The sequence below is a fragment of the Chiroxiphia lanceolata genome, chromosome 7 (assembly GCF_009829145.1).
Source record: "Chiroxiphia lanceolata isolate bChiLan1 chromosome 7, bChiLan1.pri, whole genome shotgun sequence".
NCBI lineage: Eukaryota > Metazoa > Chordata > Aves > Passeriformes > Pipridae > Chiroxiphia > Chiroxiphia lanceolata.
Window position 1 is genome coordinate 13,355,506 of NC_045643.1, and position 576,716 is coordinate 13,932,221.

Sequence of the window (576,716 nt, forward strand, 5' to 3'; positions counted from 1 at the left end):
GTGGTGCTATGATGTTATTCAAGACAGCTCTGCTGGATGTATCAGGCTGAAGATCATCTTCATAATCCTCCCTTTGACATCTGTGCACATTTCAGGTCAGACCTCACATTCATGCTGCTTCCTAGACAAGAAATCTCTAATCTCATAGGAGCTCTACCCTTTCCCTTTCTGTGAATGTTTTGAGTAACAAAACACATCTGGGGATGTGGCTGCTTCCTTATCATTGCAGAGTAGATCTTTTTCCCAAGGGGTGTCACCCCTCTCTCCTCAGGATCCTACACAGAGACTCCATTGATTTTCTAGTGTAACTTCTCATGGAAATCAACGGTGCTGAGACTGCTTTGCAGTCAATGGGGTGGCACTGAAGTCCATGCCTCAATAACTACACTGGATGGTCCACCAGGGAACTGGACCTGAAGAACAACAGTCAGGAAGCAGACCATTTTCTGGGCAGCTCCTACAGCAGGGCAGTGTTTTCACTCTGTGCTCAGCTGCCTTCACAGGACCTTAGGAACATGTGGCCCTCTGCAAATTCAGAGTGTGCTTTTCAGAAGTTCAAACTTAGGGCTTACCAGCGAGAATTTGCTTAAGTAAAAAATGCACTAGAATAACTATTATCAGGCACTCCAAACTGAGGGGTGGGTTTGTGGCCATGCTGCTTCAGATTTGGAGAATCAGTAGGTTCTTTTGGTCTTTCTGAGACAGACAAGTGATCCAAGACCCACTCCGGTGTAACCCTGTCGGGTACCCGACCTTTTCTATGGCAGTACCAGACCTTTACTAGACTTTGTTTCATTTCCACGTTAGCAAAATGGGACTGCTAATATCTTTTCTCTCCCATCCCTTGGTCTGACTTCTCTGCTCGATGTTGCACTCCTGAATAGTCTCTCCCCATGCACAGCACAGAGGGTCCAGTGGCTACTGTAATACAAACAATCCCCAGTTGCAGGTTTTTCTTTTTCCTCCTCAGTGTGCTACATTTATCAGCATCAACCATGAGCCCAGCACTGTCAGGCTTTCCCTTGCTCTCAGCACCTCAGAGCATTTGGGTTCACAAATCTTGCTATTAATAATACATTGTGCAAAGTTGGTACAGAGCTCAAAGTTTTCCATGTGTGTGCTGCAGTTTGATTGTAACTGTGGGGATCATTATCATCAAAGAGACTGAGGAATGGCAGCTTTTAGTTAAACAAATGGAAAGCTGTATTTAGTCTCTTTTGCCACATTGTGATAGGAAAGAATAAAGGCTTTTAAATATATTTTACAGCTGCCATTTCTTAGGTTTTTCTGCCTTACAATAGTCTTCGTGATTCTGACTGGGAAGTTGTTGCAAAAGCTTTTTGTTTTTAATCCTCCTATTGAATTAATACATATTAATTGTCTAATTCCTGAGTTTTTTGTTGTGGTTGGAATTTCAGATTGGGGGGGGGGAGGAGGAGGAGGGACAAGCTGTAAAGCATCAACAGCTGAGAGAGGATGCCCTGGGTGTGCAATGAGGGAGGAGGCTTAGATAACACACTGCTAGCAGAGTGTGAAGAAGAAGAGATGTCTCCCTAGAAAGTGAGAAGACAATTGGCAGAGGAGCCCGGGGCTCTTTGTGTGGAGCAGGGCAGAGGCAGAGCTGGAAAGGGGGAGCTGAAAGAGCTCAGCAGGGAAGCCAGGTGGGAGCAGGGACAATGCTAGAAAGGAGCAGCATGAAAGCATAGTCTTTGATGAGAAAAAAGACCTGGACTTGTCATACTGTGGCCACCAGAAATGAATGTCATGAAGCAATTAGTTCTGTGAACACCGGGACAAATGAATGCTGCTTTCCTAGAGGTGCTTAGCATGTGGTTGGATCCACGGACGTTTAATAAAAGTTGAACTCAGGTTTTTGCTGATGTGATGGCACTAACATGGTTCCTCTGTCTTATCTCCCCTGCTCTTTTTACAAATCTTGCAGGAGACTTGTATTTCTGATGAAATTGCCCAATTGTTCAAAAGTTGCTGTGGCAGCAGCAGAGAAACACATGGTCATATACTATATATAAGCCTCTTCCTTACACACTTAAGCTAAAAGTATATATGTATATCCTAGTGCTTGCAACACAGTGCTATCCCAAAGGGCTACATGTAGTTTAGGAAAGCCAGAGTGGTTGCAGTTACCCCATTTTACATGACACAACACAGAAATACTAGACCCATTCCAGGCAGAGCAGAGGTCCCCATGCTCCTCACCACCACTCACCTTGTTCCTCTGTGCTCTAAGAAACATTTTGACCTCTCACCTGTTGAAAACATGAAATCAGTGGCTTTCTCTTCCAAGTGCTATAAGACATTTGGACCAAAATGGCCAAAGAAGTCCATGTGAGCTCCCTTCTTCTCTCAGCTCAGTCTCACAGCACAGCCACAAGTCCCATGCACACCAGGTCCTGGGGGGCTATTACCCAGCAGAGACTGGTTACAGTGCTGATGCCAAACAGAAGGTGAGCAGCAAAGAAGCCCCATCTGTTAAACACATGAAAGGTGAATTGACATGAGCTCAAGCCAAGTACTGAAATGTAGCTGTGAATCTGAAAGCTTTGTTCCAAAGAACAAAGTCCCACTTTAAAATAAGTCCAAAAAGTCCCATCCTGCTTCCACTGAAGTCAATGGCAAAGTTCCCACTGGTTTAACCAGGAACAGAATCAGGCCATTCCTAGACAGATCTACAGCCAACACATGCTGTAACGTTTGCGTACTGCATGTGCTTACTTCTATTTCCAGCCATGTTAAAAAATTATAGCAAATGCCTATGGATTTGTGCGTATGAGTTATTGTGCTGCTAATGAGAGGAAGAATTACCAGAACATGGTTTATATGGTCATCCTTTGCCAGCACAGATGAAAATGCTGGGTCATTCACCAGCCTCATATTGCTGTTCATCCCATTAGCATTTCCATTAGAATTATTGCAAAATGTAACTCAGTTTCTTTTTTTGGTTTTTTTTTTTTGGTGGATGTGGGGAGGGACTGTGTTTGTAATTAGTGCTCCTAAGGAACTGGAACCTAAGCTGAAGGCACACTCTTGTGCCACACTGCAGCCACTGATGGGACACTCCTCCAACAGGAACACTTGCTTAACTGGAGCAGTAGGAGAAGTTCTAGGTATAGAAACAAACAGAAACAACTTCTTACAGCTGAAGGCCTCTACACATGCTACATATAACGCACACATGCTCATGCATTAGAAAACTTTGCCTAATTCTTTCCCACATGCTCCTTGCTTTGGGCAGCTGAGTCCATCCCTCTTAAATGTTAAGAAGTTTGCAGTCTAAACCTCACACAGATCTTGTTTTTCAAAAATGCTGCCTGCAATGAGAGGGTTTCTCAGAAGCTGCTGTTTGCCAGTCCCTTTGATAACTAGGCCTCATGTTCTTTGCAGCTATTATTACAAAAAAAAAAAGAAGAAAATCATTGCATGGCTGAAGCCTCCCTCCCCTCACTCCTCCCACTCAGAAAAAAACACCATCTATTGTTTTCCTATAATTGATCAAGCATAAACATTCAGCTCTACAGTTTTACGACTAATCGCTCTACTTCTAAGACACGTGTTCGCAGCTATGCAAGGCACCAGCTGCTGTCATTCCAATGGATATTAATTTATATTGTCTCCCACTCCCGTCCTCCCTGTGAGGATGCACAAAGGGAGTGGGGTGGTGGCGGGCGCTTTAGATGAAGACATCTGCTTGAAAGGCAGACAGTAGCCGTGCTGCTGAGATTGCACCTGGACTTTCACTGGAAAATCAGACACACTAGTTGCTTCCTGGCACTCCAGGCTTCAGTAATCACACAGGGTTTTGACTACAGTTATTTACTTATTTACCTCTCTCCAAGGGAAATGAAATGTTTGGACAGAGGGAGTGAAGCAGCTTTCAGGAGCAAAACAAAGCTGATTGAAATAAAATATCACAAACGTGTGGTGCAGCAGCAGGTGGGTGAGGAGAGGGAAAGCTGAAGTCTCTAATTTTGTCCCCTGCAAAGGTTCTTTCATGATGGTTGGCTATGCTGAGCTCCCCTCTGGAAAAGCTAGCAACTGCCTGGGCTTCTGTGCAGGATGAACTCGCTATCTGTAGTCTTGGGAGGAGGACATGGAGAGGAGGAAAGAGGACTTGTTGGTTGTCCTTCTGTGACATCTCACAGAGACGGACAGAGCTCAACACTGGTAGCTTGAGCTGGTGACCCTGCTGCAGCATACAAAGTTGGTCTCTCTCACCCCAAAGTCATCTTCCAATAGTCAAACTTGAAAGCATCACACACGAATTCATGAACTCTCGCTATCTGCAGTGTGATGGCCACAGCCCTGCACACAGTGGGCACATGGGAGGCTCACAAACCACCATGCAGTCTGCCACAGACCTCCTCTGGGATTGCTGTGAGCTGCTTCTCCTTCAGCTGGCACCCCAGGGTAAAGCCCTGTGCACAGGGACATACCTAGACAGCCTGTTCTGCTAAAGCATTCAGATGCTATCTCCCAGATAAAAAAAAGCTGAGGGCTTGACTATAAGGGATATGAAAGATTTCTTTCTCCTAAGAACAGAGCTGTTTACCAATCCCTTCGTGTTTGCCAATCAAATACCAATGTAACTGGGGTCACATTACACTATGGCTGTCAGCTATAAGTGCATACTGTGTTTGTAATGTCCCATCCTGGTCTGCTGTGTTGTGTTGCTGTTTCACCCACAGAGGCAGCACTTGAAGACTTTTCCTTATTATTTGCCTTGTGATTTTGCTTTGAAGTCCTGATCGAGGCTTGGATCTGGTGCTATCACATCCCATGCAAATGACTAGTGAAAAGTTTACTAAGCAAAGAAGCTGGTTAAGCAGCTGTTCTGTGGCATTTAATTACATTAGTAAAGAGCTGCGGGGCCGTAGTGTGCAGTTCAGATGTGAGGTGCTGCTTGCCCACACTTTCTGCAGTAATTTTTCAAAATAAAGAACTCAGCTCAAACTGGAGACATATTTCACTCCTTTTAAGAAATGGACAGACATGAAAGTTTGGCATTCTTTTTTTTACAGTGTCTGAGCTAGCAGGGTTTCTGAGACAAATCTAAAAATCCTTTCTTGTTATTACATTACATGCCTGAATTCCCAGTGCTGTATACCACATGAAGTCACTTACCCTCTGCGAGTTGGTATAAAATACTTCTTCTGGTGCAGAATTCATATCTAGTCATGCTTTGTTTTTGACCAAGGTAAATGAGAATGTGTGTGTGACATCTTTCTTCCCTGATTTTTTTTTTCATTAGCTTCAGCTGAACCTATTGATTCTTTTGGTAATCACCTCAGAGCCTGTAGTTATGGGAGGTGACACAAGCATTTCTTTTTGCTCTGCAAAATTTGCTCCATTCCCTGAGCTCATGGTTTCACTCCTCTACTCTCCCTGCAGGTCTCCAGAGATCTCTGCTTCCCCAGGGATGTGCTGGTCATGAGGCACCAGCCATGCGAAATATTAGTGTCCCTCTACATACACACCTTTAAATAAGTCAAGGTATTTGGGATAAAAATGTTATTTTTGGCATCCCTGTTCCTTTGCCGCAGCCACTGTGAAGAAGAAGCTAAGGAGCACTGACCGTTGTGCCATTAGACAGTTTTGATTGACTAGTCCCACTAAAATATATGACTTCTCAAAAATTATGCTGGGAAGCAATTCATTTTAACAGACGCTCACCACCCCCTTCTTTTCTATAAACAGAGAAGACAACTCAAAGGGGCAGGCTGCAGATGGTATTGTTTGTCTCTTAGTGACACTCGTATCCCAGGTTGAAGTTTCACGGGTAATTGTACCCAGGCCAGTGGTAAGTCAATATCTCTGAGGTAGCATCCATTTAAGGGGCTGCTTTCTAGCTGCACTCTTAGGCAGAGACCTAAGGTCTCATGGCAGATCGGAGAAGAGTCATATTTTGCAGTCTCATGTTCCCCAGAACTCTTCCACTGGATTTCCCAGTTCATTACCCACACTTTCTGTCAAGGTTGTCCAGATTCCTAAGAGCTCTGAGTCAGATGATATTGGAATGATTTACCGAGGGTGTGAGATGACGAACAGACTGGCAAACTTCTTCTTGTGGCCTTGGCCACTCAGATAGCTTGGAAAGAGCTTGGGGAATGAAAAAGGCTATGCTATGAAGCATACACAGCACAAACTTCCACTGCTCCAGCCTATTCCATCCGTATCTACACAGAAATCCTCACAGAGCATGCATACACTGAGGGGAGAAGCAGTGTTTTTTTTTTTTATTTTATATTAGATAAACTCTTAGATGTAATCCGGGATCAAAATCTTAGAGTTTCCCCACCACACCATACATTGCTCTGTTTACTGCACCCATGCAATACAACTCTATGTAGAAACCTGTATTTGAAACGACAGTTGTCTTTTTTTTGCTTACCTGCGTTTTGGATTTTGCCAGAGACTTCTGTGTGCAGCCAGTGCTCCCCTCCATGCACTAGATAGCAGGATCTCTCTCTTGAAAGGGTTAATTGTGTTGTGTTTGTAAAGATCTTGGAGAGCTCCAGTCTGCAAGTGCCAAATCATCTCCTTCTTGGTCTCGCTTCCAAGCGCTATGATTCTGTGGGCCAAATGCAAGTTACTTTTACACATACTGTAGCTCAGTCCAAGGGAGAGTAAAAGTGCAGCTGAGATCTCCAAGCCCTCTTCTATACATTAATGGTGCCTTCATGCTCTGGGGCTCTTCTGCAGGAGGGACTCACGTGGGTCAAGCTATTGGGGCACCAAGGCTATGGGGACACCTGTTTTAGGAAGGCACAGAACATCTGTAAAACAGCTACACTAGACACTTTATCCAGCCTCCAGGGCCTCGTATCACAGAGGTGAAAGGGGAGAATTTCACCCTCCAGGGGACAGGAAAATCCCAAGTGCCTCTGACTGTGGTCAGACTTCACAAGTGCCCAGGAGAAGTGGAATTGAAAAATGATCCTCTCTGCCCTTCCATCACTTTCCTGTCTTCCCACTGCTGCCAGCACCTCATCATCTCTCCACTTGCACCATGGCAAGAGGGGTCACAAAGGACACAAGGAGCCTCTTTCAGTGGCTTATCACAGGAGATGCAGATGAATAAGTGGCAGAAGTAGAGGGATGTGCTGTGATGCCCAGCACTGCAGGGCTCAGAGTGGACATGGACCTGCTGGAGCCAGGAGAGGTTGGGAGGCAGGACCTGCCTGGGGAGGTTCCCACATTGCTCTCTCGACAGGGGTGAAAGGCTGCAGAAAAAAAGAGTGGAGGGCTGGGAAGGGGCCAGGCATGATGCTGCAGCAGGAACCTCCTCCTAGTCAGTGTTCAGCCATGTTAGCAGCTTGCATGCTTGACCCTGGCTGATCAAAGCCTCAATAGGACACTGCCTTCATCTTCCTGCCCTGTCATTGCCAGCCGGGGCATGAGTTATTTGTCTTTTGTGTGTGAGGCCCTCCTCCTGGGGACCTCATCTTCCCTCTAATCAAATAATCAGATGTGTTTATTGTTGTGGAAATCATGCCCTCCCCTGAAATGCCTGGCCAGCAACAGCTTCCTGGCTTTGTCTGACGCCTGGATCCCACCTCTCTCCTGGTGTGGCCTTGGGGGGCTGCGTGGGGGCAGCCAGCTGCTCACACCCAGCTCAGGGAGCTGGTCCTCTGTTGTGCCTCTAAGGGAGGGGACCCCAGCAGACAGAAGTAAAAATGCACCCACATGACGGTTCCTCTCTTCATGACCAACCTCTGCCAGGGGAGAAAAGCAGGCACATCCCAACAGGAGGTTTCTATTTGGAGAAGATACTATGGCACTGGGACATGAGTGAGGGAGAGGATAGTCACAACGATGGAGCTTCCCCTGTCTCTGCAGAACTGGCTGAGAAGCCTGAAGGCTCTCCTTGTCTAGCCACAGTGGCTGTGGGGCATGACAAGCCAGCTGTGCACCACAGCCGGTCCTGCAGTGCCTCCTTGCCTTTCTGCAGCCCTGGCTTGGGGGACACTCTGCTGCAGGGCCCTGCTGCTAAACTATCTCATCTCACAGGCTCTCCTGCTCAGCCAACAATGTTCTTAATTTGTTTGCTGACCCCCTTGCCCCCTAATACACATTTCATAATCCATATTTTTAAACTCTGATCCCATATCCTCAGGAAAAGAAATGTCCTGACTGCACAGCACCAGTCTGAATTTTTTTTTTTTTTTTTTGAGTTCTTTTCCTGTGTTTACAGTCTCACAGTGCAACATTTATTAATCTGAGGATAAGGACAACTTAAAACATCTTGGCTTGTGCAGGCTGACAGCAGGGGTAAAAGTAAACTGAGCCCATGCTCTGCGTAGTAATATGCCAGTTCTGGCAAAAACTGGCCAGGGCAACCCCCTGGGGCCTGGGACTCCCGCAGGCTGGGACCCCCTGGCAACCGTGCTGCCCTCCCCTGCGCACAGACCCTCTTGGACGTGGCGGGGGTCTGCATGTTTGTCCACCTGAAGCTGAATCACTGTATCTGGAGCCTGCCTGCCTTGCACAGGCACCCACTCAACGTGCCTGTCTGTGCTTGGCGTTTGTTGGGCCTATTTCATGTTTTCACCCCAATCAGTGCTCTGGCTTGTGAGCTGAGGCTCTGGTTATAGGAGGTGTGGGAGAAGGATGAGATGGAGGAGAAAGGAGTAGAGTGAACTAATTGGAAATGTGGGGTTCTTTTAATAAATAAGGGATTTCTTAAAATAAAAAGGCTTAGCAAATTAAAGCAGACAAGCAGGTTACTTGGCAGCTAGAGAATAAACCTGAACATCCTGGGCACACAAAGCATCAAAGCATTCCCCGAAGCAGAGAGCCCTGAGAGCTGCCCTCTGGGTTTGGTACCCTGACCCAGTCCAGTGAGGCTGTTAGTAAAGCCTATTTTCATTCCTGCTTCTGAGAGCACATGGACATGCATGTGTGCCCAGGGCAGTGTTGTCCTCAGGCTCTCTCAGGATGAGGCTGCTGATGGGTGTGTTGTTGGCTCTCTACACCTAAAGCACAAATCCAGCTGGACCCAACCTCATTGAAATCCATGAGAGAACAAGTGCCTCTTGTTCAGCATTAACATCCAAGAGGAGACATGTAACCAAACAGCCAAAACAAAAGCTGCACTCCTTGAAACACTGCCCCAAAGGCTGCCCATGCGGGCCAAGGGCTCCTATTGTTCTTCCAGAGTCTGGAGGGCCAGGGAGGACCTGAAGCTCAGCTGGCAGACAGGCTCCTCTCTGAGGTTCAGGGAGCACCAGCCAAATACCACTGCTGCTGGCCAAACCCATGACTGATACAAACCGTGTTGCAGGGTGACGTGAATCATTTGCTGGCATCCCCGAGCCAGCCCCTTCCAGCAGGACAAAAGAAGTCCAGAAAACCCACCATGACAGAGTGGAGGCTGTGACAGTGATCACCCCGACTCTGCTTTAGGACCTGCTGGCTGCCTCCTCACTGGCCCCTGTCCCGCTCTCACGGGAATCCTGGGGAGCAGCCGTCTGAGCCGAGGAAGCCCAAGCAGAACCTCAGCATGCCCTGCACAGCTGGACCCATGACTGCGCTGCCTCCCTGGCACCCTGTATGCCCAGACCATTGAGGTGATTGATGGGTGTGTTGCCTCTAGTCTGCAAGGGGGAGAGGGTTCTCAGGGATCCCTGGTGCCTCCATGTGTAAGTAATCCCAGGAAGGAGAAAAAACAGAACCTATGAAAAACCTCAAGTTTTCCCTTCCTTTCCTAATGCTAAACACAGAAGAAAGTCCACAGGCGAGAGTCTCAGGAATTCAAACTTGGTGAATGCTGTCTCTGCTCTCGGGAAACTTGGCCAGAAGTAAACGTGCAGAGGAATGTAACTGCTGCAGAAGACAGTGCTTGACTTTTCAAATCCAAGCCTCTAAATACACTGCACTCTGGCTGTGATTTAGTGTGCTTTTCTTTTCCTTTTCTGTTTTGCAGTGATGGCAGTCTACCACACTCCAACCCATCCTCAGCCCCCAGCCTTGTTCCCCTCACTGCTCCATCCACTGTTGTGCCATCAAAGCAATTTAGGGAACTGAGTTGGGAAATGATCCGTGTCAAAAACAGCCCAGCAAAGAAAAAACAAGTCAGTCTTTTTTTTTTTTTTTTCAATAGCAGCTCAGTTACCTTTGTCCTTTCATAGCAATGAAAATCCCTACAACTGGGGAGGGAGAAAGGACATGGGAATGTGATGGGATCAAGTGCTAGGAGAGAGGGATGGGGCAGGAGAGGTAGCCTGGCAGCACAACTGCATTAAATCTTTGTTGGACTGAGGCCTTATTGTCCTCTTGTTATATATAAAGAAAAATGACTGGCCTGGAGGGCTTATTTACAACAGAGGGGAGAGAGGAACAAAGAAGGAGGGAAGCAAGGAAGGACATTCTCCATGGTCAGGAGGATGTGTGCATGTGCCTCTGTGAACAGACCAGGAATACCCTTCTTGAACCTAACATTACACTAACTGAATTAGTTGTGACTTATTTGGCAGAATTTGAATACAGAGATGGAAACTGAGCGTGGCTTAGAGCGCCTTTGATTTCCTCTTCTTGCCAAAATAACCAGTACGCTGTCAGGCAGCAATCATAGATTCACACAGTCTTAGAGCAGCCTCATGCCTGCTCTAACTTATGCTCTGGTTTCAGCCTCCCAAGAGGTGCCACCCGCCCTTCCCGTCCTGGCCAGGCACTCACTGGTTCCACACTCCATAGGTAACCTTACACCATGGCCCCAGTGCCTGCCCAGGAGTGCTCACCACTGCAGCAGCCTTGCAAATCCTTTCCACAGCTGGGGCAGGGACCTCCCTGCAAACTCAGCCCACCTCTGCAAATTGTCACTTACAGGAATGCAGGCACTGGAGTGACATGCAGCATGTGGAAATGCTGCTCTGTCTGGAAATTTCCTCCTCGCTTTGCTGTGCGTGGCTCAGTGGGTCTGTACATTCATCCATTCACGAACCAGCTGGTCACTGTTTATATCGCTTTTCTCACGTGCATGTATCGCTGTACCTGCTGACTCCTTCAGAGAGAGGGAATGGCTAGAAATAAGTTAGAAAAGTAACCTTTTAGATCAAAAGCTGCTATATATACATGCATGTATGCATGTGCATATCTATACTTAGGAGGAAGGAAAGGCTGGTTTATTTATTTTTATTTACTTACGAACTAGTTCCTTCATATTTGCTCTATTTTTTATTCTTTTTTCATTCCTAGAAAAATTATGGCAGATGAAACCTCTTAAAATTGTAGCTTGCTAGTTTGAAAATCTAGGCTGCAATTTTTTTTTTCCTTTGTGCTCTGGATTGAAGGATGTGATGTATGAAAACTCCAGTTTAACAGAGCTTAGAGATTAAATCAGACTGTGTAGGTAAGGTTTTGGCAGAGAAGCAGGTACTTCTTCCTAACCAGTATCACGAATTCAGAGAAGAATGGGGTAGGTTTTAATATAAGTTTATTTTTCTTGCAATGAATTTTAATTACAGTTTTCATGACTGCTTCTGTGATTCATAAGAGAAAATTAAAAACCTACACCTTGAAACTTATACGACAAAGCTGCTAACATCTCGCAGCTCCTGGCATTATCTTGGAGAACCCTTCAGTCCTGTTTCTATGCCACATTGTTTTCCACACAAAATGTATTTTAAATATAAAACACTGAATGTTCATTCCTTCTTTATATCATTTTTATTCATTATGTGCTGGAGGCAAAGGGCATGTTTTTATATGGAATCCTCATTGAATGTCTTATTTTGCAATTTTACTCTACTGTACATATTTCCCAATAAATTATTTTCTTTCATATGCAGATATTCTCCTGGAAAAGTGAAGCAAGGCTGTTTCCTCTGGACAGAAGTTTTTCTTTGCCATAAGCACAGCCAAGTCGTCTGGCCTGGGTTAGTTTGTCAGGCATATTTTGGGAACGGTTTGAGAATTAATTCTGTTTTAAAGACTATAATCACCTTTTTGGCCCTTGAAAGTGGTTCAGGGTTTTTGTGCAAGACCAGCAATAAAACAGCTCTTGCACATGTCAAAGGCTTGTTCTAGACAAGCAGAAAGATGGTGGAGATAAAATCTGTATCTTTTCGCAATCTGTATCCACAAAGCAACTGATTCAAAAGTGGCTGCAGCTTGTCCCTGAATGTAAGGAAGGCAGAGTCCTGGCCTGCACTGTGGAGATGCTGGCCCTGGGGGCCGTGTGTCTTGACTCTGTATCACTTCCAGGTGCCAGTAAAATTACTGGTGTTGGTTACCTATGCTCACAGATGGTGCAAGGCTTCTCAGCAGTGAAGGCAAAAGTTGTGTCTGGAGGTCAGCATGGCTTTGGGGACATCAGAGATCAGGGGGAACTGTGGATAAAAGAGGCAGTTAGGAAATGAGACTTTGTAGTGTCGGTGGTACCCAGGGAGGTGAAGGGAGGTGTGTGCAGAGCAGGCTGTGAGATTGGGATGCCAAGATGTGATCTAGGGGAGGGGGCAGTGATGTGTGACGGGTGTCTCTCTCCCCATACTGGTTGATGGGTTTCCTCACAATTCCTACTTGCCCGTCTGCTTCCTCCCTCAGGCATGGGTAGCTTTGTGCTGCAAACTGGTTTTGACTCTGGACACAGTGGAAGGGTGTCACAGGTCTCGGCTGCAAAATGGAAATTGGGGAGCAGCAGTCAGTGTATGACAAAGTGCCACCTTCCTTGTTGGTCTGTGAATTTCACACATCCAGACAATCCCCTCTTCTCCCCACCACTTATTTCTTGTTCAGGTCTGATGCCCCCTCCAGCCTCCCTTCCCCTTTCCAACCTATTTTAATTTCTTATCTCTTTTCCTTTGCTCCAGTTGCCTCTCCTTGTCACTTCCCACTCTCCTCCCCCTCACCTCTCCTTCCCCGTTCCCAGAGCAATCCCGTCTCTCTGGTTGCCTGTGTCAGACATTCTCTTCCAACCCTTTGGGAAAACCATCAGCCAAGATGGCCTCCCTGGAGCAGATTCTGTGCTTGGGAATTAGGATCTCTTCTCAGTCTTACTTGTTTCCACACTTTCCCAGGCATGCCTCAGTGCCTCCTCACCGTCTCTGCAGGGATGAGCACACCAAGTGTAGGGAGTCTCAGCAACCTCCTCAGGAGGCCTCCAGAGCCTTTGAGCCAGAGGCCTTGGGGACTTATTAAAAGCCCTGAATGCCTCCTGGGAGGGTGCAGGAGCAGCTCAGCTCTGCTCCAGTCTTGGTAATGGTATTTTGCTTCCTGAAAGCCTCCCAAGCAGCACAGCTGCCATGTTCCTCATGCTTGAGAGGCTGCTGTGCTGTACTCTGGGTATTGCTCAACTGCTGCCATGTTGCAGCAGGTCACTGCATTTCTGCTGGGGTAACCCAGCTCTGAGACCCTCCATGTGGAAAGGCACTACCTCCCACTCTGCTCACAGCAGAACTCAGGTCTCAGGAGGGTGCAGTCTTGTTCATTAAAATTAATTAACAATCAAATGGCTCCACATACTTCTTTACGCAGATAGAGCAGTGACTGCAAAATGGATTTTCACTTGAGCCCAGGTCCCAGGGAAGTGAGTGCTGTCATGGGGAAACCATGGGAGATCACTGCCAAGGCAGAAGGACCACCATCTGAAACTGTGATCACTGAGTTTCTAGCTTCTAATACACTCCTACTTTATCTTTTGCTACTCTTTGTACAGCTCTGGCAGAAGAAAATGCAGGTATCATTTTTATTTGTCCAGTTTTTAGCTGTGTCCAGTTTTTAGCTTGCACTTGTGAGTGCACGTTATAACCTGATAAGTTCTAGATTGGCATCTATGTGGATTATAATTTAAAACATGCTAAAATTGACTGACTGTTGCCCCTGAACAGTTTTGGCCATAAATACCAAAAAACCTGCATTTAAAATGTTTTTGAGTGTAGTACACATGTATTTTTATTGACCCATTACTGCAATTTCAGTTATACCTTGTGCTGTAAACCTGCAAATTTCTGTCTCTGTTTGGTTCTTTCACTCTTTCCTTTTTCTTTGTAGTAAACTAAAATTTCCCTCTCAGAAAGGGTTCAGTCTTCCTTCTCCTTGTACTAATGACTTTTCACTTATCTGCTATTTTGAAAATTACTCCATGTAACAAAACACTCTTGTCTGTATCTCAGTACAACCCATAGCTCTGATCCTACAAAGATTTACGCTTGTGCATAATCTGTGAAAAGTAGAGTCAACAGCTTCAATGAAATTACTCATGCACCTCAAGTTACATACCTGTGCAAAACTTTCAAGGAGTCCTAAATCTCTGGCAAGGCGGTGCTGCAGCCATCCCAGCTGGCTGGACCTGCTACCTGGCTGCACAACACCTCGGCTGACACCAACAGGAACAGAAGAGCTCGATGTTGAGAGGAAGCTGTTTGGGGAGCTTTAGCAATGAACATGCAGCTGCCTAAGATGAAATTCTCCAAGATGTCAAGGGACTTCTCTCTCACTTCTCTTTTCATTCCTGGCTATGGAATCAGGATTCAGGCTCTACCACTGAAGACAATGAAGATTTGAGAGGGAATCAAGCTAAGCCCTGTGATGCATTTTTTTTCTACAAAGCAGTACATGGCTGTTGTGGGTTGTTTTTTTTTTTTTTTTTTTTTAAAAGTCATCTTACCAATTCTGATGCAGTGTGGATTACACTTGATCTTCTAATATCAAATCACATCTAGGGCTGTGCATGACTTTGTAGACACAAAAAAGAGAAAGACTCTACAAACAAATACATAATCATATATAGTCTTAAAGCCTTTATTTTAATGCAAAATAAAACAGGTAAAATTTATATAGCCATATGTAACAAAAGATCAAAATCTTTGACGTGGTACTAGAAAAAACCTCTCGAATTATGTGTCAAATTTCTCCCCCAAAACAATCACACGTGATTTTAAAATCAAGTTTCACTTAAACACACAGGTATTGTCAGGATCACAAACACCTCTCTCTCCCTCACAATAACAGAGTAGTTAGAAAGCCTTCTCTTCTATGCAGACATAGTGAATAGTGCTTCTGATTTTGCACATAAGGCTTAAGGACCCTGCAGAACAACTGTGACCAGGGCACAGGTGTGGGGCCCTTTGGAAGCGCAAAGCAGCCCCTGCTCAGAGCAGAGCATCAGGTAGAGCAGTCGGTAGGATTCACTCACAGCACTAACTCTCTGATAAACAAATCTATGATGGCTGGGAGGAGGAGGTAGCACAAGTCATCTGTAAAAAAATTAGGCAGCATGTGAAGCTATTTCTAGATCAGGAAGCTGGAGTGAATTGGAATTCAGGGCTACATGCACTTTTTCAAGGCAGGAGCCTTTTTTTTTTTATACTTAGTTCTCCCTTTTTTTCCCCCAAAAAAGGGCAATTGATACTTCTTTATGCATAGGGGTGCCTAGAGACTTCTGCATCATAATATATCACAGTGGTAATGTTGACTTGCAGGCCAAGATTATGGCTCACTAGTGGGTGGTCACTCAGAAAATCCACAGGCTCTTTTTCTATCTCTTAATCTTTCAACTGCTGGGCCTGGCTGGCCTCATGCCAGAGCCAGAAATGCAGGCTGCACGCCACCAGCTCAGGAAATCAAAGCTTCCAGCTTCACATGAGCGCGGGCCTCTCTCCCTCTTGTCTTGACTCCTGTTCACACGCACACTTACAGCACGCTGCTCCTGTGGCAAACCCAGCTCTCCCTTCACACCCACTACGTCAGTAACTTTACTGCTGGACTGGCACATTTTGGATGAGGGAGTGTGAGGCAATTACGTGTCAAGAGCGTTTCAGACTCATAATTTTCCCAAACATATGGACATATGGGGAAAAGAACAACTTGTTACTTAACGGCTCTTTTGGATTTTGCAAGTGTGTATTTTCAACCGTCAGTTGTAGCACCTCGTGAATTCTGCACGGTACATATTTTTCCACAATATGGTGCTAAAATCATACATTTTACACTGCAGAAAATCTGACTATATATACTGTAGTTACACATTATACTTTTGAAAATACCGTACCTCTACCAGATATTAAACCAGAAAACGGCAATTTTCTTCCAGAACAATGGCACCAGAGATTGATGAGATGCTCTGTAATACTTTTTGGTCTTGTTCCCCCAGCTAGGTCACACTGTTCTTCCTCCTTAGCTCCTTACCTGTAGGATGCATCCATATATTATAGTTATAGCACTTTTTTTTTCTTTTTTTTTTATTGGAAGAAGCTCTCCACTGACTTTTGCTTACTGAGCAGAAGCATCATTTAATAACCTGTTGGGTAAGATTAACAGCTCAGAAGGTGTTCGTTTGATCTGTCTGCCTCAACCGAGTGGAGCCGATGCAGTCACAGAGAGCTCTTAAGGAAAGATTCGGGTTACGGGGAGACAATTGCACAGGTCCTTCAAAGGCTATAAATAACCCAGGAACTGTTTTCATCCAGATTTTATTTGGCCCTGGCTCATGAAATACTGTAAATAAGTTCTGTTCACTGTGCTGTGATGCCATTTGAAGGGTTAGTTAGAGTGATTTACAAAGGCAGTAGCTTATATTCAGAGCTGTTCTTAATTGTGGCCTGGCTTGATAAAGCCACTGTCGCAAACATATTAGTTTCTTTACAGCTGGATCAAATGTATCAGGGGTTATATTTCAAGGAGGGAAAGGAAAGTATTTTAATTTGTTTTTGCTTCACTTTCAACAGGCCTTTGTAATACCAGCAGCTATCCTGCGGCTGCCAAGTCCTGGCTGAGTATCCTAGAGCATTTAAAACTCTCTGAGAGAAGTACAAGGCTGTGTAAAGCACGTACATGACAGGCAGAGTTTCCTTGGGGAATCCGCCTTATTTATGGCGGGTACTGAGAGACATCCAGCTTTTCATCCAACACTCCCTCCAGAGGTTTTTCCCTCCTACATTACAGGGAAGAGGGCAGAAAGAAATGGAACAAGAACCAAACGCACTTGCTTCATAATCGGTTGCATTCCTCTCCCTCTCCCACTCCCACCAAAGCTTCCTCCTGACTGGGTTTAAAATTGTGCCTGCCCCTACCCCAGGGAGTCCAGCCCTCTCTCTGAATCACGCTCCCCCCACTGGAAAGCTGTCTCCTCTCCCCTGCTTCCCAGCCTGGCTAGAGCCTGCTGGCCAGTCAGGCAGCTGCAAGTACTCCCCATGCCTCAGGGTTATGCCAGTCTCTCACCAGCATCTGCAGCAGAGAAGAAATGTGGGCTGGGATTAAATGGTGCTTCTCATCAGGGTCACTACCTGCTGGTGGGAGACACTCCTAGCAGGACAAACCTTCCGGGTGATATTTAATACCTGGGAAATTACCTATGTGATTTAATCTGTTGCATACCTAAGGTGTCAAAAAGACATCAAAGAAATCCTTATGCTTAATCCTTGGCCAGGTCACAGTCTTTTCCTGATGAGGAGAGGAGGCCTAATGGTTTAGTAACACTCCCAAAAGGCAGAAGTTGAGGAATTAAGGACACTTGGAAATAATATATTTCTAGGTCGCATGACTGCATGGTTTCCCTGTGACAAAATCCTTGAGACAGTTCTCTAAGCACTCACAACCCTCTTGGGCCAGGTTGCACAGGTCCCTGTGGCTGGGACATGCATTTCTGACCTCTTCCCAGGTTGGGTGGCTGCAGAGCAAGCTCAAGCTGTGTGGGGCAAAGAGTCAGGCATGTACCCCGATGCCCTGTCCCCCTACCTGGCTCTGCTGTGCTGCTGGTGCCCTCTCCCCACCCTCACCTTCTCTCTTCCTATGCACTGCTGCAAACAGCTTGCTACAAACAGCTATTCTCTCCTCTTCCTGCTGGGCTCCAGGGTCTTGAAGGAGTTGCTTTTCTTGTATTTTCCTTCACCCCTTGCTGTGAAAAGCCCCTTCCCCCACTGACCTGATGGCCGCTGGCTGCAGGAACTTGTAGTTTGGCACTTGGCACGGCAGGGTCAGGTGTTGCCAGAGGCTGAGCTTCACTTGTGAACTGAGGGTGGCCCCACACCAACAGGTGCCTTCCCCTGGCAGCAGGCAGCCAGGGCACAGCACGCTGCTGGCAGGCACTTCGCTGGAACACCGGCCGGAGAGGGCCGGGAAGAGGCTGCCCTGATGGAGCCAAGGCAGCACTTAAGATGCTTAAGATATAGTAACTTAAGATGAATTATGGAGTTCATGCCCACAGTCACCTCCTCAGCCACTTCTTACAGGCCAGCTCCACTGAAACCCCAAGAACAACACACAGGAGCTGAGGATCTGATCTCCAGGGTTTACATTTAAAGACTGCACACTACATAACTAAGTAACATTCACAAGCACACACACACACAGAGACACAGTTCTCAGGTGGCTGGCTGGCTGCCTGTCCTCTGTGAGCCTGCCCAAGCATAAAGAATAAAGCTTTTTGTCTTATTCCGAATGCAGCAGGTGCAATAAGAGGAGACTCTTGATACACAAACTGCAAAAAATAAAGGCTACAAGATAAATGCTGCCACCACCAAAAAGAAAGAGGAAGACAGAGACCAAATGATAAATCTGGAACTGCAGCATCCTTAAAGCACAGAGCTGCTGGAATGTGGCCACTACCTCTGTGGTAGTCCCTTGTCAACTCATGATCACACACTGGATTACACAAGACCCCCAGCTCCACATGAAGTCCATACTGCATGCTGTGTTCTCACTTTAAAGGCTCTACAACAGTGCTCTGAAGTAAACTCTGGTGACTCTGCTGCCCTTGCACAGACAGCTATGTACTGTACAGGTGTAACTGGATTCGGTAAATAGCCCTGAGGTGTATTTAGTGTTGTGTTTCATTTCCAGCAGCCACTTTCTATTTCTAAAGGGAATTAAAAAACACACAACTGTCTGGTACCTCACATACTCAAAACACTTCGTACCTCACGTGGCTTTTAGTTCGCCTGTTAGAAAGCACCTACGCTGAGCCCAGCTCAGTAAGAACGACTCCAGGTCTCGTGTGCCATTCTTACAGGCAGCTATGCTTGGGAACAACTCTACAGGGATGATGTCCGACGGGACTCCTCCTGGGCCGTGCTGGCGAGTCCAGTGCATGGCTATACAGCTGCAGTCATGGGGTTCTTCTGCCTGGGATCCTGTTGCCTGTACTGGTACTGGTCTGGACTGGTCCCACGGTGTCGGACAATTTCATGATAAGCTGGTGCTCGGTGGGACTGAGGAGGGGAAGGTGGCACGTCCTGCCGGAGGGGTCCTTTATGCTGGTTTGTGACGGGCTGGGTTGGGTAATACTGGGGGTACCTCAATTCTGCCACTCTTGTGTCTGGCGCACGGATGTGGTTCCCCTTAGGTGGGTGGATAACAGGCTGTCCTCCTTGGTAGTAGGGAAGATCTCTCTCTTTGTATGTTACTCGTGGCCCTGTTAAATATTCTAGTGGCTCTGCAGGTCCACGCCTGAGGAGGAAAAAACATAATAAAGCACATAAAAAGGCAGTCTACTAGGCCAGTGATACATTATTGTACTTACAATCTATGTTTACTTTGGGAAAGGAAATGCCACCTCAAGCATGACAGGTCCCGATGAATCAAAAGAACTTCTGAAGGATAACAAGCCTCCCACCTGCACGCTACAAAAGTCAGTAACATGCAGGACACTGGAGGAAGGGTCCAGTGCACATCACAGCCCTTTTACAATGGGGGAGCACTGAAGCCCTTCAGCTCCCAAAGTCAGTCTCCTGTGATCCATTTGCCATAATGGAAACAAAGCTCCTTTAAACAATGCATGTTTGACTGAATCTTATCTAGCCTGAGGATAAACAGATGAATTGGGTCTGCAAGTCTGCAAATCCCATAAGCTTTACATGCACAAATATTCGCACTTTCCAAGCCATTTCCCACTATTCTCTCCTAACATGTCAGACTGTAAAACTTTCCAAACACCATAGTTGGAAAAACTGGAACTCCTGGAAGAAACACTATGGATGTCAGGCTACAATACCTGTGTTTAATGGGCAAGCTGCCAATGAGGTTTCAAAAAACCTGTGATATAGAAGGCCTGCTATTACAACAGCCCTGTAACTTGTCTGCATCAGTATGGATCTGATAGCCTCTATTTCATGTGAAAAGCAACACGTGAACATGTCATCCCTGAGGATGTGCCATGGAGCCCTCTCTGTATCTTAATTTCATAATTTGCACTAATGAAGCATTGATATTTTTTCCTAGTACAACTTAACTTATGATACCTTTAAAATGGCAAAAATAATTGTTCTCACAGATGTGTCACCAGAGCATCCCCAAAAGTTCAACTCCATTAGGAATTTTTGCCTGTCTGACTGCAAATGTCTTTGCACTTTGGGCAAAGCCTCCTATTGAGAGCTGAAGGAGGACAACAGGGTTTTGACCCAAAATAGGGGCTGAAAGTATAAATCAATTACACCTGCTCTGTGCCTTTGGTACTGAACTCACCAACTGTTTAAATATCCTTTGCATATATTATGAAAAAAGTCATTCTGGTACAGCAGATCAGGTGTTTAAATTTGTCAATGACTCTCTTGTTCACACAGAGATTTTACAAGCATGCTCCTCCTTTCTAATCTGGGCTCCCAGACTCCGCTGGAACTTGTTTAGCATGTAGTAAAACAAAACGTGGTTTTCTGCTGCACTCATTTAAGCCCATGGGGTAAATCATGGACACAGGCAATGAACAAACATTATCTGCCTTGAAATGAACCTACAATTCTCCTCCTGGAATAGCTTAATGCAAATGTTTCCTGTTTAAAATCGAAAGAGCAAAAGGAAGCATTCCAGGCCTTGGACTTTTAGGACTCTATGCTCCCCAGAGACTTTCTGCTTTAAAACCAGAACATTATAAAAGACAGGCACTCCCAGCTTCCCCCCCCCACCCCACACCTCCTGGTGAGACAGTCCAGACAAAGTGCTGAAGGGCCTGAAGCCACCCTCTGAGATACTGAACCACTCTTAACTGCATGTATTGAGACAACTGCTGTCGCTGCTCACACACCTACGCCTTGCAACAAAGTCTAATTTCCACAGAAGGCCAAAGAGCTGCTCCACGTATTTCTACGTGAAGTCTTTTTCACTAGTCTGTCCCATCACACTCAGCTTTAATTCCTCTGTGCATAAAAATGTACTTCCAATCATAAAAGGCTCTGCAACGGTGGGAACTGCTTTGTGTCAAGGAGCACAGCTTTGTGTCAAGGAGCACACCAACAGAAACAAATGTCAAACTTACACCCATCACCTTTTAATATAAGGATAATGCTCAAAATCCTGTATGTTAGGTTTTATAAGATGTTCTCATCAGCAGCTATAATCAAGCAAATTCTTGTGAATCACATTACCTGAAAAGCCACATAGCTTTTGCACAGAGCTCTAACTGCAAAGTTGAATTACTCTAAAAAAACAATTTCAAGATTAATTGGCACCAAAACGATGGTTGAGAACAGGACTGACCTACCAGCATCACATACTGAGCCTTCTGTACACAGCTCAGGCCTCAACTGACACAAGAAGCTGCAGGGAAAAAGAGGGATATGTTCTGCCATCCAGCCAGAAGAGCAGTTCCTGGGAAAGCTCAGCTGCTGCAGTTCTAGAAATCAGTGCAACACTGCTGCCACAGAAGTTGTTACTGTGCAGAGGGTAGTGCATTCAGGCTGCTCTGACCTAGGACTGTGCAATGAAGATGAGCCTGAGCAATCTAAGAGTGCCAGACATGAAAAATGGACCCAAGCTGCCTGAGCTTGTGCCATCAGGTCTCTATTGCTGTTACCTATCCTACCAAACTAAATCCACCATTGGTTCACTTACAGCTAACACCATCTGTGGTCGTGTAGACAAACTGCAGATGAACATGTGGGAAGGACAAAATCTTTCTTTAAAAAATAAAGAAACATCCAAGTTGTTCATTCTCAGGACCAGTTACCCTTCTCTGAGGGTGAAACATCCATATGTGGTATAATTCTTGAGTGTCTTCCCCAGAGACAAGGCTTAGCAGCTGGAAGGAGAGGTTGTACACAGAGATCAGACTTGAATCCACCTCAAGAAAAACCTAAGACCAAAGGCACGAGAGTTTTTTTAGCAGCCTTAAGGGTAATAGAAGCAGTGATCTAACCAATGATTACCAGAACTCTCGCACGAGTAAAACTTTGGGAAGCAGTAGTAACTGTCCAAAAGGCTGACCTTGGGTAGCATGACTGAGGGAAATTTCTCAAAAGATATCTGCACCACACTCTCCAGCTCACTTCCCCAAGTGATCCCAGTGGCTGTTACGTGTGCAGATACACAAGCTACAATGACAACACTTTTCTTCCCTTTTACAGCCAGCATAGCACGTTGGTGATGAATTATTTCCTGAGGATTCATTCTTCCCCGTCTACCAGCCACGCCTGATCAAGTCCATTCTTAGGGAGGTACTCACAGTGCAACCAATCAGCCTAGGGAGTCTCCATGAACCTCTATGTGACAAGTCTTAAAATACAGGAAAAAACAGCCCTTCTCTCCTCAAGTGTGCCAAATTAACCATAAGAAAGTCAATCTTTTCAAGGTAGAAGAAACAGCTGCAGATACCAAGCTCTGGCTGTAGAAATGCTATCACCATTAGCAGTTAAGTCTGGGACACTGGGGGCAGTTCCCAGCAGGAAGAGCAGGGCTCCTCTGAACCAACACCCTTTTCACTTGATAGCCCATGGTGTAAAAGTATATGCTGTTGTTTATCCTTAAGGAAATTGCCATAGCAACTCAAACCAAACACTTTCTACTTGGCAGCCCCTTGTAGATGCTGTGCTTGTTTCTGCAACAAGGCAAGCAAGTCCCGCCTTTTCATTTGTCAGACACTACCACCTCTGAGGAGGCCCTAATGAAATCCTTCTCCCCTCTCTCACTGTTTTTGTTGGCTCCTGATGAGTTCAGAGTTCACAGGGGCATATCACACCTCCCAAGTGACCCACAGTGTGGGGGTCAAACCAATAACCTCAAGTGGAAAATCAGTGACCCAGGGGAGTGATCAAAAATCCACAAATTGGGTCAAGCAGGTCCAGCCACTCAAAAGGACCAGGCCAGGAGCGTGCCCTCTGAGAGGACATGCTGGGTAGGAGCTGCTCTGACCATTAGCTGTTTTCCAGATTTTTGGCCAGTTGTTTGACCTGGGGATACAGTGCAATGTAATGGCACAACATCCTGGGAAGTAACTGATCTCAGAGCTCAAAAACTGGTTTTGCTGATAGTTCAGCTCTGCTGGCTCCTATTAGAAAGTGCATTATGGATGCAGGTCTAGCTAAAAGCAGAAGCTGCTGCTGAAAGAAGCAATGACAGGAAGGGAGGGAGAAGCACCAGGTTCCAGAAAGGAGTGAAACTGGTAGGGAGGGCACTGTGAAAATGTACTCCTCAAAAATGTCACAGACAAGGTGCCCCTTAAAATGTTTGTTTTATTGTGAGGAAGCAAAATCTCACCTTCCCCTGTAGGGAAATTACAGTTCATACACACAGGTGGTTGCAAATATGTTTCACTGTATCATTTCATATGCTGGTTAGCAGCTCTACTGGTTAATCGTCTAAAATTATTCACCAGGTAACAACTGCAATCCATTTGGAGCTTTAAGAGCCAAAGTAGCCTTGTCTAAATAAAGCAGGCAACTTGTGACTGATGTTCAATTAACGTGTTGTTATTTTCTCTATGACAAGTAAAGCCTAAAGTAGTTTGTTTTTCTATCTCTGCTTTATTTATCTTCCAAGCACAGAATACAAAATCTAGTATTTTTTGGTTTTGCTGCAGAATTTTTAAGAGTTTCTGGGTTTATTTAAAACTGAACCACAGGATTTGGAGTACTTAAGAAAGCCTTCTTCAACCCAAAATATTATTCAGTCATTGAAGTTAAACAGGTTTAAAAAGCCTAACTAAACAATTTTCGCTTTCTGCAGTTCCTTTTTGTGTTTTGGTTTTTTTTTTTTAACCCTCGTTTCAGTAATTCATCAATTGTAGAAAATCTTACACAGCAGACTGGCCTAAATACCCCATGCTTCAGAAAACAATCAGAAAAAAAGTAATTAAATTTCAGGTTTACTGCATTTCATGGATAACCCCCATTTGCAGGTCACCTTTAACATCAGCCAGGAGACACATGCTTGGGCTATCTAAAACGAAAGGAAAGCAAAATGATGGTCTAGCTGTTCGTGCTGTGCCCCATCACATTGGGGGGTTGGATTTCATCATGACAAAGAGTTTTTCTTCCCTCTGTTCTATAGGGAGAGTCACAGAGGTCACCCTCTTAGTACCTCGTAAAAAGCAAGGAAGGGAACGCTCTCTTCTTACATCACTGTCTCCTCCTTGCTGCTGAGGGAATATTTTGCAAGGGATATAATCTCACATGAAAAACTGTCTTCTTACTTTGTCAGGGAGTACTTCTTGAAATAAACTTCAAAGACAGCCACAGACTAAGTGGCAAATGGAAAGCCCACATTTGGCTGCAGTCTCTTTCATGTCTAAGCAAGACATACAGAGACTCTGGGTGATGGCATCAGGCAGCTCAGGCTGTGATTAAAGAACAGGAGAAAGCAACAAGGTCCTATCTGGGTCCAAATTCTCACTGAAGAACTCTATTGTATGCACTGTGATTGCATGCTGTTTGTTCTCAGCCAGGAGGATCTACTTTTAAAGAAGAAAGGAAAAGGTGATGTAAGAATTAAATTATGTAAGCAAACAATCTTACAGTATCAAATACATTACACTGTGTCTTTATAAAGCTCTTCTCAACATACACTCAAAACAACTGGCTGAAAAGACCATGTAGTTCCTCTCTCTCCAGATACAGTATTAAAGATCCCACAGTGCTGCTTGTAGTCAGTGGCACTAAGAACTTCTGTTGCTTAGTATTTAATGTGCATATAATGTAAAATAAATAAATAAAGGAAATTTTAAATCACTGCAGGTTTCAAAAAAAAAAAAAATCACTGCATGACTCCAAGCTTCATTGAAGTTTGTATCTTAATAGGTGAGATACTCCTGTCACAAATATTCTTTGTCATTTCAGACCAATACTTCCCACAGCCAATGAAGGGTTTGCATTTAAAATCCACTGGGATTGAAATTTGGTGTTTTAGCACTGGGAAGAACCTGCACCACAAGGAAGTGCTCAGTGGCTGCTGTCTGTGAGCGAGGCTTGTACCTCTCAGAAGGCAGCAGATGTCTAGCAATGTCATACTAACCTCAAACACACCGTACACAGATTATTTATGGGCTGAGCTGGTGGAGGTGTTTCCTTCTCCTGTCCTTTTATCAACAATACAAGGCTAAAAAATCAGATAACGTAAATGAATACAATCCCTGGCTCTCATGTAGCACATGCCATGCAGAGAGAGCTGTTTTTAGTTTGAGGACTGTGTTTGGAATTCCTTCAGTGTCAGGTTTCCAGTTACCAGACCCTCATCCCTGGGCCAGGCACGACTGTGGTTGGACTGGATTAGCAGAACACTCTGCAATGTGTATTACATAGCTTTGACTTCTATAGGCTTTGTAGACCCATAAAAATAATGATCACTTCATGACCTGCATTTCTGGGGGGAAGGAGGGAGGGAGTGATGGCTGTAAGAGTGGAAAAATCTCTCTTCCTTTTTGAAAGAATTCCTATTTGGTTTGGATTTGAAGAAGGAGGGATCCATGTAAGTTTGTTTCAAATTCAAGCAAGAGTACATTTCAGATGCAATGCAGGCAGGCCTGATTCTCTCCCCTTGCATGCAGTTTTGCAAAATTTGACAGTTGTGCTAACTGGCCTGAACATAAGAGTTTATATGTACAATTTCTCTCTCTCTCCAGTAATACAGCTTGAAATATTTCGAAACAAACAGCTAAAGCACCACAATCCCAGCAGGTAAGTGCATAGATATGTTTACTCTAGTTGAAGTCTAGCCTTAAAGCAGTTGGAGAATTAAGTCCTTTATTGTTTGCAGAGGGCCACGTTTTGAGAGGTGTTGGGCCTCAGCTGCTCCCTGTGCAGTTTTTAGCAATTGGAGACCTTTAGATGTCACACTTGCTTTTACACCTAGGACCAAGTATAAAGTTTAGTCAGATACTAGCTTTCCTTGCAGATAAACAGACTGAAGAAACAACTGCAAATCAGGAAAACAGTGTCTGACAGGTTTAAAACTTTACTGTAAGATTATGCAAGACTTCTTTTCACAGCATGAACATCTTATTTTGCTTGTAAGCAAATAGATTGTTCTCAATCCTTAATGGAGCAAACTATATCATAGACTGGTTACCATCAGAATTTAGAGTGCCATTTAATTAAACTCCCTCCCATCAGCAACAAAACTATGAAACAGTATTGCTTACTCCTTTGCTTTAGCATTAGTTTATTTTCCAGAGCAGATCTCAGACCAGCTTCTGATAATCCCATCCTGCAGGCAAAGCTCCCCTTTCTTTCCTTCCCTAAATCCAACCTACAAATACAGGAACTGTGATAATCAGGATTAAAATCCTCGAATCAACAGCAACAAAACCCAAAAATGTGCTAGCTGGTTCTCTGTAAATGCCCAATAAGCATTCAAAACAACTAGTGCAATAATCCTTCCTACTCAATTCCTCACTTGTTTTGTTCATATGCTTTCAGGCATGGTACATCTCTTCTACCAGGAGGCATAAAATAAAGTAGCACCTATTGAACAAGACATCCTTATTCTGTGATCTCTTCAAGCTTAAAGGGATCTTAAGTAGATTGGTACTTTAAGTAGCGAGTCATTACAACATGTGTCATTTCATATGTTACTCATTATTCAACACAACATAATACCATGTGAGTCATTAACCTCTTGGCATTGGTAACCTACTCTCAATGCTAAGCAGTCATGCCTGTTGCTCAGAAACCCCCATGGCTCCATCGGGGAGAGACCTGGCTGAGATTTTAAGGTCCCTTTGGTCTTTTGTTTTGCAGATAAGTGGGGGCCAAAAGCTCTTCCTATAGACTAAAAGAGTTCTTGGCCTTTGGTCTCGAGTCACGTTTCTGAGATGATGCCAGCCAAGTTATGTTGGAGGGGAGAAAACTTTTTAAAGGACATATGCCTCTTAAGCCAGCAAAAGAAGCAAATGTTTAGATTTCTCAGTTGAATTCTGCATTTCAATGCAAACTCAAACTAATACAAAAATTTACTGAATGCACGGGCAACTGCTACCACGGGGGTGAGATGCTGAAGTGAAAACTGTGCTATGGTAATATTTGTACTGTGTTACTGTGTAGCAGCTCCAACAAACATGGGGATCCTGCTGCTCTGCATGCCATGAGAAAAAAAGCCAGCTACTTCCCTTAAGAGCAGGCAATCAGTGAGAAGGGAGTGAGATGCAAAGGCAAGACCCCAACACGGGCCTCAGCGCAGCAGCAGCACAACAGCCAGAAATACTGTCTGGATCTCTCTGCCTCATCCTAACCCCAGCTGCAGGTCTCTGCTTTTTTGAAGGCTATCAGAGTAAAAATTAAAGGTCCTGTGGTGGTACAGGAGCTTTTAATTTGATTTAAGAGAAGTTCTGTTGCCATAGCCAAAATCCCTCTTCAGAAGAAATTGATCCCACTCCAGAACAGCTTCTCCTGAGCAGGGAAGCCTCCACCTTCGCCTATCCATTCACAGCACTACTGCTATCCACACTGGTTTTGTGAAGTGCTTTCAGAGATACTTAGACCCAAATTCTACCCTGATCTCATTTTTCACATGAAATAAATTTAAACATGGTGACCATTCAGCTGTGCTGTTCAAATGATTTTCAACAAATAGCAGAAATCATTAAAAGAATCTTTCTAAGTCATAACAACCTGGGCCCAGGTCTTTATTCAGCCGCTGGGACCTTAACATGCTGTGTGATCTTTAGTGGGCTAGTAAAAACCTGTAAGAAGTGGTTAATATTATTACCAAGCTTTTAGGCTTTTTTTTTTTTTCTTAGAGCATCTCTCATTTAAATTAAAGCATTCCTCGCAGCATTTTTCTCCCACTGGCATGATAAAGCATGGCTGTCAACTCTGCCTCCAATGGCACAAACTGGGTAGTAAACCCATGCTTCAATAAAAAAAGGAAAATTATTTTTGAAACTGATTGTAGCTGATTACTTTTTCCTTCATTTTGTTTCTTTCTGGTCCAGACATTCTGTTAAACTCACTGAGATGTGTCATTCCCTTTTTGCCCCTGTGCAACAAAGGCAAAGCTCAAGATCCAGAGGAGAAGAATGGCTACTTTTTGGGGGCTAGAGGGACCCTAAAACCAAGCAGCTCTTATTTCTTTCTTCAGACAGTATTTCAGTCCCCATTGTTCCTCTACTGCTCATGTACTGATTTGCTCCTATACAGCACAAACAATCTGCAAGTACATCCTCCACCTCTTTTGTTAGAACTGTTCATTTCTACACAGGCATTAGATTATACATTTCCTGGCTTGCCGCACTCCATTAACACTCAGGTAACCACCCATTTTCCAGCCAGCCATTAAACACCACCTTTCATAATTGAGATTTAAAGGCTCAGGGCATGATAAACGGCTGAAGTTATAACTTTACAGCTGCCTCTACAGAATGTGTAAATCTCCAGATCTGGATAGGCAAATCAGTTAATTAGACTTGCATTAAGTCACAAACTTTGCGGGTGCTCTGACAGCAGATGTCCTGAAGTTGAGCTTTAAATAACAAGGGTCAAACCCTCAATCCCAGCGGGCTAGGAGAGACGGAAACGTCCCACCCGGTGCCCAGAGAGCAGTAGCTCTGACTGCAGCTGCTGTGACTTGCAGACGGCCGCAAGCGCCCCGCGACTGCCGCCCGTTCCAGCTGTGTTTATGCTGGCTTCTTCCTTCAGAGCTTCTACAGTTACACGAACAGCAGTGCAGCTGCAGTGAGCAGAGAGACTCCTGACTGGATATGCTCTACCTGCTGCCTGTGGTGGAGACAATCCTTGTTTTACTACCATGCATTTTCTGCCTGCTCAAAGCTCTCAAAGCGGGACCTACAAGTTGTGGGACAGAGCACAGCTTCCCTGCTGTGTCTGAGGAAACTTTACATGGATGACTCCGAGTCCTGCTAGCCAGTAAATGTTCAAAGCTGCTGAGATTCGGAGCTGCAGGCTACCACCCTCTTCAGGGACATGGGGAGTAAGAGGTTAACCTTCAGTCGTGAGGCCCAAGGGCCTGTGCTCCACCCCTGCACGAGTTATCTGCCCCTTGCTGCATTTAAAAATACTGTATGTAATTAACTGTTATCAGGTTGTTAAGCAGTGTGCTGAAGTGTGAACTTATCATTCAATTGTTTCCTTTATTTACAAAGTCCCTGCCATTCTCTGAGGCGGCAGCCTGGGACCGGCTGTTGACTTGCTCAGATGAGGGGAGTTTAGCATACCAGATCCTGGGAGCAGAAGCAGATTCTGGAGAAGTGAGACACAGACGTGAATCAGCAAACACCCCCTCAATATACCCGGCAGAATAGCTGTGCTTGAATGAGACACTTACACCACCACTACCAAATACATCACTGTAAGGTTCCTTTGAGACTTGAACCACAGAGGAAATGCACAGTACAGCTCCAAACCACTTTATGGGCACAGGTGGAGTTTTTACTCCTAGACATGGTGCTAGCTTTAATGCCTACAAATATACACAAGTCATATATTCCATTCACAGATTAAGACAATGTAACTGCTGACTTTCATACACTTCTGGGCTCAGTTCTTCCCTTTTTCATTTGCAGGAGTTTGTTTCTTTAAGCAAATCTGGAAATCAGAGGTCATCATGCTAGACCACGGCTGGAGATGGGTGAACATGACAACAGGACAAGATGCCACATCCACCACATCCACTGCTGAGGAAGGCAGAGAAGACCACTGTCTTCTCTGCCTCCCTCAGCAAGGCCTAGGTTTGGATTCCTGGAGCCCATGGCACACACCATGTTTTTTACCACTATCTCCTCCTGGCCTGGCTACTGTTCTCTTCTTTGCTTTCTTCCCCAGCAGCACCAGCCCTGGCAATGCCAGCAAGCAGTCCAAGATGAATAAGACATCATCAGATTTATGTGATTTTCTTCAATGCATTCCTGTCTGGGGCAGCACCACGCACCCAGAAGGACTTACCAGAAGGTCTTTGGAAACTGGTGCAATCGTCAATATTCCAGATCCATGTGCAATCCCTCTAACACTTGTAACAAACAAGATATGTAGCTTCTAGACAAATTTCTTCTGTGCCATCTGCACACTGTGCTGCATGACAGATGACAAGATAAAATTTGCAACAGCAAAGTCCTTAGAGCACAACAAGCATTTAGAGAGAGCAAGTACAGCCTGTTGCAACAGTTCAATCAGCTTAGTCATGTATCTAGAACAGAAGACATCCGGAACCTGAAGCTGAAAGCGGAACACACAGCGGAAGATGGAAAAAAATGCTTTAAAGACAAATCAAAACACTGCATCCTTGGCAAAGCAATGCCAACAGCTGGGAATTAGTGATACCTTGCAGAGGTGACAGCACAGCAGTTGGAACACAGGGGCAAGCCAGCACTGAGATAAAGAGAGGCTTTGGACAGCACCGCCTGGTATAGGTTTTAGTTTCTTTTGAATGTTTACATACAGCATGTATAAAAGACTCTGTACCATGTGCAGTAGAGTCTTATGTGCAAGACATGATACTGTCTGCAGCTTCAGCTGACATTACAATCAACAGCACCATAATCAGAGAGGCATCCCTACTCCACCCAGGAAGGCTACTATGGTGAGAAAAAGAGAAGCAATAGCGCTTCCTGATATGAACCTGGTAAGAACCTGGCTAAGATTCCAGACAGCATGTCTCAATTTGGCTGGGGGAAAACTTTTAAAATAAAACCACCCTCTTAACTTGAAACAATCTTTTACATAATGAATCAATCAATTATCTTTACTCTAGTATGTTCAAATCAAGGGAATCATAATTGAAAATAACAACCAATTTATATAGCTCATTTAAAGCCACAGTAAGCTTGGCTGCTGATTCACTAATGAACAATAAAGGTCACTACTATAATATCACTCTAAGTATTTTCAGATTGTGTGATGTGATAGACTTGAAGTGGTATGTTCATAAAAACACATCAAGATACTTTGCAGGGGGAAGTAAAGATGGAAAGAGATCTGTGCTCTGCATAGATACCAGACTGAGAAGAGGGAATAACTTTTGATGCAATGAGGAACTTCGTGCCCCAGACTCATCCGGCCTCAGCCAAAGCCTCTGGATGTCAATGGAAGCATTTCAGTGGTCATTGGATTAGGCTCTTGCATAGGAGAATGGTATCTGAAAGGGGAGGAGAGGGCAGGGAGAGAATGAGACATCTGTATCCTGGAATGAAGTCAGGAAGTTAAGGCCTGACAGCCTTAGACCTCAATAAATAGCTCGGGTGCTAGATGTGGGTTGCTGAAATGCCTCACTCCCCATGGAAACATTCCTTTTCAATTGTGTCTTTCAGGTAGTCAGAAAAAAAGACTGATGAAAATGCTGTTAATTTATTTTTTACTTTTTGAGTGCCCATGATCTAGAAAAAGGGAAAATATATGCAATTACTAAGAAACGACATTTTACCAGGTGAACAGCACATCTCTGCTACATGGATGTTACATTTACTTATTTTACATATTAACAGCGTGGTAACTGTGGCAATGTAGTGGAGTGTGCCTTAATCTGCAGCATCACATCCATGACTATTACCAGAACCAGATGTTTCAGAGGAAGTTGCAGTTAGTGGACAATTAATAGTTTGCACAGGTCTTACAGCACAAAACAACCTCTCCTTTCCTCCTCAGATGCTAACTCAAACCAAAGCAACTATTAGTCTAAGTCCAGGTTTGCAGAAAGGTGCAGGTTTCAGAAACACAAAACACTTGATGGTACTTGTGTACTTGCAAATGTTGATACAACCCCCCCCAAATATGGTAATATTTAACCTTGACAGGCGTACTAGTTGAAACCCAGAGGCATAAAGCACAATACAGTAGAGAGAGCCTGTGGAGAGTTGAGAATGATGTCTTTTCCAAATCTCAATGTTAAGTCTTTAATGCTGACTTGGGTTCCTCTTAAAAAAAGATATGTGCAACTCAACTTCCAGTAAAATAGGATTTTCTTTAAAAGAACTTTACAACATTTCAAAGGTCCCTCTTTTTAATGATCCAAAAGTAAAAGGAAGAAACTTCATATTGTATTAAGCAGCTACAATATAAACCATTACTCAAGAACATCACTACAGTTTTTAAGTCAGAAAAGCACAAAGCAGCAATACCATTCTGAGGATGCAAAATTGCCTCTGTATACTCAAATCCCTTGAAAAACTTACAAAACTCGTGGTATAACCTAGTACAACTGAAAATGTCTAAGGAGGAAAAGACAAGGGTTAAAGGTTCTGTATTGATTTTTTTCCCTTACATTGAGATTAAAGTGATCTCAGCTGGGACCCAGAATTACAGATGTAATTATAATTTCAGTTTATATTTTTAGACTGTGTACAAAGAAGTGTAATAATGGACAGCTGAAAATTTTCCATTGTCCATTAAAACCAAAATGTTTCTGATGAAACCTCTGTAAAACCAAGTACCACGACAGTAATCTCTCAATAATAGAGCTTGCTTCAGATGTTTGGTGACAAGAGAGAACGGAGAGCTGTTACCCCTTCATACAAAGAAATCAAACCAAAATGACACTAAGGTTGTTATTCCCCCCCATAAGACTAAAGAGATTCCAGGTTAAGACTACTAACGAGTCTTTTCAAAGAAAAAGTCAGATTATTCTTTAAATAACTTTTCTTCACACTATTTACAAGGTATTTAACAAAAAGCATTGCATTAAGCAGGCATTATTTACACCACATAAAGTGCAGAGAGTGAAAAAAATGAAATTTGTCCAAGTACTACTGCCTGTCTGCCATCCGTCCTCCATGCTTTACAATGCCCGTTTAAGCCCAGGTTTCCTGGAGGCCTCTGATAGCTGAGCAAATGACTAATATTGAAAAGCTAAATTCAAGGTAAAGCAGGTGCTTAAGTGCTCTGATGGATCTGGGCCTAAAAAATCAAGTGTAAACCCCAACTCAATTTCAACTGACTAATTGAATTTGCCCTTTTTTTTTTTTTTTTAAATTCCCTTTCGTTGCAAACTGATCTGCTCTGTGCTTTCTGCCATCCAGCGCGGTGCAGTCAGTGCCGCAGCACAGCCTGCACCACCGAGCTGCTCCCGCTGGCCATTCCAGAGGGGGCTGCAGCATGGCATGTGGTAAAGGCATCCGTACAGAAAATGCTCAAAACCAGCGCTGGTATGTTCAGGCAGCCTAAATTCAGCCTAATTCCCTAGTCAGTGAGAAACCCAGATGCCTTCAGAGACTCCTACAAAGCTAATTAGAAGACTACCAGAAGTCTATGCACAGAGAAGTCGCATGGGTTTTCTGAGCACGGCTGCTGGGATCCTCAAAGCTTTTAACTGAGTCTGGAAATCTTTAATTGCTGAATGTATAGTTGTAAAATGTGTTTGCTGTTTGAGGATCTTTAGAGGAAGGATTGTTAGCATCCTTTTTCTACTTGTTTTGTCCCAGCTATTGTGTTGGGTGGTTGAGTTCCGTTCAAGAGCATATCACTATTACCTCCTTCAAAAAGCAAAACAAAGGGAAAAACTGTGACCATACCATGCTGCTAAAAAAACACACTCTTTTCATACTGAAGACATCTCAGTTCTCAGTAAACAAACGTCCCTTTTCCTTAAGGTACAGTATCTCAAACTGAACCAAAATTCATAGCAAAAATGCTAAATGAGGGACCATAACCTGCGGATATGTGGGTATATACAACAATTCACTAGCACCTAGATCCAAGCAAAAAGCCATTCACATGGATTTTCAACTGTGAAATCCTGCTGATATTGGTTTTGCTTGCCAGATTTTGCCATGATCTACAACAGACTGCTCTCAAAGTATCTCCCTTCACCTGTAAAACGATTGTTCTTTAAATGAAGAAAAGTGCCAGCTACTCAATATCCAAGGACCTGCGCTGGCTTGGGGTTTTACTTGATAACCTGGGCTGGGTTTTGTTCACACATTTCCTGCCCTCTGGATGGAACTCTGGCTGCCAATTTCCAAAGCACTGTTTTACACTATCTAGTGCACAGATCCAATCTCCTTGCTGAATTACATCTGAGGTGGAACAAAAATGGCAGATAATTCGCTTTCTATTAAAGTTAACACTCTCCTCCACTTGCTTCCCACGTATATTATACAGTGGACGTGTTTGCATGTTCTGCTCTATTTTTTCAGCTGTTACAAGCACATAAGCTATCAATTACTCTCTGTGCAGAGAGAAGATGGTGATTTGAGGAACAGCTTCCAGTTTACATAACTCCTCACCTCATCACTGCTCAAACTTTTAAATGAATGCTTTTGGGCAAGAGGCCTGAAGCAGAGAGATTCTTTAGGTGCTCTCCCCCCTGCCATTTCCCCCCTCATTGTATGGTTAATCAGAGTAGCATAACTCTTTAAAACTAATATTTATTCAAACAGCTGTAGGATCCCATCTGCTCATGCAGAACAGAGCACAGAATCAGTGGAGGCCACAGCAACACCAGGCAGAAGCCAGCAGAAGATATGAGTTCTGTCAATATCTCTATAGCCAGCCTAAGTAACATTTGGCAGACAAAATTTTTGAGTACAGCAAAGACACTACCATCACCATAAAGATGTGGTTAAGTTTTTGACATATGCATTGTGGTATTTAATATATTTCCAAAATAAAGCTTGCTGAAAGCCTGACTAATGGTCTATGTGCTATTTAACACCAACCACACGCCTACAAAGCTTTTCTGGCGCGATTCTGGCATATCCACGACATCTTTACCTCTGGTAATGATGCTCAATAGCTTATGTAGATTTTCTCAAATAAGCATCAACAAAAGAACAGTGTCATTGTGCATCTTATGCTTTGTTTATGCCATATTTGAGAGAACTGTTCTAGTAGAAAATTTTGCACAGGTGCTAAATGACAAAGCGCTAATTTACATAACTATTAAATGCTAGAACAATGCAATCTTTTCCAAGCCTGGAGATGAGGGTAAAGATTCTCAAGAAAGCAGGAATTAATCTTTTCTAACAGGGCACTACAGGAATTTTAGCTCTATGCTTGCTCTTAACAAAGTTACTGGTCCACAACCACTAGTGATCTGAACATTTGCAATTTTTCAACAATTGAATTATGTTAATTTTTAAGGAGTACTTTTACTTCACTTATATTTGTGATAAGATTGGATGGGCTGAAGAACAACTTATCAAGCAGGAAAAGATGTATTCCTTTTACTAGGATCTCCAAAATCTGAAAACTGCTAACATTGGTGGGCCAAAAAACCAAATAACCTAATCACAGCTTATGAAATTACTACCAGGCTGACCCAGACAGTAAAGAAATCAAAGAATATGCTCTAATGGTGGCTGCATTTCACTCTAAACCAACTGCTGATTGCGATCATTAGGAACACATCCATGGATTGCAGTGGTTCTGGATCAGATTCATTCTAGCTTCTATAACATTTCTAGTTGTTACTTAAGCTGGATCAACCCATCCAAAGCATGACTTTCTAAAGCAATGTAGCTGAAGAGCAACATAAAAGCCTTTGGTGAATATATGAGCAAAGGAATTTGGACAAAACCTTTTAGAATTCAGACTATTCTCCTGATATATTTAAGACTTCTGTGCAGAGAAATTAAATATGTCACCTTCTTATGAAATGGAAGCAGTTTGGCTGCCAATTGTATGAGTTGTGTTGAAACAGCTGCTCTAGCAACTGTTTTTCCTATTAAATTCTTTAGTGATTCTCTTATTCCCAAATTAGATACCTCTTTCCTTTAATCACCAGTTTATGTAAAAGCTCTTTCCTCACAAGGCAGGGTTTCACCAAGGATAACAAACAACGGCAGGTCTGCTTAACACACCGCCCTTGTGTTTCTCTACCGCTCACATCTCCCCCACCCTGTTCCTCCTTTCTCAGTGGGTGGCACACTGAGTCCTCACGACTCTGTCCCCTGCATGTTTGTAAAAGGACACAGGAGTATATTTGAGGTCTTAAGATTTCACAGCCTGTCATTACCTTGCAGCATGCAATTAAGACTGTCCACATACAATTCACTTCCCTACTTCATCATCATAATCTCCTTTCCTCTTTCTAAACATGTACATAAGAACACCTATAAGAAACTCATTTTAAATGGCTTGCTATCAGAAGCCTGAAATTTGCCATTGTGACAGTACAACGTCCTTGTCCTTTTTAACATACTTCCTGTAGGGTGGTGGGGTTTTTTTGTTTGTGGTTTTTTTTTTTTTTTCCTAAGCACTCTTTGCAAAGATTGGATGGAGACAAAGGAATTGGCTGAGAACTAATATGGAGAACTAACTGCAATCTGTTTTGAGCAAAAGGTGCAGTTGCAAAGCTGCTGTTTGCTCACAGGAACACAGCTGAGCAGTCACAGAACATACAGGAGGCTCATACACAACACTGAGAGCTGCAGGAAGCTCACTCAAAAATTCCTGATCCAACATCCTCAAAATAATACATATTTACACCTGATACTGTTGGCTTCCTTCATTTCTCCTTTGTTAGCTGTTTTTAAAGCACGTTTGCTGACAGCCATCTTTCAGCCGCACCTCCAGAGATATTTATCAAGGGAAAGCCAAAGCCAAGAACGGGAGTGAAGTTGCCTTACTTTACAGTGCACTTTCTCACCTTTGCAGCCTAGAGCCTGTACTTTTTGATCAGTTCTGAATTATAACCCAATATAAGCAGGAGCATTTTTATTCCAAATATCCATACCTACACAGCAGCCAGCTGAGCTTCCCAGTCTGGTGGTCTCCTGAGCAATTTCAATATCCATCTCAACAATGCAACGGATGCATTTGCATTTTGGAGCACACATCTTATTCCCCAGGTTTCACTCAGCACATCACTCTGTTGATGCATTCTATGGGATATATCCTTTTGGTTTTTAATTTAATCTTCTTTTTAATTTGCATTCACTTATCTTTTTTCCACAGATCCTTCATCTCAAACTAACCATTTTGTACTGACACTTCTTTCTTTCATTAATATTTTGTTCCCTAACAGTTGTTTTGTTCTTTTACTCACTGGAGGCATAGTTAATACAGCTTTCTCTTCTGAGGCAATGTCTCCATGACTTCATTAAATTTTATAATATTAACTCAAGCCCTTTTGTTCAAAGGCAACATTTTCCTCCATCTCCTGTATTTTTAAGCTGAATTTGGTGCCCTTAGTTTGAGTGGGAGGTCCTTATGCCTGATTATACACTAAAATTCATACCAGATCCATGTTTTCTGTAAATGTGACACTTGAAAGTATTTTTATTTACTCCGGATAGTATGTCCTTGCAAAAGGCCGGCTGTTTAGTTTCAAAATATTAATTGACTTTTAAACTATTCCATATTGCATTAACTGGCTTTTTGCTATGAGGAGTTGACTGACTTATTAGGAAAATTGACAAACCCCATCCCTGTCTGCCTCCTTCTACACTTCCAAAGTATTCTTCTGGGACATCTGGCTTTTAGTGGTTTTTTTCAAGCTATGTCCCAGTTGTTACAGACACTTTCTTTGGTCAATTTTCTTTAGTTATTCCCATGGAAATTACAGAAGTGGCCTGATGGCTGCAATCCATGATTGATATCACGAACCTTGACCTTTCTGACTTTCTAAAGTATACTTTTTCAGTATTTAGACATACTTTGGCTTGGATAGAGCCATCATGTTCATTTCAAGTAATATTTCTATTTTATTAGAAAGCTGAAGGTATGTTTTACAACCCTTCCTTTTGTGTTCACCACAGAGATTTCTGAAACTGTGATCCTGTTTACAAATTTCTTTCCTCCTTTCAGTCAAATCTTAGAGACACAAGACCATTTTTTAGAAGGTCTATAGTACATTGACCCTTTTCCTACCTGTTCTGCTTTTAATGCCTGAAACTCTCCCTGTAGAAGACATAACACAAGTTATTTATGAACTCTGCACATTTTTGGAAAAATGTCTTTTGACACTATATATGAAAAAAAAGCCTTCAGACTTCACATATGACACTGAAGTGATACTAGTACCATGGCACACTGCAGCAGAGGAACTCAAACTGAGATGGAACAGAACAAGTTGTCACAGAGCACTTCCAGCTTTCTGCTGCGTGTACATATCACAGATCTGGTGTCCTGCTACGGATTTGGACTCTGTCCTTCTTGAAATACAATGACTTTCCTGACATTCTTAGATGCTGGGCAGTTTTCACAGCAATCAGTTTTACTGTCTTCCAGAGTTAAGAAAAGTTAGTTAAGCAAATTTTAAACTGGATTTGAAAATGGATTTAAGGTAATCTTTTCATGAGCACATCAGCTTGGTTCTCAAGCTTGGGCTCTAGCATGTAAGAATGATCTTTTTTTCTTTGCCTGTATTTCATCTTGGCTGGTTTATTGCAACATATCTTGGAGGTCCTTGAGTAGGACCATCATTTCCATTAAAATTGATTCTAAATTCACCTGCCAGCACTTAAAACCCAACTAAAACCATACACGTATTTCATTTATAATGAGATCACCACACTGGAAGATACAGACAGACAAGATTTTGCTGCATTTTCAATAAAAGCACAGCTGTCAAGATAAAAATCATATTTAAAAAAATATCCCTGAGTTACTGATACTACTTTAGTTGATTAAAACAGAAGAGAAAGTTAATAATCGAGTATACTGGAGAATGTACCATTTGAATATTACTTATATTTCATATGCCTAGGGTGATAAAATTAGGTGGCCCATTCATTTTTTCACCCAACTCAGTTTTAATCCTATTTAAGACTCCAAATTATCAAGTCTTCTTAGTTTTGCAGTTATTTCAGGGAGATATTAAAAAAATATGATTTATGTAAGAAATTTAAAAAGACCACTTACAATTCGTTCTCAAATATTCCTCTGGATGCTCTTATTTTAATCAGTAGGAGAAATGAGGGAGATACAGACTTTGTTCAGTTTCCTGGAATGACAAAATATTTTCCCATGTCCTGCCCTTCACCGGTTTCCACCCCTTTGGAGGAAAATCCTGGGCACTAATAAAAATACTGTGTATTATATTATACATCGAAAGTTAACAGGCTTGCTTTGTAGCTGTGTAACATATGTCCAATAACATGGTTTCACTGACAGAATAAAACTTGGGTGATTCTCAACAGGACTGATAAATTATTTCACTACCATTAAAGTTTTCACACCCCTCCTTCCCCCTTTATGAAAATATATCACAGATGCTCTTTTTAACCAGATGAACAACTCTCCAATTTTAACAGTATTAAAAGGTAGCAATGGCATTTGCTGCAGTCTGCATCAGCATTGTCACCTTCTACCTGCCATAAAGCACAATTTTGTGCTAAAAAAAAAAAAAAAGGCAAATTCAGTAGAGCCACGTAATGAAATCAACTGAAGAGAGGAACAGTGAAAAACAGAGAGGCAGACTGTTACTAAGAAGTGTCCAAGCACCAAGAAGGTCTCTGGCAGATAACTTGGCAGGACAGCAGCTGTACTGTGGGACAGAGCAACACTGTCACTGAGAACCCCTGTGCCACTGCATGGCATTTGTCAGGGCAGATGGGTCAACATCAGAACCAACCAGGACATCACATCCTCCAGCTGATGGCTACAACCCTGACTGCAATGCTGGGTCAATGCTGTGCAACAAACTCTTGGACACCAAGGGGGAATGTAGATGAAGTATACAAAATAAGAATGGGGTCAGATTTTTTGCAACATGGGATGGAATAAGTTAAATCAAAGTGATTCAAAGCAAAAAAAATTAATTGTGATTTAAACCAACAGGCAATGAATTTTGATTTAAATAATTGATTTTAAACCTTGCTTTTTCATCTGTGGTCCTTGGCTAGTCAAATCCCAGAGGCTGGGAATGCTCTGACAAGTTGATTTACAGCTAATTATAGTCTGCACTAAAATTGTGATTTCTTTTTTGTTAACCAGGAGAATATACCATATACATATTTAAGTAATGTCAGTATATTAATTTCAGATTCTGCTAGACAATGATGAATGATGAGCCTTATTTAACAGATAATTAACTTTTTCTTGTGATTTGTGTCAAGTCACTTTCTGATGATGTTTTTGGGATTCAATTAAATTACAGAAATCCTGCATTTTGAAATACAGTTGGTTAGTAAAACAAAGGCAAGAACACTCCAGTGCAAGAAGAAGCTAATGAAACCTGCTAAGTAATCCAGTCCTTATATTTGAGGAACCTTATCTCTTCATGACACGGCTATTACCAAAACTTTGCTTTTGATGCAAAGAGCTGGAAATGTTTTTGACTTAACTCTAGAGGCTACCTCATAAATTGACTGCAAGGGTACTCCGGCCCCTTGAGTCAATGCTGTTTTTTCATGCTCTGTAGTGTGTTCAGTCTATTTAATTTATTGAAAGGGAGGTTAAAAATACTCAAGGGGAGGCATTTTGCAGGTTTGGCTCCTAAAATCTAGCAGAAAAAATATTTACCATAGTATCTAGAAACTGAAATTGGGTAATGTCAGACTTCAAGAAAAAAAAAAAAAGGCATAATCTCTTTAAACAGTAAAATAATTAACCTCTGAAGAATGTAATTAATTCTCCACAATGTGACATTCTAATTCCAGGTTCGATTCTTTTGTAAATACATTTATAAAAGTAATGCAATGGATCAAAATTGAAATTTAGTTTGATGCAGAAATGCAGAAGGTCTTGGAGGGCTCAGGCAAGGTGATCAAAACTGTCCTTTCTGTATCATACCTAGAAATGGAGAGTGTGCTGCTTTTAGCTACTGCCTTAAGAAGTGCAAGTTACATGGTCAATCTGAATAGAAGCTTCCAGCATGGCAAGACTACCCAATGCCACTGTATGGCAAGGCTGCTTCCTTAATACACTTCCAAGTTTCCCAGTTTCACGCTTGTGAGTCAATTACCAGTTTGCTCAGCAGTCTCCTCCCAGCCACAGCAATACAGCTGAACCCATCTACACAGCCTGAACTCGTTTTTCCATGCTAGCAGTTCTTTTCTAATGCTCTTACAGCCTTTCTGTTCCCACCCCTTTTCTTGACAAAAATGCATTTTTCAGTTATATGAGGATTCCAGAGAAAGCCTGAAGTGCTAGTTTTCCGTTGGAATCAGCATTTCTTACTGGGAAGATGGCTGAGCTTTCTAATCCACACTCATCACGTCACCAGTGTGCCGTCTCAGTGTCTGTCAGTCTGCTTTTGGTCACGGCCAGCTTTTCCATCAACGCAGAAAAGAACATGTCCTTGAACATGAGATTTCTCCAAACAAGGCTGCCATTAGCAAGACTGTGATTTACATTAAGACAGACTTCCATAAAAGCAAGCTCAAAAATAAAACTATGAACAAATAGAGCAGCTTCAGCTTCATATCTGTTCCACAGCTCCATCAGGAAAATATGCTAGATTACACCAAGAAAACAGGCATTAAAAACAGTTTAAAAGATATAACTGTTTTTCTGGCTCCCACAGCCTTGCCCTGCTCTTCTTCCCAAAAGAAGAGGCTAAAAGGTATAAGAATCAAGCCATTCTCCTCCTAAGCAGGAGGATTTACCATTGCTTAATACTACTACTGAGCACTACTTAGCTGTAGCCTCAGGGCAACATGTAAGCATTGAGTGCAAAGAACTGTATCTCTCTTGCAAAGCCTTCCATTCTGCCTTTCCCACTTTGCTGCTTTCAGCAGACAGAACAGCACAATGCAGTGAGAGATGAAGACCTGCCACTCTCCTGCCACAGCCACTTATCATCTAATTCAGCTGTTTGCCTCTGTAGACATTTCCACAGCAAGTCTACAGGATGGCATTATTTTACCTAGAAACTTAACTATGCACCTCAGCTTGCCACTCCTTAGGCCAGTCACATACAAAGCCTTTCTCCAAAGGCTGCTGCCTTGTTTTGAGCCATTAATTAAAAATGTAACCTTACAGAGGAACAGATCCTCCACTCAAAGGCAAAAAGGTCATCGCTGAGTTCAGGGAGACCAAGACACTGAATTTGCTGTGGTAACTACTGAAAAGGCAAACATGTTTGACAGCTGAATTCCTCAAATACAGTTAATACAGATCTATATCACCTGAATTGGGCCAATAATATATAGACTTAAATTAGCAGCTTCAGAGAAAATCAGAAAAATACACCAAGAAAAAATAAAAAAGGCAAAGTCACAACGATGTTTCAAAGCTTAGCTTAGCTTTCTACAACCCAGCAGCAGATATGTTCAGATGCTGCTGGCAATCCTTCTTCTCCTTCATGCAGGATGCATGCCTTTGCAAAGGAACGGGACAGTGCCTAAGGGGCATCAAATATTCATAAAGATATTTGGCAGATGAATATTCTTCCTTCTTGCCCTGTGGGGAGGAAAACCAAAGCTCTCTTACTCAATTTGTCTGTGCCCACACACACTGGCATGAGTCCTGCTGGCTTTCAGGTGAGCAGAACAGTTTCACTGTGTAGGTCCCAGCTACTCTTGACATAGCACAGATCCCCTCCTCCCTCCTCATCCTGTGCAACTGGATGCAGTCCAAGTGCTTTCCTTGTGTGTTCCACACCAGAGCAGCAGGCAAAGGTCATATCCTCCTGGATTCAACACAATATTGCAATAAGAATTTGTTTCCCACCATCTACAACTCTCATCTGAAGCCTTTTTGAGTATCTCTTATTAAACTGGGCTTAAATGGCTAAGTATGCAGACAATTATATACCAAATGAGGCTTGGTGGTTTCACCACGGTGACAACAGGAAAAAACAAGGAGTGGAATAAACCCAAAGGCAGGAAACCATGAACTAATACTAAAATGCTGGGGAGAAGAAAGCTACTCTTTTGAGGAAATATTACCTCTGTATTTCTTTCTACATTCCCATTTCTTTCTCTTAATTTTTTTTTTTTTTTTATAATGTTACCCATTACAGTAGTTTTCATGGATCCTTCACTGAGAAGAGGATGGCAAATGGGTAGCTTTTACCTGGATTCCTCTACACTCCTGGGCAGTCAGCCATGAGAACAAAAGAAATCACTCATTTCCATTAGTGGCTGGCAATGAGACTGCATCCCCTTCTTCTGGATTTAGACTTCACTGTAGCAATCTACTCATTTGTGACTGCCAAAGCTTAATTACTGCAGTAACATGAAACTGCAAAACTTACAAAACCTAAATATAAAAAGCAGCAGCTGATTGCTGGACTGCAGGCACACCCAAGGGTGTGATGTCCCAAAGCTCTGTTCCTGCCAGGGTGGAAATCCTCTGGAGACGTGGCAATGGCGTGGCCTGTGTGCAGCAGTGCGAGTGTTTGGGTCAGGAAGCACACACAACCCTGCTGAAGTGCAGGTCTTCTCACTCTCCAGCATAATCTCCTTAGGCACTGAGAGAAAAGACACTCTTCAGGCTGATCTTCAAAAGCTTAGTGAATATTTGGATGACTTCCTAAATGGAGAGTCCCAGCCAGCTAAATACTCAAACTTGTCACAAAAGCTGGAGAGTTGAGTTTCTAGCAAGTTAAATGGAAGTTTGGGGAAGAACACTGTGAAATTCATGATCTGATTCAGACAAATCTACTTTAAAAAAAACCAACTAAAGCAACCAAACAAAACCCACAAAAACATAGGTTGTAGAGACAAGCAGTACACACACCTAGGGAACATGTTGAGGATGCAGCAGTTTGGAAAGGAACAGTATAGAAGGAATACTGAGAACACCTGCTACATAAAGCAAGGGCGTGTCTACCTCTGCACTGCTGTGCTCACTTCTGGTCATCCTCACTTGAAGGAATACTGGTGAAATAAAAACAATTTTGGGTGATGGAAGTTACTTCACTGGAAAATTTCCATTTTATAACGCTTGAAAAAAATACAGTCGATTTTCTTAAAAGGAAAACGAATAAAAGAAGACATGACACACAAATACGAAAATTGCTGTAGAAGGTTACACTGGGCACCAATTACTCATTTAGTCTTGTAATCCACAAGGAAGTACTCAACAAAATTGAAGTTTAAAATAAATAAAAAAGATCATGTGTATTTAAACTACATCTAACTAACATGCAAAAATCACTGCTAAAAACATGACAGGAAACGTGAGTGCTGAAAAACATAAAAAAGATGTCTATTTACCCAGAAAAGTAAGAATATCCATAGTTAGACAGAAAATACATACAAGACACACTGCTGTTAGAAAAGCCAGTTACTGCACAGGATGAATCTCCAGAAAAATGGCTGACACAAATATAATTTGAAGGCAGTAACTAAACTCCAGACACACCTCTCATGACACCTCTGAATGGAAATAGCTCAGTGGAAAAAGAAAAACCAGCAAAAAGAAACAATTCTCTGATTTCTTAAATACCAACAGTACTTCACAACAAAGAATCTCTTCTTACTTGTAAATAGCTATTTTTGCTGTGCTTTTACAAATTATTCTGCTTGTAGGTCCAGGAAGTGGACTAGGCAACTCCTCTGAGGACTTGCCCAGCCCTCTAATTCTGAAGGTGGGTTATTATTCTATTTTTGTTTTCCTCTCACTGCTTCCCACTATCTCTTCTAGTATCCTCTCACTCCCCTTTCTGGCTTGTTTTATCTTACACTCTGCTATTAGAATTCCCATAGAAATGGGACTGAAATCTCTGAAATGCTTCCTTTTTGTTATGCCCCACTGGTTTCAGAGTAGAATTGCTCTTCATTGAGTTGATAAGGATTAAAAATTAAAAAAAGCCCTCAGAGAATTTACTTGCAGTGTTCAGTTAAAGCACAGAGATGCTCTACTGCAATAGGACTGCTCGTCAGACAGCCCTTGCAGCAGCAGTGGGACTTCAGGAGCTGTGGCTGCTGTAGTGGAGGCTTTCCACAGCACCACTCTGTCAATGCCAGCTAGAATTATATCACTACAAACTCAGTCATTTATGCCCTGCTACGACCTGTTATAACTCTTGCAGAGCCGGCTCCCTCAATGTCATGTTCTCTACCTGTGGATCATGACTCTTACTGACATGTTCAATGAGAGACCTTTCTTTAAAAATTCAAAAGTTCAAATTAATAGTACAGTTATAAAGATGATACTAAATCAGCAGCAAAAGGTGACAAGACAAAACTACAAAATAATCTCTCATGTTAGAGCCAGACATCAGGTGTGGGCTGCTTTCCCTACCCATCAGAAGGAAGGTGAATCAGAGAGCGTGTATGAGGCTTGGTGTTGTACCTGGGTAAAGATGCATACTGCCTTTCCATCCCCTCGAAGTGAAGATTGTATGAGCTCCCATCTGGACCTTTTCCAGGCACCTGTGGAGAGGAGAGTAATTAGAGATGAAGATCAATTATGCAGCCCAGCTACTAACAATGCATCTCAAAACGATAAGCAGAGAACACATGATGCTGCAACATGCCAAAATCAACAAAAGAAAGGCAGGGGCTCAAAGAAGCTCCAAATCCCATACATAATCTTATCACTGCTAACAAGAAAGGCTTCTGTATCAAAGAAGTGTTTAGAACAGGTACAATTTTCAGAGCCTTTCCCTCATCTGCCCACTAGCTGGGATATTCTCTCTTCTTCCCTGGTTAGCCTTCCTCCTAGAATTCAGTAACATGAGGACATAATCTAATTAAGCACACCCTTCTGATTACAGTGGCATAACTACCTGAATTAAAGCTAACATCTTAGTCCCAAGTTTGCTTTTTTCCCCTCCACTTGCATGTTTTGCTTAACTATAGAATATGATATAAACGGGCTTGCTTTCATTCTTAACGAGAATCCAGAAACTTTCCCTAATGCCACCGCAAAGCTAAGTATCCAGCTGGGAGTTAAGTGCACCTCTGATCATCTGGTGCCATTTCAGAAGTGAAGCATTAGTGCACTCAGTCAAATGCCAGCTCACTACTTGGTTTGTTTTCAAGATGGCAACTGGAGTTGGCTGGGGAGCACAATTCTATCAGGAAGGCTCCATCGGGTACCAAACGGTGAACTTCGATGCTTTTAGCACACAGGAGCTCTCCCAATTTCACTCACTCAATGCCTGCTGATGGCCCAAAGTGTTAAGAGCCTTGTTAAAATGGAGCTATTAGTCTTTTCCTCCATAAATGGAGTAGGCTCTGACTGCCTTCAGTGTTTCCTACATTAGTATGTATTCCTATTCCGGTGCTGCTAGAATCAGCAGTTTTATAAAGCAATATACTAAGAGGCCATTTAAAATCTCCTTTCCCTTTTACAGATTAATAGCAGAAAGGAAGATTTAATGCCTTTTCAAACATTTTTAACAATTCATTAAAAAGAAAGTAATAAATCACACCAAGCTTTCGGCAAATGCCTGATTAAAAAAAAAGAGAAAACAAAAATTAACATGTTTTTTGCATTCTACAGGTTAGAGTACATTTTTGTCAGCCCTGTAATTTATACACAATACACCATTTTCACTGAAGCAATGTATAAGCCTCTACAATGAGAAAGGTTGTGCATTCAGGTGTCGGAAGTCCTATCTACCTTTACAAAGCATTTCTGTGTACATTACATAAGCCAAGTCCAATGCAAAGAGAGGCAGTATCCTTTGGAGCTACCAGGCATTACCTTAGGAATTATCGCAGACAAATACTGTTATGTACCTTGCCACTCCTCAAACATCCAAGATATTCATAAGTGAAAAAAAAATTATTTAGTACAGGCCTCTTGCTAGCTCTCCTTTCTCTGACTCAAAACAGAAAGGAGTCCTCACAGAACTGTTGGCCACAAGAATAACCACCTCTGATTTGAAATGACCCATGCTTAGCAGTGCCTGACTTTGGATGAACAAAAAATAACAATAATTGCCCTACATTTCAAAAAGAGGGCAGTAGGCTAAAGGGATAATGCATTCATTTTTTGCCACCAGAAAAAGTGACATGTATAGAGACTTTATAAAGACAGAGTCACTTAGGTGAAGAGTCGCAGCCACTTTGGCTGTTCTTACACTGCTAATTTCATTAGGTTCATAAGTTCCATTAATTTCTCAGGTATGCTGGTCAGGGAAGAGCCTCCAGATTTCTGCTGTTTTACAAAGAAGATTGAGGGGAGAAAACCCAAATGTATGATCTGGTTCACTCAGCATAAAAGCCACATAGTATATGGTCTAACTGCGGCTATAGATTGGTTATTAATTATGCGCAACGGCAAGACATTTATGAGCTGAAGGATGTGCCTTGTAGCTGTGCATTTACAACCCCATGTGAGTTTTTTGCACTCTCACACCTAATAGGAGAAACAGCAGCCAGTCAACATGAAAAAACACAAATGGATTCGGAACTGCGCCAGCATTGAGCAGCAATCCCCAAACTTATACTGGTCACCAAAAGTATAAAATATTTACATCACAAGGCCTTTTTGCAGCAGGAAAACTCCCCTTTTTTGATGGTTTCCTACAGACAAAATAGAAGGCAATACCCCCTGCCAGGTCTGTTTGTATATATGATTTGAGAGACAGTTACCATAGAAACACCCTGGTGGTGGATACACAATTTTGCTAATTTGGATCCATTGAGCGGCTGAATCTCCACACCCTATATAAAACCCCCAATGCACTGGAAAAGCATGCTCTGGCTCTGCACAGCTAATTAAAGGCTCAGCCATTTCTTCTTCTTTCCCTTCTCCATCTGTGCATGCGACAGTAAAAACCTATCATCTCTCAGCCCGGAGTGCCAAAATGGTGCCTGGAATAAAATACTACCCCTATGAATGGAGAAATTATGAAAATAGAAACACCTCCTTCGTAGAAGTTATTTATGTTTCAGAGAGAGTCAAAGCAAAGGGTTCCTTTGCTGCCTTCTACAACAAAATAAGCTAAAAATTGGCATGAAAGGTACTAATAAGCAAGATCAAAATACTCCAGCTTCTCCTCCTTTCCTGAACTAGGACATATGTTGGCCCTCCAGCCAGGTGTGGAGGTTTTAACCGCATAATTAATCATCACAACATATTTAGGCAAGCAAACAGTAACCTTATTAAAAAAGGATTAAAACCTGGAAGTCCAAATGAATGGTGACCATGAGGTGGCCAGCAAGGCGTGGGAGCTGACAGAAGGTACAGTACTTAGCTGAGTCCCTGTCAGAGGCAACTGGAAAAGGTTTTGAGCTCAACATCTCAATCAGTAGAGAGAACCCAACAGCAGATGAAACACACATTTCACAAAGATATGGTAATGCACAGCAGAAAAAATGATCCAAAACATGCTCCTGTATTTTTAGGGTTTAAATAAACAACATCAACTTAAATAAGTGCCATCATTATGAACAGTTCATCTCTTAAGAGCGGCCTCAACTAACAAGCGAAACATGAATATGCAAAAATAATGGGACAGTGATAAACACAGAAACAGCCATCATCCTACCAGTGCAATTAAAAAAGCAGCACACTCAAATTGAGGAAAGGAAAACAACAAACAACTCATGAAACTTAACTGTTGCAAAGTATTGGTATGGCCAAGCCCTCTGTGGAATGTAAAATTAATAAACTGGATAGACATACGAATCAAAACAACTAACATCCACTTAGTAGAAGACAGTAAAGCCTTTGACAGGTTGAAGAGAAGTAAAGCCTCAAAGAGCCTGCCATTCCTTGAATGGGAGAGTAGGCAGAAACCTCCGTACCAGCAGGTTATTCTCCTAATTGCCTCTTTGGGAATCCCAGTGAATTCTCTGAAGCATACAGCAGTGGCCACACTTGGAGACAAGGTACCAGATAAACTGGCAAGATATCACATCCATATAAGTCAGTGCCTTTATGGTCAGAATTTTCTGTGTGCCAGAAAGCTGTTCTTTCTACATGGATAGTAACATTTTTGTTGTTCAAGTCGCTTTTTTTAAAAAACCAATAATTTCCACTAGCAAACAAGATTTCTGTGATAGAAAGGTGCCACTTCAGAAAAAAAAACCTATGACACCTCAGCATCCTTAATTAAACCCCTGCCAGTTCTCAGCAGCAGAACTAGGCCAGGGGAAGTGCAGACTAAAGGACAGTGTGGGCACTTTGGACCTCTCTCCACGTCCACAGCCTTCAGCAGGTGACCAACCTGAAAGGCCAAAAGGCAGAGAAGAATGAGTGCAGGCTGGGGCTCTCTCCACTTCCCTAGACAAATGGAATCCATATTTTTATTAAAACAGAAAACTGTAGAAAGATTATTAGTTTCATATTTCACATGCATATCCAAAACACACAGAAAGGGAAGGCAACTGTAAAAAAAAAAAAAAAAAAAAAGATAACACAAAAGCAGTGCAGGTGTCAGTGCAAGCTATGTCCCTGGCAAAAAGAGTAACTGCAGAGCACTTTAAGGAGTTTTTTAACACGTGGAAGTGATAAGCTGGCAGAGAGTATCTCTAACCTGCTAATTCTTTCTAGGAGAAGGTCCCATGAAAATAATAAAAAGAGGTGATATGAACCCGCACCGGTAGATCAAGCTAGAGACAATTCTCATAGAGCATTCAAATATCTGGAAATAAATTATAAGGCATAAGTAGAGTATACCTGCAAGCAGGTGTCTTGAGTAAATCTGGGATTTGCCTACAGGAGAATTCTGGGGCTGCAGAATAACAACTCTTTAAGGGAAGGGAAAGGATTTATTTAATCCTGAAGCTTGTGACTATCTTGAAAACTGTACAGAAAAGTGTATGAAGCTGTGTTTTCTTCCCAGGAGATGCTCCATTTCATTCCCCCTCACCTGTCTTACACTGCCTTCCTCCTAGAGCATTTGTTAAAGGCTACATTACTAGCTGCTAGCAGGAACGCTTCCCTTGCCCCTTTTTCTTAGGGATCAAGGCGTTAGAGGTTGGACAGCTGTTGTGGTACGAAAAATAACAACTATAGCAATGTTTTTTGAAGCTTAAGCTTCATGAAACCAGAACTGACTTTTTCTTGTGCATCCAGACACAGCTCAAGGTGAGGGTTCCCACACTGCAAACAGAAATCAGCAACAACTGCTTGCCCCTACCAGTGGAATTCAGCAGGACAGTCTGTTTTCGCCTGGGGCCCTACCTCTTCTCACATCCCACCTGACTCCCTGCTCCAGGTCTGTCCTGAGTGAAGTTGGCACACTGAAGACACAAGACCATGGGTACTGCTCATAAGGAAAAGAACAATGCAGAGCCATTTTCAGAGTGGCTCTCTCAGAAAGTTGCAGTTACTGTTCTCTCTCCTTCAGGTATCTAGAGCTGCACATAGTAAACTTCATCATCTTTGCCGAGATTAATTTGTTAAAAAAATTGTTTTAAAGCTTCTTAACTAGCTATAGAAAAAACATAGCTCAGAGGCAGAAGTTTCCCACTGTTAAAAACCAGAATAATACACAGTGAGCATTGAATTCAGGCTTATTAATTTTTCACATATATGCTAAATATCTCTGCCCTTTTACTTTTGTTTTTTAACCCTTTGTTTTCCCCACTTCTGAACTACAAGGCTCCTGCAAACATTTCAATTATCATTAAGATCAGAAAGAAAATTAGAACTGTGGGCTGCCCGCTAAATAAGTAGCAATAGTATAACTTTATCAAGGCTGATATGATTTTAACTACCCATTTGTGAATCCACAGCAAAACACTGCTAACTCCGTTGGAGTCATACCTGACTTATTTAAAATTATGGGAGATCAGGAAAAGCTTATGAAGATAGGAGTCATGGGACTCCTAACTTTTTCACTTATTCACTGTGTATGCTCAGAAAAGTCACTTGAGCTTGTGCATTGTGGTTTTCTATCCATAAAAAATGGCATGATACTCACATTGTATTTTATGTCTGACATGCACTGTAAGACAGGAGCCACCCCAGGAAGGCTGCAGAGAGAGGCTTGTGCTCTGCCATCACCCAAGTGCTTTGAAAATGCCACCCAGTTCTGCTTTTTGCCTGAAAGTCTGTGTATAAACACGACACACAGAACTGCTGCATTGCTTAGTACATTTTTCAATAGTCTTGTGATCATCTGTTAAAGGACTTGATTCAGATGCTGGTTTGACCTCTGTTCTCAAAGCTCTTCTTTTGTCTGTGAGCGTTTCTAATCACATGGGTTGAGATTCAGCATGCCAAAAAGAGCCGTGGTATAACGGAATTTGCCCTTTAACCTTCAGGTCTCCCCTCTGCTGAGACACAGTTGGTTTTTGTTTTCAATTAAGTGAAAGCTGAAGAAAAACGGAGAGGTAAAAGTGGATTTGTTCCCCACCCTGGTCTCCATGTTTCATACACAGGTGAAGCATCAACATTCACCCATTTATTTTTTGCATTTCAACAGTCTGCCTGGTTCTGGAAATTTAAGAACACAATTTGACTCGCTAACACTTTCTATATCTGTTAAAACAGGTGGGGTGATGTAAGGCAGTCAGCTGGATGTTCCATGTGAAATGGAGGAAGTTGATCGATGGGGTCTTCTTAATTCCTTACTGCTGTGATATCCTCATTATCCCATCCTCAAAGACCTCAAGCATTTCCACAGACGGCATGTTTTCCTCCATCCAGCTTTTTTACGTTTTACATCAAAAGGTAAAAATTAAAAATTCTACCAGTGTCCATGATTCAAAAGAATTTTTCTGATGTTTTCCTTACATACACAAAGAGGGATATATTTTGCTTTCCTGGTTTTGCAATGGAAGTTGAAACAGTGATTTTGCGTTATTATAACACTCATCATTTCTCCCTCTAATTTGGATGGTTTTTAATAAAGCTCCATTGATTCCACTGAAAGAAATCCCTCCTGGCAAAAGCAGAACACACACGCTGATTGCTAAATATGCAGCAATTATCATATTCAGCAGCGCACTTTAATATCTTATTTATAGATGTATCTATCTATAATTTGCTTTAATTAAGTTGCATTGATTTTAATGGCAGGAGCAGTCCTCAAAGAAGAGTCTAATGCTATATGAGCCCATCAGTACTGCTTTACCATTGTTTGGATATAAGACAGCACCTTTAATATTTCTTTTTGATATTCTTAGTGGTGTTTTTCTTTGCTAAGTGGCTGCAATGGCAAACCAAGATGATGTTCCACAGGAACTCTCAAAGCCACCTCCACCACTGAAGAAAGAGAGCACTTTAAACTTCCCTGTTACAAACTTGTTCATAGGACATTTTCCAAGAATAAGGAAGGAAGCAGTATCTTCCCAGCAGGTCCGGTGACAACTTGTGTTTCTGTTCCTGCTCCATTTTACAGATATCTCGTGAGTGTAATTGTTAGAGATTCTCAAATCATGGTCCAGTGTCTTCAAGTTTGTTTTGGGTAGTGGGGCAACTAAGTAAAACTTTTTTATTTTCATGTCAACAGAAAATACAGGGTAAATAATTTGGGAAGGTGAATCAGTAGATAGCTATAGTTGCCTGTTCACAGTCCAATCACCAAGTCACAAGTCTTGCAGACTCCTAAAGTTCTGTTTTCTGGGCTCAGTTCCAGGGAATGGTGAGCTTTCTTTTTGTTAAGCACACACTCACTTTAAGCATTTTATACTAATCTGGTTTGGAGATTATTCCAAAGAACACTTGATGCTATTAGAACTGTGACTGAGTTTGTCAAAAAACATCTTGAAGAACAAAAGGAAGGTATTGCTCACTAGGAGAGTCTAACAGCCTTGGTTTCTGCTGGGTGCCACCACATACCTTGGCCCTGATTCAGGAAAGCATGCTAAATACTGATGAGGGGGGTTTGTTTTAATTTCAATAGCATTTGATTCCTCTTGGAGGCATTCCCAAAGCTAACATACACCTGCATCTCTTGGTGGCTTTATCTCTTTTTTGGGTCAAAATACACAGGAAAAACACTTGTATCTGTGTATCCTGAACATGTCTTCACACACCTAAATGCAGCATTCTAGTGGTGATGATTTTGGCATCTCCATCTCTGAAGTAACTCAATAAGAAATTACTGGTTCATATCATTTGAGACTGTCTCAGAGACTACCGAGGTAGCTTTATAACATTACTTACGCAGATCTTAATGTCTCATTAACTGTTAGTATTTTTTTAAAAGCAAAAAATAAGTGCTGGCTTTTAAAATCACTGCCTTTTGGAATATATCAGCACTAATTTTATAAGAATTGTTCATGTTAAAATGCAAGGGCATGATCTCAAAGGAAAAGCGCCAAAGTAGCTATGCAAGTACATTTTCAGTTTCTGGTCACCATTTTTCATTCACTGATTATTGCTTAAGTGTTGATTAATAGTTATGTTCATACTGCTAGAATGCATTTCCCTTGCATGAGAAAAACATCCTTGTCCAAAGGAAAAAAGAGATAGTAATCAAACCATCCGTCCTCTTCTCCAGAAGAAACACAGACACACACTCCAGAGTGTTTTGCTGGTGAGTAGGTTTGAAAATTTTCACTTAGAAAATCAGCTGTATGCAATCAGAACACTACTTGGTTGGTCAGATTGCAAGGCAATTAAATGCTTCCCCGTCTGACTGTCTCTCTATACCCCTATATACACTCGTGCACACACAAATGTACATACTTAGAGTCACTGTGCCTTCTCCCTGTGCAGTGAACATCGGGAACACTGAAAACAGCAGTGTTCCATGCTGGAATTAAGCAGGGCTGATTATCTCAGGATTTACTTTTCCTCTTCAGTAATGCCCTACCTCTTGTTCAAGGAGGTGAAACTAATGGTTTAGATTTAGAGGGAGCGGAAAATTCTCTATAAAGGCAATAGACTGAGGGAAATACACACACAGATGGGAAGTTTAAAAGGGAAACAGGCTGTTCCCATAACAGTTTAAAAACATGGCAATTGCCTTAGCATAGTACAAAACAAGCTCTCAGCATTTGCTGTATCTTGCAACATTAAGGAGAGAGAAAACAGCAAAGATGGAGGTGAAGCCAAAACTGCAAATTGTTTTTGCACAGCACCACAAAAATAATACTCTGGTTTCTGAACCCTCGCTTCACGATCCCCCGATCCCTGGTGCTGGAGGACTATGGTTTTCTGTGACCATGCAAAATGAGATCATTTCCTGGCCTGTGTCCGTCTCTGTGGGTGGCTTCTTTCTGCATTAGTCGTATAATATGTTTTGGTTAATTCTATCTCTTAATTGTCTTTAATGAGCACCAGATTTGCGACACCCTCACTTGCAAACCTATTCTCCAAGTAGAGGCAAACAGAAGCACTTGAGTTGAGAGAAAATCTTAAAAGCAGCAAAACAAAAAACCCACAGCACCCATCAGCATTGATTCTTTCCAACTACAAGGAGGCATTTCAATTGCTCTTCCCCTGAACCAGGCCAATGCAATTATTCTCTTCCCAGCCACTAAAGAGAATAACTTAACATGTCACATAAATGCAACTGTGATGCAATGTACGGCATACATACGTGTGACTACATTTCTAAAGCAGGTCTCCTGTAGTTGTTCTACAATACTGTGCATAATTCCTCTCCCCCCCATGAAACCAATCCTCTGCCTTAGCCTGTTTGAAAGTAAGCTGCTTCTTGTTCCTCCCAGTCTTGCATTCTTTGCTTCTCTTCTCACTGTAATTAGTTTACAAGACTATTTATCCAGATGATTACTGCTTTTAAATGACAGTCGTCTTTTCTTTTGCTCCAGTTCATTGTTGTGTATCATTTTGTCTTGCTCTCTGAATACCCAGTTCTCTAAAGCATTTTCTCATTATGTTATCTCCTGATATAAGGCATTTTGAAATACTTCATGAGAGACACTGTATGAAGTAAATTGAATTGAATTTTCTCTCAAAGTCACTGGCTTTCAGCATCTTTCTCTAGCTAAGTCAGCAGAGTTCTTGGCACCAATGCCAGGGTGTAATGGCCATGCTTTGCAGCCCAGCTATGAGCTTGTGTTCTTTTTAGGGAAAATGAAATGGCAGTGTCAGTACCTGGAAAGCAAACAGGGGACAGATCAATATTTCCATTTATGATGAGGATGGCAAAACGAAAATGTCTGGTGTATTTTTGAGGGTTTTAACGCACACATTGAGATAATGCTATTTTGCTGTGTCTGTCTACATCTGGTCTTGGTACTGAATGTGCATGCAGGGGGTAATGTGCACGTGTACGTCAGGGAAGAAAAGAGGGAGGGAAGGGGAAAATAGCAGGGCATGGAACTAAATTGCAAAGCAAGTAGTGGAAATAGACAGTGAAAAGCTTCCTGCAGGCAGGCAGCTTCACAGGGGAGAGTGAGCCTTTCATTGTCTATAAAATCATGCCTTGCTGGAGGTCCTGAAGAGTAGAAGGGGTAGCACCTAGAGGCAGTAGATCTCTCACTGTTGTATTATTGCATTCTATGCATTTACCTACTGTACAAACCAGCATGCCGCTTCAAGAAAAGAAAAGGAGGAAGAAGGGGGGAAATGCCCAAAGGGAAGAGGAGGAAGATGGCAATAAAACTGGAAAACAACCCCCTGCCACAGCTCTCCCCAAGAATACTTCACATCAAAGAAAAACAGCAAAGTAAATCGTCATGGAGTTAAAAGTTAACCTCAACTCCTTCCATTGTGATTTGACACCACTATGCAACGGTACTCCTAAAATTTGAATGGTTAGTCTGTAGCATAGGCTATTAAATCCACCTTAATCCTGTTAAACATAGATGCCAATAAAGAGAGGTGCTCTTTCAATGGCATTGTGACAAAAGCTCTCCACACTGCAAATTCAATATGGTTAGCCAAAAAAAAAAAAAAAAAAAATCCCAAACCTGGATTAATACTGAGCAAACAACAACATCAGCATAAGCAGGCTTAGAGAGAGGAATTGCTTTCCATATGCTGTGGCATCAGGTTCCTCCGGATTTTCAGATACCAGTCTGTAAATGTTACAGACATTGTTTCTCCTGCTTGCAACTGCTGTTGGGTGGCGACCTTCTTTGCTTGCTGATACCAATTTAGCAGTTGGTACAGTTTTTCTGTGATTTGGTACTGTCTGTTGTTTGCTGGTACCAGATGGATACCAGATGGGTAACTGTGGGCAATGGTTCCTCTGTGTTCCAGTCCCAAAAATCACTGCCTATAGGGTCAGTCTTGTCAGTTGACTCCTCAATGGCACTTCAAAGCAGCATTCTGAAAAACCTCAACATCTGTTCCTTACTCCTAATGACCTTAAAAATGTTGCAGACATACTTTCCTTTAGCCAGGAGTTACTGTGCATCTGCAGTAAAAATACAACCTTACAGATGCTTGCAGCCATCAAACTCACTCCTCGCTAATGGCAGTTCCAAAGCCACCACCTCAACTCTGAAAGTCAGCACTGAATGTGAAGTATAATCAATATATTCTTTTCTGTGGTAGCTCCACAACACAGGAGTTCAGAGATATTTCAAGGCATTTTTCAAAACAGTACTTTCAGCAATGAAGTGGAAGAACAAGAAAACAAAAAAAAGTGCCTTTGAAAGGCAGCAGGGATACCTGAGGGCTAAGTGTAAAACATGGAGGGAAAGCAAGGAAAGAGAAAGTGATGGAAGAGATCTGTTAAGTATTAATTTGTGTTTGGTGTTTCAAAATGTTGACCTAGTTGTCAAACTATAGACAGGAGCTAAAAGGTCAGTTAATGGTGTTGAATACCGCCTATTGCAGTTCCCTCCTGTGTTATTCCATATGACCGCTTCTGTTTCTAAGAAAGGAAAAAAGTTTATTTAGGACAGTACAGGAGCATTTTGGTAAATTCTCTGTATGTGCTACAGCAGAATGCTGTCTACAGAAAAACACAGCTGACATCAAAGCATGTTCCCCACCCCCTGTCTTGCTTCATGAAGAAGTTATGATAAACAGGTTATGTGTTCCCTAAGGTTACCATGGAAACTCATTCTTTTCAGGCCATCATTTGCAAAGGTAAAATTTGCATTAAAATGTGATGGAATTTGATTTTGTGCATGTGTATGTAAAACTCAAGTGGGGTCATGCTACCACGCAGTATAGCTATTATTTCAAACCCGGGAGCATACGCTTAAGAGAGAGATCTATTAATCCATGTAAACACCTCAGTGACCAAATTACAGTTTAATTGCTACCTTGACAGGTATCTTCCTAGTAAATTAAGAGAAATACATTGAAAATTAGCTTAAAATGCAGATGTAAATGTTCATACTGATCCACTGGTGGGTACCACTAGATAGCATTTTGCTAAATTCCCCTATAATCATTCCACAGGAAAGATTGAATTTAGATTGTCAGAATGACTTTGTTTTGATGATGGCAGACCAGGGATGGAAGGCACAGGCATGTATTTCAAATTATAAATTTTTATCATATCTTGAAGGAGTTATCATCAAATTATGACCTGTAGAATATAATTTGATATAAACCATTCTTACTGCAATACAAGAAACTCTTGAATTTCCTCAGAATACAAATCCAAGTGACTCACATTGGTTTGAGTCACATCATAACTTCAAAGTCAAAATTTCCCTCTAGGTATCTCCTACTCTGACTTTTCTTGGAATACCTGGTGGTGTAAATCAAACACCTAGTCCAGGTTCCTTGAGAGCCACTGCCATTACTTGCTGCCATGTGCAGCACTGATATTCCTAACACAGAAATGCATTATTTGCCGTAGTAATTTTGACAACCATTATTCCAGCCTAGCAAGAAAACAGATCAATAGATTAAACCCAGAAAAATCTTACAACTGGTGACCAGACTGGATTTTAGAAGAGATACCAGTATTTGTCCTCTTGCTCAGTTGTACGCATTCACAATTTACATGCTGAATTTGATATACTACTTTAAGAAATCTATGCTACTCTGGGACACTGGATTATTCACATATTGTCAGTCTTGAACAGCAGGACCCCCTTGGAGGCAGCAGGGCCAGAACTCATATTTCTGCTTGCAAGGCGGACATTCCAATATCACCTGGATTACAGAAGACTCGATATCTCCCATGACAGAGAACTTATGACATACAGTTCAGCTGGAATGACTCTACTTAATATTGGACAATATGACACTTAACACAGCAGTCAGGCTATTTGATGAGGAAAAAGCAGCAAAACCACAGACAGCAGTATGTGTTCTCTTGCTTTCTTAGTGTTTAGTGTCAAAACCACTTGTTTAGTCTCAAAAAGCTTGATCAGTGTCTCAAAAACACACAAAAAAATCAAATAAAAATCAATCCTTCAGATTAGTTTGCATGGTGCCATTCTGCATTGGGAAATTCCTGCTTACAAATTCAATTTACTAAACAAAGCAAGAACATTAAAGAAGTTTTCAAAAAAACAAACTCAAACAAAGATTAAATTGATTACTAACTTTTGCAGAACTTCTCAGAACTCAGCACATTTGATAGAAGGAATGTGTTCCAGTTGGATTCTGTGTTGAGCAAGAAAAAAGATGCTAGTGCTCCTTTTTCCAAGTGTTTTTTAAGAGCCAGATTTAGGGCTGAAAGTTGAACAGAGCTGGCCTTGAGCAGAACAGTCAAACTTACGCACAGCACAGCCTTACAGGGTAAATGGAGTTCTCTTTTTCCATATTTTTTACTTTATTTTAATGCAGTCTAGATATTAGATTAGCATCTGCACTACAGACCTTAGACTGGGAACTAATAAAGTTATCCACCCAATCTCTCCATGTCTGAGTCACTGACTTTCTTTTTCATTTTAAATAATTATAACACTGTCGCCTGTTTGTTGAGAAAAATAGAGCCTTTATATATTCATAGATAATTGCTTATACCCAGCGATACATTCTAATTACTATTCACACCTTGGCTGTGAAGAAATCTTGAACTTTTTAGTGTTTTTTAACTGCAAGACAACAATGTAGCCAGAGCATTGACACCCTGACTATTGAAACTGTGCCTAGGATGGAATTTAACAAGCAGTTCTGCTAATGCCTTTTGCAGTGAGGAATTTTAGCAAAACTCAAGACGACCCAAAGCCTCCACCTCAGATCCTGTGCTGCAATAATGAGAATTGCTGCACAGATATACAACAGAAGAACTCAATCCAGAAATCAAAAGTAATCAAAAGTCCATTATTTCAGTTGGCTTCTGTCACATACTTAACTATAACAAATACAAGATCTGTGCTCTGTAACAGCCTCAATGACATAGTTGTATTACTTGACCCAGCTTCTTTCAAGCTCGACCCTGTTCTGCACACACTGGGCAATCGTTGCTGTTTGCCTCACTGAGGTCATTCTGCTTTCCCTGATGTTAAATGGACAAATTTTGCAGTCCTTTGTCCAAACCACTCTCTATTTTAGCGGGATCTTATCCCTAGCAGGCATGGCTGGACAGTGAACAGCATCTTTAGGAAAGGGGGGTGCCAGTAGCCAGACAACTCTTTAGTTCATTGGTATTTTTTAGGGAAGAGATTTCTTTTTAATCAGCAACGCACTGAACATGAACATGACCCAGGGAGATTAAACTGTAAGAACTGAAAAGAGAAGTCAACTGAGTCTCCATCTATTTGATAAATACACCAGATACCTGGTAGTAAAGGCCAAAGCTTGTGCCTAAGAAAGGGTAAGGTTTGAGGCCTGATTTCAAGCCTGATCCAATAATTACCTAAGCACATGCTTAGTTTCAGACGTGAACTTCAATGGTATTACAGACTTGTCTTGCAATTAAAAAAAATTAGTGTTGTAGTAACTGGGGCCCCTTTCCAGAAGTTGAAGCAGGCCTCTTAGTAATGGCCTGAGGAAGAGGAGGTCAATTTTAAAAGGAAATCTACTTTCCCCCCTCCCTTGTAGCCAGACCTGTGAGCAGCTGTATTTGATTCTGTGGTATGTGGGGCACTGAGTTGCTAGGGGTTGGGATCAAGCTGTCATGGAGAAGTATGTATCACTGAGCCTAAGTAAGGGAAGGCTCAGAGCAAATACTGGCTTTAGCAACCCCAAGAGCGAGGCCTCGGTGTTAAAAACTGAGTCCTCTTCCAGCTTCCCCATGTGATGCTTGCCTGAGATTTGACATGCTCAAGGCAAGTGGCCACACAGTCCCCTATCTATAGAGTGATCAACAAGTAGGCAGAAACCTGTTAAAGCCTATACTGGCAGAAGCTTGCCAAAATGGAAGCAAATTACAAAGAGCCAGCTACTGTGCTACTCAGAACTGCAGGCAAGCCAGATCGCAGCCTAGCTCCAAAAAGGCTTTTTCTGTGCCCATTCAGCTGTGCCCCATAGCATGAAGGCTGCAGAGCTGAGGACTGACTATATGCACAAATGCAGTAACTGTTCAGCATACTAAACAGCATGGGGTACCTGTTCATGAATTCCCCTCATCAAAATAATTACCAGTTGGAGATTTGTGTCTTGCCTCCCTTAACATATTGGCAAATTAGGCAAAATATATACAGTGGAAAACCTCTAGGGCCTTTCATATCATATCAAGATGATCTGTGGCAGCTGTCATGATCTCCGTGATGCCCCACTCAAGTTCTCTGTTTGGGCAACATCAGAAGAACCTATCCTAACTGCAAGAGACATGATTGCAGGCACATGTGTTAATTTGGAATCTCTCAGTGTTGTGAGCCTGCAAGGATGGCCACAGCCTGGCAGCACTGTGTGTTTTTCTCTGATTTCCTTCAACTACTTCTATGAAATAAGAGAAATGCCTAATGTTTTTCCTCCTCAGAATCACCCCCCTGACTTGGAAAACAACAAAAAGCAGCTGTGTGATGGGGCACCTTGTGGAATGGATGGCATGATATATTTCTGGAATTCACATAATATTGTAGGGTATAAACAGTACCAGTGGGCTTTGCTAAGATGACATATGGCACTGGAACTGCTTCCCCTGGTAAATAAGAGCATGTACATAGTGCACGCATGAAGACATGAACATTTCAGGCTCCCTTCTGGTTCAGATAATCTGTGCCAAATCCAACCTTTGTGTAAGTAGGAATGACTCCAAACAAGTTATAGGAGTCACTCTTTATTACTAGTATTAATGGAAGTGAATTTGGCTCTCCTTGCATGTGCCATTTGGAACAGTTTATTTTTCACATGAGGTTTGGCAGGGATTTTTCCCAAATAATTTCCCCCCAAAACTACCCCCAAAAGCTGGCCTGCATATTTCAAAATCACTCTGCTTAGTTTGGACAGCTCTGTAGAATACACCCCAACCTGAAATCTTCATTATGCAGAGATAAGTAGTGACCATAAAAAGTTCTTGATTGGTAAGTTAATCATAAATCCTAATACAGTGTTTTGCATACTCAATTAATATTTTAACAACAACTAATTCTGATCCATGGTTTTCAAAGCAGCTATACTTTAAGTAAGTTATTGTCCTTTTATTTTTTTTTAATTTAATGTTTTCTACTAATAGTCTACGGACTCAAAGTCTGGAATTTGCATCAGTTTCTGCTATATGGTTTCACATAGTACATAAAATTGTCAGCTTCTCCCATTGCGCTAGAAGACAGGAATGTTACTATTCTAGAAGCTGGAATTTTGGTTTCTAACCATGGTCCAACAAAAACGTTTGTGTGTTTTGGGAACCTAACCTATTTGAAATGCAACATCCTGAACCTGGAATTAATTGATCATGAAAAGTACAAACAGCTCCTTATTCATCCTGAAGCAAGCGCAGAACCCTTTGACACATTATGGAAAAATAATGCAGTTATTAATGCTCCTTTCTTTGTTCTGGTTGATTTTTAGGCTTGGAACCCTGCCAGGCACACAATAAAGTACTTGGCCTTTAACACAGACAGGCATGATTCTTCTTTCATACTCTCAACATGGAACTGACAAAACTCAGTACATTACGGATTTGTTTCAACGGAAATGTTCACAGCTAGTATCCAAAGACAGGTTTTCTTGTATCTTTAGGATATTTACAAGCTTTCAAATCTGATCCGCAAATAAGGAAATGGCTTTTAGACCCAGTTAACACAAGGTTTGGTACACTGAAGCAGATGTAGTCACTAACAGGTGAAGAACTATTTGCAGTGTGGCTGGTATTACATGCAATCCTTGAATGTACTTTAAAAAGATAAAGTTTCAAGGATTTGCTGCCACCCTGAAGGAAAGAATTGATGTTTTAAGTAACTGGATTTGTACAAAGTCTGTAAGACAATCCAAGTAAATCCTCAAATAGATGATTAATTCCTCATTATTTAAATGCCTTTAAATACAAGTGCAGATGCTAAGTGCACAGCTTTGTCTTGACAGCTCCTTAGCTATTTCTTATGATCTGCTATTAGGCTGTGACTCTAAAGCCCTGAAAAAGAGCGCCTATGAAAAAGCCTTCCAACTCCTAGAGAGACTAAGTTCTTGAAGCTTATTGCTTACATAGTTCTCTCAGGGTCTGACTGATACTGCAGCTATGATAATAGTACATAAACATCCTCTGCATCATTCAGTAGACCCAGATTAGGTTTGTATTGGATAGGTTCATAAGTACTTTGAATATCTGATGTCCCACTAAGACATGAGCATGTGTGCACATGCCTAAACTCTTTTTTGAGCTGATACATCATAATATACTCTAGCTGTCAGAAAATTTTAGGCTAATCTCACATTACACTGACAACAATAGGCATTCATTTTCCTAGACAATATTTATACTTATCATCAGCCTGTCCTTTGGTTAACTAGCTGAGGTCTACTTTAAGCCTCGTGATCCACTCTACAGAATTTGGCTTATCATTTATCCTGGTTGTAAACCTAAAAAGAGAGGGTGGGAGAAGGGGGGCAAGGGGCAAGTCCAAAGGATGCAAAACTCAACAACAAATGGAAGCACAATAGAACTGGAAAAGAATTTCAAAGGATCTGGCTTTATAGCACAGAGAGTGCTATATACATGCGTCTGTTTATGGAGACACACTAAACTGAATTATTCAGTTCCTTACAAAAAGAAAAAGAACAGACTGTGGGGAAGAGAGAGCAGAATGAAGGCGCAAGAGAGCAAAAATTCATCCAGCAACAGATGAGAAGAACAGAGAAGAATTGGAAAATGGATGCAGGGGGGAGGAATGGATGAGAGAATAGCAGGCCTATTTAAAATGAATTTTTGACCTTATTTTTAAAACATTTATGGATCCCAATTGCCTGTCATGAGATCATTTCCCCCTACAATGCTAGCTTTTCAGCCGGCTCTGCACTTTAACTTGATTTATCCCACTTAAAAAAAGTAGATTGTTAGAAATACCCCTTCTACTAGAAATTTTGTCCCATTACAGTGTCAGCTAAAGGCCACTTGTCAATGTCAGCTTTATCAGATAGAAATTTGCCTCATGAGTTTTTAGATACTATTTTGGAGAACAAGACCCAGGGTCCATTTTTGAGGCTGCTGATTTGTGATGGGATAGTGTCTTCTCAAATTATCCTCTGCTTTTCCCAACTTATCTGCATGTTTCATGAGATGGTGGGAAGTGATTACAGCAGCTGCTGTACATTAGAAAGACATCTTGTAGGAAAGTTGGCTTAAGTAAAACAGTTGACTGAGAAAAGCAAGGATAGAACTAATCGAGTCTTAAAAATACATAGAGAGACCCAGTATCTCTTTTCCAGCTGCAGCTTCCCTGGTGCCATAACCTCCTGTGGGAAGGAAGAAAACTTATAGCAGAAGGTTTTCCTCCTCCTCAGCTGTCTGTTGACTCTTTAAAGAAAGACCTGACATCCTGAAGATTAGAATAAGTTTTTATTTATTCAAAATCATGCAATTAGTCATCTTCACTGATGAGTAAAGGTAGAAAAAAAATCAGCTGTTGTTCAGTCTGTGTTACCACAGTACTGTTGAAGGTCAGTAGCCTGAGCTGGGAATGATGGCTTTGCTTAAAAAATATCTGGAGCACTCTTGTGGTAAGATGTTTTGAGACATTTGTTTTCTTTTTAATATTTTGATTCTATTTTTCTTCCTTCTTTTCTGTCTGAGTAGATTGATGTAACATAGGTATTTTAAGGGTAAAACTACATATAAGAGTAACAAATTTCAGCTACGAGTCAAAAGAGAGCAAGCTGTGGTTGCAATATTTTCCAGACTAAAAGACAGTGCCTATGAAAGCAAGGCTGGATGGATCAATGGGTAATATTGTTGCAGAGAAGAGATCAGAAGTCTTGGAAATTTATAAACCACTTCAACAAGAACTGTTGCAGCAACAAACTTCAGAGCATTAAAGCCCTCAAGGTAAACTCCGATTTTTGAGCCGACTGCCATTCCTCACAACAAAAACATTTAAAAATATTCTGCACTGGAAGGACAAAACACAACAACCCTCGTGCCACTGTTATTAATCATTTCAAGATTGAGACACTTAAAGCGCCCTTTCAGGTGCTCTGATTAAGGACAACGTGCCTCACAGGAAAAGCAAAGCTTTGGAAATCAGTAATCTCTGGGCATTATACCTAATAGGAAAGGCTTAGAAAGGATTACCTAGAAGAAACCTTTGTGAATCTTGTGAAACTACACTGGACCATAAATCTCAACCTCCTCTGAGGATCAATAAAGCTTTATCAGTTTCAGATAAGAAGTAGAAATCCTCAGGTTGCTGAAGAGGTACCACTGACCTAGTCTGAGGGCTGTCAGGACACTTAACACAACATAGCATTTCAACAGAAAGACACATTTGACGCATATTCTTATTTTAGTTTACAAAAGCAATTCAGAAAAAGAATAGCGGCTACATTGGCTCCCAAATTTGGTTCACAAAATTTAAGGCAGTAGATTACAGTTAACTGCTTCAAGGAAAGAATTATTTTGCTGAAGATGACACTTTTGGTAATTGAATCAGAGGAATATATACAACAACAGTTTTGGAGTTAATGAACAAATATATATGATAATTTATGTAAAAACACCCCTTTCAACTCTGTATCTCTCTGTGATTGCAATAAAGTCTAGTGTTGCTTAGGATTTTTTGGACTACAACCTCAATCATTGCAGATTTCACTTCAGGATTCACAATGATAGTTTGGAGACATTAAACCCAACAACGTTAGCTCAAACTTTACATGTATATAGATTCTTGAGATTTTAACATAATTCTGTGTTTTTTTAAACTAAAATTTCAAATTTAGCATAAACTGCTTTTATCAAAGTTACATTTTTGAATGCAGGTTGATTATAATTACTTCTAAAGAGACAGAGTCCAACTCTGAAACCTGCTCAGGCAGAGCTCTTGAGTACTCATAGACTATAGCTGTTGCATTTATTTAACACGTTCAAAAATCTGGCACTGTAGATTTAATCTCTGATTCTACCATGGGTTATAAGTTATTCTTCAGTAGAGGGGTAGATAATATGTCTCTGTGTAGTGTGAGTTCTAGATGTAAAACAGGGAATACAGCGTGCCTATAACAGTTCTATAGCATTGGTAGAATATTTTAAGATCTTTTGATAGGAGAGGAGCAAATTATTACATTTAAAAATTAACAGAGGCTGTATCATGGCCAGATTGCTACTGTCCAGTGTGCAGAAGGAAGGGCAGGAGTAGACATGCCTCTATTTCCTCCCTCTCACTTTGCAACTAAGCACAGGGAGAATCTGCTCTTCTAACGCTCTTGTTAACCCAGAGAATCACTGGATGAACGGCAAGAGTATTATAAATCCTGCTGAAAAGCCCTGATGCTACCACTTGTGACACAGTTTGGCAGCGACTCTGTAACTCGGGCCTAAAGAGAGGAAACCTGGGCCTAAATCAAACACAGCGAACAGACAAGTTAATTTTAGTCAAGTTCTTGTTATTAACATTTTCTTTGATGGGCTGGCATTAAGGATTTCTCCATTTCTACAGACTTCCCAAATTCATGTTAAGCTGATACAGGATTTCTGGAAAACAAAACCAAATCAGCACCTTTTGCTAACCCTGAATGTTGCAAAAGCACTTTGCATCACGTTGTGGACCTACCCAACGCTGGTCGTAGTCAGACAGCTGTGTTCTTCCTTCGTCCTCCTCATAGAAAGGTAAACCTTCTCGCCTGGCCTGGTGGTACTCCTTCCGTAACCTCTGGATACGGTCAGCATTCCCACTACCTGTACAGCCACTGAGAAAAAAAAAAACCAAACAGTAAATTAAATAAAACTTCTATGAACACACATATCTAATACCAGGTAAACACACAGAATTGCTAGACCTGAGACAAATGGATTATGTTTGATTCGCCTGACTTGAATAGTGTCCACTGTATCACCCTTATTTTTGCTTTCTTATATTAATAAAGCTGCTAATTGTGAACTTGATCCTTGTTTTCAAAAAAGTCTGTCCCTGTCCAAAGAACTTAACAATTCCAGCACAAGACAGGAGACAACAGATGGATGCAGACAGATGGGGGAGCACAAGAAAACTTTTAACATTCCTATGAGCAGCTATAAATGGCTATCATATTTTAATAATAATGATGATGATGATAAGCTGACAAAAACAAAAGTTTCCTTTTGCTCCCACACTAAATGTGGAATTTCCCTAAAATTACATTTGTTCAAGGTAAAGAATAAACTATTATTCACAGAGAAGCACAGAAAGAAGTTTTATGTTATAAAAAAACAAACTCTCTCCTAATTATACAAAGAACTCAAACATCAGCCATGAAAATACAGAGGAGGCAAGAGAGATGGGAAAGTACACTATTAAATCTTGACATCACCTTTTTAAAGTGGTAATTAAACAGTAATCCATTTAGTAATCCACAAAGACTCACCTGTATGCTGAACTGCATACACCGCAAACTGCCATGGTAAAGCTGGTGGAGTTCCTTAGTTTACCTAGTTAAACACATGCCTTTCTGTGGGTTTTGACCCTGGTAAGCCTTCTAAAGCCTTACAGCTGGATTTGTACAACTGTGGAATTTCAAGCTATAACCTGGAAATATTAAATGAAATCCTGAAAATGGCTAAGAATTCAAAAAATTTCGATCGTATTTAAAACTAATAAATTAAGTTTCCTGCAGCTATTTCCAGACCTGCTCTAGTCAGCACTAGGGGGGAAAACTGACTGTATGGCTCAGTAGCATTTACTGGCATTCATGGGTAATTATCATACAATAATTTGTGGCTGGTCCTAAACTCAAACCATTGTTATTGCAGCACACCATCATATATTCTCTTAATCTACAACCCTAACTCTGTCTCACCAACAGTGGATTACAGAGATAGAGATTTATTCACATAAGCACAGATTCAGTGGAGCATCTTGATACACTGCACTCCCCTATGAGTATGCCAGAATTTAGAGAAGCCTTTTATAGGATTTGCATAGCAAACTGAATTTGAACAGCACATACAAAATACTGGACATAAACCTATCAGTTCAATAGTAACCAGTTAGAAATTAATTGCCAATGAAGGGAAATTCCATGTAGGCTGCAAAGGGAACTGAATATGCAGTCAGGATTGGACATGTTTGCTTGCAGCATCAGTATGTTTCCATGAAAAATAAAATTACTTCCCTTTCCTAGATCTAAGTTATCCATCCACTGTACTCTATGAAGTCCCTGAGGTTTCAAGCTTCTCTGGCCAACTTACCCAAGTCTTCCAGAGCATATGAAATTTTTCTCATGGTCTGCCAAGACAGTGCAGAAAGCTTGCACAAACTCTGTGGACTACTGAGGGGAAAAAAAAGTATATTCCCTTTTCCCTTTTATTCCTTCCACAGATAAATGCCTCTGCTCCTTGCATGAATTCTTGTCAAATAGCGGAGAACCATTTCCAGTTTGCAGAACACTGAGGTGTAGCTAATGGGGACTATCACTTAGAACAGTGAAGCTTGGTCCACAGCTCATGAGCAGTACAATAATGGTGAAATCCCCTGACTTTACTTGTGAGTACAGATAAAGCATTTAATTAGGGCTGCTAACATACAGATAAGGCCCAAAGTATTGTCCCAGTTGCTTTGCCAACATCATTGCCCAAAGCAGCACTAGCTAACAGGGAAACGCTGAAATACAGGCAACAGTTCCAGTTTGATTCCAGCCAATCTGACTTCCTGCAGCTCTCTGCAAAATGTATTAGCACCTGCCACCAGTGCCCTAATGGCCACATACCCACTTTCTACCTCCAGGTATTTTGTCTGAAGAGGTAATCTGAAAATACCACATAGGTTGGTTTTTTTCCCCCTCTTTTAAAATGAAATCTGAGATTGATATATTGTAAGAGACAGTAACAGCAGTCTGTGCTTCACTGACTGCAGATCTGCTGTAGGTGAACTTCCTTCTGCTCAAACCCATTGAGCCAGCAAGTAGAAGTGGTGCTGCAGAGTTCAAGTTGATTATATATATTACAAGACAGGGCCTGACACATTGTGCTTTGGCAAACCTTTACCACATTGTATTAAAGTACAAACCCTAACCATGAGAATGAGTAGGAACATTTGAATGAAAGATAGCAGCACATGGAAAGTTATCCATCTGGATTAGTGTGAAAACACAAGCATAATCTCTGTGGAAACTAGCAGCTCCGTGAAGTCTGACTTCCTGTGCTTCTCTCCTGTGGGTTCTCTGGTGTCTGATAACTGTTCACACTGCAGCGCTTCACCCCAGCAAGAGCATTCATCTGGGCCTCTCTAGCAGGCTGCTTGTTTTCATAAAACTTAGTGTTCCAGTATCTCTTGAACATCAAGCCACCAGTCGAGTCTAGTCCAAGACAGCCAGCATGTTCAGAATTTGTTAGAAAGGTGGGGTGAACAGGTTGGAAGAGGGTCGGTCAGCACATCCCCTTTGCTTTTTCAGGATACAGTTAAAGTTCCACAGGTTGGTTTTTTTCTTTTTCTTTTCTCCACCACAGTTTATGTAAAGACATTGGCATTTGAAAGAGCTGCATTCTAGCTTACCATGAAAATTTTACCCACTCCTGGGTGAAGTGAGATAAATATGATGCCCTGTGCAATGCTCATGAAACAGTTCTGAATTTCAAGTTGGCTCCTGACAATTATGTGAATATATGAACCACATTCAAACTCACCAGATGAATTCAATCAGCACTGTGCAAATATCGCATACATAATCTATTAGTTTACCCCAAAGAAACTGAAGCATTGAATTCAAACAGAATGAAGTCATCAGTAATAAAAAAAAGAAACTGATAAGGCAATATTAAAAAAAACCCAACACAATATTCCAAGATTTGCAGAGAAGATCATACATTGACTGTAAACTATTCTCCCATCTGCCTATAAATACATAATTAAAAAATATTGGTTTGATCAGATAGCAGTTCTCAGACAGGGAAACAGCAGATGAATACCAGTTCAAATGTTTCAGATGCATGACTATTTACACTAAAAAGAAACTTGAACTTACAGAGGAAATATAAAAACAATACTCCAATCAAAGTCAGTTTATATTAAGGACACTTACTGAAGCTTTTCAGCAAGCCTAGTAAACACAGCAGACAGGTTTCTTTTACAGTAGCTTTACATTTAATGCAGTGATCTCCTTGAGGAGATATAAATATTACAGTTCTCATAATATCTACAATTTTGTGCACTGACATGGCTCCACAGCTGTGCTATAGGTTCCTCAGAGAACCTTGCAACCACACATACATGATCCCCTCCACCATCCCCTGTTCCCAGGATCTAACATTCAATCTACCCACGGACTTCTCTGTGTCACGACAAGACTGTAAGAGAACCATCCACTCTGCATTCTGTGATTGATTTCAGAATGATTTCCTAAAGTTGTGCTACATGTAAGGAGATTGATTCAGAAATGACTGATACTGGGAAGTTTTAAAATAATATCTAGGTGAGCAAATAAATCTCCGAGAAACTTCAAAAAGAGTTTAGCAAAGACTCAGGTGCTGATTTCAAACAACAGTAACAAAACCTGTCCAAAATCCCAAGCCATAAACAATATTAAAAGAAGTTCAGCAGTTCTTCAAATATGCTGCACACACTATAAGGTTTTGGTTGTTTGTTTTTGGGTTTTTTTAAATCTACCATGAACATTGAAAACAGGAAAAAGCACATTCCTGTCAGCCATTCTGTAGTTTTGTTAGATACAGACCTTAAAACCAAAACTTTCTTCTCGCCTGGGAGAAAGATAAAAAAAGTCTCAGTGATCGTTCTAACCCATGCTGCTGGGGCTGTACTACCAACTGAACAAACACCAGATATCAGCATCCTCTGCTCTGTGCCTGCCCCTGTCAGAAGCACTATGCAGGTGCAGGTTACACCTTGTCCACTGCGAATGCAAAGGGACCTGCTATGAAACAGTCACTCAAGTGATACAGCTGGAACAGGCAACCCAAGAAAAAAAGGAAACCATAATGTGGCACAGACTTAGCTTCAAGCTATCTCTAACATTATGTAAAATATGACTATGAAATTTCGTCCCATCATCTCTGAAGAGACAGATGAACAAGCACCATAGCAATAACATTTTATATCTAATATGACAGACAAGTTATTTTTTCAAAGAATCAAAACACCATAATCAGTGTTTAATACGTATGGCTCAGGTTTTGCACAATAAAATCTCCCCTCTGTTCTTCCTCTGAGTTGCTAATCAGGATTTCCATCATTCAGGTTAAAATGACAATTTTAAATTAGTGACTTCTTGCTGCAGCTTTCTTGATAACACAAAATTAAAAATAAGTGTTGCACATACAGAGTAAGATGAACCACTTACTGTATATAAACATATATTTAAGGAGGCAATAGACATTTTATTTCCAGTGGTTTTCCTAAACACATTAATATTGCTTTTTTGCCAGCCACTTCTTTCAACCAGCTGACTGTCAGCCCCTAAGCAAACAACTGGTGCTCCCAAGTTAAAACAAAACAAGAAAAAAAAAAAGAAGAAAAAGAAAGAAAAGAAAGATTTCTCTTTTAGTGAATTTTCCTGTAACAAACAAATCCAAGACAAAACGTGATTCACAGACTCTGTGATTCACTTAGGATAAAACTTTCATTTTGAAGTTATAACAAATAAATATGTGAGTAAGTTACTCTTTCAGTTCCAGCCCTTGTCTTTCTACCCTGAAGTATTACATTGCTCATGAAGATATTTCTGCAACCTCAATAGTAAGAGGGAATAAAAAGAATGGTGGGAAGTGATAAAAAGAAAATCAATTATAAGAACATAATTCTACAATATTTCAGCTTTCATCTTTGTCACCACCAAGAGAAAGAGACTTCGGAGAGAAATGAACATTTGTTGTTTTCATATGCACTTGAGTAAAGGAATGGCATTGTAAGGAACGACTTGTCAGAAATACCTTGCTGACACCACTGATATTGCCTTGCAGGTTCCAGATTCACTCTTTGATATTCAGTCAAAGCCAGCCTGAGTTTTGGCTACACTTGATTTGGACACCTGTGCAAAGTGACTGTAAGATGACTTTGAGCCCTGTTGCATTTAGACAGGACTATCTGAGAAGGTCTGTATAGATGGGCTGACGTAAGGAGCATCGGATGGATATGTTTCTCTCTATGTACATAAATACATATAAAGAATCATAAATAAACTGCAGAAAAACAAGTGACACTGAAGAAGCTATTTATGCTTATTTGAGTTTATTTGAACCTGTATATTAAAGTCCCTGAACCTCAATCTGCTTTACAATATTTTAAAAAATCATAAATGTGCTTCGGTTGTACATAAGCTGTCACCTTTCAATTCTTTAGGCTAACATAAAAGCAGTACAACCACTTCTGTCCAAAAGGTCAAAGCCTCCTAGGGCAGCACAAGACTACCATTTGTCTGGATGTAAATTGAGTCCCATTGACCCTGTAGCATCACTACTGACCTCTTGACATTAGGAGCTTAGTGGAAAGAGAGAAGATGATATTCTCAGGTTCCTACAGACTCATTAGGAAGAAAGAAGGAAAGAGAACCTGGCATGATATGAATTAGCAGTGTCATTAACCTTTTCTTTCCCCAAATAGCCCATAATATGTTTATAGTAGCCTCAAAAGAGCCATCTGAAGATTGAGACCAACAGATTTGTATCACTTTCAGTTTTTCCAAACTGTTTATAAAATATCTCAGTGGTTTGACACAAAGCATCCTTTTATGTTTCCCTCCCTTCACATGACACACACCACCTTTTCCTGTTTGTCATGGCAGATGGCCTAGACATTCAAATGAGCATCATCTTTTCAAACCAGGCCACTTCTCATTTCCATTACTCTCCTTCGTAACTTATAGTTGACTACAGCTGGCCAGAAATAACAGGAGGTATACTCCAATTTGTTGTTTTATGGAAACAAAACTGGCATGCTGAGGCTTGACTTCACTGTAAGCAGACGTGGTATGTGCTACTCTCAACAGAATCAGGTTATTTGCAAGCAAGTAGAAAGGAAAGAAAAAAAGGCAGACATTTTCTTGTTTGTAGCCAAACTGTCATCTTTCTTTTAAAGAAAAGACTTTCTTTTTTTCTTTTTTTCTTTTTTCTTCTTTTCCTGTATTGTGCCTCATCAAAGAAGGCAATCACCAGATCTTAACTAATAATAAAAAAAAAGATGCCTTTACAGTTCAGGCTGGTTAATGGCAATGTCTGTTTCTGGCATGGGACCAGTTTACTGCTGTCTTGTTGATCTGAGATGTGCACTTGTCTCTGAAGGGCTAGGAAAGCAGGGAGATTAGGGACTCAGCTGCTGACAACAACCAAACTCTCTATAAACAATACACAATGAAAATAATGAAAAACAGATTTTCCTGGTATTTTCAGTAGCCTCTAGACAATGCAACAGTTTCTGGTTTCTTCACTAAAGATGATATCAATTATGCCTTTTATCCATCACGCAGAAGTCACGTGTGAGGCATAATTGAAGGCCTTCTCTCCAAGGTAATTTCATCTGGATTTACACAGCAAAGTACTTAAATTGCCTTTTTTGGCACTTTGTATTACAACACAGCTTGGGAGGGGTTATTTTACTTTACTGATGTAAAGCAGCTGGCATATTTACAATAGATAGGTCACATCAACACAGAGCAGATTTTCAACCCTCCAAACCCCATTTACAGCAGCTTTAACAATTCAGCAAAGCAAATGCTGAATGCTAAACTCTTGTGTAGAAATGTAACTCTATTTCTTAATGGTTATCACACCTGCCTGCAACTGGCAGCTAGGTTTTTCCACTTGTAGGCTATTGCTTTTTGCAATAAGTTTATTCAACTTATCGCTAAAGCTGAAATAATAAGTACTTTACAGACTTCCATTGAATTAGCCATTCAACAGTCCCTCAGGAATTCTCTTTACCACACACAAAGCAAAAGCAGGAGGGAGAGAAGGTGACAATTCAGTGCAGTCTTAATTTCTGCACTCCCTTCTGAGAAAAGAATCGAAGGTCTACGAATTTGCTCACAGTAGCTGCTTCTGCCCATGTTCTAAACCAGATTTTGTTGAAAACTACAAAGCCCAGAGTAACTATCCATTTTCTCCCAGAAATTACCTCTCCAAGTTTCACACTAGAGACTATATCATCCTGCTCTTTGTTCACACATGCCAATCTACGCCATCGTCGAAGTGGAGGCAACTAATCCTCTGTGTGGGTTGCTTTTTTAATACCTGGCCTAGGTAGAAAACTCAACCTCAACTAAAAAAAGAAAAAAAAGTCTCTGTGTCTGTAATTCTGTGACAGATATAGCTTACATTTAATAAAAAAAATTCACACCATATGCAAAGCATCAGGGAAAAGCACAGATCTCAGAGCCAAAACACATCCAACTATAAAGTTGGCTTTTTTTGGGTGTTTTTAATGAATGGTCACTATGAGGATAACATTAATTCAGCAATAGGACTTTACGGGAAAAAAAATACAAATGTAATTTATCTTTTTTAACTGTCAGCTGCATTTCCAAAGCTTTAAAGTCTGTAGCTTCCAGCGGCCTTTTGTCTTCCTGCCATGGCAGGAATATCTTGGACAGCTGTAAGAGCTTTGTAAGCTATCTTTCTCAAAATCCATTAGCTAATTCAAGGAACCTAATTAGAGCTGCCATTTTGATGGAGCATATTGAATGCTCTGTATAAACTAGTAACACCATCAATGTTTATTAAAAATTGCAAGAACCAAAGCTCTCAGTTCCATATAAATATTAACGGACTGATACACAATAGTTATTGAAATATAGATGGCATTATGACCACAGAAATACACACAGGTATACTTACAACCCAGTATGATGCATTTATGCACAAAGGCTGAAGTACAGAAGCAAAACCTAGGGACAATTTTACACAAACTGTTGAAAATTGACCAGCTTCCATTTACACTATTCTTATGTGCATTAAGGGAAGCAAAGCACACTAAAGATGATTTGTTTCTTGTGTTTTTCCTGAGCAGTGTGCTGACAATTTGGAGTGTATTTTGAGCTTACCTCAAGAATGCACTCCAGCTGGAACCATTTTATAGCTCCTCTTAAACCAGCCACTCCAATCACTGTACTTTGTAGACATTTACACATATTCCAGTACTATACTGTTTAAGGGTATCCAAAGATTCAAAGGGAATTTGCACTGTAGAGTTAAACCTCAAATTTTGCTGTAGACAGCAACAAAATCGGTGAAAGGAGCCAGACATCTGGAGCAATGCTTTCCTACTTTCTGCTGCGTAAAAGCCCAACTATAATGAAAACACAACTCGCAGACAATGATACAACACATGATATACTGACCACTCTAAGAACATATCAGAGACCTAATTAGGTTAGGCTGTACAAGCACATGCCTTTGGCTGCAGAAATAAGAAGTTTTCTGGCTACTTCACAGCTTTGTTTTTAACTTGGTACTTCAAAAATGGAACTGCAGAAAACCTCATATGCTACCATTTCAATCTGGTGTACACTTCCATACGCATCTAACAGTGCCTGGATTCTATTTATATGTACAAATAAATATACATGTATAGAAAAATCATCAGATTTGCTACAGAAAGACAGCAGATGTTCTTATTAAGCCACTGGCACATGCAAGGTGAAGCGTGTAAGCCTTATATGGAAAGCATTTAACGTTCCAACTACAACCTAAAGAAAAGCACAGACAACAAATGAAATTATTTCTAACATACTTTACTAGCTCGGAGTGCAAGGCACAGCAAAATGGAAGCACTGTTGAGTGAGCTCAAATGACTTCTAACACATGGGGCTTCTCACAGAGGGGTATAATCCATACGCACTCTTCAGAACATCCTATCTCCAATATAATGATCCAAAGTTCACTTATTCAGAATATATACTAAATTGACATATGAAACATTTAACAGATGTGCAAGTGAAATGGGCTTAATTGTATTTTCTACACTGTAATAGTGCAAGGGGCTAAAAATTTTATGACAATCTTACCGTGGGGACAACCCTGAAGGTAAACTCATTTTGGTTCTCTGATAGGGCAGTATTTTCAAACTACAATTGAGATTTGAGCAGTTTTATAGGAACAGACTCAAAAATCAAAACATCAGTTACTACTAGCTTCTCTCAGGAATTATATATGGCAAATTTAGCTTGTGGTTACTGCTCAACAAAAACCCTGCCAGATGCTGAAGTGGTAGATGGATTTTTGCAAAGTTCTGCTGCCTTCAAGGCCACCTTCTTCCCTTCCAGCTGTCTCCCTCCTTGGGCACCTCTGCCTGGTGCAGCTGGGCTCTTCAAAGCACAGTTGTTTTGCTCGCACTTGCAAAGACTGGGGAGCGCACATTCCTTCAACTAGCTTTCATCACAAGCTCCCCATTGACAGAATTAAACACTTTATAACCAAACTGCATTTTGGGGAAGTGTTTCTGAACTCAGGGGCCTAAAGTTAGCAGCATAACTTTATTACTTTGTATTATGCGGGCAGTAGAAGCTCCTGGTCTTCCAAACATGCACTGTTTTTCTAGCTCTTCCTTATAGCTGCAGCTCCGCTGCATCTCTGACAGGAAATTACTCCCACTTTTCCAGTTGGAGAAGACAGGGCTGAATTTCAGGTGCTTAAGATTGAGGGTAAGCACTACGCTCTATTAATAACAAAAAAATGTTAAATTAAAATGGAAAAAATGAAGTAACGGAATCTTCAAACTACATAGAACCGTTTCTTAGCATAGCTTGCCTGGGAAAAGAAGAGTGAGTCTATTGCTGGGCATTTGGCTGGGAAGTACCAGAAATGCTAAAGCAACTGTTCTGGTTCAGGCCCATCTCTGTCTCTACACAATGATTCTCATATGTTTCAACTGCCGTGTTTAGAGACACACCTTACAGGTCCTTTCACATCTGTTTTTGTCTTGCTGCCTCAATTCCCGGTTCTCATCCTGACGTTAGTTTTTCCCTTCATACCTTTCAGCCAAGGATGCCGATTTCCTCCACCCATTATTGGCTTTCCGTACAAGCAAGTCTCTGCTCCACAGGCAGCTCTCCTTTCGGCAGTCCTTGAGTCCCATATTCCAGAAGCACTTCCTAAAGCAGCCTGACAGTGAGGATGGGGCTTCAGGTGGCACGGGACACCCAACAGCCTTTCTCCCACTCTGCACTGTTCAAATGAGCGTGCCCATGTCTGGCACATTAACAGACATCAAACTTGCAGTACCAGTAAACTTCTCTCTACTCTGAAGCACTCACATAATGTCCACAACTATGGTCTGTCCTAGCAACCCCTTTTATTCTCTAGCTGCTCCAGCCTCTCCTCTGTTCGTATTTTTGTCTTTTCCCTCCATGGCATTTTTTAGTGTTTTGGATCAGCTCAACTTTTTCCTCCGTGGAAGGGAGGGTGCAAGGATATGGGAACACTGATCATGACACCTCATCCTTCACTCCTGCAACAGGAGTCTCTTTGGTCCCTATAGCCTGGAGAACCTATTGCTGGAAAAACATGTATAGGCTCTGGCAGTTAAGGACAAGCACTTTTGGTGAAGTTAGCAGCCAAGTTTCTATCATGTGTGTGGGAAGTACTCTAAATCTTACAACTTAGTCAAATTGTCACCGTTCAAGGGGTGGCAAAAGGCACAGTCTGGTGTAAGACTAGGCTGCGTTCCCTTCCAAAATATAAAGACCCCATTCCAGCATATGGAAAGACTACAGATTCTTGTTGAAAGAGGATACGTTGCTTCTTTTTATGTTTTGCACAGACAAAACAACCCCTCGTTTTCTCCTTCCAGGCCCCCTCAAAACAGCTGTCATCATGTTTCATAAAAATTCAGCTTCAGCACTCCTCCTACATAGGCATTTTCAACCCAAATGGTTTAAGGTTGTCTATTAACAGGTAGAAATACAGTTTTCCAATGGAAGTTAAGCCAGCAATTCCCCTCACACAACAGGCATAGCCTGGGTTTCTGTGGCTGTCCCCCTCCATGCCCTATGGGACTTCATACTCCATGGCGCAGTGGCTGGCTGCATGTTCCTGAAGGCAGCATAAAGCTGGCTTGCTCCTGGCATCTGCGGGATGAGTGCTCCTTAACAACCACCACAACACCTTTGAGGGTACAGCCTGGTAAGCAGATACTACTCCTGCATGTGCTCCAGACTAAGCTGTAGTCAGCTTAATTAGAAACTTAATTGATGAGCGCTACTTCCTTCACTTGTCCATTAAGATAAGTACAGCACATGGACATTTCAACCCATCAAAGAAGAGAAAATGCATTAATTTTGGTTTTCTTAGAGCTGTTAATAAATCTGACACTGTCTGGCAGTTTTCTTCATTTCCTACCATTTGACAGATACTGTGATCACAAGTTACAGAAGATGTTTTTCCTCTGAAATTATCACTCTGGTAATACAAGCCAGAAGGAAACTTTATCAAGATACCAAGAAGCTGGGTATCAGTTTTATTTTTAACTTTATATGGCTGGTTTGTGAATATCTCAATGTGATAAAAAAATAAATTCCATCCGGTACTATTAAAAATCACATACACATGGAGACACATTACAAATGACTGTATTACAGCAAATAATCACACCATGTATTTATCAGTAAAAGCCTGTATTCCTCTCATATAATCAGCCTGGCTCTACTTAGACCCCTTTACTGTAAGAGCTCTTGCAACTGTTTTCTTCCTCTTTCTCTCTCTCAAATTGACATTTGTATGGAATCAAGAAAAATCTTCCTTAATAATTTTTCATTACTAATGGCTTTTTTTGGTATGTGTATTTGAGAAGAGGGAAGGCAAAGGGCAGGAAAAAGGAGCTTTAAGTGCTCTGCAAATTATCCTCCTGAATCTGGGCCTCATAAATCCTATCAAATGTTATATTTCATCAATAGGCTGAAAAAGCTTTTTTCTCTGTAATGATGAAGCCTGGGTTTAAAATTTATAGTTTCATTTTAGAAATGGACTATAAAAAGAGTCTGCCTTGGCTGTCCATCAACTGTAGCTGACATTAGCAAGTTAGGTGTGGACTTTCAAAGTGTTATATGTATTTTTTATTTATTATACATGTACATACATACATATAGAGATATATGAGGACATGTATATCACTGTGGGTTTGTGTGTGCATAAATTCACAGTTGGCTTTTAAAAAATTTTGTCTAAAAAACCCATTTTCTTTCAATGCAAGAGGATCTGAGATATTCAGCAGATTAGATTGCGAAGTGATAAAAGTGTCCAGACCAGAGTTGGCTCAAAGATCTGCAGCAACACAAGCAAATTGCATTTTGCTGCCCAAATGATTGAGATAAACTAGTTTAATTTGTTCTCATTCGTGGGGTGGCAAAATGCAATTCAGCAATGGCAGAGCAAGGTTCAGAGGGAGGCAGGGAATATTTCAATAGGTTGTGGGAGATAAAGGGAGGAGAGCAGGCAAGGACCAGAAGGTTTTAGGTGAGGGAAGACAATTAGCAAAGGACTGACAGATTGGGGAAGAGGGAGTGCAGAGCTTCTGCACCTCTCATGCATGGAAAGGAAGGAAAGGAGACAGCCTCCCCTGTCTTCGTGCAACTCTCTACCTCTAGTCCCTTTGCACAAACCCTGGAAACAATTCTGACTTCCCAAAGCTCCTACTTGCTCTCCTGCACTGCCCATAGTAGAAGAGTGCTGAGATTATGGCTTCTATTCCTGTTGCTGCCACCACTGATGGCTGTCCTCTAAGAGCCCAAAAGCTTCTCTGGCAGCCACAAGAGCAGCTTCCTCAGATGGAGGAGGAGGTAGTCTGCGGATGCTGCCAAAACACCCACTCCTCTCTCCCCTCACCACCAGAGCCAGAGGTATGCAGCCAGTGACTACTACTCAGTTCCCCCTATGCTTAAAAGCAGCCTTAAAGATAACATTTCTAATAGAAGCATTACTGCTCCCCAAAATCCTCATACTTGTAAAAGGAAACTACATTTAAAGCAAAAACCAGATAAATAAAGTGATATAGCTGCAGCCAGAAAGTGAAGTTCCATTCTGAAGGTAGGGGAGCCCATCTCTCTCCATCTGCTACTAAAAAATGTAATTTTGTAACTCAAAGAATTAATGATGGATTATGTAAAAACAGCAAATCAGATCAATTGTTGAAGCGTTATATGAACTAAACAGAAGAGCAGTTAATCTAAATCACATGTGGGATGGTTATTATTGCGTGTTGCCATCGTTGCTGCTGAGTCTGGCCGTAACATTGGTTTTGGTGGCAACACACAGAAAAACCTGAACATCCTGTTCCTCATTATAAAATGAGAAGAAATCTCACCCTGGGGAACTTGGTCAAAGCTGACAAGCGAGTGCTACAGAAAAGACTGGGCAGACGGAGTGGTTAATGGCAAAGGTATTCTGAGTCAAGACCAAGAAAACAAATACCTTCTTCTGTTGCCTCTATTTGGTAACATGAACAAGATGAATAAATAAAAGAACCCACCATTGATGCTTAGGGCACATGTATACTGCAGCTTCAGATCATTCCCGAAATTCCCTGTTGGGAGGATGTTTGCCAAGGTCCCTGTTGCTAGCCCTGCTGGGAACAGCGGATGGAAACACTGCAGCAAGGGTAGCACAGAACCCCAGCTGCAGCTCCTCAAATGCACCCACTGCAGGGCATTTGCTCATTATGGAGGAGAGCTGGCTACGCTTCCCGTGGTCAGTGATGGCACAGGCAAGGGATAATCACTCATTTGGTATTATCCAGCAGGGAAGCAGGTAGGGGAAGTATCACCCATCCCTATTTTGCAAATTAAGATGTGTCCTGCTTCTAGTGCTAAGATTCCACTGTAAGTATACAAAATATGTTGTGCTTACACCAGTTGATGAAAATGAGGGGAGCTGAAACTGCCTGTATTTCCAAAAAAAGGTATTTCTATTAGTGAAGGGTAACTTTATCAAACCTTGGCGTATCTCTGGAATTCCATGTTTTTTACTGAAAGGCGGCATATAGGAGTGTCACATGAGCAGAAGTTACTTAAAAAAAGAGAATCTTGAACTCTTTCAGATTCATACAAGTTAACCCCCTTTAACATTGACATTCAGGACACTAAACCAATACTGACATGATAGCATTTTCAAACACAAATGCACTCATCCAACAGCACATCAAGAATATTTCTAGCAGCGTATTTTTTCCATAGTTTTCCTGTATGTTTCTCCTTGAAGGTTTCTAAGTAACCAAGCAATTTAACTTTTTCTGTAACTCTTGGACTTTTTCAAACCTGAATTAACTCTTCTACACACAAACATCTTTCTGCCAGTCTGCAAAGAGAAGCTCCTGTCACTGTTCAATCCTTAATTTTTTCCTTTTAAAATCTTTTAATCTGCTTTTCCCCTCCCCCCAAGAATGCTTTGTTTAGTGTTGTTACTCCTTCTTTTCTTGTCTCCTTATTTCCTCACTTCTTCCCTGAGACTCCCACTTTTCTTTCTCTTTTTTTGTTTTTCCCTTGAGCTCTTACGAAACCCTGACCTGTTTACAGATAACAACTTACAGAGCTTAAGGGCTAATGTTTTACCCTCTACTCACCATTCTGTATCTGGCTGCAGTCATCAGTAACCAGAATTCATCATCATCAATGGATTTTCAGTGACATGCACTGTATTTGCTCAGATAATGGCCCCACATATTGCCTTTGAAATGAGGGTGTGACGACTGCTCAGAGATATTCTCAAGAGTCAGTAATTGGCATTGCTGCAGGACACATTTTCTTCATGTTTTGAAGGCAGACCTGCAGAAAAGCAAGCTCTGAAGCTTAGGGTTTTTATGGATGGTATTGCGCTCTCAGAAGGACACACCAATATTAACCTAAACACATCACCTTTGGATTGAAGCAGGTCACTTGCTAGCTGGTTTGGACCACAGGGGAAGAACTGGCATATGCTGTCTCTGAAAGGTCAGACAAATACATGAAGGTACAGATCTTTTCAAATTCTGTAGTGAGGGCCAGACTAAACCATGTAGGCTGGGATGGCCTCACTCCAGGTTCTGACAGATATCTTTCTTGCCTCCCCATAATTTTGGGATGGCCTTCAATCTTTAAGACTGCCTCAGGAACACCTGCAGACAAAACACCACTGCAGCATCTCCACCAGAGATACAACTCTCCTTGCAATAGGCTCTGCAGAGATGTGTAATGAAAAGACAGTCCTGTTCCCATGCAGAGCAACGGAAACAGTAAAGCAGGTGGGGGAGCACAAGATAATATGGAAACAATACTGGTCCGCAGGATGCCTGATAATGACACTTGGAAGGAGGCAAATGTAACATGCCTACACAGGCTGCAAAGACAATTTCAGAGTTTGTGAGCCTCAATGCTGTTTAAAGTCACTACAGACAGAATACATTTTTTATTTAGAAGAACTAAGCACATGATAGAGCTACTGGACAAACAGGATCAAGCTTTTTTTTCGTGTCAGGTAACTGTAAAAAGTGCAAAATACCTGTGAGACTGCAGCCTACAAAATTACTACTGTAGGATATTACAGTGTAAGATAAACATCCCTTCACTTCTCTAGTCCTCAGCTTTATAAGCTTGCCAACCAAGCACAAACGTGGCTCACAGCTTCCATTCTTGGAGCAGGAGATAGATGGGTATGCTGTATCCAGTCCAGCTCTGTACACTTGTCTCACCTAGAGAGGAAAGCAAACCAGCCCACCAAGACTTGGCAGAAGGAAAGATCGCTTCCATCTGCTATATTTTTTCTGCAAATGTCAAAGTTTAAAACCTCATGGATGTGCTCTATCACTAACTTAAGGACACTGACCATAAGATTTTTCTTTCACTCATTTTTCTGCATTAAAGTATATCCTCTATTAATGCACAAAATTACCCTTCCCTCCCCCCCATCTAAATCACTACTCCCCAGGGGATAGCCATTAAAATTGATTTATGAATACACTACATTTACAGGCAGAAGTGGGGACAGAGAAACCCCCTCCCCATCATGTCACTCTCCAGGAAGGAGTTTGAGACACATTGAACAAAGAACTCTCAAATCTTCTGCCATACAGCTTAGAAATCAGGATGTGATTTCCAGTCTTTATCTCTTGCATCATTACAGACGATATAGTCCTTAAAATAGGCAATTCGCTTTGACCAGCAATGTTTAAGGTTTTAGCTTTTAGTTTTGTTTTTCTGTAGATTCCACACTGCATCAGGCAGCTTCCCTCCCTCTTCCCAGTCCTGCACCCCAGCTCCATGTGCAGCAGTGAAGACACTTAAAGAATTCGGGCAGCTGGAGAAAATGTAAGACCCCAGCTCTTGGGCCTCATCTGTGTTTCACTCCTTTCACTCCTGAACATACATCTGGATTTGACAAAGTCATGCTTATCAGATAGATCAGCAGATAGTCTCCTATCTGTGCTGTGGTGCAGAATTAGGTCAGAAGAGCATTCTGCCAGCTTGTGTTTTGCTGTTTAATCCTCCATAAGTAGTTGTGGAGACAGCAATAAAAGACAACTTATCACACTAACCAAATTCTTCACCCCCTAATCCTGGTCAATTTTCCGACCTTGTGAGGAAAATGAAATAAAAATCACACATCACTACTATTTAACTGCACATTCCAATAGCATAACATTATAAGAATACAAGCGAGGCCAGAAGGCAAGTTTATTTTATGAAAATGTATCCTGTTTGAAGGCAGATTGAATGCTATAAAAATAAAGTCTGAAGAATAGTAGTTCTGAACTTTTAAGCTGTCTTCTTCTGTGATGCCATAGCTGGGTCTTCCAGCCGGCCTCACCAGATGGCCACTCTGGCCACCATCAGAATAGCAGTCTGGAAACACGTGCCCTACAGCCCTGCCTTAGCATCTTGGCTGGGATATACTCTGAGGCAGCAGTTCTGTACTCACAGTTCAGAGATATTCCCACTGCACTTGCTTAAGAATTCTTGAAATTTGTGTGAGGAGATTAAAGCCAAACGTTTGGTCCAATACAGGTCAAGGAAAATAACAGAATGTTGGTTACCAGCTTTTAAATGTTAATCATCGTTCCCACTAAAACCTCATTACACTAAAAACAACCCCTTCCCACACCAGCATACAGTATGAAGATCTGCTCAAAAATAGTATATATAAAAGAAAGGAATTTTCTCTTAAGCAGTGGGTAAGTTTGGCTGCAGAGGATTCCAGCAGCTACAAACAATTTTTGTTTCATGGAAGCTGTACAACCATTCCCCCTCTTACATACAACTGTGCAAATCGGTGTGTTAGTGATGCTTTTGTAAAGAGGGTTTGACAACAATAGAGAGTCCCCAGCCTGCTAAATAAGAAGTGACAACTCCATTTGAAAGCTGTCTCTGGATGTGTTTTATGTGCAGAAATTATCTGTGACAGTTCAGATCAAAATAGAGTTTTCATTTCATGTGGGAGGTAAATGGACGATAGAATAGGTTACTTTAAATGCTGCAGTCTAGTCCAATTAATGTTTCAGACTTTTCCATATTCTGTGCTCTAAACTTCGGGGTAAAAAAAAATGTAAAACTCATTTTGTCAATAGCATGATGCGAAGAACAGACCAAAAGGTAATAAAAGTGGTTAACAAAAACAGTCATGGAGAAGTATGACAGAAAAGATCAAGTTACAGTAACCTGGCTGTGAAACTAATAAGTATAAAACAGAAAAGAAAATATCACTTCATTCTTTCAGGGAGAACCAGGCAGGCGAATCAATTCTGATTTCCCATCTCAATCAACAGAGATTTTGCCAATTACTTTGGTGGAAACAGGACTTGCATATTAGTCATCTTTCTGAGCAGCAGACACAAATCCACATGCTATCATTTGCTTTTCACACAGTGCAACATAAATTTACAATTTCTAGCTTATGTAACTATACAAATTGTACTTTAAAAAAAATGTCAGGTCCTAGTTGTTCATGTTTGTTACCTGTAAATCAATCTGTTGTTTCCTGACCCATTTTAAAGAAACGTGTTTTCTTAAAGGTCTGGACCCACTGCTGTGTTACTCAAGCACAACAGTGGCTCCGATGGGAGCTGTGCTGATACAGTGCCTGTAGCTTTCTAACAATCTTTTTCAAAGTCGGTGTGGAAACCAGTAGTTCATGCAGGGCTTTTTAAATGTAAGTAAAAAGTACTGATAGTAGAAAAGGTATGGACCCATGAGTGAGTGATCTCATCCCAAACAAGGGCCCATGAACCTTACATAATCTATTTTGTTTATGCAACACTTTAAGCAATGCATATTTTGATCTTTTCTGAGAAACAGTATTTTTCTTGGCACAATTTTCAATTTCCACCCACTTGGAAGAGCAGGTGTCTTTGTGTATCATTGCTCAATCCTGGGAATAAAGAAAACATTTTAAAAAATGTTAAAATTCTTTTGCTAAAGTCAATGGACATTAATTTAAGGTTCCATGGGCATTACAGAAGAACAGACTACTATAAATGCACTGAGCTAGTAGAAACTCTGAGACAAATAGTTCAGAAGATATAAGACCTCAATATCTCTACTGGCCAAAGTCTGAACACTGGTAATCTTATTCCTCAGAGGCAAGTTTTAACACAAAAGAGAAATTAACATCTATCTATGCACTAGGGTCTTGAAAAGAAAAACAACAGAACAATGAAGCTGCTCAGACATCTGGTATATTTGCCACAGCTAACAGTAATGAGATAGCAGGCAGAGTGCAGAATAAATGCAAAAAGGTATGAAAGAATTCTGTTATTCCAGGAGCCATACAGACATGTAAAAAATACCAGTACTCAGACTAATGAGTCTAAATTTTGGGAGGAATTCTCAAGCACTTATCATGTTTAGATTGATGATCTGTTCGTAGCAGCTTTCAAAGAAAGAGAATGAGACTTCTGCCTATTCAGTTTTGGAGCCTGAACATGTCACTAAGTGCAAGAGACTTTTCAAGCTCTGTAGTAAGGAGGTCAAAGCATCACCACTGATGCAGACAGTGGTATTTACAGAGAAAAGGAGGAAAAGATCAATCCCTTCCCCCCAGTCCCCTTTACTCTCCCCCTCTCTGAAGCAGCTGCTGCTTAAACATTGCCGTTGTATACAGAGGCACAAAATAATTGCCTCTTGGTTTGTTTGTTTTTGTTCCCTCCCCCCCCCCCAATCAGGGACAGAAGATGTTAAAGAAAAAAATACCTTATTCAGGTGAAGGACTACAGACTGCTTGTCATTTGTGTACTACCAATCAATAACAATTAGGAACAGGTTTATTGCTCTGAAGCTGTTTCTCAATCCTCCTCCACAACCTCACGCTCTCTTGCCATGTTATGGAAGTGTCTGCTGACATGTAAAGCAGGGACTGCAGCCACAGAAGGCCTCCTCTGTCATTATCCGAGAGCAGAGCAGAAGCAGTCCAGGTCCCCTGGTTTGCAGCACACTTACAGCACACAAGTGCTCAATTAAAGCAATCCTTTCAGACAATTATTGAGCATTATTGTGACTCAGGCATAGGAAACAGCTGCCCTCTCCCCACCTTGCCACAAGACGGATCGCATTTTGAACATGCTTCCATTCCTTGAAGGTGCACTGCTGCTGCTTATTCTTCCATTGCCAGGCCACGAACAATACTTGCATTAGAAACATGTTCCATGCTTAAACTTACACGCCAGTCTCAAAGTAATTGTTTTACATGCATTTATGTAAATACCATAATGATCGTTTACGGTTTATTCCCATTTACAAGGTAATAACCATATCCAGGACCAAGAAGGGATCTAAGCCTAAGGGCAGAAGTGTTTATAACAGATAAACTCCACAGCAGAAGGACATGTTCTAGCTAGTACTGGTTTGAGAAGAAATGCCCCTAAGATACTATTATGCTGAACAATTTTATTTAAGATTAAAATTAAGTGATTGAAGGAATTAAACCATAAATATAGGTCAAAGACTGAATGATAAGATGTTGTTTGAAATTTTAAAACATTAGTTGTCCCTTTCTTGTTTCTCCTTACTGCTTCCAAGTCACTGGAGGGAAGGGGCTAACAACCCCCCAGAGTGCACGTTCAACAGAGGGCTGTGACGCTGCAAAACTGTCACACTGACCTACTGGTACACAAGTAGGAAACTGGAGAGAAACAATAAGGGGAAAAATAAATTAAGAGAACATTTATTTCTCTACAAGAATGTTATATTTATTTCAATTTTAGCACTTTCTAGAGATATCTCACACTCACTCCTCTTGCATATCTTTTATCGCGAGCTATTTCTTTGGTTTTCTCCGCTTCAGTTTGGCGGAAAGAAAAAACGAAGCTATCTGTTTTGCAGGCAACTGAAGAGAATAAAATCTTTCATGCAATCACCCTCTACTGCTTTCTAAAAATGGTCTCCAGACATCAAGGACAAGTTAGTGATAAAAAGAGAGAACCAGCATAGCTATCTGAAGCAACATCATTTTCTCATGTCCCTCTGTCCTAATGAAAGACCTCACTTTCTCTAAGATGCAGACCACAATGTAGTTTAAGACAAGTTGTTTCTTTCATTTTCTATAAGAATCTAACACCACTCTCCACAAAACAGTCACAATTCTCTTAGACCATCCCAAGATCGATACCGATACCTTGATCAATGTCAACAAATGCTCTGCTGCTGCATGACCTGCCAGAGAAACTGCTCCTTAGCCACAGTACACGTGGACTCCAGATGTACTCCAGACGCCAGGTCTCCTCAAGGGAATGTTATGGACAGTCACAGAGGTTCAGAGTATATACCAACTTAACTACATCAGAAGACTTGAGCTGATGAAACAATAAACTATTTCTTGGCTTACTGTGACCCCTTGGATTACTGGCTGTGCCAGTGGACTTGTGATCATGGATTGAAAAATAGCACGCTTTAGAGTTTGTCATCGACGGTACACTCTGCACAGCTGTCAGACAATAATCACAATTATTCTCTTTTTATTCAGCATCCTGTTGCCTATTAAGCCATTTCCATCACATCTCATCAGTCCTCCCAATATTTTTGCTAGCACAATATTGAGTGATTTTCAGCTTTTCAAACACAATCAGTTTTTACAGTTTTCTGCTACCCAAAAGATCCAATTCATGCTTTTGCCTTTACTTTCTGTCAACAATGCTCCCTACTAAGTGCTTGGGTAACTTTTTGCCCCTGTCTTCTTGACACAGGCAGGGAACAAGGTTGTGGATAATTTTTAGGAGCAGTTGTTTTATCCTGCTATTAGGTGCTTGAAACTTCCATGAGAAGGTTCCCACTGACTCATTTTGAAGTCAGATCTGTGGCCCCCTTAGACCTTTAATATCTTATTATGCTGGAATTAGGAGTAAAATCTTAAAGATCTCTCAGTGTAAACTCCAGGTAAACTGGGATTGCAGAAAAATCAGTGTATAGTAAGAATTCCCTACATCTTATGGACGTATAGAGATAACAACAGTTTCCATTGCAAGTTTTCCACTACACAGTAAAGCTGTGTGAGTACCACACAGAGCTAATTACTTTACCAGGACATGAGCAGTCATACTGGAAAACCCTACCAGAGCCACTGCATTGTTCCTGGTGGCAGCATAACCTGGCAATGCAGGTAGGTCTGAGGTGTGCCCCATGGTTCCCTGTGCTGCAGTCTTCTCAACTGCTTTAAGCGGTTTTCCTGGTGATCTAAGAAAACCAACTGAGTATTTTGAGAATATATGATAAGTTGTGGGATGCTGCCTGAAGATTCCTAGGACTCTGTTATGCTCCTCTCTGCTTTAATGAGGAAGAGGGCTGAGGATTGCTTTAACTGTAACTCGGAGGAACCTGCCAGCACAGGTCCCACCGACCTTAGACAACCTCAAACTGAAGTGAAGATGCTGAAAAAAATTCTCATTCATGGCTCCAGTTAGTCTATGTCCTTTTTCCCTGTTACATCTAAGAGTTATTTCTCCATCCTTACTAGACAGGTATCATTACTCTTAACTGAAGCTAATTAGCATTTTGAAGCAGTCCAGTGATAAACCTTTTTTCTTCCTCTTCCAAACTTATACCCTTTGTCCACAGTTTCAGACTTCAGGGAAACGATTCTTTGTGTCCCACTAAACGTTGACTATTTTTTAAGAATAGTTTGATAAATTATTTATTCAGCAAAATAAGAAGTCAAACCAGAACTTGCTGTGAGCTCATGTCCATCACCTGGAGTCCAAACATACAGATGCTAATACACATGAACTGGACTGTGCTCCTCATGTCCAAATCTTCCACCTCCAAAAAACAGAGATTCATAATATTCACAGACTTAAAAGTCTAGCACAACAAAACCCCATGCCCTCATATTCTTGTCGGTTTTACTAAACCAAGATTATCTCTACAATGAAAGAATCCCTTTCTACCATTTAACTAGCAGCAGCTAGAAAAAACCTTAGCTGAGGATTTTTTTGAAAAGTCATTTGGAAAGAGTGTGAGCTCCCTGAGATCAGCAACATAGATTTGTCTTACAGTGGGCTGCACAGCAAAGTCTGCACAAGGCCAAGTCACCAGGGTTTTCTCTGAATGACTTACGTATCCAGAAGCTAGGAGATCATATGGCAAAATGACAATGGCAAGAAGCTGGGGGAGAAAACAGGAGATGGTTAATAAAAAGATTGGGAACTGGGATGAGCGAAAGGGAAAACAAAAGAAAAACAAACAGTTTCTTGGCAAAGGACTTGCTGGAAGGACAAGCCTCACAACTGTGAGCAGCATAATGACCTTCTGCTTGTTTCTCTTCAGTCAGGGAAATGGGATTAGGTTCACATTCATCATTTAACCAGAACTGCAGTACAGAATAAACCTGACTGAAACATATTACTTTTTTTTTTCTTAGCTAGAGCAACTCAGCAAGGCTAATGATGGGGCCGAAGAGACTCATTCTGACAGAAGACAACCTGGAGCAATGAAAAGTTGGCTATTTTGAAAATCCTAAAGTGTATGAAGTAGAACAGACTACTGGAGAGTAGTGGGAAAACAGAACCACATCAGACTTAATCATATCCTTTACACTTTAATTAAAATAAGATTTAGCAATTTTATTTAAGATTACCAAATTCTCAGAGGAAATGCATGCCTCTTTCTGTACTGCTACCAGACAACTGTTAACTAGGAAGAAGAAAATACAGTACACAATGCTACATCCATCCATCCATCCATCCTGTGTATCCACTAAAGTAGACCTCTTTGTTCAAGAAAAGCATGCAGTTATATTGCTTACCTACTAAATGGAAATACCAAATGCTATTAGGGTTTGCACTTTCAGTATGGAAGTGAGTGGCCTATAAACAAGATTTTAACAGCTTCTCTTTTGAACAACTCAGTTTAATTAATCTTCAGCCATTAACCATTCATCTAAAATGCCACTTACGAAATTTTAATTTTGCACATTATCAGCTGGTTCACAAATAGCTATCTATGAGCAGAAGTGTAATGATATTCCTCTCTCTTTCTTGGAGTTTACCAGCCTTATAGTCAATTCTGGCTTCTTAATTAACCACACACATGTATTAGCATTTAAAATTAAATGGTGTTTTGTTAAAAAAAACATTCTGCAGAGAAAAATTAATACACATTCTGCTGCTGGTTAAAAAAGCAAGTATGAGGTTTTGGTCAAACAACATCCTGCATAAGACAGAATTTAGCATTTCTTGCTCACACTAGGAAACACTCTATGGCAGGAACACATGCAAGGCCATATGATTTCATTCCAGCTGCATGGACGATCTCATTTTGTCTTTATTTGTACATTTAAGAGGCTGACAACACCATCTGCATTTCCCTCTGTATTCTCTGGTATGGTCTCATCTTCCAGTAACAGACCTGGCTTTCTCTCCAGGGACCTATCTTTTGCATTTGTATCCAAACGGCTGAAAGAATAGGACATTACCAATAAATATGCAGAATTAACGTAAAATAATTCCATACAGTAATATATCACATAAGAAGAGACAGGGCTGGAGGGGAAAAAACCCAAGACAAACCTGAATGCTTAACACAGCTGCCAAAACTCAGGCACACCAGCATCTGCAGCAGGACAGTCACAAGGGAGTTGTGGGAGTGCAGTATATAAAATTTTACACATCTGTCAATAAGTGAGGTGATCCAAATGCAAACCCTTGCAGGCAGGATGCATGCAGGCAGATTTGTGACTATTCCTGACAGAATTTATTTCTGCTGAAGAATGCATGGCCTCGAACAAGCATGCACACATTACATGGCAGCAGCAGCAGTTTGACAACTTCCTTCTGCTTAGACATGCTCCAAAGTGCTCAGGGTCATCTGAGTTCCATGAAATTTGGGGTTTCCATGAGAAGTGAAATGATAGGGCTCAGGTCCCAAAGTTAGAAGATCTGGATGAGGGGTTCCTGGGAAGTAGCACAGTGAACTCTAACTGTAAAGTAGTTTTGCTTGAATGCTATCAGGAAATTTTTTTTTCCCCCAACATAGGTGGGAAATAATCCCAAGGCTAGTTTAAACATGTCCCAGGTGGTCCAGTTACTCAGTGTTACCCCTAGTTAGCAGGGAGTATGCAGCACCCATTTATCCTTTCTGAGGAAGAAAATTGCTGGTAGAATTAGGATAAAAAAAACACAGTACAAGTGTAGCTCCAAACAGCACAATCTACACTCCTGTGGAACTAGTGGCCAAACATTAAGTTTCTGGTTTTAACATTATGGGGAACAGTGACCAGAATGCAGCCAGAGGTTCAGAAGGCCCTGTGGTATGTTTCAGAAAGAATAAATTCCAGAGGAATCAAAGGAGAGTTTCAGGGATGTAGAGTAGTATAGGACACAGAAACAGCATAGATGATTTTAGGACACTGAGTGGAAGAGGTTGTACAGCAGGAGAGAGTACACACCTTGCTTGTACTTGTCACACTTTGTAAATCAAAATAGGCCAATGCATGGCCATAATTCTCTTTCCACAGTAATGCAAGGGACAGTGGCAAAGGGCACGTAGGCATTACACAGCCTTATTCAATTTCCACCTTGCCTCCATGATATCCATCTTAAAGAATAATTCCTGAGTAAAGGACCATCCATTCCTACAGCAGTGCATTGCTTTCATGCTAGTCAGTGACAAAAGGTGTTGTAAATGGCTGCACAATGAGCGATGCCCACGGTACTCTGAACTGAGAACAAGAAAACTTCAGGTTCTGGCTTATGAGATATATAGAGCCAAGTAACATAACAAACTGGGTAACCCTAGTTTGCCCTTTTTGAACAAATCTTTTCCTGTGCAGCTCTGAATTCCTATGGTCTTGGATTGAGCAGGATGGGAATAGCCTACACCTGCCTAAAAGACAAGGATTTAGTCTTTCACTAAAAAGCGCTCCCTTTGCTAAATTTCAAAACTCCAGACCCTTTTTACTCTCCTCTCAGGCTTACACATAGCTTACGTTTGCCATTTGATTCCTCAGACACGCACAGCAATTTTACCCTTTTGAGGGAGAGGCAGACTGCTCAGTCATGCCCCTCTCACTCTTGACTCTGGCCAGCTCTGAGGGCGGGATGTGATGGATATAGTTAGGGTTGCACAGAGATATGGGTTTCGTTTTCCCATTTTCAACTTGGTATGCTGCTAGACTGAGCATTCTGAAAGAGTGCAAGTTGCCAGAAGGAAACTTTCACCCAGGAAAGAAGATCCATTTTTCAATTAATTAATTAACAGAGTAGAAATTAAGATCTTGCACAGTGGGACCCAACACAGAATCTCCAAAAACAAAAAAAAAGCTGGATCAGACTGGGGCTGTGGACTTTACTCCTACGTAATAAAACAGTGCCGGTTTTTTATTAGTAATTTTTTTAAAACTGCAGCAAGATACAGCTCTGAATCTATTCTTCCTAAACAAAGGAAAAATGTATTCTTCTTTTTTAGACCAGCACTTTGAAATTCCCCAAGATAAGATACATAAATAAATGAAGAATCATACTTGGCAATGAATTTGGCATCAGACTTTCAGTGTTTCATAGTTCTGGGCTGAGAAAATAAGTTGAGCAAAGTCTCTAGAACCTTTCCAGAGATGTACTCGGAGTGTTTGGATATACTTGACAGCACCATCTTCACAGGAGGAAAAAAGAGGAAATTGTTTATTTGAAATGTGAGAAAGGGTTGCACTGTGTGACATGCCTGACATTTAAGTGATAATAGTGTTGTGCATCTGCTCTTTTAGCTTTGGTCTGACACCTAGGCTCTGCCATGGTGCAACTTAGCACTGTCATGGCACAGCCTTGATGACTAAACTCAGAGATGTGACTTGCCACCCACTTCAGGAACATATGGGCCACAGATCACACAGCCTCTGCCACAGGCTGGGAAACGTACAGCGTCTCAGGCAAAGACCCTGCGAGTTCCCCAGCTGCACAAGGTGGCTGTGCAGGCTGCACCATCCTTAGGGATGCCATTTGCATTACAGAAAATTGTGGCTAATTAGAAATAAACAGAAAAATGCTTGATTTACAAAGAAATGTGTGATTTTGCCAGCTAATTTTTTTTCCACTCCAACTTAACATTCACAGAATACACTGATCATGCTAATGCTTTCGTTATATTCATTAATAAGGACAATTTACATTTATATAGCACCTCTCTTAGCTAAGAATTCCAAAGCTTTCAGCAAAATATACACAAAAAATTACTTCTATTTCACTGAATATAGTCATCGTTGGAATGAAAATCAACAATTGTGAAGCAGTGCAGAAGAACGTTACACAACAGTTGCAAATAAGACACAAAGCAAACCCCCCCAAAAACACAAAGCAAAAAGCCCCTGAGATGCCAGATGTAAGTGGAAGTAAAGGGGATGTTAGTACATGAACAGCAACGTGAAGCAGGTCTCTGTGTGCCCTGAGGAGCAGTGCTGGAGGCAGCAAACATACTTCATAATGATTACAGCAACAGACTTCATACATGTGCAACCTATTGCTTTTCTGCATAGGGAGGGACATTCTCAGTTTAAACTGTGAATTTACTGTGAAGAATGAACCAGGAACACTTGATGGATTCTGGTGATGAGAAAAGGGGAAGTAAGTGCATGCAAACCGTGAACAGCTCTTCTCTGACCACTGAGCTTCATATTTACAAATAGCCTCTGACTTCTAAAAGGCATTAATTATGCTAATACATTAGCCTGCAAAAATAATATAAAATAAAAATTAATGTCTTGTTTCAAATGATGAGTTTTAATTCTCTATCATAATGGCACATAACTGGAATTCTCAGACCAAAAAAAAGTAATTGATTCTGTGTTCAAATCCCCCTTCTACCCCTAGCCCCATTTACTTTAGTCACTGATCAAGTCTCCACGCACTATATTACAACTTGAGAGTCAAGGGTGGAAGAAAAAGCCATCCATCTAAAGTAAAATTAATAGCAAAACTTTGAGAGAAGGCATGCACGCGTTAGTAAGACCAAAGCATAAGCGTTTACATGACAAATATGTTGATAAATGTTCAGCCCTACAAACACAAAATAACTATGGTTTGGCTTATAAGCGTCCATTCTTGCCCTTTCCCATCATTTTGAGGCAGACAAGGTAGTTTTCATAACTGACCCTTAAAAGCAGGGTTTTTTTTTAATTACCATGTTATCCAGGGATTTTTCTTTCCACATCTCTTTCTCCTTTCAATAATCTCTCTCTAGCACAGAAAGATTTCCTTGCCTGAAGTTGCCACTTTATTCAACAACTGTTGGCTGAGACCTCACGACCCACTGCATAAATTCACATAGAATTATTCATGTTTGGCACATTTCTGCTGGTGAATAACAACACCATTTTGTCTCAGACAAAGAAAATAAAGATTTAAAAAAAGAACAAAGGCAGCCTAATAAGAATTCCACATTCCCTATTTTTTTCCTGATCTGGTTAAACAGCCTCTACAAGCCTGAGAAATTCAACAAAGCAAAGTTGTTGGGGGCTGTTGGTCTTTCAGTACAGAATCAACACAGATGGAACAGCCTCTCAGCATGATTCTGATCATGAGCTCAGCTATGAGGTAACTTTTCTTGTCTGTAAGATGTTTTCATTTTAGTTTTTCACTGAGTTATCACGTTATCATGCAATTACAGCTAAATTCACACCGAAATCCAGGATCCCAACACCAAATCCAAACTTGTTTGGGACCCCAATAGCAAATCAAGAGTTCATTCAGTGTAATCAAAACCACAATAAAATCGATCAAGTAAAAGAGGCCAGAATGAAGGACTGAGCATCTCTTTTTGTTGCATGGAAAGACAATCTATAGGCTACACTTCAAAACTGATGATATTTTTTAAATGTAAAGCCACAAAGTTCTGTTAAACTGAAATTATGAAACAACTTTTATAACAATGTCTTACTCCAGCAGAGTTACAACTGTACGTATTTATATTTGAAAGATAAACAAACCTGAATTTAGACTCCCACCCGCTGGGAATTCTCAGATCTTGGTTTATTGAGTTAGTACAAACTCAGTTTCTGATCCCTTTACTACAACTTCTGTGTGACTGCAGTGACAATCACCTCAAGACTTTTCTAGGAAGAGAAACGTGCTAGCTGGCAAAAAGCTAGGATCACTACCTCTTACTTCATGCAGTAGGGGAAGAGTTAATAACATGGAAGAAAGAAAAAAGCACTGTCATTATGTTTGGAAAGAACTCTACCATACTGGATTTAGGTGAAAAAGAGAGGTACTTGGCCCATTCCCTACTACAAACTTAGATTTATGTCAGAAATGTTTTATTACTATTTATAACAATGACTCAGTAGACGTTTTTAAAGTACTGTGACGCCACAAACTGGAAACACTCCTATATCTGTGCTGACATATTTCTCCAAAATTAATGAGTGTGGTATTACATAGCACAGATTGAGGCTATAGGGAGACACTACACACTGTAATATGAACTCAAAGCATGCACAGTTCCTTAAGTCCCCCATGTCTGTCCTCTGTCAGCTCTTCTTTTCACATACACTTGTATATCTTGCCCACACATTCATATGTCGGTTTGAAAAAGCCAACATTGATATATTAATGCCATAATAGTAATGAAGTCTCATGTTCTTTTAGCCCCAAATTCCAGAAGCAACCAATTTTAAAATCATCATAATGGTGGGTACATCATCAACTCAAAGGAATTTCTGTTTTCCTTTTAACCCAGGAAAAAGCTTGACCATCTTTCTTTAATGCTGGAAGCTTGACAGTAAGGATTAAAAATTGTTCTTTCCTTACCACTTAGTTATTGGAAAGGCCATGAAAGGCAATCAGTCTTGTGAAGCCACACTTCACAGCCCGCATAAAAATGCCATGATTTCCAGTCCTCTCCCCAAACTAATTGAAAGTGTGTAATATCACACAGCTGGGGAAAACTAAGCCATAAACATATGCAATATATAATACTATCATACAACACCTGTTACTAATAGACACTTGATGATCAGCAGGATCGACGGGGATCTTGAAAACTGAGATTATTTTTGCTGCAGGGTAAGAACTTTTCCCAATTGAAAGAGGAAAAAACACTCTCTCAGCAGTGCAGGAATTGGACTGGAGTCAGTTCACTCATTCTGTTTGTGAAATATGGACTTTTCTTTAATGATTTCTGTTTGACTGCTGCCTTGCTCAGATGCTCTGGGGTTACTGCTGCAGCAAATCATGGTTTTGGTTAAGAGAAAATCCATGGCTTTCTAGTCAGTACATACAGGGGTTTGGGGCATCTGAACAGTCCCATGTCTGAACTCCTCTGCCCCCTGCCAAGGCCCAGGCTCCCTCCCCCACTAACCTATCATTTTATGTAATGCCAAGTGGCAATATTACCTGTCACCAGAAATCTGTGGGTAGTGCTGCTTGTTTATTTTTGCATATAGTCCTTCCAAATGTTCCCTCTCCATTGGTGCTGAAGGAGAATCACGTGGATATACAAAGGTTTCTGCTACTGCTGGTGATGATGGCCTGTAGATGCTTGCTGATGGATAAGCCTCTCGGAAGTGGTTTACTCTGGCATAATTTGGATCCACCTCATCGTCATCAATGTCAAGTCCTCCAGGACCAGTAGAATAATCACTCAGACCTCTCAGTTGCTTTTGCCGTAACTCTTGATGTTTTGCACCAATCCTAACAATGAAAAGTAAAGAACAAATATATAGTTGGATCTGCTTCAACAGCAACCATCACACAAATTTGAAACACCAACCCTGAACCCAACTGTTTAGAGCTTTCAGTATACTGTGAAACTGATGCCAGATAAAATGCTGCACACAGCAATTTTGTTCTTTATCTCTGGCAATCACCTTTGTAATCAAGGTTGGTCATCATTCTGATAGAAAAATTAATGCTGAATATAGCATGGCTTTTCACAAGTGTGTGTGCATGAACACAGACAGGTTTAATTCTACACCTACCTTTCACTTTGCAGTTGAATATACCTAACCCAATCCTGAAACTTTTTATCTAAATTAGCCAGTAAAATTGTTAGTGCCCCTTAGTTACTTGACCCACCTAGCTTCTCCTAAACACATTAACTGTGAAAAGTGGATTAAATGTGAACGCAAATGGAGAGATGGCATAGTTGTCTCAAATCAAAGGACCACAATTAATTTACTGAAGATTTTAATTTTTTAAAAATTTTATTTTGGCTACATAAATGTGGAAATCATGTCTTATTATATGGGGATAGGGACAAAGTAAAACAGCAGAGAAATTAATAGAAACTTGACAGAAATGAATTGGTACATATAAGTGAATTAAAGACTGTTACTGGCACTATTCCACTGTGATAAAGCCTTAAGTGGTATTACAAAATGCTGCTGCTAATCAGGGCCATTGTGCAATCTCTTTGGAATAGTAAAATATATTCAGGTAAATTTCAACCCAAAATGATATTCAATGATCCAACATTCATGTTGGAGGAAAAAAAAAAAAAAGTACAGCAAGGCTCTGTGAGCTCTTCTGTTAACTACTCAGCTACTCTTCAACACAGTGTAATTAAGTGCACTGAGATGGATCTGGCAGAATGCTGACCACAATATGCAATAAACAGCACTTACAGAGAATAACAGAGCATAGAAGAAGACAAAAGAACAGAAGAAACACACAGAGATGCAATGCCTGACAGAAGTCAACATTTGCTGTTGACTGTACCTAGAAGTACAACAGCAGCATAGAAAGAACAGTATAATTTGTACCATAGGAGTGTAAGTGAAAAGGGTTTAGCAGACTTGGTTACCCGACTAAAACTGAATGGCCTCAGGACTCTGCATACTGAAAAATGAAGATGTTCTGGAGAAAGTCTTTAAAAGGCATGGCGAAAAAGGTTCCCTAAAGAAACAGATGAGCACACTGGGAGCCTCTGTCTGACAGGAGCTATTAAGTGCAGAATGTGATTCATACTGCTTATTTTGTTTCATTAGAATCGTATCATCAAAATAAATGCTAATACTTTTCAAATAATTTGTAGATAAAAAGGTTCACAAATAATTCTAATGAGAACATCATGCTGTTCTACACATATACTTGAGTACATCAATGTGTATTACACATGCTTTCCAGTCACACATCTCCACCAATTGTGCTAGGACAATATCTAGAGGTGATGTTAGTTTTTAACATTTAAAATGTAATCATACTTTAAAGTGGGATGAGCCTGCATATATAATACAATCCTTGACAGTCAGGGGGGTGCTCACTATCCAGTCTGCCTTCTTTCATTAAAGCAGATGACCCTTCTCCTCTCTAGTACTCAAAAACTGTGTGCCCCACCTTGAGTACTGAGTGCAGCTTTGGGCACCTCAGGGTAAAAAGGCCCATCAAACTATTAGAGTGTGTCCAGAGGAGAAACCAAGATGATGAAAGGCCTTGAGGGCAAGAGCTAGGAGGGGCAGCTGAGGTCACTTGGTTTGTTTAGCTTGGAGAAGAGAAGGCTGAGGAGTGACCTCACCACAGTCTACAACTTCCTCGTGGGTGGTGGCAACAGAGGAGACATGCTGATCTCTTTTCTCAGGAGACCAGCAATAGGACATGAGGAAATGGCATGAAGCTGCATCAGGGGTGGTTAAGATTGGACATTAGGAAAAGATTCTCACTGAGAGAGTGGTTGGTCACTGGAACAGCCTCCCCAGGGAAGCAGTCACAGCACCAAGCCTGTCAGAATTCAAGAAGTGTCTGGATGATGTTCTTCAGTCATGTCATATGGTTTTGGTTTAGGTTTAGTTTTGTTTCCTGTGAGGAGCAGGAAGGTGGACTCAATGATCTTTATTGGTCCCTTCCAACTTGAGATATTCTGTGACTCCAGCAAATATTGTACCATAAGAACCATGTGAGAGAATAAGATCTTCCTAACACATCATTCCAGGCCAGTTAGTTAATTTTGTTTCATTAAGACAATATTAAAAATACTCACAAAGCCTTAGTGTAATTTACTACAGTGGTCTTAGAGATGAAAGGATAATAAGAAGAAATATGCTACAATCTGTCTATATACTTAACACTGAGGCTTCCTAAGAACTTCTTCTTTATTCTTTCTGGAGCTTCTCTTCCCTGCACAATCACCTCCTCCTCCTGTAATCTTCACTCCACTTCTCTTTTGCTTCAGGTTTTCATGCCACACACACTCCCTATTTTGCACTGTAATGGTGGCTCAGGTTGGGAAAGCACTATCCTCAAGTGAAACTTCATCCAGGCTGAGGCAGTGTCTTGAAGACGTCACAGACTTCAAAACAATTGACAGTGGTTTTGCACAATTCCGACCCTGTCCACAAGGGAGATTCCATTGGAGAATCTTACGGAGGGTATAGCCTAGTATCAATATGTGATAAATTCAGCTAGTACAGCATATATTGTAGGTGAACACAAGACCTGTTAATATATTATCTCATTTTACTGCCATTTGCACTGGCTTAACTGGCTGATGGCTTCTTAGGACAGCGAGAGTTTAATGGCATTTGCAGAAAAATGGGACATCCAACTTACTATTTGTAAAACTAATGGTGACACTGGTATAGGCTTTGGTAAGGTCATGCTTTTATTCAAAAAGCAATAGACAATGGCATGGGGAGAAAGTCAACACTGAGGAGCTATACACGGAAATAGAAACTAAAAAGTAATGCTCAGCTTGCATTTCCATCTAAACTTCAAACCATTGCTAGCAAATGAGCAACAGTTAGAGAGCAGCTGAAAGTGTGCAAAGTGTGAATAAAGGGAAAAGATTATGCAGCAGGAAGTGGTGGAGGGAGCAGGCCTCCCTGTGTCCATGAGTGAAACACCACATTCATTATCGACATAAAGGAATCTGGGGCAAAATTACTGCTTGGCCCATTCACATGAAAACCAACTTTTTCAGGTAGTTCACTGTCCAAGAGCACTTGTACTACAAGAACAGGGTTGGATTTCCATTGCAAAAAAAGCCTTAGACATCAGTGAAGCACATAGTGACGCCTACATTGATGATTTCCATCTTTTATACATACAGGTACTTCAAGAGAAAACCTCTTGCAGAAGGATTAATATTTTACATGTCACACATGGGATTATGTCAGAAATGTAAAAACAAAGGCACCATCATTGTTTAGAACAAATGATGGAAGAACTGTTGGCTCCTGCACCCAGAGCCCAGAACAACCAAAACTGTCAGTAGCTCTTGCCCCTGATTAACCTGCTGCTCTTCTACCAAAATGTGTGAAGCACTTACAGATTGTTGCTGTCTTTCAGATTAACTCTGAAAAAGCATCAAATATTCTTAAAACCCTAGGAAACTGTGGAGTGCTTCACCCTCAATTAGTGACCAAAAAAGCCTAAACACAGAATTCAGTGCAGGAATATATCGTATGAGGTACAAGTTTTATGGCACACATGGGTGCATATACACATGCTACACAGGCAGAAAAATGGGAGGATATACTGCATTTCAAGGAATGGTTTCATCACATGTCAGTGCGGAAGGCATGGCACACAGTCCTGAGACAAGTCACAGCAGTTTCTCAGAACATTATAAACTCTAATGTTCTTTGGACCTGTGCATCACCGGTCCCCTAGATATTAAGACCCCTTTGAAAGCAAGAGTAGTGCAGCACAGCAGCATCACACAAATCTTGCTTTCATGTCTGACAGTAAGAGTAATTTGTCCTGCTATCAATACTGGTATATTCTGCTCAATAAAAGCTGGAATTAGGTCACTACAATTTTCTTTTGTTCCTGTGAATAAGCCTAGCTTCTTCAACTTCTCCTTCTGAATGCAATCTTCAATTGCTGCCAGTATTATAAGTCAAATCTTCTCAAGAACAATTATTTCCATTCTATATTATATAGACCAGTCAATATCAGGTTATGTGAAATTCTTCATGATCGGTGTTTTATCTTTTCAATACATCTATTAAAATTGCATTAGTATTTCTTGTTTTCCTTTTAATCTTCCCCACAAATGTATACAATTTGCTTGATGACGTCTTTTTCATTTCAAACCAAATGTTCAAACATAGGGAAACAAACTATCAGATGGCTGGTTTTTCCCTCTTTCTATTTACCTGTCCTTCCATGTCTTCTTGTATGTTTTTCACCTCTGAAATTTCTTCACATTTTGTCAAGTTTTAAATTTCCTCACTGTATTTCAGCATCATGCTTTCACATAGTTTTAAATCAATCTTTTCCATAGCACACCCCAGTAGGTGCCCAGGAATTCTTTACTGAGAAAAAAAGGAAAAAAAAAAGAAAGTACCGTTCCTTCCATCACTCCTATAATGCTATGCCAACTCTACTAAGCAGGGTACTTCTGCTATATCCCACTCTAGTCATTCACCATTTCTGCACCTCCCTCTGCAGCTATCCTTATCTGAAACAGCAGAATCTTTACTCCCCATCACAAAAAAAAATTAAAAAAAATCTTCCGAATTAACACAGCTATAATTGCAAGCAGTTCATTGAACAATTATCATAAGAGAGGCCCAGACTCGCAGCACAGGATAGGTCTGGTTAAACAACTGGTGCAAATTTGTGACTAAAGATAAAATGTCACTCAGCACCACGATGCTGGCAGTGAAACCAGAGACGAGGAGGGGTACAGTTCACCATCTGAACAATTTGGCCTGGCACTGAAGTTCTACAAACTTCCTGATGAGGGAAAGGGAAAAGAAAAAACAAACAGAATAAAGGGAAGTTAGATATATTTCCTTTTGAGTATCCCATATCAATCCTGCTTGCTCTCTTCCGCCATCTGAACACTGTGCTCTCCAGTTAACTCACTGCACAACTGCACCAACTTCCCTTAGCTGTGTTTCTGTAAAAACAGAGCCTGGGCACAGAAGCAGTGAGAGGACAGACAACAGAAGTGCTGTATCAAAAAGAGTCTTTTTCCTTGTGATCCACCTTATTCTCAATAGCATCCAAATATATCCTATCTTAACCTTTCTCTACAACAAATAATTCCAGAAAAAAAAAATAGTTTGATAAAATATATAACCTCAGCAGAACTATAGGCAACATTTTCAAAACATGTTGCATTTCTAGAAGTCAAATGAAGACAGGATCTATATACCTACTGTACTTCTGGAAGTGGGACATGGTATTTTGAAAACACTTCTCTACACCTCATGTACTGTTCAGTAGCATACCCCCAGACTATAAATCAAGGAATGCTCTCATTATCCTTCAACAATCTTCCCATCTGAGATATCTACACAAATCATACATGGTGACTTCTCATGTACCAACACATGAAAAGATGCATAAACCTAGAGTGCAGAAGCCATGGAAGGGTTAACAGCCCAAACTGCTCCTTCCAGCTGCAGCTCAGACACACACGATTGAGTTACTGTGGCTTAACAAGTTATTGTGTTTCTGCCGAGCTACTGTCAATGACCACATATGTATTCACCGCCTGTGACAAACACAATGTAAAACGCTTTAGTCTGACATCAATGACAGAGACACTGACAGGCAAAAGCTGGATTAGAAGACTGCAGCATACACAGAGTGAAGCAGCTGTAGGAAGGGATGTGGATTACCTCAAGAAAACTCCAGAAGAGCTGAGCAGAAGTGACTTTTGGAGAAGATCCAGAAATGCTTTTGCGAATGGAATGAGAGGGCTAGGAAAAGCTGTAAGAGATACTTCTCATCTCTTAGCCCAGCAGCTGGAATCTGGGTGGGTGGGTGGGTGGGTTACTAGTGGGTAACAAGAAAATGTTGGAGCTTCCAAAACTCTTTAAAAATTAAAACACAGTACTTAATGTTGCCAGCTCAAAAAAGGGCAGGGTCATTAAAAGCTGTGGAACCCAACGATGGCCTTCAATGGGAAACAAACAGCAAAACACTGGCTGCAGCCCAATCTGCAGTTCTGGAGGCCTAACCAGCCCTAGCTCAAAAGGAGCTTTGCACAGTGAGTCACCGGCTAACAAACCCTCACCTTGGATCAGGACAAAACTTGAAGATGTATGTCCTCCTGGCTATGCCACCCCCAAGCAGGGAACAGGGTGCCTGCTGCCCCACAGGAGACAAGAGAAGCAACTCAGTGGCACCAACAGCTGTGAGATCTGACCACAGTGCAAAACCTCCGTGTGGCAAGCGTGGCCCAGGAGAGACTGTGGGCTCTCTTACTCAGAGAGCTGCAAGGCTGCACTTCACATGAGAACAGTTTAGTATAGGCACAACCAACCAAAATAGGCCCACAGCAAAAAGAAACATCTTTCCTGAGGTGTTTGAATTCTTCCCTTGCACTCCCCATGAACTCTAGATTATCCCATTTCTTCTGACTTACCAGGGAAAGAATAAAAGTGATGTAACTTTTTTTTTTTTAAATTTACCATGCACTGACCAGGTGCTTAGTATTGAGCAGAGCACAAAGAATGACATGCTTTGAGCCCCACAGTGTCTACCTAAGTAGTCAAACACAGGAGGGAAAATGCAGTTGCTAACCAAAACATTGTATTTCACAAAGGGACCTTGTTTATGCTTCAGATGAATACAGCAACATTTCTTGTATGATGGATTAAAAGTAACAGACTTCGTGCAAGCACAAACAGGTACATGAATGAGCAAGATGCTGGCTAAGTCAGTGTAAGATATTCCTGGAGGAGAAGTATGAATAACAAGCAAAGACAAAATATGTAACAGAAACAGGGCCATAGGTCTTTTAGGATAATTTCTGTTCCGTTTGCAAGAAGAGTAGCATAATAAAAGCAGGTAAGCAAGAGTGCATACAGTCAGTTGGAGGTATACCTAAACTTGAGAGAGGACCTGATCCTTTAAGTCTTTTGAGATGACTGAGATGCTAAACACTCTTCCACTGAGTTGGTTGTTCCTTGAGGACTGCAGAATAAAAGCTGCTTCACTGCTTTTTTCCTCAATCACGTGACTCTCCCCAAGATCTAGATACCGCAATGATTACTCAATTTACATCTGATTTACTATCTGCTTTTGTGTCTCATTTACCTAATGCACACACATATTGTGTAACTGGTTGTCTAGAGGATAGCAGCTTATTTCTGTAGGAGGTCACTTAGATTTCCATTGGGTTTAATGTTTTAATTCCTTTTTAGCTGTTAGCAAAATATATTTTGGTAACTAAAATCTTGAGTTTTTTTCATTCATTTACATAATAGTGGACTGAATACATCTTGTCTTCGGATATTCATAAGCCATGATCACTGATGGGAATGGGCAAATTTCAGTTGAATATCTTAGGAGATAATTTCAGTACAGTGCTTTTAATTTTTTATTTTATAATCTTTTTCAGACAGGTATGGTCTATAATGACATTAACAATCCTATTCAAACCTGCATCTTTTATCAGGAAAAGATTCAATTTTCTTTTTCAAGCATCATCACCTAACAAAACTCGAGAGGCAGGGGAGTCTCATAGTAAAAAAAAAACAAACCAAAAAAATCCACCTCTTGCCAGTAAATGGAGACAGTGGATATGGACTTATCAAGAATCAAACAATATCTAATTCAGTATTAACTTTCAGGGTATTCTACTGGATGCGTAGTTGTCAGAAATGTCTTCCCCATAAGCTATGCAAGTGTTTCTTCATTCCAGCTCATCCTATTGTGCTGGATTTGAATATCTCCCCCAAAATTAGCATCTGCACTTGTAAACAAGAACAGAAACAGTCTCAGAAATAAAAAAGGGCAAGCCACAAAATCAAGTGAGTAAGAGACTTTAACTCAGGGTAACAAGACAGATCTGGTAACAGCATTAACTGCCCCAACAATAAAAAATCACCAGGGCATAAAATATTGCCTGCTCTGGATAACTACCCGTACCTGTAAAATACTGAACTGACCAGAGAAGCTGCCTTTGGAGGGTTTTAAGTAAAGAAAGGGAGGACAGAAAAGCTTAAGAAGGAGATAGAGCTACACTGACCTTAAAACGTAAGATTACGACAAACTGAAGATGAAACACAGCCCTTTCATACCACAAAGTGCGGAGTGTGAGCTTTGGATATTCTTCCATTTATTTCAGAGGTGACAAGGAGTGATTACCAACTTACACAGGATCCTGCCCTCTAAAGAAAATCCTGGCTCTAATGAGGTCACTGTGTTTTCCCCCACCCTGTGAACTTCAACAAGAACAGGATTTTACCTTTGCTGTTAAATCAGAAAAAGAAGTTTTCTGGCCTCTCTTTTGTCCACATTAGTTGTACAGCGAGTGAAATGCAGCAGATTACAGAAAGCAAACCATCAGAAAAGACAAGTATATTATAGCCTGTATTTTACTGCATTACGTAATTTTCTTTACTCACAACTACCCTAGAGTTATTATTTTGAAGAGACAATATCAGTAAAATTTAGGTTGTAAGGAACCCTCTGAAGGTCATCCTGCTTAACCTCCTGCTGAAAGCAAGGCTGAGTGCACAGATCAGGTTGCTCAGTCTCCTGTCAACAGGATGTTCATTGTTTTGTGACAATGTGGATTAGAGAGTGGAAACATTCCAGGTTTGTCAAAATTACTCTGACATCTTTCACGTGAGATCTTCTGATGCCTTTAAGAGCTCCTCCTGCAAAATGGCCTTGAGTCTGCAATAACTTTGCAGCCCATAGGTAAATTGCAGGCCCAATTCTCAGCGCTGACTAAAGGAATTCTCAGGCTGCTGCCATTTGTACTTTTCCATTAAAAAGATAAATACGGTGCTGTGCATATCATATCTGAGTGATATGATATAATGTTCACCTTGTGAACATTAGCTCATTCTGGAACAAATGGTCATGAAAAGAGAATCAAATTAACAGAATACTCTTGGAAAGTAAGACTTAACTTTGCTTATATTTTAGTAATTGGGAATTTAATGTCAGGAATGCACACAATAACAACTGCAGTCAAAGCCATGTCACCTCTACAACCTCTCCAACTGAGACATCAAACAAACTATTTCAGAGAAGTTCATCAGATAAACAGTGAACAAGCATAAAGTAACCACAGTATACCTGCAGAAAAACTATGGGGAGACAGAAACATCCATCTATGAACTTATTCACTGCCAGTGACTAGCTCAGCTCCAGCAATTGCTGTAGTAGGTATCAGTCAAAACCACTGAGGATTGTTAACACTGTCTTGAGAAAAATACCAGACACACTGTAATGACCATGGGAAGGCACAACATTGATTTGACAGCTCATGAAAACCCAACATTCACAACCATATGCAGTAGCATAGCTCAGGACAGACCCAGGAAGACTGGCAGCTACAGAGTCCCTGGGGCTGTGTCCTTTAGTAAGTGGGTATTCTTGGAACATTTCCTACATAGATACTCGTAGCTCCACTTGCTAGTGAGACCTTATGAGTTTGCACAACCATCCCTGCAACTGCATAAACATTATGCCTTCATTTGAATGAAACTGTAGTAGCAGAAGGAGCTAGCCTAGCTTCATATGATATGATATGATTCCAGGCACATTTCTTTATTCTACACTTACAACATTGAACCTGGAACCTATTGAACAGAATCTTTCTGTACAAGAACAGGAATAGTCTCCATCTGTTAGTCTGGGATTCACAGGTTGTTTCTAATTAACAGTCCTTGATTAGAAAGCAAAATTCAGCTTTGACTGAGCAGTCAATGCTTTAAGACTTTCAGGTATTTTGGTTTAAGATCACTATGGAGATTTACACATGCAAACAGATTTCCTGCCTGTCTATCCCCATGAGTCGCATTCTCATTTTTATCCTGTAGTAACTAAGGGAGTCTGAGAACAGGAATTCTGTGCTGTGGCACTACTTCAAAGTGCATGCCAAAGATTTATGATAGACTGTCATAAATCTCAAATGGAAGAGCAAGGAATGAAATGCAGCTTCCAAGTAATTCTTACGCCCTTATTGATTTCAGAGTGGGCAAGAGCTGACCTACATTCAGTACTGCATCAAAGAAATCCCTAGGCCAGAATAGTCTGTCTCCTAGAAAGCACTCTATTGCTTTGGTTGGCCAGTACCCTGGCCACTTCACTAGCCTGGCCAGTACAAGTTTCTAACAGCAGCATTTCTGGTTCACAGAAACAACAAAACCAACAAGTAATAAAACTCTGTTATATACAGAAAAGAACCACACATTGGCCCATTTAAGCAAGCAAGAGCCAGGCCATTGCTCCTGAGCTGCTCTGACTTTTTAGGTGGGCAGGTGGCACAGTTTGTGAAAACAGGCTCTAGAGCAAACCAGTGCCTTAATGAAGGGCAAAACAAGGACACTAAATGGCTTGCATGAGAATTTGTGTGCTTACATTTTGAGAGTACAGCTATGACACCTAGAAAGTGCTCTTTCCATCAATCTGCAACACCTGGAATAGTACTGTGATAGTTAAAGAAAAAGGCCAATTCCATGTGCCATTCTGCTATCGGTTCCTAATATTCTTAACCTGGGACAATCTGGGATCAACCATAGACCTAATATTGTCTTAAAAATGCCCTCCAGCAGTAGAAAAGCCACACAAAGCAGTTCAAAAATTGCTATTTGAGTCTAAATGCTACAATGAAACCAGTGAAAGGTAGGTGAGACCCATCTACCTCAGCTACTTATAACCAAACATCAATCTCCCAGAGTTCCGTGGTAGGCTTTTATTACATGTTCTGGTATGCAGAACAGCAGCAGATCTAAAATGAGAATCATTCAGAATCAATGAGTTGGGATTAGTCTGTCCTCCTGTCCAGTGCAAGCACTGCCACAGTAATAAACAGAAATCTGATAACTTCATACTGTCAGCATAAAATGAAACTATGACCTTGACCTGTGCAACAGCATCCAGTAATTTTTTCATAACTTCAACATACCATACTACACGGCTATGATCTAATAAGAATCTAAAAGTAATTAACTGGAATTTTTGAAAACTGAAGCCTTAATCAAATATGTATTCTTATCAGGGTTGCAAGCCAGCAATAAATTGGGACATTTAAAAAACTGGGATCCAATCCAATCCGTGATCTGATCAGGGTTCAATGGTTATAATAAATTGGGAGTATTAAAACTGGGATCACATCCAACACTTTATTTTGTCTAAACCACAGGACCTAGCTGTGCTGCAAAGTCAGGAATACTCAATGAACAGATATACCATGTTGGATTAACCCTTAATAAATAATGATGCACAAGCTCAGGAGTCCCAAAAACATGTGGTTTAGCACAGAGCTTAATGGTGAGAATAGCAATTACCAGCATTTATCAGAGATCAATATGAACTATAAACAGCCATAATAATGCTTTCAGACTTGGCAAGTGGAATACACAGGAACAAAAGCTACATGGTGTTGGCAACAATGTGTGCATGTATGAGTGTGCTCCAAGACGTATTATGCATTTTAAAAAAATCATACTTTGATTTTGCAACAGTCTGAATTTCAATTTTTGATTCAAATCAATTTGGCTTTTCTACCATACTGCCATGCATGCAGCTATTGTTTTCATTTTGATTTCCAGTAACATACAAATTGTTTGTAATTAAATATAACGAAACAAATGCTGACAGAAGGGGAATGAAGTTTCACTCCCAACTAGTCTCTCCTATATAAGTGGACTCTAAATATTTTTATTTCTGTAAGATGCATTCCCTTCGTGCAGGGATCTTGCAGCTGCAAAATTAAACCTCTGTTTGCCAAATATCAAAAACATATGTATTGATTTTTTAACTATGGGAACAGGCAACAAGCATCAGAGCTGATAAAACAAGAGAGAAATCCTCTTCAGTTGCTGGAAGGTTTCTGAAAAGTAAAGGAAATTCAGTCTTCAATATAAAAACTGAAACCATTTAATTTTTCCCAAATTTGAGATACCCTGTAACTTTGGTATTCAGTTCAGACATTCAGAAAGCAAGGTCCAGAAGTTCCTTCTGTTTCTCTAAAACTGTACTCAAACCTTAATACTATTAAAAAAATTCCTCAATTAATTCCAATGAGGATTAAAAAACCAAGACTGTTTTAACCAAACAACATACTACTCCCCCCAAAAAAGTGCAGAGGATTATATTTTACATAGGCTGCCTCCTTATTAACTAACTCTCATGCTACTTTTAAAAATCATACCATTTTCAACAAGGTACTTAATTTTGTAAATTTTATTCTAATGTCAAGTAAGTGTTCAATTCTACTGGAAGAGAGACTTAGGGTCTTCATAGGAATATTCCAGTTAAAATAATACTAAACAAATAGGAAAACATAGTTTTCTTTCAATTGATAGATACTTTATTTGCATCTGACAGGCAAACAAATTATTATGTGTAAAACTCAAGCATCTAATATATTTATCCAGTTTGTTTTACAATGATTTTCAAGTATTAGAAAATCAAACTACAACCCCAAATGAGTGGGAAAAAGATGGAAGAAGGGATGAAGAGAAATATTTTTGAGGGAAGAGACAAGACCTCTTTCAGTATTGAATAATGTAGCAAACATCTTGTTGTTAAAATGACAAATTCTGAGTAATTTACACAGAACACACTAAAAATACAGATTTGAGTCAGCTTGATCAAAATAACCTTCAGATATAGCATTTGCTTTTTCCTTTTATGGGCAGATTCTCGACCTTTGGAGCACATGCTTTATTACAGCCAAACTCTTTGAAGCATGAACAAAATGATGAGTTTATTTAAAATAGGGCCTCAGTCCAATGACGCATGTGACTTGTGTCAGGAAGGACAAAACACTGCCTCAGAAACTGTATAACCAGTTAAGTCAATACTCCTGACCCATCACGAACTTCTGTCTTTTTCTAGTCAAGTTTCAGTGACATTGCATTGCTGTGGCACAATGAAAACTAAGGGAGGTAGAGGGAGAAGAAGAAAATAATTTAGAGGAGGTGCCAAACTCATATTCAACTGGACACAGATAAGGCTATTACTAAAGAAGGAATGCCTACCATCCTAAGTTCCTCTTCACCACTTGAAGCTTGCAGAAGTAGCGGTCATATAATAAAGTATTGGCTTTGAAAAGAAAGGAGGCTTGAGGCTGAGGTCTGGAATGAATCCTTAGCCTGATAGGGACTTTTCAGGAACCTGGACAAGCAACTGCACTGCCTGCATGTCAGACTTCCACCCACAGGGCACTTTTTTTTCCTGCCAAATTTTCTCTTTTCCACCTCAACTGTAAGTGCTCAGGGTCAGGCCCAAGCTTCCCTAACAGCAACGAACACAACGAGACCTTGATCTTGGTGAGAATTGCTAGGGAATATAAGCAGTAAAAAAATAATGATGTCAGCATTTCAGTGCAGGATGTGGAGCTGCTTCAGAGAACTGCGTCTACAAGACAGCACAGAGAGTTGTACTGAAAACTGAGACTAGGACAATGTGGAATGGAAATAGAAATTACTAGGCTAGCGAAATACTAAATTTATTTTCACTTTTTGAGGTTAAAATCTGAAACTTGGCAGCCCATAAAAGGAGTTCCCAGGCAAGTTTATGCTGAGGACCAAAGTTGCAATCAAGTCCAATCCTTTTGGGAATCATCTGCACTACAGAGTGAGCACTCTGTCTGCATACGCCTACTAGCTCTAACACATTCTGGATGTGCCAGACTTGTTGCACATGCACTGTTCAATTTCTTCTCTGTGCAAGCAGGAAATCCAACCTGTTCCAAGCATGATGGACTTACACTCATGCAGCACACCTACGTAAGATCTGATGTTTCCTATCAGAGCCAGAGTCCCTGAGTTTGTACTGCACGGCCAGCCCATAATCGTGTGGTGAACACATCTGACATTTCTGCATGTCTAAAGCTTGTCAAGATTTCTGGAAGAAGGCTGCAGCCTTTACAGAAAGCCTGTCTCTGAAATGTTGTGAAGTATTATTGTGCCTATCCAACACCAATCAAAAAACTCTGCAAAACTATGAGAGATGGCCTACTCCTGTAAACTGAATATGCACTTCCTACTGAAAAATATTTCTCAGCTGAGAGCTTGGAACAGTTTTCTGCTTTTTGGAGAGCTGCCAAGCATATACTGCATGCAAAACGAACATCCAAAACCATGTGAGTTCCACAGCTGCTAAGATGCTGAAAAGTATTTGATCATTAATCCTGTCACACCCAGCCCAAAAATCAACTACTCCAAACTCTTCCACTAGTGTCCAAAATGGACAACATGGTCTGTGAAAAAAAAAAAAAAGTCAGATGAAAAAGCATAGTACCATTCAATATGACAGATGCTGAAATACTTAGGCAGTCAGCATTTAAGAAAACTGTTTGGGCAAAAAGCCTGACTTTAAGACTGTAATAATTGGATTGAGGATCTGAACAAGAACTTATACAGTTAATCTTGGAAAAGTAAAATTAGGTGTGTGTTGATTCTAGAAAGGTTAAATGTTAGAAAAGCAATTTCTATTTTGTTCAAGTTGTTAAATACAGGATTTGATCACAGGTATCAGGGGACAAAACTTTCTACATTTCTGTAGTCTGTTCTATAGTCTGTTCTACTATTACACCTCCAGTAGTTTTAACATACGCTCATTTCAGTCTCAACGAGAACAGAATTGAAAATATGACTGTGTTCTACTAAGCTTCAGTGAAGCTTAGTTTCATAAATATGAGACCAAGTATGCAGGATTGCAGCTAGTGAAGTCATAGAAACAGATGATCTATGGTGTGGATGTGCCATAGGATTTTCTTTGCCAATATGTGCATTAAAATCTTGGACTTGAATTATAGAATTACTAAATTACAGAATTACTAAATATTGGGACAGAGCTATAAAACTTGTCTTATTGAGTATCATCACTAGATGAACAGTCAACAGCCAAGCAAAAGGACTGAATTACCTTCAAGTCAGGTAATGTTTCCTTAGTGATTTTTATCAATTTTACAAACAGTTCTTACCCACAGATGAGAAGTATCTCCTTTATATAATTTTTCAATAATAATAATAATAATAATAATAATAATAATAATAATAATAATAATAATAATAATAATTTCCTCTGATAATAAAATCTCTTCTGTTTTATGATCAACTCAAGAAGGGTTCAGTTGTCAGCCTGTAAGTAGTATTATGTGAGCAAACATACAGAGCCATGCTCCTACTTGTTTTTACAGCATGTGTTGCATTCCTTTGAGGATAACAGAGAAAATTTCTTCACTCTTCTTCTGTTTTTCTTTCTTTTTTTTAATACTTTTTATTTTTTAATTTTATTTTATTTTTGTGGCTTTTTTCTTTTTCTTTTTTATTTTTAAATTTGAATCCTCCAAACATATAAGATGTATTACCTGATATCATCTGATATAAAAGGGTGATATTTCTATTCTTGTGCCTTACAGAAGAAGAATCAAATAAGTGAGTTAAAAATATCATCTTGTTCATCCACTTCTCAACACACCTGCTGTTCTCCATTTCAGTCACAAACTCTTCCAGGTCAAAACTTAAATCATTACTAGAGAAACCAGAATGATGAAGACATTGAGCTGCCAGTTTCTAATGCAGCCGTACCAAGTTACTGTCAATCAGTGACTGTAATTAAAAAAAAAGCATGCAATGCTAAAGAAATATTAAGAACAATTATCTTGTGTCCAATTGGAACGTTAGACCCCTAGACAGAAGGGTTCATTCCTTGCAGCCTGCCAACATTTTAGTAAATGACACTGGCCCTTTAACAGATGGGATACATGCTTCTTAGCTTGCCAGGATCCTAATAAAAGACACTGGCTTCTTTAAAATGAAGGACACATACCTCTCAAATTGCCAGTATCCAAATTGGGAGTCAGCAGTTTAAAATAAAGGCACTCATCAATCTGGCAAAATCAAGGACACGGCACAGAAATTTTAAAACAAATGGTACAAAGTTTCTCCTGACACTACTTAACTTAGATGAACTAAATACTTAAAGCACTGGCTAAGCATATCCAGTAACAGCACTACAGCAACTAGATACCTTACTAGCTTTTAAAGTAGAAAAATAGTAAAAATTAACAGCAGACTTCAAGAGTTTGGATTTACTTCTTTCCCCCATCAAACCCATTAGCTCCCACTTAACACTGACTTACACCAGGCTGACCACTCACTGCACTGCACGACTCAAATGAAAGCAGGGTGTCTTTTCCCTGGGCACTGACCAGTACCACAAAGGTTGACCTGTGTAGAAACACTCTGTCTGCCCAAAAGGAACCATGTCTGTTTTCATTCTCTCTCCCAGGAACAAGATGCTCCAGTGAAGGAAAGAGACCTCTCGAAGTTTTCCCCTTGCCCTGACAGTACATATTACTACAACTTGGAAAGTTTTACAGCAACTGTAAACACCTCTGGAGAGCCAGCAAGTATGGGCTCTTTAACTTTTCTAAGAGCAGCCATCAGATGGAAACAAAGACCTTTCTCAGCGTATCATGAAGTACTTCTGGATGAGTTGGGGAAAGGGAGAGAAGGGGTTTCTGAACCTTGTTGTCACTAACAAACTGTTCCCAGTTTCTGAAAGGTAGACATGTGGAAAACTAGAAAACTAAATTCTCTTTGACTGGAAAGATAAAGAAGTTGCTAAGACGGGGCCTAAAAAAGCATATTTTATGAACAAGACAGACTCCCAGGGCCTTACTTCAGAAATACAGCAACTCACAGCTGGCACACATCCAGCTTCTTGCCTTGCCCATCTCGCCCACACCACTGCCAGCAGACTCCTGCCTCTTCAGACTCATCTTAACCATTTGAATCTACTTTCTTTCAGGTGTCCCTTGCCATATTCAGCACTTGCTGCATAGATATTTCTGCAACATGTGGCTTACCAGCAAATGCTGTACAGAAAAGAACAAACCTAAGTACAAAAACTACCATTTGATGGCACAGCCAGCTGAAGCCAAAGAGGTCTGAAGGGCTGGAAAACATGGCAGAGGCTGTCAGGAGAGAAGGGAGGAGGTTCTTGCTGCGGAGAAGTAGAGGAGAAAATTGCTAAGTCAGATGGTCTTGGGAATGGGTAGAGGGGAAATAGGTGTTGAAGGAACTGATCTTCACCAGCTTAACAGAAGTTGGGATCTGAATGGTACAGTGAAGTGCACAGAAACTGCAGGAGAATAAGTTCCTGCTGCACCGAGCCTAATGCTCTGGGTTGCCTGGACCTGACCACCAGCAGGCACAGCCTGGAACATCTCCAGCCAGGCTGGCTGGCTGTTACTTCAGGCAGTCACTTGCTCTGAAGTTTTTCACTCAATGAACAAAGATGCTGCTGCCATTTACTCACCTTTCACGTTCATCTTTCATTTTCTCCAGCTCCTCCTCTTTAAGCATGCCTTGCTTTGGATTCCCCTTCTGATCTGCTTTCCCACTTCTATCTTCTTTTTTCTTTCCAAATCTGTTAAAGATATCAAGGAAGGAGTCATGAGGAAATAACTACTAGAAGAAAAACCAGTACTTATCTAAACCACAGAAATTTTACGACAATAAAAGCACTGGGGTTTTATCTTAGTCACTCATAAATTTCCCACATTGCAAAATAAGTTATCAATATTACCTGGGCCATATGCAAGAGAAAGGACTGATTACCAATTGATTTGGACCCTGTACTTTTGAAAGCAATTGCTTGAAACAAAGTTGAAAAGTCCCACCAAACCTGAAATGCAAGGCATTGCAGGGCTGGAATATTAATATGGCACATATTAAAGTGGTTGAAGGTTCCTTTTGCCACAGGACAGCTCTCTGAAAGTAATCTGCAGTGGCTGTGGTGTCAGCACCCAGACTGGACCACTTGTTCTGCTCTTAACAGTAACTACTGGCTCTCATTCATGATTGACCCTAATTTCTGGATTTGTTCTTTGCTTAAATACAGAAAGAATAAAATCTATGTTCCAAGAGTACAAAACGAGACAGTTCCTAAGAGCTCTTTTTAAAACTTCTAGGGTTTTCTTTCTGCCTAGTAATATACTATCATGTAATATTTATGCTGTGAAAGTCCTCCAGAGGCCCCAGTGGGCTCAGGGCTTCCACTGCTGTTTTATACACTGTACAAATATGCATAACAAGTCTGCTTTACACAGCCTATAAGGGGTGGCTGAACTGGGGAGCTGCATTTAATTTCTGATGAAGCTAGATAGAATACTGGGGTCAAATATGCTCATTAAGTATAGACCAAAAGGTATATAAAGCTTCCCTCCTCTCCCCCAATTTGAAATTCTCAGTTCCACAAGTAAGTAAATGATCAGTCTGTGTCTTCCCCTGCAAATTAATATATCCTTGCATGCATGACAATAATGTAAAGAAAAGTAATTATTTTTAAATTAAAAATACTATATTGCAAACTAATTACTCTGACACAAAACTGCAAACTCCTCTGTGAAACTCTGCAGCATTGCCTTGGTGATTTTTTTTTTATTTTTCACGTCAGCCCAAACTGCCTCAAGTGGAAAAGCTGAACTACTGTGCATATACTTAAGCTGTAAATCATTGACTTTAGGTTTCTCCAATGATGAAAGCAGAAATTTTGCAAATACTAAGTCAGGTTCATAAGCTAATGATCCAAATTTTTTGTGAATTTAATTAATAATTCTGAGCTTGTGGTCAAACAAAGTTATCGGGAACTCTGCAGCAGGTCTCCCAGACAATATGAACTTGGAAAGGGAATGATGGCTGTGAGAGACAGACATGGAGCATGTGGTGTTAATAAAAAGGGCAAATACTACAGGTAGTAACATGAGATGCTTTATCATAGTTCTGTCATGGACTGTGCTGGGGAGCAGAAAGAGTCCTATCAGTGCATTGTTTTCTCTTTTTTCCTATGTGTAGCAATGGAGATAGATTGTGTTGTGTACTCTTTGAGGGATCCTTGGCTCAAAACATACATACATCTCATCTACAAACAATCTTCAGTTCTTTTTTTATGGTCCCTACTCCTTTCAGTGTTTCCAATAACACAGCACACACTTTCCACACTTTTGCTTTTCCTGAGTGTAGAGCAGCACACCAATTTCACTGCTACTTTCTGAGTTCCAGCGGTTCCAAGAGACTGTGGAGTCACAAACCCCACCAGAAGGTGGTGGTGGCAGTGAAGGCAGCAGACAGGAGACACGAGAGAGAGGTTGTACATACAGAGTGAGAAGGGCTCATAGATATGAAGTGACCCAGGTAAAAAGAAAAGCTGGATGAAACTGCATGTATGGCTCTCCACAGAGATGTCAGGCAGCCAAACAATAAGTCGCCTGGGGATGAGCACCAGCAGCCTGCTCTGGGAACACCCCTGCTTTCTGACTCTTGCACAGGCAGGGAAGGTCTCATGGTAGTTTTCTCAAGAGGCTGAATTAGCACTTGCATCTTGGTCATAGTCCAACTCTGGTACTTTGTTTATATTCCGGCTGCCTGGTTTTCTCCCAGAGTTTCAATTATGGGCTTGTGGAGTCTCATATTTGACTGTAGCATGTATTGATTTTGAAAACATTATTCTTGGGCATTTTGTATTGCTGCAGGGAGTTGAAGTTGGATATGTTGCATACTCGAGAGAAATGTAAAAAAATCCCAAAAAATCTTTAACATACATCCTTTTCAAGTCTAGATATTATTTCTTGCTTACCAGGGAAATACATTTTAAATAAAAGGAAGTGACAATTTTGATTGCAATAATTGTCAGCATGACAGCTTTCTGCAAAAACATTGCTGTTTGCTGGTAGAGCTGCTCTTGCCATAAAATTGGCATGTTCCGGTGTAATTATAAACTGGGAATAGTGAGTTAGTATTGATGAAAACAACTTTTGTTGTTGTGTTGCATCAAAAGCAGCGTGGGCAGCAGGTTGAGGGAGGTGATTTTGCCCCTTTGCACTTGCAGGACCCCATCTTGAGTACTGCATACAGCTCTGGGGTCCTCCAACATATGAAGGACACGGACCTGCTGGAGTGAGTCCAGAGTTGGGACACAAAGATGATCAGAGGGCTGGAGCACCATTCCTACCAAGACAGACTGAGAGGGCTGGGGTTGTTCAGCCTGGAGAAGGCTCTAGGGGAGACCTTATAGCACCTTCCAGTACCTAAAGGGGGCCTACAAGAGAGCTAGGGAGGGACTTTTTACAAGGACAAGGAGTGATAGGATAAGGATAAATGTCTTTAAAGTGAAGGAGGGTAGGTTTAGACTAGATATTAGGAAGAAATTCCTCACTGTGAGGGTGGTAAGACACTGGTGGAAGTGTTCAAAACCAGAGCGGATGGGGCCCTGAACAACCTGGTCAAGTGGAAGGTGTCCCTGCACACGTCAGGGGGGTTGGAACTGGGTGATCTTTAAAGTCCCTTCCAACCCAAACAATTATATCATTCTCTGACTACTTTTTTGCTAATTTTGGGTTCAGATAGGATTTGAGCAGGCTTACAAGATTTGACCTGTTATACTAAATATGCAGCACATTGCTCACAGCTAGGGAAACATTCAGATGTGGGGGGTTTTTTGCCTCTTTTTGCACATTGCTATACCATAAAAATCCATTCTATTTATTATTGTTTTTCATTCCATTCTCTTACTGTTGTGTTTTTCAGTTCAACAAAATCTTGCACAAACATTAGAAAATAAAAGCAGCAAAAAGTTTAACACTGTTAAGAAAAGTGATATAATGCAGACAACCTTAAACAACAAAGAACCCAGTATTATCTCTGCCTGAATTTATACACCCTGCCCTAAAATTTATGGCCTGCTCATTGATGTAGTCTAATTACCATGGACTTCCAATGATAAAATTAACTTCCACCCATTGTAATTTTGCATGGGTTTGTGCACTACAGGCTTACTGGTTCTCTACTGCCTATAGGAACAACAACAACAAAAGTAGTAAGGGTACTTGCTGCCCAACTAGGTGTGATCATGTTGTCACTGATACTGGAGTGAGGCCCTACACTGATTTCAACAGGGACAGGATAAAATCTGTTGTCGAAATTATACTATGAAATAAATCAAATCCATATTAAAATTCTACGAAAACTGAACGACTTTAGGATTTGAAATTTCCAATTCTCCAGGCAACAAATAATTGAATTGTGGTAAAATCTGCCTTCTGTATTAATACTGTTGTCAGCAGAATAAAAACATTAATGAAAAAATGTACATGAATTTTTCTGTTTTGCTATACTGTGCAGTCAAATTCCCTTGAACTTAGTAACTGATGGATTTATTACTCTGAAAACCTTATATAGAAAATGGAGAAATATAACTAGAAGACCCTAAAAAAAAATGGATCAGCTGTATCCTCTCATTCTATATGCATCTATAATCAGTTTATGTCAAATGAAACCACTGGTAATCGTAATGACAGTAAGGAAATAAATCCATGTCTTCCCAGGTTGAGTGACTGCACCAGCTCTCTGATAATCTACAGTAAATGCCTGGGAAGTACTGTTAAAGATGTTATAGCCCTATTAACCTTAGTATAATTTTCAGTTGGAAAAGTTAATATTCCACCTACTCAGAGCATAGTCCTCCTGTAAATAAAAGTATAAAGGGATTTTCTTTATGTGATCAGACCTTTGAGCACTTCTTCCTTATGCGAAAAGCCCATATGTGACTGTTGAAAACAGGCTGCGCAGAAGTGAGGCATTATCCTGTTTCTATTAATTTCAAAAGGTGCCCTGCAAACAACTAAAATTTTTCCCCTTAGAAACATTAAGGGAATAAAGTATCCGAATACCAAAGATATGTTGTCTTCCAGCAGTATTTATAGCCATTCTACTGGCTATAGCATTAAAGCATTTGCATGTTTCTTTCCAAGGATTCTAAAGGATAAAAATGAAAACAAACCTACTATAGACCTGCTCTGTTATACTCGGGATAAATGTCTTGCATGCAAGACCTAAAACTGTGGTCATGGCAACACTTCATTTCTGTGTGGAGCTGGGGCCTTCCAGATCTCAAATGTGTTGATATTTGCTTCAAGGATTAAAAAGCAGGCAGGTCTATAAAGTACCAGACTTCTAAGCAGAAGAAACATCTGGAGGGTGGAACCCCTAAGCATCTTGCTGACTAAATTCAGTCATTTGGATTTCTTAGCCAATTCAGTTATCCCAGATCAGGAGGTGTCACTGCAGCTAACAGGGTACATAACGAAAGTACAAACATCTGTGGGAAATTAATTCAAGAGAGCCTATGACACAGTCAAGCAAGATACAAAGCCTAACGCTGTCATAAAATCTTTACATCTCCAGAAATTATCTGTAAAAAACCAGAGTGATCTGTAAAGTACATATAAGAAAAGCTCTGACTCTTAGTCATTTCACAGCAAAATGGAGGAAAATGCTGAGATTATTAAAGCATGTCCCTTATGAAAGACTAGAAATAACCCTTAAAATTAAATTTAAATGTGAGTAAGAATGAATGAGCGAGAAAGAAAGATAAAGATACTAATAAGGTATGATTTTCAGGTCCACACAGGGACTATAAAAAGCTTATTAACTGCCACTAGTACCGTGTGTTTTAAGTTATTTTATCACTCAGCTTTTATGGCAGAAGAAATACTCTAGAAGCAGCGCTGTGCTTTGATTAATCACTTTCATACATACACTTTTACACAGTATTAAACATTGCTGTAAAGATCCTTAGTGAGTCAGACTTGTTGGTGATTACAGGCCAGGCTCATTTTACATTTATGTTAATAGCAGCATTAATGAAATACATCTTTCACATTTTAGTGTCTCTCTAAATACCTAAAAGGTTTGTTACTAAATGTTTACTTATTGGACAGAAGTATGCCACTGAGTATTACACCAGTGGGACCAAGAGCTTTGCAACAGCTGAAAAAGCTACAGAAAAGAACATGTTTTAGTAAAACAGGTTCGACAATTTGAGAATGGAACACGCACAGCAAGGGCTGGGCAATACTCTTCAAATCTTCACCAATACCCCAGAAGATGAAAGTACCTCTGTGACATGAGTTAAACTTATGGTAAGAGGACAGCCAGGAGGGGTAAGAATCTCTTTTCCTTGCCCCTCTGCCAGGCCCATGCTTCCAGCGAGTGGATCCCATTCCCTCTGTGGAGGATTTAGCTCCAGAAACATCAAGTTGTCACCCCCCATCTAGTGTGCAAGACCCATTGCAGTAAGACCTCCCCATGACAAAGCCTTGCCCGGGAGCAGGTTTTGACCCAATCTCCCTGCTTTGGCAGGGTGAGAGCAAAGCCCCGATAAGATGATGAACACAGGAGAGGGCTGTTTAAGCCCCTTCTGCTCCCTGCTCCTGGGTGGGTAGTGCCTCCAGCTCTGGGTAAAGGAAGGGCTAAAATGGGACCACCACCACAGGGCTGGGAAGTGCTATGTACAACACCAATACTGTTGGGTAAGCTGAAAAGAGATTTGGGAAAGTAAAGGGAAAAAAAATCCCCTTTTAACTAGATTTGGTGAGGTTTGCTTGCAGGAGAGAGTTTCCCAGCTAGGTTGGTGCTCCCTGTTGTCCCACTGCTCATTCCCAGGGCAGCACCAAGGGAAGAGCAGCAAAAGCAACAGCTTCTTGCAGCAAAAAACAGGGAAGCTTAGGCAACCAAAAACAACTCACCTGAAAAGGGAAAAATGACCAAACCTTTGATTTATTACACCAGTGGAGGCATACAACAGATTGTTCAAGTGTGCTGTTCTACAATTATTATTTGTATTTCACAAATGTAGCTAAACTTCATGAATGTGAGTATCCTCATATTTAGCCACCTTTGAAATATTTTGGGAGATAAATCACCATTATCAGAGTAAAACTGATTATGATCAGCAGGAAAAGAAGCTATGCAGAAATTGCAAATATAAAGAAATCCACCTTATTATGCTCCTCTTATGTCAAAATAAAGCAAACAAGTGCTATTTTTTAATTTCTTTTACTTTATTTTTTTATTTACTGTATCAGACTGCTGGAGCTAGAATAAAATGACTGAACTTCCAGAACCAGTCTAATGGGAGTAAAACTTATCTTTCTAAAACTCTGATTAAACAAAACCTCCCCCCACCCGTTTATTTCTTTGATGCCCAAATTAGCATCTTTTCTGCAGCATGCTGAATTAATTAGTACAGTGACAAAGAATTAGTCCAGATAAGATCAAAGCTGAAACCATATTTATCTGGAATTTGAAATTAAGAGCAGAGAGTATTAACCCTCAGCACTTCAAGGAGCTTTCCACATGGCATACTTAGTAAGCCTTCCATGAGTTCATTCAAAATAAATCAACAGTGCAATTTTTTTCCCCACTGAAGTTTTGCTAAAAGGAAAATAAATTTGCCATGAAGTCTGCTACAATGCGGAACTGCCTTTAATGCAGACCCTGTACATGCTACTCATTATGTAACTCGTAGGCATCAGTAGAACAAAGCAAACAAAGCCGAGAAAAGACAGTTAATCACATTTGTATTAATGCTTGGATCATCACATTGTTCAGAGTTTTAAGGGCTAATGAAAGAATTCCCAGCACTGAATCCGAGAAGCTGCTTGCTGTAACACCTCACAGGTAAACAATCCATAATCTTCAGTGGAGAGGGTCACACATAGAAACGAAATGTCAAACAGAAGCCCTAAATTACATAGAGAAGTTTACTCTGAGAGTATCAACCATATGAACAGCAATAAAGGAAAATCTTCATTGCTGGTATCACTGCCTCGGATATTATCTGTGTTTCAGTATCAGATGAAAGACTGGAGGCTGTTTGCCATGTGAAATACAAGAGGTCGATCTTCTGCCTAGAAATTTTTGCAGAACAGAGGCAGTCTAAATAATTACCCCAAAATCTTCTTACCCATCTTCCAAAAGCCTTTGAGCCCCATAACCTTATTTTTTAAATGTAAAACTTGCTCTTAATTTAGACAGAAGTATATATATACTACACATATAACTCATTCCGGTACTAGGAGATTCTTACCAGTGGGGCAGTCCCATTCAGCTGTACCATATATCAAATCTTACTTTGCAGTACATAAAATGACCAAAGACAACTCCCAAGGAACATGATAGAACTCTAGGACTTGGGGCACCTGAGTCAGAAGTGGTTGTTGCAAAACAATGAAGTCCATCTACTGAACCAATGGAATGGAATAACTCTCATCAAGTAATATGTAAATATAGACAATAGAAGGCAGATGTCAAGAGTCATCCTTTATACTTCAAGAAACTTATTTTTAGACAACATGCTGAGGCAGTCTGACTGTTGAAGCATTTATGAATTATTATCTATTATTATCTGACCAGGAAAATCGTGATGTTGAATGGCAGCTGTGCACCTATTTCCATGAAATGATGTTTTAATCATCCAATGACCATGTTGCTAGTCTTTTTGGTCACCAGGACAAGAATTCTGCATCCCACATCATATACACAAAAAAAAAAAATCTGCAGTAAATGACGACAGCTGTGATTTACAGCTTGATCAAAAGGAGGAAAAAAAAATCAATTTATGGTCTGTCCAATGCAACAAGCCCTGCCTGTTTGTCCACCAGACTGTGGAATTACCCTCCAACCAAGTAAGAAATTATTCCCATATATTCTTATTTGTCCCTGCTTTCATACAGCATCATTTTCCCCTCTTGGTTCCACCTTACAGGCAAGTAATTTTTTTCTGAAGCGAATACTAATTCTGTTTCAGACAGTGCAGGGAAACATTGCTATACCTATTCTGTATGGAGTTTGCAAATGCCAACCTGCCAAGTCCAGAGGAACATGACAATCACACCCATGTCTTGGGCATGGCAACTCCATACTCAAAGCAAAGGAAAAGGACCAGATTATTAAGCCCTTGACTGCTTTCTTAATTTCCATTTTGTAGTAACCCATTTTCTCAACTCTCCACAAAAAGAGAATAAAAGAAAGAGAGAAGTAGGCAGTTAGGCCAGCTACTAATTTTTCTGGAAATTGGTTATTCTCTGTCAGGCAGAAAAAAAAATAAATGCAGTTTCTGACTGAGAACCACTTGAAGGTGGTCTTTTCAGGGAAAAGACCAACTGAAAGGAGCTAAAACGTAGCTCTTTGAGATCCAAACATGACAAGAACAGGCTGCTGAGTTTCTTCTTCTCTGTTTCATGTTTTCTCCTATGCTGTGTGTCTCTTTCCCCTATTACTAGCCACATGAACCCAGAATTCACTTAAGTATCAACTACATATATATATGTAGTATATGTATGTATTATGCATGTTTATCAGGGGAATGACTTTTCATTTCTCTTATAACTCTCATGGTATTTGGTGCTTTTCTTAGTATTTCAGTTACTGATGAGTCTCCACTCGCACTACAGAACTTCTTGCTCAGCCCTCTTGGCTATGGAAAAACAATATAAAACTGTGACATTATCAGAACTGCGGATACAAAACTCATGAGGCAAATTAATTATACGACATTTGCAAAACAAAACTGAAAACCTGCTACATTTGCACTCAGAGCCATGATATTTCGAGGTGTCAGACTTGCTAATCATCTCACCACTGCAGTGCTCACCTTCTCAACCAAATCACGTGCCTTCCTCCCCTTACATGGCGCAGTGGGGATTTGTTGGGGCTTATCTGACTTTCATGAAGTGAAACTGCACATTGCAGGTTCCAACGAGATCTCCAAGGAAAAACACGACCCTTGAAAAACAGCAGGAATAGAGAGGACTCCTCTCCCCATGTTTTAAATCAGACAACACCCCAGACTTCATGAAGGCTCCATTCTCTATGGAATGTAGAGACTCTAACGAGCAGTTAATGTCGAGCGTATTTCATCATATCCATTCTAAAATGAAGAAACTGAGCCAGGAAGAGTAAAAATTACTTGCCCAGTTTAAAAGATCCTATTCTCTCTGTCTACTGATCACTTTGGAGCTATGATTGCATTATCACTGCATATCTACCTGCCTCATTTTCCAACCAGATTGCTATGATGCTTTTTCCCCTTGACTATGTCCCCCATATCTCCTCGAAGTTCTCATTAATTTCCTTTTTCTCCCCTAACACACCCTCCTCCTCCTTGCTCCACACTCCTTTCTTATGCCCTACTGCTGCACTGCCACAAAAATACCTCTTCCTGGAGATTTCTACTGGAGACTGCACAAAAGGAATGTCTTGGGCACGAGCACTCTTGCCTCTGAGGAGCAATGTGCAGCAAAGACATGCAGAGATCTCTACAGCAGCTGAGCTACCAAAATGGTCTCGACTCTTTCTCAATGGGATGCATTAGCCTGTGTTTGAGCTCAACCTCAGAGAACTTGAAAAACTCTGAGTTAAGAGACAGTTCATAGCGAAGAGATGTTTTCAAAGGGAAACTTATAAGAGGGAGTGGGTTGGCTCTTAAATAGGAAAGGGAGATTGTAAAGGCAAAGAAAAGACCTATGATGACAATGGACTTCTAAAGTTAAAGCATCACAAATTCCACCTCTCTGCCTCTACTATAGCTGGCATTTTTACAAAGCAGTAACATTCAAAACAATGCCAAAGTAAGAGATTTACATATATACTGTATTTTGAAAGATGTGTTTTGGCATAACAAATAATAGATGTTTGTGCATTTTTAAACTGTCAAAATCAGTTCTTCTGATAAATAATACCTTCCCTCCCTGGCCTTGGCTATTGTACATTACTAATTAGACATAGTAGTTTGTGGTTAACATCCTTCCCTACAGATTTATTATTAGCTTCTATATTCTTTTCAGTAGAATTGTGCTAATGGTAAGGTCTGCTGGAGGCCAACTGCATGAAGCCACTGGGAGGAGAAATCTGTTTGCCTGTCAAAACAGTGGCTATCAATTAGAACTGTAAATGTGATTCCTTTAAGTGTCTTGGATGGTAGCAGAGAATTCCAGTGATGGATTAGGGGGATGAATCACTTTCATATTGAAATAAAGGAAGCTTTCAAACAAACACCTATCTGCATGAAACAAATTCACCACTATTTTTGAGCAAGTCTAGCAGAACCTGTTTGACCTGCCAAAATTCCCCTCTGCTATTTTCCCAGAAATCGCAGATTTTCAGCACTTTATGTGGCATACTGACAAAATTGATACTAGATTATTCCGTGGTTTTCTTAGGAAAACTTCGCTTAGGACAGCTACAGCAATAGAAGAAAAAACAATGATGTTGCTGAAAGACACGATCCATAAAAAAGAACCAGTGAGACGATGCAATTCCACTGTTCGCTGATTCGGGATGCAGTCTTGGCGCACAGATAGCAATTTCCCCTTTGATACAAGCACCCAGCTCTCATTAGCATCACTAAGAGTTGTATGGACACACTGATGGGAATATGTTCCCCTGTGTTTCACAGGAAATTAACACCCCTCACTTGGGGACTGAAGGAGGCACTGTCTGTCACTCTCAGGCATCCTCTCTGCCAGTTAATTAAGCAAAAACCTCTGCCACAACTCTCAAGAGGAAGCTCTTCCCTGTTCTCCTCGGTACAGCAAACCTGACACAAAGCAAAATGTCAGGAGCAGGAGCTAGGAAATGGTGATGTTCAGGGAAGACGAACTTAAGCCTGCATTTGCCAAGCTGTTCTGCCATTAGATTTTTGTGGATTTTGAAAATAGTTATTAGAAATCAAATTGATTAGTTATAGCTGAGTTTAAGCTTTAAGAAAGATTTAAGAAAGTATCTTCATCTCTCATACATTGTGGCTTTTGGTTACCGGTTATTTTCAGCAGGAGTAATTCTAGATGGCACATATAAAAACCAGTCAGCAAGACTGCTAACCCTCCAGGACTGCTATTTTCATGCCAAAAGAGTGACTAACCAACACAGGAAAAAGCAAAGGGTTCAGTGACATTCACAAAACATGGCTCTGGCAGCTGAAGGACAATGGTTCAGGATGGGGAAGGTTTCATCTAGTCATAAAACAACAGACTCATCGGGCTGAGAAACTAAACTGAAGGTATAAAAAATTTTCCTCAGTGCCACTTTATAAATAAAGAATAAATACCAGAACTAAGTCACTGAAAGTTTCAGTCAATTACATGAACTACACAGCTCTGTCATATCTGTTTGCAAAAGTATTGCTCATGAACTATGAGCTAGCAGATGTCTTTGTCAGGTTTCAGTGAAAACCTGGCAATCACTCCTGTTTCTTGAATCTTAAAAGAAGTAATTCTGGTGCAATCAGATAAAGAAATACATTTTACTGGACAAAGTCAGAGAAAATAATTAGAATAGTGTTTAAAACCACAAAGTACTTTTACTTTGCTGGCTATTACAACCACGTAGCTGGAAGTTGCACAAACACCATAAACAGCCTAGATTCCCAAAACTTTTTCCTTATTGTATATTTCTTGCCTTTCACACATTGACTCCCTACCACAGATGTTCATACACAATTTTAAAAGAATTATTTGCTATTGGTGTTTGTATTACCAGCCAGTTAATTTTTGTGTAACAATGCACAGAAAACTCTATGCTTTCCTGTTCAGATACAGCAAAGTTTTGTTCACCATGCAGAGGCTTTGACTTCTTCTCTCATTACCCCCACAGCTCCGTGTCCTAAGGTTATATTCACTCATTCAACTATTTGCAATACAAAACTACTGGTGCTAATTTTACCTAGTGACCAAAATGAGCACAGATACCTTAAAAATTCTGAACGTTATCAGTCTTAGCTTAAAGAAGTTAGTCCAAAATAGAGCTGCATTATGAGGGTGATAGAACAAATGTTAAATTCAAAGCCCACATCAGCATAGAAAGCTGAAGAATCCAGATGAAGTCTATCACTCATTTCATTAAAGTTTTGTCACAAGAGCTGCCAGTATCACTGCATGAATAAAAACTAAATGGTGTTGATAAAAAACTACTCCAGGGTGTATAGTCAGTCAATGAACTTAATTCTCTTTTGTCTCCAAACTGTGCTTGATACAATCACAATTTTTCTTGAATGTATGAAAGATTAGCCGTCGTCCATCAAATAATTTGTAGAGAAAAACTCTGGCTTACAAGTTACCCATGACTTACTGAAAACAATCAGTATTCATTACAATGAACGTTCTGCTTATTCATCATTAACTGCAACTGATCACATGTACTGTTTCTGTTTTTTAACTTGATAAATCATTGTTTCAAAACTACCTTCACAAGCAGAGGGGAGGAGAAGCCACCCTGCACTTCTTGGAAAACATGTTTTGGCAACGGTCCCAAAAATTTACTGCATAAAAAACCCCACAACCATATGAACACAAATTTCACCACACGAGCGCTCACAGTTGATGAATTACATTTAGCTGAAAGTATTTAATCTGTAAAACAAACTAGAGACCTGATTGTGAAACAATTTAAGCATCTTCATTTCTATTTCTCTGGCTGTATCCCTGGTCTCCTATCACAGGAAAGAGAGAAAAAGAGTGCCTAATTTATCAACTATATATACCACTCATAATTTGATCTTTCTATATTACTATTTATTTTGATTTATTAGATACAACATTTAAAACAGATTTTTTGTCATGATAATTGAGTTGTCTTTGTAGTCTCATACTATTGTTGTGTATCTAGACCACTGTACAGAGTTATTTTGTCATGGTCTTATAACTAAAAAGCCCAGTTGCCTGGCCTCAATTTTGTTTTTCTTCTCATGTGGGCAAAATGAAATCCTTTTACCCCTTTCCCTCCTGTACAACCTTTTCCTGTCATCTTCTGTCTCACTTGTACATGGCTGTTCACTTGTACCACTGTCTCTTTTCCAGCAGCTGCTCAACAGACAAGTATCACAAATATATAAATACAGTCCAGTGATCCTTGAAAAAAATAATTGCAGGATACAGGAATATGAAGCAGAAATCATGGTCAAATCCAAGGTCCTGAATTTCAATAACTGGAAAGCTGTACATCTGAAAAAAACATTCCCCCAAGTCCACTCACAATAGCTGGAATTAGCAAGTACATCTTTTGTACTATTAGACACACTTCCTCTAGCAATTAGCTGGCATATTCTCTAAATAAGCAGAGTTGTAAAAGCCAGCTAATGCCCCAGTACTTCTATTGGAAATCTTTAACCAAAATTGCTAGTATTTAAGAGATTGGTTGAAATTTGGTTCCAAATTGGGTACCTTCTTGTTATGCAGAGGATAGTGAGAATTTAATCTTACATAATGTGTCCAGTATTGTTTGAAACAAATGAAAAACGAAAAGTAATGACACGAAGATACCTAAAGGTTCTCATCTTGCTCAAGAAATATCCAGAAGATGGAATGAAGAGTCTGAAAAATAAAATGCCTGGACAAGGGAAGAAACTAAACAATAGGTTTAACTGCACAAATTTCTTGATTTGAGTATAAAGGAACTCAGATGTGGTATTTAGGCTTAACCAAAAAAGACAAGGAAAACATACACATTGCATGAACAAACAACAAATACCTGTGTGACTTCTGTTGCAGAGAAAGAATGTTGGCAAAAGAAAACACTGGTATTGAGACAGATGCCCAATATCACTAATGTCTCTGTATTAAGTATCTTGACCTGCAAGTTGATTTTACATCTGTTAACTACATTTTTTAAAAACATATTTAGTTGACACCACATTCCAGTTTGTCTTACTAGCACGGCTACTCAAAAACAAATATGCACAGAGGCACGAACAACATCCTGCCTGGGAAATCCCTTCTCGCTTTCCAGTAGTTACTCCCTGAATTTGAGCATGGCCTAGGAGACAAACTCAAGATAAGCTTTCCATGTCCTCGTGGTTCCAATCACAGCACATGCTAAGAAATGTTCATTTTCCTGAGGCAGGACCAAAGGAGAAAGGCCTATTTTATTCTAGCCCATCTTTATAATTCCCCCAGTAGATGCAGTGTTTACCATTTTATAGAACAGCTGCTCAGAACAAATGCAAACACCAAGTTTGTCCAGTGATATTTAAGTTCTCACACCAGTGAAACTCCATGTCTCCTATCAAAAAATGAAGGTATTTCTCAGATGCATTATTTTCCCAAATATCAAACACAGAGAGCAAACTGGTTGAAAATATGAAAAAACTTCAACTTCATCAAGACATAGAAAAGTTCTTCTAAAAGGAAGTCCATTAAGATAAACCAAGAAAGGTCTCTCTTATCATCACTAAACAGTAACTTGAGCTCAGGATTAAACTTAGCCATATCACTTATGCCACTGATAACCTATTTTTTTGGAACCAATCTGCATCATATTCCTCAATGTTCCAGAAATAAAGCAAACTCTTAGACCCCTTCCCTCCTGAATCATAACCCTATCCAAGAAACGAGTGCATTCCTCCTTTTCTGAACTTTATACCTAATCCCAAATCAGGACCCCAAAATAACTCTAAAATCTGTATTCACAAGATGAAGAATCATCAGTCCCACTTAAATTCCTTTTATTACTGCTCTTCACCATTAGCCTCTGGGCCCTTCAATACCCAGCAAGAAGCTCCATTCTTTGAGTTCTCCTTTCAGATCCAAACTACAATCTATTACCAAAATTGGCTCACCTTTGCCACCTCTAAGCCATGTCACTGCAACATATCCTTGTCCTCACACAGCACCTACAGAAGTCAGCTGGCATAAAATTGAGTTCATTCCTCATTCCTATTCTTGCCTGTGCCCTTCAGGCTATTGGCAATTATTTCAGGCTGGGAGCATGGCTGTCCACTAGAATGCTTTCCACTTGACACTTGCTCATTGTGCTAAGACCAGCTTGGGATCCTTCACTTGGAGACTGACTGGTACAATTTCTTACTTGAGAGCCAACATCTGTGAAACATAGTGAACTTGGAGAACTGTCAGGTCCAGACTTCAGACCACAGTCTGAAGCTGATGTTGAAGTGATGCTCAGAGAAGAATATTTTCTTTAAAATTTTTATTTATATTTTTTGTATGTGATAAAGGACAGAGGGGGGAGAAAAGGGAGCTGATGTAGATCGATACTAAAGTCAGAAAGCATACAGTAATGACTATGAAGGGGTTCAAAGCCTTCTGAAGTTTTACAAGATGAGCTACATAACAAGGTAAGTGCTTTAAAACAGCACTAATTTGAAAAGCACAAGCTATCCTCTTATTTCCTGGAAAGTCATCAAACATTAAGATAGAAAAGAAGGACGAACTCAGTGGGATTGCTCATTGTTAAATAAGAACTAATCTGGCTTCTTTCATGAATTTGCCATCATGTAAACTTTGTGATCTCTCCACTCTATCAACAAAGCAAAAGTTTAATCCATATGAATAAGTTAATGTATCAATTTCTAAGACTCTCTAAAGCTCATTAAAGCCTGCAAAACTAAAAAACCTGACGTTTTCAACAGGCATTTTCCACTGGTGTGAAACATGCTCCTCTCCCCATCCCTTCTTAACTTTGCCTATATAGCATGATTTCCAAAAGCACAAAGTCTGGCCTCCCCAAAGCTAAAGAACCTGTCAGTTCTGTCCTGCTGTCCCCATGTGCTTTTTAAGGTTTTCCACCAAAGCAAAAATCATTTTTTTCCTGAGGTGTCTTAGAAAAGTGATTATTTCGGCAAGAGTAGCACTTCTGAACTGAAATGGATAGGACCCTATAGCAACAGATTCCTTTGTACTTGGAAGGAAACCCCATCAGCAAAACAGCAAAAAAACCAAGAATGGAGGGTGGAAACTTCTTTAGCTGCCTGGATCCTTACAACTCCGACTTTCTTCCGTTTCTGCCTGTTATCCTCATCCAGAACAAATTAAAAGCAAAAAAAGAAAACACTTGCTGTGCACAAGGACATTCAGCAAGTCTCCTGATCACCTGGAGAATGTGACAGGCCATAGGCTTAGGGGAGAGACAAAGCCTAGCGCTCCAGTTGGAACGTGGCAGCAAAGGGGCTGCCAAGGAAGCAGTAGGCTGCAAAGAGAATCCTTCTCACAGAAACTGTTCTTCTGGGCAAAGGCTGGAGGTCTTGAGGTAAAGCCAAGGTTGAGATAACAAGCTGTATTAGCTACTAGGAGATGAACCAATTTTCATCTATGCTGCCTGCATACTGATACACTGTTATCCACATCCCCCCCAGCCCTGCTATCAAAAAAAGTCAGTACTGGAACAAGTGGAACTGAAATCAGAATACACGAGGCTGTTTTGATCTGACATCAACTGTATAGTAGAACTTGTTCTCTGCAATGAGCAAACTGTGCACACCAAAGCTGAAGAAAAGTGAATATAATAAATATGGTCAGAACTTTTTTTGGTTTCACCTACTTTTACTTCAAGAAATCCTTAGAACTTTTCATCTGAACTCTTAAACCCACACACACGCAAGACCATGTCTTGTTCAACACCACAATGAAAAAGGATGTTGCAAGGTTGCTGTCCAATTTTCTTTTTCAACATCCCTCTCCCAGCAGAATGTGTTCATAGTGGAAATGTCTCACTCCGCTTTTATTCAATGCCAAAAATGCACCTATACAACTCTAGAAGTTCATAATTCTCTGTTTGATAATGATGCAGAGCAGGCAGACTTGACTATATTCCATAAATCTAGCCTAGCAAATATTTTCTCCTGTTACTGACTCACTGATGGTATAGAATTTTCAAGCGCTACAGAGAATCAGCTGCAGTTGGATAGAGGGGATCAGCACTAGCCACTGCTTGGGATCTCTCTCCCAATGCTGTGCTAGGAACATATTACTCCCAGCTGTCTCAGATGTGATTGTGCTTTGTCACTGACACAATTGCAAAAAAACCCCCATCCAGATCTTTCCCATCCCTATAATCCCAGTATCTCCCCCTTTACATCTTGACTCCGCAGCCAGTAACACTTGTGCGTTTCTCTCATTATTACTGAAGCTTGCATTAAGTACTTGACCTTCCCCTCAAAGGATTCAAATAATCACCTGCCTGACACATCTCTCAAGCCACTCAGCACAGCTCCAGCCAATACATGGCTCAGCACTCCAAAAATCAGGGCTGGCACAGCAGCACTTGCATCAGCAGGCACAGGAGAGCAGGGCTGCCAGCCAAGCACACTGTGGGCTACAGCCAGTGACCAGCACCATTGGCCACCCAACAGCAGAGCATATATAGCATCTTGAACCAAGCAGTGCACATGCAGCCAAGCTGCAAATGTGTCCTTTCTCAACTCCCTTCTGAAGCAAAAGCAAACCAACTAGCCCAAAGTAGGCTCTGGGGAGAATACAACTAGAAAGTTACCACTTACAAGCGTCAGAAGTAAACAAAACATCTATTTTTCAAAACACCACTATTATTTCTCAGGTAGTTAGTCCTGCCTAGTATCAGGTACACAGGGAAGGATGGTAAAGACTGACTTAGCAATTTAAAGTGCTACTTCTGCCTGTCTAATTAAGAGACAATTAGTGATCACTGAAGTTATAATCTCCCCTGACCCTCACAGATGGGTCACACACTGTAAGTCAGGAGGAATGGGAAGTGAGCTGTGGTGTTCTTCATGGTTGGGAGCTGCTTGCTGGCTGGAGACACTGCAGGAAGCATCTCCATGACCAGGGCATAGGGCAATGAGCCACCTGGAAACAGAGTACTCCGTGCAGGTAGGCATGTAAATGTTTGCCTACTTAACTGTAAATGTATTTAAATATGCACATAATCATACGCATATGTAAATACTCCACATTTTGCAGTACACACTTATTTAAATATGTACACACTTAAATCACAGAAACCTAAGTAGGTGTCTAACTTCCCCCATTCTCTCATCAATGTGGGCCCACCGCAGTTCTTTACGAAACAAACTGGAATTTGTAAATTGTCTTCACTGAACATTAGATTAGGTCTCAGAAGTCCCCAAGGCTCCCTCCTGCACATACACTATCAAAATTCTCTAACAGCTTAATATTTCCAGCGGCCACACATTACAATGATCAGTTCAGACAAGGGAATATCAGGACACAGAAGCCTTGTGAGAAGAGAGGTCTGGGAGCTTCGGGCTGGTGAGAGAGTTGAGATTTCCGCCTGTGCTCCTTTCAGCACGTACTTTTTCATCAGATAAATATAAATAAGTACTACAGCAGTTGTTTAGTGAGCAGCTTAGGGACATATTGTTCCCAGTGTCCTAATTTTCCTGACACAATTGGTAAATTTAGACATCTAATTAACAGTCTGTGCCATTTATCAGGTTACTTGTTGCTGGGGTTTTTTAAGGCCGTCAATTAAGCTTTCCATACCTTTGACATACTCTTCATTTCCAGTCTGAATCCTAGGCCTCTAAGAATGATTATGAATGCTTCTAACACATCCCCATTCTCTTTATTTGGGCTTTACACAGTCCCAGGGAGATGACCCAGGGTCATCTCTAAAGCTAGTCTCAAAGTAATACTGTAACACCTGCATTTGTGGGATGGAGCAACCCAAGCACGAGAAAGAATGGAAGAATTTACAGTTCATCTCTACAAAGTCAGGTGGGGTACAAGGTCATCCAGTAAGAGCCATATTATAAAACATCTGCATATTTGTTGACATTTTCAAAATTATATTTGCAACTCTCACATTTTAGGTCTTGCTGTTATAGGCTTATGAATGTACATTTTTACCTTTCCTTATTTACCCTCTTTTGTGTCAGTAGCTCTTGCCTTTAACATGTAAGATTTTTCATAGGAAAATATTTAACCCAGGTGGTGACATTATTTAATAAGTCCCTTTCATCGCAGAAGGAGAAAATGAAAGTAAGAGAATTCAAATAAAAAGATCTTTTACAAGTTCACTGCCACATGCACATACAAAATTAGCTTGCAATGCTATGACAGATACACCAGTTTTGTTTGCAAAATGTCTTTGACCAGACTAATGCTGCAGATCTGCCTGAATCCTCTTTACAAGCAGTGTGTTTATTATCACTTAAGAGTAACAATCATATAGCATATAAAGTATACCCCCTCACTCACTCTCCCCACACAGGTAATGTAAAATGGGTGTCCAATTTTATGCTTAGCTAAAAAAATACACCAATTTTCTGTAATGATATTCCAGCCTGAAACAGGTGATACAGTGTGAAAAAGAAAAGTCCCAAGAAAAAATGAAGTTCTCTTCAGCCCTGATACTCTGCTCCTGGACCATCTTGATAACTGTAAGAAAACTACCAGAAGCAGGCACAGGAAAAAAAAACTTGGCAAAAGTAGTTATTTATACCTGCTCACAATGTGTTTATTATGTCAGCAGTAACAACCCAACTAAAACCACAGAGGAAATCTCCTTCAGCATCATTTGTTGACGACATGAACCCTGGTTACAGAAATGCAGGACACTAAAAATCAAAAATGCCTGCAATGAATGTTCAGGAGGCAAAGACACTCCATAACATTATGCAGTGCCAAAGAAAGCTTTGATACATATGCTTTAAATGTTCAATTTTTAGGGCGGAGTTGCTGTTTGCTTTGGCAGCTTCTATGAAGAAATTAGAGCGTGCAGCCCTCCCGCAGAACTGGAAGGAAAAATTCTGACAAAGTTTTTGTAGGAGATTAAACACTTTGTAGTGAAAAATCCTGTCTGACATCAATCTAATATCAAGTAAGAAAGGCCTCCATTATGCCTCTTAGCGGATCATCTGACCTCCTCTGACAAAAGTCTGACCTTACAGCCTGCAGTTCCAGGACAGACCAGCATTTCTGCTCTCTTGGGTCCCAGAGCCTTGGAAGGAGCCATCCAGAGCTGCCCCTGAGCAGTCTGCTAGGGAGCTGCCCAAGGGAGATGGGAGGAAACCCAATCACCCTCCTCTCTTCCTCCACTCCACTGCTAGCAGCATTGCTGCTGCCCTGTGGCAGCTGCAACCTGCTCAGAGAAGCCAGGGCTTCCAGGATCCTTAACTCTGCAACAGCTGACCACTTTGAGTACTCCAGGCCCTCTGGAAAACAATCTTGGTGTCAAGGTTGGGTGCTCAGGGAAAATGAATTGAGTTTTCAAAAATATCACTAATACTCTTCAGTTCCTTCTTCACTCCTTGAAATATCTTCAGCTGTGTTCAAATTCCTGTATTCTGCCTGGAAATGAGGGCACTTGAACATAATTTAGTAATAATAAACTGGGCAACATATGAGTTTCAAGGCTTTCTGCTACAATTCTTTTAGCAGTTCTTTTGTGCTATGGACAGATTTCTATAAGAAAAGCAGTTACCCAAGTTTGCTGGAATTGTGTTGCACACATGCTGGGAATACAGTCTGGCTGATATAAAGAAATTTGTAGCATTTCCTATCAAGATATTCACGTTGGAGATAATCACAGAACTCCAGAAATTCAGGTCACAAAGAAGTTTTTTTTCCTGAAAGGGATAAAACGTTAGGATTCAAAATAGAAAAAGCATCTTACAAATTTAAGCAAAAGGTTGCCACCAGTGGTTGGTGAAAATCTACACAATGTCTCTGAAGAGAATAATTATCACTTGTTGCCAAGGTGAAAGGTAGCACCTTTGACTGAAGAGTAACAACTAACTTGGGTTAGCAGAAACCTTAATTGAAACCATTGTATTTTACTCACTCTCTGTGGTTGATCATGCCTAGGGAGACTTCCTTCATTATATAAAGCGTGTAGGAGATAAATGGAACAAAAATCTCTAGGATAGTTAGGTCAGATGACATACACCACTGTGACACATTTTCCTCTATGAAGCCAGAAATTTCCAGTCCTCAGACGTGACAGATGTGTCAAGTTTACTTTTCAGGGAGAAAAAAGGTGCTGTTATAGTTCTGGCTAACCTTTGTAAAAACCCTTAATTCACAGAACAAGTGTGGAATCTTGTCTGGGAAAAGCTGATCTCCTGCTTCATGCCTTGAAGCTACTACATGCCTTAAGTACCCTGACAAGATTTTGAATCAGACAATAAGGATGAAAGAGAGGAAGAGAATCTGTTGGGGCACAGAGAGGGAAGGGGGGTGGGATGGGAACAGCAGATGGTAACATTTGTTACATTTCACTTTCACAGTCCAAATAAGTCTAAAACCCAAAGCAGCTACGTTGCTCCAATGTAATTAAGCGCTTCACTAATATAAAAAACCTTTCTTTATGAGACACAGCAGAGTACAGAAGAAGGTTGCCTCTGAATGGCCACTCCAAAAAACCACCCTAATCAAAGACACTTGCCAGCCTTATCAAATACAGATGTAGAAAGTTTGGGGCTGCAGAACATCTCTGTTAGCAACAAAAATTGGCAGTAAGTCATGGGTATATTCAAGTACCTTAAAACAGATTTTAACTCTTTATCATACCAAATCATAAATAGATTTGGAGGTTCTTCAAAGTCCAAACACACAGAATAATGTTGAACACATGCCTGACTTCAGTGTACTTTTAACTCAAATTCAAGCATTCAATCAACTAGTCCAGACCAAAATTCTCTAGTACATGAGAAATGAGTATGAAGTACTGAACTTGGTGGAGGGAAAAAAGCAGAAGTTGAAGAGGATCCAGCTACATTCAATGCACAAAAAAATGCCCAGCTTCCGCCACTGTTAAGACCTTGAAAACATTAGTTCTGTAGAGTTACAAGCATGTTCCAAAAAACTTATGAGGTGCTGCACTTATCTCCATAGTAAGAGAAAACACTCCTTTCTTTGGAAAAGAAAACAATAAACTCCACTTTCTAAAACACATCGTGGGTAAGACTTCATTCTATATTATGGGTGAAGAATTAAGTACAGCTATCCAGAGCACAAAATATAACTCAAAAGTAATGGACTCTGTGATAAATTAAGACGTTCCTTTCATAGATTATAGTGCATTCCTGTCACATTAAGGCATTTTGAGTTAAAAAGCCAACCTAGAGATTGATTGGACTATTTTTTCAATAACTGAAGGGATTATATGCCAACATTTATATTCCAAACAGTTTCCTTAAACCTCATTGAGGATATTTTTCTGAATGTTAAAATGAAATAAAATCAGATTTATGATTAAGCACTGTATTACCAAGCAAGCAAGTTAAACTTTGGAGCAATGCTACAAAGGAAGAGGAACAGTATGTGTAACTGACTCGTGTATTTGGAAAGAAGTAAAAGTTACATCACTATAAATGGTAATATTCAAAGCTCCTTTGAATTCCTCTACCTCCCAGCAGTGTTTTATTAATATATAATCCATATTATATACCTATGCAGACATTAAAATAAATTTGTATACTGATATTATTTAATAAAATTATTACAACACTCCCTCCAAGACAGATTAGCTAAATCTTAGATGCAAAAAACCTCCACTAAATAAATTTTACTAGATATTTGTCTGCTCTTCAGCCCACTTCCTAATACCCACTAAGAAATTCAGCTGCCTGACCTATGCTGCCCAAGTTCCCTAAACGAATACTTGGGAGAGGCAAATAAACAGCATAAAACAGTAAAGCTAAAGAGATTACCCATTTTTCTCTTATTTCCTGCTGATCATTGCCAGACTATGTTTCTGCCCCAAAGTGCAGGCATCATTATTAAAGATGGACAGAATACAAGCATATTCAGCAGAGGCCGGCTGTTCAGGAAATAGCTATAATTTGGTAAATAGCATAATAAACACTTGAGCATCCTTGATGCAATGGGTAATGAGCCAGTGCAGTCCTAAGTATGTACATAACAATGTTAAGATTATACTGTATTTCACATATATCTACACACACTTACACATGTGTAGAGATGTCTGTATAATATTTGTTTCCCTCCTGACATAAATTTATTACTTTTCCCTCTGTACTCAACTAGTCATTTGTAAAATAAAGCAACATTTTACTTTCATTCTTTCTCTTTCATTTCACTTCTAGTATACCTACATAAAACCATCAGAAGCTTTTGTTCATCATGGCAACCAAATGCATTACACTCTGAAGCACCAGAGATCCTGGAACTAAATGCAATCTCACAGCAAGTCATCAGCATGTCTAGAGCCCATGCAGTGGAAGGCGATTTAAATCCCCAGTCTGTTCTCCTTGCCACCATGGAGAATAATGACAAACCATAACATATCCCATTCATCTAACAGCTGAAAGGGTAATGAATTACAGAGATAATTCAGCCACTCATTATTAAAAGATTACAACATTAAAAATGAAGTGGGTTTTTTTTAAAGGCAAATGATCATGTTTTCATATAATGCAAATGAAACTATACCATATTATTGATTCTCAGCTATAATGTAAGGGGTAGCTTGTAACGAAGCCTTCATATTGAATTAGATTTAAAGTCAGCACTTTTCTAGCCTGAAACTCAATCCCAGTTCATAGTGTTTTACTGTAAATACTGAAAATACCAGTATTTTTTAACAGGACCCTCTAAAATTTGTCAATTTTCTCTGACAGCATTAACCATTTTTAATGAAACTGCATGCACACACAGCCAGTTTTGCTTAATACCATACTTGGTCAGGATTTAAACAAACAAACAAAAAACCCAAACAAAAAAAAAAAAAGAAAAAAAAGGAAAAAAAAAAAAAAGCATCCCAAAACCACCACCACCACAAAACCCACCCAAAAACCCCCAATAACAACAAAAAAACCACTCCAACTCTCCCCCGGAACACCTCTGCCCCAAATCAGTCTACATTACACAGTGCAAACTATGAAAAATGTAACTGGAACAAAGTCTCTACGCAATATGCTGGGCTTTTAAGCCTAGGCAGTCTACGGTTCCAAGTGAAATATCAGTGGCTTCGTTTCAGAACAAACCTGTTAAGTTTTAGTACCAAAAAAAGTTATTTATCAAACAAGCATCAAGCCAGCCCTTCCATCCAAAGGATCTGGTTACCCATAGACTTTCCAGGTTAATTCAGTGACAGATGAAATATGTACATAACTGAAACTGCTCCACATGTACTACGGGTAAATGCATGTTTCCACAGGAGACTACTCAATCATTAAATGCAGGACACAGCATCATCTAATATAAAGAGACTTTTTAATACAGAACATCTGCAACCTTTCTATCAGCTCCATCTAAATGTCTACACACGGTCAATTAAAAAATACCTCCAAAGTTTGATTCATAACTTTTTCATTTTCCCAAATACATTTCTGCTGTTTGCAGGATACGAATTGGGAGGTGGCGAGAAGTGGGAGGAGAGGAGAAGGTCTACAAGAAAAATTAGGTTGTCAGAAAATGTCAATAGTCACAGCAAATCTTCTGTAAATGATTTTTGGAAGTCTGTTTCATTTTATGTATAGCTGAACAGTAACAAGCATAATGCCAACTTTCATTCTGGAAATGAGCTGCGAAAGGCATCTGTGTATGGACACAAATTGTAACCAGTTAAGACACAAGACAATCCTGCACTGGGACTTCTATGGGGCAGCCTTTGAAGAATATTCTTGGCTTGCACGGGCAGGGAAAACCTGGAAAGCTACTGCTACAAGGCTCAAAGTAAAGGAATGAAAAGTGAACATTTTATCCATAACTGTATTTCCTTTGTTCATTCATTCACATTACATGGTAGACTTCCTTTCAGTGACTGGGAAGGGCTACTGAAGGATGGATGCACTTGTCCTGCTGTCCCTCATCTAACAGGACAGGGCACTGTCATCACTGTGAACACAGGATGGGGCAAGGGGGATCCAAAGAGGGGAGTACTACTGAGGAAGCCCTTAAATTAGTACTCCTCTCTTTAAAGAAGACACACAGCATCAGTTTCACTTTTAACAAAATAAGAGGCATAAAGGAGGGCAAAGACATACCTTGATTTTCATGTTTAGTATTCCCTCTCCACTCCTGGAGGGTTGCCATGATTCTTCACTACTCATTTTATCTTATAACCTTTCAGCTGAATCTGCTGAGTGGCCTTCCTATGAGTATGTCAATTAGCCCATGATATTTGGTTTTACTTTGACCAGGGTTCTTACTTTCCTCAGAACACTTTGAACGCCACAGTAAATCCTACCAGATTCTCATGGGCTGCAGCAGGGACTTGACTGGCCATCAGCATCTGTTTTTCACAGCCATGAGTAATGCCTTATCAGAAGTTTATTATTACTACTATATACATTTTTTGGATCATAAGTTGATTTCACTTAAAAGTTCTTTTTAGCTCTGCTTCATGTTCTAGAAATGTCACAGGCCAGATTTTTAGAATTAATAGCAGCGATGACTACACAAAAGAGGTTACATTTTTCACTCCCATCATACACACTTTTTTTTATGTTAAACCTTGGGTTCAGTAATCAGTACGGTCCTTTTCCTGAAGTACTATAAAATACCATTTCTCTTTCCTAAGATGGTACACTCCACCAAGCAATCAGAGTGTAGAGGTTACCAGGTTTTCATATAGTAAGCAATTTTTCTTTGTTTTTCAGTAATGTCACAAACGGATTTTTAAAATGGTCAAGTTTTCTTCTATTTTCACAATAAGCTGTAAGGGGATTTTAAACAAAGTGACTCTTCAGATTAATATCCATCTCAGCCCTTATTAAAAGGGTCTGAAAATGAGAAGGGAACATAAAAATGCACTTTTTAACTGACCTAACCTTTTTCTTTTTCAGAATTATCCCAATAGGGGATAGTTTTGAAACTGCTGTCTGAACCTAGGCAAGATATTGTATGAAAAATCTAAAAATTCCAAGGGACAAAAAGACTCTTTCCTCTCCTACCCAACACTGAGTGCTACATAGCAGAAACAGAGCTTCACAGATCTGCTTCCTCTGGGAATTCTGTCATATATTAAGTAAATAAAATTAGTTTCCCCAATTTTTATTCCTTTTAACCATAAACACCAGCAAAGGTAATAAACAAGAGCCTTCATTTTATTCTTTTTTATGAATTGCATAGGCTAAATTCCATCTGTAATTATTCTTGTGAAACACAAGTCAAAAGAATGGGATTGTAAACATTCACCTAAAAGATTAATTTGGTCTCAGACATCTTTGTATACTGGTGAGAATAAATGAGTAGCAGAAATACCTCTAAGTTTAGACTGCAGTTTTCAGGATTATCAGTTAAAATGTATTTCTGAATTAAAAAAAAAAATCTGATATTGAGTTACTGGAAGAAATACAGAACCTTTTCATAGTGATGTTAGGCTCACTATTCAGGGAAGAAGTGGATCTTACGAGTTCTCATAGTCTCAGGTTAGGATTTCCCCAGCAAGTCTGAAAAAATATTCAACACTCCAAAGTCCACACAGAACTGGGACTAGAGTTAATTCTCCTACACCCTTACAACTCAAAGGAAAAAAATAATTAATCACAACTTCATGCTGGCTCACTTCAATCTCACACGTGTATATGCTCAGAAATGCTTTGTGAGTCTCATCCAATACAAGACTTCCATGAAATACAGCAAACTTTGACTGGAAAATTTTGCCATAAAGCCACTATATGTTTGTATTTCTGTGGTTTAAGACCAATTCCTATCTCTTTGAAACATCTGATGGTTTTTATTTCAGGGAGAGCAACAGGCTCAAGGATGTTCTCCACTATTTTGAAATAACTGTTCCTTATTTAGATTTCTCAAATCCTTCCTTCTGATCACTCTGCTCTACCTCAGTTGGTATTTCCACTACGTTTTCTGCAATCAGGTCTAGTATCTTGTGGAGTTGATCTCTATCCCTTCCACTTCTACCACGAAACAATAAACATTTTTACCCTCAATTTCATCACTGTCCGTGCAAATTCAGTCTGACCACCTGGAATTTTTTCTTTTGTCATTTAAGTGCACAAACTGTACCTGTGCTGAAGTAACAGGTTATAAAACTGACTTGCTACAGTACTTTATCAGCTTTCTTTGTTCTGTGTTTGAGAACTGCTACTGTATATTGACTTTATTAAAGAGACCAACACAATTATTACAAGTCCGAGTTCCAAAATGGACAGATACTGAACTGAAACTGCTGTATTAAAGGTCTGTAACGATCTTTCTTTGCTCAGCCAAATGGACTGTCATCTGTGTTGATTCAATGCAACTCTTCTGTGCCACTCAATACAATTGATCACAAGATGCTTTTATAAAGCATTTGGTTATCCTTGAAATTTGGTACCCAGGGGTCCTGGAAAATGCCCACAGCTTGAGCTGTCCTTCAGTGAATACCTTTCTCTGTAGCCGATAGTAAAATTGTTCTTCTTCTTATCTTACTCCTAGAATTCCCCATACGTATTCAGAGAAATTCTGTTTAAGCCTCACTGTCTCATTCTTGATAGCAACATCCACTTGGTAATTTTAATTAAATCTCATGGCTTCAATTATCTGTATACAGACACTGTACCAATTTAAGTTGCTTTTCAGCATGGCTTTTTTTCCTCATCCCCAATGTTTTATTTTGGTCTCACTCTTCTGTTCGGTCAGCCTTTGAAACTGAGAAGTCCTTGAGAAGGCTACCAACCACAATTTTACTTTTTTTTTTAAATTGCTTTTTGAAGCTAATTTTAAGTCAATATTTACAAACAGACTGAAAACCTCATACTTCACTGCTTAATTTACAATCTTCTTCTTTCGTTTATAAATTAGTGCGACATTTTATGCAACCAATTTAATTTCATATTTTTTCTCCTTCTCTGATCACTGCTGTACGTGAAATTTCCTCTGATTTATATTACAGATTTCCATTTCAAAGTTTATATTGTAAGGCTTGTTTCAGGACTGTAACTGCTCTGCATGGAGGTTATTAAACAGAAACCTAGATGTTCAACATAATTTTCCATTTCGTTTTGTGGAAACTTAAGGGTGGAGCTGGTCTAAACATGGCTGGACAACATAAAATGTTAGCCCCCATAAACAAGGATTTCCCTTTCCAGAAAATCATGTTCCCAGTTTCAGTCTGACTTACATTTTCTAAATAAAACATATAAGACTCCTCAGAACAAAACCTGCTCGAGCAATGACAGCCCCAATTCACCAAGCTGTCGTCTGTCTGGAACAGTCACATTAGAACTTTCTATTGAGCTTTAAGGATGGTGCGAAGTTATTACAATATTGCTGCAATAAATATGGTATCAAAGCCAAAAGACACCAATGCCATCACAAGCAAAGAGCCTCATGAGAGTGACTTAACCTTTGACCAGCAAATTTGAACAGTTATAAGCAATTTGTGTCCCAAGGTACACAGTGAATGGCTGATGTACACAAAATAAACAAAGACTGAGAAAGACAATAAACTGACAGCCTAGATCAACGAAAGGTTTTGGTGTCCCATGAAGCCATTAATACAATACTCTGTTAAACATGCTTATTTTCCATGTGTGGGCTGTTTCAACATCTTTGAGTACCTGTGTGTCCTTGAGAAGATGAGGGAGATATAGTGATGTGACAAGACTATTCTACTGTAAAGAAGCTCCTTTTAGCTGACTTAGCCCTTAAGCACCTCCTTGTTCCCCTCCCCCAGAGTATTTAGAGTATGCAAACTCATAACTCCATCACCTCCTCTCCAAACCTTTTGCTTTTTTCATTATAGAGACAGAAATAGCCTGGCAATGAAAGAGACCCAGCCTTTACTTGACAGTCTGGAAATTAACTATACAATACTTCCAAAGATTTTTCTGCTAATACATCAGTCTCATAAAAAATACAAGAATACAGGTAACAGGTTAAAGTAGCAAGGGTAGAAAATTTTGAGTTTCTACATGTGAAGCATGAATTATACTCACATACACAATCCCTACAGATAATCAACAGGCTTCTCAAAAGAGTTACGTATGAATTTTAATTTTAGTGCCACTGTAGCCTTTTACTATGGTGTGGATGCATTGTTTTAAAAAAGACCTAGAACAAAGAAGACAGAAGCATATATAATACTGTAGTTAATTGCTTTGCTCTGATGGATTGAGGCCTCAACACTGAGGTAAGTCTTAACTATCTAGTTATTCTGAACCTCAATCCTCCTTTTTTTTTTTTTCCTGCTCTAGAGGATTGCCGGTTACTTCTCTTTTCATTCTGTTTTTAATCTTCCCCAGTGAAGGATCATTTTGTCTCCACTTTCAATTCCATACAAGTGCATGGACAGGAGTTTATGGTATAATGCAAGTTTTCTGCAGCAGGTCTAAGGCCAGTGAGTGATTCCTCTTCCCACTATGACAGGAACATCATCTTTCAATTTCTTTAAACTCTAGCCTAAAACCAAAAAGACTAAACTCATTCTCTCGAATATGAATACCTCCACAAGACAGAGGAAGCTGGTATTCAAACCAGAATAAATGTTAAGAGTGAATTAAATAAATATACTCTTACTGGAATAATTTTGTTAGCATACTTTAGACTGCCTAAAACTTGGTGTGCTTCTAATTAGATCACGAGAGCACATATTTTGTATGAGTATGGCTTCTTTCCTCCCCTCCAAGCATGAAGACAAATGTAAGTCTGTGTAAAACACTGAAATATCTCTAAGACACAGATTTTAATAGTATTTTCCATGCAGGAGATGCAAGAAAACCAAATTTGCTTCATTACAGCACTGAGGACTAAAGCCAGTTATCCACTCAGAATTAGCAAGCTCACTTGCCAAATCAGTTTGCACTACTCACTGGGTGCAACAGACTTCACAGGCAGGTCAACAAATTTTGCAGTTTCCAGAGGATCAACACCATAGGATTTTCAGGTCTCATCGTGGTCTTACAGAAGGAACATCGTCAGCATTCACACTACACATACGTAAATACAACCTCCACTTTATGGTTACTGAAATCAGCAAACATCTCACATGTAGGAACAAAGCAATTAACAACACTGCTACAGGCAGAGAGAATTCAAAGCAAATCTGTACCTAGAAATTTCTCTACATATCTTCCCAAGCCATTTCAGCCCAGAGCTCCTGGAGCTTCGCCTGATCCTCCCTACAGCACCCTCCACTGCTGCAGATGACTGACGGTTTGGGAAGCAACAAATGACAACCGAGCTAAAATAGCCTAAATAGGAATTCATTACAAAAGAGATGGGGTGGAGGTCCTCAGAGATGAAGAGGTACATTAATCTATTGCAGCACTTACAATCATAATAATCTGCCTTTTTAAAGGAAAGAAATATTTGCTAATTTCTTTTTGAATAACTAAGATTAAGTCACTCTCTGGTGAATCTATATGCACACATAGTCAATAAAAATCTGCAGCTGTATTGTGGAAATTTTTTCTCAAAAGCAGTGCAGTTTGATTTTGTGAAATCTTCATTTTGACAAAGTTTTATATAAAAACTTGTATTTTACAGTGCAAACTGCATTAAATCAGACAGACAAAAAAAATCAATCATTTAAAAACATGTTTTGCTAAAATGACTAAATGAATGAAAGTGAGCTTCCTTGAGACTCCTTCCTTAGCTCTCTGTTAGGGAGACTGAACAATCCAAGAGCATGTGAATGGAAACAAACACTTCCAAATGCAGAAGAGGATATGGAAAGCACATTTGTGTGCGAGTGTGTGTGGAGGCAAAAAGGAAAGCTAACTTCTTTGAATTGTGTACTTCCTCAATCTAATTTTAATTAAAAACAGAGCATTAGGAAGTCTGTTATACTAAGCTACTGTAATACAGATTTCCACATTACAGGATAAAAAACTAAACAAAAAGATGACAGAGGTAGAATGAACAGTGCCTGACTCATTACTCACTGGGGTTCTCTGGCTACAAAGAAAATAACAAATAACAATGGCGGCCTTCTGTCACCACAAAATAGCTTTACAATTCTATTTACACATTACTACCAACCAACCTGATGATGATCTGGGGTTAGTGTGAGGCCAGTTATTCACTACTTTCAAATAAGGGACAATGAATGGCACAGGCATACAGCTCATTACTTCAAACCTAATACTGAAGTTAAATGTAAAGAACTATAGCAGATACTTAGTAGCCTGTGTATCTTGTACTACATATACACACAGAGACAGATAATTTTTCACCTTGTGAGTCAACCTTCAAGAACTGATTTTTTTTTTAAATTCCTTAACCGCATATCTCAGAGTTCATATAATATATACACAGAGAGGGTGACAGTTTTTTTTATGTCAGGATTTGGCTAACATTTTTTATATTTGCCCAGTTTACTTTTTATTTCTTCTTTACTGTTTCTTCTCAGCAACAAAATAGAGAAGCGGGAAGTTGCAAGAACAGAAAGAGAAAAGGGAGAAGACATCTTCATTTTCACCTCTATGAATTATTCCAAGATCTCTAAAGAGCAAGATCAAATTCTTTCAAATGCCCCAGGGGGCAAGCCAAGACCCTAGGGATGTCATTTCCACCGAATAAAGGAAACAGGAAACAAGCAGAGGAAGATTCTTTCAATGTAAATATTTCTCTGAGGGGAACAGTCAATAGCATAATTGGTAAATGCCAAGCAGCACCATGACCACTGAAAAATCAGACAAGGTGTAGAGTAGAGGCAACACACACTGGGGTAGAGCCCAAACTAAGGAACTCTTCTAGGCTTATTAATGAAGGCTCTGCATAAGCTGGGTGACAATTAGGACAATGGACAGCCCAGGGGGCAGAGCCAGGTAGAGGGAGGAGGAGAAAGTAAGAGCAGAAACCTGGTAACAAACAAGTGTTGTTGACACTGAAGGGCTGGAGGTGATAGGAACATGAGTTAACTGCTAAATTAACAGCTGAATGAGCTGGAACTGCTGGGGAAGGATCAATCCTGCACCTCTGCATTCACATCCAAACAAATGAGGAGAGGTGTAGGTGAACGGGACACATCCAAATGCGGTGCAGAGCAGCAAGATGAAAAGACCTTTTCTTACTACTGGTGGACAGAGACGGAAAGCAGGAGCTGGGGCAGAAAGGATATAAAACGTTACTTCATCACTCATTTAGCCTTGGGAATGCTCATTACACATGGTGGAAGTTTTGCAGCAGAGGCAACTCTCAGGGAAGTTGAAGGGCCATATAAAACACTTTCTGCCCAAACTCGCTGCAACACGTTGCAGTAGAAAGTGTGCTGCTGAGACAGGCTGTCTGGTAAGTGTTTGTGGTTGCTCAAACCACTGTGTAACCACACTGGTCAGCAACACAAAGCAAACCAGGAAGGAAACAAAGCTGGTGCTGTGCTGACAAGGGCAGGCATGAGCAGTCAGAACTGGACCAGCAGCGTGTTCCACAAGAGACTGATTTCTTTCCATCCATGTTGGTAAAATACTGGATCATTCAACACAATCTGGAAGCAATAGGAGTCCAAGCAGAAAGGGAAGAAACTTCTCTGTGGTCAAGTCTTCAGTGTGTTGTGTAATAAGTGAGCAAATTCTAGACACTGCCCCACTGGGTTTAAGGTTCACAAAAAGATGACATCCTATATAGGGGCTTTTGTGAAAGGGGGAAGATGATAGAGTAAGGACATAAAGAAGAATAATCTGCAGAGAAAAAATTAGTTTGTCCATGCTAAATTTGAAATGACAGATCTCTTTTTTTCCCTAACAAGACAACATAACAAGACAACATAAAATCATGGTAAAAGATAGAAGGTCAGCTATAATTCTGAGGCATTACATTCCAAAATGCATTTCCAAAGGTAAGAGTGTCTGCAGCAAGGAGGTAGTAGAGAGAGGGGGAGGAAACCCCAGCTTGGCATCACATGAACTAGCAGTAGTGAGAAATGAGTATGGGTTAGCAACCCAGTCCTCTGTGTCAAACAGCTCTCAACAGCACAACAGCAGAAGGTTGAGCCTGCAAACTGGGATAGGCTTGCTTTGTATTGTTTTTCCAAGGAGAGAACTGACCAAAGCTTGCTAAAGATGGATGGGAAGCAATAATGGGACAAGGTTACAAAGATAAAGAGGGATGCTAAGTGGAAATAAGACACTGGAAAGCAGGAGATTAGCAAATGGGAAAAATCGGAATCCCTGGGGAAAAAGGCAAGACAGTGACTCATCCTCAGAGAGAGATGAAAGAATCCTAGCAACAGAGGAAAATTAGTTTGAGCAAAATCACATGAAAGCTTACTACTTTTTCATTTTCATTTTCTTAAGAATAAAACTTTTTGCCTGCTATATTGTTACAGGAGTAGCCAATTAGTTTTAAAATGTATTTAACTGTTAACAGGTTTAGCTGAGCAGTGGTAACATGAAGCAGGGAAATGTTGTTATTTTTATTTTTTACAAGCACAGAGAATAACTTTTGTGTAAGAACTGTGGTTCAGAGCAGCTGAGTTAACCAGCGATACACAAGAAATCAGAAGCAGAGCAGGCATTTGAAACAAAGCGTCTCTCAGACTATCTTCTAAACCTTTTCCTATCTAACCCCAAACCTAAAACCTTTCCTATCTCCTAAACCACCTCTTCATTTTCTTTCAAAAATCCTATGTGGAAAAAAAGAGGGAAGAAAGAGACAGAGTGGTTCAGGGGGTCAGTTTTTTCTGAAGCTAGCATACTTCATATGCTCTGAAATTGTGACTACCCCAAAAGCAGCTTTGTTCCTTTTATATGTCAGCAAAACAAAAGGTCAGCCTATTGAAATATTGGTCAGGTCTGACTTTCTTCTATTAATAACAAGTTGAGACACATTTTTTAAAGTAATAGTTAAATAAATGGCCACATGTCTGCAATCATTTCAACTTAAAATGTCAACTGGATTTGAGATGCCATGTGCATTTAATCAATGACTCTGCATTATAATATAAATATTACTTTGGTTTGACTGCTTTGTGTGGCATAAATCATAATTCAGTGAGATGAGTACATTTAATTTTCTCTACAGATGGCTGTTAATGGCAATACCTATTAAACTGGCACCTGCTAGCACACTGCAGTTAAGGAATCTGTCAGGAGTCCCCTTCTGTATCATTTCTCTGTTAATTGTTGTCTATGCCCCTAGCTCCCCCACTTACCAAGTTCATGTCACAAGAACTATTGAATCAGAAAATCGGCAAAAACCTGTTGGATTTTTTGGTCTCAAGGTAGAACTTATACTCCACACTGTATTCCTGAGCAAAATACATACTTATTGGTTAAAATGCAGCTCAGGAAGCCCTAATTCAAGTTCTTGTGAGCATGACTTTAAACCCTCAAGGACCCTTGACCATAATGCATCTGTACTACCTACAGAAATAACCAGTGTACAACAATTTATATGGAAAATCTGGAATTCAACTTTTATCTTCAAATAAGAGATGGATTTTAGAGCAAGTAACAGCCAACTATAGTGAATGACGGGTAAACATAGTGCTGCAGTGCTCAGTATTCATCAAGAAAACACTTTGCTTTCTAGGACTCTTCTTACAGAAGGGATTTCTTGGGAGACAGGAGACAGACACTTAGAAGAAACATACTGCCTCCAGAAAATACCTGGAGTTTACTTTTAGTGGGTGTGGTATGCACAGAGGTCAATATTAAATAGGCAAGTATCCATAATGCACAAAGTTAATCTTTATAGACAAAGTACACTGCTTGGTGTTCGGCTTTTTTTTTTTTTTTGGCTTAGTAATGGCTTGAATAATGATATTTCAACTTGAAGTGAACATGCAACTATTTCACAAAAAACATGCTCCTTGCAAACAGTTTGCAATTTCGAGTCCTTTTAAATAGTCAGAGGGAACTTTCTGCTCTGATCTGTTAAGTAAATACAAATCTTGTTATCCAAGTTCAGTAATGAGAGTGAGGGGTCTATTCTTCTTCACTACACTTGCATACATCTAAAGTTAATGAGATTTATGCATGCATATTAAGGGGAGAACAGATGCTTAATTAAACAAATCAGCCTTTAGTAGGCATTCCACATGATCATTTTTAGTACAAAACCCCCTTATTTTCTCTGTTTTAGTCTGACTATGAATGCAACCAAGGAAGAATTAATATGGTGGAGGAAAAGTCATACATGTAAAATGAAATGTTTGTTTGTTTTTTTCAGTTTAAAATACTTGACAAACTTGAAGTACACTAAATTGATTAGGTATCTCCTCTCTAATGCTCTTGCACTCTTTCAAGCAAAGAGGAGTTTTATTTATTAATATATCTATAAGAAAAGTGGGAATTTTATTAGGCAAAAAGAAATCAAGGCCTCTAAATAGCTCATCTGCTTCATTAACTGATGCTGTCTATCAAATACACATGATCTATCTCAGATCATTTTCCAGTTGAGGACAAAAAACCCCTAAAATAACTTTAGCCTAATTAAAACATAATTTAATCTAGTTGCATTTTTTTTTAATCTATTCATGTCTATACTGATTTCCAGCATCATACACACATAAATACATTAAAACGTTATTTACACTGCCTCTCTCCAATAAGTCACATCTTTATTATTTGCTCCTTCTTCATTATATTGTTACCTTTTCTTCTACAACACTCAACTTCTAAGGGCAACACAGGGAAGAAAAAAAAACCTCTCCATAAGTTATCGTAGTGCCATACTTAGTGGAAGTCAATATCTGTATATTATGCTATCTACTCTGCAATACCATTACAGGCTCAACAGTGCTGGTTGTAAAAAGTATCATTCTGAGCACAAGGCCTATAATAGTAGTAATGAAAAAAGGGTCATTTCTGTCTTCCAACTAGAATGAAAAATTAAAATCACTAAGGCACTTAGCTCAAAGGAAAATTGGCAAATTAAAGGGACAAAAAATAAAATATTCATGGCTCATATTGTGAAATGGAAGGTAAATAATTTAAGATGAACTATTATGTGGGAAATTGCACTCTTTCTGAAGAGGAAAAAGCAAATCTAACTAATATACACGTATATATTCCTGCTTCCTAGGCTTGCAGTTACATATATATGTGCACAAATAAGCAAGTCATGGTTGATGTGCAGTATTGGTGGGGGATAGACATTTTCTCACCTTACTAATTTAGAAAACATTTGCTAGGGAAATAGTCAAGTTGACAAGTGCTGCTTTATATGAAGAAGGTTGGTTGTTTTTTTCTTCCTGAATCCAGCCTAGAAATGAAGACTGAATGAGAGGGTGCTCTCCCTCTGCACTCCATTTCAGCATAACTCTTTACTCTGAGTCACCATGTACATACTTGCTCTTAGATTCTTATATCACAAAAAAAAATTATGACTTCAGCCTCCTGGTCTCTGCCTGGGGGAGCTACCTATTAAAATGCCATTGGTGTGGCTGTAGTCCATTAGCTATCTTACCTTCATACCCATAAAGCTGAAAGGGCTGCCCAGAATTTTTACTATCGCTATCTGGAAAAGGTAATGGGAGAGCCATAGACTTATGTTTATTACACTCCAGCACTGTAACAACTGCTATGGGATTAGGATACAGAACAGCATGGCACAGCAGAGGTCACATTTCCCTGGTGATTTAAAGTTTCAGTCTTCTGCCAACTTAGAAACACAAAGCTTACCTTTGTTAGAAGAGAATATTTTGATAGTATTTCAAAGCATGGCAATTAAATAACTATAGATCACAAATTTAAAATCTGGAGTTCATCACCTAGTAAACTGAGGAATAATTTTTTTATTTACTTTATTAACCTCTTGGTTAGATCAGCTTTGCATTCCTGTCCTAAGTGATAATGTGCTTTCCATTAGTGGTCAGCATCGGGGATTTTTAACACCCTGCACCAACAGGTTAATTAACCCTTCCAAACAGCCTACAGAGCCCACCTCACAAAGCTTTTGACAGTTCTAAACCAATGACACTACACACTACACTTTTATTCAAAGGCACAAATATGCTGTTTCACTGTAGTGTTTCTCCTGAAAATACTAAACACCTTCAAAAAAAAGCAGAGGGAAGCTCATTTAAGGTCCAGCAGTCTCTAAGACTCACGGTGCCTTGAAAGAATCAGTCAGCTCAATGTGGGAAAAGGGATGAACCAAAACCGAAATGTGGCATTGTGAAATCTTGTTGATCTTATGTGTCTGCACAGAACTCGGTATTATTTCTGTTCTGACAAAGATTCAGTACAGATGCTAGACATTAGCTTTTTCCTGAGACTCAAGCACACGTTTAGTCACAGGTCCAATAATATAAGTATTTAATGTAGTTGTTTTCTTGATATGCAATATCAATTTACTGAGTTGTCTGTTGTCTAGTGGTGGGTTATTAGTGAACGATGACGGCACAGTGAGCCAGAAAACATCAAAAAGTAAAATATAATGATCCTTGGCCAATGTTACATAAAACAGTTAACAAAGTCAACTTCTGTTGTTCTTTGGACACACACACACATATGCAGAACTAAGGCAGGCAATACATGCATCAGAACCAACCAACCAAGGAAAACAAACACTGTGCAGTTGGCACCACAGTAAAATAGCACTTTGGATTATAGAGACTTAACTAACCAGTGTCATCTGCATTTCAAATCTCCAGTACATTAACCTACTTTGCCCCAAATGCCACAGTCATTAATATGCTCCAGCCAAAAGTTTCAGTTAATATGAGGTGAAAAAACGGGACTTTTTAAAAACAATGATTACAAAAATAAAAGCATGATTTCTTGATGGTCTCTGAATCACAGTCACCTAAATAAAGCTTCAATCAAGGAAAAGCTTAGCAGGGAAGCAATCATTCTTCTTTTTGTATGTGTAAAAAAAGACCAGAAACTACAAGTAAATAGCAGCTGAGCAACAGATGAGGCACTAAGTGAAATCTGTTAGCAACTGCTAACAGCTTTGCTATTTTCTGTTGTTAAATTAAAAAAAAAAAGGCAAAAACCCAATGCAGTAGCAATTCCAATATGTTCAAAAATCTCAGACGCAAAAGACTAAAGCTCAATGCTTCTTGTACTACAGATAAATACCTGGGTTTGGTTTTAACATCTTTAAATGCTTTGTTATTGATCATAAGGCAGAAGCCAGCAAATTCACATGGTCATACCATCAAGGTAAAACTTTTAACAGCTGTATATGTGACCCAGCAAGTATAGCACAAAAATCCCACCACATACAAGTGTGACTTTTTCAGCAGCTGTTTTAGCCTCAAATTCCACTTTCTTTTATCCTTTGACTTTTCCAGCAGCTGTTTCAGCCTCAAATTCTACTTTCTTTTGTCCTTTACACCTGACCCCATGTCATTCGCCAGAAACTGCATGTGTCTTAATTAGCATTGCACTTTCTGGCAAGATCTCAGAAATATTTCCATTGTCCTGTTGGTCCTGGAGCTTTCACTACAGATGATCAATTCCTGCTTATCTCAGGCCAATCTTGACATGGGTTCAGCAAGTCTGTTTTTCTGTTTGGATGCATCTACACAGCACAGTAGCACTATGCAGGCACAGCTGAAACAGCTGTGAACAAAGCTGCCCAAAAACCACAAACAGTATGAACACAGCAGAATGGGAGTTCCAGCTCCTGCGAGGATCAATTAGACACAGGGCTGCAGTCACTCGATTAGTTAAAAAAAATTCATGACATTGCCCGGTCCCAGGCAGATATATCCTCTTCCCACTCTTGCCAGTTGCCATTGTAACTTGTTTTCCCTTGGCTCTTTCTCTTCTGTCAGTCTAGCAAGAGCTCTGTTCCTTGTTTGTCCTTTTGGTGATCCCACAGCACAACCACCACTGTATCTACAAAAAGCACACTACAGATTTCCTTCTCCATCGAGCTTTCTGCTCCCTTACACTGCTTACTTTTCTAATACCTCCTATGGCAGGTTCCCTTTCCAATATAAATTCACCATGTCAAAAACTGAGCTCATCTCAGTTTCTAAACACTTCTCTCTACTTCCTTCTCTTAAGCTACCAAGAATTAGTAGCCACCTTGCCTGCTGCAGAAGCTCACAACTTTTGTCAGCTTAAACTCCTCTCTTTCCTTCCACAGATGTTCTACCAGTAAAGCATGCCAGTTTCATCCCCACGACGTCATTAAAAAATCTGGATGTTTCTTTCCATCCGTGTTGCTAAAATACTGGATCATTCAAACCTTCTTACTGCAGTCTCCTCCTCCCCAGCCATCCTGACACCCCTCACCCTTCACATCAGTACAAAACTCCAGTTTGAAAAAACACCTTTTAAATCTAAAATTTAGTCAGTATTTCACCCGTTCTAAATTCCACTATTAGTTCCTATTATTTATTTTAAAGACATTCAGATTAATTGGCTTTGTTTTTCAAGTCATAAACAGCAGTTTCTCCCTGAAAAAACACCAGCCTGGATTTGATCATCTTGAGCAGGACATATAGTCCCCAATTCTTTAGTAAACTCACACTGTTTTCTCTTGTTCAATCTTTACTTCACAGGTCAGCACTCTTCTTTCACATCTATCATAGCTGGGATTCCCTTGGACTCTTGCCTTTTCAGGAAGGAATTTCTTTTCAAGAACAGCTTTATAAATTCTAGAAAGAAACACCAACAAGAATGCAGAACCTCTAAAAAATCTCCCAGTTGAACTGTTAGCTCTTACCTACTCCTCCTACTCTGTTTATTATAACATGTCGCTTCCATCTTTGTTGTTTTGTAGAGATTTTTAGTGGTGTGGGAGAGAAATACCCATTCTTTGCTGCCAGACAAATAAATATTATGAACAATTGCTGTATGCTGGGAAGATTACCCATCTAAACCAAAGACAAGCTTATGGAAAGAACAGATCTATAAACCTTGTGTACTACCAAAATGGGAAATATGTTCTGAAAAACGGAATCACTAAGAATGGTAACCTATCATTCCCAGCTTTGCATATTGACCATTATCAGAGTTTTTGTCAACTACAATAGCTTGTTCTAGATTCTGATGTCATTCCAATGTTCTTTCTGGCTCAGGTATCATACCCCTGTAAGACTTAGCAATTCAAACTTTGATTCTGCCATATATCTGTTATATATGAAACAATACTTATCCTTTTGTCACACCTCTGTGCCACTGCCCTCCTGTTCCCTATTCACACCAAAGAGTTAAAAAGAAGAATGAAAATAAGATACACAAGAGTTTTTGAAGTCACCCTCCTAATTATTCAGTGTTTTGACTACTGTTCCATGGTAAGCCCTATTTCTTTAAACAGTGTGAACACAAATGCATGTGCAATGCACTGGTGTGCATACAAGTCTCTGTATTCCTGAAGAAGCCCATTTGAAAGCAGACTGGTATACCCACGCACCTTCATCTCGTGAACACTAACAACTGTTGCAATCATGCAAATCTGGCACATAAACATGCCTATATATTTTTTACGCATCTCTACCGAGTTCAAAAGTTGATAGGACAATTTTTAGAGGATTCCTATTGCTGATACAAGGAAGAAGGTCAGCTAAAACCTTCCATGCTAATATAACACAAGTAATTTCATTCCAGAGGACATAGCAACAGAAAGCTGTAATGCAAGTTCATATACTAATGTCCTAATGAAGATCATTATCAGTGAATGATCCTGCAGATGAATGTCTTAGATTACTAGTTAAATGTAGCTTTGCCTAAACAATGACTGTGGCTTTTATACATATCTGGCTTGTCTACAATACAGCGTGCCAAGAAACACCAGTAGCTGACATTAAGTGTTCAGGGCCACAGGTAACCACATGGTCATACAGTCTAACCTTCTCCAGATGACCTTAAATTTCATCACATATCCTATATTAATTGCAAAGATCTATTTAAATGGAAACCATTAACTCCTCAATAGAGTCAACAGGTACTTGAGGCAGGGGTGATAACAACCAGAGTGCCTACAGCACCACAGGTTCCAGTAAAAGCAAGGAAACAGCCTGAAGAACTCTGATGATTCCAGAGTATAACAGCCACAGAACAAACAGCCAGAGAAGAAATCCAAACACTTGCATGCTGGGCAAGGAGAACAGTGAGCTTTTGTGCACCACAGGCAATGGCTGAAGCTACAAAGCAAAAATTCTATCATAGCCAGTGTTTTTCAGCAACTGCAAATGTTATAGACTGTTTACAGCAACAAAAGGAATCCTGCTCTCCCTGCAGCCCAGGAAGGAAGCAGATAAGCAAGGCAAAGGTCCGAGTGTGGGAGCGGGTCTTGTGTTACTAAGAAATATTCCTCACAAATCCTTCCCCACCGAAACACACTTGTTTTAAGCCTGAAAACCCTGAATCTTTTCTGACATATGGGAATGCATTTCAAAGGCACAAAAAGACATTTTGTCTGCCAAATGTCTTCTGCCGCAGCTACAAGTTTGGTGTAAAAGTATAAACTGCTTTCTTTTTCAATAACATCAACATTATTTGAGTCCAAGTGAAATAATTTTTCCACTACTTTATGAAAGCATCAGTTGTTTCCTATCTTATGATGAGAATGGGTGGCTGTTTTGCTTTGTAAAATGCCATACCTCAACATGACACCAAAGCCTTTCTTCTTTTTCTTTTCTGGATCTTCATTTTCTTCCTTCCTTTTCTTCTCCTTGATTTTAGATTTGCCCTTTTTCTTCTCTTTCTCTCTATTTTTTTTGTCTTTTTTTGCTTTGCTTTCTGCATCTTCTATTTCAGGGTTCCCTGGAGGGCCAGATTCCACGTTCTGAGCTTCTTGACCACAGTGAGAGCTCTTATCAGAGAAACCATCTGCACAGAATGAAAAAGAAGCAGTGAGGATGGCTACGGGCCACTGCAATGCAAACACGTGAAATACAGCATGAGTGTCGACAAAGTGCTCAAATGACTCACAGTACTTACTCATTTAATTGAATAATTTAAAAAGCAGACTAAACAGATCTAGTGGATTCAAGCAGATTTGTATTGCCAATTAAATAAAGAGTTATTTTAGTGAATTGTTTTCCAGTTATTATTCCTGACTCAAAAATCCTGACACGGTAAAGCACTATTCTATTTAAAATCTAGCTTATTAACCTCCATCAGCTCAAGAAAACCAATGTGCTAGGATGCAAACATTGAGAGCTTACTTCAACAAGAGATTCTAGTGACTGACATAACCAAGCTATGTAGCAAAATTATTTCATTCACTCCCTGGAATCTTTCTCTTTTAATGGCTGAACAAGAAATAGATAAACTGTTCTGTCTGGTTGGAGAATAGTTGTGCTGTTGCTATTTGGGGGGCTCAGGATCCAAGCACAGTTTTATGCTCCATGCTAAACGAGATGTATTTCCAGACTGGGGTTTATAAACCCATGGTGATAGAATGAGCAGCAGGGTGCTATCAATACACTCTGCCTTATCTACAACATGAAACAAATTTCCTGGTTGGAAAAGGGGGAATTGTAAAACAAGCAAGATAATTTTTAATGTAATCTGAAGAAAGCAGCTGCTTCTTGAAGTTGAAAAACATAATTATTTAAGGATTGAGTTCTAAATCCTCCAACCCACCCCTGCCCCAAAGGAGATCAGTGAAAGACTTTACACTAAACCCAGTCAAGGTTGGATGGGGTACTGCAAAGACAGCTCTATTCAGTGGAAGACGTGAGCAGCTTTTAAAATGTGATCAGCTTCAATTGGACTAAATCACTTGCTCATGGTGCTTTATTGAGCTGGGCCTCAGCGGTGCTAAGTGATGGTGGCTCCCTCAATAAGTGCCATCAGCAACATACCCTCTTCTCCATCTTCAGGTCCATCGTAAGACTTGTCAATGGCAGCTCGGAAACTCTCATTACATCCCCGACCCCGGACCACGTGAGGCCTGGGTCTGTGAAAAGGGAGTTCATTCTTCCTAACTTCAGCCACGGCAGTCTGAAGACTCTCAAGAGAACTGGACTTCTTTAATCCCAGAGTAGGACCAAAATCTTTGCCAGAACAGTCTGGAAAACAAATAGTTAAATTTTTATACCAAAAACCACACAGAGAAATTAAACTAGTCAGATACATTTAATTGTGTTCTTTATTACTTGGGGCCTTTGAAATAGTATGCAATCAATGTAATTTGTTCTAAAAATAACATCAAGTTAAACCTAGTTCAGCAGATATCCCCATTCAGACTTGGAGGGAATGGCACATAATTTACAGACCTGACAAAGTGATGCACAATAGCTGGCTAGCTCTGCACCCCTGTAAAGCCTATGCCAGGGATAAGAATGGGGTTGCTTCCTCCCCCATTGTCAGCAATGTCCAACTGGACACTGCTAACAGTCTCAAGGAGCGTTATCTTAAGACTCACAAAAATAAACACTGCTACACAACAAGGGTTTTGCCTTTTAGAATGAGCAGGTTGTATGAATGGTTGATATTTTCAAACACATTTCTCCTGTGAAAAGATATTATTAGTTCTCTCAAAGTCTTATCCAACCTTTTTCTTCAAGCTGAAACTGGTGCTATGATGCCAACATGCACAGCAGGTTTTTCAAGAAACAAAGTACAGCTTAACATAAAAGATGTTGCTGTCTCTTTCCTTGTTTGTAGGCATAAGAAAGCACTTAATAGAAAAACAGAGCAAATACCTTTCCAAGTCTCTCAAACCTTCCCTCTCTTTAAATGCTTGACTATCTGACCTTAGAAAGGCTTTATTTTGTGGCAGCATTTGTGTTAATTAATATTAATAAAATGATAGTAGAATAGGTAAAGAACAAAGTTCAACGAATACGTGCACTCCAATCAATGAAGAAACTCACAGCTTAATTTAAAAGCCTCTGTAGCATCTACTTAGTTTTTATATGGCAGAACAGTAAATGTGTCATAGAAACACTGAGGAAAAGACTTTGCCTTGCAATATGCCTTCTGTCTTTGAAAACACAAGTGCTTTTGCTTTCAACTTTTAAGTGATACTAACACAAGCAACAGGAGAACATAACAGAAGCCCTTCACCTACATGTCCATGTACTGTCATACCTGAAGGGATTCAAGGGTCACAGAAAAGAGAGATATGTTAGTACTATATGTTGTGATTTTAGCAATCCTACAGTGCAGGTAATTCTGAACTAGTAAAAGTGTGATCGGTGAATACTCAAGAGGAAAAAAGCTAAGACTTGGCACCAAATAAAGACTTGTCAGTAGTGCCTACATAAAGCAATTTACACTTCCATTGCATGCAGACTCATATGTAGCTGAAAACAAGTGGGGAACTGGGTGTGTGTGTGTGTGTGGTGGTGTGTGGAGACAAAGTTTAAGGGAAACTGGTTGCTCAGTCACAGTGCAACCTTCTTCTGTTTACTGATTGCCATTCTGGAGACTACCATTATTGCCAAATTAGCAAGTGCTAAAACAGAGTTAGAGAAATGACTATATACAACATAAATGTGCTTAAAATCACTAAAAACATGAGCATCAGTAAGAGGCACTGTGGTGCCTATCTCAGGTTGGGAAGGAGCAAAAACAAGGGGACCATAATGGTGTAAAAGATGGCAAAGTGAAAGCCACTGATCAGCAGAGAAAAAGCTTTTGCATTTTTCAGTTGGCAGCCTGCTTTGGTGGGCTGTTGGGCAGGAGACAGGGCACAGCAGCCCCCTGCCAGGGTTGCAGACCCAGGGTGGCCCAGCACCCAGCCAGGCTGGGCCAAAAGCCAAGGGCTGCCCGGGGACGGGGGTGAAGGCTGCTGGGGGCTACGGCTCCCACCTCCGCAGGCAGTGGGCACCCAGCACACTTGGTGGGTATCAGGCCTCCAAGGAGGGGTATCCACTGGGGATGGTTTCAAGGCAACTACAGTGTCTCCAGGGAAGCACTGGCCATGTCCCCGCCTCCTCACGGCTCTGGGAGGTCCAGCAGCCGGTGCGGACTCCAGGCTGCTTCTACAGCCACCTGTCTGGCCAAAGGAGCTGTGTATAAAGCCCACACAAAGGTATTTAGACACATATCCCACTGCACTGAATTACTGCCCTAAGCTCTATTACCTGAAAAAAAAAGTTTCAGGTTAAATGCTGATTACAGCCTGTTTTATATAAAGCTGAGCCAATTACTCAAACTGGAAGACTACCCTTAACATATGAAGGCCATTCTTATGGAAATCCAAGACAACACCTAAAGTTTGGAGTGACACACCCACATGTTACATGCAACAGACAGTAAGCTGTTTGCTCAGCCTCCCCGCACTCAGTCCTTAGGCATCTGGTCAAAATACGAGGTGTCCTCATTTATTCAAAGACCTACTGAGAGCCTTTACTCACAGATTAGTATTAAGAACCTTACCCGTTCTAAGAATGTAATACCTCAGTCTTAAACTTCACAAGCAACACTGAGAACTTCATATTTTTTGCAATTCAGCTTTCATTTCTTTTTTTTTCATCTTAGGGCTGTGGCAATCACATATTAGAGCACAGCTACACGTACAGGAGCTGAAGAGCTTCCCTAAGCAGGGAGACCTGTCCCCTTGCTTTCTCAGCCAGCATCTATTATTGGGTGCTTTGCAGAGAAATGCACAAGACTCCGTAATGGACAAGTAGGGAAATTTCCTTCTCCTGCCCATCTCAATATCTTTTCCATTTGTGCAGACAGTTAGAACTGCCTTAAGCCTGAAAACATGAATTTTTCCTCATGGGTAAGAAAACCTCCAAACCAACAAATAAACAAACCCTCTCATCTTTTACAAGTTATTAACAAGCATTTCTGGGGACACATGGTGTGTGTTTGTATCTAGCCCTACCCAATTGTGAATATGGAAATATAGTTTGGCAACAAGAAATTCAATTGTTTACTGTGTAAAAATGCTTCTTTCTATGAATTTTAAATCCTTGAGCCCTCCTTTTACTGCTTCTTGTAATACAATGATAAAAGCCAACTGAAGCATCCACTTTATTATTTTTATAAATGGTGAATTACTTAAAGCATCTCTACTGAATTTATGAGAGAAAACAACAAATGATGTCACCACCTGCCTATGACTGGCTGAAACCAAATTGTTGGTTCTTAGTGGTATCTGTAACTGATCATCCTTTAACCAAAAGACGGTATTACACATACCTTTATTTTCTGCTTAATGTCAACATGGTTAACACAGATTTATTTTTTTTTCTTAATGTAAAAGTAAACATGCTTTCTGTTCTTTTATTACCACCATTATTAGTTTCAGGTATTTCCAAGATTATCTTTCTCCCACATTTGCACACTCCTTTCTTTATTTTATAGCCCAGCAGAAGGAAATATGCCAAAAGCAAGATGTCAGTCATGAAAATCAAACAGAAACAAATGACACAGCCTTGTGGGCAATGTAAGCCACCCCAAAGGCACATGCAGAGAGAGTGGAAATAAGAGAAGCCATGAATCGCTGCCACTCTATGTGAAATACAACTCCTAAGACACCCTAAAGAGTAAACATTTTATATATTTATCATTAACTTTTTTTTTAGATAATGTTTCTTCTTGAAAACCAAAACTATAGCAACATGCCTAAAGGAGAATATTTACTGGAACACATCTGTGGGAGCTAGACTAATTTCCTATTTACATTTTGAAAGATATAGTGAGGTAAAAAACAGCTATAACGGAAAAAAAAGGAAAAGCATCACTGAGACTGAGAAAATAGAATAAACACAAAGTTGTAAGAGTTTATAAATAATTTGGCTCTGTTTTTACTAGTCTCCTAAACACACACATTCCTGGTTCCTATTGCATTGCACATGATGGAGGTTCATGTGGTACTGGGGAAGAGAAAATGGTTACGAAAACAATGAGTATTCTGCTCTGTGGATACTGGGATGCTGGAGAGAGCACATGACTGCTTTTACCAGGCAAACAATTGTTTGATCATGAAGCACTAATGAGGACTTCTTTAGTGGTAAGACTCAGAGTGAGATGTGCCAAGAGCTTCTAAGGAAGCAGGTACAGCTCAGTGCCTGTTCTGCTTTGGACACACACCCTGAATAACATTCATGGTGCCCCACTTGGTCTCACTGAACTCAGGTCTTCCTCAACCTAACTGATCTAACTGCTCACTCCACAGGATTGCAACATGATATGGGGACTTAAATTACTCCATGTTCCATTCTTTCTGAAACATTTTGTTTAATGTACTTTCATTTATTTCTGGTAAGACTCACAGTATGCACAACTACAAAGGATTTTTTCCTCTCACTTTTATTTTTATATTCAGATACTTCCTCTATCATCAATCAATTCAATGCAGAGAATGATGTGGGAAAGAGGAATCTGAAAGTCATTACATCATTTAGCTTGCAATTTTCAAATGAAAAGCTCTAATACAACATTTTTGTAGAAAAACCTTAGATTACACTGTAGCCTTTTCTTCAACACTAGTTTATACAGGTAGCACAGAAAAGATTATGAAGGGCTTGATAAAAAGCAAGAGAAAAATCACTATCTTGCACTCCCATATTAAAGACCACATATATTGTCTGGCTCATTTTATTATACCTCAATCCAAGCATTCCAAATTAGAAGCAGAAATACTGAACACAGAACAACCCCACACCTGACAGAAAAAAAAAAAATCTAATAAAGAGAAATCAAAGCATGGGAGAATTTAACAAGTTCTCTGATTAAAAGAGCCAGCTACAGTCTTCAGATTTACAGATATTTCAATCTATTTTACTACATATAATGATTGCAATTTAGCCCACATTTGCACAAACTGCAATTTCAGCTATGAATAATGACAGTTCACAATTTGGGGCCCAGAAGGTACGCTGAGCTTTAGCCAGCTGAAAGGGAAATGCTTGGAATAAGGCAGCCATTAGACAAGAGCTGAAAATGCACTACTGTCACCTTAGAAACGTACGCTCGTGCCACTGTTTTCTATAGTCTTATCACTAACAAACAACACTGCAACAACACTGCAATGAAATGTGCTAATATTTCAAAAAGAGTATGTATAGCATTAAACATGTCAAAAACACTAACAAGTTTCACAGTGCACCAATATTCAAGCTAAGAATTAGGGGCAAACGTAGAGGTTCAAGCAGAAATCTCAGTGAAATGGCACGTGCATTTGCCAGGGTAGTGCTGAACGTCGGGGCAAAATGCAGCCAAGCCTTTCTTTGCGCAAAACCCCTCTGATCTTCTCTGTTGAAACAATTTGTTTTCTTCATTTGGTTACACAAGTTTAACCTCTCACATAACCTTCCACTTCACAGCATAGCTCTGCATCCAGTGAAAAGTTTTCCTAGGCATCTGAATCCCTACTTCTCCAGCAGATTAGTGTTCTCCCTTTAGTTGGTACAAACTGAAGCACTGGCCATACAAACAGGTCCCAATATAAATCAAGTTACCTTATCTTCTACAAAGCAGGAGCTTTCTCCTCAGGGATATTTACGCAGATTAAGCTGACTTTAGATATAGCTGTTACAATCTGCTGGAGGAAAACTGCTATAGGAGAAGCAACGCATACAGGAAAAAGTCCAGTTTTTAGAAAATAGTGATTTCAGGCACCTTGTAAATTGATCAGTCTGGAACTGAGTAGTAGCAAAAAAATTCCAGTGCCCTGTGATTGCTTTATTTCTACTTCCACACCCGCCCTCTGAAAAGGTCAAATCCAGCTTTAAAAGACTGTGTGACACTTTCTGAGATTAAATGATATAAATTACGCTTCTCAAACTAAACCAACATTTTTGTTCCCAGGCCAAAGTTTAACATGAAGTAAAGAGTCCCTGCACTAATATTTAAACAAAGTCACTTTCACTGGTATGAGACATTACCTTTAATTTGTGGGACAGACAGGGAAACTTCTTCAGTAGCAGAACAGAAGCAAGCAAGCCAAAACTTAGCTTAAATTCATGGCTATGATCTACTTTGTTAAGTCTTAAGCCTACTTTGAAATAAGCTCCTAATTATTACTCAATCTTAGTCATTAAGCCTGAAATAGTATTTTTTAAAATTACTAATTTAAATCAGAAGTAACAATGCAAAAAGTTCATATTAAGCTTTGTGTTTTCTTCACTAATTCAAAGCTTTTTTGAGTTCTTTACATGTGAATGTAGAAAGAAATTCAATAATCATGTTATTTTCTTTTATAATCATGTTATTTTCTTTTTCAAAGAGTGGTATGTCATTTCTATGCATCAAGTTTTGGCCTAGACACATTTTTATAAATACTTACATGATCTGCGTGTTAAAGATTGCATTAAGCATTGTTTAGGGATTAATTTAGGCTATTGAAACAACAAGGAAGAGGATCATTGTAAGCCAAGGATCATTGAAAAGCCAAGCCAAGGCAATAAGGAAAATACATTTAAATATCAGCAACTTACTTGCAATTAAAAAATGAATCTTCCTTATCTGTGAACACTAACACTAAGAAAAGAGAGATTTTGAACAAAATAACCAGGAAAAGGATACCTTTTGCTAATAATTACATTGCTTTTGTTGCTTTTGTACACCTGCCCACACTCCGATCAGTGAATCCTACATGCTTGAGATATTTATGAGCTTTTTTTATTGCTAACCCCATCACCACCAAGCTGCCCAACAGTCGCTCTAATTTAAGATGCTCTAAATATTGTTGCCATGGGTGACACACGAACATGGAGCAAGGCAAAGCTCTGCTAATAAAAAGGCTTTCACAGCATTTCAGTCCTTGCTCATAAGTAAAGTTAAAATTTATGGCTTTTAAAATACTGGATCTGAGAGAGGTCAGGTTAAATGGCTGCTAGTAATAAAAGGAATCAATATGCCACAGCATCTGAAGCAGCCAGCAAACTAAATAAACACTTCATCCAAATCCACTTGGCCCTGAATTAAAAGAACATAAAATACTGTATTTATTTTGTTTGCCCTCCACCAGTCTGTAGTTTGCATCACTACATCCGCTAGAATTCTACACAGAGCAAGCAACAAACATATGTTGCCCAAATAGCAATTAAACTGTGTGTCAAGGCTAGGAGCAATTAACTGGGCATTAACCTTATCAGGAAACCACTTCTGGATTAGCCAGCTACAAACAGGCAAACATCTCAGTCTGGGAAGATTCTGCAACGTGTATTTACAAAAGCTTCAGAGGACTCAGACTTTCTGTCTCAGGCACATACAGAGTAAATGAGCCATTTCCAGTAATAACCTTAATTCATAAACCCTGAAAAAAACCAGAATCACCTTGTCCAGTGATTAGTGTGTCCTATTAGCATAGGAATGCAAGACAATTTGTTCCTTACAGCACTGCAAAATAAAGCAGACCAAATAGTGAAATTGCATCTTTTGCTCCTAATCTACATTTGGTTCAGTTTATAGACTGACTTTCAGAAGAAGTTATGAAAATCTATTTCATTCTGTTTATCTATATGTATTTCAAAGGAAAGTGCATGGGTTAATTTTCAGTTTAAAAAATTAATGCACATTTTGCTTGAAGTTGCCATCAGATAACCTATTAAAAAGGTACATATACACCTGTAATCAACCTATTTCTGTATACACACAAACACAAAGGTCATTCACAAAGGCATGCATATTTTTGAAATTGCTTTGTTTGTGAGTTTAGTAATATTTGTCTTGAAACAGTTTTGAAAAGTTCATGGTAAAAATCCAACTCTTGAATGACAATATGCAGAATTTTGTCAAACCTACTATTAACTAAGAGAAACAGTTGTCCTGCACATCTCAAAATCCCTACTGAACCTGAAAGGATTATGAAGGTTTTCAGGAAAAGTCCCCAGGAAAGGTTCCCTTTTATTTCCTAGTGAGATTTAAAATCATTTGAATGCTTATAAAGTCAATACAAGTATTTTATTATAGATGCCCCATAGTTGAATCCATAGTTGTAGTAATAGTGGGTCTTTAACCAAGCTTTTACTTGCTTCAACTTTTTTCTTTTTTTCCCCCCCTTAAACTATCCTCTGTAATGAAACTTCTTCTCTTGCTCTCATTCCAGAGATAAGGATTCTTTTTAGAAAAATAAAAACTCCCAAAGAATACACCTCCCTCTTGCCATATCTGAATAACTGAGGAACAGGAAAAATGCTTCCAGCTGGGTAATAATTTTTTCTCATATTTACCACTATACTCAAAAAAGACTGAAAGGAAACCTTTCAAGCTTTGCACTCAAGTAGGCTGTGAACTACATCCTTCACTGCAGCTTTGAGGGATGGAAAGCTCAATTTCTATATCTACATTCCATGTTCTTATAACATTAGTTGGATCTGGGTATACTTGGCCATAAACTTGCGCCTGAAGTACAGGAACAGAAATGCAGATGCACTCTCACAGGTACATGATATTCCATGTGCACATTTTCAGCAACTACAATGATCCCATCTACTGACTCACCAGAAGCTAGAAAGGAATATTCACACAGGCTCCTCAGCCTACGTGTTTAAATAAGTTGCAGAGTTCAGTAAGAAACTCGAGAAGATGGAGGGTTTTGTAAGCAGAGAGAACATAAGTAAAAAAAAAGACTATAGTACTGAGACCTATTTTGTAGGTCTTAAAACATGAAAAGTATTTTCAAGGCTTTCTTCCAGAAAACTGAATCCTTAGAAAAAATATGTCCATTTCATGGAACTAATGGCAAGGAAATTTCCTTCTAAACAGTTGCAGCAAAGGATTTTGCTAAACTCTTCTGTAGTGTGCAAAGATACAGACTCACACCCAATAACATCTGGCTGGCGTTTTAACAGACATGATTCACAACTGGATAACACTCCCAGCCTTCCTCAAAAATAAAGACAAAATACTACTTTAGCTATTCTGGTTAACTTTGAGGCCTAGTCTATACAATTTACTGCTTTACACTTTACATATGTTTCGGCATGTATATTACAGCCCTTCCTTAAGAGGTTTGCAGCTCCGTTGCTAGGTATGTCATGATGTGTCATTTTAATGAAAAGGTCGTATTTTAAAAGAACACTGGCAAGAATGTAAGATATCCAATAAAGATGGTTTCAAAAATCTGTTTTTTTTGAAAACTCGTTGCAATCTCATATGTTTAACAAATGTGCACCCAGCCTTTAATATTCCCCATAGAAAAGGGAACCTCCCCAGATCCCTAAGTTTAGTTTTTCCTGCAGCAATTTTTAGTATCCTAAAAATGGTATGTTACTAATTACTGAATTATGTGTTTAGGATCTTTTCAATATGCAGTTCTGTATTGCTACAATGTGTTTAAATAGCAAATTAGAAAAATTAATAGAATTGCTACATGGAACAACTTAGAATACGATTAACAGCAAATGAATACAAACTTTTCTTACCCATTTTTCTTGTCTGTGTACAAATGACATTACTTTGTTCCCTTTCACTAGCCCAATAAACAGAGAGTAGATAAAAACATGTTCCCAAAGCAGACTGCAGAAATGTGGGGTCAAAAGAGAAGAAAGGGTCATTCCATCTTCTTGGTGATGTCCAAGAAGACCAATTGACCAATGGTGACATTTCTGGAGAAATTAATCAAAATACTATCCTAAATTAAGATAAATTCCAAAAGTCTCCAAGTTTAACAGGAAGGTAAGGAGCAGCCACAGTGATATTGCAACCAAGATATCACAATACAGGTTAAGCATAGCCAAATGACATTTTAATACAGACAAATCCAAGGTGGCATATCTTAGAAAAATAAAAGTTTCCTCTAAGCTGAGACTTGATATTACTAGACCAGAGTCTAGTTATGAGTAGATCAGGATACCCTTGGATAATCAGATTCTTAATCGATCGTGCCAGAAAACTGAAACATTACCAAGGATCAGGTGCAAAATTCATCGTGGTTGGATGCTTGGATGAAATTTCAATATCTGCTATTACAAAGGCAGGAACAGGTTCTTACAGTAACAGGAAGTTTTTTTTGAACAGGCAGCTTTTTTTAAACAGACAGCAACCCAGTCAAAATACATCAGTACAATGAAATATCATAAATTAATACTGAACTGTGATCTTGGCATAGAACAGGGTTCTAAGTAATTGATATGAACTGCAACTTCCAAGAGCCTTACTCCAAGATCAAAGCCTAAGTGTGCTCAAAGTAACAGGGACTCCAGAAGTGGAACACATCGGTTCATTTTCAATCTGGTTCAAACCTAGTAGCAAATCCTCAGCTGGAGTAAATCAACACTTTTCCAATGTCTGCCAGCTTATAGCACCTGTATCTGTCTTTTGATCATTGCACTCTGCAAGCTCCATACTCCATCATTACACATACCTGCCCACAGAGAGTCCAGCAACAAGAGCTCATTTTCTGTAAGTTACAGCAGGAGTGTCAGATGTCAGTAAGTTCAGCCCGCGGGGGATTCAAAGCAGTGATTTGTATATTTTAGCAATCCAGAAAGACATCTTCAGCTACACCCTGGTCTTGCTAAAGGACTACGAAGAAACGAATGGGTTCATACGCCTTTCAGCAGGAACCTGCTTACTCTTTGAAAGTTCTGTTTTTACTTAGTTCAAGGAATCAAACGTCTGGAAAGAAATAATAGCTTTAGAAGTATAAAGACACATCATCATAGATTATCAGTAGTTTTGAAATATTACTTTGTGCTTTAAACACATCATCATGTGAACTTTCTGAGGCAAGAGCACCTCTGCCAACTGCAGTTCACAAAAGTAGTTTGTTGCAGTGTTTTCCCCAGATTATTTTTTATCTTGTGTGTGCATCTGGCGAGTGCAGTCCAGATGAAAAAAATAAAAATAAATATTTTTGGAAGATAACTTATCCATGTTACAGTAATTTTTCACTCTGTTCTTTTTCCTAGCTTTACAGCATTAAAAAAAATTAACAGGTATTTACATAATTTTTAAAAAACACTTTCCAAATAGTGTGTTTTGATTTGTTCTGTTTCTTATTTTAAGTAATGGTTTCCTCCTTTTTTTATGTTTTGCTGGGTCTTTGGTCAAGACTGATAGAATCCATCCAAAATATGCTGGACAATGCTACCTTCTGAAATACTAATCTGCAGATCCTTAATCACAGCTTTGCTTTTGCTTTACACTGACATTATCTTTAGCAGGGTCTGACCTCTAGGCAGAACACCTTCATGGAGACAAAGTAATGACATAAATGAACAAAGTATGAGTAACTGTTGATCATCACCCAACCAGGAAATAAATCTGCACACAAAGAAATGCTGACACATACACAGCTCGAATAAATAGAAAGAACAGGTATTTTTGTTACCCTTTTCTGTTATGCTAATTTGAGAGTTAGCAGGTTAAAAGTTTTCAAATTCCAATGTGATATTTCAAATGACATATTGCCATTTAATACCTCGAATCATTTGCAACAATACCTATCTTCCTTTCTAGTAATCTCATTTTGAACTTCATATTTTGCTTTTTTAATACTAAAAGGAGAGCACATTGATCCTTCTTCGCCCTCAAAATCCAGATACTGAGTATAAACACAGTTTACTTACACATGAAGGCAAATATATTTGGCTGTATATACAGTCATACAACATAAAAGTATAAAACTTCATTCCTTACAAACACGTAACTTCTCAGCTGCATTTCTAAAGGCCATGACAATATAAAAATTAGATACTACTGTTTGTGTTACTAGCCCACAAATATTTTTGCCTTCTTTAGCCTTTCTCTGACTGTGGACCAGTATTTTCTCCTCATTAAGAGGGAAATTTGGTTAATTTGTGTAACGCATGACATTCCATTTCCTCAAGAAGATAATGCATAGGAAGCCATACTGTGTCTGAGTACAGACTTAAGGCAATCAATTATTGAAGTATTAACATAATTCTTCAAACTTCACGCATATTACCACATGGTTAATCAGAACTGCTTGACAGCTTCTTCCCCCAACCTTTAATGAGCATGTCAACCCTCATCTTGGATAGTGAAACATACTACGGAATTTACTTCAGAGCAGAAAACTAAAATCAGATTTTGAAACACTGAAACTAATGTTATTAGAATAAAAAATGTAATGGTGGTTCTACCATATCCTTAATTGGCCCCCCTGCGAAAAAGCAGTCCCACAGGAAGGAGCTGAACTACTAGTTGGGTTCAGATCTTGCTGGAAGAGTAAAAGAAGAAATGGGTAATCAGTCATAATTTCTCTTCACAGTAATAACCCTGATAAACATTTATGTGAATAATATGTTGTTGTTGTGGATACTAAGAGTTCACGTGTTCAAAGGGAAGCAAGAAAACTCAAGAGAAGCAAAATCTATTGAAGATTATCAGATAAATAGAAACTATTCTTGCCTTCAGTCTTTGAGTCCCTGAATATTTGAACGCAATGAGAGCTCTTCGAGAAAAGTAAGACAAACTTGACATATATTTGTATTTCTCATAAGGCATTAGCATTTGATGATATCAGAAAAAGGACACAGGCCACATAGATGTTTTGTCTGACCCAGTATCACCACGCTAATTTCCTGGAATATGTTACACATGAAACATGTCCAGAATAACAAACAAGAAAACCCCCCAAATGAAGACGACACTGCTTCCTGTTCCTAGGAATTCTTCATTACCTGCGTAATGAAAGTGCACAGAACCTCTCTAACCACAGGCCAAAATGCCACTGCACTGGGTGTTATACCAACTCCAAACAGAGTTAATGTTCAATACCTCTGATAATTTTTGAGAGCAAAAATACCCGTATTCCTGCAATACTGGCTCTCTCTTGAGTAGCAAGACTATAGATCTCTGCACAGAATTTCCTCATGTTCTCTTAAACTGTTTTTGGTATTTGTTTATTTCAAGCTAGTTCTGAAAGAGTGGTCCCTTCTTGCATAGATGCTCTTCACAGAATGGATTATTTTTTTCCAACATAGATTATGAAAAAACCCAACAACCCTTAAAGCTGTTTCAGCACAGAAGCCCTCTGATTACGAGCTGGTGTTTTGTGGCAGCTTTAATACAGTCTTATTGCTGACTTTGTCATTCTTCAGTGTCTGTGCTCTTAACTCTAGAGAAGACTTAGATGATATTCCCATATGCTAAAGCACATTACAAACATACTGCCTTCTAGTTCATTCAGTTTGATCTAAACTCAGCTACTCTGAGTAAGAACTAATATTGATATTGCCTTATACCATATGACTGTTAAATTTTAATCACTAGTTTTCTCAGTCTAATTAAGCAATTAAACTGCTTAACTGAAAACTACAGGCAATTGATTCATATGAAGGTACTAAGAAATTCTATTTGAAGTTTAAGAACAATTCCTTACCAAAGGTTATAAACACATGAAAGCTCAAATTGCAAAAGTATATTTCAGTATTAGTCATTCTAGTATTGTTGGAATTCTTATTGTTAATTAATGCTATTTACTCGAGCAGCTATTCCTGGCTTCCATTTTCTAAATATCACTGATAAAATGGGCACGCTTTTCTGCTAATGCAAATTACAGGGCAAGTCAAGACTCTTCATGCACTGTAAATGTAACTCATCATTAAACCTGGAGCAGAATTATTGCTTCTGCTTCTTTAGCTATAAAAACTTCTTTAAAAATATCGAAGTTCCCTTCTTCCAATTTGGATCATAAAGTATTTCCTATAAGAAAACTGAAGATGGAAAGAAGCAGAGCTTTTAATGCCAAGTCATACAGGTCTGAAAAGAGTTACTGTTGCAGACATGTGTTGTCACTGAGGTCTGGGGAACACTGAAAGGAGCAGGACTACCTGGTAGGTCAGTAACTGCTCAAAACCAACAAGGGCAGAGTTTTGGTCTACATTTGATCACTTTACTGTGTCTTTTACTCTAGGTGAGAAGATTCTTGTATCTCCAGTTGACAAGAAGTACAAATCACCAGTTGATGTGAAATACTAAAAATAAAGAAGAGTGTCAGAACTTCATCAAGACTCCCATAGAAAGCCTAACCTACCAAAAACACCCCAAAACCACCACAAAAAGAAAGATGTGTTGATCTGCATAAATGGTGCTAGGAAGTTGGGGTTTTCTTGTAAAACAGAACTTAAGTGAACGTGTTATTTTGGTTTGAAGCAATCAAGTATAGATCCACATTTCTTAACACTAAGAATGTTCACTACCTGCATGTACTTCCTCTGTTGCTTTGGCATCTTGCAGGGTGAAGGACCAGTATAAAATGACACATAGCACTGTGATGACTGGTGAGTGTTCAGGTCAGAATTTTACAAGATTACCTGTGAGTTCTTCCATGACGGGAAGAAGGGTATAAAAGGTGAAACTAAGCAAGGAGAGAGTCTATGGGATTTTATAAAATATTAAGTACTTGATCTCAGAATAGGAATGTTTTAAGGTTTCAGCTTCAATCTTTGTGCCCCACAACTCATAACATTTCCCCCTCCCCTTTAATTATAATAGCCAAGATAATTAATCCCTTTAACGGTGTTGCTCTATATTGTTCCAAATCCAGAGCTTTGATCCAGCACTAGCTATTTAAACTTGAAGTGATTCTTTACAGCCTATGCAGTTTATAGACTACAGCAGGATCTTTCAACATAGTGTTTGTTATATTAATAATTTTTATTTGTTTACACATACAGTAATACTGTACCTACTACATACTAAATAAAATGCATAATTTATTTGCATTTTCCCATCTGATTTTCTGAAAAGGCTCATAAAATTTTAATGAAAGTGGTTAAAGCAACAGACTATGTATTAAAATCATATACAAAAAATGACCTTAAAGGAGTACTATTAAAACTGCAAAGTAAGGCACTTAGGTTGAAAAATGCCATAGCAGAGGTGTCCACCGTTAACTTATTTCTCTCTATGTGCACATTCTAATAGACTTACATTTTATGTCCAAAATACATCATGACAATTTTATTTACAAAACTCCAGTTTCTTTCTTTCAGCAAATATCTGATCTTTTCTTCCACAGGTAGAGCAGTTCCCTCCATTTCATACTGAGCACGCACTTTGCTAGCTGCTCTGGTATCAGCAGTAAAAAGCTTTCATGCCTCTTTCTCAAAACCTTAGTAGCAAGGTTTTTTTAATAAACACTAGTAACGTCATTTTAAGATAAATGCGTACAGTCTGTGTCTCTGTGACAAGGAACTGAAACAGGAGGATGAAGATCAATTCAGGTTCCCATTTTAAAATTCTCAAGGCTTGATTCCTCCACCTTTCACTTCCTTTTCTGAATATGTAACGTCTAGCATGACCTGGGTTCACAACACTATTGCTACTGACTTCAGTTGCAGTCTGAATACATTCAGCACTCGTGCAAACCAGCACACATCCAGGCCAGGCACCGAGGTGGAGAACACATCATCTCACTGAGTGTGGTCTAAAGACACCTTCTGGCCCTCCACACTTCTGAGGTCCAGGAAGAGCTAGAAAATCATTTGAGCAGCATGTAAAGGCTAGAAAACAGAAGTGATGTTTCTTTTTCCCTAAGATCTACGCCACTAACATCACATCCCCCAGCCAGAATAAACCAAACAGCAACACACCTTTCCACTTCAATAACAAATGAGGTGAGGGCTGGTCTCAACACCACAGCCTTCGTTACCCTGAAGCAGATCCCTCTTGTGCTCTGGCAGTAAAGTCCCTGGGAAGTGTTAGCATTTGATTATATAATCGCATGCCACCAGCACCCACTTGCCTTTGTGGACGTCCTTACAGGCAGTGCTGCCTACTTCAGACACCTTAAACCTTCACATTTATATTCTTCTAATAGAGTTTGTATACAAGGTTTCCTACATGCGGGGGTTAGGTGGTGGGGTTTTTTGATTGTGTTTGGTGTTTTTTTGGTTGTTTTGTTTTCATTTTGGTCTTGTGTTGGTTTTCGGCTGGTTGGTTTTGTCTGCATTTAAAAAAGCAGAGTTTTTTATTGCATAGCTGGTTGCCACATTTTCTTTCCCCCCCAGTTTCCAGATCCACTGTCCTAGATCAGCACAAACTAGTCTCCCCCTCTCTCTCAGTTATGTCACTCTTTCCCACCCTGCATCTTCTCACACAGCGACATGGTCAATCTCTCTTTTTCCCATTCCCAGCATCATTTACTAGCTCCTCCCATCTTCCCTAGTAGCTTGCTATCTTCCCAGCCTCTAGCCATATATTCTTCCTTTTTCTTCTCCTAAACAAAAACAAATATCAGAGTTATTTCAGGAGACAGTAAAAGAACAATCTCTGTCAAAAAAAAGGCAAATAAAACCCACACTTCAATTGACACTTGAATGGAAAGGTTTACTTCAAACGGCTCCGGTTTCATAGAATCTGTAATGGGATGTGTCACACATGACACTTAACAGGTGATAACATAGTGACTACTGCACACTACACCTATATGCTATATACAAAGAGAAAAGAAAAACCAAACCATGAGTAAAGGAGAGCAAAGGGTTTTTTCTGAGACTTAATGATTTATCCATATTTCCTACAGAACAGCAGAAAAAGAAGGACGGCAAGAAATCATTTTTCTTCTGTATGTTTTCTTTTTCTTTAACGTGTTTGCTCTTTTACTATAAACTCAGACCGAGAATTATTCTTTGCAGCTATTTTGTGATGTACATTTCAGTCATAAGCAGTGAGTTATTCGATGCAACGGCTGACAAAATTTAGTCCTGCATGTAATGTTATTTTCACTTTTTTCCCCCCTTTAAAATTAAACCACTGTGCTATTTTTTAGAAAGGAATTAAACTCCAGAAGCTTCGATCGAACAATTTTGTCATTTTGCTTTTGGAATTAGGCATTTGAGCAGATTATAAAGTAATATAAAAAAAGGCATCTGATTAACTACACTATATTGGATTTCTCTTTTATAACATCTCTGTTTGTCAACAGCAGCATTACAACTGGCAACTGAAAGAAACAACCCCTTTTTTGAACACAGGAATTTATGCCAACTACAGATAGCAACAAAAATTGTAATTACATGAAAGACCCAAACAAATCAACGCCTGATCCTCTGTTCTGGTCCTTCTGCACACAGCAAGTTAACTGAGGTTTTTATTTGCAATCTTTGTAAGTGCAATTACCCTTCAGCAGTGGATGCAAACTTCTAGTGCTGAGTTCCACTTCTGTTCTTTTTGGCCCTCTGCCCTTTGCCAGGTCCTGCCCCCAGCACTGGAAGGGACATGATCTCTATTTAAGTTTTCAGTGCAGAAGAGTCAGGTTCTTGCTGTTATTATGGCACTAAGGAAACCAGCATTTTGAAATTGGGCTAATTGCAGAATTAGCATCTGCCTCTCTCCACTGAATTCCCTGCTTTGCCCCAAGCCCACTAGTCACACCAGACAGAATGGTTCCTTCCTACGCTATTCAGCCTGTGAACTTAGTAGCAACAGAACAGGAGAAGGAGATGATCTAGAAAAATAACGCACTAATACTGAAACATGCTGTGCAGCAACAGTCCATGGGACTCGACTATGCCCTGCATGCTCTCCTGCTTCTTGGAAGTCTGGAGGTGAACCCTTCAGGTCACAAATCTGCTCAGATATCCATCCCACAAAAGTTTTTTTTAAGTATGAGAACCAGCTTGAAGATGGGAGAAGTATTAAAGGCAGAATTTTTACAACAGAAGTTGAATAATCAAAAAGTGCAGAATCAGATATAGATTAGCCTCAGTACAGATGTTACATTACTTGGGGGGAGGGGTTGGAGGTAGGAACTGACATTTAAATTTCTTTTAAAAACGCCAAACAACCACAAGTTTGATCTCATGTCACTAGGAATCTGCTGTGCATTCACAGGGTTAAGGTACCAATCATTATGCTTATTACCTGCAGGCCAAACCAAAACCATTGGAAACTACATTACCCCATGCAAGACTAAATTAAACCTAATGAAATGAAAAAGCTAACTAAATGAAAAATTTCATCTATCAAGACATCAGGCAGAAAAAAGGGTAAACACTAGAGAAGGTATATTTTGAAAGGGCAGCATGGTGCCATGGCCTGAGGTAGAAGGAAATTACTTGCTGATAGTTGATGTAACTCAAGGAAGTGCTTTCTACTCTTCTACGAAATGCTTTCCATTTGGGTTGCTCCTGCTATGTACAAAAAAACTCTCCTCCTCTGCTCTTAGGCCAGAAAAAGCATTTTAGTAGGACACTTAATTAGGGATGATGTTCTGGTTACTTTCAGAGTGCTGTGTAGGTAAGCACTAAGTAGCATTGATGTATTGAAGGACCCACTAAAAATAACGCTGTTTCATGAGATATACAAATAGCAATATAATTCTTTTCTTCAAAGTTAATTTCTGAACCATTCTGCACTGCACAGCTTTTATTACACAAAGATGTGTATTAATAAATTGCACCAGAAACCCATTTTATACAATGAAGCCTTATTTCAAATGCTGTAGGAGGCAAACACGGTACAAGATACTATTCCAGAAGTGAGCTGGACTAGAAATATCAATTACCTTCAAAATCCTTTTTACTGACATGGCAGCATGATGGGACTTCAAAATAAAAAATGAAGGAGAAGAATCATTCAAAGTGGAGAATTATAAATGCTTCTTGGTTTGTATTCATGACTCAGAAGGTAATGCAACTGGCAAATACACAGTATTACAAAATTAAAAACAAAAAACCAACCAAACCAACCACAAAACCAAAACCCCAAATAAAAACACAACAGTTAAATCTTCTGTGGGGCTATGTAATTTTTAACTTTCAGTCAACTAGTTCAAAAAAATAAAAGTGCACCCTTCTTCTCTTCAGCCAGTAGCTCATTTAGTTCAGTGCTCTTCTTTCTACGTCTCGTACTTCATGCTCCAAAATGTAAGTTAGAGGGCCAGATGTATTATCTGGGAAGTTTTCCAAATTCATTAACTCCTTGGCACCAGTGACTTCAGGATACCCGCTGCCAGCACTGAATATTATGCCCAGCAAAAAAACAGCTCTTGAAGGGAAAGGATTAATAAAATGAGGCATTCGGCAGTGGCTGTTGGTCTCTTTGGTCACAACAAGCAACTGAAAGAATCACAGTAGCTGCCAACACTGATCACAGCCAGTTTTCACCACCTAGTACTCAGAAGGTCTTTCCTGACTATCTGCAGATCACTCACCACAAATGTTGAAAAACGCACAGGTACTGCTTGAAGGGACATGAAACCAATAGTAAGAGAAAAGACTGGCAGGAAGGCTGTGACTCCTGTTCTAACTGCAGAGGGGGGAAATGTTACGCAGGGGTGTTAGAATCACATCATCACTTTCTCCTCAATTACAGAAGATGCAGACTGAGGGAATTTGTTTTGCTTCCTGAAATGGATGCAGTGCCCTAAAAATGCAGGAGAGCTGATGGATCCACTCGCTGTTTTCAGCTTTCTTCTTAGGGCCAAGGCAGGAGTTCCACAAAGGAAACAGCTTACTATCAGTCATGTAGGCACTTTCATGAGCCATTTGTTCAGGCACCATCACCAGAAAAGCTCTCTAATTTGAAGATCAACATATAGCAAGAGGTCCCAAGGATTTTAAACATTAAACTTGTTTTGCTGGCTGCTGTGCCTTTGAATGTCCACAGTTTTACTAAAAGCACTATGATTTCTTTACATTCTTTAAATTTCAAATATGCTGTTTCTTAACCTTTGCTTAGGCCTAATGCCAGTTTTCTTGGTTTTTTTTTTACCATCTCCAATCACTTCAAATTTAGTAACAATTCTTACTGCGTGTGATATTCCAGGATCCAGAGATACCAAGATGTCAGGTCCTAATAACCACTTCTGCAATCTATCTGTAGCATCTATTATCCTGTGTGAAATTCTGCCCTAACACAGTTACACTGCTTCTTTCAGACAAAGCTTTATTTCTGTCTGATATAGAACTCCTCATGTAGACACATCCATATTTACATATTTACAAGCTCTCCTATGCTCATGTCAGAAGCAACTTGGAATACAAGGCAGTAGGAAGCTCCAACTCGAACCAGAAACTTTCAGCAAAGACAAGAAATGTGGCAGGCTCAGCAAAGACAGTCACAGGGGAAAGTATTGCCAGATCTCAGGAAGAGAATACATGTCCCAAACAGCCTACAGCTGGTAACTCCTGCCAGCACCACACCATTTACTAGAGAGAGTATTTCAGCAGCACCAGATACAGACTCTGTAGGCACACGGCTCCTTCGGCCCACCGTGGGCTGACACAGACAAGGGAATTACCACACACAGATGACCACTTATTTCAAATACTAGCAGGCCTTACCTTAAGTGGATGCACTCATCACAACCATTAAAAGTCTGTGCTTCATTTTGTACTACTTAAACATTTCGGGGGTTTTAATACTCTCTTGACTTGCTTCACTGAGTTCTGCACAGTAATACTGACCTAGGGGAAAAATAGCAACTATGGAGTGTGAACACCAAAACCCACCCCCCAGCCTCAGTTAACACAACAATTTGCCCAGAATCACTTCAGGAAATTAAGAAGAAAGAGGGGAAAAAAAGGAAGTAGAAGAAATATGAATGTATGAGTACCTTGGCTGGAAAAAATTTCTGTGTGTTGGTTTTTCTTTTTCCCTAATCACTTTTCCCACTTCTGTATCATAAAGGAGCTGTAATACTGGGTAACTGTGGAGCATGAAATTTCCCAAGTCACATTTAACAAAGTTCCTATCCCTTTCTCTGCTCCTAGAGGAAAGAATACTCCCCAAGGAAAAAGGCTGTTGGTTTGCAATCCCTAGATGTCAACAATTCATACTGGGTAATGCATAATTCCCATATTATTGAGATGTGATTGAGTAAAAGTAAATCTTTCACCTCTGTTGTATATTTTTGAAGACTGTAGTTTGGATATCTGCCAGACCAGGCCTTCTCCTCTGGGAAAAGGCTGTCCTTACTGCCATGTAGACTTTCCCCCTTCAAGTTTACACGCATTTAAAAATAAGGCATTCCTGCCACGCAGAATCACTCTTCAACATCTTTCTCTAATAAACTAATGTTGCAGCTTCAGCAGGGAGTTCCCTGGCTATGTATTCACAGCAGTGCTCTGTATAGTTCCAGCCTACAGGAACTTTTAAGTTTTATTTCATGCTGGTCAAATTGAAATATCTTACTTTGGTCCACTTTTAGGGCACAAGCTTCCTTCACAGAGAAGTTTGAGTTGTTAAAGACTTTCTTGGTAGATGTACAGGCACTTTTGTTCTTAAAGAGGGAACATGAAAAGAACTTTGTTGTTGAAGTTAAGTGTTGTTTTACTACGCCTTTGTAGTACAGATAATTAACTTTTTCTGAGACAGAGTGAAATAAATGCTTCTGCTCAACTCTTACAGCATCACTTGTTCTGTGGTTCAGCAGCTTTCTGCGATCAGTTGGATTGAAAGAAACCCTACCCAGTCCCTGCGGTTCTTAAGGAAAATTGTCCTTCCTGTCTGAGCTGCCTGTTCACTCCATCTGGCACTTATGAAAGCTTCTCCCAGCTTGTCCGACTCAGCTGCTCTTAAGAACTCCTCAGTCTTCTCTCATTCCTTAGGACAAGACCAGACCCAGAGTGTAGCAGCTTGAACAAGACTAAGAGACAGTCCTGGTACTTTAACAGCAAATAAGATCGCAGTCAAAAATACACAAACCCAACTGTCACTGACCATTAAACAAACCTTACAGAAGCTTGCTTTCAGTTTAGACTTCGGGACAATAAAAAGAGACTCACACTTGCTCCCCAACTTCTTTTCTTTCAGCACAAAGACATCTCTGAAGATCCGCAAATCTTCTTTCATCCACGCTTTTTCCCTTAGATGTGTCTGCCCACCCCCTCCACCCCAGCCAACTTCCTTCAGCTTAGGCTGATCCCAGGATCAAAAAATGTCAGTTACAAAACCATTCTTCTCTTTTCCTGAACTTCCTTTTTCTTGCTCCCTTGACTAAACCAGAAGAATACTATTCCTTTTTGTAGAATTATTTTTCTGCTAGGTTAGCTTCCCCCAACAGCTCATCATGGAATTATAAGAATAATAAAGCTGGCATAGAGAGAAAGGGGGCAGAAACATGTGGCTAGGCATTTATGAATACAAGGATATCATGGGATCCTCTTGAGGTGACAGGAAAACATTAAGTCAACTATGCTATTTTAAAAAACCTCAGTTAAAGACCCCTTGAATTTGCATCTGCAATGTGTTGGTCTAAATTCAGATCTGCTCCAGATCTTAAATCTCACACAAGAACAGTGAGGGAAAACAGGTTTCTCCTGCAAGTTTGTTATTGTTCTCAGCAGATCAGATCTATTCACTTTAATAATTCTAGTTCAAAGAAAGATCAACGGGCACTGCTTTGCCATATCTTCATACAGTGCACACTAAGAGTCACAGAACACAAAGCATTCATAAAATCAAAGTGAATAAGTGATTTAAGAAAAGATTCTTGCAATTAAAGGATGAGACAGTAGGAATGCTCTTGTTCAGTTTGCACAGGTTTACTGCCACTTTCATTCCAGGACCACTTGGTCCTGCCACAGAGGAAGTGATTTTATTCATGGCAAGTAAAATAGCCTTAAAAAATAAAAAAGTCAAAACCCAAAATCAATGCAAGTTTGGCATTTGAATTTAACAAGGATATAGTTCGACATGGCAGACAAGGGGATTTGATAGGCAGCTGTCTTAAAGTCATAGTTCTCACATCCATCCGCTTGCTGAGTTTCTCTTCTACTGGCACGCAAGATTGTCTCTCTCAAATGAGTGGTTCAAGGAGATAAACTCAGCACTATTCACTTTTGTCTGTCTTGTTTTAGTTTTTGACTGGTTTAGCTCTCTCAACCGTCTCACCAGCTAAGCTGTGGGACTGGAATAAAGAAGTAATGGAAACCAGGCAGCTGCAGATAGGAGGTATGGTGACCAAGACTGCCTTTTTCAGCAGCAGCAAGCTTTTAGATCAACATCATAACATCAAACAGCACCCTCAAGTGAGGGATTTTTATCTATAGATGAGTTTCTCAGGACCTAAAAAAAACAGGGGTCACAACAAATCATCATCACACAGCTAATAAAGTCTTAGAAAAAAAAAAAAGGAAAAACAGCTGTCAAAGGAATAGTTACAGCTGGTGAGTTACTGGGGGCATAAAACAGTTCTTCTCAAGAGTAAAAACGAGTGCTTGTTTCCCCCCATAGAGAAGAACCATTTAACTACATTATCTGAGAGCTGTTTATCAGCCACCTAGACCTGGCAGGCAAGGAGTACTGTAAAGAGCCCCAGCCTGACATTCAGGAGAGGTTTTGACCAACAAACTGCTTTTCACTAAAATTCAACAATACAGAAAGTTCTGTTAATTTAGAAAAATGGTTTGAACCACAGGAACTGCTAAGAGTCCAGCCTTCCTTTTTCTGAGTCAGTGAAAAAGCAAACTTCTCATGCAGAAATATACACAATTTTTGTGCAACTAGCAATGTTAATCAAGCCTCCCCACTCCCTCCCAGCTCTAAACAATGACAATGGTTAGAACAATATATAACACGGAAACTATTATACATGTTAAAAAATAAAAAATAAAATGCACTACAAAAAGGGTAGCAAAGCCGTTTTGGCATAGAGTATTAAGCACATCAGTGCATCATTGACTGGGCAAGTTGTGTTTGAAGAAAAGAAAAAAACAACAGTAGACAGAGATCAACCTGCAGGAAAAAAGGAACCATATTTTTTGCTTCTCGGTTTCACGAGCTGATACAGATTCTCAGATGACAACAACTTATTTGAAATTATAAGTTCAAAGGAACACTTTACTTGGAGAATCCTAATCAAAGTTGATGATGATGATAATAACACCACCACCACTACCAAAAGAAAATAATCATCCAGGGAGAGAAGCCCAAGGTGATTGTAACAGTAAAAGAGTGAAAAATCTTGCAAAAATATTCCTCACAATAAAACATCAAACATTATCCACAGCTTAACAATTCAAAGCTGACAGAGGCATGGGTTGTGGGTGATTTAGCATACTGAAGCATCATAGAGAGATACTTGCATTTGATTTTGTGCCAGTCAAACTAAAATAGCACCAAGCATCAACTGGCTGAACTAAGGGAAAAACCACAATGTGCACCTTCCAGCGACACCACAGTTTACTTATGTCCAATACTCGAGCCAAGACACAAAGGTTAGGCTACACTGGTATTGTTAAAGTATCCTGCAGACTGTGAAGTAGACAAGTCCTCTTCACACTTGAAAGAACAATTGATGCAGACTAGTATTATGTTCTTACTCTCAAAGAGAAATAAAATGAACTAAAATCAACCTTTTTTCTCCTCTCACAAATGCAAAGATAAGTGTCAGATTCTATAGGCTATATGTTTTCAGTTAGTGGCAAGGTCCTTGTTTGGACAGGCACTTCACTTGCATACACCAGGCAGCTCAGCCATTTACACGAGTCTTTTCTACTGTGCAGCTAGTTATTATATAAATCCTTTTGAACTCAGTACTAAACCCAATGGTCCCCTTTGAAAAGCTCAGCTTTAATGACATCTACAGCAGTAAGAAGGTTTGTTTAACAAAATTACAAGATCTGACATGAGGAGAGGAGAACAGCACTTCCCTGTGCACCTCGTCAGCATAACCGTGTTACCTGCAAATCAGAATCAAAACAGAAGTCAAACTTGCTACAGTGGCAAGTCTCAAGCCTAGCAGCATGCACTAAGCCTTCTGTAGTCTTTTCTAACCCCACTATTAACCCCCACTGGAATCCTTGATTAAAATGAAGCCTTTTGTGCTACATAAGCACTGGATTTCGCTCGTGTTCCAACAGCTCAATCTTTGCACGAGTCCTCCAGCTAAATAAAATAAATTAAATATGTTCTCCAGTTTTCTCTGCCCTTCCAAGTCCGAACTGAAGTTGCAACAGTAAGCTTAGCGTAGTTATTATTCACACTTTTATCAGAATAAACTTTAACACACTGAATTCTGCCTGCATCAGACTATTTTGTCCCTGTGAAAAACTAAGCTGGAGTCCTTGAAATCACAGGTTATGTTTATATTTGCAAATTTAGCAGTGTCTGGGCACACCTATGTTTATTAGAATGTAATCATCTACACTACAAAAGTCATAACAGCCCTTCTGCTCACACAAACACTTCCTAGAAATGCTTCAGGAGTTAGGATATGCCAGGCATGGCTTCTTGAGGCGACCTGAAGCCATCTTACAATAGAGGCTCAGAGCACAGATGGGGATCACCCCATGTCACTCAACTTTAAAGCCAAATGGGACATTCAACTTACACTTTTGTAGATGCAACCTGAGCATCTCATAGACTTATTTCACCTACTAATGCAACCATGCCTTTTGCAACAGGATGAAGAGCCTATTCTGAAGGTTAGGAAGCTTAATTGTTTGCACTTTCCATACCCTATTTCAGTGGGTCATATAAAATTTACCAATAAACCTAAATTTTCAGCCACTCCTGTGTTCTAAACCATAATCTTAATCCTCATCCTTAGCCTTAACAAAACCTCAGTAAAATGTATTTAATTCAGAATACATCCTGGTAGAGAAACACTAAGACCTTTAACCTGCCTTATTCCAAACTATCTCCACTTCTAATCTGAATGGCCATTTAATCCCAACCCAGTTACCTACCAGCAGCACAGACTGGACATCTACCAGATGTGACAGCACTCAGGCCTCATCAAACCTTGCAGGATTGAGCTGTACATTCACCTCCTCGAGCTTTCTTTCGCAGAACACTAGTCCTACCTACAGGCTGAACAGCAACCTGGTACCTGCACAGTCATGAAAATTAACAGTAAGGGGCAGAACCTGACCAGAGGCATCCTTTAAACCATCCCAATGGGCCTTTTCCTACTCAAGTCCTAACCGTACCTCTTGAAATACATTGTGGTTTAACCATATAGCATTAACTCAAATCTATCTTGGTAGCACAACTACTCTGTATCACTCAGCCTTGCTGGTACTAATCTATAGCTCAGTCATATGTTCCTCATACAGCAGCCAACAAGAAAATAAGATCTTACTCATCTTGTCTCAAAACATAACCCCAGCCAAAAGCATGGTCTAGTGCCATTAAAATAAAAATAGGAAAGCTTTTTTGACCATTTTGCTAATTAATATGTCAGAGCTCATAAAGAAAGACTCATCAGCTTTTCTCCAGCACTGCATCATGTGAAAGAGCTGTGTCAGCAGAGATCTCAGCAGACAGTCAATACATACTGAAAAGTGTTCTAAGCATTAAATCAGAACACAAAAAAGAATTTCAGAAAAAAAATTAAAATAGCTGCAAAGAATTCAGTACTCAATTTCAATATTTGATATAAATATTCAGGTTGTATTTGATATGCAAGTCTTGCCCTTCCTTATGAAGAGTATCCTCCTAGCTGTCCCAAAACTGCTTTTCTAAAAAGCTAAGTGTTCATGAAAAACTAAGCTAAAGTTTGCTGATTTTTCATCTTTGTGAATTTTCAGGGATCTTCTCTGCTTTACAACTGAGACACCACTTGTCTGCTTCTCATTCTCATCATTGGAATTGTCATACCATTGCTAAACACACAGGAAGGTTACAGAGGACAAAATTCCTCCTTAGAGGATTCAGAGCAGATGCCTTACACACAGACACACACACATACACACACACTGAACTCTGTTTTTTTCCAGAAAGGGATGAGTAGGCTCCATCAATACAGCATTCCAGTGCTTTTGATGATGGCATTGAGGAAAACATTCGCAACAGTAAGAACACCTGTAAGCACTGCAGGAATCTTCCATCCAGTAGGATGATGGACAGGCCAGGTATAAGGACCAGAATTCACAGATGCATTTCTGTGAGGGTGATATACAGGAACAAAGCTGCAGCCATCTTCCCATAGAACATGCTTACATGCTCAGGGTGTGTCCAGACATACTTCTAAAAATCAAATCTACTTTCTAAGGGGAAAAAAAAAGGTACTACTGTTTGCGAGTGCAATATATAAAGAGACAGATGTAGAGGTTACAGATCCTTCTAATGTCTTGGATTTATGCAGAATTGTGATATTGCTTTTTGAAATGAATGCACGCCTCTAACTCCTGCTGCTCTTCAGTAATATGTAATATGTGAGGGATACAGTAGCTGTACAAAAAGCTGAGACTAAATGCTTGAAGAGCCACTGCCCCAGAAGGAATAGAAGGGATATTTCCCTAGAGAGAGTTACTCAACTGCATACTACAAAGAACAAGTCATGTTGAAGGAGAGAAGGGATAATTGCATTGATTGTTAGTAGGTGATAATTAATTCTGTAGAGAAACACGTTTAATTTCCTGAAGTCTAGAATAGGATGGAAACTCTTCGTTTTGTAATGAGAAAATAACCATGTTTTGCTCCCAGCACAAGGAGCCGCAATGTCTCCCTTAGCACATTTTCTAAGGTGCCTATAGGTAGGCAGGACAACGCACAGTGTTAAAACAAGAGTTCTGTCATGTGACTGAATGCCAGGAAAATGCACATATGACATATAATTCCAAAACGCATAGAGTAAAAAGGGACCAGAGCAAAAGAACACCACATTCCCGAACAAACGTGTAAAATAAATATCTGAATATGTGAAAGCCAAAACTGCAGCTTGATTTCTCTTTATGAAGGGTTAGGAAATTGAACACAGAAAGGGGAGAAACATTTTTCAGTGGTATTTGAACAGTATTTAAAGTCGATAGGACTGAGTAAAATAATTTACACTCCAACCTTCTCAGAAGTGAGCTAGCTCCTTCTATTCTGAGCGGGAAAAAACGCCAACTTGTGGGATCTTTGTAGCTATTCCTTTGGTCATCTGTTGAGCACTGATTTAAGTCTATGAAAAAAGTTCTTAGGTACATGTGAGAGGTCTGTGAAGACTAAGTAAAGCAAACAAGCCAAAGTTCACTAAATACGGGTCCACATTTTCATGTAAAATTTGTAGATGTCTTCAAATAGAAAACTTCAAAGTCACAGTTCTCAAGAATCTGCAGAAGTGTGCAGAAGAAAGATCAAACACTACAAAAAATGATATTATAAAGCTTAACGTAGCTTTAACAATTGATTGCCAAAGAGTTATAATCTTACCAGGTTCCCCTCCAATACTCTTTCATAGCGGTGAATTCCATTGATCTTTGGTAAACTGCATGATGCTGCAATGTTTGTAGCAATTTTTCTGAGCAGGGAAAAACCCAAGGGCAACACCCTTAGCTTCTTCAAGTTGACAAGATCATTTCTTTGAAGCTTTCACATTCCCAAAACAGAAAGTTGAAAGAATTTTTTTCTTCCCAGGAGTGATAATGTTACAAGACACATGAACTACTCCCTGATTCAGAAAGAGAATCCAAGAAGTTCACAGACTTAGGAAAGACGCCAAAAAAATTTAAAAAGAATTTGTCTACTAAGTTCAGGAAAAGGTCTTCAGATAAGGAAAATCCACACCAGAGAACTAAAGAAGGACACCCAGTTGCACACAGAAGGAATACCATATCAATCAAAAATCTCATAGTCAACCTTCCTTTACATGAATTCTGCTTTTTAGATCTACCAAAGGAGTGGAAAAAGCCGACATACAATCATGCTACAAAAGGGCAGTCTGAAACTTCAGGGTTATCTAACATCAGAAGAGAATGCTGAATAACTAAGGTTTTCAAGGAAGTTCAAGGTTTCTCATGTCATCTTACCAAAAATCATAATCTTACGTCACGTTGCCTTGAAAGTTTTTTAATAAAACAACTGAAAGTTGTGCAAGAGCACGGTGTGGTTGGCAGGACTTAGGTAGTAAGTAGGTACAGTAATGACAGCAGTATGGACTAATTTTTTTTATTACTATGGCCTGAAAGTTTAAGAAGAAACAAATTATTTCTATTGCACAAACACAATGAAAGGAAAATCTCCAACACTCTTTATTTTTACTCTATAGAATTTTTTAGTGTTGTCTTCAATATTCCTGCTAATGGAAGTATAACTTAGCACAAGAGGAAAAAGCAAAGAAATAGTTGTATTTTTCAAAATGTGTACTGTTTAAGTCTCTACACTCTACAAGACATGTTGCACTTGCCCTTATTTGAAAGGGCATATTCTCCAGTTTACAACACCCGCACTGAAAAATAAAGTTACAACTCTTCCTGCAAATGACTTGGCTACATACACTGCCGGGCTACGAGCAACCCATAATTCATCATCGTTCAACTTGGAGTCAGTGCATACAAAGTAACGCCTTAATTTGCAACTCTCTTAGTCACCACAGTTTCTGTAAGCTGATTTCATTTACTGCCCATGCTACTTTCAAGTTGCTGACTTTTTCTCCAGAATAGGAGGACAGCTTACCCGATTTGTGTCCGGCCAACAAACCAACTTTGCTTTCATCTGCCACTGGAGAAATAAAAGAAAAGACATAAAGATCAGAAACTTATTTAAATTCACAAGCCTTTGAAACACTGTCAAATTATTTCAGACACAGTATCCTTAATCTTTAAATTACAATAATCTGGAAAAAAGTGCCTTTCTTTACCTAATCCACCTGGGGTGCTTCAAAGTCCAAATATCTGAATCAAAGCCCTCTGAAACCAATAAAAGGACTACCAGCAGTCCTTGTAGGTTACAGATCAGGACCTCAGCACTTACACATTCAAAACTGAGTTGTCGGAAGAGCAATTGCATTTGTAAATAACTCATCTTGCCAGACAAATCACAGGGCATAGGAGAGTTGTAACATTTTCAGATCAAAGACCTCAATTGTAAAAAGAATCCAGATGTGGAAACCTTCCCATCTGCAAGACATCTCACTGACTTGCAGGACCCTCTGCAGACAACGAGGTCTCTCAAAACCTGATCTTTTCAAAGGCTTATGCATTTTCTATGTTTTATTTTTATCTGCAAATCGTAACTTTGTAGTATTTCACAACATTTTATAAAGATGTTTACAGTTGCAACAGTTTGCAGACAGAGTAGTGGAAGAGCAAATTCTGAATGTAACAGAAGTAGTAGCATTTGCTCAGTAACTTTACTTCAGTTTATTATCATATATCTCAAAAAACTAATTAAAGTACTCTCCTGGAGGGCTGAGGGGAAGAACCAATCACCATTTCTTAAAATGAATTCTATGCAAAGAAAGGGTGTTAATGTAATGTTAGGGATGATAAAACAAGCACAGGAAATGAATGTCAGGGTTGAAAGCTTATCCTTCAACTCTGCCTGCCCAAGCACTCCCTTATAACTCGCCTTAAAATGTAATCTCTTTATATGATAAAATAAACTGTAAAATCATACCAAAAATACTACAAATGCAAACTTGAGCTTTGCATAGCGGTCACTATAAAAGTTTACACAGAGGGTTATCTGCAATGAAACAAGAACCTGCTATTTTCTACCTAGGAAAGAGCAGTGTAGTAGTTAATGACATTTAGGAGCTATGGTAAACATTTTCTTCTATTGTTTCCCCACTTCACTTTTAGGGAAGCTCTTTCCCTCAAAAATCAGCATCAAATTCAGGACTGGGATTCACAACTAAAATCATGAATCCACAACTGATCACTGTAACTCTTTTCCACTTTTGTAATCCAATTGTCACCTGATTATCAGTAAATTGACATAGTGTGGTTTTTTTGTAGGATATAGATGCTATTAAAGTGAGACTAACACTGTTTGCAGTATTATGTAAAGATGCTGCTAAACAAAATAGCAGCAGGGCTCATCAAAATTAGAAGTGCAACCAAAACTTAAGGCAGTTCTGCACTCCTTGGCCTTTAACCCTTCATCTAGTCCACGGAAATGATAACTATTTAGCTCCTTGCTATGCAGTTTGATCCTATAATGCAAAATGACTGGACAAAGGTTTGCTATAAGGATAGTTCACACTCCTTTTCCTCTTCCCTCCCCCCAAATTTACCTCTAAGAAAAACAACTGTGGAAAACTTTAGTCCCAAAGGTTAGTGCTTTGACAAGTTATGATTGTGTGAAAACAAGGGATTATAATGGAAACTGATTCACAACCTTAATTATAGCAGTCACTAATGGCAACCAGTATAATATATGATAATTACTTGGAGCAGGTTATGTTACAGTACATAGGAACTTAAAAAAAAAAACCAAGGTTCACTGTGTTTTTTTAAAACTATGCTGAGGCTTGGCTTGCCTGAAACTAAGTTTTACATTATTAAAAGGGATAAATCCATTTAACTTAATCATACTTTACACACCAGCTTCACACACAAAAATTAGATTTTAATACTGGAGGGAAAAAAGGAAGAACAAAATGATTAGAAAATGAAAAATAACCTTACCAAAATACAAGGTTAGTATTATGAGTTTAAGCACACACATGCACAAAAACTGGAAAATGCAAATATTGAAGTTTTATATCAAAGTTTGAACAAAATATGTGTGTTCCCCCACGGGGTAGTTTTCATTTCACGGGATATTATGCTGAGGCAGTGCCTTCTAGGTTTGCCATCTTTCACTACACTGAACAGGAGTGGCACAGACAAGTCCATTCCTTCCCTCTGAGGACAAGGAGAAGACAACAGAAAAACAGAAAAAGGCTAACAGGAGAAAAATACCATGTATGTCAAAGTTGAAAACTTTGTAACTGAAGTTTTCATTTAGGAAGTACATAGGACATCCTGTTCCAGAATATAGCATTTGAAAACACTTCTCTGCACGTTGTTAGAAGTTGCTGCAATCATTCAGTTATGACAAAAATAGTCTTTCTCTAGATATCTTTCTTGGCCTTTGAATAAAGCAAGAATTAAGTGGAAATTTCTAAGATTCTACTAGTGCTGGTCTTCGTAGAAAATCACCTGGAAGATTTTACACAAGGAAAAAATACCACCTCCTCTTAAAACTGTAGGAAAAAAATTCTAATTATTTTTATATTGCAACATCAAAAAGTAATTACATTGCAAATAACTATGAAAAATTTCAGCTCAAGAGGATCACACTTGGGAATGTGCAAACTGTAACTATTTTTATGAAGACACTAGAATTACTATATATTCTTGAGCTAGAATTATTAAATGCATAACATTAAAAAAACAGAAACCACCTAATTTGGGGACTGTAAAGAAAAAACTCAAACAAAAATCTTGGAAGGACTCATGCAGGGGAGTAAGCACATTCATAAATAAGACGACACTTCTCCTTAACTTGTGAATAAAACAAACACTTCACATTTTGAAATGTCCCTGGAATTCCAGGGGATATTAGAAGTTATTAATGTTTGCCCATGGAAAACACACTAGCTCTTTTAAAGTAACATCTATAATTTAGGAACCACATTTTCACCACAGAAGCCAGTTACGTATTCATTGTCAGAAGTCAAAGTAATTGCTGAAATAAAAGATGACGGAAGTTCTGCAGCTATTTAATAAAAGCATGGATGTTTGGGGGACTAGCAAGACCACAGATTATGAAAGATGGAATACTACTAAGCAAAACAAATCTGTCCAACTGACAGCAAACAACTGATAGAGTTTTTTTTAAACTATGCCAACAACCACTACAGATGATAAAAACCCCAACTCTCTATGCCATGAATAATCAGATTTTATTAGTATTTCCTATGGTCATATTCTGGAGTGCTGTTTTGCTTGAAGAAAATAAGGAGTATTGTTTAGCAGCAGTAAAAGCACCCAACATGCATCCATGTTCTTCCATATAATCTTTTGATTGCCATTTCTGTGCCCTGCTCAAGACAACGAAGGCAGCCATTTTATTGGAATTGCGTGACTTTCAATGGTTTCATAACAACACATCGTCAGTACTTTTCAAAGTTTGTGTCAAAATACAGCCCAGGCATATTTACAGGTCAACAATCTAGTCCCCAACTATGGTTCAGAGAAGCACAAATCAGTGCTGCTGCCAGCTGTGATAACTGACTTCCCTTCTTTTTCCCAGTTCAACTGAACCATTATAGTATTCTTCCCCAAAACAAGAAGTTACTGCTATTCACAAGACACAAGGTACTACTATTCAACTCAGTGACTTTTTTCTGAAGGATCAGTTTTGCTGATTGACTATGAGCTACTAAAAAAATCTTCTAAACATGTGAAAGTCGCTTGTGTTCCTGCTGGACAAACTGACACGTACCTTTGAAGACCAGCTGCAGTTCTGCACTCAGAAAAGAAGCAAACAAGGATTAAAATTACAGTTAATGAGAAATAATAATACGAGACACCAAAACACCAAAGAATTTCCTAGAAAACCAATTTCCTGATACCTTTATTAGTTAATAGGAAACCAAATGTAAGGTTTCTTAGTGTACAATAATCAATTCACAAGGGCTGTATTCTCAAACTATGTATAAAAATGATGCTTCTGTACTTTTTAGAATCCATCAGTTTCTATGGTATAAACACATGAAAACAAAGCAAAGTCTCAAATTGGTCACTGTTTTTTCCTGATGAAGTGTATCCTTACCCAGCCCTTTCATCATAATGAAGGCAGTGCATCATCAATTAGTTTTAGTCAGTGATAGTGCCAATGACATAATTCTCCTGCCATATTTATTTTCTTGGTGAAGCGTTTCCCCATCTAGGAGTGGCATAAATCACCTGGAGAAATTGTGTCAATTGTTGGCTCACAACCATCACTTAGAAAATGCTGCTTCCTGCTCTAGGTTTGCCCTGAAGTACCACATACAAAGACCACAGGCTTTTATACTAAAATCCAGAATAGCAATAAAATGTGTGTATCACGAAGGGTAAACTTGCACTGTCTTAAAATATTTTCTTTCACTAATTCCCCCTCCCCACCTCTCCACTGAAACTTCACATAAGGGCATGTGTTCTGGGGTCACCTAGATATCCACCAGCTACTTATTCTTAAAGGATTAAGAGTCCTTGATAGATTTCTGTTTACTTCAGGGTTGAAAAGCACCAAGACTAACAAAAAGCTTGCTCAAGGGGCAAGGATAAATTATACTTAGCGGTAAGAAAGGTAAACCTTTTCCAAAATGGCATCTAACACAACATTTGGGATACCCTCTTCAGCACATTCAAAGGCAGGAATAAATCACATCCAAACCAAGATTCTGGATTCTTTTTCTCTCCTGTACAAGCTTTTCTCTAATTAGATTTTTCAGAACAATTTTGTTAGAACTGATTTAATACTTCAATTCAATTGTGTTCAGAGAAGATCCCCAAGGGAAACATCTTGTGTGTCAGCACATGAGAATGAAAATGCTTAAGCTTGCATTCACTATTACTACTTCTTGTTGTTGAAGAACCAGCAATACAGTTGATGCTGTCCACTGGACGCATTTAGCTTTAAATGGAAGTTTTTCTCCTGGCAGAAAATAACATTGTTTTACAATTTCCCAGGCAGCATGATGTAAATTTCTTCACTTTCTTGTAGTGGCACAACTACTCATTCTTGAAGGTTACACTGCTAATTGAGGCCATCACGGTTTCTTTTACACTTTTGTTGTCTTCTCTAATCCTCTCACCTCTGTTCCAGAGAAACTGCACAAGGCTAAAACTCCCCCGCTACACGTCTTTCGCATGTCATTAACACTTCTTCCAAACTCCTAGGGTTAAACTACAAGTTCCTAATGTAATCTGTCATTCTCTGGTTGAAAACATTGATAGGGAACAGATTTAAGACAAAGTTTAGAGAACAGATTTGTAACAGTGTTCTTATAAGTTACTTTACTATCATCTTTCTTATAGTAGCTATACATTAATGTAATTGCTATTTTATCCCACTAACACTTTAATAATATAAATGCATTCACAGATCAACTCAAACTTACACTAAAACAGTCTAAGAAAATAATAACCTCAACCATGAGTTACCATTTTCTCAGCTGTGTCACCATCACAGCTCATACAATGCTCTCAGTCTGCTCCACAATAAGCTTCCTCGAGTCTTAGACAATCTCTACAAAACCAGCCCAGAAAGTTGATATTCTCTTTTGCCCGCTTCTGTCTTTATGCCACAGCTCATCGTCCCCTCAACTGCATCAATGCAGACTTGGTGTAAAACTGAGTAACAAAATTAGCTGTGTTAAAAGTCTCTCTTTTCGCACAGAATAAACCTAATTTCAGTCTCATTTCAATTCAGTTCACAGGGTCCCTATCACTTAAGAAATGATTTTGTTTCATTCCCTACTTATAGATCTGACAAACAGAAATTTGAAAGTTGTCTGAACTAAGAAAACTACATTGTATTCATTTCTAAAAATTGATTCTCCAGAGTGGCCTCAGAAAATACATATCTAATCTGACAGTACTAGAAAGTTACTTATGACATAAGCTAGAATAATTTTAAAATTGCTCTTAGCCCTTGACCCTAAAGACAATCACAGCCATAAGCAATACAGTTTTTCCTAAACACATGACATTTTTGGTTTTGGAAAGTACTTCTTTTCAAGAAATGATTTGTTAAATTAGTCTTATAAGCCAGTAACATTGAAAAGACTGCTAGAATTCTGATCCATCTTCTCCATTTCCTCATTAACGTTCTAATGAACCTAACTAGGTCCTAAATGCAGTTCTGAAACTGGTTTCAAGTCAAAGCAACCAAATAAATGTATTCCGTACATACAACGTGGCTAGCAAAATGACAATTTTAAAATACCAAACCGCCTTTTGGCCCCACTGATACTATAACTCTCACTAGGGACCTCCCAAAATGTATTCTTTTAATTTTATCTGACTCAAAACATTGCTTAAAAGAGTAATCTCCATTAGCTCTGTCTGGTCCTCATTTGGCTATGTTTTCAGATATTTATTTCAGGATACAAAATTACACTCAGAATAACAATAATCTGGTTCAGAGCAAATCATGAAGCAGCTAATAGCATCTTGATTGCATTTTCCACATCCTTCTGGATGTGAAATACTGGTTTCCCTTTGTTTTGAGGTGTTTTAAAAGAATGAACTGTAATTGAATGCAGCCCTTCACTAACAAAGAAATTAACATTTAGTTAAATATTGGCTTCCTTGCAGAATATCCCATACCTTATATCTTGCATATTTACTTGCTAATTATTCCTAAATACATAAGTTGGCCTATATTTCAATAAATACGCCCCAAGGTTAAGGGACTCCAAGTATGTCTAATGATGTTTTAGCAAACAATATTTCACTCACATTTAAAATCAAGTGAAGGACATATACGTTTCTTCAGGCTATAGAGCTTAATCAGTTAAGATTTATGGGTTTTTGCTTTAGATGGGGAAAGGAAGAGGGAATTAAGTAGCACCTTGGGATAGTGGTCATGGGTTATTATACCAACATCCTCAAATATCTACACAGTACTTTGCCTGAATTGATACGCAACAAAATTGCTATATATTCATATGATTCAATTTCATGTTGCTTCAGGTTAAAACAAGCCACACTTTCATGTGTTTGCATACAATTCCCCTGGCTGTAGTTTTTACAGTACATTTATGCATAGCTTAAATCACTCCTGTGCATAAAGATTTATGGAAAACAGGGGTGTTGGAAATAGATAATAAGACACCTCCTTTCCTTTCGTTTTCTTAGAGCACACAGATTTACACCTTTCGATACAACATGAAAAAAAATTTTCACATTAACATTGCAAAAATTACATTTTTAAGACAGTTAAAAGAACAAACACTACTGAAAATAGATTCTGGTGAAATATTATATAGAAATTCTTCTCTAGACAACTGCGGTAATATAAGGAAAAATGTGTGCATATAGGAGGTTGTTAAAAGAAAGGGAAAATCATCCTTCCAATGACTTGTATAGAAGTCATTGATTTCTTCATTTTCAATCTGCCCTTAAGTTTCAAAAATAGTGTTCCACTTCAGTGGGAAGCTACAACGCAACATTTATTTCTATGATTTTCTACTTTGTTTTGCATAGTTTTAACACTGTACTATAAGCATAAGTCCAAACGTGGCATGCAGTCCAACTCTGGTCAGTACAAGCATTCACTCCAAGTCAGCCTTTGTTTGGCCCTGCACAAATTCTCGAAGTCACAGTTATAAGAAGGGTCTGTGCTTTGTCAACATATGGATGGTCGTGTTTTAAGAACAAAAAAATTTATGCAACTGAGTAGATGCGTCAAGTGTAAGGATTAGTAGAAGGGGGGCTGTGCAATTTTTTATCACCACCAGGTTCAAAATAAAAGTAGACAAGGCAAAGAAAAATATGCCATAAGACACAGGATATGAACTCCATCAGTGATCCAGAAAGTGCTGTCATTATCTCAACACAGCAGCAGGGAAGAACATTAGGACTTATAGCTGATATGAAACTAATCTGTACTCTATTGCTGTGAATGAAGCTGTAAATTTTGAGAGGCATTTGAACACCATGGAAGTGATGGATGCTAAAACAGAGAACCAGTCACCCTGCCTCCATATACTTTGCACAAGGACATCTGTACATATGAGGCACGTTCTGCTCATATCTGCAAACCAAAAACATTATCATTACCACTAGACTTGCCTTTTGTATTTTTTTTATTTCCTACAACGGTAACTCAATAAGTCACACGTAACACTGATGTTTTATTTTATTTTAAAATAGGTGTAAGCAAAAACTAAATCGTCTGCAAATAAAGTGAGTTCTTGAAATACACCGACGATTCGTGCTATTCATTAATTTAGCAGTTAAGACTTGTGCCAGTTCATAGAGCTCATGGCACGCACATGGCAGCACAGAGCCCTGCCTAAGCAACCAGGTGCCAGTGGCTCGTGCCCTCTGCTCCTGTCCAGCTGCCCAATCACCAGCGCAGAAATGCACCAAGTGTCAATAAACTAAACTACGTCTGCCCTACTGGCAAGTAACCTGCAGCTTTTGCTGCACATGCCAAGTTCCTTTCATTGCAGGATTTGCTCTGGTGAGTGACAATGACAAATTGATGCAATGTGTTAGCAATACTGAACTATTTTTGGTCGCCCATTCTTATTACCTGATATTATTCACTGAGCGTATTAATTTATAATATTATTATTTTGTAAATAGGTATGACTGGAAAACAGATTAAGCACTCAAAGGTTTCTGAGCATAAAATATATAAAACTGAAAAGATAAACATCAATGTTAAATAGGTTTCCATTGTGTACCCATGTAATTATAGACTAGTCTTTACTTAACAGATTTGCCTCTTCTGTATACATCAACCCTCATCAAAGCCAGAAAGACCCTTATTATACAGATTCACTAATTCCCTAATTTACTGAATTTATTATTTTCACGTAAGGTTCATAATCTATCGTAATATCTGGATTCTCTTGCATTTAAAATTTTCTGTTACCTACCTTTGATGATCCTTTGGATGGCAATGTCATTATGTAATTCATATCTTTATAACCTTATAATTAGCCAATGGATGCATTATACATATTTCAAGGTGAAGTAAAATGTTTCATAAGTGAATAGCAGTAGAGATTTTTCATTTATGCCCTGTATTACACCAATTCTGTTGTCTACTGAGTCTGTGATGTTATTCTGGGTCTCTAGATCCAATCTGCAGGTGATTTCCTAGATCTATGGAGACACCTGATTCAGAGACAACTTGGTTTCAAAAGAAATAAGCTGCATCTAAGTCACATTTTCTAAGGTCTCAGACCTCTCCTTCTGGACTCCAGTTCTGTGTTCTTTCTGTTAATCATGTTACATTTTCTTTTTTGAAGGGCCTGACAGAACTTGAGAACAAAAGAAAAGCAGTAAGTGGACAGCATTCTACGACTCCTGGAAAAAGAGGCCTAGCACTTTTCAGAGGGGACACCTCCTCTTTGCTACCAAATTTCCTGGAAGATGAAGACAGCAGCACTTTTTTCTTTTTTTCAGCAAACAGTGCACTGGAATCAATAATGGATACACAGCTGCAGGTTGGGCTGAGAAGTTACTATGGGTCATGACTGCAGTTAAGCAAGGAAACAAAAAAACAAGTTCCCTTTCCCAAAAATCCATTTTTGGAATGTGAATTACATGAATGTTTTATTTGGAAGCGCGCTTTTATACACTAAACTATTGGGATTTTATTTGTATTAGAAGTACTTTATATCGCAGTTACTTCCCTTGAGATTGTCATGTTTCTTTTTCCATTTCCCGTTCCAGCTAGTAGCTTCTGCTTCAAATCTTTCAAAAGCTGGAAAGTCAAACATGGTACTTCACTGCTTGCTAGAGAATGGCTGTAAAAGGTCCTAGCTTTCATCTTCCTCAGTTTTATTGTTTTTATGCTATGTGCAATGAATTTTACTTCATCTATTGTGATTTATAAAACAATATGGTGTTGTTTCAGAATCTCTCCAGTTCTCTACATGACTGTCTCAAGTAACAGATCTATCTTCATATTTGTGCCTCTAATCAGACTGATTATCACCCCTTTCATTTTTTACTTTCATAACAGAAGGTGCATTTTCAACAGCTACCTTCTAACAGGCAACAGTTTTTGAAAGATCTAAAAAACATATTTGTATCAATTTTTTATTTTATTTTTGCACCTAATTTTATTTTATTTTTTAGTCATCATGATTTAGTGACTCATATACATTCTCAAAGCATTGCTTCTGGATGTCAAGAGCAGATTGCTTTATAGAATTTGAAGTATAGGTCACCTGGCAGTTCTGAATATGCTCTCAAGTGCACTTTCATTGCCTAATTTTACACTGGTGCTTGTGAGCATTCTTCCTAGTGACTTCTGTGGGAACTGGAAGTAAACTTTTAAAAAGACGACTCAGTATAAGTTGAACATTAATTTTTCTAGTAGACTACATACAGTCTATGTTTAGACTCAAGTCTGTAAATGCAATCATTTTTTGAGGAGCATTTCCATTCTTAAAAAATACCTAATCCATTACTCTTAGTTAAAAACAGTGGAACAGAACTGCAAAAGGGCTGGGCTGGTCATGCAGTAGCATTAAAATTCTGCCTTAAAAACTCTCTTAAATTAATTCATATCCATTCTTATCCCACATTAATAACTGTCTGGTCCCTACATGCTGTTAGAGGAGTAAACACATTTAATGTTACATTAAAATATTCCATTAAGATGACAATGAAAATCGAGAATAAAAAACATAAGACTGATCTAGAGCATTTCACAGAAAAACAAATCAGCAAGGTAACAAAAAGCTACCTTGAAACTATATATGAAATTAATAATTTTCTATTAATGGTGTACAAAATCTGATCCAACGAAGTGCATAAATCTATAATTAAAGATATCCTAATGGTAGGTCTCAAGGTTTCCCCCTCAACTCCTGAATTTGGAAAAAAAACCAGATAAAGTGTGGCAAAGGAGAATTAAAAGGAAAAAGAAAACCTTACTTGGTTTACTTTGAGACTTAAGAAGTTTGTGAATTTTTTCTTGAACCTTCATTAAAATATGGCTTGGTTTCCAGCTGCAAAAACCCTTCAATCTTCCACCTGCAAATGCTTTCCTGGTATTGAAAGAACCCTTTACTTTCTGCTTCACCCACCCTGCAAGCTTTTCTGCACAACTCTTGACGGGTAAAGAACCACAACCTTACACTCTTCAAGCATTTACAAAGATCTACTGCAAGGCTTTGATTGCCTGTGTTTTCACTGTCGATGAAGAAATAAACAACTTGTCTGAGGAACCCTTTGTCCAGTTTTGCAATCTTTTCTATTCTATAAAAGAAATTACTTTTGGTATTGCTGGTTTTGCTATATATTTTAGACACACAACACTTGCACAGCAATTCTTTCTGCTCATTTTTCTATCATTCTGTCTTTTCCTCAGCTAAGATTTCAATACAATGGGCCTCCACCAAAAAACCCCAAACTTTCTTCAGCTTCAAGAAAAAGGGTACTTGCAAATAGATGCTACAGGAGGCTGACCATTGTCCCCATCACTGTAGCTCCTCTGCAGAACTTACTCCCTGATGTTACTGTTAAAGAAACAAAAGCAAGAAAGAGAGATGGGCTAAGGCTAAAAAGCTGACCTGTGTGTCACCCCACCCCTTCTTACCCAGATCCATGCTTTTTGAGGCTTTCAGATTAATTGATTCAGACTGCTTGGCTGGTGTCAAAGATCTGAAGTTGATGTGCTGATCTGTTAAATGCACTGCTGAATTTATGACAGGGCTGTAGGAACTAAAAAAAAAAAAAAAAGATATGCAAAATATTAAGGCACCAGTTCAAACCACAAGTGAACTAATTAAAGAATGCACAAATATACATGTGTTTCTTCCTCTAGTTGCTTACAGTATGCATTTTTAAAATCAGATATTGATCCTCAGCTTCCTTTTCTGAGATTTAACACCTTCAGTCACTTGTTTTTCATCATGGATGGAAATATAAATGTAAATGATTAGTAATGATTTTTTTTTTCCATTTTGCTACTTCTATCTAACCACTGCATTTCCAAATAACATGCTACAGAATGTTGGAAAAATACTGACAATGTACCTGGATCAATTCTACTTCATCTGCTAATATAAAATTATTTTATAGCTTTGCACCACTTATGTAGAGGCTGGAGGTCTTATGGAGGGTGCCATGACCTTTTGAAGAATTCCAAAGTATCAGGGGTTTGGTTAGTTTGGGTTTTATTTTGTTTTGGTCTTTGTTTAGTTCTTCTACTTCAAGGCAAATTTCTAAACATTTCAAAATTCTGCCTGAGTGAAACTCCAAGTAACTTTCAGGTGTGAGGAATCGAAACACTTCAGTGTAATCCATTTGAAATCTTCCATGTCTCTTTTTGATTAGAAACAGAAATTACTATTTTTTAAAATACTCTTAAGTAAAAAAGCAGTTTGAAAATCAAAAAACCATTTATTTCCAAATTGTTCAATCAAAAGGTTGGTTTTACAGCATCAAAATACTTTCCCAAGTGTTTTGTTGAAATGCAGTTTCAGTGAAATCAGCATGACTTGATACTGCAATTCAATTTCAAGAGAACTTAAGTTCTAAATGGAAAAACAATACAACACTGAAAAAGTCGGTGGGAGGAAGGGCCCGCAAATTCATCATCCTTTTAATACATTTAGGAGAATATTTTTCTCCTAGCTTGTTGAAAAAATTAGGAACAGATTCTAGCAAACAACTGCAGTTGAGAATTTACTGCTGAATTACATTAATTTGTGCAGACTTTTGTTTGTTTACCACGTAATAAATACCTGTCTGGGACATCAGAAATTATGAAATTATTCTAGTGAAATTACTCTGTGTTAGCAAAAAGAAAAATAGGAGAGTCTTCTATGAAGAATTCAAGGTATCCATAATAAAATATATCTACTCTTTCATACTACATGCAAACATTTAAGGGTAGTTTTTAATCACATCCGTGCACACAAGGACAGACACATGGCTAAATTTTGAGTTGAAATGCATATTTTCCTAATATCATTGCAATAGATGCATGACTATCATAACTGAATACACAGAAGATGAATAAACAGTATTCAACACTGCATTTCGGCATCACAGGTAGGATAGGTTGAAATTATGCTTTGATTTGAATCCTGTGCTATTATAGACAGGAACAGTATGAGCCATTGTGAACTTCAATGTGTTTACACTTTTTTCTGACCTTCCAAACTTCTGTATTTACTAAGGAAATTAAAGCTTTTAGCTGCTATCAAGTACATCAGCCTTTACAAAAGCATCTGAAAAATCTACTTAATGCATTTACAGCTGGTAAAGTGTTCATTAATTTTTCCCTTACACATTTCATTGCTCAGACTTACTGAAGATTCATTTTGTAATCTCAAGAATGTCTTTGGCTGACATAAGAAGATTCACTTTACTACGAACTGTGTTTGGCTAGGACTTTTAAAGCTTTAAGAGACTTCAAACTGCATTTACACATAGCATCCACCAGTACAATTTTAAATTAACTTTTTTTTTTTTTTTAATAGGGATTATGCTTTGGGATTCTTTCTGTTTTACTGGGTATCATATATCATGGAGAGCAGGCATACTGCAGCCTATCAACAACTGAACTGAACAACACACTAGGTGCTGAAATAACATTCCCAGTTTATATTAAAGGATCTCACAAGTGACAAAAAAGAGTGGTACAAATTTTAAAAAAAAAAAGTTATTTTACAATCAGTTAGAACTATTATCACAACTAGTAATCAGGAATTAGTGCTGGAACTATTAAGAAGAACTGAAGTCCAACCTATGATAATTCTCATTCAGCAGATCCTCGCTGGGATGTGGCGGGAGAGGTGGAGGGGTTTCGTTTTCACCACTGCCACGATCAGACACTGAAAAGTCTGAAATAAAATTTAAAAAGGGGTTAAATAAGTCACAGGAACAAATACATTACACGAGTTCACTGACTGATGACTGGACTGGAAGGCCTCAAGCAATGCTGAAGTGAATCACAAATTATTCAAATCCCTAAACTAACTAAACTAGAATTAAAATCACACCAAGCAGAAAATGCACCCCTTGGGATTTCCTGAAGAGCTGATTTCCAGATTTGCATATGCATAATTAAAGGTAAATATAGGGAAGTTTTGTACTTATAGTGAAGTTGAGTGCAAGGTACAATTGCTTTACTCCATTTGAGTGGATTTTCACTTCTACATAGCTGCATCCTAACTGATTGTAGGTTCATGCTTTCATTCCCTTTGATGGGGAGCATTTATCTCTTTTCATGTACAGAAGAGAACATATTCTCAGCTAGAAGAAAAATTTCTGTTATTCTATGGCAAGAGAAGAAAGAGGCATTTTTTAATTACAGTCTTCGCTTTCCTACCATTTTGGTAACTCCTCCTTTACCTTTACAAAAAGCATTCAGCTAACACCAGAAAATTACTTTGTACAAAGACAAACATGAACTACTCAAACCATTCAGAGCTTGAAGTATTACATACCTGCAATATTTTATAACACTGCCATGCCCAATGTAGGTTAGTTCATTATTGTTGTGTAAATTTACTTCTCGTCTAAAGGTCTGAGCTTAGAAAAAGTCCCTACATCTTTCAATGTAGAATCTGTCTTCAGCCCTCCAAAACTTAATAGGAAACATGGACACTTTCTTGGCTTTCAGTGGCAGGTAAGCAATCTACAATACTGATGTACCACACTCACATGAGCTGTTCTGTTGCACGGAATGTTCGTAGTCTTTTTGCAAAATTGTGTGTGAAAGCACTAATCTGACTTGAGAGAAAAAGGGTCTAAAAGGAGAGATCACGGCAGAAAGCAATAGATCATATTTATTTGATAAGAACACTGAGATCGTTCCCCTAAAACAAACAAAAAACCCCAATCCAAACAAACCTACAGTATTAGCTCAAGGATGCTATAAAACTTCTATTGGCTGGATAGCCTCCTCAAGATTAGAATGATAAGAAATAGCTCCAACCTTATATCTCAGGAAAAGTGTGAATGTCATCAGAAGAAAGTGAAGATGAGCAGATGAGAAAAGTTTTAATGGGACCTTAAAAATTATCAGTTGCCAGTCTGACATAAAAACCAGATATGCTGCCTAACATATGCACGCTGGCTTCTTGCAGTGTGATCACATTCTTTCAGGTTTGAATTTAAGGACAGGAAACAGATGAGGAGTAAATGGCAAGTTTTCACAGTAGAAAGAATTTAGAACAAAGGGGATCTCATACTGTTCAATGTAATTGATTTGCAAGATGAATCAGAAGATGAAAATATTTCCTCATATGAAAAAAACACTCAGAACTATCAAAAAGAAACAGACTGTGAAATTCTGCAAAAAGATTGAATGACAGGTGAAATTCCCTGTCAGAGACTGCAAAGTGATACACATTGCAGAAGGGGAAAATCCTGAGACATACATGAAGGCTGTTACTGTAGCAATTATCACTCTGGAACTGTACACTAGATGAGCCATGGATTGTTCTTTGAAGATATGCTTAGTGAAGTCAAAGGGAGACAGCCTTTTACAAGTCCAAAAAAGTCCAAACACTCCAACTAGAACTCAACAGCTAACGGTGTGCCTAGTTTTGAAATAGGATCTGAGGCTTCATTATTTTATCTGAAAACCATGTAATACAACTAAGAAACATACTGAAAAGGTAGCAAGGGTAGTTGGACACATGTAGAAACATTCCTACAAGGACCAAGGATTAGGATTCTTTAGTTTAGAGTAAAAAGCAATAAAAGGGGATACAAGAAGAGTCTATGAAATTGAAAAGGCTACGCATAAGGTGAAAAGCAAGCTCTTACTATCTCATACACAGTAACAAGACAACAATCAGTGTAACTATCAAGCAGCACACCTAGGACAAACACGAAGTAGTATTTTTTATAGAACTCATTGCTATGAGAATGCTTTGGGAACAAATTTTTTAAAAAAATATTACAAAATGTACCAAAAGTTGGAGAGACAGAGTCTCTGACTTAGTAAGTCCCTAAACCACTGATTACTCAAACTAGGAAAGAGATATCTGATGGACAAAAAAGAATTTAAAAACCTAAAAAAAAAAAATCACACACTCTTATGCTGTGCTCAGCCTCTTTGAGCAGACACCTATAGCCACAGTAAGAGGTTGAGTAAATCAGGTTGTTATTTTAACTTATATTCACAGTACTTGAGACATCATTTCACTAAAGCTGTTTGGTGTGGGTTACCACTGGTATTTTTCTTGCAGTAGACAAATGGTACACACAGAAAAATGTCAAGATTTCCTCAGTGAATTGGAAATGATCACAAGGGACTACAGCTCCCAGGAAAATGGGAGCAGAAGCCAGAGAGTGAGAGAATTTAACCTAAGGGGCAGTCACCGGCTCCATGTTGAAGACCTCAGGAAATGACCTTAACAGATCCAGAAAAATCAGAGGAACTTCTAAGCCACTGAGCAAGATGTACTCAATTTTCAGATACTACACAGAGTAAGAGAGTAAAAAAGATAAACTTAAAGAGAGTAAAAATGGATTCTGTCTACAAGACACATGCAGTGTTTACAAACAAAATCTAAATAATTAAATAAAATAATTAAGAATGTCATTTCCTTATTTTCTATTTTGACATTACCACATATGCATGAAAACAGAGATGCTTGTACAACCATGAGGACTCAGTCTATGGTATTAGAAAAAGTTTGATTGTTCTACTACTTAACCAGAGAGATGACAGCATTTCCCCTATAAGTGTTTATAATGTAGGGTTATAAGAAATATATTAGAAGCTCTAATGAAACACATTCCAGTAATCTTTCAACACCAGAAATGTAAAGCTGCTGGCACTGAAGTATCAACTCTCAAAGAGGTTGTTCTAAAAAACACTGCGCAACAGCTTGGCAGCAAAAGAAGTGAAGACCTGAAGGCAGTAAGTATTATTCATGCAAAAATAGAACAAACACTGGCATTTCCATATTGAATCAGTATCCCCTCCCCCTTTATTTAAATATCCACAGGCAAGACAAAATTTAATGTTTTGGCTATAAGCACTTTTCCCCAGATGTTAGTTTTTCTTGTTCATGTATAATAAAAAAGACTCTTAAAACAGACAGCAATATTAGCAGGTTGAGCTTCAGTGTATTTTTGCTGAGATTTTGTAAGAATTTTATTGGTAGGAGGAGTGAATGGTACTGGAAATAACTTATTAGAAAACATTAATTAGGAAAGTGACATTTTATTAAACATAATAAAGCTCCTGTCATTAAATTCTTACATTAGATTCTGTATTATGTTAAACATCTCTTCTGTCTTTTATTATTCTTTGTAAAAATGTACCAACTGTACTTCCACATTCAAGATCTGGATGGTACACTGAGAGCATGTATAAAGGACTGCTTCTGCCCATCACAAGAAGCTCACTAGGTCTTTGACTCATGTCCTTAAACAGACATACAACCAGAAGTTCATAACTGAGTTGAAAAGAGGGTTGTGCACAGGTGTAGTGTTTTGCCTTTATAAATGCCTTGAAAGACTGAGGACAAAACTTTATAAGAGACAATGCAAAAAAAAATTTTTGAACCGGTGATGGGAGAAAATAACTGACAGGCTCATATGGAAAGCAGAATAAGCATTATCTCAATAATAATTAATACTGTGAGTTCAAAATAAGAGAAATATGTGAGACCAATGTAAGCCCAAAGTGTCTTTCACCAACATAATTTACCAGGTCAGCACTGCAGCCACCTGTTGCTGCAAGTGCCTCTGCAGTTCTCCATTAAGATCACTTCAATTTTACTCATCAAATGCCAAATCTTCAACTGAAATAGTAGTACAACGATACTTCTAGTAAGTGCTAGAAACATCTTTGGTATTTGCTGTCCACTGGGAAGACCTAGCCATGCCAAAGACCTAGCCTGTACCAGCAGCACTCCAAAGCATTCTTTCCACATCTGACACATTCTCTTCCGAGGCCATCACATTTCTTTTGCTAAAACGCCTTCTCGCCATAATTCTTTAATTAAAAAGATGCCTATTGAAAATGATTTTATGATTGGGCTGCAAACTAGTCATCTTGATTTTTGGATTGCAACTGTAGAACCCTTATCTGAAAGTACAGTTTTTCCACACACTTTGTCTTGAATTTAAGTGACAAGTTACCTGTTGCCATTCACCTGTATCAATGACTCCAGAGCATTTGCCTATATGTTCTTTAAGGAAGTATTTAAAGGTATTTGCTCCTTTCTGATCCTTTGGCAACAACTAACTCTACAAAGCAGATCCAAGGTAGAAGCTCCTTTTCTCCTGTAACTACAGAATCAGTGTGAAATCCATAACAAGCAAAATGTAAGGTAGATCTAAACAAAAGGATCTGATCTTTGAATATTTATAATGCTTCAGCCTGTATCTAATTCTTTGCCTGGAATCACACTGTCAAAATATTGAAGTCAACACAAATAATTTACCCTTAAATTCTGTGGGAGTTTTTCTTGAATTTTTCAGATAAGGGCTCTTTGGTTTTGACTAAAAGTACCCCACACATAACAGCCTATGAAATTACTTTTTGCAGGCCACCCTGATTCCACAGTTGTCTACGGAAGTGGGAAAAATCATGCATAATTCAACTACATCAAAGAAAAGCTTTTTTTCCTACTGGAAGGTATTTAAGTATGTGCTTGGCTTGAAGGATGAGAGCACACTTAAAAGGATAGGGGTCAAGACCATCTCAAATACTTTAACTTTTCAAACAGTTAGTACCTTGCTGAGTCAGGAGCAAATTGGACAGACAGTACAGTATGCCATCGGAAATGAAAGAAGATGGGAAAAGAAGTGGCCTTAAAAGCTCTTACGTACATATGCTCGTACATGTATATTTTCTGTGCACAATGTACATGATTACTTAATTTTTTTTTAATGAGTTCATTAATATCATTCCAATTTGTAAATTAAGGGAACGTTTCTAACCTCTGAACAAATTTTACCTTAAATCTAAAATAGCAAGTGTACTTTATGAATATCATGTTTTAGTATAAGTTAATTTAGCTTATAATAACCTGGGACATAATCTAAAAATTAACTGCAAAAATCACTGCACTCATTAAAGACATATAGAAAATAAACATTTTGACAACATATATTTTGCACTCATCATTTGTTTTTTATCCAGCCTTACGTGTTGGGGCAGCGAGCTAGAAACTGTTACTTAAACTGGAATTTGTGCCAGGAATCTAATTCACAACTTCTGAGTCAGCTCTCCCACCCTCTCTGGATCTTCAAGCCTCAAAGTAACATAGTGTGCACTTACTCTAATTAACTGCTTTTCTAGTGGCTGTGGATTTCAGAAAAAAAACCCCACAAAGCACTCTCCTTCAGCACAGAGAAGGATATCTAGAGACTACCTTTTATTCCCTCCTGAGGACTGCATGTTACGAGTTGCTGAAGAATGGCATCATTGCGTCGGGAAGCAGCTGTGAGGTTATGACTCCCATCAAAGGCTGATTTTTGAAAGACTCCCTGGTCTGAGCGCTCCTAAGGGAAAAACAGAACCGCACATTGTGACAAAATTTTCCATGTTCAACAATGCAGAAGAGCACCCACCACTGCAGCCAATGCACAGATAGAGTGTGATGTCACGTGTTCACTGTACACTGCTTCCTCTCAAATGAGAAACTCGACAGATCGCTTCAAAAGTGCTGTTTGTGTGTGCTGACCATGAAATAAGACAACATCTAAGCAATAACAACCATTAAGAATGATGCACGAAAATGAAGACTTTTTTTTTTTTTATGACCCACAACTGGCTTCATTCAAATTCTCCATCTGGGAGGGCAGCTTGTGACATTGTCAACACAAGAACACGGGCAATGCCAATGGTATTTTTCTGCCAGCCAGCTGGTTCCCTTCTCTCTGAGACTGAGTGCATATGTTCTGATGATCACACACTAGAACAGTTTTGCAAGTAAGGAGTTACACCAAACTCCCAAACGCAGGTCTTCTGGCTAGCAGCTAAACAAACTCCTGTCACACCTCTAGTCAGCTTTTCTTTTGAGACATTTCCTACCCCCCATACATGCCATATCGCCTAATTTATTCTCTTGAGCAGTTGCTCAAAGGAAAAAGGTTGGGAAAAAAAATAAAAATAAAAATCACAGTTTCTAAAACTGGGACAGACCCAGAAAGACATTTCTGTACTCGTTATTCAGGGAAAACTGAAAACCCACACAGGGGAATATTATGGTTAGTTTTCAAAACAACCTTTATATTTTCTTTGATTTTATATCTGTTTTTTTGAAGGAGGCTCTAACTGGCTTCTATTTTTAAACTGCATGTTCATCATGCCAGCAAATGTTATACTAAATATATAATTTGTTAAATTTTATAGTCATATCTACGGAAGAAATACTTGTATTTAACCCATGTAATTTATTTTTAAAACTATGCAAGAGGTGTAATGTATTGGCAAGTGATTGCCAGCAAACCAACACATAAGGAAGGACAGTACGTCACATCACCTTGCAACCTTGTCTTTCAAGCTTAATAATAAGAAAAATGTAACTTGATAAAAATGAAATAATAATAAAATAATAATAGAATAATAACAACTAAAATAAGCATAATAAAATGGCAAAAAATGCAGCTCAGAACACAAATCAATACTGGGATGCTCATGGTGACAATATGGCTACAAATGCAGGCTCAGTGGAAAGCAGCACATGCAACACTCAGGGCAGCATAAGCCATGTGAAAAGGCTATTTTGAACCTCTGTACAGAAACACGCATGCACCACACAGCCACTGACAACTATGTTTCTTCTTGTAACTGGAAATCCTTTAGTTTACATTCTTTACATTGTAAAGTCCACATTTACTGATTTTTCATGGATACTGCTAGCTAAATTAAGTCTTGCAACCTCCGAACCATCCATCGGAGACTTGTGTGGAGTGGGATAAGGAGCCTTAAATTAACATCAACAACAGCTCTGCTTTTCCAGCTCTTTGGTAAATGACACAATCAATATCCCAACAACTGATCAGTAAGCAGCCTAATTCGAGTATACATCTTATAAAACATAGCTGTCATGGAAGACCTCCATTAGTGTCCTGACCAATAAAAACAATAATGCGTTTCTAAACATATTCTCCCTCTACCAAGCTGAGATGCAGTACTCTGGTAGCTGTTTTGAGAAAAGGAAAGAATGGGCAACAATGCATTTCTGCTGCGTTCTCCAGACTCAAATGGAATTACAATTGAACCTAAAGACTATCCTATAAAAATTAATTCCTGTTTAAAATGAATTTGATTCAATCAAGACCTCATTATGCATTCTTCATAGGGCATGAGTCAAGACTATTTACTCCCTTCATACATCTGGATAATATTCAAAACTATACACTTAACTACAGAAAGCAGCCTCATACTTTTATTGGGTCAACCTGATTGATTGGAAGGTTTTTTAAAAGAAAATTGGCTTTTGTGTAATAAAGAAAATTTGCAGGAGTGAGCCTTCTCTGAAGGTGAGCTATCTTTCTTGTATCACAAAAGTGCACAATTAATATAACACATACTTTATAATTCTTCCTTACAGCATGATGCTGTCACATATAAAAGGAAAGCAAAAAAGGTGTTTTCCTCTAAGATATGCTAGATTTTCATCCTCTTCCTCCCTGATATTTCATGTGAATACACCCACAAACATGATTGTTTGTAAATGTTCCAGTCATGTTTACTAAACAAGAAACTAGTAATAATACCTTGGAATTCTACAATGAGATTTATTACAACCTTTTATACCCCAAACCCACTTCTAGGCTCTTTTATTTTTAAGAACTGTACAGATGTTTAAAACCTATTAAAATATTTACTCAAGGGTTAGAATCAAAACTGGGATCAGTAGAAAAGGCAGCCAGTATAACATGTATATTGTCTATGTAAAGATGAGGAGAGACTGTGCATATGTGCATGCATGCATAAAAGAGGGAGCAAGGGAGATCATAAAACCAATCCTTTTCAAAATAAGAGGCAATTGGCAAACATCAATTTATACAAGGTCTAGAAAACATAATGGTTAAAAATGTCTTTCTTCTCTTATTTTGTTACCTTACTTAAGCAAATTTTATGTTAATCAACTCAGAAACCCATCCTGAAGGGATCTTCATCTGACCAGGAAAAGTAAAATACTAATTCCTTGAAAGTCAAAAATAAGAAAATAAAAAAGGAAGACAGGACCAGAAAAACACACTCAAAAAAATAATTAAAGTACTAATGAAACTAAAAAAGAGAGAAGTAAAATCCAAGTCACACTAAGATACTAAGGTCTCTGATTATAACAACAAATGAAATCAGAATAATTTAAAGTGTCTGTACCCCAGCTATTGCTTCGAGGAGGTAGCAAACAGTCAAAACTACATCAACACATTAATCTTAAACTAACCCTTTTTGGAATCACGTTTGCTTTTGTTCTCACACTTGTCAAATTAAAATAAGAGGCAACTTTTAGCCTAGTCTCAACAGGAACAGTAAGACTAGAAGATATCAACCGAACATTGTGTGAATCCTCTCTCCATAAAGTCAAGAATTCCTTCAGCCAGGAGAAGCTCTCTGCGAGCAAGACTTTAGCCATTCTCTTGTATGCAAAACCACTGGGACTGGAAAGACATTTATCTAATAAATGCATTTACTGCTTCACCTCTGTCTGCACCTCTAGTCTCCGGAGAACTACCAGCTGGATCCTCCCCCGAATGTTCCCTTCCATGGACATGGAGCGCCTCAGTGTTTCCATGGCCTCATGATTTGACTTGCCCAGCAGCGACTCCCCATTAACTGCAACAAGTTGATCATTTACTCGTAAACGGCCATCCTACAAGCAAAAAATAAAAACAGAATTTTTTTTAAAAAACCCAAGAATTAATTGTTAGGCAGAGGTTCTACATACAGGAAAGCAAGATGAAGACAATCTGACGATGTTTCCTATAATTCAAGAAACAGGAGACTGCATAGTGCCGGAAATAACTTTGTGTCCAGTAATTGGTCATTTTTTCCTCTATTTAGTACATTTTGTAAAGAGTTCATAGTGCAAAGACAAACACAGAACGCATGCACAGACTGCTGTTTTTCTCACATGGACAGCTTTATTTATATCAGTTAAAAAACAAACCAAACCAAAACAATCAAACCCTCAAAACCAAAATAATACAAACAACAAAAAGAACACAATCCCCCCCAAAAAAGGAAAAGAAGCTTTTGGTTAGTTAAAAGGGCCCACATCACAGCTGTTAGTATCCCCATTTCAACCACAAAGGAGTACTGCAATTTATTTTCCCTGCATTATCTCCTGTAAGGTCTGGTAAGAAATAGCTCCAAAAATTTTGTCTTAGGGTCTTACTAGTGTCCACCTTCTCACAATTACCATGTCATCATATGGACTAGACTTCTCAGTTCAGAATGGTCACTAAGACTTAAGCATCCTTATTAATTAATGCTGTCCCTATATTACAACATCCAAAACTGCTGCCAATAACAAAATTAGGGTTGAGCCACATCAAGTAACCTATGCTTTGAAAAAGTCATTTAGTTTCATTTGCCAAGGTTAACCGACATTTGTGGATGTAATAAAATTGTGGACACTGCTGTTTTTTGATTTAGGAATCCAATTGCTGTTGTCCTTATGATCTGTGATTTATTTCTTTTCATAAAAGCATGTGCCATGGACTTCTCTCTTTAACAAGAAAACAAGGTCCATATAATTGAGACACAAGAGTTTCTTTTAAAGCTTGTCAAATTCACAACTATCAGGTTGGCATCAGACCTCAAACAAGAAGGAGAAAGAGTAAAAAACTGAAGACATCCAATAAAAGGCAGTGAAGGAAGAATAGCAGGGAAAGCTCTTGCACATAAATACACTGCTTGGTTAAAATGAATCTGGTTAATTCACAGGCTCATCACAAACTCTCCATAAGGCACTCATCCAAACTGTTTATATATTTCATGCATCTGAGTAATCCAAAATATATATACTATCTGATTTTTATTTTTTCTATAACTAAGATGTTCAATTAATTATTCTGCCAAGTCTAAGTTATTTTTGCTCAAGTGAGTTGCAGTAGTTGTGACACACCCAGCTTTACTAAGTGTTATTTTTGTTGGAACCGAGTATCATTAGTACCACGGCAGAGTAGAGATAACCACTGAGCTGAAGAAGAAACAGTATATACCAGAATCCAAAATAAATTGGGATGGACAAGAAGATGGAAAGACAGAATTTAGAGGTAAGTCACTCAGTGAAGGAAAACAAAGAGAAATAAAACTTTTCTGAGGAGAGTGTGGGAATGGAGAACAGAAAACAGCAATGCCATTTGGAAGAGATATTGAAATCTCTCCCACCCCTCTGCTGAATGTTTCATGTCAACTTAAATGTACATATGGCCAAAGTAAGTGAACCCCACTGGTTCTCTACATAAAAATGATGTCATCACACATGCTAAAGTTTAGGGAGAGAAGAGTTAACACTGTTAAACAGTGAATTTTATTATTTGCACATGTTGTAATTCCTTTGTGTTCTATCAATATTTGCTGAAATGAATGGAGCTATTCACAGCAACAGGAGTTTGAGGAAAAAATGGTGGGGTTTTTTTGTGAGTTTCTGTGAGACAGAAATTTTACAAGTCCTCGTGTCCTCCTCCTACTGTCCCACAGGTTCTTGGATTTCTTTTTTTCCTTTCTGTGGATAAACCACTATATAAATATCTGTTAAAGTTTCTTTCTAGTGCCAAATGCATCTTGTCATGACCACATCCACTGACTACACAACCATCCTGAACACAGTGCATATTCTTAAATGAATCACTGAGCCTCAGAAAGTTCTCAATTGGCCCAATTTCTAATATTCCTTGTGATGCTTTTGTATGAGACCTTATATTTATTTACATTTTAATAATGTTAATTCTTAAAGAGCTTCTTGTGATGCATCCGCCTTTTTTCCCACTCTCTTGCATGCAACATTTACATGAAGAATTCAACATTTCAACTGTGATCAGAGAAAAATGGTGTGCATCCTTTATAAATGTTGATCAACCCCACTTGCTAAGTCACCTGTCCAAGACAGGCTGGAAGACAGCTGAACACTGTTTTCACACAAGCTCAGGTGAGAGTTATTTCACAGGAAAACCTCTTGCCATTTTAAAGACCAGGGAAAAAAATCCCAACGTTTAAAGAGTTTCCAAACACAGATTTTCACATCCCTTGTGTTATGGCCTGGTTTGGAAGCCTGAACTGCAAGAAAATCTGCTTGGCTCAAAACAAGCTAAATGTTGTTTTAACACGTTTCTTCTTTCATCTCTGAGAGGTAGATTTCTTTGTGGCTTTTCAGCAGAAAAACAACATTTGGCATTTCAGCAGAACAGTTTTCAAATGCCACCTCTGAAACTGTGAGTGAGCTATTCTAATAAGGGGTGATGTTCCTCCTCCCTTGCTTATTCAAAAAATGCTGGTTTTTTTAATGAAGACTCACAGCAAGGGATAGAACATACCTCCACATGGTTACCACATCCTTCACATAGTCATTCACAAGACTTAGGCTTTTTACAGTAGAGCAGGAAGATATAATGCCATGTTCTTCAAGGACTTATGTTTTTAATCAAAGCACAACTAGTTATTTCCCTTATCACATCAATGACATTTCTCTCAGGCATTCCCTGATGGCATTTATGGGAATTATCCAATCTCCCAATCCACTGCACACAACAAGCAATGTTTACTGTAGCAGCAGTAGGACCAAGAGGTCCTACTCAGAAGGACCAAGGAGGTCCAAGCTACACCATGTCTGATTTGAACAATGCACATGTAGGAAGTATTCCATCATTTCTTATAATGGCTCCGCTGCAGTAAACTGGAAGTACCTGATCATCAGGAATGCATCACAAGTGAAAAGCCAGGATGTGTTAAGATGAACAAGGCTGAAAACCTTTAGGTTACAGAAAAGATGCTGCATTTAAACTCAGTCAAATGTTAGTCTTCTTCACATGAAAGGCTCTGCATAATTACAAATATCAAGTATTCTAGTAACCTCTTATCTTAGGGATGATAAAAAATAGACACTTCAAAAATTATAAAAGGATGTTAGGAAGGGACATAATGGTTCAATCAGCAAAAGCAACTGTTTTTATTCCTGCAGGATACAGTGTTAGAATACCAACTAGGAACATTAAGGCATTTTTATTTCTTTTGGTGTTGTAGCAAGAGCAGTAAACAGAACTGAGTCTTACTGTAGCATGTATAATGCTTCATGAATTGACATTTTCTAAAATCTTTATGTAGGACAAAAAAAAAATCATCAACTATTGCATTAAAGAACTAAATTTTCCATTATGTTTTTTTTTTACAAATCCCTTACCACACTTTGCAATGCCAGTAACACATTAGAGCTGGATTAATGTGTTAACGTGTCAAAAAACTAAAAAACCTTGGTCTCTCTTCAGACCTTTGGTTCAAATCAATAACAAGTAACAGCAACCAAACAAGATGGTTTGCATCTCATTCATTACTCTTCACTCTAAAAAAGACACTGGTAAAAGAAATTTAATGTATCAAAACCTTTATACAGCATTAGAAGGATTAAGCATTTTCTTCATCAGTGAAACAAATGTGCTGAAATTTGATGTATTACTTGTCTTCTTTTGAAGACAAGCAGTGACTTTATAGACAAGGGGATAAAGTTCCCACTCACATTAGCATGATACACCAAAACTGAACAAATTTTAAATTCTAAACGCAGAAGTGAGAAATAGTGAGAGAATTCTCATGTCAGTGAGCCTTATGATTTCCTCCTGTGACAGTTTCCCAAGAAAATATTGTACACTGAAAAGCAAATGCACATGTCTTAATCCATAATAATCCATTTCAGAGAGTAACAATGAATAGCATGGGAAAATGCTCTGGACAACTACCATCTGGAAAGAAAGGATTTTCATTTCAAAACTTGCTCCAAGGAGAGATTTAAAATAAGGACAATAGGACATCTTTAAATATTTATGCAGAAATATGTGCACACTTTTAAATTTGATACAAGAAATTTTATTAATTGTTAATACCCACTGATTAGGCTGTGTTCTATATAAAGGTCATTAAACAGAAGAAAGGCAGCTGTTCTCCATTGCATACACAACAGTGAGTCTTAAAACACTGCCAAAATGATTGCATTCTGTGAGCACTTGTATAAAACTCAGAGCAAAGTTTCTCTGAACAGTTCTGGTTGAAGTTACAGCCTCAGCTACTGTCTCATTTGCTCTGGAGCCTACATTCAGATCTATTGCCACAACACAGTTCTAAGTGGTGAAAGGGTAGAATAGAGAACAGGTCACAGGACCACAGGCTATCACAAGACAAAATAATCTTCCAGTGAAGATGGCTAACTGTGCTGGTTTACTTAGGTGTGAGCACAGAAGTTCTGCTTTATTAGTCTGCAGATGTCACAAGCCAAAATCAACTGCTCTGGAGTGGGTCACTATGGGGGAACAGAGAGTGATAAATATACACAGCTAGAAAGGGTTGTCTTATGTGTCTGTGATGTGACAAGTCAGGCAGCCAGCCCGGAGCACGGACCCACAAGCTTTGCTGTTGAAAACAATGAGTTCATCTGTGGCAATATACACTGTCACTGCAACTGGTGTGGACAATTACTCAGGGACACAGAACTGGGAAAACAAAGAGGGCAGCCTCATTTCCACAGTTAAATGAGTCAGACTCTGTAGCAGACATGCACATAAATTGAGTTTATCCAGCCCTAATTTGGCCAACTGTGCCTTAACTTATTTCTAATATACACCAAATAGATGAAGATCCAAGCTTTGAAATAACCATGGGACTAGGACAGGTAAATAACAGAAGCAGGGAACTATTAAGCATTCAGATCAAAGCTAAACCCTGATTATTGCTATTTACTAGCTGCTGTAAATAGATGATCATGAAAGTTTTAATGCTGTGAATTGTCTTACTCAGCAGGTTGATGTCAGCAGAGTAATTTACATACACTGAATTAAAAGGTATTTTTACAGAAAAGAAAACTGCAAGGAATTGCTGAGATAACAGAAAAGACACAAAATTACATTATGGATCTACAAGAGTTAAACATACTAGCCCTGAAAGATTAAGTCTTTTGTTTCTAATTTCAAAAAAGATTACATTTTTAAAGTGGTGTTTGGGGGAAAAAATGCTGTCAACAGATTTTTTGAAGATTAAAAAATAATTCAAAAACTTTTTTATCATAAAATATACAACAGTCCTTGTACAGCCCTTAGAGGGAACAGAACATCTCACAACACTGTCATTTACCAATTCAGTATTACCAATTCAATCCACCTCAGGAACAATTGGTAACTTCTGCACAATTGATGTTGAGTTCAGCCAAGACACGTTTTTAGTATAGTGGTAAAAAAATATTTTTAACAAAAAGAAAATTATAAGACAGTTTTTTATTTACAGAGACAGTGTAGGTATCAACTTCTCTGTCACTAAGTCAATTGGCACGCAAACTTTTCCCTTTCTGGAGGCTGTGGGGAAGCTGGAAGGCAGCCTCTACTCATAACTACACGTCATTATCCTTCTTCCCTTTCGCCCTTTTCTGCAGCATCACAATGTCCCCCAAGGTTTCCACCAATTCACTTTCATTGTGGTAAACCCTACCACAAGCAACACCAGAACCATGGGACAAAATATTAGATTTGCAGCTCATCTAAAGGAATGAGTGACCAAGGTATTCCTTCCTAGAATGCTTATCAACTGTGATTCAGTATTCAACACAGAAATGACAGAATTCTAACAGTCATCTTCTGATGTGCTTCTTCCATACCTTAAAAGCAGCACCTCCGTGAATAACAGATTTGATGAAAATCCCAAGATCAGCTCCAGTCTCACGAGATTTGTTGCCTTTCAAACTCACACCAAGTCCAGCAGAGCCAGAATCATTCAGAGGAATCTCAAAGGTCAGCTGCTCTGTGGTTTCTGGAGAAAAAATACTGCAGTTTGGCTCTCCTTTCTGTTGGAGAAAACAAGGATGAAAGCACAGGTGAAAATATGGCATGAGTTGCATCCATGGGTTCGTAAGACAAGAAATAGTCTTCTTTTCCAGAAAGCTTGAAGAAGCAGCTTTATTTATAACCAACAATGCATTTAGCTGGCATTTTGTCACAAGATCTGCCTTAAAATGTTATTTTTAATGATACCTGGGAATATGCCTAAATAGAGGGTAAAATAGCTTAGTTCCACATGATATAAAACTGATGTTGCAGCAGAATATAGAAAAGACATTTAAACACAGCTGCATAAAAAATGTAAGCCATAAAACTCTCAACATCTTTACATGCAGCTCACAAACTGTAATGATAGTTGTACTGTTAAATCCCATTCCCCTCTGAAAATTGAGTTTCATCCTTAAAAAATTATCCTTCCCTTAAACCTGTCTGCAGAGGAAAGCTGGTGTAACAAAAGTGAGGGTGAGAATTGAAAACACGGTAACTTATTCTACACTAACTCCCTTTGTACATACTTTTACTCCACAGAGGTTTGATTGTGCTTTCTTTTTTTTTCCTTTCTGGTATAGGCTGATCCCAAGATTTTCCCCGGATTAGATTGCTGTTTACAAGACTGCCAGGTCAAGCATCCATAGCTACAGAAGATCAGAAAGAACTTTCTTTTACTGTATCTGCAGCTTTGTAGGGCTGTTGTTGTTGGGGGGGACAGGGGATGTGTAGTTGCTTGGTTTGTCTTTTTTAAAGCAGGTTAGAATCATGAAGTTAAAAAAAAATCAAATTCTTGCTCGAAATATTTATTCTGGCACACCTCAAAAATAAAATTGGAATAAGGAGACATATTATGGAATAAAGTGTTCATGGAAGGTGTTAGTGGCAAAGACCTTATGCATCACATCCCATTTTATTACACTCTTCCTTATCCATGTAACTCTAAGACAATTAATTAGCTTTTGTTTCTTGTCACTTGGACATTTTCTATTCTTTGAAACATTAATGGGAAAAAACCTAGGAAAAGGAAACACACAGACAATTACAAGTTGAAAGATGAGAGGGTGCTGCCTTCAAGGGTGTCAAAATCTTATGTTAAATTATCAAGTAGAGGCCACATGTAAGGAGGAGTAGTGCAGTATCTGGGCCAATCACCCTTTCACCTAATGAGGGATCATTTCTTGTACCTAAGCTGCAGTACCTACAGTATCAATGCAATTGTCAGCAAAGCTGCCAGCAGTACAGATGTTTTCTCAGCAGCCAGAGTAGTCCCATGTATTCAGGTATCATGCTGTCTGGTCAACAAGAAGTACGATCCCACAAATAAGTGCAGAAATTAATACCCTGAAGAAACAGTAACCACTAAGTACACTTTCATTTATTTCAGATGCCTTTTCACTGATGAGAAGTAACTGCTGGCTAGAGAGGAATCGCATCAACCAGAGAACTACCACCATCAATCTCAATCCCAATATGCACCATGTTTAAATTTTTCCTGGAATGTAACTACATGATATTAAAGTCAATACAATTTGCCTAACTGCCAAATATAAAAATGACATAGCACAAACACTGACAATTGTCTTGATACCACCATTCATCTCCAGCACCTGTGTTACTCATTTGTTCTTCTTTGTTCACAAGAAATACAGAATTCTCAGTTACAAATCTGTCAGTTTTATTTCATAGCTGTCAGGATATAGACATCCTGAATGTAATGCCCCCAAATCTATAAATTTGTAACAACTGTGAAAAATACAGAATGATAATTTGTAAACACTCCTGTTCTGACTTCAGAAGAACCAGTACAAGGAAAAAACCACTATTACTGGCCTTCTAACATAAGCATTTTGCATTTAACTTTCTCAAGGTTTTGGAGGAAAGACTTTCTACCCAATCTTTTGGTTTTTGTTTTTTTTTTTCAAACTGCACATATTCTTGTCAGTCAATTCAGAACTCTTAGATCAGAACTCCACTCAAATGGTACATCCTGTCCAAATCTGGACAGCAGAAATTCTTCTCAGGGCCCCAGAAATGTGATGTCTCCTGCCTTCAGGACAGGAGGTATTACCTTCCTGGTCCCTTAAGCAGGACAGGAGGTATTACCTTCCTGGTCTCTGATGTTTTTTCACTTTAATCCATGACACCTGCATCAGACTTGTCCCTTCTCTATGTCAATACAGTGAATATGTCTTTCCCAATACCACTAGAAAAACAGTGAGGGGGGTGTTATCACAGGACATAAAAGCTCCCAGTGCCCATGCCTATCTTAACCAGAGCAGTCACAAAGTGCTTCATAATGCTACCTCAATACAAACTTGGATTTCATATAAAACTGAATTTGGTCACTTTCAGATAAATTTTTAATGGGAATAGCTGAAGGTAATCCCTGGCACAAAGGTCTGGAAAAAAAAAAAACTTTCAAGGAAGAGATGGCACAGTATTTTTGCCAGGAAAAAATTTTGTGTCTTTTTGTTAGCTTCTTTCTCAGGAGCACCTTGTTTCACTCTAAGCTCCAAGATGCACATTACTTCTAGACTGAGGACCTCAAGCATTTGCTACCACAAGCTTGTAAAAAACCAAAGACAACAAGATCTATACATGCCCCTCAGACCAATATATGAAAACAAACCAGGCAGATGAGCCTGCCTGAATTTCAGTCGAGCGCTGGCAAAAAAAGACTGACTAGGTGGTTACTAGAAGTCTCCACTGTAAACTTACTAAGATAATGGTATCACACAATTTTTCAGTATAACCTAGTCCAATTTTAGATTCTGATGCAAACAAATTGCTAGAAGCATAGTCATAAAAAAAAGGTTACAGAGTTGTTCAGTGTTCTATATTTCCCAGCTTGTTTTAACAACACCATGCCATGCATTAGCCCTTGTAAAGTGACTTAGCACATCACTGTCTGAATGCTTAGGTGTATTCAGCAGGACACCAGAAAAGTACAGTAAATTTTTGCCAATATTTCATTTCCTATGTTTTCCTTAGTACCTAATTTGGAATCTGTAACATTTGTCTACCATTTTCCTTGCTACAATTCTCTGTGAAACAGATAATTTCAGCATATAAAAACCATAGTAAATTTAATTTAAGCTGCTTTTACCTACTACTAGAGAACTCTCTAATCTTTTCTAACGTCCTTCACAAGTTTCTTGTTCAATACAGTCCATCATTCTAAAAATGTCTCCTTCTGATTATTTATATTCAACCTCATTCTAAGATCCAGAAAAAGCTGATTTAAAAATAACGTTGAACTGTGTCTAATAGTACTATCAAAATATTTGTTACCCATAGTGGAAGCTGAATGACAATTCAATGATTTCACAGGGATGGGTAAGAGAAAAGGAGATGCACATCTACAAGTCAGTGATAAATTCACTGTAAGGCAAGTAAACTCTGTCTTTACTCCCTTGAAATTTTCATCTGCTACTCATTGTATGGCATCTGATAGCAAATGCCTGGTAGTCAGTCTACAACATCAAGACTATTTGGTGCAAATACAAGATTGAAAACTTATTTGTGTGAGGATGTGAGAAGCAGCAGAAAAGAGCAAAAACAGAGGAGAAAAAAAGGAATGAACAAAATCTAGAAGCCTGATTTCACCTTCTACTTGCTAAATGGTTTCAAATTATTACCTTGATGACAGAGCTCTTCCTAAGCAATGCCTTTTCACTGATGACCAAAAAGAGCTCTAGTCATCCTTAAGTTAACAGCTCATCAATTAACTGCTTCATCTGGGCAACTAATGTAATGAATGATGGCCCCTGTTCCTAGAATATGCAGGTATGAATATTAAATACTGATAGTGACTCACAGAGCTGGATTCCCACTGCTTCTATTTCCCTGACTGTGCTAAAACATTATCCCAAGACATCAATACTTTACAACAGAGCAACCACCATCAGCTGAATTATGGTCTGGTAAAAGAAATCCTCTCCAATGCACTAAACCTTGAATTCTATTAGAAATACTTCCTACCTCAAAATCATTCTAGAATCTAAATTCACTCAAACACAGAATGAATGAAACGAACTGCAACACAAATATGTTTCTAGCCTGGGAAAAAACTTACAGTTTAATGTTATAAATTACTGGGTCAACAACCACATCATGTATTTTCCATAACAAATGTATCATACCCCAGCAGTTCAGGAATTAAATGATAGTGTATCACTAAAGCTATTCCCTACTGCAGACATAGGAAAGTAACTGAATGGTAGTAGGATAAACAAGAAATCTTCACGTAAATCAAAGTCCAAATAGTCAAGTTATGAGTCCTCAAGATGGGCAGAGCTTTGAGATGGCCTGGCCTGTCCTTTTCACAGAATCACAGAATGGGTGAGGTTGGATGGGACCACAGTGAGTCACCTGGTCCAACCCCCCTGCTGAAGCAGGGTCATCCCAGAGCACGTGGCACAGGATTGTGTCCAGACAGTTCTTACGTATCTCCAGTGAGGGAGACTCCACAACCTTGAGCTCCTTCAGCCTTTCCTTGTAAGAGAGATGCTCCAGTCCCTCAGTCATCTTAGTTGCCCTCTGCTGGACCCGCTCCAGAAACTCCATGTCCCTTTTGTAGTGAGGAGCCAGAACTGGATACAGCACCCCAGATGTGGCCTCACTAGGGCTGAGTAGAGGGGCAGGATCAGCTTGCTTGACCTGCTGGCAATGCTCTTCCTAATGCATCCCAGGATACCATTGTCCTTCTTGGCCACAAGGATACACTGCTGGCTCACGGACAGCTTGTTGTACACCAGGACCCCCAGGTCCTTCTCTGGAGAGCTGCTTTCCAGCAGCTCAGCCTCTGCTGGTGCCTGGGGTTATTCCTCCCCAGGTGCAGGACCCTGCATTTGCCTTTGTTGAACTTCAGACAGTTCTTCTCTGCCCATCCCTCCACAGCCCTCTGGAGTATCAACCCTGCCCTTTGTGTCCCCAGCAAACCTGCTGAGGAAGCATCTGCCCCTTCCATCCGTGCCACTGATGAATAAGTTAAAAAACTACTGGACCCAGTATTGAACCTTGGGGGACACCACTAGTGCTAGGCCTCCAACTAGATCCTGTGTCATTGATTACAACCCTCTGGGATCTGCTGTTCAGCCAGTTCTCAATCCACCTCACTGTCCACTCATACAATCCTCACTTCCTGAGTTTGCCCATGAGGACCCTGTGAGAGAGAGTGTTGAAAGCCTTGCTGAAATCGAGGTAGACAATGTCTCTCATCCCTCCAGGTAGTTGCCTCATTGTAAAAGGCAAGCAGGTTGGTCAAGCATGATTTACCTTTAGTGAATCCATGCTGACTACTCCTGAAAACCTTCTTGCCATCCATGTGGACAGAGTACCCTGAGTCCTCCTTCTTGCTGTTTTTGAAGATGATCATGAGTGGCCTCACCAGTTCTCTCAGCACTCGTTGATGCATCTGTCAGGGCCCATGGACTTGTGGATGTCAAGTTTGCCTAGGTGTTCTCTAACTCAAATCTCCTTGACCAAGGGAAAGTCTGCTTTCCAACATTCCCTTACCCTGCTCTCCTGGGTCAGAGATTCCTGAGGGCTGGCCTTGTCAGTGCAGACTGATGCAAAGAAGGCATTCAGTAACTGACTTCTCTGTTACCAGAGTCCCCTCTCTGCTTAGTAATGGGCCCACATTATCCTTGGTTTTCTTTTTGTTATTGAAGTATTTGAAGAAGCCCTTCTTGTCCTTGACATTCTTGGACAGATTTAATTCCAGATGGGCCTTGGTCTTCCTTGTCTCATTTTTACTTACTCTCACAACCTCTCTATATTCATTCCAAGTGATCTGACCCTGCTTCCATCTCCTGTGTATTTCCTGCTTATTCTTGAGTAAGGACAGGTGTCCTCTATTCATCCACAAAGGGTCCTTGCCCTCTTTGCCCACTTTCTTGCTCATTTCTTTCCTTTAAGATGGGTTCATTGAAGGCAGAAATACTCTTAAATATTAATAAAATTTACTCAACAGAGACACAGGTTAAAGTTAAAATCAAATCAAACCAAAAGAAACACCTCATAACCAAAAAAAACCACCAACACAAAACCAAAAAAGCACCCAACACTTCAAGAATCAGTCTCCACTGCTCACTTTGTCCTTGCCACTGTTCACTTTGTCCTTTTTGGGCAGTTTTGCTAAATCTTAGCCTGTCATCTTTCAATGGCTTCCACAGCTGCAACAAGCTCTGAGCAGTCCCCTCTAGATATGCACATCTCTGTTCCCAGTTGTCTCTGCAGGCAGCCTGGTAGTGTTTGTTCTCTAATATTTATAGGAGTCTGTGAGCCTCAGCTTCTGCTCAAAGCTGGTTGTACCATCCAGCATTCTAGAGAGTTCCCAACCACTCTCAGTTGCTTGGGGAAGACAAGGATCTCTCTCTGCCGGACCAGAGGGCAGCGGGCTGACGTTGTCTAAGGGGCAACCCTTCCGCCTGACGTGCAGACTCAGCGCTTAAACACAGCAGAGCAAATAACCAAACAGATACCATCCCTCACAGGGGAAATCAGGACAGGAATGTTTTAATCTACCTGTACACCTGCATGGAACTTCAGTAAAATCAATTCTGACATTTACTAAATCACCAGAAACCAGACAGAAAAGTTCAGAAGAGTTTACATGAAGGTGAGAGAACACAGAGTTTGCTAGATTTGAGAGCAGAAAGCCCTGATAACATAGTACTAAATAGCATTCAGCAGTGCAGTCTGAAAACCTATATCCAAGGATACATTTGATTCATTTATCTTCTACCCATGATTTTAATTTTTAGAAGCATATCTATACCTGAGGTCTCTGACTATAAAAGACTATAATAAAGGATTCTTAAAAACAACTAAAACTTTACTGCTCTCACTAATAAATTCTCAGTAGTTTAGAGATCACATAGAATACACTTTTAGCCTTCTCCTACTCCCACAACAGAAAAAATTTGCTCTGTTCACCAATGCAATCAGAACTGTAACCTTTGAAAAAAGTACTGTGCATTTTATTCTTCCCATTTCTACTTAGTCCATAGTTACATTTACAAAGTATTGTGTTAACCCTCTGTCTATCATGGGACACCACTTTCAGTTAGTCCTTTTATTTCATTTTACAACGCCTGGTCTCATTGACCACAGCACTTTTAATCTGTGTATTTATGATAATCTAATGCTAATCTCTCACTGGAAAGGTTGCCTTATTTATCCTTATTGTTCTTTTGCCAAAAGAGAAGCTTACAAAAAAAAATTAGCTCTCATTTAAGGCAGGAAGGAAATAGCATTTGTTTAACACAACAAGAGACCTTTCACTACCTGTCTTGTGCCCTTGACCAACACACTATTATGGCCTTTCAATATGCTGGCTGCCCCTTGCCTGGCTGCTCGTTTCTGATAAGAGATGTCATCTCCCTGGGGTGCCATTCAGAGCCAAGCGCAAAAGGCAAAAGACCCAGGAGGGTTATTTTCAAAGGTTTATGAAGGAAATAAGACATTTGCATGCTTCTGCAATTACTTTCTGAGAAAAATATTTAAATTGTGGCACCATGTAACTATTATTGGCAGAAAAGCTTGAAAAGAAGATACCCCCTTACCCTGTGCTAAATGTTCTTTCCAAGTGCTTAGCCACAATTAAGAAATACTCTGCTGACAGTTCAGTCATTCACTCACTATAAAAATCTGTGCTGTATTTTGCAATAGCTATACTGTAGTGCTCTTGAAAATAATACTCAAAGGTAATACAGTGTTGTAATCTTGTCACAATCTAGTAAATAACTGGAGTCATTGCTGCATGTATTCATCTTTAGCATTTTGACAGATGCTTTCATGTCGGCTTCTTTAAAATCACCTGTACTCCATACTGCAATAAAAACTAAATGGTCACTAATGGCACACCCTGCTAAGACAAAAAAACCAATAGCAAATCCACAGAGATATATTATACTGTACTTGGATACTTTTAACATTAACACAGTACGCTACAAATTTGTGTCATATTAGATAGAATGGGTCTGGTTTGAATTATGTAAACTCCCTGGAGTTAAAGCTTTGAAAAGTGACAAAACTAGATTCAGTTCTTCATCCAGTGCATATACAGTGCATTTCAGTTTATTACTTGATGTCACCAGACACATCAGAAATGAAGATTCTCCAGTTTGCTTGACATGCATATTTGAGAACACACAGCAGATTTTACCCATGGAAATGGTTTGCCCTCACAAAAGCTTTGTATTTGCAATTCAGTGTGCATTGTTCTTCAACTTTTAAAAACACAGTCTCATTTAACCTTTTAAGTTACATAGGGAGATACATAGGGAGAAAAATTAACTAGTTCAGTCCTCAGTCAAGGCAAGTGTCACTGTGAAAACACCCATTTTCAGTACACATATGTGGTTAGCCATGTGCTTACGCACCCTACTGAGCTGGAGCCTTATGCAGTTAATATACCTTGGCCCTTAGAACCTTAAAATCTTATCACACATGAAGATGGAAGACTGCATGGTATTTTCTGGGTGAATTTAAGATTGTTGCTACTGTGTAATTTCAGAATATATGCTGGGCTAACTGGTCAGAACACTGTGATGTACAAATCCAACTCTCTACTCCTTTTACTGGTTACTGTTTTAAAGGGATGGTAAACAAAGCAATAAGCAGTGTACAATTCTTTTATGTCTACTTCAAACACCACGTGCACACGTTTTACATTAAGGCAGCCTAGGAAACCTTTTGTCATGGATTCTAAGGCAGATAGACTTTTGGAAACGTTCATATGGAATATGGAATAAATCTGGTGACCCTTGTAAATGGCAAGGCAAGACTTAACAAATGCCCAAATACTTTGGTTTTATTACATGCAAATACTGCAGATCTGGATAAATGGATATAAAAATATATGAAGACTCAATTTCTGTTAAGAGCCAAATTTTATATGCCTCTGTTCCGATGTATACATACTTATGATTTCATAGATCAAAGTGGGTTGCCAAACAATTTTGGGCAACCTCAGATCTGAGACTGATGCTACCAAGTAAAAAGTTTTCATTTCCCAATGCTCTGAGGTAGGGTTCCTAAACTTAAGAGTTTTGAGCAGTAATCGTATAAGCAAATATATTATCTCACGGTACAAGTAATATTATCCTTTTCTCTCCTTACTTGTATCCACTCTAACTTTTTCTTTACCACCAGGCAGAGCACCATCAGAGGTTCTTGCAGGCAATGAGTTTTATTACCAGTTCTTTCAGATCATCCATTTCAGGTTACTCATATTTGCTGGAAAATAGGAAGAGTGGGATCTGAAAGACATATCATTGCTGGATCATAAGACTCTGATGGGCTTGACAGAGAAAGCAATAGCAGACCTGTTACAATAAGGTCTCTGCAGCCTCGAAAGGCTGACAACTGCTATCACATGGAAAATCATGTTTGCTGTGCTGGTAGCTATAGGGGCACTTCACTGCATTTGAGAGATCAAAGATGGGCCACTTTCTAAAGACACATGAACTCCTCAAACAATTTATTCCCCTTTGATAAATTAGGGAGTCCCACCGAAACCGGAGATAAAGTGACACTTTGTGCCACACAGGAAAGATTGTCACGTTCCTTCTTAACAGCAATCTCTTACTGACTCTTGTAAAGACCACAGTAACTAATCAACAAACCTCAATGCACAGTTTCCAGTACTCTAAGCTGTAATGAACTAGTAACCATTTTCTGAAATATAATGAAACCTGAAAACCTTTGAGGGGCTGCACTACAGAATATTTTCTCTTTAAAAATATACATTTGTATATAGACGCAATCCACACTCTTTCATCATTCGAGATGAAGAGAAACTACAGGTCCAAAAAATACACTTCCCTTCAAAAGCCCTCATAAAAAAACCTCAGGATTTTTAAAAAATCTTCATAGTTTATAAAGTTTTTCACAATGAAAAGTGCCGTGTGTATCCTTCACTTCATTATGCAGAACAATTCAAGAACTCCATCTTGTGTATGCTATTAAAGTCCAATGTATACTTCTTTTTTTCCTATCCAGTTCATCTCCCTTTGAATAGAGATAACACAACAGAATTGGTACTTGCTGGAATCCTTTTCTGACTGAAATTTTTTGTCCATTTCGGGGTAACTGAGCACTAGAATCACAGTTTTGACCTACAAAAACAGCTGCAAAAATGGTTAAGTCTAGGCTATAATTTCACTTATTATTTCCTGCACATAAAGAGGCAAGCAACAATTAAAAGGAAGTAATAGAAATTAAGCTTTGAATATTAGAAACAAGAAGGCCAACTGGTTTTCCTTCAGGCATGTAAGTTCAAGGCAGTGGAAGGAATTAACTAGGGGAAGACTAAAACATAAAAGTTAATCACACGGTAAGTAGAAAAAAATGCTTGATTGAACTTGTCACTCATCCTGCTTCCTTCTCTCCTGTGTAGCACATGTGTAAACAAAGACTTAAAGACCAATGCTACATTCAATAAATTGTTGTTCATTTAGCTTTTGTTGTAAAAATGCTAGTTTGTTCCCTTTCACCCTACATTCTTCAGGGATCCGTGAATATGCCAAGAAACCATAGAAATAGTGATTACAGTTGAAACTGGTAAGTCAAAGAAATCTTTAAAACAAAAAATAAAGTACATGCAAAACTTACACTGTATATGCTCCAACTTACAGAAAAATGCATGTAAATATTTTTTGTGCTATACTCTTTCTGGCAATTGCAGACCAGTCACATTCCTCTGCTTATGTGCACCACATAGAATAAAAATTGCAAAGGGTCATGGCATAGAATGGGTTACACCAGAGCTGTTCTTATTCAAGTAGCTTTTCTTTTTTTACCAATGCAGGGATAAAGAAAGAGAAAGGGGAGTGAGAGATCTTTATATCATTATTAAAAGAAATGGTACCTTCAGATCACACATTTTCCCTAGAGAAAAAACACCATGCAACAAATATACATGATCAAAACACTATTTTCAAAACACAACAGAATGATAGCCACAGTTTGATGTGCATTCCATTTACTTGGAAAATCTAAACCTCTTCAGTTAAGTCAGTTTTTCTCTGTAATATTCACCATCCTTCAGAAAACATTTTTACACAGTTTAAAACCCAAATGCACCTTAAAGAACGCACTAATCACCGGCCACTCTGTAGGCTGTGGTAAAGTGAATCAAAATCTTCCCCTAAGTTTTGGAATTAAGCTCCTTACTTAGCTGCTACACTGTCAACAGCTGGCACGAATTACTGGGAACATTTGGCTAACTGGATAATAAGGAGGATGGGCTGTGGTTGGTCCAAACACTACTTCACTGATCTGCTTCAATATATATATATAAAAAAAATCTCATTAGATCCTTCTTTTCTTTTTTTTTAAAAAAACTAATAACCCTACAAAGATTGGGTTTTCAATTTTATTCCCTCGTTATGTGAAAACAATGTAACTGTATAACTCTCAGATGTTGCACAGGCTAGTGTAACCAAAGCCCAAATTCCCTATAATTTAATAATGCCTGTTTGCAACACTGATTCATCCTCACCCGTATCACATCTCCACTGCTGTGGCAAAGCTTTACTACTCTGAATATATTTTTCTACTTGCTAAAAATTCATAAGCATAGATCACTGTAACAAAACCCCCAAACCCTGCTCCCATCTATCTTACCAAAGAGAAAATATTCACGAGACCAAGCTTTCTCCAAGCCACAGCTTTCAAATTATATTATTACAGACCCGTGCAACCAAATGCCACCCATTGTGACTTTGTCACATTATTTGCCTTGTACCCACTCAGCTATCAAATTCTCTCCAGAAATCCAGGTAGAAACCCAGTTCTAGTGGAGCAATATGCTCAAAAGTGGGTTTGTGCATGGCCCCTAGGGGGTCCAACTTCCAGAGGCATCTTTGCCGCAGGAAGCTGCAGGGGAATGGGCACGTTTACTAGGTGGTCCTTCTCCTTTTCCTTTCCACAGGTAACATAGAATCTAAAGAAACCATCTCAGATTACAGTCCCTGGAGAACTGCTGAAAGCAGGAACAAGTCTGATATAAAGCAATTACCCTATTATTGCCAGGCATTAACAAAATCCCCAAATATCCAGGTAAATTCTGCATGCATGTTACATAGTCAGAGCATTCAGTTACAGCTGTCCTTGAAAAACATTGGATTATCCACTGCCTTTCCTTCCAAAAACAAACATTTAAAGGGCTGGCATTTTTCTCCTCTTTGATCAAAACAGTACTGTAACTTCTGAGGCAGAAGAGGATTAGTCCAATGTAATATCATGACTAAAGCTAAAATCAAACAACAAAGCTAAACCAATTTTATTTTTTTTTTAATCTTTGCTGAGACTGTTCTCAGACATCTCATGAATTCTAACAAGTATCATGTTAGCATCAACATCTGGTAGGTTAGTGGTATGGTAACTCACACTTTTGCTGTGAGCTACCAGATGTTGCTGAAGGGCTTTTTAATTTAGAAGGGCTGGGTCCATAAATTTATCTAATGTATTTCAGTAATTCACATTTGTATTATGTTGAACTTCATTGGGATAACAAGACACACAGAGCAGCATTAGAATTCACATATCATCACTGCTACAGTGAGGGCCATCACTTGTGCAACATTTTTTCACAGAGAAAGCAATCTAAGCGAAGGTCAAGCCAGAAGGATAAATGTGGCTACTTTCTGGATTTCAATCATGCCAGTCATAAGTAAATCACCTTTTGAAAGGTACTTAATCCTTGCTGTAGAGACTGGAATTTAATAGCAGGCAATTGTGGCAGGTAAAAATTATAAATGGCTTTTAGATTCTTCAGTCTTTTATACCCACACACTGCTACAGTGATTTCCAAGAGAATTTGTACTATGACAATACAGAATAACACACAATTTTGGGGGAAGAGGAGAGGGAAAAGATGAATACACACTTTTTCAAAAAGTACATTTTCAAAGTAATGTGCTTTATAACTTAAAAAACCAGCAAGAAAAAAATGTTGATGGGTAGCCTTTTCAAAAAATAAGCTCTTATTTAGAAGAACTTGTGCAAGCAAAGAAATCCTAAACTGAATAGATAATTTCATACTTTAAGACTCAGAAGTTTCCCTCTGATCTACACAGGCACTGAGTGTACTAAACAGAGCAATACAATGACCGACTTTGGGGCTTTGGGAATCACCACCAACAAATGCCCACTTACAAGGCTGAAAACTTCCATTATACTCCTTCAAAAATGACACAATAAAAAAGGAAAATGAATATAAAAATAGTTTTTCCAGGACACTTTACAACTGCTCTACTACAGGAAAAACTGGCCACCAGCAGCACAAGAGAAAAGACTGACATGAGAGAATCTGAATTCCCCTCCAACTTCCTATCCTACCATAGGCAACCCTGACCTCAGCAAGGTCCAACTGGTTACAAGGAAACAAGAGAAAAACTGTCAGCAATGTTTTCTGAGGAAACATAATGGAGGATTTCTGTAGAAGATCCTGACAACAGTCTAAAGCCAAAGGAAAAGCGAGAAGGCGGCATCTTAAGAAAAGGATGAAGGCGGTTTGTGCTCTTTAAAGGAGATAAAATGAAACAAAAGCAGGAAATGCTGTCCTTCCCTTATCCTGAGGACTTCTTAATGAAAGGTCAAGTATAGCCATCAATCAAGATAAGGAAGAGGCAACCAAGGGATGACCTTCTTTGAGGGGAAACAAGTATGTATCAGATAGCACTTTTACACTGATGCAGTCCTCCTCCGTCTATGTGAGAGAAAAGAGAACACAGTTTCATGCCAGTGTTAATCAAAAAAAAGTGAAAACTAAGCACTTGAGATGGAACAAAGACATGCAAAAGCCTATTAAGTCAAACACTAGCAGCCAAGGAAAAGCTTGCTTCCAAAATTCACGAGAAGTGCAATGGAATTCTATTCCTCACCACTCCTGTAGTTGGGCACTTGGCTTAGGAAACATCTCCTAGGGACAGCCACCCTCACTAGTTGTTGATTAACATTTTCAGTTATGCCTGACCTCACACTTACAAAATTAATTTACAGTATTCCCCTGTGAGTTATGCTTATAATATGTAATTTTTGGGGATGAAAACTCAGAATGTGTGGAATTGCATCTAAGGTAGACAAAAATCAAATATCCCTCAAAATCAAATGTAGCTATAACCATTTCTCAAAAAGAAAGCCTATATGGTTACCCTTTGCTGGCTTTCTCTGCCAACAACAGTTCATTTCTATTTCTTGGGTTAGTTTTAAAACATAGAACTGTTTCAATATCACTCTTTGGAAAGAATAACAAGTTTACCAGCTCTCGAGGTAGAAAGGCCTCCTCCTGACGAGCCACAATCAAAGAGACAGTTTCCCCTTGCTTTGTGCTCCTCAGCATAGCTACCAGCTCTTCCTGGGTCCTGCCAGTGATGTCCCGTCCATTCACCTACCAGACACAGAAGAACAGAGGATGTCATATCTGTGAATATAAACTGCCTTTTATCATTTCCCCCTCACCTAACACAGATGTCATTCAGTGACTGAGAGCAAAGAACAATTAGCAACAGCTCCCACAATGTCTCCCCCTCTGGCCCTGCACAGATCACTTAACCTTTTCCTCCTCATTTTCACCATCTGTTAAAGCAGCTCTGTAGTACTTACCCACCTTGCAGGGGGTTTGTGAGGCTTAATTAGTTTGTAAAGCACTTTGAAGATGAAAAATGCAGAAACAAGACCTAAGTATTAAAACTGTTTACCTTAAGAGCTTTTTGAGGTTAGTAAGTAGAAATAACCCATTAGATAATGAGATTGTAACTCACAAGAAACCTGAAAATTCTAAACAGACTGATTCGAGAAAAATTGCCTTAGAATGAGCACTTAACAACCTCGATATTAATTGGAGATTTTTGGACTTGGCTAAAGAGGTAAGATTTTGTTCCTACACTGATAGGTTTATCTGCTTTAAGCACCAAGATGTTATCAGGTTTCTCTTGTTCAAACATCCCACGGACCCTTGTGAAAAGAACCATTTTTCCAAGCAGAGGTGTAAAAAATACTTGTTGACAAACAGCATAGAAGCCATGAGACTGACTTTAAACCAAGAGTAAGAACTGCAGTTCTACACATCAATAGTATGTATAAGGAAATAAGAGATTTATGACAAAATTAGCAATCAATATTCAGCAATGCAATTACAATGGATGTTTATCCTAACCTCCAGGATTCTGTCTCCTGACTGCAAACGACCATCTTTTACTGCTGCACCTTTCGGTAAAATATTCTTCACAAAGATTGGACCAGGACCATGTACTGAAGAGTCTCTGGTAACCACAGTGAAACCAAGTCCTTCTGGACCTAGAATGTGAGATAAAGAACTCCTAACATAAATTTCAACAAGCAAATGATGATCATGAAAAGTAAGCAAACAATGTCAGCGACATATCACAGACACTCATTCAGCTTAGCTCTCAAAAAAAGAAAGCAAACAAAAAGCTCTAAACATGAGCCAATTTTCTGCAGGGTCTAGAAAAGAAGTCTATCTATGTCAAAACACATACCTAAATCTTCCTGCAACAGCTACAGATGGAAATACTTTTGGTAAGCACACAATAATACAAAACAAGCAAGAACTCTCTTTTTAAAGCGTTTGCCTTTTCTTTAGATTTAACATTAGCCTTCACATTAATGTCAATAGTCTTTCATAGAATCAGAGCAATCAGAGGTGTTTATGTATCTATATATTATAATATAATATAGCATAACAGATTTTACAAAAACTTGGTAAATGGGGAAGATGTCACATGATTTCAATGCAACTGCTGACGACGTGCTGTTAAGAAAGGACAAAGTGGTATTTCAAAGCTTCCATTAGTGAAGCTGTTTGCTTCTTGGAAGTAAGCAACCTCAAGTCTTAGCAGATAAATCCTATAAAAAATAATTAGGGAGTAAAGTCAGTATTAGTAGATATTGCTTATAAGCCACCAAAATCACCAGGAATAGCAGGGTTCATAAAAATCTTTTTATATTGAGCAGTATTACTACCCATGTGATAAGTTTTCAGAGATACCTTCAGAGATACCATCATGTCAGTGTCACATTGCTCTAATTTCTAAAAATATAAGTTAATGTTTCTAAATCAAAAGTATTAGATCTAAAATGGGGAAAATTATGAAGCAGGTTTTGTTAACGCAAAGCTGAAGAGTTCAGAAGTAAAAATGAGTTAAGAAATAACAAAAATTAAGAAATGAGAGCTTGATTACATTCATTATGTGTTAAAAGAATAAAGTTACAGACAGTTTCTAAAAGGGCCACTTCTATGATCAAATTTAACTCTCAGCCGAATCAGAGACAGAAATTAAACAGAAAACATAAATGCTAATTGGGATCTGCTTAAGCCCATTTTACTACATGTGCATAAACCTGTTACTCCATGCAAAGACAGACAGCTGCAAGGAGCAGCAATTAAAGACATCCACACTAAATCCTGCTGCCTGACAGCTGAATACATATAACAGGAGAAAAAATAAAAAAATATTCAGAAAATAAACCAGGGAAATTTAGGTAAATTTGTGGTCAACTTCCTGGAAAACATGAAACAGAGCAGAGTATACTTTAAAGGAATGTTTTAACAGTACTGTGGCCAATTAGCAGATATGAATAAAATAACAAAGATCAACATCAAACAGTTCAAATTTTTATTCTTTTATGTACTTTTAAAAAGGCTGAAGCATCTCTTAATATCACATGTTGTTAATGAAATAGCTTCCAGAGATGTCTTAAAAATCAGTAAATCTGGAAAACATATATCCAAAATTTGACTGTTTAGATATCCAATATCTCCATAAACCCAAAAGATGACTGTTGAGAAGACTGCTGTTAACATTTCTTTACCTTTTGGAAGTTTTGGAACTTTTAAATGGTAAATAACTTCCTTGTACTTTTAATGTCACTAGTTAAATTAAAAGTTATCATATCACTATAGGGAACATAATACAGAATTAATCATACAATCTCCAAAGACTTACCTTTTTTCAGGTCTATCTTTATTTTCTTTGCATTTTTTTTATTGCCAAAGCCCATAAGGGGAGACAGTGAGGGAGAAGATGGTTTTCTACCCAGACGTGGGAGGTTAGGGCTCTTAGCTTGTTGCAGCATTGCCTGTGCACCTGTCTCCAAGCTGCTTGTTCCAGAAAGATTAATTGTTTTCAGAGCAGGTTTTGGATGAATAGGAGGTGGTATCTTTGCTTTTGGAACTCCTTCTTCATTATCCAGAAACAGAGGAGCGATAGCAGACTTCTCATACTGTTCTCGATTATAGGGAGGAAGGACTTCTAAGATGACACTTTGAAATTTCATTGCCTGACGGAAGATGTCCTGAGCCCTTTAAAAGAAAGGTATGAAAATTCACATAACTAATCAGAAAATTTGGACCAAGTCTGAAGTTGTTTACATAGAATAAGACAAAAATTCACCTTACCTTCACATCTACATGGTCCTTTTTCTAAAAAGCACACATGAAATAAGATTTGTAAACTACAGCATTTACTTACATTTCAAGTAAGAACGGCATATCTGTCAGAATTACTAAGCTGCTACGAAAACATATCAGCCAGAATAAACTAATGAACACAAAACTTCAGGAAGGGAAGTTCTCATGGCAAAAGCTCATCAAAACACTGCTGAAGTTATAGCTTGCTATTTGTTTCAAGCGTTTGTTACATATTTTCTTGCTGGCATAGAGGTACACTGAGCACTTCTGATCAACTGTTCTTGTGAATACATCTGCTCCAAGCAAGCTCAACTCTCCATGTTTTTCCAGAGTCCAGTCTAGTGCTCCTCAGATTCCTTCATAATCCCCAATGCAACTGCTGGCTGATTTCACAGCAATAAAAAAGGATGAAGGTATGGGATAAATGGACATCATCTGAAGAAATATTGTAACTGTGAATAGTGCAACAGAAAAGGATGATGGCTTGGGATGCACAGAAATCAGAAAAAAACCTTGTGACCAAAAAGGTGCAACTATTTGTATGTTTCTACATAAATGGATAAATAAATAAGTAGATATTGCTCCCATCTTTCAAGCAGTAACCTCTTGCTAAGTGGATATGGGGATCTCACTTAATCTATGTCTTTAGAGATGTGCTCAATTGCAACATCAGAAATTGAGTTAGAGCATTAATACAACTACACCCCTGGATAATTATAGGACAAGGAGGAACGGTTTTAAACTAAAAGAGAGAAATTCACGTCAGATGTTAGAAGAAATTCTTTACTCAAAGGGTGGCGAGGCACTGGAACAGGTTGCCCAGCGTAGCTGTGGCTGCCCCATCCCTGGAAGTGTTCAAGGCCAGGTTGGATGGGGCCCTGATCTACTGGGTGGCATCCCTGCCCTTGGTGGGAGTTTGTAACTAGGAGATCTTTAAGGTCCCTTCCAACCCAAATCCGTGGTTTCTTTGAATTGATATCATGGTAACAATACAGTGTTCAGGTTCTCGTGCATTGCAAGGTAATTAAGACAAGTTGGCCAAAAGAACTGTTCATAAAGCCTTCCCTGGATTTTGAATAACCTGTAGATTTGGTCAATCAGGCCGTGTTACAAACCCTGGATTCTAAAGGAGCAAACGAGACTTCTCTCTTTCTACGCTTTCCTACCTCCTGTTGAAGCAGACAGGTTTTCTTCCATCCTGCGAGTACAAACAGAAGTAGTAGCTGAAGCACATTTTGAGAACGAAAAGACAAGAACTGCTTAGCTGAATTGGGTCAAGAGGGGAAGTAATGGCTCCATTACTTTTTAAATAAATCATGGGGTCCTTTTAAGAACGTTTTACTTATCTCCTACCTTTCTGTAGTGTGCTTGTCAGTCTAAATCAGTATTCCACTGAATTCTTGGCTTTGAATTTATACTCAGTTATGTAACAGGAGTCAATGCTGAAAGTACTTCTGCAGCAAACATTTTTGTACAGTGATACAGAAAGGAAGCCACCACAAATGTTTAACATCTTGAAAACACACCTACTCCTTTCCCAGATCAACAGAGCCACACAGTGCCTCCACCTCGAAGCTTTGGGTGGCAGAAAGGAGGGGCTGTTTAAAGAGTGTTTTCTGTAGCATGAAGACATTGAAGTCAAGGGTCAGTCCCAATGGATACTGCTGCGGGAAAGAACTATCTGGGGCCACGCTGAGTGTATAAGCATCAGGAGTCAGAATAATCACACTCATAGACAGGAGACACTGCTAGAGACAAACCTCAAACTTGGAAAAGAAAGGTAGCAAGGTTGTAGGAAGGTATTCTCTCAGCATCACCTTCAAGGAGCTGTAATACCACTGTCCCCCAGTGCATCTACAGAGATTACAGGTTATCTGTTCACCTATAGCCCAGGAAAGTTTTCAAGGACAGACCTTACCCTGATAGTAGAAACCATGGCATGCTTCCAGCATAAGGATGTAAAATCTTAACTGGGTTTCTTTCACACCCCATCTTCATCCTTGCAAGTAGCCACTTGGTCATATGTTACAAAGTAATTTAATAACTCAGTTTCAAAAGATTAATATTTAAAATACATGCAAGAGAAAATATAAGATCTCCTTCAAACAAAAAATAGTGGAAATAAGACATCCTATGGGAAAGCCTAAATGCAGTCTTCAGGGGCAAAATAACTGGCTGCACTTCAAAGAGAAAAAATAATGAATGGAGAAATTTACATTTCTTGAGACCCCAAATGCATACTTTAAAGAAATAAGGGAATCAGTTAAAAGAGGTGCTAGAAACTCTGCAACACAACAGAATGTAATTGAATAGATTAGCAGTAAATGAAAAAGCAGACCAACAGTCCCAGTATATAACTATTATAAACATGGGAATACAGAAAGTAGGCTGCTGCTGTTACAGCTGCAGAAGCAGCAATCATCAGGAGCAACACTAGAAAGTCTCTGCTGAAAACTAGAAGAGACAGCATGTAGCAGTCTCTGCTAAGTGTTAAGTGTTAAAACAGCTTTTACAAGGGTTACGCAGAAACGTCAATTTGAAACTAGCCAACTGATTTTCCTCTCAAAGGAGAATCTGATTGCTGTTTCTGGGTCAATAGTCATTGGGATGATACTTTCTCATATCTTTTACAATTATTGCATTTCTGTAACTTGGACTTCTGTCAGGTTATGTCATGCCAGATGAAAACTAAAAAGGCATATTCACTGAGATTAGTTTCCAACTCAAAAGTAGATTTTTTTAGCCATTCAGAGTCAGGAAAGAGAGATCATGTAGAAGGCTTGTCTGGAAGACAATTCAGCAGAACAATGTAAGACTTGGAAATAGGCTAAAGCTCATCCAAAATATTCCCCTCAGTCCCCAAACAGGTGCTGAGTCCTCACTACCCACAGTTTTTCTCCTCAGATCCAATGCAACTGCAACCACACTACTTGATTTTGTAACATAGGGAGACTCAGACCAACTAAATTGGGTTCTGCTCTGAATCACCTTTAAGTCACTTTTCACTCTCCCAATGACAGAGAGATTGTCTAACAACTGGTCTCTCTAAGCTAGCTCTCATGGTAAATATTCCTTCCAAGTCCCAAAACTTTACACAAGCTGCGAGAAAGCAAAATGTCCTGCATTTCTCATTTTGAAGAAAAGCCTGACAGAGAAGTGGAAAGTTTACTGCATTATTTCTAACTGTCCCAAAATGTAGCAATCTTATAGAAAAATATGCAGTCCTTCACTCCACAAACATCTTGTGGGGTGAAAACCTCTGGAGATCTAGCTACATTGAGAAGAAAACACAAAGAAGACAATCAATTTGTGTAGAAAAGATCACACACTATTTTGAGAAGCAAGGTTTTGATTCAATCAATCTCATTTGAGAAATTTCATTACAAAACTACACAGGTGAGGAAACAAATGTTTTAATAAGATATCAACACTTATGTTCTGATAAAGTTGATATCTTAGGAATTTCCATGGATTGAAGAGAATGGTGAGTTGTCCTGTATCACAGTACAATGTCTTTACCACCAAATATGCAGAAAGTTGTAACTGAAAAGCTATCAGGAGGCAAAAAGCACAGTCTCAGAAACAAGAATACCTATGCTACAGAACTACACTGGTTTCATTAAAACCTATTTTGCAAATATTTATCTCTAACTGTGAAATTACGTATTTGATTTTAGTCTGGAAGTCTTGAACATTTGGCTTACTGTTTAGAAAGTTAAGCCTTGACTCCCTTGACATCTCAATAGGTTTTTGTTATATTATAAACAATCACTCAGCTGTCTAAACATATGGATTAAAAGCAAAAACAAATTACTATTTAATTACTACAGCAAATATCTGTGATATTTGAGAGGCTATTCTTTTGTGTAACTATGTCACATTAATTGACAGACGATCAAAACAACCTGTTAGTTAAAAAAACATTTGAAATAGATAATAAATGTCAACAGACTTTTAATAAAAGTCATAAGAAGTGAGACCTACCATTTAGCTCAACTAATCATAGTCTGACAGTAGTAGTATTTATAAAAAAATTTAAATGCTCAAATAGCTGCAGCACAAAAAAAATCTTATGTCATTTGCAAAAGAATGTTAAAAACCATGCTGTGAAGTCGACTCATTCTGAAGGTCTTATGAGGGAAAAATTACAAGGAAAATATGGTAAAAATAACAAAAGCGCTAGAAAGTGAAGAGAGGGATTACAAAACTTAATGCTACTCAAATTAAGGAAGCCCAGTAAGTTCACTAAAACTACAAGAACATATGTCTCCTCAAACTTTACCTTATTTGGAGGTTTCAGAAAGAAAATTGCAATGTTTCTGCCAGGTATCAATTTTACAGGTATTTTCTCTCAAATAGGTATTAATCCCTTTAAGAATCACTTAAACACAGCACTGTATAAAATCCTGGGTAGTTAGAAGTATCACTGAACCAGCACTTACTGTGCAAAGGTTTTATCTGTGAGGTCCACGTGGTTAATCTTCACAATGCATTCATTTTCATGGAAAAGACCATCCCGCCTAGATCTGCTGTCTTCTTCAATACCACGGATGAAGAGTCCCAGCATCCTAAAAGGCAAAAACTATCCTTATTGTGCTGATATGAATTTATAGCAAGGAAACATAGATATTAATCTCTGTGTAGGAGATGACAGAGGAGATGGTTATGAAGTGCTTAACCTAGAGAAAGGACTTTCAGCTCACTTATTAACTAAAAAAGAGGGGATTCCAAGAAATACCAAGAAAAATTGCTGGACACTAAGGCTATACTACAGAACTTCAGAAGCATTAACTTCTGTAGGTCATACGTGGAGAAAGCAGAAGAAAACACCTATATCTCCACTCCAGTTAAAAATGCCAATGTAGCTTACGCAATATTTTTCTTCCACTAAGTAAGATTACATTGATCCAAAGAAAAGAAGAGATTAAAAGTAATTTTCTACCTTAACTATAACAAAATAAACAGGTGTTACAATAAGATAAAAAACAACTGACATTTCTACTTCTGAAAAGTCTGTGAAACTTTTTAGTTGCCAAAGCCCCTTGCTTTGTACAAGACAGTGATACTACAGACTCATGTGGCAGAACAGCAGCAGAATTTTAAAACCCAAGTTGTTTGTTAACAGGCTAAGTGCAAGCGAACACTGAGGTGCAGCACAGAATAATGCAGTAAGTGAACATGTGTGGGTGGTGCAAAATTCCAGTGTTGATAACTCTGCTGGGAGCGCCAGGCTAATCCTGACCTAGCTGGGGCATCTCTGTTTTGCAAACTATAATTCAGCAGAGATATAGCCAGTGATACCAGTACAATGCCCAAAAAACCCCTGACAACCGTGTGTTTGTGAAGAACTTTTATAATCAATCTTTGTCCACTAAATTCCATACCACATCAGCATCAAAGGCAGATGACCTTTAGAGACCATTTTCTATTGGTTAGACTCCATAAAATATTAATGTGCAATTTTCAAGGTGCCAGCACTCCAATCACAAAACAGAGGTCTTGTATTTTTGTCTCAGCTTCATGAGCCCCTCATATATAAGTCCATTCAACAGATTTGCAGCATGCCATTAACTATTTCAAATGACACTATATTCACTGTGCATCTGATTTTACATTAACTGTATAATAAGATTTAAAAATTTATACTTGTGTCCTATAAATTACTAAGTGAAAACTTGGTTCCTACTATAAAGATTCTCTTGCAACCTGTGTTATCCTTCATCTAAGGACTCCAACAGACAGTGGTGAGGGGCCACAGCCCTTCTGATGACAATCAAAAACCTAAATCCTAAGAACTAATGAAATATAATTATGTTAAGATGCAAACCAGTAAAAGTAGAGAAATAAAAGAAATTACAAATTAAGCTGGTTGCTTACTATTCCTATGTGCTTAGACACTGCATACATATAATGCAATAGGACAGCCCAGTTATCTGAAACTTGTTGTGTTTGCTGCACTGACTGAGTGGTTTGAGTTACGTATGCTGTGGCAGCGTAAATTCATTCCTCCATTACTTTTTTTACACAGCCTCAATTTTAGCATTATTTTAATGCACTGTTAAATTTTAATTTCCTTTTTTCATTATATTTAAGTGCAAAAGAAAGGGGGGAATTATTTCCACTACTTTTGTAGTTCTGTAAACACTAGGATTTTGTAATTTAGTACTATTTTTTAATGACCTCTTAAAAAAACTTTGGTGTGTGGCAGCACCAGGCTAAAGCCAGCATTACCTTATTAGATGATAACTTTACAATTGAAATACCAGACCAAGTTAGTCATGGCCAGTATGCCCCTATAAATTCTATCATTTCATTAACAGAAACAAAAGATGCTCTCCTGTACTTTCTCATGTTATGATGAGTTACAGTTTATACACAAGTCTCGGGCTTGATTAAATAAGAGGGTCAAGTGATTTAAGTCGCTCTAGTGCTTTAACAAAGGTATCAGTAGGGTTCTGCCAAGGGTCATTAAAATTGCTAGACAACTGTCTAAACAACAAGTAGTTAATCTCTCAAAGACTATTCTGCTCCAAGGGATCACCAAAAGCATTTGTAAATAGGGACATATTAACATGCATGTAATGTAGACCAAAGAATGCCACTTCTTCATGGCTTTAAAGGTTGCACTCAACACAGTGATACTTGAGTACAGAACTGTATTTCAGTCACAATAATCACTGATTTTAATAGCTTGTAATTTCATCACTTTTTTTTTTTAATGAATTATCTTGAAATACAGTGTACACACTACAACTTTTATGGTATGCCTATATAAAATCTGCATTTCATAGTGTGGTAACAAACATAAGTGCCTCTTTCAAGACAAACAGGCAGCCTGCACAGCCAAGGACACAATCTGGACCTCCTACAGTTCCCATCGAAGACCAACTTTCTTCTTGAGACAGTGATGACATTTTTACAGGCAGCAGGTGGACATCCATTTTCCCTTTCGGTAAATAAAACAATCTTAATTGATTTGGGTCCACTTACAAACTCAGATCTTGCCAAGAAAACATTTATACACACAGATCTTTACAAGGTAATTCAATCCTTCACATTCTCTGTCCTACATGGAAGTTGACAGTAAAGAAACATTTAAGAATTAGACAAATTTTACTTTTGCAATAATTGTCTTTGTGTTACAGACAACCATTTTACTATAGAGTCATTTATAGCTCCTATTCACGGCTGCCAGGGGCAAATTAACTCTCTGGCTAAGCCTCTGTATGTAAAATTTCAGGATAGATTTTTTTTTTTATTTTTTTTTTTAAACACATCTGAGTTACATAGCTTGGAAAACAGTCATAATAAAAATGCTGACGCAGTCTTAACTACAGCACATCAATATGAGCACACTGCCATAATAGGCTTTTGTGATCTCAATGGACTATGTTAAATCATTTATAATTAAAGTAATCGCATTGTGACAAAGAAAAGTTCATGATATAGTGCACATTTTATAAATGTTATACAACCAAATCTGAAAGATGGCTTGAAAAATATGAGACGTGAACAGGCAAGCAATTTTTTTGACTTTTCGTGTCTGTTATATCACTAAGGAAGGACCTATGCAGAGACATCCAATTAGGAAAATCCAAACAAAACAAACAACAATAAGCTGGAAGAAAAACAAAAAACCAGCAACACAACCAAACACCACACAAAACTACAGTCTAGCTTACCATTCAAAGAATAAAAACAGAGGCAATTAAAAGGACATATATGAACAAAGAGGGTGGTATTGACTGAAAGAACAGGACATGGCACTTAGTGCTATGGTCTAGTTGACAAGGTGGAGATCTGTCAAAGGCTAGACTCGATTACCTTGGAGATCTTCTCCAACCTAAATGACTCTATGGTTGCCTAATACAGAACTTAGGCTAGTTAATATTTCAGTAACAGAAAACAGTGTCATACACCAATTTTCTTCAAAGTATTTGTTTTCCTTATGGTAAAAAGGAGGTATTTGAAGACAAGCACAACTGAAATCCTTTCATTAATATACTTCTTGAGCAATGCAGAAAATATCTTACCTTCCACTCAAAGATGAAAAAAAGGGCACTACATGTATTCCCAAGGGTCCACCTTCCCCAGAAATCTCCACTGTTTTTGTCATTTCACTAAAAAAGAGCATAGGAAAACACATCTCATATGCTTATTCACAGAATTCTCTATGTTAAAAACAAATTCCTGATTGATCAGAGAGTGGAAAGGGTAGAAAAAATATTTGACTCAGAGTTCACTAATATATAAAAATATGATGAAAAGTAAACCAGCTATGCAATCCTTTATTTTTTTATATTAACATTTTTGTATTTTAAAAGGGAAAGAAATCAGTTACTAGATATTTTCCTAAGTTAACTCCCAAGTAAATTAATTAGAATATTAAAGAATAAGCTTTTAAGTGAGGAGAGACTTCATCATCAAAAAAAAAGAAGGGGGGGAGAGGTTATTCTACATATTCTTAATTTATGCTCCACATTAGCTGCTTCAGTCAATTTCCCCATGTGGCCACATTATAAACATGAAGATCACACACTAAGCACATCAAGCCTATAAGCATATTAGTCAAATCATATTTAAATATCTTGATTTCTGCCCTCAGTTGCGTACAGCCTGACAAACAAAGAACAAAACAAATTGTAACCAAAAGTGCAACTCAGCTCATTTTATCAAAAAGTTTCCTTCCTTAAACACCATTATCAAAATCCTCTATGTTATCTCTGACAGATTTTTGCTGTTTCATCTCCTATTGAGTATTTGACACTGCCAGCCTTACAGTGACCTTTTCTCTATTCTGGGTGATCCTAATTTGAAAAGGAAGGTACTTCAATTGGCTACAGCATTCAAAAAAGAAATTAGTAGCAACTATATTTCAGCAGATCACATTCCTTCTCTCTATACTAGTGTATGTCTTCTGTAACACCCCCTTCCCTCATGTTGTACTGAACACCATCGACAGGACTAGTGGCAGTGGACAGCTAGTGAGTATTTCCACTCGCATCAGAACACTCTTACACCACAAGCTACAAGCTCACCACGTGCATGCCAATCCTGCAGCGCTGACAGAGCACGGCAAACTGAACCAAATGGCCACTTCATCCACTGCCAGGAGTTAAAGATTCAGTCTAACTGATGGAAGGGCAGGCTGACAGTGGGGAAAATACTTCTGACCTTCCTCCAAAAAACATAACAGATCTAGAGGGCACATGTTTGCAGAGTAAGATGACCAAGCTGACTCCTCCACACCACCCTGCCCTCCCCCTCAAATTATTTTTCCCTAGTACAAGGACTTCCTCTGGGATCAGCTGACTGTTTTTGCTGACCCATGGTCTTATGATCATTTGATATGACGCAAGAATCAGCAAAAATGTACCGGTATAAGGCAAGACTTTGTGACCAGCCTTCAAGTGGCAACACACAGTTACACCACATCAGATACAACATAAAGACATGTAGCACAGCTAAACCCTCTCACAAGGAGCACAATTACTGCAAATGACAAGAGTAAGTTTTGGGGAGGTTTTTTTCTTGTAAACTATTCTTCCAAAAAGGCCGATGCTGTAATGAATTTATGTTCCATAAAAATGAAATAGAAAGACCCTGAGCAACAAACCACCACTGATCCCAAGGCAACAGGTTTACATACTAATGTATTTATAACACAGGCACCATCAAGAGGCATTTGCAGATTTTTTTTCTTTCCTGTATTGCCCCTCCTCATTAATCAAATTGGGAAATCCTGACAAAATCTTCCTCTAGGTTTTTTTACATATACTATTTTCTAGGGAAACTAGTCAGAAAAACTAATCAGGGTCGTTACCAAAAACCTCAACAATGAATTCATAGGAAATTAACTCCTCTTTCAGTTCCATCTTCTACTTCCTTCAATTCTCTTAATACACAAAGAAAGATAATTAAAGGGCTACTTTTATTGTCTTTTGAACTTCTACAGCATCAAAATGCATAAGTAAAATAAGTAGCCAAACCCTACAGATCCAGAAAACAATCAGAAGTAGTGAATGTCCTTTCATTTGTACAGGGAAAATTTAAATAAGTTAGTTGTCCCCAGATAACCCTGCGTGTTGCTTAAGTACTTCAGGGAAGAGTTGTCTTCCTGAGCAACTGTGAAACAGAGCAAGAAGTTTTTTGAGGGCTATCACGACAGACAGGTTCACTGTCATATTAAATCAATGCATTTACAGTTATAAGTAGGCTCAAAGCCAAAGAAAACAAACAAGCCTATTTTTAAATCTAACATGAAATCTACACACTAAGAAAAATAGGTTTCTTTGTGTAAACCAATAGCCCACATGTACATTGTGTATTATTTTTAAACACTGAGGTACATCCTAAAACTTATGGATGTTCTAAATACGCAGAATAAGACACTCTGTATGCATATATTAAAAAGGGTACTTTGGAATTACAATTTTAATCAAAAATCTATGAATCTAAAGACTTCTCTTTCTCAAATGTGATTCTTAATTACATCTGAGAAGAAAACTTCCCTTCAAACCAACTTTCAAGAACCTTTGAGGACATTATTTTTATATCATACCTATGAAAGCATGACAGTTAAAAATTTAAAAACTGGGACATCCGGGGTTTGGTTTGTTTTTTATTTGTTTAGTAACTTCAAAGATTAGAAAATCAGACAAATTTGGCATCATTCACTCATTCTGTCCCTCTCTGGGCAGGTTTAATCTGCCCATGAGAACAGCTGAACTCATCAGTGTACTAGTCCACATTGGTTTACAGTTTATACTATACTGGAGAAAGTATTCAGGAATAGGGCATGCCTGAATGAAATCCTAAATAGGATGAGCTTTAGGAATACTAATTACTCAACTCCACAGGCACAAGGGACAAAAAGATGTTGGGACTCTTCAGTTTGACAGAGTCAAGTTAAAAAAATTTAAAAAGGGAGTGGGAGAACGCACAATTGCTTTCCACTGCAGGTTGATAACTGTGATATTGACAACAGAGAGGGTAACTTATAGATTTTCTGCAATATTCAACACTTTTAAGAAACAAACCAACCCCCAAAATAGGAAAAAAATTAAATTCCATAAGTTAGTAACCCACTAGTGACATACTCCTATTTTAAATCTCCCCTACAGATCTTAAATGCCTTTTGCAGTAAAAGAAAACACAAGTCTGGCCTATCCAGTGTAAAAGTCATGGAGTCCAATTGCTAGATGGGGAGGAGAGGTTGGAAGCATTGGTGAGCAATGTACAGAGGGTGCCTCAGTGTGTTACTGTTTGTGTCTCCTGTACGTTCTTCAAGGAGCAGACAGAGCTCCTACCTCAGAAAAGACTGTCCCTGCTGAGTTTGGAACTCAATCTCTGTGGAACACATACAGGTGTATTCTTACAGCAGTCAAAATAAGTGAACTTTTAAAAAGCATTTATGTGGGTGAAATTTATCAGAACTGCAGGGTTCACACCAATCAGACACACAGCACTCAGGCTTCTTCAAATGCATGCCCCTCACTGCACTGAAGGTGCCTCAGAGGCCTCACTGAAGAGAGAACACCTGCCTAGTATGACCTGATCAAAGACCACATTCAACACTGTTCTATTGATTTTTAACCTGAGGGAGCTGTCATCATTTACCATTTAAATTCTTCATCGCTTGATGTTATTGATTTCTGACAGATTCTTTACCGTCTATCACATTTGTCTGGAAGGCTTGCCATGCATATTATTAAAAATGCTGATGAGCACTGTTTAGCAAAGAGAGAGATAGAGAAGGCATACACGTGTGTAGTGAGCATGCTCAGCACTGGTAACATGGAAAGCAAAATTTAAATGGAGTGCTGCACATTCAGCGGTGTATATTTAGTGGTGAATCAATGTGATCCTCAGGTTGGCAGTGTCCTCGCTGTCGAATACTATAGCTCCCTCTCCTGAAATCTGTATCAAAAATTAGCAGTTTGTCAGTTGTGCAGTGGGAAAAGATCTGTCAGCTGAAAGCTTCTCTGCAAACTACCCAACAACACTCACAAACTGATCCGAGCCACTGAGAACTCAGAGATGCTTAAAAGGGAACTCTCTCTAGAAATAAATGTTTTAGAGTTTTGCAGCAGGGCCTGGTTCACTAAGGTACTTTGACCTTCCTCAGTTAAAAATGCTAGGAGAATCTTGGTAGCATTTCTCTTGGAGAACGCAGCAGACACAGCCTAAAGCAGATTAATTGTTTTGCAACACACTGAAGACAGTACCTTGGAAAAGTTGCTTTCTGCATGGGTTAGCGGGCAAAACTTGTCATCACGTGTATGTCACAACAATCTACTGCCTGAGTAAACACAGATCAAGTATTTATCATTCCAATGGTATTTTCCTTTGCAATTTTATTCAACACTTTCTCATGTGTTTAAGAAAAGGTACAGATTAGTAAGATGCTATATCTGAAAAAAAAAATCTTAGTGCAGGATGTCAATGTTTCCCTTGCAAACAGAAAAGCACAGCTGATATTCCAAACATGCTTTGTGGTGTTTTATTGACCTCAGTCAAGTAAAAGACAAAATAAATGTTACTCAAATGTAGAGAGTTCACAGATGAAGTTATTAAGCTGCATCTCTTTGCTTGTTCTTCACCGTGCCTCCAGCCCCACCAGGCAATTCCAGCAGAGAATCCATCAGCAAAGGGTGTTGACATTTGGTAGCGAGCACAGATCTACAGGTGATGTCAAGTTCCCAAAGGGGACTTTAACAAGGAAGATTGCACAGATTTATCCAAATAAAGAGGGTGGTGATTCTGCCCATGTACTTTTTTCACAGACTAAGCTAGTACAGTTACTGATGGTAATAAAGTATTTGTACTCATTCTTCCAGAGTAGTCAGCAAAACCGAACCTGTCAGATAGTACACTGCCCACCCATCTCTTACCCCTTTTCCACATTTTTCCTTCCATCTTTTCAACTAGGTACCTAAAGGTCTGTTGAAAGCCCTGAAGAAGAAATTGAAATTCCAGATGTTAAATAACGTGGACATACTCAAATGATGAAAATCCAAACAATAAACAGGGATGGAGAGCACCCTACAGGGAGAGGAGAACACAGCTGAAGGTGGAGTCAAGGATGAGCTTTCCAGGTACAGTTAAGGAAACTGCTCACTCTTTTACAAGAGACAGGCAAGCTTCAGCTGCTCCATTCTGCACTAAACTAAACAAACAAACTACCCACAAAGTTCAAATATTTACTATGAAATAAGGCCAGATTCTTCCAGTTTCAGTTTGAAGAGGAAACAAATCACCTTCTCGTAACTAAAATGTGTTAATCCAGATTTTTTGTCCCACTAAAATTAGTTAGTTCTCACACAATTAACTGTCTAAAGGTTTGGAGAGAAACCAGACAGCCTGCAGGCACCAGAGTTTTGTGTCTTTTTTTCTCTTTAAATCAAGTTGTTCCAATTCTCTGTTAGACTAATGAAAGACACAGTAGATTAAAAAAGGAAAATACAGAGAAGGAAAAAAATTCCGCAGCTACACTTTAATTATGTATCTACAGTGCTTAAACCAAGGAACTGACCCTGACCTCTGCTAAAAAGGAGTGGGAAGACAGCAAAACAGAACATAATGAAAACACATAATGAATTATCTATGCATAAATTACCCTTTGAGTTCCAACTAATCCAGTGCTATTAAGCTAAACATCCACTTGCAAGCAGATTCATGTTTATTGTTTCTTAACACTATCATTTTTACTAAAAAAGAAAGCAAGGTTTACAAACCCGGTATTTCAATGAACAGTGGGCAAAGGAACTCAACGTTAAAGGTTGTGACAAATGTCTACCTGACAATCTATAGAGTATCAAGATCCTGTTCTTTAAAAATCTTTCAAACCTAGTACAGAACATGAAAGGATGCAAGAAGAAATACAAAATTTTATACACTGATGGCATTAGCTTGGCTTCTTTTACCCCGAACATTATTTTTACCAGCAAATAAACAAAATAATAATAAGAAAAAGCCACCTCCAGAATTTACAAAAAACGTTCCAATGACCCAATGTTCAACTCTCAAAATGTCAAATTAAAATTTTCAGACTCCTGAGGGATACAGTCCTGAAAAATTTCCCAGTACTTTTCCAGTGAAATGTTTTAAGAGGATCCAGGCAAAACTTCCCACTAGCTCCTGAGTAGAAGAGCTAAAAATCCTCTCTATGGCCACTGGTTTACGCAATGTCCAACTCATTTCACCTACTTAAATCAGTGAACTGATTTTCTTCAAATGGAACAGTTTTCCTACTTGAGTGAGAAGTATAAAACAATCGAAGTCTGGAGCCTTTAAATTCAACTGTCTGGGATTCACAATCATGAAATATTAATCATGGTATTCTTTTTTTATGCTTCCCTCTGAAATACCCATTTATTGGCTGTGGTCAGAGAAGGAACTCTGACCTCAGACAGGTTGGTGCTCAGATCATTTTTTTAGGGTGATGAGTTGCTATTTTGCTGAAGTGCTTTAGACCTTCAAGATTACCAAACTCAGTGACAGGAAGGATTATATTCCAGTGAAAGCCACAGGGACAATATTGGTTTTCTTTCTTCTGTAGCACAGAGTAGCTCACAATTAGGCTGAAGTATCAGATTTATTAACATCACTGAACATGGTTTATTTAAATGGCACATTTAAATGAAGGCTTAAGGTATCACAACTTGGTAGTCCTTCACGGTCCTAACACTTTTGAAATACAACAAGGAAGATACCTGAATAAATCAGAATTACAAGTAACACTTTCTTTCAGAATAAACAGTGCAAAAGGAGTCAAATTAGATATTAAGATGCTAGTTTTACTACTTGTGGGGAAAAATAGTTTTCTTATTTAATATTATTTTATTAATAAAACCTTTACTTACATTAAATCAAATTAAATAACAGTGAGATAGATGGTCTCTAGTGACTTACTATTTTCCTTTATAAACCTATTACTCTTAATGAAAACACTTTTGGAAAAACAGTTTAAAAAGCTTCACTTAGAAGAAAAAAGCCAAACAAGAATCAAATTCACTGCCTTAAAATTTAAATTCTCTGACTTTTATAATTCCAGTGAATTTCACAGAAATACGAACTAACTTTGCTTTACAAAATAATGTATTCAGAATTCCTCTAAAGTTCACTGTATGAAGAAACTGAAATGTGTTTCAAATACTTCAGTATAATCCACAACTTTGAGGAAAAAAATCCACATAGTACCCACCTCAACTCTTGCAGGTAAAAAAAAAAAATACTGTTTTCTAAATTCTCCTTAGGACACAGGAACTACAAGTAAGGCATATTTTGGTAGAATTATTTTACTGTGACTGTATTTAAAGAAAGACTGATCGTTTCTCTTTATTTTGGTTTGGTTTTCATGTATTTGGTTGGGTTTGGCCATTGTTTTTCTGAATGCATCAATCTCAAGATTAATACAACTCATTTTAAAAAAACCAATTACAACCAATGCAGAAAGATTGTTGGGAATATCGTGTTCTGGCCAGCTTTCCCTCTGCTCCCTGTCTGTTCCACACTGATACTCAGGCATCAATCAAGTGGGCCCCATCTATATTCTTTACCACTTTTCCTTCCACAGTCCTCCGTCAAGACAGTTTGCAGAATTCAGCAGGAATTGCAAGAGAGCTACAGAAATTTAGGCTTATTATTGACTGTTTTTTTACAAGGTCAGAGGAGACTTGGCCATTCCAGAAAACTGAAAAACTCTGAAAAGCATCACAGAGGTTTTTCTCGTTGTCAGCATTTCCAGTGGCCACCAAATTATGAAGATTAAAAAGCAAACGAGTATCACAACCTTCTTCTGAAGAATGCCAAATGCAAGTAACGAATTGTTTAACTCGATAAACAATGATATGCTCTTAAAAAATTCCTGAGAGGACTAAGAGGGTCTAATCCACCCTAGGAAAGGCATAAGGACAACAGTAAATATGAGCATAGTGTGCACAGAGCTTGATTAATCCCCATTACAAATTAACGGATTGAGAGACAAATGAGTGCATGTATTTGGTGATGCATAATAATTACCTCAGGTGAAACAAGCTGTAGAAGTCTTTAGCAACATTCCTTAAAGAGAAAATAAGCATTAGCAACTAAACTAAGTTCTATACCTGCATGATGAACACTAATCAGCTGGCATGTAACTTAGAGGCCCGACAGGTGCAGGGAAAGCTGGAAGAGCACTCCAGTTCTTTTCCCTAATGAGACCATTCTAAAAATATGTACCAGTATTAGCAGGCAAGAGAAGAAATTACAAAATGGTATATGCACTAGGTGACAAGGAGGCCTCCAAAAGGGAGGAAAAATACCAGACAGTGAGTTGAAAAACACAACTGTACCAAGATCATAAAATCTCCCATAAAATAAATGAAATTATGACATAAAGAGTAAGAAAAACTAGAAATTATCTCTCTTGTATGGAAAAGACTGATTTTTGATATGTTCTAAAAAGAAAGGTAATCCTTCTATCAAAATCCTGGCATGGTCCAGAAGACCAGCAAGATTTGAATCCCTGCTCTTGCAAACTTCCCCACAGGCTTTGGGTATATATTCATGCCTCTTTCCCAGCCTTCATGTAGGTAAAAAGAGAATATTAACCCTTGTTTTTTCTCAGGTGTTTGTGAGGTCAAATGCTCTCAGCACACAGATACTACTTACTTCATGGTTTTTATTTTATATTGTTTTGACAAAAAACTATAAGCTGCAGAATTATAGCAAAGGATTATTTGCTATCACCACAATCGAAACAGTAATTTTTCACATTTTAGCTGTCACACAGAGGTTTGCCATGTAACTCATCCTAATTTCATTATACAATGTGCTATATATACCACTGCAGTTCTGCAACAAACACAACCTACTGGACAAAGGACTGAATTCCTTTCCTACCCAAAAAGGTGGTTTTAGCACAAGCTGAATCACCAGTCAGAAGTGAAATTTCAGCTTCTGGTGAGACAGGAAAAGAGCAGCAGGGAAACATTTTGCTCTACATTTACCAGGTCAAGTCCTCTAATGCCACCACTGAGGACCTGACTGACCTGCTCTGTGACACTGTATTGCAGCCTGGCCTGTTAACTTGGTGTAACAAATGCAATCTGCAAAATCATTACTTTTCAATTTCATTTCAGACATTTAGAATTTTCCCTGTGATTTTAGGAACAATAAACACTGTTGCTCATTATTAAAACTCTTCAAACCACCTAATTTCCCCTCCTCTTATTTCAGCTATGCAGCTCTCAAGTTTTACTGTATTTGCTTTCAATGCAGACTATAGATCTAACTAAGTTTCACTTAAAATTTAGACTGGTAAAAATTAGAGTTATTTCCCAAACTGTCAATGGGACTGCCATCACTTTCAGAAGTAGCAGCACTGGCCATCTCTAGTCAGTTATAAACAAAGAGAGGAAAAGGATGCATTCCATCTGACTACTCTAGTGAAGCAATGCACTGGGAAATATTGCAAATATTGGCTATAGTTTTCACAGTGTATAAACACAGAGATAAAAATCTACTACAGGATATAGAAAGTAATAACCTTACCACTCAAAAACAGATGTCACACTTAAACTGAAGATGATGATTTTAGGACTATATGGTTCAGTGAATGATTATTTATTGAGATATATGACTTAAGAACAGCCTCTATCTTAAGGCATGAAATACTTGCAGGACTGAGTAGAAATCAAAAAGGAAGTATACAATAGTAGTATTATTTCTCCCTTACCCTTACACTACACACAGCACAAAAAAACCTTCCTATTCATCAACAAGGGTAAAAGTCTGTCATGCACAAATATGTGCTTCAGTATATGAATTGAAGGATGGGAAAGGGAGGAGGAGGAAGAGGTCATGATGATGGGAAACACAATGCAGATTCAGAACTGCAGCTGGAATGAGAAGTCAGTCTTGTCTTGCATGTTGATAAATCACACTTGAGTCAGCATCAAACAGAGGATGTTCCTACCTGACAGGGAGTCGGGCCCTCTGAGCCAACAACAGTTCTGTGTGTCCAGTGAGGTTCATCTCCCCATCCTGAAAGGATGCCTGGGAAGCACCCTGTTGAGAGATTTCAAAGCACATTTTGAAACTACATACATAATTGTGTGTTTATATTTTTTAGTCAATATTTGGAAGAGAAAGTCAGTCATAAAGTAATATCATCTCACTGACAGTGAGGACTGAAAGACCCATTCTGCATGTAGTATCTGTGACACAGCATTTGAAGAAACAGGAGGGTATCTAAAGTCCTGCTCCTCATACCACAGTCCCACCATCCTTCCACTGGAGAAGTTCATGGTACTACCTTCTTGTCTGCCTATCCAACCTGAAAGTCACTCTTTCCCACCCTGAGCCTCCTCCTTTCTCATAATAGATCACACAAATCTTGGATAAACCAAATGGCTCTTTTTTTTTTTTTGGTTGTGCTTTGCCTCTTAGTAGCATTTATCTGGTAAAGATGTATTTTCACAGTAACTTCCCAGAAAAAGAAATTACGAAACCATTTGGCCAGACAAAAATACATTGCACATAGGGTCCAGGAATTAATGCTAAAGCTTTTGTAAAATATTCTTTAACTTTCTTTTTGTGATCCTCACACTTCCAGTGTTTGCATTTTTCTCATACTGGAAGAGGAAAATAGTTACCAATGAGATAAGACCACTGTCAGCAGGTGATGTATTAGCTTTAACATACTGTACTTCATCCTAACTCTTATGGCAATAATGTAAACAGAGCAAATTCTGTAACAAAGACCTTCTTCGGAGAGGTCACTTCTGTCAAATCTGCAACAGGAATATAACTGGAAGACATAAATCTTCAGCTGTCAACACACTAAGATAATTCAATTCAGAGTTTGATCTTAACTAGATAAAGCCTAAAGTTAATCATTATTTTTTTTGTTGTTGTAGTGGTACAGTTTTCCAGTGTATACACTTGCCATATCGAGTTGTCTCAAGGCAAAAGGTAGCAATGCTATAAATTAATTTCAAAGAAAAAGGCCAACTTGATAGGTAATTTAATTTTCAATAAAAGCTCTACACTGTATATTAAAAATTCCAATTTCTCTCAAATGATGACTCTACTCAAAAGATGGCTTTTAAGGTTTGGTGTTTCCAGTTCCTCAAAGATTTGTAGAACTTATTTTTAGCTTGTAAGTATCAAGAGACTTGGGGGCAAGTGTGGGTTGCTTTGCATTTCAAAATAGAATCACGAGCAGCCTTGCAAGCAAACCCTTAAAAAATATAAATCAAGTTGGATCGCCTTTTGGTTCACATGCTGCTTTTGAACCTACAATATTAGTAGAGATGCTCTTTGTGTGTTAATTAGAGCAGAAGCCAACTGATTTGGCTTCAACTGCAAGACCAGTACAGCTCGAAGTGAACTACTGTCACTAGTAGAAGAACCATTTTTAAAAACTGTGAATTAAGTAACTGCCATCTCTTCCGATCACTTTTCACAGTGGAACCACATGCCAAGGAATAATTCTTGCTATATGAAATATATTCCATACTAAGATCATAAATCAAGAATTTGACCTCAAGCAGTGCATTACCAACAGAAATCTCACACACAGCCTTCATATGTTGACTTCATCTTCACAAAAGCTTTAAAAGAAGTGTTTTGGTAGCAACAGATGCTGGAAGCAGACAAACCTCTTAACAATAATGTTCCCAACAAAGCCAACCTCCTTTAGCTAACCACAGAAAACACTGGTGCTACAAAGGCTCTAGTTTTCGGAAAGCTTAAGATAGCCAAGCCATGAGCAGATTTAGGGTTGTGAATTAATTGGACTCTTTTCTTTTGGACACTGGCTGCAACACAGTGCAAGACAGAGAACATGCTACTCATGAACTCAGAATTTTTTGCTACCTGAAGCCTCCCTTGCAGTCTACACAAGTCTGCATAAGCTACGTTATTCTCTGTTTCTGGGCTTTTGGTTACTATTGTTATTTTTGTAGTGAGATTACATCCATGCTTGTCCTCTACCTCCACTTCCTGAGAAGCAGATTTCACAGTAAGGAAAACTACTGGTGTTCAGAACACAGTCTCATCTCTTGTTTCTGTTGACTGACACACAGATGTTTAACCACGAGGAATGATTTTTTTGATCAACAAGTATAATCTCATACTTTGATTTGCTTAGTGACACAGGACAGCACTGCTAAGAGCACAGTTCCACCCCAAGATAAGTAAGAGGTCCTTACAGAAAGATGGCAACTAAGAGCTTTCTTTTCTGCTAAAGGCCAGACCAGAAGAAAGTATCTTGAAGCTTGATAAGAGGATTATTATAGATACCAGGGATGTTAGACCTTTGGAAGAGGTCTTGAAGAACAGATTTATAAACATGACATAAAGGTTTCAAGGCATGTTTATTCCTGTACCAGAAAATAATGGTCCTGCCTTGTGAGCCACCTGACAGTCACACACATTTTAATCTTTCCACAAGAGGAATCAGAGGATAAAGTTTGGAGTCTATATCTACAATTACAGCTTGCTTTTTTTGTTCCGTTTGTGGTTTTGGGTTGGTTTTTTTGCTTATTGTAGTGTGGGGGTTTTGTTTGTTCGTATTTTAAATTTAAGGGTAAAAACTTCTAAAGAAAATTTGACCTCTCCTGAGCTGGACAGAAGTCTGTTGAGGGATTTCAGAAATGCCACAGGGAAAATTTCAGTATCAGAGCCCCCACCCTGCACACCACAGCCTGTTTTGATTTCAAGGCACACAGTGCTCAGACATACCACAGATTATCACATGCTCAAGTCAGTAAACACAAAGTCAGATATATTTAAAGGCTTAACTGATCAAGGAAACACGAATCATAACACCAGCATTATAACTGAGCTCTCTGAGAATGACATTAGAGCTTCAGTCACATAACAATCACTACAAATAGAAAAATTCCTTTCATACTTCAGCATTTCATTAGAAGCACAGTAAATTTTAACAGATCATCTCCTGATGAACCAGCTTGATAAGAAACCAAAAATGCACAAGTGAAGATCCTATCAAAAGCCAATGATCCAATACACATAGAAACGTTCAATCTCTTGTTCATATTTTAAAGTCTGACTGTCTGTTTTTCAATAGTATCAGAATTAATGACACCGACTACCAAAGCTTGACTCAAATTCAGTTGACAATGTAATTACTTTATGGTGACAGAATTGCAGTTTTCACTTAGGACAAAGGAATAAAATGCAAAACAGTGTGGTAAAAACAAAAGCCAAGGAAGCATATGCATCTGAGAGCAGTGGAAGGTTTTTAATTTATTTACATATGGATAATTTGAATTAAGCAATTCTTCTTAGTGCATGTTCTTCAAATTAGGACTGAAGCAGAGGAGAGAGATTCTATTAAATAATAGCCCTCTGCAAACACCTGCTACCCAAATGCTAGAAAGTCTCATATTCATTATGTGACAGCTCTCAAGTTAGGTAAACACGTACATGTGACAGTAGAAAAAGTGACAGAGCACATACCAGTAACATTTTCTACTTTGTGAACATACAGTCTTCTCAATTCAGCAGTCAGCCCGGACATGTATTACCCCCAGCAATAAACACTGGAATCAGTCATGGTCTTATTGAGCTTAGGGAGTATGACAAATTCTCTGGGCTTTGCCTTTAATTTTTGAAAATGCTCATTTCATAAAACCCACAAAGCATCTAAGGCGAAAAGCAATAGTGGTACTTTTGAACAGAGACATGAAAATATCCATTTCTGGCTAGAAAAAGAGAGAGGGAAAGACAGAATTGACTGAAAATGGTCAAACGAACTGTTTGTATTACAAACAGAAAAGTGCAGCCCTGAGCAGCCAACACAGCAGAAGCTGCCCACCAGCCCCACTGCGCTGTTTTCTCACCATCACTGCAATCCCAAACAAACTGGATTTTTCTATCTTCAAAAAAACTGCACCACATCTGTTTTCTAACTAAACTCTGGCTATAGTGTAGTTTTGAGTTAGATTTTAGCTAAAAAGAAATCTTTTGCTGAGGTTCTTCTGCAGCAAAATTCTGCACGTTCCTGCAAGAGCAGATTATATCACCTAGCCCAGCAAGACAAGTTCAGAAATATTCACAGGCCACCAATGGCTCTAGAAGGGCCCTACCTATATCACCTCAAATCTGCCTGGTAGGCTCAGAAGACTTCATTCTTAAGAAGTAAGAATTTGAGCAGTATATAATTGCCAATATGTCACTTTTAGAAAAACTATGTAGGAAAAAACATCCTCTTCTCGGAAAAAAAAAATATTATATAATAACCAACATGAGACAAGTCTCAAAACTAGATAAATTTGGAGAATGTGGAGTCTAAATAAAGAACAGGAGAAAAGCCTGAGCGCAGGACACACTTGGAGCATAAAATGGTCATCAAACACTAACAATAAACTTAAAAGAAATAAATATGATCTATTAACAGTAGAAATACACATGATATGTACTCAAATTAGGAGGGAAGTAGGCTGGTATACCCAAGGGAAATACTTGGTATACCCAAGTATCTTTATCTGAGACCTTCTTTTAATGACAAAGAAGTGAAAATATATGTCTGAAGTTCCAGTTTACAGTATTGTATTCCCCGAGGGCATCAACTTTTTAAAACAAAGCAAAGTATCCAAACAGAAGAGCAGAAGGTCACGGAGCAGGGTGTCAGGCTGCAGAGCTCGCTCTCCCTACCCAGCCAACAGAAAACCTTCTTCCAAGAAGGTTCAGTGAGAGTTCAGACATAAACAGTGAGATGCAAGGAAACCTGGGGGTGAAAGGGATGCTTAGTTTACAAATGCAGGAAATGTCTCATCGACTGCTCTCACAACAGACAATTTTAATTACCATATTTAAAAATTGAACATTTTTAGCAACACTTTCAGGATCATGTGAGCACTTCTGACAGCCAGAATGAGTTTAAAAAGCCACAGCACTATATTTAGCTTTAAAAATCAACACTTTCATAAATATTCCCAAACCAATTAGTGCATGTTATAAAGGTGTTTACCTTTAGATAGAACAACAAATGCAATACATGACATCACATTCAGAGGACGATCCCCAAGACCACACAACTCAAGAAACACACACATAACGGCCCCTTTTTGTAATAATATAACCAAGCACAAGTTAAAACATGAACCATATATCTTGTTGTAATGCCCAGCAGTTACACATACTGCTGGTTTCAAGTTCTGGTCGATTGTACCTCATTGTGCCTCAAAAAGGCTTCTTCATGGCTCACTTGGTCTTTTGGGACAAAACATAAGCTGTGTTTGTAGGTGTGTTCCTAATATGGTTAAGAAATAACAACTGTCCTTCATTAGGATACTCCTGCCATCCTCAGTTTGCAACAAGAAGAATGCAGCACACCACAAGCTTTAGGAATGTTTCAGACTTTAAAAATTAGTCTCTTCGATTCCTCCATTTGGCCTTAAATCCACAATGGGCCTAATTGAAGATGTGGCACTAAAACCCTACATAAGGAAAATATTTATCTTATCTTTATTACTTACAATGTACAGAGTCAGGCTATCTCAAGGCCAGGGAACAATCTGGCAAGTGAAATACGTAACAAACTTCCACTTAGCAGAAACCTGCACCATAACTGTAGCAGAAACACATTTGGGGTTGAAAAATTCTTGTAATTGAGGTATTCTGCTTTGGGCTGAGGCAGAATTAATTTTTTTCCTAGTTGCTGGTGCAGTGCTCCGTCTTGGATTTAGTATGAGAACAATGTTGATAAACCACTGGTATTTTGGTTGTTGCTAAGTAGTGCTTACCCTAAGTCACGGACTTTTCAGTTTCTGCTCTGCCAGAGAGGAGGTGCACCAGAGGCTGTAAGGGAGTGCGGCCAGGACTGCTGACCTGAACTGGCCAAAGGGATTATTCTACACCATAAAACATCATAGCCAGTATATAAACTGAGGGGAATTGGCTGGGAGAGGCCAATCACTTCTTCCAGATTAATTTTTTATTTTAACATGTAGCTTTTCTTTTCTCCTTCTAAATAAGCATAATGAAATATCAAACATCCTTTTTAAACCAACCAATAACAGAAAATTGAGTACGCTGCTCAGTATGCTCTTAAATATTACAGAGTCTGTTGGAAAGAGAACACATTGACCAACAGACATACCAGCTGTCATACTTACAGGTGTATTTATAACCACAATTAATTTATCTCAATTAAAAAATTCCTATTATCACAGTATCGGTATCATCAATACGTTAAGGATGGAAACCAATACAAATCAGGCTAATAAAATGCTGCTAAACTGAAGGAAAAGTATTATTGTTTGTTGCTATATATTTCTTATTTTTCCAGCAGTCTGCTTGATTTAAATCACTCTCCCTCCATAAAACATGTTAAGTATTTCTAAACAACTTATAATACTTCCATTTCACTTACTGATTAAACTACATCATCTTCTCAGCTATTCAGAATGTAATTCATTTGAAATGGATAATTGATGCAATTGTGCAGTACCTACAAATGCAATTAATCACTTGCTAAAAATGATTTTAGGCAGGCAATATGAAAATAAGAATCATAAAGCTTCTTTCAATGTCAATTAAAATGTATTCTACTGGACTGGTAAAAGATACTTTTCAACATAAGAATAGCTGTATATCTTCAGATATTTTTAATAACATACAAGTGGATTCATGTTTAATTAGCACAGCACAAAGAAAAGCCATAATACAGTACAGCTTTTAGCAATTACATGACAGTTTCAGGAACCACAACAGCATTATTTCCCCCCTCAACTACCAACGGATTTCTTGAATATTGTAGCAAGTTGTGTGTGATCTTGGCACTTAAAAGGATATTCTAAACCAAGGGCATAAATAGATACTCTCCTGGGAATCCATCCGAAGCAAGGAATTATTCCCCCAAATTGTTTGTTAACAATTGTCTACTGAGGGTTATCATTACAGCTGAACTGTACTGGTGGATAACATACCCTCTGTTGTTCAGTGCAAAACCAGAGCTGGCTGAAACCCCCTTCCCCAGCAGGTCCAACTACTCTGGGTGACTTTGCACTGAAGCAGTTTAGGAGCAACTTCTGCCCATTAAACACATCTTGCCAGTGCCAACCTTCAAAACGCTCTCCCTAAATCTTCCTGCTCTACCTAATCCCAGTTTATTTCATCTTAATCATTCAAAAATCTAGATGAGGAGCATTCTCTGCATAGAAAAAGCAATGCTCTGAGTCCTATACAAAGAGTAAAATATTTATTATTAAGAGCAACAAGGATTACTTTTAGGCCTGGAGATCAAAATTGTTACATACAATTTTGGTAACAGAACTTGAAGAGTTCTCACATGAAAGATTTCTCTATCACTGAGAAAAAAAAAAAATCCACTACTTGTAATAGTACTGGAGAGTTCACATCTTCCTTGGCAGTGGTTTTGCACAAGTAAAGGGAAGGAAAAGGTGTAGCTGGAGTGCCTAAGTATTTCAGTTTCTGAAGGGCTGAGAGAAAAAGAAAAATGGAAAAATTGCCTCAGTTAAAAGTCTCCAGAAGTAGCTTTTCTGCACATAAAACTCTGGCCTTAAGCCCAACATTTTTAAGTATTTCTAGGCTGAAGTGTGAGCAATGTCTTTTCCAAAACAGTAGAAAGCTGCTTTTAAAAGTATTGATAGTATATTGATAAATATTTGGATTTAGCACCTCTACTGGCCGAGAATCAATTCTTAAAAGAAAAGGAAATGTTCCAGTAAGGGTGAAAAAAAACCCCCTACACCAAACAACCCACACACCAACACAACCAAAAAACTACTGGAAATGTAAGTAATATGGTACATGTTCACAACTTTTAGGAGATGTCAATACTGGAATAATTATTGAAAGGATGGAGTAACTGGCCAGCCGTATGACCACTGGCACCTTTAAAACATAGGATATGTTTATTAGCCCTCTCCTCATTTATCATGCTGATTTTAATTACCTACGAGCTCTCTGCCTGCACTGCCAGCCAACTAGACACTACAGAGCAATATTAGGACACTGTGCCTGAGTCAGTATTATCTGCATCTCAGAAAGATTATTAATTTGAACTAATGCATGCTTAGAGCATTTAAAATATTTTGGCTGACCTGAGGCATGCTACTCTGCTAGGATATTAATATTTGTGTTTTATTTATCTTATGTTTTTATTAGATTTTAATGATATTTTAAGGACTATTGCTAAATTTACTGTCCAGAAATACACGGGTAGCCTTTTATTTATAGAGAATATTTAGCAATGTTATCAACAACACAGGGCAGTGAAGAAGTGGGTGTTTCCAAGTTAAAACTTGTGATTTTTTTCTGCATCACCCATTTGGAGACAAAAATATGTGTTCAACAGAAGTACATAAACTTTGGACATTTTAGTTACTTTATAAATTATTTGTAAGCAATTATTCCCATGGCAACAAGCATAATTTAAAAAGTGTACTATCATTAGCTCTACAAATGCACACTAATCCCTTCTCTTGGTTGGAAACTGCTACTGAACAATTAATATTGCAAAAACAGGAAATAAATTAATGTTCCTACAAAAAAATCTACCAAATTTTCTCAGACCAAGGGAACATCAGCATGACACTCCCCAGCTGTTTTAAGCCTCCCAAGACTGACAGAACCTTTTACAAGAGATTTTCAAACTACAAAGTTGTATTTTGACTCATTCCTTATTTGTGCAGAGAAACTGCTTGTATTCCTTTTTTTAAAGTAAAGAAAGAAAAAAATCTCTGAAACTACTATGCATTACATCAGAATAATTTCTTCATGGAAGTAGTACTTAGAGGACATCTAAATCTTATCTAGACAGTCTTATGTATGATGGTACATTACCATTTCCCCCACAAATAGCTGAATATACAAGTGATACTTTAGCCTTGCACCTCTATTCCTTGCAATGAATCCTTTATTGAATTTACCTGTCTTTTTCATCCGCATTAAAATTATGCATATCTTCACCACCAACAACAACAGGGGGAGTGGACAACAGTGGTTTCCAAAATTTAAAAATCACACTAATTTTCGAAGTTAAAAAAGGGGTCTTCGTTAAAGATAGTAATCGGTATTTTGTTGCTTATTCTCTTTATGAATGGAGCATATAATAAGATGCATTAAACATGCTAAATTGGTCAAAAGGAATCCATACATCCATTGATTCTGTAACAGCAAGGATAACCAAATTGTTACCATTCATCGGCCTGCTAAGTACCGCTCACAGCCTGCGAGAGCCAACAATTAAGCTTTGTCTTGCATCAGAAATCTCTACTCATTGCTTTGGAAATTAAACAGTAACATCAGTAAGATGCTGTAATGCTATAAAAACACTCTTTCACTTTAGAAGTCACTGTCATAGCTATATTTATGTCAAGAAGGCAGACACTTCAGTAACGAACACCAGATGAAACTCTGAAAAAGACAGAGCCGATCACATTGCCCGGATCTTCTCAGATTTGTCTTTTTGTAACACACCACTGATCAGCGACAGCCTGAGATAGTCCCTGCACCAGTAATCAGTGGATCACACTCACATCCAAAGACTGCTACAGTCAGGACCACCTGGCCCACCTCTCCTCCCAGCAGACAGAGCTGTGCCCTGGAATGCAAGGCCTGGCTGGGGCACAGCTCTGCTCCTCCAGCTCTGGGTTTGCCACTTGCAGCGTATTATGATAAGCTTTCCTCAGTGTGCAATGTATGTTAGTAATTGCTAGTTATGTTACCACTATTCCTCATATGGGATTATCATAGTGAAGCAACAGCACTGATTAATCAATTAGCATGGATTCATTAGAGAAGAGATGAAAGATAGGTAATGTAATTGTGTTTACTGAACAATGGATGACAGTGTGCTTAACGCCCAGAATTTCTAATAATACACAGTCACCTAGACTGATGTATACATAACATTATGAATATTTAGAACATCCTCACTGCAAAGCTAGACAGACAACAATCAGGCTGTGACTCTGTGTGCAAGTAATGCCAGGGCCTGAAGAATGCATAGAGGGGAGAACATAGACGACAGATGGCACACTCAGATGAATATTTCACCTTTGACTAAATCTTTGTAGAACAGCTGCATTGCTTCCTATAATCCAGTATGCACAGGCACGTCTGCACAATACAGTGGCCAACAGCATAAACCACCAAAAAAACAGATATCACAGAAACATTGGCTGAGACAGGTCAAGCAGAAGAACATGAAAAAACCTGACAGAGTCCCCTTTATGAAATGAACAGAAGCATACTAGGGTAACTGAGAAGCTTTATCTCCAGATGTCCAAGATGCACATCCCTTACTGTTTGTCCTTGTCAACAGCTGAACACTGAACTTACATCAGCAATTAAAGAGCATGAACACCAAACTCCCAGACCCATCTCTCAGTATGATCTCTCAACATGATAAGTACCATTTAGGTACTAATGCAATAGTCAAAGACCCTTCTGTCTCATGGTGGTAGACAGACTGGCCAGTAATGTGTGCGGGTATCAAAAGATGAGACAAGAATTAAATTGAAAATACAGTGAAAACAAGATATTGAAATGTAGCATCTGCCTGGAAGGAAAAAGACTAAAAAGGAATGTAAAGATTACAAGGGAAATACTTTGCTAAAAAGCTAAAGTAGAAAAAAATGCCCTCCATACTCCATGAAGTCAGAAATCTTCACATAAATCAAACACCAGGATCCCATGAGAGACCTAATCTATTGCATGACAGGGTCTGAATGCTCTCAGAGACCCACTCACCCAGTATTTTCCCAGGATGCTTCCACAAGGTCCCAGGGAACCACAGTTTGTGATTAGTGTAGAGCTTCCTCAGCTTGTAATGCAGCTCCTGAATACAAGGTACTAAGAGTCACGTTGCCTGTTCAGATCAAAGGCACTTGCATTCCTGCTGGGAGTTAAGTATTCCTCCTTAACTTTGTGGGCTGCAAATTTATTTGCTTTTCAAAAGAATCACACAGTGAGTATATGAAAAACTTACCTGTTTGTTTCAGTCTAACAACGTGACTAGTGACTAACAATTTGAGCATTGTCCTGTATACATCTTAATATTTAACTATTTTCTCCATACTTTCAGAGATGTCAGACTCTCAACGAAACCTCCCCAACACTGTGGCAAGGGAGCCATTATGATGGCCTAAGGAAAATATAACACAAATTTCTCTTGCCAGGCCTCTATTTGACAGGGAAGCCCTAGATTAGAGATACTCACAAATTTCTCTGTTGGCACGCTTTAAACCCAAATCTAAGAAAGAATTTGTCAGGCAATCAGTCTTGAAGATGTTTCTAAGGGACCATAAGAACATCTTAACCTACACAGCATTAAACAAGTAAATAACGGTTAAAATGTTGCCTGAATCTCTTCAAGGAATGGAGTTGCCTACATCCAAGTGGGAGAAAACACACTGCCCTACATAAAGCCCTTGATCTTGATCCCAATTCTCAATGGAAATTAAGGTAACTGTGTAGCATTTTAATTCTATCGAACTGTATACAAAACCTTGTTTTAGGATCTGAAAGTACAGGCACAGCATTACCCTGAATTTATGAGTGGATATTATTAATAAACCTGAGTTGGCTCCTGTGAGCCAAGACATTCCTATCACTGGCTTATCTTAAACCTAGCAGGCAATTGAAATCAGAGGCAGATCACCTGAGAGTATATTGTTATTTCCAATAAATCCTTATGAAGCATAATGGTATTTTCAACCTCTCCTAGGGTTTTTAAAAGTCATCAGAAAATAACCTTTCATGAAATGATCTGGTTCTATGTTAATTATTAACTCCATCTTGAAATAACAGCACTGGTTAATAAATAACTTGACAGCACTAAAAATTGCAGTGGATGAAAACTGGATTTATCACATGATTGAAAGGAAGCCGGGTGAGCAAAATAACTTAAGAAAAGATATCAGCATATTTTCTGGAAATAAAATAGAACAGCAATAATAAAACCTTAGAGATTAATTAAGCTCAGGCCATTTTGACGAGCACGTTTTACCTACTAACCATATTATGAGCGGCCTCCCAGAACCGTATGTTTTTTAATCATTTGAAGAAAATAAGCAAACAAAATCACATGGGTAACTTCATTTTACCATTATAAAGATATATTTATCAACAGAAAGAGCTTTTTTAAGGTTACAGGTGGACCTGATTGCATTACAGTTGTTGACTAATAGCAGCATCTCTAACTGCAAGAACAAAGGTCAGAGAACATGTTGCTGTTGCTCAGGTGAGCACAGCAGGTGATGCAGAGGAATGAGCAACTCTCCAGAAGATGGAAAGCAGCATGAGTTATCAGTTGTCCTATTTCTTGCATGTGTTCCTGGACAAACATGCCTGTTTCCATCCATGCCTGTTTCTTCACTTTTGAGAAAAATACGGGAAAAGTGTATCACGAGAAATGTTGGTAATAAACATTTCCAGCAGAAATTCCCAATTTTTGTTTATTCCTGTTTTAAAATAAACACTATCAATTATATCAATGATTTCCTAGAAACAAAGTATCATAGAGACATGTTTACTATATCAGTGTTTACCACAAAGTGGAAGGAAATAGATAACCTGTCTCCTTGCATGCCTTTATGTAGCTCTATCTTTCCCTAACCTCTCCACACAAGGTGCTCAGGCTGGTGTCAGACACACAGAGACACTACACTCTGAGACAAAATAGTTCCCTTGTTTCCAGCTCCTCAGAACTTAGAAACCAAAAGTATGGCACCAAACAGCAGAATAAATCAAGTATGGCTGAGAGGGCCAAGCTCAGTTATGACAAAGCCAGGAACATGATAGATGCACGAAGGATGACAAGGTTCAGCACAGCTGAGTTCTCGATGCTTCTCTGCTAAGACATGGGAAGCCTGATTGATGTAAACACTAGTATTTCCTGAACTTACATTTCCCTTGTGTTAACAGAAAATCCAAGCAGCCTAAAAAGTTAATGAAGTTTTATGCATGTGAATTATTTAAGCTTTAAAACTTCAGTAAAATATGCTTAGATATAAAGCACAATGCAGTTTTATCTACAAGTTAAATAGTTCAAATACTACTACTTATGAGGAAATCCAGTGTTAATTATCCAGGTCAGATCATAATTAAAAGTACTCTACAACCAGAAATGCTGGGAGACTGGCACCATGTTGGGGGTAATGGGGTGGGATGTGTTTTTGTAGATTTTTTGTTTTGTTGTGGTTGTTTGCCTCACTCCTTAAGAAAACAAGATTACCTATGCCAAGTTCATTGAAATTTACTATTTAAAAAAGCAAATTTGTAATTATTTTGTACGGTGCAGTTCCTTCCACTATCACAGGAAAGCAAAGCTTCTTTCTGGAGATTTTATAATTGTATTATAATAATCCAAAGCGCTGCAAGACTTTGCTTGCATCTTTTACACACTGAGCACTACTAATTGCATACCACTGTAACGTGTTCTAGGTACTCACAAGTAAAGACTTCATCTTTTCTTCTAGAACGAAAAGGTGACAAGAAATGGCTTCAATGAGTTACTCTGTGAGGGAAAGAATTAGGTAGACTTTCTAAAGAAAAGCCTCTCATTCAGAGAATACCAAATTCAAAAGCAACCGAAGGAAGCATTCAGTGCTTTCTTCTGAAAATAAGCTTAATAGTCCAGGACCTGATGCATCCTGCAGGCAAGAGCAATACATCTTAGACAAAAGTTGCTCCCAGTAGAAAAGAAGATCATAGAGGGAATGGCATTTTTTCAAGTATCTGTGCATAACCTCAGGCAGGGCTTTAAATTTCAAAAAAAAAAAAAAAAAGCATAGTGATTTAGGCTTAATATTTTAATAGGAACTACTGGATACATGAAACAAAACACTGGAATAATGGGATAATACTGATCTGCGTTGCTAAACAGATGCACTGCTGCTTTTTAAGCTACTCAGAGCTTCTGCAATACACATTCACTCCTGTGCAATGGTAATGGAGCGATCAAGCCTGGAGATCACAAATACAGGGGCCTGGGGAGCTGAACTACAGCTCAAAAACTAGTCTGAACAGTTTCCTCAAGCATGAACTGCCTACAGCACAGTGTCATGTGCACGAAAGAAGTCCAGGTTCTAAGAGGACAGAGATGAGGCTTTTTATTTGCTATATCCTCTCCCAGCAAATAACCCTTTCCTGTTTAAATGGTTATAAATAAAGACAAGTTTAGTTAGCAAACCTTCACTGGAACTTAAAATGGGAACACAACCAGAACAATTTCAGGGATAATTACACTTGATCTGGACTAAAAATTTGTTTGTTTCCTTTGCGCAAAGTATCCCCATGGCTGTACCCAATTCCAACAGCTACAAGCACCATCAAGTCCAGAAAACAGAAATGGAAGGAGAGAGGGAGCTGAACGCAAACTGAAATAAAGTTTGAACAGTTTGGGTTTGTCTTTTTTTTTTCTCCTCAAGCCTAAACTGCCTTCCATACTTGTAACAATCAAAAAGGAACTGTTTACCATACGAAAGCAAATATTATTTCTGCTGTTATGGCTATCTGGATATCTGATAGCCTCAGGCAACGCAAAGGGGCCCCAACAACAACAGCTCAACTTAAAAGTCAAAGGGCAAACACCTTTGAAGTGAGAGATGACACAGAAACAGCAGCAGACCTTGAAGTTTGGTCTGATGAACACTTGAGAGTAAATCTCATTCATCCTCACAATCCTCTTGAAGGCAAAACGGGCACATTTAGCACCAGTGGTGCTAAATGCCAGAATACCTAAGAGCAAAGCGCTCCTCCCACAACCCCCTCATCTAGGGAAACAGCAAAGGCTATCAACAGTTTGGTTCAGAGAGGTTCACAGTTCTGGCAAATGGCACTGGGGAATGATTCTTGAAATTGTTAATACCTGTGACCTAATTATCCTTTATTTTATTCTCTGGTAAACAGGAGTGACAGAGAACCTCTCCAGGAAAATATTAGTTGTGTCTGGTTAAGAAGATCCTTGGATTCTTTACCATCCAGGCTGAACAGGCATGGAAGTTTTTTAGATATGAGTACACGAAGACTACTGCTCATGAGCCTGTTCAAACCAGTGGAAAGGACAAAACTGAATTTCCAGTTCTACATTTGGCTTGATTTTTTAGAGTGCTACAACACAATTTAGGACACAGATAAGGTACTGGTTTGAAAATAAATGCTGGGTTCGAGGAGCAAGTAGTATCAAACTGGAAGCCTGAAGCTGTGTCTCCCAGGTCGTTACTTTTATTCTGCACTGGTGATGATACCGCTTGGCACAGGAAAAAGAAAATGGCAACTATCTTTTTGCTGCAGAGGTAAGACTGTGGTCTCAGGAAAGGACCTCACCCTGCCACTTTAGAGAAATCATGCTTTTTTGTGCAATTGCTGTTCCTCAACAGTAAGGAGAGGTGCATTAATGTGGATAAAAGGCTTCCAAATGGGTGTAAAAGCTGTTACACATTATATGTTTTCAAAGCTGGGCTAGGGACAAAGACTTGTCATTCCCCTTTAAATCAGAGATTAACAGTAATTGTGCACCCAAGGATTGTAACAGTGAGAGCGTATTTGCCACTGGCATTTTTTATTTTATTGTTGTAGACAACGACTTCAATTTGTGGTCAACAGACCTCTCAATTCCTTGACTACTTTTAGAACATCATAAAAAGAAACTGTGAAGATCTAGCATAAGCTATGTCTTCACTGGAAAATTTTTGGGAGTCTACAAACCAAAAACAGTGAACTTATAAACCATACTTCAGATTATAAATTGGTTGGCATTTCTGACACTGGTAAAGGCAATTACTTTTTGGGTGTTGTTTTTTAGCGAAAGGACAGACAATTCTTGGGTTTTTGTTTTTCAGAGATAAAAATGAAATATACCGAGAAGTGCTGCTGTTTTTCCTCCCGGATTCACTTTAGATTTATTTATAGCAAGGCTTTCTACCTCTACCTGCAAATGTCACAATTGAGCTGGTGACTTTTATATAGTTTCTTGGTTTAATAACTATGGTAGATATAGCACATGTTCTGCGTCTGCCCCTCTCTGAAAATAAACAAAACCTAATCAGGTCTAAAAACTAGTTTATATCTCACTGTTCAAAGCAAATAGAAAGAGTTGGGCACAGATAACCTAATTTTCACCTGTTTCTGCTTACTGCATATACACTAACTCAATTTAGATTGATCTGCTAATGTTTGCAGACTTACTACAGTAGCACAAGGGTACTACATTCATTCAGCTTATTTTTAAAAAAGACAAACCAAGATGAAATGTTGTTCATACTCCTTTTTAATTTTATCTTAGCTCTTTGTTTATCTCTTCACTTCAAAGCACTTCCAATATGAGGCACAGTTTCAGTGTGACAACTTCGTAAAATTAAAATAGAAAAAATGTGCCAGCATCAATCTGCTTTACATTGGAAAGCACAACAGCCTTGAGACAGAAATGACGACTCATGAGAACAAGCTATAATGAACCCAGAAGTGCTATCTGCAGTAGGAAAAATATGTTAGACTGGAGGCTGAACACTCTTGAAACAATTTGTCTTCTTCAATAGGAGCCTCCTGTTCCCCAGTTGCAGCATACAGTCAAATCTGACTGCAAAAGCAAGGGAAAATTATCAATATGAATCCCCACAATTCTGCTGGCTAGCATTTCTTATTCGAATTGCAGCTACTTAAAGTCCAAATTTAAAAAAAAAATACGGCACAGAATAAAGCTGAGTCTGCAAGAGGCATCCTGCACCCGTGGCCTGCCAGTGGCTGGGCAGGAAGGCAGGAAGCCACTCTGGCAGCAGGAACCCCACAGGACCACCCTCACAAGCCAGGGGCAGGTGAGCCAGCCAGGGCACAGGGCTGGAGGGTGAAAGCAGGGGCTGGACAGCAGCTGCAGAGATGAGGCTCTCAGAAGGGCCCCCAGGGCAGGGCCAGCCCATCTGCAGTGACCCCCAGGAACAGGGGAAACCGCCCAGTGCCCTGGAGGACACTAAACCTGCCAGCTGGATCTCCAGTGCCCCAGTTCAAAAAAGCCCAGACCTCAGGGCAGGACAAGCACGTTAGTCAATGTGGTCCTAGTTAAGAGGGAGGTTGGAGAGGGTTAAGGGTCTGATTCCAACAGTACCAGTCAAGATCCATGGCAGATGCCCAGGTTGACAGACCCTTCTCAAATTTCAGTATTGCTCAGAAATAAGTTTTACTCTCCAGTGAGCTGTATTCTCAAACTCCTTTGCACAGACATCCTTTCGTTACCTGTTAACTGCAATATATTGATCTTGTACCTATTCTTTTGACAACAATGTACCTGAGGAACAAACTCAATTCTCTTAAAAAACGTTCTTAACGAAGGGCACCACATGGATATATATGCTACATATGCACAGATAGCATTAGTGGGTAGCATTACTTTATATGGCTTTCCAGACATGCTTTCCCACTAAAAAGAGCTTCTAGTAGGCTCTCCTAGTAGGCTGAGACCTTCTCCTGTCTTCTGCCTGAAAATTATCTTTTTTTCCTTCAAGAGCTGGTGAAAGATATGAACTTCCTTTCTAACTTGACTGTATACCATTTTAACTTGATAAACAATCATCAAAACCCTAGAATATTTTAATTACTTAAAAAGCAAAATAAACCTGTTATAAATTGCATATATCAACCCAAAAAGTATTTTCTCACTTGATTTTTGCAGTCCAAACTAAACAGAGATACCAACCAGCCCTAAATATGCACATTTGGTTGTTACAGAGTAAATACGAGCAGCAGTGGAACACAAAGTTAGACCTGAAGTAATCTTACTTATTAAATAAATAATAAAGAAGTATTTTTGTGGTAGTCAACATCATAATCATATGAATATAAAGTAATATGTAATGAATTATAAATATTGAATAATTTTAACAAAAATTAAATCACCATAAACCTAGAATTTGCATGTTAGACCTAACCTTAACAGGTAACCGACATCAGACACTAGAAGTGTCTGATTAGTATAAAAGTAATTTTAACAGAACTAACATCAATAGTTTAATGCTTTAGACACTTGTATAGTATTATAAACACATGTAATTGGCAGCAGATTAATTTCCCAAAAGTGTTATAATCTTTTGTCATACTGCCAACATTATTTAAAAATAAAAAATTATTTATGAATGCCTGCATCTGGTTGAAATGAACTAACTTTACCTGGTAATATCAGTATCTGTATGACTGCTGACATTAACATAATAGTATCATCAACATGCCTCTCAAAACAGCCTTTTCAAAGTGACAACTACACACAAACTAGACATTGAAAGGTAAAGAGGCAGAAAATCACAGCCGGGCATTAAGCAATCATCTGGTTCAGTGTTTTGTAAACTCAAGGATTGCTTTCTTATTATTAACACGGTAATCCCTAATCTAATAGTATTTCTTCTGTTGACAATTCCTTCCTATGTTCTGAGGTGCTTCAGAGAGAAGAAAGGTATACCAAAGATTCTCTTTTGTGCATTTACTAGACTATCAATTTGACCATTGCATCCTGGTTATCAATTTGTGGATTTGTCTATGAACAGCAGTTCAATTTGCCTTCTCTTCTGCATGATGGGATGGAGCATTTTCTCATGTTTAACAACAGGGAATCAAAGATAGAACAGAATGGCCTGAAGACTGAAGTGGAATTGACTTCTTTTACCCCAAGTTAATTATGCTATTTAGAAGTTTATAGGGCAATTATTAAATAATAAAGATATTGTGTAAAAACTTTTCTAGCCCATTCTGATTCTCTGTACTCCTCTGAACCTCCTTGGTGGGGACTTGAAAAGGACTTACAGTGTTTTGCATTTTTTCCATAAGGAGCAAAACGTTTTCATTTTAGGTGTTCTTACCACCATACAGCAGATCACTTCAGTCATCAATATTTTTCCCTCAGATATACAACGTTACTGAATTCACTTTCTCCAACAGAAATCCGAGAACATCCAAGGCGGTACATACTATGCATACAGGAAATAAGATACATTTATACATCAGCCACACTCATCTCACAGCTGGTCTTTGTGCCAGAGAATTGTCACCAATATCGTTACTTTAAAAAAGCCCACATCTTTGCAGAAGCACACAGCAACATCTGATACCTAGGTAGCTATGGTGGATGCTTCACAGACCTGAGGAAAATGTTAACATTCTTTTAAGCCAAATAAACAGTTATGATTATACTCTTTGGCTGAAAAGAATACCACTACAGGAACTTCTGAGCAACAAACACATTTGTCAGTAAGAACTGCAGTATTTCACACCTTTAATTTATTTATTTTTGAAATGAAACATTCATATTTTGGCTATATCTTTGAAAACCAAATTAAAGGGGATATATTTCTTCCTGCTGATAATGAGATTTTTTTCTTCTTTGTGACTTAAAATCCATTTAATCTGTTTTTTTGTTGCCCAGAATCTCCTCCTTTTATCACGCTTGCAATTTCTCATAGAAGTGTTTCATAAAATTGTCCTTGGAATATGTCCTTCTGTATCAGAAACAGAATTCATTCGGGCTTTTAAGGAAAGTGTCAAAAGATGAGGCAATGAAGACTGGACCTTGCTCAGTAGTGCTGCTTGCAGAACTTACTTTACCCCAAAACAATGTATTTCTGTTTGATTCTCATTCTGTTGCTTGAAGGACAGAAAAATGTATGCAGATCATAAAAGAAAGGGAGGTGTGGGGAACCTTCCCCACGTTCCTTAGACTGACATGAGGCCAGCTGAAAAGAAGGGCTTTCCTTTTGTTTCTGTAAAGCTGACAGATGTACTATGAAATTGATTGTACTTGGTAATTCCAAAAAGCAGAACGGAAAAGAAGGAGGCCAATTTATCTCCACAGGTGTTAAATACATAATCATCTCTGATGCACCGCTATTAGGTCAATGGAGCAAGCACGCTACAAGAAACAGCGGCTCTTTTATTTGAGGTCCAAGTTCATGTCACTCTAAGACAGCTGCTAAATAGGCAACAGTATGAATGCAACAGGGAAAGCAATCCTGCTAACTCCACGATACTGTGATATGCTCTCAAAGGCACCACGAGGTGCTTCAGTGCAGCCACATTACAGTTCAAATGCTGTAAATACGGTACTTCAGCATCCCTTGGGATTGACACAAAGAAGGAAGCTTTTTACTTCAGTTTTAGAGAGGAGGTTGAGAATCCACATTGAAACCACATTAAATCAAGGTTTAAACCAAGATGAATTAAAGGCAAAACTTATTGTTACTAGTACTTTAATGCAGACAACTAATTTTTAAAAAAAGCACAGGCCACTACTCGACTGTCAAGAAAAAAAAATACCAAAAAATCTTACAGGATCAGCTGTTCGTATAAGGTCTCTCTTGAGGGATAATTTATTTTCTCCCCCCCCCCCCCCCCCCCTTATGATACTGCTTGGAACGTGTAATACTTTGAACCGGCAAATATGGTTTTTCAGGATCCAAAATACATAATAAGAACAACTGTGCCATATCAAATCATAGGTCCATCTCTGAATACCAGTGTGCCTCAAAAACTGCTAATTATTGTCCCTCATAGTACAGAGAAACAGTGACAACATTTTGCTCTTGTATCAAGACAACTATTCTAAAGTCTAGTCACTTCCTTTTATCTGAAAATTTGCATATTTACTAAATTGTTTATTTCTTAGGTTTTATTTACTTAAAGTCACTTCAGAGAAGTTATACTGCTCATGTCACAACAAAAGGTCATATTAGACTTACAGGCCAGAAGCAACAATTGCAATCACTAACAAAAATCAAAGGTGGGATGTTTCTTCAAAATCCTGAAGCTCATTGAATCACCCTTACCATTTCAGTCTATATTCACACTGGTCTTAGTTTATTATTCCCAACTCCAACACGTCAAACACCTGCAACACCAAACGCATGCAGCACACAGAAGCACTAAAATATTCCTCCCCTCGTTCCAGGTGTCAGTGTCAGAAATTGTTTCACAGGGATGGAGTAAATCAGGACCTGTTGCCATAAGAAAACCACCAACTGAATGTGCAAGTTTCAAAAATGTTATTCAAAAATGTTATTATTGCAACTCAAAAAATCTGTACATCCAGATTAGCTGAGACACCAGCTACGCAGGAGAAGAACAAATCTCCAGGTTGGGTAATACAGGGTTGAATAGGCCTTGCCTAACAAAATAAAACAAAAAAAATTGCATCTCCTTAGAATACGAATAACTGTCGATCCTGTAAGAGAAGCAAAGCCACAGATCTCACTTCTGGAGAGAGACAAATATTAACCAGAACGAGAGCAGAGCCTCATACATCAGTGCACTGCAAGATGACATATTACAAAATCCAAAATGAGGGTTTTTCCTAATATCACAGTAGCATTTCAGTCCAAATTAGTATCAAAGATCTCTGCCATTATTCCTAGTTGTCTACATCTATGAAAAACGTTACTTAGTAGTAAGCATTTCAGCAGGACACTGACTGAGTACCTATTTTATTTTAGCTGAATGTTTCTAGAGCTCAACAGTAAATGATATGCATGAGCCATGTTGACTGTCATCTTCCACTTCTAATTTGACTGTCAGACATAAAAGTAACTTGCTAATGTTTCATTCCAATTTCAGCACCATGAGCCTGTTGCATAAGCTGCCTGTTAAAAGCTCTTCCAGATGGAACGACAGTATTTTGTAGGACCCCAAAGATGTAGATATAGAGATGAATGTGTCAACAGCATTGACAGCATGACCTTTTTCCCCTTTTTTTTTTTTGTCAGCAGTTCTTATTTACACCCTATAGTTTTTCCCCATTCCTTATAAGACAGGTCACGTAGGAAAAAGAAAGTTTCAAGTCCCTCAGCCATCTTCCTGCAATCACATCTTCCTGAGCACACAAGGCAGAGGACAAATGAGGAAGGTTTATAAACAGTAAGGTATTTTCAAAGTTACAGCCAAGGCCCAAAATTTATTTTAAAGAGGAAACAAAATCCAGTCTCCTACTAACAAGTTCCAGAATGATGGAGAGCTTTGATGATTTTCATTAGAGATATTTTCTCTCATGAATAGTCAGTAAAATGCTGCTACTCCTCTCATTAGAAACAAGCTTTAGAAAACAACTTGTTAACAATGAATAACAACTTCTACTGATTGTACCATTTTTACTGATAATTTATATACTATATTAACATCAAAGAGCATTCATTATTAGCTCTTATTAAAATAAATCACAAAAAGTCTACTTATCCTTCTCAAATAAAAATATGTAAATTACACCCACTGCTCATCTTAAACAATACAGGTAAAACAATACACTTTTTCTGACACGTAGGCTGTGCAGGGAACACAAAGAGGACTTTTCCACACACGCACCTCTTCGCACCCTCAAAAGAGGAAATTACCACAGGGCACTTCTGTCCTTTTTCAGATGAACAATTCAGTATTCTGAAGTATTACAAACATTTAATTTACATTTCTTAGTTTTTCCTCTACAATATAATTTCTTTTTGACACAGAGTGCCACAGCACACAGCACAAGGAAGAGAAAAAAAAAGCCGTGCAGGGTTGAAAGGCAACAGGAAGAATGGAGAAGGAATGGCTTTTGTTATTTCGACAGCCCTCAGCTCGGTGCAGAGTTGGATTTATAATAGGTTCTTTAAGAGCAGCAGTTTTCCATGGTGTAAGAGTGCCACACAGCTCTGGTTCCTGGAGTGCCTCACACCAACAACTTCAAAACTAACTTACTGCAGATGTCCCTATGATCATCTAATCAGACATCAAAAGCAATACACTGACAAGCTCCTGTGCTGATTAGGAGTGTTCTATATATGTTGCACAGTGCAAACAGACACACAGTAGTTGCTTCAGAAATGGATTCATCCACATCAGAATTCCCTTTTAAAAAACTCAAACTGTTTGGAACTCCCCAGCTGAATGACAGAAAATCCTTTTAAATCTCCCCAGATCTTCTGTTCAGTTCCACACTGCAGTATTTCAAGAACAAGAGTTAAATTATTAATAGGGAGACTTTTACCAGAAAAAAAAAAAAAAGCCTTCCAGAATTTAAAAACATTGCTATTCTGAATGACAGCCTGAGACCACACCACATTAGGGAAGCAGTCTTGCCTTTACCCTACAACATACATGGTAATATCTAAGATGTATTTCCATATCTACTTTGATGTCTAATTATTATATGTCAACAAGCATGGATTTAAAGCATTACAAGTCCATCATCCTTCCAGCACCGCTAGTTCCTGAAAAATCGCTATGTTTCTCCCAATATCTCATTTCCTTCTCAGAGCCCACCTCCTGCAATACTTTAAGAGGGTTTCTAAGAAAGATGGGGACAGACCTTTGAGTAGGGCCTGTTGTGATAGGACAATGGGTAATGGTTTTAAACTAAAAGATGGTAGATTTAGACAAGACACAAGGAAGAAGTTTTTTACAGTCTAGGTGGTGAAACCGGCTGTCTGGAGAGGTGGGAGATGCCCCATCCCTGGAAACATTCAAGTTCAGGTTAGACTCAAACTGAAAGAGGGAAAATTTCGGCTAAATAGGAAGAAGAAATTCTTTACTGTGCAAGTGGTGAGACACTGGAACAGGCTGCCCAGGGAAGTTGTGGATGCCACATCCCTGGAGATGTTCAAGGTTGAATGAGGCTCTGAGCAACCTAATCTAGTGGAAAATGTCCCTGCTTATTGCAGGAGGGCTGAAACTAGATGACCCTCAAAGGTCCCTTCCAAACCAAACTGTTCTCATAGCTATGGGAGAATTTCAAATTGAAATTCTAACACATGCAGAAAGTAAAATACCTGACCAAGTCCAGTAAACATACCGGACAAAAGTTCTATCTTCTAGAATGAAGGCAATAAATTCTCATGGCAGTGCAGTCTCTTAAGTCTTAGCAGAAGCCTGCCCAATCAACCCAAGCTATAAACTCTATAGAATTATTCCACCACTGTGTCAAAACATGCCCTACTTTTAAATAGCATGATCAGATTCACTAATATTTCTGCTTTTTTCTTAAAATAAAATACCCAAACATTTTTGAAAGTACTACTCACGATCTTTATCTCATAGCCAAACTCTGATTGCAGCATATCTTTATGTTTACATATGTCTATAATATCATACGGAAAAGGAACAAATCACGGAGCTGCATCCTTACACATGTGGACATTATGCTAATTTGCAGACTCTTAATCAGGAAGGCTAATACACCACAAGCACAATTAACAGCCAGAAGAACCAGAGGAGGGTTTGACCCTTTTTAACAAGGGCTTGAAACATAAAAATGTTCTGATTATATACGAACCTTATTCAAAATTGCAAATTACATGTCCACAATGCATAAAATACAGCCAATTTCAAGTCACGTCTAGGCAAAAATTGAAACTGTATTGAGCCACTAGAGTAGCTCTTCAATTGATCTAGCATCTCATTGTATCTTTAAATATGGATAAATACAATTTAATCAGCCAGGTTCATTGATTAACTCCAAGATAACCTAAGTATTTATCCAGAAAACATGTAGGTGTAAAAGAAAGTCATGCAGAACACAGCATATTCATAATAATCAGTAAGTTAACAAGAGGGGGTGAAATTTTAGTCCCACTATAATTAATGGAAAATTCCCATCATGCCAAATAGGATCACAATCCTCCATCTAAAACTCATGATATATCAAGTCTTACAATAGTAGGTATGTCTGTCCCTGGGCAAAAAGAAAGATAAGCAGAAGTCACAGCTCCAGAAACAAAAGTTCAAGTGTTTTAGTTATACATTAGCAATTACTACCTGGATGAACTGGACTGAGCAGAAGCAGCAAAATGTATTCTATTCCCTAAAAAGTTAAAAAAACCCAAACCAGCAGAACCCTACAGTTCTGACTTTCTGCCTTGCTGCATCTGATCTTTACCACAGTGAACATTGAGCAGAGGGATCTAGCCAGGAACTTCTGAGCTGGTGAAGAGAACCTGAAACTGCAGCTCCTCTTGGCAAGCTGGGGACAAGTGTTGAGCAAGTGTTAAGTGGCCCAAGAATGCTTCTTCTGAAAGACTTCAGCCACCTCAATCACATGGCAGCGGAGATCCCATAGCAAAGCTATGGTCACAGAATTTTTCAGAGAAGTGGAATCATGAAATCCTAAAATGGTTTGGGTTGGAAGGACCTTAAAGATCATCTAGTTTCAGCCCTCCTGCAACAAGCAGGGACATTTTCCACTAGATTAGGTTGCTCAGAGCCTCATCCAGTCTGGCCTTGAACATCTTCAGGATGGGGCATCCATAGCTTCTCTGGGCAACCTGTTCCAGCGTCTCCCCACTTGCATAGTAAAGAATTTCTTTTTCCTATTTAACCTAAATTTTCCCTCTTTCAGTTTGAACCCATGACTCCTTGTCCTATCACTACAGTTCTTGATGAAGAGTCCCTCTCCAGCTTCCCCATAGGCCCCCTTCAGATACTGGAAGGCTGCTATGAGGCCTCCACACACCCTTCTCTTCTCCAGGCTGAACAGCCCCAGCTTTCTCAGTGTGCCTTCATAGGGAAGGCTTAGGGCCCCTCACCAACTTTGTGGCCATCCTCTGGACTTTCTCCAACAGGTCCCTGCCTTTCTTGTGCTGGGGACCCCAGAGCTGGACACAGCACTGCAGGTGGGGTCTCATTAGAAGAGGGTAGAGAGGCTGAATCACCCCCCTTGCCCTGTTGCCCACGGTGCTTTTCCAGCCCAGGATTCAGTTGGCTTTCTGGGTTGTGAGCACACATTGCCAGCTCACGCCAAGTTTTCCATCAGTCATTATCCCCCCCCAAGTCCTTCTCTGCAGGGCTGCTCTCAATCACTTCTCTGCCCAACCTGTAGGTGTGCCTACATACATTAAACTAATTCTGTATCCCTGAAGTCCTCTTTGAAGACCTAGGGTAGGAAGTTTCCATTTTGAAAGCCTGGTCAGGGCTCTGTGATTCTAACTAGGCAGAAGAGCTAAACAGCTGCCTTCATAAAATAAAAAATTCACTAACAAATACTTTTCCTTCAATAACAAATTCAGATGTTTGTTATCCCTATTTTTCCCTGATTACAGTCTCTAAATTTTTCAGTGGCAGCTATCACAATAAGGAAAGAGAGGTTTGGATGAAAAAAGAAACTCAAATTTTGTACCATCTGTTAAATGACTTCCAGTCTGAGAGAACAGATGCTGGACTTCACTATCAGTTTTTGATTGATCTAGAAGTATTTTGTTAATTGGGGCTAAAACTACAGCTAAGACAGAATAAGTGTCAGGGAAAATATGAAAGAATAGCTCAAATTCTTCTCAAACTACCCGGTAACTCAGAAAAGGTTTTGTTATTTTAGCAATCACTATATGGTATTAAAAAAAAAAATATACCTTTATTTGAATAAACAGGACAACATCTAAAAAATAGAATGCACGCTCTGCTTAATGCCATAAACACTGAACAACTCAAATGGTTCACCAGGTTCAACCAGTTCACCTGAATGGGAGAGTAACGTTTTTTTCCTGTATTACTGCATGTTTGCTGTTTTATTTCATGCCTTACGTATCTTACACTTGAACAGCACTTTCCTAAAGGTAAATCAGTGCTGTCTTCAGAAAATCACATGGCAGTCACCTCTCAAAAATCTGATCAACTACTGGTGTATCAGTACACACTGGAAGACAGCACACAGCCTAACTACAGGTATTTCTACATAGAACTGAACTGCCAGGTCCACATGTGCCAAACACCAAAATACCAGAAGTGCCAAAACAGTTAAGCTAATTATGAAAGTCAGTTTCAATTACAAAATAATTGCTAAGATAATTGTGGCATAAATACAGAGACTTAATTTTCACTACATGCACTGAAAAATGTTTCATCTACCAACAGCTCTGGGTTTTCTAACTTGCATGTGACTGCAAGGAAGCAGTTTAATGTGAAAAAACCACTCTTCTGTGACAAAGGAAATGTAGTAGTAATTTTAAATTTCCAGCAGCAATGTACAGAACAAATGAATTTTCTCTAAATACTGCTTTAACACTTGCGTGAAAGAGCACAGCTATATTCAAAATGCAGGGTTCAGTTGTTTGTGCCATGTTTTTTCATTTGTCAGATATTGATTTTTCTGTATGTTTTAAAACAATCTGTACCTAATATAACCTATGTTATTTAAGCTTTCTGTGCTTCCCAGAACATTAAGCCAAAGCATATTTCAGTATGATTGACGAGCAGAGTTTTAGAAATGGTACCATTGCAAAAATAAGAGCTGGTATAATGTACTTTGCTATAACTGATTTTCACTTAAAAAAAACCCAAAACCAAACAAACTTTCAACCTTCTGGGCCTTTCCTCCCAGCCCTTACATGATACATAAAAAAAAATTTTCTTCTCCACCCCTGCTACCTGTCCAGCTTTGACTGTCACGCCTATAGCTGACAGAGGGATGCTCTGTATTTTAGGCATAGAGAATTCCTTTAGGCCTAGGGGATTCTTGTGTAATGATGCAAGTCAGTGAAGCATGGTGAGGTTTTAACCTCCAAGTATTACTGCAATTCTCATGTAATGGCATAAAATGCACTTGTCACCGCTAAAATTATACTGAAAAAAACCCAACTCAACAAAACACTATCTTTCTCTCCTTGATGGTCAAACATAAAGCATTCAAAACATGTCCTAGAATCAAACAGATTTCACTTATTTTTCCTTTTTTTTTTCCATTTTCATGGTTATAAATACTGTGGCATCACATAGTGACATACTAACTTCATATATTTCTCAACTTTGTAAAGCGGGTACGATCTGCACTGATAACCAAGTATTCTTTGTACCTTCATTTATCAGACTAAGTCAGCATTTGATTAATATGTAAATGTTTGCAGTAAACATCATGAAAAACCTCTCAGCTCAAACAAGTCTGACAAATGATGCAGGACTTTGACAAAGTTCAGCCCCCTTTAACATCATAATGTACTTGGAGAGTCACTAGGACTATTAAAATTGCACCACTTAGTGAATAACACAAGCCATTGTAAAAGGAAGTGCATGCAAAAAATTTAGGTGCACATACATTTGGCCATGCAAAGAGGAACAATGAACAGCCAACCAAAATCCTGTGTTGGCCTTCAGAATTACAGTGTTAGACTGAGATCCACATAACATCATTAATGTGCAAGTCAACTGACTTTGTATTTACTTCCTTTATGGACATGAACTGGAAATGTTGTCTCACATACACCTTCAGCTGAAGGGTTCCCATCTCCAGCATGTATCCCTGAACCCCAGTTGTCTCCTCCTAACATGCCAATACAGCCATTTGTGGCACCCTGCTATAAACTAGTTGTGATCGATGCTGAAATAATCCCCCTTGCACCAAATGAAGAGACTGGGGGTTTCTGAGTGGTTTTTTGTTTTGAAACAAAACAGTGACAGATTGCTTTGCACAGCTGGGGACAGGGAGTGAACTACAACACTGTGTGGAGAAGCTAAAGGGGAAAAGGCACAAATTTCACAAGCAAATGAAAGCAGTACCATCATTTAAGCCCAGCATTCATGTCATCTTAAGTAGAGCAGTAGACTCATCAGAGCTTTCTAGGCAAACACCAAAAAATAGCTCTATTCTGCTTGATACACTTGTGCCCCAGCCGTCATTCAGAGGTTCTAAAGAATTCATCTTTTTTACGTAATGTAGGAACACCTTCCCCACACACAAACACAAAGCTTCAGGTCTTAAAACTGCAAAGTGAAACATGTGGCCCAAATGTGACCAAGACAGTATCACTTTTAGAAGACTGAAGACAGTCTGCAAAAATATCTGATTAAGAGTTACTGCATCCTCACTAATTATGGCTTTGCAGTAATATTTAGTAGTAACTATATTGAAATAAACAAATTTGTCCTCAAAAGGGAAGAGTCAAGTGTTAAAACAGGAAAGTGAGATAAAGAAAAGCCTGGGTATCAAAGATGACAGAAATGCCATGAGAAAAAGGGTGCAGGAACAAAGAAGCAACAGTAAACTGGATAATACAATCCTGAACAAATGAAAAGTTCCTAAAAGTTCAGTTCACATTCCAGAGCCTTATGTCACCAGTCAGCTTTAAGTAAATCTCTTTAGAGATTAGCAGAACCACTGCTGATTGATTGTACCACGTGAAATAACCGTTTTTTCCAGAGGAAATTATTTCCTTTACAGAAAACAAGTACGATGCGTTTTGTTATCTATCTAAATACAGCTTATAAAACTATTATATACCAACAGGTAAGAAAAGTTTTTAGTCTTAAGAAAAAGGTGAGTTACATGACACCTACTGCCACGACATGCTTGAGACTGTGGTCACTGGGATGAGAAGCACTTGGGAAATCAGGGGGTGCGCCCAAAGCTGGATCGCTGCTCCTTCGCACCAGAAGTGGTGTGCCTATGAGACAAAAGAAAATGCAATGGTTCAAGGATGCTAAATAAGCACAAGGGAAAGCTTCATGTGGTTTAAATAAGAGATGTGTGCAGCACTTAAATATAAGCTTATCTGTGGTAATATCCACCTGTTAAATGACTAGCTTTGATAGTTGTGCCATTTGGTATTTACTAAGCTAGAGAAATGATAACGCTTTTAAGCACTGTTATACAGACTTGTTAAGTTAGGTAAAAACTCCTGACAAACAGGAGAAAAAGGTAGAAAAGCTAATGAGTAGTTGCACGTATCTGTGACCACACGTACCATCAGGTTCTGCCAGGGAAATCATATGGCTGGTCTAAGGAATAACTGTGAACACAGGAAGAACTAGCTACTATTGTTAGTTCCTACAACTGGTAGTGGACTCAAGAACATGGACTCAAGACTTTCACTCCCCACTAAGGACAGCTTTCATTGTGCTATTCTGCATTAATCCACCAAACTGGGATCTCACAATCTCATCTTCAACTGTTCCTTGGTTTCTCCTGGTGTAGGGCCAAAGGCTGTACTGAGCAACTGCTTGTCTTCCCAAACCAATTACACAAGCCCACATTTAACCTGTACAGAAGGTCACTGTGACTGTGATGGCATGACCATATACATAGTCATAAATTCTATTTCCATAAGGACACAAGATGCAATAGTCCATCATCACCACCACACCCCCTGTGCTGCCCCAACCTGAGGCAGATGATCAGGCAGATCAAATGACAGATCAGGCACAAGAGGCAGCTGAAGGATAACTCCCCACAATAACTTCATTTAGTATCTAACATGCCTTGGGCTGGCTGTGCAGAAATGGCCTAAATACAGACATAAAGAAGGGGAAGAAATTTCATTTACAGCAGATCTGTCTCCCACTACTGACTGCCAGGGAACAGACACAGGCAGTTGCAGTTGTTTGAGAGAAGTTATAGATTAAACAGTTTCCACTTGCAGGTATCTTCAATTAGACTCAACAAGTATTCATGTCTATTCATGTGCTTTCTGGGAATAACCTCAAAGACCAGTCAGCAGCTTCTAGCAACACAGCCTTCCAGTTAACAGAGTACACTACAGAACACCCTTTGCAAAACTTCCGGGTGGGTCGAGAGGGATAACATCTTTAGGAATATGAGAAAGGAATTTTTCACATTATCCAAAATAAAATTAAACAAAAATCACTTTTTTTTTTCCTCCAAGCCTTTCCAAAAATTTATAGGCAAAATCACAAAAAAATTATAGAACATTGGTCCAAGACAGTAATTCTTCAAATGTTTCAAGTGAGTGAAATTAAGATTATAGCTGTCAGTTATAATACTAATTATAGTGGCTGGGGCTGATGACAGCCATAATTACCAGATCTATAAAAGGAGTTTGAACATGCAACAGTTTCCTCATTAAATGCTAACAAAGCTGGAGTGATCTGTACCACATTCACTTTCAGCACATCTTTGTCATTACAGTTGGAATAAATACCAGCACCTGATGTTGAGGAACAACTAGAGAACCTAATGATCTTACCCTTCCTCATAGTGAGCAACAGTTTTTATATGCAGGTAATCCCTTCTGTGCTCACTTCTGCAGGAAATCAGTAAGAAAAGCAAAAGTAAGACTTAAATTTGTGTCCTGGTATTGAGGGAATGCTTAAAAATCAGAAGGTGAATATTGTTTTTTGTGCCAAGTGATTACCATCTTTGCATCAAGAGCTATGCATGTTTTTACAAGGAGGTTCTGCAGAAAGGGTTTATCACCAAACTTATTCATTTTGTGTGATTTTCCAAATGTCTCAGTATGTCAAAATGAACCAAATCTCTCCACTCAAATATTCCCGTTCTTCACATGAAGCTTAAGAGAAATTTGTTTCCTCTCTAGGCACACTTGATAAGAAGCTATATAAAAGCTAAACCCAAGAAGCACTGGATTTTTAAGTTATTCTGTTCTTTAAGATAAATGCTTATTCCTTAAAATAAATTTTTCTGTATATGACCAAAGTGTTTCTGGTGACCTGTATCCAATTTTCAGTCTCTCCTCAATACAACAGATCCTGAGTCATTTTTGTGTGATTCAATATAATTAAGTCTCCAACTCCTTTTGACATAAACATGAAAAGTACAGAGAAATGCTCTTGCTAAACTACCTGAAAACCCTTTGCATGGGTACTTTTCTTTGTAAAACTTACACAACTCAATGACCATCCTGTTCCTTACACTCTTCAAGGCCACCATTCCAGCCCCTTTCTTCATTTCTGTTCTCCTTTTTCCACAATGAAAAATCCACAGAAACTCAGAGAAGGTACAAAAAATTCCCCACATTCAACTAAAGAGGCCAAAGATGCGAAGGGAGGGGGACAAGTCACCCCATCCAAAAAAAAAAAAAAAAAAAAAAAAAAAAAAATCACTTATATTAAGCTCACTCCCCCTACCAAAGCCAACACTCTGAAGTTAGATTTTTGTCTTTTCCCTGAGCTATCTTCTACAATCAACTCCTCATTTCTTTCCCATTCCTCTAGCTGAGAGAAAGATGAAGGACCTATCACCGTGACTGCTGGGAGACAGGACCCCCATTTGTTCCAGAGCCTCCCCACAGCCCCAGCAGGTGAAAGACAATGTCTCCTGTCTCACACCACTTCAGCACGTCTCTCTGCTCTCTCTGTTGACTGTTGCAAGATGCTGTTTTTACTACATTCTCCATCCTCAGTTCTGAGATCTCCTTTTACTTGCTTTTTGTCACTGTTTTCCAGGGAAACGGAAGCAAAATGACAATTTTCAATTTTCAATTTACAGCTGTCTAAACTATGAAACCAAAGTCTGCAGGAGCAGCAGGATTATAAAGAGTATTGTTTTCCAGTTTGGGAAGATGGCCCTGCAGCTATTTGCTCTCTTTTTATTCTTGCAAGTTTTTGCTTATTGCCATGAGGCTATGAAATTTATGGTGCTCATCTGGAATGCTTCCCTACTTGCACAAAAACAACTGGATTTTTTGGCTATTGTCTATAATGCTTTCTCTTTTCCTCCCAATATGCTGCAAATTTTAGGGTCCTACACATCACTTTCTTCTTGAAGAGAAAACCAGAGTCTATTTTCTTCATTTTTTTAAAATGTATTTACAGACATCTAACAATTTCTTGAACAGAAATATCACACACCATAACATCTCTGTGAAATAAGTCAGCTGTAGTCTTTAGCTTCGTCTTTAGCTAATTATACAGAACAGTCCCTCTGGCCCTTATTGTTTTACATGCACACACCACAAAAACACAAAACCAACCTTTTACTAGACAATAATAAATGGAGCCAAGGTGTTCTCTTCTAATAGTAGAAAACACATAGTAAATAGGAAGATCGGATTAAAGATTTGAGAAGTGGTACTTTCCTCCTTGGCAGGGAGAGTCCCTTATCGTCTTTCACGAGACAGCAATTCTCAGCAGTTCCCTGAACTGACACACTCTCCTCCATCTCCCCTCATCTCCTTTGTGGTTCAGGCTGCTCCCTGCCATAAGAACAGCATTCCAGCCTGCACTTCTCCTACGGGCTCCTTTCTTTTTCCAGTCTTTCCCCACCTCCTCTATACTGCATACTCGGGTCTCTTGAAAGCAAGCATCTCCCTGGCACTCCAAGAGAGAAACCTTCCCAAGTCCCACTGCCCAGGACTCAGCCTGACTCAGGAGTTGAACCACATCCATTATAAATACATATCTTGAATTTGTTCATCACCATCTTCCTTAGATGTAAATAAAATGTAATGAAAAACCATCACTAATACTATTTATTACAGACGTGCTATAGACAATTATACACATTTTCTGAAGAGATTTTATCAGACATTTTCTTCTGTCAGGAAACAGAATGTTGCCTTTTTCCTTACTGCTTTCCTTTTGTCATACTGCGTTTCCATGTTATTCTACTCACGCTTTGCATTTGTGCTGAACATTTATAACAACCAGTGTAAGCTCAAACACAAAATTCATCTTCCTCTGAATGATGACACACAGAAACTCCTTCCTGCATACCAAGTTGATCATAGAAACACATTTTTTTTTACAAACCCTACTATTTTGTCCAGAGCAGCACTTTGTATTTTAAACTTAGGAACTCAGTTTAAAGAAATAGTCATCCTCATCTTGCAGCATTGCATCACAAGTTTACGGACAAAGAAATTCAAACACATGTTCAAGACTAAAATTTTTCTCACGATGACAGCTTTTAACCTCAATCACTTCAGGGTGTGCTTCCCCTTCTTTCAAAATTTGCACCATGTACCTTTTACTATGGTATCACAGCACCTTCTAAGCACACGTGGATGTGTCAGCCTTATTCACAATAAGGCTCTTTGACAAAGCTGATGAGATAAAGTTGTGCAGTTTTCCTCCTTTAAAGTAAATTCTATCACTTAGCCTCAACTGTAGATCAATCTTTTCCTTTTGTTAGCATCACCCTCAAAAATAAGTATCTACACAGATTCATGGTTAACAGTGTATTTTCCCTGAACTCTTATGTTTTGGAAATATTTTTTTTTAACTGCAAATATGGCTGAAACAAGCATATGGTAGAAACCACACTTAGATTTAAATTGGTTGCACTAGGAAAAAAAAAACCAAAACAGAGGAGAGAAGTTCTGCAATTTGTACACAATTAAAACCTGAAAACTTGCATCAACACAATGGCAAAAGAAACATCTCCATACCAGATGTAACCCTATTGTCTTAGTTTGTTTAGCTTGTTTTTTAACTTTCTCTAAAAAAGCTGTGTAGAGGCATTAACATACCTTGGCAGGAGTGTGCTCTGCCTCACTTAAGCCCTTTGGCAGTTCAAAAATCATCATCTGATGTTAGGAGGAACCTGACTAACCAGAAGTGAAGGGCTTAAGAACACTGTGCAACCTCAAGTAAACAATGCAAGGTCTGGAGTTCAGGATCTGAGCATGGTCAGGGGAACTTTGGTGCTCCAGTTGTCCCTGCTGACGTCCCCCTAAGCTCTGCAGGGTTTCTAGGCTCTGAGTTCTGGCATCAAATTTAAGGTCTAAATTTAGACAGCTGAGTACTGCTCAGGGCAACCAATATGACAAAAAAAAAGATTATCCCTATCCCTCCTTAATTTTGCTCATTTGCTCTAAAGTCTCTTAGCTCATGAAAGCACAGTTTACCTCCAGCCTGAAATCCCTCTATTCTTTGAGATTTAGGCTGTAGGTTGCTGTTACTGGGACAAGTTCAGAAAAATGTTGAAGACAACGAGAGTTTATCACCCAAGAGCATTTTTGGTAGGCTGAGCTATCTATAATGCAGTCAAGATATGTACTGAAAATTGAATTTAGCATTGCTTTGGATGCAAACACTCTCAGATGATTTTAGGTAAGCTGACACACCAAGGAACACAGGAAGCACAAGCAGATGTGCACTGCTGTGCTAGTGCATCAGTGACAGTAGCATAACACATTATGAGGTTGGTTTGTTTGTTTTTCCAGGTAACAAGGAAGAATTATTTGGGAGGAGAACAAACGATACACTGAGACAGAATACCATAAGTGGGTAGAAGAGATTTTACAGTAAATCACCTACACAGTTAAAGTCATAATTTTAAATTCTGCTCCTGAATATAAAAATGCTGACTGTGATGGGAAAGGAGTTGTTCATCAAGTGTGTATCAACCTGTCAGCTGCTGAAGGCCATACCAATGACAATCACCCTGCTGCCTGCTTCCAAATTACATCTGCCTGGACAGACAAACAAATTATTTTCTTACCTGCAGATACCTCCAAATATTTCTTCATAGCTCCTTCTCAGCAAATCATAACAACATTTCAAGTCAGAGTTGAAACAAAACACCATAAATACTATATGCATACACACACAAATGTGAAACTGCACTTCAACATAGACAGTTCTCGGCTGGAAGAGCTCTGAACAGATACCAAATGAACAACCAGCATGTAAACTGAGAAGTAAAAATTACTTTTAAACTGGTTCTGTTATGAAACAGGTCAGGCACTGGAAACAAAATTACAAGCAAGATATTAATTTATATTTAAATACATAGAAGATCATTAATATATGCCTATTTTTCTTCTTTTTATCAGAGAATTTTCACGTTAACAGGCATACAGACTTCCACTCAGTGCTTTTTGAGAGCACTAAGCAATCAGTGTGAGTAAATTTGGTCGCCTTCAGATTTATTGCTTAACACCACCTGAGGCATCATGTAATGGTTCTGCCATGTACTTCACATGTAGCTGACATGAGCTTGTATGTTCTACCCTGTGATAGGACTGTACAGCTTCTTTTATTTCTTAAATATGTAACGCTCTGATGATGTGACTTCTATGTTTACAGCTAACTCAAACTGCTCGTAATAGCACCTATCAATACAATTTCAAATCTAAAGCTATCTGTTCTTCCCAGAGTGCACATTGCACTTTTTAAATTCCCATGGATACAAGATTAGATTAATGAACTAGGATGACATAATGGTTAAGACAATTGACTTAAATCTACAAACAGATGAAAATCCATTTCCAACAAGGACTGTCTTTTACATATCAACCCAGTGCAGAACAAAGTACTTCCCTATCACTCTAAATTAGGTGTAATTTTTCTTACAAACTAAAATTAAAGCAATGGCCTACAAGTAAAACTCAGCAATGGCTTTGAACAGGTATTGTTTTGGGGTAGTGTTCCTCAGTACCAGGTATTTCAAAATAATTACTTTGTCTGGTTGCATGTGCTGTAACATATTAAGTCAGATTTCAGTTATGAAGTCAAGAACTGTTCTCACAGTTTTTAAGACCAGAATGAAATTTCTTTGGTCTGGTTGTTGTCAGAAACAGGGCCTAATGAAAAAAATTATGGAATGTTTACAGCTTTTGCAGTTTCAAAGACAGACGTGCAAGAATCACCTACATACATTATTTCAGTAATAAAGTTTATCTAGATCTCATTTTCAGGATCAAAATCTACGTCCCCATGATAAGAAGAAGTTAACTGCTTTTCCTCTTAAGGTACTAAGACATATATTCATCTACAGAATATGTACAAATAATGCCGATACTTTCCTCCCGTTTCAAAATTCTTCTCAAAAAAATTTCCAGCTGAAGGACAGGACTTGAGTTTGGATCTTAACCAGGTATTCTCTTTGTGCACTTAAGGTCACAACACATGCCAGACACGAGCAACTTCAGGATCTTCTCTATCAACAGAGTGCCCCTATTTTCAGCTCCTCATCAGACAGACGGGGAGCATGGAGACTTACTGGAGTCCTGGGAGCACCACAACTCTGCTCCAAAGGGTCCTGGCTACAGGTACCACATGGAAGAGACTGAGCAGAGGGGAAGGAGCTGCAGCAGAATCCTCCAGGCATATGGATCAAACAGCTCACAACAGGGAGTTGTGATTTTTTTCCTCCCAATTCAAGCTCAAGCAAAGTGTGCAACTCCTTCCCTTGCTGGGCAGACTGATCAGGAGTTACACGAAAATACACTGGTTATTACAAAAGACAATCAGCACTTTCCACTATGGGCCAGGATTTCTCTTACTCTTGTACAAGAGAAGTGTCTTTATGAATCACACAACTATTTTGCATCTACTGATGATGTACATCCTCCAATTCACAGCTTCAGATGCAAGACTAAAAATCACAGCCACTTCAAACAGTTTGGGGTTTAATTGTTATTTGGAGGGAAAAAACTGTCTTACATTAGAATCTCATACACACACACAGTTTTTTGTTTGCTTATTTTGTTGGTTTGTTTGTTTTGGGAGTTGGGTTTCTGTTTTTTTTGGTTTGGGGTTTTGCTTTGGTTGGTTATTTTTTAAAATTTAATATCTTTTAAATGACATTCAGATGTCAAAAGAAACTAAACTCTGGATACACTTAAAAACACCAGCTGTCTTAGTCATCCACCTTGCTGGACACAGCAAAAAGTGTTCATCTTATTAAACAGACTGGGTTTTTTTAAGCACATGTTACCTGTAGTTACTGAATTTCAATAAATCATTTTAGGATAATATATCCTATAAGATTTTAAAACTAATAGATCTCGGACTCTCGCACCTCATTTTTATTCACAGATTGAAAGGTGAAAATAAGTATTTCTTCTATTTCAATTCCCAGTCCATTTCTCAACTTCAAATGAAATACTTAATGAACTGTACTAGTTGAATAAACTGACACAAAGAAAATATTCTGTGCACCTGCAAAAGAGGCCACGCTGCCAAAAGCTGGTTTAGCACTTCAGCTAACATCAGTTAGAGGTGCTTATGCAGTCACTTTTCCACGGTTCAATGATTTAATTTTCTTTAAAACTTTGGCAGCTAAACTGTACAGCTTGAATATCACTTTGGCAGCATTTTATTGCTAGTAGTAGAGTAGCAAAATAATTTTTTTTGAAAATTAATGGTATTTTAAAGAACAATCACAAATTACAGCATTAGTATATTTTTGTAATATTTAAATATGATCTGTGTTTTATATATATGATTTAAATTAAGAACCTTTTCTGGTTTTCCTTTCCTTAATAAGAGATGTCTTACTGTCATTATCTTCTATTCCAGTCATGGTAAACTAGTTTTAGTCTCAAATTTCAAACTTCCTCCTGATGATTTTAAAGGACATTTAGATAATGATCTTGATTCATGATCTTGAAACTTTAGATAATGATCTTAGATTCATGATCTTGAAACTTTCTGCAAGGTTTCAAGGATTAAGAACATAAGAACAGCTATAATGGACCAACCTCACCCAGTATCCTGAATCCAGCAGTGCTAGCAAAGACTCAGGGAGAAATCATAACACTGTTGTATCCCACCAGCTTGCAAAAAATTAAATTTGAAATATTTCCAATCTGTGTGTTATCTGGACATATTTCCAGACATTGGTGTGCACCTCCTGTGAATTTGTCTAATCCTATTCATTGATTTTTGGCGTGTTACATCAAATTACACAGTTTAGTTGAATGATTCAAGAAAAAAATCAGTTTAGGGCTGTTTTGCTTCGTAATCTGTCGAACAATAGTTTGGTTTGATGCTCTAGTTTTTACATGGTGAGGAAATTCAATAATCATTCCCTACTGTCCTGTCTTAATACTTGAAATGGTAAGATAACTATTTCTACAGAAAAGTTAAAAAAGGACTCAATCAGAGAGGGTTACCTGTCCCTTTTTGTGGGAGGCTGAAGAAGAAATTACCAAAATACTCCGCAGGATTTATCTTTCCAGTGAAGATACTGCATCCTTCTTTTACTTAATATCTACAGTAAACAGACCTCACTCTAATGAAGTAACGATTTAAGAAGAAAGAAAAACATAAATCAACAGCCAGTGGGTCTATGGGAAAATTCTGCAACATATTGGTAGGGAGGTGCATCTTTTTGCAACTATATTCATGTGTAGTAAGTAAATACCACAACTCTACATTTTAATTGGTTGATATTCTAGATATCTGTTGTGAGAAACAATCATAATCTGAAGTGGCACTTAAAAGAAGAGAGACAAAAAATGAACTGTTAACTAAGGCTCTTGAAAGGGTAAATTCAATAGAAAGCAATGAGAAAGAACTACATGGCAGTGGGCAAACTGATTGAATGATTTAACAAATTATTTGTAACTTCCTAAATAATGGCTTTCATTAAGATAGTTCATCTGTATACAGGAACATGTCCATATGGAAGACAACAGTAAACAATCATTAGTGAATAAATCACGTAGAAAAAAAAAGCATTAAAACTGTATTAGTTTGGTTTCTTAAAGGAAAAAAAAAAAAAAAGGTGATCTACTACCTCAAGGCTTTTAGCTGAACTCTTATTTCTTTTAACATGAACAATTTCAAACTATCAATCAGCCAGGCTTCACAGGCTCATTTGCCACCTGAAATACACATTTTGCCTCGGAGCTAATACACCACAGAGTACTGCAGGGAATTATAAACAGACACACTCTCCTCTGCCTTACCCAGCACTAGAGTGTACTGACAGAGGTGGCACTGCAGCTTTCCAGTGGGATATTACACTCCAGCCTTTCAAAGCCTTCAGCTGCAAATATTTAGCTTACCAAGTGGGTTGGTCTGTTCCTTTTTAAGAGCTCTACCTCTGAAACTAGCTATGCATCATAACGATAGACAAATACTCACAAAAAGAGCAACACCACAAAATTAGTAAACAGACAGAAATCTGAGGAAAAACACTGCCATCGAATAAAGGGTGTCAAAAAGCACCATTGCCTTTTGTAATAGAATTTATTCCATCATTTTAAGTCCCATTCATTACCTTCCCCAAAACCTTCCCTGAGGCAATAAAAGGCTGGAAATTAACATCTCAGCTAGAGAGCTACTGCAGAAAAGTCTGTAACTTGTGATGGAAAAATATTTTTCTCCCTCTTTAACATATTTTCATGGGGATACCCCTCTTACTCCAAAGTAAGGCATATTAAACCAAGTGCAAAGGGAATAGAGACAGGGGGAATAATTGATGAGAAATAATCTTTGGGGAAATCAGAGACAGAAGGGCTATTAAAGAGAAAAGGGATTCTTTGGTAACCAACTATGCACATAAATTTACTACCTATACTAGCATTAAGTTCCTGGGTACAGCGAAAGGAAGGAAAGACCAGCTTGTTTTGTAAACAGGTATCCCAGAGACAGAAAAACACGTAGAAATTTTATATATATCTTTACAGAAAGCATTACTGTATTCTTTTGCTACAATACAAAGATAAAGCAAAGCTCATTTCCATGAATCAAGGACAACCAAGAAAGACCAAGCTTAAGTCATGAGGTCAAAATATACCAAGCTTCCACTCTGACTGAAATGAAAAGTTATCTTCAAACCTTTAGCTTGTATGAGAACAGAAGCCATTTGTTTTAGAAATGCAAGTAGACTTGAATTGATCATCACAATTCTTTTAAAGTAGATTACACTGAGTGCTGCAGAGGAGAAAAATCTATCAAGTACAGTGTCATCCTCACAACACCTATGGCAAACAGCATAGGGCAATGTTTGATGATATCACTATGAGAGCAACCTTCCAGGACACTGAAAGAGAATACAGTTATATTTTTTCTTGAGGAAATAAGCAGTAGTCCCTCAAATCACAGAAGGCAGCATGTGCTTCTATAATGCCTTTCTTTTGAAACTCAGCAATTTCAAAATGTTAGTTTTTCTGGAATCGTGCAGGAGAGAATTGTTACATGCATGTAGTACACTCCCATATACTGACAAACATCAGAATGCTCAGCCAATAAACTGACATTGTAAGATCAAGATGAAAAGAATAGTTTTTATGTAAGAAAAAGTGTCTGTCCTACTTACTCTGACACAGCACGTATGCTGTGCACAAGACATTAGTAACATTTTGTTTATCAAATTAATAGCTTCACATCATATGTTTTCATAAATCTTAAACACAATCACGAGGTTTCCTCTGTATTTAAAAACACAGTCTGTATATCCAGAGTATCTCAACACCAACTTGAAAAAGGACTAATCAAATACATGCTGTTTAAAATGCCCCCAAGCCTACTTACAATGCTACCACTTCAAAGAGGATGAGAAAGAGAAGAAATTCTTTCTGAGCTCTGAAGTTACACAGAAATGGACAACATCCATACCCTGGAGGCAACAATTTAAGCCCTGTCAGACCTATCAAGGGAGAAACTGCCAAAAACTCCTGGAAGAAACCTTCCCTTCAAGTCCCTTGGACTTCAAACTAAGACACTGCCAATTGAAGCACCTCTGTTGACTGACTTAGCCACCCAAACACAAAGGGCCATTCAAAGTAAGTGTTTTAAACAATCCCACGAAGCACAGTTTAAGCCAGAGCAAGCCCAAACCCACAGGAATACATTAAGCTAATTGAGTATATTCTCTACTGTAAGAGTGGATAGTAACCTTTTCCAAACGTTAAAAAGACATGGCCAGAACATCAACAACTGCATCAAAATGGAAACTCAAAACTTTCTAGCCTTAGTACTCTTGTTATCCTGTACTAACTAGACCTTCTGAGGGTTGAAGTATTTCCAGTAATCTGTTTTCAGGAAACAAATGCCCATGGCAAAGACACCACATAAGATGTCCAGAACCAAAAGAACTGACTGCTCAAAAGTACAAGTGCCTCAATGCAGCTTGAACTCCAAGTACCATTGCCATGCAAGCTTATTTTAGGAGAGAGACCATAATTAGCTATTCCAACCATTATTTACACCTAAGTCTTACACTTGCCTAGAACATTGATCAGATGGGAGAAGGTGTACATATAAAAGAAGAATATCTTCTCAGAGATTTGCCATAAAACCAAGGCATTCAAAATTTGAAATACTAGAATAAGACCTTTCAATGGGAAAAACAGGACACTTGCCCTACTTAGTAGTGAAAGCTTTCAATGGGAGGAGCTAAACTCCTGTAGTCTACAAGAGAATTTTTTAACCTGCCATCAGTAACTGTTATAAGCAGTTATTTCTTTATCTAACCTCAACTATAAATAAGCACTAGTAAAGGCATAAATTCATTAAGAGCCTAATTTTATTGTAATAGTCAACAAAACAACCTAATTATATCTGCTTCCAGATTGTACTCAGAAAACTTCAGGATTCCCAAAGAAATGGAAAAAGAATAAATAAAACAAAACAAAACAAAAATCACAGAGATTCCTACATATACCTCACTTTCCCCCCTACTTTAGTGTTCAGAAGCAACAAGTATCACTGAATACTGCCTTTTTCCAGGCAAAATCCTGACTATTTAACACCAAGGAGACGAGCAAGAGAAAAGCAACAACTAAGTTTGTGTGCAGTCAACCATCATCTACCAAATGAAGCAAATGAAACACAGCCAGTCACGAAGGCATTCCCAGCTCAGAGTGACTTGTCTATAAGATGGATACTCCGTAAATAAATTAGTGCTCTCCTTCCTGCCCATATGGACGGAAAAGGAAAAAACAAATTGACATAATGAAAATAACTCCCCCTTTCCTGTTCCAGGACCTGCCATGTGGGGAAAACCACTTGCAAACAACAGTAAAGTATTAGGTGCAAAAGGAAAACAGAAGGGCCATTGGCATGCTTACGGGTGCACAGAACATTACAAGATGGTTTATGAGGGCCATAAACTCTTTCACTGGGGTGTAGGTTACCTTACATTCACGTGGGCTGAAGTCATACTACAAAGTATTCAGCATACTGTGATTTCACTGTTCAGTGCAAGGTTTTGTCTTTGCACAGGTTTATAACCAAGAAACACGGCAAAACGAAGAACCCCAACAGTATTTGGGGTTAGAGATGTTGAAGTTTACCTCCATTCAATTTTTTTAAACGTAAGTAATCTTTTTCAGCATTTAGTTGTCTGTATCATTCTTTAGAAACTGTTGTCATGGCCACATCATTAGTGTACTCTGGGAAATTCTGCTCACAAAAAACAGTAATACAAGACAAGCTCTGCTGCCAACTTAACAACTGTGTCTCAATGTTCTCATCCACAGAAATATCAAAATCACTACATCAATTTCTTTACTGTTTCAAACAGCTGCCTGGACATGTTAAACGGTTGTGTGATTCTCTGAATTTTGTAATATATATTAACAGGTGCTTTATTACCCTTTGTATTGTAGCATGAAATGCTTTCTTTACCCAATCACATATTCTGTCAAATTGGGATTTTTATTTACAACAGAACTGTACTTATTTCATTGTCAACTGAAACGTGTACACCAAGATTTTCAGTATTAAAAGACACTGTCAGCAACAGCACCTGATAATCCAGCTATGTGGGGGGAGCAGGGAGGCACTCAAATATGTTTGCACCTCACCTTATGTTAGAGACATAGTGGAGACAGTGTTCATAAACAGCTGAAGTCTTCCTGAATTTTTTTTAAATTAAATATAAGAACACACAGTTTCACCTGTTCGAGAACAGAGTCAGCTTTAAAAGCAGAGAAGTGTTTGTTTCAGGGAAAACAAAACAGATGGCTGATTAATTTCCTGAACTGTTTTAAGGAGACATATACTACGTATTAAGAAAGTAACTTGATAATAACTAAAATGACCATCAACAGTGTTTAGTTTCATGTGCTTATTAAGCATCAAGCACTACGTATTCTCCAAGCAGAGCACTAACCGAACATTGTTTCTACATAAAACTTTGGATCTGGTTTCATTAACTACAAAACATCCAACAGAATTTAACAGGCAAAATTGCTCCACAATCTGACAATTCACATAACAATGGATTGCCTGCATTTCCTCCCTAAAGGCATTCTGGAAAAACACTCTAAAAGGTAAGCACATGACAGTTCTTGAAGCACAGCTCTACCTTGGAAAGCAACACTTACTTGTTGTATATATATTCAATCACATCCTTGCTCTTAAAATAACAACAGCTTTATAAATTAATATTATTTATTTCTGCTAGCAAGTGGGAGTCAATTCAATAACTAGACAGGAAGCCAGACTACTGTGGTTCATGCATCAATGATATTGATGCAACCAAATTGTCCTTCTATTTCTTCATTTACTTTTCAATTTGCCTCTAATGGAAATAGGGACATAATTTAAGGTCCAGGGACTTGTACACAAAAGATAAAGGCAAAAATTAAGTTCAAAGAACTGTAAACCATGATGTAAAATCCAGAAGAGAAAACAATTACATTTCCCAGTACAAACTGAGTTATGGGACTAACAGGTAGTAAATCTTACGTTTACCTTGTAAAATAAACCAATCTGAAACAGAACTGATGAAACAAACACATTACATTTATGTCCTCCTTTTTTTAGGAAGCAAGTACCCAATTTAACTTCAAATATATGTTAGTATTGCACTGAAAACAAAATAGAACCCTAATTGCTCTTCTCACGTTCTAGTTTGTCGTCTTTATGCTCTGTAGTAGCAGGATTTTATAAATGCTCTGAAATTAACTACGTGGGAGCTTACTGGTGAGCTCAAGAGCTTCAGCACTTTGCTTTACATAAAATTGTGTGAGGCTGAAGAACTCTACTCTCCAACCCTCCATCTATGCTCAACAGTATGCTAGACAAACCACCTTTTTTTTTTTTTAAACAGTGCCCAGAGGTATTTGGAGAACCATCTCTACTTTCTGAAACGTGCTAAAATGTGATAACACAGTGCTACTTAAAAATATGCAATAAATGAAGTGGCAAACCTCTCAACCATCAAACCTAGAGCTACAAACTTTTCAGTACCTCATGCTTACCAAAAACACAGCCAAATACACACAAGTTCAAGTTATGTCAATAATGTCTTGCCTCAAGATTTTTAGTTATGAGAAATTCTTGTGTGTTGCTACATATAGAAAAAGATCTTTCTATTCTAGAACATAGAAAAAACCAGATGTGATACATTAACACAGAAATTTTACTCTAAAAATTCTCATGCAGCTTGAATTTCAGGATTTTCTAGAACAGAGCACAGACTTCTGTTAGAAGTTAAGCTACACAGCGTCATCCAGTGAGCTTTAGCAGAAATTTTGCTTTAGCTCATTTCTTTTGTTAATTAGCCTTTTCCTTTAAAAATACAATTAAAAATAGACCAGTGAACATTCTATTTCTGGAGTTGTAACCAGACTACTCCACGAGAGCAGCACAACCAGAGACAGTACTTCTAACCCCATCCCCTTACCCTCAGATTTTATTGCACGCTATTCAGAGGCTGCCAGCAGCACTCAGGAACACGAGGTGAACTTGGAGATGGGCTCTGGTGGAATGCAGAGAAAGCTCTCCTGAGCATTATTCATCTGCTTAATGCTGCTCTACAGACAGGTTGTAAGAGCATTCACCTTCAATCTGGTTTTGAAAGTTCCTATATCTAGTGCTTAGATGACAGCTTAGCCTACTTTCAGTTCAAGAAAGTATTTCAAACTGCTTTGTGTTCAACATACAAGACTCCAGCTCTTTATAATTGGAAACCAGTGTTTGAACTCCTGGCCTTCCAGGCACACTTAAACAACACAGGGGACCAGAGCTGTAACAGTTCATGTAGTACTCTCTGATGTAAGAGGGAATTAAGCAGAAGCCTTTCTTAATGACAGTCTGCTCACTTGAAAGTGAGAAAGGCAAACAGACCCAGCTGTACAACTTCTTCAAAGGCAAAAAGCTGAACTGTTTGCAACCAGCATCTCCTCCTTTCCACCTCCCACTCCAAAACAGGGTACTAGCTCAGGTAATCAGTAAAAGTATTTGCACACAGCAGTTTTCCACTCATTGAACCCAGGTTCATCAATAAAAATGTTGGGGTTTTTTCAATGACTTTCTTATATGAAAATCCATTGCACAGGTTTCATCTCGTGCACTCTTACAATATTACAACGAAAGATTGTCAGCAACCTACCCAGTCAAAGAAGGGAGGAAAAAAAAGAGATGCCACCTGTATGGATGGGTAGAACATACAGCAGGATACAAGGCTCAGGTGCAAAATTGCCATGCTCAGCTGCAGTCCACATGGTTCAAAAGCCCAACCTTCATCCTTACAGAAACACAGAATATGCTGAATTGAAAGGGACCCACAAGGATCATCAAGTCCAACTGCTGGTCCTGCATAGAACCATCCCCAAGAGTCACACCATGTGCCTGAATACATTGTCCAAAGGCTTTTTGAACTCTGTCAGGTTTGGTGCTGTGACTACTTCTCCGGGGAGCCTGTTCCAGTGCCCACCCACCCTCTGGGGGAAGAACCTTTTGCTAATATCTGACCTAAACCTCCCCTGATGCAATTGCAGACCACTGCCTCGGGTCCTGTCACTGGTCACCACAGAGAAGAGATCAGTGCCTGCCCCTCCTCTTCCCCTCACGAGGGAGTTGTAACTGCAGTGAGGTCTCCCCTCAATCTCCTCTTCTCCAGGTCAACAGACCAAGTAATCTCAGACACTCCTCATATGGCTTCCCCTCAAGGCCCTTCACTGAATTGTATTCACTGAATTCCAAGGCAGACAATGGAATGCTAAAAAAGCCCATAACTTTTAAATATAAAAAATCAGACTACAAACATCCACAGAAAAAAAGAAAAAAAAAAATTTAAGATATACATACCCAGTTTTAGGGCAGAAGGAGTCACTTCAATCTCACCAATGGGCTGAAAGGCCGCCAGCTGAGTTGCCACCTCCGTCTCAAAAGAGTCTGGACTATTTCTGTCTGTCAAATTGCCATTGGTGCCATCAGTCTTACGGTGAGTTTCTTGTTCGTCATAAACAGCAATCAGCTAACAAAACAAAAGATAATACAGTTTGTATATTTAAAGTATTCCCAGTCTTCACTCTTTTTTAAAAAAAATAAAACTTATCCTTCCTTTAGAGTATAAAAATAACGACCTTATTTCAAAACAGCTAACAACAAACATACAGATTCCAAAAAGTATGTACTTTTATGTTTAGACTTCAATATGATTTCAATGTGTTTTAAGTATATGCTTCAGCGCTGCCCTGTGCTGACATGCATTTCTCAGAGTTAGCATGCTACATCAGTGAGCATTTTACATTATTCCAAAACACTTACAGGTGAATATGCTTAAAAACGCAGAACAGCATTTAATTCTTGGGGTAGAGGGTGTTATTCTAAAAAATTTTAGTGCTACTGACAGGCTGCACAAAGGTAGCACAACCACAGGAGCTGTACTAAGAGAGCAGATGCACCTCTTATTTATAAGAACAAAATAATTACATTCCAAGGACAAGATAAATCCAGCACAATGACAGAGTGTGAAGTCTCTCTAGTTGTCCAACCCGTGCCTCTGCAAGGATGAGTTTCAGCTGTGTACACATACACCTGCACTTCTCCACCCACCATGCATCAATGACTTCCTCCCATTCTCTCCTGCAAGCTTACACCAGGTACACTGTTTCTGAAAACTGTTCCTCAGTCACTGACTCTTCCACCACTTCAGAAACACAGGAAGGTCAAGAGTAAGCAGTGACAGACTGCAAAGTCTGATGTCTAAGCTCACATTAATGTGGACATGAAAATGACAAAAATCACCAGAATCATTACTTTTTGCCTCAGCTAACCTGGCCTTTCATAAGGATCTTCCTTTTGGTTCCTACTGATACAAAGTGATCAGACGTGTATGCAGCTTCATCAAGAAGGGACTCATACATATGGCTGGGTGTATATTGTGTTACAGTCCCAGGAAAACAGTTAAGTGTGCAACAGCTCTGGGAAAACAAAACAAAAAATTATTGATTCCCTATGAATCTAAACAAAGTAGAAGACATGCTGTTCTCAACCAACGGGACACTTGGCACCCCAGAGCCCTTTCCAAAACCAGAGGAGCTAAGAGCAACATTTTTGCTACCCCACCACCTGATATGACATAGTTCTTGTGCCTAATAATCACTGTACATGATATTTTCATCTTAAGGTGCTCATTCATTTTATTTTTTCTGAACTCCTTTAGATTAATATTTTTCACCACTAATCATGAAAAATGTCACAACACAAAAAACTGGTAAGGCAGTATCAAGATATACATGGAAACAAGTTTAAAGGATTGACTTACTACTTTTTATCTCTGTGTTATTTTAAGGTATGTATACACACGCTTTCTATAAAAATACTAGTACATCAAATCTTCTCTGACACTTCCAAGATGTGTCAACAATTATACCCTATGAAAAACACAGACAAACATTTAAATAAACTCATTTGCCCAAGGGAAGAAATGAACGTATGAGAGGGAAAAGAAAAGAAAAATCCTGAAGTGCTTCTAAGGAAGAAACTGACATTTTCAGGTCTTCCACTCATTTATAATTTGGTTGCTAGAAATGTGTCAGCTCATATTTACCAATGCACATTTCAGAGACACACAAAACCCCTTAAATAATTAGGTAGAAAACTTGCTCTCCTTTTCTATATGGAGCCTGTTTCCATGGCCATACAACTAGCTTATACGACATACAATTTGATTTTTATTTGTTCAAAGCATATAGGAAAGATTAATTCCAGGAACAAGGACAACTCTTTGTGTCTTATTCCTTCACAACAGGGTAACTACCCAAGTGTTCACACTGCATTCATCATCACCAGGCCATCATTATGCCCCACAACTACATACAGCCAAAAAGCCTAACTTAGATCCAGACACCAACAGATCACAGCGATTTTCTTCAGTACCAAAAAAAAAAAAAAGAAAAACCTACCCTATGATGTCTTTCATTTCTTTCTGAAATGACTATTCATGTTATTATGGAAGTCCATCCTGATTCACTAAGGTACACAACCATTGTCCACCAAAGGGTTTGCTTTCTTTGCCTCACTTTTGCTGGGGAAATTTAATTTCTAAGAAAGAGGCTGTTACTAATAAAGAGGAAATTGGAGAATGTGTAGGACCCTGGCACTGAAAGCACTTTAGATAGTAGCAGGATACAAAGTTCACTTGAGCATTCACAATGTAAAACAGAATAAATGGAGCTCAGCTGTGATTTGATGGGAACAAACAACTGAATTCCTCAACTAAACTGAGTTTCCCCTTGGTTTCACACCCTAGCATATTAAATTCTGCATTACATTGGAATACTCTATGCTTACTGCCCCAGGATGTTGCAAAGATGGAAAGTAGGAATTAGTTAAAAAAAAAAAAATAAAGTGATGGAAAACACCAGCAAAAACTCTTAAATGGAAACATGCAAGCACCACCTCAGCCTCAGAAGCCCCCAGACATGTAGCATTAAAATTCAGAAAGGCAAACCAGGAGAAACTGATGCTATAAGCACCCTATATCTATGTGCTTTCTGGGAGTACTTTCCACAGGTCATGGGCAGAGACCAGAGCAGCAATCCGGCTGTGCACTGCCTCTCTCACAGGCTCACCTACCATACGACACTATTGCATACTGCAGTTTCTAAGCACTGTACCTTTCCTTAGTCCACCTTAGTTCAAATGAATCCTTAGCAAAAATGATAATATGAAGTTATTTTAACAGGCAAGCCAGGTCACGGGCTCCTGACAGCTGTAAGATATGGCAGCTTACCTACCAGCCAGCCCCAAGAGACCGACTGCATCGTGGCCACACCACAGCCATCTCCCTGGATGCCCGGCATGGCTGCTCCTCACCTTGGTGCACCCCACCACTTCCCCTGGGGCTGGTGGTCACATGCCCACTGCTCCTTTCCAAGGGCCCCTAAGGGAGGGCAGGGACGCGGGCAGGTGCTGCTCCTGAGGGCTGAGGGAGTCCTGCGTTTGAAGGCCCTGCCCTGCATGGGACTGAGGGCATTAGTGGGCACCCGCCCGACCTGCAGAGGGCCCGGGTTAAAATAAAGTTTCAATTGCAACAATAATGTCCTCTTGTCAGCGAGGTCCCTACAGTACCTGCCCTAGTGTTGGGTGACACTGTCCAAGAGCTAACAGACTACAAGTCAAACACCTGCCTTGACACCTGGTCACAAACAGCTGGGTTCAGGCAAGCTGAGGGACAGAAATCACAGTGCCCAAAAGTGGATAAAATGACCAGATCTTCTGCTGCCTAATTATATGGAAGGATTGTAAGTGGTTCCATGATTGTAGCAGCTCTGCAGCTTAAAGTAGCTGTCACATTCACCCATCAAGAAGGTTCAGCAGATGGAGACCCATCGGCTCTTCTCCCCCTGCAGCAGAGGCATGAGAAGATGTCACCTCTGCCACTACTTCCCTTCCCAACTGTACCCACACCAACATTCCATTTCCACACTCTAAGCCAGAGCAGGGAGGGCACAGGTGCAAGCCAACATCTGGCCAACATCTGCAATACAGCCTGGCAAACGCTGGGAAGAAGAGTCCATCTGAGCTGGACCACACAGGCCTGACACCCACCTGACAGCGGGGAAGTCTCTTACTGCTGTCGTTTGTGAGTGACTTCTGCAAGAAGCCCACAGTTCCCTAGTCTACATCCAGGCACTATTTTGACAGATTAGAAAACCCAAAGAAAATGTATTTCTTCACAGTATGGAACACACCAGTAATTAAGTAACACGATCTAGAGTTTTTTGCAGCATGGAAGGGAGATGCTACAGTACTGCATGTGGAGGCAGCAAAGATGCAATGCCTTTCTTCTCCAATGAAATAAGCAGCCATTTGTTTTCTAAAATGTTTATTTGGGAGATAACTCCTCAGGACTGCAGTTGTAGGAGCATCTTATCAGTAGCAAATCTAACATAAATACACTGCTAATTGATCAAAGTATTATAAATATCTGCTTCAGCCTTTCAAAGAGAATGAATACAATTAAGGTTATATAAATCAACTACTCAAAAATAATTGTCATAATTGACTTCTCATTTCCAGTATGGAAAATTCTTTAATTGGAACAGACTGCCAAACTCTTCTGATTGAAAAGCATTTCAGGACACATTAAGAAACCCCTGACAAACATATACTGAAAACAGCAACACTAGTTTATTCTTTACCAGTTCAATATTTACAAATACTGAGAGTTTAGTAGGTCAGATGATTTCTATTTTTTTTTAAAGACACCAAAATACTACTGTAGATATTTGTAAACTGCGTAAATTATGCAGTTTTGTACACTTGCTGTAGTCTGGCATCTCATTTTTTAGAGGTTATTTAAACAACATAAATATTTACTGTGAAAGACATGTATGTACTCCTGCATAGGTGAAATGGTTCTACTTCAGTATTATTGCAATCTCTATTAACATCCCACCAATTACCTAGAAAATCAAAATCAATAAATTATCAAAATTTAGCACTTGTCTGTCATTTTTGATTACCAAACTCCTCCCTACCAATACTGACGCAATAACACAAGGCAGCAATAATGAACACTTTTATTAGCATTTTTGTTGTATGTAAGTGGCATCTTAAGGCATTGTAGTACAGCCAAATTTAAACTTTGTACACTGTCCTATGCCACAGTTCTTTCAATAGTTTAATAATATTTCAATTGCAGAGCTTGCAGAAAAGTAAAACAAGATTATGCAAAAATTATGTGTCTATATTCCCAAACACAGAGAGCAATAGACACACATTCGATTAAGACCAATCCTCATAATCAAAAAGGTGGGTAAATACTAATAGCAGACAATGATGTTACTGACTGAAAAAGGGACTGAGCATGAGGCAGCAGTGTATTTTATCCTGGGGAACTACTAAAAAAAAAAAAAAAAGAAATTCAAACTTTCATTTCAAAAATCCCCATGAGAAAAAGTGTTCCCTCACCCCTGCTCCCATGTGGAATGTTATGTTTCCCAGCGGGCTCTCGGCCCTTCCAAAACTCACCCCATGCACTTTGCAGGCCCAAGGTGCAGCGGCCTTGCTGTCACTCTGCCTGCAGCAGCTGCACAAGGTGCTGGAGCGCAGGGCTCGCAGGAGAACACACCACAGCCTCCCTGTGTGCTCACACAGGCACCCTACACACGAGAAGCAGCAAAAAGAAGTCCTTCCAAATTCTAAGTGAAGCAGTTTTGTTTTAGAGCTTGCTAATTAAGCTCAATTAGAAATAAACGACTTCATGGAGTTTCAGAATTCCGAAGAAAAACATCCTCACCTTTGAACATTACAGATCTTGCTTTAAGGCACTTGTTTGTTAAGCCAAAACCAGCTGATTTTACATTGCCCTATACATAATTTTAGAAAAAAGGTTTCAGAATTATTTCTCTTCAAACAACTAGACAACTAGATTACTGTTAATAAGGTTAAAAACTGTCTATTTTACTAGCTTTTCTGTACTGAATTAGAAAATAGACACCACTGTTTCTTTTCTGACCCCAAACACCAGGCATATACACAAAGAACTAAAGAAGAAATGGCAAAATAAAAGCTTGTTTGCAATTGAATTAATCAGCTTTCAATTACTGTTAGGATAAAATCACTAAGAGAAGTTCTCAGTCATAGGCTAGCATCAGTGAGTGATTGAAAAGATGCAATTTTCCACAGCTAAAATTATATAGTAAGAAACAAAAAGGAATTAAATGCTCGACTTGTATTAAATTTTTCATTAGGTTGGATGGAAATTTTCCCTCAATTTTTTTTCACATTCCCTTTATCTACATTCTTCTCTCACTTATGGACAACTGAAAGTAGTAAAATTGTGGGTTTCTTCCAGACATATTTGTTTCCTGTTCAGATAATTCTTGTCCATGACTTCAAATGCTCACTTAGGAAACAAGACTGTTTATTTTAACCATATCTTTACTTCTGATGGCCAGTGCTTCTGGCTCCTGTGGGAGCGATTATTAGTTGCTTATGAAATAACGCAGCTAGAAAATTCTCCCTTTTGGGGGTCCATTAGTAAAGACTTTCCACAGAAAGCACCTGCACTTTAACAAAGAGCTGTCAGGAGGAGTGAGTGAAAAGCTTAGTGACTATTTCATTGAACTTCCTGACATAAGGAGAATGGCTCAAGCTACAGCAGAAATTGATGTTCACCACAGTATCACATTACCTTGTTCTCCGGTCACTCAATTTGGGGTCTATAGGACTAATCTTGTATTTATCCCTACACACACATAAGGACACACACTGTTTCTATATGTGACACACTGACACCAGAGTACAGCAATGTTCAAAATAACATTTTAAAAAAAAATTATAAGATTAAAACTTCACTTCTCCTCAGGTGCTTGCACATGCAAACAACCAGACACAGATGGAAAAGGGCTGCAGTTGACAGCAGCCTACATATGACTAATGCAAAAAGGGAAAAGAGATCAAGGGATGCTTTTCTCTTTTTTTCCCCTCCTTTCTTTCAGCAACTTTCCCTTTTCAGTTACATGTGTGGCAGGGACAGTTCTTTACTCCAGCCATCTAAGACACTCAAGCACAAGCACCAACACAAGGCAAAGGCAAAGTTACTTTTTAGCCGGTACTTTGCACCAGGCTGTCTTAAGTTCAAAATCTGACATCTACTTTGAGGCTGCTGTGGCCCAGCTTTCTTTTTTCCCCAATCACCAGTGCTACAATTCACTAGACCCACAGTGGGGCAGTTCAGGGAACTAAACCGGGAAGAAAAGCAACTCTCCACCTCCAGCTGCTTCAGCTCTGTGAACCACACAAAGCAAATTTCTGTCCACACATCACTAACATTTTCCTTAGATTACCACTGTCTGTAATCTCGCAGTAGTGATGGATCTCTGTCTCCTTTAAACGAAGCTGGACCAATGTTTGTGCCTCCACTCCCATGACAGCACACCAGAGCACTGTGCACACAGGTGTCACAACCAAGCGTGAACACAACAGCAGGAACATTTCTGCAGTTCTTTCAAGGAGTTCACCTTCCTAACAGAAACTCTTCTACAGGTACAAGTGATACTTTGAACTTATGCCCATGAGGGGACAAGTAGACTTTACATCAAGGCAAGATGACTGAGAGTAAAATGTACCATATGTTGAAACAAAAAAAACTTCACAAAGCCACTGTGAAAGCTGCTTCAGAACTCCACAAACTAATTAAAGTAAAATCAGATTTTTTATATTACTTATGAAAAAATCCTGTTCAAATGGTTAAAAGATGAAAGACTGGTAACAGTGCAACATAGACAGAACTGAGGTAATTAGGGTACCTCAAAAATGGATGAAAGTGTTATTTAATTTTTCAATTTAAAACTTTCCTGGAGCTCTACAACCTTTCTTCAGCATTCTTTCAAGGTATTCTTCTGGTACATACTGATAAGTATTTGAAATGGTATTCTTACATAATAGTATGCCTTGGAATTCCTTTAACTTAAAATAAAGGCTGTCAAGGAAAAATACCAATATACACACCATATGGCAATCCTTCCTTCACACCTACATATGAAAACAAATTACAGATATATTACATGAAAGCTATGGTGATTAGCTCATCTTGTTTACCTACATGCCAAAACGACATACACCAAAGCATCTTCCCAAAGACCACCTGACACTTCTCCTACCCTTATTATTCAGATTTTTTTTTGGTACTGTCCAAAAGCAGCCAAGAGAATCCTGCTGCACCCAGTACAAACACTGGTAGCCTCTGCTCTCAAAAGTTTCCAAGGATACATGGAAAATATTAAATAGGAAGAGATGCAGCATGCCTAGAAGAGAGACCAGACCCTGCTCAAGCCCCAGCTCTTCCAGGGGGAAGGGAAAGGAGTTTTTGAAAGGTCATGAAAAAAAAAAAACCAAAACAAAACAGCGACCTGATTGATGAGCCCTTCTATAATTCTTCTTCCTGTCCAACCTATTCCTTCATGGGCACACGTGACTGTACTTCAAACAATGCAGCTGATTGGGTACTTAACATTGATATTTGTGGCAAAGTTTGATGAGCCCTTCAAGCATGACTGAGATGTAATTTTTTAAGCCACTTAGTAACTACTTGAGAGCTGTTACAGAGATCCACAGTACAATACAGACATTCCTTGAGGGTTGACTCGGGGTAGCTTCCCTGGCAGATATAAATGCTAGTGCTAAAATGTCAAGGATTTATAATTATGATGGCGGATGCATAAAACACATAAAACAAGCCTTATTAGGGTTGATTGAAGTAAATATACCAAAGGACATTTCTCCTTTCTTCTGTAAAAGATTCATGTTCAATGCTATTTGTAGCCTGTCACACTCATTATGTTTTCATGTGAAATAGCTTCTGAGTTTTGCTAGATAACAAATGCCCTTTGCTTTTTTTCTTCCTCTATCCAAGTGAAAAAAAAACAAATACAAGGAGGACTGCAAGACTGATTATTTCCTTTCTGCTTAACTTGAAACTGAGTACTTTCACCTATATGGACTTCATAGAAGATGAGCTAATTTTGGAGAGTCCTTTTAAAATGGCACTATAAAAATGTAGATAATTAATATGAAAGACTTCATTACTTACTAGAACCGTGCTTGTCAAATGCACTCATTGTAATCAGTCACTGAAAAAGAAAAATTTACTGTGCCATGAAATAAGACAGTCTATACTTAGAAATGAAAGTGACATCTTAGTTACTGTATTGTGGGTAAGCAGCAATAAGTGTTCACTCTCATAACATGAATTATAGCAATTTCATAATATGAATTATCTTACCTTAGAATACTACTTCAGTGCTAAATTAACAGCTTAGTTACACAACATCACAAAATCCACCTGACAGTACAAGCATCCTTGTTGAATAGAGAACCCACATCACCACTGGATACTCCAAGCCACACATGGTGAAGTGAGGCAGATGGGTGGAAAGCCAAATGAAGAGAATTCAAACTGCTCCCAATTCCTACTGCAGCATAGGCATTCCCACTCCTACTTTTAGCAGGCACCTTGCCTGCCATTCGGCACACTTGTCCAGCATCAGTATCTTCTCCCCACCTTCTCACACCTTTCTAGATGCTTCTGAAGTCCTGGGAAAGCAAATGGATTGTAAAAATCCAGACTGTTGGGCGGTCCTGATTTAAGGCACAAATAAATGTTCAAGTGAACTGCTGCTGAGCATTTAATCACAAGAAGAAACTGAGTAGCTCTTGGACTCAAAGCTTCTTCACTGCTGGGGTATTTTTTAACAGGTTTTCTAAGGATCCCAAAGCAGGAACAAACAAGCATCAATCCAGCCAGGTGTGAGATGGTAGCAGGCGCGTGGCTTCACACTCGCTAGCACCCACAGCACCCTGAGTCTTCCTTTCCAGTAGCTTCCTTTCCCACTCCCCTCATACCATGCGCATACTTTCCAGCACATCCACATGCATGCTTGCAAACTCTCCCAAATCCCCACGAATTGTCTGATCATGAAGATGCCATTTAAGGTGGCTGAAACATTTCACAGCTTTGTATAAAACGGGCAGAAGCTGATTATGAAGCTTTTGAGCCTCCTTAGCTACAAATGCTTGAAGAAAACATTGCCCTTCAGTACACTGGCAGATGTACTTGCAGTACCAACAATTTTTACTTGTTTTTACTTTTCCCTTCTAGTGTCTCAGCTGTATTCATTCACACAATGAATTCAAAATTTAAGGAAGCAGAGTCCTCTGAGGTAGCTTGCTAACCTTCGGATTACAGAGACGAGTGAAAATCCTCAGAAATTTAAACCAAAGTAAACTGTGGTGAAGAGACATTATATCATTTCAAGTAAAACCAGAGGGTATAACTCAAATTCTTAGGAATTTGCATGGCACTTCATACTCTAGGCAATCATTTATGATGTTAAAAGCCAATTTGTATTAAGCACTTCAACCTTCATATATTTTCCAGATTCCAGTCTAACAAGTAGGGCCTACAGAACAACTTAGGTTGGAAGAGTCCTCTGGAAGTCACTGGTCTACTCTTTCACTCAAAGTAAGGCCATGTTGGCACTTGGCTCAAACTTTAAAGTTGGTTCAGGTTGCTCAGAGGCTGACCCAGTTATGTGCATCTCTAAGGATGTGGATTTCACCAGTATCAGGGCATCTGTTCCAGTTCCTTGTAGTGCAAAAAGAGGTTTCTCATATCTTAACAGGATATTCCTTATGACCTCTAACGTCCATTTACTCTTGTTTTCTCACTGTGGACTTTCAAGAAATTAGGGTGAAGTATCCTCTATACTCTCTCAGTAAGTAGCTGTAAACAGCAACGAGATCCCCTTTATCCTATGAAGGTCACTCACCTTTTCTCCTCAAGTCATGTGTTCAATCCCTGACCTGGTTGGTGGCCCTGTGCTGAGCTTCCTCCAGATATGTCAATGTCTTTCTTGCATCAAAGGAGACACAGCAGTCCAGCTGTGGCCTCACAAGTGCCAAATAGACAGAACTGCTTTCCTTGGCTACTGTCTTGAGTGTGCATTTAGCCTTCCTAGATGTTAAGCTGAGACAAACCCAGATCAACTTCTACCAAGTTTTATTTTCCTTCTCTCTCACTGATCTGACAGCATGCACCACGTGCAAAAATAAGTTTTTGCTTTTGCCCCCATTACCCAGTGACAGCATATGAACTAGCTGTTTATTTGGGTTTAAACAGCTTTGATCTTTTTAGAGGACATTATAGGATGGGGCAACGAAACTTCAGAAGTACAAAAAAAAAAAGCAGCACAAAAATACTTGAATTGTAAAACCCATCAGAAAGTGTAAAACCATCTGTACAGCATAGCACACACAACAACTTCCATTAGCACAGACAGGCTTGATAAATCTTGGGATGTTGCCACACGTCATGCAGTTCTCACACTGTGTTTCTGTCTGTGCAGAAAAACATTTCAGTATTTACAACTGCCAAGAGTCCAATTCCTACTGATGCCTCGCTTAGTGAGGCTGCATTATTTGCCCTGTCTCTGACAGTTTATATGTCAGGCTCTAGAAAGGCAAAAGTAAGCTTACAAAACTGGTTGTCACCTTGATGAAGAAAGGTCTGTCCCTAATGATAAACTAATGCTATCAGTCTCTCCTAGTTTATTATTAATTCTGTCAATAACAGCATTCCTAGGCAGTTTCTAGTGCATTATAATAAAGCATGCACAGCCCTTTGAAAAAATAGAAAATTAATACCTTTTGCCTTTCACACAGTGACCTCATTTTCACAAGTCATGACCCTATATGCTTCAGCAGTAGAAGTCAGCTGACCCTGGCCTCGAGCAACCATGTTCCTAAAGACAGCTCCTAAACATCACTGTCCTTTTATGCATAAAATTTGAGACAGAGGAACATGAGGGGAGAGGAGAGAAGTTTAACAGAAATGCAACAGAAATGTCACCAAAACCCTCAGAATCTATTTAGTAATTGGCTAGTTTACACAGCTTGATTCATCACACTCATTAATAGAAGACTACAAAGTCAACCATTGTCACTCACAGAAGAACTGTGTTTTCTTCTTTTTAAAGGCAAACCAATCCAAGAACTCTACAACAACTATAAAGTTATGCTGCCCCAGAAGATCAGTAACATACAAAATCGTGAAATATTCCGAAACTTTAGAACCAGCGTAGTGGTTCCAAACACTGCAGTTCCAGAAATATACATTCCAAAATGTACTACCAGAACAAAAGGACTAGAAAAAATTTATTTTGGCTTGACATCGTAATGCACCATTACTGTGAAAACAATAAAACTAGAAGTAACATTTCTAGAGATAGTCACAGCTCTGGCAATAACAAAAAACCCTTCAGTGACAATTACTCATTTCAGCAATCAGTTCACAACAGACATCCTACCGCTGCCTTGCTCATTATACTCCTTAAAAGAATGATCTACACATTAAAAATTTCAGTCATTTTTTTTACCCTAACATTAGCTGCCCACAGCATAATTTCATAGATAAGTTTCTTAATTTCTTATAAAACAAATTAAATGTTGACATCATGTTCAAGATACACAGTAAAACTAAACATACTTTAGAGGTTTTCTGAGAGTTAAAATTCATAGTTCGACTGCGAAGAATGGCATTTGCAAAGCTGGCAGTAACAATGTATGTAACAATGTATGTTTTGCATACCTTGGACATGAATGTGTTTACAAGCAGACAAGATCTCACATAAATACCCTTCTAATACCCGTGCATTGATACTTGTTATTCAAATATTAACATATCCTATTAAAACAGAATGCACAAGAAAAAAATAACCGTAATTTGAAAAAGTACAATACCAGTAATGTTCTTGTCCTTCCACAGCAGTATAGGATCCAAAAAGTAAAAGCAAAGAACATTTTCTGTAAGTGATTTTATAATTGCTCATTAGATGGATTTTGACACAAACCTCATTTCCAAGTCTGAATTTCAATACCCTATTAAGTATAGTACTGGACATTTCCTTGATGCAAAGTTTCGTGTAACAGTTAGCTGTAAAAATGGGGACTGCAAGTCTGACCTCTGAGCAGTGATTAAAATTATCTTAACATTTCTTAAGGAGACTATCTTCTGTAAGAAAAGCCTTGAAAGAAAAGGTAACTTTTCCATTCCATTGAATACAGTGCAAAATACTGAGCATTGTTTCTTACCTATGCTAATGAAACTAAAATTTTTTATTAAATAATACAAAACACTGAAGAATATATTTAACCAACATGTTGAATTCAATTAACAGACTCCTATTACTCCAAAGTACTGTTTTAATGTGATCTGAAGCTTTCTTTTTTGTGAAAAAATAATATTCATTCTTAGGGCATAATTTAATTTTGATTACAATAGTTTGAATATTCTGTAAAACAGTGATATGTCTTAGGAATAAACTACTTCAGACCATTCAGATCATTACTCAGAAATTTCAAACGTGATTTTTCAGAGAGAAGTTTGTTCATCCATTTTCCACTCCTCATTACAAATCATATTCATAAAGCAAAGCATTTTTATATAAAAAACCCTCAAAGTAAATGATATACCAGGTTCCACTTTCAAAAGTAAGCTAAACTCCTCAATAAACAACACAGTGGGAGAGGAGTAAAATACTTTCAGCTAATAGAAAATTCTCCTGAAATTTTTCCATTGTCATGCATGTTCAAAATATTGAATATCACAGTCATCAAAACTGAAGGCACACAACTAGCTCAGTATTTTAGCCTCCTCCAGACAAATGGTCATGGCTATTCCCTGACCTACCCATGTTGAGGTCTCACCAGACCCTGTAAAGAAGAACTCATGTTTTTCCAGCTTTACTACTAGGACTCGAATGGATTCACAGTAGAATCACACTTGCCTTCCTCATTGCCACATCACCTTGTTACCTGACATCATTCCAAGGGTCTGAAATACATGCATATTTGAGTTGGTAGAAAAAGCCAACCATATTGATTCAGTTCTTCAGCTGCTTTTATGGAAGATTTTTTTAAACATTTTTCTTCCAGCATGAGATAAAACCCCCAGTATTCTATTGTGACATTTTTGCTCCTCTGAATCAGTTCCTGCATGTGTACAGCTTTCTGTTCTTCTGTGGCTATGCCACATGGAGCACTCAATCCCCTTCAGGTAAACATCATTTTCATAATGGTGCACTGCTCTTCGAGGCTTTCTAGGCTTTAGAGAACCCAAGGGGAAGAAAAAATCCACAAAGAAAGATTCCAGACAAGTTAACAAATATATTCACTCTGCCTTGAATCCTTATCCTCCAGCCAAATTATTTTCTTTCCAAGTAAGAGTGTTTTTCCACAGTTAGCTGAAATCAAGTCTCAGGGGTTCCTATCCAATGTAAGTTAAATAGCTTTTTATTAGTAACTCAGCAGACACGCTGAAGAATTCAACACTGGTCTTCAGGTAGGTCCCCAAAAACAACTTTACTCCTGATTTAAAGATCTGGGTACCCAAACTACTTTAAAAAAACCCTAAACCAAAACAAAACAAGAAACCAACCAAACAAAAAAAACCCACACCCACCCACAAGCCTACATAAAAAGAAAAACCAAACCAAAACAACACAAGACACACACACACTGTAGCGAAGAATGGGAGCCACAGCTGGCAAACCCCAGGATGCCCACTATCCACTTTGACACAAACTGGAGAGAGATGTTTAAGAGGCAAACAAATGCCACTCCCTTCTCCTTTCTCTCAGTCTTTAATCTAGAAGTTTTATCTGGGCACCACACAGTCTGAGGCTGCAGACTCGTGCCCAAAGGCCAGGCTCAGTTTGGTTGCTCTTACTGGGAGCTCCGTGGCCTAACACCGTCATGCCAGAAAGGCATTTCCATCTGCCTCCCTCAGAAGATCCACACCCAGAAGTGCACTCTCCACATCTGCCCTGCACAGAGATTCAGGGATTTCAGATAAGCTGAAGAACAGAAAACAACCAAAGTTAATCTTCAGAGACATTAAGCAACAGTGGAAAATCTACCAAGTATCTATTGCACAGGATACATACTCTAAACAGAAGTCCTAACCACATTTGTGGTAAAAATTTATCTTTGCTCTTTGCTTTTTCCTATATATGCTCTTTAGGTTACCTGGGAATAATATACAGTTTTTAATCAAAATGAAGTTTGCAGAGCTGTGCTTCCCAGTCTGCTGCATCCTACTCTCTTATCAGCAGTGTACTAATAACTACCTAGTCCTTGGCCACTTGACCTTCAGGGCTTCAGTACAGGGAAGAGAGGTAGTCTACTGCCTCATCCGTAAGATAATGCAAATTAAGACTAAAAAAGGTGTCAGGATTCCATAGACAATTCCTATCCTCCAGAGAAAGTACTTACAAAGTAGCATGTTCCTGTGCAACATTTTAAGGAAACTCAGACACCTGAAGAGGGGAAAGCCTAGAGCTCACCACATGGAGCTGGAGTGTCCTGAACAGATGGAGTGACAAAGCTACCAACAGCCATAGAAGCCAATTCTATGCCAAGAGTATTCTCATTTCAGTTTATCTAGGCAACTCAATTCAATAAAAAGCACATTCAAAATGAAAAATCATCTGAGCACTGAAAAACAGGGAAGCTCACTAGTCTTTCTTTCTGTCTTACAGCCTCTGAAAAACAACTAAACTCAAGAGCTGAGCACCATTAGCTCCAAGACCAGGAGGAACAGGCCCTGGAACTCCTCCTGGTCTCATCTTCTTTATCAGCTCCATAGTCTATCATGCATCATCTGCAAACTGCCTCTGTTCAAAATATCAGTGTGAAATGCAAAACTCTTCCCAATACACAACCAGAATGTTACTCATTTTTTCCTAACTAAAATTCATTTTAGTTCTCCACAGCTTTAATTGAACTTATATTACTAAAACTAGCTTGACACAAGCCATGAAGAAGAAATTAATAGTCTACTAAATAAGAACTGTCACTCAGCATTTCCTAAGTTAAATGTAAAAATTAAGACTGAATAAATGTATGCTAAGTATCATTGCATAAATATGCATATAATGCATTTTCCTCTTTTAAAAAAGCGTTAAATTTAATGTAAAGACATTTAATTGCATATCAACATTTTAGTGATGATCAATCACTGAAAATCAATGATTCCTTTAAATAAATGCAGAAATATATTTAAGTCAAATCCAATTACATTTTTGTTTACTTTTCAATCACTTAGACTTCAGGTAGTTCACTCTATGGTTAGGAAACAGGATCTCAGGACATAACCATCCTAACTATTAAGGCATTTTTCCCTTTGCAATCAACACAGTTGTTATGCTGACAGTGAAATCAACTGGTGACCCAAATTTCTCATCCAAAAATGCATCACTGAGGGTTTACCCACACTCAGTCTTTTTACAGTTGTTTTTTTTTTTAATGCCATTAAAATATTCCAATCCTATTAGAATGCAAATATAAAGGGGTAGAGAGAGCACGCATAATACCATTAACATTCAAAGATTTCTTGGTCCCCATTATCAGATATTAATTCTCACATTAACTGATGCTTTGTTAAAATAAAAAAAAAAAAAAGAACGAATCCATTAGCAGCTGCATTAAAAGCGAACAAAAGAGGCAACAACTGCTGATGTGATTATGCACCTAACCCTTTCTGAAAGTTCCCATATCCAAGAGCACCAAACACTGCGCTGCTTCAACTTTCATTTCCTACCAGGGATGTAAGTACATGTCACTGAAAAACAACCTTGACAGGGTTTCCCCCCATGCTGGTATTTTTAGCAAGCTTTGAAAAACAATCAGTCATTTTTAACAAGTCTCTAGATGGTTTCCTTTGAGGTCTTTTGAAGCCCCAATATGGTACTTCTACAGGGAAGAAGAAAAAAAATGCACTTTTGTCACAGAAGGAGCATGGTTATCTTTGGATATCCATGAGTACAAGATTCTCAAACCAGTATTATGTTAACAGAAGTCATGTAAATTCACAGCACATCTCTGTTGTAGTCATATTCCCACTGACACCTGTAGGAGTCTACCATCAGTTTTCCTCATCTTGGACATGTGTTGACCAACTTAATTAGTCCATAAATCTCCCCAGAACAAGGTCACCCAAAACATCAGCAGAAATGCCCTAAGATGCACTGCACGTCCAACCAGATCATAGTCTCACCAATATTCAGGAAGTTACTCAACTAGTATTTCCTCAGGCATTACTACAAAACACAAGTTAAACCATCTGAGTCACTAATGGCAGGTGATTTATCTATATACTGTGGGTGCTTTCTTCCACATCATGTGAGCATGAAGCCTACCAACTAGTTATAGCCCCTCTGAAAAGTCTGGCACTTCCACTATTCCCTCACAGATGTTCACATTACCAATTAATCATCACCACAGGGAGTCTTGGCACAGAGGCTAAGGGTTGAATATACTCACTTCAATCTTGCTTTGGAACCCTTTCAATATTTTCCAAAACAAAAACAAAATATAAGTGAAAGAAATCAAAGAATTCACATCGACACTCAAATATATTATGCAATGTATAATAAATTATACAATTAATTGCCCTAGAGTTGTGAGGTAAAATGATTTTATGGTACCACAAACCCCCAGTTCTAGCTCCACTATCATTATACAGATTCAGATGCCTTTAACAAGGTAAACTAATCATCCATGAAATTTAAAGCATATACAAATACTGTTGAAGCATTCTGAAAAAGGGACATGAAGTAAATACTTGCAGCTCTGCTAGTAAATAGGAATCACCTCGCATTGTATTAGTTTATTTAAAAAAAAAAAGAAAATGCATTGAATTAATGTAGTACAAACAGTGTAAGACAATATGAAGAATTTCCCCATATTCTCAGTGGATGACATATTAAAGTTATTAAACATTTTCCATTTCCACGAATAAAAAATTGCAGAATGGCTACATTCCAATTCCTTAATTTTAAGTAAATCACCTAAATCCTTCATATCCAGAAAACTGCATTGGTTTTATTACGCTTATTTGTTGCTAACAGCACACTCTGTCTATGCACTAACAACGGAAGTAACAAAAATAATCAAGTACAAGAAGCATACTGTGTGTACACATGTGTGTATATGTATTTAATGAAGCAGAATTATCATTCCTACTCCACTAACAGACAAAAAGGTACAATGAAGCTGATTTATCCAAGATAGCACAGGATATCCATCACAAACCTGGAGTTAAGCCTACTTCTCTTAAGTCCCTTGAAATTATCTTTTTTCCTCACTATCACTTTTTGTCAATAGCTCAAGTGCTTTATAAAATCTGGATATTAATTTTACACACAAAAGAAGCAACGTGCTCTGTCAAATCACTTACCCACGACTGCCCACAAAACCAATGAAACATCTCAGAACTGAAGGTCCCTCTCCATGTGTTATCCAACAGGCCTCACCAGCCCTGCAGGTCAATAATGTGAGCACCCCTACTGCAAAAAGCAGTAAGAAATTTTAACCTGCCCTTTTTAAAAGGAAAGGATTTCAACATCATGGTCCATATTGTTTCAAGCACACATAAGCAGACACCACACAAATAGAAAGGTATTTGAAATTAGAATTCTTTATTCAGGGTTTCAGGTGAAACTTCAGTTTTAAAGAACCCTGAGCTCTCACAGAATACACAAAACTGCCTGTTGTAAGAAATAACATCATTAGAAACCCCCAACATGTAATGACTTGCACTTTAATTACTTGCCAAAATGCTTTATTGGAAGCATATATAGTCTGTCTGCAGAGACATGCAAATATTGTTAAGCAGAATCCATGTGCTCTCCATAAAGCGTGTTCTCCAACTTTGGATCTCTTTCTTTGTGTGGGAACAGAATTCCCATACCAAGAGATGGGAAATTTAGAACTGCTGATTCACTCTGCAGAAGCTCTTACTCCTAACATCAGTATGTACTCTAAAATAAAGACACTCAGCTGCCAGGCTCATATGTAGACAGTGCTGTTAGAAAAAAAAATCCTTAATTGTCTATGTGGCTGACAAGCATACACTAGTCTGAATGTTTTCCTAAACTATACATTTCTCAAAATTCATCCATTTTATGACAGATCAACACCACAGTCTTTCCCAAATCTCATATTTAAGCACACTCTTTCAAAGGGAGAATAAATTTCAGCAGCCTATAAAGCAGTTGGGTCTTTCACAAGCCATCATCACTATTTCTATACAGTAGCAGAGGAGTAGATAGCAGTATTTCAGAGTAGACAAAAACATGCAGAAACCAAAGAAAATGCATAATTCAATAGGCAAATACTAACTAAACCAAATTCTTGATATGTACTATAGGGATCTATAGTTTCATGGTCTTCTACAAACATGCACTTTTCTTTGCTGGAAGAGAAGGATTTCAAAACAACAAAAAAGCATTTATAGGTAAGTGAAAAAAACATACTATGGAATATAATTTCAATACAGTTAAGGTGTAAGTGTTGCAAACATACCTTTGAGGGAGTTAGGAGTCGAACACCTACAGCATGCTCTAGCTTTCAATAACAGACTACCACATGTTACAGAAATTTTAAATATTCAGGACTGGGATAATAGCAGCTTTGAAAACTGCAGAGATGTATGAATGAAAAAACAGGAAGTTAAAACATTTCAAACTGAAAGACTTGAACACTTCCATTAAGAGTCGGCATATATGAAATATGTTCCACAACTTAAACAAAATAAACAAAAAAAATAACCTGTACTTAAAAAATGTGGAGTGGAAGGAAGAATAGAAGCAGTTTCTCATAGTTTGATCACAAGAAATTAAATTATAAGTGACACGACTCTAATGAACCAGAACTGATTACAATCTTTTTTAATGAAAAGGTATGCAAACCCAACAAACAAAATGGATCAGGGCTTGGTAAAGATCACTAGTTTAGCCTCAATGTTATCTACTGCACATCTGCCACACCACATTATCTTACTACTCAAGCATCATTTTTGCATTTTAATGTAGTAGCTCTATCAGATTAATGCCCAAGACATTTCAGCTGCGTTTCAAGTAAATAAGTGGACATACAGGAATATTATGCATGGCCTGTATCATTGACACTAAGCAAAGAAAATGTGATTAGCACCAAATTGCATCTGACAGGGGAATCAGAAAGCTGTCAAACACAATGACATGGATTCAGTAGTTAGAAGGTAAAAGGGGAAATAAAGAAGCTGGCCAGTCTGGCATGGAGACAGCAATAAAACACAACAGCTATGATAAATTAATTCATTTACTTATGAAAAATTAGAGGCTTCCACATGCAGCTCTCATTTATAATCTTGTCAATCCGGCAGAGTAAATAAAAAGCCTATACAATGCACAGTGGGACGGGGGAAGAAAAAAACAAGAGGGGGAAAAGAAAAAACCAGATTTTTGCATTTAATGTAACAGAATAATGTCTTACATTAAATCACACCGGATCAAGCCTTTGATAGGAGTGACTAACGCAAAGATAGATTATAGCAGGGGTTACTGTGTGTACTAGAGACACACCCTGTTAAAACAACAGGAAGGTTTGAGATCAAACACTAGTAGCCACATGAAACAAAATGAGCATTTTACATTTTTTACGTGAAAGAGTGGTATCACTAATAGTCTATCAAAAGGATGCCAGAAAGAGCTAAAGAGGCAGAAGTGGAAGTAAATTCAAAGGACTGGTCCTTGGGACAAGAATGGTTTTTAGAAGGAGGTCATGTCCTCCTAACAGCTCGTGTGGCCGTTAACAGCAATCTGCCTTGGAAATCCTTTTCAGGTAAAATAAACTGTACAACATCCTGCAGTTCTGTCTCTGCAGTGCTTTCCAAGATGTTCTCCCTGAATCACCAGGCAGACCTAGAAGCTAATACCTCAATAGCAATATGGACAGAGAAATTTTTTCCTCTGAGATCATTGTTACAACAAGGAGATTAGAGCAATATTGGCCTTTCAGAGGAATATTTCACTGTCTGGAAATTGCCACTAGGGTGAGTTCAGACTAGAAAATAACAAATTTCCTGCTAATGAAAGAAAAAACTACTCCTATCTCAACAGAACAGCACAGATCACCACCACAAAAATGTAAGGCCAACTGTCAGCACCAGTGCAGAGAATGGATTTTCACCTTCCAGCATTTCAAACTTTGACTGATCTCTGCAGATCTATTAAAATCCTATCTGTCCTAAGCTGTTTACGGTACAGTCCGTTCATATATAGCCCTGAATACTGGCAAGATTGTTCCAAAACCCAGTGAAAAGAGCTGCCCCTACCACTTGCCAGATGTTTACTCTACGGTAGCCTAAAAGGACTCCAGGAGATCAGACAGCCAGTGTGCCCTAGAAATAAGTTTTGATGCCTGCTCCAAAAAGGAAGCATCAAAAAGACAAGCTGATCACTAATAGCATTCTCCCACTATTTACTACACATCCACTTTATAGGGAGTGACAGACCAGGGCAGAGAGGCCTCTTGCTGACAAGCACATGAGAAGTCTGTGGCAGTACGTTCTGTGGCAGAGCTGGAACCTCAGCCCATTATCATTTAAGACTAGGACTAATGGCTTAGCCCAAAACCACCCTTCTCCCTATCAAGTGTAGTTCAATCTACAGTGACTTTTATTTTATTTTTATCAGCACATGTGTGGAGTGGTGGAAGAAGGAGTGAGGAAGGAAAGTCTCACCTCTAAATCAGACACAGCTGCAGAGCTAGGTCTGTGCCACCAGAGCAGTTCTGTCAGCCTTGTGACTAGTGCTGGTGTTACTGCTTAAATCCTAACCTCCAGAGTTAACAACAATTAGTACTTGTACAGGGCTGTTCTGAAATCTGTGAGATACTTGAGAACAAATACTTTCTAGTTCACTTAGGCAAATCAATTGCAATTAACCTATTTTCAGAAAACTATTAACCCTCAAGGTTTTGACTTTTGTACCTTTGCCACATACGCCACGTACCTCTAATCATTAAGGTGATTTGTTTGAGGTTTTTTAATATGCATTATTTTAACTAAAATATTTTCATCTTGGTCTACAAAGTACTTTGTAACCACTTCAATATATATACAATTCAGTGCACATATACATTCTGTTTGACACCTTCTGTTGCAAAACCACAGATTAAAAGTGTTGCGAGGCCAGCTGGGGCTTACTTGTGAATTTCTGCAAGATTCTGATTTTCTTCCCCCATCTAAACTTAAGTATGCAACCCTTATGCTTGAGGAGTCAATCCTCCAAATTCAGGCTTCATCCTGGTTATATAAAAAGATAAGGAAAACAAAGGTAGACACTGCTTAAACACCTAAGAGGAAGACAGTTAAGCAGTACTAGGGGCATAATTGATCTCCCACCTGTCCATATTTGGAGGCCCAGTGAAAAACTGCATGTTATTGGAATAACAATTTATTTTCCCAATGTCCTGCATCTTCTCAACAAAACCAAACCAATCCTGCAGCATTCCTGTAATGGAATATTTACTACATTATCATCTGAAAATAATGTGTTTTCCACTTTTTTTTTTTTGTATATAAAAGTGCATATAGTAAGGTTTTAGAATTAGCCAGTACTTCAAGTTCTCTGCCAGTTTGTGGACTGGTTTGCTTTTTCATCACTGAATTTTACTCAACCTTTCGATGGAAGACGATCTTCCTGTACTTTATGAGACCAACAATCAGGCCAGAAGAGGGCACAAAGTGATCCTGGGGAAGCCACAAGTCAGGCTACCCAGGAACACTTATGAACTGACCACTCAACCTTTCATCGGTCAAACTCACAACCATAACCTCCAATGAATTTTTAATTCTTTCATATCTGATTTTTACAAAGCTCTGAGAGAGGCAATTTAAAAGGCTGCAGTGTATGCATCACTGGCAACACAACCAGAGGAAACAAACATAATTATTAAATGACCTCTACATCTAAAATTTTAACACCCAATTTCAAAATTTCAGCCAATTTCATGCCTTAGGTAATGAAAAATGTGCACATATACAAGTTTACATGACCTATGTGAACTCAGAACATAACCAGAGTAGGAAGAAGGGAAAAAAAAAAAAGCCCGATGGCACTCTGTGACATCAAAGTTACAGAAAATACTTAGTGGCTGGCTAAATCTCCATACCAGATAATGCCTGTTAATGATAAGCTACTTCACACCACTTAACTGCCCTTTTAAAGCATGTTAAAAGTACACTTTTCAGCACAGATACCTTCTTATTTTGACACTACCTGCTGCACTATGGAAATGTTGCATTACAGCTCAGAACTATACCATAAAAGCCTGGCTTATGATTAAATTTGTTGTACTGTACCCTGGAGCAGAGTTTTTGTGGTTTTGTTGCTTTTAGGGTGCACAGCTAAAGAAACCAAAATATCTTACAAAAATAACTTTTCCCCACAACATCTATAGCTCCAAACACAAGAAAGTATAGACCAGATAAATGTCCAGTCCCATTGTCACTGAGAATTCCACAACTGGTCACGATACAAAACATCACCAGCTGTAATATCTTGAGCATTTGCTGCTCAATCAAAACAAATTTTTGAAAACATTTTCCTATTTTCTTTTCATCTGCACTATTGCAAGAGAGAAACCTTAGCCCATAGGGCTGAGACAAGGAGCAGACTGTGGACAATACGGCAATGCTGGAACAAGCATTTAGAAACAGGAGAGAACAGACTTGAATTAATCATTCTTTACTTCCTTCTCCTTCTCTTCCTTTAACCTATTTCACTCTCTTCATACTTGCCTGCCATGTTTCACTTGTTAAGAAACCTATGAGCTCTTTATCCTTTTTTTCTCAAATTCCAAGAGAGGCACCGATATTAAAGTCAGCTGCAAACAAGTACTGAATTGCAGTCTAAGTAATTTATTTTCATTCCTAATCCACAATTTCAAGTAACCTCAGCAAATATTTAAATATTTTGAAATATTTAAATCTGAAAACTGTATAAAACCAAAAATTTCTATACAAGTCCAACCAGGCACAGGCTAGGGCCCAGACCCTGCAGTATTTGGTCTATTTAATTAAATTTGGGGACTTTGTCCTGACCCACAGGGGCATTTCAAGAACTGTCCACATCAAAAACTGCTGGTAATTGCGGCTTTGCAGAGTGCAGCCAAAACCATTCTAGCAAAAAACTCTGTGTAATTCACAGTAAGAGTGTAGCACAGCCTAGCCCACTGCCATACAAAGTGTATGTCACAAATGACAGCAGTAAAAGCACACTGGCAGGTGACTTTCTGAAGGGAGGACGAGACCCTTTCTGCCTGCCCAGGGAGGGAAGCAGAGCTGCACGTTGGTGCTGCTCACCGATGCTGTGAGAGGGCACGGAGAGCACCCCAGGGGCACAAATGCTCATCCATGTGCACCTGAGTTGCAACAGCAATCTGAAGCCAAATGAGGGCAGAAATGACTAATGGCATCACTAGGGCCCCAAAGACTTTTAACATTTAATCTCTGGCCCAACCGAAACATAAATTTCTCTATATTTAACTTAAGAACCACTACTTACCCATCCCTATCCATCACTGACAGCACCCACTGTCTTCCCTCAAGTTTCTTCAGCACTTGAAGACAAAATGATATCAAACAGATGCCACTGATCAGGAATGGGAAAAAGAAAGCAGGGGGACTACATGTGTATCTGAAACCATAATCCAGCATAATCCCTGATCCCAAAACAAATGATCCCACCTTCGGGCAAGTCTGGAGGCTAATAAAAAGCCTGGCAGTCTAGAAGTTTAAGATGTAAGGTGGGCTCAGTGGGGTATGAACACTGCACCATACCATCTTTTTCTGCAGAGCCCACACTTAACACACTTAAGGTACAGAACAATGATCTCGGTATCTGACAACAGCTGAATCCTGAGGCAGCAAACAGATCATTACTCATTTAAGAAAAACATCCCAGGAGGAAAACTACAAAGCATTAGCTTCTGCCTCACGGGGGCACATAAAGGCAGGTCTGCACTGTAAAGGATGACAGGGTATGGCAGAGGCAAATGCCCTCACCCTCCTCTGACCCAGCCAGTTCAAGGTCACGGTCGCAAGGGACCAGGAACAGCTGGGACCATTGCCCTGCCCCGGCCAAACAAGGACTCTGAGCCTCTGTGCAAGCTGTGACAGGTCCCTGCTGCTGTACCTTCACCAAGTTTATTTCTCATATTAGTGAGCTGAAAGGAAGCCCACATATAACTGCGTTCTTTCAATCTGAGAGGCATGATGATGTGAGCAAGAAAATCAGTAAATAAATAAAAAGGTTAGATCAGTGGGCTTGCCCCAAATGGGGCAAGTGCCCCTGCTCCTCACTCCCATGCCAGCAGCAAGTACTGCAGGTGGCACTTTCAGGAAGAAAAATGACACACAAGCACTCAGCAAGGTGTTTATTTTACACACAATGCTCCCGTGGCTACTAAACATCCCATTTTTCCCATTTCCCCCAATTAATTTATTCCCAGTCTCTAGCATTATGGTATCAAGGGTGGCCAGCATAGATTAATCACTTTGCCTACACAGCAAATGCCTTAAAATTCTTATGCACTTCCAGCAAAGAATTTAGAATTAATTTTCCTGGAGAAAGGCAACCTGACAGTTCTTTTTAACAATGCACTAATACAGAATTAATGACAAGGAAATTGTTTATCTTCTCTGGTTTGCAAACATTTCTTTACATCAAATACAATATTAGCTAAAAAATGACTGTGATAAAGTCTTTTTCACTGAAAGCAAATGTATACAAATTGACAGATAAAATGGCAGCCAAATCAAATATTTAGTATTAAAGGTGAAATATTAGCTGACAAAAAAAAAAAGGAAATTCTAAGTTAAGACTTTCTATCTTCACTTTTCATCTTATCACTTAGTTACATCTAAACTTTAAACAGAAAGCAATGTTGCACCACTCTCTTTTACAGCAACCACGCAAAATAAGTAAGGCAAAACAGAACCATGAGCAGAGTACAGCAATACCTTTTGATTTCTCTGCTTTTGTCAGCTTGCCTCCAAAAAGGAGCATAACTTCGCTGTTAATTTACTACACTTGTGCTTTCCAGTCTCCCTATACCATTGGACAGCACTTTCCCTGACTTTCCTCAAGAGTGAAGAAAAAAAATCCCATTTCTTGAGAAGCAATTAGGAAGACTGAAAATAAGTGTTCTACAGAAGGGTAAAGAAGCAGTATCAGACAGAAAACTCCAAACACTAATGATTTTTAAGTAGATTTGAATCCTCCAAAAACATAATTAAAAATTCGATGCATTTTTCATAAAATAAGTTAAGTAATCTCTTTGTCCTATAGAAAGCAAAGTTCTTAAACATTTTTTACCTACTTGGTAAGCAAGGTGTACCCAGTATTTCAAGTATAGAGTATTTTAATAGTTCTTTGTACAGAACAAAAATCTACTCAGAAACTAAGATTAATTATACCAACTCAAGAAAAATTTCCGACACACACAAAATATATGCATTAGATCAAACACCAAAAGTATATCTTTAAATGAAAAAAATTTTTCAGCAAATAAAAATATATTATTCTAGCTTTAAGTCATTAAACCACCAGATGAAAATTTGTGATAGGGGATGATACAAAAAAAAATTCCAAAAAAATTTACATTATCTGGGTGGGAAAACTGTGAGTTAATGGAGAAATTGAATTTTCGCTATTTAATAGGAGACACAAACATTCTGCTTTGACATCTGTTCATAGGTTCTACTGCAGTAGAAAACCAGAAAACCACCAGAATTTTAGCTGTCAAAACAAATCCTCAAATTAAAGAAAGTAGGAGGAAGTAAGTGCTGAACAATTACACACTTTCAGCATCACAAGTCTAGCATTTAGTCAGAAAAAAAAGTATGCAAGAAGCATGGATGCAGTTTTAACACTCAGCCAAATGCTAGAAGGATTACTAAGTTGGAAAAGCACTCAGACACCACACACCCAGCTTTACAACAACTTATTGAGATCTATGAAAAATCCTGGACCCAGATTGAAGCGTTACTTAGCACTGCCACGGCATCTAAACACATGCTCAGCTTCAAGCACATGAACAAAATCCCCTTGGTCAGGAGACAACTCACAACACTGAGCACTTGCTTACATGGCTTTGTGGACAGGGTCAGTATAACTCTCCTCTTCTGATTTATAACACCAGACCAAGACAGTGATGGTGAAGAGCGATTACAGCACAGCCAAGAGACGCATCCACTGCAAGAAGGTAAAGAACTCCTTTAAAAAACGCTCAGGGTATTGCTAAATTCAAAATACAGCTTTAGGCATCACTAAAACCAATTACGTATTCTTCACAGAATTTAACATTTTGATTTCTAATGGTCCTTCTCAGTTTCAGGTTTACTTTTTGTATTGTAATCCTTTTATTTAAAGTGTTTGGTAAATTGCAATGTTATGATATTGATTCTTTTATTTTAAAATAAATTTAAAAAAACAAAAACAAACACCTTACACAAAACCCAAACACTTAATGTAATTACTTTCCTGAACAATCCATACCGGGTTTTAGGAAGTTTCTTTTAAGGGGAGAAAACAGGAAAAAGACACTGGTGAAAATGCCCCAGGACCATAAATGAATTGGGACATAAGGTGCTGAACTACCATACAATGTCCTAGTAAATACTAAACCAGGATGCAGATTACAAATGAATTTCACTCTCTTCCAAGCTTTTGACATCACAGGACCCAACACTATCACACTGCCTTTGAAGATGGCCACTAGAGACCAATTTGAAAAGAACCCCACTGACTACAGCTTTAAACAGATTTTCAAATTACAACATGTGGTGTTCATGTCATTTGAGCTGACCTGACTTCCAAAGAAGACAAGGGCACCACTGCAGTAGCTACTAGTTACCACTGAAGAGTTTAAAGATTAGAGAATGCACATGCAAACAAGCAACAATTTTGGAATCAGAGCCTGCGTTCCAGCTGACAACAAAAACAGAAAGCAGAAGCAGAATCAAATCCTGTTCAAATCTTCCTTTTGATGTGTTATAAACAATAGTTTAAAAGAGAAACTGTCACAAACATAACTGAATAAGACATATTGGAAAGGTCTCTTTCCAAAGTTTCTAGTAAAGCAGCAGGTAAGAACTGCAGCAGGTGTCTGGGGAATACAGTGCTGCGTCGCACCATTAGCAGGAACTCCATAAGGGCACACGACTAATCAGACCACCTTGAAATGTACTTTTCCTTCTGTTAAGACAGAAGAAAGGAAATGGTCATCGAAGGAACAGACTCTTCTACCAGCCCCTATCTTTTAGAAATAAAGTGTTTTCTGTTCGTATGAGTGACAAACTTCTTTGCATGCGTACACATTGTTTCATACTTTTGCTATGGAATGAAAAATTCAGTACTATCATGTTATTAATCCCCAGCAATACCTACAATCAGCAGTTACTACTGCATGTGTAAACAGGTGCAAGGTAGCGCATATTTTTCCATATTTTATGAAATATATTCCATGATATTATGGTAGATAAATCAACTGCTCTTCTCCTTCACAAATTGAATTTGATACCAGACGGCTGGCACAAATTAGGTTGTGATCCGATCCAAAATGTTTCCTATTAAAAATGGAAAATTCCCAACAGTACTTCATTTTTTTGCATAAGTGAACCATACCAAGCAGACAGGGAAAAATGCTTTTCTGTTTAACTGATCAAATTAAACGAGCAAATCCAGTCTGAAAATAATATCCTGAAAAGTGTAACAGCCATTCCTTTTTGCTCCACCACACAACACAGTTTTGCCTATCTAAAGGGGAAAATCCACAATTAAGAAGCTCCGCTTCTTGACCTTGAACGCAGAAAGACCAGTCATTAAAAAGAAGGCTTATTTAATTTGAAATCATGTTACATTTGCAAAGGTCTGAAGTATTGGACTTAAGTATCACTTTTTTCCAATATTCCACATAACGATCAGTTTAGAAAGCCTTATATGAGTTCTAGGGTTAGTTCTGCTGCATGTGACCTGCTGCTTCTTTCCCCTAGCCCTCCTCTTCACCATAGGACTTTAAGAGCAAAGTTTTCATCTACATCACTTGTTTGGGTTGTTCATTTGCTGGTGACACCAGGAGTAATGCAGAATGAACACCATGCAGCAGACAACAAGCTATTTCCAGAAATCACCCTGGGCAGCTCCTGTGAAGGCTGAGCTCTGAGAGCGGTGGAACAGGCCCTCCAGCACACCAGGGCAGGTCGCTGGCACCACCACTGTCTTGCAGGTGGGAGCAGGAAAGCCACCAGATGGAGGCCAGAAGTTCGATAGTTGCAACAAGTTCAGGACTCCAATGAGAAAGCAAGTAGGTGACATGCTGGGTTGACATGCTGGGTTTCGCTTTAAAGATACAACTTTGTCTTTCTGTTTTATTTTCAAATTAAGTGCCTGCTCCAAAAGGCTGCCAAACAGGTAGGATGGTGCTGAGCACTCCCCAGGAAGCTCCAGCAGTGTGGCAGCAGCTCACTCTGCCCAGCAGCACAGCTCCTATAACCCCTCTGGCAGGTGGAGCTGGGCACTGACACTTAACCTCTTACAAGGTCTGAGCCTTGGAACTCTCCTCAAGACACACCTTAAGCAATCAAAGGGCCTGCACTAAAACAGATACAGCAGAACAATCGTTTCTGAAGTGAGGGAGATGTGGTGTAAGTGCTTTCTTCCTTACGTAACTGAGACACAGCATCCTGCTCCCTCCTTTGTGCTAATTTCCTTCCAGCCGTTCACTTGAATACCATACAAAACCACATATTTTAATGGACTTACTTACATCTCTTCTCAAGTTAGGTTATAATTCTCCATCAAGTCAAATTACCCAGAGATCAAGATTTTGATATTAGACCTAAATATCCTTTTTATCAAAAACAGAATAGCAAAAAGTGTTTGTTTTCATGTCTAATAATACAACAATCTTTAATGCAGTGTGGTAATTGACTCAACATAAGGCAGTCTATGAAACTAAGATTCATATCTGCCTTGGGGAAAAAATGTGTATTTTAAAAAACAATTAAAACAATTTATGCCAACCCATCTGATCACCATCTCCAACACTGCAAAGTCAAACTAGCCATACTTTGCTGTGAAATCTGGCAGAAAAATAACTTAGCTCAAAAATCTGCTGTGTTTGCTGTTTTCATTATAGAGACCTTTCACATAGCCTATGCAACATCTATGTTTACAGACCCTGGGTGCTCATATTATTAAACATCAATACAATCTGTGTTTATATCATCTCCACGTTAATCAGATCGATTACTTCTGATATATTGCCCTGTCACACCACTGTAATACTAATCAAACAAATGGAGCTGCAGGGAGATGAAGCTGATATATAGGTATTTAATGTTGCTTTTTCCTTTTTTTTTTTTTTTTTATGCTCATGGGCACCACTGCCACAGGAAATAACAGAGCTGCCAGCAAACCACAAGCACTACAGAAGTAGCATTGCATAGTTTTGTTAGGGGCCATGCAATAAGAATATAATCCAGCATAGTACGACAAAAACAACCTTGAATGAGAAATGAGGCTACTGGTCTCGCTTCAGTTCTAAGAGGCAATTAGAGCACAGCATTTGAGAACACCCCAAGAGTGCCTTAGGGTAACAGCAGGACACTGACTAACAGCCATTTGCCTGGTCAATCCTTACAGAACTTTCTCAAAAGACATACAGAGATAACCTTGCAATTAAAAACGTCTTTGTAAACATTACAGCTTTGCAAATTTTTATTACAGCAAGACTCTTTCCCAGTTAATCATTGTCTACTGTAGTATTCCTCTACAAAGAAATTTAACTTTCAGAAGTCATTATCTTTTCAATTCTCTTTCATCTCTAGAAGTTATTTCTAGAGCTCTATTAATCTCATTTACAGCTTGTAAACTAAGATATAAACTATATCCATCATTGAGGCATACTTTATATGTTATAGAGCCATTAAAAGCATTCCAGTTCATTTTTAGGTCTATTATTTAATCAAGCCGTATTCCATCTTAACATATAGTATGAAAACCTAGACTATGAAAACTTCTTCTCATTGTCCCAAAATGAACTGATAAAGACAGCAGGAAATGTAAATGCATAATTGCTTTTGAATGCTCTCTGATCTGCTTTATTTTTTTTCTCCTGTATGTGGAATATCCATTAACTTTTTTTTAAAAATAAATGGTTCTTTTCTTTAAATAAAAGGTTTTTTCTTTCAAACAAAAAGAGTTCTTCATAATAAAATCAACATCCATCAGAGCTACTATGCATGCAGATTAGTCTCTTTACGCAGAGACACTTGTTCACCAAGACACCAGGACAGGCTGCTTTGTAGTGCTGGCTCACATTTCAGTGTTCCCTGAGCTGGTGACCAGCACATCCACCACCTGACCAGAACTGACAGCAAACTTCATTGCCTAAGAAGGTAATTTAGGAAAGGGCTATGATGGCCACACAGAAAAGAGCAGAAGGGGTTGCTGGACAGCACAGTTTATCTGGCCAGCAGCTCATTCAAGTTCCTGAGAAAGCAGGGAACAAACCCTATGTTGAATGACTTGTGTTCTGTATATATTACAAAAGAAGCTTCTTTAAATAAAAATGTAGCAAGAGGAGAAAGGAAACACATTCTGGAATATAGTTTTAAAATGCTAGCATACCGTCAATAGACAAGAGTAACAAATATCTAACATGTTTACTGTATTGAATCCTTGATACCATTCAAGAAAATAAAATATGACTATTTTTATAAGCATACATACAGTGCTGTTACAAATGTATTATTACTAATTTCAAAGCATTTGACTTATTTCATCTGAATAATCTTGTAAAAAAAAAAAGGTCTCAGCAAAAATAAAACCTGAATAAATCGGTTTGGTTTAACTTCTGCATAAGTTAAATACAACATGACAAAATCCAGAACATTATTCAGAAGCTATAAAAGCTAACCTTGACTTTTTAGAAACACATCAACAGAAACTTTTAATTTAGAAAAAAAACCAGACTGTGTTCTTTTCTTACATAAATGCTTCCAAGTTGCTGGAGCAGTAAACAAACCATAGCCAGACACTATTCATTTGGACCAGAGGAGTAGAAAACACTCCGGAATACTCCTAGACCTCAAAAGAGCAGTAACATAGAGAAACAATTCATATGAAGACAGTATGTATGTCTGAATTCATAAGAGCTTTCACTGAAGAGCTGATGAAAGCCAGTTGCACCCCATTAAATGCATGTTTTTAAAATGAGAAGGGTCACCGGTCTGCTGTGAACTCCAGGGCCAAACATGGACAAATGTACTGCAAAAAAGCCAATAGAGGATGAAGGAACAATAAAAATGCTGAGCTGCTGAGGTAGCCACACACTTCACACAAAGAATTAGAAATAATTAAATACAAATGCAGGGATATTTTGCTCCTCTAGACTGTATTCTAGCACTGTGTTTCTGCCTCTTCCCTCCTCTTTATTTTTAACACTGATCACTCGAGCATAATGAGACATTTACTGCTCAAAAGCTGATCTACTCCTGCTGCTTATTCCTCACCTAATATCTCAGCCTACCACGGCACCATAATTAGGGCCATGGAGATGATTAGATTCAGTCATTAGGACTAGATCTGGGCACAGCCTGACATCTTCCATTAGGCTGGGGATAGACACAGGGAGGGTTTTCTCACATGAGTCTTCTCAGTTTTGCTTTGCCACATACAAAGCCTTCCACTGTCCACCCCACTTGATTTTGAATCTTGCCTCGGTTACACTCTAAAACATGGATTAACGCAAATTTGGTTTAAGATGATTAAACGGGGCCTGAAGTTTCAGGTTCACAGGGAAATCAAGTGAGTTTTTTCTAGCTCCATTGTGCAAGTTGAACGCCACTCTAATTACGCTGTCAAACTGAGGATTGTGAACTCTTAATAAACAAAGACCTGTTTTCATGCAAATTTTGCTAGTAATAAAAAGGTAGGAAGAAAAATATGTCAGCAGAATTGTTCCGGTAAGCAAAATGTTTTTCAAATGCTTTCATGGGTTGTCAGGTGCACTAAGTAGAAACAGTTACCAGGGTAAAGTCTTGCAGCAGCAGCTGAAAGTTTTTAGTCAAACGTTCTACTTGAGACCAATATAGCGGAAAGCAAAAGGTAACAGCTAGAAACACAGCCACAGTGCTCTGTGTGTCAGATTTATACAGAAGCAACACTTGTGCATGAATGGCTTTATCCTCATTAAACAATATAAACAGGGGCTGGGGGGGAAAGCACTTCCCAAAAGAGCCCAGCGCGCACGCGTGCCCTCAGCCCTACAGATCACCGGCACTAACACTGCCGAGTTCTGCAGGACACAGCAAAGGCCAAAAACATTTCCAAAGCCAGTTCTCAATATACTCGCACAGCATTACTAATAGAGACTGGAACTACAGGAAAGTAAGTGCACTCTTAGAAGACAAGGGCAAGACTGCCACAGAAAAGCCTCCAGTTTCTTCCAAATAATTCTCCCACGACCACAGCAGAAGTTGAGGATGGCACAGCATCCAAAGAATAAGCAAAATAAAACTGAAATAATTTGTAAATAATTTTTTACCTTCTAATGTAATCTGGGGGTCTAGAACAGACAGTATTGCAGAAGTTAGTGCAATAATAATCTAATGAAAACTTCATTTTTACTCAGAATTAATAACAACTTATCCTAATTTAACAAAGAACATTTCAAAATATTAAGCTACAGATCACCAAGTGAGGCCCAGCGAGACTGTAAGTCTTGGGGCTCCTGGCTGCTCTATAAAACAGCAGTAAGGAAAGCATCTACCTACTGCACAGGGGTGCTGTGACAATTAATTAATGTTTGCAAAGTGCACTGAAGCTGAAAATTACTAGATACCATGCTAAATATTAATTACCACAACTACAACACAGAACTGGAATTGTCATAGCGCTCTCACTGTAAACTCCACTCATTGAACAAGCTGGAAAAAGTTCTCAGCACCAAGCTGAGGTTGAGCACCTTCTATACAGACACAGGAGTACATCTGTTAAACACATTGTGCACCTTGCCAACCGCCCCGGCAGGGCCCTCCGGAGCACACCGGTACATCCATGTGCACGGCACACCACAGCCACTGCCGGCCGCGGGCGGGAACACAGCTGATGCACACAAACCAGCTGGCTACCGTTTCTCAGCTGTGCCTTGCTTCAAGCCACTGGATGGTTAGGAAGAGTTTGAAGGCAGTTTTCAAGTGTGCCACTGGTTGCAGACCCCAGCACTTACTGAAGCTGCCAGAGCCCACCAACTGTTCGTGATCCCCTCCACACAGATGTTTTGGGAAAGAAGAAAGGTTTTTATAGACACCGTAGTTCTAAACCCAGTAGAAACTGCCTCATGCCATAGTTTTAGAGCTTCAACATCTTTCTCCTTTGGGACATATAGCTCTTTAAAAGGGACTAAAACAAATACAACAAGTTAAAAGTGAAGGAAATAGCATTTTTAAAGTAGATAATAAATTGCAGAAAATCAGGAAGTGATGCAATCCACATGGAAATAAAGATTCTATCAAAGTATTTTGCACTGTCACCTTTCAAAGGGAAGACAAGGAATGCTCCCGTTCTGGGCTAGTAGTTGCCACATGCGCTGCACAGGGAATGCAGATGATGATACTTGACAAATCTGAAAATTCTAATCAATATCACATCCATCTCATTATGTCTTCCCCACCGAAGGAAATGCTACAATCTGTTTGCTCTCAACCACAGGCATATATATAATCAATAACTTGCAGTGATATGAGGTCAACTCATGCAGCAAAGATACATTCAGTATGGTTTGAAAAACCACTTAACCATTCTTAAGTAAGTGAACAACCTATTTTACTTCTAGCTCAGTCGTTGTGTTTTTTGTTGGTTTTTTTTTTTTAAAAAAGGAAGAAGATAATAAAACATTAATTGAATGTGTCAGCAGAAGGATGTCACAAGAAGCATATCAATACCAAAAGACATTGCAGCACATGTGCTTTAAAGTAATTGCAGGATGCTGGCTCTGCTCCTAAGTAATTATTACATCAGTTATCTTATTCCCTATAGAGTTATGCAAACTTATTTATTTTAAAAGATAACTTGCCCATGGGAAAATAATTGGTGTGCAGCTACACATCAGCTGTAAATTTTTTAGAAAACTAACAATGAGTTTTACTACACTGCTTGTAAAACATGCATTTTGCTGTCCTTCCAAAAATATTGCATGTAACACTTAGGCAACTACTCAGAGGCAACATGGGTACAGAAGACTCAACTACACTGATGCCCTAAAGGTAGATTAAACACTTAAAAAAAAATCTCCTCTCCCTCCCTCACAAGAAAAACAGCACCCATCATTTTTACACTGTTTTGTATACCCAGTAATAAAGTAGAACGGGAGCATTCAGAAAAGATAAAAGTTTCAGCTGGAAGTTATACAGAAGAGAAAAGGAAGCTAGCACTTTGGTAAAGGGAGGTAATAGCCCACACCCTTCCTTTCTACAGAGAGAAGAATTTCTTTCCAGCTGAGATTTTCTACTCCACATAAGTGAAACGCATCCAAATAGTTACACAATCACCACATCTTTTCCTATTAAGGCAAAGAAAACACTGTGCAGTTTAACTGTTGTAAGCAGACTTGTCACTCCCTCTGCAAACCAAAATCCCTGCTCACATCAGTATGTATCCAATTAAACATGCACTGTGCCTGGCCTTTGTATGCAGCTGGCAGAGATTCTTCTCTAATTCATCTGGTACTGGCAACCAAGAAGCCCATGACAACCACGCTCCAGAGCTCAGGATCCGGAGCCACACGATGCACAGCAGCCTCTAGGCGAGTTTCTCATCTGCCATCTTTTAAAAATTAGCAGGGAAAACTCTTGAACACAGACACAGATCATCAGAAGTGCATTATAAGCCTATCAGAATTTCATCAACAAGAACCTAGTCCTATACCTGGATACCTACCAGATGGTCTTTGCAGCCTTTTGACAAGCTAGTGATCCTTCCTTCTGGAGTGTGAGACATGTACTACACGGAGAAACCTGCTTCCTTACCTAAAGCAACTCCGTTGATCCATTCCCACAGATCTCTGTTCACTCACCTCTCTTGAGTGCTCTTATAAAAGATGCATTTAACCAAGCTATGAAACCACAACAGAGATTCTTTTTTCATGTATGCATTTCAACAATATGCAGTGTTACTAAAAATGGGAGCTAACATTGCTAACATTCAAATACTAAAAACTAGAACCCAATACTCATAAGGGATGTTTGATATTTTAAAACCTGTATGTAATTGAATAGTCTTTATTTTCCCTTTTAGGATGTTTCACCAAAGATAGGAAGTTTTTTTAGATTCCCACCCAGTTCCTCCCTCTCACTGAAAACTATCATAAGAGACAGAATGGAGTCTCTTACTCAAGGAGTTGCCAGTTCTCAAAACACATTAGTGCATATCTCACCATAATTGATCTTATCTTCAAACTGCAGCTGTGGGATACATTTTAGGAGATAAGAATTTCAGCTTTGACTTGAAGGAAGTTTGTTACTTTTTGCAGTCTGGAGAAATGCTTCCCACCATGAGGGTACATCCCTTCAGCCAACAAAATTACCAAGCAAACGAAGACCTTGCTTTCTTCTTTTCATAATATCATTTAAAGGCACATCAATTGCATGGCCAAGGGACGGATTAATTGCTGAAAACGGAAAACTTTTTTAAGAGCAGGTGACAGAACATTTTAAAAGGATGGAAGTTAAGACAGAGCAACAGCAGGACACAGATGTATGTGCACACACACACATGCATTTGAAAAACATTAGCAGATTTCTTCATCTCTAAAAGAAATAAACAGCACAAATAATCATAGTAACAATGAAGCCTGACAGTAGGAGTATACAAAATAAAAGCTAACTATTAATAAAGTATCATTAACTCTTCCTCTGAGCATCTTTCCAGCTCTAGACGGCACATTATCACTACATTAATCTAGAAGTATTCATGCAGCAGTAAATCACTTTGCCGATTAACTTTTTTTATTTGCTCTCTATTATTTCTCTTCCACAATGGGAACAAATAGCCGATGAACAAATACCAATTTCCTTCTCTTCTAGTCTTAGTATTTAAAGAAAAACAAGCTTAAATATGTTATTGAAATGATACAATGAATTTCCTTCATCAATAGAATTAAAAGACCCAGGGTCCACTTAACACACCAGCCTACCCCTAAGCCACTACCAACATCTCAATCTTTTTGGTTTTTTCGGACAATGCAGTGACCAGCTGTGCTCCTCTAAGGATCTTGGAAAGTTATCTGACATCACATCACAAATTTTGTTCCAGCATGAAGACAATGTGCAAAAAAAAAAAAAAAAAGCTTCAGGATACACAGACAGAGTATGCACAAATGTATGAAATGCAAGGCCTAATGTTCCTCCTTTCTCAGTCAAGTGCCATTTAGGATATTGCTAAAGAAAGGAATATAGCTTTACAAACTTGAATCTCATTGTATTTTGTGGCCAAACCACACACCTGCCCAGATCCTGCTGTTGGAAAGCAGAGCAGCAGCTGGGGCTCCCTTACTGCACACGGTCTCTGTGGCTCCAGAGGTGGGTTTGTGCTACTGCTCCACTTCACTGGACTTTGAATCACAGAATCAGTCAACAACTGGGGGGTCATCAAAATAAACCCACAAGAACTCCTTAGTGCAGAAAGGAAAAGGGAAAATATTATGGCGTGAATGACAAGCAGAGTTTCATGGGCATAATACACCAGCGTCTATATTTCAGGTATCTCAGTTTAAATAATAGGAAGCTAAGGAAAAGCAAATTTAAAAAAAATTTGGAAGACTTTTGCCTGGAAAGGATTTAAGATCTCTTTCTAACACTCAGTATAGTTGATAAAAGTTGAAGCAGTTTACAGATTCACTGGGTTTGTTTTAATCTAACTTGTCTTCAAACTACAAAGAGAAGCCTGTTCATCATGACTGTAAGACCCATCAAAAGAGCCCAAGGCTAAAACTCAAACACATTGAAGCCCATTACAATCTATTAAACAATCATCCTGTCAAAACATCTTTACTATGGAGCTCTAACTCTGCATATTGTGATGACAAACTCTGGAACTCAAATCATCTACACTGGTGTGTACATATTCTCTTTTCTAAACAATATGCAAGAAATCCAATTTGAATTTGCTAATTTTTGTTATTTTTAACTTGAGAGAAGATAATTTCATAGTGTTATCAGACACCACTTCCTCTCCTTCTTTACAATCAACTAAATTACAATTTTTGGTGCAATGAAAATTACAGGAGAAGGTTTACAGCATGCACTCTTACACACAGATGTGAATAGGGCAGGAACAACAGATGAGAGTCAGAACCCACCAATTACTGCCTTCTACTCAAATTAGAGTGCACATTTATTCTAAAGGAAAGAGGACTATAAATGTTTTTCTTTGCTTAAAACACTCATTCCTTTGTATATTTCTTTGATAATAACTCCCTTGCAATATCTTTCCTATGACAGAAAAGCATCACAGAACCACCTTCAGCAAGGAGGAACAAAAGGTCGTAGATGAGTCTTAATGACTATACCAAGCTTTTGAAAAAAATCAGGGGCTGAAGTCAGTTACCTGCAAACACACCTGGCAAATCCTCAGAGCTCAAAAGACAGTACAGCCTGAAGAATACACTGATCTTCACAAGTCCCACTGCTCCTCCCTCCCCTAATAAAAATATGAAAACTTATGTAGGTGCTTAAATAGAGGTTCTGGCAGTTAAATTCAGCTAGCCATGTTCAAAGGGCCTGGCCAATCTTACTAGGGAAGATGCCCTTTACTGAATACTTAAAAGTTAAAGACAGATGCACATGTACAAAGTTATATACCTCATAATAAAGGTTATATACCTCATAAAGGGGAGGAAAAAAAAAAGAGGATTGGCTATTCCAGAGCTTTGGCCGCCTGCATTACAAGACCATGAGGGAATCCACATCATCTACTTTATACATCATATTTCAAATGCTAAGGTTAAGATCTCTGCCTAAAGTGACAAACTCTTTCAGCTTTCAGAGTACCTAATTTACGAGTCCTCTAACACAGGCAGTTAGAAAAATACTCACTCTCCCATGGATGCAAACACTTGTTACAATGAGACACCACTGTAAGTGTATTTTTAAGCAGTTACAAACTCTAAATAACAGCAGATGATGTCCATCCATTTCAGAGGTCTCTGCTTCTGTCTATAATTCAAGACATGTATATTGACCTTGCTGCTCTGGTTCTTATCCACATCCTTGGTCAACCAGCAGAGATACAGACCAAACAAAAATCTCATCTGTGACTTTTGAGTCACAGAATTGATACACCTGAGCACAGTCCAACACACACCTCTGAAGCACACAGACAGGCACATCAATCTCCAACAATCTAGAATAGTCCTCAGATTCTGACACTTTTAACCCAGACAATTCAAATTTTGTTTGTGGTTTGAATTGAGCTATCAACTACAAAAGATCTTTCAAGCACACTCATAGATACCACCATGTTGAAATTTACAGCTGAGCTTCCTGAATGGCTTTTAATCTCTCAACAGAAAATGTGGGACCAGCTGAAACTTCTCGTATGTATAAAGAATTGCAGCAGAGTTCTGATCTAAATCAAGCAAAAGAAACATACACTACACTTGCACAGTGTTGTAACATTTGCATACAGTAATCAACCCATATACAGCAATTATTTATAATCTATAATACTCTAATGCTTGAATATAGTACTACAGAAGTTTTTCAAATTTCCTCAGAAGTTTAATCATTTTATAGGTCATTCATTACTGTAAATACTTTTAAAAAAATCTAACAGGTTAACTATAAAGTGGGATATCAAATCTGTGCAGATGAAAACAACTGTAGTTCCACTGAAGAATGAAAACATGCCATGAATGTTATGTACATTATGACACAAACAATCACTACCTACATTATATTACAAACACCTTAATCCAAAACTAGGGAGAAAGAATTGTTTGACTAGGATCAGGATATAAAAAAGGATTCCAAAATGCTGGCTTTTGTTCAGTGTCCTGTTATACAGTGTCCAGTGCAACTCCAAGCCTCACTTCCTCAAAAGCATTTCATGTCTGTAAAATACGAGCAATGTGTTGCCACAGTGCAGCAGGGTCAGGAAAAAACCACTAGATTCTGTACTCATGTGAACACTATGCAAAAATTAAGAAACATAGGAATAAGAACAGGTAATCCAGAAAGGAATTCCTATCTTCCTAAGCAAAACCTGCCAATTTCATATTCCAGATGAGCATTTGCACAAGGGTGTCAGTGCTGATGGTCTATTGCCAGCAGACCTACTGAAGGTTGGGGACTGAGCTACCTCATTCAAGATGGTCACTTCAGGGGTGATGAGCATCACCTGGGAAAGATATAATTTTGCACTATGATTCCCTGGGGTGCTGTCTGTTTTCTACAGATAGAAATTCAGCCTCTGGGCTTGTGAAGATAGCATCTTTTGCAATATTCAGAACTCATAAATTCAGAATGCAGAAAGTATTTTTCTATTCCTTTCTATTCCTGTGTAGTCCACATGCCTTTCCCCCCAGAGTAAAAATGACAGCCAGATAGAAGGAAAAATTAAAACAAAGAAAAATACAAATATTTTTGAGAGTTTAAGTAGTCCATAAAATATCTAGTTGATTCCAGTGGTGTTTGAAAACTTAACAAATTGTAGTGCTCACCATCATGACTATCTGCTAAGGACCTGAGCAATCCAGTTAGAGTATCCAACACAGTAATTTATTGCAATTAACTACTTCAAAGGTGACCTTTATCAAACCATCTTACCAATAGACAGGATTCTTACTTGAACAATAAACAAAACATTCAGCACTTCATGTTATTTTCCTACCTTTCATGCGCCAGCAGCACAAAGCAACAGCACTGTTATTGCAAGAGGAGAAAATAATGGGGAAAACACAAGTTAAAACACCCAGAACTACTAAAAATTGGCTACTAACTATCACATCCATATACTTGTGCAGGACACAATCCTGTAAGCTAACCTGACCCTTCTATGATTGCAGGATCTTCAAGAGATTCACCAGGTCTGTTGTGTTTATAACCCATTCCAATATCATTGACACACATTATGTAGTGTCCCCTCCTGATACCTCAGCTGACAACTTTAATATCACCTCAAAGAGGAGCAAACTTCAAATGAAAATGTGTGCCTTTCAAGTAGGGGGCCTGTTGGCTACAGCACACTTACTTACCAGGGCTTGGTTAAACAGTACCTCTTCCCTTACCCAGCATTTTATGGGTTACAATATGTGCTTACTCATCATACTCTTCAACACACAGAGGCAGCCCAAAAGGAAACTCAGAAACACAAGAACTTGGGAGAGCCTCTAGCACTGTGCCTATTGACAGAAGATCTTATAGCTCCATCTAGCTCTGTACGGCGGAAATCACTGGGACACCTAAGAAAAAGCAACCAAAAACCCCAGGAATCCCAGACATCACACACACACTGATGTGGGATAACATTAGTTGTACATACAGGAGTTTTTAATGTGTACAGTTGAGACCATTCTTAAAGGTAAATTATTTAACCACTTGTGCATGTACGTCTATTCTCCATCGTAACCACTCTCTTCTCAGCTCTGTAGTTCATTTAGAGAAAAGAGTGCGCTGTGAACAGATGGAACAAAAGTCATGTGTCACCCTTCTGACCTAAAACACCTCTCAGTCCCACTGCTTCACGTGCATTATAACTAGAGGTTGTCACCAGAAAAAAGTGATCAGGTCTTCTCCAGAAAACCCAGTGACATGGAAACAAAGAAGTGCACCAACCACCAGTGGCCAACCACGGGCTCTGCCCTGGTTGAGGACAGAGCTCATGAGACACCTCTCAAAGCAGCTGCAGCCGGCAGCAGCAGAAAGAGATTCCCCACAGGTCCTACCCACAGGGTCACTTGCAGGGGGGGATATCCAGTTTCAATGGATAGTTGAAACAAGAGGGTATATACCCATTTATAGCAGGACAAAACATTAGTAAGGCAAACATCAAGTCATTATTCCCTCCCTTTGTTAAAAAAGGTTAACTTTTATAGCTAAACAAATTCACAGCCCTGTGAATTTGTTTAGCTATATCTAAAGCATAGCTTTCTATATAGCTATATACAGATAGATATATCTGTATCTAAAGTACTATCATTTTGATTCTTTGGAGTGAAAACATCCAATAATTGAACATGTAAATAAGAATATGTATAAAATACACTGTTTTTCCTCCATTTATGTTGTTGCTTATTTAATTAACAGCATAAATTCAACTGTTTAAGTTTTCACATTAAAGATTCTTCAACGAGTCATCACAGTGTGTACTTTTATCAAATGTTCCTGCCACAGGGAAAAACATTATAAATCCAGAACTCAAATTCAGGATCAGGGTAAAATACTGAATAAGATTAGCTCAGATAAAAAAAGGGATAGAACTCTGCTAATTTTCAGTGAGACCCATTGCAGGTAACTGGGTTTTGCCAACTACACATCAAAGAAACACAACAGCTTCAGTAATAAAACACAAACTTAATTTTCTTTGTTTACTGATATGTAGAATTTCAGTTATTTTCAAAAAGAGGAGGCTCTGCATTTTTGAGCAAATCTTCATGAGGTCTCCCATTTCATAACTGCTACTAAATTTTAACAAAACAAGAAGAAATGTAATTATCAGAAAGAAGAAACCAACATTTTTCATGACAATTCTTGTGATTCTTTTAGACTGCCAAAAAGAGTTTCTGTAGCATCGTGTAACTACAATTTCTTCAGGATTCTCCATCAGTAGCATATTCCAATATTCCTCCCGTTCCTCCCTGTGCAACAGATTGTTGAATGATCACAAAGTAGCCTCAGACAATAACACGTTGTCAATTGTATTTAGGAAGTTCAGTCCCTTTAAAGAAAAAGGAAAATATCCAGCGGTATTTTGAATTTCGTATCAACTACCTCAGATCTACAGTGTATTTACTCATAAGCAGAATAACACCCTTATATTTTACAATACCATGTATCTCTATCCCCATCTGTGGAAAAGTTTTCATCACAGATTAAACATCTGACCACTATGCTAGAATGACACAAAATTAACTGAAAACTAACAATCTTCAGGTGATAAAAAAAAGTCTTTTTAGCCCTATTAGACACTCTTTTATAAAATACTTATGATTTGGATTGTTCTCATGCTGTAACTAAGAGAAAAACAGTTCTGCTAAGCCCAATAATAGAAACACAAATCTTCACAAATTCTGAGAATGAGCTGACAGCACTGAATTCAATTCCACTGTAAAGCTCACATCAAATGGCTGGATGAGAATTCTTTAACATCCAAGGACATATCAACATAGACTGAGCTAAATAACAGCAACTTGGCCATCACAAGGCCCCTGCCTGTACAGGATTGCTCTAAGTGCTGCAGGAAGTGACACTGGAATACTCTAGTATCCCAGAGAGATGGCATAAGCACCTACATGTGATCAGTTCATCCTCATCTCTTCTTTCAGAAATTCTTAACACAGATGAGAACAATGTATTCTGTGCCACCACTCCAAGCAAAACTGAGAAAAACTAAAGACCTACTAAAAACATAATCTGCATTATATCCCAAACTGCAACCTGGCTTCTAGACTACGGTACTGCTACAGTCTGTTCTCAGTCATGGGACAAGGAAACATGGAAACCTGACCTCACATTACTATTTGCATTCTTTGGAACGAAAACAGAAGAGGAAGAAAACCAAAATCTGCTATTCAAAAAATTCTGATCTCTGACCATGTACGTAGAGCCAATGACAGACAACCTCTCCCACAAAATCTTTATAACCCACTTCCACATATTCAGCTGTAAAAATCTTCATTAAATACTCTGATTAAATTTAATTTTCCACAGTCATCAATATTACAAACACAAATGCAACTTTCCCTTTAATCTTCTAGATTTAGCTCCTGAAGGAACTGAAGCTACCTCAAGATGACCATATGCTCTCACTCTGCAGTGTGAAACAAGTCCTTCCATACTTCATCTCCTTTTTTTTCCAGAAACTCTACAAAGACACCTATAGACCAGTCTTTCAGCCTTCTTCACTTGCAAGATTCCACTTGTCTTAGCTAAGCTACTGCCTGTCACCATACAGGGCTAAAGGTACTAGAAAAAAATGCCCAAGTGCTTTAAGTACTATATGTTTCTGCTTAGCATTATAAGTGTTAAACATCATACAAAAGTGTCAATATTTATTCCATGTCACATCTGTTATCTTGAGACAGTTGGGGTTCTTTGGGTTTGGGGGGTTTTTTTTAATCTGTTAGCAGAGAAAAACAAACACACATCACTTGCAGTAATATCAAATATCAGCGTGGACCTGCTGTACAGCAAAACCTAACAGGACCCAGCAGAAGACACACAAGATAAATAAGGAAAGACATACAAACAATCAGATTGTTTTCTTAATCCCCAAGGAAAGTTCTCTGAAGGACAGAGTCACTACTAAAAGCAATCCTTTATTTGCCAAAGCCTTGTCACACTCTGTCTGGGTTTACACTGCAAGAACCAACACAAAAGCTGCAGTGAGCGAGTCACATAAGAATTTTCCCATGCAGAAGAGATCCACCATTGGCTAACTGCACACCACTCAAAAAGCACCACAATAGTTGATCTCCCTCTTCCCCAACATCAATAAAATCCATCCATTTCTTCCATATATCCAGCAACTTCTCATCCCACAGCCCATGGCATCTTAACAGCACAGTTCCCTTTTCCCAGTGCTGTCTGCCAGTCTTTGTATTTACAGTTCTCCTCACCCTGAGACCACCCTGCCCCCCTCAATCAACTGTATGCACCCTAAAAACCCCACAGAGGCAGGAGTACTGTTCAAACACAGCCAAGATCAAAGAGATTTGTTATTCCTGAAGTTAAAATCAGAACAAAACAACAAAAACCCTCACACCAATAAACCACCACAATGAAGAGAAAGCATGTTCACTGAAAACCTTTAAAAATGCTAAAGATCTCAAAAGAATTTATACAGCTTTACTTTGTTGAGGTTTGTTTTTTTTTTTTACTTTACTTAAGGACAAGTATTTGACTAAAACTACTGTTGAGGTTTAATGTACATTTTACCAAAACAAGTAAATTTTACTTAAGAATTAACTAGGCACTGACAACACCATAAATCCTGATTCAGGCTGGGCTCTGCTAGTCTTCATATTAATCTGCTTAAAATTCCTGATTTAAGAACAAACAATGGCCGCATTACAGGCTTATAACAAGGTTAAGCTTGAGAAGTTCTATTAATACCTTCCCTAAGGCTACCAGGAAATTCCTTAAAGCAAGTGATTTTTTTGCTTTGCTGTGGATTATGCTGTAGGGTAGTTTGTTGGAGCTCCCATAAAATGATGAGTTTATCTTATGTCTGCATCAGCAGCCCGTCTCTTTTCAGGGCTCATCAGCTGAGATGCTCATCAGGAGTCACAGAATAAGTTAACAGAAAAACCTGGAATTCTGCCATATTCACTCTCTATATCCCCCACAGAAATTAAGTTTTAACTGACTGTCAAGCACCTGATTTATTTCTGAGAAATAACAGTTTTATCTGTATAAATTCCAAATTCTCAAGAACTAAAGCCCTTAGAAAAAAGTGGTGATCTGCTGTAATGGATCCATGATAACTGTGTCTACACACAGTTAATGCACTAGCACATTTCCTGAGTCAGAAAGGGTAGGAGCAAAATCAGGTTCACCTTCCTTAACACTTACCTTTTGCATTTATTTTTTTAATGCTTCCTCTCTATCATAACTGTAACGTTTGGAATTTTAATCAAAAAAGTTGCTATGGATATGGAACTCTAAATGAACCCAAAAACTGATGTACCAGTTTGCTGCTACATAAAACTAGACATGCTTTTCTCTTCCATTGCTCAGGCCACTGCCTGAATCTTGCAGAATTATTGCAAAACAACTCCAAAATAATTTATTTCAGTAGAGTTATTAGCAAAGTTCAGAACAACCAAGAGAATGATCTCAAAAGCCTGTAAATAAAAAAGCTGAGCACAGCTTAACAGAACCTGTCAGCTTGACTGGACTGTGTAGACATCTCAGTGAGCAACTCCACAGCTATTTTAAGAGGTCTCATTTCATGAACCCACAACTAGTACTTGTTTTGCCTTGTTTTGCTGTCCAGAGAGGATGACTGTAACTATTTCAAACAAAGGAATGGTTGTTGAAGTTCTATGAAAGAGAGAATTTGGTGTCCACAAAGAAAGCAACATTTACTTGTAGTAAGTGATGAGTCTGAAACTCAGTTGAGTGTCTCCCTGGATCCAGGGATGGGAGCCAGCTTTTGGTCACCTGCACAGTGCAATAAGTAAGGGGGGATCCTGGTGGTTTCTGTTGGGGCAAGAGCAGTGGGGGTAGTGTTTGTTTTTTAAACTGTACAGTGCATTTGTGACTTTTCCTGCCTAATTGGGTTGGTCCATCTTATATTAAAGAGCCTGGGTTTGTGAGATGGCTCATTTGATAAAAAACCTGTAGACTCTTGGTCATTAAATCTATACAATCTATATCAGCCTTTTTCTTTTTTTTTTTCTCCCCTGGAATAAAATTTTTAGGCACATGCTAATAACTTGGCCATGTTTCTTTGTTCTGAAAAGCAATGGTGATATTAGAACTGTGAATGAACTCACTGCTAAAGACCACTGGCGTTGATTACTTAGTTGTGTAGACTTCCAAAGAAGTGTTCAATTTATCCACTGAAACCCATTTCAAAAGCATTTCTGCACTAGGGCTATTCATATATACAGTATAGGTTACAAACCTGCTTTAGATACACTAAAGTTATATCCAGGAGACCTAACATTTTGCAGTTGCATTACTATTTGGAAGTCTACCTTTCCCACTAAGAAATCAGTAACTGCAATAAAAGAGGAAATTTTCCATGCTAAAACAGTAGTCTAAATACTCCAATTAAGTTTTGCTCTTTCTTCTTGCCTAGTAGATGCAGTGTTAACCAATGCATGTTTGAAATTGAATTACAATTTTCCAGAACAATTCACTTATTTGTAAATAATGACTGAAAGATTTATAATCTGATCAAAAAATAAAGAATCATCAGAAGCTGTATATATCTGCTATTTAGTCATGTTAACAGTGTATCAAAAATATCAACATCCCCCAAACACAGACCAAACTACTAAATACATCTTGCTAATGTATATGCTTTTCTGTTATAAAGAACATACTGTTAATATTTTTTCTACAATTCTGTTATATTTATTCAAAGTTAGGGTTTTCTTCCTGGAATAGCAACAGGAAGAACATTATCTTTTCAGTGGTGGTTACTTTGTCAATATTTCTATTTGTAGTGATTTTGGAAATTCTATTCAATTTAAGACATGTCCAAGTAGCTGTCATTCATTTCCCATTCAACACTGCTTTTTTTAGGTACCTTCCATAGTTAAGCTGTTGATTAAATGGTCTGAACCAAACTGATAAAATTCTTGGTATGTCTGTTCTACTGGGAAGCAGTTCCTAGAACACACTACAAGAACGCATTTCCAACATCCTTTTAAGCTAAATGTACGTTCTACAGTTAATAACAACAGAAATTATTAATGCCCTTTTTCTTTCAACAAGATTAATGTCATCACAAGCAGATGTCAGAAAAACTTCAGATATTCCTGCTTTGAGTCTTCGAAAGCTTCTACACCAGAACATCGATTTTAAGGCATGTGAAAGGAGGTTCAACAGATGGGCCACTCTCCCAAAACCAGCTTTCCACAGAGACTGACAAAGAGCAGATGTGGTGAGGAGAATACAGGTTTGAAATCATAACATCTCCCTCAGCCCCAGCGTTCACTTTACCTTCCAACCTTTTACACCTGGACTTGTGGTATCAGTCTCTGACCAGCCATCAACAGCAACATGATGCATCTCAAATACCTTGCTGGGGCATAGTTTTCAATACTGAAGAGCAGCATTTTGCTTAACAACTCAGCATTAACGTTCCTTGGCAAATTTAACAAATTCAAGCCTTGTTAAGTGACTGCTGAAGCCATCTCAGGACGAAAAGCACAGCTGGGAAAGGAACCTGCAAACACTGCAGTAACAGGATGATTTTAAACACAATTATATTTTAGCACATGAAACCCTTCATCTCGTGCTTTCTTAACTTTTTTTAAAGTAATACTTGTGAGATTTATTTGCTTCATTTAGATTAATCCAGAATGTTCATACTGCAATTAAGTTATATGCACAACTTATTTAAGCTAGCATGTAAAAGTGGAACGATTAGAACTTTTAAACAATTAAGAATTAGGATCCTCTAGAGGACAGTCTATCTGCAAAACTACTACTTGTCCCTGCTACATTAAGGCAGAAGCCAAAGGCAAATTGACTTTGCCTTCTGGGAAATGTAATGATCCCCAGAAATTCTCTGCTTAGAGTTAAGTCAATTGTCATTCATTAATTCCTTATTCCTGAAAAGAGGTTCCGCTCCAGCCTCACCTTTCTCTCTTCTGCTCATACCATCCTTTGATGACAAGTTAATTCTCAAGACTTCATTTTTAAAAACAGTACGTGTGGGTCAGAGTGCTACAAAGATTTGCCAGGTTCAAACAATTTCATATTTAAAGTGACTTTTTATAGCACTTTAGTTGCTCTCACACAAACTGTGTGTAGCACTGTAGTACCTTCCGCCGTAAAGCTCTTTTGCTTTTACTTCTTAAGAACTGCAGTCATAAAAATTAGTGACCCAGTTTTAGTGAAGCTTTGCACAATTACTATGTAAACTGTAGTTACAGTGATGTCAACTAAAAGGAGCACCAATGTCAAAAGGAGAGTCCCTGCTCTAAGTTTCAAAAAGCCGGTTTGACAGGACACACAGCAGCCCACCGCTTCCACTTAGCTGCAATGTTGAGTGCTGTGGCTTCCTTCACTCTTGCCAGCTTATTGTTTTCATAACCATTCCATTTTATCACTGGTTAGAAAAATTAAGAAATCTAGTTCAGGTTCACTGTCTAGTAAGCTGTGTTTCTGTCAGGCTGCCAAAGAGTATGTCAAATGTAATGGGAGGCAGAAAGCACACTGGGAACACTTACACAGGAGCAACTGAACTGAAATTTTCAATTCATTTCACTCATAAATCTTTATATTAAAAGTCAACCCAATCAAAAACTGTTTCAAAACTTAGCTTAGTGCCACATTTTAATATTGCAGGTTCTATTCCAACTTTTCAAGGCAACATCATTAAAAATTAACCAAATAATTTCATAATTCATCCCTTTCAGTGGTTTTATGGTACAAGTAACAGGGATCACTTGGCAGCTAAGCCTCTATGGAAATGTACTCTCTCCTCATGACCCAAGATCACGAAAGTGATCTTCATCTTACTGATAGATTGTCTTTCTGACTTCGTGAGTGGAGGTTAGTGCTGGAAAATGAGATGTAGGAAGATATTTGAAAGGTGTTGGACATCTCTTGTCTCACTAGCACCACAGCATTACATTTTCTTGAATCAAATTAAATAGGAGTACTTTTTAAAGTTCCTTCTTATAATTTAGTTAGCACTGAAATGTGCCTCCAATTTTGCCCTGAGTAGATCTGAATTATACACAGGACATTTTACAAGCTGCAGGGTGATTATATCAGGCTAAAAGCATAATTACAGGTCGATTAGAAAAACTGTAACGATGCTCAAAAACTTGCCTCCACAGCAATTCAGCAGCTCAGGCTTGCAGTGTGAGCTGAATGAACTGCTCTTGAGTCAAGGAATCAGGACTTGCTACACACAGTCCCAGGGGACCCTGCCTTGCCAGCTGTCCCTGAGCCAGCCTTCCCTCTGGATTCACACACTAGTGTGGAACACCCCAATACCCCCCCCACACACACACAACGCCGTTCTGAGCCACGGACCATGAAAGCAAAATCCTCAATGAGAATATTGCTTCTCTTTAACCAGCTACAGAGTTCAGACCGAACCAATAATATCACAATAAGTACTTCTTGAGACGCAGATATGCAAGAGTTCTTATTCAAGAATTATTACTTTATGCATTATTCTTATTAGAAAGTTTTAAGAACCTTTATTAAATCTTTAATTACTTTTTATAAATTTTTTAAAATCTGTAATTTACAATATCCAACACTGTTCCTTTTAGATTTACCCAAATTATTAAGTATTTGCTTGTCTCAGACAAAAAAGGAATTCCACTCTACTAACCTAAAACTGATGCTGATGAAGGCTTCAATCAGTAAAACTTATCTTCAAGCTTCACTACTGGTGAAGATACTCAATATTCTATCAAGCATTAGAATTCAATTCTGTCTATTTAGAAGAATATCACTTTGGTTTGCTTTTAAAGCAAAAAAAAAGACAAAACAACTAGATTTGCTTTTAATTCCACAGCATATAAATCAGATATACACAAGCTTTCAGGCCTCTTCTTTCTCTTCTAACTTTGTCAACATATTTAAAAATTAAGTAGACACCCAGAGGTTCTGACTCCTGTTTTATAACTCATAAGTTTAAAAGAACATGAAAAAAAATAAATTGTCTATTATTTACATTTCTGAATTATGATCATCATAGCATAGAATCTCTCCTGAGCCCTCACAAATTACCATAAAATTTTTTGAAGTAATCATTTCTAAGTTTTTTTTGGTCTTCACAGTGAGTTTTTCACATATTACATTTCCTATTAAATGACTATGACCTCTGGAAGTGCAGCATCTTAAACTATATTACTTCACTTAAACTCTATATGCCTCACTATGCCTTATGCATTATTCCTAACAAGACCAGAATATAAGGAAGTTAATTTCTAAATGTATTGTATTTTATTATTAATGTTGCTACACTAAAATCAAAGTAATTTAAGTGGAAATACAGTTCTCTCTACAACTTTCTAACCCTATGAAGGGACTGCAGCTGACAAAGTAAATCTAAGGCTGGTTCTTTCACTTTAGGCAGCCTCTGAAAGGCAGGAGAGGACTGGTTGCCTGAAGCCAGATGTTATCAGGTAGGTAACTCCAAGCTAACCTATGGAAGCCCCACTTCATATTCACCCAATATCTTCAGAAATATATTTGTTTGAAAGCATTTAGGAGCCCATTAGGCTCCTAAAACAAAACAAAACAACCCCCAAACCCTCGAAAAACCCATTGATGAAAAGTAATATCACCTCTATTGTTCCTCATAAGTACTCATGCAAACATCATTGGAAAATTCATGAGTTCAGATACATTACCAAAACCAATCATAATCCTATGTACTACCACTGACTGGCACATACAAATTGCATGTGCATGCTGAGGGTACTGCTACTATTAGTGGCATCCTGCAGCTACAACAGTAATGTTAAGCCTGCTTAAGTTTTCCAAAGTAAAAATTAAAATGTCATCAGATCTTAAAATCATGCATACTGAAAACATCTAACTCCAAGTACAAGTCCTCCAAGCAGAAGCATTAGAATGAAATCTAATGAGCAAGAGATAAAACAAGATAATGAATTCAGGAGTGACAGGAATTTCAGGCTCAAGTGTTCTCCCATTGAAACAAATGTGGTTTATCTCATGCTTAACGCTGTGCTAATGTCTGCTGGATAAAGACGGAAGTTTAAAATTTGAGGAAGTTTTAGGAATGAGTTTTGAAGCCACTAACAAACATGCAAGGTTTACTTAATCTTACCCAAAGAGCACTTCAGAGTATGGCTATGGATAGGCTATCACAGTTGCGTGTTCTGTAGCATAAGCATTGAGTTAACCCAAAAAAAAAAAAAAAATCACATAATTGCTTCAGAAAGATATTTAAGGCACATTCACAAAGTCAGGTAATTTTCACAGAAAAGACTTTTTGACCTTGGTTTTGAAAGGGCAGCTGATGTATTTGTATTTTTTTCTCCTTACCAAGCCTGACACATATGTAACAAGTCTTCACCCAATTAGTTGGACACTGATTTATCTTCATAATATACGGGTGAAAAACAGAATAAACCATTGCAGGTAGGGAACGTAAAAGACTCAAAGGAGGAAATTCACCAAAATGTCCACTATAGTTTTATTTACTCCCTTATGTAACAGTAAAGGACTTACTCACCAGCACTCCGATCCAATTGCCTCCTGTGCAGTGCTGCTCACCTTAGTGAGTCATAAAAATTGACTTCCAGAGTCTTAAACTCATGCTCTTCACTGAAGCATTTAATTCAATACAAGTGTTAACTTAGATCTAGAGAGAGTGGGGCAGCAGGGGAAGGAAAAGCATCACTGGTAAAGCACCGTGTAACTTATCGGTAGAAAAAGAAATAGAAACAGCTTGTAATGCAAGCAAGTTCATCGGTGTTCTGAAAACCTATTTCCTTGGTATTCTCCCTACACATCAAACACACACAGGGAAGGTATCCACACCTGGATTCTAATGGAATATATAGGTATAAATACAGGTATATATACCTAACAAAAGGTACATATATTGTTTTCCCTTGTTCAGTTTTTCCACCTTTGTCCTCGGGGCAGTATCATTTGATATGACAAAACATAGCATAAAGCACACATTCAAACCCCAGGATATTTTAATGCTACAGAGTGAAATGCCAGACATTCTAATCCAACCTTGGAAGAAAATCTGTAATGGGATTTTTTAAAAAATTAATGCAATAGTACATTTGTCAGTGGTGTGAAAATCTACCAATTCTGGATACACACTGTCCTCTGACAAAAAAAGGCTCAGAGTGTGAAGTCAGGACATTATCCTGCTGCTATGAGTAGGTAACACACTATCTGGTCTTCCAATTTGAGAACACTCTTAATAATACTGCTTCAAGAAGCTTTTGTTACAGATATGAGATACATGTGAAAATCATGATCAGGATCCTGAACTGGAAAACACACAGACTAAGGAGATTACCCAAATATTCCTTGTTAATATTACTTTATTGGCTTTCATATTTTGATAGAGAGAAAAAAGTGATAATTAAACATTAATAATAAGAAAAAAAAATCAGCAATGAGAAAGACAATTAGATGTACTTGTGAGTTACTACTTCGACAGGAGCTGCTGATGTAAAATACATCACACCCTTGCCAACTGAGACATCCCATGGGACATCAACCCACCAGAATCTTAAGCACTGCACTCCTAGGAAACCAGAGTGTGCAGCAATTGGAAATAAGTCACAAAAAAAGCCTCAAACATTGAAACGGTCTGACACCACCTCCTTCTTCTCTTTTCCTCTCCCCAGATTTTTTTACATAAAGTGTCCTTTTGATACCTGCATTTGTAAACTCCTCAAGGTCTATGGAGCCAAGAGTTGACAAGCACCTGTGAATTTTCCATATGCTCTGATCCAGGAGAGCACAAGTTAGTCCTGCTCTGGAAGCAAGAGATGACTGGCTTTATAGGAAACACTGTGCATGCTGAGGAGTATTAGGAAGAAACTTAGCAAAGCCCTCAACAGCTGGAAACACACAGCCTCTAGCTTCTTAAATGGTGTCAGATATACACATCTATAAACTGATACTCACTGACATTAATATGAGAAGGCAAATGCTGCAATTGTAGAGAAGAACTACAAAGGCAATTACAAACATGTAAATATTACTGTATTAATAAGGGAGGAATCAATAAACTGAATATTCTGTCTATAATGGTACAACCAAAAAATCCCAAAACGGGATCCAAAGGCATCAGACAGAAAACAAAACAAAACTTATCTATCATCAGGGACATTCCACAAACCATATAAAAAAACCCCAGCGTCTGGTATTTACTGTGTTTGAACTTCTACAACCCTCCCCATGCCAAACTTTGAGTGTGACTGAAATTCAATTGATATTGTGATCACAGAAGCATAGAAGCCACTGGGCAAGAACCGCAGGTATCTGGAAATTGGCACCTCCATTACAGAAGTTTTTATTGCAGAACCCAAAGCCTGTTCACACTGAACAAGGAGAGCACAGTGACTGCTAACACACAAAAGAACATAGCTTAAAGACAGACACCTTTTTCTTTCAAACTGATTTTATAAACTAAATCCCCACAGAAGAGCAGGGTTCTTTAATCTATTAAAGCAGAGACCTCTATCTTAATAGACACTTGTGTTTCAATAACCAATCTTAGTGAGAAGCCAAAGAATAGTGCACTGAGAGTACAGATTTGGACAGACTCCTTCAAAAGGTTGTATGCATGTATTAAACCTAATCCTTAGGGGAGAAAATAAATCCAACATTACCTATAGTGATCTGTCATGTTAGATTTTTCTCTTAAGATGTGAGAACATTACGGTGAAATTAACTAAACAAAAATATTTGTGAATATTCAAACATTTCAAGTGATGTTAAAGGAGCACCTTAGACACGCTACAGAAAAAGAATATATTCAAAGACAGTATGAAGCTACAAATAAGCTTTAAAAACTAATATGTACCATTTGTCAAACTGACAGCCTAAAGTAGCTCACTTGTGAAAACTGATGCATACTGCATAAAAAGCCAGAATATTAAAAAACAGCAAAGAGTCAAACAATAAATTACAATGTATCTGTGCATCACGCTTTTCCCTTTTATCAAAGCATACTATCTGTTATGTTTCCTCCCCACCCCTTACAACATCATTTTAGAGATAACATCTGTACAAGTATAGGACTAACCAAATGATTAACTACCAGTGGGAAGAAGAGTTTAAAAAAAAAAGAAAAAAAGAAAAAAAAGAAATATTTCATTTCCTAACCCAATAGTATTTTCCTACTCTGTGAAACGATGGCTTGCCTTTGAGAAATTGGGCAAAGCATTATATACACCAGCTATGACATTGAACATACTGGGTGTCAATAACAATTTATTAGTAAAATGATACTTTTGAGCTGAGGTTACATATTTAATTTATAGTCTATAAACATTAATTGTAAAAAACTAGTTAGAAGCAAGTACTTTGCATCAATGGAATTAAAAGGAGTTTAGGGAGAAAGAGTATAGATTTTCAATCCAGAAGGCAAGAACTTAACTGAATTCTTCTAAGTTGAATGCCTGAAGACAACTGAGAGAAAGGAAAGGCCACAAAGTCTAGCAGAAATTCCACATCATATTTCTAAGAAGAGACAACCACAACTTGTTTCCAGGTATTCCTTAATTCCTAATCTACTGCTTTTCTCGTGAATTGAAGATACATGTGAAATGGGTTCCAAGGAAAAATGTGCCACTTAATAAGGCTGATTCCAGTTAGAAGACTCAGCTATTAGAATGAATCTGTTCTTATGCTGATTATAGGCTTATTTGGTCAACATGACATAAATCTCCTAACCTGTTAGAAGAATTAGTAATATTCTCAGCAATGATGTCAGAATTAACTAAAAGGAAGAGGCGAGTTCCTTTCGGAGAATGGTGACTTCAGAGCTAGAAAACTTCTTGGTCTGAGGTTTCATGTGTTCTTACATGCCACACTATTTAACTTGGCTTCCATAGGGGAAAGCCATGTTCCCTGTGTAGAGAGTCCCCAAAAGCCCATAAAACTCAATGCTATAAGTGAAAGATCAATGCATTTCTAAACTCTATTGTTAAAAGGTTAGAGGTGACCTCTAACTTGGGTATTCTGGGAGGTGCAGGGGAAAACACACCGGTCTTATTGGTTTGTTTCAAATATGTCTTTTACTTGACTATTACATTCCTTCTTTCCTCCTTCAGTCTCCAACGCTACTCTGCATTCTCCAGGAAGTCTCAGTACTGAGATCTGCCAGGTCTGCTTGAATCAAAAAGAAAAATGTCTGTTGTCTAAACTGGGAAGTTCTTATCACAACTCTTCCAAGTTCTTGACAATGAAGTATTTAGTAATTATTTAAATTACTCCTTACTGACTTATCAGCATTTTTATGCCAATACTTACACAACACATATTACACTCTAATTAAATTTCTATTCAGTAGTCTTAATGTTTTTCAACATTAGGATGGATTGTGTTTTAAATGTTAAACTGTATGAACTGTGATAAGGGCCCGCCCAGTCATCCTCTCCCTTCCTTCACATTGTAGACTTCAAGGAGAAAATTTTTCCACATGCAGAACATTACCACCATGCAACTGCTTCTATTTAAATACCAAGTAAGCAGGACCCTGAATTCCTTTTGTCTCAGGCAAAAGCATCGCTGGACAGAAAAAATGTATTATTAATGAATTGGTCTTTCCTACAACTGCTGATTAGCGCTTACTTGATTGGGAAAGTGTGAAAATGTTCAAGCCCAATATGACCTTCTTCCACAACTAAAGGTCTGCTTCACCTCCTGCACAGCAGTGAACACTTACTGGGTTTCCCACACTCTATGTGCTTATTCCAACTACAGAAACAAGCCTGAAAAAATATTCTAAGACTCCATTAACATCAGATCGCTTGCATTAGTTCTAGATACAGTAACTTCTCAATAACAGTAAGCATGGATCATTGCTTCATTGACATTTATTAAAGCCCTACAGAATTACTTGTTTAAACTCCTGTTTGTTTCCAAGAAATAAACAACCATTTAAGATAGTTACTAGTAAAACTAATGAACCAAATATATGGAAAATGAAAGCCATAAGAACTGAAAATTGCATCCAAACAAGTCAAATATGATACCCATCCCTTAAATTTTGTTAACACATTGTCGAGATCGCTTGTGTGAGGAGGGTTTTTTTGCCATTACCCTACAAGCTTTCCTCCTTCAAATGAACAATGCTAGCTTTCTCACCACTGGAGCATGTCCAGAGCAGGGCAATGAAGCTGGCCAAGGGTCTGGAGCACAAGTCTTATGAGGAGTTGCTGACGGAGGCAGAGGTGTTTAGCCTGGAGAAGAGGAGGTTCATCACCCTCTACAACCACCTTAAAGGAGGTTGTAGCCAGGTTGGGGGGGGTGGTCGGTCTCTTCCCCCAAGTAACAAGCAATAGCACAAGAGGAAATGGCCCAAGCTATGCCAGGGGAAGCTTAGATTGGATATCAGGATTGGATAACCCCAAAAGGGTTATAAAGCATTGGAAGAGGCTGTTCAGGGAAGTGGTGCAGTCACCCTCCCTGGAGGTATTTAAAAAAATGTGTACATGTGGCATTTAGGGACAGAGTTTAGTAGTGGACTTGGCAGGGCTGGGTTAACAGCTGGACTCGATGATCTTAAGGGTCTTTTCCAACCTAAACAGTTCTATGATACTATGATCATCTCCAACCTCATTCCAAAAAACACTTGCCTACATGACACATCTGGACCTAATAAAACACAATTTGAGGAGAGAGTCTGAGTAGTCAAGTACTTTATTAGAAGGAAAAACTCCATTAAGAAGCCGATATAAGTACTTCTGCATCTCATCAGCATAATGAAATTCTTAGAGGTATACAAACACATCAGTGAACTACCTCTCTCCTTCAAAAACTGCTGACTACCTAAGTTAGAAACTGTAGAAGTTCAAAGAAAAATAGTCCATGGGAAAAACAGTAGATTCAACATAAATTTAAAAATAAGGAGTGGAAGAATAACTAGCTTGTGAGAAATAGGCCATTTTCACACGATAGAAAACCCACTTAACAGTGTTTTTCATTTTTTTTCCAACAGATAATTATGCCATCTACACACACTTTCTAACCTAGTTCTACAACTCTTTATTAATTAAACTTTTCTCCAACATAACACAGCTTTCCATAAACTGTAATTCACTCAGACAAAGGTACTTCTGACATTGTTTTTGACAGCTATTTAAACAGTTGAGCTTTTCTTAATGGACCGTGAGCTTTATTTTGTCAAAAGTCCAAGAATGAATTGGACTGTGCTAAGTAACAAACATGAAAGGAAAAAATAATGCCTGTAGTTCTGGGAAAAAAAAAAAAAAAATCTGGGCAGTTCCATAGCAAAAATTGAATATATCAAATCTATTCCAAGATAGCAGTGAAATTAAAAGAACAGTAAACAGACAAAATGTAGGCATGGTATCAACTTGAGGCAGTGATACAGTATTTTCAAACAAGATTTAAGTAAAGGGAACCAAAGTTATTAAACACAAAAAGTCTTTTCTTCTTATTTGAATGAAGGGGAAAGAAAAGCTCTTACATTTCACCGATGAAACCACGTCTTCAACAGCATAACACACTGCAGAAGACTGCATTTGGTTGCAATTCATGGGATAAGGTCTATTCACACCTACGGCTAATCTGATATCATCTGTCACGTCCAGCTTTTCCACTCTACGCCAACCCTTCAGTTGATGAGGGAATCCAGTTATCACACAGCCATGCTAGCTCAGTCTGTCACAACATGAAGTGCTACTATTTAAAACTGCCTTCTCAGAAGGAAAGCCCAGAAGAAATCCTTGGGTGTGTGGAAGCAATCTTGTGCTTCAGTCTTAGTCCTCAAAGATGCAGTGTTGGAACACACAAGTCTTGGAGAAACCTCTGCAGCACAGCATTTAAGCTTTCTGCATTAACCACCACCCCAGAATGGTTTTCACCCATAGAGAAAATAGACTATCAAAATGAAACGTGCCATGTAGCAATCCCCAAACCAATAATTCTTATGAAGTCCTCATTAAAACAGCAATCAGAAGTAGCTAACCCATTCCTGAATCAAACCATGCATTAACCACAACAGTCAGTGACATGACCTTTCTTCTTCACACTACATGGCTACTTCTCACTCTGCCTGACTCAGAAGGAACAGGGGTGCTACACTGAAGTTGTAATATCCAACCTTCACTTGATATTTATCTCCAGGGAAGAAAATAATTGGATGTCACACCTACTAACTCAATTTCATTCTGCTAATTATTCTTTAGTGATATTTTTTTCTTTTCTCCCCTCATCACTGCATTCTGAATAGGATTAATGAAGTCACTAGTAAAATTATTTTGAAGACTATTGATCATACACACAGAGTCAGTAACTACTCCCTCAATATCTCTTCAGAAAGAAAACAGCATGTAAAAAACAGATCAGGTTTGATAGATTTATATTGTAGTCTTCAAGAAAACTAGTCCTAGTCTCTGCATCACTGCAGCACAGGCTTCTTCATAAGGCAGGTTTTCGCTCAGTGTGGTTCCCCAAGAAACCCACAGAGGGTGAGTGCCAAAATCATTCATGCCCTGTTTCTGTCACTGAGAAAGTATATTTACAGGAAAATACATTTATGACTAATGTTCTATGCCAAATATGTACTGGATTCAAGTTTTTAGAAGTAAGAATGTGACTATTTTGTCAGTTAACCTGGTGATCCAGAGGCTGAACTGAGAGCAGAGAATATGCCTTGAACAGAAAACAAATTGTTCTTGTTTGGTTTCGAGTTTTTTCTGGTTTTTTTAAAAGAAAGTTTTACAGAGAGTTATAGCATCAATAAATCTTTGCACAATTCTAATGACAATCCAATGCCTAAATGCTATAGAATATTTAACATACACACACAAGCACTAATTAACTGCTGCAACCTTCAACCCCAAAAGGACTGAAAGGTATAAAAATTAGCAAAATAAGCAATACTGTTTAAAGACTTGGTGTTTTGAGCATGTGGATTTTCGTAAGGAGGACAGATCCAACAGTTAAAAGGTACATAAAAAAAAAATCAGTTGCACAATTTAACAAGTTAGTGCATACAAAATGAAACATCCAGGGAGACATTACTGTCGATTTGCAATTACTACATGTCATTATCCTTCCCAAGGGTTTGACAGGTCAGCAGGATAAAAGGCTCCCAGGTGGACTCTCCTGGTTGCTCCATTTCATTTTGGGCAGCCTCTAAATGCACTGAGCAGTGGGTGAGCTGTGCAGGACACAGGAGAGGACAGCTGGCACAAGCTTCCCCACCTCCCTCTCACCCTGTCCACTACAGGACAGAGGCTGAGCCTTCCTAAGAAAAGCAGGGATAATGTACACAAACAAGCCTTGGAGATAACATAAAAACTCTTCTCTGGCACCAGAGCATTTGGTGTTACCCAAGAAGCCATTACAGGCTGCTGAACTGAAAACAAACCTAAGAACTGGGCACAGCAGAGTGGGGCTTAGGGAATGCTCTACCAGCCCTCTCTACATTCTGCCACACTCTGTGTTCATATTCATTCCTTTCAAGCACCTTCACTATTCTAGTTTCTGTTAGAATAAAAGCACAGCTTCTGAGATCCACAGCTCTGATAGACAGATTGCCCTTAAAATGCTGGCAGTGATGAAAAATAGTATTACCTCCAAACTTTGCCCAACTTAACATCCCATCTCACATTTATACATGTTCCTGTTACTAAAACATCACTATAAGATTAATATATCCATAAGAATTAAGTTTGTCTCCCTTGACATCAGTCCAAGGAGGTAACCATTTATACAAAGTATTTATGTCAAAGTACCCTGGAGACACACGAGTTGAAGGGACTGCTTTGTCAGCAGCCAGTCCTGTCTCAGTCAGCCAGTGGCATCCTGCCAGAAAAACACCTGCAGACCAAACAACCTGCAATATAATATGAGGTACACAGAGAGAAGAGCAGAAAAGCAAAACAATGACAGCATTAATTACTCAAATAGCTCAATGACTCACAAGTGGGACAACATTTATGCCAAGTTAGCACAGGCTTTTCTTCCCACTGGCAAATTTCAACATTTTGATCCTGCCATCAAAACAAGTTTCATTTCTCCCCACTGCCCTGCTCCTTGTATTCCAATTACTCACAAACACAGAAGATGGTCTCATTCAAATCCATCGATCTTGTCCATAGCACCATGGTTTGTGATTTATTTCCTTAAAACAACACAACTGCTGAAACAGCTTTTCTTTCTCTCAACTAGGGCAAAATCCATCCTAATATGTTTGAGTAGCATCTTTATTTCTCATGACTATGTTGTGATACACTCTCCCCTGCAATTTCTCAGCTCTAGCAACACTGAAACCATCATGATTACCATACTGCATTTGCTCTGTTCATATAAGTCCAGTAAGTGACCTCCCCACGTGGGCCTGTGCTAAACGTATCATGAAATAGTAAGAGGATCTTTGAATACTCCTCCCCTTCAAAGGAGGTTTCCTTCTACACTTCAGAAAAAATGATAAAGCAGTTTAAGTCATGAAGGACTGAGTTGTTTGGGTTTTTTTCCTCCAAAAAAAGAAGGTCCCTTTTATTTCCAAAACATAAGCTAGTAACAGCTCAATTTAATTAGCTGTAAAGCACACAATTCCCACTTCCAAACCTCCTCTACTTACAGGCCCTAATGTTCTACAGCAAGGATCACATTTGACATTTCTACTCGTTCCCTTCTATTTCAGAGACACACCTACCACTGTTTCACAAACTGAGACAGAGTTTCTTTCAGTATCTCATTTACCAGTATAAATCTAGTATTAAAAAAAATACTGAATATGGAAACATACTGAAAATAAAAACAGAAACACTTAAGACATTTTATTTGCTATTTCAGTAAATTTTACCCTTAAATTGTGAATCTGGTAGAAAGGGTGAGGACACAAAATGTTTTGTACACAATAACTTCAGAAAATATGCAAGTTATGTTGGGGCTTTTTTTTAGTGTTGTCTAGCAACTTGTACAAGTATTCTAAAATTCTTAACCTTGTGAAAACTAGTAGTGCTTTTATCACATTGCTAGTAAAAGTTTAAGCAGAATTTTACAATCTTCATCATTTTAGACACCAAAATTATTAGTCACTGACTCTGGCCAATATTCTTTAAAAATATGAACTCTGTAATTTAAGCTAATAACTACAGTTGCTGAGGTTTCTATAGTTACTCGTGAAAGGGTCACAGCTCTCTGACATACACGTGGTCTCTAGTAATAAGCTCCACCATAGTACGCCGACAACCTCTAATGATTAATTAGGCTAAGACCAAGTTCCTGGTAAAGCACAGAATCCCAATATACTCATTACCTGGTGAAGCAGCAAACAAAACAACTTCAGATTCCCAGAGAAAACTGTGACTTTAGGTTGTATCTTGGCATTCTGGTAGGAGAAAAACCCCACGTCCGTGAGGTCCCCAGAGAGCCCACAGCAGCAGCCAGCACGGCAGAGCTCCCACCAAGGCATCACCAGGTAAGGTGATGACGCTTCAGAGACACTTAATTATTTTCCCACCTTTCCTCTCCAATTCTTCCACAGTGAGTATGATCTTGCATTAGCCTCCCTGGAATTTCCTGAAGAGATGACTAACAAAAGCAGTACCTGCATCGTGCAGAGCACTTAGGAACAAACTACTTGACTGCATAGAAATCAAGTTTTATCAGCAGATCAAAGTATAGGACAATACCTGTCAAAAGACCTAACACATTAAAACAACATACAATGCACTTGTACATCTCTGAATTGCTGCTCATGTTGGCATTTTGATTTCCTATTTTTTCCTTACGTTTTCCTTTATTTTGCTTTTAACTGAATCACACAGAATAATGCAGAACAGTAATTACCATTAATCACTCCCAATTATTACATGTTGGTATTTGCTTGGAAAGGAAACGGAGGAGTCTTGAAGAAAACATTCAAGTAGGCAGAAGTTTAAAAATTAAAAAAATGCAATCAGGCTATAAATCTAATGAAATAACATTTTAAAGCTGTGCAGTACAAGAAATAACATTCCTTCGAATGTTTGTGACGAATTCCTTTATTTTCACCACGTCTCATTTGAGTAAGAGACCAATTTCATCTCCAAAGCTCCCACTTGCAAATGCATTTGTGACATTACAGAACCTAAGTTTGTGTTAACAAGTGCCACTGTGGGAAAATAAAAACGTCGTTTCTCCATGAGCTAAGAACTTCTACCCCATTTAAAGGGCTTTACCTGTACACAGGCCAGACTTCTGCCAGCATGTGGATCAAGCTGACAACTGATATATTATTATTGCATTACCAACATATGTTATAGATATAGATATACACAAAGAAAAATATTATGTAATGTAGTATATATCTACATATAATTATGTATTATATTTGATAATACTATCTAATATATCTGTGATATAAAGAGATATACCTAACATATTCTATATTATGCAACTGTATATATCTGTATTTTACATATACAGAGATATATATTAGCTATAATATATATTTGCATATTACATCTGTGTGTTTGTATCTATTATGTGCATTACATCTAATACAATATTACATTAGATTCCTGTAAGAGGAACTGAAGCTTGCTTTTGGATCTAGGAATGTGTTTTGATCTAGAAATTAAATTATAGGGCTGGAAACAACAAAAATAAATGCAAGAACTCAAATATGCCTAATACCTAACATTTGGAATCTGCAGGTTTAAAAAGGAACACTGACTGCAGTGAAGCCACGTTTACCTGTTGCTGGATATTACCTTTTTGGCTTCTCTCATCTCCAGCAATGCCATCAAGTCAAGTCCAAAAGAACTCTTGAGTTCCTTGTTAGGGGGCAGGACAACTGGGAAGCAGGCTGTTTGGGTTTTGTTGGGTAGTTTTACTTTTTGGAGGTTTTCTGGTCTTTGTTTGGTTTGGCATTTTTACAACATTAGCTCTGTTTAATTTTTTGCGTATTTTTAAGCTGAAAGATTACATAGCCAGTTAAAAAGCTGAAAACACAACAAAACAACTTCTAACCTGTCAATACCATCCCAATTTTGAAGTCAACAATAGTTAATTAATTAATTTCTTAAATCCTCTGGGATAAAGAGATAAGTTTACTTTGCCTATGAATTGCTCTAAATATTCATTTTTTGCTTGCCTACTGGGACTAAATCAAACACAGTTAAAATGGTTACTGTGGTTACAGTGATGAATCAAGAAAAAAATAGAAAAAGTTATTTAAACCTCAAAATACAAATAAAAAGCCTGCAGAAAACAGTACAACACTACTGGCATTTATATGACAAAGAAAAATACAGATCCACAACTCATGCAATTTCTGAAAAACAAGCCCCTGACCACACATCCCCAAGAGGCTGATTTTTCCTCCAATATTTATGAAATATAAAACATTTGCACATTTTTTTCACAACATAGCCATGAATGTGTTATTAGATTTTCTTTACAATCGTGAGGGAGGGGAAGAACAATGGCAAAATGGTTACATATTTCACCCAAAAGGTGGGGAAAGATGTGAGGGGGAACAAGGAACACAGGACAGATACACTTTTTATGTTAACCTACTGAAGGCAAAATAGTAGTGGCACAGTTTTCAAATGAAATTCTGATGTCACAAAGTAGTCCATCCAAACAGTTCTGCACAATAAATGGCATTGCTCACACAAACAGCACTAAAGGATAACAGCAGAAATCCACAGCAAGTATTAATAAAACCAAACCCCAACACCCTCGAAACAGCATCCTTTTAAATCGAGCAGCAACATTAAATGGTTCTGTAACACTGTAATTAGCCAGCAGCTCAAACTTGGGGTGGTAAGAGAACAACTATCACAGGGCTGCCTTCCCGGCAGCAGCAATGGCTAAACCTTTTCTCCAGCTTCGGAAAGAGCACATGCGGCACCACCTACCACAAGGGACAAAGACACTCCAAACCTCCTGTGGTAGCAAACCCAGCAAAATCAAGACAAGGGATGAGGGGAAAACTGAGCTCATTTTGAATTAAAGAAAGAAATCAATAAAATACGGTAACTGTTTTAATAGGCATTGCAGCAAAGACATGTAACCAAGGCTGGGTTTTCGCAGGCACACAGACACAACTCTGCTGCTCCCTGTGCTTATCTACAAATCCTACCAATTTTAATTATTTACTTGACAATAAATCTGGTTTACATTCTTTCGTTTTTTATCTATTGCATAGATAATTTTTTATTTCAAAATAAAGTTCCTCAATAAAAACGTTACAATTCACATCTTTATCACAGTGCAAAAAAATTATACAGGGCCAAAAATTGTAAAGTGGCTTTTTTAATACCAGAATTTTCATGTTTCCTGTGATGCGCTTTTGCTTTAATTAGCATGGTTCAAGAAGGGGAAATCATCATCTGCTGCTTCTCACAGAAGACTGTTAATGAAATAATCATATTCATTATATTTTAAGAAAAAGTTGGAGGGCAGAGCATCCAACAGCCATACAATAAGCATTAAATAAACCCAAATACAGACAACCTTGCACATATACAATGAATTTTCATTAGAAGTTAACATTATCTTGAACTTCTTATTGCGGGGATATTAAAGTAGCAGTCCCTTGTCCCGCTCACCTGTAGAAACTAAGAGTTCCAGCTAACATGCAGCTGTAGTTTGGCCAGCTTCCCAGACTGACCTTGCAGTTTCCACGTATACATGGAACAAGGCAGTCTGGGGAAGCATAAATACTTCAGTAAACGCCAGGCTTTCTTAATTATATGCATTATCAGTCAGTCATCCAAGGCTGGAGCTGCAGACAGCTGTCTGCACACCACCTATCCTCCAATTTGAACAGAGGTTCACCCAGCTCCTATGAAAATTCTGCATGTAGTAATCCAAGTATGTCACTGAGTGTCTGCTTGTGTTTTATCATCATAACATAGCATCGTGAGGCTTAAAAAATTCTCAATCTGCTTTCAGAACTTTACCTGCCTCATTAGTCGTTACTTTTTTGGCTCTACAGACTAGCAATGACAAAAAAATATATAAATTATTAAGTGCAAGTTATAGAGGCTGTGGAATTAGACATCAAGCCCACATTTTTTTATTGCCTGATTATACTGAGAACACACTACTCTCTGACAGCTCTAGATAACTTTGTTTCTAATATTAACGTGCTTGTTTTGAAAATGAGCCTGCCTTCTCTTTTACTATTGTCTGAAGATGTACATAAAGCAAATATTGGATATTGAAATAGAATCTAATAAACTATTTCTAGTTTGCTACTTTGGAGAAAGGAATAGATCCAGAAGTCTTTCATAAAGAAATATGGAAACAATTCTAAATTTCAATAATTCCAATAATTTAATCTCTGTCCTGCTGCACTGTTATGTCTAAATCATTGTCTCTTCCATCTGTCTAAGCAGCATTTCAAATACTTCTGAGAAAAGACTGGTATCTTCAAGCAACTTGCCAAATTCTGGGTCACTCTGTGACAGAAAATTTTATACAGAGGAAAGGAAAATACGTAAATCACTTGAGGTACTTTGCCTTTTTGCTCCCCTGTTCATTATTTATTGTCTATGTAAATGATGCTTAGGGCTAACACTAAAATTAAATTGTTCACACTGCAGTAATATCCAGTATTCTTACATAACAGGTACCATCCACAATACTCACCAGCCTGTTGGAATGCCATTAACCAGTATATCTCCAAGAAGAGCAGAGAGATGTATTCATTTTAGACCAGACATTCTACAGATGTTGAACTGTTTCTTTCATTATTAGTTTTTCTGCTGCCTCAGGACAACTGTCAAGAGTTCTTTCCACCTTTTACTATTTCTCCTAGAAGAAAATGTAACCTTTCAGTGCTTCTATTTTCAACAGAAATGGGAGTCTATGAAAAACTGGAAAAATATAAAGAACATCACTGCTGTCATTTCGAAGCAGCCCAGCAGCAGAAGGGTTAGAGATGAGACTTGGTGCAAAGGGGCTTTTTGGTCCATCACCAGTGTAAGAGATTCACTGCATTACAATAGGCAAAACATATCTCCCCTTTTCCTATTCTTCCTCTGCTAACACTGTACTGCAAAGCCCTACATATGAAGGAAAATTTCCTATGGAATAACTAGCTGTTTCATTCAACAGGAAATATTTCCACTTGGTACAACACACAGTCTTCACTTCAAATTTTCTCTGCAATTAAAGAACAACATGATTTCAGTACAAATGAAGCCACAGTTCTGGGTTATAAAAGAATAAAAGTCCTTTCTATCATATTAATATTTTTAATATAAATACAATATGGAACATTTCCAGGCTTTTCAACAGATTTTTCAAAGGTGGAGAAATCCTACATGGAACACAAAAGCAAACAACTGCTTTGTGTCACAGAACTATCTAATGGAAAAAGGAGATACTGTAACAAAACTATTTTTAAGCATTATTTACACAAGTGTTGCCTTATTAGTCCACTTGGTCTAAAACAGGTTCCCATCAGGCTTTCCTTTATGATAAATTTAATTACTTGTAAGCAATCCAAGCAATTCAGAGCATGCACACAGAGGTATACTAAACAAAGAAGAGCCCAGTTCACATATCAGCAGTTTTAGACAGGTAGGACCAACAACCATGAAAAAAACCTTCTCAGGGACAGCAAAACTACACAGAACTTTTACCCTAAGATGCTGACACAAGACAAGTAAGAGAGTTAGCATGGGAATAATAAAATAGAAGATCTTCCAAAACTCATTTCATCTTGTTATTTATAATACGATACTAGGACTAAATCTTCAGATTTTATAAGCACCTACATCCAAGTTCATTTAAACAGCAGTAACTTCTATCTTCATGAGATTTGACATCTTTGTTTTTTTGCAAAAGAGGTAGATGAGGAATTTGCAGGATCTTTTGCCATTATGGTAAGGCTCCACAGGAACAAACTGCTCACTTGCAGCACAGTAATAATCGTCTAAAAGGTGAGTCCAATGCTCTTGTCATCCATCATTCTGCAAAAGTGTTTTAAGCCAATTCATCTATAAACAGAATCAGTGAAGGCTGTATAAACCAAAAAATACTTTTTTTTAAGCCAGTGTTCTTCAGACACATATCTATCTGCAGGCTGTGATCAGCTACATAGGATCTTTGTGAGCGGACTGAAGGAGAAAAGAGCCAACTGCTCCATGGAGTCCCTGTTAGGAGACACAGGGACACGAAACAATAACAGCAGACAAGCCCAAGATAGCAGTGCTGTTCACAAGCCAGCTGACCCCTCACCAAACGGCAACACACTGCCCTCCATCACAAATGGAATTTCTCAAAGGTACAATTGAGACCAACACCCAATAGAAAGACCAGAGCTATGAACTACTGCGACACCGGTAATTTGTAAAGCTCGTGAAAATTAATTTGAAAGATGAAATTAATTATGGGCAACCCAAACATCAGTTAGCTTGTGTACAGAAGACATCAAAGACCTTCATTAGCTCACTCATTTTCTGTGAAGGTTTTTAAGAAATCTCTCAGGCAAATAACCCCAGTTCAGCACAATACAAATCCGTTTGAGTAACAAACTCCAATTAAGGGCTGTAAGTTCCCCCTGACAACACTCAGTTAGGGCTGTGCTACAAGTGTTGAGCAGACAGAGTCATGGACTGGATCATGCCAACAGCATGTGATAACACACAGCAGTGGCAAAAAGAGAGATCAACTAATATTAGGCAGTCTAAGAGAAGGAAGAAGAAAAAGCTTATTTCTGATTCAAAGGAGTCTGACATGCCCCTCTTTTCAGTAGCAACACTTTCTTCCTCTGATCTGCAGATGAAAGGAAAGTGTATATATGGAAGGAAGGGAAATCCAGAAGAAAGGAGAAAAAAGCGAATCCCCAAAAGCAATTGCCTTTATGCATCTTTATGCATTTACTTGAACTGGACGCTTGGCAACATACAATGGCAGCATTCATACTGTCATACAAGAAAGGGAAAATACTACTAGATCAGGCACAGAAGAAAAGCTCAACCTGCTCATGACAGCAGAGTGATGCTCCACAAGGTAAACTTCAGCCTGAAAAAAAGAAAATCAATCTTGTTGCTGGGTTTGGTTACGTTTGTTGGTGTTCTTTTAAACTGAAAAAGCTCAGTCAAGATGGGAAGCTACTGGGATGTATCCTAGAGGAAAAAGGCTTCCTACACTGCCAATAACACATCAATTGAGAAAACAGACCTTGTTTAAAAAGTAGTGTTTCCCTTTTAAACCACTGATGCCTTAAAACAATGGAAACAGTGTACTTCACTCTCCACTGCACAGCTAAGGGAAGGAAAAAAATTGTCAGGGAGACAACAGGTTAAGTCTGCAATAAACTGCTTCAGAATTCTCTGAAAAGCACAGAAAGTACATCCTGCAGTGGAATGACTCCAGCTTTGACAGTACACCATCACTTGCAGATGGCAGTACCAATTCTGAGAGACACTCCTTTGTCTACAAATTAATGCAAAAACAGGTATTAGTATTTGCTTCCAGCTAATTGCCCAGTTCGTTTCATGTGACACAGGAAGTATCCAGTCTACAGGAAGTCACCATATGATTTTTAAGTTTCCATCAAATTCTCACCAGTCAAAAAAAGTCAAAGAAATACCAAAAAATACTTCATTTTGCTAACACTGACTACACAGAAGTTGAGGTATAACCCCACAAGGCAGCTCGCTACTCCTCATAGTTAGCAGGTAAACAGAATGTTCTCAAGCTCTCACAATTCTGCTCCCAGGTGATGTTTGCCCATTGAAATTTGCTACTGTCAATGACTGAGTACTTTTTATAGATGTTCTATTAATTCTGTGTAATAAAAACATTTTTGCACATTCTGTTCTTGTAGGCAGTGATGTTTAAACCACCATACACCTTGTGAAAGGGAACTACAACAAACAGGAAGGCAAGGGGACACAAGAAAAAGCCAAGACAGGCCATGGGGAGAAATGCAGAACACTGTGTCACAGTGCTCTGGGAACAGCACAGGAAAATCTCATCTGTCCTTAGAAGACAGAGCAAAAAGGAGAGTTGATATTTTTGGGAAGAGTACTTCAGTTAATACTTCAACATAACTTTAGTGCTTCTGTCTGATCCACTGGTTCCTTTCCTCAGCCAAGAAGCAAGGGAGAGGTGAGAATATTTTGAAGTCCCACATGTTATTTGACATGTCAAAACCCAAAATAAAATTTGAAATCATTCCTAGCTGATCACTTACTCCTATTTTAGACATGACCACCACATGACTTGCAAAACAGAAGGGTAAAATCAGTGAATTTAAATATCATTCTCAAGGTGAAGACTCAAACATTGAGTGCTAGGGGGTAAGACTTATCAGGAAGTACAACATTTTAAGAAAACTGTAATTTTTAAAACACATGGCATAAAGCAGACATCTTCCCTAAAAAGATAGAGATACCAGTACAAATCAATCATATATGGGCTCCAACACCTTCTCCCTCCCTCCAACAAGCTTTGCCTTTTCATTGCACAGCAAGATATGTACTCTCCCATACTTCTGTTGTCTGAAATACTCCTGATTTTTGTTATATGTGCTTAACACCACAGCCTGCTGTCAGCAGAAATCAAGACAGAACAGAGCAAGTTGTGCCTTCTGCAAGCCTGCTGCTTCTGAAAATAAGTTGTGACATGCCTCACGTGATTTTTTTTCCCTCTCTTAAACTGGCTTATGTGCAAAATTAGACTGATGTTTAAATAGTGTCAGGCTGTCAGAGGGAGAAAACGACAGTGCTACTGTGACACAAAACATGACAAGAAGAAAGATTAATCACTTACTCAGAAGCGAAAAGTTGAATACAAAACGCATAACCATGTGTCTCAAATTTGTTATAGCAGGTGAAAGACTAAATGCTGATCCCAAGATATGCTTCATAAATTCCAGTTAACCGAAAAACTGAGTTTATTATAACAACAAACACATTTTGAAAACAAAGACAATGGAGTCCAACGTAAAAGTTCCCCAGCACAAAAACATTTGCTTCGGGGTTAAACTGTTTATACATACACCTGAAACAAGTCAGCTTCCTACTCAGTACTGGAAAAGAATTTCCAAACAGGAAACAATTCTGCTGAGAAGAAGGGACAGGGCAAGAACTCAGCTGTAAATAAAGCCAAAAGGAGTGTCATGGCTACAATCAAAGTATTTCAACTGTTTATTCCACTATTTTACATCAACCGTACTACAGCAGGATATACACCTAAATATCACCTCTATTTCCATCACATTCCCATTTCTCCCTGAAATGCATCCTTTTGTTGGGCACTTTTCAGAATGATTTCTCAACTTTTGTGCAAGTGCATCATGCATTAGTTTACTTAGTAGACACGTCTGAAGCCTGAAAAGGTTCGTCAGAACTGCTGTTTGTGAATAGGTTAGCAAACTGCTGGGGAAACAAAAAAGGAAATAGGAAAAATGTAAACTAATTAACATTAAATGTATTCATAATGATGCGGTAAGTGACAACCACAACTTCATGATTAAGGATTTTTAATTCTTCAAGTGATAGAATATTTTGTTCCTAACTGCAGCACACCTGAATTTCTCCACTGGGGTGGAATACAAAGCATGGAAGCAGCAGGTGATGTGCTCAAAAACAATGCAGCAGAAACCAATACAAACATATTTCCCCTTTTAACAGAAGGTTCTTGCCTCCCTGGCCCAAACACATCTAACAACTTTATGTGCTCTGTAGTTAAACTACTCTCTGTAAAATAGTTCCCTATCAACCCTTTTTCCCTTTCACACATTTCAACCCAATTAAAGACAAGAACGATTAGTGTGAAAGAGACAGTTAATTTTAGAAAATTTATGCATAGACCCAAATGTGTTTAATTACTTCACTATTTCCCACAAGTAGGAAAATCACTTTTAAGTAGGCTGCAAAACAACATTTTAAAATATAAAAGCTCTGTACTGGACTGCTCCTGTCACTGACATCAAGTGCATAATCAATGAAAATATAGCTTCTTAAACACTTATTTTTCATCAGATTTTTAAAGAAAATCACAAAACATACTCAAATTGTTCACATATGTGCTTATCTTGAGGACACTGTAAAACTGTAAGGAGCTTTACAATTAAACTCTCCCATTTCCTTCTGTCCTTTTCCCTTCTCCTAAGAAAGAATAACACAAACCCCCTGCCTGGCCCAGTTCAGTTTGTTCCCCCTCTGTATTTGGTAACTAGGTAGCTGTTCCAGAGCCCACAAGGACCCTGTGAGAGGAATACAACAGAGTGGCTGCAGGATGCACAGAAACCTTCAGACTTCTACCAAACAGACCAAGACTGTGCATTTATAATAGTGTTCAAAGACTGGTTTTTTTTAGTTACTTAATTTTGCTCCAACCAATGCTCAAAGTACCTAACACAACACAGCTCATCCACAAAGCCAAGGGCAGTAAGAGTTAAAATCTGACAACTTTAGAACCATCCAACAGCACAGAGTTGGGAGTTCCCGCTGGTTTTTTTCCAGCAAAGGAATAAAAAAAAGAGAGAAAAAGACAAAGATGATGACGGCCAAGCTCAAAGGGAAAACCCAATACTTTTCAATAAGAACTTTGACTTGAAGGCTCTGCATCCTCTGCATCCATGCTTTATATATCATATGGAGCCAAACCTGTGAACATCAAAATCCATGCTGTTTGTATCTGGAGAACTCCACATGACTCTTACCAGTTTAATTATCCATTTTTCCACAATCAAAATATATATGCCGTATATTCTTGCAGGTATAAGCCTACACAATCCTTTAAAGTTGCCTCAACATTGTAGAAAAGAGAAAGAGCACTTAACAGCCGTCAAATAATCAGGCTTAAATTACTGGGAATCAGGAGGTAGAGAATTTGGAGGCCCACTCTTCAGCCTCGCATCATTAAGAGAATAGAAACTCTTATTTTGTTCAAATCTGCCCTCATCCATTCTTACTCTGCCATCAAAAATACTTCAGGAGCCTTTACTAGGACAGTTACTCAGTTACAACACAGCCTTCAAAAACTTTGAAAGACATGCTGTGCACCACTTCTTTCAATTTAAAATTTGCTCCATAACATAAGGATCAACAATGTTCATTCAGTGACAGTATATTTAAAATCTATGGGGAAAGGAGCATGTGCTGAAGTACAATGCACAGTTCAAGCTGTTACCCAGAACCAAATAATCCACAGCCATTATCTAAATGCATCACAACAAGGTCCAACTGATTCAACATTCAAATGTTATCACATCCAGGAAATACAATTGTTCAATTCACCTATATTTTTTTCTCCAAATGTTTCTGCATTTTTCAAAGACAAATGATCTATTCACATGTCATTTAAAAAGCTCCCTTAGCTCAGCCTATTCAGTTCCACTTTTAGCTGGAGCAGAGGCTTTCAACTGAAATACATTGAAATATATAGCACAAACTCCAAATAATATGTAACTACACTGTAAGCCACTGCAGAGCGATTATCTTTCTCTAAACACTGAAGTGTATCCAGTTAAATGAAGAGATACTGCCTTGTTACAAAATCTGGTCAAAAAAAACCCCAAAAAACAACACTATCTAAAATATACAAAGCACGTGATCACAGTGCTGAACTGTTAAGTTTATTTATGTTTTGCACTGCTGAAAGCCAATGCATGCAGTAACAAACAACTGAACTACACAGAAATTGTTTAACAAGCCTTTTGCAATTAACAACTAGGAAGAACGCATCAATATCTAATTAATAGAAAAGGCAATTCTGGTACAAGTTCAAAGACATGTCTCTTAGACCCACTGTAAAAAACTTTGTTACAAATTACTCAGTACTAGCAAGCTAACAAAACACTAGCTATTAGAAGTAATAAAAAGTGCTAGATGACTCCAAACTGACAGTTTTTCTTCCTTCTCCTGAAAATGTTTAATTGCTTAAAATGTCAGAGCATTCAACTAGATGATTAATATTCTACTGCTTAACTGGGTTTTCAAGTCTTCTTTCACAAAAATTTTCTTTCTGAATACACTACACGTACAGAACTATTTTAATATATGATGCACTGTGCTTATGCAAGAAATACCATATTATCTAACAGGGTGAGTGATAATGAGTGAAAGGGGCAAGAAGTATGATGTCACTGGCACTCAAATGCCACACACCAGGTTGCAAAGGCATGGGAAGAGAACATGGGGAAAAAAAGGAGTGGTGGCCCAAGCCACCAGGCTCCAAACACAGACTTTTTACAAGGGACCTTGATCACATAATCAGTAGCAGAGCTGATGTAGTTCAAAGGCTTACAATGAGGGACCAATGCACTCCAGTGGAATCTGACTTCAGATTTAAGAAGAGGACAAAACCTTGCCCCACTATTCAGCGCTGCTAATCACTCAGTACATGTTAGCAGAATGTGAGGCTGGACCCACCCTTTACAGCAATGCACCCATGCACAATGGAAGACCCACAGCCCTGCAGCTCTATTTGAAGCTGATCTTTTCCACCCACAGTAAATTTTACTATTACAAACACTTCTGGAAAAAAAAAATAAATATATATTTAAGAAGTTCCTTATGTGCTCCAGTACTTTGCCAGAATAAAGCAATCTCCTCTAAAACTTGGCAATCTCAGCTTGGATAAGCAGTTGTTTGCCACTCTGACAGAGCCTCTCAGACTTTGTGTTAGACTTTAATAAAGAAATTGTCTTGTCTGCAATATGTTCATCCAACCAACTGTCCTGTATCTATTTTTCCTGGCAAGACAGCAGCTGGAAACAAAGGAACTAACATGAAAAACTGAACAGGAATAAGGAATATGCTTTGTACATTCGGGAGTTCTCTAGAAAACGTGATTCAAAGGGATTTAGCAATGGCAACAGACCAGTCAAAGAGACTACAGCTTCTCCACATTAGTAATTCATAAGGACCATCTAGTCTTTGAGCCTTCAGCAGCACAGAAGAGCAAGCAAGTAGGTACCTAATGCAAATAATATAATTTATATGATTAGTAAGATAAATACGAGTATAACACAGTTCTGAATGTCACAGTAAAATATGTATATAAGTGCACACACACAGAATGAAGAGATAAATGGAAAATGGTTGCAGGTCAGAGCAAAGGGAAACTTTCCCAGGAGTGATCAGAGTTTAGCCCGTTCAGTTTCTCCAAAAGTTCAGAGCTGACGACATTAACCAAGTGTTCTCTCAGAACAAACATTTAGGCAATACTTGCTTACCAAAAAAGCCAACACTGGGCATCTGCAAACAGGAAAGTAATGTAACCCATTTAAAGAAGTGTCAGTAACCAGTCCTTTGCCCAGATTAACACATCCCTTTCCAAACCATAAAACAGGAGAGTTGCCTAGTACTTGCATACTTAACAGAATACTGAAGGTGGGGAGGAGGTAGAAATTGGAAAGCAAATTCTCTGGGTTATAAGAGGATGATGCAGAGTTGGAAAACTCCAAAGTCACTCAAAATCAGCAAACCATTGTTCCCTAGGCCAGCTAAACAAGTGCTGTTGCTATTTCCATGAGGCAGCAGTGGTTTGGGGGTTTTGCTTGAGGTTTTTTGCTGCTGGTTTGGGGTTTTTTTCGCTTCCTTTTTGGAGAAAGGGCTTTGGTGGGAAGACAGGACATTGGGGAATCCAACTGTATGTTATCAGTCCATAGGCTGGTTGCTAGGTATAGACAAACAAAACCCAAGTGTTTGTCTGGTTTTTGGTGGGTTTTTTTTTTGGTCAGTTGGTTGGTTTTGGTGAGAGCTCTTTGTTTGTTTGGGGTGGTTTTTGGTAGCTGTTTGTTCATTTGTTTAAGACAGTCAGAAGATGGCTTACTCTTTTTCCCTCCCCTTACTTTTTAACCTACTACCTCAAACATTTTTTGGCAAATTTTCAAAACTGATTGGCAGTGAATAGCATACTGTAACTTTCCTAGACCTGATACCATTGGCACGTATGTCAACCACTTTTCAAATCCCGAGTCATCCCTCACGAGAAAAACCTTGGATGGCTCTGCTGAACACAAGAAGAACAAAGAAACAAAGAAGAGATCTGCTGTCACCCCTAAATAGTAGGGATACTCCATTCACTACCTTCTCCATACAAGGCCAAGTTCTGTATCTTGTTCCTAATTTCCCCCAGAATATACATCAAATTGTTCGGTCAGACGGGAAGCGTAACATCCAGTCCTGACAGTTAGGGGCAACAAGCAACACCACGTGAAGACCACAGAGGGCTAAAAGATGCTTTTGTTTGTGACGTGAGCAGTCTGGGAGTTTTCTTTACCAGTGTTTGCACTTTGAGAACAATACACTAGGAATAAACAGTTCATCGCCTTCAGCAGATGGTTTGGTTTTCTCCGTATCAGACAGAGTCAATAATGTGTCTTCTATTAACTGAATGAAAGTATTTTCCACTCCAAACTGTACTGCAGAATACATTCACCAGGCAACTAAAATAGTATTCATAATGTGTCTGCAGTACAATTCTGGGTTTGGGGTTTTTTTTTCCATTCCTAAGGAACATACTGGGGAAAAAGCCAAGTACTAGAAGTCCTGATAACACCCATTGTTTACAATTCAATCAAATGTTAACGCGATAAAAATACTTCAAATGCTGTTTGTTATTCTTCCTCAATTCTACCTTACATGATTTGAAGATATTTAAACTATGTTTACATTCTCAGCTATCCTCCAAGAGTGGCTAGTGTTATTAATTAGAAAGACAACAGCAGAAGGAACAGTATTTACTCATTTGCTTTACACAACTGGAACAGCTTCCATATTACCCCTTTTACTTATTTTCACTTTTAAAGGAATGAATAAGTTAGAAAAAACACTTCTCACTTGAATTTCCAAAAGAGTTACAGCACATATGTCTTTAACTGTATTTAATACAGGGATACAGATGTACATCTAGGACTAAAGGAAGTGCCATGCTTTGGCTACCAGCAAGCTGGACATAGTCATCCTCACCTTTCCTCTTCTGCTATGGGGTACCAGCCAGATAGGACTGCTAAAATATTTGTGCACATGAACTTTCAAGCTCAGTTCTACTACCAGAATACAGTTAATTAGAGCAGAAAAGCAGGCAGCTCAAAAACACCTGATGGTTAATGTTTAAAATGATCCAGGTCATTCTGAAACTTTTGACATAACTCTCCCAGTGCCTGCTGACATGTAGGTACAAGTTTGGGTTTTTGAAAGTCATTGATCAATTAAGTATCACAGCACACAGACTGTCCTTTCAGTCAGCCCACAATCTCTATTTCCAGCTCTTGTACTAATTTTCAGACCTCCAAACTGTAGAATTATTCATATTCTCATTAGTTTTAATGAAGAAAAGCTGAGGTTCCAAATGCTGCAATTATCAGGTTTTTCTCTTCTATATGTGATCAATCATCAAGTCTTCTAAATTTTGAAGCAGCACAGCTAATCAGCATAGCTACAAAACCTTTTCTGCTGGAGCACAAGCCTTCTTCACACAATTTTATTTTTTCCAATCCGAGGAGGTGAAAGCCAACTCTTCCACAATATTTTTGACTTCATGAAACTGAGCTTGTTGGTTGCCAAACTACATTTAGATGAAGCAGTATATAGATTTTTTTTAAAAAAAGAAAAAGAGCCCACACACCTATCCTAAAACCTAATCCTAAAACCTCCTTTAAGAGCCAAATCTGTGGAGTAGGATGAGAGGTGCTGTCTAGCAGGCACCTTCTCTAGGGGAAGCAGAGAGGACTTTCAAACAAGCTGGGTACAAGCGTAACAGCCCAGAACAGGAAGGTGCATGAAGCAGTATAGGACAGTTCTTACTACACTTTCAATTACAATTTCTAAATTACTACATAAAATATTCACATATTCCCTTCCTTCAAGAAACAAATGGAATTTCCTTGAACAGAGGACAATGGTAAAAATTAGACTGTGAAATGCCAACAAAATCTCTCAAACTTGTGAGCTACTACAGCAAAGTTCACCAAAGCAGTGCAGTCAAAGGAGCAAAAGATGGTCCTACTTTCCTAAGGACATTTATTGTCCTATTCTGGTGCATTATTGCTTAGCAACACAATTTGAAACTGAAGTTCTTCCTGTAGTGGTTGCAAGCAAAGAAGAGGATCCTCAATTCCTTATGTATCACCAGAGCAGCATGACCAATTCAGGAACAGCATCAGCAACAGAACCGCTGCCTCTCACCCTTCCGGCAGCAGAGAGCCCACAAAAGGAGTTACTTTGTAAAACTGCTCCAGGTAAAATCAACAAAGTTTCACGTTTGTGTCAAACTAGTTTAAATGCAGAACAGCTCCTGCACAGTTCAGAGGGCAAGAGCAGCAGGATTGGGTGCAGACATTGCCATCTCTTCTGAAAGCAAACGCACACTTAGGCTGGCTCAAGGCTGCCAGCAAACCACAGCCAAAACAAAACTAAGCCCAAGAAACATTCACTATCTTTGAGTGGTCCCTCTGGAAGCAGAGCCCTCAGACACTGAAGAAAAAGCTTCTTTTCCAGAGACAAAGGCAACCTAACAGGCTATCTAAGCACAGCTGTACACAACCACTGCCATCTCGGCTTTCACATGGGAAGGTCAGGACAGCACCCTAAAAGAGTTACAGGGAAATGGGAATGTGAACCCCTCACACGAGACAGTAAAGAGACCAGATATAGCTACAAGTCCTTTGTTGTATCCCAAGCTAGATTTGAGGGGGCTTGAAGGAGCAGCGAAGGTTTCTGAGGAAGGGATTCCAAGCACAAAAATTCTGTACCTTTGTAAGCTTTTATCTTCACTAAAATTAAAAAAAACCCAACCTGATATAGGGGGAAAAAGGAAATAACCTCTGTTAAAGTGCACTTCGCATTTGATTTTATTAGATTAATTGCTACTATCTCCAAAAGATTTTACTTTTCCAGATTGTGTTTATACATGAGACTCAACAGAATTCTAGCTATGAAGGTGTTACTTGAATTGCCACTAAGTGAATGCTGCTGCTATACAGAATAACAGAATCTGACATCTAAAAGGAGAAATTAAAATTCTTCACTCCTTTATTCAGCAGGTACTATAACTACTTTGCAGAGAGGAGGCACAGAAATAAGAACTACAGTTCTATACAAGGATTACAAATAAAGCCAGTGGGTAGTTTTAGCTTCATATAAGATCTGATAACTTGAAAACTAAATACACCACACGTGGTGATCAAAGCTCCTCACATAATACCTTTCATACCTACCTTCAGCAGTTTAGCTCCAATGTCACAAAGGTAAAGTATCTTAAGACACCTAGTTCCTGTTGCTGCATTGTTTGTCCATCTCACTAACATTATTTTATACCGACCTATAGGAACTTCTTGTTCAAACATGTTTTTTCCTTGAGGCTTTGACTGCTATGTGGTAGATATTAGACATAAAGGAAAGTTTGGGAAAAACCTTCCTTAAAGGTTGAACATAAAACGATGTAAGAAACATGTCATCTAAGAAAAACTTTTCAGAAGTGTTAATATAAAATGCATTAGCACCATATGAAAGACTCCTCAGACTTTAAACACGTGAAACATAAAGATCAGGAAAATCTCAGTACTCCGAAATTCAGTTCTTTGATTTCTTATCAGTCGGTAATCTTTGTGTAGTCCCAGGAAGGCAAGCAATCATAACTTGAAAGTGCCACTAATGTAACCTGGGTCAAGCTGTACCTAGCAGTTTAAGCTTAAGACCTCAATCAACAGCAAATGAGGACATTTCTTCAGCAAAAGAAGAGCAAGTCTTCATCTTCTCTAATGGAAGTTCTTCCAAGAAAATGATTAGCAACTTGATTGCATTAACTTGATTGCATGATCTGAGGTAGTGTATTTTATTATCCTCTTGAAAATTACACCTTAAGTTAAAAATGCATTGGAAAAGGTGTACTTTAAAAAAAAAACAACAACCATAAAATAATTACTAAAATTACTATAGCCTGCTAAATAAACATGTCAGAGTAGAACTTCATTTAAAAGTTAGCTCTTATTTGAAAATTGCTTTATTAGGATGACAGTAACAAAAGAACCCCTATAGACTGAAAACCAGCTACTGCGATCAGAAATCACACGCCACATCAAGAAATACAGCTTGGCAAAAAAAGAAGTATAAGGCCACGTACTAATAGAATGCTGTTCTAGGAAGCCACATAAGGCACATCTGCACTTGGCTAGCTTTTAATGCATTTTTGTCTTTATTTCTGACTATTGCCTGTCTTCAACTCAATTTCAACAAAAAGCAACAGAAGCAGCAACAGAAAAAGCATCCACGAATGAAGCCTTCAACAAAGGTGAAGTGAAAATATGTCAACTTCATTCATTTAAAAAAAATATTTTTTTTAGAATTACCCTTTGCCCCATATTTGACATTTCATGCCATTTCTCTACCATAAGATAAATGCATTTCAAACATATGGAAAGTAAAGGCTAGATTTTACTCACCAGAATTCCATTACAGTTATTTTATCCTACAGTTTCTTTTGGCACAGTAAGCCAGGGCAAACCATTACTCAGCACTGCCAAGTCCACTAAACCACGTCACAAGTACCACATTTACACATCTTTTAAATACCTCCAGAGATGGTGACTCCACCACTTTCCTGGGCAGCCTGTTCCAATGCTTGACAACTCTTTTGGTGAAGAAATTTTTCCTAATATCCAGTCTAAACCTTCTCTGGTGCACCTGGCTATTTCTGCCTGTCCTATCACTTGTTACCTGGGAGAAGAAACGGACCCACCTCACTACAACCTCCTTTCACATTGGTGTAGAGGGAGAAAAGGTCTCCCCTGAGCCTTCCTTTCTTCAGGTTAAAGACCCTCAGCCACTCCTCCATAAAACCTGTAAGCAGGTTATGAACAATCAGTTCTGGTTCTTTGCAGAAGATACTTCTGAACTCTCAAGAAGATGAAGGCCTGTTCTCTTATTCATACATCTCCTCAAAAGGTATTTACTGTGCAACCGGTACATCAAAGGTCCGTATGTCTCCACCCCACAGCCTTTTGGGCACATGAGCCTCTCCACTCCCCAAAGGAGGCACTAACTCACGCTTACTTGGCACTTTCAACAGAAGTCTTCAGCTACAAAGCTGTCTCTGGAGCTGAAGTATGGAGCCAGTACCCTTCCCAGCCTTTTAAAATCAAACTAAGGCAGTCTTTCTGTTAGACTACACACTGCATATATCAAGAAGTTGGCACATAAAACTGGGTTATATGTGTGCATTTTTAAAGGCAACTTATATGATATTTTCCTCAAACATGTCAAATGTGCCTTAAATAAATAAGGGTTGATTTCTCAAACTTGCACACAAGAATTGAGTAGGCTTCGTTTTGTTTTAATGCTTTCAGGAGGTATTTGCTTTCACAACAGCCATAGCATTAGGCCATCTCACCTAGAACACCATCCCCATTGCAACCAGAAAGTTCCAAAACACAAATTCTGAATTGTTTGCAATTGCTGAAATGTAAATGAGATTTCTACCTTCAACCTTCCAAAGCCTCAACTTTCTGGAGGGAAGAGTCACAGGAATCAGAAGAACCGAACGTGACCCAAGAGTTGTGTACCACTGAAAACACGAGCTTACTACACTGAAGCAGTTTCCCAAAACTGTACCAGGACCAGCTTTAATTCCTTGGGCCAGGACACAGTTGCTTCTGAAAAGGAATGAAATACCAACACAAAACTTCTCCTCCTTCACCATCATCTTCAAAAACGTACAGCACAATAGGTGTTTAAGCCCCTGTACTGAAAGAGTCTTTGGAGCCCAAACTGTAAAACAGAACAACGAATCCCTTTCTCAATCCACATGTGGATAAGTGAAATAATAGTATCATAAACAGTTGAAGTTGCAAGAGACCTTTAAAAGTTATCTAGTCCAACTCTCCTGACATGGGCAGGGACATCTCCAGCTGCATCAGAAACCCCTTCAACCTGACCTTGAATGTTTCCAGGGATGGGACATTTCCCTCCTCTCAGGACAATATGTTCCAGTGTTTCATTACCCTCATTGTAAAAAAATTCTTCCTTCCATCTAGTCTAAACTGACATTCAGTTTAAAACCATTGTCTCTTGTTTTATTGCAATAGGCCCTGCTAAAAAGTTTGTCCTCATCTTTCTTTAGGCCCCCTTTAAGGACTGAAAGGTTGCAATGAGTCTCCCCAGAACCTTCTCTTCTCCAAGCTGAACAGCCCCAACTTTATCAGCCTCCAAAACATATCGTAATTAAACCACTGTGTGGAAGTATTTAAGAGCTCAGCTTACTTTATAGCAAAACAAGCCACCAAACTGTCTTACCACAATAAGGTTAAGTATTTTCACAATGCATATCACTCCCTTGGTAAACATTAACATGTGTGCTTATATGCACTTAAGCATCAACGTGTGCATATAGAATTCCAAGTATTTATTACATCGATGAAAATCATTAAGGAGGAATAAGTCTTCCACCAGGTTATGCTTACACAAAGAGATATTAAGCTCCTTTTCATCAGGACATTTGAATGTTCATTCAGACCTCCATTTGTGGCCAAATGCACTTGGAATGACCTCCTTCCCTCCATCCCTCTCATTGTGAAAGGAACAGAAACGCAGACAGCTTCAGCTGTCAGACCACCAATTAGCTCCAGTGCTTAGTGCCCAGATGACAAAACACATTTTCAGGTTGAGAGAAAGTGTTACAGCTGCACAGCTGAATACTTCCCAAAAACTAAGTGACCCGGGTCCAAAACATTCTGCCTGCTGTATGTTTTTAATACTCTTTGAAAAAGCAAAATACAAACCAGATAGAGGGATCAACAGAGAATCAAATTAGAAAAGCACAAGTTTCAGATTCCCGTCTCTTACATAAAGAGGATTTTAACTCCGAAAATCCCCCTTTTAGCATTTAAATAGGCAATCTTATTCCAAAACTAGCAGGAATTCTGTTAGTGTCACAGACCCACTGCCACAGTTATTTATTTTTTTTTATCTGAGAAAACTAATGGAATACCTACCACGAATGGAAAAAACTCTGGTGGTTACAGATGTTCAGATAAAGAAGTCACAGTTCAGAATGTCCAAACACAAATTACACTGGAAAAGCTAAAACTTTGGAGTCCATCTGGTAAGAACCTTTATTCCCACACTATGTTAAATTAGGTAGAGCTGAAATAAGTAACCCTTGCAATATGTTCCAAGAAAATTTTTCTATTTTAAGAAAAATTACATTATATAGCACTAAATATGTAAAAGCTTATACATTTTTCTAGGATAAACAGGAGGCTGATTAATGCATACAGGAACTGTGTTATGGCTCTAAATCTATAAAACTAAATTTTCTTTAATAACCTAAGTAACATCTGACCAGGTGTCTGTTCTTAAAGCTATGAACTTATCTTGAAGCATATTGCTAGACCTGAAGTTTATTACAAGAATGCTTCCAGTAAAACCAGGAGCACATGATAGTGTAATTGCACACCCTGGAACGTAATACCACACTTAAAAAATGGTTATTTTAATGATTACGCTAACGAGTTCTGAACTTCCAACCCACGTGCATACAGTTTCATAATTACACAGCTTGAAATCCTCATCAGCAAATCCAAATGCTCCTGAAACCCAAATCATTTTATAATCTTGAATAATGCATGGCACCTCTGCAGCAAGGAATTAAAACAAATTTCATAAAAATGCAAAGCTTCATAATCTGTATTCTAAAAGAAACTGCATTACTGAAATAAAGTGTTGCTTAGTAAGTACTAATGATAGTGATTTTTTGCCCCCTTCCCCTGGTACTCACAGTTCAGATCCCACTTCAAAAATAAACAGACTAACTCCTACCAAAATATACTTTTATATATATATATCTGGTGGCTCACAGCACACCCTACTACACAAGAGTGAAATCAGACATCTGTTTCCTAAACAAGCACTGGCTCAAAATGGCACGAAACTTTTTCTTCCTGAAAAGTGTGAAAACATTTTTTTTTTTTAAATCAGCTGCAGCTTAACTGGTTTGCATACTACTTTGTCAATAGCAAAAACAAAACTCCAACTTAGTTCATCCAAGGGCCAGTGAATCAAGGCCTACAGTTTTTCTGTAAGAATGTCCCCATCCCCAATGCCTTTGTTTGTTTGTTTTTAAGCTATTGGTAAACCCTAAATAAACTCAATGGAAGCTTGTAGGAAGCATTGGTGCTGTCCTTTTGAACAAGTTAAACAGTCTGTAACTCAAGATGACAGGAAAAGCCATAATCACAATCAATGCAAAATCACAGAATCACAGAATGGTTTGGGTTTGAAGAGACCTTAAAGACCATCTAGTTCCAATCTCCCTGCCAAGCAGGGATACCTTTCACTAGACCAGGTTGCTCAAAGGCCCATCCAACACGACCTTAAACACTGCTAGGGATGGTGCATCCACAACTTCTCTGGGTAACCTGTTCCAGTGCCTCACCATCCCCACAGTAAAGAATTTCTTCCTGATATCTAATCTAAACGTCTCCTCTTTCAGTTTAGAACTATTCCCCCTTGTCCTATCACTATCTGTCCATGTAAAAAGTCGCTCTCCCTTGTTTTTACAGGCTCCCTTTAAGTACTGGAGGCTGCAATGAGGTCTCTTTGGAACCTTCTCTTCTCCAGGCTGAACAAGCGCAACCTTCTCACCCTGTGTTCATAGAACAGTTGTTCCATCCCTCTAACCACCTTTGTGGCCCTCCTCTGAATCCCCTCCAACAGGTCCACATCTTTCTTGTGCTGAGGAATCCTGACCTGAAAGCAGTATTCCAGGTGGGGTCTCATGAGAGCAGAGAGGGAGAAACAGCTCACTCAACCTGCTGGCAACGCTTCCTTTGATGCGGCCCGAAAGGACAGATACCCTGTTTTGTTCTTGGACTTTCCTATGTCTCACATCTCCATATTTTAAGGTGTAAAAAGAGCAAAGGCAGCATTTAAAATATGGCCTTTCTAATGCTTACTTCCCTTCCTTGTAGACACATGATGTAGAGCTCATTATCAGATACCTGAAGAGCTTCTAGCGGGACTCCCTTGGTAGAACAGAAGTTGCATGGAGGTTTTATTCACAATTCTGTCTAGTCTTTATAAATGCAACACTCAGAACTAGCTATGAATATTTAAGTAAACAAATACTGTCAGCAACAACAATTTCATGTCCTAATAACCCTGATTATTGGAAATTACAACTGAAACTTACTACAAGGTATATATACAAGGAAGAAACAGAGTACTCTAAATGTAACAAAGACGATAAGACTGTATTATACTTTTGGAGGTTGTAAACATGTTATTCAGAATAGAAGTAGTTAAATCCATTTTCATTTTGACCAATTTAGGGTTTGAAAGAAGAATGCATTATTTGTTATCCTTTTGCTAATAAAATTTTAAGATTGCTTCTTTTCTGTAGGCTCTCATTACTGAAACCACAAAATATGAATACAAAACCAGAAGCAGTAAGGAAGAGTCACAGAGAGAAACAGCTGCACATATTCTGGCAGAGATACTAACCACAACCTACAAATTATATGAGGGGTAGGAAAAAAACAAACAAACAAAAAAAACCCAAGCAAACAAAAAACCAAACAGGTTAAAACCAAATCAAAGAACATTAGCCCTTACATACTTGTTTTGCCAAATTTTTGCAACTTCATTTTCCTCATCTTGAGCATATCCGGCTTTTTGATCTCATTAGCAGTAAGGAACTAAACATCAAAATTGGCTGCCTCTGGACACCAGTTTTTCAAACAAGGTATTCAATCTTCTGAAGTGTAACCAAGACTCTGCCAGAAGCACTAAGTCTCAAAAGCCTGAAGCCTGTATTTGCTGCCACCAGTCTGACAGTCAGTAAGAGTACACACATTAAAACAATAACTTGACCATGGTATTAATCAACTAAATGTAACATTGAGTGTCAAAACTCTAGTCCAGAGCAATATGAACCACCTTAGAAAGAAGAAAAGCTGTGATTTTTTCTTCTCTGATGCATGCCTTTTTAAGGCACATTTTATGAATGACACACAGCACCCAAGTTCTAACACACCACTTTGAACTATTCTGTGTCTATTGCACACTTCAAATGTTACCTCCCCATTACATAAAACATTATTAAACCGCTTTCTGTGCTACCAGACAACTCTCACATTCTCATAAAAAAGGGATTTTTTTTTTAAACTTCTCCAGGGAAAAGTTGACTCAGATGCAACAACATGGAGAGGACTCTACATAAGAAAGCCACTGCAGCATATACTTCAGTAGGTAAAAACTCTCAGCTGTAATGAAGTCTTACATTTCTTGCTATGTTTTTCCTAAACAAGTATAATATACTATTGCATAACAAACTGAAGAATAAAAAAAGCTCTATTCTGGCAGTCCAGTTATCAGAAAGTTACAAAAACCCTAGAGAGCTCTATTACACAGAAGTCTAGAGTTTGAACAACATTTCTCTAACTTAAGTATGCATTACTTGCATGGACCATGTATTTGGGAATCAAACCATACAACAAAAAGATCTGTAAAGCGTGACATCTTCCAGCTCTGTTGACACATTGGAAGGTAACTTAAACAAACCAGCATAGAGGCCTCTACCACTGACTTGCAGGGGAAGCTTTTAAAGCAGCAAACTGTAACTCCGCATGAAGAGAAATTCCCTCAGAATACTACAGCCCTTCATTTATTTTTCAAACTACCAAGATATTTCTGCCCACTAACCTCCTTTTCATCCTGACTTAATTTTGCCATTTTTCAACTTGATGCAGAAATTTTCATTATCACCTCCTACTCTTCAGTCACAGTTTCTGTACTTACCTAAAGGTTACTTCAGCTCTGATTTCCTTCTCCATTTCATGAGGAGTTTGATGGTTGAATACAACAGAAGCTGTTCGAAGGTGGAATTAGCTGAATGTAACATAATTTAAATACACATTGCACATTAGAGTGTGCAATCACTTTCACAGTCAAAATGACTACCCTGAAGGTCTACTCAGGTCAGAAAATAACTGCTCTCCAAGTGCTAATCCCAGCCAGCCATTACTCCCAGTGACTAACCTGCCTGGAGACAACAGAAAAGTCCAGAATCCACTGACAGAAAACATGCCTGTCATGTACCTAGAAAGACATTTACTTTGTGAAATTACATCAGTCTTGAAGTTCACACCTGCTTCATTTTTATTGCTTTGCTGAAACAACTTCTCCTAACTAGCCTTACACTCAAAATACTGTCAGTGAAACTAAAGTTACCTGTAAAGTCCTCTGTCTGAAGTAAGGCTTCAAAGAGTTACTTAGGATCCCTCTACAAAAACTTCAGCCAGATCTTGAGCTTATAACCAGGAGCATGCACGGGCCCAATAACCATTTTGAACAGGCAGCAGCTGATTTCTCTAACATTTGGAGACCACCCAGGAGACACGTGTTCTCGATATTGTATTTCCGCTCACAGTGAACTGAGATGAAAGAACTCAATGATTGTGCTGTTTAATATTTCATTAAATGCTTAGCTAAAATAGGTATCTGAACTACACTTAATTCATACCATTTACTTGATATCATCATTACAAACACTTAAATGACAGTTACAGTCACTACAAATCTTGAAATAGTGTCACTGTTTCAGCATTTCAGTGATGTTGCTTCGTGTCCTTCAAAAGCTTCTGCTGCTGTTAAAAAACCCAAGTCACCTATATTTAACAAAGGAGATTCCCAATCAAGCACTGGTTTCTAAGATCATGTTGGCATCCAGCTATTTCAGTGTCAGCACAGTGCCCATCACAATCACTTAGTCTTTTTTTTTCGTTCCACTCCTGAAAAAAAACACCTCACACCACAAACCCTCTCCCACCATTAGCAGTGAAACTGCAAACAGTCTCTGGAGAGGTTAAACCTACATCACCTTCTAGGATGACAAGCCTACATCTTTTGCCAGCAGCACTGATCAGGAAATGTATCTTTACACAAATGTTCAGCAGCTTTGAAGGCCAAATTGTAACTACTGCAATACTGCCCTTGCAAGCACAACCTTACAAAACAATACCCAAAAAAACCCCCAAAAAACCCCCCATAAAAACCCCAAACAGCAAGCCACAAAAGTAAAAAAAACAAACAAAACAAAAATGAACAAACCAGAAAAAAATCCCAAAATAAAAACAAAACCTGAACAAACAAAAACAACCCAGCACCCTGACAGCAGACCATCACCTACTTCAGAAGGGCTCTGCTGATAAAGGCATACCCATAAACATATTTTGCTTGTATTTAATCCTGTCAAAATATGAACATAAGAAGTTTGATAGAAAGCATATTTTCCCAGTAGACTTTTATGTGTATTCAGAAAGTAGAACTATTCTGATCTAGGAAACTTTTCCTATAAGCTAAGCAAGTTTTAGCTTAACACAGGCCTTCATGGCATACTTTTAGTCTCCCCAGGTGTTTATGAGTATTTAAAAAACAAAAATCAGAGGGAATCTAGAAGGTACATTAAGTTTATGCCTTTAAGACATGTGCCAAGCACAGTAATATGAAGGGAAACACTTAGTACTCCATCTTTTGCATAGCTAAGATATTTTCTCAGGACATTTTCTTCTTCAAGAAAAGTAATTTCAAGTGGAAGATCTGTTAAGAGCATCTTACAAAGAGGACTCCATTTATAGCTTCAACACATTAGAATAAGACAATTTAAACAGCATGTTTTTATTCAACTGACAAAATATGGGGGTTTTAATTAATCCGTCATTCAGAGTATTGGGACATGAACCAATTGCTAGACAACCCAGTGAAAACAAACTATTTTAAAGCTATTCTACAAAACTATGTCAACTACCTTTGACACCCAATTCAGGCCACAAGTTATTGTTGAAGCAGCAGCAGCAGCAAGAGGGACTCTCAGCAAACAGAATTTCCAAAGCATTTTCACATGACACCTTACCAAGCAAATATAATACTAATGTAGACCTGTTTTATATGCAAATAAAGCAAGCCACCCTCTCCGGTACGCTTAACTGCGCATTGACAACTATTAATGTCATCCACTGCACTGCCTATTTGCTGAACTTGGATTAATTTTGAGTTCAAGAGGAAGTCATGAAGTTAACATAGGCAGACCTCAAAACTGCTGCCACTCCCAATAATGGGCATTACACATCCCAGTGCCATCATTTCAGTATTGGAAACCAACCATTTATTCCATCTTCTTGTTCCCTCTCAGTTGTTCACTAACCCACCACAGCACTTGCTGCTTACCTCATGAGCAGTTGTGCCTCCTGAACAGTCTATTGTTAAGGACTGTCAAAAGCTTTTGAAATTCCAAACAAGTTATATCTGATATTGCTCTCACTGTTTTGTTGTCACAGTGAAATAAATCAATAGATTACAAGGACATTTTCCTCTGAAGAAACTGTGTTAATTTACTGCTATCAAAGTACAATCTAGAGCAGATTATATCCCTTTAAAAAAGCATCAGCTTTCCTCTGCCAATGAAGAAGATCCAGATGGTCAGCAATGCCAAACACACCTTTGGTTAAAGGCACTGAGGTTAAGTGCAATGATTATTTTTATAGAGAGTGACTGATTTAATGGGAAACTACATTACTGGCTTGGATGCACAGGAAAGGATGACAAGGACAAGAGAGCAACAAAGCTGTGGCCTATTCATTTATCACACATACAGATAATCATAACCAAAGACAAGCAGTGCACAGATAAATGTACCAAAAATTCCTTCATCTATGCAGGGACTTCAAACAAGATTGCAGGTCAGTTTGACCTGAATATCTCCTCCCCTCTTTTGAAAAGCTTAAAGATCCCCTAGACGAGATTCTCAGTGTGAAATAACACTGGTGAAGGCTCAGAGGCCAACAGGACACAATAAAACTATCAAAACTACTTGTAAGCCTTTTATGGGCCTGGTTCTTTGTTATCAGATCATACCAAACCTCGTCAGTAGGTAGCGTGGACAGCTCCTTACACACGCTGTGGCACAATTCCACTCTCAAATGAAAGCATTCTTCAACCTCTCAAACCAGTAGATCCCTTACATCATTCTCCTCTTAATCAAAAAATCCGATTTGTCACTGCAGCTGCTGCTGTTCAGCAAGTCTTTCTTATCCCTGTCTCACCAAGCCATTTTGAGAAGACAAGATGACAGTGATGCATCACATGTAACTGAGACATCACAGGGAAAAGCTGAGGAGTTTGCTATATTTCTAAAACACCTCAGACCAATTCAGAGAGTAAGATCCCAGTTTTCCAGTGGGTTTTCTTCAAGGCAGCTTCAGAAGCAGCCTCACCTAACACTGTCATAACTGAAGAAGCTTAAACCTACCGCTGTGTGTGAACTAGAAGCTTCATCAGCAACCCAAACTCAACCAGTGACACCCACCAACAAGGTATAGCAAAGGCTCTGGTCACAAGTTAAAAATGGGATTGCATAGCAAATACTCTGAAAATCAATGCTCATCAGTACTTCAAATAGAGAAAATCCTGGGTGGTTGTGCTAATTTTCATGAACTGGTGAGACCAGTAATGCATTTCCCTTTGATGCGATAACTCATTTTATGAAATCTTATGCTTATGGTCTTATCCTTGATACACAGCGGTGTCAAATTCAGAACCCAGTCTTTTAGACTCCAAACACTCCTGGGAAAAAAAGTCCTATGGTGTTTTAAGTTTACTTTCAGTAAATATGGACGAGCAAGAAACACAAGTATGATAAAAAGTATATATCTAACAGAGATCCATTGTTTTTAAGAATTCCCACAGAAACCACTACAAAATGACAGTGAAGTACACCTTAGACAATTTTCTAAGGTATTGAGAAACAGCATCCCGTTAATCATAAGCAAAATGCTGCACTTTGTATTCATTGAACAGCATACAAAACTAGCAATTCTGTTTGCAATATAGAGAATTATTTTTTAAGTCATAAAGCAGCCAGCACTTCAAATAGACAAAGCTATTTGTCTAAAAGCACAGGCATATCCCATAGTTGGATCTTAAGTTTCAAGCCACTAGATATTTTTCCTCTGATTTTATGAAGAAAATAAAAAGAATCAGCAAAGTTTTATAAATTATACCCCTCCTCCTCTATGCTGAAATAAGTTCCCAATTAGTTTCCCAAAGCTAAATTTTTCTGTTAATTACAAAACAATTAAAAGGGGCTTCTCTGCAGCTACTACTTCTCTATCCAGAAAGGAAATCTACTTAATTTGATTTGAAAGTTAGAGACTCATAGCTTTTAAAATTCATAACTGGCCTGCTTAGACTTTCAGTAGCAAATCATGGGAACTCCTCCTGAAAGTTAACACAGCTGAAGCAGCTGTTCTTGTCATCACAGGATTTGTCTGTTTATTTTGTCACACTCAACCATGACATTTCAATGATTCTCAAAAACTCGATTCTATGCAAAGGAAGAGATTATAAAAGATACTTTAAGTGGCATAAAAAATGTCTTGCAAAACTCACATTCATTCACCACTCTATTTTAATATAGGCATAAAAAGAAACACAGAACTGCTTGAAAAGGTTAAATTCTAAATGAACTGCTAGGCTTCATTTATTATCTTCACTGCTTTGGTCATGCTTCCCACTCTCTCCTTCTACTCCAGAAGCACAGAAATATAGCACCCATGGATAGATGCGTTAAAAATATTTAACACCCATTTCACCTGCCAGATGTCCAAGAAGCGAGAAAGTAGCATTAGTTGTTTGAAAAGACACATCAAAAAGCAAAAGTAATATTTTCATCCAAGCTCTACCTTATCTTTGTCTTCCACAACATCTGCCAGCACATCATCTGGGTCCAGGATTCCTCCATCTGTATACTCCAGGTGGTGAATATTTACCCAGGAAGTTGGATCCTGTAAGATAAATACAAGACTTCTTAACCTAACCTTGTATGATTCCAGTGCTATCGGACAAAGCAGCTTTGTATCCCACTTGCTCCTCACCTATTTCCCTCTACAGTCACGAGGCAGAAGCTTGGAGCCGCTGCCTGAAACTGAGAGTGAACGAAAACTACAAGACACTACCTAGAGAACACTGCTCAAAAGACATTCAAAACATACATTTTCATTTCCTTATCGTTTCTTGCTTAATTTAAATAAGTAATTTATAAGAAGCTAATAAAAAATAACTTTTCTTTGTTTTACACCACTTTATAGTTGGAATATTTTGGTTATTATCAGCACAAACACATAAATTTATATACATATATATGGATGCACCATTCCTGACAGGTTGGGGGTGGGGGTGGTGTATACATATAATTTTAGATATATGAAACACACCCATCATTTCTTTCTCTGAGGTAGATCAGGCTATGTTCTATTGGTACATCTTGTACAGCATGATGAAGAAAGTAAACATGCTTAGTTAAGATTAGAAAGCATATTTGAGTCCTCCATCAAATATTATGGAGAGTGGCCAGAATGTGCTAAAATTTTAAGGGTCAGGAAAGTGGCAGGCACACACACAGCTTTGAGAAAGGTGTCAGAAATGGACAACGAAAAGCAACCACTGCTGATGTACAATATGCAATCCTAAGAATTCTACTGATATTATCAATATATCTGTATCTCCAATCCCTTCTTCCTTGTCAAGTCTAGTTAGATCACAGTTCTCAGAAGCAAAGTGAAGCACAACAAACACTATATTGACTATCAAGTTCTTCATCTTCAGTTTGGATATGTCCCATGTATTGAAGTCCCTGAGAAGTAGGGATATTCTACTTCATATTTATTTATGGGGATTCTGTAAGTTTGGCCATCAATTTATGCAGACAGCAGATAAATCAGGAGAATTCCATCACAGGTACAGATGTGGATACATTGGATTAGGCCTCTTTTATTGTATCATCAAAAGGCAGGAGTCAAAAAACAAGCTGAAAAACCCCACACCACAACAACCCAGCATTATCAGCAGGTCAGCCCATCATGTCACAATCGGCTTTGCTGGTGAACTCTCAACAAAATGTTCCCCCTATTCTGACACATACACCTTCCACAGTTTAGTTTCAGTTCTTCCACTGACATGTACTTGTTTGGGCTGGGATGGAGTGAGCTTTCTTCAGAGCAGCTTGCACAGCACTATGTTTTGGATCTGTGAGCAGCACAATGTTGATAACGGGTGTTTTGGCTGTTGCTGAGCAGAGCTTGCACAGCATCAAAGCCGTGCCTGTTCCTCACCACACCAGCAAGGAAGGCTGGGGGTGCACAGGGAGCTGGGAGGGGACACAGCCAGAACAGCTGGCCCAAACTGGCCAAAGGGATGGCCCATATCAAATGACACTGTGCTCAGAAATGAAAGCTGGAGGAAAGAAAAAAGAGGCAGAGAGATACGTGCAGATTTTGGTTGATCTATTAATGTTCCTCCTGAACCTTTTAACTAAGGTAACCAAAAAGGTTTTCATATAGTTAGCAACACTGAAACAGCACATTTGAAACTCACTCCTCTTAAACAGACAAACATCTGTGACTAATACATTCTGCTGAAGATACGTTAAAACCTGTTATATGTATTACGCTTTTTAAGTGTCTTGTAAATAGAATAAAGCTCAAGTTAAAAAATAAACAGCTGATTAAAATATTTTGTTTTCAGTGTTCACTTCTATTTGTGATTGAGCAGTTGCCCCAACCCAGATGTGTCACTGAAACAGAAACAAAGAAAAAATGACTGTAAAAACTCTATTTTCTCAACAGAATGCTGCAAACTGGCAGGACACAACTCAAGACACACAGCCACCCTATGTTGAACTTAACAAATTCTTAACCTTACCTTACTTTGGACCACAACAAATACAGTAATTTAATGATTTTTGTTAGCAGCTGTATTAAGAGAAAATCTCCAAATCAGTCTCAAAGAACAGAAGGATGCCATTCCTCACTGACCTTTTGAAGCAAGTGTGGCCAATAAAAGATTTTTTTAAGTGACAGGAATGACAATTCACACTGAAATACAGGAACTAAACCAGAACAGGATTCCGTTTTCTTCCAAGAAAAATACCTGTTAATGGCTTAGGTACTGCTCCCACACATAGTCTGACTCAGGTACACACAGTATGAACACACTGTGATCTTTTGATCTCAAGGACTCCTCAATTACAATAACTACCACAGACTACAGCAAGACTGAACACTTGCTGTTTCAGAAATACAAATATGAAACTGGCTTCTATGAACGTACATGAACTTCAACCCTGAAAGTCAAAAAACATATGCTGGGGACAGGGAGCTTTTTAGATTTGTTTGATGAGGCAAATAGTAATTATCATTAGATAGCCTAGGTGGAAGAAATTCCCTCTGGACAGTTACAGAAGTAACAAGTAACATCTGACCAGCAAAATCACTCACCCATTCCAAAGAAATTTCAAAGTCAGAGAACATTTTCTGTTTTTTGGGTGAACTCCAAACACTGCCATGCATTGGATACAAAGTGTCTATTTAAAAAAACCCACCTAAAATCTACGTATCAATTTCTTCTATGTTTCTTTACTCCCACCAAGAGTCTAGACAGCTTCATTAAATAAAACACTGATGTTTTAGATAACTCACCATATAAAACAAGCCATTATCCACCAGCAGATGTAAGAGCTGAGTATCCAAAGTCCCAAATAGCATTTCACCCACATGCACGTGCACATACAGACTCATGTTTTACACATTATTTAGAGTTCAAAAGGAGTAGAACAGGTCCAAAGCAGAACTGTGGTACATCCAAGGTAGAATCATTATCAGAGAAAATGAAACTCGCTAAGGAAAGGAATGGTCTTACTTTAAGTTTCTTATGCTTTACTAAGATACAACAATCAAAAAGAGTGTCAAGAACACTTCAGGTTGCCATGTGTCTTAAAACTCCTAGGCAGGAAACTGCACGTCCAAAGTAACAGAGTAACTTTGTACTTCATAAAGTATATCCCTGCAGTTCTTGCCAAAGAGAGGCTTTTCTGCTTGCACGGTACTTTCTGAATGGTCTGAAAGTCAGAACCCAGTAAGAGCAGCAACAGAGGTGACAGGCTGTTGCAGAGCTACACATGTGAAGGGTCAGTCCCAGATCACATTTGTTTGCTTCAATGAAATAACACTTCTTACCTGTTGAAAGCAGAAAATGCTGGATTTCTCAGTTTACAAATCAATATAGGATGACACCCCATTTTTAGTCAGGGAAGAGATTAAGGACATACTTACTGAGAAGGCATTTGCTGAAAAACAATGAAATATAAAGCAAAAAAACCCCCCTATATTCTAAAATGCTAGGACAAGTTTCTGGGGTTTTAACTGACTGTTTGTTGGGTTTTTAGCTTTTTCTAGCTTGAGATTGAAGTCTTATTCTAATGAATGACAGTGTCTAGAATGATTCTTCACAGTATCTTCTTGACCATCATCACTAAAAGTTCATATACTTAAAAAGAAATAACTACTTTTAAAAAACAAAAGAATGGGCCTCTTGTGAAAATAAAACACTAAGGGTAGACTGGAAGCTCTGGGCAGCACTCAGGTATGGTAACCATCTACCTCAGCTCCTAAATGCTCTCCTGTAGAAGGGTCATGTTGAAGAAAACATATTTGTGGTTCCAAAAAAATCCTAATATCACAAGTGGGGAGAAGTTCTCTTACAGCACAGTACATAACTCTCAGCTGAGGTACACAACAAACATCTAAATATGTAAAGAAAAGCTCTGAATAAGTTACCTGGTGTAATGCATACCAGCACTTGCCAAATGAATACTGAACAGTTACTCTAACATGCGTTTTACCTTAGGGCTGCAAGTCATGTTTGTGCTCAATATCAAGCCACTTAAAAGCTGTTTATCATCGTTTCCTTTATGTGTGGGAGAACACTTTAGGAATTACTATGCAAATATTTACCAAATGTTAAATTAAAGCCGGGTCACATGAATGCACAAGTGCGATGTAGGCAGAGCAGTGACATAAATTTTAAAAAGTGGGCTTGACATTGATGTTGTCACAGAATCCTAACTTAGCTGTTACACCTAATGCAACACCTTCACCGTTCAAATAGTCTGAAATAGGTTCAAGAATTCTTCTATGCATTTATTTTCAGTCAACACACACATTCAAGTGAAAGACCAATCAGTCTATAATTAGAGACTCCCACTTATTGTTAGTTTTTAATATACATCTATGGATTCACATTTTTAGTGTATCAAAAACTTGAAGCATTCTTGATTCTTTTTGTTCCATACTCAGACAGAAAAGTATCAGTCTACTTTTCTGAAAACTAAGCAACATACTTAATAAATGTTGCAGTCTATATCGCATATTTCAGAGCAAGAAAACCCTAACAAGTTTAAACACATTTCAGCTGGACCATCAGTCCACCACTTAATGATTTCACAATTAATTATTGTTTGATGCTGTTAATTCTTCTGCTGTGCAGAATGCATAAAATTAATTGCAAACCCTGTACTGGAATTTTTAATTTAAATATAGTAATGATAGGATGCACTAAAAAATTCAGCAGCAGGAATGACTTAGACTGCCCCCACAATTGCTTCTCAGGCTGATATTTTAGAAGCACTTCCATCTTAATGCTTCACTACAATGAATAGACTTCAATGAAATATAGCATGAGAAAAGGATGTATTAAAAAATGGAAATCACATATGCTTGCTCCACACCCACAGCAACAGAGTAAATGCCAGGTCAAACTTGGGGGGGAAGGATTGGCCTCTGGTCACACTGTTTCTTGTCATTTATACAGTGTAAAAGTAAGATTAAACCCCCCACTATCATAAAAGTTATTTTCCAATAAAGGGGATATTCAAGGTTAAGGTCAGTAAGAGAGACCTATTCTACCACTCAATTATTTTTAGATTATATATTGCAATGTGATCTATTCCCTCAATATATTAAGAAGTATTTAATGATTTCTATAAGCATTCTAAGATTACATGGTGTATCATTATCCACAGCCAAACAGCACTCAGTATTAGTTACTCTCAAACCACAACCTGGGGAGCAGAGCACAAAAAGTGAATTGGAGAGGAACAGATGGATGAGACTGGTCACAGTCTCTAATTTCATCTCTAAATCCGCCTCAAAATTTATCACTGAATTAGAATAGCCTTGAGCACTTTTGGTTTGTGCACTGAAACCACCTCCAAACAAGCTTGAAGTGGTACTTCTATTCAAAGTGCATTTCAATTGCCACCAACAGGGCTGCCATCATCACTCCTAGTAGGAGCAGGGCTCTGTTTTTATGGCAATATGAATATCGAGCTTCCAAAATCAAGAGCTGATCAGGAACCAAATGTTTGCACACTACATACTATCACTGCTAGTTGTTACATATTCCTCAGTCACAGCACAGGGATTTCTCAAGAGTGATCTGGAGCTGAACAGTCAGATCTCAGCAACAACACAACATACATGCACCTGAATGTCCTAAGAGATACCCTAAAAAAAAAAAAAAAAAAAAAAAAGAAGAAAGCATCACACCCTGTCTGTTCCAGACATTCACTGAATTTAGCAGTTCCTAGAACAGACCTGATCAGAATAAGCCTCCCTATCTGAAGTATATGAGTATACATCACATAGATACATAGATAGGCAGACAGACATACATAACTGAGTACAAATTAGGTCTTTTTTTCACAAACTTTGAAAAATAGAGAAAAACCAACATTTAGATTCCACTGCTCAGAAAGTTCCCAGAGTTTAGTTTGCATTACAGTACAACAGAGTAAGCTACAAGCCCACATTTCCAGGTCTCACTGTTGAAAATGAATTCTTACCTGGAACCAATTACATTGTCTTTATAGCTCTATAGTTCAACTGCATAACATTAATTGACACATTTCTAACCATTTCCAGTTAGAAATTTAAAAGCAGCAGAAACCTTCAAGATAACACAAGGAAGAGAAACACCACAGCACAGTGAGACAGTACAAAAAATTCCTTGTGTATTCCACAGTATTATTGTTCTCCTTCACCAAAAGTCTGAATCTACTTGCATTAGAAGTGAAAATGCTTCAAGATGCTAGAGAAAAGATAAAACTTCTTTATATCCTTCTACCAGCTGGAGTGACACACATTCTCTCAAGTTATTAATATTCAAGAAAGATCTGTACTGAGTGAGCTCAAAGACAGAAATTAAAGCTGAGGTAAGGGCAAAGGACAAGGTAGCCTGCTCAGAGAGAAACTGCTTTTAAGCTTCCAGCAATAAAACTACAGAAAATCATGCAACAGAAATAGTCCCAGAAAGGTGACCGTAAAAGATCCTTCCTACTCTGCCTTCCAGTTGAAATGAAGTACTACAAAAATAAAGCCACACAAGAAAGGGTCTTAATAGATAAATTCTACCTTAACTGGGGGGTGATAGAGAACAGAAAGAAGATCATTCCAAGCAATCAAACTTCTGAGTTCACAGAAGACAAAGTTCTTTGCTTTTTACAGTAAATTTAGCAGGGCTGACTAACAAGCTTTCAACCCTTATGCCAAAACATGATTTCAGGAAGTAAAGCCAGTCTAAATAATATATCCATGATGCTTTGCTTCTGGCTAAAGCACATATTTTGATTTTCAGATAGGTTAAGAAGTTTTATTCACACAGTAAGATAATACAGAAGAAACTCTGCTCATCCTAAAAGGAATAAATTAAACATTCAAGTATGAGCTGAATCAAAGATTGTTTTCTTCAAAACAATTTCCCATACTGTTTAGAAAACTTCCTTTTAGACTATAGCAGAGGAAGTTATTCCATGTAAACAAACTATTTTTTAAAAAAAAAATTAAATCTCATTCTATGTATTTTCACACACACTAAATTTTTATTCAGATTCATTCACTTTATCTTTTAACACCAGTTGAGAAAAACATATCCTTCCCCCAAGCTTTTTTTTTTTTTTAATCACGACTGGATGTGATGCAGCCAAATGGTGCAATTACAAAGTAGGAAAGGAGTTCTGGAAAAAAAATTACATAAGGTCACTTTAAATACTCGATTTCAAAAGTTTCTGGGTTTGAAGGTGCTAAAAGCCTGGTGTCAAAAGGGGAACTAATCAGATCAGGTCAGTATAGAAACAAATTTATCTTTGTCACAAAGGTTGGTTTTATCTCAGTACACTTGCAGTTTTTGTGAAGTCTGGTCACACTGTTTGCCTTGCTGGCTCTTTAGGAGGGAATTGGAAAGAGCACAACAAAGACAATCAAACAATTCACGCATAAGGCCTGTGGACTACCATAGATATGTGACAAAAAAATCTGTTACCCATCCAGGAAAGGGCAGGAAAATCTTCCCTTGTCCTTTCAAGGCAGAGTTGACAACCAAAATGCATAACTGCTTTTTAGTGTTGGGAATAAGACTAACACAGCACAAGTACAGCTCAGCACCAGCTTCCTATTTGACACCCTAAATGGTTCAAAAAAATCACCAGTCAATCCCTAGTCACAGAAGGGCCTAGAATATTTCTTGATCTTCAAACTATTATGCCCTGAGAAATTAATGAGATGAGGCATTACTATAACTACCAGTCAAAACACAACAGAGAGGGACTGATAATCACTTCTTTCTGTCATCTTCACCTATTCCCTTCACGTCACTATACATCAAACTTCATTTTGGATGTATGAAACTCATCCTTCTCCCATTCTTACATTTGTGCTGTTAACACATTGGTTCCCTTGACTATCTATAACTGGTGGTTTTATAGCAGTCACCTCGTTACAGCAAGACAGGCTCAGAGACCTCTCAAGGTGAAGACGTGCTACAAGCAACCTGGCACACAGGTTATACACACAGTTTCATCTGATAAACATGTCCCAGATCACATTTTAAGATAAAGATCCTGCTGTGAGATCCTGGAAGACAAAGCACAGAACATAAGCACAGCAAAAGTTCTTCAGACAGGTTATAAAGCAAAGGGAGCACAGTGCATAGGTCAGTCAATGCTTGCAAAGTGTGGGTCACAGCAGAAAGGAAGGACAGTGAACCTCTTCTGTCCCTCAGACACAGTGTCTGCAAAGAGGGACTAGAATATTTCTTGTTCTTTAGACATCTTTAAATGATTATGTTTTGAGAAATTAATAGGACTATGTACTGATAATACAAAGTCTTCATTTTTCACAAGGCCAGGAAGGTATTTATTCATCTCTCTAGTGAACTCCACTGTCATCAGAAAGCAGAAAGAAGAGAGAGTTGGTTTATACTGGCAGTTGAATATGCAGGGAGAAAAATACCCATCTTCCAGGTCAGGTCTGAGGAGGAAAACAGAAAGAGCTGCCGATATCTTCCTAGCATGGAATTCTCAACAGTCAGAGCACAGATACATAAATCCAAAATGACCCAGATTATTTTAACTAACACTCTAGCTTTGATTTGATTTGCAGCACTGGAACCCTTCAAAAATAAGAGAATTCTGATTTTATATTGAATCTGAATGAAAACCACTCTCTCAACATGGTCCACTGTCTGCATATTGTCTGAATACAATATGATGCAGAGAACACATCAGCAGAGGATCACATAAGCCAACCTTTACACTACTCTCCAACACTTAAGAAGACCATTTCAAGTGAAGAAGAAGTATGTCTGCTTTGGTTTTCCCAGGAAAGCTGGAGAGATGCAATTAGACAGAGGTCTACACACTGCACTTATAACAACTACCAAAAAACTTCCTTTTTAAAGCCTCAGTTGAAACTAGAGCACGCTGTATGCCAGGCACTGAATCCAAGATAGTTATACAAATGTAAGAATGCAAGTGTAAACTGATCTTCAGTTATAAACTAAAATTATCCTTTTAGTTAGTTCATCAAGTCCATTAGACCAGACTGCTTCAACAATGCAGACACACAAAAGACTCACCCCTGTGTAAAATAAATGCACCAGTTCCAGAACAAAACATCTCTAAGTAAACCTACAACATTTTAGGCTTTAACTTCCATATCCCAAATTCTGTGTCACATATTAGCTACAATATTCAGATTGGTATTGTTATGTTAATAAGCAAACTGCTACACAGCCCCAGGCACCTAGCAAATAATTAATTAGCATTGAGTCTGGCTTTTTGTTTGATTATCTGAAGGTAATACTGGGAGGGCTAATGGACCACAGCCATGATTTCTTAAAATCCAACATAAAGTGAGCAGACAGAACTATAAAGCTACTCCTTCAAATTACCACGTTTTTCTCACAGAAATGAGGAGAGGGGGGAAAACTTAAGAAAGTAAGAGAGGCACATGTATAAGAGTACTGTATTTCAAAAGTAAAGTCCAGGTTGAGTGAACAACGCTATTATTTTGCCAATTAAAACTGATGACACTTTAAATTCAAATCATTCAGTACAGCTACAGATAAAAAAAAAAAGGAGGCTGACTGTAAATTCACACAACTCTGTGACAAATTCAGCACTGAAGTTTACCAGATCTTGAAAAACAAATGATAAATGGCTCAGCACCTACAACAAGAGCAGCCAGCACTTCAGTCCTGCATCTAGAAACCATCTAAGATTATTTTATTTACAACTGTTTGGGCCTTCCTTGGATAAAATGATTAATGCATTTGCAGCTGACACCGGACTGCTTATCAGGAGCAGCTGGGAGCTTCAAAGATGTGATTGAGTAACACCAGACTCCAAACAAAACAGAACACAAATGCCTGTAAGACAATGCAGATCAGGTATGCTGAAATCCTGTAAAACTTTAACATAAACTGACCTTTAGACAAAGCTCGAGTGAGAAAAAAACAGTAGTAAATTATAGGAGTACATCCTTAATTCCACATAGGAAGCCATAAGATATTTTTTGGAATTTCACAGAAAACAGCAAGACTTTTCTGCTGCAGAACCATCTTATTTCCTGCATGAATCAACCACCGACTGAGGCTGGGGAGGAATTTTGCCAGAAGCCTGCCAGACTTGCAGTGTCATAAGATAAGCCAATACCCAGGCCACCACTCACTCCTCACGTGTCCAAAGATGGTGCCTTTCAGCAATGTCACCAATTCCCACCAGCCTCAACTCTAATCAGTTCTCTCCATGCTCTCTGACACATACTAGCAGGTACAGTTCATTGCTCTCTTTAGAGAAGTATGAAATGTGGATCTGGGGTCTCTCTCCTTACTCAGAGAAAATACATGACCTTTCACAGCACATTCAGTGACTGTGCTCCAAAAATCAAGCCATTAGGGACAACGGTAGACCCAGGGCTACAAAGATGGTGAGACAGTCAAGGTAGTTTTAAACATCCAAAGCATTAGAAGTATTTGAAGATGTAAGAATAGTCCTTTTGAGACAGAAGTAAGTTCATCACAAGAAAAAGCAAAAAGGAAAAAAAAAAAAAAGAGAAAAGGTGGTGGGGGAAAGTTATAGACTTGAAATGGGATGTGCAAGGAGGGAAATAAAGAATTTTCAACCATACAAGTGTTGGAACAAGGTCTGTAGGTCTGTACTAGATGATGCTGTTACATGACATTTTGCTCTCACATGAAATACTGGATGAACCAGCTTCCCTTCTCCCTTTACTTCTCAGTAGCAAAAACGACCGGGTCAAGAATATTCTGAAGGCACAACTAACAGTCAAGCACTGTCTCTAATTCCAGTCAGCTTCACTGGTTCTGGCTATTGTTTGAAAGAAAATGAGAAGGAAGTTTAAAAAATAATAAAAATATTTACCAGGTTAATATGACACTGGGGGAATTATTATACAATCTCTCTTACATTTCATGCTATATTAATAAGACTTCGATTATCATAGTACAATGTTGATAAATTTTAGTATTTGACTTCCAAGATACAGCAAATACACCTGATGAACAGCTGAAACAACCTCTACCTCTAATCACAGTGCAGAGCCAAGTGACAGAACTGGATGAAACCCAAATAAGGCTCCTGAGAACAACTTCCACCTTCACCTGACTGAAATACAGAAGATGCCAGAATTAACACATCATCAAAACTTTATGCCATATGCCTCATGAACTGGATTTTGGCCAGATAGAAAACAGAAGAGAATGAGATTATTTACTCTTTTCACTGAAATTTAATATCACTAGTGTGCAGAAGGGTTCTGCCTGCCTGCCCCCATCCCAAAGCACAAAAAGCACTGCTTTCTCCTGCTACTCCAAGCGTCTTCTGGAAAACAGAATCACAAGAGAGTTGGGAAGGAAGAGCTTCAGAGATTTAAAAGGAAAAAAGAAGGCAGCAAAGCAAAATCAAAGTCACTGCTAAACATCTAACAGACAGGGAGGTCTAAGTAAGTCAAGTGAGACATTCAGTCCAAATGTGAAAAATGATACCTGAGGCACATGTTCCAGTTACTGTTTTGCAGCAACTTTCTCCAATCCAGAGCTTGCGAGAGGGCCACACGGAAACTCTCCCTACACCATTTTAACCCAGTCAGTACGACCCCACAATAAAGTTAAAATGAAAACAACAGCTGGTAAGCAAACTTGATTAAATGCTGCATTTGCATATATTTTGCATCAGTCCTGAGATGCCATTATAACTTTGGTTTTCATTTGCAGCCTCGTGCCATCCATCACTGACACAGATGAGTCCAATTCATTTTTCAGTCAGCTACCTCATCCATTCTCTTTGGGCTCCAGAACTGTATTCCACATGCATTAGCTCCACATACCATGCTCGAGCACCAACAGAAATGAGAAGTTAAACAAAGACTTATTGAAAATGCCTACAGCAAACGGGACCTAACGCAGCCATTATTTGCAAGAATGCTCAAGGCTAACCAGGTTACAGGAATGTTTTATCACAACCCACCGTCCTCAATAGGGCTGCCAGAGTAACAGTTCCCTTCTCATTAACACAGATGATTGTATCTGTTTCTCAACTCACACACACAAAAACAGGTAGAAAGCCGGTCGCTGACAAGTTCAGCCACGAGATGCTGAAGGCTTTTCAGCAAAGTAATTGGATCTATTTCCGCTACATTTTATCACTACAAGTGGTGCCTAAAAAGGAAACCAGCACATGCAATGAAGCAGTTGATTCTCTTCTTTAAATGGCTGCTAAGTGAGGACACAGCCATTGTCAGTTAATAGAACAAAATGATAACATCAGAATCTGCTGGTCTAATGGTCACAAAGTAAGTGATTTCGCCTCCTGCAGGACCTGCAACAGCTCTGGTTGCATTATTAAAGGCATCTCTTACATTATGAGCTTAGGCTCCAAAACCAAACAAACACAAAACCCAAAACAAACAGAACAAACCAACCAAACAAAAAACCAAAATAAACAAGACAAACAAAACAAAAAACAAACAAAACAAACCAACCTAACAAAAAAAAAAAAAAAAAAAAACAAACAGGGAAAAAAGCCTGAAAATTCCTCAAGTGAGCTTTAGCAAGATTACAACAGTATTAAACAGTTTGATCGTTAAACTGTAGCTTGTATCTTTCTATGGGAACTCACATACTTATCTAAAACATCATAACAATATGTGACTCAAACTCACAGTTTAAAAATGAAATCTAGCTTTATTCCCAAAAAGAAACTCCATCTCAGAAAGCCTCCTGTATAAAACTTTTTCTCCCCAAATTGCAGAAAAACATTTTTTCACTAATGAAAGCCAGTAGTATGAAAGTTATCATGCACAAGATGTTTCACAACTGAAGCAACACCACTTTGTAGAATGTTAATAGTCTGCTTCAACCCATTTCAAAACTATCACTGTCTGCAACACGGCACACGGAGCTACGACCTGCACTGTCTGGTCTACTTATGAACAGTAACATCCTGGATTTTGCTACACCATCGAGTTGGGTGGGGCTTTTTCTACCCTAAAATCCCAACTGATAAGCCAAACAGTTAATCTCTAAATGCACAATGCATAAAAGGGATCATTTCAAACCAGATAAATGGAAGACACTTATAATCACCACAGCATTCACATTTGAATGACAGCTAAACATAAAGACACATCAAGCATTCAGCCATCTGCAAAGAAGCTGGTTGTTTGTATTTTTTCATATTGTTTATTCTCAAACTCTTAAGGCAAGAGTCAGAGGTGACCAAGACTTCCATTTAGTGAGATGTTCATTTCGTATCTACAGCCATTAATGAACTGCACTATGAACAATAAGCCAGACTCCTCCACTTTCATTGCATTCAAAAAGACAGTTCTGTCACACCAAGACAATGTGTGCATACTGCCAGATGTATTTTACACCTGGAACATCTAAAGTTACTCAAAAAAAAAAATCTACCTAGTGTTGTCCTAACATCTGTGAATATGGTTCATTTAATGAAATTATAGCAATATGTATTTTGTTCTTGCAGACAAGAAAGAATAAGATACATACGTGACTTAAAAATTCATGATATATAAACACAACCAAAGTATGTATCCAGTCTCTATTCAAAGATAAATGGCAGTAAAAGTTGTTGCAGCAAAACAAGAAAATACACTTCAAGTACAGCTACCAGAGACCCAGGATGACAAGAGGAGGACACAGTCTACCTTTAGCACTAAACTTTTAATAATACATGAAAGGTCTAATAAGAAAAAGCACCTCAAATGAACAAAAGTAAATCATCTACTCCTTTCTGACTTGTGGCAATTATTCTCCCACAACACACAAAATCCAATTTAAACAGAAAATGGCCTAAACCAACATTTTTCCTGACTCAAGGATTAAGGGGCCAACACTGGTACACTCTGATCCATCTTACTTCAAGTGTAAGGATGTGAAAAGGATAAGCGTTTAGAGCAATTATGTTTTGTTGACAGTTCTGAAAAAATAAGTGGATTGAACACAGCAGTAATCATAAGGAGGAAAACACCCCCAGAAATAATATATTTAAAATGCACAGGCCACGAGTGTTCTTTTTAAGCATTTCTGAGTTATGTTGAGTATTCAGAGCAAAAATTAATTCTTAATTTTGCTCTTCACAAAGTCAGTGGAGTGGTTTCTATGAGGGTTTTTCAGGTAGAGTTAGCACCTCCCATCAGTCAGCAGCTGACTGAGAGCTATCCAAATAACTGCTCCTGAAACATTAATCCAGAAAACTTCGCTAGATTTTTGAGTGCTAGTCTTGCCTCACATAGATGAGTCATCATTTACCATTGACAGCACAAACCCTAATGTTAAGATTTTTTTTTTTCCACACTCACATCTACTTTTTTTCCTCAAAAAAAAAAAAATTCATCTTCCTTTTTCACTACAATCTAAACAACACCTGCATCATTACTACTATGCAAACATTGGCCTTTCTCTATGTACAACATTAAAATGTCAATAAACCTTCTCCTTTTTGTCACCCAACACAACTATTTCAGGTTTCCAGCTCTTTAGGGAGTTTTCTTCTTGTAGCTTGTAATGCCAGGAACTCCTGAAACATTTGTTCTGGATACATTCATTACAGCCAGCAGGGGAAAATTAATTGTGAATTGGAAGCAGCTCAGTTTTTCAAATGAGCCTAATTCTGTAGGAGCTGAGCATGTTAACTGCCTTCAGTCCTTGAAATATTTCAGCAAGTCTTTCTACCCCACATACAGCATGGAAAGACTCAATTCAAGGGAGTGATCTCCTCTCCAGTCTTGTATTCTTTGAGCAGACAAAGAACAGGTTGAGAGGTGCCAGAAACAGAAGATGACAGTCAAATTTTAAACATCAACTAAAAAAAATACATATGCCATATTTGTTAAATAAGGCAACTGTGATAAACAGACTTCTGAAAAATATGCAAATAAAGTTAATTTCATATTAGTATACTGTTCTAACCTATTTTATAGGATAGGGAGGGGCAGGGGGGCAACCCAGAGAAAGACAGACAATTTCTATAGAAATCTCAGTATAGTGAGTAACCTAAAGAAAATACAATTGAAGTCAATGAGTCAAAGCAAAGTGTGCTACATTTTTTGCACACTAGAACAGACCAGATATTTCCACAAATTAACTCATACTCAGTAAGAAATAAACCAGCTTGTAAAAATAATCTAATAGATTGTTGACTTAGTGTAACCAATCATTTTATTTATTCAAAAAAATCATTATACCTTATAAAAATCACTGTTATAGCCAACAACTTTTTAAATCAGTATGAGTGGAAGAAATGTGGTTTGGAGGCAAACTGCATTTCAGAGTTCAAAATGTATAAATATTTGATGGATGCGATACTATATTTGCCTCATTTTTTTTCCTGCAAGCTTAACAAATACTAACTTCTTTTTTCTAAAAGGAAGCCCTCTGGAGTCCTTACTCAGCAAAAAAAAAAAAAAAAAAAAATCCTGTATGACTTCTGGTTTCCATACAGGCTTTTATGTAGATCAATCCACAGTTCAAATAAAAAAATCAGATAATTAAAATAAAACTTCTTTAAAGAAATAACTTAAGCAGTGAATGGAAAACTTCAAGACTATGTATTTTAAAAGCAGAAGCCTGTTTCAGTTTCAAATAAATTGTACAGGTGAGATGCAGTACAATCATCCAATCTACTGATGATGAAGTCCAACACAGAGTAGAGGACCAGAGGAAGTTAGTCACTTGGTTTTGTCCTGGACAGACTGAGGGACAGTTTTCATTGCACAACTACCTCTGAAAGAGAAAAGGTACAACTGATCCATTCTAAGCTTAAACTGCTGCAAAACAGCAACATCACCTTGACAAGTAGCCTTCTTTATTGCTTTCCCTACTTCTGCACTGCTGTATTTCTGTCCCACGTTTGTGGTGTTTAGCATCTAGGATTGATCAAAAAAAAATTCTGAGACAAAACCACTCCATCAAAATCCTTACTGAAATAGTCATGAAAGCCATACAGAAAAAAGTTGCAGCTGGTAGAGAGAAAATTTTAATAGTTGCTCAACCAGGGGTCCATATGAAAGACGTTCTGCAACATACCTCTAGGCAGGAATAGCAGGGTTAGATGGCACATGCAGTTCTGACAAGCTATGGAAGAAGAACTTAGTTAAGCCGAGTTCCAGGTCATGTACTATCTTCTTCATTCATGAAACTCATCACTTACAAAAGGTCTGTATCCAAATGAGCCTGCAGCCAACACTTCCACTAACAGCAAAGTCTTAAGGGTCTTAAATCTGCAGTCTAGTTTCACCACTGGCTTGTGCTCAGAAATAAAAGAATTGGCAAGCAGAGGATGTTAATGGAAAGCTTTCTAACACTCAAAATACTAGCCACCAAATGATTATCACAGAGAATTTAAAAAAAAAAAAAAAGAATTACCATCATCATTTTGGACAAAGGTCAGAGCAGGCAAACTGTGTCACTAAGAACTGCATTCAACAAAAATGCCTGACTTAGAGAAATTGAAGTGAATGGTACCTACATTCAGCAGTGGTTAGACTCCTTGAAACACAGAAAAATGGAGGAATTATATGACAAGTCCCCTACATAAAATTCTGTCTTAATCACCATTAATGACATCCAGCACTGCACAATTAATGAAAAAAAGAAAGAAAGAAAGAAAGAAAGAAAGGCTAGGAAAGACTACATGCCCTCGAAAGTTCTAGTGTGAGAGTTTGAGGAGAAACATAAATAGGGAGCTACCTTACAATGGACATCACCAAAATCTGTGAAGACACGAGGCAGTCTGCCTGTCCCACAGGCACACCAGCCAAGAGAAAGCTGCAGAGCAGGTACAAGAACCTTTTCAACTAGTCCCCTTTGCAGCAGCTGCAGATCACCCCTATACTTACTGGGAGGACAGAACCCTGTAATGGCAGCTTTCAAGGAAATGTGAAAATGTGAAAACACTGCCTCACCAGTACCTCCCACAGGTATGAAATGTCCAAATTAAAAGAAATAACTGTAAGATGGTCTGCAGGCAGGTGCTCAAGAGTTTGGATACAGAACAAATCCACCATATACATGGGATTAACCCATCAGGATTCAAAGGTCCAAACAGAGACATGCTGGATTCTAACTTCTTTTGAACTGGAACTAGTTTTAGTTGACCTGTTCGTTGACACCCAAATTAAAAGACACAGGAGATGATTATATAAAGTATTTTTGTCTCCTCTCAGAAAATCTGTAACTTAGATATTCAGGTTTGCCAATAAAGAGTAACTCAGTTGTTGATGGACTGACGAGAATAATATGTTCTACAACAATATGAAGGTCTTCTAAGGTTTTAGGAAAGAGAGATTAATAGAGAAACTGATTAGTCAAAGTAAAAAAATAAAGCTGCACAATTTTCCAGGAATGAAGATCTCAATTTCTTTGGATTGTATCTAATTCTCCTTTAAGTATTCCATTTTCTTACACTGATTGAGAAATTACTTCATTTTTGTAAAGGAAAATGATAGGGAGGGTGCATGTTATGATTCACCAGTAGCTTCTATTCTATCAGTAATCTGAAAGAGATTCTATCAGATAATGTACTGCAAAACCTTTTGGCTCCATGGAGCCTCATCTCTGAAGTCAAATCCCTAACCAGGAAAAATAAAAAAAGAGAGAGTCCAGTGCCAGCTGTTTTCTACCCATCAGACTGCATTCTGTGATTCCAAACACCAGTCACTGTTAGAGCACAATCATTCAGCTTCCCTTTGTACCAATGGTATCCTTATCATAGGCTATAAGAAGCATGTTCATTCAAACATTCTGTAGTTTTCTTTTTCCTACATATAACAAACAATAAAGAAAAACATTGAGGTAAGAAGTCTCCCTGTGGCAACAAATGTTGCCAGTGCATTCTTATGAAACTAATGAGGTGTAAACCTCCCAGTTCGGGAGCATTCCCAAGAGCAAATCTAGCACTGGAGTAGTGCTGTGGCACCTGCCACAACAAAGCAAAGTCATCAGTTCTGAATGGATGTACTTACTGGTGACATAAAAATTACAGGTTTACACTGGAAAGTAAGAGATTTTGATTACATTAAAACATTACAACTTTAATGGAGGCGTCTATAGCACAATCATTAGGCGTAAAAAGAAAAAAAACCCAAACATTTACAGAATCAAGTCTTACATATTTTCTCTTTAAATTGAGGATAACAGTCAAAAAAAGTTCTATCCAGTGCAATCAGTAATTTCTAGTAACACGAAGTTTCCTTTACAAATAAGTTACTGAAGTAATCTTAAGGACATCATAAAATCCTGGTGATAAGCCTTACAGATCTACCAACAACACATAACCTGAGGGGAACAAAAAATGCTTACATTAATGACCATGTTACATAAATACTGCAGTCTTTTTTTCCAGAAGTTCTTGTAACATGGTGATTTTCTAAATTTCTCATATGAAGCAGCTTTCTGAGTTTGCCATTGTGTTTGGGACACTATATGGCCAGTGGAATTTACAAGACCATTTCTATCAGTAAGTCACTCACATAAGCCTGTCACTTCTGTTTAGTCAGTTCCCCGACATAAAATGGGTATATCCTTATGCATAAGCAAGATTCAAGAATGAAATATAAAAACACAAAGCAGAATCTGTTTTCAATTATACTAATTGCTCGAGACCTTTAGCATTACCATATTCATTAAGGATGAAACACGAGCATCTTAATGGGGGGCTAGAGGGAGTTTACAATAATGAAGCAATAGGTCTTCACGCCTAGGAAAGCTGCAGTTCTGACATTCCAATCATTAGGAAAGCCTAAAGAATGTTCTGCTCAACGGGGGAGGAAAGCTGCTGCCTCAGTAGCAGGATGCTAGATGGCCCAGAATGTTGTGCTTCAGCTGGCCTATCACACTGAATGAGCGAGGGGGAAAGTACAGCCACTGAACATGAAATATTATGCCCAAATAACTTTGGCTGTTAAAAACAAAAACATTCTGTTTTTCAGAAAATATCAATAGAACACAACCCTCCACGTTCAGTTACTTAAGGAAAAAAAACCCCAAAATATTGTGCAGCAAGCAAAACACCCTCCTGGTTCCATCCTCTGCCAGAAATACCATTTGAGGTTTAAATTCCTTCTTCACAAATTCCTACGTGTCTACTTGGAGTTCATCTTCAACTGGGCAAAAGCAACAGGAAGCAGTCACTACTGAGAACTCTGTACTGCTCTTTAATGGTTTCCTCCTACGACTGCTTTATTTAGTTACTACACAAAGCTTTGCTGTCTCTCAAGTAATAACAGAGTAATACTCAGAATTTGATTAATGTGATCTGGGAGACAAAAACGGAAACTCAGTATTATCATATACACTGAAGTCTGACCTGCAGTATTTCCAGGATGAGTTATTCTAATTTTGCCTATTGAATTTCCACCAGTTTTATCAGCTCTACCCTTCAACTGAGCTCCCTGGAAACACATTAACATCAGGTAGCAACATCCAGTCAAAAGCCCAAGTTACTGGCAATAATCAACATCTTATAAGGGACAAAGGGATCAAAAATATTTTTTTCAGGTTACATAAGTACCTAATGTCCTAGAAGACATTTGCTATGACAAATCTGACTAAGTCCAATGGCAGTTTTTCTGTTTGGATTATAAACACCTGGGACAAAAGGAAAAGGAGATTGGAAATCTACCAAAAATCTCATTACATCAAACTAGTGGCAACAATACAACACAAGAGCAGACATTTTATGCAAAAGAAATTAAAAGGCAGACACTTTTTAACCCTCAATTTTTCTGGATCACTGTAAAAGTGATCCTGGAAATCCTTTAAGAGGCCCAAAGTTCTGCCAGCTGAAAGCTATTTCCAATCTCAATGAAATGTCATCACTAGTGTTTTTAAGTCAATAAACAGTTTCTTAAATCATTTGTCTCCTTCCCTTTTCTTTACTCCTCCTGCTTACATGGCCTGTCTTCCCATACATGAGTCAGTCACTCAAATTCATATGATAGGAATGGGAAAGCAGCGTATCCAGTTATATTCTCATTTTTGAGTACAATAACACAGTGGACAAATCCAAAGGCTGAACACAGAAGTGATAATCAAGCTGTTCACTGACAGAAAGTTTCCAAGACTCACTAACATACTGCAGCTGATTAAGCAGTGCTATGAAAAATATGGGAATTAATAGTTAAAATATTTTCTAGGAAAAAAAAGTACTTGAAGACAGAGTTTAGAATTGTTTTGGTAAAACAAAGATTATGGATTACCCCATCCCTATTAGAGCAAAAAATAAAATAAACTACGACAAACTGGGATAGGGAAAAAAACCCCAAACCTAGAGTCCAAGTCCAAGACAAAGTGCAAAAGTGCTACACAGATACAACTCTATTATTCTGCCTTTATAAAGGACTAAATACTTACAATTTGCCCAAAACAGAAAAAATGTTCATAAAAAAAGGATTTCTTTTACAATTTTTCACATATATCTTCTGAAGAAATCTTCTGATTTTGCAAACTTCTTTCATAAGCATAGAGTTTGGAGTCAAAATAAATTATCATTCTCCCTTTCCCCAATATATTTAGAGAAACTACAAGAACATTTAGTACTCCTGATTGCTGGCTGATTTACAACAGCAACACTTAATTCCAGAAAACTAATTGTCATGTGGCTGGCAAGCAGGAACAGAAAGAAACTGAGAAAGTATTTTATTAGTAGGATTAAAAAATTATATAGGTAGCACATCTCAAACATCAGCTCTTTAAATACATCCAGTTTGGAAAAGATCAGTAATGCAACGGAACAACTCACTTTTTTTCACTCTAATCAAAAATGCACCATTCTTGAATTAACTCACTATATTATTGCTTCCTACTTGGTCTGACTGCCAATCAAAAACACCATTACCATTCCAGAATTAACAGCTGACATCTGTACCTTCTCATGAATGGAAACACAAAACAGAAACTGTAATGTCCATAACAACTCAAGTCCCTGTGAGACAGTTCAACAATTATTTGATTGTCTCTTGGCATTTCTGAAGGGAGGCCCACAAAGGCTGCTGAGAGTGAGCCACTTAAAAATTTCACTGTGCTTAAAGTAAGAAATCTTAAACAAGAAATTGCAGTGTTTATTGATTTTGCTACATGGTTTCCATGTTCCACCCATTCATCTGGTGTCTATGGACAAGATTTCAGACAGCAAAGTAGTCATTTCAATTAAGCTGTCTAAGTAAGTGCTGGATATGCAAACGGGAGTAAAGTAATACACAGGTGATAAACACCACTCCCCCATCTCTGGCTCCTCCAGAAAGATAAAAAGCATATGGAACAGCAAAATACGTTATACATTTTCCTTGGAAAAGTTTCCCTGCAGCTCAAAGAAAAGTCATTGTGGAATTCACTTGCCAGTCTCAAGCATTCTTTTCCCTGGGCATACATCACTTTCTGTACCCGCAGCATTCAAGGCCTCTGAGCGAGCAAGCAAGAATCCTCAGCTGAACCAAGGGCTGCACTACAAAGCTGGTAATTCAGATATTGCCTCCAACGTGGGGGGAGTGGCATTTCAAAGGGCAGAGGTGTGAGCACAACGGTGCACTTACCTGGAGTGCATCCAGCCCCGTATGCATTTTAAGGAATTGCTTTCAACAGGACCATGCAGATCCAGGCAACATCACAAGACAACATGGAAACCTTCAGTGCTGACTCAGAACCTCTCCTTCTCATTCATGTACTCGGGAAAAACAAACAAACAAAAGGTCTCTGATAATTCACTGCAGAACTATCAACAAGGTACCTTGTCCTGCAACCAAGGCTATGCCTTACAGCTACACAGAAGCGATCACACTATCAGGTACAGCAACTCAACTGTTTTGCAGAATATCTGCTCTCACTCAAGCAAAGAATCCTAAATACAACTGATGACATGCAACTGCTCCCCAAGGCACCAAAAATACCAAGTTAGGGACTAGGCTGACAATAAGGAATCATTAATCCTACTGTATCTACCTGTCAGCGGGAAGCCTTAATGCACACTGCTAAACAGCAACAAAAGCAGATCCTGAGTCACAAAAAAATTCCAAACTTCATTTTACTGAAACTCAAGTTACCTTCTGAGATGACAGTCACTTCCCTTAAAAATTCTTCACAATTCTCACAAAGAAGCTGATCAACAAAAAAAGTCTTAAATATCTAAGACTATTCACATCACGATGATACTGTAGTTGATCCTATAATACAAAGTTCATAATTCCAGAGTTATTGGTATCCTCCAGCGAATCAGACAAACTCTGCCCATTCAGAACTGCAACAGTACCTCTAATATCCACTACATTCAGTAGCATCAAAAAACAATCACTGCCTGATTTCTCAATTGAAATGGGCCTAGTGTTTTGTTTCAATTAATGAAGCAACTTTGTTAGCTGAGGCAGCTGGGCCTTCATGACCAAACCTTGCCAACACAGCCCAATCAAGAGAGCAAACCAAACTTGCTAAGGAAACACAGTAGGCTACAATAACCAACTGCCCACAGAGTTCTCAGCTATCTACCAAAAGTGTCACAGAAATGAGAGACTTAATCATTTACTGCATCAGCTTTCCTCTCATTACAAGTATAAAGAAGTGCTGAGTAGTTTAAACCAATTCAAAAATTTTCTCTTTTTATACATGTAAATTCAAATATTTTACAATTGTACATGAACTAATAATCTAATCTTGTATCTTCCCCTTTGCCAGACAAGTGACTGCAGTGTAATAGCAAAACTAGACTTCCCAAAATTCAGAGCCTCTCACACACATTTTTGTGGTATTTGACTGTACCATAACTAATAAAAAGTTCCTAAAGCTTGTATCCTAGCTACCTTTTTCATTTTCCATTCTGCAATTATGAAAGATATTCCTTGTATCAACTCTCCTCCCCTCTCCAAATACTTTAAGCACTTTAGCAATACTATTTTCCACTTCATTCTTTTAAAAGATTTTAACACTTGAAAAAAAAAAACAAACTTACAAGAACATTTAACATGCCAACAGAACGAGCAGCATTCTGTCACAGAAAGCATTCTAAATATTTTGAAAAGAAAAACAAATATGCAGTTATCTTTAGCACAAACCTGTTTACATGCACACCTCACAGCAGATTTTAGCTGCTGATTACCTTGAGATAATGCCATTCTCCGTAAGATTTTATATTTTTTTAAAGAAAGCTAATTATAGAAGAAGCCAAGAGAAGGAAAATGGCAAAACACCCAATTCATCATGTTAGATCAGACAAAAAATACTCCAAAAGGTAATAAAATTAATTGTTTGAGACATCTGTATGATCTATTTTACCAACCCCAAATTTTCCCCCAGGAAAGCAATTTAACACTGAATGATGCTTGTCAAGATAAGAAGAAATTTGTCTATTTATCTTTTTGGCCAGTTCCACTGCAAATCCTGTAGGCTGGAAGCCAGTGAATAAAAGCACTGCAAGAGAACTGTTTACATTTCCAGTGAACTGGGGGGGAGAGAAGGTGCAGAAGCCAAAACCCGTTTTTTCTAGTGATTTGTATGAAAACCTACTCTGCTTTTCAGGCCTTCAGGTTGCTCCCCCCACCCTGCCTCTTCATACACCCTTATAGAAGCTCTAGCACTGAAGCACCGCTCCTCAAGGTGATCAGCAATTTTTGAACGAACTGGCCTGTACGTGCTTTGTCCACCTACAGTGCAGAACAGGGAACTCAAAACTTCCATAAGGAAATAAGCCAGAAAGAAAAAGTTTCATTTGGAAAGGAAGAAATACAACAAGGTCAAAACCATGAACTCTGGCCTCTGGCTCTCCAATAAAAAAGGCTGATGATTTTGACCTCACACTGAAGGGCACATAGGAGATGACTTCTTGATATAAAAAAAAATTCTTTAGATACTACTTGAATAGCCAATTGGTTACAAAATCATGAGAAACCAATTGAACTGTAGTATATCTTAAGTGTCCAGCATTTTTCTGAACCTTTCTCACATTGCTGGAATTTCTATCCTATAATTGTTTATTGAGCCTTTCAGAACAGTCAGGGCTTCACCTAGAAAGGCAGGCATCCTTCTACTGCTTTCTAAAGAAATAAAATAAGTAACTAAAGACAGAGGAAAAGGCATTTGAAATACTTTGGAGGCCACTTTCAAGCCATCATCGCGAGACTAATTCCAATTTCACCAGAAGCACAAATCAAAGCTGATATCAAACTTTAAACTTCTAAATTCAACTCAGCTGAAAGTAATTCTGGTTCTGATAAAACCCCTCTCTTGAAGGGGTATTTCAGTACTCTGAACTATACTTCAGTGCAAAAGATCTCACTGACTGTTGGCTCTAACAGCACCAAGAATTCTATAAACGTCATGCAGTTATTACACACAGGCAACATCGTTAGGAAAAAGACTTTTCATACAAATTATTTGTCAAGCTCAATGTATCTTAAGGCAGCTTAAAGCATGCCACTCAGAAGGACTAACATGGTGACCAAACAATCTCTACTAGACCACTCTCAGCTGTTCATAATGTATTTAACATATCAGTGACAAGTTTTTCTCAAAATAAACCTTCAAGAACAAGACTTTACTTCCAGTTTAGCATTCAGGATATCAAAGAATTGACTGGGCCCAAAAGAAACCATCACAGGGCACAAAACAGATCCCATAAGACTTTGGCTGTACTTTTTACTCAGATGTCTTAGGAGGATGGACAATCCTGCAGGCCCTCAATTCAGGACTTGTAACTGGAATTTCTTTCACAAAGCAGTATTTGCAACACTAGGCCTTTCATCGGTATTGAACAGTACCCCATTAGCCTTCAGCACCTGCCTCTTGGAGGAAAAAAGAAAAAAGTATTTTTATGCTCAATTAGGTACAATCAAAGAAAAACTTAAGAGCTCCTTTCATGTAAGGGAAGTCACCTACCCATGCAGACAGCACCTCACTGGGCAGCTACTGCCAGAAAACACAAGCTTTAATGAAAATAACTTAATGTTACGCTTGAGTCTGTATCGAGTTTGTTAGTCAACACGCACAGCAATAACAGCCGTGGCTGTGTAGCTGAGCGGGACACGCTCCCAGCCCGCCGGCACCAGCTGGGCACACACAGTACCTGGCCGGGGCATCCCCGCTCGGGGCCGTGCCCGCGGGCCCCCGGCCCGGCAGCCCGACCGCCCCCCCGGTTCCGTCGCCCCCCGCGCCGGCCCCGGGCCTTCCCCCGGCCGCCCCTCACCCCGGCCCGGCTCCGCCACGGCCCGGCCGCCGCTCACCTTCTCCTGGGCCTTGCGGTAGCGCTGCAGCGCCTGCTGGGTCAGGTCCCGCACGCGGAGCTGCCCGTCCTTGCAGGGCACCACGATGCCGGTCCGCCCGAAGCACACGGTCACTTTCATCTCAGCGCGCCGCCATGCCCGCCCTGCCCGCCCGCGATCGGCGCCCGGCCCGGCCCGGCAGGTGCCGCCCCGCGGCCCCGGGGGCGGGCGGCAGGTGCTCCCGCGGGGTTGGGGCTGCGCCTCCGAGCGCGGGCAGCGCCGGCAGCGAGGCCCGGCCGCGGCCTCTCCTTCCGCCGTGCCCGCCCCGCCCCGCGCGGCGCTCCGGGAGGCGCGGGCCGGGCCGGGCCGGGCGGGGCGGCCGCGGGCGGCGGCGCCGCTCGCCCGGGGCACGGAGCGCCGGGATGGGCTTAAAGGGGCCGCGGGGCAGCGCTGCGCGCACCGCCGGGACCGCCCCGCCGGCCAGAGTGCGGTGCCTCCGCACCCCGCGCTGTGCGGAGCCGGCACCCGGGGGCTCCCCGGCGGCTGCACCCAGCGCTGCCCGCCCCGGAGCGTGAAAGGCTGACGCGCAGCAGCCCGGGGGCACCGCGCAGTGCGCGGGTTAATGCGGGGCAAGGAGCTGTGTGCCCGGACAGCGCTGGTTTGTACCGCGGTGAGCACAGAGCACCCCTGAGGCACAGGGCGGGCCCTGTGGCACACAAAATACACCTGGAGAGAAATAGTGCGCAGTGACCTGCAGCGTGGTGCGCTGACCACGGCCTCAGCCCTTGCCCTACGAAGCTGTGAACACACATGTGCACAGCTGCCCACCCCGACCTACCGAGACAGTGACACAAGACCTCGCACACACCTTGCCACTACATACAGTGACCTGCAGGCACTCCACAAACACCCACTGCTCTGCAAAAGTACATTTTTCTGTACCACGTGGGTAACCAAGTAGTGCTGCCTGTAACTTATCTACCAGGACACCACATACAACATAGTGCAAATACTCGAGACAACCTGACACCACTACAACCATAACAGATCAATCTAGACGCAGATGTGTATAGCTGAAAATCACTGCAAAGCAAAGCAAAGGCAGTGTAAAAATACCTCTAAATCACAGCATGACATCAGACAGCACAAGGGGACTATTGCTGCAGTGGAACTATCCCCACCAACCCCGATTAGCATTCACAAAGACAGTCCAAGCCCTGTGCTGTATGATGTAACCAAATGACGGTACCAGAGATGTTGCAGTGGAAGTGGCTGGAGGTTAAAGTGAATAGTGAAGTTTTGGGATGAGGTGGGAACAGAGCCAAATAAACTCTAGCAAGTGGAAAGTTCATCCTGGTTCCTTAGGAACAGGCACAGGTGGAGTGTGGGACTGCTGCAGTTGCTTTTCCAAATCCAGATGTGTATGCCACCAGCCCATAGCATTGCAGAGCAAATCACAAGAAATAATCTATTAAACCATATACAGACCCGCTTTCCCTGGGTATGTATGTGTGTTTGCATATGCAAGTGAGCAAATGTGCATCCCGAACGCTTTGAACCAGAGAAAAATTACTTTCTTTTTCCCTCCAGAGCAAAGAAGCGGTGGAGAGGAACAGGAATGTCCTAGTTCTTCAGAAAACACCGTGGGGAAGGTAGCACAGCTTGCAGACCAGAAACACCTCCAGGGCAGGTGCTGGGGACAAACTGAAACGTTCCCTGGAGTCAGCCCATGTGGCCATTCCAGACCCACTGCTGTGTCCCTGCCAGCTCAGCCCTGAGCCATCTCACCGCTGGCTCCCAATAGCGGAGCAGGGCCCAGTGGTTTCTTGTACATCAGCTTTTACCACTGTAAAGCATTCCCCATGGTAAGTACTTATTCCTCCCAGCTGCTGGAGGGACCAGCAAGTCAGTGAGGTTATGAAAATGATTCACATGAAAAATAATCCAGGAGGAGAAAGAGAGAAGCCTTGGTATAACACCTAGGAATTCTGTAAGCTGAGTTTGTACGGAGGGAGCAGCAGGGATACCTGGGGCAGGGAGCAACAGCTTCTCACACCTTTCTCTGCTCTTGAGAAATGGTAAGGGGGAGCAGTCCCACACAGCAGCTTCAGAGCTAAATCAGTGGGAGCAGGAGGAGTTCAAGGCACTCCTCTATTTAAGCTGCTAATGTGGTGGTGGGAAGCCTGGATCCCTGTGCTTATATGATTTTGGCTACAGAGTACAAGGGATTCTTAGATTAATAATTGACTATGAACATAAAGGCCTCTTTCTCCTTTTCTGTCCCTTTCCCCTTCTTCCTCTGTTTATAAGCAAGGTCTGACACACTCCAGAAAAAACATGGTATGATTTTCTTTTTTCTCAAATTTTGAAAAGTGTAGGTGACATGCACTGTAACTGGAGTTGGGGAGCTTGTTGACAGAGAAAGTGTCTTGATTTAGACCAACACGTATGTCTGAAAAAAAAATGAAACAATTTTGTCCTCAGTGCCATACCTGAAGCATAAGCAGCAGGTTTCAAAATGTTTATGGCTAGACTATAAGGACCTATAGCTGTTTCAGAATGAAAGAAACTATTTTCTTTAAATGTGTGTGCTTAGTATCTTACAGAAACTGAGATTGTATTTAATTACCACACATCAACAAGGGGGAGTGAGGAAAGGTTGCAGAGGAATCACCAGTGTGTTTACTCTCTGACAGTGTTTGTTTGAAAGTTATGCGTGGTATTGCTGATAAGACATTATTGTGTTCTGGGTGTATCACACATTTGTTTATGTTGAAACAGTCTGAAAGCCTTTGAAGCCATCTGGTAACAATTAACACCTACATATCATATAGTTACCTCTAAGTGTCTCTGGGATAGTCTGCACAACTTTCTGAAAAGAAATTGTTTCCTTTATAGGAGAGTTGGCCACGCTATTTTCCTTCTCAGGGTGTGGAGCACTTTTCCAAAAGTAAGTTCCTCCAATGCTGGTAACAGTGCGACAAGAAAAGGTGTCATATTGGCACAGCTAAGACAAGTATGGGAGGCCCAAGAGTGTTGAACTGGAATTCAAACAAAATACTTCTTAAGAAACTACAGTCTTAGTTGCAATAGGATGTGTTCCGGTCTGCTTAGATACAGAGGGGAACCAGTTTCTAAAACATTCTCATAAGCGAGATTAAGGCACAAATGAGGCCAGATGTTGGATCCCAGAACGATATTTCAACTTAATTTTGTAACACAAAAGAGCAGAGAGAAAGAAGGAAGATAGAAAAGTAGGAAAAGTTAAGGATAACTGTTAAAAGCACAGGACAGGATTTACCACCCCCCTGAACTGCCACTGGCTTGCAAACTGGCAGATCTCTGCTGGGCTTCTTCCCTGGTCGCCTTGTATCCTCTGAGGAACGAGCTGAACCGGCAGGGTAACGGAACTGAACGGCAGCAGCTCCTGCAGTAGTCCCCAAACAGCCCTCCCAGCATTCCCTGGGCATGGCCCTAAATCCCCTCACCATGGTAGCCCCTGGATGCCCACTGGCCAGTTCAGCAGTATCCGAGCAAAGGTCTCCTGGTATGAAGATGGGCCTTGAGTGGAGTCCACTGGCTGGTTCCCCAGTCTCCAAGCAAGATCTACCTACCATACCTTATTTAGGACAGCAAGTCCTTGCTGTGTTCTTGATTGTAACAACTTTTTATCTTTTTTGGTCCTCTACCTGCCTTTACTGGCTCGCTAGATACCTCCTGGAGCTTTTGCAAGTAGCTCGGCTCTTACAGCAGCCTGGTTGGGGCAACAAGGCTTTTTAGCTCCATTCTCAAGACAATGGCGAAGCAGACTCCATCTTTTAATCAGTCCATTACAGGGTGAAAGAGAGCTGAGGGTAATTTTTACTTATGACATCTCTACATCATTTGTTCCTGCATGAAATCATCAGGAATTATGACAAAAAATACTTTCCTGGAAAAAAAAATACCCCATGAACCTTAGAGAGCTGAAGGCTTCCAAACCCCAAAGCAGCTGCAGAGTCACATACACCTCTTCTTGCTGAATACACAAAACCTCTAAGAACCAGGTCCTTGATATCATCCTTATGCCCACTTTAAATTTACTCAGAGTAAAATACAGCAACTTTGAAAATTGACTAATAATGAGTCTTGTTTTTACTGTGCTGTTGTGCATTTGAGAAGGACTGCCTGCTTGGTTCTTTAACGGAAATCTAAACCATATTTCATTCTAAGGAGATCATCATACAGCTAATGCTGTAAGCAGCATAAACTGGCTTTGCCCCCCAGAGGAGGACTTCTGCTCCCTTCTGGCCCCAGCTGTTTGTTCCCATCCATTCCCTTTCGTGTGCCAGCACACACAGTTGTAGGTCTGTGCAATGAGATGCTGTGGAAATTAATTTTTTTGCCAGATTAGCTTTCAGCCAAATCAGTTCTGCAGAAAACAGAAAATCAGGAGAAATCAGAACTCAGTTCTGTAATGGAGTTTAAAGCCTATGCTGGCCCCAGGGAGGACACGGCACATCAAGACAGCAGCCTTTTTCTTTTGATTTATACCAGGTTACAGTACTTTGCAGGCAGCCTAGTTACGAGTTTCAGACACAAATACATATCCATGAGATAATATTCATGACATTCATCATTCATGTATCAGTTCCATGAGAGAGGATGAACATATTTAACAACTTATTGTCACTGAAGGATACTACCCTTGCCTTCCTCACCTCCCATCATCCTTTCCCACCTGATGCTTCTTGGGTCTCTTCATGAGCTTTCAGTGTCTCAGTCTGATAAAAAACTAACACAGAAAAAAAGAAAGGATTGTTTTCTGCTTTGTTGGCAAGCTAAGGCCACTCAGGGAAGGTTCCAACACATCCTAGAGCAGGCTAGAGGGCAAGGGTAGGGCCCAGCAGCTGGGAGCAGGAAAGGGAGTGGATGAGACCTCCGCTTCCATCAACCACAATGAGTCCTTTGCCTAAATATCTTAGCTAATGTTTTGCACTTTTCATGCGGTTTTGTACTACAACTGACTGGTTTGGCCTCCCTTCTGGCTTCTCTGCACACAGGCTGCAGGCTGTCAGGTCCATACACTCAGTTCCTGATCTCCTGAGCATCAAATGGGAAACACTACAGCCCACCACACAAGGTGCTGACCAGGTATAAGCTCCCTTTACAGCATCCTCATTGCTTGTGCTAGATCAGCCCTCCATGTGAAAGCACAGGGCTCCCATCTCACCTGCACTGTTTCAGGGCAGCAGTGTGATCCCATCTCCATGCCTGACCTGGGTCACACTGGTGCTGCTGGGAGTTCCCCGGTGCACGGGTACTGTACCAGTAATGCAGCCCCACTGGTATCCCTGCCTTCCCTCCTGGCCATTCATTCCCAAGTGGTTCTGCATTAGCACAGCACCAGCCAGAGGAGTAGAATTTAAAACTTCTGAATTCACGTTTTTCCAAATTGAACGGTTCTTACGCTTTCTCTGCTGTAACTGGAAATTGCAATAAGGATAATCAGCACTTTGCTTTTATGTCTAAAAGGCTTTATCTAAAGACCCCAAAAGAGCCAGCAAATGTCAGTTAAGATTTGCAAACACTGTGCCAGCAGACATGGACTGGTTAAGCAACTTGCCTAAAAGCACAAAGGATTTTTCCCTATTTTTGCTGCTAACAAGACAACACAAGTTTTGACCTCTAGTTTTTGGCTCTCAGCAGTGTCTCCTTCCTACACCATCACCCGTTAGGCATTTAACTATTTGACATCAGTAGTCAGGGCTGCCAAAGGAGCTGCTCCTGGAGCACTATTGGCTCAGCCTCCTTTCTACCATTAATAAACCATGTAAGAGGAATACAATCAATCTGAGTTCAGGTATGTTAAAAAGTCCTAAAAGAGCCTTAAGATGTTATTATTACAGGTATATTTTGTTCTGGGGCTTCACACTAGAAGGGATTTGGGGATAAACTTGAACCAGACGAAAACAAAGTAAAAAAACTTCATCATTTAAACCAGTCTCATAATCCCTGGAGGTCTGATTTGTGATTTTTCAAACTTTTTTCCTGTTAACGCAGTAAAATATATTTGTTTGCTACTTACTGAATGTTGTTACCAGTAAACTCTTCAATTACTAGAGGCAAAAAGGGTCATAATTCCTGCTGTTTATATTTTGCATTTCTCCTAGCTTGGATAATGAAAATCAATAAAACCACTTTCACTGCCAAGTCTCCGTGGTACAATGTTGGTGAATAAAGGGAAATCAAACTAACAAACATTCTTGGGAACTGCAGTAGAGTTTTACAAAAATACAATAAAAAAAATCTCTTTACAATCTATATAAAATCAGGTTTTTGCAAAAGTTTAATTTTAACCTAATTTAGAGTTGAAATAATAAATAAAGATATTGTGAGACTTGCAAAGCAAGATGATTCTCACTTTCCATTCATGATGCCACCCTTAGTTCACCTTGGATCTTCTTTCTGCTCATATAACTACATCGATTTAGCTCAACAAATGCATTTTTTTAATATCTATGTTGTATAAGGATCCAAAAGAAGAATGTGCTTGAATATCCAGTACTGTAGCCTCTGTACTATCAAAATAAAAGTCTGGAGCCCGATGGGAGAAATCCACTTTCAGTTAGTCTAGGGGGACTTCAGGATCTGTTCTCCCTGAAGCCGTTCCAGGAAAGGTAAGGGAGGACTGGCAGAGCCCTTTCCTCAGCTGGGCAGCCTGCCAGGCTGTAAGAACCTGTGCAGTAACAACCTGTGCATCCCTCCAGGTCCTGCTGGCACCAGGCACATCTGTCAATATATGCAGGGCTCTAGAAGAAAAGGCTGAGTGCAGAGGAGCCGAACACTGACGGCCAAACCCCACCCCACAGTGTGGAAAGGAATGTTTTGCTCATCGGATAATGATTTGTTTACAGTTAATTAAGCATAAGAGCTGTTCATAACAAGCTCTGTTTACAGTGTGGGCAGGAGATGGCTCTGTCTAAATAGGTCCAAAGGATATTAACACTCTTAAAAGTTTGGCAGGTTTAGAAATTAGTCCCTCAAAAAAACCCCAAAGGTACATTCAGAGAAATCCAGAGGGGAAAGAAAGTCTTCATAGAGCCCTAGGGGAGATTTATATAAAAGTTACACATTTAAAGACTTCTTTAAAATGGTCCTCAGCCACAAAGTTATGTAAACACCTTAGTGATACAATCACTACAACATCATACAGAAAGAAAGAAAAGCCTTTTGAAGCTAACTTAAAAGCATAGGTGGATATAAACCTAGATTTCTTTTTTATTTGTGTTCACATATCTTAGAAAAATCTTACTCACTTTTGTTTTCACTTTGACAACTAAATTCTGCTTCACTTCAATCTTCATCTCATTTTGTATAAAGGGTGATTTTGTGGTCCATGCCCAACACTAAGATCCCATTCATCACTTCATCAGAGTTTCATTCTTCTTCCCTCTGAAGATGAACCTTGTCCAGGATCAACAAGATGTTTCCCCAGGACAACCAAGGACATTCAAGAAGTGACATAAAGTGCCCTTCTGCTCCAGAAAGACTCATCACTTTGTGGAAGACATGTCCTGTGTTAGGGAATGTTATCAGGCAGTGAGATGGTAAAGAGCATGCCTAGCTCTGGGCTCTCCCTGATTCTCCATAGTAAGGCTAAACTACAAAATGGAGGTTTATTAACTCTGTGATAATGTCAGCTAGGTATTATCTGTTGCCTGGGATTTGATCTGAACCACCCCTCCATGATCAAGATGATGATCTTGCTCATGATCATCCATGATGATCTTGCTCATCTCCAGGTAGCTCAATTTACAGAGTATATGGTAAATTGAGGTTATGCAGAAGCACATAGGCTGCCCTGAAAATCAGTCAGGCTTAATCTTTTCTTCACAGAGATTTTTGGACAAAAATCTTTAGCAGTTACACATAAGGAATTCTCCTCTGAGTTAAAGAGGTAAACAAAGGTTCTGCCCTTTTACTACAGCACTGATCAAGGAGATTCAGGTTAAGACCCTGGGGTCTGTCAAATTAGTTCTGATACAGAATAGCATGTGTTTAATATGTATGTTAGAACCCATGTCCATGGGATGTTCTCATGCCCCACAACAGCTTTGCAGTGGTGATTTGCTCTCCTGACCACAAGGCTGGACACTGTCACCCTTCCTCAGGGTGGTTTGCATCTGCTGCACAGCAGAGCTGCATTTGCTTACTGATCTGAGCAAGAGGATGTTACACTGGCTCTCTGTTCTTCCCACCCTAAGGCTACTCCTGTAGCAATGCAATTTATTCATCCCTCCTTGCTCAAAGCTGTGCCTAAAGGCACGATATGGCCTTTGATTATCAGAAGGAAAAAAAGGAGTTTTCAAGGGCCACCACTGGTTTCTATTTAACAGTATGTAATTTCTAGATTCTGTTTACTTCTAGCTTTTAACTCTGGTTCCTTTTACTTCGGGATTCATTATTTGGGGTTTTTTTGCAGCCATTGTTTGTGGCTGCTAGTGGCAACATCTATATTTGCTGTAATCTGGCCAGTATCTATAATTTTAGTCAATATGTATGATTTTTAAATATCTATTTCAGCACAAAATCCATGAAAATGCCATTTACAGCACAGATAAAGGTGCAGGTTTATAAAAAGATTCTCATAAATTCTCAGTGTACTGTTTACTTTCTCTTGCCTTTTCCCTTTCTTCCTTCCAGGCTATTTTATACTGTCCAGTCATGTGAGATACACATGGTAGAAGTTTTTACCCATTCGTTCCCCAAAGCTGAAGGATTTGCTCTAAACGTGGAAAAGCTGTGGGCTCCTAGGACAGAGCAGCCTGGGGGGAACTCAGAGAGGAAATTTTGGTCTCTGAGATCACAAATCGGTCTCTCTGACAACACAGGAAAGAGAAAGGACTCAGTGGAAAGAGATGCTGTGGCTGCTGCCAACTGCTTTACCTTGAGCAGCTGAAGGAGGAGGGTTGGATAAGTGTCTGTTCCCCTCCCTCGACCACAAAGGATTTATTTAAAATGCATGCCAGAGGGAGGATTAGAGCAGAGCCCTCCCTCCTCTCCTTTGTTCAGGAGGAGGAAGGGAGCATAAGCCCTTGGCTACTGGGGTCTGGGCTCTCCTAGTACTCACAGCCTCCTTCTATTTGCCTTCCCCTCGTACTGTGCCATCACTATGGAAAAGGATTGCTTGACATTCCAAGAATGGCATTGTGCTTTGCAGGAGTATCAGAGTCTCCAGACTGCTCCATAAATTGTACTCTACTTACGTAGACAGTGCCTACAAAACTATCTGGGTCAGGCATGCAAAGCAGCCTGCCTTTCCTTTAATGTTTTAATGTGGACGCTCCCTCACATGATCCTTTTTCCAGATGGCCCCTAATCCTTGTACATATCCAAAATCCTCCAGCTATGATTTCTTGATCTCCTCAACAACAGATATTTTTTCTTTAGTGTAGGCAGTACATAGTGTGCTTTCTGCTTCTACAGCGCTCTGCAGTATTTCCCAACAGCATTTCAAAATCTTAGTTATTTTCCATTGTACTCCAGCTTTCACACCTAAGGCAACAGCTGAACATTAGTGAGCCAAGCCAATGGCATGTAAGCCAGACTTATGGTAAGTGATACACACCTTTCCTTCCAAGAAGCAATTCGTCTATCCAGATGTTTTCTCCAGCTGTTTCTGGAATAATCACAAATTCACTGAAAAGGAAATCTAAACAACAGAAATGTTGTCACTCTCTACCATCATAATCAGTTTCTCCTGATTAAACCTGAGCTTCCCACACACCATTTTTCACCCCATCCCTCCTATTGTTTTACCCCAGTGCAGCACATCTACAAGCCAAGCGCTCCCAATCCTTCCATTACTAGGTATGGAAAGAGTGGCCTCAGCCAGTTTGCAGGGATTTGAGCTGCCTCTGAAGTGTGGGAATCTGCTTCCTCTGACTCCAGCTGGGCCTCGGTAACCAGCACGGACACAGACATGCCTTTCAGACTACAGTTCAGTTCTCTCTTCTGAGCTCCTCACCCTCAGCTGGGGCCCCGGTGGAGGCAGCAGCCTATTATCAGTAGGATGAGTAATAAAGCAAGTACTACTGAGACAGTTGGTGCTCCCAGACTGGTTTTGGATAGAGCATGGCCAGTAGGCAAAAGAAAGCTTTACCAGCCATTATGTTCAGCATTTTGAATGACAGATTAATCTTCCTATGAAAAACAATCCTATCAATAGTTAAAACTTGCCCTTATTTTCTCTAGGGCTAGGATTTGGCCCTGAGCATCTACAACTACTCAGTATTCTGGCTGCAAGTGTAATGTTGCTATTTGTGTAGTATCCAATATCCTGTCTTTTGTATTCTCACCTCCTTCCTCTTTCTTTCCAAGACATCCTATAATATATTTTCCTAACAAGCATATAATTATTTAGTTATTGCACTGTTTTATGATTGCATTGTTGGTAATTGCTCAATATTGCAAGTGATTTATTAGTAATTGCAGAGTCTTTCAGATCTGTCTTCAGTAAGAGAACAAATAGCACCTTGCATCAATAGACATCAAAGTCTTCAAGAGGGATTTTTCTTTAATGGTCTTTTTTAAACTATCTTTCCTACTGCAGCCCTGAAAGTTTCTTTCTCTCTTTACACAATAACTCGAAGTTTCACTCCTGCCCTGCAGTGGAAAAATACATTACATCAGTCTTTGAATAGGATTTTATTCTGTAGTCCAGCTATCACCTTCTTGTAGTTTCATCTGCATCTAATGGGATTTTATGTGGCGATATATATTCAGACTGCATAACTCCTCAACCACTCAAATTCTTCTTAGAGCTTTTTGACAATAATTAAACTGCAAGTGGTTTTCCGATATTCCTGCCATTTAGGCCTTCCCACATTGACTTCAGTGGGGATTCACAGGTGAAACAGATGAGAATTCAACTTCCCTCTCATTAATAAATGCCTTCTGGTCACAACTTGCCAACCTTTGTATAAAAGCCCTCCGTCATTTTATCACACTCTTCCTCCTAAGGGGTTTCTCAGCTTTCCACCAGCTACAGCAACAAACTCAGGCTGCCTAAACTTGGCTGTGTAGCAAACAGGAAAAGATTTTCCAGCTCCTCTCAGAGTGCCTGGCGCTGTGCCCTGACTTTCCTCTGCCTGACACTTACTGCTGTGGCTTCTCCCCACTGCTAGTGCCTGCTGGGAACCCGGCTCTGGCTGCGCCCCGGGAGCACAGAACCAGCAGGCAGGACTAACTCCCTCCTCAGCTCAACAGTTTACATTCACCCTTTCCTTGGTTAAAACCACCTCAAGCCCACCTGCCCTCTCCCAAGCCTTTCAGCATGATCTGGCAGCAGGTACACACAAGGCTGAAGAGGCCACCCAAAGCAGCCTCATCCCTGAATAGGCATTCCCCTGTTTTATGGAAGATATGAGGAGTGAAGGGACACTGTGTAATGTCCCATCACCAGGGGTTTCACGGTGATGTGCAATGCACAGGGCTTGATTTAAATCTGCAACACAGACTCCTGGCCATGCCAGGAAGAATGCTGTTTTAGAGGATCTGAGCTGGACAGAACAAATGAGTCCTTCATGGATGACTGCACTGCAGTACTATATTTCTCCTGATTAGCTGGTGGGGTTGGCTTCAGAAAAACAGGTAAGCACGGGGTTGGACAAAAGAAGAGGAACCTCAGCCATGTCTGGAAGGTACCTCAGAACTTTTTGGTACCTAAATAAACAGTTCATTTTTCTAACCTCTTGGGCACCATCCCACAGTCTGACATCTATCTATAGCTGCACATTCAGAATTCTCTTGAGCTTCTGCACTCTTAGGACTAGCAAGTACCTAATGCACCAGCTACATAATCCCACAGCTGTAAATAAATAGATCCAAGGCACAAATATTTCTACTGACAGCTTTCCCCCTTGTTCCAGTAACAAACTGATCTTTACTGTGCTAGGGAAGAAAATCGCTTCCTATTGAAGTCACTGACTTCAAATGGGAACTGTGTTTTTCATAGACTCTTCCAAAATTTTATTTTCAGAGATTTCCACACTACTGACTCATCATGTGTCTGCCAGGGACAAAATCAGCTTCTGCAAGGCTAAAGGCAGCCAGCTCAGACGTTGTGCACAACATTGGACCAAACCTAGACACTTGCAAAGAAAGGTTAAAAAAAAAAGAAAACAGAACAACAATATTCCACAGCGCAAACTTAATGTCATTTTTGTTAAATGTTACATTTGAGGTAAACAAGATTTTACATTTGCTACCATTTAATTGGATGAGAAAGAGGAATCTGAAATTGGGGGGTAAAGTGCAAGTAATGTTCTTGTTAGCTGTAGTCAAAGCCAAAGGGGTTTTTCAGAAAATAAACCAAGATTGTATCTATTTAGACCATGTTAAGTATTTACCAAGTGTTGGATCTGTCTAAAAACCACAAAACCTAACCTTTATGATTCTAGTCACTGCAAAGCTAATGCTGGAGGCCATAATATTGATATTTAAAGTAAGATACACTGTTTAATAGTAAATAATATTTTTCGGTTGTAATTATTTTGTCCCAACATGTTTAGATACATTGCAGAGATCAATAAGGATCAAAAATACAATCTTATGCATGATTTAGTTTCATTATATTTAAGCAGTAATTAAAGGACTTGCCAATTTAAGCAAATATTGTTTAGTGTTATCCATTAACATCATGCTCCTTGGTTTCTCTTCTTTAATCTCACATAGGAGGAGCCTGGTTTTCAGAAACCTCAAAGCCAGCTACCCTGGCCAAAGTTTGAGAAGCACAAGTGCACATCTGCCACTTCCCCAAAGCAGCTAAATTTGGGTTTATTTGTGGCTTCAAAATCTCAGTAATTCCTCCTGTGATGAGAACATTACCCTGAAAAACTCTGCAGTTAAAACCTACACACACTATCCTCTGTGCACATATTTACAGACACAGAGGGGAAGTTTTCATACTGGCATTAAGAACAGCTTCTCACCCCTCCAGAACTCATATTAAATGGATGGCAAAATGCTTCTTTGCCCTCTGCTAGGCTTTGAGAATGAAATACACCCACTAATTCCACAAGGAGAAAAGCAAACAAACAAACACATGCTGATTTCTTTTGCTTGCTGTTTCAACAGCTCATTTGTATTTTTAAAAATAGATTATGATCTGGTCATACTAATTTTGTTTGTATTCAGATTCATCATTAAATAACTTTGAACACCGAATAATCATTATTAATACTATGAAATAATGCTATTGGTGTTTTAGATTCTTTTCAATTAATACCACAAAGCGTGGAAATTCTTATTTTTTACTGTAACTAGCCCATGAAATCTTTCACTCTTTTTTTTTTGTGATTCCTATAGCTGGTTTTTCACTATGATGTTAACAGTTAGGTTTTCATCTGTTTCCACAGTTTTCTGCAGCAGTTACAATTTTGGTCCTGAAGTTAGTGGCCAAGTGAAAGTCTGTTTCTGCAAGGTGTGGGTGCTTTTAGCAAGTGGCTGAACATCTCCCTGCTCAGCAGAAGGATTAGGGCTTTTACAAGGTGCTGTAGAATCTAGGATAATCTGGGGAGATATTTTGATGGTGTTTTGCAGTAGCTCCCAGGGAAGGCCTCCCAGCACTGGCTGTGAGCAGGCCCTGGTAGGAGCTGGCAGAGAAGGGTGCAACGACCCCAAGAGCTGCAGAGGTCTTTGCAATGCCCTGCTGCCACTCAGCTCCTCTGTACCTGGGTTTGGAATCAAAGCTGCTCCTTCCAGCAGCAAAATTATCTTCTTATCATTCTGCCCCTCAGTTTGTTTGCCCAGTCCATGAAGGCAAAGTATGAGATAGGTTCTGGCACACAGGCAAATCAGATTTGAGGCAGTGCCACCTGCACCGTCCAGATCCACAGAGCACACAGCCACAGAAGTTTCATCCTAGGTAGGAACTGGGGTATGTGCCTGTCTGCCAACACCCTCTGCTGTCTCCTCAGCTCGGCTGAAATCACGCAGGCTCCCAGCTCGCAGGCTGCCTCGGCAGTGCCTGTAATTAGGAACATCTTTCAGCTTCAAAGCTGAATCCTGCGGGGTAGAAACCACTGGCAGAGACAAACAGAGACAGACCCTGTGCTGCCATTTCGAAAGTCAGGAACACCCTCCGGCCAAGAGCGAGCTTCTCTGGCAGCCTCCAGCCAGCTGCAGGGCTCAGGTAATGATTTCATTCATGTGAGTGCAGCAAGGACAGGAGGTAAGGAGCAGAGACACAAGTGGGGCTTTCTGCATTCTCACCCACAGGACTTTAAGGAGGCTGAGCTTGGTTTTGTTTGAACCTTTTCAAGCTAAGTGAGAGAGATCAGCTTAGGAGAGCCCCAAAGCGTGGAAAATTCCAGCTCTGTTGTTTGCAGTTTTATTCAAGTTCAGGCTGTTTGGGAGCACGGGATTCTTTTTTCACTGAAAATTTTGCAACTTCAGTTACAACAGCTGTTACCAGGCAACTGACATAAATTAGAACAGTTTGAGCCAATGAAACAGACAGTTTATTCGAGTTGCTTGGTGCCCAAATACCATAATCATGAGAACAGCATTAAATAGATAAATTAGTACAGGAGAGGGAAGGAGTCAGAGGAATGGGTAAAAAAAAGCAAGCCTGACTGCGAGGAAACTAAAAGCTTGTGTATAACACAGCAGGAACAGGAACACGCGACCTGGAAAGGAGCAAAAAACCTTGGCAAGGAACAACAGGTCAGAGAAGCTGCTAAGCCAGGCCATGTATGTCACCCTGCTGCAATGGTCCTTTGTCCCAGCTTTCTGTGCTTTTCTTCTGATTCTCTGAGGCAGTAGCACTACAGATATGTCCAGATTTGCTATGAGAATGTTTATCTGAAGCATGGACACCAGAGCTGAAGCCTTGCCCTGCTGTCACAACCTGTGTGGTACATACTGCCCATTACCTCATGTTGGAGTAGCAGCAATACTTCAGAGCCCCTCTCCCAGCCATTTTCCTCAGGATTGAGATCCCACGTTGCTGTGGTGGGAATGATGTGATGGGAGAAATGCTTAGGGTCACAGCTGTGTGACAGACATATCAGAGACATACAGTTTAGTATTTGAGGACACTGTTACCTGAACAGCGTGTCATGCTTTGGATGCCGACACTTCAAAATGGCTGTTGAAAACTGTAGAGGCTTTAGAAGAGAGCTCAGAAGGAATTCTGCAATACAAAACCTGTGTTGTAGTCAGAGACCACCTAAACTCATCACCCTGAGGAGACAGGACCATGGTGATCTTGCACATCTGTGGCGAAGACATAGAAGAGACAGCTCTTTAATTGGGCTGGATGGAAGTATAACAGGATCCAGTGGGCAGAAGCTTCATATCATGTTACTCATGAAATACCAATAAAATAAAATAATGATTTCTCCATTAAACCCCAGCTCTCCTAATGGAATACATTACAGGAAAGTCAGTTTTGCGTAAGAAAGCCGTAGGTGTCGTATTAGGAGGTTTCTCATGCGGTGCCTCACCGTAGGGAGTGCACTTCAGAGACTGATGACATTATTTAATTATGCCAGTGTGTCACTATTCTCCAAATTACCTGAACAGGTATTATTAACACTCTACCTCCCTCCATAGGAAGCTATGCATGGGAAATGGCTCGGTTCAGAGTACAAGGGCAACTGCAAACAAACATTTTTAGCAGTGCTGCATAGAAAAATGGTGTTAATGAGCAGTGATTAAGCACACAAACCGCCAGAATGTAACGATTAGAGATATAGAAGCAACACATAAAAAGAACAAAAAGAAACATTTTAGATTTTGGATGCTGCAACATGTGAAAGATAACTTCTCTGGGATATTTTTTCGTGGTTTTAATGTCTGCTGCAACAATTGAAATATGCTATGGAAGTGGTTTAGGTTTTTCTAATTTATCTGACAATTTTACAAGGAACCATGGTTTTTTTAGTCATAAAGATTTTTGAGGTAATCATGTAAGGTCAGCCAGAACATTTTTGGTCCTTTGAATTTTTTTTGTTGAAATTTTGAGTTGCCACAGCTGGATTTGTAATACAATATTTTGAATAATTTAAAAACACTCACTTGAAGGTTTTACATCAGGCTACTCTCTTTTTATTAAGAATTTCCAAATTAATGGCTGGCACACTAGAAGCCTTAACAGACTTGTTAGCAATTTTTCTTATAGGATGCTCTGTTCTCCTTGGGAAGGAGAGCTTAAGCACAAAGTTGTCCTGACACACATGGGTCTTTTCAGAGAGCCTCTGAAAGAAAGGTGCTACTAACAGTTTGATATTTTTATTGAAGTTACTACAGAGAATTGTGCTAGAAAAGTAGTACTGGTCAGCACTATGCAGTCTCAGGAGTTGTAACCTCATTGCTAAATTTTGAAGGGAAATTTCTATTCAGATATGTCCATTTCCATAGCAGGGAGTTTGGTGCTGTAACCATTTGCCCCATTTGTGCTCCCTCAGATCCATTATAGCATTTAGAACCATGTCTTCTTTTATTACTTCTTGCATTTCTGGCAGAGGCAAAAGCTTATGAAACCACAGGGGTAGCTTTGAAAATGAAGTATTCTCTTGCGATTGATGGTATATAGTATTCCTGATCCAGTGGGCATACTTGAAATATTGTCAGGTTACTCTCTTTCCTTGAGTTTGTCACAGTTTTATGGTCCTAACCCCACAGCTAATGCAAACTTCACCCTTGTTAGCTGATGAGCTCAACTTCAGATAAAACTGCAATGGGCAAAACTTAGTCTCACGATACTTAATACCATGCCCAGAGCCCAGCAGATGGAGTCAACTTACACATAACCACTTCAGTTTTTTGTAAAACAAACAAGCAAGCAGGACCTGCAAGCATTAGGGCCAGAGACTTAAGGCATATGTTTTTACTGTGCTGTAAAGGCTCAGAATCCAAAAGAACATATTTCTTTTTTTTTTTCTTTAATTTGAATTTTAGGATATTTTCCAATTTTTGGGATCATCTTGCTCAGCTTCAGAGTTGAAGCATTCTTTTTCTTGGCTGGGGGCTTTCTGGCTTGCTTTTTTGTTTGGGGTTTTTTTTTTTTTTGGTTTTTGGTTTTTGGTTATTTTTTTTCTTGCTTGTTTTCTTGTTTGTTTTCTTGTGTGTGGTTTTTTTTTTTTTTAACTTGTGCATTTGTTTCAAAAGAATCCTCATTTCAAGCACGTCAGACAGAATCATGAATAAGTGGTGATGTATAAATAAACCAGTCTATTTATGCATGCCTAGATGACAGCTAAGGGCTTTGCTGTGGAACTTCATAAGAGAACAACACCAACAGCAGTCCATTTGCATCCAACTCCTCTCTGCCAATAGCTGGAATCAACCTGTACCAAGCCGTGGCCCTTCTCGCCCTTCTTCAGCTTTGGTGCTAAAGTCAGTGAGAGACACTTCTCTTTCTCTGTAGTGTAAATAAAGCTCAATTTGTCTGAAATGAAGCAAAACCTGTCACCTTCTTTCCACTAACCCTGTGTGGAGCTAGCAGTTCCTAGAAGAGCTGCATCTATACAGGACATCATTACTGTGGGCAAGGACCCTTCCACCTCTGCTCTCCTGGCCTCGTTTAGCTCTCCTGCCTCAGCTCTAAACAGCACAGATCCTGGGCCAAATCTTCCTAAGGGGTTATGTTCTAGCCAAGTTCCCATCAGCTACAGCAAGGACATCAGAAACTGCTCTGCTCTTACAGGCCTCTTGACTTGGAAGATAATTATTGCAACACTGTTTCTCCTCCATGGCATGCTCCAATTTAAAAGAAAGAGAAGCAGACAGGCTCAGAAAGCCCTGTGTTACTGACCCCGGTGCTGCCTGTGCAGGCTCTCTGCCCATGGCCTCGTGGTGGACTGAGCAGGGAGAGCCAAAGCCACTGCGCCAGGTCTGTGACCCCACTGTACCCGCTCCCACCCTGCCAGATGAACCACATTTGCACACGTCGTTTTCCTGTGTGTTTGCACATAAATGAGAGTAGAGCACCTAAACCCGAGCCCAGCACAATTAGCATTCGTACAAATGCAGTGATTTTCTCTGCTCCTGTCTGTGGGTCACGCTTCCAGGCTCCATCAGAGCCCACAAAGAAAGCAGCCCACAACTGAGAAAGATTGTTCTCCTGCCCATTTTTACAGATGTGGGAGTGGGATGCATGTGTCCCAAGGTCACACTCAAACTTCTGAGGAACAGTTAGATGTCTTTTCCACACCCGGCTGACACCCACAGGTTTAGCTAAAAGAACTTTAATGCACTGATGGATTCTCTGCTTTTTGGAGAATGCCATGCAAGCACAGAGGTACTTTTCCTAATTCAGGGTTGGTTCTGCACCTTCTGGACTGTGACACACACTGTGACATCACTTGTCCTCCATTTCCCCAAAGATTAGAATGTCATCACTTGTGGTTAAGAGCTTTGAACACGTTGAATTACTTTTCTGATTTTATCTTTACGTTTTTTCAAGAGCTTAGCATATTCCAAACATTAATCTTCTGTGCTGTCTTGAGGCAATGTGACCAGAAAATGCTTTGTCAGCTAAGGTTGTGACAAAAATGCCAGGCATGACCTAATAAATAAATAAATAAATAAAAAGGAATCACTCCCTGTACCAGTCTTATTTCCCATATACGTTTGATGAACCTGTTAGTTCAGCCACAACACTGCAGTCTTTACAGGCATCTAGCAGAAGCCATTAATTCTTACAGAATTAGGGCACTTATGATAAATTTACAAAGACAGACACATGAAACAGTTTCCAAAGAACCCTCAATATACAGGAGTTACCTTTCACCAGTGGGGAGCACTCCAGAAGGACTGATGGCATCAGTGGGTCCTCGGTGCCTTTGAAGTTCAGGCCCTACTCTGCTGCTGACTACCCACTATGGGCTCAGGCAGCCACTGCTCTGCAGGGCACCTCTAAGAGCAGTGCCAGCCCGGGGACGGCTGGAGGGACAGAAGGATCACTCCACACAGCAAAGGCAGGAGACAAAATGGTGTCATTTATTAACGGAAACCACCCCATACCTCAGCTTCTGTTTGAGTGTGGAGCTGTGGCATCAGCAACAGGAGTGAGCAGGAGCCCAAAAGATTTCACAGCCTGTGTTTCTGGGACAATAGGCTCTTACAGGGGGACAGTAGAAGGTGGGGACTTGTTAAATGATCCCAGTACAAATGCCATGCCTCAGCAGGAGTGACCCAAATGTGCATCTTGCTCCTACTGTGTTTAGTGCTTCATATATCAACAGAGATATTGACAGTTCCTAAATCCTTCACACTGGGGACAGCAAACATGAGGCATATGCTCAGCCAAGCAGAAAGAAGCAATCCTGAAGATTAACAGCCAAATCTGGCACTCCTTCAATGCCCATACTCTATCAAAACTCCTATCAAAATCAATACAGTTTTTAAATGGGGACTCAATCATACTACTGTTCAGAGTAAAGGGGTAGCTTGTTACCACAGTCCTGGAGCAGACTGGAGTTGCTGTAAAAGTCCTAATGACAGTTACTAGAGGTGTGAAGCTCATGCATGTCAAAGTCTTGTGCATGCACACTCAGCCCTACACTGGCCTCCCTCTAGGAGAGTACAGGCTCAGTATCACAAGCCTATGTGCTTACAGGCTTGTCCTAAGGGACAGAGTGCAGGAACCATCCCTTTTGACTGTCTTGGATGTAAGATATGACTGTTTGAATTAGCTATACCAGTTGGGTTTGCCCAAGTTCACAGACAAAAAGAAAATGTGGAAAGCTGCTTGGGTGTAGCTTTTCCTGCTATGCTGCTACCTGCAGTCCAGGAAAATGGTGATCAAGACTGACTGGGGCTTTGTGCTTCCCAGTGCATCTCTGCAAAGCACCATGTGACCTAGTTGCAATGAAGGAAATGCAGGATCAAGGTCCTACTCCATTTCCTATGCTTCACAGATTATTTTCCACAAATTTCCTCAGGTGGGATGAATTTGCTCTGAAAAGCATGTAACAAAATGGTCTATTCAAAGGCCATGTTAATGCACAGTGAAATGGGGACTACCATTGCAGACTGATTGCCACAGAAATGGTAACAAAAGCAGCATTTCAGTGAGAGAAGCAAAAGAGACTCGTTGAAAAAGCCCAGGAAAATCAGTGCAGTCAGCACAGAAGATCCTATAAGAGCAGCTGCACCTAGTGAGAAGGGGGAAGCTACAGCTTTTCTCCAGAGATATACACCAGAATCTCACATCCCCAGTCCTATAACATCTGGGGAAGAAACTGTTAATTTAGTATCTAAAGTTTTGGGTTAGAATAATATCTGGAGAATAGCTGACTTGGGATTTAATCCCTGTGATTTAAATGCAATTGCGGGGGGCAATTTCCAATAAGAAAATTATTTGTGCAATTTTGCAAGTGTCATATTCAAACCTGAAGGAACCCAGACAATGTCAGGTGTTAAGCCAAAGGCAGAGGTGTTTTCACTTAAACTTTGACTCTGAGCACCTCCTGGAAAGAAAATATAGCCAGAAAGTCAACCATCTGCTAATGTGCACAGGTAGCTTTGAAAGTGAAATCAGGAGAAAAAGGTAGACACTAAACAGAGGAAATGTCAGAGAAGTGAGTAGCACAAGCAAGAGTGACACCCACCTCCTGAGAATGCATCTGTTTCCTCTCATGTGCAGGGTGTACAATCTTCTAGGAGGTTTGCAGTTCCCACATCCTTTCTTTATATGCTTTAATGTTTTAGCAGCTGAGTGACCCCATAGGCATCTCTGCCGATGATTACAAATCCCCTCCCTCCCTCCCTGCTAGGGACTCGGTGTGCCTAGGACACCTGCTATTCCCAAGATTAAGGTGGAATCACTGGGTAAGTATCAGCTGTGATATAACTTTTCTTTCATGTTTAATGTCCCTGAAACCACAGTGCAGGCTTTACCTCAACGATATAGTAAAAGCACAGGCATTCAGCATGTATAATTTAGAGGCTGAGGTTTTGGCCTCCAGGGCCTTGCTTAGCTGATGATAATCCACTTGACAGGGTGATTTTTTCCCTAAATGATTCAGCATATCACATCCCTTTTGTCCTGCTTATTCAAGGAGAAAATACCTAACTGAAACAAATAGCTTGTGGGGTGAGCCCAGAATGATTTGGTTTGGTTCCCTCACAAGGAAAGTGACCTTACAAGAAGACAGTCACCAGCCATGCTTATTTTACCCAACATGGCAACGCCCTGCCTTTCTTTCAGGGCTGTAACCGGCCCTGTGGCCAATTACAACATTGCTGCCCTCTGCCCTGGCAAGCAAAGGTTGAGGGGTGCCCTCCCCAGCCCTGCTACAGTGATTCCACACATACGTGCTCCTCCAGGATGCAGCTGGAGCCATGTGGATATACCCAGTGGCTTTCAACGGACGGTGCAGGGGCAGGCTGTGAGCAGCTGGAGGGGTTCATATGCCCTGTTGCCTGCTGTTCAACGTGTCTATAGAAGCAAGAACATAGAGCTGGCTCCAGGGCAGCAGATGAACTGCTCACACTGGCCAGATTCAGCCCAGGAGCCTTGGATTTGTCCCTTCCATGCCGGTGCATTTCTCACAGTGAGACCTGCTTTACTCTCCTATGCCTTAGTGTCTGTGCAGATTAAACCTTTTGCAAAACTAACATTTTGAGAAAAAACACATTCCTCCCTTCCTGCCCCCTCCCAAAATACCAATGCAGAATTACTTGTGTGGAGCAGATTTAAGTGTAAAGGCACGTGCCCCCGAGCGGGCTCATCCAGCACCAAGCAACTCAGCCATTTTGAAGCCTGAGGCCCCTGGGAGCCCAGCTCGGCTTTCTATTTTTGCAAACACTGCTTTCTAGGCTGTGTTTAATAATTTCTGTTAGATGTATCTCCACAGGTGACCCAGATTCATTCGAAAAGCCTCTTTGTTTTAGATTGTTATGCACATATTTAAAGATGGGCTTAATGGCTTTCTCAGATCAGGGCCACATCAAAGAGTTTTGTTCCTGAAGAAGGAATGATTGCCTGCATTTGAAGTAGCTGTGCACGTCACACAAAGCTTGTCAACATGGTACAAATTCATCTAGGGATTCTCTCGGTTGCTGCTTAGCCACTTAAAATGTACATCTGACGTAGCCAGGCTTTTTTTTTTTTACTCTTGAAAATCCCTGTTAGAGCAAGCATGCAACTTTGAAGGCTTCAGCCTGTCTCATGTGATTCCTCAGATGAAGGGACCACACAGCATCCTCTTTGCATGGCAGCTTGCTCTTCACAGCCATGGAGTCCCCAGCTTTGTCACGTTTCCTACAGTTTTAGGTGACTGTGCCAGACTGAATTGTCAGCTACAAGAACTGGAGGAGGGATTGCTGTGTGCTGTTGCCTTACTATAAATAAAAGTTGAATCTGGATATTTTACATTCAGTTTACTCTTTGAACTAAATGGATGGTTCTTCCTCTCATCTCACATTCCTTCTGACTATTTTCCGCCGTTATATGGTAGACTTGTTACACAGTGATACCTCTGTGCTCCAAATTCTTTCCCTTCATACGATATTTCACTTAGACTTCTTACCTGGCCTTATGCCATTTCTTAACTGTTTCAAGGTGTGGGTAGGAGACTTTACACGTTCCTTAAAACAGTACATGTGAAAATCTAAACAACTAATATCCATGCCAAAATACTGCTATACCCATTGCTCATCTTTCCAAGGGTGCACTAAGATAGCTACCAGATATACACTGGTGTGACAATTGGCTGCAGGGTGTGTTTTGGCAAAAAGGGTGATCTGTTAGTCAAATTGAGAAAAGAGCAGCACAGAGTATCAGAGCAGAGGGTCTTTACAATTCTGCTAATGAATCGTAACGTAATTGAAAGTGTAACTTCACCTTCACAATCTCCACTTATTTTTATTTTTGCAAATCAACATAAAGTATGCCACAAATAATACCTGATGAGAGAAGAGGAAGAGATGGGAAAATAAGGATGAGGAAAGGATGTTATTTCATTCTCCCTTTTACAAAGGGATGCAAATGATGCAGAATGTATTCTCTTCTTTGCCAGAAAAGCTTGGACACCACAAGTCCCACATCCCAAGGAAGGAACTGCCATTGGAGAAGACCATTTATTTGCATAGTCATTTTTCCAGTGATGCTTTTATTATATTCAGCAGAATAAATACTGTCTAGGGCAAGCCCCAAGCACGTGCTCTAAGAGCCTGTGGAGTCATCCTCTACATGAAAAACTTTAGCAGTCCCAAGTACTAAGTACAGCTGCAATCCCATGAGAAGAGACAGTTCGTGTTCCAAGTACTTAGAGCCTAGCTAGAAAATACATCTAAAAGAAGTTCCTGCTTAAAATTTACCAGTTCTGAGAAGGTTTTGAACCAGTTCCTTGACATTCAGGGAAAGGTTCTTAGGCACTGAGCTACTGAACAAGAGGAGAATAACAATATCATTGCATCCTCAAGCAGTTTTCTATACTTGAGTCTTTGTCTCCTCTTTTACAGATTTTTTTTTTTAATTTTAATTGAACTAAGCAAAATTTTGGGGAAGGAAAAAGAAGTTAAGCAGGACAATAACTCTGATCTGACCCAACTACAAAAAATGGATGACAAAATTTTTTTAAAATCACTTATTCATGTGGGCCTAATCATAAAGACATTTGATGAACTCATCATTTTCTACAGTTACAGTGTTCCAATAAATTTGCAGGTGCAAATTTAACTGTGTAAATCAGCATCCTGATTCTTTGCCATGGCTACAGTTGATGAGAACGCTGTAACTTCTTTGGAAAATTGGATTAGATTCAGGGACTAAAATACGGGAATGCAAGTATATAACTAAGCCTGAAAATAGCCTACAGGAATAAACACTGTATTGGTGTGTCTCTTCTCACATTTATTCAAAAAAATCCCTTTTTTCCACATGCATCTCTTGGCTAACTCATAATATTCCCCAGTCAGAGCCTGGGGGGTAATGTGTGGAGAGGGAGGAATGATTGTGTTCTGTCCTTATGTGTCTTGGGTTCAAAACCACAAACACACTTCTCAATGCCAAGAAACTTACAAAAGCAGTTTGAGATTCACTGCAAAATTGGAAACACATTCATTTGACTCCACCCCACAATAAGATAATCAAATAAAAACTTCAAATGCAAAAGCACTGGAAAATGTGATACACAGCTTCTTGCTATCCACCCTCGACTCACCTACCTTCAATTATTTAACTTAGGCAAAACTGAGAGTAACTGATGCATTTTGTTTTATCTGTGGGAAGGTCTTAAACTTTAGACTGCAAAAGGGGTCTGTAAGGTTGTTACTAAATAGACTATGGCACTGTATTGAAATGAGCAACGTGGGCATGAAGCTAGATGAACTCAGTGTAGAATAACACCAAATGATTCTTTAATAATTCTCTCCAAAATGCTGCAGTCAGGTAATAGTTTATACTAATCCATGGGTTTGGGATAATTTAATAATATTACTACTATTTCTACTTCAGAGAGAACACAGATAAAACAAAATAGGTTTATTTTGTTAGATTACAGTTATTTTTCTATAATTCACATGTACCTTCTCACTCTATGAAGGAAATTTGAGTTAATATCATTCCAAAACTGTAACATATAAATCAAGATCTATTCCTGAGAGCAAGACCTAACACACTAATAAGTCTCTTTTCACCTACAGGCATTCCTTCTCAGTTTTAATAACACAAGAAGGAATGACTACACAGCTACAGAGCAAGGAAGGAAACCTTATTGTGCACATAAAACCAGACAAAAATACTTTAATGAAAAACTAGTTAAAATGAAAATCTCATACTATTTTCTGCCATTTCACAAAACATGCCCTTAGCTGGACTATGGAATAAAATAAAGATGAATCTTATTTTTATTATTATACAAGCTTCCATCTCAGGAACTCATAAGGAAGTTTAGCAGTGACACAGTACCTTTGTGGCATTGGTAAGTATTACTGTTTCCAAGAGGCAGAGGGTCACCCTGAGAACCAGCCCAGGGCAAAGATCTCTCCTGTATTGAAATGGCTGTGTTATCACAGAATCACAGAATGGTTTGGGCTGGAAGGGACCTTAAAGACCACCTAGTTCAAACCCTTCTGACACAGGTAGGGACACCTTTCACTAGACCAGGTTGTTTAGGGCCCCATCCAACCTGGCCTTGAACACTTCCAGGCACGGTGCAGTTGCAGCTTCTCTGGGCAACCTGTTCCAGTGTCTCACCACACCTATAGTGCCATTTTTTGCAACAGTTCTATTTAAGGTTTTAATATTTTAGCTGTAATTTATTATTTTTGTAAGAATTTAAAGATATCTATCAATCAGTTCTTTCCAGTCTTATTCTTAAAGAACTCCAGTTCCAATAATGGATATGGGCAGATCCAGGGTTAGGGCGAATCCCTCTCTTCCCTGTAGCAGCTGCTGACTCTCAAGGCCAGCCCCAGCCCCAGACATGTGGACCCATGGCCAGGGGAAAGGAGCTCTGCACTGGGCATGCAGCTTTAGAGGAAACCTCTCACATGTGGAGCAAGAGAGTAGGCGGGTGAGTGAGGCAAATTGAGGGCAGCGCTCAGGACATGGCAGATCCTTTGGGGACACACTGCTCCATTATTTCCAGTCATCAGGGCTCTTAGAAACGTTCCTCAATATCCACAAGAATTTTGCTTCAGAGACCACTAAAAAAGGTAGGAATTTAATTCACAGCCCTATTTTTATTTTCAATGCTCTGAAAAGAAACTGTAGACAGTCACACAGTATAAGGCCAAGGAGACTTCAACGAATACCTAATCTGACCTCCCACACAATCAAACAATTCCTGCTGTGGATACCCTCCGCCAGCAATACATGAACTGTGCAACTCTCATAACAAGAGCTATATAGTGTTTCTTTTCTGTCAAGAGAGCCTTAAGGCAGACAGATTATGGATGCAGGCCTCAGAAATCTCTATGAGGTAGTTCTTACTTAAGGAAAAGGTAAAGAAAAAATGCTACCGGGCAGATCAGCACTTTGTCACTATTCATTATTAAATGAGGCAGGAACAGAAAAGATCAAAATTGTCCAATCAGTCCACTCCTAGTCCCAGTCAGATGCTTTATAGCTTCCTTGCACTTTGGCAGCCCTTGTATGTCTTGTTATGCTAATAATTTTTAATTGAATTCTATCCGTGGCGATGCTAGCGAAGCGTTTATTGCGTACAATTGAGTTACCATGCTCTGCAGGTCTTTCAGATGTAACCAGATATTGTATCTTTTCCTGTTGTTCTCATCTGTAAACTTTAGGTTATCCATCAGTGGCAAAGCAGACAGGCCTTTAATGTAGCCTGTGTGGAATCAGATGTTTCTATTTCCTACTAGCCTCCAAGTGACCCTGTGGCCGATGGCAGGCGGGCACTCTTTCATCTAATAACACCCAGCACACAAAACACAAACTTAAGTGCTGCTGGCATTCAGCCAACTGCTTTCCGTGTTACTGCAGAAACAGGTCAAGTAACATCTCTCTGGCTGTGCTAGTTCATTGCCTTTCCCTTCCATCTCCTTGCAAACACTGTGTGGGCACAACATGCCGGATGCAAATGGCTCTCTTCTGTCCGTAAGACCCTTCACTGACTAACCTACACTGCCTGCACCTCTCAGGCTCAAACCTTTTCCAGGCCCAAATTCAAACTTCTCAGGTGAGGAAAGAGGGAGAGCATAAATCATGCATTGCATTGGCTCAGAGCATGAGCTCAAATTGTCTTTCACGTAGTTTGAACTATGGGCATGGGAAGGGCTGGGTGTCTACTTTCCTCGTGGGCACTGACAAAGTATATATTAATTATTCTGGGTTCACTATAGCAGAACATGGTCTGGCATCCAGCATATTTGGGTTTATGCTGCAAATATGACCACCTACACATAATAAACTAGCAATTAAACTGTTAGTACCAGGAAGTCAGTGTCTTTTCTTAAGACAAGTTCACCTTTTCCAGATTTCAGCTTCAGGCCTGTTTTTGAAAACCTTGGCTTTCATTTTCTTGAAATCTTAGAGTGTTGTAGGGCAGAAACAAAAAAACCCCAAACCTATAAAAACAATGAAACTAGAGATGGGGGCATATTTTACAGCACATTGAACCGTGAGCAAATAGTGTAAATTAGGGAAAAATAAGAGACTACAGAGTGCTTATACAGCCAAACCAATGTTTTCCTGGGATCTGAAAAAAATCCGCCTAATAATAAATGACAACTTTCGTCCCATAGCAAAGCAATAATTTAAAACTAAATTTACATTGTAATTAGCCTTTCAAAAATGCAAAGAACTTCAATATAGATGTCCATTAATAATCTCACTGCTGTCAAGAAGCCTTTTCCACCCACACATGCTACTTAATTAAACTCGGAGTTCCTTATTCATACAAACAGAAAGTTATGAAGAACAGGTGGTTTCTAGTTTGAAGATAACGGACAAGCAAAACTCAGCATAGCTTCAGAGCCTCAGATTATCTCATTTTACTTGTACCCTTGAAAATTTTACTTTAAGCTCAGTTTTGTTTTTCTCTTATGGCCATGATGTTGCATGTCTATAACGGAATACAGTCCATGTTTGTCTTTTAATACAATGACACAGATCACTTTCAAAGCCATTAAAACTGCTTAAGATGAGCAGTTACAGCTCAAGCTGTAACATGCTGCATTTTTGATGTGACCAGAGCACTGCTCTTCACTCACATATGCATGATAGATAAGTTCTTGGACATTTTGAAAGTATTAAACATTTCTAACTCCTCTCCAGGCTTAAGAAACTTCATTTTCCAAAGACAGACTTGCTAGGATTGCCTTCTCACACAACAATGAGCCTCAGAAATGTCTTTGAGGTGGATCTAAAGAAAAGACTTGAGAACATTTGCCTACCCTTACGTGGCCTGAATAACTTCTCCCCACACAGACTGGCCATTTGCAAGACAAGCTCCAGTTCCATCAAAAGCCTCTGTGCTGCAGATGATAAGCATAGTGATGGGAAGGCTGGTGTACAGCAAGGGTCTCTAAGGCTGCTTGCAGCTGGAAAGTTCCCTGCTGGTCTGCAGGATATTGAGAACATCCTCAAAAGAATCAGTAAAACTTCAGCTGGCTGGTGGGAGAGCTTTGTACTGTCAGAAGAGTAGCAAGGGGAAGAGAGTGGTCTGGAGAGAACAGATGTAGCCAACGAACAAAGAAGTCCATAGGTTCTGTGCCAGGTTGCCAGACCTAACTCAGCCAGAACTCTGCTCTCCAGGGTTACCCAGGATTGTTCCCAGTGTTTTGAGGGTTCCCTTGCATGTTGCCGCCTTGTTGTGTGAAAGCAAGCAGCAAAGCTCAGGCCTCGGGCTGAGCGAGTGCTGCTGAGCTGGCTCTGGACAGAGTCACTGAGGATGCCCCTTAATCAGTTAGTATTCAGTCTAATTAATTAACCACATGCCAGGCTGTCTGTGGGTTAATAATGTTCACAGGCTGCACAATATTTATGGGGAGTTCCTTTGCCTGACAGTTTATATCTGGAGAGAGCACTGAAACCTGCAGGAATAGGCTAGATTAGAGGGAGTTTTTACTGCCACCTGCAAATTTTAAAGCACTTTATGTGGGGTTTCACTGTCCTCAGCTGACAGAGCATGAAATGCAGTAAGAAAGCAAGGTAGGGAAGAGCTGTATCTGGGAGTCAGGTATCCAGACACCCTATTTATCTGAGAAAAAAAATCACTTCACTTTAAGCTTCAACTTTTTGTTGTGGAGTAATTTTTGAGAATTTCTGGTGCTGCAGAAAGTCAGGTGGCATCTCTGTACACAAGGATGATAATAATAACTTCTACATTCTTTGTATAGGACTTAGAGGTTCCCCTAGAAGGCCCAAAAATGAAGGGAAGAAAGCGTGAGAGAGTTCCCAGACATCACCCAGAAAGGCGTCACATTTGGCATTTCAGCTGTGCAAACTGCAATGATTAATTCAAAACAATGAAGTATTTAAAGACAGAGACTGTCTATAGCAGAAACAAATGAGTCTTTTATACCCAATTCTAACAACTATTTAAAGAGAAAATATAATCACAGTATAATCAATGGAGTGAGTAATATTTTCTGGTTGAGTGATGAAGGACTCCCTCTGGAAGAAAGAATATTTTTATGTATGACTTCTGACAGCTAAGGTAGCTGTAAGATGCAGTCTGAAATAAACAGACATTTTATTTTAAGAAAGCAAATGATTCAAATAGTGTAGGCAAAGACACAGTAACTTACACCTCCTCTAACAGTTTATTCGCTAGCTACTGTTTCTCTTGTTAAACTTTGTTCTACCACCCACAAAGAGTGAGGCAACTTCTATTTTTTTTTCAGTAAAACTTCATTAAAAGGTTGCTTTTAAGTAAAAAGGACGGAGATGATACACTGTGGTGTCACAGGTTACCGCCTACCAGCCGTACAGTGGGTTGCACTGCTTTGCACAGCTTGGCTAAGTCGGGATCCTTCGGCGTGGGCAGGGCCAGACGCACCAACCAGCCGTGCCTGCGGTTTGGCGAGCACGGGTGAAGGTGCCATTCCTCAGCTGTGTGCCAAAGCCAGCTCCACGAGAAGGGCTGATTTTTGTGTGATGAGACTACCCCTTATTTGCATCTATTCAGAGGAATGTTCAGATAAAACAATTTCTCATATTGAATTTAAGGGTGCTCAGTCAAATAACTGCATCTTGAGCCAGTGGAGAACAGACATACCATAGGAACCACACACACACGTGTGTCAATATATGTGCCTTAAATGAAAGGTTGTTGGAAGTTTTTAAGACTGTTTTTTGGTTTCGTTTGGTTTTTTTTTCCTGGAGAGGAAAGACTATACTCAGAGGTATTTTCCCTACTTCTTTTATCTACAGACCCCTTGAAACACAAACCACCTGTTTCATGTAGAGGATGTGGAGGCCTTTACCACCAAGAGAGTCCTGTGCCTAGTGCGTGGCCTACACTATACTTCTATATCATCCATATTTTTAAAAATTTGAATAATCCTTACATTATACAGCACTCAGAAGACAGATAAAAATATAACAGTGCTGGTAAGGCAGGTGTTGTGTATTGAAATTCCACTGTCAAACTACAAGCGTATGGTAAAGGCATCAAAAGCAGATTGTCTCCTTTATCTTAAATTAGCTGTAAGCCCATCAGGTGATCTCTGTCCTCTGTCCCTTTATTCCTACCCACACTGCTCTCTTGCTCCTAGTAGTCAGCCTTGCGTTTTCTCGTGGTTTTACTCCTCCTGTTTGTGTAGCCATACAACACAACAAGGATAGCTGGAAAGCCCCAATTCAGTTAAGCAGAAATAACAAAAGTCAAATGAGAGCTTTGGGTTTGTAAGATCTCCTAAACCCATTGTGGTGTTGTTTGTGGATGAAGACGTGTCTGCTGCTACCACTCTCCTCTTTCTAAACAGAGCTTCAGCATTCCTCTGGAGTATAAAATCCTCATGTTCAAGTCCATGTTTTGCAACTGTAATAAAAGCAGTAAGCCATTTATTTAAGGAAGTGAAGAGTTCAAAACCTGTGAGAGTGGAAAAGGTGTGTATTTGTTTTTCTTTTTGACCAGGTCTCTAAACAATGTTACTAAAGCCTCAAAGAGAAGTTCATGCACTCAGAAGCTCATTTCCCCCTTTCTCATCAGCATACTGATTTATTTAGTGGAAGATAACCTCCCTGCAAGCCTTCTCATTCAAATAGCCAGTTTCTCCTGAACCTCTGGCATGACAACCTTAATTTCCCTCCCCCATTTTATTACTTTGCTGGCTTCAACTCTGTTGAACACAAACTATGAGGCCTCCTCGCTTTCCTCTTCTTACATGCCTATTGATTCTTCCTTCTCACTGTACCTTTACATACATGTCTTCCTAAAGGTCTGTGTGTCCCAGCCCACCAAATGTCTGACTTCATGCTTAAACACCACTCTGAACAGAAATGCTGTCTCGAGTAGGGACCTCATTTTGGAACAGCCCCAAGTTCTAGTCCAACAGGCTCTTTTCTTTCCTTCGGAGCCCTCTTTCATCTAAGTGCTCATTTCATAAAGCTTTCTGCAATCAATTTCCTCCTCAATGTCATCTGCACTTCCCCCTTTGTTTAAACTATTGCCCTCTTTTTTGCTTCTGTCAGATTTAGAATGTAAGAACTGTGACCAACTCTGCATGCCTTGATGGCACTAATAATGTATCATTATATATAATGATGTAATCAGAGAAAGTTCAAGAGGCAGTTCAAGAATGGGGAGGCTGGAACTAGCCCATCTTCAGATGTGTAGAGCCAGTCATACAATTTGAGATAAAATGAAAAATATGTAAATAAACAGTTAAACTATGTAGGGAGAAAGCAAAGGGAAAGCCATGATATTGACTTAATATTAACACCATATATATTGTGGGAAGAAAGTGGATCTGAAGTTCCCAATTCTTCCAAGCAGTGTTATATCACTGAAGATTTTGCGTGAGACTATTGTGTAACGGGAAAAGCTCATGCTTGCAGGACACATTCCAGCAGCAGCCAGGAAGAAAGGCACATTGTGTAGTTTTCACCTTCTCTTGCCAGATTCCCTGTTATTGTTTTAAGAAGGCACAATTACAAGCACACAATTTGCATAGATTTTTGAAAAATGCCCCATTGATTAGATTTTACAAACTGCCCAGAAAAGGAACTTTGGAATTAATGGCAGGCTGACAAAGTCTATATTAGTTTGTTCACAAAACCTCTTTGTAACTGTCAGTATGTGGACCCCATGGCTGTAGGATACACTGTCAGTTTTTCAGAAAGATGGAGGAACATCGCCAATTCATTTTTCTCTGTCAAACATTTCATTTATTATTGAGTCTGTATACAAGTTAACATCTCTCTCCTGTACCAGCACTACTGCAACAATAACCATTTTTGTATTTCACTTGCCAGGTAAGTTTGTGCTACCCATGCTCTTGTACAAAGGAGACATTCATGGCAGTGTGCACTTAATGAATGAGTATAATTAGTGGGAAGGTGTCTCAGCAGGCTGGTGAGGTGGCAGCACACTAAATTGCTACATAAAATGTAAAGCTAAATGACTCCCACACCTGGAGCTGGTGATAAATATGCTTGACAATACAATTGCTGGTCTCTTATCATGCCAGTTTGAGTTCACTTTGCTATGATCTGGAAGCTGGGAGAAGCCATGTAAGTGCCCTTCCTCCTGCATCCCAGGGCTCCAACTCATTTGCCTGTGGGCAGAGTTCCCTAAGCAATGGCAGGAGCCTGTAAGGATGGCAATGACCCCCCAGTCTTTGATACAAGGTGTTCCCTTTCCTTGTAGCAGATTTGGGAAACAGACACTGTGTCTTCAGCAATTCCACCTGACTGGCAGCAGAGAAAAAAGTCTCCTTTTGCCGGTGATTCAAGGTAAGAGGCTTCAGAGAGCAGTGGTAGCCTGGGGAACACTTCACGCTGCTAAACCTACCTCACAGACAGTAATCTCTGGGTGGGACAAATGACTTGGGGAATAACCATCTTGCCCTCCATAAGCAGATGTACCAGAGTCCCTGTGGTACCGATGATACTGGAAAATGAAAGCGTAAAGAACAAAGACAACTAAGAACAAGATACATCACTGGGAACATAAATCTTGCTAGCAAAGGGAAGGCACCTTTTCCTTCACTTCTAAATTCTGGGCTTCTGTACCATGCCATGCTACTGCCTGCTCCATGACTGTGCCTCCAGCACCTATGGCTGCAGCTTTGTTTTTGTGGGTAAAGCTGGGCAAGAGGAGATTGGTCTAACTGAAAAAAAAATAAAAATGAAAAGTTGGGCATGTACTTAGCAATATGAAAACTGGCAAAACATACACTGGGAACTCTTCATTCTTCTTAAAGACAAAACAGAGCTGAAATGAAACTAAAGCCTGGGTATCTCTGTGTTTTGCAAGGTGGGACTGCACCCGAGCCATGACAGTTTATTTAGCATGTGAAGGGATTTCATCTGAATAGCAGGGGTAGGCATGTTGGCTCACAGCCCTGTCAGACCATTTCCCTGTGCTGCTGTGCCCCCAGCTGTGCCATGCTGGAATGAGCTGGATTGCACTTCACATCTTGCAGAGTCAATCACAACCACATTCTTGGGTCTTTGTTACGAATGATGTTGTAATAAGCATAAAGAATGCAGCTTGCAGTCTGAGATCCCAGGATGAATTTGCAGTGCTGACAGCTAGAGAAATCATCTCTTGATATATAATCAGAGGGAATTTGATACAGGAGTCACTGCGAGAGGATAAATGTGTCATTTTTAGACTCACTTTGACTATAACCCCACTTTAATTGCAGAAAATACAAAATAAGTGCCAAATGGAAGTATGGGAGGCAATTTTTCTGTTCATTACTGACACAAAATAAGCCATGAGCTTATCCTTTCTGACTCCGAAAATTCAAAACACCCTCTACATTTTAAGCCCTAGTTCCCTAGAATGAGAAGTAAAACATATCTGCATATTGCTACAATTATAAAGCTATAGAAAAAAACACTTTCTTTTCTGTAAGTAAGATTGATAGGCATTTTCCACTAAAAGTTAATTTTGAATGAGAATATAAATTATAATTTTTATGTATGCCATTCGGTGTGAATATTTTTAGTCAGTATGGACATATTTCACATTGTTCAGAGGAGACAACAGAAGACCATAGCATCTAACAACTGTTAAATAGCAGTCCTTCCAGCTATATTTTGGCAAGCAGTTATTGCTTGCAGAAGTCAAGCCACCATGATGTCTAGTCATCTTTAAATCTTCCGGGATCGATGCAGTTTAAATAACCATAGTTGAAATATCTTTCTTTGGAAAAATACTAAAATTTGGGGAACACACCTTTCTTTCAAGACACCTTATATATATATATATGTATATGTATATATATATATGTTTATAAAAACAAACTCTTCTGATATTTGCAAGGGAATTTAAACTACAGGAATAATGTATTTGGTAAGGTACTTTCTGTTTGCATAAACTATCCTTACAGAAACTTTATCTTTGGTAAGACACTAAGATACTGTGAGATACTGTCTTGACTACTCAAGTTTTAGACTTGTTTGGATTTAGAAAATTGGAAGTGCATGGATCAATTAAGAATGAATTAATGTGACATTCTAGCATGAAAAGAGATGCTTGGAAACCAATTGCAAAATAATCAGTTTAAAATGTCACAGAAGTTTAAAATTACTCACAAAAGTACCAGTGGTGAAACTTGGCCTGCAAAGAAGTCAAAGAGATCCTTAAAACCAAATTCAGTCAGGGTCAGGTTTATAGCTCCAAATATTTTGACATTTGTCCTGGCTTGTTCTCCACCATTCCCTGACCATCCCTTTCCTCCCCATTTTAACTCATCTGTTTCAAGCTTGTTTTCAAGAAAGCTCTGATCCTGAAAATATACACAGTTTGCACCTTAAGCACTGCAGATAGGCTCACTGAGGCCAAAACCATCAGTTAACGTACTCTTCCCTCCTCCCGTCCCACCTTTCCCCAGTTGTGTCTACACTTTCCTTCCTGACACTCTAATTGGGGGCTTTAAACTGTTAAGTCTTCAGGATATAAATTATATCATCTTGCATGTTTGTGAATTGCCAAGCACAAGAATAGTAACCACTTGCCTTTGCTGGCAATCCTATGACACCTTTTGTAAGGGGGTGGAAACTTTGGAGGGTTAATTAAATTTCAGTGTGGGTGATCACATTCTGCTTTTCTAAATTCCTTTTGCTTATCTAAATTCTTCATGTGGTTACAACCTGATACAATATTTCTCTTCACTTCCCACTCCGGCTTGCTGTGTAGCGTGACTGTGTGCTTTTAACCAGCTGCCGCAGTCCTTCCCCGAGCTCCATTTCATTAGTGGCTAACACATCTTCTGGCTGGGGCGTCTGCAGTGCCAAACACGCACCTCGGTGTGTCTGTATACGCGTGTGCGAGAGAGACAGGGGATTTGATTAGTATGGATTTCTTTAAAACACAGAATAAGGCACTGATTCTTAAACTATGCTCCACGGAGCACTTGTGGATGGCCCATTACGAGCTGGTATGTCACATGGTATTCATTTGCTCCTTGTTTCCAGCTGCTAAATTGCACTGTGACATTGTTAAATATACGTTAAATACTTTCCTAATGTTACTTAAGCAAGTAAATTGCTTCCATTGCCTGAAGGAAATTCTGCAACTGCAAGCATGGGGTGGAAAGGAATGGAAAGGGTGATCAAGAATCTCTCTAAATAATGTGATCTCTCAGGTTAATGTGATCCAGCCATCGTGGATTCCTGCTCTCAGACAGAAAAACTACCCTGCTTAGCAACATTTTATGTGCTGCTCAGGGCTGGGTCCCACTAGCCAAGCCATGTTTTGGGCCAGACCTCTGTAAAGCACTAGTTCTTTTCTTTGCTTTTTATCATTCAAAGCTTTCCAGGATGCTTGGCACATAATAATTAAATCTCTTCGAGGGAGTGGATCAATGTCGTTTGCTATAGACTGAAGTACCTGGAATGTGATGGGTCACCTGGAAACCCTGGGGTAGGGTGGAGAGGCACCTACAGTAACACTCCACAAGGACAAAAGTCTCACCATGCTACAGCAGCCTGGGGAGCTGAAGCAAGAGGTTCTGCCCAGTGCTCAGAAAGTGAAGTATGATATTACAGTCTCTGGTATCACAGCACTCAAGATACATGTCTGTTTATGTAATGAATCTGAGCATTTCCAAGAACAGATACCACAGTCCATATGCCATTTTCTTTTTCTTACTCTCCGTTTCTTTTTTTTCTTTTTCTTTATTTGAAGCAAACCAACAGAATATAAAATTAGACTTGCCATGCATGTTCTGCTTATGTTGCCATGACCCTGAAGATAACATGGAAAATGTCAACTAAAAATGTAATAAATGAAGGCACTTTCTACACACACATTCCTTCCCCCTCTTCATTTATATAAGGACTAGTCAGAGGCAGAAAATAAGGGACTTCTTGCTACTAGCCAGCCTATCATTTTTGCCCCCCAGCCAACTCGCAGTGTTTACAGGGAGTTTCCAACATTGTGGACATAAGCCTGTGCAAACAGCATGTTTGCTGTACAACTGTGCAAACACACAGCACGTACACAGTTCAGCATGGTCATGCCATGGCAGCCAGGCTGTGTGCTAGTGAGCCACGTGTGCTTGGGCAGCACACAGCAAATTTGGTTGACTTTGGCAGGCTTGTGCTGCTGTCTGCTTGCTTAGCATCAGAACATGTAATAGGCTATTCAGAGTAGCTGTAGAAGTTGTTGATTTTAGATTTCTATTTCTAAGTGAGCAGTTGGGGTTTGTGTCCTGTTACAGAACAAGGACCACAGATCAGTAACACGAATATTTGAAGCTTGTACACTTCCATTCTCATTATGGTGTTTGTCACAAAGATGAATTAATGTTGTGCCATTTTCAGTTCTCATTACAATCTTTGTCATGAGATGAAATATTAGACTCTTAAAGTCTCTATGAATCATAGCAGCTTGCTCTACTATGTTGACCTTTTCAATATTCTGTGTTTGGACTGGCTGGCATTTCCTCTCCTCTTCCTCTGTAATAGCCACACTAAACTTGTGGGCAGGCTGCACTGGGCTTACCAATGAAAATGCTGAATACTGATTAAGTCAACATTGCATAGTCATGTCTGTATTTTGAACATCACCGAATTTGAATTCTATTTACTGTGCAAAAGGAGAGACTAAAAAAAAGGAGCCTATGAAAAATCTTGGTTATTGCTTCTATAAAACACTCCTGCACACATATATGTTCTATGAAAAGAAAGTAAATCCTAAATAGATGCAATGAAAAAGAAAAACAAGCCCCCATCTATCAGCCATTGTTCGAAAAAATAGAAAAAAATAGGTCACAAATCTGTTGTTAAATGGCCTGTAAATTATCATCCTTCCTTCTTCCTTTATTTTCCAGTGCTGGTGTACAATTTCCTGCTTTCATTACAATGATGATGGCAACACTGCACAACCAAAGTCTGGACTGTGGCATTGTTGAGTGGCTCTCTGGTGTTCTCTAATAGCTCCTAGTCGAAATCAGCTTATATCAGACTGTTTATATGATACCCAGGATCTTTTAAGAGAATGCTGGAAATTATTCCATTCCTGAGTTGTCACGGAGGAGGACAGAGTTCAGGCGACAGTCAACATAATAGCTCAAAATGCACTTGTAAAATGGCCCTTTTATGCCCATTTTCATCACAAATATGTGTTTCACCCCATCTGTGAAGTGACAAGACAAACATGTGACTAAGGACCCCAAACAATACTACTTCCCTCATAATTCTGTGCATGCTGAAGGGCATTTGAATCCCCTGCGGACTGTTGAGCACCTATGGACCAGCGCCTCGCTTTGACAAACTCAACTTCAGTGCAGAAACATGACCAGCTCTGTGGAAGGCTGTGCTGCACAGCCCCAGGGCCACAGGCTGTGACAAGGACAAGAAGTACTCTGGCCATGCAGAGGAGTGGGGCTGCACCATTTCTGGTGCAGGGTTTAGTGCTGATCTCGGGCCCATGCTCCTGGAGGAAGCAGGGTAAAGCCACTGTCCCAGGGCTGTGAGAAAGACCAGAAATGACCCAGCATGGATCTGAGACCCCTCTTAAATACCTGTGGTTTCTGATCCATTTGTCACATTTACAGAGATCAAAAACCTTTTAAAAACAGGAAGATTTATCTATTGAACTTAAAATCTGTGAGCTTGAAAAAAAGTTACTATTTTAAAAAAATCTGTGAAGTAAAAAGTTAAATGGGTTGGAAAATGTGTCATTTAAGTCCATGTGAGAATTGTAACAGCAAGAGGGAAAGGGGCACATTGCATCTCTAAGGGCACGGAGTAGGGACTCAGCTGGCCTGTGTGCTGTTTAACACATACCCACCTCAGGCAGCCCACTGCCAGACTGCTATGGCCACCGGGGCAGTGCAGTATCTTTTGTATGAAAGCTCATAAGCCCCCTCCTTGCCAACGAGAGCACACTGTTAGGACACCCCCCAGGCAGGTGGGTGATGCCCACCTTCATTACACTTTGCGTCCTTGCAGTGCAACTCGCCCCTTCTGCTCCTCCTCTCAGAGTTACCACAGAGGGTGCACAAGAGCAGTCCTCTTGTGCAACGTGCTGTCCTCTCCTCAAACTGGGAAACATTCACCTGCAGAAAGACCTACGTGTAAACCTGGGGAAGGTCACTCCCAGCAATCCACAGCTCCATTCATGAGGATAACATAAAGCTATCAGGATAATGGATGCCTACAACTGCCTCTACATCCCTGCAAGCCTCCCACCCCAGATGAGGGCAAAAAGTGAGAGATTGCTCCTTCCTGCACGCTGCCACCCTCCCCATGGAAGCAAAAGCAGTCTCATTCTAGGACTCACAGATCATGGGATGGAAATTTTAAACTTTTTTTCCTGACCTCGGTGGAGAACTGCTATTGAAGTTCCTCTTCCAGTCAGGATGCAGGGTTCTGACAAGAAGCTCTGGAATATGTGGAAGATAGCATCAGCCTCCGCCTCACCATTTCATTTCTTGGTCCAGCAGTGTCACACAGTCCTGACCTGGTGGTCTGGCAACACATATTCCCTTCTGCCATACCTATTGTGAACTGCTGTAGTGTAATAAGAAACTTACTCTCCCAGCCAGAATCCTTATTCTACATATCTAATTCATAAGTATGGATCAGGTTTTGAGGACAAGGGCATTCTTGTGTGGGTCTCTGTGACCATTTCTGCCTCACTGGCTGGACTTCTTAGCTGGACTGGGCTGAGAATCTGGGGACACTTGTTTCAAAGATGATAGATGGACACACATGAGAAAGTCAAATGCTTAAACAGTACAATCAACGCTCCATATAAGAGAGCTGTCCCATCCTCAACCTGTTCAAGCAGAGCCAAGTGTTGCTCCCTGGTAGCCCCAGAGATTGGTTTACAGAAGTTCTTTTACAGACAAAAGGGCCTTGACTTCCTTACCCACACATACACACAGATATTACAGTAGCTGAGTTCCTCCTCTACCTGTGGGATTGGCAATGGGGGCTCACACAAGGCCCCTCCAACTCCACAGCAATGTTTTTTATTTGAAATCCTAACACGCAGCTCACGTGCAGCACTAGCTGTGAAATAATTCTCCCCCCTTAAGCAAGCTCCATCAGTGTTTTCCTTGTTTAGTGGTAACAGACCTGAACATATAAACAACCCATGGCACACTCTGGGTTAGTCAGTGCCAGTCAGTAAGAGCCCCCCTCCGAGAAGACACTACAGAAAGGAATACTTCTAATTTAAAATCCTTCTAAGTGCTAGAGACATTTAAGGCATTAATCAGCAATTAATACAAATAAGAAACTCAATCTCTCACATCATTATTACTAATTATGCTTTATAGTTGCATTTTCTGAGTAAGATGACAGGCAACATGCATATGGAGGAGGCTGCTTGACAGAGGTGCAGAAATGAGAGGCAGTTAAATTGAAGGAAAAAACAGTCAGACATATTTTAAAAGGCCTTTGGCTTCCTTGAGCAAGTGAAGGCATTTTTAAAAGAGCTGGAATTGGGCTACAGAATGTTCAGGAGCTCAGCTGAAGTGCCACTCAGTGTGGGTGTCAGGTTCACTCCTAACATGAAGTGGTCGGTGTTTGCTCTGGGACAGCTCCTCTGACTGTGGGTGTTTGACAACCCTGGGACTCAGACCCAAGGTGTCTCCAGTTGGTTACCAGGCACCAGGGTAATTTTGCAAAAAGCTGAGTTCAGCCTTTGCCACAAGGAATGTGACACTGGTGACTATGAGGATGTAAGTGATGATGCTGAGGACAACTGAACTAAAACTGGGCCGGTATTTTCACACCCTGTCTCTTTAGCAATGGATTTCCTGTGCTGCATGGCGTCACCAAGACCCTGTAGAAAGAGCTGCACTCTTTCACTGGAAAGGTGAGGATTATATTTCTCAGTATTTTTACATGTGAAATGATGAGTGGCACAAGAACTGCTGTAAAAATCATTCTGGGATTAATGTGCTTGCTGACAAGTTTGCTGTGTCCAGGAAATCAGGAGACAATTTCTGCTAAAGCGAACAAAACATATTAAAGATTACATTTACCCCATTTTCTCAGATTAGGACTGTTATCAAACTCAGACCCTTACACCTTAATGTTGTTACCTGCTCTCACTTTACACCTTGTATTCCCCGTAGTCATTATGCACTCCTGCACTGGTCTGGTGCATCACGTGACATGCAACTTCTAAGCAAGGACAAGAGGTCTAGGGCTTAAATCAATTATAATATGCATAAATCCTTAGCATACTAGTCAAAGGAAACCTGAACCATGCTTATGACAAATGCTTTCTGTCTGGATTCCCTGTTGCTTCCCTTGGCATGGCTCCAGCTGCTTGTCCTGTCAGGAGGAGACTTCATTCAGAAAAGTCAGCAAAACCTGGAGAAGTAATTAGCAAGGTTGGCTCTGTCTTGCCTAGTGTTGTGCTGAAGTATACTTGTGAAACTAGAGAGGCATTTGGCTTTATTTATGTTACTCCAACATGGAAGCCAGTTTTGACCCGGTTTAGGAGTGGCATCTTTAGGAGTAAAGATGGCTTTACACAAACATATTTCAAGTTCACATGTGATCTCTGGACTCCCTGTGCAAAGGAAAGATACCCCTTGCATCACGAATAAGATGCAATGAAACAGAACAACACAAGAAAGACTTTCTATCAATCAATAAAACACAGCTATCCTAGATAAGGCAGAAGGAGGGAGCTCATCATGTTTCATTGTTGGCAAATACTGGTTAATAGTGGTTACTTGAAGAACACCTCTAGTGCACACAGACTGTGTCCTGCATCAGGTTATGCCTGCCCCTCAGGGATGCCAGATCAGTGAAGAGCCAGTGCCAGGGCAGCAGCAAAAACTAACACTGCAGTGCCCTGTGCTCAAGGCCTGCAAAGGCTGTGCACGGTACTCCCTTGCAGGAAGTAATAGCCATTGTTCCAGGGCACTGCTGCACTCGGCTGCCGGCAGCAGCCTTCCAGAGCACTGAGCATTTCAGCCTTAGAGCAATTCTGTACATAGCTTCAGGCAATGGACATCATGCTGGCAAGAAGTAGCAAGGCTTCTTATTCTTGGCTCCGTCACTGACCTGCTGCGTGACCTCAGGCAAATCACTTCACTTCTATGTGCTTCTTCTACTTCTCATCTTTCATCTGTCTTGTCTGTCTGACTGCAAGCTTGGGAGAGGGATCATCTCTTACGATGAGTATGCAGCACCAACCACAGGGGAGCTTTAATCTCTGTTGGGACTCTGAGCCACAGTACAAAACCTACAGCTATTCTGTAGTCCATGCTGCCTACATTAGCACTTTGCACAAAAGTATTGTGGAGTGGTCAAAATGGGCCACTGCTCCAATATTTGTCACATCAGCACTTCTCATATCACCAAGATTGTACCCTGGCATTTTGTCTACAGAGTAGGCAAGCCATGACACCTAGCAGACCTACTTTGATTCTGATTGTTGACTCTACATGAGAAGTGGGATTATGAATGGGGCTGCTTTGCCTTGAGGATATGCTTTGAATGTACTTTTCTACAAGGGAATGGACATGCTGTAAGGAGGCTGCTGCTTCTATATATGACCATGTGAAGTGCAAAAGAAAATGGACTTCTATGACAACATTCCGTAAAAATGACTGTTAACAAATGGATAAGTAACAGTGTTATTACTGCTAAAGTGATGAATACACCCCACATTTACAAGGTACAACACCTTAGGCCAAGGAAAGACTTGACTGGTAAATACCCTGTTGGGCTGGTTTTAGCTGGCTTTAGAAGGTGCACACTCACCACCAGCACAGTTCTGACTATAAATATGAGTGAATGGATGTCAGTGTGTATTTGTGTACGGACGAAGAAGAAACAAGAGAGAACAAGACTGAAGGCATTGTGCCCAAAGAGAAGTCAGATAGAGAGATCTCACAAGTAGAAGAATCCAGTTGCTAGGTAGACCTGTTTCTTCCCAGATTTTTTAAATATGTCATTCCTTGCAGAATCATTTCTTTCAGCATTCCTCTATAGTTATCCTTTCTTCCAGTTTTCTAGGGCAAAGAATGTGTTATGTCTCCTGAAAATACTCCTTTATGATCTGGAGCTGACTGAAAGATCAAGCTGTCCTCAGGTAGCCTGAATCAGCCCCATGACACCTATAACAATCTCCCTGAAGAAACTCTCACAAGGCATAACTTTCTTCTCTTTTACTTCATGCTTTGTGGAGTCCCCGTACAAGGTACCCTTGTTCAAACTGTAAAGCAACTTTGGGCTTTGGTAGAACCTGTAAAGAACAGCTGCCAGCAAAGACAGCAGATCATGTTATCACACAGCGTGGTGCTCTGCAACACTACATTTTGCAGGTTCTGATGCTTACCATTGTCCCATTTATGAAGGTGCTTTCTGGCTTTCTCTCCCTCTGTTGTGACAGCTTTTGTCTTTGCACCACTGGTGCAAAACTAAAGAGATCTCTGAACAAGGGAGCAGTTTTGTTCTCCTGCAATAGAGAGATATGCCAGGCTTTTCAGATGAAAAATAAAATATAGACATGTTTTTGAATCCCCTTTTGTTTTTCCTAAGTTTTACAACCTTACTTATCTGTAAACAAAATCATCATATAAATTTTTTTTCATAGCACACTGCATAAATACAACTTCATGCATCTGGGAAGCTGACAGCTGCCCTACGAGATAGAGTGTGACAGTTTAAAATCAGGGAATCAATCACTGAGATTTAGTGCCTGGATGCTGTTCCCACCAGGATGTATTGCAGGATCCAGGAGCTCGCTATTTGAGATATGCCATCATAACTCTGATAGATTAGAGCACCACATCCAGGAAACAATTGTGTAAGAAAAAAATGGTGTCATAGATCTGCCAGGTTACAGCACAGATTCCAGGAGCCAACCAGGGGAAGGCAGGGCTGTATCTCTGCTCCCAGAAGCAGCCAGAGCAGCATGATGACAGTTCTGTTCTCAAACAGCCCCATTATGACCTAATTAGCATACATGAATTGCAGATTTAAAGCATTAAAGTGATGTACAAATCATTAATTTTTTGTCAAATCCATGTCAGCCTTGTGTATGCCTTCCTATTTTAATGTTGCATGACAGTGAAAAGAAGTCTAATCCTCTGTATATAAAGAGGAGAGATTTGGTGTAGCTGATATAATGAGATCTATTTAAACACTGGATGTTTTGCAGATTTGAGTGTATCTACTCAGAGAAGAAAAAAAAGGCCACATATGCCCCATTAGGGTTAATTGTGAAAGGATGTAAATATATTCAAAGCCCCAAGGGCAGTTCTGCATGTTGTCTGTATGAAAGAGAAGATATAAAACTTGTTTTCCATCAAGACTTCTTTTTAGTTTTGCGACAAATAAAAGGAACCACCTGCTCACACAAGATGGACCTGATTTTCTAAAGAGATGAGCACTCAGAAAAATCAAGCTCTCACTTTGGAAACCAAGTCTGAGCCACAGTTTCAGGAACAGCATACAAAAAACTCAAACAGACACCAAAGCCAAGTCCTCGTTGACTCCAATGCATCACAAAGAGAATCCTCACGAAAAGGAAGGACAATTGCTTTAAAGTGGGACTTCCTATAGTATTAGTGCTTCACAGTGATGCTGGGAATGCTAGATATCACCTTCAGGTTGTGGCTGGCTGCCTCCCTCAGCCACCACAAACTTTGTTCCTGTGCCAGGATGGATCTCCATCTGTTCTGGCCTCATGGGTTAACTGCTTTCTTGCTATCCATTTCCCTCCCTGGCTTTAAAAGAGCTCTTGTATCTTTTGCTCAGAACAGATGATGCAGCCCCTGTTCTGAGCTGAGAACACTATTCAACACAACAAGTGGCATTTCGCAGGCATGACCGAACATCACATTTCCATCAAACAAGCTTGCATATTAGACTGACTGAAATCCAGATGCATGAACAGAGAGGTCTTCATTGACTGTCTACTCCATCTCTCACACAACCTGGCCTGGGGATGGATTGAATTCCAGGGAGTTGCTCAGGAGGTAGGTAAGAGGAATAGTCTTGACAGTTATGTTCAAGTATTTTATGCATCAAAAGAGAAGTATATTGGTGGCATAAAGTACAGAACTCCGGGATGCTGGCTGAGATTTTTACAAAAAATAATAGGATTAGGCACCGAGTTCCAATTTATAGTTCATGGGTACTGCAATCTTCACCCCTGTACCCCTTTGAAATCACCTGTAATCCCAAACCAGCGGGTTTGGTCAAGCTGTGTGTGTGTGCATCTTTGTTTTAGATCTGTGTGTTTCTGCAGTCGACAGCACTCCTGGGCAGATGATTTCTCTTACAGTTCACTAGAATGACTTTCCCAGCAGCGAATAATCAGCAGTGTAGCTCATCTTTTCTGACAGGAATTGAACACAGAGATGGCTCTCCTCAGGCTAGCAAAAAAAAGGAGATAGAGGAATGAAAGTGCCGTCGAGAAATGTGTTGAACTGAGGGGCAGCCTGTGTCAGCTCCACACCTGGACAGGTGCCCAGCACTTACCTCTTGAGTGCTATTTCAGTAGCTCAGATAGTAGTTCAGTAGTAGTTCAGTAGTTGGGTCCACTGGCCCACTATTCCTGCCTGCCTATTTTCATTGTCCTTGTGTTATGGAAAAAAAAAAAGAAACTAACTCATAATTTAAATACACTATTATCTCTCTGCATGGAAATGCTGGATGCGTACAAAAAAAGATGAGAATGTCTTCTAAGGGCACATCTACATGGCAATAACCCAAATCAGCTTTGTTCAGAGCCAGATCATTTTCTGTGATCACCATGACAGTGGCCGAAGGAGATGCATGAGAATGGAGGAAGCTGGTGTAGGTTAAAGAAAGCTTTGGGATTAGCATATGGGACTTGGTTTAAGAAACAGAGAACAGGCAATTTTTTAAATTATTTTTTCAATATTTTAGGAATCACAAAGAGAACAGATCCTCTGCTGGGAAAAAGAGCCTTGATGTGTCAATATGGAATCATCCATCGGCACATGGGAATCCCCACACTTCAGATGTGTTAGAGTGTGTGTGTGTTACAGTGACACTTGGGTACTCTCAGCACAAGGGTACTAGTAGCCTTGGGGTTAAGGAGGAAGGGAGCAGGTGAAAGGCTACACTAGGAACAAGGAGTGGGAAGAAAACCTAAGGATTTAATTTTCCCTTCGAATTTTGACAGATTTAGGGAGCCCCTGAATATGGTGCCACTCTCATAGAATGATTCTAGGATTCTATTCTGTGATTTGCAGTCTGCACAGTAGTACTGTGTTTTAAAGTGAAAGGTGGAAATGAGAACTGCACAATTTCAGAGACTGCAGGGAGAGCAGAGGCCATCTCTGAGCAGAGCCAGCACTCAGCAGTAGGCACAACTCCAGGAGCTGAAACTAAAGAAGTCTCAAGGTCCTTGTGAAATTAAGCCCTTCGTGAAGAGCTAAGGCAACCAAATGCTTCTGCAAGAGCCTTCCTGAAATCCTCAAGGGAGCACGTAGGGCTTGTTCTGACCTTCATTCACAACCTGGAATCCAAGGGAATACAGTTGCAGGGACTTTCTCCCTAAAAAGACAACAGCTTTGAAGTGGATTGGCAGAATGCAAATGAACTTCTGCGTCATGCAGACCCAGCTTTGGCCTTGCTCTTCTCCTACTGCTAAGGACAAGCTGCTTGGCCTCTGCAGAGCAGTGGTTTCACTGCTGCTTGCTGAATTCCCTGGCCTGCTCATCATTTTCTTCTCTGCACTTGCATATGCAGAGCACTATACAGGATCTACCTAGATAACCTGCCAGAGCAGCTGCAAAGCCTTTCAGATGTTTGCATTACAGGCCAGACCTGCACCCATTCCAAAATCTCTGTGCTAAGACGCTGCTTGGCTGCTAGATCCTGAGTTCAGGATCTTATGGAGCTATGGGAGAACAGTCTGAACAAAAGGTCCACTAATGAAGCAGCAAAATCAGATGGCTCCAGGGACTTGTTTAATTCCATTAACTTGAGAGTTGATGCAATATCTCCTGCAGTAATTGGTATGTTGATCTTGTCCCTGTGCTGTGAAAGAGTGAAGCGTAAGATCTCCATTTCATCCCAGAGCTCAGATGAGCTAGCCCTACACTGCACTCTGTTAGTGATCTTCAAAAGGCATTATTTATAAAAGTAGCTTTCTGGGATGCTGTTCAATCCATGCCCATTATTCATGCAAATTCCTCAAGCTGTATCGGGTTAGATAGCTGCTGGTATTGCTGGAGAACCAACCAACCTGCAGAAATCTTTACTTAGTTCTTTATTGAGCACAATGTGGTCAGGATTAGTCAGTAAGGCATTGGATTAGCACTATTGGTAGTCATGGCAATTTCCATTTGTGTGACAATCCATGTCACCTTTCCCATTAAAAGTCAGCTTAAAATGCCTATAAGAATCCCACAGTCCTCACTGAATCCTAGGAATATCACACGGCATCATTCAAACTAGAATAAATCCAAACACATCTGAAGCTTTATTCAAATAAGGTGAAAACCACAGTAAGTCCAATTAAAGAAGAAAAGCATTAAAAGCCTGGAAAACTGTCTGTGTGCATTCTAATTTCGATCTAGGTCTTGCCATGATTAGTTACACTTCTAAGTCTTGTAGTTTCTTTGAACAAATAACGGAATTGTTCCCTCCGATTCTTGTTCACTCAGTAGTTAAGCCTGGAAGGCCAAGATTTCACCTGAACAGAGGTGAAAATTTCTGGTAAGGTCAACTCCATGGCTGCTAAAGATTCTGCACACTTCTGTTGAGGAACCAAAGGCTTGCTGTACGAGGCCACACCACTGACCCCGGCAACCCAGCTTGCTCACATGGCATTCTGAGTTTCACATTCAATTTCTCACACATAAATAAGGGCTTTCTTCAGCTCAAGTTTTCCTGTCAAGTTTTTCTTTATCTTGCATAGTCACCAAACAATTATTATAACTGTACTGCCAAAATTACTATTGTGGGGGTGGTGGTGGGGAATTTAGACACACTGAGCACACTGATTGTTAACAGCTTAAATATGGAAGTGGATCAGGAGATGATGTCCTTGTGCCCAGCCTCCCTGCTCCCTCCTTACTGACCTCCAGATGAAGGGCAGTAACAAGCAGCTGGAACATACGTGCATCTTGAACTGCCTCAGCTGTTTGCAGCTGACCTGCATGGCTGCATCCTTTTATAGCCAGCACCAGGTAGAGAAAAAAATATGAGTTCTTGCTCTTGTGCTTCCCACTGGGAATTACTGCCTTAACTCAGTGTGAAAGGCCTCTGCTTCTGAGCTCTGCTCAGCCAAAAGATCTCTATTTTGAAATGCATCGGGTGCCTACTGCTAAATCTCTACACACAGTAGCTTCATTAAAAGATTGGAAGCAAATAATAGGAGTGGCTTGATTAAAGTGTGTAATAAGCAAACACCATTATTTTGTGTGTTATCCCACTTTTCTACACTGGGCCTTTCTTGAGGAAAAAAGTGTTCAGCTTGGCAAACTTTTCCATGTGGAAATGTACTCATTAAAATCTAAACTATGGTTATACACCTGTTATCTATCCCCGAGTTATATATCTTATACATATCTTAGGTCAGCAGAGGGGAAGGACTGAAAAATGAAATTTTCACACTGTTTCCTCCTCATTCTGAAACACTTTTGTTCAGAAGATGTTGGTTTACGGTGTTTAGAAATGCAGTACATCTATAACAATAAAATAAAACCTGGCATAAAAAAAATATCTCTGCACATGGGTAGTGAAATGATTTCACACCTGAGCTGGGTACTCTTTTTTCCGTGACAAGGAATCCAAAGATGCTGAGGATCTGCAAATAACACTGAGGTCACTCAGACCTTTGGAAAACCACACCACTTTTTCATGGGCATCTGAGAGCCAGGAGCACCCTCAGCACCTCAGCCTGAAGCAAGTCAGTGTCCCACTTTGAAAAAGCTGTAAGTGCCCTGTGTCATTCCTAGAAACTATGGCAGATTTAGTCCTAAATGTGAAATCACAAATTTGTCAGGTCTTCAGAGGTGTCCATTTCAACACACAGCCCACTCATTTCTCATGCACAGCCTGCGTCTGCCACACTGCAATTTGCTCTTGGTTTATGCCTTGAACTTCCCTTCCCCACTGCTGTGTCAATAGCCAGCCTTCGTTTCTATGATCTGAACCTTTTGTCATGTTGTGCCTTTTATAGCCAGCACACAAACCCCTTCTCCTCTAGATCTTGTGCTAAGATGATTTTTGTAGTTCTGTTGCTAGAAAAGTCTTATGTTCAACTATAAGCTAAATAAAACAATTTTCTTGCCATCAAATATTTAAACCCACTGTGCTGGCACAGGCTCAAAGTGAGGGAGTGAAATATGGCTGAGAAAAACCCAGGAAAACCGAAACCCTTTATCCTACAGACACTTCCATCAATAACTTAAATTATGCAACTCTCCTCAAATAGATCAGACTCAGAAACAGCACAGCTCTAAGATGCAGAAAGAACCTGATGAAATTGCATTCATTGGAAAATATAATTTCTTCCTGTATTCCCAGATATTTTGTGAAGCCTGGGACTGCCTGAACCGCTGTGAGAGGACAGAGCTGTGAATGTTTTTTCTTAAGTTGCATGTGAGGCACTGGGGGAGTTGATATGTTATGTACTCAAAAGAAAGGCTTTTTTGAAACTGAGCTCAAGCGAACTGCAAATTCAAGTCAGCAGGGTGCCAGTGCCCTCTATGCTTGCTGTCTGTGTCTTTAAGAACACGGAGTCAAAGACTTCCAGCAGAGACATACGAACATCATCTTCTCACTGCATCCTGCACTAGCAAGTGATGTTGCCTCATTGCAAAGCCTGGGAGTGTCTTCACAGAACACTGGAACCCTCTCCAGGCACTTCACCTCCCTCCTCCAACACAGTTGCTGTCCAGGGCCCTGGTACACAGCGCCGTCAGCACCCAACAGGCAGAGGGGCTGCACTGGGGTTCTGCAGCTAAATGTAGTTTCCAGGGAGTTCCGGGGCAGCTCCCACCTGCAGGGAGACCACGATGTGCTGGGTCACCTAAAGCCCTGGTCTAGGAAGAAACTGTCCAGCAGTCATTGCTGAGCCACCAAATAATCAAGAGGTACATGAAGAAGTAGTGGGAGTTATCCCCTTCCTTGGACCCCATCCTGAGCATCTCCCTGCTCTTCAAGGACAGGGAGTAGGTATAGTGGTTCTTTACCACAGCAAAATTTTGACAGGTGATGTGTAGGGTTGGCTCACCTCTGTCCTCATGTATTAAAGACTGTGAGCACAGCAGAGATCTCACCAGGTGTGTCTCTGTGTCTACATGGTTAAATGTAGGTTAATGAGGCCTACCTGTGTCCGTTCAGAAGTCACTGGGACACACTGGTGCAAGTTCTCAAGCTGTTCAACAGCTACGATGCCTGTGGGTGTTTTCTCTGCAGTGTGCCAGCTGAGGAGCAGAAAGAAAGAGAACAAAATATCACAAGTCTTCTAAAACAATTGCAAAGGCTGAGAATACAATGGGGGAATACAGAGGCAACTCCTAGAGACAGAGGTGAGGGAATGAAAGAAAACTCATGGCTTGCCTTCCAGTGTTTTACCAGAGAAATGAATGTTGGACACACAAAGTTGCACACTGCATCTGAGTTTAGCTGTATAATTTGATAGCTTTTTTTAGTGATGTCATATGCACAGTCTGAAAAAGAAAGGACTGTCAAAGCTATAGGAACAACATTAATTTTTTTATACAGGGGGATGAGGGGGGCATTCCTAGGTATTTTTGTTGAATATGAATAAATCACGCTATTGTATACTGAAAATAGACAGCAGATTAGGTGTGTGGTCTTAATTTGAAGTATCCATTGAGACTTTCTTGCAGAAATCTTTAGTTACTTCTTTAAGTAAGAATTAGTCTATTTAAAAGTACATGAGAAGATCTCACGTATCACCATTCACAGACTGAATCTGTCCAGAGCCATCCTCACTGGTAAACACATTTGTGTCACCAGCACAATACAAGGGTCCTGCACACAGGCCAGTGAATCTGACATTCAGTGTGTACAAAATAATGTTTGGAAAATAATTTTACAAATTATAGACTATGCAAAACTTTCTCCTTCCTGGTATTATTAATACCTGTGTAGTTATCAGACTGCAAATAAGTTTGAATCAAATGCAACAGCACTTCATGAAAATAGAGCGTATATATCAATGTACATTGTGTATAATCGGTACCATTTGAAATGATGAAATGCTACTAACTGATCTTCATAAAATAATACTTTGCATTTATATAGTGCCTTCCATCTGAGATCTCAGAGCTCTTTGCAAACATTACTGAATTAACTCTCTCTGAGCCCTTCGATTAGCTATTGCTCTCCTTAGTCTACAGATGTGGAAGGCAATGGTAAAGAAAGACGAAGATCATATGAGGAAACCAGAGCTCTAAGGGCAGGCACTTCCTGCCCTGTAAAAACACTTACAACCTTTCTTTTTTGAACAGAAGCTGTAAGCTTTCAGCACCTCTGAAAAACAAGTTACTTTAGCTGTTCTTTTGGATGAAAATGCCCAATTTAGCTTAAATGATTCCTTCAAAATCCTCCGGGAAATGTGTAGGAGAGCTGACAAAAAGGATCCAGAAAGCTTGGCTCAGGGCCCTGTGTTTTGGCTGAGGGACTGTTCTCTGCATACCGTCTGACCAGTGACCACAGCTTGTGAAACCTTGCTTACTTTGTCTTCTCATGCTGTTCCCCCTCCCCACAGTTTCCAGCAAAGAAATAAAGGCACAAGATATCTGCTGCTTGCCACAGGAGTGTGGGATGCACTTCAAAGGCACAGGAACCCAGGACCTATGACAAAAAGGGAAGTCTGACAGTCCCAACCTCAGCAGATTGGTGAAGAACTTCAGAAATCAGATCAAGTCAAATTGATTGGTCTGGTCAAATTAACTAATCTGAATAAAAATACTCTCTGAAGAAACAACCAGACTGATCTGGGATGATTTCTCTGAAAGAGCAAGGCCAGACACCTGCTTGGCAGGTATGAGTATGGGTATGGGACAAACAGCTGGAGGAGAGCTGGAGTGGCACCAAGCCCTTAATTTAGGTAAAATGCAGCCCAGGTAGTGCATTTGGTTTCACGTGGAAACTGGGAACTTTGCCTTCAGGGTTGCATTCAGATATCAATGTTCTCACCTGATGCCTCCTACTTCCTAGCTTACAATGCCTTATCCAGATCACTGGGGTCTTTTGAGAAGTGTCTCCTCTCTCATCAAGCTGGGTCAAAGACATAAAAACATCACTTTATCTCAGACGTCAAAATATAGTCCTGAGGAGGCCTGTAGCTGGATCCTTCCCCTCTTTCTGACACTGATGTTACCATGACTGCAGAGAGCTGATTTCCCCCCAGGTCCTGCAAGAGAAGAGCTCTGTGACAGGAGTTTGCACTCTCTATCCAGGACCTGAGGGCAGGCAGAAAGGCAAGCAGGCAGAGGGGTGCTGATCAGGCCTCCAAAGGAAAGTGCCAAATGCATCACTTGGTGAATGGCAGTTACCACTAACTTGCAGTGCTGCGCTAGCACATCACCCTCAGCAAGGAGTGATCCCCTCCTCACCAGGGTAAAGAGAAATGATGACACTCCAGAGAGAGCATGCACACTCACATGGGGAATCGACAAATAAAAGCCAATAAAGTATAGTCAATTATAAAAAATAATAAAGTAATATAATTGGACATGTTTCTTTCTACTCTATACCAGGTAGAGAGCCTGCCATTCCATTTTTTCATGTGACCTAGTGCACTGATCTGTGTTTAGTGAATTTGGCCTGTGGCTTTTCTCCAACTTGCCTCTACTGTCTTCTTTCTTTTTTAAAAACAATGCATTCTTTGTCTTGTTTCTCAATTTATTGGTTGAAATAAATATTTATTAAGCAAATACGAAATACATCAGAATGCTTTGCAGAGCTGCCAAGAGGTCAAAGGTCTGGGATAAAAATGATGTTGAAACAATAATTAATTAGCTGACATTCTCTTAGAAAATTTGCTTTGGGAAAAGCTATAGTAAATTAAGACAACAGACAAAGTGACAGAAAAATGAGTAATGACGGAAAGAGGGATAGGAAGAAAAAAATGCATGCGGGTAGATTTATTCACTTTTGAAAATGATCTGATCTTTCTCAGCCATTGTCCTGGCCCCCAAACAAAAATCTTCTCCAATAAATAACTTCAAGCTGTTTTTCAGTGACTAAACCTCAAAATGTTCCATCCTGAACACATTCTTATTTACTGCGTGCAAAACTGATTAACATCCTTCCAATGCATTTGTAGGACTTGTGGTCTGCAGACGCCATCTGTTTAGGGGAATTTCTGGGATAGCACTGTCACCTCTCCAGCAAGACTACCAAGAAGCCTGAAATTTCCACCATACTCTATACACAGCTGTATAGATGATTCAGGAGCTACTTGGGCAAAAAGAATTTGTGCGACTCACTGGGCAAATATGTCCTCTCTGCCTACGTAGGGAACCTTTCCTAAACCTTTTGTTCTAAATCACCCGTTACTTTACAACGTTACCAAACCCTGTCTGGAAACAGCATGTGCTGAAACTCTGTGGGAACACATTTGCTGTTTCCCTTGGAAACCTGCCTCACCTGCCTTCATGTTTTGTGCACCCCTACTAGGACAGGATAGCAACTTCTTGAGATCAGTAAATATACTGGGGGAAAAAAAGAGAGAAATTGTGTTTGTCCTTTAACTGTTCGCTGAATTGGGATGAATTTGCCATGAAATCCCTGCAGACAGATGATGGATACAGAGGTTGTACTTCTCAAGGCAGAAAAATGTCCTGACCTACTAAAGTTCCTGCATTAAAGATCTGCTCAGATCTTTTATGGTTTATATGGTGATCAGCCAGGACTTAAGAGCATCGGAAGGGAACCGAAAGATGGGACTGTCAGTGCACGTGCTGAGCCCAGGGTGTTTTGAAACTCCCTAACTGTGTACCCTCCACAACAGCACACAGTTCATTGGCCAGTCTGAAACTGGAAAGGAATGGGAGAAGAGTACAGCATTCTTTTCATGGCAGTTCCCTCTTCCAATGCTACTGCCCCAAGGCTGAACTGCAAACCACCAACTGGGAAGCAATAGACTGGCAGCAGGAGGATGAGTTTCCAAGTATTGGTGGATGTATGCTTGTCTGTGCCTAGGAAAATACTCAAGGTCATGTTTTCCCCCTGCTGAGAAAAGGGGTCCCAGGAATAGTCTGGCTTCAATCTATTCAAATCCCCCAGCTTTTCTTGGAAGTGGAAAGTTCAGCAGCTCTTTTAGAGACCCTGAGGATGTCTGACCAACATGCTTATTTATTTATTTTTTAACTTCTTCCTATGCTTTGTGACAGCAAATAGATATAATAAATACCTTTTTGTGAAAGAAAAGCAAGGAATAGATACACTTGGACAATGTTCTGCTTGGATATACAAAAAGCTGTTGTGATTTGGAAGCTTAGTGCCCTAACATGCTGCAGATATTAAACCCCAGGTATTAGGGAAATCACATCTGTCTGTGTTGCACAGGTGAATTAGCAAGGCTGGTTTCATTATCCAATAAATAGGCAGCTCTCATGTATTTCCTAGATTTATATGTGTGTTGATACTTAGAAGCAAGTTGCCAAAAGCATTTCTTTCAAAGGTGGTATTTAGAGCTAATAGCAAGTGCATAGGGAAAAACATAATCCAGAATTTGTGGGTCTAAATGATGGGATTTGCAGAACTGACTCAGGACTTTGTGGCATCCTGTTCCTATGCAGGATGAATGTATGAATTGTAAAACGCAGCAAGGGCTTGAACTTCTTTAGATTAGGGGGATGATCCCCCACCTTAGCTCAAATAATATTCCTCCAGAAGACAAGGGGAGTTCTGTATGGATTAGGGGTGTAGAACTGGTTTGACAGGTTGGTTGCATACAGAGGTTTTTAGGTTTTGATATCCTCCATATGGCAACTGCAGCTCTTCTGTCTCTCTCCCCATAAGAATTCCCAAAAGAAGCCTATTTTCACCTGAGTAAATATTCTGCTCCTGTCTTCATTTTTACACATGAGCGTTCCACTCTGTGCTAGGAGCAAGCTACGGTAGCAGTACTCTGGGGATGCTGCTCTAATGGATTCACAAGGTTGCCTTGTTTAAGTGGGATTTCATTGTATTACACAGAGGATTTTTTCCTAAGGATGTGATTATTCCAGGACTGATCCTACTGCTGTGATATGACCACATTTGGCACTGTGCATGCATGGCATGGGATTAGTCTTCTGGCACTGTATAAAATGACTTAGACATGTTGTCTTACTTATTAGCATGTGGTATTGCAGATCATTTTACAAAGGCAACAGCTGCAACCATTACTCCTACAGTTATGTCATAATTTGGTATGTCAAACACCTCTATATAGTGCAGGCAAGAGGAACATTTATTCGTCTCACTTGTCAATACATTTATTTCCATCTCCTTATGCTTTTCCTTTTTGCAGTAGTAAAACAATCCACTCTTCATACAGCAAGCTTTCCTAGGAGCTGATGAGAGGATGCAAAAGGGAAGGTACTCAGGAGCTATGAAGATTAGCACATTGCAAGACCCTCTGCAGACTGGATTCACACAAATTGACATGATGAGCACTATTGCTTTCACTGCTGTAACAGGTACTTCAGCTCTTCTCTGTACAGCACAATTATTTTTGTGTTTGTCATCACTGCCACATTTACTTCAACTTCAGGGAGCCAGGATCTCTGAGCATCTGACTCTGCCCAGAGGCTGGGGAAGGACTCAGCAGAGGCTGCATGCTCAGTCCATTGGGGAGTACCCCTGCTTGCAGGTGGGCTCCGCAGCCAGCTAGCTCTGAACCATGGCATGCTACCCCAAGGAAAAGAGTGCACCGGCTTCAGCATATGCAAACCTTGATTAGTTCCAGGTAGGATGGCTGCCATTCAAACAGGAACAGTGTATTCAGACAAAAAGGCTCTGGATTATAGGTGCCTCTTTGGACTACCAAGTCTGTTGTGTGAGTGCAGGGACATGAGGCAGTCACTTCTGACATTTACACCCTTCCCTTAGCCTTTCTCACAGCACTTCTGCCCCATGACACCAACTACCCAGAACCCAGGCTTGCTGAGTGAAGGGCAGCAAGCTGGTGAACAACACCTGAGATGATACTTTCCTTCAATTTCTCTTCAAGTAATAAAATTCCTGGTAGTCACAGGATCAGTGTGGCCCAGCTGCGTAGGAAGCCTAACACAAGATGATCTCAAGGAATGGGAGGTGGATATAAAGCTTTCTTCTGCCTTTCTATAAACTCAGATTGCTGCAGGAGGTTACAGGCAACCCTACTGGGCAAGTTCATGCTGCCTTGTTCCTCTGCAACAGGTTGACTCCACCTCAGTCCTGCATCTTCCTGTCCCTCTCCCTGCTGCTGCTGAGAAGCACACAAAGCTCAGTGAGATGAGCTTTCTGTGTGAGCATACCTTCGTCTGCATTGGGAAAACGAGTTGTTCCCAGTGTAATGCGTGTTAAAGCCTTCACCAAGGCAGCCAGCCCATTTTGGCCTAAATGGGCAAGGAGCATTCATAGAAGACACCCATCAGCAGATCAAAGGAGGTGGACTATCAGAGCAGCTATGAGGAGCAGCTGGTGTTGGCCACAAAGTGGCTACCACTAGAAGAGACTGTGCTTTCAAGCCACCTCTTCCAGGAGAGAAGCTACCCCCAAATAAAATCTAGTGGACCACTGCAAGAGACAAACACACTATGATTTTGGAGCTGCTGTTGAGAAGAGACAGATTCTTCCTTGAGCCCTGTCACAATTTATGTTAGCCCAACAAAAATCAGTACAAGCTGGCATTTTGCAGCAGTCTTGTCCTTTGACACCCCGCCTCCTCCGCATGACTTATTTATTTGCTTTGAAAGAAGGAAGAAGAAGGAAGGGAGATAGGAGGAGTGGAAGAGGATCCAGATTGCAACTTGCAGGAGCTGACATTTTTATTGTCTTTTAATTAAATAAGCCTCAGACACAAGAGCACATGCAAATTCCCCTGTGTACCACTCCTCCTCTTCCTCTTCAAGACTCATTAAGTAAGAGAACCACAATCAAACCAGGAATGCGGGGCTGCCTCTCCTACTTTCAGGCTCTCATCTGCATGTCTTTGCCTGGGCAAAAGGTCACTGCAGAACAATGCAAAATGACTATGGCTGTTTTTTGTCTTGCCATTAAAAGGCAAAACCAGAAATCCAGTACGAATCTCCTTTTTCTCTGCAGTCAATGCACAAGCTGGGGGGGAAGTGTGCAAGTGGGGGGAAGTAGCTTGTGCTTTCAGATATCCCACTTCCTTCTCCAGTTTGATAACAGCCTAGAATATCTCTTATCCCACAGATCCACTGGAAGCCACAGCCAAATAAGAGGGACTGCATTCATGTTGCAGTGTCCTCTCATGAATAGTAATGCCCAGTAGGGCAGCAAGCACAGAATCAGATGCCCACCTTACTTATCTTTTCTAGACTAGATCTGGACTGCAGGTGGGATCCTGGCTATAAGAAGCACCTTACTCCAGTGCCTCATGGGCTGTTTCAAGGTGTTTTCTTCGTAGATTCGAGGGCCTTGAAGTTTCTAAAGACCTCCCCTTTCTCTGCACACAAGTACATGGGATCTCTAAGATCCACCTCTGCAAAAAGAGAAGAGCTCCATCTGTACAGACCCTGTAGAGGTCTGTAGCTGTCAGTTACCTTCACTTTGGAGGTAAGTTAGAGCAGTAATGTTAAAATCAGGCTTGGGATCACAGTGATACAGGTGTAAGCTCTTACCTAATTTTATGGTGAACATGCACAAACATGTGTGTGCATGTTTGTGGCACCCTTTCTGCATTTTGACTATGCAACACATCTGACTTGTAATCTTATCCACACTTCTGCGTCATGGAGGTTCTTGTGGGACTGGACTTCATCCAGTCCTCTGTGTAGGCAGTTCATACCAAGGTTGATCTCTGTCAAAAGGTGTTGCCCTTGCATAAAGGAAAACCAGTCAGAGGAGAAGAATAGGCAGAGGTAGAATAAAAGGATGCTGGCACTGACCTCCAAGGTGTCCCCACACAGTTGAGACAAAGTCCTTTAAATGATCTGTCACCTTTTTTCTCTTCCCACTAAGGATCTGTGGGAAGAAGGCACTGTCTCAGCTCTGAGAGACACTCTCTTGCCCTCCAGAAACGTGTGAGGGCCAGGTGAATTTATTTGCTGTTGTATCGTTTTTCCTTGCAGATCTGACAGCTCATAATACCTCTGGTGCCTGACAGCCCCACTCTTCTCCAATTGATAAATAATCTCTTTCTGATTTGAGCAACCAAGGAACATCTTGAACCTGTCACACTGGAGAAGATCCATCAGTCTCTCATGCTACACGTGAGGTGTCTGAAAAATGATGTTTGTGCAACCATTCTGGGATATTAATTCCTGGCATCCCACTTGTATTTTGATTGTTTCTCAAAGAACAACAATGCATTTTAACTCTTTGCAAATGAACCAGCGTTCTGTTGTTATGGTAACTCATTCTAAAAATAATGTAAAGCAAAGACCACCTTTAATTGATATCACAAGAAGTTGTTATGGTAACTGGAATTTTAAAAGTAACTAGGTTAAACTGAATTTCATTTTTATCCAGAGCTTTTCATAAACAAATTCTGATTAAAATATCAGGTTTAATTTAATCAGTTAATTAATGTCACTAAATGTCATTGATCTTATAAGTCTCATTTATATTCAGTGATGAATTACCTAACTTGCTGAGTTCTAACTATTTAGCCATCAGTCTGGTAGTCTGGAATCGGATGACTGTATAATTTATTTTTGGTCATGGAGTGGTTAAAATGGAATGCACTGCTTTTATTTTATGTGACGGGGCTAGTTTTTCACTTGGTAGCATGGATGCAATGCCATCAGGTAATCCTGCCATTAAAGTCAAACATGTGCTCTATGAATGAAGGCTCATCATGCTCTGCTGACTTCTGTATCTCTCCAAAACAAGTATCCTTCAAACCCCTCTCTACTGTCTGTCTCACTTCTCCACAGTGTCCAGACTTTCTGTCTCTGCACCCTCTCCCCCAAGGCTGTCACCTTTCTGCCCAAATTACTCTCTGCTCTTTCCTCTGTCAGAACAGGCAAATGATTTCCTACCCTAACCCCTAAATCAGCAGTGACATTTCCACCAGTATGGGTTTATTTTCCTCTTTCAAGAGCTGCCTGTCACTCCATTGCACAATCTCTGCCATTTGCATCTCTTACACCTCCCTGTTCTCTTGGAATGTCCCAGATTGTCCCACCAGTGCTTCATTGAGCCCAGAGTTACTTCAGCCAAGTCCAGCTCTCTGCCTATTTTTTTGGCAGGTTTCTCTGTAACTTTCTTTTATCCTTTCCACCAAATTTAATAATCTTGTCCCTGCTATCCTCAATCTGAACTGTGTAGCTCCTGGTTACCTGTCAATTCTCTGCTCATTTTTTCACAGATCAATAGAGTGAAAGGCCAGAAAAGGTTCATCATGACCATTTAGCCTAACAGGCCACAGAATTTTGTCCAGGAGTTTCCATGTTGAACCTATAACTCTGTTTGAACAATTAGTGTGTCTTTTACAATGGCACCTAGACTTGATTAAAAGACTGCAACTAATGGAGGACGGCCTACATCCCTGGATAGCTTGACCTAAATATTTAAGCCTCCCTGTTAAAAATAAATGCATCATATCTTTCATCCAAATGTGGCCAGCCTCAGCTGACAGCCCTCAGACCTCCCTGTGGACTTTAACATTTGAACAGTTCACCTCAAGGGAAAAAATTACTGCAGGTCAGCTTCCCTGAGGTAATCATCCCTCTTCATGCTCTTACCTACAGCAAACTACAGTCACGGTGAGATTGTTTATTAGGGGAGTCTGTCTGCCGTGATAAGAGGTATAAACACACACTTGCACAGAGGGGACAAACAATTCCTGCTGAAGAACAGGCATAAGGTAATCTGTTTTTCCCAGTACTTTGTATGCCTTCCTCTCTGCTGCAGTTTCTTTTCCATATACGAAGACCAGATTAATAAATTTTCTCATGATATTGATGCTTGTACATATCAGTCAAATTACTTCTTAATCTTCCATTGATAGGTTAGAAAATAGTTGCAAGGCAGAATTTCTTTCAGGTTTTCTTGTAGTGCCTTTCCAGTTTTCTGCATCCCTTCTGGATGTCTGAGCACTAGCCCTCCCTAGCCTTACTAAATATACTTGTTTACTTGCCCAAGGATTGCATCAGTCCTTGTAGCACCAGCTTCACACTGGGAATTCACATTCATTTGTTCATCCAAAATAGCCCCTACATCCTTTCCAGAATTTCTACTTTCTAGTTCTCAGTCTGAAACTGAAAATGCATCCTGCATTCTTGGTTTGTGTGTATGTGACCTTCCCAGCGGCTCTGTATAGACACCAGCTTTCTAAAAGAATCCAGCTTACCAAGCAGTCCAGATCTTGCCTAAGGAATGCTCTGTCCTTATTAGCATCACTTACCATGCCAGAGATGTTTATTTAATCTGCAAAGTTTACCAGCAGTGCCACACGCTTTCACCTCAGTTGTAACTTCTTTTGCATTTGCCTCCAAGCTTTCAACCTTGCCTCCTTCTCTGCTCTTAAATCTCCAGCTCTAAATCACGACTCCAAAGCAACAATTCCCCCAAAGCAATGAGCTGCCTCCAGAGCAGTGCAAGCAAATAATAAGATCGAAGAATCCCCATTTAAAAAGAAATCTCCAAAATTACCATTTAAGGGAAACACATGGAAAAATGCCCTTGTCAGTCACAGCACATCCCAGGGCACAGCATCCACTCTTCAATCAGTCCCTGACTGTTCTCTAAACTGTTTCAGTCAGGTCCCTGTGTTGCAAAGCTTTTGCATACAGTTAATACTATCAGCATATTATTATAAATCATACTAACAGCAAATGCACATGCAGGATGTGGTTTGTAAGCACAAGCATGCAAACAGCTATGAATCAATCTATTTCCCTTTTTTGATGTATCGTAATCAATCTATAATGCATTTGTGGCAAGGACTGTGTTTTGTTCTTAAGAAATGAAAAATTCTCCAAGTACAAATGATTTCATAACAAATTCTTCTTCAATATTAAGCTTTTAATTTAATAACATGAATTAAAGAAAAAAAAACTCTCCCTCACAGCTGTCAGCTAGAGACAAACAGATTTTACTTCAAATCTTAAAAAAAATCTTAAAAAGCCCCTGAACAACCAAACATAAAAGCTACCTTGTCTTCCCTTTAAATGTTTGTTTGCCGTTCATGACACAATTTGTAACTCTCCTGCTTAGCTCCCTCATTGAAATGGACATTTCTAAATTTCTGGGAACCTCTCTGCTCCCTGCATGCTTTACATCACATCCATGCTTTCTCTGTATGCATGATCTTCAGCAGATAGGAATGACGTTACCTGCTTACACTGAGAGTAGAATATTTTAGCCCATGAAATTCAATGAGTAGCTGAGGGGAGCATGTTAACTGGAGCCCTGCAAATTTATGCACCAAGCATTATTTATTGTTATTGTGGAGCTGATGGAGAAGCCACATCTCTCGTGTCATTCTTAAAAATTGACCTCAAATCTTCAGTCAGTGGATTTATGGAGAGGAGATTTCTTGTGTGAAATGACAGGGAAGGAGTCACCAAATATTACTGGTTAATAACAGTGAGTAAACAGCTTTGGAAAATCACAGATCACCAGACTTAGTCAGAGGTCCAAGCTGAAGTCTCAAATCTTCTACCACACTCCCATACTGACTATTAGCAGAAAATCCCTAGGAGTTTAGAAAATGCAGATGATTTTTAATATTTTATGTTTGAGGTGCACATATCAATGTGCAATCCATTTTCTATACAGTAATTAGGTTAACAGAACATATTCATCATTTAATATAGTCATTAGTGATGACTGAAATTAATCTTTTTCCTGTAGAAGCTTTTAAGAGCCTTCCCTTTTATTTTTTTCAGAGAAGTTTCAAGTTTTTGGCAAAAAAATCAACCCCTGAGTATTTGCATTCTAAAATATGTCTTTGGCATTTGTGGTTTAAGTATCTTCCATTCCCTTCTACTCCACCCCTTTGGCTCCATGGCTTTATTCCAAGCCTCATGATGTTCTGCCACCACTTTCCTTCCTGATCCTGCTGTGGCTCTGCTGCTGTACAAGCATGATCTCAGCCCAGGGCAAGCTAGAGAACAAGAGGTTTTGTGTGGGGCATCACAATTTTAGAATGAAGACTGTTGGGACTTGTTCATATACTTCATATGATATAACAGGACATTTCTGCATAAGCAGACACCTTTCAGCTCTGTTTGAATGTCATTTTCTCTCAAAAAGGTATTCTCAGGGCAAATTCATGGAGGAGCTCTGGTAGTTATCATATAAAATTTTGATAAATGCTGTTAGAACATAAGGTCTCCCTTCCTGCACAACCCAAGCCCTGGAAGTATGTTATGACATACATATGAACCTGACACACAAGACTCTGGTACCCACAGAGGCAGTTTGCTGACCCAGCACCCTGACTGAAATCTTTTACTTACAGGTATTAAATGTCTGTTCATAGCAGAGTGCAGAAATAGTTACTATACATTTTTCCCAGTTCACACAGGGAGAGGTTTGAAGCCCTGGCCGAGCCAGATTGTTACATCAGAAAAATATTTGGAAGCATAGATCCAGCTGAATGAAACTGCAGCCAGGCCAAGTCTGTGTACAGCAATTGAAGTTACCAGGGGCACAACAGCTGCAGGACAGACAGGGGAAGTCAGAAAATGCTCAGCTGAATCCTGTCCAGATCATGTTTGACACATTATTTATCTTCTTCTTTTACAGGTGTCTCCTGCCAAGGAAGTGGGGGAGAAATGTACAGCTCAAAGAGATATTTACTTTCCTGTTGAATGAACAATTTGGAATGAGCAAGATCAGTCTACAAGGATGAATACACAACCCTATCTTGCTAAAACAAATAAAAAGATAAGGAATTAGCTCTTCAAAAGTTTTTCTACCTCCAGGAGAAGTGATGGAGCTTAATTCCCTCTGTCACTCACTCCCCTCTCAGGAGGGGACCTTCTATCAGCCACTGGACCAAGAGCCTCCACATCAGACAAGTTTCTTCAGAAGTGATGTGCACAGATGTGTGTGTGGCTGCAGCATCCACCAGCAACCCACAGCCTCTGAGCACTCTGCAAATCAGTTGAAAGGTGGCATGAAATCCTTTCTTCCCTGTGCCATCATCTGCTATGCATTTGTGTGCTTTGAGGGATAAGGACTAGCCAAACTTCTGGCTTCTCCCTGTAATCCATTGCTTCTGCAGGGCCACATCCACTCTGCAACCTCAGCACCTGAGGCAGTGCTAGGGCTGCCTCTTGAATGTGGGCGCTGGAAGAAGCCAGAGGATACACTGGAAATACTCTGGGAACGTGACTTACACTGGGACACCAGAAGGTACACTATATAAAAATAATATACATATATAAAAACATATACATAAAAATAGTTCATATTATATTAGATATTGTAATACCTAATGGTAATCCATATGAATATTTTGCAAAGTTTTGCAATCAGCAGGTGTTGCAGATTATTCTTTTCCAAAATATCAAGGTTAAAAAAGATTCAGTTTTGCTCTAATTGGGCTTCCAGATTCCCTGGCAACCAGACAGTCCTTGCTGAATACTGCAACTCTGCTCAGGACATTCTGCCCAGCAAAAGATTTTGAATTTGGTTATATTCTCTTGAGAGAAACAGAGTGCAGCTCCTGGGCATACATTAGGAGCATGTGTGTGACTTGCCCCCCCAGGCCCAAAGCAATCCCAGAGTAAACTTCCCTGCTGAACGGACTTCAGATCCTTTCTGGATTTGGGCTAAACCACTGTATCTCTTCCTTTGCTACACTGGCAATTTCCAGCCAGCTCCCAACCTAGTTGCAAATGTCTGAAGAAAAACAACTCGTATTTACAGAGAGTACTGTAAGCAAGAGAAACGTGAAGTTACATGAAGGATTTTCACTCCTTCAGAAATGAATAATGAGCAAGGAGAGCTACCCAACAGAAAGAATTGCCCTTGATTCAGTGGATTAATTTGCTCAGTGGCATGAAATAAGACAATTTAAGGGAAATCAGAATTAATATAAAACATTTGTCTTCGGACATGGTTAAACAATAACATGGAAGAGTATAATAGTCAACAGGATACAGAAAGAAGTTTAGACTGTAATACTGCAGCCATCTTAAGAAAAGGATTTGATGCCAAATATTGTGTATCTGTTTTTCCTTATCACACCACAGTTGCTATATTGCTAATGGGTAACTATACTACCTTTTCATAGAGAGGCAGACTGACAAGCATACTTGCTTCTGTTTATGATTTTACTTAACCTATTAGTAGCCTTTGCTTTAGAGTAGCACCCAGGAAGTGAGGTCATAGCCTGGCTCACTGTTTTGCAAGGTGCTACACAAACACAAACACCGCCCTTGCCTTCAGAGAGTTTGCAATGTGCTGTCTGTTCTTGCTCTGCCATGAATTGCTACATCTGATGGGGAATGTCCACAGAACCCTTTCATTTTTTCTCAGGATGTTGCTTTGAAAATCCCGCTGCTGCATTTTTCATTGTTGTATTATGAGGGACAAATCTCTGTGAGTTGCAGATCTCCCCTTATTTTTCAAGTTGTCTTTCTTTGTGCTTTGCACCTGTTCTGTCACTTGGTGAGAGGATGACACTCTCTGACTGGCCTGCATACACAGTGTGGTGCAAATAAAGCTCCAGAGTCTCCGGTGATGTGCAAGTTCACATTCTCACACATGGGTAGGTGATCTGAATCCATAACTAGCCCCGGAAGCAATGGGTGATAGATTGCCTTGAGCACAATTTTACCATGGTACACAGTGCTACTAACACTGTAAGCTGGTCTTTGGCCACTGTGAGCATGGCAGAACTGCCAGCATGATCTCCTACTGTGGAAATTAAGTCAGGGGATAAATCACTATGGGTGGGCTTAAATACACTGTCTACATTTTTAAAGTCCTGCTGTCTAGCAAGTGGTTGTCCCTGGGCATCTTACCAGCAATATTTATGTATGGATGGACATGCTCCCCATAAATATCATTGTTCATGGTTAAGTGGGTAAATGTTAGAAATACTACTAATAAAGAAATCTATGTGAAAGGATGACTCAACCTAATCACATTCTGGACATCTGGGAATCCACATGTCGATGAAATGGCTCTGTAATGGCTCACAGAGTAAGAAAGAACAAGAAAAAAAATATACTGTGTTCCTCCTAGCTGAGCTCAGCAGGGTATACCAGCACTTTAGCAGCAGGAGGATTCCTGGTCATGCACTGTGCCAAGTGCTGGTTTTGAGGATGACTTACACCATGCCCAGAAGAGTTAAACTAAATGGTCCAGCTGACTGTAACTGGACAACAGATTAACAGATCAGGCCTTGAGTGGGAAGAGATATCATTTATGGCTCCCAAGATGAACATCTTGTTTGAATGCAACTACACAGAAAGTACGGGGTGGCTCTCTGCCTGCAGGCCCACATGTCCTGTATTACCCATGGTGGCCTGGGGGAACTGCCCAGAGGAGAGGTGCAGGCTTGGCTCTTTCTGGTCCCCAAGTGCTCCACGACTGGCCATGACAGAATGTCTCACAGCCCTTGAGAGCTACTGAAGGTACTTCGTGCCTGGGAGCAGCTGCTCCTTCACAGCAGCCTGGACTATGATTCAGGCTGGCAGGGGCTTCTCCTTATTCACTGGGCCTTCTATGTGCTAGTCACCTGGTGCCCCAAGGCTTACATCTCAGCTTGGCACTGTGGAAAGGGGCAAGCCTCTTTGGACCCTTAGAAAGCAGCCAGGGGTGTAAGCATACACCCCTCCCTCCACTGCTAAATCAGACCAGCCCCCAGCTCCGTCCCAGCAAGGCAGGGCAGCAGCAGAGGGATGTGACCCAGGCCTGGAGAGGGTTAAGAACAACTGATCTGCGGCTGTTACTGACTGTGCTTTGCTCTCCCAGCTGGGGGAACAGTCAGCAAAGAGATTTTTAAACTTCATTTTCTCTGTCTACAGGTGCCCGTCTTCCAGTATTAGTCTAGGGAACTGCACACCAATTACCTCATATATTCACTGAAAGTGCAGTACAATACAACTTATTGTTATACAGTGTCCTTGATAGAAAGCCCCATGAAATGCTTGACAGTACTATTGGGTCCATAAAAGTGTGCGTGGTCATGAATACATGTGAAGGTTCAATCCCTTGCTCTTGATTCCTGTTCTCTGCTGGAAACCACTCTGCTACAATTCTCTCAATTTCAGCAGTGAGAGGAGGTGGAGGAAGGGAATATCACAGCTCTGTGTCACTGCAAATGCACGAGGACACAGACGGGCCATCCTGCTGGACCTAAGATAGATGGGCCCAAGGGACACACAGAGATGTGCAAATACAGAGGCAGAAATGCTGACCCATAGCTGAGCACTGGTGCCTGGCCTGACCCTCAGCACCATTAGGGCTCCCAAAGTGAGGAGCTGTGTGCTGTCACTGCAGCAGAAGGGACCAGATTTTCCAGGGCAGTGTTTTGGCTCAGTCACATGCACTGTGCACAAGCAGCTTAATCTAAATCTTTGCAGCACTCAACAAATGAAGAGCATAACTTATACCATGAATCACCTGTTTTCTCCAGCACTGAGCCCACAGGAAAAAAAGAAAAGGTTTTGCTTTCCAAAATTCAAATTATTTGCAACTGTTTGACTAAACCCATTTTTAAAAAATGCAATAAAATGTCAGTGTAGCAGTTCTATCACAAGGCAGCTGGAGCTGTATTCAAACAACTGTGAGGCTGAAAACAAACTTACCTGCCTAATACTGCATCTATGCCCAAAAAATCTGTGATAGATTCATAGTGTGCCTGACTTACAGGGCTACTGGTTTCGGAGTCTCTCTGTACAGTCAGTGGAGAGGGACAGGCATGAAAATGAACAAGCCATCAGAGGATCCTGGGGTGCATGGAGGACCACTCCTCAGCAGAGACAAAGCAGCTCACCAAGGAGAGGTCACCCCACTACCAGGGACTCGATCGTGCCAGGGAACACCCACGGCAGGTAGGGCGAGTCAGGACAAGGCAGGGACACGTTGCCCCTTCCCACTCAGGGACCAGCTCCCCACCTCATCCTAGACATAAAGTTTGAAGTGATCCAGCAGGTGATATTTTGTGGCTTCTGAGGGACAGCTTCTTCTCTGGGTGTTTCAGAAACTATTCAAGGCCCAAAGAAGGTCAATCAAAGTAATTCTTTCTGTTGCAGTCAGCATGGCTGCAATAACACCCGTGTGCTGCTGCTCAGACCCAGAGATTTCCCTTGGGTTTGTAGGAATATTTTACAGAATGAGGCAGGTGAATATTTAGAAAAAACTACCCAAATACTCTGATTTCTTCTTAACAGGCTGTTCTCCATTACAATCCTTGAGTTTTCTTTACAATAATCAAAGCACAGACAAAAAATTTTCCCAGACTTAATTAGGCCTGATTTTCATTAAAGCCTTATAGAAATTCAAAAAAGAAAGAATGAAAAGACAAGAAAGCTAAAACCTCAAAAAATTGCCCATAACTAAGCCTCACATATTATTATCCACACAAATAGGCAGTCATCTCTCAAATGTTTACACAAGCAGTTGCCAATGAATTGTGTTGCTGAGCACTGACAAACCTAAAGAAGAATGATCCAATGCCATTTAAAAAGAAATCACAATTCTTTTTGTTATGTAGTGCCCTGCATGGTGCTGGGAGCCCCTGGTACTAAGAGATGTCCAGGAAAGGGTCTGTCTTGGTGATCTAACAAAACCTGAACTCTGCAAAGCATTATCTGTGCTTGGTGATTGGAAGGTGCAGAAGGGAAGGGTCCACTGCAACTACAGTTATACTTCAATGAATTAGCAGTTCCAGAGGAAAAAATGGGGTGAAATACTTCTAGGCTGACATTAGATACAAAACATTGCTAAACCGAAGAGTGAAAGTAAGTTTGATTTGGGTTGAATGAAAATTTGGATTCAAGAGTTTTGCTGATTGTGTAAACTAAATCAAAATAAAATAGAGATTCAAAAATAAAAATGTCATGCTGATAACTGAAAACCAAACCATATCATTAGAAATAAAATACCAAATAGAGATAATTTTGGGTATTTTTTTTTAAAACACAGTTAGTAAAAGATTAATTTGAAAATTACCTTGCTGTTACAAGATCAGGTCATGCAATTCTCACCCAGGGACATGTGTGGTCCTGTGTGGGACTGTAGGGGTGATATCTCTGCAGCTGTGGGGATTGGAAACTAAGCATATAACTGTGCTTCTGGAGAGCTCTTCTGCTTCTGTATCCATCCAGCTTGGTTCTGCCCAGTGTCATCACAGTATTGTTGGAGTGGCTTGGAGATGGTTTGCTGGGTGATGGAACACTCTCACTTGTTTCTGTGGCTGCTGAGACTGGATTCAGCAGTTCTCAGCTGACCAACCTTCTCAACTTCAGCATGAAAAAAGGAAGTTTAGACCCAGTGCCCTTTTAGTTTACTCATCTGGTGCTGATAATTGGAAAATGAATATTACACAGGCAGCAGACGGTGGTTGCAATGGGTTGGATATAATCAGCATCCCAGTGCATGTCCAAGTTAGTCCTGTCTTATTTTAATTCTCGCAGTATTTCTCTTTAGAGTTGGCTCATTACAGACATCTATTCAAAGGCTGGAGACTACATCCAAAATCAAAGTAAAAAAAAAGGGATAAAAAATTAGCATAATGTGCTGACTTTTCACCTCCCCTTGCTTCTTTCTATAACAAATTAACAGCAAAGACCTTTTAAAGCACCTCAAGCAGACACCCTTGTTATCAAAACTGTCCTGCTGGTGAGAATCAGGCCCTGGGCACAGTCGTATGGAGGTGACTCCTAGTGCTGGATCAATAGCTGGCTGGGCCCCTCGGTAAAGGAGCTGACAGTAGTGTTGCAACCTGCTTGGAGCACTCAGCATCCCAATTCTTTGCTGCATGCAACCATGGCAGGCCCTCAGAGTAGGAAATATGGGGCACAGCGCAGTGGATTCCTTCCTTCCTTCGTTTCTGGCCCCCAGTTTACATGCTGAGGTTCAACGGGAATTTCAAAATGTCGGTGAGCAGGAAAAGGAGGGAGAGAGAGCATTATATCCTGCCTGTCTTTATTTCATAATGTATTTATGTGAGAATGGAAGGGGGGTCCTGGGGCATCACTTTGTAGCTTTGAAATGTTTGGATTTTTTTTCCATAAACAGAAAGGTTTCAGAGGAGAATGCTAAGCAGAACAGAGAAATGACACACCATTTATCCAGGTTTTGTTAAGTAATGAACTAGATTCCTCAGTGATCAATCTCTCCCTTGCAATTAACAGCAATAAATTCCTCATAAAATATTCTAAACAATGCTGGACTTTCTTCTTGCTTTACATTATTTATGCAGCACGTTTGCTATTCTTATCCTTAAAGCAACTTTATATATTATGTCTTGTTTCTCAGCCAGAAAAACAACTTGCCCCTGTGGAATGATGTCGGCAGTCGGTTCTCCCTGCCCAGCTGATCCCAGCTGCGCAATGCACACACACACACTGCCCCTTAGAGGTGACATCCAGGCATGGCCACAGGCAAAAAATCACAGCTATTGAGATGTGTTTTGATTGCAACATGTTTGTGCAATTTTGACCAGCTGTCTGGTTTAGCAGAAAGAGCTGGATTTTTTTTTTTAATTTATAACGAATATCCATATTATGATCTCAGATAAGCAGAGCAAATCATGCACAGCTCCTTTGACTTCAGTACTGATTTTTTGCAGCGGACACATCTGGTGTCAGGTTCCTGACCCCAGCTCCTGCTCCTGAAAACTCTGTTATGTAAAGATAGAGAGTTGCAACTGGTGCCACCTTGCCTTTCCAGATGCTGCTGGACATGGCCATGCTTAGAATAAAAGAAATCCTATAATAGATGCAAATTGACATGTTGCCATCTACCTTAACAAATGAGTATGGAAATAGTGAGAAAGGAAACAGCAGGCTAAGGCTTTTACTTCATCGACTGCTACAACAGCCACTAACCCTCTTTCTGCTCAGCTCTTTTCCTCATGGAAAGTACAACTTTGACAGCCCAGCCAGGCCTCAGCCACCTCAAGGGACACTCTCTCATGTCAAGTGCTTCACTGTCTCCCGTCCTGATAGAATAATAAAGAAAATCTGTCTCATTCTTCTCATCAGCAGCTGCATCTGCCTTCCTGAGCCAGGCAGGGTGGCACACAGATAGACAGAAGAGTAAATGAAGAGCAGCAAATGCTTTCTTGTGTCCATCTGCCTGATCCCACAGTAATTTCTCCAGCTAAGATTTTACATTAAGCAAACGGATGTGTGTGTGTCTCCTGTGCAGGGCTGGCAGTGGGGAATGAGCAGTAAGCTGTGTGGGACACGAAGCCATCATGTAAACATGCTGGGAAACAAGGCATTTAATTTAAAATAAGCAGAACCAGGAGCTTCATGCAGGTAAGAATTACAAGCCACTATCCCAGCAAGAGTTAGCACAGCATCCTCACGGGATGGACTTAGCACTGAAATTTCAACCTGTCGCCCTTTCACACCGTGGGAAGGAGAAAGCAGCCATGCAGCAAAGGGCTGGGGCCACATCTCATTGAAAAGGAAGACTTCACAAACATGACTTGCCCCTTTCCCCCATTTGCTCCTTCTTTTGACTCCTGATGACCCCAAATACTGGGTGAAGCATCAGTGCTTGCACGCTTTGGGACTTACCTGCACTCCATGCAAACTGATTGGCCTCCAAGAGGGAAGACCTTCAGGAGAGAGATAACCATTCCTCTGGGCTAGAGACCTGAAGCAGGAAGAGGTGTGAACTGAAATGGGTAGAATCCTCAGGGCTAAAGAGTGATCCATCACAAAGTCCCAATCCGAGAGCCAGAGAAAAAATAGCTTGGCCCAGTTATGGCTGGAGGGAGTTATAGGTCCGGTGAGAGATGGGACGGAGACTGTGAGCCAAGCAGGAACAGAAAAGACCTGGCCCAACATCTGCACAGAAAGCCAGGAGGTGGGTCTACAGGAAACTGGGGTGCAGTTTGTCCTGTTTTGGCTGTCCATACTGGGATTGGGGCACTCTGAAATGGAAGGGAAAGTACAACCCCATGAGGGTGGGATACAGGCCCTTTGGCAATGCTAATAAATGTCCTTCTTCTACATATTAAAATAATGACCATTTGGCAAGTCATCACTGGAATTGTTCTGCCTGGCTGCAGTGAGAGGAAGTGGGATTCATTAATTCTATTAATTCCCATCTGACATTCCCTTTTATCTGGTTACTGGGGTCAACTTACAAGTGGAACACCCAGCCGGCCATTAACAAAACAGGAGGTGTGCAATGCTACTTTCTTTTGGAAAGAAACTTGTTACAAGAGATTTTAGTGAGTAAGTATGTTCTTGGAGACTGTCACTGTACACAAAATTAAACCACCAGTGCTAGAGATAGAAATCAAAGGAGAAGTCGTCTCCATAGAGGCTCCCTTTCCCTTGTGGGGATAGTCATGCCTGGTCATCCATGATGGTTATCCATCATATCTGTATCTGGATCAAACTGTGGACCAGTGTGGCTGAGGATATACAGAGCCTGGAGGTCAGCAGACCAGCCAGTGCCAAAATCAGTCCCTTAGTACCTGTAACAAAAGCCTCCAGCACATCTTCCCTTGTCCTATCACTGTGCTTTTCTTTCTTTTCTCCCTTTAGACATGCTTTTCTTCCTGCAGAGATATACTGTGGGAGAATCCTTATCTACACACACTCATCCTCAACACAAGGCCTGAGGTTTCTGAGGGAGATAATGCAAAGTGTTGCCATGCACAGCACTCAACAGACTTCCACACTGACCTTCATCAGGCCTGAGCAGGGGCTGGAATGCTTCTTGGGCTGCTTTTCTGCATGTCAAAGATATACTATTTGCATGTAACTGCCTTTGCAGAAGGAGAGCCCACCCTTCCCCTCAGGCTGCATCTGCATGTCCTTTCCAGATGGCAGTAGAACTACCAGTCTAGTGGGACTACTTGAGAAGGAGGATTTGCCAAATGCTGGTTAGGGAATGAAAGAACCAAGTCACTGACCCAAGCCCCTGCTTGCACAGGAAACACCACCACACACATCCCTCCATTAAATACTTCAAGCCATTTTAAAATTACAAAATTGTTTTCCAGTACCGATTTTAAGGAGGCAGAGTATGGTACTAATACACCAGCTATCATCATCCAAACTCTCTCCACTACGATAGCAGCTGCAAAATATCCACTACGGCTTGCAAAGAAGTGGTTGGATGCAAACACCCCGCAAAGCTCCCTGTGAGGCTGTGCTGGCCACACCCTGATCCCCAGCCTTCCTCCTCCTCCTCCCGGGGAGAACAATGCAGCTTTGTCAGCACCAGGAGGAGTGAGCACTAGCAAAGTACAATGGCCTTTTTTATCCTAGCTTCAAGGCATTTGTGGTTGGAAAAAGGAATGCATTCATCTGGTAAGAGCAAGGAATATCTATGTTAGAACTGGGCTTTGCCCACAATTCTGGTTTGACCTCCAGGGAATAGATCTGAACACAGATCACAGCCAAAACATGTTAGCTTATTCCTCTCTCTTTGCTTCAGCTAATTTTGAGAGCCTGTGCCCATTCCTTTACCTGTATGTTAACTCTAGCAGTGATCTAACCTTTAGTTGGAAAACTTATTCCTATCATCAGGAAGACAGGTGGAAACACAGGCTTGCTCAGTGCTTGTGAACAAACTCATCTTTAATCCTTGAGGTCCATTTAGCCAGCAAAGAGTTAACACCCACACCTCTCAGTCAACAAATTGGCTTATCCAGGAAAAAAAAATATCCCAGAAAATTGGATGTCAGTAGATTATCCTTCTCCAGATCCATGGATTAGTGTGCTTGGAGAGGGTATCCAAGTGGAAAAGAATGTAATAGCACTGTATGTGCAGGGAGAGCCTCCACCTCCACTCCAGCTCAATTACTCATTTCTCTTATCACAGACATCACATGATGCCTACCCTCATGCCTTTTTTTGCTTAAGCCTATTATTGCATTTTTATAAATATTGGAAAGCCTGTTGAGATGGTGAAGTTTCTTGCTGCAATAGATCATATGTTAGCTAAATAATTTTGTTTCTTCTGTTGTCCCCCATTCTGCTCTTCCAGCGTCAGTTCCTTATTTGCTTAGTTCCCTATATTAAGGGATTGCAGCATCCATGCTCCCTTCAATATCTCCATGACACACACACACACACACACACACATACAGGTTTCCACTTACAGCTGAAGGCCAAACTCTTCTCTCAGATTCTCTTAGGCCAGCCTAGAGCAAGCGCCACAGGTTCACACACCCAAGGATAAATAAATGACCCTGCACTTCCTGTGGGCTAAGGGAAGTTTGGACTGCAGAGAGAAACCAGGAACCAGCAGAGCTGGTGCCAGCTGTGCCTCAAAGCCTGATGCTTTTTCATAGAGGAAACGGTGCAATCAAAGCCAGGATGACTGAACGACAACATCTGCAGTGGCAGATCTCTAAGTTCTCTTGTGTCAATGTGACATTTCTTCTTAGACCCCTGGCTTTGGGCTCTGAGAGCTTGTCTGACATTCTCTGTTTTCTCTTTCTGCTGTGGGCTTTTGTGTTTGGTTTTTTTTCTTGCTTGCTTGGTTTTTCCCCCCCATTTAGTCTTCACAGTTATGGAAGAAACCTTGAAAATAAGAACCAAATAGATTTAGTTTGAAAATGAAAGGTTGATTAACATCAGGCATAATGGAGTCCAGGGATAAAGAGATGGCAGAGGAATCAGAGCATCTGCTGTATGGTGGGATTATTTAGCCCAGAGAAGAGAAGGCCGAGGGACACCTTACTGGCCTGTATAAACTCCAGAGAGTGTCAAGGGTTAAGGAATGTGGATTCTGACTCTTCCCAGCTGTGCCCAGTGGCAGAACAAGAGGTAGTGGGCACAAAATGAAATACAAGAAATTTCATTTAAACCAGAAAAAATACTAAGCACTGGCAGAAGCTACCCAGACAGGCTGTGGAGTCTGCATCCTTACAGATACTCAAAATGCTGACTGGGGATGGCCTGGAGCAGTGTGCTCCAGCTGACCCAGCCATCAGGAGGAGGTGGGACTGGGGGATCTCCAGAGATGCCTCCCAACCTCAGTCCTTCTGCACTGCTGTGATTCTCTAACAGTATGCCAGAATTAAGATTTTAAATGTTAATTTCTAGCTTTAAAGACATGTAAAATTCTGGGAGGGGAGCGGATCTGTTCTTTTTCATTATTGGCAATATTGTGTTATGTTTCCCTTGGGCTGCAGTCCTCCCTCTTAGGCATGTGGAAGCTCTGGGACCAGTCCTGGCCATAAACTGCAGAGCCTGTTAGACCATCACCTATGGCAGCTTCTCAGGTGAGAGGTGAACACCACTTTAACCAAGCAAAGATGCAGCTTCAACCTTACTGCATGAAGTGCCTGGGTAGCTTCCAGTGTATTCTGTATGTTTGCCCATTTAAACAATCACTCATGAAACTGAACCTAGAGGTGGAAAAGGGGAAAGATGTTAAAAACTCTAGATTAATTTGTTTGATGTTTGTTTCAGAGATTTGCAGGAGGATTTTCATCAGCATTATTGACTTTTAAAGGTTTCACATTTAATTTTTGAAAGTCTGATAAGAGTAATCAGTAGCTGTATTTATTCCCCTTCATTCTTTTACCTGTTTGCTGAGATTAAAAAAAACCCACTTTCCTAATATAAAAAAAATTAAAAGTGGTAATAAGCCCAATAAAACTATTGCCAAAAAAATCAGACTTTCCTCTTCTTTTTGACTATGTCACATCACAGATACAAACTCTTCAAAGAGAAAGTGGTAGAAAGCATTTTGAGATGTTAAGGTTCTTAGCAGCCCAATGCAGAAAGATGAATCGCAGAATCACAGAACCATTGAATGGCTTGGTTTGGAAGGGACCCTAAATATCATCTGGTTCCAACCCTACAGTGAAGGACAGGGATGCCACCCACTAGATGAGTTTGCTCAGTGCCCCATCCAGCCTGGTCTCAAACACTTTCAGGAATACGGGTCATCCACAGCTTCTCTGGGCAACCTGTTCCAGTGCCTCACCACCCCCACATTAAAGAATGTCTTCCTAGCATCTGGTTTAAATCTCTCCTCTTTCAGTTTAGAACTGATCCCCCTTGTCCTATCACTATCTGCCCTTGTAAAAAGTCATTCTCCCTTATTTTCAAAGGGCTCCTTTTAGTAACCTGTTCTCCAGGTTGTTCAGTCTGGAGACCAGAATGTTCAAGTATCAAGTTATGAATAATTGCAGAACTTAATCCTGTGTTTGGTATTTGATTCAAAAGAAGGAGATGCTTTTAATTAAGTAAGTATATAAATTTACAAGATCAGAAGTGTCCTTATTTGAGATTGCTCAGTTTTCTGTGTACCTATTCTGAAACACCGCAAAGAGTCTGATTTTGGGGAAATGGTGAGGATTAATCTTCTGAAAAACTGTCTCTGAGTGATGTAATCCAAGATCAAGGATCAGGTGGAGAATACTGTCCACAGCAAAACAAGTATTGCCAGGGGAATCGTCCCTTGAATCCTTTATTCACTGAATTATTGCAGAAGAATATTTCTCCCTCCAGACACTTGCTCAGTTATAATTTGATCATAGCCTTGAAATTGCATTTGGAAAGAATATTCTACAAAAGGGTAAAGATGGAAAATACTTTGGCTTTTAGAAGTTCAATACTGAGTGGACAGCTCTGATTATTATTCTACTCAGCAATTAACTATTGCTGTACACTAGAACTGATTAAGAAAAATGTAAGTGCTCATGGAATGAAAAGAAATTAAAATTTTCTTTCATTTATTTTACCTGCTTTTTTGTGATCTCAGACATTTTTTTTCTATATATTTGATCTCAGTTTTGAGTAACATGATTCAACTGATCTGTCCTAAGACACTTAAAGCACAAGGAATGCCTGTGCATCAGGATACATTCCAAACTTGCTACATGCACTAGTGTAGTTTACTGTGGAATTGAGGGAAGTATCTTGAAAATAAATGATGCCTTCAGGTAAACCCATTCAGATGCTCAAGAAAGAAGCTCAGGTAGGCTGTCCTGCTCAGGTACCTGTAGTCAGTCTCCACTGAGGTCACAAGCTTTTTTGGAAAAGAAGGCCATTTCTCAACATCTGCAACATACCAACTATGCTGTTTGTGCCCAGTAAACAAATAATTTGAATAACAAATGGAATTGTTTCTAAATACAATGTTTCACAAAGCTTACAGAGATGCCATCTGCTCTGTAAGGTGGAAAGCTGAAGCGTATAAAAACTTCCGTGTGTGCTTAATTTTACACCCTCACGCAGCCCCAGGGACATTCAAACACATAAAATTGAGCAGATATGTAAACATTTGCAGAGCTACAGCTCCATAATTGGTAATTTGCAGCCACAGTATTTTTCAAGGATCTGGAAAGAAGTTCTATGGCAGAAGGTGCCTTGAGGGTCAACAAAAACAAGCTGTGGACAGCTCATCTCCACTTCTATTCAAGCGCTTGGCTTAATTTGCCTGTCTCTAAAACTCACCCAGTTTGTAGTGGAAGGATGGCACATTCCCAGCACTCTGGCATCTGAGAGACAGAAGAACATATCTCACTCCTGCTCAGAGCTGGAAGTGAAAATAGAGTGTGAGGAATCCAAAAGGAAGTTGTTGAATGCGTGGCAGATGTTGTTACATTTGGCCTAGCAGTACTCCATGTGGCAGGCACACGACTGGTGATCTTAGCCAGAGAGGTTAATGGTGATGGGCACTTCTGTGTGAGGGTTTTCTTTCAAAAGAGAGTGGAACAAATGTTATAAGTGAACTAACAATGGCAGGAATAATAACAACCAAAAATTAGAATAAGGGGAAGGGAAGCTCAGAGATTATGGCACGTCAGCTGGGAAAATAATACATCAACAGCAAAGAAGAAACATGGATGATAATATTATGGGAAACTGGGCTGAAGAGACATCTCAAGACCACTCTGTGTACCTCCACCACATTTCCCTGACTTTTGGCACCCACATCTCCCACAGGCAACTGCAGAGTGAGGAAGCGATCCACGCTAGTATGAATCATGGCTTTCTAGGCCATTATTCATAATGGGAGCTATGCCTGAGCAGAGGTGCATTACTCGCATATTGAAGATGATTTATGTGGGTTTTACGTAGCTGCTGGGCTTTAATTATTCACTTGATTATCAATAAAAAATAAGCAGTGAGCAGTACAGAATGTTAACATGTCTGAAAGGGACATGCAGCCACTTCTGTGAAACAAATGTGCACATGCACGGAGGCATTCCTGCCCTGTCAGTGCCAGGTATGAGCACAAATTCACAAGCAGGATTAGCACATTTCTTCTCTTTTCTTCCCTATCCCCTCCCTGCCTCTTTCACAAACAAAATCTACCAACCTGTTCATCAGCTCTGATCATTACACAGACAAATGTTTCAGCAAAACACGTGCCAAATATCCATTGATACTGGCTGAAATTCAATATGATGAAATGAATTGATGCTGAGGTCCCATTTGGTGCAATGCAATATCTGATCAATAGCAAGTAATTGGACATCATTTTCTGCAGGATAGAGAGCTGGGGCTGTTACATCACTCTGAGTTATGGATCATATTAATCACTGCCTAACTGTTTCATCAATGTAATTTCTTTTCATCAACATGCTGTGGCATTTAGAATGTTGGACATAAAACCTCGATACTGTATTAACTTGAAATTAAAAGCTGTGCAGCCCAATGAAATGGAACATCATTACCATGGGTGTGAATAGTGTTCTCACATTGTGGCACAAAATTATACAATTGGCGCCTTTAACAAGCAGAGTGAAGTGACAGGGGAAAAAATCAAATAGCAAGAACTCATCTAGACTGTGGGTACATACACTCATACTTTCAGTTCTTTCTCCTTAGTTGCACTCAGTGTAAGACCAGCAGGGAGAGAAATCTTCATTTCTTTTAAGCTTTTGCTAGTTTACAAGTGTTTGCAAGCTGTGGGTCTACTGAGGATACATTAACAGGGCAGGTCTAGCAGAGGACGAGATATGGTCTCTCCATCCCCCTTCCTAGCATGGAAGTAGGTGCACATCTGCCACTGATCATTGGGATTCCTATTGCTTAATCTATGATCTTCCCATTTTAGCTTTCTTCAAGCCTCTCTTTATACTTCACCAGAGGTATATTTTTGTAGGTTGGTACCATCGCCTTCTATTAGATGACTCAAAGTCACTCTTTTTCCATCACACACTAGCAGGAATCCTTACTCAGCATTTGGCAATGAAAGAAAGCTTTTAGACTAGTCAGTCAGAACTAGTGCCATTGGCTCTGCCACAGCCAGAGATGAGGCAGTTTCAGTCAGACCGTGGCACAGTCCTGCTCTGAGTGACAAAAAAGCTTTTTGAGGGGCACACTTTGGACACCTGCCTGGGCAACTGACTGCACAGTCTGACACTCCACCACTGAACCCAAACCTCATAACACATACTGCTGTTTGCAATAAAATCATCACAGAAAACTGGAAAGAATTCAGGCTGATCCTGGCCTCGTGATGGGGCAAGACATCCTCCCACACTCTGGTTTCTGTGGGAAATAAACCGGGGAAAGTAAAAAGATGTTGAAGCCAGACCCCTCTTTCAGACCATAAACACGGAGCACTTAGTTTATGTCTCGCCCAGGAGCTGAATGACCCTGTCTAAGCCCGTAGATAAAGCTGGCAGAGAACAGACTCAAGTCTCTGTTATTACACAGAACAGCAATGGGACTGTGTCCTGCCTGAAGAGTGAACAAAAAGGCAAGTCGATAGCAGAAAAAAGCTGACAACCAGATCATATTCTCAGAGCACCTGCATTTCCCACTGATAGCAGAGCTGTGGGTGCCTGGCACTTCTTAAAATGTAACCAGCTTTTTTATCCTGTCTTAGGGGAGAGCTTTTTCTCTGTTCTCTGTTTGGTGTGAAGCCTGTTAGGAAAGACAGGATGAGAGCAGATAATAACAATAATAGCATTTCAACATCTCCAGCTTATGGTTTCTTGCCATATTTGGTGATTGTTTTCTTTAAACTCCAAACTCTGGATCTGTGGGAATCTTAGTTTTCCCTTTAAAAAATGCTTTCTTTTCCTTTTGAAGGGGTAAGAAAAGTCTGAAAATCTGTCATCCAACAGAACTTCAAAATTGTAAACCTAAAAAAAGAACCTTAAGAGTACATTACTGTTAAACATCTGCATTTTTAACAGTGATTTCATGACTTCTAAGAAAGTCTTATTGTTAGGTTTTAAGTGCTGGGAAAAATTGACTTTCGCTACAGCTTGCAGGTTGGATAAAGTCCTGAAAGAAATACTTGTAAGTGCCACTGGTCAGAAAAAAACCCCTGAGTTATGGAAAAATGGATTTTATGTGAAATTTTCTGTGCTTTGTCTTTTCTGTACTTCCATCTGGAATTAGAAACACAACAGACTCAGTTCAGGGGTGGAGGCAAAAGGGAGGCAGATATTTCTTTTTTTCCAACCCTGCAAAGGAAAATGGTTCCTTACATGATTAAATTTAAGTATGTACCAAGTAGATCCTGACTTCGTATTTCAAGTTACTCAATAGAAATATTTTGTTTATGTAGAGAAAAAGAAAATTGTGTGACTACTGCTTTCAGAGCTAAAAGATGTTGGATCTCTAAATAAACCCTGTCAGGAAGTATGTGAGTCCAGCTTGGTTTTGTTTTTAGCTAAAGAAGTCAGAACCTCATATTAATGGTGAGTTGAGGCATTAATTTCCTCTGCCCTCAGTGGCAAACCTACAGTATTGTGTACAGCAGGAACTGGTGCAGTCCAGTGAAATGGAACATCATTACCATGGGTGTGAATAGTGTTCTCACATTGTGGCACAAAATTATTGAGGCCACACCAGCAATTTCTTCACTGAATCTGCACATAAGACATCTTAAAAGTATTTGGAGATTGGACAGTGCCTGTACAGACAAGAGCACAGGGCTGTAGGGGAACATAGTGCAGGGGTTTTTTTGTCTGTGACTACTTAGAAGGTTTAAGCATCTCTAACTAAATCTTCCAGTCTCCCTTCTCTACATTTCCACTGCTGACCCTGGCTGTTCCTGCTTTTAATGGTACATGCTAAATATGTAAATGTGTGCCTGTTGTTTGAGTGTTTTTATTCATACTGTTCCATTAAAGCTTAAAGTGATCCTGAAGCCACTCTTTAGGGAGAGCTCCTTCTGAGCAAAGTCCATTGTAGTCACTGTCACAGAGCAAATCATCTGTGCACACACATGCACTTACACACACAGCTTTCTCTTTGCTTTTCCCCACTTCCTGTTGCTGCCAGTAGCACCAGTAACTCTCTCCTGGTATCTGTTGGTGCCTTGTAATGGAGAGCTGATCATGACATTGGCAGAATGGGAAGAAGCCTCCATAAACCCCACAGAAAGTCAACTGTAACTGCTTCATAGCTCCACCTACTTGATTCAAACTCCCCTTCATCCTCTGTCTCTGCTTCCTTTAATCTAAAATGAGAGCTATTCAGAGTGCAAAGACATTTGCTCTTTGTCTATGGAAAACAACCCCCCATAACCCTTTTGTCTGTTCATGTCACTCAGATAATCAGCCACATCCTCTCTTCAGTGACAGCTCTCCAAGTGCACCTACTTTCTGCTCTATTGTTTTACTCCTGCATTTGTAAGAATGACTTATTTTAGCAACTAATTAGACTAACAGCCATACAAAGATAGGGCCAAAAATGTAAAACCATTTATGGATGGAAAATGAAGACACTGTTATCTTTAAAGGAGGGAGTCCTCTACTAAATTCACTGATGTTAGCCTGCTGGGGTTACCTGCCAGAAAAGGTCAAGATGTAATTATGATGGGTGTGCTGAATGTACTGTATCCCTGCTGCATGAGAATCTGTGAGGTCTAAGTATTTTAGCAGTACCCAAGACAGATTAAAACCCTTTGAGAACATTAAAAGCAAAGTAAATTGTAACATCCTACTAAGGGGATGGTGCTCAAACACCCTGCAGGGAGAGCACACCCTGGAGCTCTGGAGCAAGAATGTGGTGCCTTGAGATCTCTTCCTCATTTCACAGTGTATTTACTGAGCAGTAGACGGGCAGCTTTGCTACTCTGTGCTCAGCTCCTCACATAGAGATGTCATGATTATCTCAGCCCACAAAATTCTTGAACATCTAAGAGTAGATGCCAAAATGTCGAAGACTACTGTCCTTGTTTGTGTATTACTCTCATTATCAGTGTACTAGATGAGACTTACATAATGTGTTATGGTATTTATATAGCACTCATCACCAGGACACTTGAGCTTCCTAAAAAACAAGACATTAAACAAACCCATTTTTTCCCTACAGCCAACTAAATCATTTTTACAGGCACTTAGAGAACTTGCACACTCCTGTAATTATTGTCACATTGTCTCTGTCATTCACTTGGTCATGTTCAGGAGCACAATTCACTTCCCCAGTATTAATGAGTAATAAATAATTCATACAAAAAATAAAAAAGACACCTAACAAAAGAGACACGGAAATACTTCATGTGGTGACTGCATTTTATAGTCTGTGATGTTGATTTCTGTGGTAAAGTCATGTAGAATTTTAGAGAAAATGATAACCTTTCCTTACATTTTGAACATCCTATAGAACAGAATACAATTAACATCTTTGTCAGATAATATAATCTGGTAGAATGGCTCAAAAAGCTTGCAGAAGACAGCACTCTATTTCAATTCCAGAACAGAGTACTGCTGTACTTCTACAGACTCTCCCTCTCAACTTCTGCAGAACTTTCCAAGAGGGTTTGCCTATGAAATGAGAAGAATCATGAGAGAAAAGTTACTGTAGAGAGATATGAAAACCTCTGGCCTAAATTTACTACCAAAAGCTGTCTTGGGAAGCTTAAACATGGTGTGACTATTCAGCTTCATGATAAAGACGTCAGGTGTGCTCTGAAGAGGGTTGAATGGGATAAAACCAGAGAGGTAATAGGAGAGTGCCCAGAAGATACCCACTTAAAATGCTTTACCTGCCTCCTAGTGACAGGTGGAGTACCAAGTCCCTGGCTACTGCTGTTGCCCCTCAGCTCAGCAGAGGTAGCAACCAACCACTCTGTGGAGTTGCCAGACCGATGCTTTTCATAGCCTATGAAAAGCTCCTTTACCCCAGGAATTCAAAGGAAATGTCTGGTCCTTACATGAGAGACAACATGAATTATTTTGAGCATAGAAGGAATCAGACATCTTTGTTCAATCAGCATGTGTCTGTCCAACGTATATGGGACCTCGCAGTTGTGCTCTGCATGAAAGAGCTGCCCGGTAGCCTGCCATGAATACTATCCATGCCTACACAAACCAATCCCTTCCCACTCAATTGCCTTCTTACACCAGTCCTGTTTTGAGTGTACCCCTACATAAAAGGTCAAACTTGATTCTGTGGGGTTTTTTTGTGGCTGCTCGGCTTTATTGTTGTTTTTCAGGAGAGTGGCAGAATGAAACAGAAAATACTTAACTATTGTTGTTCATCCTCCTATAAGCTGATGTAATAGGGAGCTAATTTTGATCTAAACTCTAGGAGGGATCCTGGACAGAGGGGGCAGTTAGACAAGAGGAGGAAACAAATGGCTGGTTGGTGTTAGAACACAAATACTGTTTACATTCTGGTAAACAAATATGAAAGTTAAAAACAATCCCTTGAAAAACAGCAGAACACAAATTCAAAACCACACAGATATGAGATGTCAGAACTGTGCAACCCTAATTAACCCTCCTGTGTGCATGCATTATCTAATTGCATAAGCATGTATTATTTCTCCCCAGAGGGCCTGTGTCTCACAACGCAGAGGACAGACTAAATCCACCATGCAAGAAGCTGCTCAATATTTTCCTTTCTCCTTCTGTTTGTGTGGTCCCAGGTTATTTACTGAACACTATTCACTTCATGCTGAAGGTAGGATTACTCATCTTATCATGGACATTCTTGTCACATTCCTGACTTTAGCAGCTGTGGACCTCACATAAATTAACACATTTGTTTTCATTTGTGTAAAAGGAGGGCTTGGCATTATCCCCATTTAGCTGAGGAGATCACTGCTGAGCAATTTCTATGAGAAATTCAATTGCCCTCTCTGAGATGGCTAAGAAAACTAATGAAATATGGTTTCACCATGAAGAGATCTGTTCAGTTTTAATAATGTGATGCTACCAGTCCTGCATAAATTTTGTATTTTTTATCCCAACCAATGTTAGCGTAGATACCCTCATTATTCTTAAGAATAATTAACCCATTTTTCAGAATCCCACCAACTCCTTTGATTGAACAGCCTTTGTGAGATGAACCCAAACAACAGACTTGTCTTACTCTGCCACAGAATTATCAAGACTTGAGCTGACCTGGAATGAAGTCCTTTGCACCACTGAGGCTGACTTCCTCGAACTTTCGTCACCCAGTTCCTTGCTACACTAACAAGTCTCATTTGTCTTCTTCAGTCTCTCACAACATAATTTTAATGTTCTTCAGGAGTTCTTATATTTTGGAAATATATGCCACAAGGGGAAAAATATTTTTTTCCTTTAATTTTAAAACCCCACAGTTTTTACAAACACCTGTCACTGTTTCTATCTCTCCAATCAGCGAGCAGTGCGGGTGTCTCTCTCAGTGGGAGATGACAATTTGATGATACTTCATCAGTGTGGGACTCCTGCTGAGAAGTAGATTGAGACAAAGGGAATGCCTCTCAGCATTGGAACAAATAAGAAATCAGATTTTCTCAGTTATTGTTAGGTAAGTTCAATTTCTTTTATTTTTTTAACTAAGTCTGGCTGTGTGTGTACTGGCGTTAACATCGGCCAGCTCACTCATATTTCTCTCTCTCAACTACACAGGCATTCGTGTTACCAGCAAAATGACAGTCCTCAGAAAAAAATACCAGGTTGAGATCCAAGAGCAGTACTAAAATGCCAGCCTCACCAGAGATTTCCTGCAAACCTCAGGTAAGGTTTCTTTAAGGTCTCTATTCACTGAAGAATAGAAGCCTAGAGCAACAATCCTTTAATCAGAAAGTTTATCTTGTTCCTGGTGCTATGTCTGTTTTGATTTGCATTTTCAAGGCTGTCTGCATTACCAGGAAGGATAGATATGCTTAAAAAAATTAATGAAAAAAGGCCTTAAAAATGATGTATTAGTAAAAGCAGAGAATGTAAAAATACAGGGCAAAAGAGTTGGGGAGGGAGTGAAAATCCAACCCTCCTGAAATCAGCTGGAGATGACAAATCAAAGGGAACCTTCCCACTCATTCTTTGGAACAGAATGCCCTATTGCCTCTTAGATTGCTCACAGTGAAGAGAGTCACAGACTCCCTACAGGTTGACAGAATATTCAGTGCATGAGTGGCTGGCAACGAAGTGCCCAAACTCAGGCCACATTAAGAATAACTAGCTGATGGAAATTGTTGTTGGAAATCCTCCTGGTCATTCAGTGTGATGGGATTCCCTTTTCTTGCATTATGGGCAACTGGGACCCTGTGAAGTTACATAGCACAGAGATTTCAGACCATCTGCAGCCATCATCTGGACAGTAAGGAGCAAGTGACACGAGTGGCATGTGTTAGCCACATACATAGTGCTGCAGGGTTGTGAAAGCATGGTGTGCATGCTCTTAGGATGATACAAGTGCACTTTGTACTCCTACACAAAGGGAACAAACTGGGCCCAGTTCCTCTTTCCTACTGGGACAGTTTCTGTCCCTTTGGTCAGGCATTGGGCAGTCCTCGATAAGCAGGACTAAGTATATTGCAGGGAAGAAAAGATGTCTTTCTGGGAATTTAGGTGCCACTGGAGCTGAAGTCCAAGCTGGAGAGGGACTTTTTACTGCAGCATGTAGTGACAGGACAAGGGAGAATGGATTAAAACTAAAAGAGAGTATTGTTTAGATTAGATATTTGGAAAAACATTCTTTATTGTGGGAGTGGTGAGGAACTGGAACAGGTTGCCCAGAGAAGTTGTGGATGCTCCATCCTTGGAAGTGTTCAAGGCCAGGCTGGATGGAGCTCTGAGGAACCTGGTCTAGTGAAGCATTGGACATTGGAACTAGATGACCTTTAAGGTCTCTTCCAACTCAAACCATTCTGTGATTCTATATCAGGAATAACACTTGCTCATTTATGGTCAGGCTGCGGGTGGCCCTTCCTGGGTCTTTGAAAAGCATGTTGCAGAGATGATGCAAAAAATCTTTCTGCTCTAAATGCATCCTCCTCCTTTCTTCCTTTCCTTATTTCTCCAAGTTACAGGGACAATTCTTTCCTGGTGTTCCAAATCATTTCAACAGTCTCAAGTAAAGGTGGAATAGAGATTTTTTTTTTTTCCAGACAGAAGCACAGTTCATGTCACATTTCTTCTGCAGGCAGATGGGTCTCCCAGGAGACCTTGGATGAACGGTATAGCACCATCAGCAATAGTGGTAGAAACCTGCCCTACATCTTCATGGTGTGATGTCTCAATCCTGTTGACCCATAGTCCATACATCTGCATCTTTCTGTAGCTTTGCTGCACTCCTTTCAGTTCCTCCTGGGATGCCAGGTCCTGAACAGCTCACAGTACAAGCCACAGCTCATGATGTCCAGCTGACTTTTACTGTCATAAACAGGCTGATATTTGTTTAATTTACTGAAATAAATGCTTCTCCTAGCTGTTTGGAAAGCAAATCCCTCCTTACCCTCCAGCTGGTATTTGCTGTACTTGAGTGAGCTTGGTAAAAAGCTTGGGTTATAATTTAATGTTGCTGTATTTGTGCAGAACCAACAAGCCTTTCTTAAGGTCTCTTATAGGTTTTTAAGCCAAGGAACTGCTCTTTTCCTGACAGAGCTCTCCAGTGTCTTACCAGCACTGCACACAGCAAATCTTTGATCAGAGACAGCGAGTAAACAACATATTACGTGCAGCAACATGTACTGCTGAGCATAATAATATATTGAAGCAGGATCTTGCTGAGCTTTCTGAAGTTCCACGTGGAACCTCTTTTTTGCTATTAACTGTGATGAGTTGACCCTGACTAGATAGCGGGTGCCCACCAAAGCTGCTCTCTCACTCACCTCAGACGGACAGAAGAGAGAAAATACAGTGAAAGGGCACGGATAGGACAGGGAGATAAGGACAAGGAGAGATTATTCACCTGTTACAGTCATGGGCAGAAAAGAATCGACTTGGGGAAATTAGTTAAATTTGTTACTGATCAAATCAAGGTAAGATAATGAGAAAATAAAAACAAATTTTAAAACACCTTTCCTCCCACTCCTTCCTTCTCCCTGGCTCAACTTTACTGACAAATTCTCTGCCTGATTGGCACGGGGGAGAGGGGGCTACAGGGTGCAGTCCTTCAGGAGCAGACTACTCCAGCATAGGATTCTGTCTCCACAGGGTAACAGGTCCTGCCAGCAAACCTGCTTCACTCTGGGCTTCCCACTGGGTCACAGCCTCTTTTTAGTACCCACCTGCTCTGGTGTGGGGTCCTCCATGGGCTGCAGGTGGATATTTGCTTCACCATGGATCTCTGTGGGCTGCAGAGTATGGCTGCTTCACCACGGTCTTCACCGTGAGCTGCAGGGGAATATCTGCTCTGGTGCCTGAAGCACCTCGTCCCCCTTCTCTTTCCCTCACCATGGTGCCTGCTGAGTTGCTTCTCTCACATGTTCTCACTCCTCTATCTGAATGCAAATGCAGCTGCAGGCTTTCTTCTCCCTTCTTAAATATGTTAACCCAGAGGCATTACCACTGTTGCTGATGGACCTGGCTTGGACAGTGACAAGTCCACCTTGGAGCTGTCTGGCATTGACACTGTTGGACATAGGGAAAGTTTCCAGCAGCTTCTCAGAGAAACCACCTTGCAGTTCCCTGGTTCCAAAACCTTGCCATGCAAACACAATACATTTATTGACAATGAACTGCTTGTTGTTCTCTTAGCACAGTACTACTGAATGGCAGGAGCTGTGGCTCTGTTCTTTTCCACAGGTCTTTACTAGAATCCTGATGTGAGAAATTTGGACTTCACTGTAAGAAGGCAACAACACAGCTCTGTTGGTATCCATGCAGAGTGATTCCAGAGAGACTATTTACAATTTCAGTGCTTTTGAGCACAGTGATGGTCTTACCATTGCTTTCAGCAGCAGGAGCAAGTCCAAGTACTGAGACAAGCTGCAGAGATACAAGGTCAGTATGTGTGCTGGTTAAATGAGTGGAAGCTTCCAAAGAGGACCAAGACCTAAGTTCCAGATTTTTTGCCTCCTCCCACTCAGATCTACATACTGCAAGCTCAATTAAAAGAAACATACATGCTGTAGAATGTAGCACATATTTGCTTCTTTCAAAATTTGCATTTGTCTATTATTTTGTTCTTTTCCGTGATGTCAAGAAGAATTCAGGCTGATGGCTGGCTCTATACTGTATTAATCATTTGCTTTCCAAGAGAAAATTTGTGCCGCAGGGCCAAGATCTATTCTTCTGCTTACTGTTGCCCTAATCCTAGGTATAGTTCCACTCTCTTCTTCCTATTCTTGTCTCCCCATTCCCCCTTCACTTCAGTGCCTTGTATATTCTAGGGGTTGTCTGGTCATGTGCCCAAGTCAAAGAGATTTCTTCCAAATGACTGCTTTCATTCACAGTTCTCAGTTCATGCTAGCGAAGGACTGAAAACTTAATTGAAAAGGAATGATTTATAGCCACTGTCCCAAAAAAGGTAAGGTAATAGCTTTGCTGTACTTGACCAGGAGCAAGCAGTATTCATGGTTTCTGAGAGAATCTGGACCCAGGTGAAGTCCACACCCAGAGTGTTCAAGCTGAAAGAGGACCCAGGGATACATAAGGAAGAAAATCATTATTTCCTCTTAGCCTCATATGTAGCATTTTCACACTACAAAACAAGAGATGGAAGATACAAAACACTGTATGAGCTTGCTTGAGAGTGAAGAAATCACTCAGCCCTTTCATTTCAACCATTTTTCATTTAGGGAGTATGAGTGCACACATGAAACAGCATCAATATTTATGCAAATATTTGTGTGGTTTACATGTGAAACATTATACTCTAAATTAAGATTTCTTCCTTATGAAGAACACTTTCTCATTTTGGAAATGATCACAGCCTGCTGGGCATCCCAGTTGTTAAATGAATACATGCTAGAAGACCAGCACAACTTAGGGGAATATTTGACAACTCAGTGTGCCTCCAGAATATAACTCTGATAGATATTCTGGAGAGCCCACTGGTGCCATATCTGAGAGTAAATCATGCTTCGATTATTCTGTCTTACAGCCCACTGCAGCACAGGGAACATTCTTTGCCAGCAGCTGTTATCAGTATTCTTGGAGTTCTTGACCAAGATCATTGAAAGCCTAACATGAGAACAAAAAGCTGCAAATTATTTCCACAGTATGTAAAAGTTAAGGCAGAAGACTCTAAAATAAAGAGAAATCTCTGTATTAGATAGAGCTGTCTCAGAGTCACTTCTTCCTTTAGAAATCATGATCTGCACAGTTTCATAAATCAATGAAAAGATTTTGACCATTAAACTTAATTGATACTGAATTTAAAGGCATGAACTTAAATAATTTTGCTATTTTCTTTGACAATTAGTTTTTGACATTGCATTTCTCTCCATCACTGTATGAGGCAAAAAAATCACAAGTACTGAGGAAGCAAGATTAACATGTACAAAGGATGAAGCACTGTGAGAAGCGACATCTGGGGCAATGCAAAAGATGTTTCAAGGAGTGTAAACAGGCAGAAGTAAAAACAGAAAATAAAACCTGACTTTTAAGTAAAATTAGCAACAACTTGGATTTATATAGTGCTCCATATGTTCTAGATGAATAACACCCAAGGCGTTTTAGAGTGAAGTAAGATAAAAAGCACGCTTGAGGCGAGAAAGTAAGAAAATAATTAAATTTCTTGAAAATGTTTTCAGCTTTGAGTAGGTGTAATTCTTCCCTTTAGATGGCTGTGGTAATGGTGCCGAGGTGCTGTTGTTTTGCATAATTGGCTTTGGATGGGAGCCATGCTGCAGTGAAAGAGCAAAGACTGCTTGTAGTTGAAATGCTCATTCTATTTATTTTTTTTTTTTAATTTAATGCTGCAGCAGAATTCTGATTGCTTAGAAAAATCTAGCTAGAAAAAATGAAAGCATTCAGCTGTTTGAAAATGCCATTGAGCTGGTTACGAAAGAAAATAGGCCCCGAGTGGGAGAGGAAAGGAGGAACTGCACAATATGGATAGTTTTTCCCATGGTTTTGTGCGGTTTTTTACCCCACCTCCCCATTTGCAGGAGGGTAGATTTAGAAAATGATTCTTGATGCCTAGCTGGATTTCTCCAGCTCTGAGCATAATGAAAATTATAACAACCTTGTTTTGATATCTACAATAACAAAGGACTGTCAGGAACAAAAAGAAATACGGCACGACATAAACTGCTGCTTAACAGTCTTGAGCATGAAACACGAGTGCAAGTGATGCATGTTTGTCTTTTACAGAACGAAGAGTTACACAAGTATAGCACAAAATGGAGTCTTTCGTTTTCTACCACTCACCACCACAACGGCTGAAGCTTGCTGAATGAGATGTACATATGCTACCCCTATTCCATTCCTTCAGAAGAAAGTGCCATGCACACTTGAATCTTACTCTTCCACCATGAATTTACATTTTTCACAGGAGAAAAGATCAGCAAGTCAGTAATTCGTTTGGGCCATCACTGGTAAACTGCAGGTGGATAAGTATTTTGGCTATGGATATTTTCCTGTTCAGAAGCTCTCATACTGTTCTTGCTACGAAACCTCCCCATGCTTTCTGACATAAAAACCATGCTCAGACACTGGACCACTAGTCCTGGAGGCCTGTATGTTTGGAACTTCAAACACAGGCCTCGCAATAAAATTCGGATTTGTCAGACTGTTGTGGGATTCCCAGAACAGTGAAACAGCCAACCATTTCACTTGTTGGCTACATGCCAACAGTTGGAGTGTTACAGCCTAATAAAGCAGTCATCATGATCATCACTTGAATTTATCAACCGTATTGTCCCAAAGGTCCCAGTCAGAACTGGGATCTTTCTGGGGTACAGCTTCTTTATAGACAGCAGGAAGATACAGATCATGTTTCAAAGAGACAAAGATTTATGCATGAAAGATGTTATCAAATGACTTCTGTTTTGGAAAAGAGCATTGATAGCCAGTACTCACAGTCCAGCTGGCTCAAGGGTGCTTCCTAATTTGGAGGAAGAAAACTTGCCAGCTTTTGAAATTAATATGTTATTATTACTAGTGTCTTGTTTTTCTTGTCCTTCAGTATGTGGATAGCACGATCCTCATCAAGAAGGAAACCAGAAGGGTGCACACAGTCTGCCAAAGATCTGCTAGAAAAGGATTCTTGGCTAAATTTTACCAAGCTGCTTGAAAGGATTTCCTGCTGACTTCAGGCCTGTAAATCCACCCTTCGCTACATGAGGATAAAGGAGAGGCTACTCATCAGCATTTATTTAGCTTTATGGTCAACCTATGTTTTGCCTTTAAATTGGGGAATCTTAGGGCCAGAGCTTCCTTCCACCTTTTTAGTGGTGGCCCAGTCTACTGACTGTGCCTTTATGCAACAGTTAGAGTGAAGGCAAGAAGTCCATTTTATAATGGAGACCTGCAAATTGACACCTGCAAATCCTCAAAACTCATCTGATGGAATGAGCTGTGCATCATAATCCAGCTCCTACTGGCAAGGAAATATTATTCACCATCAGTAGCTACCCATCACAGGAAATAGGCAGCAAAAGACAACTGAGCTGTGTTTGAATTTCTTATACATAGTATTCAACAGAGGAAGAGTCATAATAATAATCTAGATGAGGCCAGTAAGGCCTTGATTTTAAGTGTTTATGTTTATTCAGCATGTGGAGCAGATATAAGGTCAGTGAGAGCTAAGTTTTTGCTGTGAACTGGAAGATTTCTAATCGTCTGTTTTACCTCTGCAATGTGTTTCTGCTGAGTCTTACACACTAAATATTTCCATTAACTTTTCTGGAAATTATTTTCTGGTAGGTTATTAGTTCTGACCAGGATGTAAATGAAGCAAAAAAGATTGTTCCTCAGGACCATGAAAACTTATAAGAAAAGCAGTTTTGGAAAGATCACCACAGCTGAGCAAAGCATATAAGAGAATGGTAACTCAGATTTATGTTACAATCTTATTTTTCCTTCACTAATTAGGCCCTAGGAAGCACAGGAGAATCTTGTTCTAGTTCCCATCAACTTCTCTGGGTGGCACATCAGACTTCTAAGGCAGTTTATGATGCTCTGCTGAAAAACAGAATGGGATTTCTCTAATAACAAAGAAACAAAATTGAGGGCACATTAGTTAAACACTCAGCCAGGACACTAAAAAAGGAGCAACCAAAATAGCCACAAAGCAACCAAACTACAATTTCCAATAGGCCATTGACTTCAAATCAAGCACCACAGCACCTTCCCTGGAACACAAAACCTGTAAGCCTACTCCCTAAAGAAGCCAAAAGAGTCAGTAAGAAGCAGCAGAGTCAGTAACTGGCAGAAAGGTAACTTCCCTGATGCAAAAAGAACTACCATGTCCACAGCACCCAATAAAATGAAAATTCTGACAGTCACTTTTTGTCCTACGGGCACTCAGCACTGTAAGTATCCTTCTCTTTTTTTTTGGCTGATGCAGAGGCTGTGTTTCTCAAGTTTTGTGTTTGCTAGAGCATGCTGTCTCGGTGGCTGCAGCCGGCTTTCTCTTTGTTGTTTCCCTGTGTGGTAAGCAAGGACAAAGCACATCCTCCACAAAGGAACTTTTTCTTTCTTCTACACCCACTATGACTCTGACCACACACTTTCAGTTACAATACATAACCCAAAACAAGAGAAATATCATTCTCCTGGTCTCCACTCCCTCCATCAGGTTTTCCCATTGCAGTTACCTGAGACAGGGAGAAGTGGAGAAATAGAAATGGCTTGTGCTCTTTGGCTTCTTCTGTTCTAGCCAGCAACCTACTGCCAGTAATCTCTTCTTCCTATGGAGATAAAGAGACATAATTAAGATAAACTAGACCTGCTGTTGTGCTCCCTGCTGGGAGGTATTTTAAGAAGGAAGACATGCTGGCCTCTTTGGAAAGATTTGTGAGGTACAGATCAGCTTTACCATTTGGAGGTAGAAAAGAGGCTTTTGATGTGTTCTACACAGAACAATACAACAAAATTATTTAGCTTTCTTTTGTAGTTTTGTGTAGGATTCCAGTGATTGGACTTAGTGTTGAACTTCCAGCTCAGTACTTTTGTGCTAAAACTGGGGGGTAGGGAAAGGCCACTTTCGTACCCCCGGAAGGAACAAACCCCACATTGTGCTAAATGCATGAGGGTATGTTAGGGTGTTTGAAACTTTCTTCCGCTTTCCTAACTTGCTTCTTGTGAGATGTGATAATGCAGGGGTTTAAAATATTTAACAATTTGCATTTATCAAAAAAAGGGGGGAAATCATGTACAAAGAAAAACACAAACATGTTCAGAATGCCTACCGCCAGCAACATCTTGGCATTTGCCAGTACTTAAAGGTTATGTCTGTCATGTTTAGATGTGGCATAAAGTCTTTCACCCTTTCCCAAGTAATTGGACATCATACTGATGGGTAAAATTGAATGTGTTATGAACAGCTCTCCTATAGACTTACAGGGCTTATTGACAGACAGTGCTTGGAGAGAAGGCCTAATTTTATGCATGAACATGTCATGCTGGAATAATTATGCAACTGCCTGCTTTCCTTGTGCAGTACATTGTGAAACCCCATGATGGCTCCTGCAAATTCATGCCTTCTTCTGGTTTTGCATAAACACAACTGCTGTAGTTAACAAGGGGAAATACATTATTAAGGTGAATGAACCATTTAAGGAAGAATAAAGATCTGAATAATATATATAAAACTGTCTTGCTTTCAAGGTATATGAAAGTGACTTCAACCTACACACCTTTTGTAAATAGCAGCAAATGCAAAACTGGCTCTCACTGGGGAGTCTATGGTCATTGATTTCCTTGTCCTACTTTGTTGTCTGACTGATGTGTGCAAAAACTAAGCTAGTCTTTTGCCTCTCGTAAGCCTGACTGGTGGGTTTTGGTTGTTTTTTGAGGTTTGGTGTTTGATTTATTGCAAGTTTAACCAATGTGAAGTACCCCATCTTAGTCTAAAATAAGAAATCCTTCTGGACTGTTGCTGAAAATCATTGACAGCTGACTATAATCTTGCTCTCAACTGAACAGACTAGCTGAAAACCTTAGAGTTTAGGGAAGAAAAATGTTGGGTTAGGGAAGACGTCTCCTGAGCTGAAAAAAGCTGTGTACCAGGAGGGTGGTATTAGGAGGTTGAATTAGTATCCTTCTGCTTTCTCTGTTCCTATTCTCTCCAGGCGTCTGTTCACCCTCAGAATTGTAACTATTCTGTTGTTTTTTTCTTAAACTCATGCACAATGTATCGCATTTGGAAATACATATTTCAAACAGCAATACAAAAAGCGTCATTGAAGAATGTATAATCTCTGAAAAAAAATGACAGCATTCTTGCTACTGTTTTCTTTCTAAATACAAACCTGACTGCCATATTGCTGCTTCTGTTTGTGTGGTGAGAAAAGTTCATTTTTTGTGTGAGTGGCATGAATGACAGTCTCCTTGTTTTGATTTCTTTCTCATTTAGGATTCTTAAGCTTGCAAACCTCCCAAAGAAAGATGCAGTGAGTGCATAGCTGGCTCATGACATCCAGCTTAGGACAGAACTAAAATGGCCTCTGTGTCATTTTTAGCAGAGGGGAAGCCTTTCAGCTGCTGAGTGTGCAGGTCAAATCAGGTCTGCAAGCCATTCTGCTCCTGGGGCTACCCTGGCTACCATGCTGTTGGTCATCTCTATCTCTCTCTGTGGAGGGGGAAGTTTCCACTGTTAATTTTTAGCTGTTATGTGGTATCAATTACTTGTTTGCAGAAATATGTATTGCTGTGAATCCCCTGGCTCTTTGACTTGGGAGGAACAAATGCTCTTGCTAATCTGGATTTATCAGAGGTAAATTCCCTTCCTTCACCCTTTTCATAAGCAGATTTGTCAAATTGGTGGTCATAGAGAAATTGCCTTTTCTCAGTGGGCTTGCTGCTGCTTTTGACCAGGCTTTCTGCTTGTACATCCCTCCTCCTCATGTGTCATGCTGGGCTGGCCACTTCATTTTTCCCAGCTGTTGAGGGGGCAGTATATTCTTGTGCTCCTTCTGTGTGGTTGCTCTGCTGCATGGTCTGTGCCCCTGCTAGCTCCGGTATGATCCGGGTCCCTGCTCCCAGCCCTGCCAAAGCTAGGTCTGACAGCAAACTGCACTGGAAGGACTTTTGGGCTGGAACACAAAGGTTGTTCTTTTATCACTGTAACATAGCACAGATCACAAACTGTCTAGTTCCCATGGTGTCTTCATGCCTCAGGCAGAGTGCTGAAAGTGAAGGTTTTCTTCTGCTGCCAGTCTGATTCAGCTGGCCTTCTTTCCTTCCCTCCTCTGGTACACTTCTTTGGGTCTTCTCCAGTGTGGCTGGCACCAGCAGCAGTCCTGCCAGAACACAACTGCTCTCAGTGTACCAGAGCAAAGCAAACCCATCTCCCTGCACAGCTGCAGCTCACACTGCAAACGCAGATTACTGCTGGCAGACAAGCAGAGACAGCCAGGAATGCTCATGATGTGTACCTGCCCACAGTCATCTGCTCGCTGCTAAGCTGCCCCAGCAGCTCTGGGATTGCAGGACTGGGATCCCTCTTAACTCTGTATGTCCTGGTTTTGATCCCATTCTGCTTACCCACAGCCTCTGCTCCCTTGTTTTCAGAAGTTTGTATGTGCTCATCCTGGGCCCCAGGGGAGGGAGAGGTGTCAGAGCAGCTTGAACTCCAGCTGCAGGGTTCCTTGGCTCAGAGCTCTGGTGAGTCCCACCCCAGAGGGAGCAGTTCCTTCAGGAGTCTGGGCCTGGAGCTGCATTTCCCGACTATGGCCCAGTGTTCAAAACCACCTAATTTCCAGTGCAGTCAGACTCAGGGCACATTGAAATCACAGGAGTGAGCCTGCTCTTGCACAGTTTCCAACCAAGAAGTGGCAGGTAAGTCTTTGAACTGAACCTCTGAAATAATGGGATTGCTTGCTCAGGGTAATCACTTGACCCCTCTTTCAAGTATCCTGCCATGTGAGGCTATTCTAGTAGTGCAAGCTAAACAGCCTAATGTTTTTTCCATCCTTTTCCCATTAACTTTGAAGCATTGTGTCCACTTTTCATGCTTTCATTTTTTTCCTTTTCTTCCATTATTTGCATTTCCTTAGCAGCAACCAGAGCATATCCATTTTTGACATTAGTTAAATAAATGCTGTTAGTTGATGAGTATCAGTCCTGCACAAATGCTTGCATAAGAAGATAAGTTTTCTCAAAGCTGTTTGCTCAGGGGTAGATGGCTGTTCTAATGGTGTGTTTATCGAACAGTGATTTATCTGTTGCAATTATTTGCCCTTTAGGACTGGTGATATTATATTAGTAGGCTTGATCCCTGCCAACACCTGAATCCCTCCTTGCAATTAGCAAAGTGATACACTGTGTCTGCCACTCTGCTGCTCAACCCCTCCTCTTTTACCACTTCTTAACAAAAGGATGAGTGTAGCAAGTCTCATCCTAAAAGCAGTAAAAAGGAATAATGTTGATCTGTACCTGCTTCTGGATTTAAAGGGAAGGACAGATTACTCAAAGAGAATGCAAGAACACTTTCCTTACATCAACAAATAATTCATGATGTGTATATGGGTATCCAGCAACTATATTATTGCAGTAGTGTGACAAATACTGTGAAGGGGACAGCAAATGGGACATATCATTCTACTGTCTTGACAAAGATTATAACAGGAATGGGAAATGGGGCAAATATAACTCATTCTGGAGGCAGTCCCTGAGCTGTAATCTCATTTTTCCTTCAGCATGAATTATACAGCAGTGCAGAGGATGAGAAGGTGATTTGCACCACGTTGTATATTTTAATCACTTTTCTTTGCTACTAAACAAATAATTCATTGTGAAATGCTAATAGATGAGTAATATTAGTTTTTGAACTGTGAACTAAATGAGAAGAAGAAGGCTGTAATCTAAGAGTTCTGCCAGTTGCATTAAAATTCAATAAGGGTCAAATACATCTCAGGTTTAGACAAAATGAATTCCTGCACATTTCTGAGAACTTTCTACCATGTCTCAGAGTGAAGCTGGACCCATGCCCTCGCCTCCCTAAGTCTGAGATTTTGTCTCTTAGAACTCATTCCATGGCTGGAACCCACAAAAATTGGGTGGCTGGTTGGTGGGAACTCTTGAGCTCGAAGCCATGGTATAAAAAATTTTGGTCGCTAAGTCCCATTGGACCTAATTCTTCTGGCAAGGAGAAAAGGCAGCTTGACTGTTGTTTATGCCAACAACTGATTTGGATGCTGCTTGATGTGGAAAGGCAACATTTGAAGCTTCCCAAGGAGTTTAATCCAAGGCCGAAATCCTTAAATAATCCATTCCCTAGTGGAACAGCTAAGAAGCTCCCTAAGGTACCAGTGGTTTTCCAGAGCTTGACTCCTGGGTAAGAGCACTTTTGTGAAAGACTGTATTGAAGAGAGGAAGAACTAACTATTGATTTGTGTGCTAAGTTTTTTTCAGAGTAGCTCACTCTCTCTCTAAACTCCCCCCTGATTATATAACAAACTCTTAGATTTCTTCTGCCTGTCATTCTGCATCAGACCAAAGGATGTGTTTCCTTTTCTTGAGCTTTGTGTTTACTGCTTGTAACTCTAAAGCACCATGCAAGGGTGAAGGGCTGATGTGAACACCCACGAATTAGGCTGCTATGACAGCCAGCAAGAGCAGAGAAACAACCTGGGTCATGAATTTATGTAAATGGAATTTCCATATTCCTGGTGGCTAGAGGGCTTGAAGTGACACATAGTCCTTTGTGGAGGTAGATAAGAATATCAGGATTCCCCTGATGGGCAAGTAATCATGGCATATGTGGGAATACTGGAGACAGAGTTTTGATTTTGAGTTTGCAGTGCACTCTAATGACAATGCAAGCAACAGAGTGGTTTGTGTGAATCACAAAAGAGAGCATGTAAGCAATGGAGGATCAGTCTGAGCTCTCTGTAGGAGGTTATTGGGTCTAGAGAGAAGAACTGCCTTTGGAAGCCTTAGGAACTGAAAGCTGGTTCTGCCTGTCCTGCAGCCAGGGGACAAAACATGCCAGATATGTGTCTTACCTGGGGTTCAAACCCAATCTGAAATTTAGGACCAGATTTTCAGAATCTGTTGAACATAACTGTGTGCTAGGTGCCAATGTTCCTGCACAAATCCAGCCTTCACTGTAAGTTTCTTCAAACTGTCCATCCAATTTCCACTACCCAGCTCAGCCTCCTGACTTCAGTGGAGTGCTGTGGGGTTAACTGGTTAATGCTGTAAACCAGTTAATTCCTTCTAGGTAGAATCAATTTCTACAATTCTTGGTGGGAGCTGAGGGACAAGAGAACTCTTTTGTGTGACACTGAATCATTACTTTATTTGGAAGAAGGAGGCCTTTAAATGAACATGCTCAAGTTTTGCTGGAAATCCCAGGTTACATTTTGATTTCATCAGTTTTCTGAGAGAGATGCTGAGATTACACCAGCAAAGGAAAGATGAGGAGGACTTTTGCTTTCAAGCTGAAAGGTTTGTGGAGAAAATAGAATGTGTTAAGACTGGTCATCTTCTCCAGAGTACAAGAGCCTATATCTTTTTGTTGTATTTTGAATTAATAGGAAGGATTTGGACACAAATTTTCTATTCAACTGTCCTTTCAGGAAAAGAGGTCATGGATAACGTTCAGTGTCTGAAAAACCACGGTGGTTATCTTAACATGAGTGAAGTAAGAGGGATCATTTAGGATTCATGGCTGCTCTAGGTCAGGCCAAAATTTATTAGTCTAGAATTGAGAATTGTCATTCCCTTGAGTCCTGCCTGTTCTCCAGGCTGCAGTGATCTCAGTTTCTCAGAGGACAGATTTGAAAGCAGCATGGCTCAGACAATGAAATATTAATTTCCCCTTATTTAAATATTAAATTCCACTTATTTAAAACCCCATTCACTCACATGGCTGCCACAAGATGCACCTCTCCACATCATGTATAACAGCTGTAGTTGCAATGAGCCTGCACAGCCAGGAGTTGCCTCCTTAGGGAGGAAACACTATTCCCTTCTAGCAAATGGCACAGAACCTATTCCCAGGGTGGTCAGGCACTCAGCCATGCCTGAAAGAAGGATACAGAACTGAGGCAATCCTCAAGATCTTCCTGATGCTTTGGTGTGGGAAAGGCTTACCTCTCTGAGTTTGGAATAAGGAATAGATCAGAATACTGAAGATCACAGTGTGATGAGTGGCATGAAGTGATGTCGTGCAAGAAATGCACCCCTGGCCAAGCAGTGGGAGTCATGTCGAAGAGCTTGAGTGGACCCATCTATCTCAAGAGAAAGTATTCAGGGCTCTTGAAGCCTTTCTTTGACAGAAAAGTGCCCATATTGATTGTTTTCTTTATAGTCAAAGAGCAAAAATGGTGAGAAGAGCTTTAGTGAGTTTGATCACTCCAAACTTCATCTGAGTTCACAGCCATTTAGGTATAGGAACAAAGATCAGGGTTTCTTTACTTTCTACACTGCCTGGTAAGTCAACTGATTCTTGTCTAGATTAGTTGTGTATTAGGGCTGTGGTGTTTAAGTTTCTGAAACCAAGGCCAGGATTTGGATCTCAGTGGCTGGGGCAATCACTGAGACTATCCAGGGATGGAAGAAGCTGCCACAGTGCTAATCCATTACAAAGGCAATAGACTCGTGTCTTAGCTATGAGGCATGAAGGGTTTGGATATACTATTTGAGATAACCAGGCCTAATTGTTGGCTATCATAGCAGAATACTACTTTTCCCTTCAAAAACTGCTGACAAAAAATATTGTGTTAGAATAATGAACCCGGCAATGATCTGTTGTGGTGTCCACATGCCCTATGGAGACAATGGTGAAAAGAGGTGATATGGTAAAAACCATTTTTTGTAATTGTGCTTATCTTTGTTTCAGTTCCAAGTCCTCTGATTTCACAGTCCGGCTGAAGACTTGGACTCCAGAGAACAACAGCTCAACATAATGCTGGCAATGCATTCAGTTTTCTCATCCCTTCCACAATGGGTTCCCAGGTGGCCCCAGTGAAGGATCCATAGGCTCTTCACATCTCTGCTAAGCAGCCTACCCAAATTCTAGCTGCTGCTTTTCCTCTGTCCTCAGGTCAAGGGCAAAAGCACAGTTAGGAAGGGTTGTACATCAAGAAAGGAGCATGGTCCCAACCCAGGTTTGTGCTCAGGCTGCTGCTCAACCTTCATGTTTCTGCATTGGGAAGTGCTGTTTTCACTCTCTAAAGCCTTTGTGTTTGATATTACAGGGATTTGGACACTGCACAGATATAATAGTCCTTTCTCCCTTCCTCGTGTTCTGCTCCAACCTGCTTTTGGTCACTTCCATTCATCTGTCCATGGCTAGCTGCCTGGATTCATTCCTTCATTGAATACACTGCCTTGTGTGAACAACATATGTGACAAATAAGTAATGTGACTCATCAAGAGGCACGGGAATGCAATGTTCCAGTTACTGAAGGACATTTAGAATTCAGCAACTTGCCACCTTTGTGTCACTCCTAAAATACTGTAAAATGTAAACAGACGGATCTAAAAGGAGATGCAGGAATATAAACTTGCCCAGAACTCTGCTTGTTTGCATTCTCAGCTTATGTAAGTAAACTGTAATGAAATCTACTGACACAGTTTTGGCAGTTTTGATTTACATTTTCTCTAAGGCCCAGTAATTATTTCCTTAGGATCTTATCTGGGATTAAAAATATTTCTGTTTCAACCCACACCTTTGAAAATGTCAAACGCTTTTTGGTTTGTGCAAATCTAGTTGTTGTTTCCCCTGTTTTATTATGAAAACCTCCTGAAAAGAGTATTTGGAGGTGACATTAATAGCCTGTGAAGGGTGCTGAAGTATACTTTTTGTGTAAATCACCTGTCAGCCTAAATGGTAGGTCACGTTTCCAACTACAAATGGGAAAACCCCGGATTTTGAGAGGTAAAGTAGGATGTCAAGTGACCTGTTGATCCTGCAAGGATGACTCTTCCTTGCCTTACACGCCATAGCTCCTGGTTATGTGCAACAAATCTCTTTCAAAAATTCAGTTCATATTCTGCAAGCTTTGAGGGTACCCAGCCTGAATTGCTTGCTGAGACTCAGCAGCGTGCCAGCTACCCTGGGCAGAGTACTTCTCCAAAGAGCAAACGGGGGCTGGTGCACTCAGGCCCCACACAGAGTATTGCTTTTATCTCCCAAGGCAGTAAATAAGTGGGGAGAATCTTCTCATATCTGCATAGACTTCATCACACTCTGACCCTAACCTTTGTTTCTCACTTCAAAATTTACCATGAAGGTCCCAGGCACAAAATTACCCTGGAGGAAACAGACGAAACAATTCTTAATTTGGCTTCCCCACCAAACCAGGTGCTCCAGCAAGAAAAACCACCAGTCATCTGACACTCTCCCAGTTTTTTTCTGGGGACCCTCTCATACCCTCTAGAGAACTTGATTCCTGAAACAGAGTTTCTTCTTTGACATGGGCTGCAGAAATGGCTTTGGGGTGTGCCGAGCTCAGCTGTGATACCGTGTGACAGATTTCCTAACTGCAGCTGGGCAAGCTGAAGACAGACTGTCATTTCATCATTTTTGGACAGAGATCCCCCCTTTAACACTTAAATATTATCCACATACTGGTATTCTGGCAAGCCTGCTTTCATGCTAATCTGTTAGGATGGTCCTGTTCCCATTCATAATGTGGCACAGCATGTCAGCTTCAACCAGGCAAGGATGCCAGCCCCAGTTGGATTGTGAATAGCCTGCAGAAGAGGCTCCTGCTGGTGGAAGAAGTGCCAAATTAGGCCACATGCTCTCTCATTGGGATGCACTGTGCCCAAAGCTGCTTTGGTATCAGTTATGGAGGGAGTAACACCCTTTTTCAGGAAAGAACGTGCTAACCCTTTCATTTTGTGTGCTCTGCCTCCCCTGTACAATTGCTGTAAGTTATTTCTGGGGTTTGCCTGTATAACAAGAGTATATTCTTCCCTGACAGCTAAGGAAAAGGTCAGATAGGGCTGTTTAGATTATGAGCCCCAACTGTGTTTGTTATTGACTTCGGAGTTGTCTCTTTCTATTAAACCATTTACTGTTAAAACAACAGCACTGGGTGCTGCATAAACACCAGTTCCAAAGACAGTTTTTGCCCCCAGTGTCTAACTGTCTAACTGTTCAATGTCTCCTGGCAGAAATCCAGGTGTTCTGTGCTCCTGCACATCTTGGCTACCCTCAGAGCGCTGTTCAGGAGGTAAGAGACGTACTCTGCTGCGTGTATCCCTCTGACCAGTACTTTCAGAAATTGCCAGGATTCACAAATGAAGCATTATTCAAGACAGAAGAGCTTCTGGAACTGCCTTTTTCTAATCAGGTGATCCTACAGCTTCCGGCAGGCAGGCAGCTGCACAAGTAAGAATATCATACCTATCAAGCTAAATGCAGCCTGCCAGCCTTAGTGTAACATGTCGTCAACAATCCTGCATCAGTGATCAATTGTCACTTGTTTTTCTCTAGACTCATGGTTGATTCTTCCTTCCCAGCTATGATGCTGTTTGCCCTTTGTGTAAACACCATCCTTTTTTGAAAGTAATATGAATGGGGAACAATATCCCGCCAGCTAAAATGGTTGCCTTTCCACACGCACTCACCACGGGAACCCTTTAATCAGCAATGTCAGCCAGGGACAGAAATCTCACAGTTGAGAGATAACAGTTATTTGCTGGCAACTTCTTGTATGATAAGCCCAACAACTGGGTGATTACACACTTTCTCAAATAACACAGGAAAATGCCACACCACATTTCTGAAAGTACATGTTCCAGCATCTTTAATCTGCATAAGAATTTTGTCAAGATATTTTCTCCTGTTTTTTGTTTGTTTTTTTTTTTGGTACTCTGAAATATGAATGTAATTTTTACATTTTTGAGCTATTCACCAGCTTTTCTGCAATGAAAGGCTCCATAAAAAGTACAAAGTCAATACTGCAGACAAAGTGCAACTGATTAATGGGAGAGGATTTCCACCATAACTAGGATGCTTAAGGTCACAGTTAAACAATTTTTCATAGCTGCTTCATCCACTGAATTGCACTCGCATGGTTGCACTGCCAGTTGAAAGGGAAATGAGTGAATACATGCTGGTTGAGTAAATTATTAAAATACATATGATAGAGCAAAGCTATTTCTGTGAAAACCCTGCTAACGAAGAGAGACAATGCCTTTGCAGCAGTGAAAGTAGTTTAAAGTACACAGGTGAAAAAATAGCATCTCTAAACACTGACAGAGTGTTTCTAAGGTGCAGAGAAGAGATTTGTGAAATAGTAAGGTTAGTCTGAGTCCATCCAAGTATTGTTCCTTCAGAGATGTCTGGGTGGTACACCTTTATAGTGACATCAAGGTATTTGGGCTGGTTTAAACATGGACCTGTGTTTTCAGCTATTCTTGGGATTCAGGCCAAGCCAGTCTATATTTCCAGACTTTCAGTGTGAGACAACAAGTTTTGGGATGTGAAGGAGCACCTGACATGCTGGTGTGTACTCCCAGGTCATGTTGTCATGGGCTGTCATGCTGAGCAGCTGCATGGGCTGTCCTTGCAGGCAGATCAACTGCCTTTTCTCCACGGTGGATACAGCAGTGTGGAGAACCAAAGGACCTGGATGGTCCCAGAGTGGGGAAAGAAGCCACACTACTGCTTAGTCAACCACTGTAGACAGGTAGAACAGAGTGTGAGAGAAGTGCCTATTAGGATTTAGAAGTTGATCCTGTATTTCATATGTGAGACCTAATGGATAGGTTGTTATGTTCTGCAGTGGTCTGAGATACTCTTGAGATTTCTATCCCAGTCACAATATTTTATCACATTTGTGCCACCTCAAATGGGTGGGTCTTTTGAGCTGAAATCTCGCACGGGAAGATGGAAGATTTTAAATTATTTAATTTTAAATTATTTGGGGAAAAAAATTCACTGCTTTTCTGGCTTTGTATTCAACTCTAAGGTTGTTTTCCAACAGGGGTAATTAAATCCAAATGCGCTTTTGTTCTTAACCTGGCATAGGGTCAGGGTTTCTGGTTGCTTTGCTGGCCCTCTGTGTCAGGGACAATGAGGGCAGGCTGAGATTTTTTAACATTGGGTTGCATTCAAGTGAGGAAAAAGCCATCTAGGTTATACTTCTTTTGCCTCTCCCTCCTGTCAGATATTTATTTTTCTCTTGCAATAGCAACAGTAGGTGCTTTTGTGCTTGCACTAGGAGTCAGAAAGAGACAGCCCTACTAGCCTGCTGAATGTCCTGGATTGGTTTTCACAGGTGAGAAGTAGCCAACATTAATGGAACTTAGATGCTCTCATCTGCATCTTACTTCTGTCCTGAAATCGAAGGTAGTCATTCCCTTTCCTTTCCATTAGTATTCATTGGCTCTGCCTCTTCCTTCTCCTCTGTCTTGACTTCCCTCTTCTTTCCTTCTCTCAAGCTAGATGTCGTGCAACAAACTCAGGAAGGACCAGGTGTTATTTCTGATGTTTACAGCACAATTGGCCATGCTAATGCTTCCTATATAAGCTGAAATTGGGCCCTTCTCCAAGCTAGCACATGATGCAAACCTAACCTTTTCGGTAGCCCCAGTAGAATCTGACTCTCTCTCTTTCTCTGGAGGATGATCTTTAGTGATCTTCATACACAGCCTTCAGGTTTTAATCTACAGGTAATGTAAAAGGAAAATGGGTCTGGAGATTGCCTGTGGAGATTAAAAAGGTTGTCTCTGGCTTCAGAAAACCGTGATTCTTTATAAGTCTTTTTGAAACAGTAAATCTGCATTTATTCATACTGGGTAAAGTAGACAGCTGGCACTTTCTGATTCCAAGATAAACAGATCCTGTGGATTTTGCTGGCTGAAGTTATTACTCCAGAAGTGGAGATCCACATAGCTCCCAACAATGAGGCTTGTCTCAGGGAAACCACTAAATTTTAAGGGTACTGTGTGTTTGGCTGGCAGATTCTCAGTTTCTTTGACCCACTGACACCAAGTAAGAGCTCATGTAAACAGACTTATTGCAGACTGGTTATCTGGGATCAAAATTTGACCTATTGATATCTGGTTAGGCAAGTATTTCTCCTTCTTTCCATATATAGCTACTTGTTGTGTAATTTTGTGTGCTAGATGTTAATTTTCTCAATAGTGATTTCCAGAGGTATCTCCTTGTATTGAAGGATACTTTCCCAAAGCAATATATTTTGAAGCACTATATGAGGTTAGAAAATAAGAAATTTGGTAAGAAAAATATGTGCTTGCCACAGATCTTGCAGTTCCAGTAATGATTTTCCTTAAAAAACCCCCAACCCTACAGTAACAGAAACCCTCCACTATAAAGTGACTTGTTCTTTAATAAGACTCAGAATGTGACTCAAATCTACATAATTTCTCAATTTCTCATGCTTCCTCTCCATCTGTTTGCCTCTTGTCTCCTGAAGGACGATATCTTTGCCTTATATGAATATTGTTCAAACTTCTGTAACTTAGTTGGGAGTTGCTAGGTGCCATGCAATATCAATTAAAAATATTATCCTGCAGTGTAGGGTTTGATTAATGTTTGTAATTCTCAGGAGGAAAGACTAAATTCCTTCATAAGAGCATTCAAGTTGATTCTCACCAATCCACAGAAAATTGGATAGGTGAAATATTGCAACTCGAGCTGACATATGGGGGAGTCATGTGAGTTTAGAAATGAGGTGGAAAGTAGTCTGGGATTATTCTTCGGTTTCTGTGCCAATCAATACTTTCCTCCTCTGCACTAGCGTGGTGTAACTAGTACCTTTTCTGAAGGCCCCTCACCGGCAGAACTGATCTGGCACTCGGGGAAGCACTGAGCTGACAAATGGTTTGTACTGGGAGAGCAATGCTTATCTTTGCCAGAGAAACTGCTCAGTAGGCACAAGAAGCCTTGTATTCTGCTTGGTGTGTTATTTGTGTCCTTAGAGGACAGCCTCCAGAGCAGCATGGTGTGGCACAAAGGGCAGTGTCGTTGAAAAGTGTCCCATTTTTCTTGAGTGATACACAATTCATCAAGTGCAAGACATGTTTTGTCTTCAGGTGGCACCACTTTTCCCAGGACTATGCATTAAATATGCGTTAGCAATACATCAGGCTTTTGTGAAACAGGTAATTTGAAGTACCTGCAAGTCGTGGTGACAGTATTGCTGCTGTCATGAAAACTGACCAGCTCTGCTATTTCCATGAAATTAGTGAAGCCAGTGATGAACTAGAAAGCAAGGTGCTGGCTCATTTTCTTGCCTGTCTCTGTAGTTTGATGCTAAATGGCTTGTGTGATTTACAGTGCTATGGCCAGCAGCCTGCAGGTTTGCCCACAGAGGCGTGAGCTAAGCAGTGGTGAACTTGTTCTACTACGAGAGTTGTGATGTGTTGTGGAGCAGTCAGCACATAAATAACTCTGCACGTATCAATAAATTTGCGTAACAAGCAGGAATAGCACGTTGTGTTCTTATTTGCCAAGGGATCTGGAACTGATACACCTTCAGTTGCAGAAATGTATTCTGTAAATAGAGGTCTAAGCCAGATGGGGATGCTGGTAATTGTCTACAGGAGTGACCATCTTGGGCTCTGGCACATGTTCCTTTTTCTTCTCACCCAAGTTCCCTGGGCCCCTAGAGTGGCAGTGGATCCATGAGCAACCACCTTAAACTGCTAGATTGGAACATGTAGGGAGCCCTGATTATAGGCAAGGAATGATGACCTCCTGAGGCAGGCTCTGCCCATCTTGCTGCTTCCTGACACTAAGTCAGACAGATTCCCCTCTATCTGAGGACTTCACTGCACAGGATTTGCCCTGCAGCCCAGCCTGTGGCTGGAAGAGCTGCTTTTTCAATGTGACAGCCTTGTTGCGTTGCCACTGCTTCTGTGTCGATGTGTCAGACAGGAGAGATCACTATGTTCTTTCAATAGCCTTTTGTGGCTCTTCCGCCTCTTTTTGTTGTGAAAAAAAATCCCTAAACCCATTTCCCTTCATCTGCCTGCAAGAAAGCATCTTGCTTTAACCCTCTGCTGGCTTTTTATCAATGTGCAGTCTTGGTACTGAGTGGCTCCTCTTCGTGGAAGTGGCAGCTGTGTCCCTCCTCATGGGTCTGTTGCTGCCCTGGTCTGTGCCTTTCTATGAAATGCTTTCAGAATCCCATTTTCCTGGCACTTATGGCTCAATTTGTGCAGAGTGGAATTACACCAAGGCCTGTGAGTGAGAGATGCAACAGCAGAAGGCAAAGCTGGGAGTAGTGGGAGCAGGTGTCTGGCACCTCATAGAGTTGGAGCTAGTTCCCTGACATTTAGAAGGGATAATGGCTGTGTTGTTCCATGCCAAGAATTGGGAGCATGGGATTTATCCAGCCTATGCCCACCTACTTTCTGCATGTGGACATTTGTTCCCCCACCCACCTAATTAGGAAAATAGAGTGTAGAAAATGAAGGGGTGGATTTGTTATTTTGTTGTGGCTGTTTGAAAGCAAAGTTTGCTTTGCAGCCTCGTATTACTGTCCATTGTGGGACAGTATTGTCTCCAAAGCTGGCATTAGTGTTGGCTTTCCTCAGGAAGTCTAATGGGAGGCAAAGCCATGCCACAGACTGTCATTGTGGCAGGAAAAAGGATCAGAATCACTATCCATACTGAGAGTGAGTGCCTGGGAGAGAACTGCTATTGGAGAAATAACCCCTGAGTAAACATGGAAACCCAACACTTTGGCTCTGCTGAGTATTTCAATACACAAAAATAGTTCTCAGAGCCAGGGAGTTTCTAATACACTCTGCCACAGTCCAGTTAACATTTAAAATTTAACTTTCTTGAGAAAGTAACTTTATATTCCTTTAGCCATTTCCCTTTATCCAGTAATTCCTTTGTTTGCTTCTTCTGTTTTGGCTCCAGACAATTTGCTGTCTAATGGTAGCACATTCAGCATCCAGGGAAAACCCGTTTGTGTAATTTACCCTGCTAGCCATTGTCCTGTTTCATTCACCCTTAGATAACTTATTAGGCTACACAAGCAAATAGTAAATAGTGGGTTTGTTTCACCCAAGAATTCTTCATCAATCAGGATCACAGGATTGCAGAAAGAGAGAGCTGGAAGGGATACTGAGCAGGCCATCTCTTGCTCTAGGGAAGGATTTTCTGTAGCTACCTCATTACTGGCAGATGACAGTTTAATTTACTGTGTAACTTCAGCAGAACAGGATGAGAGAGGGGTACATGGTGGAAACCTCTAGTTCACGGCAGAAAACAGATCAACTGCTTCTTAGCCTGAGGATTTCCCCCTTCCACAGAAATGTGCCTTGGCTAGCAGGCAGTGGGGTATTCAGAGGTGGGATGTTTTCGGAATCTCTCCAAGCAATTGTGTATGTTTGTGGGTTCACAACTTTCTAATCCAATGTACAAAACACTCAGCAGGGAGCAGGGATATAATCCTTGCCCCCTTATTAATTAGTTTTTGAGAGATGACTTCCCAAATCTGAGGTAAATTCACCAACAATTGCTGAGGGACTGTTACACTGGTGACAGCCTCTTCTGTCACCTCTCTGGATCTAACCCTTCATTTCTTTTCCTTTTCTTACAAGTCCTTGAAAACAAAATATCCTTTTTTGTCTCAGATGGGGCATTTTTTCAACACAAAGGAAGGATGATGAATTTAAAAACAAAAGCTTTGGTTCAATCCAAATAAAATAAAATATTTACGCTTTTTTTTTTCTGGTTCAGCTGCTGAGCTGAAAAATCACTTTTTGCAAGCCCTTGATAACACCGGCTGTCCCACTAAATTTGTGTCAAGTGGTTACTCCTATTTCTCTTTCTCCTGGTAGTCTTAGAGCTGATCTTGTCACAGCAAAAGTATCTCTTTCCTGCTTGCAGCTGTGCAGAGCTGTTTTGGCCTAGTCATCAGCAAGGCAGAGAAGAGGAAACTTCACTCACCTCCGCTGACAATCTAGAGGGCTCGTGTCAGAGCATGCATTACAACCTCTCAGCTTCCTCAGCTTTAGGCTATGATTATGAACCTGATCTTTTTTTCCCTGCTGAAAGCACAGTTATGTCAAGCACTGGTAGTATGGCTGGCAGCATCTCTTCCTCAGGAGCTACCTTCCAAACCTGGGCATGTGAGGCAAAAGCCAACAGGGTGTGGGTGGAAAGAATTGCTCCCTGAAATGTGTAATGGCATAAAATTTTGCCAACTCCTATAAAACCTAGGACCCAAAGACATAAGCATTTGCAGCTTGTAATATCACAAGCCTGACTGAGGTACCAAGATTCTTTCTGCAGTATCCAGGGAGAAACAGGCATCTCAGAGAGCAATTCACAAAAGCCAGCTGAAGATAGACGTATGTTTAAAGTTGTGTCCCCTTCTACAACTGGAGTACCACTTTCAGCACTGCCAAATGAGACATCCACCCACTTAGGCTTTTCAAGTCTGTCAGTTGTATTTTTTCCAGCAACTCCTTAATAGGAAGTCTTAGTCTAGAGTCTTCAGTGAAAGAGCTAGAACCCACATCTGCTATCTCTCAGGGAATTTCCCTGTCCCTCTGATCACACTCCTCATCACTCATGGCAGTTCTACAGTTTCAGCAAAAGTATTTTCCTAGAATTAGCCTGATAGTTAAACTTGTTCCAGTGAAGAGCTAAGAGCCTGATCTCAAACAAGGAATGAAGCTGAATCCAGAACCTCCACAGATTGTGTGGAGTACTTTGAACACTGAGAAAACACTTTATTTTTCTTCCATATAAAAGGAAGGCAACTTACAGCTACATTTTCTGTGGAGCTGGTCCTGCAGTAATGCACACAGGTGCTCTAAGGTGCTAGTGTGAGTGCCGAAAAATGGAGTATCAAGAGCCTGGGGGCAGTAACACAGAAGGATTTCAGGTTCATAATCAGTGCTTTTAGCCAGTTTGGGGGTCTAGGCCTGGGGAATTTTCTTTCAGAGTCTACAGGGAATGCACAGTTCCTGCTGGCTCCCAGCTAAGGAAGCAGAGCTCTGAATTTATGCTGAAGAGACCTTTCTTGGAGATATGAGAAACATGAAGAATAGCCTGGGTGCCAAACCTGCATGCAGCTTGCCATAGTTTGAGCTGAAGGATGGTGCAGTAGAAGGCCTTCTGTAGTATTCATCCTTCACCCTTTCCTGAGATTAAATCCAGCCTGCATGAATTTTTTTTGGCAGTGATTTCGCACTTAGCAATAATCACACCATATTGGGACAAAATATTCAAAATATGTAGCAATGTGGGACCTTATGCCTTCCAGCAAGCCAACGGACGTGCTGCAGCTGAATAGCATGATTTTTAATGAATGAGACCCTGGCTACACTACTTGTTTGGCATTGGTCTGCCAAAGAGTACAGCTTTTCTTAACATCTTTCTGAAGGGATTCAGTGAAATTTATAGCTTTTGGATTAAAAGAGTCATTAATAAAACGGGCTATAAAAGTCTGAGTGAATGTAACCAACTCCTATTGAAAATGTGCTGAATAAAGCAGATGTGATGGTCAAGTAATTGGCAAACAGGCCACCTGTTGATTTTCTTGTCAGTGTTGTTGCTACCTGGGGTATGATTCTAGTCAAGGAGAAAATAGGGTTCTTTTAATTAAAACAATTCCTGCAATGTCATTTCACTTAAAATTGACCATGGCTTTTTGAAGAAGATTGAAAACAGTCTAATCAGGGCTTTATTTGAGTCCTACAGCAGGAGGAGATGAGCAGGCTATCAAAGGGAGTTTCACAGGGCATATGTGAGAGAGCTAAAACATAGGTGTTAACCCTGGCAGTGGAAATTAATGAGCAGCCTGATACTCCAGAGTGATTCCTTCTCTCTGGGTGTAATTGTACGAGTGCTGGGAGCTGTTTCTTTCTGTGAGCCTGGGGTGTGTGTGTGCATCTGTGTATCCCTTAATTCTTCCTGAAATAACAGCTGTAATCAGCAGCACCCAATTCCAGCTCATCAGGTCCTTACTTACCTGTGCTTAGATGCTTTCTACAGCCATATCCTAGGTAACAATAAAAACCAGGAGCTCCTACCTAAAGCAGTTTGATCTTTATGTAAATCTAACACTCTTCCCTAAATTCATAGTAGAATGTAGTTATGAACATGTTTGCAGCTTCCTGCAAAGAGTAGTAATGCATATAGCATTCTCAACTCCAACACGTTTTACAAGCAATACCCACAAAACAGCTGCTTCAGCTTCTGCCACAGTATAGCTACCCTGTGCAATGAAGTGGTTACCCGACTCTGCTAGCAGCTGGATTTTAGGAAGGAAGTGGAAAATGTACCAAAGTACATCAGTTAAAAATGTAGGCCACAATCAGATAAGAAATCAGGATGCAGTGATCAGCACTTCTGTCTTACAGTGTGGAACACTGCCAGCTTGAATTCAATGGTACCTCAATCGATGAAAGAATGAGGATCCTGAATATTAAATCCACAGGAACCGTGAATACATTTGTTATGGTGTTCTCAACCAGTAGGGGAAGCAGGTGGGAATGTGAAAACAGAATTACTCAGAGCATCTGAAGTGAGTATACTTCAACCACCACTTAGCATCTAGCCTAGACAAAGACAGGCATGTTTGAAATGGTCTTATCTGCTTGTGGTTAACCACAGTTGTTAATTGTGGGTTTTCCCAGTGCACATCCATTTGCAGCTTTGCTGGGTCTGGAAAGTGCCTTCATAAATGGAGTGCAGCTTGAGAAAGGAAAACTTGTCGAGGAAGATAATGATCAGTACTCATTGATATGTCTAAATAACACCCCGGCTCCCTATCAGAAGGGGAGAAGATTCTTTGTTGCTCTCTCCTTCTTGCGGAATGGATTTGAGCAGGCAAGTGACATCATGGGAAGAGGAAATGTGTGAAACGGAGAGACACGAGAAAAGCTAAAGCAGTGAAGTGGAAGACTACAGAAGAATGGAGACACACAGACAAAAGAAAGTCAGGAAGCTGGCAAACTGCAGGCACCTGAAATGCCTTATACAGAGAAAATAGAAACAAATCAAATGCTCCCTTCTGCTGCCCCTTGTAATTTTCCAGAAATCTTCTGTAATTTTCCCTGGAGTCCCATACTGACAGCTGGCAGATGCTGAATGAGAGAGGGTCCCCAGAATGAGCGATAGCAAGGTCACAGCTGGAATGCCTATCAAGATACTGATGCAGTGAATCACAAGCAACTTTTGCTGCCACATAGTGGCAGAGAGAAAAGCTGCCACATGACAGTTCCTCCTTTGTAGTCCTGGTCCAAAGGTTATGCCTTTGTATTTTTATTGGTGTTGTTCTCTGGTACCAAGTGTGCTAATTTTAGGAAGGTAGAGTCATGGAGAAAGGGGAAGACCTCAAGCAATACGGGTTCTGCAGACTTAGAGTGCAAGTCACTCCTTATAAACCACGTAGCAGTCTCCTATGCCATATCCACAAGTTTATCCACAAGTATTGCTAAGTGCTTAAAAGCTTGTATTTCAGAGACTATGTATGAATAGTACCTCTCACTGCTGTGGTTGCTATAGTAAACCCTTGTTCTTAATTGAATACTATGGTAAATAATACTTTACAACTGGAGAGGAAAATAAAAAGCAAGAACTCCATTAGGAGTTCCCTGAGCTACTTGAAATTACTGCTCCTTTTTCACGTATTACAAGTATGGAATGCTTTGTGTAGTGGGTTATAGAATAGCAACATCTGCATAACTGTGATGTTTTCACTGCATAATTTCTTGTTCCTCAAAGCTTTTTAGCATACGATGTGGTTCAGAATACCTGTGACAATAAAGAAAAGAGCAATTAATGGTATTAAAATCAGCCATTGTTTTCTTAAAATTACATATGTTTTAGACCAAATTTTGGAGGAAAAGGAGCATGCAAAAGGTTGAAACTATCCTTCAAATGATCCATGCTGTAACAGTTACCAGTGGAGTTAGACTGGAGATAAATTCTCCGATGTTTTCCCTTGGTGTTGAACTGTAACAATCCATAAGCATTGAACATAGAGAGCTCATGCTGATGGCAGCTTTAGAGTACCACCCATCACGCTGCCCAGGAGAGAAAAGTACATGGTGCACAGAGAAGCTGCCAGAGTATGTGTGTGGAGGGTAACAGGACATAAGTTGATGAGCAGCTGAGAACTGCAGCACTGCCTGGTTACCTGGCAGTGAAGAGGAGAGCAAGAACCCCAAAGGCCAGATGAGCTCTTTGAGGGATAAGGGGAACATCCCATATGCCATGATAAACAGCTGTGAGGCAGAAGACTTACAGGCCACTGAGGGGAAACAAAAGGAGCAGTGAGGTTAATAGAAGTAGATCATACTATCATAGCAGTGGAAGAAATGAAACAACATGTGAAATGCTGTGTTCAGGGTTATTAGCATGAGGCAAACAACAGATTTGTACTTAAAACACTAGAGTGCAAAAAAGCTGATTTGGGCCTATTTTATGCTTTGATCAAACCCTGTGTGTGTCCTTGGTCCTCTGCCTCATCTTCCCACCTGTATATTTGGACTAGTGCTTTCCTATTTCACAGGGCTCTTGACAGAGGCAAACGTACTATAATTTGTGATTTGTTCAGATGACGTGGCAATATGAGCCACAGATATAAGGCATCTTTTGTAGGCTGCTGCTCACTCAAGGAATGGAAGACATGTTTATTCCTCACCAGCTAACACGCTTCTTATGGATCTGCCTCCTCATTAGCAGACAACATCTGTTTCTTCTTGTAATTAGCTCACAGTTCAATAGGTAGCTCCAGTCTCTTTTACACCTGGACTACAATCAACATGGAAATCACAGAAGCACATGTCTCTCCCCTTCCCACTTTAAAGCAGTCTGAGTTACACACATTGTTAAACACCTAATAGACAACAACTGTGTGTTCGAGCTGTCCAGCACATGTGTGAAATAATGTTTTTGGTTTTTTTTTTTTCCTTTCCTGACAGGCTTCAGTTCCAAATGTGCTTAGACTTCTCTGGCTTCTGTATTAGCTTCAACCCACCGGTCATGGATTAGGCCATAAAGAACTGTTTCCAGCCACCTGCACAATGGAAAGGGGAAGTGCAGTGAGGGCTGCTGGGGGGGTAGTGTGCACCAGCTGGCCCTGCTCCTGAGGCATTATAGCTGGATTCTTGGGGGTAGAAGGGTGTGAGGTCTCAGGTCATTTCCTGCCAGGTTTGCTCTGAATGGGAGAGGGATATGTAATTGCGCTGTCTCCCTGTACCATTAGTGTCAAGACTCATTAGGAACCCAATCTACTCAGTGGCAGTAGGATACAAAAGAAAGAACTAGCCAAAGTCTGCAGACTGCAGAGCAGGAGTTGGTGGAGGAAGCAATTGTAAAATTCCCGTCTGGATAATTAGAGTCAGCAGGGAATCAGATTGGCTAAGGCAAGGCTTTAATTTTTCCCTGTGCTGTTTTAACGGGATTGACAGGTGCTGTTTTATTCCAGGGGTGAGGTGATATGCCTGTGTCGTAATTCTCAACGAGAAATGATCATCAGTTTGCTGCCACGCTCCTGGGGTGAGCTGAGCAGGCACACTGTGATTACTATTGTTATTAGTACCTTGTTAGCATGGAGCAGGAAGATTGTTGTGGGCAGTGTCATTGGAAGGGGCCAGATCTGTGCACACAAAAACATGTTTCTGACAGCTTAGCTACACTTGGAAAGTTTGGGACTGCTGGCTGTTTCATTCCCTTTACACTGGGATCGGTTTGTTAGTGAACAAAATGATGGTTAGTGAACTTAAAGGCCGGCAAATTTGTTTCATGCTTAAAAATTGGCAGCACACTGGCAAGCTTTTTCATCAAGACAATTTAATGGAGCTATGCCACAGTAAACCAAAATGGACTCTCTTTCGTTGGATGCACTGCTTACTACTTATCTGTGTGCTTAGTGAGAGCTGGAAAGAGGCTTTGGCAAGCGATTCTGCCTGCACACAATGCGGTTTAAGTCCTGCATCGAGTCCGGCATCAACAGACAGATTCACATTGACTTCTTCGGATTCTGACTCAGACCAGGGGCCTTGCATGCTCTGACAGTTGCCAGGGTAGTTAAAGTACAACAGATAGGGATGTGCTGAGAAGCATGGCTTCTGGGAAGAAAGGTTTTCTTAGCACAACATTTGTTCAATAAAAGTTTCTAGAGAGAAGAATTTCCATAACAAATTGGCTACGTTTACCAGTCAAAACAGGATTCTCTCAGCAGCTTTGCTTAGCTGAATTCCGCATCTGAGAGTCAAAACTTTTTCTTCCTAGCTCCATCCATCAAGAGTCAAATGAAAGACTGAAGAAGTAAAACTTTGTAGACAAATTTGTTGATGATACACAAGCCAGCATAACATGCATTTTGCTTCTCTTCTCTGCAACTAAGTGGTCCTTGTGCTAAGCTCTTGGATTTTCATTAAAGGATGTGAGACTTACTTCCTACTGTTGGTAAAAAGATCCTGTTGTGGGCAGTGGACCACTTTCCTGAGTAAAATGTACAAGATTTAATCCATAAGGAGGAAATAGGTCCAATGAAAAGATATATTGGTTTTTAGGCACTCTTTGGTAAATTGTTGAACAGGAAACAATAGTTCTGTCCAGAGATATAGGCCAACATTGCAAAAAAGGTTTTGTTCTCTGTGAAGTAAAGCTGAGGCTTTTCAAAATGTATTTTATGGACAATATTGGGGATAAATGAAAGTGTTATCCTGAAGAGCTAGTGTTTATATTCTGGTTGGAGGTGTCGGTGACCCTGTTGCATTCTTGTTTTCCCCCATTTTGAGACATTATTCTGCTAGTCAGCCTGTTCTGAGCTGGTTTTTGGCCTCTGGACACATTTTCCTAAACCTAAGCTGGAACTATGTCTTACTGGAGACCTAATGAAGCCAGTATGTACTCATGACATTTTTCAGCTTCAGTAATTCAGTATTTCCCCACTAAAAGAGCAGTTTAATTTAAAAGGATGAGGAAAAATAAAAGAGATCCCTGCCGGCTCTATACTTCAGAGTGCAGCTATGTTTTACGAACCTATTTCAAATGCAAACAATGAGATGTGTGTGTCCCTTGGTGCCTTTCCTTTGAGCCTCTGTGTGTCTCTTCAGCATGTTGGGTCACTGGCAGAACAAGAAACTAATACATGAAAACCATCCCTTCCCCTCAGCTCCAGGTTCCTGGCTGGAATGAATCAAGCTCAGAGCTATAAGCTGCTCAGACCTTCCAAGCGCTGTCAATTAGACGATGGCAATAGTAGCTTTGCTGGCTCCTGGTTTTTATAGCTAAGTGTCTTTCTCCCAAGTCAGAATCTAACAGTCCATACAGATATATGTGCTACTGCAAACTATTTCTCAGGTCCATTTGGGTTGTTGGCCATGCATGGTAACTTGAAGTTTGACTGAGCCTGTCCTCCCAAAGAAAAAAATGCATGCCTGCTTCGCCCATATACCCCTCTCTCACTTAATTGACAACTGTTTCTGTCAAAACAAGGCTGACCCTCTTCCCTCCTCCCCCTCGACCATCCTTGGCGGGTCCTCTGTCTAGATGGCTTTAAATCTGATTGGGGATTTGAGTGTTATTTGGATTAACTCATTAGCGGGGCTCCATTCTGGCAAGCCTGCTAATCTGTGGCAGTGGTGCATAGCACTGTGACAATATTACACTGAAAATGAGAAATCTAATGAGATTAGCATTTTATGTATTCAGACAGGGCCTGGGTGTTTGAATGGTCTGCAGACACTTGGTGTGAATCACAGTAGGCCCAGGAGGAGATGAAGTGACTAGACTGTAACACAGCACCCAAACACATGGAAAGGAGATTGCAAAGGTGCATAGAAGTGTCAGTAGCTTGGCTGTGGAGAACTGAAACATCTCTGTCCTCATCAGCTGACTTTGTCTGACAAGCATTCTCCCATATGTCCAAGAGATGAATTTCTTTTCCTAGGGATGGAGAAGGGCTGATGTGTGTTCAGGGGATCACCTTGTGAGTTAGTCCTGCCCTTACTAGTGGTGGTGGGGGAACGTTTTAGTAGTTACTTTTCTGGGGATGAAGGCTACTGACTCCCAAGTTGTTTTTACATAACACTGGGATGCAGTGCAAGATATACTTGTTAATGTTCATGACTACCAGACTGCTCTATTCTAAAATTATACCCGTGAGATTAGCTGCCTGGACAAATTCCAGTCACGCTTTTTCCTCTCAAAGACATTTTTACTTCAGGTTTAAACAGAGAAGAGAGCGAGCCAATATCTGCAGCCTCCTTTGGCTGCAGGGAGAGGGAGAGCTCTGGCTGGTTTCTTAGGAACACCTCATAGAGCAAGGCAGTCCTCAGTGCTGGGGGCATGGGCTCCTCGTGCTCTATCACCCAACAAAAGCTTTTGTAGCCTTTTGCAGGTGAAAGGAGAAGTGGGAGAAGCTGAGAAGCGTTGCACCAGGGCTGGGAGTCACTCCTAAGTGCTGTCCTAGCCTGCCACCCAGTGCTGGCTTCTGGCACTCAGAGCTGCTCATGTGCTCCAGCACTGCAGCTGGTACCTGGCATGAAACGTGACATGTTCTTCCTGACCCTGCTGGAATATTCCTTCTTGAGTTACTGGAACAGATGTTCAGGTCCTGTTAGAAATAAGCAATATTTTTAAATGGGCTGCTTTGGAGAAGTGTGTGACAACTTCCTCAAATTCCTTCTTGAATGTTGTGGACTCAGCAAGTAGGTGGTGCCTCTAGGGTGCTGTGCACTTGGAAGGTGATGGACTAGTGGTATAGCTTCTGGTTTTAGTGCACCTTAAGCAAGAAGGGAAAGCTATTATTTCTGGCTTGCTTTGTTTTGTTTTGTTTTCAGGAAAGCTTAGGAATGATCAGAGCTGCACAATCTCTCAAAATGGTAATGGATCCAAACCAAACACATCCAGAAAAAGACGCTGAATTTGGCAATAGTTTTCAGGCTGGGATCAGTGTGTCATCTTTATAAAAAAACAGGTAACAGAGCTAGGGAAAGGTGATAATTTTTAAAGATACTACAAAACTACTTGAACCCCAGAGAAGAAGGGGAGGAAGGAATATTTTCTTGGAAAAGCAAGAATGGTTAAGAGTGCTGGCTGGGCTGTTCCAGGGAGAAGATGAAATATGATGGTGGAGATGATGGTTCATTCACGTGGCTCATCACATCCACAAAACTGTCCTCCTGTTACAAAGTCAAAAGTGCTGCAGGGGAAAAGATGTTATTTTGTAAATTCATTTCACATAAAATCTGCAGGAATAATTAACGGAACTGTTTTGATTTTTTTTTTAAGTATTAAGTTTTATTTTTTTTAAAAGAAGTCTGTCACTTTGCTATTGAATAAAAACTAATAATTGAGTGGTGTCATCAATAAAAAAGATATTGTATGCACAATCAATAGCTTTAATTGGGTAAATTAGGTAAAAATCCAGCACAGTCCTAGAAACTGTCTGACTTCACAAACAACTGACTATTGCTTATTATGGCATTGACTAGAGCTGCCACACCAGTGTTTTATTGGCTAAAGAATTTAATAGAGCAGCAGCCTTTGTGACTGTGGCCTGACATTCAGCCTTGACAATGCTGCCTGGATTTATCTGGGTGACCAGATATATTGAGATTTTACTCTGCAGTGTAGGAGGTGGCAGATGGGATGAGTGGTCATTTTTCTTTAAGTAGTGAGACAGTTTTTGCTGCCAACTGAAAAGAAAGGGGCAGAGAAGAAAAAATGTAATGAAGTGTCCTTGTTTTGAAATGTGTGAGGTGCAGAGACCCAGCAAAATATAGGAAAAGGTGAGTATAAAAGGGGAGGATGAAAATCATATGTGTATCTACACTGAAGGTGCTTAAATGCTATTAATATATATTGTAAATCTTTAAATGCTCTGTTAACCAAGCATTGTATTAAGCAGAAGGAAAAAAGCCCTACTGCTACTGATTTGCATTTTGTTATTAATTCAGAGTAAAACAGAGGTAAAACTGTCAGCAAGGTGCCTTAGCGAATCTTTATGTAATAGTAACAATTTATGTATGGGAAGCAAATACCTAAAAAAATTAGTAAAATGAATAGGAATGTAATTCAGAGCAGCACTAGCATTTCATCTTCATGTAATGATATGGGCAAAGCCTGCATTCCAATACTTTGCAGTGAATTATGGGACATGGTAAAGCTTGCAGGACTGCAGAAATTAAACACGATCAGTTATAATGTCCCATTAGGAAAAGGTGATGTAATGAATTCTTCTTTCATGGCCTAGAAATGACACATTTAATTTGCTAGGTTATTTACCCCTTGGATAAAATTCATAATCTCTCTTAATATATGAAAATATCTCCTTAGATACATTCGTAGGGAATCTCATTAGGAGGTTTGGCTGAATGTATTTTTCTCTGAGAGATGAAAAGGCAGTGAGGTTCACCGACAGGGAAGCTGGACTAGGAGCCAGAAAACCTGTGTTATGTTCCTGATTCTGCTGCTGGATAATTCTGCGTGAGCACCCTTGGCTGCTGAGACTCTTTTCCATGACTCTTCCAATTCCATCTGTCATAGGTCAGCTGATGTTTAAAGACTCACTTATTTAAGATGCCTAAGCCAATCCAGCTCACTCTGGGTGAAATGTGCTGGAGTAATTTAAGCTGTCTGTCAGGGAGGTAATCTTCAGTGGCAGAGGGGATGCAGGATGCACAGCAGTAGAAAGGCCTGACAAGCACTAGCTATGGCTGGGAGAGGACAGATGCCCAGAACTGTGAGGTATCAACAACCTGAGACAGACACGTGCACAGGATGGCATGGCACCCATCCCTGAACTCAGCTAGGATTTCAGGATGCTCCGGGAAAGTGTCACTAATGTGATTGTTTTCTTTTGGCTCAGTGCATAGGTTGAGGAGTTATAAAGAAGACTGTCCTGTGCAGGTCAAGTTTGGAGCTACTACACCAGAAGAAATTACTCTTCAGTGGCTTGTCTGACTCTCATATTTTTCTAGACTAAGGAAGCAAGAATGAACAAAATGCTGTTCAGTAGAGAGAACTGCTTTTAAAGGAAAGCTATTTAATTTTATCTTCTTTTTAAATCCTGAAAGGAGGCTTGAGAATTCTTAAAAATCTCACCTGGAAACACAGTTGGCTTGTTGGTTTGAAAAAATACATTCAAATCACCCCAGAATAGGCCTTGCAATTTCTCATGCTATATAGCATATCTGTCTCTATAATATCTGTCTCTACTAATAGGTATCTTCTAGTACATCTCCACAGGTCTGTAAATGTTCAAGATTTAGCTTTAATGAAAAATACTGTCTCTATATAAAGAAAACATAATGGTTTATATGCAAGTGTTACAGTGTTATCTTCTTAGTTATCTCAGTTTTTAAAAAATCAAACCATGGCCTTCAGTCCTATTTAAATGTAATAAAATAAAAAAAAAAAAATCACTTTCTCTCCAGAGATCCAAAAAGCTGAATATATTTTCCTATCTGATTGATGCTTTTCCATTTATTTTTAAATGTAATTTTCCCTGGGTAAGGAATTGTTCTCGTGAATGTCAAGAAGGAAATATTTCCCAAATCATAGGCTTGGATTGGCTGGCTTGAGCCTAATGAGATAGCTCTGTTGAGAGGGGGTAGGCTGGGGAAGCAGAGAGCGGAGTGATTTGTCATGCTGGTTTTTCAGCCACTGCTAAAGAGCTGCTTTGTAATGCCAGCCTGCCAAATCTCCTGGCCACAATCAAATTACTCCCTCCACATGCACGCACATCCACACCCTCGCCCTTTAGATCTATCACTGACAGAATAGTTATTAAACAAAAACTCAGCCCGGGGAATTATTAATCGCCAGGCTTCATTTCTTTATCAAATGTGGTGGCCCAGAGGGAGAGCTCTTTAGGCTTTCAGAAACACCGTAGCCCATTAATCACTGGAGGGAAGCGGGGTGTGGGCTCGGCATTTGTAATACTTGTCAGATCAGAAATAGGAGATACAGAGATCAAAAGAAATGTTTATGGCTTGGAGGTGAAAGTGCTTCACTTTTCTTGTTCTTCTTTGAGTCCCTCTTTTTTTGCTGTTTGTTTTGGGGTTTTGTTTTTGATTTTGGTCTGTTGGTCTCATCCTAGAACTCTGTAGCTATATCTCTGGCCCACACACTGCCCAGGAAGAGAAAAGCCATGAGTTATGAATGAAGGTTTCTGTATAACCAGTAGCAAAACAGTGGCCACTGCTTCCAAGTGCCAGCCCATTGTAGTCCTGCACTCGTCCAGGCACTGATCAGGCCCCAAACTGCAGTCAAAGTTAAGAAGCTGGGGGTACTTGGGTGCTTGTCTGCGTAAATCAATTAAATAAAGGTATCCAGCTCTGAAGATTAGTCCTGAAAAACATTCCTGACTTCTTGAAAGTTTAATACTGGGTTCATTATTATATGCAACAAATAGATATATACATACACTTTAAAAAAATTACTACAATCACACCAGCTCCATAAATATGGCAGATTAAGCGAATGTTGTAGGTTGCCTGTGGCTGGAAGCGCTTAACCTGTGATTAGTTAAAGCATTAATTAACATTGACCTTGTTCACTCTAATCCCAAGACCTTTAGCCTCTGCACTATGTGGGGAGGTTGTTACTCCTGGCAGGGTACCCTGTGAGGAATGTAATGTAAGCTGCTCTTCAGTTCACATGTTTTTCCTCATAAAAGGATGGTGTATTGACTGAAGCAAGGAGACTTTGTTGTAACTCTTCAGCAACACTGCACTTTGCATTCCTGAATCTCTGTCACCTGAAGACATTCTTCAAACTACTGATTTTAAGAGGTGGGTTTGCTAGTACAAGTAATATCCACTTATGTACCCATAATCTTTTCTGCAGCTGAAAACTCCCTTGTTTCTTACTAACACCTTGACTGGAAATACATCATAATTTTAGCATATATTGTAAACACATGTGCACTTTCTATATGAGCTGGAGCTGATTATCAAAATAGCCTTCTTCTTCAAAATAATACATGTCTATATAAAATAAGTATTTAGAGAAAGACAAACAGTATGACTGTATGAAATCTGTGTGTGTATGAGCAGGTAAAATCAACTTGGAGATTTGGGAAATAAATACCAGCTTTCCCTCTCATAAGATCACACCTTGAGCTTTGTTGCACTAATTTCCTACCAGAACTGTCCAGGGGTTTGGCTGCAGGGAGAGCACTGCAGATATATAGAGCTCCCCTGTCTCACAGGGACACCTAAGGGGAAAAAAAATACTCTTTAATTCTGTGGTATATACAAGAGGTTGCAGTGAGGATTTCAAGCTCATTGGAAATGGGTTGTGTGCTAATGTGCATTTATAGCATGGCTGGCACACAGCCTGCTTTTGTACAGCCCTGCAGTTAGCTGGAGCCTCTAGGCATCACTGTAATATAAATATTCTGGAAGAATAATAGGGTTATTTGTGGCTCTTGAGGGCAGCTAATGTATGCAGCATGTTTTTCAAGCCTTCATCTCTTATTTTTCCAAGCATCCAGCAAGAAATAGGAAACAAACCACATTTGCTGTGCACAGGCAGAAGGAATGAGAGGAGGGATGGATCACATCAAATGGATTTTGAGAGAGCCACAAAACACTTGTTGCATGTTGTCCCGACAGTGCAATATGATACTTGCATTGTGATGTTGTATCAATATGTGAGACGATCTGTCTCCTTGGGAGTCTCATGTCTGGCAAGGCAGTTCCCAACTCAGAGGCTCACTTCTTTTAAAAGGATTTTGTCTGTACATGCGTAAACAGCAGCCAATTCTTTGGGATCTCCAGAGCAATCTGTGTAGATTTAAGCATGAAAAAACTTGAATGACCTGCGATTCAACAGACAGACAATTCAAATGATTAATTGTACTCTCAAGTATATCATCATATATTGAAAACCATGTCAGCACACTACTGTGAATAACTACTGTGAATATCAGGCAATCTTCCTAATGACTGGCATGGCAAAAGAGACTGTATGGGCTAAGAACAATACTCAAGGAGTCTGATTTGTCAGGTAAGAAAGGCCTGAAACCTCTATACCTTTGGATAGACTTTGCACAGCAGGAAATTTCTCTGTCTGTTTATTGTTAATCAAATCCAGCACTGAAGGAATTGCTTGATATTGTTAAATGGGTTATCCCGTGTGATATCTTGGTTTTTTGACTGTGTTTTGCAAGATGACCAAGTGTGCTGTGTTACCATATTTATCCCCAGGTTATAGTTTTGTGAAAAACAGCATGTAGATGTTATAATCCCCTAACTCCAGAAACACAGTCCTATGAACTGGTTTTGCTCTGAATTATCAGGGTGTATTGAAACTAGTGCTCAGAGAAGCTTGGAATTAGTGGGATTTGAGTTAGGATTCTACAGTAAAAGAGGAATTATTAGAAGAGAAACTCTGCATAGTAAATAGCACCTTTATTTTTGTTCTATCACAGCTCTTTTCCCATCTTTCTGTGAGGAGCAGTGGGTGAATGAGGGTCTGTAGTCAGGGTGTACATGCCTCTAACAGCTCAGAAAACTAATAGATCCCAGGAACCTTTGGGGTTCAAACATGTATTTGAATGTTTTTAATTAACAACATCTTTTCTTCCTTTAGCTCTGTCCTGGTTTCCTTTGTATCTGCAGAATCTAACAACAGGTTCCTCACGCTTTGTGCTTTCCTTGCATCAGATTATCTCATGTCAGCTGCTCCACCATGACTGTTCCCAGGCTATGTGTTGTTCCCCCATGGCTGAGCTGAGGTAATTTACTCTTCTTTGAGAGCAGAGTTGTGGCCACAAATGGCACCACAATTATGGAATGATAAGATCTTGCACACAGACTGTTACTCCTGAATAGCTGGTACACAGTTCCCACAACAGCAGTAGGATCTGCACTTTTCAGGTGAGGGTGTGGCATGGGCCTCTGAGGTGCATACAGTGGGCAGGTGGCTGAGGACAAGAAACTAGAGAAGTCTTGGGACTGGACAATGAACAATTTCTTTCTAAAGTACTTTTACAATTAAATTCATAAGCACCTAAACAAGGTTTTATCACATCCTGCACTGCATGTTTAATGGCAGTGGCTGATATGTCTCAATGCGGGCTTAGCTGCAGAGTTGGAAGAGCTCTCCTGTGTCTACAGCAAAACTATCTGCCTTATATTAATCAGTTTCTGGTAGAACTAGTCTTGAATTATGATTAAAAGCAGGGTTGTGTCTGCATTTATCTGCTTCCAGGGCTTTAAGTTTCAGTGTAGGTCTCTGGCATCCAAGCTAAGAATCATTAGTCCTAATGACAGTCATTACCAGTCACTTCACTGACTTTATTTTTCCTTTTTATTTATATGTTATAGAATATATATGTATTCTATATTCACATATATGAATATATTTCTATGCATATTTATTTATATGTTTTATATATGTTGTAGATATAAATATATGTATAAATTGATTCTAAAGCATGAGCCACTTCACAGTGAGAAGATACTTAAAGATACTTCTATACTTAAAGAAGCTACTTGGATTCACAGGTAACATTCTGCTGTTTCTTTTGACAGAAATATGCAGTCAGAAATAATTCTCAATGTTAATACCTTCTATTCCTGTCTATTAGTTGTGTTATGGTAACACTTAGCAGATAGACTTGACACAGAATCCATGTCAGAGTTAGTGCTGGAGAGACACCCAGCAAGACAGTCTGCCATGCAAACAGGGGTTGGCAGGGGACAGAGAAAGGAAGAGTTCCAGTAGTGTCACCAAGCAGGTGAACAAGAGTCAGAAACAACCCTCCCTGGGACAATTCATGCTCTACTGGAGCCATAGACTACCACTGTGATACACAGCTCTCTTTCTACTAATTTTCTGAGACATCTAGGAGCCAATTTTGTTCCTTCCATTAGTAGTTCTGTGTTTCCACTGATTTATCTTCAGCAAGTGTAAGACCCTGTGTAAAGGCTGGACTCTACACTACCTCAGCTGTGAACAAGGTGAAATACTGCTGAGCATATGGCAAGGAGCTGTCTTGCACAGAAAGGGGAGGGGAAGAGTCCTTGAGACTTAATAACCAGAACAGGGTCTGCTCCACCCTCCCTGCCTTACCTGTTATGAAGAATGGTAGAGATTCTCAGGACTCTGCTTTCAATTCCATCCCATTACTCCACCATTCTTAATGCTAGAAAATTATACATCTTGATTTAATTTCCCTTTCCTTCAAGATGAGCCATTACTGCTTGTCATACTTACCTACTCTTTTTTGCGCCTTTAAAAATATTTTATCTGTTATTTTGAGTCCTTTCAGTTCATTCTTCTGTTTACCTAACAACTGCAATTCCTTTGTTTTTCCCTTATGCCCATGGATGTTGTCCCTCTGCTTATTTTCATCACTCAACTCTGGAACACTTCAAATTGGGCCACATTGTTCTTGTCCTCTTGATAATATTCCCTGACTAGGAGCTGGGACTGAGGGAGGGAGTGGGAATCCTATTAGTGAAATCCCTGGTATCAAATGTTGCAAAGAGGGGATGAGCAAGAAGGGAAGAAAAGCAGAAGTTGGAGAAAGTAACCAGAGACCTCCTGTAAGTTTCAGGGTAATTTGCTGATATGAATTTGGACTATTTAGCACTGAGAAGTGCAAAACAAGGCACTTTACGAAGAACTACTGAGCACAAGCATGTATGTATGCTATGCAGGGATCAGGTTTTACTCTGCTGCAACCTCTCTGGAGTAAAAAAAAGGATGTCAATGAAGACATCATCTCTGTATGCAGAGCTGATAAAAAATAAAGAAACATTAGAAATGTCAGATTGTATGAAAAAGGGAAGAATAACATAGAACATATGAACATGTTACACTGATTAGTGTTATAGTTCCATGTAAACTACTGCGTTCAGTTCGGGTTGCTTCATTTCTACACGGCCATTGCAGAGACTAAGGCAGACATAGAGCCCAACAAAATTATTAAAGACCTGAAGGAATGGGAGAGTCTATGCCAGATGAAGTTAAAAGGGACTAGGATGACTTAATTTGAAAAGTGCAAAGTAATAGAGAAGATAACAGACAAGAGATAATAAATTTTGTTCTGTCCCACGGCCTAAATGCAACTCAGGTCTTGATGAAATAAAAAGGCACAAATTTAATAGGGATCAGAGGAAATGTTGTTCCCAGTGCAGCACAATAGCCAGATACCTTGGTCTGACTTTTGTGTGCCTTGAAAAACTCAATGCAAGACAGAAATACAGCAGTGTTTTTAAGCTATTTCTGATAAGAAGATCACTGCTTTGTGTCATGGGCCAGATCTGCTGCTGCAGGAGAGCTGGATCATCTGGGTGGCCAGTGCTCCCATCTTGCTCAGGACTGAGCCCTTGCTTCATTTCCCATTAACTCCTGCTGCAGACAATCATACTTTGTAGTGCCACCCATTGCTAGTTTTGCAGTGCACTTCCCTAGTCATAGGTTTCTAGTACTCTCAAATGTGTCTGAGCTAGTACTTGCCAACTTCAATTGAATAAATAGATCTTTCAAGGGAAGTGCTTTTTCATGTTGTGTTTTCTGTAGAGACATAGACAGCATTTTTCACCTTTTGTTATTGTCTATACAATGTAAGCACAAATATTGCTGAGGATCACAACGTCTGATGCATCTTGGGAATACATTATCTATCAAGAGTAAAACACAGGTAGAGGGAGGAAAAGCTCTTAACAGTCACAACTCTTACTTGTTTCATGACTTAGCAAAACTGCCTCCCCATGAGGCAATCTGTGTAGCTCCATGTGATCACTGTCTCCAGTGATTTATCTTGATTCAGCTAATAAAGCTACTATCCAGAATGTGCCAGCTGGTTTGAGAAAAGTTGAGGTCAAGGAAATAAAGCTTGAGGTTACACCAGTTCAAAGAAGAGGAAAATTGAAATCAAGAGGAGTTTCGTGGACTTCCTTGAAGTGTCTCCATTCGCATTTACACTACTGTAGTAATTCTGTGGCTGTTTGAAGGTGCTTTTCTTGTCAGTGTCATCTCTAAAGCTACCTGATTGGGCTTTGGTTTTAATTAGGCTCAAGAAAGGATATTCTTAATTAAAGTTCCTGATTGAAGGAGACCTAGGAGCATTCCATGACTGTTGAAAGAGAGGATTGGGAAGGAATTAACTCCTGAAGTTCTGGTTTTCTGGCCATCTATGGTACCCTGTCAGAATTCAGTGCTAATTGCTTCCTGAACAGAAGGGATAGCACAGCACTGTCTGGCAGCAGAAGTAGGCACTGGTCCTTCCTTGTGCATCCTGGAGATCCCTTTGGAGAAAGGAAGAGAAGACTTTAGTGGCACAGGGAAGAGATATTTAGGTAATGAAAATACCAGGTATTTGAGGAACTCTTTATGCTCGGATGATAAAATCAGCAAACTGAAAGAGCCTTATTTAATTGCTTATAGAGAGAGGAAAAAGTTTGAACTCTGTATTGTGAAAAACACAGACTAAGGCCTTAAAACTGCACTTCATGGAGATAAAGCATTTCTGAGAAAACAGTAATTTGAAGTGGTCATCCTCCAGGAACTGAGACTATTCAGCTAGAGGCATTTGAAGGAAAAACGGCCAAAGTGCAACACCAGAGAATTGATGGAGTTCTGGGTTTAATTGACAGTGGGATTATTCAAGTAAACGTGACACAGAATAAAGTTAAAAGGGGACATGGCAATAACAATAACTGAAGAGAAACAATAAAGCAATGCCAGCACCAAAATTATATTCTGCATTTGCACATGGCAGGTCCAAAACGCTGTGCCTGGTTGCTCACAAAAATGTATTTACATTTTGGTAGATAAAATGCTTTTTATAATGGTATGATATACTTAAAACTCAAAAGTCTGGGGTAAGGATTGGACTTTAAAATCACTCTAAATGAAATTACTAAGTTTTCAAAAGAGTCAGACACTGTTTTTTAGTGTGGTTCAACCAGCCCAGCTCCTAAAAATCTCTGTGTACTTTGTAACACCCCCTAACTACAATTGAGGTGATTTTCCTTGGCTCACAAATCACATTACAGTGGTAGAACTGGGATCAGGGTAGAAGAATTAAAACTCTCAGCACTCCTCATTCTTGCCACTAGATCAAACTCGTGCTTCCACACTTCAGCACAGTACAGCCTTCATTAGGAAAAACCACTTTAAACAAACAGATGAAGTGCACATAATATTTTTATTCCTCAAAATCTGGAATACTATATGCCATTAACACTGAGTCATTGAAATTGCTCCAAAATGAAATATTATAGTGTGTTGTGCCAATGCCTTGAAAGTCTTTGTGTTAAGATTTCAACGAGAGAAACCAAAACAAAACTCCAAACCTGAAATTTTCAGTCTAGGCATCACATTTCAGTCCTAATGCATGGGAAATATCAAAGTATTACAAACCCTCATGTCCACACAGAGAGGTAGATAAAAGTCTAAAGTCGACAAAGATCAGACTGCAAATAGGATCCACATTTAACTGAAGATAATTAACCACTGGAACAGATGGTAAAGGGATGTGGTAAATTAATCGCCTAGAGTCTTTAAATCAAGATTGGATGTCCTTCCTTCTGAAAGAGATGGCACAGTTCAGCTATAAATTATTGGGCTTGAAGGTGGTATTGCTGGGTGAAATGCTCTGGACTGTGTCATATGCAGGAGGTTGGAGCTGATGAGTGTAATGGTTCACCCCCCCAGACCTTGCTATCCGTGAATCCATTATGTTAACTTGAAAAGTTTTACGGTTTAACAAGCAGTTACAGACTGTTAGGTTCACAGCGTGCAGTTTCTAACTACTCTTTCACTCTATGTTCTAAAGGGTCTGAAATAATCCTTCTAATATTGTTTAAAACATGCAAGTGTAAAATATGAACATGCTTTGCTTTTAACACATTGATTCCCTTATCTCACTAAAACAAAAACTGGTCTTAGGGGAAACGTTGGTTGTATATTCCCACACATGTTCATTGCCCCAGGTCTTGAGCAGGTAGGTGGTAGAAAACCTTCCTCTCCATCTCTCTCTGGAGCAACGTGAAGGAAGTGAAGGAAGTGAACAGGGGTTCATCACACTGATACATCTCCATTTTTGACTGCTTGAAAAGTTCTGTGACAGAGGGCTATTCCAATGCTCGTGGCTGTGGCAAAACTGTGTTCTGCTGCTCCTTAGTCTGCTCTTTTTTGCCAGAGTACCAGTCTACCATGTGATGGTTCTTATCTGTCTCTTCACAGGGTCGGGTTAATGAATACACTTTTAGTATCTTTTAGATGAGACATGGGGGTTGGGATTCAAATGCCTGAACACAGTACTGTCTCAGACACTCTTGAACATCCTCCCTGAACTTCACCTGTTGTTGTGACAGGTGAGAGTCTCTACCTCCATAGTCCTCTGGAACGAAAGTTGGAAACTAGATAGAATAGCCAAAGCCACGTGGAATGGCATAGGATGGTGGTATTAATGCCCTGATCACTCCTGAAATGTTTTTGGTCATTAAAAATCCCAATGAGCTCTTGGTCAGTCCTAAGAAACGGATCTAATCAGGCTGCAATTTGGAATGTTATTGTCTGCCACCCGAATTTCATTCTCACAGTTTTATTTGCTTACAATAGCCTTTACTTCCTGTCCTGAGCTCCTGGGTTGTGGTACTGAACACCTCTCTGCAGCTGCTGAATTTCAGAATGCACTCATCTGTGGTGATGCTCTTGACAGATACATTGTTTCGAAAAATGTTTGGGGATCAAAAGTATATGTTAGTATATCTCCAATATACTAACTTTGAGATCCCAAAGCGCTCCATGATAGTTATATATAGAAAATCATGGGTTTTGCTCTCTTGTTACAGAACAAGGTTTTGAAGACATGATTTATGATGTTTGGGGTTTCTAGTTTCTAACTTTCCATTTTTCAGAGGCATTTGAAGGGTCATTCAAAGAGAGAGCCCTTTGTGAGTCCTAAGGTGAACAACTCATGGTAGAAACATCCCAAAATTATCATTTGCTTCTTAGAAATCTTGGTCCTAGTGTATTTTCATTGTCATTCCATGCACATGCTAATACCTTTTGTGATTATGAAAAACAGCCTTTCATGTCTACAAGGCAGTTTTTAGTCAAGCACGGGGGAAATAACATTTTTAGTATCTAGCCCCCTAATGCTGCCTCAATCAAATCAGTTTCTCTCCTCTCCTTTCTCTTTTCTTAATTCTGATTGACCCTCCATACTCATTTGAATGACATTATTTTTCTGTCTTTGTCTATTCTCAAGGTTTATAGTCCCTTGGTTAGACAACCATAAACATTCAGCTCCTCTCATATATAACCAAGATTAAAGCTGTGTATATAAATCTGGCAGCAGAGTAGTATTTTTGCCCACTCTTGAATTGTAGCTGTATTTCTTTAGTAATGACTGAACAATAATTCATCATATTCACTTTTTCAATCTCCACACATATATGTAAACCAAAATTGCAACAAATATTTTTGCTGACCGGTGGCTACTTAAACACCTGAGAAACTCAGGTTATATCTGTGAACAAACAGTGCTATTGATTCTTTCCATGTTATTACAAGCAATTATGTTTCACTTGCATCACAATTAGAAGTTGTACAAAAGAGCAATTGGAAAGAAAGGCCATTGAGTCAAATTCCCTCCACAGTATCCTGTATAATACCTGTGGTGTCTTGCTTAGGTATATAATAATCCAATCTGCCCTGTAGTACTTCAAGCTCATTTGTTTTCTGAATCCCACACAAACTCCTACACATGCAGCTGTGTTTGGCTTTGTGGTAGATCCCACAGGTCTGCCCAGGCAAATATGTGGATATGTGGATTTACATATTGCAGGTGATGTATGAATGTGCTATAAAGGTTGCTGTGTTCCAGCTCCCTGCACACCATTTTGAAAGCACAGCATTGCTAACTAAGATAAACTTATCTCATCTGCTCATGTTTTCAAGGCCATTACTGGCTGCAGTGCTTATTGCTACTTCTGGCCTGTGGGAACACGGGAAATCAAAGCTATGGACCCTTGCACAAGGTTTGCTGTGGGCTCTGCTTTGTTGATGGCACCCCACAGGGTTACAGCAGGGCTCCTTATGGCAGCCCTGGGAGAGAGTCACTGGGTCTAACACGCTGTAGGGCTTCAGGAGCAAAGCTGTCCCATCTTTGCTTGGAATTGTTTAAGCACTGCACTAGTACAGGTTAGAGGCTATAAGTAAACAGGTCTGTGACAGCTCTCATGCACATGTGACTGCCTCATTTCTAGATGACCCTCCTTGGACAGTCTGCACTGGCAGCTCTCTCCATGGCAGCCTGTTTTCTCCGACTTCAGTTTCCTAGGGCTGCTTTTTGCTCAGTCTCCCCTTGTTCCCTCCTTCCAAACCTCACTTTCCGTCATAAAAATTCCTCGGTAAGCTCTAGTGTCTAACCCATTTCAGACCCTAACAAGATGCTTTTTACCTATAAAAACCAAGACACTTTGTCACTTGTCCCACTTTAAAGTGCTTTATGTAGCACTCCTGTTCATACTGCACATTAGCTGCCTTTTATATTTCCTGCTGCACCTGCGCCTCTCTCTGCCCCCAGTGCCCAGGCAGATGGGAAGCTGTGTCCATCTCCCACACACACACAGGACCCTACAAGCACAGAGCCTGGTCTCGCTGTCCGATAGCTCCTGTACAAAGCTCTTCGCTTTAAGTCAGATTAAATGCCCAAGGGATTTGGCAGACTCATACTCTCCGTTTTCACTCACTCAGTCCCATTTTTAAAATTCTGTACTCCAAACACAAATAAAGAGTGATTGAAGCTAATCTCTGCTTGATCTAATTTTGGGGTACAGACTCTTAGCCTGCTGAATAAGCTTGGATGACCTATCTCCTAGAGAGAGTGCTTTCAGAGCCTGAGCTCTCCTACAAATAAAAATAAATTATAGCTCCCTGGTTGCTAAGAAAAGGAAAAGAAATTTGATGAATATACTGTGTTTTCAAACCTGGATCTATAGGGAGAGGTATTGTTTTGTACTGAGTCACATAATGTACTAAGAACAAAAAATAGGCAAGGTTTTGGACCTATAAGTATTTTTCTGAATGTGCAGGCAGCCTGCCCTGTGTTTGAGCCAAAATTTCATCTGCACTGAGTGTGTCAGGGCATTACTTTCCCAGCTTCATAATGTTGTATTAGCCTTAGCGGGAACTTGTTCGTTTTAGTGACTGGAAATTGTCGTAAAGACAGAAAAATGCAGGTCAGAGGGAAAAGTCCTCTTAAAGTGTGTGTGGGAAAAATACGAAAAAATGAAAAGAAAAAAAGAAATAGAAAATAGAGGATGGACCATTAATTGGGCCCAACCACAGCAGTCTGGCAAGAGGAAGCTATTTTCCTTCTGAATCAAGTCAACAGTGAGGGAAGCAACTAATAAATAATAGAATCTCTACAGAAAGGCCAACTTTACGTCTTGTTGCAAACCTTCTGTCAATATGGGAGATCTGTAGGAAGTAGAGAGCCTTTGATTTATTTACAAACGACCATGATTAGAATTACACTCCCTTAAAGGAATTTGTCTTGTTTCCTCCTCCATCAATGAAGTGCCTCTCAGAATCAGCCCCTGACTGCTCTTTCCCCAGTTTGCAGTAGCTGGATGTTTCTCAGATGACAGCTAAACCTGGCAGGCAGCACAGTCTCTCTAGGAAAGTAATTCAGGTTGGTCCCTCAGGCAGTGCTTCAGGCTCTAGATCCATATATAACACAATGCTCAGGGTGTGCAGTTCGGTTCAGAGAGAGGAACTGGCTTTTGTCTGCTAAAGGATGACACCAGACAGTGGGAAGACACTTCTTGAAACCTACCCTCAGGCACCACCAGGGAGATCAGACCTCATCTTCTACTCAAGAAGAAAGAGACGGATGAAGCTGGAGGCCAAACTACCACCCAGCTCCTTTAATCTTAAAAGTGTCTTGGCACTTGGGTAGCACCTGATACAGGTTCAAGACCCGAAAGGTTCAAGCCCTGAAAGCTACTTGGTTTTATGCTTTGGCTAAAAGAAAATGAAGGATGAGTTCCCAAGGATGCTTAGGCCCATGCATAGCTCTTATTGAAGACCAAAGGTCCCCTGGGTCAAGACTTAAAGAATGTGTTTTTAGTATTATAAAAATGGTACTTGCCTAAAATAAAATAAATAAATAAATTGGAAAAAAAAAAAAAAGGCAAGCAGCATTAGTTCTCTTATAATTTCATCCTGGACACATGGAAAAATATTTTAAAGTTTGGAATGAGAAAACCAGTCCTCTCCTTCACAACTGTTAGTAACGGCCAGATCTGAGTTACAGCCATGTGGTCCAGCAAGTACTGAGCTTTGCTGTCAATAAAATTTTATTTCTAGTTTTGCCATAATTCATTGCTATGAGATAATCATAGTTTGTTTTCATGTTTCTGTTTTTCTTCCTATGCTAGAACTCAGGAGCTGGGAATCTCTTATTAGATGCCTGGACCAAACTATGAACAGGAAGTGGGAAGCTTTGTTGAAGTTCTCTACTTACCATTGTCAAATGAGCAAGTGCTGTTAAACAGCATTGCAGCTGTTTGTCCTGGAGTTGGGAATAGGAATAATGGGAACAGCATGCTTACATTTTGTTGCCAACTGGCCAGAGAAAAAGAATATGTATGAAATGTATGAATTTAAGGGGTTTTATGTGAAATGTGGCCTGGTAACTAGAGACTTGGGATAGCTACACTAATGCAGACTTTTTATGTGACTTGTGGTGAGTTGGTTAATAAGTTTTAAATTTAAGACATTTATATTTACACACCTTATGGTGCTGTTAAGAATGTAACTCACTAAAGGCATAAGGTACCCAGAAGCTGGTAGCAGAATGTCAGCTCAAAGCCTACAGCACACACATTCAGAGAGGGCTGTGACAACCCAGCTCTGTGCTCACTCTTCTGAGAGTACGAAGCTGCAAGAGGATGCAAGGCCCAGGCTCACAACTGTGGTATTTATGGGTACTCAAAACCCACACAGGAGACTTTACATCATTCTGTTTATGGGCTGGTTTCTTAACATGTTGTGCATGCACAGGAAGGGGAAAAGCAAGGACAGTGAACTGCTATATAAATCCGGGTCTGGATTGTACCTTCATTTCAAATTACTGCATTGAAATTACTGGGTTTCCTTGCAAGACAGCAGTTTGAAATCACCATTTTTTCTTTGACCTCAGATTGCTCAGGCCAGCACTGGAGCAGTGTGCATGGAGAAAACAATACATATTAAAGTCTCTTGCATTGTTCTGCTACTGCTGGGTTGAGATTCTTGTGTATGCATATAAGTCTGGGAAAAATAGATCCAAATATATCTTTGTGGCTCTCCCCCTTGACTTCTAGGTAATTGGGACCCTTGTATATTTTCTCCCTTTGTAATACCCCAAGATGCAACTCCCTTTGGGAGTTCCCTAATCTGTGTATCAGTGGCAATCCTATAATCCTATATAATTGTATTAGTCTCAATAGCAGATTAGCTCCAAGTGCCCCTACAGACAAGGAGCTGTCAGCTCTGCTATTGTTTCCACTTAATGTGATTCCAGTCAGCAAAGAAGAAAAGCAGCTGAGAGCCCTCTGTCTCACATTACAGCCCACAGTTTCTAAACCAATTAAGAAAAAGGGATTTACAGTCAACTGGATTAAGGGCTCTGTTTATATTATCCCATATTTCTTTTTATAATACCTTCCATTTTCTATCTAGCTTTGTAATCAGCTACCCTTTTTTCTGCCTTTTGAAACACCCATCCATGTCCTTACTTATCCATTTACCAATCCATCTCACATGTAGGATTTCAGCCATCTGTCTGGTTAACTTCACCAGCCTGCTTTATTGCATATTTTTTAGAGAACACATGGTGCATGAAGCATACTCAGTAATGCTGAGATTAAAACCAATGCCTGATTTCAGATCAATCTCAAGATGACCTCACTAATATAAGTACATTTGTGAGACAGTGTTTGGGCCAATCTCTCCTTTTTGCTAGCTAAAACATTCTACCCACCACCCTTATCAGAGCCAAACCATGCTGATATGTAAACAGCATGACAGTCAATAATTATTAAGCAGGAAAATGGTACCTATAAAATCCTACAACGCTCACAGAGGAAGAGGTAAAATGAAACTCCAGCAGGACTGTGTTCATAAGATGAAAGATCATCTGCCAGTTTGGTCCTTGATCTGGTCAACTAAGTAGCAGATTAAGGATAGAAACACACTTTGCTTTCACAGAGGTGTCTCTTTTGCTATGACAAGAGGTAATGATTTCTGGAGGATGTGGGCTAAAACACCATCTGAGAACTGACACCAACAATCGAGACCCTGGGATTTGATCAGCAGTATGGCTTGTGCTTTTAGAAATACATACAAAAAGTCATGCATCAGCTACCAACAGTAATTGTTTTCTTTTACTTGATCAAAATAAATCAATACAATAACATTAACACAATCCATATTGCCCAAAATATCTCTGTTATCATCCTGCAGGGATGATACCTTGCATTCCCTTGAATTCCTAATTCAGCATAAATTCACACTAAGGGACATTATAACATGTTCAGGTGACTGTGATTTTATGTGCTTTTCTAGATGGAAGTTGCTTAGTGAATATGTTTCTTAATGGTTTGTTCTTATGACAGAATTAGTTTGGGGCTGTCTTTTCTCTGAATGAAGATCCTTTTCCTATTGAATACCATTTCTCAAAAATATTTTTTCCCAACCAGCTTAATATTTAAACAGGTTTAAATTTTAAATCTCACTGTACAAATCCACTTAGATTTTCAAATTACAGTAATACTTCACCGGGTTTCATTTTTAAGGCAATGTAATATGTATAATTCATTCCATGAATCTTAGATAAGGTTGATATTATGATACAGTGCAATTTGCTGCCTTGCAATGAAGCTTTACAGCTAAGGTGAGTTCTTCCACTTCAGGCTGTAGCTTTATTACAAACGGCTTTAAAAGAAATAAGGATGAAAAATGAGAAATTAAGTGTTCCAGTAGCTGGAGAGCTCCACAACCAGTGCCTGTTTTACCACTTGTGCTTGTTCATGGAGCGCTCACGGCAAAGTCCTGCTCCACCTCGCAGTTTCCTTGGGGCAAGGAGACTCTTTCATTGAATGAGTTGCCTTCATTACACTTTTGAACCAGATATTTCAGAGGAAAGCTCAGGGAAAAGTATAAACAACTGAGACTGTGAAAGGATTGATGATGGTCAAAAGAATAAAGCAAATAGGCAAAAGTTTTTAAAAGTAATGATGAGTTTCAGAACTTTAACACCTGGGTCCCAAATGTAATGCATTTAAAGATGGTTCTTTTTATTTCATCTTAGTATTTGTTACTCCTAAAGCCACGGATGGAGTAAGAAAAATGCAGAAGTGCCTGAGTTCCAAATAAGCCGATGAACTCAGTGCATGCAGACACCCCAGGCCTAGAATTTATAACAATGCCAGATCCAGGTCTTTTCTGTTTGCTGCTGCAACACTGATCCCAGTGAGTACCATTAGAGGGTTTGCTAAAGTTTCCCAGTAATCCATTAACAATTGCTTGCAACCCTCTTTGATAACTAGTCAGCAAGGAAAATTACTCAAAATAAAAATAGAGATACCCCAAATAACAAAATAATCTTGACCCTGGACCAGCTGGGTGCTGCTTGTATGACAGCAGTTGATTCAGGAGCCAGATGGCAAATGAACCTTATACTGTTATATGATGATGGAAAATCATTCAGGATCCAGATGGAGCAGGATTGCCAGTTTGACAGTCTTAATGCAGGCTACTTAGCACCTATTTTTCAGCAGTGGCATAGTTACCTCCAGTGCTTAGAAAGATTTTTTAGGCAGTATGAGGGTACACTCTGGGCTGGCCTAAGGATGTAAGAAGGTGTCAGCCTTAAGCTGAACAGTTACCAACACTTCAGCATTACTCAAGTTGTCAGGTCTTGGTCCTGGCCTGCCCTAGCAGAGCTGTTGCAATCATAAACATTCACAAAATTTATTAGAGTAGGAACAAGTTGTGAGCACAGCTTCTAAAGCTTTCAGGCAGTAGCAATCTGGAAAAATTGATGTTTACACAGAAATCCTGTACCGTGCATAATCTGAAGATGCTGCTGCCATGATGCATTTCTGTCTGCTTGCCCAGAATCAAATCTCTTAGTGATGACCACGGAGAGATAGGAACATCCAGCTCATCATGGGGAGGTGGAATCAACTGAATACAGAAATACTTGGTTGGCAAAGAAAGGACAGGTATTGGAGGGATTATTAAAGAGATCTTCCATATTCACATTCAAAGATATTTCTGGACACACTCCTCTCTCTATATACTGTTCTCCTTTTTTCAGGGAAGACAGCTTGAAAATTTCCAAAATGCTGTATCTGTTTGAAAGATTCTGTTCTTACCTCATTTTTCTTGAAAGCTTAGTGAAGGAAAAAAAAAAAAAAGTGGCATGGTGACATTAAAAGAGACATGACCAACACTTAAAAACCAGAGGAGGGAGGTTTAGTACAAGTTTACAAGGGACATATGCATGATTTTTAAAATCTGCTTTGTTCTTCTGTACAATGAGAGTGAGGAAAGTTGTATAGATTTTTAAGAATAAGCTAACTTCAACCTGCCTTTTACATCAGGAATATCAGGACTGGCAGCTCTTGTTTCTGTACTTTTGTACAAAGTATTGCAGGATGTTTATCATTGCATCTGTACTGAATCTTTAGCACTATAAGTCAGCATTTTTATGGAAAAAATAAATGGCAAATAGTTTTAAACAAATTGAGGGTAAAGCTCTTCACTTGCTGACCGTTGGACTTCCAGTCTAGTGGCTTTTATACTGTGATGAATTTGGTAACTTCAGTAATTATATAATTTTCCTGGGATGAAAATACCTAAAATTTTAACATATGAAGAGGCTGTGGTTAGAGGTAGGGATACTCCTTAAAGAAAGCAAACATTTTTTTAGGTCCCTGTGTTATATCATGAGAAAGAACACAAAGCCACATCACTGTGCATTTTGTCTGATGCCAGTAGCCTAGTAACACAATGATAAAACAATTGTTCATCAGTTCCCTGCTTTTGGTTATTGGCTGAGACCCCCCTCTGCACAGTATTTCTGAGATTCACCTCCAATCCATCTCATCTCAAACAAAAAATAGGATTAATACTACTCATATTGCAAAGAGCATAAGACAAACAATTATTTAAATATTTGTGTATATGATAAAAAGTGTAGGAGGCCTTCCTCTACTATTTTTTTTAACAGCATCTCTGGTTTCAGTTCCTTTCCCCAGAAGTCTACTAATTATTAGATCCTGTTGGCAAAGCAATGGGTTAATTAATGTGTCTGAAAGGCTTTTGGACAAGGTAGAGTTCTTTGCTGAGAAATAGTCTGCTGCAGTGGTAATATCTGCATAATGAATTAAACAAATGAACCTGAAATGCAAACCCAAAACTTATCTTCCAGTACCCACAGTGTGAAAAAGTCAGTGATGAGAAACACACTCTCAGCCCTGTCTTCTGTGTTGAGTAATATTGCCAATATACTGATGTCTACTTCATAATGTTCCCTCTTGTATTTACTGTGTGTATTCTCCTGACCGCAAAGTTTTTCCTGACTGCATTTAAACTTTTTGAACATGAACAAGTTTTATATTTTAGATCTAACAGTTACTATAAAATCTGTGGGTAATAAAAACCAGGCAACCATAAAAGCAGTTTTCTTACCTTGATTGTGATGAAGTTACAGCTTGCCTTTATGATTAATATTTTATAGGTAGTAAAGAACACAGATTATATGGCATATGAACACACAGCAAATACCACGTAGCAGCAATCTAATACATATCACCAGAAACAATTTAGCAGTAAATTTTTTCTTGTTAACTAATAAATGCCACAAACACCCACCTTATATGTAAGTCTTGCTAGATATTTTGGGGCATGCTGTCAAGTAATTTAGGGATGTGGATTGGATATGGGGAATAAAGGAACGTAGAAGACAAAGAGTGCCAGACAATACAAATCTGAAGATGCACAGGAGACTTTAATGTGTGGTTTTAGTTATATTTTCCATTTAAATTATCCTAAGAATACTACATTTCAGTATGCAATACCCTAAGTTAGTGCAAAACAATGAGAAAGTGCCATGGACTATGAAAAGGCAAAACTCTGTTGCCTGAATTAACAAAAGACAGCACTGCAGGAGAAGAGCACTGGCAGTGAGCAGTTTGCTGGATGCTGGCTTTTAGCTGGCTGTTGTAAGATGCTCGTGGTAGATTTTAAACAACAAATTGAAATTAATTATATTTCAATAATATTAATGTAAGTAAAAGTACTCAAAAATTAAGTGGCATGAATAGAAATGCTTCAAGTTTTCATCCTTACCATGATTTTCATTCCTTTAACTCTCAGTGTTCAGATCATTCAAGTTACAAAGACGGTCAGTAGAGAGTTTTCAAATAAGTAGGGGTATATATTGATTAATTTACCTAGACAGGTTTGTCTGGTAAGTGCAGATAGTTTTTGTTACAATGCTCTTTCCCAAATCTATAGGAAAAAAATTCAGTGCATGAAGATTCCTGGGCATGAACGTGAACTGGTAAAATCCAGAAATTTTGAAGTGTGCTATAGCTGTCTGTACCTGAGAGCCCAGTGAGGTAACAAGGGACACAGGGACTGATCCTGAAAAGACTCATTCACTGCGAGAAGCAGTGGTAAATAGTCTGTGATTCAGCATATGTCAAACTACATTTTTGGGAAAGGACCCTTTCCCAAAACTATTTCCACTGCTGTGTTTAGGATAACCCACTCAGTCTGTGATTTCTCTTGTACTTAGGAGATAACACAAGCCCAAGGTCTGAGAAGTAAGCAAGATGAGAAGACTTACGTGGCTTGCAGACCTCTGATCACCTTCAAATTTATCCTTTTCCATTCCTCTGATGATTCCTCAGAATGATGCATCCCAGCCACCAAAGACTTAAGGAAGCAGCAGCACCTGACCCATTTCACCTGTCTGCCCACAGCATGAGGGTGTGGAGGACAAGTTCCAGGTCTCCCACTCTGCTGCAGGCCTTCAGCACGGCATCCCCTCTTTGTGTGAAGTGCTGTTGTGTGGAAGTCTCTCACAGCACACTCATCATGGATCCTAGGATTCCCCCTGTCGTGTGTCATCATTGTCATGCAGAGGGCAGGGATGGGAGTGGGTTCAAATCAGTCAGTGCATTCACTCCCTTTCAACGCCATAGCAGTGTCACTGCGGCCCAGGCCGAGCCCACAAGATCAGCCCTCACAGGCGTACCTCGCACAATGGCTCTGACTGCTCATCTTTACTTCCTACTGCCTCATCTGCTCCTTGGGGCCTTCCAAACCAGGGCTCTGCTCCCCTCCTGTGGAATGACCACTGTGATTGCCCCTATGTGTGGTCCTGCTACCATCCTGCAGCCTCTGTGGGCAGCACACACGTGAGGAAACATCGCGATTCCCCACTTTTTGCTGTGCCGGTTGCACTGCCTGCCACGTGCCTGATCCTGCCACCCTTTCTCCCAAGGTGCTGCATCCCTCGCCACAGGCCACAGGCACACAGTTCACTTGCAGCTGGGCATCTGCATACCCCATCACCAGCAGGGCGCCAGGGAAGCACCCGTGCCCATCCACAGAGGGGCTCTTGGGAAGGTCCTGGCACCACAGAGAGGAGGAGTAGGCTCCACCTGAGGAGATTAGTGCCTGCGTTTTGCTGAGGAGATAGCAGCCCGTGCTATGCTGAGGAGACAGGTGCCAGTGCCAGCTGAGTAAATAGCGGTCAGTGCCTGCTGAGGTCTGAGTGCTGCGTCCCTGAGGAAATGGCGGACAGTGCCCTGCTGAGGAGATGGCCTCAGGCGCCTGCAAAGCTGGTGGGTGCTTCCTTGCTGAAGAAATGAATGACAGTGACTCTCTGAGGAAATGGATGGAATATCCTTTTCAGGAAATGGAGACCAGTGCCCCCTGAGGACATGACTGCCAGTGCCTGCCGAGGAAATGGCATCTGGTGCCTGCCAAGGAAATGGGCACTGCCCTTCTGATGTGCCACTGAAGAGGTTGTTGGTGCTGGGTGGCTGGTGACACAGCGGGAACAGGCCTGCGTGCTGTGTGGTAGACTCAGGTAGGGTCCAAACAGCATTCTTATTTGGGGGGATCCTTCACGAGTAAAGCTGATCCACACAAACCCTATATGTTCACAATACTGACAAAATGGGGAGGAGCTTTTGTTTGTTGCTTTGCTTTGGGTTTAAACAGTCCATTTTAACACCATTATATATCCTTCACAAAGCAGTGAGTAACTGTATGGAGAAAAGAACTGGAGCCATCGCAAGCTACATAAACCAGAAGGCATAAGAAGGGCCATGGTGACAAGCCATGCTGAACAGAAATGCCTTCTCAGCCAGAGCTGCTTTCTACAGATTGTGATTTACAGGAAGTGGTTGAACTATTTGAAATAATTAACCTATTTAATGAATTGAGTTTCATACTCACTTTTTAAATTGTCATTGAATATGCTCTGAGTTTTGTAAACATACTTGCAATTATTTCAGAAGTGGCTGATAAGGGCTGTCATCCAATACGTTTCTCATTAATTGTTTGCTGCTCTGCTTTGAAAGCAGACTGTTTTACTCTATTTTGTGTTTGATGGCCCAAGTTTATGGCATTCCCCAGAGCTTTCAGGCCCCTTTTTCAGCTTGTTGCTTGAACAATTCCTCCACAAATAGTTCATGTGAATATGATATATCCACATACATAGAGTTATAAGTAATGCTAGAGCATTTTGAGCATTTTTTTAAGGTATAAAGTAGCTAGTGTGAATGTTTGTAGAATAACAGAAGAGGATTTGGATGGAAGTGGAACTACCACTAAAAATAAGGCATTTTGTTCAAACGAATGTGCTCTCTTTCTCCCCCAGCTTTCATTCAAGAAATACAAAGGTATTAGATACTTGATCCTGCTCTATCACGAAATAATTCTTACAGTGTCAAATAGATGCAACTCTACCATTAAATTGTGTGATCAAAGTGTTTTTCATTTATGTAAATGTAAGGGCTGGATGAAGAGTCTCTGGAGCTCCTCCTCATGCCAGTACCACAAGGTTCTGGGAATGGCTCGTTAGGCGTGGGGAAAGAGCATGTGACATACCCCGTTGCTTCACCTCCACGGGTGAATAGCATCAATCTGTATGTGACAAGCTCTATGTTAGATTATGGGGGCTGCTTTTTGCATTATACTCTGAAAAACTCTCAGAGAATCTAGAGTCCTTCATCATCACTTTGTGTGTTTATATACATAAATAAGAAACAGACAATTCCTTTCTATTAACTGTAGCTCCCAGACTGCAGATATATTTTTCATGCTCACTTCCTTTCCCAAACACTTTTTCTTTCAGAAATTAAAAGCATATGAATTCAAAAGTATCTCAGAGAAGCAGCCAAAAATCAGGTCATAGGCGCACTCAGATGGCGGAGTCTCTATTACCACTGTTGTTTGAGCTGAGGAGATAAAAATCTCTCTGAGCGGCTTTGCATTCTCCGACATCAAACAGTGCTGTTAAAATGTTGCACAATTCTTAGGATTCCTGAGCAAAGCAAGGTTGTGTCTCCTTCCTCTGCATTGACTATTCTCTTCGAAGTCCTGGAGTCTTTGGGGTGTGGTGTCTTATTTTACTGGTTGCTTTATAGGAACGATAAAGGGTTATGTTGTTGGAGTTAAATATCACTTAAGAACTTCAAAGCTGCTCCTCTGAGAGGAGGGTCTTTGACTTTACATCTGGGTGGAGGACACACATGGAAAGGGTTACCATGAGAAACAGCCTTTCCCAGCTGCTGCCTTTCTTAAATTACTGTAGCAGCAGCAGCCACAGTTACTCACTTATGCCAAACATTGGTTTTTGGCATATTTCAGCCTGATCAGTTCCTTGCACGAATTCCCACTAGGGTGGAAGGGATATCCAGCTTGCTGAAGCGTCTTTTAAATAATTTAAGACGGCTCTGGTAGTTTCTGTAGCTTAAGTCAAGACTGGAAAATGGAATCTTCCAAAGTCAACAGCCATATTAAGTATGGAAAGAGGCTTGCCTGAGCCTGTGTAAACAGTAGTTCCCACACTTTGAGTAATTCTCTGTTTTTCTGAAATGAGAGATACCTGCCTTTCACATCAGATATCTGTGTGGCTTAAATAACCTGAAGGCACTGTTATGTTGCCTTCTAATTTTTGGTGGTGTTGTTATTATCGCTTCATCAAGAAATAATTTTAGATTTTTCTTAACTTCAGCCTTGCTATTTTTCACAAACTCACTAGTCAGGTAGAGCAAACAGAGAAGCCCAAGCCCAGATCCTCGTTCGAACAGCTTAGCAATGAAAATGTGTTTTAATTATATTCAGCTCCTGCACAAAAGACTTAGTCACTCAAAGTTAATAAGGCGTAATGGCTTCCCGCCCCACAGAGCACTCAACCTGCCGTGCAGCTCCTGCTCCCAGGCAGCGTGTGATGGACAGAGTGGGGAAAGGCAGCGGCAAGAGCAGCTCTGAAGATAATTGTTAGCAGATCTGAGCGCCTTAGATTTCACTTGCTCGTCTGAAAACAGGCAGGGCCCCTTTAACAGCATTCAGGAAAATTTCTCAAAAGAGCAGACTCCTGCTCCAAACAATTATTAGCACCATGTCTTCATTATGTCAGCTGTAATGACAGTTACAGCTCCTTTTGATCTGCTGGTGCGTGGCCTGGCCTGGCGGATGGCACCAGCAGGCAGCTGGATGCCTAGGAGGGCAGCAGTCTGCTCCATGATTCCTGTACACTTGCTAGTCTAGTTTGGATCAAAACCTGAACAGAATAAGACAGGTTCTCTTCAGTCTTTTAGACTTTCTGTGGAGGTACTTCAGTTCTGTCTGCTCACTGCTAGCCCAGCACAGCCCAGAAGAGGCTGGGTTGAGGAAGAGACACAGCCAGCCAGTTGCCCATGGCAACTGTAATCCCACGGTGTTGCTAGTTTGCAGTCCCCAGAAAAGCTACGGCTCTAACTGCTGATGGCTCCTGCCTTTGCTGAGACAAAATGTGTGTGTGTGTGTGTGAGGATGTCTCTTAACTGTGGGATGGAGAGAAACGGGAATGGCAGAACAGTCCCTAAGGGCAGCAGTGGTTGTTGCCCCGGCTACACTGCAGCCAGCAGCAGTGGGGACAGCAAACCCAGATTTTCAGGATTTTTCTGTCTGGCCTTACCATCCCACCTTAACTACATAAGAGCACCCCCAACCCTCTCCATCTGTCCTTGGGCTGGGAGGGTTCAACTTCACATTTGTTACAGGGAAGCCTTGAGCTGGATTTCTACTCAGATATTTGATGAGCTGGGTTTCCTTCTAGTCTAGGAAACTGAGCTGGAATATAGCTAAATTTAAATACCTGACTAGTCTCTCACTTTCACTCTTAATCCTGAAAGGAAATAGGAGGAAATTGCTCTTAGAGTGTATAAGTCAGGAATTGCTGCAGGAAGTTCTTTTGGCTGGAATTCAGAAGGCCAGCCTAGATAATCGGGGTAAGCCTGATAGAAATCTGTGAAACATCATGATGGAGGTGCTGGAAATGGGTTAAAATTAAATCCTAGATAAGTCTATTCCTCCTTTAATTTATTTTTTATTTTTTGCTAAGTAAACCCTTTCTTGATTATAGTTAATACCTTCTTAAGAGATCAAAAGAATTATCTTAAAGGACACTGCTTACTCACAAAATTCATTATGGTAATGCTCCATCATACGTTGCCAAGCTGCTCTCTCTTTGATCTGCTGCTGTGGCCTTTTGTCTGTTTCTGCAGTTAATCTACATTTTGTTGGTGTCAGGTTTTTTTCATCTTTTACATCTCTGTCTTATTCAATATGATAGCAACCCTATGGAAATACACCATCTAGTTTTGAAGTTAATTTCAGTTAAAGATTTTTATAATTCTTCAATTATGAAAAAATAGGGAGCTCTTGATTAATTATTGATAAGGTCATTTACTGTTTTTTAATTCAATAGTGTAATCTAATAAACATTGTTTCCTGTAATAGAGGATACTGCTCTCATAGCTGGGATTTATTTGTATATTTTAATGGATTTGGCTTATTTTGATAGGGAATCTTGTGATAATTTGTTCTTGTCAAACAGTTTGGGTAGTGTTATATGACACGTTCCATGCTAGTCAGATTTGACAAAAGCCTTTTTCTTCAATGTCTTCACATTACAGCTTTTCATTGTCACACCACTTTTTTTCTATTTATTTTTAGTGGATGTTATACTTATGAATGGCAGTAAGATTGACAGCCCTAGACACTCCTGCTTAGTATGAGAAGAGGACCTTGATAGCATACACATTATTCAATAGACAGCTTGAAATATGATGCAATGCCAAAACCCAATAAGATACTGTAATTCCCGGCTATGAACTATATCCAAAGGACAGCTTAGGTCACAAAGGTGTGAGGAGAGTCCTGTAACTTTAAAGAAAGGAATTATTCTGAGTAAACTGATGAGGTAAAACTTTACTGATGTGCATGTGACAGTCTATGTAGATAGAAATCTCCCCCAGTGTGATTAGAGGTGGACTAACAGGTTTGTGCAAACAGCTTTTTTCCTCAATAAATAGATACTACATCTATGCTGCTAGGGGAGATCTTGGAGAAATAAGTCAACGAAGCAGTAACAACAGGAGAATTGCAGCAAACATACGTGAACTGCTTTGGGTATAGCAAAAGGACACGGGTTTAGAGCAGCACTTTCACAGGGTGCAGAGCAGTTGTTCCTGCTAGTTCATCCAAGAGGATGGGTGACCCTAATTACAATGAAACATTCCTACTGGGAATTTATTTAATAATGTAAGACCATGTAAGCTATTAAGTAAAAAAATCCCGCAGTAGCTCAGTGTCCATAGAGATACCAACAACTTATTAGTTGGTGTTCCATTTTAAGAAGGGAATTTCAAGAAGTAGAAAATACCAGTCAAGAAAAGACCTTTCACATAACAAAGGATCTGGCTGAAGAGTCAAAATGACATGGAGGAGCAAAATATGTGAAAGTAGATGAAGGTGTGTTGGGAAACAGAGCAGAACACGTGTGCTTTTGCTTTGCACTGTCACTGCAGTTTCTGCCCAGGATGTGTGACCAGAAATGAATAGAGTTCCACACTGAAGCATACCATTAATTTATAGGGTGGTGTTACAAAAATATAATTGTTTTTCTCTCCTATTTCTCATTCATCATTAATGATCCCTTCCTTTTTTTTTTTTTTTTTTTTTTAAGAAGTGACCAGATGTTTTCCACTGAGATTGGTTCAAACATACCTAGGAGTTTGGAGTTTTTTCCTTTTTTTGGGGGAGGGGGAATTCAGGGTTTTTTTAGGGTAGTTACAACCAATTTAGAACCCACCTGTCTTGTTAAACCTGTCAATGTCCTTAGGTGATAGAACAAAAATGTGTGTGAGGTTCAAATCCTTTCTTACCATTTCAAACTAAGTCATTTGAAAACAGTGTTAGTGTTGGCTGGCTGGAGTACAGGTATAGAGTAGTTTGATTTCCCATTTAAGATCATGTAAGGGGAGTTACTGCAACCTAAACATATTCGTAAGTCCTACAAGTTCTTTGATTGTAGCAAGAAATATGGATATTCTAGAAAGTTACAAGTAGAGGTACATGGGAGATGAGGGGGCTTTCTAGCAACTCAACATTCCAGCAGATATGCTAATATTTTGGAATTACTTCAGTATTCTGGTAGACCAGGTTAGAGGACATTAGTGCTTCTGAATGGCAGTAAGACTGACAGCCCTAGTGGACCAGATTGCATGTCGCTTATTTTAGAGGTATTTATATCTTTAGAAGTCTGTGGACAGTTTCAACTACAAAGGAGTTGTAGTTGTGTTAGTTTGGATCTTTGTAATAAAACACAAGAATTTCGCGAAGCCTCACCCTTCTTTTTGCTCATTTTTTTCTCTTATGAAGTTTCAGCTGAGTTTGGTGCCTGAGGGGCTCATATCAGGATTACACAACAGACTTTTGTCACAGCTATGTTGTTTGGAGGCATCATCCTTGACAACATTAGCTAGTAACACTTTTCAGCCAAAACTTTGCCGGCCACTGGGGCTTGTTTCACAAGGATGACCTATAGAATATAGAACTCTGTATTATAATATCCAATGTGTAGTATACAATGGTATTCCAATGTGTAGTAAAGATGTAATCTTATATGAAGCAATAGACCAGGCTCAGTCAAGCTTGATGAGATAATGTATTTTTTAAACATCTGTAATGTTGAGAGGAGGAGCAACTAGATATTTAAATCTCTGCTCTTTTGCATGCCAATAATATCCAATATTACTACTTTAGGAACACAGCTTTACATACCTACACCTCTGCCTCAGTCTTGGGAGTAAGTTTAAGGATCTGGTGTTCACATTGTCCAGATTCCTGAAGTGCATACCTCTGCAGTGCTACATACATGATATTGTTTCATAAAACACACTGTAATTCTTTTCTCCTTGTTCTCAGCAGGCCTGCTTATACCTGCAGGCTGTAAACAAGGATTCTGGTGGAAGGAAAACCATGCACAGGTCTTTCTGTAGCATTAAAACAGATTTGGGAGAGTTTTGGGGGCAGGAATACCACAGGGAAAATGCTGTGATGACAGTGCTACTGAAATGGGCGCCTTCTGCCTAAGACAAGAGGTAAATATGTATTCTAGGCCTCAACTCTTAAAGACATAAGGGTGTCCTGTGTCTGCTCTTTCTCTTTGGTTTGTTTTAGATCTTTAGAAGTGCTTAGCCACTAGACTCAGTGATTTAATGAGCTCTGAGACTGTCTGACACCAGGTTTTCCCATCTGTGGTGCATCCTTTCCTATCTGCACTAGTGTTGACACACAAGTTGGCTGGCTACCTGTCACCATCTCTCTGTGGGAGATATTTTCCTGGGTAATCTACTGGTGAAGCTGCTCTTATAAGTGCTGCCTCTCACATTTCACTCAAAATGAAGAGGATTAGTGAAAGCCTGTCATTTAGGATGTCTTAGCTCACCTGGCTAGTTTTGGCTGAGGTGACTCAGGACTTGCTTATGCAAACAGCTCAGTTGATCTGCCTTAGATGGGGAAGGCAATATTGCTGCACAGAGGATATGGTGGGGAAGTACAGGTGGGAAAGATAAACCATGGCTTCCTCGGCTGCCATCCCAAGAGGACCTTTTTGTTTTGGACTTATCCTTCACACACCTGTGTAGGCCAAAAAGAAAAATTAGGGGAGGGCAGGAAGGGATAAAATGAGGTGCTGTATTCTCACACAGACTGTATGTCCATGTGGTGGTCTCAGGGCTCGTGTGTTCCCTTTCCTGTTCAGTGCAGAAGCTGTAAGCCTGAGTCTTTCCAAGCAAGGTGATGTGTGCCTGCTGCATTTGGCTCCCTGGCAACCCTCTGGCTGCAGTGTGCTACTGGCAGTTCTAGCACTACAGCTCTTTATCATTTTGTTGAAGGAGTAGGGCTGGAAAATCAGTAGCTTTAGTATGCATGGCACTGTCTGCAGAATTGGGTACTGACCCTCTCCACTGTTACCAGTAAAATTAAACTGATGTGACAGTCTTGTATGGCAGCTTTCCAGCACTCCACTCTTCCTGAGGTGGGAGGGAGGGATTGCCCTTTCCTTAGAGAGAAAAAGGACTGGACGCTTTCCAGGAGGGAATGAAAATCCTCCTGTGACCACCAGGAAACTGTAGATGAACGTACCTGCTTCTGAAAGTAGAAATTTACTGTAAATATGGTAAGGCAGAGATAGGAGAAATAAATTATAGATTATAATAGGGGACATCCCCTTTTCTTTCCTCAACAAAGATAGCATTTCATCATCTGCGTTTAACCATAAAAGGCATTTATGCTTCTCCCTTGCATACTAAATAGGAACTGTCTGACTCATGTGTTTCTTAGAGTCAGGGGACTGATATATCCCTGCTCTTGGAGTCTGAATTTCTTACCATGCAATACAGTGCAGTAGCAAACATGCCAAGAAGGATGTATCCAGGTGGAAAGGAGGAACTGCAACACTTATGTTGCCCCAGGTTACAATATCACTTGGGAAAAATATTTTGTCATCAGTGCTTATCTGCAGTTGTGAATAATGGAGTTGACAACATCTCCCTGTTCTCCTGTGTGATGGTTGGTTTTTAAACTAGTGTCAGGTTTGGAAAGCCTTGTATCAAGTCAGGAAGCTTTTCTTCTTGCAAGCTGTTGCACATAGGTACTTGGAGGCAGCTGCTTTGAGCTTACTTGGGGAGGAATGTATTCTTTCCAATACACCCAGAGGAAAGTCTTACAATGAAAACCAGGCAGAAAGGCAGAATTCACATTCTCAGCTTTACTCCAGACTTCAGGGTGACTTCAAGAAAGGACACATCTGTTTTGTTCCGTCTCTGGTTCTTTCTCACGCAGTGACCTCAGGGAGAGCTAATGTCCACCATCAAAGGCACTGGATATCTTTGATTAATCTCTACAAGCAAAGCATTTCAGGCCTTTTCATTTGTCTGTTCCTTCACATGTTGGCTTGTATGAGAGCTCTCTCAGTGCAGGTCTGTGGCTGAGGCAGTGGGCTGTGCTCAGTTGCTTTCCAAGAGAGATGTTGTGGTGCTAAACCACAGGCAGGTAGTGGAGCCCATAGGAGGGCTCAGCCATGCCTGTCATCTCGTGTATTCTTCAGTGGGTTTGGGAATAGTCCAATCCAGAGGTACGTGGGGCCTTAGATGGAGACAAGCTCAGGTGTGGTGGCATAGAGTGACTCGGGCACTTAGAGCAGACGGGACTTGCCTTGGTGAAGCACATGGATGCTGAGAAGCTCTGCTGTTTATATCAGCCCTAGTGCACCAGCACTTTTGCAGACCTAGGCAGCTACAGCCCCTTGCTGGGACAGCACTGATTCCTGCAGGTCTGCTCTGAGTCAAGGAGCAGTCAGAAACTTGCAGGCCAACAAACTTCTTTCCAGAACGAATGGCCAGGAAAACCTTTGAGCTTTTGGGGAAAGGAAACAAGCCCAGATGAGGAGAAATACAAGGCAGTACTGGGCTTCTGTTCATACTCCCTTCTGTTTAATCCCACCTCAAGCCTTGTGGATGGTGAATGGTAAACTGAACACAGAGCTGAAGTCATGCAGTAACATATGTATTTTTTTGCCCCTGCTTCAGCTTCTTGCCTCCTCTTTTCCCTTCTGCCTGAGCAGTCAACAGTTTTCAGGTGTGAAGTGCTCTGTTTCAACATCAGCACTTGTCACTGAAGCTGATTTCTGATGGTATTTGGCCTTGATCTCTCATTTAGTACTTTCTAAAAACCAGAATGGAAGCTTCTTAAGGAGCCCTTTTTAAATAATGCTAAGTGATGATTTAAGAAGCAGAGGCAAGATAGGGAAGGGGAAAAAAGGCATTTTCTTCCAGTGTCAAGTGGTGTTTCTATATTTTAATGGCTTCTGAAGTCAGACAAGCACTGTTGCTTGGTCCCAGCTGGACGCTAATTCCTGCTGGGAATGCCTCGTGGCGGCTTTCAAAGTGCTCTGAAGCTGAATCTGTAATTGTGACTCAGAGCAGATCAATTCCCTTTCCCTTCTGCAGTGAAATTCAGGTTCTGTTGCAGACATGAGGATCCCCTGAGGTACTGGCAGCAATAAAACAGCAGAGCCTGCCCCACAGCAGAAACCAGTTCTCCACAGTATGGTAGCTGGGGTTTGGATAGATATGTTAAACTAAAAGAAGTGCAATGAAAACAGCTTAGAATAGCTGAAACTCTACTTTCTGCATCTGATTGGTCTTACAGCACTGGCCATGAGGGCTTTCTTATCCTTGGGGTTATGTAGCCGAGGTTAAGAACAACTTTGAAGTATTTCTCCTTTATTTTAAACTGTGGCCTGCTGCAATTTTGTCATACTCCTATTCCTCTACTATTTGTTCTTGCCTAGCCATGTAGCCTCAGATTATCTGGGAGAATCAGTTGTAACCTCTCCAATACTGGAGTCCTTGACATACCGTGAGAGTAAATCAGTCAAGCAGTCTTAACTACTAAAAAATAAAACAGGGTGATTTGTCTCTTATTAAATGCAAGGTCAACTATAAAATATAGAAGGATAGGTCTAAGCTGTAGGTCTAGTCAGGACCCAGGAGTGTATTGTCCAAGTATTTAAAATCTAAACTTGTGAGAAGAATGAAAGTGCTCCTCTATCTCTCAGCTCCATTACTGGACACCGACTCCTAGTACTTTATCTTCACACAGGGACTTCCTCTTCTTTTCAAAAGCTTTTGAGCAATGGAGCACTTAGTAATACTGCTACTTAAAGTGTTCTGTTTGGAGTCCAAATCGGATTGGAAAGGAGCAATTCAAAGCTGGCATTTCAGGCTATATGCAGACTCAGGCAGATCTTTTAAGCAGTGATGCTTAGGTTGCTTTCTCACAGTTCCCTTATCAATTGCTACACCTAGAAGTGTGCTAAAAAATGGAAAGTGAGAGTCTTGTGTACAACTGAGACATCTGGCTGTGTGTGTCATGTCCCGTTCCCCATCCTCCATACCCTCCTACCCCAAAATAACCATGCCTCCTCCTTATGGGAAGTGAAATTCTGTGTTTTGTGATAATTATGACAATTTTCTAGCCTGCTCAGTCTAAGAAGTGCTTTTATATTGATTTCAAAGGAGCCGTGATTTAGGCTTCTTTTATACCAGAATGGATGGTGTGTGCTTCCACTTCAAGCTGATGACATTTGTGACTTCAGAAGCTCATATTCAGTATTAAGGATTTTATTATCTGATCTGCACTAAAATAACTAAGAAAGCTAAACTGTGCAGCAGAATTCTTCTCAGGCAGATTCAGCTTATATTTCTCTTTCTAGTGCACAGAGCACGGTCCACTAAGCTTTTGAATATCAAAGCATGAGACACTGGTGTCTGTCGTTTAAAAGCAGCTGTTCCCACAGGAGTGCTGGCAGTGGTGGACAGTAGGGCTGGGATCAGATGTGCTGTCATATTAATGGGTTGAATTTGCAGCGCGGTGCTGTGTAACAGCCTGCAGAGATGCTCCAGCTCATAGTCCCTGGAGAGTATTTGGAGGAGAAAAATTAGGGGGGGAAGCTGAGTGTAAACAAGCCCCACTGGACATAAGCATAAAAGTCAAACAAAGTGGACCGGGCTTTGTAGTTACAGACTACGCAAACTGTACACTGAATAATGCAAGACGTGGCATTATCCTCAGCCTGTCGCTGAGAAAGTCTGTTGGATTGCAGTCATCTCCAAGAAAAATCCACTCCCATTAATTTCAATAGTAGCCTTTACAGGGCAAGCTCATGTGCCACTGGATTTTTAATTCTCAAAAGCCTAACAAAAATTAAAATTACAAAAGACCACAGTGTCCACCCCACCCTCAAGTGCCCCTCCTGCCCCTCTTCCCTAATGCTTGTCTCCACGATGACAGTGAAATTGTATTCCACTCCAGGCAGCAAACCCTTTGAAAATGTGTATCACCCTCCAAACATCTCCATTTTTCCTAAATGTGCTAGAGACATTGTCTCATGATCTGCAGTAATTATCTTGACAGGTCAATTACTAAAAAAGAAATTAAAAAATTAAATTTAAAACATGATATAAGAACTTGGCCGCTGGTTTTCCTTTTACTGCTATTTCTCTGCAGAACACTTTGGCACCAATTGACATGGGAACTGCATTGCACCAGAGAGGGAAGTTGTCTTCCCCTGTTTTGATGCCAGATTAAAGATAGCTTCTAGGCAGAGATTTCTCTCTAGATTTGTGGGCATTCAGAGCAGGAACTCTGAATGCCCAGTGTGACTATAATCAACAGTGACACACTGTTGATTATAGCACCTGGGCTAGTAATCTAAATACTCATATCACTTAGTCTTACTGACCTGCCTGAAAGAACTGCCTGTTTAGGACAAGAAACCTGGCATGGTAAGAGAATGGATGGAGATAACCACTCTTGCTTTATTGACAGGGTTTAAAGGAGGATGTGAATTCCCACCTATCTGATATCTGAACAGTTTAATAATACCCACATATCAAACCTTATGAGGGTATTTTTTTAAAGATTCCCTTTGAGTCTGTAGGTTGGTAATACGTGAGTAGTATGTACCTACAAGATACATGCTTACAAGAAAGCTCTTTGGGGGAAGCAGTTCATCTATTTGCTCATTTCTCTTGCAGAATTGACATTAACATGCATTATTGCAAGATAAATACTTCAACACATCATATAAACAGCTATTGAAAAAGGTACCAACTGGAGCCCTTAAGCTTCTACACCAGTGGAGGGATGTAACATAAGGAAAAAATTGGGTCCTCTAGGTGCCTTTCAAGTCTGATAGAGAAACTAACTTGACAAAGAATCTTCTGAAATCTTGTTTTCTGCTCTGCTCTGCTCCTCTCCTGGGTCCTGGGATAATTTGTAATTCAAGCTTTTCAAGCTTGGAAGGAATCCTATGCTATTTCCTTCAGACTTATTCCTTCCACATGTGAAATCTAGTTATTTAAACACCTCATCTCCTTTCACAACTGAGGCAGGAAAAAATAGCCAATGATCACTGATTGAATCCATATTTCCACAAAGTTCCAGTTATTTTGTTTGATGCTTAAGAAATAAAATCAAATGAAGGTAGTTAAAGGAATAGGTACACTTTTTAAAAAAAGTACAGATGGTTGTGGCAAATGAATCTGTACTAATCTGGACTTGCAAATAAATCCCTAAAAACCTACTGGCCCCATTCCTTGGGTGTGATATCAAGCAATGAATTTGAAACCAGAGACAGGTTTAGTAGTAAGTGCTGGTTCAGCTTCATAGGATGGGAAGCAGCTCAGAATGAGTGATGATGTATTTTGGCTTAAAGGTTTAAGAAGAGCACAGCATAAAGATTGAAAATAAGTTCCATTACCTAATTACTTGGAGCTCAGTGGGCACTGAGAATGCTTAGTATCTTGAAGCAATATTTTTCAGACTTTTAAGAGTTGAGCTCTTCCTCACAAAAGCCAATCATGCATCTCCAGTGCTGCCTCGTGTGGTTTAGGACCTAACCGTAATTCAGATCTTCACAGTGCTGCGCTCCTTCCCCATTCTTACATGCCAAGGGCTGTGAAGGAGCTATCAGTGATGGAGTGGAAGGTACTACAGTTCAAATCTGAACTTCATTTGAAATGAGAAGAGCCAATCATACATCTCAGAGTTGATGTTTCAGGCTCTCTGCAAGCTCCAGCAGAAAATGAAGTAATTGCGTGTGAGTTGTGTTTTCACAGCTGATTGGTTGGTGTATTTCTCTTTTCACAAACACTAAAAAGCTACAGAAAAAGAAAAAGGAGAATGCTGAAATTAAAAAAACTTAGAGGAAGGTCTGATCTTCTGTGAGAAATGGCAAACTGGTTGTAAACTGAAGAACTTTCATGATTTTGAACTGCTTCCACTTTATGCATAGAAACTTGTATCCCATTGTGAGGATGATTTTTGGTTGTGAGTGGTGTCACTGAAGTGCAGGAAACTGAAGAAAGCAACAGAAGCTTTCCCACGAACTTAAAGCCTATGTTTCCTAGCCTCCTACCCAGATTTTTTAAGCTGTGTTTTTGTTGACCAGGGACTTCTTAAAACCAGTGGGAACTCTGGCTTATGCTGTACAGATTGTTGAAACAATGAAAACACCATAATTGCAGCCACATTATAAAAGACAAATGGGTAACACTGGGGAGCTGAGTTTTAGCCCTCTTCCTCCACATGGCAGGCTTCCTGCAGCAATTCCCAACTGAGACACCAGAGGAAGAACAGGACACTTTTTCCTGCATCAGCAAAGCCATTTTACATGTGCAAACTCACGATTTTAAAACAATCCATTTTTCAACTGTTGGCATTTGAGGTGCAAGGCACATATTCCACCTGCCACCAGCTTTTCCCTTCCTTTCCCACACTTGAAACCATACTTTTGCTTACTTGTTCTAGCAGGGAGTATGACAGCAGGAGTATTAAGTACAGTTCTGCTCTGTAAAGCACTTCTAAATTATTTCGGCCTAATCCCAAAGCAACCGCCAAACCCATCTCTCCAGACACATTCAGTGTGCAACAGACTGGTGTGGGATTAGCCTGTATTGAGTGGTAAAGCTCGATGCCTGCTCTGGGAGAGGTGGAAGGACTGGGTGCTCATGGACAGTGAGATAAGGAGCTGCGCAGGGCTCGGGGAAACTGCTCACTGCTCTTTTCTGTTGTAACACTCTCCAGCAGAACAAGGAAAGAGAAGCGGTGTGTTGGCACAACCTTACTTTCTGAAGTCCCAAGGCAGCCCATAGAGAGGGTTTCCATGACATTGAAGCCTTGGAATTATACTAAGGAGATGGTAATTTTTTTCCCAGCTGACACAAAGCCGGGCATGTCTACCCCTAGATTTGCAGAGAAATGTAAGTGCTGGAGGTATTCAGCATTCATCAATATTCCCAGATCTTCCCTAAAATGCAAAATGTCCTTTGCCAAAGACCACATTGTGCTGTGTGTTCTTTTTCATTAGGCAGCCACCTGGCTGTTAGGTAGAGTGCTGCTGGTTCACCAGGGATGCCAGGGTCCCTCTGCAGATCCTAGACTTAGCTCCTCTATGTTTAAACATCAGCTCCATAAAACAGAGGGAATTTCCCCCCACCTTCAAGGACTGCAGGAAAGGTAAGTTTCTTGTGCCTGCAAGAGACTATTCCTGCTAGGAATTATGTGGAGTCTCTTTACCCAGGGCTCTTACAAAGGTAGGGTGGACAAAGGTTTCCAAATACTCCATACACACGGAGAGGGTACCCTGAAAACCTTGCTGTACTGCTTCTCAGCAACAGGAGGGGAGGCAAAACTTATCCCACTAAACTAAGCTGAAGGAAAGAAATATATGAGCAGGAACATGGATGCAGTTGGTACATTATATACCATTTTAAAAATACAGCCTGTCAGTCTCACCTCCCTGAGAAATTACTGTATTTTCAAATGGATGAAGATTTTTGCTGTAGAATCAGAGATCTCTACTTAGACCAATCTTTCTAATGAGCTGTTTAACTAATACCAGGTTCAGTCTACCTGATGCATGTCAAATGGAAAGCCTATTTAAGTTTTCATTAATTAAGACAGAAGACTGCAGATGGGAAATGCTTGTGGATGAGAAGATATTGAATCACAATTCATTTCAATGAAACTTCAACTTTACCACAGATGTGGTAGCTGTACACATCTTCTCTTTTACCTGATAAAAAAGGAAACACATTCCAATAATAAAGAAATAAAAACACCCCTTGTATTAATGCCTGACCACTCTGACCTTTATGCAATGCATTATTGACAATTCCTTTAACATTTTTCAAATGTAATTTCCCAGAGCAGAACATGACAGGAAGTAAAAAACATTCATTTCAATTGTAAAAGCTTTCACTTTAATGCATCTCTGAATTAATTGGGCACAGTTTTCATATCAAGTGAAATAAATGGGCTGATAATTGATTAGGACCTGAGGGAACAATGATATCTGATTGGTTAGGAAAAGAGAAGTGACCTATAAAAGGTCAGGATTTTTTGAAATTGCTTTTTTAATAAAGCATCTTGATGAAGAAATTATCTGCAAGGCTTAGATGAATTATTCTGATGTGATATATAACTTCTGTCAAAGTGAAAATGGGATGTGATGTAACTTAATTCTTGGAAAACTTGAGATCCACTTGGAAAGAGATGAGTCCTCCTCTCAGTCCCAATACTAGGCTTTGAAATGCCCTGTAGCCCAGCGTGGCTTTTCTTAGCTTACCTTTCCCTCTTACTGTCAGGAGATGTCTGCCAGGACTCCCCCTCTGCTGAGGAAAGGAAGGAATCTCATGGAAGGGATTTTGGTTGATTTTGTGCCTTGCCTATTATGAACATGTTTTTCCCTTCTAAGATCTCCTTTCCCCTCCAGTTGAGTCTTTATTTGAGAGGCTGGGATGAGCAGATGGGATGCTGATGCTTGTAGTGAGGCTGATGGTCTCACCTTCATGCATGGCCAGAAAACTCACTTTTGGAGCAAGCCCTTTCCTCTCAGCTGTCCTCAATCCTTGCCCTTCTCTCAGCTGCACTTTCAGAGTGCTGTGCCTTCTCTCTGCACTCTTGTGCTGACACAGCACTACAGCAACTTTGTGAATATGGGAGTGTTACAAGTTTCCAGCTCAGTGAAAACCATCCAAGGTTCTGACTGATAATGAGTTCCTGCCTCACTTCACCAAGCTGGTTGCAGCTTGACCACATTTACCCTGTCACCAGGGGAATGTGTGTTTCCTTCTTCTGTTGGCTCATCTTTACCTTCCTGCAAGACTTTGCCTCTCTATGAAAAAAAGAAGTACTCACCAGGCTTTGTGCTGTGCTGGTTAAATCAATTAGAGCACACCACTCCAGGGCATCTCCTCCTTGGGCTGAATCCCAACTAATCAGCAGAGCAATAATAAAATGCTGATCCCTACATGATGGACAGCCTCCCTCTCATCCATGAAGGGGCTGTGGGAAACACCGTGTTTCTGGGAAGCCTTCCAGCGCTGATGACCACAGTTTCACAGCAAATGCTTAATTGGCTCCTGTCTGTTTGGTAATGTGTATGGCACTCTTACTGTAATGTTTATCAGCACTCAGGTTTCTCAAGAGGAGATGCAACAAAGCTTTCACTGGATAAGCAGACTGTCAGCCTGGTCCAGCTCCTGAAAATATCTAGTTTTGTTAGTATGGTCATCTTCACCCCAGCACAAGGTGATCTCATTGCAGAGTTGTCCTCTTCGAAGTATTTCACTGTTGAAAAGTAGTTGGATGCTTTTGCTTTTCTGTAGTGTTAGTTGTCAGGCTCTGACAGAACTAAAACCTCTGATCTTTGTTTGTGGAAGTGTCATAAAGACTGAATGACAGATTCAAACTGGAATCCCAAATTCAACTGTGCAGGTGCTGAAGATTTCAGCCCATCAGGGGAGTGATCATCTCCTTGTACTGGGCACTGGTGAGGCAGCAACTCACACCTCAAGTACAGTGTTCAGTTTTGGACCTCTCACTGCAAGAAAGACATGGGTGTGCTGGAGTGTGTCCTAAGAGCAGTGAAACTGGTGAAGGCTCTGCAGCACAAGTCTGATGAAGAGCAGCTGAAGGAACTGAGAACTTTTCCTGGTGAAAAGGAGGCTCAGAGGAGACCTTATAACACCCTGTACCTATCTGAAAGAAGGTTGTAGCAAGGGTGTCTTCTCCAAAGTAACAAGTAACAAGAGGAAATACCCTCAAGTTGCACCAGGTGAGGTTTAGATAGGATATTAGAAGAAATTTCTTCACCAAAAAGGTTGTCAGTCATTGGAACAGGCTGCCCAGGGAAGTGGAGGACTCGCTGTCCCTGGAGGGATTTCAAAGGTGTGCATTTAGGGACATGGTTTAGTGGTAGAGTTGGCAGTGTTAGGTTAATGGTTAGATCTTAAGGGTCTTTTCCAACGTAGATGATTCTGTGATTCTACGATCTTGAATTTCAGTTGAATGTCTTGAGCTTGTAAAGATCCACATTTACAGAACCAACTGCTGCATCCATTGAAGATGTTAACTCCTTAGAGCTCCACAGGAGAACAGGAGATGTGCCCATGTGTGTTCACACCAGCTCCTGTATGCAAAACAGTCTGCTGTTGGTTGTTAAGCCAACAGAGCAGAGTTTAAACTGGAATGAGTGAGACACAGGCACATGGCATGGAGATGAGAGTCATGTTCCACCACTGAAGGGTGCACAAACCAGAACAAGATGTACCATAGTTCACCTGGCAGTCCTTGAGTTTTGGCTGTACTTTGGTTGCCTGCTTTTGTTCTGCACTAATCTCTTTTATTTCAGGCCTCTGATGAACCCTTGGATTTCCCTGCCTTCATAGCCTTTGAGCACTGACTGTCAGTGAGCTCTAAACAAAGGGACATTAAGTGTTTCTCTCCCTCAGCTGATTGGCTCCAGCCCTGGAGCTTTAGTGAGACCTGTGGCAGCTCAGACCCCATGACACAGCATCTTCCCCCAGTACAATTTCTTCAGAAACTCTGTACTGCACATTCTCTTTCTGATACTTTTTTTTTTTTAAAGAAAACCAAAGTTCTTTTTCTCTAATACTTAAATTTCAAAAATACATGATTCCTGGGAATGGTTGGATGGGGAGATTTCTAAGCAAAACTAGGCTATGAAAGCAAAAAATCCCTGGGTATTCCCAGAAATGGAAAAGGTGCTCTAGCTGATGATGTGTAGGGCATACTTTGAGGTCCCATTTGGAGATATGCAGATTGCTGCAGCAATAGACTGTCCACCTTCTTCATTGGTAGCTTCAGCAGTAAGCTGGTGCCTCCCTTACACACAGCTGATGTGAGGGAGGCAGGGATGTAGCACATGCCATGTTTGTCACCTCTGGGAACCTGCAGATGGAGGCAGTTTTGGTCAAGGAAGGGGTCCACTGGTCTATGGTGACTACTTGATAAAATCTGGACATTCTCTATGAATTAAACTGATAGTTACATTGCTAAGTTGTCTCTTCTCCTGAGTCTCTTCCTTTCCTCTGTAGCCAACTGGGAAGTGGATATAGAAGATTAATGCATGAAAATGTGTATGACTTTCTTCCCCTCCTCTTCCCCACCTTTTAATGTCTGTAATTGCCCAGAAAAAACGTATCAGTGTTGGTCAAAACAAAGTGCAGGCAGCCCAGGCCTCTGTACCAACGCAGACTTGACGCACATGGGATTATATAAGCAAGTCAAAAGAAGACCAGTGAGAAAACCCTTCTACATTTTTTGATTGAAAAAACCCTAAACTCCCCCAGAAACCATGGCAGCCTGTAGGACTGCAGTGCTGTGTGTATTCCCCCACCTGCTGGTCCTCCAGCTCTGAAGTCAACCTTCAGAAGCCAGGAGCCTCTGTGGAAACAGCATCTATTTCAAATGACAGGTAGCATGCTGACTCCAGGGAAATGAAGTTTGCACCCTAGGCAAGATGGGCCTGGACTGCTGCAGTGGGAGTAGCAATGCTCAGTGGCAAGGTTTTGGAGTAGGGACCTAAGTTCTAAGAGAGACTCTTCCCCACTCTGCACGGGGTCTGTCTTTACCTTGCCTTGGGTTTTCCTGCCCCCACTGCTGCTCTGCCTGTTTGTGAAGCAGCTTGAGAACTGCTGTAAATTGTAGCTCAAACTATTAAGGAAAACCCAAGGCACTGCCAGGAGTTAGTTCACAAGCAGGTCAATAGTACCTGCTGTCAGAGTAGGAATCCCTGGGAGAGTGACAGAGTAGACAGCTGGGAACTTCTTGACAGCCTTCCCAGAGTAAGGCATCTCACAGACCCCCTTGTCTGTGAAATGACAGAGTTATGTAGTTGATGGAAGAGAAAAGAAAAAAAGGAAATAGAAATGAGTAACATTTGGAGTTTCTGTCCTGTGGAAAACTTCAGCATTTCAGGGCTTCTTTTATTCCTGCTTAGGACAAAATGATGATGTGTTAACTATTGGTTTTTTTAAGAGAACAGAAATTCTGCAGGAAAAAAAAAAAGAAAATGTTGGAATATTTCATTTTAATTTTCAAAATCAAAAATATGGGCTTTTACTTTTGTGTGCTTCATAGCCAATGTTTTCTTGTAGAAGCTTCTTTTGTTTTGTAGCAGCTGCTTTTCTTTTTTCCCTTGTCTTTCACTCCCTTTCTCCTTTCTTCTTTCTCCTTTCTCCTCTCCTCTCCTTTTCTTTCTGCAGATTTGTAACCACTAGGCTGTTACGTATGACATATGGCCCATTCTGTTTTAGAGTAACCTCAAGCATCATGCTGAGGAGCTGGTTCAAAGCTTTGTCAAATACTTCCCCCAGACCTTAGATTTTCTTTTAAAGTCTCCTAGCCAAGTGTTAACTGAGCTTAGTCCTAGTTTTAAGATCTGAGAAGACCACATCTTGCAATGATTTGACTCTAGGCATGAAACAAGTGTACTGATTATGTAAGTTACACTCATACATCACAGGTTGAGAGTCTGTCCTGTTCCTTTCAATAGCACCTTAGAACTGCTGCTACACCAGAGGAATGTAATAAGATGCTGTGTTAGCAGGAGCAGGGAAAAGGAGTTCAATTTGGTGCACAGATGTATGCATGCCCCTCTTTCAGGAGAAACACGGGCTAAAATGAAGTATCCAAAAGGCAGCTGGATTGTGGTTTTGTTGTTCTAACCCAGAAACAATTCTGACCTTCATGTCTTACTGTCTAACACAACACTGACTGTAAATAGAAGGATTTGTTCTTGCTTACACCTGTGCAAATAAGGTGGAATGTAGTGTAGTAATGTTGGCCTTCATTTTACACTGTGCAGGAAGGGGAGGACCCATGCAAGGCCCAAATCCTCCACAGCTACATTACACATTAGGAAGCACAAGAACTCTCGTGCTTTTGAACTTTGGGGTGAAGTTGATCCAATTTGGCACTTTTTTTTTTCAGTATGAATATATAGTCCAGCTCCCTACCCTAAGGCATTTACACCCTAACTTATGTTGTTCTTTGAAGATATTTTGTCTAACATTTTTAAAACACTGCAATGATGGTCATTTGATAACCTCCTTAGAAAATCTAGTTTTATGGTGCACTCCTGTTAAGAGTTTTTAATGATTAACCTACTGTTTGTGGTAATTTCAGTCTATTACAACTCATCCTGCCCATCATTGGTGGGAGAGCAAACTCATTCCTTTCTCTGGAGCTGTTCTTTCTGCATTTCAGGACTTAGCACAGCTCTCCTTGTTATCATCACCACACCGAACAACAATAGTTTTTGTAGTCTTTATGCTGTCTTTTCTTGTCAACCTGCTTTTGCCTCCCAGGTGGTCTGTATCTCTTTTACATGGGCATTGCTCCAGCAGAGACCTTATTAATACTTTGGAAACATTATTTCATATGACATGCATATTGTGGTCTTGTTTGTACAGGATGATCTGTCCCCTTTTTTCCTTTCTTTTTTTACTTTTTCCCTCTATGAAGAATGTTACAGCGCTGTCAACTCATGTTCAGCTTGTGATGCTTTTTACAGGACTGCTCCCCAACCTTGTTCTGTACAAGTACAGTTGATTGTTGCCGCTTGATCTCTGCATTGTGTGTCGATTTGGTGGGTGTCCTCGCTAATCCATCATCTGAGCCCCAGTGAGAACATTAAATCATCCCTGTGGAACCTCACTAGGCCCATCTTTTTGTCTTGACAGTGAATGATTTTCCAGCTAAGTCTGCACTGTCTGACCCTTAGATCACTTTTGTCTGGCCCACATTTCCTTATCTTCTTTTTTAAAGTAACATGTCAGTGTCAAAAACCTTACTGAAGTCAAGATACATGATGTTTTCTCTTTTTCCCCTAAAGATATTCCCCTGACATAGAAAAAATTAGACTGGTTTGACACAGTGTATTTGTGACAAATCCATGTTGGCTATTGCTCATCTCTTGTTTCCTTCTAGTTATATGAGTAATTTGTTTATTTGTACCAACATTTTTTCCCAGAAATTGGATTTTAGCTCTGTTATTTCTTCTTGAGTCCTCCTTTTTTCCTTTCTTTTTTTTTTTCTTTTCTTTTTCTCTTCTTCCTCCCCCCTCCCCCCCCCCCCCCCCAAGATACAGGCAGTCTTTTTGATATTTTGCAGTTTTCTGAAGCCTCAGCTTTCCTTTTGGGGATCTCAGTGCCCAGAGACATCTTCAGCCAACTCTCTAAATATCCTGGGATTTTCATTAAGTCCAGCTGATCTGAAAAATATGTGAATTATCCTACTACTCTGTGCTGCAGCCTCAGCATGTGTTCAGGACTTTGTCGTGCTAAGAGCTGAACACAAGTAATAAAGAGAGTTCTTTCACTGCAAACCTGATTAGCTGTACATAGGAATACGTGAGGCTGAGCAGAAGCCTCTGGCCAGACAGAGGCAGGTTAAACAATGAAACATCCTTCATTAGCTTAAAAGATAAAAGTGTCCTCTTGTGCATGGTCTGGCTGTTATCAAATGTTCTGCAGGCATTTCAGCAGGGGGCATTTTAAAGCAGGAGTCAGGAGAGGACAGTGTTTTAGCTGGCCTGCCTTTTTACACAGATCTGCTAAAGCAATAGCAGAGGCAGATACAAAGACTAGACAAAGGAGGGAGCGTTGGGAACACACGGTGAAGAAGAGATGGCCTGGACTGCGAGGCTGCTACTGTGTGCGGAGCTGGGAGCACGAGTCATGGGCTGAGTTAGAGCTGTTAAAACGAGTGGGGAACATAAGGCTGGGCCTCCTGCCGTGTGCTGTCTGCCAGCAGGTGGGGTCCGCTGGGGGTGTGACACTGGCAGGGGCTTTCACCCGGCCCGTCTGCCCTGGAGCCCACGCAGACAACCTCCCGTCCTGGCGCTGTAGCTCTGGGGACGTGGTGTGAGTGCAGCTGAGCCATGGTTTGAGTGAAACCTTATTTTACCTTCTGTTTTCTCCCTCATTTGGCATAGGTGAAGCTGGACAGCTTTGCATGAAGGGGCTGGTGGAGTTCAGTTTGGACTGGGCACATCTGCACTCTGATCTGCTCAGTGCTCAGCTGCTGCAACTGCTGTCAGTTCGTCAGCCCCGGGGGCCAGGTGCGTGTTTGACACCAAGGGGAGGGCTGTAAACTTCTGCCTTTAATGCCTGGCATTATTTCCCGTGGCAGGGAAATGGGATGCACATCCTGGTGAGAAGGATGACCAGTGGAGGGAAGAAAGAGGAGGCTGTGAGAGGTCATTGGCCAAAGGTGTTTTTCGATCAGAAGTTTTGGAGAGCTCCGGGTCCCGAGCAGGTTCTAAGACACTCAACAGTTCAGAGATATCATTCCTGGCTTCTGGAATAGCTGAATTCAAGTCAGCCCAAAGTGGCTATACACTAAGTATCCCAGCCTTTTTCTCCTGATACATCTGAGTCTGTTCTTGGAAATTACTATTTTAATTGTTGATTAATTAGTTGTGAGCCACAGGGGGTAATTAGTCTGCTAATCACCAGGTTCCACAGCCTCACCAGCCGCTCAGATGGCTCTCAATGGCAGCCCTTTTACCTCCACAATGCTAGACTGGCATTCAGGAACACTGTTAATGCTGTGATGCTCCAGTGGAGCTCAGCCTTGCCAAATAGCAATAAGCTATACACACACTCTTTCACACCACAGGGCTCTTCACTGGAGAGATTGTTTCTGCATTCGAGAGCTTCATTAATTCAATCATTGCCTCCTGCCGTCTAATGAGAGAGAAAAGTGCACTGGCTGAAGATTTCATCCCACTGCCCAGAAGGCTTAAATAACTAACTCAGAAAGAAGGCTTAAAGCCCTCTGTCCCAGGCACTGTGCACGGCCCCATCCGAGGCAGCCGGCCGTGTTTGCCAGGCTGCCGCTGGACTGTGCTGCAGGTGTTCTCTGTCACCGCCACACATCTGAACCAGGTGCCCTGTGAAATCCGAAAAAGTGCACTTCCTCTGCTTTGTCAGCACGGCTCCCCTTTGCCTGCAAGGCTTTCAAAAGCACGAGGGAAATGACTCACCCAGCAGAATGTGAGAATTATCCTGTTTAGCTGCTCTGCTTTATCCTGTCAGAAACACACGATGAAAAACTCTAGTCACAAGAGACCGAGGGGGCTCCCATATAACTGACAGACACCAACTGTTTGAGAGCACTCAGATCCTGTTATCGAGAGGAGCCTGACCCCTGTGCTGCACCTCCATTTATCATCATTTTAATCCAATTGCAAGTCTTTTCAAAAGTCTCTGTGTTCTTTCATCCTTTTCCCACTTTCTCTTACCCCAAATGTTCTCTTCTTTCCTCTCCTTTTTTTGTTTTGTTTACTTTTAAACTCCCTGCCCTCCCAAATATTTTTTGTTCTTTTAACTTGGAAAAGTATACATTTTCAGAGATGATCCCAGGCCAAAATTTCTCTATTAAAGTGGTATAAAGAGAAGATTACTTCGCCAAATCAGTGGAGTCAGTCCAGACTTAGCCATCGAACTGGGCAGAATTCATCCAGCTAAGTAATTTTTCTTTTTTTCCTTTTTCATGTTCAAAGTGATCCTGAAAGGTTCCAGATAGCAACTGAAAAATAGTGTACTCATACAAGCTAAGGCCCAGATTTCTCGTTCTCGTGTTTGTCATTAAGGTAGTGTTACTCTGACAGGTATTTTATACTCAGAGTGAGAGATAGCTCTTATCAATGAGGTCTGAACCTTCTCCATGGAGGCACTCAAATGTCTGAGCACTTTCTAAGCACTTAGGGACATTTTGTGTTTACTTTCCTATATCTGTCTAAATGCATTCTGAATCAGTGTCCAAAAGAGTCAAGGGAAAAAAGTGCTGTTGCCATTCCTGTTTTATGAGAAGAAGAAGAATTATGCTGAATTATTCTGTCCCTTAAAAATAGAATCTTGCTGTTGATATGCTGACACAGTCCTCCTGGCTGGAGGACTTAGTTGGACCTCAGTCAGGGTCTGACT

The 576,716-nt window shown here is 39.8% G+C and overlaps 1 protein-coding gene across 1 annotated transcript; it reads right to left on the reverse strand.

Annotated features, from left to right (window-relative positions):
* Positions 1 to 14,739: 14,739 nt before the first annotated feature.
* On the reverse strand, positions 14,740 to 412,957 carry PARD3B (par-3 family cell polarity regulator beta). The gene is made up of 23 exons (XM_032694000.1): positions 412,801 to 412,957; positions 387,571 to 387,672; positions 296,705 to 296,873; positions 279,566 to 279,672; positions 250,284 to 250,375; positions 240,358 to 240,444; positions 236,767 to 236,892; positions 231,861 to 232,216; positions 230,051 to 230,190; positions 229,154 to 229,282; positions 214,710 to 214,895; positions 208,554 to 208,724; positions 205,266 to 205,395; positions 199,667 to 199,763; positions 197,510 to 197,625; positions 185,918 to 185,962; positions 156,571 to 156,777; positions 155,362 to 155,590; positions 113,690 to 113,800; positions 95,891 to 96,187; positions 65,756 to 65,891; positions 45,225 to 45,304; positions 14,740 to 19,398 (listed from the first exon to the last, which is right to left on the reverse strand). Exons 1-23 carry the CDS (start codon positions 412,918 to 412,920, stop codon positions 19,044 to 19,046), a joined length of 3,588 nt encoding a protein of 1,195 aa, XP_032549891.1. The 5' UTR covers positions 412,921 to 412,957; the 3' UTR covers positions 14,740 to 19,043.
* Positions 412,958 to 576,716: the final 163,759 nt, after the last annotated feature.

Excerpts from the sequence above, each read along its gene's own strand:
- PARD3B (XM_032694000.1), bottom strand. The coding sequence starts at position 412,920 with ATGAAAGTGACCGTGTGCTTCGGGCGGACCGGCATCGTGGTGCCCTGC. Across the intron at positions 279,673-296,704 it reads TCCTTCTGCCCTAAAACTGG|GCACACCACTTCTGGTGCGA; the intron begins GTATGTATATCT and ends TTTGTCTCATAG. Across the intron at positions 96,188-113,689 it reads ATGAAAGATGAACGTGAAAG|GATTGGTGCAAAACATCAAG; the intron begins GTGAGTAAATGG and ends TTTCATTGTTAG.